The sequence below is a fragment of the Muscardinus avellanarius genome, assembly GCF_963383645.1.
Source record: "Muscardinus avellanarius genome assembly, chromosome: 7".
NCBI classification, from domain to species: domain Eukaryota; kingdom Metazoa; phylum Chordata; class Mammalia; order Rodentia; family Gliridae; genus Muscardinus; species Muscardinus avellanarius.
Genome location: NC_137793.1, coordinates 79,222,645 through 79,689,076, shown reverse-complemented (window position 1 = coordinate 79,689,076; position 466,432 = coordinate 79,222,645). Strand labels below are relative to the sequence as shown.

Below are 466,432 nucleotides of genomic sequence, written 5' to 3'. Positions count from 1 at the left end.
GGTCTCACTAAGTTGCTGAGAGCCTCACTAAGTAGCTGAGGCTGGTTTCACACCTGTGCGATCCTCCTGTCTCAGCCTCCCAAGTGCTGGGATTACCAGCGTGCGCCACCACGCCCGGCTTCAGTGGTGCTTGAGTGACCTGTCTCCCATGTCCTGCAGTATGGGCTCTAGAACCAGCAAGTAGGGTTTGACCTTCACACTTCAGGTCCTCACAAGGGAGGCAACAAGGACTATGTTTGAAGACCTAGCCCAAGAAGATGGAAGCAGTCCTGCGAAATCCCACAAAGTCTGTGCCCAAGGAGACCTGTGATTTGAGCTTCATCGGTGTAATCTTCATTTGGCTGTTTGTTCCTCTGACAGTTGTCTCCCAATAAAGAAGCAGAATTTAAAAGCCTGAGAGTATTCACAGATAGGAGCTATCAGACAAGTCACAGAAGGTAAGGATGGCTTCCTGTGATCTCATCGGCTCTGTCCACCCAAGTCTCAGGGTCATCATCCTACTAGGTAGTTTACACTTAACAGTTTACATTGCCTCATTTTAATTCAAATAAAATGAAACTTTTTTTGGCCAGATATAGTGGCATATTCCTGTAACCCCAGTACTTGAGAGGCTGAGACAGAAATATTGCATGTTCTAGACCAGCCTCACAACTTTGAGAAACTCTCAGCAACCTAGCAAAACTAGTTTCAAAAATAAAAATAAAAAGGAATGGGAGGGTAGCTTAGTGATAGACCCCCTCTGGCTTCAATCCCTATTACCACAAAAATTTGTTTTCTATAATTAGTTTGAATATATTTGAGGAAAAAATTTTAAAATCTAAGTATATTTATAATTTTATGATTCATTTCTCCAGAAAGATGCCAAACAGGCCACCAGTGGTCCATGTAGTAAGTAACTTAGAGTTTTTCTGTTTGCACGAGGTGTGGTGGCACATGGTTGTAATCTCAGTACCTGGGAGGCTGAGACAGGAGGATCACATATTTAAAGCCAGCATCAGTAATTTAGTGAGAGTCTGTTTTAAACTAAAAGATAAAGTAGCTCTGAGTTAGAGTGGCCTTGAATTCAGTACCCAGTACTACAAAAAAACAAATATTTATTTGGCATTGAGTTTTTGTTCTTCTTGTTGTTTTGGTGGGGGCTGGATGGAGAAGCTTTAATATTAAAACTATTGTGTGTGCTGGGCATAGTGGCGCACGCTTGTAATCCCCGTGCATGGGAGGCGGAGACAGGAGGATCATGCAGGTTCAAAGCCAGCTGCGCTGGCTTAAGAGACCCTGTTTCCAAATAAAAAGTATAAAATAGGTCTGGGAGTGTAGCCCGGAGGTAGAAGGGCTTCCAGGAACCCCAGTACCACCACCAAACCAAACCAAACAAAACAAAAACAATAAACAAAAACTATTGTGTATCTATCTAATTTTTGGAAAATTTATAACATCCAAGGTGTATGAATTGTCATTGAGCAAATAATTAAATGAAAGATTCATTTGGACCTAGTCTTGTCTTGTCTTTGTTACATGGTGTTGTCCATGGGTTTTGGCGGTGGTTACCAATTCTGTAAGACTTATACTCCTAGGATGCAGGACCAATAATCTTGTTAACTCTCTTTTTTCCTAGCTGTTCTGCTTGGAAAAGAGATAGGAGGAAGTAAGATGTTGATGACCTGGTGTGGGCACAGTGTGTTGGCTGAAACAAAGAACAACCCAGTGAGAGGAAGTCAGACCTGGCAGCAGTATCCTCAGCAGCTGGTTTGGTAAAGGAGGAGGCCTAGGGCAGGAGATTCCAGGGTGCTGAGAAGTTTCTTAAGGAGAGAATGAGCCTGGGAGTTGTGTAGGGTAGAAGTGAGCACTCAGATGCCTGCAGTAGAGTTTCATGGACTAATAACCAATCAGGATTTGTGGTTGATCAGAGGGAGTTTGGCTGAAGTTTACTTGGAAAAAAAGGGCTTGCTAAGAAAGAGAATATAAAGATGATTATAGGGAAGTGTCTAATGTGTATGCATATTTAAGTAACACAAGAGATTTTGCAATATAATGCACCAATAAAAAATTTAAAGAAACAAATTTTAAAAAATAAAATAAAATAAAAATAAAAAGATTTTGAGTTCTTTTTTCAAAAGAGACCATTTATATAAAAACAGGTCTACTCCTTTACCAAACTATACTGGAAGAGGGAGTAGAGTTTGAAAGCAATAATTCTGAATTTCTTTTAAACCATATGATTCAGAATGGTTCTCAGGAATTAGTCAATTGTTTACCTCTCTGTTTGAAGGCTGATTACCCAACCTGTGGGTTATCCAAGACCATTGTTTTCTTTAAGCTCTTACTGCTCCACAGTTGTGATGTGAAAAAGAAAGCATTTCTCTCTACATGCATATGAACCAAAATCCTAGAATTGCTTTAAACGAAAGACTTTTGTGATCCTGGGCCTGCAGAACAGTTCCATCTGATGAAATGTCATCAGCCCTGGGCAATTTCAGGCAAGGGTCTGGAGAAAGACTAGACAAGGTCCCAAGGCCACTTCCAGGTTCAGGCTCCTCTAACCCCAAACTCACTCTGTGGACAAGCCTAGGGGCTGCACGCACAAGAGCCAAGATGATACCAAGGAGCAAAGACATCTGAAGGTCAGTGAAACCTAGGTTATTGCTGATTAATTCTTGGGACCATGAAAGAAAACTTAAGTGTACAATGCTTATATATTAATTTATTTGAGGTAATGGAAGAAATCCTTTTGTTTGGTCAAAGACTACAGGCCTAGAGGGAAAATATATCAAATATGTCTATAATGATCTATGTATTAGAATAGCAATTCAGTATGTGGAACAAGAATGGCTTTCCCTTTAACACATTGAGATTGCTTGCTTTGTTTATCTAAAATAGTAATATAACCTTTGACTAAATATCAGAAATTGACCATAATATAATGGTTTTACTTTTAGCAGACACGCTGGGATATAGCCAGATAAATAAGTTTCATTTCGGTGTGGCCAAAATGAGAGACCAAATCATCTTGAGAGCAGTAGGCTTCTCAATATAGTACTTGTCAGTACAGGTTTCTCTCAAGCCTTTCTTTAGGCAAATTATTTTATTTCATTATTTATTTATTTATTTTTAATTTTTATTGGTGCATTATATTTATACATCATATTGGGGTAAAAAACTTGTGTGTACAGACATGTACACATCACTGATTTAACCTCTACCCAATTCCCACTCCATTCCCTCCCCATCCGTCCCTCCCTTTGCTCGGCTTAGTGGTTGACTTCGATATGTTTAAGTACATTGTGTGTTTTAGAGATTTTCCTCTTCCCTCCTCCTTTCTCCTCCTTTAGGTTGCCTTGTTTGCTCCTCTATAGGATTTCTTTTTTCATTTAGAGTTCCTCCTATGACCCATTTCTCCCTAACTCTCATATATTAGGGAAAGCATCTGATTTCTTATTTTTTGTGACTGACTAATCCCACTTAAAATAATGTCCTCCAGTTCCATCCATTTCCCTGAAAAGGATGTAATTGAGTTTTTTTTGATGGCTGAGTAAAATTCCATTGTGTACATATCCCACAGTTTTGTAATCCATTCATCTGTTGATGGATATCTTGGCTGGTTCCATAGTTTGGCTATGGTGAATTGGGCAGCTATGAACCTAGATACACATGCATTAGTTTGGTAGTTTGGTTTCTTTTCTTTTGGGTAGATACCCAGAGGATCAAAGACTTGGAAATCAAACCAGAGACCTTGAAGCTCCTTGAAGAGGGCATAGGTCCAACACTGCAACACATAGGCACAGATAAACACTTTCTCAACAAGACCCAAAGGCACAACAAATTAAAAGGCAAATGAATACATGGGATTGCATGAAACAGAAGAGCTTCTGTTCAGCAAAGGAAACTGTCAAGAACCTCAATCGAAAGCCAACAGAATGGAAGAAGATTTTTGCCACCTACCCCTCCAATAGAGGACTAATATCTAGAATATACAGAGAACTCAAGAAACTCAACACTAAGAAAACAAAGCATCCAATAACAATATGGGCAAGTGAACTAAATAGACACTTCTCCAAAGAAGAAATTCAAATGGCCAATAAATGCATGAAAAAATGCTCAACATCACTGGCAATCAGAGAGATGCAAATCAAAACTACCCTGAGATTTCACCTAACTCCAACTAGAATGGCAATCATTCAAAACACAAACAACAACAGATGCTGGTGAGGATGTGGAGAAGTGGAAACTCTAAGACATTGTTGGTGGGATTGCAAATTAGTGCAACCACTTTGGAAAACGGTATGGAGAATCCTCAGAAGAATGGGAACAAATTGTTTTATTTTAAAACAAACCTTTAAACTCTTTTTTCAAAAATAGTTGAACTCTATTAGGCACCCAAAGTATAATATCTCTGTGTTAGCTAAGATTACCAGTATTTTTGACTAATTAAAAAAAACTATATTCACAAGAACAGATTCTTGTCACTACTGAGAATAACTAAAATGTTCAGTGCTTTTGAAATGTCAGTCATTTAGAATTTTAAACATGGTCACCCTCAAATTATTTGTATTATGCTTCCTGCAATGTAATTAAATAACTGGGGGTAGAGGAACATCATTAAAAATATTGTATCCATACTGTGGCCTTAGGAGATAAAGCAGAAGATGGAATTGGCTTTTATACCACATATTCCTCATTCCAGAATTAAGTTACATTTGTCTGTAAAAGGAGAAATGACATTTTTGAAATGTGGTCCATTGAGTATTAAATAAGAACCCATGTTGGCAGTCTTGTGAAGTCCTGCCATGAGCAAGAAGCAATATCTATTAAACTAATAGCAGAACTGAAATCATACTGCTATGTAGGACTATTTAGTTTAGGGCAAAGAGTCTTCTACCTTAATCATTCCTGAGACCATCAATAAAGTATAAATCAACCATCAGAATTCAGATTATTGACACTGAGTCATTCAGAAAAGATTCAGTGATGCTCCTCATAGTATGTTTGTAAAGGCTGTGGGGAAGGACTAAATGAATGATGGTGCATGTATGCCTCTATCACCTTGAATCCCATTAAGATGTAATTACTACAATGAACCAATAAAAAAAAACTTTTTATAAAAAATGAAAAAACAATAAAAGTCAGCAAAGCATTAAAACAATTTGATCCAAATTGTTCAAAAGAAAAACGTTCGCTTCTAAGTGGGAGGCCAAATGTTGACATGTGTTAACATGTCATACAATTTTCAATGATGCCAGATTGTTGTGGTTTGGGTATGAATGTTCCTCTCTGAAATTCGTGTTTAAAATTTGATTGCTCTTATGGTGGTGGTGGGATGTAGGGCTTTCCAAAGTGATTAGATTGTTAAGAGGGATTGATAACTCTCTTGTGGAGCTGGGTTAATTTTTGTCATAAGCAGCCTCTCTTGTCTCATCTCTCTCTCTGTCACACACCCACTTGCCTTGCTACCCTGTTATGAAGCAGCATAAAGCCTTCCCCAGATGTGGCTACTTCCCAGCCTTCAGAACTATAGGCCTAAATCATTTTTTTCCTTTACAAATTACCTAGTCTCGGGTGTTTTATGTAATAACAAGCTAAACTAATAACCAGACTTTAAAGACAGTCTTTGCACACTTACATCTACCTCAAGAGCATGCTGCTGAGCATATGCATATATATTCTCTCACCAAGCAGTACTTGGACACATAATCTTGATGTCTCTAGAATTTTAAGTTTTCCAAAAACCACACTCATAGGAGCCACTAAGTTAGAGCGTCACAAATCTTGAAAAGGAATAGAAAAATACCATCTTAGGTCAAACTCCCAATAACTTACAATTAAGTGAGGAAAGGCAAAGGCAAGTATCATGTATAAAATAGTTTATTACTGTAATAAATAAAATTAAACATTTTTTTTTACAAATATCATTTGTGCTTGTTTAAAAATGTCGAGAAGGGAATATCATTAATGGAGGAGCCCGCATGTTCCTCTTAACATTCTCAAGCCGCAGACGTGGAGTGGAGTTCCTGGCAGCATCCTCAGCTGACCACAAAAATAGTATCAGCTCATTTGCACTTCTGTTTATTCATGCTCATTTGGACAAAGTGACAGATGCAATGGAAAAAAGAAAAACCCAATAAGGGATTTGGCAGGACTCAATGGAAAGATTGTTAATATAAGGAGAAGCCCCGGAATGATGAACTGCTTATGAGTAGAAGTGTCCTTGTAATGCAATATTGGGTGTGGACCGCCTCCAACTGATGCACAAATACAGTGTCTGAATATTAAGAGAATACATTCATTGGGGGAAGTTGCATCCTTAACATAAAAGCAGCTCATCTCCTGATACGAGATCTGTGACCTTCTCATTGAACAGCTAATGGATCCATTGGATGACTCAGAAGTCACAGATAAAGAGACAGTGGCTCTAAGGAAAGCTGAATGGCAGGCTGAGAAGACACCCACCAGGTCTGGAACCTCCAGGGTATTCAAGTCCAGTTTTAGAGGTTCCAGAATAAGTCTGATATGCTTGCATGAGAAGGAAGTTTCATTGGAAACTAACTTAGGCTTCAGGTAAATTCACATTGATTCTTTTGCATTTATGGGAGGGGTAGAATCGTTTCAACACCATCATCTTTGGTGAGGAAATGGTGCTTTCTGTTGGTTGCAGTCAGTACTGAAAGGACAGTGGAGTCACCTCCTGGTGGAGGGCACAGGAGCTGGTGAAGGAAATTCTTACTGAAGCGAGAGAGAAGGCAGTATATGGAACTGTAAGGAACGACTTAGTGACAGAGGAGGGGCTGGAGTGTACCCCCAATGGACCTCCTTTTTAAGCAAAGGTAGGTGAGGAGGGAGGACAAGGAAGGGGTGTTGGCAGCTCTGACACTGGAGTTCCATTCAAGGGTCTTAAGGCTAAACATCTTTATTGCAAAACATAGTACAATCTGTCAATCAAATGCAATGTGTACCTCCATCAGGGCTCTTACAATATCCCAGTATGCATGTGAGATATGTGGTCTGTTCAACAAGGGGAATACTTCCTGCTTGGTATGCCTAAAACATTCTCGTAGTTGCCACACCAAATTGCATTAATACTTTCACTTTCCATCTAAGGATTTGGAAGGTGAAGCTTGCTGGGTGGTGAAGTGTGTAGAGTGCCCAGTTATCCTCAGTTTTGGAGGAGGAATGGGTAAGGGGCTAATGTATGGCCAGAAGAAACTCAGAGGATCCAAGAGGTTGAGAGCAAAACAGGCCCCAAGGAATCAGAGATAGCAAGAAATGTATTTCCAATAGTTTGCTGGAAGGCTGTTTAAATGGGCATGCCTTTTAAACATTTGAGCCAGGTTGCAGCCTTATTAGCATATGTAGCATTACATTAATGCAGTTAAGTGGTTGCATTAATTATGCACTGGACTGGAGCTTCTCAACCAAATGGCTACCTCACCTTCCTTCCTTTGACTGTGACTTCATGCCCATCGGAGGAGCCCTTTGTGGGCATGTAAGATGACAGCGTGCATTGCTGGAGTCAGCGCCCTCCACTGAGAATATACACACTGTCTTGCTAAACATCTTGTTTCTTACATTCAGTTCACATTTTCATTGGCAGGGAAGAGCATGTTCAACAGTCAGCCAAGTGACAAGCTCACTTCAAAGTGGCCTGTCAAGATACTTACTGGGAAATGGAGCTTCCCTATGAATGACATTCAAAACAAGCAGTTCAGTAGAGATCAAGTGGCCAGTACTTACTGGACAATAGAGTGACATATGTGTATGTTCCCCTACAAAAGGAAAAATAATCTTATAAAAAAATCTTTCAGCATAACTTTTCTGGAGTCTGCATATTTCGTTTAATCCCTAGCAACCTTTGGCTTCCCTAATCTCTTCGCAGCCACCAGAAAATGGTTTACACTGGAAGGTGGAGGTCAGTGACATCTGAAGCTGTGGTCTTCACTGGGGAACCCAGTCATGTCCTGGCAAGGGTGGGCAGGTGGCATAAAGAAAACTGTGGCTGACGTCATACAAAGGAGAGAGAGATTGGCTCATTTAAAAATATTTTTTCACAGAAAACAATTATAGTAAAACTCTCCAAAATCCTTAAATGAAAAAGAATGAAAGCAGATACAGCCACACTCCCAATGTTCTGTCACCTACAAGAACATAGATTGCGTGCCCTGCATCCCCAAGATGAACTTCCAGTCATTAGCCCAATTTGCTTTGATCTGAGAGCATTCCTGAAGGGTTCTCTCTCCCCAGAACCATTCTGGACTTCAGCACCTCACCGGCCTCTCTGCTCTTCAGATCCAGAGGGGGTGTTATTTTTAATAGATGCTCACCTCCCACAAGCAGAGCTGGAAGGAAACAGCAGAGCCTGTCATCAGGAGAGGCAAAGAAAAAGTCTTTAGGTCCCCCCTTCCTCGACTTAATGTATCAGGTTAGAAGCAGGCTACCAAGCATGTTTGAGGAATGGCAAACTGGAGTGTTTCAGGGGCAGCTGGAAGATTGGATTCCAGATATTTTAGAGCCTTGGCTGCTCCAATTAGAGTGGCTGAGGGCTCCCAGCTTTATCCAAAGTCACAAACAGGCATGACTCCGCCTTCAGAAATCATACCTTCCTTTCTTTGCTTTCTGCCACCAGAGGCTAAAAACTATGTATGTGCATGCCTTGACTTCCCAGGGCCATCTTATGAACCCCGGGATCCAAAAGAGGTCAGCCCTACACAGACAAACAAGGTCAAAGTCCTGGGAGATTTTGTGGCCATTGGCCAGGTCTAAGGGGAATGGGAAAGTTTTCAGAAACACTGAATATCTTTGGTGGGGCAGTTCTCCACCTGTCCAGTTTCCTGTGCACTCTGGGATTTAGAATCTCAACAGCAAGGCCAAGGAGAGGTGCTAAGCAAAGGTCAAGAGCCTGTATGAGTCCCTCTTGTCACCTAAATTCCTAATTCTACTTTCTAAAGGCTATGTGGAGATGAATTTCCAAATTTGTGTGGCAAGATTAGAATCCTGACACATCTTCAGGGTATGCATCTGGAGTCGCTCGGCTTTGCCTAGAAGAGACTGCTCCTGAATCTTTTCTCTGATGCCATTGAGAGAAGCCCTCAAGTCACCAGACCCCAGGTGATAGAGGCAGTGAGCGGCCCTGTGCATCATGGCACAGGGACTCAGATCTTCCCCAGGGACCATAGTTCCATGGCCACCTTTCTCCATCTCCTTCCAGAGGCAACTTGAAAAGCTGTCACTCTGTTCTCATTTTCCATCTCCTCAAGACAGAACAATCATAGTACCGCTGTGTTTTTGTTTTTGTTTTTAAGTAGGAAATAGAGAGGTTAGCTTTCAAATAAGGCTGAACATGGCTCCCAAGTATCCTCTAATGACCCCGTGCAGTGGACAAAATACAAACTTCTGAAGGGCAATTCCCATAAGAATCAAAATATAAACATAGCACTTGCTACAATCATTTTTCTGAGGTCACGTGTGTGTGTGTCTGCTCTGTTAGTAAAGCAACTCTGGGCTCATGCCCCTTCCTGCCAATGTGCCATACCCTGAGGAATGCCACGGGAACGCTTGGGAAGAGGTGAAGAAGGGAAAGAAGCAGAGCAGCCTTGCGGTGGGGCCTCTGCAGTCTCCCGATCGACGGTCCTACAGGAGCACGCTGCAGACCACGCAACAGAGAGTCCCTGGAGCTCGAGGGCCCTTCTCCAGCCCTTACTCTTGCCTCACCACTGGGCAAGGAGGCCTGAGGATCCTGGCTCTCCCTGTCCCATAGGTGCTCCTCATCCCGAGCTTATTACAAATGACGGCTGTAGGAAAATAGATGGTATATAAGACACGGGCTGTACAAGGACGGGAAATGCTGGGAAGTCCCTGTGCCCACCTTGGTCTTTGGGAGTCTTGGGGAAAGGAGCCCAGCATGATATATACACGAGGGGATTCAGCACTCTCCCACCAAGCCCTAAATAGCTGTACTCTTTTCTGGTAGTTTCAATCCTTTATAAATATGGTAGAAAAAATGTAAAATGAAGGAAAAATACCCTTTAGACACCCCCTCTTCCAGAATTGTGCAAAGACATTGAGATGTAGCTGCCATCTTGCAGGATGAGGCATACGATGATGCCTCCCCTCTCTTTTTCCAGAGAGCGTACACACACCAATGCCACTGGTCCCACTTGGATTTTCTGTCAGGAAAAGCCTACTTTGAACACTGTCGGCCACGTGGGCATGTGTGGTGGGGTGGCGTTGAGAGCAAGGGTGCAGGGTTGTGTCTTTGACCTTTCTGTCTCTTTTTAAACCTCTCAGCTGGCTCCGAAAACGTCTCTCTCCGATTCTGGGGATTGGGGCCTTGATATTTCAAATAGCTCCTGAGGAGACTGAGAGGATCTTCTGGAAGTTAATATCCTGAGTATCTCGGAGAGCTGTTTCTCAATATTGGTCATTTTGGCATTCAAGGCCTTGATGTCCTCCTTCAGCTCATGTTTCACCTCCAGGACGGTGGCCTGCAGCGTCTGCTCCGGGATGGGGTAGAAAGAATGCTTGACCTCCGCCAAGATGGGGCTCCGGTCCTGGGGACTCCTGGCCTCGCCCACGTTGTCCAGACGCAAGTCGCTCTTGGTGATGCCGCTGTCGCAGGAGTCCGTCTTCTTCAGCGTGGCCTCACCCGCTGCCTTCGTCCTCTCGGGGAGGGTCTCCATCGACTCAGCCTTGGACACCTTGTTCCAGTCCTCGCCCTTCCCACAGGCATCTTTGAAGCGGGCCCAGCCTTTGCGTTTGGCACAGTCACCGCCTCCCTTGGGGCCCAGGCACTCGGACCCAGGCGCGTGCAGCTTGGCGTGGTCAGACACCCCGGAGGTGGAGGCGGCCTGGAGGGACACGGGCGTGGCAGGGCTCTCGCGGACCGTGACCACGCTAGCCTTCACCAGGCTGTGGTTGGCCGCGGCGTGCTCCGTGAGGGCGTTGCCCTTCTCCACATCCAGGTCGTCCAAGTCCCGGCCGCCTCTCTCTGCAGCCAGCCTGGCCTCTTTCTGCTGGCGGAACCTCTGAAAGAGTCGCCGGACAGGGTGGTCTGGTGGCAGGATGAGGGGGGCCTCGTTCTTGCGTTTCATGCGCTCTTCCTCTTCCCGTTTCACGTCACTAATCTTCCGGAACACGATCTGGGGTGAGACAGAATGACATGCCTGTTAACTGGGCAATGGCTCAAGTGCAGCCCATCCCGGGCCACCAAGGGCAGAAGCCCACAGCGTGTTCACAGCCCCGCCAGCCCTTGGGGGCCTTTCCTCCTGGCTGACATCCCTTCCCCCTCCTCCACGCTGCTTCCTAGCTTTCCCAAGCAGGTAACTGGCTGGCTCACTGTCATCGTCTTCAGAACAAACCCCATCATTCTATCCCCTGGAGACTCCAAAGAGCATCCTCCCAGCACAGGCTCCTGACCTCTGAGCCAAGGCCCCATTTATTCTTTCCTCACCTGCAATTTAGGATCACCTGGTGAGCTTTTAAAAAAAGCACCTTCCTGGTCCTATCTCAGACCTACTCCATTAGAATCCCCAGGGGGGACGCCCTGGAATTTGTAAAATAAAAAGCTCCCTAGGGATGCTGATGTACAAAAGTTTGAGCCTCACTGCTCTAAACCACACTGTACAGTGAGAAGCTCAACTGAGTCTCCAGGTTTGGCTCTAAGCGAGGGCTGCTACTGACATCCATGGATCTGGACCCTACGCGAACATAGTTGTCTGGGACAAGTAAAAGCTTGTCTCAGGGAAGCCCTCATTTCCTTGGAGAGCTGACAGTAAAATAAAGACCCGTGAATTTGAACATAAGCTTGTCCTAATGGTAGTACTCAACACTTGGACAATGTTTGCAGTTTATAAGTTCATAACTTTAATGTTCTTCCATAGATTCCTTATTAAAAGGTCATTGGGATTATGTAATTACCACCCTTATAGAGATAAGGCAACCAGGCTCTTAATGGCTCAATATTACATAGCAGGTAAATTGCCCCTAAAGGATTATTAGATCTATACTTCATGAAGAGAAATGACATTCATACTCAAGCTACAAATTATAGGGCTTTCTCTGGGGCCAGGATCTGATTTGGGGGAAGGCCTATAATTTTTAGCTCATATTACGTGTGGCATTTAGATTCCAGGATGTATTTTGACCCATGCCATATCTGGCTTCAAGGGCAGCAACTCACTGTAGGTTGTCTTTTGTATGTCAATTGCCAGTTTAGAGGGAGGTAGTACAGATCAAGAAGTAGAGACAGTTTAGGTAAAGAGAGCAGCAGTGTTCTCATCATCCCCCCAATCTAAAATAGCTTGTTCCAGCAGCCCCCAGACCAACCCAGTCTTCCTTGAGGACCTGCCCCCTGACCCAGCTGAAGGCATCGCAAGAACTGAAGGATGATGGTAAGTCCAGCCACAGTGCTCTTTCTCCCTTCTCCCAGAGCTCTGGGTTGGATGACTGCAGTCTTCCACCTCCATGTCCTGCACATATGGTTCCTGCTCTCCATCAGGCATCAAATCCTGCTTACACCAAGGCGCAGCTCGGTCAGCACCTCCTCCTTCCAGAAAGTCCTCCTCCCTGGTTCCACTGCTCTAAATTATCCTCCCACCTCCCAAATTTAATGACCTTTCAGTGTACCTGCTTCTGCTCAACGTTTAACTCTTTCTTATATCCATTTGTGGTAGAGATGCCAGTTATTTCCTTCTCACTCATACCACCTCCTAGGGCAGGAAAATGGATTTGAACATGAATATACCCAACAGGAAAGGTGACAGCTTTTGGGGGTAATTGCTTTTGGTTCCTGCTTTTTATTTCTGTCATATATTTGACACCTAAAGGTACCTCCCTGCTTTTCACTCAATGTAGCTTAAATAGATTTCTATTCCTAAGAAGCAACAATTCCTGGATAAGATGCCAATTTTTTACATCTGTATCTCATTCCCTCCGAAAACTCCCCAAGGGTTCAGAATAGTACTTTTTCACACTGCACCTTTTGTAAAATTTACTTATTGTCTGCTTTAAGACAGCAGGGAAGCCAGTTATGGCAGAACATGACTATAATCCCAATACATGAGAAACTCAGACACCAGGATTGCATATCATGTGCACACATGCGTATGTGTGTTACTGGGGATAAAATCCAAGGGTATTCTATCTCTGGGCTATACTTCCAGCCCTTTTTATATATTTTATTTATTTTTTGGTGGTACTAGGGTTCCTGGAAACCCTTCTACCTCTGGGCTTCACTCCCAGATCTATTTTTATACTTTTTTTTTTAAACCAGCCAGTGCGGCTGGCTTCGAACCTGCGCCATCCTCCTGTCTACCTCCCTAGTGTAGGGATTACAAGTGTGTGCCACCATGCCCGGCAGCCCTTTTTATTTTAAAAGTGTCTCACTAGGTTGCTGAGAGTCTTGTTAAGTCATTAAGTCTGGTCTTGAATGTGCAATCCTCTTGTCTCAGTCTCCCAAGTACTGAGATTATAGACATGTGCCACTAGTCCTCGCTATTAGGATTACAGGTTTCAGGTCAGCTTGTGGTAATTTGGAAAGACACTGTTTAAAAAAAAAAAAGCTGGGGTATAGCTCACTAGTAGAATGCCCCTAGATTCAATCCCCACTACCAAAAAAAAAAAAAAAAAGAAAAAAAAAGGATTATCTCTTGTTCTTTATTCCTAGTTTTTAGGTGTGCCTTGGACCCAAGCCACCCTCTATAATTACTTGTAAAATCAATAAATTAATAAGGGTAGATATCATTTGAGTCAGTGAGAGAATTCCTGAACCTGAAACAATGAAATCACAGAGATCATAGTCGGTAGTTTTAAAGGAAAGGTTTTTCTCAGAACATACATGATCCTTTTACTAACTCTCAATAACCAACATCAGCAGCAGCCCTTGAGACGAGTTGTCCTAAGTCAGAGGCAACATGGGTTCAGGTAGGTTTACCAAAAGTTACTATGCATTCATGGTAGATGTTTTTGAGAGGAATGTGGCTCACTGCATGCTTCCGCCACACAGACCACTGGTCATCCCATAATCCTAGACAACATGGTCAGATGTCAGTGCTATATCATCAATGGAGGCGGCCCAGGCACTCACAGCCTGGGCTTCTCCTTGGGAGGGGTGCAGGTCTCCGCTGGTGCTTTTGAAGCCTCTTGGTTTCCAGGATGTTATAGAGGCAGCCCACTTAAATGTCAACCACTCAAGCAATGGCCAGTGAGCCAAGGCTTTCTGTCCTCAGCAATGTCTACACTCTCCCTAGAGAACCAGAGAGTAAAATCAGCAGCCCCGGGGGACAGTACAAATTAAGTCCTGATTTGGCCTCATAGATCTGCAGTGAAGGGCTCTGCTTGCTAACTTCAGATTTTATTTATTTTATTTTTTTGGAATAGTTAGTCACTGAGTCTGTCTCAGAGCCAGCCATGACCATACATTTTGACAAGTGTTTTAGAACTGAGGGGAAGGGTGGCTGCATGACTCACGATAGTGAGGTCTGTGCCACCAGCCACGCCAGCCCTCTGCTCAGGGATGCTCACAATTTCCCAAGACAGTAGTGTGCCTTAGGAATGGTGGGGGCAAGATCCCAAACCCAGAAAGCTCCCTGTGCTAATCAGGCTGTGGTTGGAGGCCTGGCTGTCCAAAGTGTTCCATGAAGCTTTAATGGGTATTACTTGGGGGGAAAAAAACCATTCTGGGTAAGATAAGTTTGTCATAGTATACTGTTAAATTGGTTGCCTTACTGTAGGACTTCGCAGAGCTTTAACATGCTAATGTGCAGTATGAATGTCTAAGAAGACATTGCATGTAGCATTTCTTAATCCACTCCCCTCAGATGTGTGTGTGTGTGTGTGTGTGTGTGTGTGTGTGTGTGTGTTATTAGGGATGGAACCCAGGAGCATTGTACCTCCAAGCTACACCCCCAGCCCTATTTTTAATGTCTAAGAAGACATTGCATGTAGCATTTCTTAATCCACTCCCCTCAGATATTGTGTGTGTGTGTGTGTGTGTGTGTGTGTGTGTGTGTGTGGTATTAGGGATGGAACTCAGGAGCATTGTACCTCCAAGCTACACCCCCAGCCCTATTTTTTAGTGGGTTTTTTTTGGTGGTACTGGGATTCCTGGAAGCCTTTCTACCTCTGGGCTACACTCCCAGATCTATTTTTATATTTTTTATTTGGAAACAGGGTCTCTTAAGCCAGCGAGGCTGGCTCCAAAACAGTGCGATCTTCTTGTCTCCGCCTCCCAAGAGCAGGGATTACAAGCGTGTGCCACCACGCCCGACTAGTGTTTTTATTTTTGAAACAGGGTCTCACTGAGTCGCACTAAGTAACTGAGGCTCTTCCCCTAACAGCGATCTTCCAGTCTCTGCCTCCCTAATGCTGGGGTTACAAGTGTGTGCCACCATGCCCGGCCCTCAGATAATTTTTTAAGATGAGCAGTGCTCTCCAGCACGCCCCTGAACAAACACTAAAACTGTATCGCTATGTAACTTGGCTGTTCTCCACATTGGAGCATAGCTTCCAGTTCCAGGCTACATAGTGCTTCCTAACTCTGAGATCCTGGAGGTTAGGATCTGTATTGTCTCCTGGTGAATGGCTCTACCTGATCTCCTCCCTGCTCAACTCTCCTGACTCCCACACTATATTTTCCAGCCATGCTGAGCAATTTCAGGTCCTGGAAAAAAAAAAAAAAAAAAAAAAAAAAAAAAAAAAAACCAAAACAACAAAAAAAAACCACCTCACTTTGGCTCAAGTTCCTAGGTGACCTTTGGGATTCAGGTTGGAGTCATCTACTCCAACAAGTTTCCCTGACTCTTCCCACCCCAGAACGCCCTTCCCAATGGTGCCAAGTATGCCACAGCCATACACAATTCCACAGATCACTGTGACCTATTGGGAGAGGAAGCCTTTGGCTCATCTTTTCCTCTAGATAAAAGCTCCCTGGAGGCAGGCTCGAATTTTATGCTTATCAACATCATACCTGGTATATAAGGTGCTTAACAAGCTGCCATTCTCCCATGTATGAGACCCATGGTTGGACAGAAAAAAGTGAGGTTACACTGCCCTCCCAATCTGTTTCTGATGTTTGTGGTCTAAAGAGGAGAGAGATTACAGGTGGATGTATTCCATGCACAACACATGGGGTCCTGGAGGTAAAGGTAGATAAAATCATGAAGGATTTTCACTTTTAGGCATCTGGTTTCAGACTGATCTCATACTGATATCATCTCTATTTGATTTTATTTTTCAAACTCTTACATAAGCTCATATAGCTGATACTTAGAAGTAGTCCTGAGATAAATGTTTTGCAAAGAGGATAAGAGGGGTGTGTGTGTGTGTGTGTGTGTGTGTGTGTGTGTGTGTGTGTTACTGAATTTGAACCCAGAGCATTCTACTTCCGAGCTACACTCACAGCCCTATTTTATTTTTTATTTGGAAACAGGATCTCACTAAATTGTGAGAGCCTTATGAGGTTTCCTGAGGCTGGCCATGAATCTGTGATCCTCCTGCCTTAGCTGCCCAAGTACTGGGATTCTAGGCATGTGCCACCGTGCCTGGCTAGTATAACTGTTCTTGACTGTCTTTTGTACAAACTGGGATCTTCCTAGGGAAGGCAATCCAGTGTCATGAGAAGAACCTAGATGAGAATCTAAACACTGGAGGACCTGGTTTTCTTCATTTTAACTATTAGGCTTTGTGGTACTCATTTGAAAACCATTAGATAATCTCAAAGATACTTTCCAGAATGAACAGTTAGTGATTTTAATATTATAAGGCACTATAAAAATACAAAACTGACTTATTCCACATACTCAAGTGTATTGTCTCATTGAACCCATATTTCCTGCGAGGTATACTGGGGTCTCCATCACAGTTTGATGTGTGAGGATGTCAAAGCTCAGCAGGTAAGTACTCAAGGGCACATGGTTAGTTAGAAGCAGGGTATGGGCCAGTTCTCTCTCCTTCCCATCAGGGATCCTAAACCAGGGACCACACAAATAGGGAGGTTCTAGGGTCTTTCTATAGATATTGTTCCAACAACATTCTAATCACCCACTGGAAAGGCCAGCCCTAGAGATATAGAGCACCCTTTTGTTCTTATTATAAAAACAGGTACCATAATGGGATAAGTCTTGATTCTTTCCAGATCTACCTCCAGGGGCCTGAATTGCCTCTTGCTTGATGTACTGCTCAGGCAGAATACTAAGTAGCTGATGACCTCAGAGGGCTGAGATGTGGCAAAGATGGCACTATACCTTGCTTTTCCGGGTCAGCATCCCTCTGAAGCTGCATCCAAGCAATGGTCCTGAGTCTGGCAGGGGCCACAATAAAAGGTTGTTGAGCTGAACTGAATTCACACTCAGATCCTTGAGCTACAGAGCTTTCTGAGGAACTATTGTTAACTTTGAAAAGCCAATATCTCTGGTATCTGAGGTGAGTCAAAACAGTTGACCACTTCTTCTGGGTTGCATTGAAAGAGGACCTAACGTCTTGAGCCTAGATCCTTCTTAGGCACCAGCCAAGGGGAGCAGGAGTCCCCTTGGAGTCACTGAGCGAGAAAGTTCCAGCAGTACACGAATAAAGGCAAGCCTGGGAGGGCATGAAGTCCTGACAGCATGTGGGGAGGGCACCCAGGCAGGAGCAGTTACCTAAAAGAGCTCAGACTGAGGAATAAAAATATAGACCTAATGTCATTTCTTAGTGGTTTGCATAAATGAGTGTGGACTGAGTATGAGTCATAAGAAAACCATGCTAAATCCAAAGGACATTATTTTGTTCTCAATTGAATTCGGACACATGTCCCCAAACCAAAACACTCAGAGAGCAATAGAAAGAGCACAGAGTTGGATGGTCCCAGCTCTGCCACTGTTTGACCTTGGGTAAGTCACGTCCTTCCGTGGTTGGACCAGATCGATGGTTTGCAGGTCTGGCTGTGTTTCAGAGCCACCTGGAAAGGGCATTCTCTACAGAGTGGGAGTTTCTTATGGCAGGATTAGAAACTGGCATTGTGACAGACCATCAGGTGACTCTGATGTGAGCAGTCTGACCAGCATCCGAGGAGCCTGGGATTGATCATGGTGACATCACTGCTACTCTGCTGTCCTGCACACCTGTGCTTATGCATAAGTATGACCACACACCTCACCAGCCTCCTGCACACCTCTCCTGCATCCACACTTCCTGCCTGGGACTCAGACTCAGGTGGGGATGGGATCACTGAGGGAGCTGTCTGGCTTTGCACTCATTTATGGATCCTTCTTCCTTAGACTTTACAAAACAAACAAACAAACAAACAAAAAACTGGCTCACTACCTGGAGTGGGGGCTACAAAGCCAAGCAAATATGTGCCGAACACTTAGTGCACTCAGAGCGTCCCCATGACAGCAGGGGGCTCCGTGCCGGCCCTGACTGAGGCCACTTTGAGCCATAGGCTGTGACAAGTACTCCTCCCCCTCCCCCCAATATCCCTCCAGGCTCTGATGACGTAGCTTTCCTCATCGCTTCCTCACCCTCCAGTAACCCTGACTAGTTTTATGGCAGAATATAAAACATTCAGATTAACAAACTGGGCCACTTAAACTCAAAACATGGAACAACAAACTGCAGATGAGCTGATAGAATAAAGCAGTTGGTGAGTTCTGCTTTTGGAAAAGGCTACATCTTACCCCCACCCCGTGACCACTTCTGTTGTAATGGAATCTAATGGTGGGTTTTTCCTTCATCAGCATCATGAATAGTGAATAGTGACTGCCAAGAACACAGGAGCCTCAGGAGGACGTGGGGTCCCAAGAGGGACTGAGGCAGGTCAGACGCCATCACTGAGCTAAGAATATGTGCTCCCAGGGATGGGCGGGAATAAAGCACTGTCTTGCAGGGAGTGCTAGGCTGGCAAACTCACAGCTTACACACAGAGCACTACATGGGCCCAGCGTGGAAGGGGGAGCTCATGGCATCACCATGTGGTGATAGCTCTGCTGCTAATCAGAATTGTGCCTCGGTTTCCTCACCTGTCAAAGTAAATAACATAACCCCTTAGGAAGAGTGTTTGATATTTAATAGTTAACTAGTAAATATGTTATCCTTTGTGTATATGAGGAGACCAAGAGGTGATTCTAAACGGATGAACTGGAATTAGGTATAAAAGGTAAAAGATTTGGGCGTTCAAAATGGAAATATAGCACCTGTCAAGATGCAAAATGCCATTCCACACAGAACATTGTTTCATGATAGTGGGAGTGGCTGGCACTGGCTGAGAGCTTCAGTGACCTGTGTTCAAAGTTGGACAGGTGCAATCTCATGATATCCTTACAGCAACCCCAGCAGGTGGATGGATACCTTTATTTTCCTCATTTTTCAGATGATGAAACTGAGTTTAGAAAGAAAGAGTAAGTACTTCTCCGGGGAATGAAGCCATGGTCCAAATCCAGACATCCTGGGCCTTACCAGACCCTTATTCAGGGCCATTCTGCTAGGAAGAATGCTTTCAGTATTAAAGGAAAAGAATAATTCTTCTTAGCATATCCCAATGACACCTCTCCACTCGTGTCTCTAAATCCCTATCCATCAGTAACTTCTCTAAAGAATTCAGGGACAGCACTGGAAAGTAGAGAGAAGACCTGGCCAAGGAGAGAGGCCAAAGAGCCTAGGTTCCCTAGGTTTCTTCTGAAGGTTCCGTGGGAGTGATCCATCCCATGCTTTGCTTTTAATTTCTGATTGCTTTTGTCAGTCTTTGGCTTATAGCTACTTACATCTCCCGTGGCTATTCCCTTTCAGTCTCTTATAAGGATATCCCATCATTGTAGTTAGAACCGAGCCTAATGTAGGGTAATATCCTATCCATGTAGCTGCTGAGCTTGCTTCTAGCATTAGTCAAGAATGACTTGTCTGACTCATAAGTGGTATCCTTTGAAGACTAACACCTCAATCACTGTTGTAAACCCCCCATGGACCAGTGAGTACTGAGAACAGGTATACTAGCAAGGTCTTCTTTTGACAGACTATATGGAACTTGGAAGACTTCCATAAATGCACCAGTTTCTCTGTTTGTAGAAGCCTCAGATGATTAAGGTTTCAAAATATCCCCAAACCCTGTCCTTTGTTTTCTGTGCTCTTCCAGCTGTTCTTGCTTGGTTCTTTAGGAAAATGCCCAGATATACAAGGATGCTTTATCAGTACCAACCAGCACATGGGATGTGCCCCTGGGCTGCTGCTCAGGGAAGAGATAGCACTGCTGGGAAGGAGCCTCTGACATTTTGCCAGGGGCCAAATGTGTCACCTCCTCCTTGCTTTGTGATCTCTCAGTATGACAGTTATGCTCCCCAAAAGACATGTTCAAGAACCTCAGAATGTGATGTGATTTGAAATCAGGTTCTTTGCAGTTATAAGTAAGGTAAGGATCTTGAAATGATGGATATCCTTTAAAGAAACGAAGAAAAGAAGACACAGAGGGAAGGGCCATAGGCAATAATAAAGTCACATAGCTGTCGCTATGCTCCAGGGATTTCTGACAAAAAGTAGCCAGAAGCAAGGGAGGTGTGGAATGGATCCTCCCACAGAGCCTTCAGAACTGTGAGAGAGACTATGATGTTTTGGGCCACCAAGTTTGCAAAATTTGTAATGGCAGCCACAAAAACTAGAAAACGAGGTTCCTTTCTAGCCTCCTCTTCTCATCTCGTGTATGGCCCTGTCCAGAGCCAGGCCACTCACTCTGCTGGCTGTTGTCATGGGACAGAATCTGCTTCAGTATTCACAGAAGTGACTAAGAGCCAGAAGAGGTCCTGGCAAGACCCAGGTGCCCACCCTGCTGTGTGTTTATTGCAGACTCTAAGGAAATGACCTTTCTAAGCCATAGTGTTCTATGTACAGAATGCCTACTTAAATCCTTGCTGTGGGAGGGGATCCAAGATGGCTGAAAAGTGTCACCCAGCCTTCTCCTGCTAATCCAAAAGGGAGAGCCAAAATGACAAGTGTTTAGCTCCCTTTTGAGAGGAGTGACCATGGGAAAACAGAGAGGGAGGAGAGGGAGAGGATGGCTTGTAAAATGCAGAGGCCTGGGATAACAGCATAAGAAAAAACAAAATGCCCCAGCATCTGTCTCAGATCCATGGTGGGGGAAAGGGACGCTCCCCTTTGCAGGGGTGAAGGCGAAAGAGAGTCCCAACAAACTCGCTCAGTGTGGATGCTGGCAACCCCAGCAGTCCACTTAAATAAGTAACCTGAACTCGGCACAGGAGCCTTGCTTTGGAAAAGGATCTTCCATCATTTCCCAGTGAACCCCCAGTGTACTGAAGCTAGGACCCATGTTGAACAGGGAGCTACTGTCTGCCTTTGGAATGTACTAGGAGTTAGGGGTCCTTGCAAATGCCAGAGGCATTTGACTACACTGGCTTGGGAGATCGTTGCCTCAAGAGCCCAGTGTGGCCCTGCAGTGATTATGACCCAAGCTTCCAAGTGCCCTGCACTATAGGAGATGGATGATGCAGCATGGAAGGGGATGAAGGGTGCTGCCCTCTGAGACCAAGGACAGAGCAGGTGTCCATGCGGCTCCTGCACCCCTCCCCTGAAAGGAAGACCTGAAACTATTAGAAGAAAACAGTAAATTCTTCAAGACATTGGTACAGACAGTGGTTTTTTGGATAGGACACCCAAAAGCACAGGAAACAAAAGCAAAAATTGACAAATAGTATTCATCAAACTATTTTCTGCATGGCAAGAAAAACAATTGGATAAAGAGACAACATATGGAATGGGAGAAAATATTTGCCAGATATTCATCTGAAAGAGGGCGAATGTCCAGAAAATATAAGGAATTAAGAAACTCAACAAAACAAGGAATCTAATTTAAAAATGGTAAAATGATCTGTAAAGATACTTCTCAAAAGAGCTGTATATGTGAAAAATGCTGAATATCATTGGCTAGAAAATTGAAATCAAAACTAAAATGTGGTACCATCTCACCCCAGTTAGGCCATTATTTTAAAAAATAAAAAATGCTGGAAGGATATAGAAAAAAAGTAACTCTTACACACTATTGGTAGGAATGTAAACTAGTGCAGCCATTATGAAGAACAGTATAGAGACTTACAAAAAAACTAAGAATATATTTACCATATGATCCAGATAGCCCACTTCTGGGTATGTATCCAAAGGAATTGAAATAATCATACCAAAGAAATATCTGCATGCTATGTTTATTGTGGCACTATTTATAATAGCTAAGATATGGAATCAGCCTAGGTGCCCATCAATAAATTACTAGATAAGGAAAATATGGTGTATATGTACCCAAGGGAGTACCATTCAGCCATAAGGAAGAATGAAATCCTGTCATTTGCAGCAGAATAAATGGAACTGGAAGACTTTGTGTTAAGTAAAATAAACCAGACACAGAAAGACAAGTGCTCATGTTTTCTTTCATATTGTGAAAGCTTAAAAAAAATTGAGCTGAAAATATAATAGTGATTGTTAGAGACTGGGAAAAGAGGTTGGATTTGATCAGTGCACATTAGTTATCCATTTATGGAAAAATCACACTGACCTCTATTAATGTGTATAATTAATACATGATACATATGTTAAATGCCTTGCTATGGAGTTTTCATGAAATAACTTTCATGAGAAGACTCTCTTTGCTTTCACATTTACAAATCAATATTGCTTTTCTCTCTAGCCCCAGCTCTATGCCTGAGTATTTTAACACTGACCATGAGACCTCACTGTCTCACAGACCCACCTCTAACTCCATTCTCTTAGCCAGAGAAATCTCTTTACCCACCCTGCCCTTCTCCAATGTGAGTGAAGTCACCATTGGCCACCGCAAGGAGCCCTAACTTGGGAGTAAGTGGGAGAAAGGCAGGTAGAAGGCTGTGATAGACATGGAGGGTGTGGCCCAGGAAAGCGCCAAAAGGGACAGATGAAATGTACCGTGGCCCCACACTGCCGTGTGTGTGGTACAAGGAGACACCACCATCAAACTCTGACCCTCAACCCTCAGCCTTACCTGTGCTGGGTTCCCAAGGACCATTTGCAATGCCGTGGGCCTCCCCAGGAAACTCGGCTAATCCTCCAGGGCCTTGGCCCCTAACTTGTCTCCTACCCCAGGAACGGGATGGAACTGTGTATAAACTACACGGCCTCCCTTAACCCTTCCAGGGGCAGTTTTCATAGCCTGTCCACATTTCTACTCTCAGGACCCCACTCTGGTCCCTTCCAGAAGATAAAATCATTAAAGAAGACAAAAGTTGGGGAATAAGTAATAAATGGTACCTCTTACAAACTGAAATGCTTTTAACTTCTTCCTACTCTCATAAAAAAAAAAAAACTTAAAAAACATATTGCCCAAACTGCCAATGCTTAGGCCTCTATCTTTACTTCACTTTAGCAGTGGAAAGAAGCCTCGAGTTCCCACTTTTCTCTCCCCCAGCAGTAGTTGTAAACTGGGAAGGGGTAGAATCACACTCAGGGAACTCTTTCAAAGTCACCTCTGTACGCCACTCCCCTTGCATCCCAATCCCCAATCTCTCCTTCTACTAGCCTAGAATGAAAGGTTGAGCCTGTAAAGACTAACACTGGAAAAAAGCGCCAGGTTGTTTCACCAGCCATATTTTGTGCTCATACTCAGGGGCTACACATGGGCACAAACACTCGGAAGACAAGTTGTTCTTTCTCAAGGCCAGTGTGCCAGCAGCAGCACACGCGTAGCCCCCTTGCTAACTACCCTCAGTCCTCTTTTTCTCTGGGTTTCCCTCTTGGGCATCCTGTCTTGCCTTCACATCCCTATACTGTGCAAAGGCCTGAGGCTCCAAAGACAAAAACAGCTCTGGCTAAGTCTCAGTATATCTGCAGGGCCTGAGCCTTCTACCTATGGAGCATGTTAGCAGTGGGGAAGGGAGCTACCTCCTGTCCCGCTGGTGGGGAAGAACGCGGCCCAGGGTCTGCGGTGGTAGCCACCCTGTGATCTTAGGAAACATGTATCTTGTCCCTGTGATGGCAGAGACGCTAATAAACCATCCCTGGAGCTGGGTGGTCCCCTGGTCCTAGCCCTTTCAGGAGACCTTGATGCTGTGATAGACTTTATGGTGCTGTGCTTGCTCCTTAGACCTAAGCTGAATTTCTAGCTGGTTTTAAGCCTCAGGTTCTTTTTTCTTTTTTTGAGGGGGGAGTTACTGGGGATTGAACTCAGGGACTATGCCCCCAGCCAAATTTTATTTTTATTTTGAAACAGGGTTTCACTAGGTTGATTAGTCGCACTACTTGCTGAGGCTGTCCTCCAACCTGCAATCCTTCTGTCTCAGCCTCCCAAGTACTGGAATTATAGGCATGTACCACGCCCAGCTCAAGCCTCTGGTTCGTTCTTGTGGAGAAATGACACTCTGGGAAACCTTATTCCACACAGGAACAGCTCTGACCAACCATTTAAAGATTCTTCATGGAGTGCTTACTGAATGCAGAGGGGGATGTATGAGATGGTTGGTCCACATTTGAAGCAAAAGGGTCCTTCCCTTCAGAAGTGTGTCTGCCATTTACACACTGCTAATCAGCACCAAGTCCACCCTCCATACTCTGCTTGGAGACAGTGGTGCTGGGAGCCAGCCAACCAGAAGCCAACCAAGTTTACCAATGGCGGCCCTGGCAGGAGACTGATCAGCAGCAGGAGGAGAGAAGCTTCCTCCTGCTTTCAGCTCCTACAGTCATGGCTGCAGCACTAGTGGTCAGCTCCAGGGCTTTGGATGCTCAGACTTTGCCAGCTCCAGGCATCCACCTTGGCAATCAAAGCACAGCTCCATGGCCCCTCTTATTCCTTAAGCCAAGCCAAGCTCCCTTCCCAGAGGTCTGGAGACTGGCTGCAGGGGTCCTGCTCCTTGGAGGTCCTAGCACCAGACACGCAGCAGCCCTTCCAAGCAGCTATGGACTCAGTAATACTGCCCCGGTGTGCTCCAGCCCGGAGACATGGAGCGGCTGCTTTCAATTATTAACCTCTTGTCATCCTCAGCATCTCCTTTTCACTTTTTCAGTCTTCCAGCAGCAACTCCCTGATTTTAATCCTCTCTCTTAAAAAGTCTAATTTCAGTTTGTTTTTCCGACTGGCTCCTGCCTGCTTGTGTGGAAGAGAAGGTTCAGGTTCAAGCACAGTGGGCGGAGGGAAATGCTCCCAGTAAAATATGGCACAAGCAGGAATCTTCCTCCCAGAGGAACCAGTAGCCCAGGCAAGAAAGGAACATGCACCCCGACCTGGTGACCATGGTCTTGTTTTACTGGGGGCACTGGCTTAGGTCATCCCTATTGCTGCCACTACTCAAGGCCTTGGATGTCTCTTGGCTAAAAGGACTGGTGGGTTCCCTTCCTTCTGCAACTTTGCTCATTCTGTTCTCATTCAGAGGCCTCTGCAGGGCAAAAGGAGGCAGGTTTTCACCCAAGTCTGTCTGAGATACACTGTCTCTTGATGACTCATGTGCTACTCATTTGTGGCTTGGGTGAAATCACGTAATATGTAGCTGCCTATAGACCAGGCTTCTTCTAAACATTTTATATGTCTTATCTTCTAACTTTCAACTAAAATATTTATGAAATAGGAAGTATTATTACTCTTCTTTCAAAGGTAAAAATCTCAGGTTCAGAGGTTGGTCTGTTACTCAGTTGATGAATGGACAGAGCTTAACCAGAGACCCAGCTGGCTGATATACAAGCTCAGCCACCAGGGGTGAGATCCTCTAGATTTTACAGTAAAGGGGACCCAGGAAGAGAAAAGGTTCATGTTTCTAAACTCAAGAGCTCTGGAGAGGAAACAACAATCAAGGGCTAAGAAGACTTTCCTTGTGGACTGAACACAAGATGGGCAGGACACCTATTTATCCAGTCTTCCAACTTATGCTGGGGTTCATACTGGACTCCCTTGATGATGGGTGAGTTGGTGATCAAGTGTGACCAGTGTTGATGTTGATGACCAAGACTCCATGCTGCTTCTCACATGGGGGGGGGTCTGAGAATTCAACCCTGCCCTCAAAGGTCTTCATCTGCCTCAAGGCCAAATACAGATGTGGGACGTGCTGATTTCACCCAAGGACTCATTCATACACAATCCCCAGGCTGACTGAGGAGCTCTGCATGCCTCTTCTGCCTCTCCCTGCAGCACAGGGAGTATGTGCCCTTCTTCTACTCCACGACCAGGGTGTGGGCCCAACTCCTCCCTAATGGTGCCTGGCCACTCAGCTTGCCAAGGGCAATCTTCCCAAGGACTCTCTTCTGTCCCTATCAGCTGTACACCATGCAAACCTATTCCCAGTAAAGTAGTCCATGTCATTGCATCTGGGGAAATGACACTAGAATTCTCATAAAGCTTCTGATGCACGCTTGGGAGTCTTATTATGCACATCAAGGCTTGCACCACTTCCGTCCTCTTCACCTGTATGTTTTTCACATGACACCACTGTAGGCGCATGGTACATGCATACAGCTGATGGACTGTATTTCTTTCCCCTCAACATACACAAATAGCAGGACTCCATTGGGACTATGCTGTATCAGGACTAACTCCTATTCTGTATCAGGAGTTAGTCCTGATACAGCATAGTTCCAATACAGAATAGGAAGGCTGGTCTATTAATTCTAAGAGTAACCTTTGGCCATCTGAGTTAACAGAAGTAGAGATCAGTTAAGGAGCTGGGCAATTTGGTTTTTCTGTCCCGCTCCTATAGAATTCCCAGCCCACAAATTTGAAGCAGGCGAGCCTGCCATGTTCTTGGCTTTTTTGAGGAAGAGAAGGCAGAGGAATAATCCCTGCAAGCCAGCCCAACCAAAGCGCATTGTGCCCCCAGAGAACTGGGGTCTCCACAGTGTAGCCCATGTGAAATCCCGGTGTCTTAGCATCCCCAGTGCTGTGTCTGAGTAAACCTGACCATACACCTTAGAGAAAGGAAGATTTATTTGCTCACAGTTTTCTTGGAAATTCCAGGTTCGGTTCATGTGAGGCCAGGGTCTATGGATGTCAAGGCAGGGTGTCGGGAAGAAGGGAGAGAAAATACATAGGCTGCCCCTCACATCAGAAAACCTGAAGCAAGAGAGCAGCAAGGGGAGGAGGAAGGATATATAACCCCCAAGGCCACACACCCCCAGGGACCCCTCTTTAGAAAGTGAGCCCTACTTCTTACATTGTTATCTTGTTTCCATGAGAGCTGGGGGGACACTATAAGTCCAAACCATTACACCCAGTGAGCTGCGATCTGCAGGAAGAAAGTAAGTTATGGCTCCAGGGAAACTGGGTATCTGAGAGGGACAACAGTCCCGAGAGGAAGACAGAATACGATAAAAGAAGATGGAAAGATGGTAGAAGAAAAAGAATTCCTTGCCTCACTAGGAAGGCAAAATGAAGTAAGAACTAACAAGAGAAAGGGCAGGGAAGAGTGCACAGAGACATCACACTGGCAGAGAAATGAGCCCTTGCATCCCCTGATCACAGAGAACTCAGAATCATAATGACGTTGACTTCAGGTGCTATTCTAAATACTCTGCACACATTATTCCAGTTAAATTGTATACTACTACCATGGGGTAGTCACTGAGGAAGATGCCTGGTCCAAGGGAGTGCAGAGTGAGTGAGAGGCTGAGCCCCACTTATCTGACACCTTCTCTGTGGGCTGCAGCACCTGCCTGCCACCAGCCTGCATCCTCCTGTGGGGGCCATGGCAGCTACTTCTGCCTCCTCGATTCTCAGTGGGAGTAGAAAACAAGCACTCCCTGTCTTTATTTGAAAATGGACTCATTCTGCCTCCTCACCTTTCAACCTTCTATGCAACAGACGCAGGTAAGGTAAGCTTAGTTCTTTAGTTAGTCTCTGTATTTTGGACAGTTCATTCCAAAGTGTGTCTTTGTGTCATTCTTACACCTATGGTAAAAATAACAATGTGCTCCAAGGAGTGGGCGTGTGGATTAAGTGAGATAAAAGTATATACAGCACATGGCATTCCCCGATCCTCAGCAAATGTAGATTCTGTTGTATCTCACCTGGATTTAAGGTCTTGCCTTTCTCATACTGAGAATATGACCCTCATGTACCACTAAGCCGTAGAGATGGTCTTGCTACTGGTCAAGGGAGCCATGTCTGGACAGATTTGTGCCTAGTGTGGACACAGATTTGTTCAGTTGCGACTGGCAGAGGGATGCTTTCATAATGCGAATATAAAAACAGCCAAAGTAGATCCCTGGGCTGTGGAGGAGGAGCTTCAAATGGCCATCTTTGGAGCAGGAGAAGAATCTTGGGCCTGAATGACCACACCCAAGGCAGTAGGCAAAGCCCTCAATCAAAAGAAAATGGGTGGTATCAGAGAGGATAGATGGAGAAGAACTTCACTGCCCAGCCCTGGCAAGATCCACAAGTTTCTGAGTGCCTCCCCTGTTCCATTCTTCCCACCCCATTCCCGATTTTTCAGTGCTATTTGAAAAACATTTTGCCAGTGGACCATATTTTACATAGAACTTTTTCTTATATTTTAAAAAAGGCAACCTAATCATGTGAGCTTGTCTCTAAATCATTTGTTATGAACTTGTATAGCTTTGATATAATCCAGTTTTTCTATCTTTTCATCTATGGTTTGTGTTTTCTATATAGTCCACTTACTCCATAGATGAGGATACAGAGGCCAAGAGGAAGAGAGATAAGGCCCAGCTGTGGGATCCAATAGCCTTGACTCTGAATTTGGACTGCCGCTTACTAGATAAAGTATTTAGCTATCACTTAAACCTTGGACAGTCTCTTTATCTATTTTTAAAAATACCATTCCTTTCTTTTTTGCTGAAGTTAAGCTTGCTTGCTATTCTTACCTCGTCTGCTTGTCCTTCTTTCTTATGCATGAATGTCTATTAACCCATCTCTAATTTATTTTGTATGCCCTAATATCCATTATATGCCACTGATAATATTTTCTATGTATCTAAATACATTAGTTTCCTTTTTTTTTTTGCCCCAGGAACACCATTTATTTCTTGGGCCCTCTGCCCCTTGCACTAAACTGGTCTGGCTGTTTTCTAGGCCTTGGGTCCCCTTCCACACATACACTGCTATCCTATGCATATCTTCTTTTTCTTAGCCTTTTTTCTCATTTTGCTGGGACACAAGACTTTCCTAAGAAAGTCTTGAGAATCATTTGAGTCCCTACTTTCTTACAAATGTTTTAACCTTCACCCTTGACTAACACTTTGGCTATAGAACTCTTGGCTGAAATTTATTTTTTCCATCAGAATTAGAAAAGTACCGGCCCATTACATATGTGAGTGTTATGATTGAGATATCCACTTTGATTCCCGATCCCTTGAGTGTAACTTATTGTGTCTCTTTGAAAGCCTTTAGAATCTTATTTTTACACCCTATAGCTGTAGAATCTCACGATGAGGTACTTTGATGTGGGTCTTTTCTACTCAGCTGAATAAGAATCTGAGGATGCTTTTTCTTCAATTCTGAAAAGGTTCTTAATATTATTTTCTTTGATTTCTCCATTGCATTTTCTTTTTTCCCCCTCTTTGAACTTCTAGGAGTTGAAATGTGATATTGGTATCTTATTACCTCTCCACTCTCCTCTTTTCCTTATTTTTCATGTTTTTATTACCTTACAAAATATTTCTCTAACTTTATCTTCAAGATTTGTATTATGTTTTAAATTTTCTGCTACCCTATTTTTACAAAGTTGACACTCTTGATTTTTGATGATAGATTTTTTATGGCCACCTGTTTCATTTCATGAATACACATGTTTTATGTTCCCATTATAAGCATTTTTTTTTTATCCTTGCATTCTCTCTACAGGCACTAGAGTGTATGAGGTAGAGATGTGGGGGTATACATCTTACTATACTAGACCCTCACTTTAGTACTGTAGTTTACCTCTCCTGCATCTTCTGGTGATTTGTGCTAAGCCCAGAGCTTTTATTGGATATTTCAGGAGAATAAAAAAAGACTCCCTTTTCATCTTTAGCCCCCTCTACCTCTGGCTACAGCTTCCTCCGCTGTACTAAATCAGTTGCCATTCTACTTCTCATCTCCCAAAAATAACTCATCTGCTTTATTACATTTTTTTGTCCTTGTTGGTTTCTATCTTTAAAAACATCCACTTAGTATTATTTCATTGGGTTTTCAAGAAGATGAAGAAATATCTAATCCCCCAGGCTTAGCGCAATACTACTAGAAGCTGTTTCTGACTAACTTGGAATCCAAAAGCCACAAAATATAAATTTTATGTCACGCTTAAAGAAAAATGACAAAATGAAAAATATCTATAATTTATATAATGGCAAAAATAATTTACAGAAATTGAATAGGAAAAATCCCCAATAATTACAATTTTTGAAATGGACTGAGAGAAGAGAGATCACAGAAAAGAAAGTCTAAGTAACTGCTAAGCATATGAGAAAAATACCAAATCTCACTCATAATAAGATAAATACAAGTTAAAACTACTGTGAAGTCTAGCCAAGTGATGGGACTAAGATAAGTGTCCATCAGCAGATGAATGAAAATATGGTATATACAAACAATGGATTCTTACTCAGCATAAAGAGGAACAAAATTATATAATTTGCAGGAAAGTGGATGGAAATGGAGAACATCATCCTAAGTGATATCAGCCAGAGTCAGAAAATCAATGTCCACACGTTTTCTTTCATATATGGAAGCTAGAAAGGAAGGGGGAAAGAAAAGATACCATGAAAATGAGAAAGATCAGTAGAGTAGTGGAAGGGGATGGGGTTTATGGGGAAGAAAACATCATATAATGTTATGTACATATATGAATTATCACTATGAATCTCACTCTCACATACAGTTAAAATGCACCAATAATAGTAAAAAGAAAGAACTACCATGGGGTACCATTATCTTTCAGTGATCAGATTGCTAAATACCCAGATAAATGACAACCTACTTTGTTGAAAAGGCTGTAGGGGAAGCCAGTGTTCTCACACATCACTGGAAATTTTTCAAAACCTCTTTAAATATGTTTCTTTATCTATAAAACAGTGCTAAAAATAGTGTCTGCTTACTTTTTAGGATAATTGCAAGAATGAAAAGAAAGAAGGCATGTAAAGTACATAACATACACACACACATATATATCACACTTACTAAATGTTACCTATTCATATTAACATATAGGCAATTACATCATAGTTTCTTCACTCACGTTGCCATAAAAGACAAGATTAAAGGCTGCCTTCCTAGCTCTCCAGTGAGATCTCTGAGAATAGAGTCCATGTATTAAATTTCTGTGTCTCTCCCAGAGCCCAGCATAGTGTAGGGCACCTAGCATGTGACCATGAAAGACCTAATTTTGAAGTACAATAGTCCATTCTTAGGCTAGACCTGTAAGACTTGTGCTCTTGATTTTTCATTATTCTGTGAATTGGCCAGAAAAGCAGAGGGGCATAGACCAGCAGCTACAATAAGCAACTGAAATCCAGGTGTCAGGAAGAGGGCGGTCAATATTCAAAGATAGTCCTCTAAGTTAAAGTGAAGGGTGTATCCCCATGAGCCAACAGCCCCATGAGAGATAAAGCTCATTTGTCTGGGATCATCGCTGACACCCAGATGTTGGTTTAAGGAAGCAACCAACGCCCAGGGAGAGAGGTGCCCTGGACCATGATGCAATCTCCCTGGGTCAAGGGTGAGGAAACTTCTGGTGCCACCTGCAAACATGTCTCAATGGCAGGGACCCTTCCTGTCCCCTGCTGGGAAGTATAAAGGAAGGGAGGGAGCCCAGGAGCAGCACAATGCCCCAGTGTCCCTAGGGGAGGAGGGTCCTTGACTTCCTGGCCATTTCAATGTTTAGGTTATCGTATTCATTTCTAAGAACAATCTCTATGCCTGGAAGATTAGAGACCCGAGGCCTGACACTGCTTTTCTGCTAACTCACTCCTACTTCTTCCCTTTGTTTCCTCTGATAACAAAGGCAGAGGGGCCTGAGGATGATGTTGGGATCAGAAGGCCCTTGCAAGGCCCGCTGTTCCGGTCCTCTGTCTTCAGGCCAGCTGACTTTCTAAATCATTCTGTGCTGATGGTCATTATTCCTGCCATTATTAACAGTATGGCAACTGGTGTTTGTTGCTGCTTTATGGTGGACAATTACCAACACATTGTCTCATTTGTGATCATACACATGGGGAAACTATTATTTTGTGTAAGTGAGGAGACATAGGTGGAATGAGGCAAGACCCCTTGGCTCTTCCAACCGTAAATGCTATTCTCTTTCATGAACACCTATAGAGTCAAAAGTCCACATATTCCTCTGGAAGCCTGTCTTATATCTAATCATTTAATGGCCAGCTTCACATGCATAATTTTGTCTGCTTTTGTGTAAATCAAATTCCACTTGCTGGCTCCTTCACAGATAGGGAGGGAGCTGGTCAGCCTTCTTCCTATACACACTTTGCATAGTAAGGACAGCAGAGGATTCATCCAGTAGCCTTTTTTTTTTTTTTTTTTTTGGACAGGCTACAAGCCCACTCCTCTTTCCCTCCTTGAGCAGAGGTCCGGAGGTTGTAGGAAGAGAAGGAGATCGGTTAGTTTTCCAAGGCAGGATCTCAGAGAGGAGGCAGCTGAGAGCTGCTGAGCACCTGATCTGGAGCTGGGAGTTGATCTCATGGGCACTGAGAGCTTTGAAGTCAATCTGACTTTATCTCCCTCCCTCCACCACTCCCTGCCAGGCTGAGGCTGGAGAGGGAAGAGGAGGGTGCCTGCTGAGAAGTACCTGAATTAAGATCAGCCAGCCCCTGGGGAAAGGAACTGTTGTCCCAGCAGTGGTGAGAAACCTGTTTTGCTAAATCTTCCGGCCTGAACTGCCCTCCAGCCTGGAGACTCTGTTGCTCTGTCTGTCCACAAAACACCCGAGGAGCTGATAAATGGCAGGAAAGAGGTAGAGTCCTCAACTCTATCTTCCGGGGGGCTTCACCTTTACCTACAGTAACACATGGATGTCCAATCAGACAGAAAACCAGCTACACAGGGTGTGTGAGATTCTTGGATAATCAAGCAGCCTCCATCAGAGCGACAGTGATAGTTTTGGGGGTGGCTATTGGGAGCCAGGGATCTGAGCTGCAATTCAGCGAAGCCAGAGCCTAAATTTTGGCCCCACAGATAGAACCTACCTGGCTGGATCTTTCATAGATGAAAAGAGGGTCTAAAATCACCCTCTATGCCTGACAACATCACTCAGGATTAATAGAAGAAAAATATTCAGTGGACGCTTCCTGCTCCTGAGGCCCCATGATCTCTCCTCACCTTGGTCTTCCCTCCCTCTGTGGGACCAGCATTTCCCCCTCCCTCTGTAGTTGCTTTTTTTAGGGTGCTAGAGATTGAACCCAGGCTCTCATACATGCTGAGCAAGCACTCTACCACTGAGCTATATCCCCAGCTCTGTAGTTCTAGGTCAAGGTCTTCCTCTTGTGATCAGTCATCTCTTCCCTTCCAGATTATACTGTATCTCCCCAGTATCTGGGCATCCTGATCCCAAATCCCGTCTCCTCCTACAGCAGGCCACTCCCCAACAAACCATAATCCTAATCAGCTGCAGCAGCACTGAATGCCAAGAGGCTGATGATAAGCCACACTCTGCATATTGTATTTCATTTAACCCTCTCAATAGCCCTTAGGCAGGTACCCTCACCGGCCCCATGAAATTGAGATGGATGGGGTAAGTGGAAGTACTGAAATCCAAACCCGGAGAGTCAGGCTCCAGCTCCTGGCCTCTTGCCAATCAACTCTCCTCACTGCACTAGCTTCATTCAGCCTGAAACCTCTCCTCTTCTTCAGAACCTTCTGTAACAAACAAGAGTAGAGGAAGTGCCTCTTCCAGATTGCTCCACCTGCAGTCTGTGCCTACAGGGCCTGCTCTGCCCCTTCCTTGAGCCCAGCCATCAATGTGCTCGGGGCTGACAACAAAACTTTAATATTTGCAGAAGCAAATTCAGCTGGGAGGGTAAAATCTCACACACAATAAGCAAAAGCATCCGAAAGTTAAATACAGCTGACCTTTGCTTTAGCCACTATTTGGGATTATTTGAACCATGCCAAATGATTTAATTAGAAACACAAACTCCTAGGGCTAGAAGAGAGTGCATATCACTTTAGCTTCTCTGAATTACAGATGAGGAAACTGAGGCCCAGGGAAGGGCAATGACATCCTTCAGGCCTCCAGCTGCTGCTACTGTTTTCATCTCAGATGAGAAAACAGAGGCTCAAGGACACACCAGGAAGGAAGTGGAAGAGCCACAGTACTGGGGAGGGTCCCCGACAGGCTCCTCTTGCTTTCTACATCTCTTACTTCATAGCATGCACTGAACCCAAGACAGGCACATACAGGAGGCTGGAGTGAGGTCGGTTTTCCATCACCGCTTGACCAGTGTTTGAGAGGTGTCTGGGAGGTACGGGCAGGTGCACCCATGCCCAGGATGGGTGGGAAGGAAAGCCAGGTAGTTATCCTGGAACACCCCCCAGTTCTGCAGTGAGTTCTCTGTCCCATCCCCCAGCACTGAGAAGCACCAAGCCTTTGGCGCTGCCAGGCACACAGAGAATGCCTGTAATGAGGCAGGCGGGCATTTACCCTGGCTTGACCCAGAGTCTCCTCCCAGAGAGAGCTATTTACATCAAGAACTCTTCAAGGACAGGGACAGCACAAGCAATTACTGGCAGTAAAAACCCAAGTCAGGCTTTGCTCACTCCCCGCATGCTGTTCTTTATATGGTCAATAAAGTGGCTGCAGGAATCATGCTCTTGGCAGGCAGGGCTTAGGTGTGAGTGCTCAGCTGAGAAGCCACTGGCCACACAGAGAGAAAACAGAACATCTGCACCACGTGGCTGCTCCCCTGCCCCAGCCCCAGAGCAGGCGGAGGACTCCAGATGTGGCCTCTCTGCAGGGACATTTTCTAAAAAGCCCCTCAGCGCCAACAAAGATGGAACTTCTACAGCCAGGCTGTTCCTTTGCCTTATGAGCCTATAAAAAGACCATCAATGTATTTTGTCTTGGGGACAGAACAAATAAAAAGAACCTTCTCTGCCCATCCTCAAAATGTCAGATCAATCATTTCAGGCAGACATGATGTTCGCAGATCTGCACACAAGACTTTCTCCCTTAAGAGGCCTTTCTGAAGCTGGCTCTGCGTGGACAGGGTAGAGAAAGTGTTTGGCCTTCTCTGTGCTCCCAAGAGTCTGACACTAAGCCTGCACTCATCTGAGAGCAGACAGCCTGCCTGCCTGCAAGGTCTCTGAGGCTTCTCCCCACTCTGGAGTGCCTGGAGCCTGGAGCCAGGTGGTGTTGTGCCTTGAGGACCCCAGGGGCTGTCCAGGGGAAACATGGCTGCCCAGCAATCCTGAGCCTCTAAAAGAGAACATTTCCTTTCTGTGTCTAGATGTTTAATGAAATGGTAAACACCATTAGGTCTTATATTTACATAGTTTCAGTCATAAATAGCTTTCCTATACACAGTTCCCATAAACCGACCCTGTAAACTTGCCAGTTGCTCTTTGGTTGCATTCACTTCCTTTCCTGTCATGGGTCTACTGGGCAGAGCCTCCAGGGTGAGGATCCCCTTACTCATTCTCCCACCCACTTGCCCAAGCAGGTGCAGGCACCAGGCTGTGGGCTGAAATAGGGAATCATATAAACTGCATCGGGCTCCTTTCTGGAAAACTTTCCTATGAGGATGGTAGGTGCTTAATTAGTCTTGTTGTAACACTCAGATTCCCAACTGCAAAATGAAAAGTCTCTGTTGGGTTACTTTAACAGCTCTTGACGGTTTAGCATCCTCCCACCAGTGCAATTATCATTCCTCTGGAAGAAGACTGGGACAGGGAAGACATGGATTAGGAGGTATTTGTATCTTGGCATAAGACCACGGGCTGGGGTGATTGTTGGGAGGTATGCATGGGCTAGGGTAGCCTGTCACCTCACTTTCTCTTATACATGAAGAAAGGGAGGCATCAGCAATCGAAAAGGATAAGTTCTCTAGATTATATTAACCATCGACTTTTTAAGTCCTAGAAAGTCAAGGTGGTGGATTCAAGTTCTAGATGCACATTTGACTTAAGTCCCCCTAATCTATGTTACTCTGTGGCCAGGACCCTATACAGCCACCTCATAAGTGCAACTAGCAGAAAGATAGGAGCTTGATAGACTGTCATGTGCTGAATTCTATCCCTCAGAAATGTATACGATGTCCTAACCCACATTAGCTTAGAATGAGGCCTTTTCTGGAAATAGGGTAGCGAAGATGAGGTCATACTGGAATTGGGTGGAAAAATATGACAGGCATCCCTATTAGAAGGGTAAATCTGGATACAGAGATGGATTTGTACAGAGAGAACACCATGTGATGATGAAGTCAGAGAGCAGGGTGCTGCAGCCGAAGCCATTCCTTGGCTTGCTAAAGATGGCCCTGCAAACCACCAGATGCTAGAAGAGAGCCATGAACAGATCCTCCCTCACAGCCCTCAGGGAGCCCGCCACAGAGACACCGTGGTCTTGGACTTCAAGCCAGCAGAACTGTATGACAATGCATTTGTTTTTTAAGGCATTCTATTTGTTATACCAACCCTGGCAAACTAATACAGCCTAAAGCAGACCACTTGTCCTGATGGTGACATAATGAAGCTAAATTAAGTAGGTCAGATCCATACTCCTGTTAGCTTAACCATGCCTGGTTACAGGCATGTGCCACCATGACTGGTGAGGGTGGAACTTTTGATACTAGACTTTGTGTCTAATTTTTCTTTAGCCAACATGGCTGTCCATTCCTCCAAAAACAATGCTGTGGGAAGCAGGCAGCCGTTGCAGAATGGGCTAGTGCTGTCATCAAGAGCCGGCTCCAATCCATTCAGAAGACTTGTCTCTGCCCATCTAAAATGTACAACCCTAACTGCCTGTGGCCCTTGCGTTCCTAGTTCAAGTTCATTAAAAGATCTGTGCCCACTGGCAGCTGTGCTAATTCCAGTCTGTGAACCAAGTCCCAGTGCCAAAGCCTTGGAGAGGCTGAATGCTGCCTCCTCCCTCCCTGCCCTCAGCCACCCACTGGCCTGACTTCCGGACACTCAACACAGGTGACTGGGGCACATCCTTCTCTCCCCTCCATCTCTGTCAGAGAGATGTTATCATGCAGGCACCCTGATTTTTAAAATTTATTTTTATTGGTGCTTTGTAATTATACATCACACTGGAATACAAGACTTGAGAGGATATCACAGAAAATTAAAACCAGATGCTTCCCCTAATCAGCGATAACTAGGAGGAAAGGGGCAACAGGAAGTGGTCGAGCTATAGAAAGGGCCCTATAGTGAAGCAATTAAGGTGACCAATCAGAGGGTATGGAATAGGGGAGGATGGAGCCTCTTTAAAAAGCAGGAGATACATAAACAAAGGCACCCTGATTTTACCTGGAGCTTGCCAATTTATTTTATTCAAATTTAAAACATTTTCTTCCTACCTTTGTTCTAAAATACCACAGATTCAAAGGTTCTGGCTTAGATACATAAAATGTAATAAGATATGATAAGCAAGAAAATAAAGATAGATAAAAAAATAAAGGCTGAATGAGATATAGCCAAATGCCAGTCATAAAATTCTGACAGATGCTGCTAATCTGGCTCTGGGTCTCCTAGAGGCTACAGCAAAGATGGTAGTATGAGCAGACACAAAACTGGGAGTAGGCAGCCTTTAATTCACAAGTAGATTATCTAGTGCCCAAATTAGTCTTTACCACCAAAAAGGCAACTTTTGGTGAGCAAAAAGTATAGCATAGGAAATGTAGTATATAGAAACATCTAATTGGCAGGGCTTTGGTGGGCTCTAGGGGTAAAACATGTATCAAGATGCAATCCCTTTCCCTGCTCTCCATAGGAAATAGGCTTGCCTTCCTAATTGTTGGCTTTGAGTGGCAAGTTTTTGTTTACAGTGGAGGTTATGGAAGGGGTTGCAGTGGAAAGTTAGCCCATCTGCCTTTTATTTCTTTTTTTTAATCCTGAGACACCCAATACTTCATTCTCTTCCCAGAGAGGTAGTTACCCTTCATAGCCGATTTCCAGGAAGGCTCCTGGATGCAAGAGGATGCTTCCTCTTCCAGGAAGGCTCCTCATGCATTTCCCACAGCACACAAGTGTCTCTACTTAGCACATTTTTCTTCTTGCACTGACTTCTATATTTTATTCTAGCCTATTTTATTCATCCCTGTGTTTTTAGGACAGAGACCTGGCCTAGACACATAAACAGTAATTAATATATGTCTACCTATGTTGTATTAAGGATAGCCTATCTGCATGAAGTGGGAAATTCAGAGGTCAAACACACAAAAATTCATGGATTCAGGATGCAGGCATCTCTGAGTGGATCTGGCAGAATTCAGCACCATCAAATCAGAACCATGTCCAGAGAGCCTAGGAGTGCTCACACATTACCCTGCTATTCAGGCACCAAGTGAGCCCCTGGCACTCTCTGTAGGAGGATGAGGAAGGACAAGGAGTCCATTCTCTTTCAGACTTCAGGCATCCTACTCTCAAATCCTCCTCTGAGGCCAGAAAGCTGCCATGGAATTGGCTTGGTTCAATTCTGATTTACAAATCTCACTTGTAAAAACAACCCCATAATCTTACATCGCCATCACAAATGTTTACTTCTCCTTTAAGAGCTAATTAATACCCATAGTCATGAGCTGCTCAGATTTTTCAGGGCTGAGAAAATGAGGCTAGAGGTTTGAGCCCAAGGTTACCAACAATATTCATAAATGCAAACCATTTGACCCTCTGTGAGGCCTGGAAAAGAAAGGCTTCCCCAGCTAGGGGCTGAACAGTAACAGCCTCTCTGGGTGCCCTGGATGGTAGGAGACCTCCATGGCAGCTTTCTGGCCTCAGAGTAGGATTTGAGAATAGGATGGCAGGGGAGGTCTCAGGTAGATATTACAGAGATGATAGAGATTTAGGAGAAGCTCCAGCATGCTGGCACCCTGGCCTCAAGGCTCCCAAAGGAAGCATATCCTAGGACAATGGGAGCAGTTCTTCAGAGAGTAACCAGCAAGTTTATGGGCCACATTCCCTGTCATCCCACTTTCTAGCACCTCCTATCCATGCTCAGATATTTTCTATTTGCAAGCCTCAGGTGTGTCTTGCTTTAAGAAAGCACTTTACAGAACAATCCAGACTTTTCAGAAACACCCCGAATGACTTCACGCTACTATGAAAGGGTATACTTAACAAAATGATTTACTTCAGAGTTCTCCAAATAGTGGTGCCTCCTTATGGGCATTTAAAATGGAAGGTGAGCTATGACCTTTAACTTGCATGGCACTCCGTCTCCCCCAAAATTGTCTACCGTGTTTAAGGAGGCCTCCATGCTAACCTTCATCAGCTGGCATGCTCCGCTGAGCACGCTGCCATGTTGTCTCTGGTTATATGTCCTGTCTTCCAACCAGCTCCCTGAGGAGTCTCACTCTCTCTTCTCCAGCTATAGTAGCTACTGGGGGCCTGCAAAGAGTAAGTGCTGGCCACACAGTTGATTAGCCACTTTAAGGTAACAAAAGGGACCAGCTTATATCTTCTGTTTGAATTGTGTCCTCTAATGACTACATACTGACTACATCACTTTGCTTGTTTTCCCCAAAAGCTCCCAGGGAGCCTCTGGAATTGAGTGAAACATTATGGGAAGAAAAGGCTGCCCTCCTTTTGAAGAATGAGGGTCTGGGGCAACAAACCAAAGATCCAATTTCTGGCGTGGGGACTGAATTCATAGGCTGCTAATTGCACCCCATGCTATAACACGTAGGAGCCATGGTGGGAACCATCAGCCAGACCCTGATGTATCAGGAAACAAATATATAATAGTCCTGAGATTGTACCTAAGCATGGCCTCTGCTGACCTCTAACTCTCAGGGACTCAGCTTTTAACCAATGGGATGGGTATTGCTCTAAGACAGAAGCTGATGTATATTTTCCCTTCCTTCGTCCATGGACTTCACCTTACTCTCTGGCACACGTTCAGTCGATAAGGAGCCCAGGCCCTGGCTCATGAATCTGGGAACCCTCTTCTTCGACAATTCATCAAAGAACCCAGTTGCTGGGGTTGTGAAGTAACATTTTAAAATGCCCTCTCTGGCATTTCCTGTTATCCATGACAACTGCTCCATCCTCAGGCCACACTCTCAGGCAGTGGATTTTTATCTTCCTAAGAGGACTCAGGGTCACCAAAATGACTCCACGATGGAGTGTTGTTGGTTAGAAATATAATACAATCACAGATGTGAGCCATATACATGGATTTCCTAGTACCAACATTAAAAAATTTAAAAGCTAAGCATGGTGATGCAGGCCTGTAATCCCAGTACTTGGGATCACACATTCAAGGCCAGCCTCAGCAACTTAGTGAGAACCTCACAACTTAGTGAGACTGACATAAATAAATAAATAAATAAATAAATAAATAAATGGGTGGTCCAGAGGTAGAATGCCTCTGGGTTGAGCTTCCAATACCCTTACACACAAAAGTAGGTGAAACTAATGCTAACATTTTGTTTCACGCAGACCCAGTATGCTCAAAATAAATTTATATGTAATCAATATAAACAGCTTAGGATATATGTGATCTTTTTGATACGAACTCTTGAAAACCCGTCTTATATTTCACCCAGCATATCTAAGTTATGACTAGCTATATTTTAAATGTTCAATAGGCACGTGGGTCTAGTGGCAATCATGTTAGCATATATAGCTCCCGAGCCACGAAAGTAAGAAGAGATAGTTAAAAGAATGCCCCCAACAGTTATGGGGTCAGAAATCAGGGGTGACTCAAGATACATCAATGGTAAGAAAATCATTTTTAGAATTACCAATGTAGTCAATGATAACTCCCAGGATAAACCCCAATCAAGACTCAACAAATGCTTTTCTACCATGTAAAATTGCCCACACTGAACTGTCCACTTATGGTAACCATTTATCCACATGTGGTACTTCAAAGAAGATTAAATCAAAGAGCCTTAACTTATCAGGCACGGTGGCACATGCCTATAATGCCAGTACTTGGGAGGCTGAGACAGGAGGATGGCAGGTTAGAAAGTAGCCTCATCAACTTATATTCTTAGCATCTTAGTGAGACCCTGTTCCAAAATAAAAATAATAAAATTGGGCTAGGGGTGTATTTCAGATATAGAATGCCCTTTGGTTCTAAGTACAGAAAAGAAAATGTTATTATCTCAGTTTCTCTTGCCTCATCTCAAGTGCTCACTGGTCACACTTTATAAAGCCATGCAAGCATATGTCCACCATCACAGAAGTTCTCTTGGACAGTACTAACTAGAATTTGGATGAAACCCTGAGAAATGTGGGGAATAGTCCCAAATTTCCTCAGATGAAAGTTCTGCTAGGCATAGGACCACATAATGAAACCCAAGTTGAATTATAGAAAAATAATGTCATTTTTCTTATATAATTGAATAAGTGAAATGAGATGCATAATTTCTTTTAATTTTAAGTAGACATTCTTTTTAACTCAGTCATATTGCTTCATTTGCAAAGTTGGAAAAAACCTGTAAACAGAGGGACTCAAGAGACTTTGTCAATGAAATAAAGAGGTCAAGCACCCAACCCATAGCCCGGACCATGAGACCAGCTCCCCTCCCTCCTCTCTGGGTGTGTTCAGGTGTCTGCAGGCACCTCCTTTCTTTCCTCCATTCTTCCTAAGTGGGGAAGCAGGTAGAGTTTCACCTCCTTGACACCAAAGGCCCCACACCTGTACTGAACTAGGAACACCTCTGTAGGTGGGACATACCCTGGCCAGATGGGACTGGAGAGAAGGCAGATTGCCAGCTGCTGAATGGACAGGAGAGAACAGCTTTATAGAAGGTAGCCAGAATACCAAGATTCTTAGGAAAGAAAATTAGTTTGGTCATCCAAAACTTACAAAGAGACAAAAATAAAAGGTGTGTGGGAAGTGAAGGACTATGGAATCAAGGAATTCTTCACATTCTTTTAAAGGGCATGGGGAGGAAGGAGAATATAACCAGATAGAATTTCAGTGAAGGCTGACATTGCACTGGCTCGTCAACAAAATCCTCATCTTCTCTCTCTCTTTTTTTTTAACCTGGTGCTAAGGATGGATGGAGTCCAGGGGCTCACACATGCTATCAAGCCCTCTATCCCTGAGCTACAGCCCCACCCCAGACTCTCATATTATGGCAATGGTATCAAAGTGAGAATAATCACATGCAACTAAAGAAAACAGCAAATAAGATGAAGTCACTCCAGATCAAGTTCATTTAGGTACAGTCTCAGGGAGAAGGTAGGAGAACATGTGCTAAAGATAGAAGGTAAAGTCATGAGGGATAGAATTTTAGTTATATCTAAATGGGTGAACCTGAACTTGTGTTTTTTTTAAAGAGTAAGATGGAGGACCTAGTTTTTTCCTATAAATTCTGGTCAAAAAATTATGTAGTGGCATCTCTGTACTGTCTCACCTGCTCTCATTGGTGAAATCCCTGTCTGGGAGGCTCTGGGCTGGGCAGAAGTGGTAGGGTAGGAACAATCAGAGCAGCTTCTGTCGTCCTCCCTGCTCCTTGATGTTGGGCCTCCTCACAGGTAGTGGAAATAGAACAGCCAACAAAATCTCACATCAAATGTCATGATGTGAGAGATCATCTGACACTGACGTCTCCTCTGCATCTACCTCCTCTAGTTTTAGCAATCCATACCACTTCCCCTGGAGACTTGGAGCTAGGAGGACCCTAAGACACCCAGTCCCCATTTTACAATGAGGTCCCAATGACTCAGAGAGTAGAGAGTAGGACTGTGCACAGGAGCCCCTAGCACATGCAAATCGGGGCTTGGAGCCAGGCCAAGCCTTCTGCTTCAGTTCAGCACTCTCCCCGCTGTATCTCAGGGTTCAGGCCTCCTCCACCTGGCATTGGGTTAACAGGCACAATAGCTGCTCTATGTCCCTGGGACAAAAAAACTCCCAAATTTAACCTGCATGACCCTAGCCCTACTGCCCTGGCTCCCAGTCACTGGCCACCAACTAGTCTGATAAGTAGAGTGTTTTTTAATTATAATGAAAACTCTTGAATGCAACAGCTCTGACTCACAAAGGCTGCTGCTACCAGCTGTCGAAACACTTTGTGGTTTGGGTTAATACAATTTTTAGATTTTATAAGATACATTTTCTCTTGAGGTATTTTTGCATTGTTTTTAGAATAATGAGATCCCAGATATGACTCAAGAGACTTAACAGGAGACTGTATAGAAGTGGATGGCTGGAAGGAAATTTAGATTCTCACTCAATGGACAAAATAATTGCTCCCAGGCACAGAGTAAACTGTCTCTTTGTTTATTTATTTATTTATTTATTTATTTATTTATTTATCTTCCTCCCCCCCCCCCTCTCTCTCTCTCTTTTTCTGTACTGGGGATTGAACTCAAGGGCATTCTACCTTCAAGCTACATCCCCAGACCCAGACAAAACATAAAAGGGTCTGGGGATGTTGCTAAGAGTCTCACTACATTGCTGAGGCTGTTCTCCAACCTGTGATCCTCCTACTTCAGCCTCCCAAGCAATGGGATTACGGACATGCACCATCATGCCTGGATCCCTTATGCCTTCTTGAGAGATACTAGAAGCTCAAAAAGAAGCCGTCAAACACTGTGGCAGGTTCTGAGCTACCCTCTTCCCTGGCTCCAGGAAGGGGCCACAGATGGGCCCAGCTTTTTGTCCTTCTATTTCTAAACCACTGAGAGGTTGGTGAAGATGACTTCTCCCCACATATCAAGCCATTTTATCCATACTGAGCACCGAGCAAGCTCCCCCGTGGGTGGGTGGGTTTCAGACCCAGACTCTAAGAAGGCCAGGGTGCCGAGCTAGATCCTTCTGAGAGAGCACAGCTTCAGAGACTTCATAAAAAAGAAAATCAAGAAAACTAAGGAGAAATGGGTAACAGGAGGAACTCTAGATGAAGAAGGAGATACTATTGAGGAGCAAATAAGGCAACCTAACTGAGGGGATGGGAGAGGGGAAGAAGGAAATTCTAAAGCACATTTGTACTTAAATATATCAAAGTCAATCGCTAAGCCAAGCATGGGAAGGGGGGATGGGGAAGGAATGGGGTGGAGATTGAGTAAGGGCTAATTGGATGATGTGTGCATGTATGTCAACACAAGTCTTTTATCCCATTAAGATGTATGACCACAATGCACCAATAAAAAAAAAAGAAATAAAAAAGCAAATCTTCCCAGGTATCACGAGCTTTACAGAGATGTAAAAAAAAAAAATCTGCCCTAGGGCCAAAAATTTTGACTTCAAACCCAAGCATCCCCCTCTGCCTTCTGTGAAACAGGGATAGGAATCAGTGCTGTGTGACTTCACCAGGCTGCAGTGGAGCTCTGAGTTGAGGAGGGGAAGGTACTTCATAAAAGATGAAGCTCTGCAGAGAGAAGGGACTATTTATTCTTCCCCCAAAGGAGTTCTGGGGCTCCAAGGGCTGCTTTAGATTTAGTCTTTGTTATTATATGTGCCTATTATATACAATCATACATACTCATATATTATTGTCCAAATTTGCAGACAGAGTTCCACTCCCCTTCCTTGATTATTTTGGCCATTACAGAAACTGTGGCTGGCCCATTGACTACATAGGCACACAGCAGGGCCCACTGAACAGCTGCTGCGTGATGCAGGCCAGCCAGAGCTCCCTGAGAATGACCAGAAGTTAAGGTATGCCTGGTGCTACCAAGGAGCCCCTGTGCATGCCTCCCTGCCTCTGTTGCCCTTATCCCTGGAAACTATGAGATAGTTTATATGCCTGTTTCTCTCAGCTACCTGGGCTTCTCAGGGTCTGGTTCTTCTTCTGTTCCTGCTCGGTACAGTGTGCAGGTTCAATAAAAGGGACGGAATACATAATTGTCCTTCTCTATGAGTTTTTAAAATATCTTAGAATCAGTTTAAAATATCTTATAATCGGTAAAACACAGCCATCTAAAATCAAAGGGATGAAAGAAGAGAGATTCATCTACCTAATGGTAGAGGACTGCCTTCCAAAAAGTTCACTGTTTGTTTTAACCTCATGTAGGCATTTGGGGGACAGTCCCTTCTTTGTCTTGCTGGGGTTAATATGCTTCCTTTTCCTGGTAGTGCTATGTGACTTCACATTAAGAAGATGATTTAACCCGATAAAGTCAACACCAGTGTGTGGAAATGTAAAGAGACTTTGGAAGAGCACACACTGTTAGGGAAAAATTAATCACTAAAGATGCTTTATCAAAGCATTTAAATAAGTAGGGAAGATCAAACAGGAAACCTGCCTGGCCTTACTCATAGCCCATGCCACTCAAAATCCCTCAGAGGCTTTTTTTTTTTTTTTTTTTTTTTGCCAGAGTGGAGGGGGGAGGGATATTTTATATTTTTTTAATTTAAAATTTAAAAACATGTTCTGTGAAGTACAATCAGGCCTCTCTCATCTTCTAGACACCAGAAAAAAATGTTTCTGAGTTAAAGGGCAATGGTGTTCATGATGGTATGATGGTGTCACTGTGAACAACCTCTGCCCTATGAATGACTGTAGCCCCTCCAAGGAGAGAAGCCCTACCTCATGGATCCAGCCGCTCCTCGGAGTTGGAGAAGGGGAAGAAGAGGGAGAAGTCCATCCTGGCCCTTAGGGAGACCTCTCCAGGGAGGAACAGAAAAAAACTTTCTCAATGTTCCTTCCTTTTAAAGCAAAGATAATTGGAACCCTTGATGACCTCATCAAAACAAAGAAAGGCCTTCTGATGACAGTGACAGTGTCTGGGGACTATCAGCTAGTGTGCTGAAAAAAAAAATAGCTAAAATCAAGGCTTTTTCATTCCCTTGGTTCCTCTGACTTCAGAGTCCTGGTTTCTTTAGGCTTACAGGACACACACACACACACACACACACACACACACACACCAATAAATTCTCAACAAAGAAGACATACATGTGAACCAAGGGCATAAAAAGTCCAGCATTTAAAACGTTAACAAAGAGACAGATGTGCGCTGCAGCACAGGTGGGCAGCACTGGTGCTTTGATGCCAGTATGTCAGTCTGTGGACAGATACCTGTGGTCTGTCCTTGGAGGGACATGAGTACCCCTCCCCATGGATCAGACACAGGCCTCAATGGGCCATCTATAGACTTTCACATTCTCTGCTATGGCTGGGAAAAGAGTGTGGCCTGTGCCATTCACATATGGTCTCAAGGTGACTGGCTTACACAGGTCACCTGTGACCCCATCTTTAGAAATGTGATAACAGTAGTCATCACTTACTGAACAGACCTTATCTGATTTCATCCTCACAAGCCCGTGAGGCTCATGCAATAATTCCAAACTCACAAACAAGACAAAACAAGACTCAGAGAGGCTGGGTTACTCGTCCAAGGCAATTGTTTTTGTACAGTACTTCTCAGCCTAAAAAGTACTTTAGAAACTCAAATCACTGCCAAGATTACACCATCATCTCTGGGGTGAAGTATTTTTTAAAGCTTCCAGATAATTGTAATGTATATCAGGCTAAAGAACACTGATCCAAAAAGGAGTGAAGTTAGGATCGGAGTCTGATTCCAGGTCCCTACTCATTTGTCTCTGTGAAATTGTCTATTATGAAGGACCAGTGCAGAGACTTAAGGAAGTACTAATATGTAGTTTTTCTACTGGAGATGAAAGACTTGAGTTTCAGAAAAGGAAAATCCACTTGGCATAATGTTTGATTCCCTTATAAACAGCAGAGAACATGGGCTTTGTGAACAGAATTCTCAGCTACTTAAAATCTTTTTGCTTTAAGATTACATTCCAGCTGTGTGCTGGAGTTCAGCTGGAGTTTGACTTCAGGGTCTCATTTTATCTGCTGTGGCCCTCAGCGAGAGCATGGGCTCCCAAAGGGCATCCATGGCCAATAATACCCTCGTACCTTATCTGTTCAAACAGAAGCTCCTGCTGCCAATTCCAATGAATGCTTCAGTTAATAGTTCTCATTTTCTAGGGCAAGATCATCAGAATTGAAACCTCTTCCTCTAGTGGAACATTGAACAGAACATCCCATCTCCTTGACTTTTCCTGTCATGAGGAAATGATGGAAAACGATTTCCCCTATTAAAATGCCTGCTTTCCTGAGGACAGGAGCCACGTGGCCACTTTATCTGAGACATCTTGATTGAGACATAAAAGCTTGGCTATTCAGGGTCATCAGCTATCATGGTCATCCAATTAACTCTTTCCTCCAGGTTAGATAACTTGTAGCTGCAGTAAGACCCCTCCAGCCAACAGTTCTCTTACGACACTTCTGTTCCCAATGGCTTCCGATAACTACCCATAGCCCATTGCTATGGGACACAGACATGTTTTAGTCTGAATAACTTAAGAAAGTCTCTTTTAAGAAAGTCTCTCTGAACTCCTGCATGTGACATCTGGACGTTCATCTAGTTTTTGTCTAGTTTATTTTATACATCCATCCAAGATCCATTACTGAGCATTCTCTCTATGCTATACTAGACACTGCACACACACACACACACACACACACACACACACACACACACACACACACAAAATACCATATAGAGTCCTAAGCAAGTTTCCAGTCTGACATAGAAGCTGGACACATGGGAAGTAAGGAGGTAATAACAACCCAAGGTGATGGCTAAATGATGGGCCTTTTGATAGGTCACTTAACTCAGCCCAGGAGGAGAGGAAAGGGTGAGGGTGGTCAAAGGAAGCCTCCTGGACATCAGGAAGACTGAATGAAGGAACTTTGCACAGAGGCGTCAGGATGAACAGGAGCTTTGCCATCAGCTGCAGAAGCTCACTTCTCCAAGGCAGCCAGGACCACACTGCCTCATTCCAGAGTTTCAAATAACTCTCAAAGTGCTTTGTCGATGGCTTTCTGGCCCTTCTCCTCTCCAATCCTCTGTTCCAAGTCCCACATCACTGCTCATAGCTCCCCAATGAAGCCTTGCACATCTATATGCTTTTATTTTTGCTAGGGCTGTGTTCTTTGTTAAGAATGCTGATCTGGGCCTTTGATTCTTCCATATAAAGTTTAGGACTGCTTTTTTAAAAAGTTTTATGAAGAATTTCATGACATTTTGATGGAGATTGCATTGAATCTATGGGTCACTTTTGTAATATGGCCATTTTAACAAGATTAACACATGAGGTCTTTCTATCTTCTAGTGTCTTTCAATTTTCCATCATCCCTGTTATACTTTGGATATAGAATATTCCCCTGGAAGAGCTCCATTATTAGAATTCAAAAATATCCAGAGGTGAAATAGTTGAATCATGAGAGTTCTAATCTCATCAGTGGATTAACCCATTGATCTTTTAATAATTGGATTTGCTGAGTGGTAACATGGGCAAGTAGGATGTGGCTGGAGGAGGTCGATACTTGGGGTATGGTCTTGGGGAAAATATATTTTCCCCTTCTGCTGGTCTCTTGCCCTCTATCTCTCTTTGCTTCCCACTGCCAGACCCTGAGCTCTACATGTGTGACCCAGCCTAACACGAACTGAAACCTCCAGAACTGTGAGCAAATAAATCTTCCTTTCTCTAAGTTGTGGTCATCAGGTATTTTGAGTCACAGCAGTGAGAATGCTGACTGAAATGATCTCCTCTGCCTGTTGAGCTCCTCCTTCTCATCCTACAAAATCTAGTACAAGAGTCATTCTGTAAAGACTTACCTACCTGGGTCAATCAGAGCACTTGTGACATCATATAACAGTTATCTGTTTGCCTGTGTGACCTATAAGCTTCTGGGGGACAGTGCTATCTCTTAATTATTCTCACTTTCCCAAGTTTGGAGATGCATTTATTATATGCCTTCTTTTAACAAAGAGATAAGAGCAAAAAGCAACACATAAAAAATTCAGTGTTTTCTTCCGTTACTGCACAGAAAACAGAGTCTCTTCAGCATGGGCTACAAAAAGGGTAGATGAAAAGGTTCTTGGTACCAGCTCCTGACAAGCCCGACTATACTTGCCTGACTTCTGAAAAGGAAGGCTTATTTGGTGACTTGCCCATGCACAACTGCAGCATAAGCAAGTCAAAACAAATGGGGAGACTTGGGAGCAAACCAATTATTCATGAATACAATTACAACTACCAGCTCAAGAAAGGCCCCTGTCAGATGCCTGTAATAATTAATGCAGAGGACAGAGAGAACCCTACCAGGTTTGCATCTGGACATTGATGTGTGAGGAAGTTCAGGCAGGAGTGTGGTGAATTGCCTCTAGCAGTGAATAACCTGTTCAACTCTTTAGACCTGATGCTGGTAGGATCAAGGTCAGGCTCAAGTCCTCCTAGGTCAGTTTGAACACAATCAGGTATTTTTCTGTGGCCAGAGCCTGAAACCTTGTAGGATCAAGGTCAGGCTCAAGTCCTCCTAGGTCAGTTTGAACACAATCAGGTATTTTTCTGTGGCCAGAGCCTGAAACCTCTTCCCCAAGCAACACAACCCCCAAACGTACCTTATTCCAATGACAGCACCTTCAAGTACAGGGTGAGGTGGTGAATCAAAGTAAAAACTACACTAACATTTCAGGACTGCAGACAGTGGTCAGGGGATATAGGAAAGACTATTTTCTCTGTTGGTTCAAAAGTGCAGCCCTCCTCCACCTTCAGCAGAGGGGGCTGGTATGAAAAGTCTTTAATGTCTTTAACCAGCATTCCTGAGAAACCAGAGTGAGCTCAGGGAGGCTGAGGTCACACCTCTGTCACCACCTTCAGTCTGGCCCAGCCACTACTTGTGAGTGTTTAAAGGTCAAACATTGTTAATGATGATTAATTAATTATTATTTATGTATTGATGCTTGTAGGATTAGGAAGAGCACCAATATCTTTTCTTACTATATCATAAATTTCTTGTACTGTATATACTGTTTGGTCACTAGAGCAGAGAGAGATGTGTATTTCAAAGTGTGTGTGGGGAGAACTGTACTGCAATGCTACTTTTGATAAGCAAAGGCAAAGGCATATTCCCATGGAGTCTCTTTCATATAAGTTTGACAGCTCCACTATGTGTGTGCAGAGGCTCACCTTACCCCAGGGGCACAGAGGAGAGAGCTCCTGGGTAACCTTTCACTGTGAAGGCTGGGATGGTGGAAAAGCCATGTACCACCAGGCACAAGAACACAATAAGAGAGTGACAATCTCGAAGAATGCATCTAGAGGTTCTGCCATCAGATACACAGCAAATTAACCTAATTTCACACCAAAACAAGATCCTTTCAATCAGGTCTAAGGAAGTCTGATCTTTTGGAAATAATTTAGCCACTTTCTTTGGAGTCCAGTATTAGCGAATGTGCAAGTGCTAGGTGTATTTCATACTCCCTCCCCTTGCTGATATTTAAAGCAAGACTCATAGGAAATGGGAAAGAACAAAACCTTCTGAAGTTCATCTCCTGTCTTGAGAAGGTTTGTGCCACTAATACCATGGGGATTTCAATGATCCTCCAAACAAAAGAGATTAATCTGGATTTGAAAGCAAAGTGAAGCAAATGTGGAGGAACTACTGAGGGAGGACAAGTGGGGCCTGGGGTTCTAACTCCTTGTTCTCTGTGGTCAGCACATGATCTAATCTGTGTCAGAATCAGCTGGTACTTGTTAAAATGCAGGCTCCTGGGGATGCCAAATAGCTACTAAATCTTAATCCCTAGGGGTTGGCACCAGAGCCTACATTTTAAAATAAGCTCTTCAGGAAGGAAAGTTGGCAGATAGCTGGTCTAAGCCACTGTGAGCCAGGGCCTAGGAGTCTGAAGACTCTGGGTCCCTTTGTCTGAATTCTGGGAAGCTCTGTGTCTCCAGGCTGTCTTGGTGCCCTCTTTCTGATAACCTCAGAACCTGGGACTGTGTGGAAAAGACTCATTTCCATTGTCTGTCATATAAGGGATTCTTTATGAATGATGGACAGTAGAATGAGTGAATAAATAATAATAAAAAAGGTCATGAAGGAGGACAGGTGATTGAAGAGATAAAACAATGAACATATAGAGGCTAATGAAGAAATAAGAGATTTCAAAGCAGCAGTTACCAAACTTGGACTGGACATGGATTTTTCTGCCTTCATGAGATGAAAATCATAAATTTCTCTCTGGTCATTCTATGCCATATACTGGGAAAAGGGGAAAATATAGTGGAGACCACTGGTTTGAGGTATGTGTGCAGACATGTCCCATGTGCATACACACACACACACACACACACACACACACACACACACACACACACACAGAGCCAGGGATTCAGCTGCTAGACTCAGTATTGAGCAGTTCAGCAGGAAGAGTCAGTTACAAACGTGTTTGCAAAGGAAAAGCAATCTCGGACAGCCAGGCCCTTAAGTAGAAAGTGGAGCTTTTACATTGTGATGGTATTGGTACTTCATTCACCTGGGGTGCTCAGAGAGAGCCTGCAAGTGTCTTGCTGGAGACCAGCTGAGCTGGGCATGCTGTTCTTCTCTGATCCTTCATCTGCACCCCAACTTGCCACAGGGCCTTCACCAGGTGCTTTCTTGTTAAAGGCACTGCAGCTCACATGTGGTCCTGCCACTCTGAAGACTATTCACAAGCCAAAGCAAATACTGCCAGGTACAAACCCAAGGCTACCAATGGAAAAAGAAAGTTCAGAGCACATTATAACATGGATGGCTCAAGTTGGATTAAGATGAGACCACAGAGCTAGGCTTTCATGCTGGCAGAGGAGTTAGGTAACTAATGATGTCTCTCAAGCCATTCTGCATTTTTAAATCCCCCAGCATGCAGGTACAGAAGGCAAGGGAATTTAGAATACAGAATTTGTTGACAAATCAAGAGATCCAATCAGTCCTAAAAAGTGATTCCATCTAGGTTTCATTTTAGTTCCTTATTCTTCCTGTTGCTGGCCTGAACTTCTGTTGTCAAGAAAAAAAAAAAATCAGCTGTAATTTCCCCAAGCTTCAAGGTCAAAGGGAGACTTCTGGTAGAAACACTCCCAGTCTATCAGTGAATACTTAGGGCAATAATGTCCATCCCAACCTGTGGCAGAGACTGTTCAAACGCATTACGCATTGCCATGGGAACCTTTCAGCTTATGAGTTGCAATCCAACATTTCTCTCCACTCGAGAAAGTATACTGAAATATAAGTGAGTGTGGATGGCATTCTTAAAGGCATAACCTTCAATGCAGTAAAATTTTTCCAGAGTAAATCACATGAAAGCATTTGTAGTTCACTGCCGTTAATAACAAAATGCCTCACAACTTATTGTGAAAAAAAGAAATCTATCTTACTCAGTATTAATAGGTTACTTGTTCTTTGGGATATCACGGGAAAAATCATAGGAAACTAACAAGAGTTTTCATTTTCCATGAAGATGGCAACCCTTCTCAAAAACATATTATTAATATTTATAATTACCTTTCAAAATTTGGAAGAGCAGGGTTAATACCAGGGCTGTGTGATGCCGTAGCTTTACCATAGCAGCTTGCTTTCAGACTTACTGTATCTCAAGAATATCTGTTGTCTTTTTTGCCGAACCCACCCTCTTTCAGGGATATAAATCACTCAAGCCTGGGAAGGTTAAGCCAAGGATTGGACCTCCCCGCCCCATTCCTGCAGGCAACTCTATCTAAAGCCAGAGATGTTGCTCTAAAAGAATACACGGTGAGTGGTCTTGTTTTCTGAAGCAACTGTGGCACCTGGGTGAGACTAAAATAGTTACATCTGCAAAGTGTAAGGGCAGTGCCTGACCCATAATAAATGCTATTTAAGTGTCTGCCATTATGATGATGATGCATTTTAAAGCTGCAGAGGAGAGCTATCGTTGCCTCGGGCTAGGCAGGGAAATTAGACTCAGTGTTCAAATGCCTTTCTTTCTAAAATGAAGGTGCTACCAGTTTCTGAAGGGACACATTCAGGGTTAAGCCTCTGGATGTGAAGACATGGCTTGTCTATATCAGAAAGAGCTCTTGGCAGGGAGATTTATGGGTAGGGTAGTGAAATGGCTCAAGCCATCTGCCAGGAGACCTCAGAGTACCACAGGGGCTTCAAAGGTAAGGGGAGCAAGTTGGTTTCAAGCTGAGAAGCAGTCAGATGTCAACCCAGTTTCACTCCCTACCTGACCCTCTACAATTTTGAGTGGACTTAGTCATCAAAAATGAAACTTGCTATTTCTTCTTTTGTGTGTGTGTGTGTGTGTGGTACTGGGGGTGGAACCCAGGGGCTTTTCTACCTCTGGGCTATACTCCCAGACCTATTTTATACTTTACTTGGAAACAGGGTCTCATTAAGTTGCTGAGAGCCTCACTAAGTAGCTGAGGCTGGCTTTGAACCTGTGTGATCCTCCTGTCTCAGCCTCCCAAGCGCTGGGATTACAAGCGTGCATCACCACACACAGCTTTGAAACTTGCTATTTCTCCATGCTTTTCTAACTTTTCCCAGAGCCATTCTTTTGGTGTCTTATTATTCTGAGGGAAAGTCAGGGGTAAGTGGGGCAGGAAGACTCTCTGAGGTGGTAGGAAGTCAGATGTAGCAGCAAGCAAAAGCCACTGGAATGACTTGGGTTGTTTAGATTCCCAACCTGCCCTCAAAGGCTGTGGGGCCAGGCAGAACGGCTCTCCCTGAGCTGGAGCCCAGCAACACCCCATGTTTTAGCTTTGACCTTTTCAAATAACACTTAAGAGAATTTGGAATATCCATGTTGCCTACTCGTGGCCAACTGTAATCAAAGCAAGTGGCTCTTCTCCTTTCAACAGCAATCTGAAATAGACTTGATGGCCATTATAACCCTCTCCTCCAATCACCATCTAGGCCCGGTCCTGGCCATATTCCTTACCTGTTCTGTCTGATAAAATCTCCTCTTCCTTATTCAAGGTGAATATTCTGTTAGTTGCAAGACAGCTGAATCTAAGACATGGGAGGATGTACCTGATCAGAGAACCCAGAGTGAAAGGTTGAGAGGTATCTCCAACCTGTTATTTTTTGAAGTCTTACCTCTCCAGTTAAGTACAATCTTTGTAAAAGCAGAAATGGTGCTGAAGTATTTCTGGCTCTCCCGTCCCCTTCTCTAATTTCCAGTGAAATATTATTGGTAGTTATAGTAATAATGTGAACATTATCTTCTTAGATTTTATTAAATTCCATTACACTTGGAATAAAAAAAATCCTGGGTCCGCCATTTACCACAGAGAAGTTAAGGAAGCTGCCCCACGAGGCCAGATAAGACATGGCAGAGCCGAGAGCTGTTCCCAGGCCATGAGGTTTCTGAGGCTGCACCTTCAGTCGCCACCATGCAGCCCCTCACCGTGGCTGGCCCGCCACTGCTCTTTTTCCTCTTTCTCCATAGCAGAATTTTCAAAGGCTTACATGCATTTACGAACATTAAGAGGTGTGTTACAGAAGCCAGGAAGGAGAGGAACTCAAGGCTTTATTTCTAGTTACTGGGAGAAATTTCATAAAAGAGGTAGCCTTCCAGAAATACTACAATCCCTTTGAAAAACAACGAAAAGTATATGTCTAAACTAAATGCCCTCTTTAAAAACATGCATGTAGCTGTTCAAATACACCACTGTCTTAAGAGGCTCTGACAGAGTTCTCAGGTAAATCCAGGGAGCTCTTGGTCCATTTATTAAGCCCACTAACCATTACCTGAGCAAACAATGAACAAGGGAGGGAATCAATATGTGAGAAGTCGGCCCTGCTGGATTCCTCCTCCTGGCCCAGCAGGATGCTCCACCACCTGTGCTGGGAAGGAGAGTGCCCGCCTTTCACCTCGTGTCCAGGGTGGGGGAGGGGGAATGAAGCAAATACATGCTCTCTGGTGGCCCCAGGCTGGCATGCCTTGATGGCACGCATGTCCCCGAGTATCTCAGAAACTCACCTAGAAGCTCACCACTGGATCAGAGGGACCCTAAAAGATATCGAAAATAGAGACAGCTGCAGCCCCCAGCATCAAGCCATAGCTATGAAAGGGGTGAGAGGGCTGAGGGTGAATTCCCCTTGCAGAAGCTGCCCCCCTCCCTGCTGTGGCTCCACCAGCAGAATCAAGTAGCTCTGTGTCCGCATTGCTCCACCAGCCCAGGTACCAATGCAGCAGCCTCCTGCTCCGGATCCAAGTGGTGAGACCATGAGCAACAGGTTGAGAAAAGTGCCTGGGACACAGTGGCTCAGACCAGAAAGAGGCACAATTTATGGGGTCTTCTCAACTACCAGCATGTACACTGACCTCTGCCCTTACAGTGCTCCTATAGCAGACGTCCTGACTTCACACTGTGGCACAAGAAATCCAGCTCATCAACTGTCCTTGCGGCTCAAGGGCAGAGGCTCTGCCTTCAAGTGTAGAACCTTGTCCAGTTTTCAGCACAGAGGAGGCCTGTCTTATTCTGTTAGAGCTGCTATAAGAAAATACCTTAGCTTGGGATAATTTTATAAACAACAGAGATTTATACATCTGAAGATTGAGAAGTGTCAGATCAAGGTGCCAGGAGATTCAGGTCTGGTGAAGGCTTTGCATCTCCATGAACAGCAACTGCTTGCAGAGACCTCGCATGCTGGGAGAGGAAGGCAGCTCTCTGAGGCTTCTTTTTACAAGGGGACAGTCATTCAGAGCTCGGGACCAGTGGCTTTCTGCCCAAGGCTCCTTGGGTGCCCAGGACCCCTCACGTTCCAGGGTTGAGAGGCAGGCTTCTTTCCCCTGCCTTTGGTGACAGAAGAATCAGCTGACCAAATTATCAATTGTCAGTATAGTTATTGATTAAACAAAACAAGCTAAATTGAACAGGCCCCTTTTCTACTTCCTCACCTCAAGTTCTTAGAAAGAATGCATTTCTCAGAATGCTGTACAAACTGGAGAGAGATTTCCTGAGTGGAACCCCAGTCGATGAGCTTACAGTTGGAAAATGCTCTGATTTGAGAAAGGAGAAGCAAAGCTTAGGAGAATTCGGCCACAAGCTGGATCATGTGCAGGTTATGCAGACTGTGGTAGGTAGCTACAAAGCAGGGGATGATTGTAGGTTCAGATGAAGTAGGACACCTAGGAGTCCTTAGGAAGCCCTTTCATCTTCACCTTCATTACCAACCTGTCATGGTGCCTAAGACCATACCACTTAGTGACTAAGTGATCTGGATTAATGTTCTTAATTAGCAAATATGGTTTGCCTGAGCAAGATCTAGATATCACTATAGTTATTATAATGGAAATGCCCTCTTAGAAGCATAAGCCACACTGGCTGTGGGCACTCACCAGGGCATGTCAGAGATCCTACCGTTGGCCCTCAGGTGACTGACAGGGAGGCTGACTTTGCAGGGAGGGGAGAACAGGTGCTTCCAGGAGAGCTGGCCTGGGCTGGGCTGGGAAGAAAGGTCAGAGTGGGGATACATCTAGGGTGCATGACAAAAAAAGAGGAAGAACATGGAAGGACAGGGTAGGAAGACAAGTCTTAGCTACGTTACTGCTCTTCCCCATGCAGGGTCTGGTCAGGTTCTCTTTCACCTTTAGTCTCCAACAAGTTAGTACTGAAGCAGCTTTAGCAAATCTCTTATTCTCAGAATTCAAGTCTTACTCAGCTTCCCTTGAGTTTCTAGAGGCTCTGTCCATGGTTCTAGCAGGCAAGGTTATGAAATCTTGCAATTGGGAATTAAAGACATCAAAGCCTAAATTTACATGTCTATCATTATTTACACTGCATATGATTCAAAAGGATTAAAGCTGATTAACTCATAAAGCAGATGAATTAGGGGAGTGGTGGGAATTGATTACATGAAAGGATTTCCTGCTGAGCCCCTTTAAATAGGATTGGAGCCCCCCCACTCCCTGAACCAGTCCCAACTGTTCCCAAACAGCAGCTACCTGCTGGAGCCTCACCAGCAGCTGTCTCTTCTTTGGGGGCCACAACACCCCCAAAGAAGAGACAGCTTCACTCTTTAAACCTTTTCCCTAAAATGTCCCTGAAGGGGGCAGCGAACAAGAGGGAAAAGAGGCCCATCTCAGGCCCCATTGAAAACACATTTCTTTCTTCAAGTCCTGCAGTTGATCTTATAATTAGGTAAAATTCACACTCTATCTCATAAATCATCTTTTTTAATTCTACTATAATTTCCCCCAAATCTTAGGAGAACACAGGTTTTCCCCAAATAATGATTTTGATAGCAGAGATCAGACCCTCCTACAATGGCTCAGCATTCTCTTTTATCCTTCTGAGCCACCTGAAGGCAGATGTACCACGGCAGGCTCCTATCTCTGTGATGGCATCCTTCTGAGCATGGGTCTTCCTGGGGCCTGGAGAGGGGCCTGCTTGAACAAAAGAGCTTAGTAGCATCCACCCACAATATTGTTTGAAGTACTAAAGAAAATCATCAATATGAAATGCTCAATGCCAGGCCATAAAAAATGGTGGCTGTTATGGTTAAATGTAAAATGTCCCCTGGAAAGCTCATGTATTAATGTCCAGGGTTGATAAAATTAAGTCATGAGGTTGTAATCTCATCAGTGTGTAAATCCACTGTAATGGAGTTACTGGGCAACAAACTAGGCAGGTAGGCTGTGGCTGGAGAAGGTGGGTCCCTGGGGGTGTGGCTTTTGTCTTTGAATCATTTTGCTTGCTTGCACACTCTCTGCTTCTGGCCTCCATGATGTGAGAACAGAGCCCTTGCTCTCTCCCTTTCTCTGCTTCCTGCTGCCCTGCCCTGAACCTGGCCTCATATGAGCTGAACTCCAAATCTCCAAAAACTGAGCAAATAAATCTTCCTTCCTCTAAGTTGTATGGTCAGTTGTTCTGGATTATATCAGTGACAATGCTGATCAAAGCAGTGGCTATTTATATATTTTTTGTCTTCTATCTAGTTAAAAAAAAACTGGTATCTTTTGCCAGGCCCATCGGCACACTCTATAGTCTCAGCTACTTGGGAGGCTGAAGCAGGAAGATAGCTTGAGCCCAGGAGTTCAAAGCCAGCTTGGGTGATGATGCAGTAATAAGTACTTATTTTCAAGATGCCAGTGGGAAGTGATCTCAGGGCTAAGTGTTTTTGTGACAGAGAGCAAAGAGCAACTATGGTGGGAGATATCCAAATGTAAGAGATTGAGGCAGAGACAAAGAAAAAGTCATCTGATACATAATGAAAAAGCCAGGTTAGTAGGCTGGGCATATTTTTAGCCTGTTTTTTTCTAGAACAAAGACTATGTTGCATATTTACAACTATGGACATTTTTCCTTCATTCAAATGGTATTACTGAGTCAGTGAATATATTCTGCATGTGGGATTCAGACTCCGACCTCTTCCCTTCTTTATTTGCATTTACTCCTCAGAACATCTCAGCCCATCTCATGGCTTTGCATACCAGTAATATGCCGGTGGCTCCTGGGCAGACATGGCCACCGCAGAACTCCCCTTTGGTCTCTCAATTTGAACTCCCTATTCTGACCTCTTCTCCCCATCAGGACCCCCTCTAACTTGATCCTCTAAAAGTCTCTGTTAACTCAGTAGTAACTCTAGCATTCCAATGAATCAGGCAAAGACACTGCATTTATCCATTCTCAGATGCCCAGAGAAAATCCTGTTGCAGCATCTGGCTCTTTATCCTCACACCTCCTCTGATACTGTCCTGGACTGTCATCTACCTTCCTTTCTTTCTTTCTTTCCTTCTTTCTTTCTTTCTTTCTTTCTTTCTTTCTTTCTTTCTTTCTTTTGCATTGTAATCATACATCATGTTGAAGTTCAGAGCAATAGAGTACACATGCACGCCGTGCTTGGTGAGCTCACCACCTTAAGCTCCTATCTTGTTCCCTTCCCTTCCCTTGGATAATATTAAGAATGACACTGATGATTTTTCATGTATGCATTGTGTCTTTTGAAGTGTCTTCTTCATTAAACCTCCCTCTTCCCATCAGCCTCCCTCTCGTAGGCCCCCTCCACTGCTCTATTAGGGATTTCTCCCTCTTTGTCTGGAGTCCTTTTTATATTCCAATTTATCTATAGCTTTCACATATGAGACATAACATCTGACCTTTCATTTCTTTGTGACTGACTATAATCTCACTGAGCATATATTCTTAGTTTCATCCATTTTTCTGCAAATGACAAGACTGTTCTTCCTTATGGCTGAATAGTATTTCACTGTATGTATATCTTATCATTTTGTAATTCATTCATTTGTTAATGGACACTGAGGCTGATTCCGTAATTTTGATATTGTGAGTTGTGATGCTTTAAACATTGATATTCATGAACTATTTTTAGCTTGATGATTATGCTATTCTCTTAACTCATTACCTGTTTCCATCTTTGCCCTACTCTGTTCTCAGCACAATGGCTAGACGGATGTTTTCAAAATTCAAGATAGAGCACACCAATCTCTCATTAAAAACCCTCCAAAGGTGTTTCATATCTCTTAGAGTAGGAACCAAAGCCTACACATTGTCCTACCATGTGTACCAGTTCTAGGAACATTGTTTACTGTAATTAGTCAGTTCCTCAAGCAGCAATTAGAGGCCCTCAGTAGATTGAATGCTTTGCTTTCTTGCCTTTAAGAGACCATGAAAAGTCCTCAGAGAATATGCCAACCTGGCAGGATCCAAACTCACCATGAGTTGGGCTGGTCTTGTACTATTTCAGTGACATTGCCGGGTTTGTTATCACTGAGTGGGGATAAGCAGGGTTCAGGGAAAAAGAAGAGCTGCTAACTTGCATTATTAGTCTGGCATGATTTCCACTGATAACCCCTCTCAACTCTAACTAAATGTGCTTGTGGTTTTATTTAGAAATTGGCCATATGGCTTTAGCTAAGATGAGTATTCAGGCTAAGGTAACTGCCGGTTTAAAAGTCACCTCAGCTGCATGACTAACAGCAGATCAGCACCCTGGACAGAGCCCTCTGTGAAAGGGAAGAGGATGGACCTCCCTGACTAAGATGAGTCCAGCTCCAAAAGGCCAGGACCTACACTGTCCAGGTAGAGAAGCTCAACTGTCCTAATGGTCCATTCCAGATACTGAGGGGAAAAATGAACACACACAGCTGACGAAAGCTTAATCTCCAGGAACTCCATAGAATAAAATATGGGCTGTGGAGGAACAAGAGCTATGTAAGGAGAGATTCTTGGAAAAAGTGAAACTTGCCCTAAGCTCTAAAGGAAGGAAGGAACTGGATATTCTAAACTGAAGCATACACAGGCAGTAGGGCACAGACAGATAAAGAGGCACAAGACAATGCAGACCTACACACTTATTTCCGTCAATACAGTCAAAGTGTTTCCCGTCATCTCAGGAAATACTGTCTCTGAAAAGAATGCCCCACCCCATTCACATAGAGTCACAAAATGAATTCTCTGATAAAGCTCTTTTCTTTGCTCCTATCTTTTTTCTTTCTTTCTTTTTTTTTTTTAACAGATGGACTTTTACCTTCTAACAATTGTGACTATATTTAGATCCAAAGAAATGCTGGCACTGATATGATACTTCTATATTCAGTTCTGTTTCTGTCTCCCTGATTACTTAATTTTATTGTTTCTAGGTTTACTTTTCCTTCCTTTATTCCTAGATCCACAGTCCTACATTCCGCCACAACTGGTCTCTTCTGGAAGGCTTTTAGAATTTAACTTCGAGACTGCCCCTGTCCTCTTTCCCTTGATCTTTATTATTTACCTGTAGGGATTTAATTCATTGAATTGGAAATAGTCATCTCCTTAAGTTAGTTGCCTTCTCTTCCCTTTTCTCTCTGCTTTGAGAAAAATCCTTTGATTAAAGAAAAATATTTTTAATCATAAAACTTATTAAAGAGTCTTGGAAGAGCTGAAAGGCACTCACCATATCTCTTTTACATGATAATGACAGGAAGTGAAGAGGCTGGGAGAGAGGGACAGAGAGCACTTCTGTAGCAATCACCACAAAGGAGGAGTCTCAGATCATCAGGCAAACACAGATCCAGAGGTTAAAATATGGGAAAAGTAAGCTGCCTGGAAACCAAAATGGAAACGAATCCCTTCCATCATTTCTTTTTCTCTCTCTCTCTTTTTTTTTGTGCAGTGTATTTATACATCTTGATGAAGTTCAGGATGGTAAAGATATATATATATATATATATATATATATATATATATATATATGCACAGCACCTGTTGACTGATAAGTTTGCATATGTGCATCGTGTCCACTGCAGTGTTTCCCTCTTTGGGTCCCCATCATTTCTAATCAGAGCTAAATGTGCCCGTTTCCTCCTCATATAAAACCAAATCTCTAGCCGGGCGTAGTGGCGCATGCTTGTAATCCCCGCACTTGGGAGGCTGAGACAGGAGGATTGTGCAGGTTCAAAGCCAGCCTCAACTGGCTTAAGAGACCCTGTTTCCAAATAAAATATAAAATAGGTCTGGGAGTGTACCCTGAGGTAGAAGGCCCCTGGTTTCCATCCCCAGTACCACCAAAAAATAAAAATAAAAATAATAAAAATAAAACCAAATCTCTACCTACAGAGACCCATGCCCGTTTAAAAATTTCGCATGATGAAATGAAGACTGAGATTTTTTTAAGTGGCTATGGTGTGCATTGTTGACTATCAGCAGAAGGTCTTTCTGAATCACTTTACCATGGGATCCATGATAATATCGACATAAATTAAATGACTGCAACTTTCTTTTCATTTTGGCTTGTGCAAGCAAGTTTACCAGCAACACAATAGGTAAATGCATTTTACTAAACTTAAAACAAGCTGGTAAATATACTCAACGTAAATGGTTGAGTATATTTACTAAAAAAATCCCCAAAGGTACTGGGCATAGTGGCACATGCTTGTCATCCCAATACTTGGGAGACTGAGACAGGAGGATCACGGGTTTGAAACCAGGCTTAGCAACTTATTGAGGTCCTCAGCAACTTAGTGATACCCTGTTTCAAAAATAAAAAATAAAATAGGGCTGGGGGTGTAGCTTGGAAGTAGAATTCCCCTTTGTTCAACCCCCAGTAACACACACACACACACACACACACACACACACACACACTCCAAAGGCAAGAATAGCCAGAGGAGCCAGGCCAAACCAGCTCTTCTGCAGTCTTATTCCTCAATCCTTCTACTTGTTCAGGTGGGAGGATTGTGCTCAGGGCCTCTTCCTTCATTGGGGGGTGGGGAGGTTATTTATTTATTTATTTATTTATTTATTTATTATTTTTGAGATGTGGTCTCATTATGTTCCCCAGGATGGCCTTGAACTCTTGGGTACAAGCCATCCTCCTGCCTCCATCTCCTGAATTGCTGGGACTACATGTATGTGCCACGACACCTGGCCTTTCTGGGAATCTTGACACCAAGCTGCCTGTGAGCAATTAATTGTTCTACCCAAGCACCTCCACAGGGAAGCACAAATGAGGAGGGTGGGGTACAGGTGGTGAATGGCAGGTCTCAGCAAATAGCCCTGCTCCATGGGTTGTGCACCTCAACCTGCAAGGACATTGTGCTGTGTGCTGGGGACTGGCCCTGTCTTCACTACCAAATGGTAACCATAGTTCGCCAGCCTACAGGAGTCCAGGGCATGCAATGGTCCCTGCAGTGCGATCTGCGATTGCACTGTTTAGCTTGATACCACTGTGTATGTGTGTGTTTGTGGTGAGGGGGGAGGCAGATGCTAAAGGACCACATAAAGAAACTGTGTTGGGGGATGGGCGTAAAGCAACAGCTAGAACAAAGAAAGTAAACAGGATTCCTGACAGGCAAAATCTTACTTATTTTTTCCTGAAGTAAGTTGATTAGATATCGTGGTCTGAACTCCTGGAAAAAAGACAGCTGTGTGAGCTCCAGGGCTGTAAGGGAGGCACTTGATGCAGGACAAGAGGGGACGGCACTGCACAAACAAAGGGCTTCTCAGAAGCATCAAGTTGGGTCATGAAAAGCCAAGAAAACAAAAAAAAAAAAAAAAAGAAGAAGAAGAAAGCAAAGGACAAAGGATCAAATCTAGTTGCCATGAATTCTGAAGGAATTATATTATTTCTGGGAAGCTGGCTAGAACAAATTTTATGCTATTTCTGGGATTCTGGCTGGAATAAATCTCAGCAGAAGGGAAACATTCATTCAAGGTGACTTTTAGCCAAAGAGAGTGATTTGCCCTCAAATGGAGTTCCTTTATTCATTCTGAACCCCTGATGCACTGGTCCCCATGGCTTTTATCTTTTGGCTCCCATGACAGCTATAGAGGGGGGCACATGATGGGAAATGAGATTCCCAGTTTAATAGTTCAGAGCCCACAGTTGCCCTCCAGCTCCCAGAGGCAGCACACAGGCCACCACATCTCTGGTATCTCTCCTGACACAGGGCTGGGGTCCTGTGGTGTGGGTGGGAAGGGGCTGCATTGAGTAAGAGCATGTGGGTTGGGCCTGAGCCTACTCTCTTGGGCACTTTCCCAGTAAAACACAATAAATTAAAATGTCCTGATTGAATCCCCTGTGCTCTACCTTCCCAACTCTCATCTCTGGACACAAGCTCAAGGAGAAGCCTCCTAGAAGGTAATCATACCATGAAGCTGGTTTAATGAGCTTCTAGGAGCTCAACACAGAGCAAGAGAAAGAATAATGAACCCAAGGGATGCAAGTTATAAAGACAGATGGGCAAAACTCCATTCATGGTGTGTGTGTGTGTGTGTGTGTGTGTGTGTGTGTGTGTGTGTTAGGAGATGCTACAAAAAGGCTTCAAAGCATTCAGTCACATTACTTATAGGTCTAGAAAACGTATCCCAGCAGGAAGGGAAAAAAGGAAGAAGATAAAGATTAAAGCACTGAGAAGAAATTAAGAGCCAAGGAAGGGAGCTGCTTGTAAATGTTTCATTTGATCAATTAAATAGAGACAACTTCACAAAAAGATGGGAGAGAAAAGCGAGCTCCTGGCCAAAGCAAGGGACTTGGAGAGTGGAAGAGGAGGGCAGAGGAAGTGGGATCCTGGAGACAGCGGGGAGGCTTGTGTACTTGGTTTCTCTGTAGTTGTTCAGTCTGCTAAGGCAAATAGTGCACGTCAGAGTGCCCTGGGAGAGGCTGTAGGGTAGATGGAGGATTAAGGCCAGAGCACCTTTCCCAGAGGCAGGCAGCTTCTTGTAAAGCCTTTGGGATTAGGTAGGTCTTACAAAAGCTCTAACATTCAGGTAAAAAAAAATACTGCCAGCACCTCCTTTGACCTGATTGGCCAATCTGGGACTCTCCGCTGGCCTGAGTAGGCAGGCCTGGCACCCTGGGGGGAGCTGGTTATGCCAGAGCAGTGGGGCTGAGGAACCTCTAGACCGCCTAGGAAGCCCCTACTTAGCTGATGATAGTGGATGGAGGAATCTGGAAGATCAGCAGAGAGCACCTGTAAGGACTGGGGCTAATGCAGCCTTTGGTCTGTCAGTCAAAGGAGTTCTTTACTGTCATGGTTTGGATCTGGAAGTCCCCCAAAAGCCTATGTGTTGAAGGCTTGACCATCCTCAGCTGATGGTGCTGTGGAAAGGTGGTAGAACCTTTGGGAGGAGGAACTTACGTCATTGGGGTGTGGTGGTCTTGAAGGGGGTATTGGGACCCCAGCCCCATTTCCTCTATTTCTCTTTGCTTTCTAGCCACTGGTGAGCTGCTTTTCTCTGCCACATGCTCCCCACAAGCCCAAAGCAACAGGGACAAACAACTATGGACAAAGGCCTCTGATACCCCAAGCCAAAAGTACTCTTTCCTCCTCATGAGGGAGTCATTTCAGGAATGTTGTCACAGCAGCAGAAAGCGGACTAACTTATTTTCCATTTAAATATCAAAGCAGCTATGATTCTAATAGCCATGCAAACTATAAAGCAGAACCAGCCTGAGAATTGGAAGTAACCTTACTCATTCCCTCCTCAACTATCAAATGCTTTCTCTGTGCTAGAATTGTCAGTAAAGTCATCCCAGCATAATCCCAGGAGGTCACTCTGTGTTGTCCAGGCACTGAGCTAACTAGGACTGGAAACTTCCCTTTCTCCCTATGGAAGGGACTGTTTCTAACTCTACTTCCCAGAGCCTGGAGACTTCCATTCTCCAATGGGATGTGTAGTCTACAGCTTCTCGTGGGTCCCAGAGCTCCTTGGGTGCCAGGAAGCTAGCTTTCCTGATCCTCCCGTCCCCAGTCCCTTCATTCCAGCTCCCTATCTCACTTGTCCTGTAAGGAGAGAACAGGCAAGGGAGAGGAATCCTGCTACTAGAACACAGACCCAGAATGTGCCTGGATCCCAGCACCTATGTGAGGATGAGAGGGTCAGAGGTACCCATGTCTCTCTTATTGACTTTCAGCTCAAGTAAGGCTATTCTGCAACCTATGTGGCACTGTGAAAATTTTCCTAAACCCCAAGGCAGTAGTTCTTAAGCTAGACCTCACCCCCAAGAATTCTAATTCATTAGGCCTAGGGGTAGACAATGTTTGCCTTTGTAACCAAAGGTCGCACATTGAGAACCGTTCCTAGTATCTAAGAGGCAAAATCAGACATACCCAGCAAGACACAAGTGCCATTAATTAATTAATGGGGATATAGCAAAGGACAAAAGTGCCTTGAGGAGCAAATATTAAACAAATATTGCATGTGCAGTCAGTCACCCAGCTCCAGGAGCTTCCTTCTGAATCCCCATAACCCTCTATGTGAATGGCGCTGCTGGGCTTGTGCATATAACCTGCTCTGCCAAGACAGGACCCAGGATGTACTTTATACTCAGGCAGAGTTTTACAGAGTGCAAACCACTGTTCATGCTCTTATGTGACCCTCACAACAACTAGTAAGGCAGAGATACAGCTCCTTTTAGCTCAGATAAAAAAAATCACAGGCTCTGGAAGTAATGAAATTTGCTCCGGATCATACAAATGCTAGGTACTACCATGCTAACATGAACCCTGGCTTCAAGTTCAGCCCTCTTTCGAACCTCACCCTGCACCTCTTGAAGTACCTATGCTCCTGTCCTTCACTAGAGCCCTAGGATGGCACAGGACTGCAATATACAGGTAAGGATGTCCTGCAGTGTTCTCAGACTCTAAGTATAAGGCATGCCAGGGTTTCCTGCAGAGGAAGGGGGAAAGTTGCTCCAAGCATGGCCCTCCCTGGCTTAGGGAGTCTCCTGGTCCAGTAATGTAGACAAACTACATTAGAGAGACTCAAGACATACAGAAGACTTCACTGTGCTGTGCAGGAGAGAGTGCTGGAGAGACAATCACCTTGAGGGTCTGGGGGAGAGTCTCAGATTTAAGTAGAAAATAATGGATTTATTAAGTCAAGAGAAATTGCCAAATTGATTTTTAATTAATTAATTAATTAATTAATTTGCGATACTGGGGATGGAACCCAGGGACATTCTACTTCCGAGTTATACCACCAGCCCTATCTTTTATTCTTTATTTTGAAACAGGGTCTCACTAAGCTGTGGAGGGCCTCATTAAGTAGCTGAGGCTGGCCATGAACCCACAATTTTCCTGTCTCAGCCTCCCAAATACTGAGATTATAAGCTTGCGCCACCACACCTGGATCCAAATTAGTCCTTTAAAAACGGGTCTCCACTCTACCATTATCTGAATTGTATGTGCCTGCCTCTTTGACGTTACTGAACTCAGAGCATCTTGGAGAACCACAGTATGACCACGGTACCGGCCTGGTCCTTTCTGCCTGTTCTGCACAGCTGCTCTGCAGCTGGTTAGGATCCTAGGCCAGAGGAGTCAGGGATTCAATGAGGGCAAAACATTTTAAACTAGGGTCCCGTGAACTAATATTTAAGTTGGAAAGGCGGAGTCTGACCTGTAACCACTATCTTCACTGGGGGATTTAACGAGAAAATTAACAAATAACAAAGACAGTGGAAGGAGATAAAGTCATAAAGGATTGTGGTTTGTTTCTATCATTCACATGGAAACACTTGCTCTACTAAATAGCAATCTTTTTCACCTTTCTGTTAAACGAGGCCCCATAAAAGAGAACATTTGTTGTCCTTACTTGATTATTAAGCATGCTTTAATGTAAAAGAATTCTATCTAGTTCTTTAATACTATTTTTTTGTGTGTTTGTGTGGTACTGAGGATGGAACCCAGGGGCATTCTAACCGCTGCCTGAGCCCTATTTTTTTTATTATTTATTTTGAAACAGGGTCTCCCTGAGTTGCAAAGGATCTCACTAAGTAGCTGAGGCCAACCATGAGCCCAGATCCTCTTGTCTCAGCCTCCCAAATGCTGGGATTACAAGCATGATCCACCAGGCTTTAATGCTATTTTATAGCTTAGGATTTCACTGGTTCTGACTTGACTTTTCCACCAACTGGTTCATATTTGTGAAATCAGGCATATTCATCATCATAAAAAATAATGTATAGTCACCCAACTGTTCCATGACTGATTATCCAATGTCAATGGCCTAATATAATAATATAATTTATCCTGAGAGCAGATCCTTTGAAAGAGGACAAGAGAGTCAAGCAGCTTTACAAGAATTCCACCAGCTCCACCCAGCTCCTCAAGAAGAACACAAATGGGACAAGTCTTCAGTTCCTCTGGCTGAACGGGAAAATTATCTCCCAACCAGTCACCTCAGAGCCGAGGCCGACATGTGGCCTGCTCACAGAGAGGCAGATGGGAGGGAGTTCCAGGAGAGTTTTCAACTGGGCTGTTAAATAAGAGGGGATAATGATGAATGGCCACACTCTCACTAGAGTGAGAGAGAATTTCACCTTGGGTGGAGGAACAGAACAGCAAACACAAGACAGAATTGGAAACACCCAAATATCCCCCACAGGTAGAAGCGGCTCTACATTATGCCTAGGAAGGACCTCAAGTGGCAGGGGGAGAAAGGGCCTTCCAAGTCGCTGCCCCTGTGGACCTTGTCTTCCACTCCATATATTGCCTGGCTGACCATGGTCCTGAGACACCCCCACCCCATGACCCCTGGGTGGTGATGGTATGAGCGTGTTTCCACATGAGGAAGCTTCCTCTGTACTCCAGGTATTGGCAGCCCTGGGCCCCTCTGCGCCCTCTGCCATGAAATGGGTGGACTCCTGGATCCACGAACAGAGTCCCTGTCCTTTCCTCTCCTTGTATCATCTAGAGCTGTGTGCAGCCCTGCCATTCAAACTGCTCCTCAAGGTGTTCCAACCAGCCACACACCATCCCCTGGGTGCTTGTTAGAAGTGCAAAAAATTTGACCCCTCCTCTGACCTACTACATTGGAATTTGCATTGTAACAAGGTCCCAGATGATCTGTGTGCACGTTAAAAGACTGACAGAACAAATTTACAGAACTAAAGGGGAATGCATGCACCTTGATGGTGTCTGTGGGGAAGTTCCAAGGGCCACGGTGTGAGGAGATCTAAGGTTCCTTACTATCGTACTGCAGGTATACAGGTGGCAGGCAGAATTCTAGTGGAAAGAATGTGTGAATTCAAACTGGGGGACTCTCAGTTCAAGCTCTGGTTTGCCACATACCACATTTCACTTCTCTAAGCCTCACGTCCCCATCTGCAAAAATGGGGTGCTAATAATAGTAGCAACCTCACAAAGTTGTTGCAAGGATTAGTTGAGATAAAACACATCAAAGTGCCTTGTCCAAAGAGGAGTACAGATATTACATTCTAGGGTGTACATACACTCAAAAAAACATGCACACATTTCAGAGTAAGCCAGAAAGGTCACCCAGTCCAGTCCATAGATTCAACAGACTCAGCTACATTTGAAACATCCAAGGGCAGCAATGAATAAGTCCTGACAAGTTTACTGGGGGCACAGAGGGAAAATAAGACATAGTTTTGAGTCTGGTAGAAACTAAGCCCAGGACAAGTCTTAGGAATTTAACCTCTCCTCCTAAATCTTCAGTTTTGTAAGCCAAGTCACAGGAAAGGAATCATGGTCTAATTGTACTTTAAAATCTCTTAAGCTGTAGGTGGTGGCTTATTTAGGCTGGGCCAGGATGGGATTACAGAGACTCGAAGGATAAAGATAGGAATTACAAGTCAAGTAGGGACAGGTGGTGGGAATGAGTCAATGCAAGATGAGGTTTCAGAGACCTTGTACCAAGGAGGCCTCTTAGGACACTTGGGTTTTCTGCCTTCCAGGGCAGACAGGATGAATGAGAGTTTGACAAGGTTAGCAAAACATGAACTCTCATTCATTTAATTTTCTTTTTATAAAGTGAAAAAAAAAATCCGGGTTGAGAACTTGCCCTGGTGGCCAACTTGAGGTTGAATCAGGTCCTGCTACCCTGTCTGGGGCAACAAGTCCTTTCCCTCAAGAGTTCTTGCACAATTCAATCATGTAAGAGCAACCAGAGGAAGACTGATGGGGTGGTGATGATTTGAAAGCATTTCCTGGGGAGAGATTCCTGGAAGAGGTATCTGTGGGTTGCAGCTCCACAGAGTGGAGGTTATATCTGTGATCCAATACTCCAAGACCCTCTTTGACTGATGCAGGAAACTAGAAGAATCGGGTATATGGAGCAGGTTAGAGTGAAGCTGAGAAGAGAGAACAGGTCAAAGGGTGATGAGCTAGAAGAAAGTTCAGTTATGAGATTGCATTTGGGGGAATAAGAAAGCAGTTTTAGTGGTTGTGTGTCAAAAGACTAGGGAGAAATGGTGCCTAGACATACAATCAAATTCATAGGAATTTTTCTTAGAGTCAGGAAATGTTCAGTGTGGAACAGGGTACCCAGTGGTCCCGGTATGCCTGGGACTGAGGGTTCTCCCAGGTTACAGGGCTTTTTGTTCTAAAAATCACACAGTTCTAGATAGATGGTCACCTTGGAGTAAAGGGTGTGGGCCACTGGGGCAAAGGGTTCTCCCAGGTTACAGGGCTTTTCAGTCTAAAAATCACACGGTTCCAGATAGATGGTCACCCTGGAGTGAAGGGCCTGAGTAGTTCTGCTGGAAAGAGGTAAAAAAAAAAAGGCAGGTTGAAGACTTGGGGCTGGAATCCCTACCTGGTGGGACTAGGGTGTCAGGCAAGAACATGAAGATAGAATCTGAACTGGAACTGGAAATGTATGTTTGCATGAGATCCCTGGGCCTGGAACTTACTCTGGGCCTATCAGGAATCATCAGAAGATCACCAGGAAACACCAGAAGCTGGAAAAGGTAAGAAGCATCCCTGTAGAGGCTTCAGAGGAGGTGAGGCCCTATTGACAACCATTTCTGACCTTTGGCCTCCAGAGCATGAGAGATAAACTCTTGTGTTGTAGTAAGCCATCAAGTTTGTGGCAACTTATTATAGAAGCCATAGGAAACTAACACATTGGGGATGTCTGCCTCAGTGCATGTGGATGTATGGGGTGGATGTATGGGGCAGCATATGGGTCACAGTGCAACTCTCAGGAAGCTTCCAGTAGGATGGTTTTCTTTTCCTTAGGAAGCTTGAGACTGATCAGGAAAATGTGAGACTACTAGAATGTGCAGGGCACACAAACATTAGAAAGAACATGCAGATAAAATGGAAACTAAGAGAACAATGATTGAACTATAGAGTCCAGATGCCACTGACATCTGGAAAAAGCCCAGAGGCCAGGCTTCCTCCTGGGGCTGCCCTTGGCTTTGGTGAAGGGAAGAAACAGGTCTGTCCTGAACACTTGTTCTGAGCTCAGAATCCATGTGTGTTGGATGCATGGCTTCCTGATGTTCTGATGGAGGGTAAACTATGTCTCTGCAACTCAAACCTCAGGATCATAATAAATACCCCATAGTAAACTCACTGGGGTGGGTGTAATAGACATAGGCTCTTTGTTAATGCCATGCAAGGCGCCTGGTTTAAGATGACCAAGTGAGATCAGCCAGTCTCAGAAAGTCAAGGGTCATATGTTTTCTCTCATATGTGGAAGCTAGATCAAAATAGGAAGCAAAAGAGTCTTTAGTCAAATAAGGAGAGAAAACCATAAGATAGTGGAAGGGGGTTAACAGAGGAGGTGGGAAGGGGAAAATGAGGACTGAGGAAGAGGACAGTTCAGATAAGCTCCATACAAGAGGGTTTCACGGGACTTCCGGGAAGATGGCGACCGAGAAAAGCGGGGCTTAAGAACCCCGCTAACAACAAACCTCCATTACCACAAAATCAGCGCCTTTCATAGCCAGAAAACACCATCACCAGTGAAACAAAAAATCACCAGGCTCCAGAGAGAAAGCGGACTGAGAACAGAGCCACAGAGGAGATAACCGGCCTATCGCCCGAGGACGCGGCAGACGCGGCGGCAGCAGCGCCATACTGCCGGCGAATTCACGGGACGGCTACAGCAAGCCGAGGTGAGCCACTGCAGAACAGCCAGGCGGGATTTCTCCGCGCAGAGAGCATCTAAAGTTCCCAGTGGCCGAGCTCAGCACACGCTGCAGGGATTCAGAGTGGAAATCAAAACCAAGAAGAAAAACACCAGCCCCACAGCCGAGGGCGTAGCAGTGGCGCCATATTGCCACTGGCGGCAGCAGCACCGAATCCAGCGAGGCCAGTACAGCTACATCTGCGTACTCAAGAACAGTGAGTCAAATTGCGGGCCACAGAGGAGAAATCCCAGTACTGTACTCCCTGGGACTTGACCCAGTGGGGGAGGGGCGGTGGCAGAGATATCACACCATAGGAGAACGTGCAACATGGCACCCCCCACAGTCTAAAGCAGCCTCTATCGACTCTCTGGGTCGGAGACTCTGTGATACAACCCAGTAAAGGAGTAGTGGGGTCTGAGATACTACTGACTCGAGATCCAGAGCACCTTAAGTGAAGTCATAGTGACCCAAGGGAAGAACCCAGAGAAGGCACAAACATCCGAAATCATGGGAAAGAGGAATAATACTGGAGCAATAAATGCCCACAACCCCACAACATCAGAACCCAATAAAACAGAAAATCAGAGATTTCTAGAAGATCAAATCAGGAAAATAACTGTAGAAATAATAGAGGTGCTTCGAAAAGAACTCAGAGAGAGCCAAAAAGAGATAAAGGATGCAATTAATGAAGTAAAGGCCTCAATTCAAAGCACAAACAACCGATTAGAACACATGGAGAACAGAATCTCGCTCTTAGAAGATGAGCAATCCAAAAATGAACGCATAGTTTCTAATCTAGAAAAAATATCCGACAGCAGGAATCTGATATTGAAGAAATATGGGCCCATTTTAAGAGAGCTAACCTAAGAATAATTGGAATAGAGGAGGGAAAAGAAAGTGAAACCAAAGGGATCAACAATCTCTTCAAGGAAGTAATAGCAGAAAATTTTCCAGACATAGAGCAAGAGGTCGATACACAGGTCCAGGAAACTTATAGAACTCCCTTTAGACAGGATTGGAGAAGAGGATTCCCACGCCACATAATTGTCAAAATGACCAATGTGGAAGCCAAGCAGAGAATCTTAAAGGCAACAAAAACAAAGGGCCAACTGACATTCAGAGGCAAACCAGTTAGAATCACTCCAGACTTCCCAAACCAAGTCATGAGAGCCAGAAGGGCTTGGAGTAACATATTCCAAACTCTGAAAGAAAACAACTTCCAGCCAAAAATTTCCTACCTAGCAAAACTTTCTATCAAATTAGAAGGAGAAATAAGAAGCTTCCATGACAAACAGAAACTGAAGGAATTTATGTATTCAAAACCAGCACTAGAGAAAATACTCAAAGAGATTAACTACAAAGAAGAAATAGGTAACACACTCCAGAACTAGAGAAACAAGATTTTCCATCCAACAAACAACTAAGATTGGTTATCTGTGGAGATTCATTATTTATGTTAGTCTTTTACATATCTGTAAAGGGTATTGTTTGCCTTTATTGTTGTTAATTTCTAGGATTCCTAGTTGGAATATTAATACACCTTCAGATATAGCATTTGGAAATATTTTATCCCATTCTATTAGTAACTGTTAACTCTGTTTACATTGTCTTTGGATATACAATTTTTTTTTAGGGAGTTTGTATACTCCTCTGTTGCCTGTGCCTTTGAAATCATAACCAAGAAATCACTGCCAATTTCAATGTTGTGAGGTTTAATGACCCAGATTTTCTCCTAAAAGTTTATAGTCTTAAGATTTATATTTAGGTCTATTATCTATTTTGAGTTAATATTTGTATATGGGATTAGGTAAGGGTCCAATTTTATTCTTTTCCATGTAATTATTATTTTTTAACAATATTTAGTTAAAAGATTAATATTTCCACCACCAAATGTTCGTGGAAACCTTGTCAAAAATAACTTGACAATATAGGGAAGAATTTAGCTCTAGGCTTTTATTTAACTCCAGTGGTTTATATATCTGCCTTTAGAATAGTACTACACTGTTTCAATTATTGTAGCTTTATATGGTTTGAAATCAGAAAATATATATCTTCTAGCTTTGTTCTTTTTCAAGATCGTTTTGGGTACCTAGAGTCCATATTCCATATTAGGATAGATTTTTTTCTGAAAAATAAATATATAAATATATGATAGTTTCACCTAAAAATAGAAAAAAAATATTCTCTGGTAAGAAAGAAAGCAAAAAGAAATATTGAAATGTTATCTTTAAGTCATCAAAAGCTTGGTATCAGACAAATGAAACTGTTATGTGAGATTATCATTTTTAATTTTAGATAAATTGCCATAATACTAGATGTCAACTACTAAGCCAAGCATGGGAGGGAGGGATAGGGAGAGAATGGGGTGGGGATTGGGTGGGGGCTGACTGGGAAAAGTGTGCATGTATGTCTACAAAAGTATGTATCCTACTATGATGTATGAATACAGTGCACCAATAAAAATAAATAAATTTAAAAAAATAAAAAATAAAAAAATAAAAGCAAAAAAAAAAAAAAAAAGAGGGTTTCACTACCAATCTCTCTACCATGTATGGGGAAGGAGGAGGGTGTGTATAGAGAAAAATACAGGAGGTGACATGTACATGTAAGTGTGTATCGCACTGAATCTCACTATGGTGTATTTACCATATGGTGTATTCATCAGTATGTTGCGCCAACTGAAGTATATATGTAAAAGTTAGCGGCCTAGTATGGTACTGAGGGCTCTTATTGCACAGTTTCTATTCTTCTCAGGCCCTTTCTCAGCACACCCCTATGCCCAAGCCATTTTAGTCACTGAGGATTTTGTGCTAATGACCCTGGATGCTAGTGGCCCTGGATGGAAGCACTTGCCTTCCATAAAATGCTCTGCATGGTACTTTGCAGAGTTTTCAAGCTTACAAATAGCAGGCCAATCTTTATCTCTGAACTAAAAGGAGAAGGAGGAAGAGGAGGAGGAGGAGGAGGTAGAAGAAAAGAAGGAACTTGCCCAGCCAAGCAGAGCTGACCCCACAATACCACCACCTGGCAAAGGAACAAGATACTTGGGGTGACAGGATCTAAGGAATGGAATAGCCCTGTGGATAAGCCTAAAAGAAGGAGAAGAGGACTGTATTTTCTCCTCCTTTTCCTCCTCGTCCTCTCTGTGACCCTTATGCACCCACAGTGGCCCCCAGCAGTGTCAGAGAGGGTAGGAGGAGAAGCAGAGAGTACAGGTCAGGAAAGCAGCCCTGCTAACAGGTTAGATGGGGCTGATGAAAATGGAAAAACTGCTTGAAATGATTGCTCAAGGATTCCAAGGAGTTCTGTTGCTCATGACCACAGATAATTAGCAGCTGCCTCCAGCACCAGCCAACAAGCTTAGAGCTGAAAGCATTTAGTCAGGTTCCAACCTGAGAGAATGTCAGAGTGGAATTAGGAAGCGCTCAAACACAAAGCCCAGGATGAAAATCCTGGCAGCTCCCCAGCTGTCTCCACAGGCAGTGTAACAGCTAAACAAAGCCACTCTGCGGCTGGATTCATCTGGCCCTGAGGTGGAAGGGTTGGGGAAACTGGACTTGGCATGCACACCGTTCTCTGGGTTTTATTTCTAGCACAGCTCACAGTCAGGGGTTTGAAAAGATTTCTGTCTCCCCAGGCAAGAAATGTGACTTTGCAGAGCAGGTACCAGGTTCCCCTTTTGGAATAAATAGTTGCAAAACTCACTCATTCTCTTGGAACTTGCCAAGTTTGGGTATAGTTTAACTTGATTTCTCAGAACCCTTTTCTTTCCCTTAGCCCAGTCCTTTCCTCAGATTTTCACCTTCCCAGGGCTAAAGAAAATGGCTTCCATTCACAGGAACTTTTCTAAGTCCTCCCCACAGCCAAGCGGAAGCCAAATGGAGACGATAAGAGAGAAGAGACGTACTATTTACACTTCCTGGGCTTTACAGAATAACTTCATAATCTCTTTTATGAAATAAAATGCAATCAAGTTCCTACAGCAAAATTCCTCCAACTGCTTCAGTTAGGGACTTGCGGGCAGGACAGCTGTCAGTTGTGTACTGTGTGGTTGCTGCTAGCTACAGAGCTAGTGCGCTTTTCTTTGTAAGGATTTTCAATATTCTTATTTCATCTCCTAACTCTGCAGGTGTTCTCTTCTTTTGACACATTATCCTTCCACCCTTGGCCATCTGCCATACGATTTATCCTATGCCTGGAGAGGCCTTCTCCCTGCTCAGAGTAGTGGGAACCCAGCTTCCTATCTTGATTCATCCAGATGGTTACAGAAGTCTAATGGAGTTAGGATGCAGTATCACAACTCACCAATAGGAGGCGCCAAATGTACCACATGCTCCAGCCTGAGGACACAGGGTTTTGGATGCTGCAACACCATCCGAGTCTCCTCTTTTAAAAATTCAGATTCTGTGAACCAGAGGTTATTTGTATGTCTGGTTTAAGCACTTGTGAGAAATGTGTTGGGAAATACAGCAGAACACAGAAGCTGCCTGAAAATAGACCTCTAAGAGATAAGGCATGGTTCCTGCAGCAAGGGACTTTTTAAAAATTAAGTCTGTCATAGAAAATATGCTGGCTCTTGCTAGTATGCACAGCTCATAGGAAGTTAGGTGGATTTAAAAGCCTAGGAGGTGAAAGTTTTGGGGGAAGTGCTGGGTTCTTATATGGGAATTAGGGTAGAAGTTCACTTTGACCCTCTGGGAACATCAATTCCCAGTCCATGCTGGCGCACTTGTCTTTGGGGCTCCAGGCACCTCCACAAAAGGCTAATCCTGAAGGCTGCCCTGCCCTGAAAGTCTGAGCCAATTCCCTGTGGAATCTCTGTGCACCCTCCTCTTGGGGGTAGAAAAGCAGCTAGAAACACATTCAGAGATGGGGAAGCTGGCCAGAGCTTCCCCTCAGCAGGTTCTCTTCTTAGGTGCTTATTGGTTAATAATTCAAATTCACTCTTCTCAGATTGGCCTATCCAGGAAAAGATTCCTTCCCAAGGAATTATTAGCCATTTAATCAACCATCTCTGTGGCTATCCACCTGGAGGTGCCCCTCGTGAGACATAGGGTATCCAGAGGGTCTGAGTTTCTTTCCCAGGATGGTAAATTCCTACCTCTCCATCAAGACTCAGTTCAACAGATACTTCCTCAAAGCTCTTCCTATCTACTCCAGGAGCTTTGACTCATAAATTGTCATATGTAGGCTTCTTCCCTGCCTGGCGGAGCTCTGGGCCTCTGCCTGAGTCTTTGCGGACCTGCCCAGCTACAAATCTCCAGTTAAGCTGGCCACCAGCTGTGAGCTGAAAGTCATTCCTCTGGCCTCTCATGATGGACAGAAGCAAATTGCAGCCCTGAATATTCCTGCCAAAGACCATCACACCAGAGCTGAACCACAGGCAAAGAGACACTTGTCAGGAGGATCACTTGGCCTCATTATGCCCCATTGTTGGAGTTTGTGAACTCATTCTTATCCCTTCCTCCCTCCTCTGAACAAACAGCAAACATTCAAATGCTGCCAGCCATCAAGCCTGGAGGTGCCTGCAGGAGGCTGAGATATGTTTAGGCCAGGGTGAGGATCTGCTTTTGTCATGGAATTACATAGGAGACAGGTTTGCTGCAACTTCCAGGCATCCTTGGGTTAGCAGCCTCCTCCAGAGGTACCTAGGGCCCACCAGTCAGGGCTGCTTTCCTAGGATGAGAGACACGGGCTCACCACTTCAAAGGGGTACAACACAAAAGCAGGAGTATGGTTTTGCCATACTTGGGCTCTTTGCCAGACTTGGGCTCAAATTCTAACTTCTGACTTATTGGATCGGGGCAAATTACTTAAACTCTCTGGGCCTCAGTGACCTTAGTAAATAAATGAGATAAGAGTACATAGAAATGGTTTTATCATGTACCTGGGAGAAAAGACACTCAATAAATAAAGATAATTATTATTTGTTGTTGGCATCAAAGACGCCTACAGAGACTGAGAGACCTCTATACACAGGGCCTGGGGGGTGAATAAAGGGGAAAGCCATACTATAGCATATACAGGTAATGTTTGAGGTAGGAAAGAAGAAAAGACTTATCTATAGATACCATCTTGTAGTTAAAACTTTAAAGACTTATAATAATATCAAAAGAAAGGCACATGGCCAAAATTGGTTGCTGTATTTGTATATTTCTTTCTTGAGTGGTGGTTGGTTTATTCATTCATTTATTCATTCCATTATGGGATGCCTACTTTGTGCCATGCTATGAGAGAGCTGATCAAGGCAGAGAAATGAACAGATGGAGATAGCCGACCCCTACGGAACGTTCAGATAACAAGAAAGATGCAGAGTAAACAGTTAATCTAAAGTATAACACTGAAAGCTACAAAGGGGGGACTGGTGCTTATTGGATTAAAAGATAAAAGGCTTCTAGACTAGAGAGATTGCAGAGAAGATATATGGAGTGAAGATCCCATTATAAATTCAAACTTTTACTCTAGAAGTCTAAGTTAAGCAGAGGCGATGTAAGACCACTAAATGACATCAGTAAGAAAAACAAACTGATGCCAACAAAGTTCGCAAGGAAAAGCCACCAAATGGGTGGGCCTATGACACACATTATACCAGATGTGGTTTGCATGATGTCTGGTCTGAATAGATTCTGAATGTAAACTTCTGATGCAGGTACTCAAAGTCGCCTTGGAAGCCAGGCATGGTAGTGCATGCTTGTAATCCCAGTACTTGGGAGACTGACACAGGAAGATGGCAGGTTTGAGGATAACCTCAGCAATGTAGGGAGACTCTCAGCAACCTAGTGAGTCCAATGGAAAAAAGGGCTGGCCGTGGAGCTTGGAAGTAGAATGCTCCCCTACCCCAGTTCAATCTCCAGGACCACATACACATACACAATGTATCTCTCCACTTTCTAAAAGCAGTGGCTAGAATAGCAACTTCTATGACTAACTGGAAAAAAATGTGTATGGGTATGCTCAATATCTTAGAGAAAATATTTAAGAGTGGAAGGGGCACTTAAATAGGGGTAAGAAAATATGAAAATATGGCACATGAATTACAAATAAAAAAATTAAGCCAATAGGAGAGTGAGAAAATAACTTGCAAGGAAAAACTCTGAAGCCAGTTAGAAAATACCAGCCCTCTAATGCTAGTGCATGTACTGCCCAATTGAGGACAACATGTTCTTTGAAAACATAAGGCTGGATGCTCTCTGGGAAATGAATTGGCTATGGTTTACTTGTAGAAAGAAGGGTTGCTGAGTTCAGCAGGAAGTTCAGAAAGCAGGAAGACTTTGCCCATCCTCTCTGTTTGGGACTTTACTGAGGACCAAGTTATAGAGGCTCCCATCCCTGGAGCATCTTCTGTCTTCTTGATGATTCACAGGCATGGCTTATCCAGTCTACGGGACAGTTATCATGTGAGCTGAGAGAGTCATTAAAGAGCATCTGTTTCCTAAAAGTGTTCTGTAAAACACTATCTCTGTCATGGGCTGGTATTTTATAGTAAATAATAGATACAGGTGTGCAGCAATTTTAAAAAGGGCCAAGTAAGAAATGTGGGGCTGAACTTAAGACATCAAGAAGTCAACTTGTTTACTCAGGTATAAAACTCATGATCTGGGATTCATTAGCAAATCTTTATTTATTATAATTCAACCATATATACCTCTAAGAAAATGTTAATAAGATATGCTCCACCTCAAAGGTCTTCAGTGGCTTCATGCTCCTCTAAATTAGGCCAGATCTTTTCTAAAATGCGACAAACACAATATGTAGCCATACCTCAGGTGACCTGATACCAGCTACAATAAATTACAACTGCCCTCCCGCTGCCCCTCTGCCATCTATTCATTCCAGGGAAGAATTGGGGTCCGTGATGAGTTTGACAATGCCATGCTTCTCCAAACCTCACTGGAGAATTACCCGATTCTCTGGTGCTACTAGAGATTTTGGAATTACCTGTCCAGGAGATTTCTAGGTATTACATTCAGTCACTTACTCCTCTCTTAAAAATTTTAGTCTCTCCCATAGGATCTCTGAGTGACTCTTCCAAAGCTAAGTAACTCATTGATATGATCATCTTCTCTATCACCACCAGCAGCGGCATCTTGCTCACCAACAACAACAATAATGAGAGCAACACACACGTTGAGAACTTGCTGTGGCGAAGCACCCTTCTAAGGCACTATCATCGCCTGTATTTTGTAAATGAGTAAATTAGGGACCACAGAATTTAGTTAACTGGCCAGGGTTACTAAGTAAAGTCAGGACCTGAACCCAAGTATTCTGTAGGGTTCATATTTTTTATTTATTTTTTAACACAAATTTTTTTATTGAAAATAAATGGTATACATATAAACTGTACTTGGTGCCCTCTCCACCCTGCCCCTGTTTTCCCTTCCCCCCTCCCACCAATGATTGTCCAGGGTAACCATGCCATATTCATACTTTTATACATATTCGGATGTAGACCCTCATTAATCAAGTTCAGCCTTCCTCCTCTCCTATCTTTCCATTCAAACTTTGCTGAGATTTCCCCTCCGTTATCTGGAGTCCCTCTGGTATCCCCTACGTTCCCTAGTTTGGACATTTTTAACCATTAATTTCTATTGCTTTCATTTTATTATTTTATGACCAAACTACTATGGCTATTATCCTTCTTTGCTCTGCTGCCCCCATTCCTATAGGTAATGGAAGGGAAATGACAAGGGCATGTACCCACTACATGTAAGGCAACAAGTTTATTATCCTTTCCTATAGGCAACCTTTAGAGTAGGCAGTATGAATCTATAGAAAAGGAATAGTTATACTTACTTGTCCAGGGCTCACTCCCTGCCCCAGCTAGCAAGTGGCAGAGCCTAGATGTGAAGTTCTGGCTGTAAAGCCCATGTTCATCTGGAACTTATTGCTTCCTGGGAAATGGCCAGATATCGCCTGGCCAGCTGCAGTTTAAGCCAATTTAGACTAAGTGAAGGACGGGGTACTTTCATCGTCTCCCTCCCCAGGATCCTGTGGGGCTCTGCTCTGTGTTTGCTGGGGTACTGGGGAAAACACCTGGGAATCCAGGGAAAACCGAATAGGTCCCTAACATCACTCCCTGATCCTCTTGTAAAAAGGGGAGCTTGATTTTTATTTATATTTTGTTGTTCTGAAAAAAATTATGGTCATGTCACTCATATCATTGTCCCTTCCTACCACCCCTAATTTCAACACCATGATTTCATTATCTCTTTGGCTTGACAGACTAATAGATAATTTTATTTCGCAGAAGCCTTCAGATGGAGGGATGACAAGGAAAATATGGGCTATGTAGAGATCATTTTTTAAAAACTCAGGCTGTGATGTTTCAATGGGAAAGTGGGTAACATTTCTAAATACCTGGCTTTATGTTCTTTTTTTTATCATCTTACCAACCTTCCCTAAGCATTTGTTCAGGAAAACAAAATGAAAGCCTTCCCAATGCCACTGAGCTCTCTGCAATCCTTTGGTCATCTCTTATCCAGAATAAAATACCCTTTGGTTAAAGTGATCTAGAAATGTACTTACGATATTCAGTTTAGAAAATTGGCATTAGGAAGACTCTGCTTTGACAGCACTAATAACTATTATTCCTGCTCTCCCCCAAACTCACTAGGTTGGAACCTTAATCATAATTTAAAATGCCCATCCTGGAGCAAATTGATATAAGCAAACACTGCAAAACATTTGCAAATAGACAACAACACTGGATTTAAAAATAAAACCCCGCAGAAAGAGAATGAGAACCACCCCACCAATTACCTACATGTCAATTATCCCATGCAGTAGCTGCTGTTAATTACCTAATTGCTTGTCTGTAGTACATCATTTAATTGTGGTACATTCCTCTACTGTCCTAATCATCAGGAGGATCCAATTCCCTAGCACCTGGGGAGTGAAACCTCATTCCGAGTTGAAAGGAAAGTAGAGTCCAAATGATGGAAGAAATGGGTCTGCTTATAAACCAAGGGGAACAGAGCATGAACTCAGAACCTTCAAGTTTGGAGACAGAGGTAGGTGATGAGCAGCAGGTAAGAGGCAGGGACAAATATATATTGAGTGGTTCCCACAGGTACCAGGTCACTTTTATTTTTGTTTTAATGTACATGAAATTCTCAACAATCCAAATAAGGAAAGGACTTAAATTAGCCTCTTTTTACATATAAGGGAACCAAGGCTTAGAATAGTTCAGTAACTTGTCCTTGGTTACCCAGCTAGACAATAGTCTAATCAATATTCAAGTAGGTCCTTAGAACAAAGTGATGTTCTTTATAGTAGGTTGCCCCTGTGGCCAGGTTAGCTTGGGGCTAACCAAAATGCCTTGCCTCTCCAGCATACCCAGCAACATACTGTGTGCCTGTCATTAAAGGGGACCACTTTACACGCACTGCAGAGACTCAGGAGATGACCATGACATCCCTGAAAAGTTGGCAGGACAGAAGAAAGCCAAAGAATACCGACATGGGAAAAGCAGAGAGTCACGCTTCCCAGGGGCCAAGTATAGGATGTGATGCTGCCTGGACAGAGGAGCACATTTGCGTTTGGAATCTGCTACTCAGTAGCTGGGTGACCTTGGAAAATGGATTCTCTTCTCCACAGGGCTCTATTTTATTTCTGTGAGAAATGGGAATGACATGAAGCTGCTCTGAAGGTTTAGTAAGCTCACATAAACCACATATTGACACTGCATGGCACCTTGCATGGTACCTGGAGTTGTTAGCACTCTTACTATTAACAGTGTGCAGCAGCCGGGCGTGGTGATACACACCTGTAATTCCAGTGCTTGGGAACTGAGACAGGAGGATCACAGGTTTGAAGCCAGCCTCAGCAACTTAGAAAGTTCCTGTTTACAATTTTTTTTAAAAAATAATAAAATAAAAGCAGTCTGGGGTTGTAGCTTGAAGGTAGAATGTCCCTAGGTTCCATCCCCAGCACCAAAAAAAAGTATGCAAAGTTCTGATTATAGCGAAAGACTTGAGGATAGAGGAAAATGCTTTTAGAGCTGAGTGCCCTAGGTGGACAAGGGTTTGGGACCTGGAAGGTTCCACTTCCCTTTCTTTTTACAAATAGCCATAAGCCACCTCTCTCAAAAGAAATAAGGATGTTGTGTTTTCCTCTTCACTCCCTGGGGACTGACCCAAGGTCTCAAGATAGCTCTATTTTTTTTCCCCTCCAAGAATGGAACTAACCAAAACAATAGGAAATGCCGGCCTCTCCACTGGCAGGAGCTAGAGGCCAGGAGGCCAGCCCTGGGTTTCACTTTCTAGAATGGCTGACTGCTCCTCTGCTATACGTAATGCCAAGAACCCTGGGATGACCCCACTCCACAGAGATCTCTACCAAGCAGGATCTCTGTAAGAGAAAGAGACAGGGATCTGCCTTCCTTTTACTTTTTAGAAGATACAAGATGATGAATAGGGTATCACCCAAGTGGACAAAATGAAATTACAATCTCAACTTAATTGAACACCCACTATACTATAGACTGTGTGCAAGAGCTTTGTAAGTATTACCTTACTTTATTTTCACCCCCAAGGTAGACATTTTCATCATTCTATTTTAAGGATGGCACAGTTTTCATGAACTTCTACAGAATTACAGAAGCACCAAGAGGCAGTGTCAGGAACCAGATCAAAGTCTCATGTGGCTCAGAATTCAGAGACAAGGACCACCAAGGGTTGGGGGCTGAACTGGCCTCTGGCTCTGGCTCTTCCTCCTTGCCCATGACTTCAAGGGGTTCTGTAGGAAACAACAGGTCCCTTTCTGAGTTGGATCCCAAGAGCAGTACTGAGAGCAAGGTTGTGCTCATATGCCTGGGTTCAGAGATAAAGGGCTGAGCCTGGAATACAGAGGCCACAGGAGGCCAGGAGGTGGTGAGAAGCAGGAAGCTTCCTGGCTGAGGAGTCAGTTCTGGCTCCAATTCTTTCCTTACCAGCCCAGCTCTATGACCTTTCTATAAAAGGTCAAACTTATGACACGAGGGTAGTAGGGACAGGGGAAGAAACCGATGACCACTGAGGCCCCCTTGGAGCTCAAAGTGTTTGCTGTGCACTGGAGGAGATCTGTGAGATCAAGCAAGTCCCCAGACACAAGTCAAAGTCACTCTGTTCACAGAAATCTTAGCAAATAACTCACTCGATTTTGCCAAGATAGAAATGGCCACAAGAATACACTTCACTTTGCCTGAAAGAAAATAGCTACAAGAATAATTCATGCATGGAATGTTCTCATCCTCTATGCCCCATGTAACTATGAATTACTTCTTAGAAGGACACAATGGGAGACTACAATGGCAACACCAAAATGACAAGTCTCTTTTCTCCAAGAAAAGAATGGCTATCTCTTTACATAAAGGGTCTCACTAAAATTCCTTTGGATCCGTACCAGATTCACAGACACTTGGGATGGGAAGGAAATTTGAAAGGCAATTACTTTGACTCTCCATTGGATACTTAAGTTCCTTCCTCAGTGTTCTGGAGCATGCGTGCTGAGGGATGCTTAAACACCCTCAAATCAATGAACCTGAGACCACTCAAAGCAGCCTCTTCCATTCTTTGAGAAGCTCCAACCTTTCAAATTACTTTTTGACATGCTGCCAAAATCTGTCTACAGCTTTGCTTCTGCAGTGGGGGCTGTACAGACTGTCTCACATAGTCCTTCAAAAATGTGGCCTCCAGTCTTCTCTTCTCAGAATTGTCAACCACTGTATACTTATAAAAAATAAGCTGCCTGGTATGGGAGTACACATCTCTAATCTCAGTACTTGGGAGGCTGCGACAGGAGGATCTGGATCCCAGGTTTGAGGCCATTCTCAGCAACTGAACGAGACTCTGTTTCAAAATAAAAAATAAAATAGGGCTGGGTGTGTAGCTCAAAGGTAGAATGTCCCTGAGTTTAACCTCTAGTACCAAAAAACCAAAACAAAACAACAAAAACAAAAACTCACTGGCCACTGAAGTGTCATTGTTTTTGTTGCCATTCATTTTTTAAGATAGTTTTACTTGATCCACAATCATTCCATGATGAATTCCAAATAACTTAAATTGCACATTTTGTAACTTATCAGCAACATAGAAATCTGATTATAATCAACTTGCTTTCATAGAAAAAAGGAATACATCAAAAAATAGACTACCAGAGGATCACTTGACTCAAAGCATCACCAGTAGCATTGCATGTTCCCAGACAACAGACTAACCAGGAAGAACTATAAATGTACCTTTCTCCATCACTGCCCACCCCCCACTGAAATTCAAATGGCCAGATTTCAAGTCACAGAACCATAAAAACCATTCAACCACAGCCTTGCTTTTTTTTTTTTTTCCTTGTTGGTACTGGGAATTGAACCTAGAGGCATTCTACCTCTGAGCTACACCCCCAGTTCTTTTTTATGTTTTATTTTGAAACAAGGTCTCACCAATTTGCTGAGACTGGCTTAGAACCTGTGATCCTCCGGTCTCAGCCTCCTAAGTGCTAGGATTATACCATGCCCAACTTCACAACCTTGCATTTTATGACCAGGAAACTGAGGTCTAGAGGTCTCATCTCTTTCTCCTTGTCAACTTCAAATTTGTATTAATTCTGGGTGCTCTGCTCTCGGTTATTTACTCAGAACTCCAAGGTCTTCATGCACTCTCTTCACGTAGGTTGAAGCATATTGTTTGAGCAACCCTGTGATAGGTAGTTCAAACCCTGTACAAAGAACTTCAAAGGCCAAAAATTGGTTTCCATTCTATAGACTTTGCTCACACTGCTGTTCCAGGTGGAGCACTTACCCCTTCTGTTTGGCAAACACATTCTTTAGACTCAACTCATCTCCTTGACCCTTTCTCCCTGACTCCCCCGTTATCCTTTAGCTCCCCCTTTGTTCTCCCACAATTCATTGGGAGAATCACAGTCACTGCATAACACTGTGAACTGCAAGTAACATTCTGTGTTGATCTTCTCTACTGGGCTTTAGGTCCTTGGATAGAGAGAACTGAGTCCTGTGAGGTTTTAATTATCTGGTATAGTTCATCTGGCACAGAACTAGGTCTGACCACTGAATAGGAACACATTTCAACAGTCTAAAGGGTCAACAGGGAAGTGTGATGCATAGAAAAGCAGGAGATCCAGGCAGAGGACGCAGCATGGAGGCACACACAAACCTCTGAGTGGGTATGCTGTGTTTGCAGAACCAAGAGGAAGTAACTGTCAGGGCAGGAGTTGAGGCTGTGAGGGGCAGGAATGGAGAGGAGTGTCTGAGAGCTAGGCTCGGGGGTTAGGTTTAGGTCACACTGGACAACCACATTAGCCACGCAGAAGCGTACACCCAAGATCCTGTACAAGATCAAATTAATTTTCAGGAGGTTAGTGGAGTGGCCACAAGAGAGAAGCACTGAGCTCGGGTAGACACAAGATAGGAAGGTGAATTTGGAGAGCACCTGCCAGGGCATGGGGACAGTCTCTGATGAGGGGCTGTGTGCCCTGAGAAGTCTGTGAGGGCTTGGAGAAAGGAAGCAAAGTATGGATTTATTTGAGAGCTTAGCTGGAACCAACAGGATCTAATGAGAACTGGAGGAGTGGAAGCAGGAGGAGCAAAATCAACATTGCTGCCTGGAATTCTAAACGAGAACCCCAGGAAAAATCAGACAATGAAAATGAGCGCAGAGGCCATGAAATGAGGAAAAGTGCAGGGGAAAGTCTATAAGGTCATTTTGAGGAAGGTTCTTATGACAATCCTTCCAGATGATTCCTTTAGGTCCAGAGCTACCATGTTATTGTTTTAACTGAAAGAGACAGATGAAGTACAAGAAAGTCAATCACAAAGAGCTAAAGAGAACAAAACAAACCTTTTAATCCTCACAGAAATTGATGGAGGAATTCTTAATTCTTATACTTTGAGGGTAAAAGAAATAACTATGGCTGAGACCTTTTCTGGTTCTTAAACTACTGACCAGTTCTCAACAAGTTGGCGGTGGCACACAAAATGGCCTCTAGACAACCAAATTCCATGTCTTTTTTTATTTCCTCAATGCAATTAAAGTGTTTTCATAGCTTTTAAAAAGTTATCGTTACCAGTTCGCTGGCTAATGACATCACACCACTCAATGGGTTCTAGCCACTGGGAAGAAGAATTCAGTTTACATAAATTAAGTGACTCTACTCAACCACTGTACTGACTAGCCACTTCATATTTTACTAATCTTTTTAAAATGCTAGAAGGTCTAGATACTGGTGGGGGAAAAGCTCCCTCCCCTCTATGATCAAATCCCTTCTGCACCAAAATTGATCCACCTTCTAATCTAGCAACATTCTCTTCTATTTAATAAAAGCTCTACAGAGCAAACAACACACAGAACCTCCTTAGAACCAACTACTCCACTTAAATAAACAGTGATAGGACTTTCCTGACATCCAGAGTGCATGGGGGGAAAAAAAAGTGTAGAAAAGAGCTGAAATTGTCGACTCACCCTCTTCCTCAGATTGTAGGTGAGGATCAGGTTGCGAGAGAAGGAGTGGGAGAAGGCCGTGTAGAATTCCAGCACTTTCTGCAGGGCATCTCGTTTGATTACATGCAGATCACAGTAGGTCAAGGCCCTAACGTTGGCGCAGGACTGGGCAAGGGTGGCTTCCTTCCAGAACACATCTCCAAACACGTCCCCTTTCCCTAAGGAGAGAAAGTTGTCATGAGGAGAATGTCAGCCCACTCAGCCAGTTGCCCTCCGTTCCCCAGAAATGACATCTCTGTACCCATCCACAGCCTGGGCTCAGAAAGGGCAAAAAGGATTTTAATTTAAACCTTAACAACATGCTATTCAAGAAACTTTAAAATATCACAAGCATGTCAAAGTTTAACCAATGAATTTGGAATCAGTAATGTCACCTCCTCAAAAAGTTTTTCTATCACCCTATCGAAAAAGATCTCTCCCATTATTCTTTATTATATCCCCTTTAGCCCTATAACACAAATCATAATATATAGTTATATTACTTTTTTATGGCTTATTGCATGTCTCCCAACTTGAGAGCTCATATGACTTATTTCTGCCTATAACACAGCGCCTACCACACAGAAGGTGTTCAGTCAATATGCTCAGACAGAAGGAGAGTGAAGAGAGAATGTGGACTGTGGGTCTACATCAGTGTGACTGAGAGGTGAAGGCTGAGGCTGCTGGTGGGGAGGGTGAGGACTCTTCAGCAGGGAGCCCAAGAGCAGGAGAGGTCTCCCCTATCAGGAATGATCTACGTGGAAGAAGTAAGGCCAGTGTGGGCTCAGCCCCTCCCATTCGTTCCCATTGCCCTCAGGTTTCTATCTGTGTGGTGCTCCCTTCCTCTCTCCCACACTTTCTTCCAAAGCATGTTCCTTGCCTTGACAAATGCTTTCCTAGTATCATTAAAACAGAATCCCTATATGATGGCATCTCCAGGATCTTCTGTCTCTAGCCATCCACAAGTGCATTTAATAAATCAATAAAGCAATGCTACAGACTAAATGATTATGTCCCTCCAAAATTCATAGGCTGTCATCCCAACCCTCAATGTACTGTGTCAGCAGGTGGAGACTTTTGGAGGTAAGTAAGTCAGAAGAGTGGAAAGTTTCTGAACTGGATTATTGCTTTTATAAAGGGGACTCCAAAGGGCTATCTTGTGATCTTTCTGCCATGTGAAGACACAATGAGGAACAGAAGTCTACAGCCTAGAATACAGCTTTCATCAGTACCTGACCTTGATGGTTGTTTGTGTGGTGCTGAGGATTGGATCCAGGGGTCCTTTACCACTGAGCTACATCTCCAGATGGCTTTTTTTTTTTTTTTTTGGTGGTACTGGGGTTCCTGAAAACCCTTCTACCTCCAGGCTACACTCCCAGACCTATTTTTATACTTTTATTTGGAAACAGGGTCTCTTCAGCCAGCAAGGCTGGCTTTGAACCTGTGCGATCCTCCTGTCTCTGCCTCCCAAGCGCAGGGATTACAAACGTGTGCCACCACTCCCAGCTTTCCAGACTTTTAAAATTATTTTTTATTTTACTTTGAGACAGTCTTGCTAATTTTTCCAGGCTAGCCTTGAACTTGCAATCCTCCTGCCTCAGCCTCCCAAGGAGCTGGAATTACAGTATCCATCACCATACCCAGCTGGCACCCTGCTCTTGATCTTCTAGCCCCAGAACTGTGAATGACATCTATATAGTTTATATGCTAACCTAGTCCATAGTATTTTGTTACAGCAGCCTAAATTAAGACAAGTATTAATCCCGCATGGTCATCACTTCTATCAGTCTCCCCTAAACATCTGCTTTTCACATCTAGCTATTCTTCCCACCTTTCCCAGAGGCCAGCATTTTAAGATATGTCTAATACAAAGCCCAATTTATTCCTGGCACGGTTACTGGTTATAAATAGCTTTAAATGCTTTTCTTGTGTGTAAATTTCCAGCACAGATAAAACACCAATTTGAATCTTCAGGAAGCCATTGAAAAATATACAAGAGGAAGGGGGAAAATGCTACAAAGGGTGAAAAGTAATAAATTTAAGAGAGTCGTCAGCTTTCCATACTTCGTAGCTGGAATCCAGGTACCTCTGGTTCATTTTACTCACAGGACAGCTGTTTTCTTGATTAAGGCTAAGGAAGCAATAATACTTTCAATCACATGGACAGACTTGACTTTTTCCCAAACACCAAAAAATAGCCACTCTAAGTATATGATACTCTGTGGACACATCTTCCTCGAAGTGCCTCAAAAACAGGAGCAAAATATGAATAGACTAAGCACATCACTTCTTTTCTCTACATGTTTGTGGTTCAGATATGAGGATGAATTTAGTGACTCCATGTGAGAGGATAGATGCTTAGGGTAGCTTCTAGGCAAACATGTCTTTGGAACCATGCCATTTGTTCTCCCTTATAAGTTCCTTTCTTAAACATCTGTAACATGAGTGGGCTTTGGGGCTGGGATGGGTGGGTGGGAGCATTTTTCTCTGTGGGATGCTACTGGCTGCATGGGAATCCTCTCATTAAGTGGGCGCTCTCTAACATGGAGTTCTAACCTGCAATGCTGACCAACTCCTTTGTACATATTACACATTCCTTGATCTTTCTGTTCTGCTCACGTGACTTATGTGCCCTTCATAGCTGTACATGTATCTTCTTCTAGAGAATTTTCTTCCTTTGAAGGAGGATGGTAGGTTGTTTAAAAATGGACACCATTCATTCTTCTCTTCCACTGTAGTCACACAGGCAGCTCACATCAGGAGGTGAAGCTTAATTCCCTTCCCCTTGAATCAGGGATGGCCCTGGTCATTTGATCAATAGAACCTGGCAGAAATGATGTTCTGGGATTTTGAGACAAGGTCATAAGACACTTTGCAGCTTCTGCCTCTTGGAACATGTTTTCTTGGGACACATCCCTCTTGGAATCCAATGAATGTGTGAGAAATACAAGCCAAACAAGGGGTCGCATGTAAGTCATCTGGCCCGGAGCCCAGCTGAACAGTCAGCTGCCAGTCAGCTCTGCCAGTGACATCAATCGTCTATCTTGCCTTCAGATGACTGCCCCAGCCACCACCTGATTGCTTGCTTCCACATGGGAGAAGCCCAAGTGAGAACCAATGTAGCTGAGCTATATAACCCACGGGATGGCAAGAAACAATAATAAATTTCCTAAGCCACTATATTTAAGGATTTGTTACACAGCAACAGGGAACCAGAATATAATACACAGAATCATAAGGCTCCAGACTGAGAGGCTCATGAGTAATTACTTTTAATAGATTACCTAATATTCCAGCAAGACATCATAAGTTATCCCAGCTCTGAGCTGCCCCTCTCCCTGCATCCTTCATTGAAAGAATGAGACAAGAGGAAACAAGGGGTATCTAACTGAAACGGATTTTCCTTGGCATACCTCTTGGGTATCAGTGAGAAGTGTAGAATTTACAAAGCCTGCACTTCCCTTTTGGAATGATTGTGGTATGATTAAGCCAGATAGAATAGAGTAGAAGCCTACTGGTAATTTTGTCTGATTCCCATTAAGATTACTTCATTTAGATGTGACCCAATATATAAGCATCATACTTCTTAAATGAGTTTGGGAGTAGTTTTTAATTTTTTTCTAATTATAGAAGAACCCATAAGGTAAATTAATAGCTACTTGTATGCATTTAATGTATGAGTTTAGCTCTAAAAATTCAATGTCTTAACTCTTCAGAGATATACAGACCACATAAAACACAAGACAACCACACTGTAGTTGGCCACTCCGTGAAATAAGTAAGTGCTTTAGAAATGACAGCATTCTTACTTCTTTTAAAGAGTTTTCTGGACATATTTTTGACAGAAACAATAAATTAAGGGCAATTTCTACTACAAAAAAATTATTTTACGGTAAGATAATCACAATTAATATGTAGGGTCTAGGAGTCTCAGTGTTGTCATAATTGGGATTTGATTTTCTGCCCAAGTTGAAAATCATACAATCTCCATTCCTGTCAAGGCAACATTTTCGGTATCAATTATCTGTTAGTGAGACTTAAGAATGTGGTGTTGGAGGACCTGTCAGATTCCGAACAACAAACCCTAGACTATTCTGGCAATGAGAAATGTTTTTGTGACACATATAACTTAGGAAACCTGTCAGAAGGTTTCCTGCACATTTGGCAAGCTGCTCGCAAGTTACATGCGTCGCTGGAAATGATGACCACCCCGGGTCAGAATCTCCAACCTCGGAAGCCAGAACAAGCCCCGTGTCCACCTCCCTCTCTTGTGTGCTAGTGTGAAATGATCACCCACTCCAGAACAAAAGGTGCCTGCTGCACTCAGCAATCAAACTACTCAGCACAATCAGCTTATTGATTTATTTATTATGCTGAGGCACTGGGTGCAGAATGTTAAAACCTAATGTTCCAAGTCTCCTAAATACTAACATTACAAGTGGATGTTCTGAGCCAGGGGAAAATGGGAGGGGGTGGGTGGGGAATAAGGAAAAGGGCTCTAATTAAAACTCCAGACAAACATTCCCTGTAATAATTAATCATCCTTCCCCTCCCACCCCCAATTATACACAGCTGTCTTTACTAAACCTTTGCTCTGCCGTGGACACACACAACCCTATGGGGCCTCAACAGGGGAGCAAAGAACCTTCACAAATCCTCGGTGGGAGGCGGGGCCCAGAGCTGAGGGGCACAGGGACAGGCAGGGGAGACCCCTGCAAAGGGCACAGCCCTGCAGCAAAGCAAGCCCTGCAGGGTGTGGGTGAGGGAAGGGCAGATGCTGGAGGGGCAGGTGGGAGTGGGATTGGAGGGGGCAAACTTAAGAGGTGCTGGAATGAAAGCAACAAACAGCCTTCCCAAATGCTAATGGGTTGCAGGGAAGTGATTCTGATCTGAACCCTGCAACTGAGTTTGGAACTCCCCCAAGAAGGCCCTGTTGATTCAGAGGCAGGCTCTTAGTGAGGTGGGCAGGCCAGGGGGATCAAAGCAAAAGTGAGATTTCTGGCTTTTCCCTTTGCTACTCCCGGTTACATGCTCCTTGAAAGACTGCTCACGGTGGTATCTTGTACTAAGCAAAAAGTAATACCAAAGTAAAAATCACTATCTGCTACTAAAACCGCTATGCATTTCTAGGCTCAAACTAATTAGAAAGAACTTAGCCATCCATGCAACATCTGCCGGGCACCTTTCTAGGGTCGAGGTCTCACAGAGGAATAACAGCTACAGGGAGGGATGGGGACACAGGGACACAACACCGCAGGATCTCTAAAAGGGGAAAGCACACAACTCAGGCTCAAGGGGTAAGGAAAGTCTTCAAAGATGTGATGTCTGAGCAGAGAACTGAAGGCTCAATTCAGTTAATGGGCAGAACATTTCAGCATGGAGATGTTTCCAGGCAGAAGGAACAGCATATGCAAAGGCCTGGGGACACGCGAATCTGCCTCTTAGCAGATCTGGGCAGAGCCAAGAGCCCTTCAAAGCCCCTGGATTACCATAGGTGGAGTGATCTGTTCCCTTCCTCACCTGTAGAGCTGGGTGCTCCTCGCATGCTGTTTTGTAATCCTTTGAGGAAAGAGCCTGGTTTCCTCATTTAGCTGCCAGCTCTCCTAAGTACCTCCCACACTCCATACACTTCTTTTGGGCCACACTGAATTATGTGTAGCCGTGTAACGCTCTGGATCCACAACTCTTTTGGGGAGGTCTCCTAAGGAGATGCTGAGAGAGTTGCAAGAAACAGTGTACACTGATGGCTGCTATTCTCCGCCCTCCCCATCCCTTCCATTCCCCATCACTAGGGCACTGGAAAGTTCTTTGCCCTCAAATCATTTCAAGACAAGAGAAGCCTTTCCATTTCCCTCCTCAGGACAGTGAAATGCACCCACAAAGACCCTGGCACATTGAGGGGGTCTCTGAGGAGGGGGTGTTCTATTTCCTGGCCCTGGGGAGAACCTTGCTGATGACACAGAAAGGCGGCTGGATTAGTCTTTGGGGGCCAGAGGCAAGCTGTGAGCAGGACGTGTGTGTGTGCACTCACTGGCTGAGCAGGACGTGTGTGCGTGCACTCACTGGCTGAACTGGACAGTTCAGGAGGCCAATGCGGAGTGTGTGGACAGTTCTTGGGCCGGCTGGATTCAGCCTATAAGCCACACATGTTACATCCAGGTCCTCTCTTCAGTGCTTGGAGACATGCAGAGACACAAAGAGAATGCACCCAAATCTCCTCCTCCCCCGTACTGCCCCAAGCAGGGTTTTTCAAGAACTTGATTATGCATTCTCTCAATATGGTATTTAAGGGCTAGGCAGCTGGCTGCAGACCCGGGTCCACCTTGTTGGGGAGGGGGGTGCTGGCCCCTCCCTCTCCCACCACACTGACGTACTTAGAGTCCTCTCAGTCTGGCTCCACTGTTTCCCCGGGACCTTCCCAGCAAAACCTGCTCAGATACACATAGCCTCCCTCCCTGATCCCTCAGCCAGAGAGGCTCCCATATGTGTGCCCTCTTCGGTCTTATCCAAGCTTCTGTTATGGGTGGGTTTTGTAGTTGGAGATGAATCCATGCCTGACCAATTCAGGAGCCCACGGTCCAGAGGTAGTGTACAGCCTGTTGTATTCTGTAGGGAGATGAATACACAGGTGTCTTCTTCGTCTGCTCCAGGACAAAGCATGGGCTTCCACACTTCTGAAGGGCTGAGCGGCACTATGATCATGGGGACTTTGGCAGCGTGTTCAGATGGGAAACTTCAGTGACTGGAGCCAAACACCTTTGCAAGATCTACCTACTTCCTCACTTAGCCCCGAATGTGACAAGAATTGCGGAGGACCCACTATGCACCAGGCTCCAAGCACTCACCCAAAGACTCTGAAGTCCAGCCTTTTGAGTTTACTTTGAAATACTTAGCAACTCTTGTTCATGTGCTTTACATGAACAAATGTAAACAAAGCACTTAACTGCTGTGCTTGGACTCTAGTAGGTGCCCCCACATGTAATATTTGGGGCCATTTCCCTTGGATTGCCAGAGACCCTGGGGATGGGTAGGCAAGCAAAGTTTTTGATAGCTACTAAATGTTGTTTTTCTTTTCTGTAGTAAACCTACAAAGCCTTTCTTCTTATCCTTACTCCAAACACATATGCTGTGGGCAGTCCATGACCTCTGTTTCATGTGCTATAGTTTATAAATGTGAGAACATACATCAAAGACAGACAGATAGCATGGAAGACTCACCAGCCTGCCTTCCTGAGATGTGAAAATACACTAATAGGAATAAAGCCTCAGCTCTAAGTGCCAGGGCTTATCTGCTTGTGTTGGGGTGTTGAGTACTTAACCAACATGTTTATTGGATTTCTTGTGCCAATTAAGAAAACAGATTCTTTTTCGAGATTGTTTTGGGTATTTAGAGTTCATATTTCATGTTAGGATAGATTTTTTTCTGAAAAATAAATAAATAAATGTATGATGGTTTCACCTTAAAAAAAAGAAAGAAATATCCTCTGGTAAGAGAGAAAGCAAAAAGAAATATTGAAATGTTATCTCTAAGTCATCAAAAGCTTGGTATCAGACAAAATGAATCTGTTATGTGAAATTATAATTGTTAATTTTGGATAAATTGCTATAATACTAGATGTCAACCACTAAGCCAAGCATGGGAAGGAGGAATGGGGAGGGGATTGGGTGGGGATTGGGTAGGGGCTAACTGGCGATGTGCGCATGTATGTCTCCAAAAGTTTTTTTTTATCCCATTATGATTTATGAATACAGTGCACCAATTAAAAAAAATTTTAAAAAGAAAACAGAGACTGGAATTGTTGAGGAGCCCTGGGCTCTAGGGGCAGGTCTGAGTTTCTTCCCACTTCCCAGAGGGGCATCTGCTTCTAAAAAAGGTTAGTCTCACTTTAGGTTCATGTAAGAGAGTACAGAGATGTTCAAAAAACATGTGCTCTCTTTTGAAGTTGGTACAAAGGACAGCAATCACTATGCTCATCTACAAACCATCTCTATATTAGAGTTGGGACACTGGCGTGTGTCATCATGAGTCTGGCCAGTGACCTCCATACGAGAACCTGTAATGTCACAGGCCAGGACTCAAGTGAACTGCACCGACTCTGTCTCTCCCTGGCTGCTATCATATTGAAGTTCTCAAGGTGTGGTTAGGTCTCATCATCTCTCTGCACACAGTTCAGTCCAGTTTAATAACTTGACCTTGCCAACTCTGGGTCAGGCAGCACCCTAGCAGTTCCAGGAGCTAACACATATGAGGTTCCCTCCATGTTCAAGACACTTAACAATATAGGAAACAAAACTTTCATATATATGTCACAATAAAGTATAAAACAACAACAAAATGTGCTGATGAGATATGGAGCAGTTTGGGCTAAGCAGTAGAGAGATTTCATGGAGATGAGAATGGAGCTGGCCTCCTGTCCTGAGCCAAGAGAATACAGATATATATGAAAGACACAGATGGTTTTTCCAAACACTGGGGACAAAAGCTGGACAGTTGGGAATGAGCACATGTGGTCTGTGTCACATGCATTTTCCTTTATTAGCTAAACTTCTTTGTAGTTTTATTTATACTCTTACTGTGCTCTTACTATTAAGAATAACAATTTGAATAACTGTCCCTACTACTGCTATTTTCTTCCATGGAAAGGCAACCCTACTTGCATCCTGTGTCTAACCTCTCTTTTCTCTTGATCTGACTGATGAGTTGTGTGTGTGTGCAAGCCCCTATCTCTCTCCTCAGGAACACACTGCCTGCGGGAAGCATGTTCTCTCTCTCTCCCTCCATGTCCTAAGATTTATGGGGCAGACCTACACAGGGGTGGACTTATGCTGGTCAGCACAATGAAGTAGGACCAATTCTAGCTTTCAACTACTGGGAATCCTTCTTGGATGCAAACTGAAAGTATATTCTTCAATATTAGGTCTATCTGTAGGAGAGGGCATTTTGACCTATACCTGTCTTATTTATCATGTCTCTCAGTTCTGAACTCTGGGGAGATTTATGTAGCTTATTAAGCATGCCTGAAACACTCGGCCCTCTGCATTTCTCAATCTTTCTAATCTTTCTCCTGACCCTCATACTCTACTAACACTGTTATGGTTTGGACTGGGATGGTCCCCCAAACCTCATGTCATAAAAAAGGCAACCATCTTGGATGTTGGACTTAGTTGCTAAAGAGAAGTCTCTTCAGGTGTGGCCCTGGGGAATATATCTCCATATACATACATATATGCATGTATTATATATATAATTTCTTCCTCTAAGTTGTGTTCATCAAGTATTTCAGGTCACAGCAATAAGAATGCTGACTGAAACAGTCCCTCACCACAGCCAACACAACTCCTTTACTGCTCAATCTGAAAGGTACTTTTTGATCCTCTTCAATGCATTATAGCTCTGTAGTTCTGGTATATACTTACAGGGTTTAGCACTTTTAATTTTTGAATCAGAACATGTCCTATTACCCCATAAAATATTTGTGTGTCTTACAATCCAAGCCATCTTCTGTCTATGAGAATATGGTTCTATAACATTTGCAAATGCCCATGACACACATGGCTTCTGTGATATTCTGCTTTCCTGGTCTCTCCCTTTCTTTGAGAAGAACCTCTCAGGCTCCTGTACTCATCCCATGTAGACCAGTATTCCTCAGACTTTCTTGCTAATTCTTACCCTATCATTTTGGGTGTTCGCAGCCTCTCCTCTGACTTCAATTCATCTCTCTTATGAGTCCACTGGACACTCTCAGCTCACGACCACAGAGCTGATGGTGGGATGGTTCCTCCCAGGCAAACCTGCCCATCCAACAGTGCTGCCCATCCCACCTTAGTCTCCAAGTCATTCTAGACTCCTCCCTCTTCCTCTTGCCACAGACAAAAAAATGGCTAAGTTCTGGGTATTATACCTATCAAAAATCTCTTGGCTGTCAATTTTTCCCATGTCCACAGCTGATACGTCAGGCAGGGCTACCCTCATTCTCTCAGTATTTTCCTTGCTGGTCCTCCTGCCTCTAGTCTTGACTCTCTCGAATCCATTATCCAAATAACTGCCAGGATGATTTTTCTAAACACAAATGCTTATCTGTCACTCTTTTATTTTAAAATCTCTGCTAGCTCTCCACTGCCAGTCTAAATTCCTTATCAAGGCTCAAGGTCACCTTACTCTTCTGCCCCCTTGAGAATGCCTCATCCTTAGGTATATACAACTACTTGTCATTTCAAATGTGTCTCTAAATCTATATAGATGCTGTCCCCTCTTCCTGGAACAGCCACTCTCTGATGTCCCTTCCCAAACCCCTACAGGCACTCCTGTATCTGGTGAAACTCAGCTCCTATGTCACCAGTCAGGAAGTATCCCATGACTTCTTATGGCTGTCCTGGATTAGACGCCCACCATAAAAATCACAATGGCATCCTGCTCTTACTTCTATCACAACTCGTGGCACCATATTACAAAATGCACACTCACTTGTCTTACTCCTTAATAAGAAAGTCAACTCCATGAGAGATGGGTCTGTTTGGTTTGCTGTTGTATCACTAAACCCTAACACGATACCTGGCATGTTTATGGGATGAACACATCAACACATCAATGAAAAGATGCATCTAAGGGGCACATTATTTGGTGGGCCAGAATATGAAAGACTTGGAATGTCTTAGGTTGAAGGACTCTGAGAAGCAGAGTGATCCCTAGGCGTTTCCAGGTAGCTACATTGTCAGCCTAACCCCAGAAGAAGGGATTTTGCTGACATGCTCAGAAATACTCCCAGAATTCACTGTCAGTCATGTTAATGCTAAGCTGAAGTTTATAAGTAAAATTTAAGAGAAGAAGTAAAGATAATGCCTGTTAGAAATTATCCTAGGATACAAATGCTTTTCTTAAACTTCACCCAAATATGAGTCCCCAGCCTTCCTTGCAAGAACCAGGTGAGCATGAGCAGAAGGCTGGCATCCTCTCTGAATGGGGGCTCCCACATAAATAGCTGTTAAAGCAGGGGTTTGGAAACATTGGGACAATTCTTTCATTCTTCACAACTGCAATTAGAGAAAATTAAATTAGCCCAATGTCTCTCAACAAAGCAAACATTATACATGTTCCACTTAAAGCCGGTGAAATTTTTCTAAGATCTCTACAGATGAGAGCTGAAAATTGCCTTTATTCCCCCTTCTGGCTATTCATAGAAGAATACAAATGCATTGTAGAAAATAATTTAAACATAGTGAAAATAAAAAATAAAAATTATTCTTAAGTCTACCACACAGGAAATTTTAGTTAAATGCTGATATATTTTTTTCTTTCTTCTAAATAGAGTTATATATTTCCCCGTTAAAATTATATTTAAAATATTTTCTGAAGAATTACATTGAAATATTTTCCATGCTGATAAAACTTCATATCAACATCATAATAACTGCCATGACTCATCATAATTTATGATCCCATCAACCCCTCTATCTGGATACTCCAGTGATATAAGAATTTCCTTTAGAAAGACCCATTATAACAGATATATCCCCCCAGCATCTTTAGGGACCACATACCAGTTCTTTAATTTCTTAAACAAAAATAGAATTAAGAAAGAGAACCTGGTCTCTCTTAATCAGATAATGTGTACATTACTTGACAGAAGAATTTTTATGTTTTTGAAGTTATAGATTATTCATATTATAGCTCCTCACTAGGAGTGTAGATTTAATGTAATTGCTTTGGTTGATAGAACAGCTATATGAATATTAACGCTTTGTTGGAGTATGTAGAGAGACACTTAAGAAAGCCTCCTCCCCCATGCTAAGTGCAAGCAAACAATATCATTATATGGTGAGTGGTAGTACTATTCATTCACCTGACAATGTCCCCAGGTCCCACAGACACCGTGGAGCAGCATACCACAGTAAGGACCAGCACAGGAGACCCCACTTCTTCCCTACCTTGGCTCACAAGCATCTTGAAAGCATCTCTAAGAAGGACTTGACATCTCCATCTCTGGAGTTGTGAGGGTTAACACAAAACTGTTGTGCTTGTTTTAAGCCTCTGTTAGATAAGCCATCCTGGCCTCCTCCTTTCCAAGAACAGTTGGAGGGAGGAGTTGGATGCTACATGCAAAAATGAATGCCATGTATTTTCTGTTTGGATCAGTAAATAACAAAAGACATCTATTTTAAAAATTAAAAAAACATTCTTTTGTTTTGTTTTGTTTTCAGAGCTAGGGATTGAATCCAGGGGCTCACACAATGTAGGCAAGTGCTCTACACTAAATTGTACCCCAACCCTAAAATATCATTCTTTTAGGTTATAACTTAATAGCCAAAGGCATCTATGAAACTTGAAATAATGCTATCTCAAAATATACTTGAAAATATAAAAAATTTTCTCATTTTAAAACTAGTATGCGCTCTTTTAAAGAGACTTGAAAGACAAATATAAAAAAGAAATTAAAAACTTCCTACAGCCTCATAAATAAGACATCCAGTAGAATATGATGGTAACAATGCTTATTGGGCTTTCTTCTTTTAATGTTTTTCATAACTGAGCCCATATTACCTCTAAAAATTGAATTTTACTTACTTTGCTTATCATAAGTGGGAAAATGGATGAAACTAGAGAATATTATGTGAAGTGAGATTAGCCAGTCACAGAAAGTGAAGGGTCGTATGTGGAAGCTAGGGAGACATTGGGATACAAGAGGGACTCCACAAAGAGGAGGAGAAACCTCAGCGGAGCAATGGAGAGTGTAGGGGAAGGAGGTGGGGAGGGGCAAGAGACTCGATGGATACACATCTAGTGATGCTGTGTCCATGTACGCACTTACAGGTGTCAACCTTAATGTCATGTATGAGGAAGGGGAGGACGTGAGCAGGGATTGAGGGAAAGCTCACTGAGGGCTGTGTGCATGCAGGTCCCTACCATGCTGACCTTCATTATGTTGTATAATCACAATGCACCAATGAAAGTATATTCAAAAATAAATACAGCCAAGCATGATGGTGCTCACTTATAATCCCAGTACTTTTAGATTATCTGTTAGATAATCTAAAAGGCTGAGACAGGAGCATCTCAGGTTCCCAGCCAGCCTCAGCTATTTGTGAGGCCCTCCGCAACTTAGTGAGACACTGTCAAAATAAAGAACAAAGCTGGGCATGGGATGCTTGTAATCCCAGTACTTGGGAGGCAGAGACCGGAGGATCGCACAGGTTCAAAGCCAGCCTCAGATACTTAGTGAGGCTCTCAGCAACTTAGTGAGACCCTGTTTCCAAATATAATATAAAATAGGTCTGGGAGTATAACTCAGAGGTAGGCTGGATTTCATCCCCAGCATAAGAAAGAAAGGAAAAAAGGAAGAAAGAAAGAAAGAAAGAAAGAAAGAAAGAAAGAAAGAAAGGAAGGAAGGAAGGAAGAAGGAAAGAAAGGAAGAAAGAAAGATTAGGGCTGGGGGTGTAGCACACTGGGTTTCATCCCTAGTAACACACACAATAAAAAAGAAAGAAAAATAAGGGGAATATCTTAAAGTGATAGAGCCTCAACTTTATATTGTTTGTTTGTTTGTTTATATTTATTTATTTATTTGCAGTACTAGGGATGGAACTCAAGGGCACTGTACCTCTGAGCTACACCCCTAGCCCTATTTTTTAGTATTTTAATTTTTGAAACAGAGTCTCACTGAGTTGCAAAGGGGCCTCACTAAGTAGCTGAGGCTGTCCACGAACTGTGATCCTCTGGTCTCAGCCTCCCGAATGCCACCATGCCCAGCCTTCACTTTATATTGTGATAAAGAAAATATTTTAGGGAGAAGAGAAAATATGAAAAAAAATGTTAGTAAAGTTAAAGAATAAATTGTATCCCTTCTTGGGAGCAAATTTGAATGAAGAAGAAAAAGGGGAAAAATAATTTCTGGTATTATTTAGATTCCTGTGAGAATTCTTTTTTTTAAGTACTGGTCATTGAACCTAGGGCTTCTCTACCTCTGAGATATACCCCCAGCCCTATTTTATTTATTTTGAAACAGGGTCTTGCTAGGTTGCTAAGGTCCTCACTAAGTTGCTGAAGCTGGCCTCAAACTTGAAATCCTCCTGTCTCTGCCTCCCAAACACTAGGATTACAGGGGTGAGCCACCAAGTCTGGCTCCTTGTGGTCATTTTAATTGCTACATATTTGTTTCTTTAAAAATTTTCTAAAAAGCCGGGCGTGGTGGCACACGCTTGTAATCCCCGCGCTTGGGAGGCAGAGACAGGAGGATCACGCAGGTTCAAAGCCAGCTGCGTGCGCTGGCTTAGGAGACCCTGTTCTAAATAAAAATGTAAAAATAGGTCTGGGAGAGTAGCCCGGAGGTAGAAGGGCTTCCAGGAACCCCATTACCACCAAAAAAAAAAAAAAAAAAGAAAAAATATTTTCTGAAATAATTGATCATTTAGAATAAAAGTCATCTGTCCTGTTTTTTGTTTTTCTACTTCATATTCCTTCCACTAACTCCTAAATTTCTGTTGTAAGCCCTGGCTTATTTTCCTGCTTCTAGACCTAGCTTTCTGAATAATGCTAGAGCCTCTGCTTGGAAACAATATTGGTCTTTAGATGCAATAAATTCAGCATAAGCTCATCACAGCTGCACAGGAACTCCTTCTGACTTCACCTTCTATCTCCCATCCCCCCATGTCCCTCTCATCCAGACGCCAGCCTCACATCTCTTCTCTCCCTCTGTGGACTCTCCACATCCTATTAACCTTAGAGATGCTCCTTTGTGATGCTTTGTCTACCTGTCCCTCCCAACTAAGATTGGCAGATTTAGCAAATAAAAATACAGAATGTGTGGTTAAAATTGAATTTCAACAAATGAACAATTACCCTCAAAAGCATGTCTCCTATGATCTGTGGGAAACACTTTTGCTAGTAACTACTTGCTGTTTATATGAAATTCAAGTTTAACTGGTATCTGGTGTTTGAATTGGGACCCTCTCCCATCCCTGTTTTTACTGTCTGCGCCTTAGCATGCCTCATGCTAATCAAAAGCCACAGTTGTCAATGGCCTCCCATCTCCCTGCCCAATTCATTAACTGTGTGTGTGCACACATGCATGCGCACAAGCACATATACACATGTACACGTGTTATTGGGGATTGAACCCAAGGGCATTCTACCTCCAAGCTATACCTCCAGCCATCTTTTTTGTATTGAAACCAAGGTCTCACTAGGTTGCTGAAAGTCTAACTACATTGCTGAATCAAACCTTTGATCCTTTTGTGTCAGCCTACCAAGTACTGGAATTATAGGCATGTGTCACCATACCTGGCTCTCCAATTCATTAATCCTTACAAATAATAGCTTTAACATACCTTACTGAGCAGCTTAGGTTGTTTCTTCTCCTTACTTTCCTGCTGATATAGAGAGCCATCCACAGACCAGCCTTGACACGTCCTGCTGGGCCCGTGTCTTCCTGCTTCCCTACAGGGCTCTTGGCTTTAGCATGGTGCTAAAAGCTAATGGTTGTGCAACTCTCCCCACACTTTCCTAGCCCGGGTCTGGCCCAAACCGCTCTTGGCCACTAGAGTGCCCTATACCTCATCTGTCTACATCTTTATTCCATCTTCACCACACTTCATCACCTTGGATATAGTTCACTGAGAAGTGTATCCTACCATTTAGTAGGTAAAAAAAAGAAAAGTTGAAAATTGGCAACTTCATTGGGTTTAAGTGAATGTAATAGAAGGTCCCCATGCTCACCATCTCCCCCTGTGCCCCAACAAACATCAAGCCATGGTGCCTACAGCAATAGTCCTCAAGGTGTTGTTCCCCAGCCATGTGTGTGGAATCATGGTCAGGGTTTGTTAGCACCTCCACTCCAAGGCTCCGTCCTGCTCATTCAGGAAATAGTCCCTGGCACCTTCCATGTCATGGGCCATGTGCTCAAAGGCAGAGATATAAAATCAAAGGGACCTGGGCTCATGGAGGAGAGAAGTGAATAACACAATGGAGGTGGTGTGGTGAGTTTGACAGATGCATAGGGGTCTTTGGAGACTCTTAACCAGTTACTGTAACCGCTGCAAGGATACAGTTAAATCTCCAGCTCCAGGCCTCCTTCCACTGTTTGATGCAGCCAGAAAGGCTTCTGTTTTGCTCAACAGAGTGAAAAAAAAAGACACAGGATGATCCATGATTAATATACAAATTAGGTGTTAAAATGCAAAACCCATAAGTTACTACAGCAACACTAAATCACAGTGAAATGAGATTATATAAATACTGCACTTACAAGATAGAAACACAAGGAAAGATTTAATGTGCTTAAGCACAGCCCTGATGCTAAGTCTGTGATTCATCTAGGTTGGTCAAGTAACAGAATACCAAGATAACAGTTTCACATGTAGATGCTAAGAGAACATTTGGGCAGGAACAAAGTGGTACCTATGCCTTCTTATTTTAACATCTATGAAAAAATTTTCAATCTAATGAATAAAAAAACTAATACATGAAATGTACATGCTAATAGCTTAAATTTATTTTATAGAGCTAAGAAACTAAGTCAGAGAAGCCATTGTGTGATTCCTACAAGAATTCCAAAAGGAGATTGGAAGGATGCCATGTCAAAATTAATGGCCGGGCGTGGTAGCGCAAGCTTGTAATCCCTGCACTTGGGAGGTGGAGAGAGGGGGATCACTCAGGTTCGAAGCCAGCCTCGCTGGCTTAAGAGAACTTATTTCCAAATTAAATATATATATATATGTGTATATATATATATATATATATATATATATATATATATCTGGGAGTGTAGCCCGGAGGTAGAAGGGTTCCATTCCCAATACCACCAAAAAAAAAAAAAAAAAAAATTAAGGCAGAAGCTGGGTATGGTGGCATACACCTGTAATCCCACTACTGAGTGGCTGAGACTGGAGGATCACAATTTGAGGACAGCCTCAGTAACATAGTGAGACTCTCAGCAACCTAGAAAGACCCTGTTTCAAAATAAAACAAAATAATAAAAAAAACAGGTGTGGTGGCACATGCTTATAATCCTAGTACTTGGGAGGCTGAGCCAGGAGGAGGATCAAAGGTTTGCAGCCAGCCTCAGTTACTTAGTGAGGCCCTCCACAATTTAGTGAGACTCTGTTTCCAAATAAAGAATTGAAAATAGGGCTGGGGATGTATCTCAGAGGTAGAATGACCCTGGGTTCAATCCCCAGTACAGCAAAAAAAAAAAAAAAAAAAAAAAGAACAAAACAAAAAACATAAAAAGGAAAAAGGGCTATGAATTATGGATGTAGTATGGAAGTAAAATGTCCCCTGAGTTCAAGTTCCAGTACCACACACACACAAAGGAATAATAATTAAGGCATAGAAAATGTCATGTAAGAGATTATAAGAGATTTCTAGTATGCTTTCAATACAAGATAGGAATTGCCTAGGTTTGTGGGACAATATTTTTAAATTGCAGGCTTTGATCATGTCAAGAGAGCAATCATGTAGGTTATGATGCTCATTTTTTTCTTAAAAATAAAGCAAAATAGAATCTAATGGGAAACACCAGGTCGCATTTCATATAGCAAGAGAAATACTGAGTTTTATGTATCACTGTGTATACATGTGCATTCGTTTTTCTATGCCATATATATTTCATATAGTGGACTACTGTTATGAAAAGTAAAAGACTTTCATTAGAAAAGGTTCTATTTTTAACACATACTAAGCACACCCAGTTATGGGTACTGACCCTTTTCCTCATTCTTGGAGTCTGTGCTAAAATTAAACGGAGAATGGGAGTGGGATATTAGAGCTCAAAGAGGAAGCAAATTAGCAGAACGTAAATGAGTGAACTGATAACAAGAGACCACAGAGAGAAAGAATGAGATAGATGAGCTCTGGCCATTTTCCTGAAGCTTCCTGTTTACGATATGTAAGGATTCCCTGGATATTCCCCTTCCTCACTGGAGCACTAGATACACCGTAGCTGTTCAATAATTGCTCATCATGAGCCCCTAGAAGCACCTGCATGCCTGCCATCCAGAATGGTGGCTGTTTTTTAAAATGGCAGTCCTCTCCACTTGTGGCAGCTCTTAGAAGGCTAGAGAAATGTTTATACTGCTGCTGTCTCCCATCCCGACAACAGTGCTGACATATAGTAGGTGTTCAGTAAAGTTTTGTTAGATTGAACTGAAGGGCCTCAAAGGACAATAAAGATCCAGTTCTAGTATCTATTGGATGCTTAAACCCCTTTGAAAGAACAAACTGATTTTAGTTCATTGAGCAAAAGTTACTGTAATGAGAGAGAAAAAACAACAATAATAACAAAACTCTAAGTTTTCATGGACCAAATGGCTTGGTATTTCTCATGCCTTTTGGACCAGAGGACAGGTTTAATTCAAAGGACATGTCACATTCTTTTACAGAATAAGGACCTCTTGGCAGATTATTTAGGATACCAAGCTTGGACCTGCATTTTAGACCCATCCTGGCTGCTGGGGAACATAGGAGGTGCTTTTTCTAGTCTGGACAGCTTGAGGGCAGCAAATACTTTGAGTACAAAGCTACTGAGTGGTTGAGAGGGCCCACCCACATTGCTAACTGGAACAGGAAGGAAGACCAGGAGGGCCTGACATAGAGGGCTGAATTTGGGGAATTGCTCAGTTGACCAAATGGACCAACAGTGAACCCAGCTCTGGTTGCTTCCCCCACAAAATCTCCAGACTGGGGGGAAATGAAGAGGGGAGCAGTTGTTTACTTTCTCTCTTCTCTTCAGCTCCATCATACGTACAAGCATGAGGCTAGGTGTCCAAACCAATTCCCAAGAGTGCAGGTGTTTGGAATGGGTGGTGAAGGATGCCCAGGAAGGGAGAGGATGGTGCTGATCATAGGCTAGGCTCCTTGGAAAGACATAGGATGAGTTACCAGTGGGGGAATGAAAGATGCCTTACTCCAAAGGGTTAACTAAGATTCACACTCAAAGGATTGCTCATTTGTGGCTACTCTTCTCAGCCATACACTCTGATAGCTATTCACCAATAAAAACTCTCTATATCAAGGACACAGATTTGATGGGTATTAAGATAGGGATAAAAGACCTCTCCCTGTTTTATATCCTAACATAATGTCTTTAACTTTCCTGTATCCTGTTCCTTATACACAAATCTTATTTCTCTGATGAGGAGGCAAAAAGCAAGGTAACCCGTCTGCAAAGTTCAGAGGATACCACTGAACCTGGAACATTTATATTTGCAAGCAGGTTCAGCTTCAATGCCCAACCAGTCTCCTGTATTCCAGTCTCCCTCTGTCCATTGGCCAGCATATAATGAAGGAATATAAATCATCCTGGGGTTAACCTGAGCAAAATGTAAGCAAGACAGCAAGTTGGCCTGGGGCCCAGGGAGCAAGAAAGAAGCTGTATATCATATACTCCAAAGACAAACAGGAATGAAGTTTGGGCTTTTTGCACAAATAATACTATCTATGTCTCTAGGTCCTTTGCATCTCAATTCTAGCTTCAGTGCAATTTAATCTCTCCCTGCCTCAGTTTCCTGAGAGACCATATGTCAGAGATAAAGCACATGCCTACAATAGCCAACAGTGCCTGGCAACTTCAATGGCCAGAATGTTACATTAATTATCATTAGGACTGCAGGATCGCAAAACAGATCAGAAGAGAGGTTTTGGAGTCAGAGAGACTTCAGAAAGCTGGCTCCATTGATCTCATTGACCCTGAGGACATTTCCTTAACCTTTCTGAATTTTTAACCATCTCATTTACAAAATGGAGTAAAAAAGCAGTTCTATAGGGTTGCTGTAAGGATGGCATGAAAATCTGTATGTAAAATGCTTAGCACAGAGAAGATGCCTGTAAATGTTTGCTGTTGTGATGGTGATGGCTTGACCCCTCAGAGAGACATGCCCTCAATAAAAAGCTGCGTGGTAACTCCCTTAGGGAGTCAAGTGAGTTCCTCAAAAGTCAGTGATATTCAATGTTCCTAATAGTAACATACCCCCTCTCCAGTATTCCTGTTCTTTATCCCATATTTCTTATTACTCTGCATGGTGTTCTAGCTTCCCTGTTATTTAAATGGAAAAAAAAATCCTACTATCCCTGTTGACTCCCCAGGAGCACCCCCACAGCAAGACCATCACTGGGCTCTGTTGATTCTATTTTATAAACATATCAATTCCCTCTGCTTCTCTCTATCTGCTGTCACAGTCCTAGCGCAGGCTGCCATCAACGCATACCAGGATAATTCATCTCCAAAGGGGTCGCTTTGCCCCAGCCTTCCTCCATGAATCCAGTCTCCTAGCTGCAATTCCCATCACCTTTCTAAAGTGCAAATCTCACCGTGCGTTAGATAAGACTCAAGTCCCTTAGAACAGCTTCCAGGCCGGGATCTGCCTAGTGCTCAGCACTCTTCAGCTTCTTTCCTTCCCTCTTATCCTTTGTGCTCCAGCTATACCACAGAACCAGAATTTTTCTTAATGTTAATGTGTCTTAGTGTCTGTCTGTCTGTCTCTCTCTCTCTCTCTCTCTCTCTCTCTCTCTCTCTCTCTCTCTGCAAGGGTTTCATACATGCTATCATACCTTCTAGTCTCTGTGCTAACTAGTTCTCAATTTTTATGATTCAGCACAGGGTCCTTACTCCCCACTTGACTCCTGGATTGATACCCCTCCTGCTGTTTGCAGATGTCTGCCTGCTTGTTCATCTCTCCCTTAGACTGGCATCCCCTTGAAGACAAACGCCACACTTGCCATTGGGACACCCCCTATGCCTTAAGCAGCAGGCAGTACAAAACAGACACTCAAGTATTTGTTTGTAGATGAGTGGATGCTAGCAAGCAGTTGGATCTGTCCTGTGGAGCAGCCTCTGATTGAAAGTACTAGTGGCATTGAGCTGCCCAGCAGCTAAATCAACTCTGGGTCCCAAAAGGTGTCCACTGGGCAAGGGTAACACCTACCTAGGATGGCCACCACCTCATCATCCTGGATCACCTCCAGGGAGCCAGAGACCACAAAGCAGAGGCTGTCGACGCTCTCTCCGGCATGATAGATGAGGTCCCCCGGGGCGCAGTGCACCGTCTGGAACTCCATGGCCAGTGCCCGCAGGCAGCCATCACTGGCCAGCCGGAAGGCTGGGTGCTCCTTGAACACCTTGCGGTTCAGGTGCACACAGATGTCAGCTCTCATGTCCTTGGGGCAGATCTGCAGAACCTGGCCAGAACAGGAAGAAACAGTGTGAGGGTCCTCACCATGACCTATAGCCCACCTCCCTCAGCCCCCCTGAGGCAGCAGCTGCACCCATGAAGCCAGACCTCACTCTTCTAGCCTCGGCGCCTGTGAGAGAAAGGCAGTGCCCCAAGACAACCTGTGCTGAATGCTCTGGACGTGGGTCTGAGAGTGGAGCTGCAAGGATGTGATAGAGAATCAGGGAAGGTCTCTCTGAGGAGGTGACATTTAAAGCTGATATTTGCCTAGTATGTCAGAGTCAGCCTTGTGAAAGAAGAACATCGCAGCAGGATACAGTGACTCAAAGATTCTATCTGAAAGGACTAAAGCAACAGCCAGTGTGAATGCAGAGGAAGAGCAAGGAGACGGGGTCCAGGGAGAACAGCAAGCTCAAGGGGCCTTTATTTTACAGTATGCCCAGCCTTTGATTGTATTCTGGTCATAAGGGGGTGACACTGGAGAATTTTAAGCAAGGAAATGATGGGCTGGCTTTTATTTTAAGAGGAATATCACAGCTACAAAGTGGGGTTAGAGACCCTGACTGCAGGGGGCCAGCGTGGGGCTGGGGAATTCACCGAGGTCTCTTCTCACACCCTTAGGAGGCTGGCACTGGACCCCAGCAGGTGGTGGCCAGGCTCACACTACACCCGTAAATAAAAAGTACACATTTTAAACCACCATATAATAAGCATACATATTTAGGGGATTATCCAATAATATTTTGATACAGTATACAACGTGTGATAATCAAGTCAGGGCAATCAACATATCCAGCACCTTGAATATCTACCATTTCTTTGTGTTGGTGTACTGGTATTGGGAAGGGAGTTTAAAAAGTATTAATGTATCAATCCTGGGAAAGATGTCCAACCTTGAAACATATCTTCTTTACTAAGAAAGCCAGGGTTAGCCAACATGTCCTTGCATTCCTAAGAACAATTTAACACAGTTTGGGGGCCTGTGTCTGGAGACAGAGATGCCTCCCTCTCAGGCCATAAATCTGGGCCTGTGTTTGGAGACAGAGATGTCTCCCCCTTTAGGCCATAAATTCGGCTGGAGAGATAACAGAAGCAGAGCCGGGGCTGGAGATAAGGTGTAACATGATCTCCAAAAATCAAAGGGACCTGCTGGACTTAGACAGGATAAAAATTCAGTAAACTGGAGTTCGTTGACATTTTCGTTCGAATTGCCCCCCTGTGCCTTGCTCCGGCACAGGGCTGTAACTATCTCTATATTTCTATCTTTTTAATAAACTTCTTTAAATCTGCAGCAGCTGTCCAAGCGATAAATACTTATTCTTAGCTTAGGACAAGAATCCACAGTTTTTCTGTTTGTCTCTGTGTGTCTGGTGGTGGTGGGGATTATTTCACACCACACACCTCCCCCCCCCAACCTATCCCCTGCAACATTGGGAACATCCAAAATGCTCGTTTGAGTTACTTTGAAATAGACAGTGAATTGGTTGTTAACAGGTACAAGATTATACTTCGATATGAGGATGAGTTCTCATGTCTATGGCCTAATGGGGTGACGACTAAAGACTGTATTTTGAATGAAGAACTGACGTGGTCTGCTGAGGGACTAAATGTGGGGTGTTATTTAAAGCGATGCATAAGGTAATATTTACTGAGCACTTAACTCGGTGCCAAGCACCGCTAAGCACTTTAGAATCATTGGTTTATTATACTGATTCACTGAGCACATTATGGTATGGCAGGTATCACTGTAGGCTCTGAGTGAAAAAAAGGGCAAAATTCCCTGCTTCATATAATTTATCATCTAGTAGGAGGAGATAAACAATAGGCAAAATAAAATTTAGTGGTTAGTGCTAAGGAGAATACTTAAGAAGAAAAGAAAAAACTGAGGAAGTTTAGCATCTTATATTTTAAAAAACCTATGTGGCCGGGCGTGGTGGTGCACGCTTGTAATCCCCGCACTTGGGAGGCAGAGACAGGAGGATCGCGCAGGTTCGAAGCCAGCCGCGCGCGCTGGCTTAGAAGACTCTGTTTCCAAATAAAAATATAAAATAGGTCTGGGAGTGTAGCCCGGTGGTAGAAGGGCTTCCAGGAACCCCAGTACCACCAAAAACAAAACAAAACAAAACAAAACACCTATGTGCATTAGCTAATGTAGCCCCCACATAAACCCTATAATGCAAATTATATTATTGTCATTTTACAGACGAGGAAGCCGAGGCACAGGAAAGCTATATAATTTGCCTCAAGTTGCACAGCCAGGAAATGACACCGCTGGGATATCAAACTAGGTAGTCTGCCATCAGACTTGGTTAGGTCACAGCCTAACCAAGTTCTAGTCTAGGTAGCTGCACAAAACAAATGGGTCTGTAATTCAACTGGCAGCATTTTAAGAGAAAGATGGGAATTCTAAGAGGTCACGTGGGTCTCCTCTTCTGTAAAATTGAAAATTTCTTCAGCTTTTCTGGAAAGAAAAAAAAAATGGTTTCTTTTGCAAGAAACCATTGCATACGGAAAATATTAAGTAATGCAACAGGACACCTTCAAGTGGACTTTCCCAGTGAAATCCGGAGTGCTTCTAAAATAATGAATCTCATCCTAGCCTGTGAACACAAGAGGCACAAAGTCAAATGTGTTCAGTGAAGACTTTTCCTTGCAGAGCTGGAGACTTTACCACCTCTGCCTCTCTAGCCTTAGCACAAGCTATTTGCCATTGCATCTGGAGCTTACCTTGGACTTCAAAAGTCCACCAGCCTCTCCTAATTCAAGCCTCACTCCTATGCACCCACCACCAGGTGCCCTGTGCTCTGCATAAGGGTGTAGCAGTGCCAAGAGGTCTAACAGCTAGAATGCAAGCTCCTTCCTCTCCAGGTGACTTAACTAGAGTTCAGTTTCTCCTATAAAATGCAGATCACTAATATTGACTTGTGAAGACTGAATGAAATTGCATCTAACAGAACACTGCCAGCACAGTCCTAGTTCAGTATAGAGGACCCTCCTTGTGCACACCTCTGCTTTCTTACTCTGGGGTTACAGGATACCCAGGAAGTGCCCATGCTCTCTGAGAGCAGGGATGGAGGGCTGATGGGGCACAATGAACTCAGATTGCTAAAGTGTGGACAGAGGGTTCCATAAGGCTCATGACAAACAAGTCTCCTGCAGAAGTGTGGATTTAATCCAGGTTTCTTCTCTGCAAGTAGATCACATGGGAGTGGGGAGGCACATCCATGTCATGCCAAAACTGTATTCTGGAGTTCAGAACCAAGATTTATTCTCTAGGTGAGAATAAATAAATAAATATCCTTTAAATTATTGGTTTCCCCAGCCTTGGGCTTTGTTGGCAGAGCTGGTGGTGAGGCATGGCATGGAAGCAATGTTTTATTCATGGGCGCTGAGCCCAGCACCCTCAGATTGCTCAGTGCAAGGAGGTGAGGGTACCTGGCATAGAGGATCCTGTAGACAGCTGCAGCCATCAGGCATTTCCACCTTTCTGGCTACTGGCTCTAAGCTGGGGTGGGAGGAATACCTTGACTTCTCCTCTGAGGAGGGCTCTCAGTTCTGATACCCCACAGTCTTCCAGGGATGCCTTTTCTACTATTGTAGAAGGGGAGCTCCTCCTTCTAGTCCTAGAGAACCTTAGAAGCCACCGGAAGACATCACTATGGAGGCTCAGAGCTCCCCCAGGCTGGGCAAGATGGGTCACGGTTAAGAGAGGGGCTTAGTTATCAGGCAGACCTGGATTCAGTCCTGGCCTTGGTCTTCACTGTGTGAACTGCATTGCAATGACCTGCTGCTGCTGCTGCTGTGGTAACAACATCAAAATGAGAACTGAAGGCTTGGGTGTAGCTCAGTGGTAGAGCACATGCCTAGCACGAGCAAAGCCTTAGCTCCTCTTGCCCAGTCCTTATTTTTGAACTTGTGTATGGAATTCTAGCAAAGATTCTGTGAGCTATATTGTGTAGAAAGCCCTGTTACAATACCTGGGACAAAAGACTGCTCAAAGCCTGTGAGATCTCTCCCCCACCCCTCCTTTCTGTGGTGCTAGAGATGGAATCCAGGGCCTTGCACAAAGCTCAGCAAGTGCTCGGCCACTGAGCCATACGCCAGCCCTGAGTTTTCACTTTTGATGTTACTATAGCAGCAGACCATCTGAGGGAGACTTTGTAGCCCAGAAGGTCATAGCCAAAGGAGCCTTAGAGGTCATCTAGACTTAAATGGCATCTAGTTCTCATGTGTTAAAGACATGGACACTGAGGCTCAACAACACAACTGATATGCTCCAAGTCACCAGTTACTTATTCCTAAAAACAGAGGGCCCCAGCATGGTTACCCCACCCTCTGGCCTCCCCGGTTATCTCTGACTCTCTGACCTAGCATGGAGGGAGGGAAAGCCAGGGAGAGGCAGGGGGCCATAGGAGACTGGGTCTCTCTCCCCAGCACTTCCCTACCAGGAGAAGAAGCATCCTGGTCATGCTGAGGTTTTAGTGAGTAACCGTGGTTGAAGCCCTGGCTATTCCCTCTTCCATCCGGAACAGGGACTAGGGAAAATCCCAAAGCCTCCTGGAAAGTGAGAAGGCAGAGAGGGGAGGAAGGCAAATGCTGACTGTGCTGTCTCCCATGGGCATGGGGCCCAGCCTGCAGGGAGGGCTGGAAGGGCTTCTTTCCAGACAACCAGATTTACAAAGGCATCCTGGTGCCTGGGAAAAGGAGCTCCAGGGCAAAGAGATCAAAGTTCCTTTCTGCTCCATCAGCTGCCAGGAACCCACAGAACCTACAGCCTTTGTGGGGAGAGCAGGGCAAAAACAATGGGTGCAGCTGAGGCAGGTGGCTGGCAAGGCCAGGGACTAAATGCAGCTCCAACCCAGGCCCGGCCCAGCCAGGAAAGCAGGACAACTTCACGTGGACTCAGACCTCTTCCTTCCTGTACATGCTTTACACTTATAAAGAGGATGGAGGAGAGTTGGAAAGGCAGAAACTTTGAAGTCAGGCAGGCACTAGGTTCAAATCCTGGCATTGCCATTCTTTACTCTAGGACCAGGAGCAACTAGTAATATGAATTGAGCCTCTTGTCCTCCTGCCTTCAGCAGAGATGGCAGGGCAGTGCCTCCTTTCCAAGGCCCTGGTGAAGTTCAAACAAAGCACTGGTGGGGGGATGGGACAGGTGCAGAGAGGAAGTACCACACACTGCTCAAGGCAGGGCCCATGGTCCTTTTGTCATGGTTTTCATGGTGCAGTGAGAAAAACAAAAGTAATGGTCCTTTGAAGTTGAGGATCAATCAAATTTAGTTTATTTTTTTTTTTCTTTTAAACTGCCAACTCTCACTGACTATTCTAATGCGAGAAGACAGGAACATGGATAGCTGATCCCAAAGCTGGTTGACTTGGGATGTGAATATGTCAGCAGGTATTTTTGTATTAGTGTTATCCGTCTGTTTTCCAAATCCTAACAGCGAAAGGAATTAGTATCCCTCAAGTACAGATGGACTGGTGATAAAGAAAGGAAGTGGGGTTACAAAGACTCAGAAGTAGAGAAAAAAAAGAGCTCGGATAAAATTCTTGATATAGAAAATATGCAAAGAAGTTAATGCATACATGAATAATAGTCTGCTGCTTTTTTTTTTCACTCTGGTCTGCATGGTATTGAAATAATAAAACTGTTAGAGAACAATAGAAACAGCACAATCTCCATTTTACAGGTGAGAAAATGGATACCTAGAAGGGTACCAACCGATGCTCCTGTCAGTCCAGTTGATGACTCAGGCACAAGCCTTCGGCCAGTGCTTCCTGGGCTTGTCTAATTTCTTAAATGATGGCTCTTCATTGCTAGATTGATACAGACACAACAAAAGCTCTGGAGGCAGGACCTAGGAATCCAAAACTACCCAGATGAAGCCAGGCGTGGAGGCACATGATTGTAATCCTAGTACTTGGGAGGCTGAGGCAGGAGGATTGATCGCAGGTTCAAAGCCAGCCTGGACAACTTATCAAGGCCCCCTGCAACTTAGTGAGACTCTTGTTTCCAAATAAGAAATAAAATCGGGCTGGGGACTTAACTCAGAGGTAAAATGCCTTGGGGTTCAATCCCATGCCACACACACAAAAAAAAAACACAAAAACAAACAAACAAAAAACACCACTGCCGCCAGGTTTGAGAGCCTGAGGTCTCCATAGGAAGACTACAGACTGGTGTTTCGCCTCACCCCCAGCTCCTTACCTTCTCTGTGTCGATGCCTCTGGACATGGACCAGGTGGACACGATATAGTCCATGACTCGCTCACTCAGTCCTTTGGGCACCTGGTAAAGCTTCAGGAAGTCCCGAACGCTGTTGAGCATCTCATGGTACCTGTTGGTGTTGGCGTACATCTGTTGGAAAATCGTCGTCACGTTCCCGAAGATGGTGGCATAGAGAAGAGCTGGAGGAGGAGGAGGGGAAGGAGAAGAAGGGACAGTGAGCTGTCTCCGAGCCAGGGTCCCAGCATGGCCATGTGCTCAGACAGGCCAGTGGCCAGACTGCCCTGAGCCTTCTCAGAAGAATCCCACGCTTACAGCCTTTGGAGAATGGACCCAAAGGAAGACTCCTGACATCAGGCCACTCAGACAAACGTGTGGGAGGCAGGGCCAGAGCTCAGACACAGGTGGCAGTGAGCGGGTGGGGGTGGGGTTGCTATACTGCCTCCCGTGAGACTTCACCAATCTCTGGCCCATGCCTGAGGCCACCAGTTGAATGCATGCCCACAGGCTCTATATCCAAACCTATGAGCTAATGATGCTTACCAAACCATGTGGCAATGTGCTATCTGTGGGGAGGAAGGATAGCAAATGAGACACTCATAGGCTTGTCTTCCCAGATCAAACAATGTGTCACGAAGGACAAACTCTGGCTACACAATCGCAGCTCATTAAATAATACCAAGTCTGCAGAAAGCAATGAAGGTTGTTATAATCGTGTTTTGCACTTTGTAGGGTGTGTGTGTGTGTGTGTGTGTGTGTGTGTGTGTGTGTGTGACACGGAAATTCTACCTCCAAGATACACCCCAACTCTTTTTATTTTGAAATAGGGTCTTGCTAGGTTGCTGAAAGTCTCTCTAAATTGCTGGGGCTGGCTCGAACGTGTGATCCTCCTGTCTCAGTCTCCCTAGTCCTGGACTTACTGGTGTGCATCATGATACCTGGGTGAACTTTTTTGTTAGATCCTTGTTTTGTATCTATTTTTAATACAACCCTCTGTGTCACTGTGCCACGGCTTTTGAGGAGAAAAACACGGCTTTGATATGGTGAGAATAATAATAGGTCCCCTTTGAAATGTAACAACCGTGAACTACAGCTATGTCACTACAGCTCCCCCTACGTTGATATCACAGGGGACTGTTAAATCATTGCAAGACACCGAGTCTACCTCTAACTTCCGTTCACCCTTGAATGTCGAGCTCAAAATCCACCACTTCCAGGAAGCCTTCCAAAATGCCTTCTCCCCCTATCTGTCACCAAGGTGACCAGGACCTCCTAGGTATATTTCTTCAGAGCTCTTGTAACACTGAGCAATCACATGTATGATTCTTTCTGGCTTGTTGCCTGACAGAGGATCAGTCAGTTGCTGCTTGAAGCCACAATACATCTGTTCTTGTCCGTTGTATCTCCATGGCTCTAATACTATTCCACTGCTTAATACATGTTTGTTAAGTTAGTGAATTTTGCTCTTGTTTTCAAATGAGTAGTTACTGGTGAACACAAAACTACACATTTGCAGCATATAATGTGGTCAACTTTGACAAATGTATAAACCCATAAAACCACCATCAGAGTGAAGGTAGTGAATATATCCATCACCCCCAGAGTTCTGCCATGTCCCTCAGTAATCCTGCCTCCAACTGCTCTTCCATCCCAAGCAACCACTGCTCTCTTTTCTAACACTATAAATGAGGCTGTGTTTTCTAGTTTTATGTACATGTAGTATCTACTCCTTTTTAAACAACTTTATTAAGCTATAATTCAGCTGCACGTGGTGGTGCACACTTGTAATCCCAGTATTTGGGAGTCTGAGACAGGAGAATCACAGTTCGCAGCCAGCCTTGGCTACTTAGGCCCTTTGCAACTTAGTGAGACCCTGTTTCAAAATAAAGACTAAAAAATAGGGCTGGGGGTGTAGCTTGGAGATAGAATGCTTCTGGGTTCCATCCCCACAACAACAACAACAACAACAACAAGAACAACAACAAAAAGAATAAAAAATAGGGCTGGGGGTATAGCTCAAAGGTAGAATGCTCCTGGGTTCCATCTCCAGTACCACAAAATAAAGAAAAAAAAAGATATAATATACTATATAAAGTTGTGCTTTAAAGTGCAAGACCCAATGGTTTTTAGTGTATTTACAGAATTGTAAAATCATCGTCACAATCTAAAATACTTTCTTTCTTCCCTCAAAGAAGTGTCATGTCCATTATCAGCCATTCTTCATCTCCTCCAAATCCCCTGGCCCTAGGTAAGTGTAATCTCCTTTCTGTCTCTAAAGATTTACATATTCTGAACATCTTACATGAATTAAAATCATGCAATACGTAGCTTCTGTGACTAGCTTTTTTCACACTGTAGCAGTACTTCATACATGTTTGTTGTTGAATAATACTCCACTGTATGGGTAACTCATGTTTCATTTGTTGATGGGCATTTGTTTTTTCTCCCTTTTGCTTATTATAGATAATGCTACTATAAACATTCATGCACAAGTTATTGTATGAACATACTTTTATTATTTTGTATATATACCTAGGAATGAATTAGTTGTAACGTACGGTAACCATGTTGAACATGTTTGGAAACTACTAGGCTGGTTTCCAAAGTAGTTGCACCCTATGAGGACAGGGTAAGTGTTCCCATGTCTCCGCATCCTTATCAACACTTGTTGCCTGTCTTCATAGTGGCTAGTGAGTGTGAACTGCCAGCTCATTGCGGTTTGGCTTGGCATTGACTCAACAGCTAAAATAATGTTGGTCATCTTTTCATGTGCTTAGTGGACATCTGTTCACCTTCTTTGAAGAAATGGCCATTCAAGTGTTTGCCCATTTCTCAGGTGAGCTGTTTGTCTTTCCAGTGTTGAGTTGTAATGTCCTATATACATTCTGGATTGGGCTGTCTTTTTAGTACTGAGTTTAATGTCCTTCATTTATCCTGGATACGAATTGCTTATCAGATATATGATTGGCAAATACTTTCTCTCATGTGAGTTGTCTTCACATTTTTTCCTCCTTTGGTACTGGGGACTGAATCCAGGGGCATTCTACTTCTGAGCTCTACCCCCAGCCCTATTTTTATTTGAATTTATTTTATTTTATTTATTTTTGTGATACTGGTGATTGAACTCAGGGGCATTCTACCTCTGAGGTACATCTCTAGCCTTATGTTATTATTATTATTATTTTTTGAAACAGGGTCTCACTAAGTTTCTGAGGCTGGCTACAAACCTGTGATCCTCCTGTCTCAGCCTCCCAAGCACTGGGATTATAGGTGTACACCATGCTCAGTTCTACTTTATTTTTTTAAATCTTGAAACAGGGAGGGTCTCACCAAGTTGCTGAGGACTGTGCTAAGTTGCTGAGGTTGTCCTCAAACCAGCGATCCTCCTGTATCAGCCTCCCAAGTACTGGGATTACAGGTGTGCACCACTATGCCTAGCTAGCTTCACTTTCTTTATAGTATCATTTGCAGCACAAAAGATTTTTAGTTTATTTATTTATTTATTTTTTATGTTACTGGGATTCCTGGAAGCCCTTTTGCCTCGGGCTACACTCCCAGACCTATTTTATACTTTTTTTATTTTTGGAAACAGGGTCTCTTAAACTAGCGCGGCTGGCTTCGAACCCGCGCGATCCTCCTGTCTCTGCCTCCCAAGCGCGGGGATTACAAGCGTGCGCCACCACGCCCGGCCAAGATTTTTAGTTTTTATATAGTTCAATTTATTTATTATTCTTTTTTGACTAGCTTTTCTCAGTAAGCATAATTATTTTGCTTATGTGCTATTATGTGTATCAATAATTTCTTTTTTTTAATAGAGGGTAAATATATTATTTAGAAATAAATAGAAATTCATAGGAATTTGCAAAAGATAGTATATAGAAACCCTTCACCTAAGGCCGGGTGTGGTGGCGCGCGCTTGTAATCCCCGCGCTTGGGAGGCGGAGACAGGAGGATCACGCAGGTTCGAAGCCAGCCTCGCTGGCATAAGAGACCCTGTTTCAAAAATATAAAATAGGTCTGGGAGTGTAGCCCGGAGGTAGAAGGACTTCCAGGAACCCCAGTACCACCAAAAAAAAAAAAAAAAAAGAAACCCTTCACCTAGTTTACCCATTGGCTACAGCTTATATGCCTAAGAACAATGTCAGTACTAAAAGGCTGACATGGCTGTAGAATATACGTATAGTGCTGTAAAGTATATGTATAATTCTTTGTCATTTTGTCACATGTGTAGATTTATATAACCAGCACTACATTCAAAATACAGAGCTATTCTGCCACCAAAGAGCTCCCTTCTGACACCCACAAGTCTTTTTCTTTTATAATTATGTCACTTTAAGAATTCTATGTAAATTAATCATATAACACAAGACCTTCTTTTTTTTTTTTCCTTTTATTTATTTATTTATTTTTATAACACTTTTTTTATTGAACATAAATAGTATACATTTACACTATATTTGGTGCCCTCCCCCCCGCCCACATTTCCCCCCCCCACACACACCAATGGTTGTCCAGGTTAACCATGTCTTATTCATAATTTTACACATGTTCAAGTGTAGACCCTTATTAATCGAGACCGGCCTTCCTCCTCTCCTATCTTACCATCCAAACTTAGCTAGTATTTCCCCTTCAATATCTGGAGTCCCTCTGGTATTCTTTGTGTTTCCTAGTTTGGGCATATTAGAGGAAACATATGTATCTTCTTCTTCTGTGCTTGGCTGATCTCACTTAACATAATGTTCTCCAGGGCTTTCCATCTTCTTTCAAATGATATAATTTTGTTCTTCTTTATGGCTGAATAGAATTCCATTGTGTGTATTTCCCATAGTTTTGCTATCCATTCATCTGTTGATGGTGATCTGGGTTGGTTCCATATTTTGGCTATTACAAATTGTGCTGCTACGAACATAGGTATGCATATGTTGCTGTAGTTCTCTGAATTCAACCCCTTTGGAAAGATACCCAGGAGTGGTATAGCTGGATCATATGGTGGATCTATTCCCACCTTTCTTAGGAATCTCCACACAGATCTCCATAGTGGTTGAACTAGTTTGCATTCCCACCAACAGTGTAAAAGAGTTCCTCTTTCCCCACATCCTCGCCAGCATTTGTTGTTATTTGATTTCTTTATGCTTGCTACTCTGACTGGGGTTAGATGGAATCTCAGTGTAGTTTTGATTTGCATCTCCCTGATGGCCAGTGATGAAGAACATCTTTTCATGTATCTATTAGCCCTTTGTATCTCTTCTTTTGTGAAGTGTCTATTTAGTTCATTTGCCCATTTCTTGATTGGGTTGTTTGTTTTGCTAGTGTAGAGTCTTTTGAGCTCTTTGTATACTCTGGATATTAGCCCCCTATCAGAATGGTGGCTGGTAAAGATCCTTTCCCATTCTGTAGGCTTCCTCTTTAGGTTATTGATAGTTTCCTTTGATGAGAAGAAACTTTTTAGTTTGATGTTATCCCACTTGTTTATTCTTGCTTTAATTTCCTGAGCTTTGGAGGTTTTGTTGAGAAAGTTACTGCCTGTGCCAATATGTTGTAGTGTTGAACCTATGCTTTCCTCTACTAGCTTCACAGTCTCAGGTCTAATTTCTAAGTCTTTGATCCATCTTGAGTTGATTCCTGTGTTTGGTGAGATATAGGGGTTTAGATTCATCTTTTTACAAATGGTTAGCCAGTTCTCCCAGCACCACTTGTTGAAAAGGCTGTCTTTTCTCCAGCGTATGTGTTTGGCCCCTTTGTCAAAGATTAATTGACTAAAGATGTAACACAAGACCTTCTAAGATTGAGTTACTTCGTAAAATCCATCCACATTGCTGCATATATCAATAATTCCTTTGTTTTACTTGATAGATATTATCCTCACCGTATGGATGCACCATAATCATCCCCACAATCATCTCTTTCAAATAACCTCATTTAGCTGAAAAACGATGGAAGGAATAAAAACAGGAGAGACCCGTGTGGATCAAGAAGAGAAGGATCAAAGATACAAATCCACCTGAAGACAATTGTAAGCGAGCGGGGGAAGAGCACTACCACTGCCTTCCCAGGGAGTGGTGTGGACCGGAACAGAAGGAGCCGCACAAGAGGCAGAAGTCATCCAAAGCCTGCATAAGGCAAACACTGGCTCTTGTAAGCTCACAAATACCTTTGTAAGTAGGGAGAGGCCAAAGCCCCTGCCTCTCGCGTGTCAGCACTGACACGGAGCATGCTCAGCACCATCTTCCCAGGTTGCTCCTGGTTGCCTTGTTCCTGGGGAGTCTGACCCTGGCTCAACAAGCCTGTAAGGCAGTCCTCCTTTGGCTGTTTTCTGATCTACGAGGAACCGGGTGTTATGGGCAGAGTATAGGTGTGCCTTTTAGGATGGCTGCCAGATAACTATTTTAATCCTGAGCTTTAAAAAGTAGTTACACCAAATCAATAATAAAGCAAAAATAGCTCTATTCCCATGATCTGAGTACCAGGCCACAAGTCCAAGAAACTGATGTGCTGGTCAGATAGTCGTGCCTTGATGCTACAGCATCATTTATGCCTGCTCCTGAGGCATTCTGGGAGGTAAGGGTCCTCAGGAGGGCCACATTCAATTCCTATTATGATGATGAAATATTATAATAAAAGCAGATAATTCTGCTCTCATTCCACTTCCCTAATTTTGTATGAAGTTGAATTAAAAAGTTTTGATGTACATAATATTTATTGATATCTTCATATCTATATCAAGCAGTATGCCTAAAATTCTCAAACTCTAATGAGGAGAAAAGACATGTAAGTTCAGGAATCATCCAAGTGGATATAACGGTGTGGGTAGAAAGAGAGGGAGATTGTATTTTCATTGTCATGAGTATGGAAAAAGAAAATCCAGACTGACCTCATATTGCAGAGGGGCCTTGGGTGGCTCAAAATGTGGATTTGTTCAGTCCTTCTATTTGGGGAAAGAAAGGAGGCTCTTCCCAATCCCCAGGCAAAATTCTGATTTGGAGAAAAAAGGTTTCTTTCTTAATTTGAGTGGTTTATCTTTTAAATTATATCACAGTAAGAGTGCTGGAAGCCGGGCATGGCGGTGTAAACCTGTAATCCCAGTACTTAGGAGGCTGACATGGGAACATTGCAAGTTCACAGCCAGCTTCAACTGTTTAGTGAAGCCCTCTGAAATTTAGTGAGACCCTGTTTCAAAATAAAAAATAAAATAGGGTAGGAGTGTAGCTCAGAGATAGAATGCCCCTGGGTTCGATCCCCAGTTTACACACACACACACACACACACACACACACACACACACACAAACAGTGCTGGACCCCACTCATAGGAAAATGAGATAATATTCTCTGGCCCCTAACTAGAAATAACTAGAATGGAATTTGAAGGGGAGGGCAGCAAAAGTTTTTGTTTCCTTTTTTAAATTAATGTTTATTTTGTCTAAATTGCATATACACATAATTTAAAGAGTTAAGTAGCCAAGACATTTTTTTAAAATCTATAGTCCTTTGGCTTTATTCTCTTTTCACTCAATTTCCCTTCGCAGAAACACCAACTGCCAATTTATTAGCTGATTACTTTGATATTTATCTCCTTATTTGAATATCACGTTCGAATTTCTGTGTCCTGATAAATCTGATTGAGGCATTATCTCTTGGCCTCTGAGGACCAGCTCTTTCCCCTCTCCGCTCAGCCCGCCACTCATTTCACACACCTTCTCGCATCATCCACCCTCCCAGTATCCTTATGTCATCACTGGGGTTAGCGCCACATCTGAGGTTACAGTATGTTGACTAGGGGAACGCCTCTCACAGCTGAACCATGTGGTCTCCCGTGATAGCTTCTGCTTTTCTGCAATGCTTTCTTTTTCCTGTGATTAATAATGCTCTTTGTCTTTTTATTTGCTTAATTTCCTTATCATTTGACTCCAAACTCTCCCACAGGTAAATAAGTCTCTTCTTAATATACTGAAATGCATTAGCCCCCAATTTCATGTTCTTAAAGCAATCCTTCCTGAAACCTTCTGAGCTGCCCCATGGCCAGGCCAGCTGTGTGGATCTCTCTTTGCTAGTAGCCTGTGAAGTTCCTTCGCTTAATCAGATGAGAGCTCCTTATTTTTATATCATGTGTCTTCATTTTCCCCCTTCTTTCCTTTTCCCCTCCATCTCATTCCTCCCCCTCTGTAGAACATATCCTCCAGTAGCTTTCTGAGAAAGGGCATAGAGGGGCGAAATCCTCGAGACCTAATATTATACTACTATACTTGATTAGTAGCTTTGATAGGTGTAGAAAATTCTAGATTGAAAATCATTTCTCTCAAAAATTTGAAAGCATTTTTCTAGTATTTTCTTGTTGAGAAGTCAAAACATTCAAATATGTATGCTCTTCATATCAAGAAATTTTCTTGGATTATTTCTTTTGTGATTCTTCCCTTCCATTTCTCTCTTTTCCCAGTCTTCCTACTACTCAGGTGTTAGATATCTGTATTAATCTAGGTTTCTTATTTTTCTCTATTTTCTATCACTTTGTAAGGGATTTCTTCAACTTCTAATCTTAATTTTCATTTTCTATTATATTTTAATTACATTGATTGTTTTAGTTTCCCGAGCTTTTCCTCTCAATAGCATTCTATTCTGTTTCATAGTTGTAATAATTTCTTAGACGATACCAACATCGGATTCATTTTTAAGTTTCCTTCTCACTCCTTGGCTTTGTTTCCTCATTTGTTTGACATGCGTGTTTGACTTTCATATTAGAATTATAGGGAAATACTTAGGTGTCCATTCATATTTAAGAACAGGGTCTTAGAAAACTGATTAAAAGTTTTGAGTGCCCAGGTGTGGTGGTGCACGCTTGTAATCCCAGTACTTGGGAGGCTGAGACAGAAGGATCACATATTCGTGGCCAGCCTTAGCTACTTAGTGAGGACCTCTACAACTTAGTGAGACCCTGTCTCAAAATAAAGAATAAAAAATAGGGCTGGAGGTATAGTTTGGAGGCAGAATGTCCCTGGGTTCCATCCCTAGTACCATAAAAGACATAAAGAGTTTTATGTGGTTGAATGGGGCTGTCCACTGTGAGAATCCACTGTAGAGTAACCTGGCTGGAGTTAGTGTGGAAGAACCAACAGTGCCATCAGATATACGGGTGTCCTTTGTGACTGCTCTGAGTCCCCAGAGAAGACTGGATCTCCTGTCGGAAAATACTGGAAGCATTCAGCTGGCTGGAAGAATCCACAAGCAATGTATAAACGTTCCATTAATCTACACCATCATAGAGTATTTCTACCTGTTGTCCTCAATATATAGACAAACTCTCAAGAACAAATCAGCTTTGTGAGTGGAATAGTAGCCCAGATGCATAGACCAAGAAAGAGATCTGAGGGTCTAAGTGCTTCTTAAAAAATTTTTCAACCAGGCCTCCTTTTCTTGCCCTATCTTTACCCTTACTTCTTAAGGTACCTAGTGCCACTAATGTTTGAGTCTTCTAGAAAGTTCTAGCACAAGTCAAATTATTTCAAATATTCCCTGTGTCACCTCATAGTAACAACTTTGTTTTAGCCAGTCTATCATTGCTTACCAGCTTTCAGATTATTTATTATTATTATTTATTTATTTTTAGTTGTCTCACTTCTCATTCTCTTTAGGAATTTATGAACTCTTTATGGCACAGGAAGATTTTTTTGTGTCTCTATGGAATGTGCCCTTTGAAAACCTTCTCCTGCTGTTGCTTGGTAGAGTTCCTGGGGTGGCGGGATGTAAAGGTGTGTGTGCAGCCAGCCGTATTTAGCAACAACCTCAGTAATGGCTTGCAAAAGCTTTAGAAATTGCTGCTCTCGCCCAAGGTGGCCCATGTAAAAGTGAGACAGAGCTTTCAAATTTTCAAAGTTAAGAGCTCAAAGCAAAATAGTAAGAATAAACAGCAATACTACTTCAAGGTAGGTATTATCACTGTCTAGCTAATAAGAAAACGGAAGACCAAGATCAGAGAAACAATAGGCAGCAGAGAGGGCTCGGGATCTGCCAAGCGCCATGCCGTATCCACAGACTAATCCATTCCCAACGTCAGCGTCCAGCGGGACCAGGAGGGGGGGCCTTCAAAGAGCTTGGGCCTTACCTCCAAAGTATCTGGTTCCATGGTGTTGGGAGGACCCCAGACAATTTATATTTCTAAAAATGTCCCAGGTGATACTGTTACTATTGGGAACTTTGGGAAGAATGGTAAAGACTGAGTGCCCTTATATAAAATGCTTAGGACCAGAAGTATTTCAGATTTTGAATTTTTTTGTGGGGGGGGTTCAATATTTGCATATACAGAGATGTCTGGGAATGAAACCCAAGTCAAAATACTAAATTCATTTCTGTTTCATATACACTTCATACACACAGCTGAAGGTAGTGTTATATAATATTTCTAATAAATCTCCACCCCAGCCAGATGTGGTGGTGCACGCTTGTAATTCCAGTACTTGGGAGACTGAGACAGGAGGATGACAAAAGTTTTGTGACTTGGAAGTTCTCACATGTGGCATCACGGGCACGCGAAAGACTTCAGATTTTCGAGTTGGGATTAGTGATGTTCAACCTGTACTATGACTTCCTATCTTCTGTTGCAATTCCTTGTTTGAGTCCAAAATATGTCATCAAGCTCTATGGACATACATGTTACATACTTATTCTTCATAGTCAGGACCATTTGTATTATTCATAGATTGCTTCTTCAGGAGTAAAATATACAGTTCAAAATGAAAGAGCTAATATCTATTAAAAACCCATTTTCTCTTTTCTTTTTTTTTTTTTTTCTGGCAGTACTGGGGATTGAACCCAGAAGCATTCTACCTCCAAGCTACAACCCCTGCCCTATTTTTTATTCTTTATTTTGAAAGAGGCTCTCACTAAGTTGCTGAGGCTGGCAGAGAACCTATGATCCTCCTATATCAGTCTCTCAAGTACTGGGCTACACTCCCAAGCGTGACCTACCACGCCCAGCTAAAAGCCTATTTTCTAAAAACAGACAGCAACATTCCTTCTCTCCTGCTCTCTTTCAACTCTACTTCTGCCATGCCTACCCTGCCACCCTGAGGTCTTGTAGGTACCAGCGGAAAAAATCAAGGAAGCAGAAGTCCTTTCAAATCCTGCTTTTAACTCAGCTAGTGCCTGGAGTTCAATATCCATTAAGATTAGGCCTTATTGCTGATTATTTTTAAGGAGACTTAACTTGGCCTTTTATGTACAAAAAAAGAAAAAGATTCTTGTTGAATGAATTCCCTTTAAAATAACATTTTCAGTCTTATGGCTCTTAATTCCTCATTAGCCAGCCATCTGATCAGGATGAGCTGCTCATTAAGCTGAGTAGTGGTGTTGGGCAGGGTGGTCATTAACACACAGCATTGGCACCGAGAGCTTGAAGCGGTGCGGAGACACTCTCACTTCCAAGTCATTAATGAAGTACAGAAAAGAGGGTATAAAAAGGCAAACAGGAGCTCAGAAGTTGAATGTTCTGCTATGTTACCAGAAGCCATAGCTTCCTATTGGTGAGCCCAGTGACAACTGTACCCACAGTATTATCTCTTGGTTAGAACAGTTTTGGGGGTTGAACCCCTCTGGGGTTCAAATTCCAGCTCATCTACCCAGAACTATGTGTCCAGAGGCAAATTAATTCTTTTTGCCCTCTAATTCTTTCAGTCTGCCAAAAAGAGAAAAATACCTGCTCACTTTGTTGAATCAGTGGCAAAATTAAATGAGATACTGCGTGCTATAGTTTGGATGTCCTCCCAGGGCCCATGTGATAAAAGCGTACTCAGCTATACAGTTTGGGGCATGGTGGAACCTTTGAGGGGTGGGGCCTAGTGGGAAATATTTAGGTCACTAGGAACCTGCTATCAAAAGAGATGAAAATATTTTTTTTTCATGGGATCTTTGGACAGTTCTTAAGAAATGCTCATTATAAGAAGAGCAAGCCTGCCCCTCCCCCTTACTTCTTGGTTCAAGATGTGACTGCTCCATGGGCAAGGTGTTACACGCCTGTAATCCCAATACGTGGGAGGCTGACACAAGAGGATCACAGGTTTGAGACCAGCCTCAGCAACTTACTGAAACCCTAAGCAGTTTAGCAAGACTATGTCTCAAAATTAAAAAATGACATAGAGACAGAGGTATAGTACAGAGGTAGAATACTCCAAGTTCAATCTCTGGTTCAAAAAAAGAAAAAGAAAAAAAGAAGATGTGACTGCTTATTCAGGTACATGTTCTCATCACTGCCATCTGCCATGGGGCCCTCTCGGGAACTGAGCCAATGAAGTCACTGTGCCCTGAGCCTCTAAAACTGAGCTAAATAAGCCTTTATTCTAGACTGGCATGACTGACACACATGTGTAATCCTAGTACCTGGAAGGCTGAGACAGGGGGATCACAGTTTCAAGGCCAGCCTCAGCAACTTTATGACTCCCTATTTAAAAGTACAAAATTAAAAAGGGCTGGTAGAGCTTTTAAAGAAAATAAATTCTTATTTTCTATGGCTTGAAATCCATCACTCTGAAGCTCATTGTCTGGGCAGAAATGGGTAGTAACAGGGGAAGAGAATGAAGGACACACACACTGCCATCCATGCGAGCAGGTCAGTCCAGCACAAAAGGAGGATGCTCAGAAGTAGAATGCCTCTAAGTTCAAACCCAGTACCCAAACATAAAAAATAAAAATGAATCATTTTCTTTATAAGTAGCTTGTGTCAGATATTTCGGTTTAGTGATAAGAAGCTAAGGGTTTTTATGTCCCAGCTTGGTATTCTAGGTACTTTCACACAGACCCTTAACACCATTTTAGTTTTTGGCTAATGGGCCTGGAGTCAACTTTCAAGACACACATTGGACAGCATTTCATTAAGACAATAATCTGCAACAGTAGTCTATCTGGACACTGTTGTTTTTTAATTGCATATATAGATCCCAAATTTATCTATCCAGGACACTACTGGAGTCCAGAAGAAAGGCATTTTAAACCAAGCTTATCGTGCACAGAGGCCTTTAAAGGAGTCTCTAAAATCCATAAATGCTAAGATCTTTCACACATTAACTCAATTATTGACTAGTGATTTTGCTTGAAGCTCTTCATGGAAGAGGAAGGGCTTACGCGTAAACATAAACATGGGGGAGTTGGAGAGAGGGGGTGAGGCCCAGGGCCCTGATGTAGTCCTTCTTCCACTTCATTCGGTCCACATGCTAGTGACACATCTAATTTTGTTAATGTAGGAGTTTGGGTCTTGCTGTTGTTGTTGCTTTTACTTGCTCTAATGTGATAATGATACAGTGGGTGTGAGACTAATGTTTATATTGGCATGGTAACAGGCAACTAACTTGGAAATTCTGATTTTCTATGACTTGAAATCCATCGCTCTGAATCTCATTGTCTGGGCAGAAATGGGTAGTAACAGGGGGAAGAAAATGAAGGACACACACTGCCACCACGCGAGCAGGTCAGTCCAGCACAGAAGGAGGATGCGCAGGAGAATGTGGAGTCGGCTCTGGAGATTACAGAAAAAAAGGAAACTGCCATTTGGAATCTTGGCTCCGCTACACCTTCAGGATAATCACTCACCCTCTCTGAATTTCTTCATATATAGTGAAATTCATATTTATCATAATTATAAGCTGGGTGTGGTGGCACACGCTTGTAATCCCAGCATTTGGGAGGCTGAGACAGGAGGATCGTGGTTCGCAGACAGCCTCAGCTACTACTTAGTGAGGTCCTTTGCAACTCAGTGAGACCCTGTTTCAAAATAAAGACTAAAAAATAGGGCTGGGGGTGTAGCACAGAGGTAGAATACTTCTGGGTTCCATCCCCAGTACCGCGAGAAAGAAAGAAAAAAAGAAAGAAAGGAAGGAAGGAAGGACGGACGGACTAAAAACTAGGGCTGGGGGTGTAGCTTGGAAGTTAGAATGCCTCTGAGTTGTATCCCCGGTACCACAAAATAAATTAAAAAATAATTATCATAATTATGAATCCGGAATCACACTACTACATATACACAGTACTGGGGATTGAACCTAGGAGTATTCTACCACTGAGCTATACCCAGAGCTCTATTTTTAAATTTTATTTTAAATAGGGGGGGGTCTCATTAAGTTTCTGAGATGGTCTTGAACCTGTGATCCTCCTATTTTAGCTTCCCAGGTACTGGGATTACAGGTGTGTGAGAAACTGTTCTAAGTCTAAAGAATATTGGCCTAAGGATTTATAGCTTTTTGCTTGATTTGGCAGAAGACTGTCTCACTTGAGGGAATGAAGATAGTGACCTTGATGCCCCTTCATTATCTAAGCTATTTATTCATGTTTTAATACACCTTTTGCTTGCTTTACTTAAAGGTAGAGGACCGCCTGAAGGAGGTTGTTGGAGACAGCAACCTCGGCCACTTTGCAAAAAACTGCCAGATAACAACTTATCTTCTGAAGCATTCTTAACACCATGCTCCACTGCTTAGCCAGAGATAACTCATGCTTTAATATTCCCGCTATAATTCCACAAACCTGTATGAAAAGAATAACTGAGCTTTTATTTTTTTTTTCAAGGAGTTTGGCTCTCTTGCCTTCTCCCCTCTCACCTCCTCGAGACCAGAAATAACATCTCAAGACATTTATTCACCGTGGTGTCCCATGTCCTGCGGGTACAAAGCCTGGTGTATGCCACCATGCCTAGATTTAGTTTTTTTTTTTTTTGTGGTACTGGGGTTCCTAGAAGCCCTTCTACCTCCGGGCTACACTCCCAGACCTATTTTTACATTTTTATTTGGAAACAGGGTCTCCTAAGCCCGCGTGCGCGGCTGGCTTCGAACCTGCGTGATCCTCCTGTCTCTGCCTCCCAAGCGTGGGGATTACAAGCATGCGCCACCACACCTGCCCTTAGTTTTATATTTTAATAAGCAGAATAATCTGTATCTAAAGTTCTTGTCACATTCCCTGGGAAGTAATAAATGCTTAACAAATATCAGTAGTTAATATCAGGATAGTTATTGTCTAGAGATAAACAAATTTCTCTGGTTATTTCATGAAAATGTTACCTTGTTAATTTAATCACCAGATGTCTTAATTCAACAAACATTAACTGAATATCCAGGTGTGTCATGTGCTATTCTAGGAAAGAGCACACACTAAATGTCTTGGGGTCATAAATGAAAGGAGCTCTTGTAAGAGCTTCAATATCCTCATTTTTTTAAAAGAAAGGATGAGCTGGACCTGTGGTGCATGCTTGTAATCCCAGCATTTGGGAGGCTAAGACAGGAGGATCACAGGTTCTCTGCCAACCTCAGCTACTTAGTGAGGCCCTTTACAGCTCGGTGAGGCCCTGTTTCAAAATAAAGAATAAAATATAAGCCTGGGGATGTAGCTCGGAGGTAGAATGCCTCTGGGTTCAATCCTCAGCACCGCAAAAAATAAAATAAAATAAAATAAAATAAATAAAATAAAATAAAATGGAAAAGAATAATCCTCACCTCTCAAGATTACTGGGAAATTTCAATGAATTCTCATGAAAAATGCCAAAAAGTGTTGGCATGGAATAGGTCCACATTAGTTTTCATTTCTGGACCACCCAGTATTCATATCATCAACCACTCCCAGCCTCTGGTTCCCTCAGCTCTTGGCTGTGAATAATGGATTTTCCTTGCTGAGATATGTTGGTCTGTGATTTGCCTTAAATAGAAAACTTTTTGGTGTACAGAAATCATGATGAAATCGTTTCAGAGGCCTCTCTCCACATTTACTAGATGATTAATAAATGCTGTTGATAAACTATTGAAGGAACTGATTCAGAGAGGTGCAAAGTTTTGCTCATGTTCAATGATCCAAGGCTTCTTAAAGTGTGCAACAGCAGCATTACATCATCCAGGCATTTGGTAGACATGCAAATGTCCATGTTCATTCATACCAACTGGATCAGAATCTCTGGGGGTAGGTTCGGGTCTTTAGCATTTTTTTGTTTATTGTCTGAGTTCTCCAAGTGACTTCAAGGCTCATTGGAAGTTTACGAAGCATTGCTCTATGCCATACTAATCCTCAGTGTTACCATGAGTTTTAAGTATCCCATACTAGGAGAGTGGTCAGAGGGAAAAATACATACTGGATCATATTGAGGATGCAGAAAGAGGCTCTGCAGATGGCTAGCCTTACTCCACTGGACAGAACAATGGAAATGAAGCCAAAAAAGGAGGAGAATGTGATCGTGCAGTTTACTGAAACCTACACACATGGGACACTTGGATGGAAATGACTAGGCTCAGCTCTGAATTTCCTGCCAGCACTGCCCCCTCATTTCTCCTTAACCTGATCAGCCTCTGCCTTGGGCACAAAAAGTAGCCCCCAAATGAAAAACATAAAACACATCTACATTCCCCTACTTTGTAACAAGAAAAGCCCGAAAACCCTCACTTAATATCCTGCTAAGAAGAGCACAAATTCCTATACCACATTCAAACCTGGCCATGTTGGTGAATGTTACTTAACAAGCACAATTCTTACAGGGGAGACAGAAGGTTATTTTCAGCTACTTCTCATCTGTCGAATAAAACAACAGCTCCCACTCCATCGTGGTAACCCATTAACAATGCAGTCTGCACCACCTCATTCCAACCAGAGTTTTAATAGCACCACAGATAAAAGCATAGCAATTTCCACAGCCAATTACTTCTGCAAATGAATCAAGAAGGTCAGGTACAGGTTGAAAAGGTCTTCAAGTAATTTGCTACCTTTGCTTATTTTGTTCTTGATTGTAAAAAGGTGACACTTAGTAACACTGCACATGGCAAAAGGCAAACTAGAGCTTGCAGGTGTGCCAACGCAGGTCCTGCTTTACTCTGTGATGGGAGCCCTAAGTTTATTATTCCTCCAATATGAGTCATCAAAGAGAATCCAATTAACGAAGCCATTCAAAATAACACATAAATTCTAAAGTCATTTAAATAAGCAGGGTAACCTTAACTAGGCTCATTTTCCAGCAGTAGTTATGTCTACCCTTTAAGTTATAAGCTCTCACAAAACTCAAACTTTATTTTTCTTCTATATCCCCAAATGGAAATAAAAGTGGAAAACTTTTTAGAAGGAAGTATTATCGCCATGACCAACTAAATTAAAATATCCCAATGATCAGACAGACAGTAGCTTTTAATGTATGGGGAAGGGGCAGTGGGGAGGGAGCATGGGGAAAGCTCACCAAGTGCTGTGTGCATATATGGCACCATCCATCACCAGGAACTTGTAAGACTCGAATGCACCAATAAAAGTATTTTAAAAATGCCTCTCTCAGTGATAGTCATAGAAATAAATTAAAATCACTTTGCCGGCCTGGCGTGGTGGTGCACACTTGTAATCCCCGCGCTTGGGAGGCAGAGACAGGAGGATCACGCAGGTTCAAAGCCAGCCATGCGCGCTGGCTTAGGAGACCCTGTTTCCAAATAAAAATGTAAAAATAGGTCTGGCGGTGTAGCCCGGAGGTAGAAGGGCTTCCAGGAACCCCAGTACCACCAATAAAATAAAATAAAATAAAATATAAAATCACTTTGCCAATTGAAAATCCTGATCTTGGAACCGCTAGCATTTCATGATTTTCCTAACTGAACAACCATCAGTCTCTTAGATTTTCACAGGCAGAATTTAGGTCATTTAGTTGCCAAGTGACACTGTAGGTCACAGTGTTTCTCTCTATGTCACCTCCAAAATAATTATTACTCCGAATGATAGATCCCTTAAGCCTTCTACCACACAGAGGGCCAAGTGGTAGAGATCTGCAAATCTATCATGGCCAATAAAGCTATTGCTCTCACACGCGTCAGTGGTCTTAATGATGACTCTGACGTTGAATAGCTATAAGGGCCAAGTGATTTCACCCTCTGTGTACAGGAAAGCCAAGCATTTGTTCAGTGAATGAAGGAAAAGTCACAGTAACATTAATAACAATGAACGATGTTCATATAATACTCATTAGAGGCATGTCATTGTTCCAACTACTTGCATCTGTAATGAATCAATGATAAATACGGTTATCTTAATTTTACTGATAAAGAATATGAGTCAAGAATGCTTAAAAAACTTCTTCTAAATCACACAGTCAATAAGAAAAAGATGGAGGATTCACACCCAGGCAAGCTGCTTGGAAACGATTCAACCAAACACCTCTCTAAACACACATGCCGACTTTGTTCTAATGCTTTATAAAGATCGACTTCTGTAAAGCTCTTAGTCACCTATGAAGTAGGGACTGTCATTAATCTCATCTGCAGGTGGGCCACAGAGGGGTTAAGAAACTTGGCCAAGGTGCTAGAAAGAATCGAATGGATTCAAACTCAAGAAGCCCGGATACAGAACCCATTCCTTGAATGCTTATATTAGGGGTTTTCAGCCTCAGCACCATAGACATTTGGGGTCAGATAAGTCTAACCCCATCGTAGGGTGCTGTGCTGTAGCATGTAGAATCTTTAACAGCATCCCTGGCTTCCAACCTGCTATGTGCCAGTAGCATGTCTTCGCTGTGAGATGAAAAATGTCTCCAGACATTACCACTTGTCCCTTGAAGGGCAAATTTGCTCCCAGCTTTGAAGCATGGCTCTATACTCTTCTGATTTCCCTTGAATAAATAAACCTGTCAAATATGGGAGTTGGATAAGAAGAACTCCTTGGGATCTAAAGTTCTTTTGAGCTCTAATATATGACTGTAATTATGAATTATGCTCACAGAATCAGAAAGAGAATTTGAAGTGGGTGATTTTATACTAGGTCTATTCGTGATGCTAAAACTTGGCCTTGTCCATCTTCTTGGAGACTGAGAGACAATTTCCAGCCTGAGAGTGATACCCATAACTGACTCTGAGGACTTCTTATAAGCACGGTATCTATCTCCCACAAAGACTTGATCAGGTAGGAAATAATTCTCTTGCCATTATCAACACCATAGGTCTCTGACCCTTCCCTGCCACCAAATATGGCACACCTCAGTAGTCAGAGCTAGGATAGTTACACTGACTATCCCAGCTCTGCCACCTACCTGCTGTGTGATTTGGGGCAGAACACTTGGCCTCTATCAACTCCATTTTTTCACCTGTAGACCCTAGGTAATACCATGTGCCTGAGAGTAGGATTTTAGTGAAGATTAAATGTGGTGAATATATTGAGTGTCCCAGGTAGTATGTCCTCAGCACATGTCAGTTTCTTGCTGTTATTTCAGATCCAGCTCAAAACATAACTCTTCCTGAGGCCTCTTAGCAGGCCCCATCACACATTTAGTTTCCTGCTGTGGCTTCATGTAGCTCCAGGCTACCTACCTAGAGCCACCAGGGCCAGGATTCTCAAGTAGAGGAATACAGAATCACTCACACAGAGTCGCACAGAACCACTTGGATGTTGTATGATTTTTTAAAATTACATTTTCAAAAGCTTTTTGCTGGTTAAGGTGGTGCATGCCTGTAATCTCAGGACTAGGGAGGCTGAGACAGGAGGTTCACAGATTTAAGGAGAGCCTTAGCAACTAGAGATTCTCATTTACCTAGTGAGACTCTGTTTCAAAATAAAATTAAAATAGGCTGGGGATATAGCTCAGAGGTAGAATGCTCCTAAGATCAATCCCTCGTACCAAAAAAAAAATAATAATAATTTTAAAAAGCTCCTTTTTTAAAATTACTTTTTCCTACATTTACCTGCATGAAAGTAGGTTTTTCCAGTCTCCTCATGATTCTTTCAGGCACCATTACCTCATCCCCATCTGTCAGCCTCACATTTAGTACGCAAATAACCACTGGCTGCTTTATTTTTAAAAGCCTGGCTATGTTCAATTGTTTTTAAAATATGTAAGGTAAAGCATGTGATAGCCTTTGGAAACATATCATAAAACAATAGATGTAGTCACAAAATTGTTCAATGTCAATTGGGCCCTAATGATTATAAAAGAAAATTATGAAAAAGAGAGAATAGTTAATTAAAGAAATTAGAAACTAATTTGACAAAATTTGTTTTTTTCTAGTTGAGAGGAAGTAATCATAGACTAGATTTAGGTCTTTAGAGTCTAGGAAAATATTTTCAGTTCTTCTCCTCTTACTTAAAAGATGAAAGATCAGGAATACTGTGTAAAGAAAAAACCCAATTTCAGGCCTTCAAGTTAGGTCATTACTTCTCAGGAAGAGAGAGGGCTAGGGAGGGCTGAGCAATGTCAGGAAGGAGAAAGTGAATCTTCACAGGGGCTTCAAATAGCCAGGCATCTGTGTCTGCCCTGACACCCCGGACAGGTTTCCTGCCCTGAATCACTGGGGCGGCAAAGAAATCGAGGTTATCTTGGGAGTAGAGAGAAAAATAGATATTAAACTAAGCAGTGACTGGGTATGTTAGTTTTTAGTTTTTTCTCCCTAAACTCAATATTCAACTTGTATTTAGCTGTTTGATAAGGTATTCATATACAACTTGATAAATTGGTGAAAAAATAGCCATCAGAAATCACTGAATTCTACTCCTCTCTTGATAGTGCTAATAGTGGGCTTTTTTTTCCCCCCTTGTGACACTAGAGATTGAACTGAGAGGGCAACCTCTTAGGTACACTTATTTTATTACAGCCCATTCTTATTTTTTTGTTTTGTCTTTTTTGGAACCGGGGATTGAACCCAGAACGCCACACCTGCAAAGCAGGTGCTTTGCCGCTGAGCTACATCCCGGCCCCTATTTTTTTGTTTGTTTGTTTGTTTTGTTTTGAAACAAGGTCTTGCTAAGCTGCTGTGGATCTTACTAAGTTCCTGAGGCTGGCCTCCAACCTGCAATCCTCCTATCTCAGCTTCCCAAGTACTGGGATTACAGGCATGTGCCACCATATCTGGCTTATTAGTGTTGTTAATAGAAAAGAAACAGGAGGTGAATTTCTCCAGGTTTCCCATGCAGCTTCTCCACAGCATCACCACAGAGCCAATGGCTCGGTGGTAGCCACCAAGGACGGTAGAAAGAGTGCTTAGGAGAAAATAGCTTGAGGTCAGTCTTTGAAAGGCATTTTGCTTCTGTAACGTTCTTCTAGGTTGCCTGTCCTGGGTGAAGTCAGCGACCACATCACGAAGACACTTGAGCAACCCCAAGGAGATGCCCACCAGGTGAGGAGCTACCTAGGAGGTGGGTTCTTTAGCTCCAGTTGTGTCTCCTGGAACCTGTCACCCTGAGGAGTCTTGACACAGGGAAAACAGGAAAAAACAGAGGCTGACATAGGAGATAAGATGACTGAACCGAGACCTTAGAGCGACATGAGGAAGGTGCCGTGAGCCAAGGAGCGCAAGGCAGATGCTGAGAAAGGCCAGGACACAGTCTTCCCCTGAAGTCTCTGGTAGGAACACAGAGAGAGCTGCTCACTCCTCAGTTTGACTCTCTGGACTTCCATAAAGAAGGACTGTAAGTTTGTGTTGTGTTTTAACACTAAGTTCATGTTAATTAGTGTATAGCAGCAGTAGGAAATTAATACAGAAAGTATATATGTAAAAGATATAAGAAATATATAGGAAATAGTATTATCTATTTATTTCCTATATTGATTTTTTAAGCATCATGTATATCTATTTTTGGAAATGAATATAGAACATATATATATATGTAAGAAATATATAGAAAGGCACTATAAGCACTCCTCTGAGTATGTGTATGTGTGTGTATACATTCATTTCATATACCTATGTGTGCATATATACACTAATTTAATATATATGAAATTAATATAGAGCACACATATACATGTGTGTATATATTCTATATATCTTTCCTATGTACTCCTCTGTATATATTTTTGAAATTAATATAGAATACATATATATATACATATATGTATGCACACACATCATCCTAAATTTTTCAAAAAATGTGAATGCTTACATATTCATAGGAAACAACTAATAACTGGGAATGGTGATATTTTACTCAGTAAGCACTGAAGTTGGGCCATAGTTGTTCTTGTGGTCCACACAGCAAGGCTTGTAGTGTGTGAGTCCTAACACCACACAGCAGAGCCCAGAGGAATGAAATTTAAGGAGCCAGCTGGCAGGGGTCGGGGGAGAGGGCTGAACCCCCTGATGCACACTCAGAAAGAGACCAACAACCTGAGACCAACTTCCAATGGCATCAGAAACCAAAAGAAGAGGAGTGACGTTTTAGACTAGACGGCTGGAGAATCTAATTTCAAACCAGCTCAATCAAAAAATTTCATCTGAGCAAGGCAGGAATAAAGCTAGACAGCTGAGAAGAATACAGCAGAGGCCAGATCCAGTCATGCAACTGGAACTGGGGATCCTTCCTGCAGAAAGAGCCCAGAGGAACCTCCTGTTCTTCAGAGGGCCAAGCAGGGTGGCTACCTATGAAAGTATCCTGGGGGGCTTCTGCCTGAAATATACTTAATTTATATTTCTTAGACATTTTTCCATGTCAGCAGACTGCTAAGCATGAGAGATAGACAAAAATGAACATGATATGGTTCCTGTTCTCAAGAAACTTATGGTCTGGTGGCAGAAAAAAAAAGAGGAGGAGGAAACAGATGAATTCTAATAAATGCTAAAATAGTTACAGAGGGAAGGAAGTGGGTAATAAGGAAGAAGTATCTAACTGGCCCTATGTTTTGGTCAGCATTCTCATTGCTATAATCCAAAGACCTGACCACCTAACCTAGAGGAAGGAGGATTTATTTGCTCATAGGTTTCCCTGGATATTGGGGTGTGAGGCTACGGACCATGGATCTAGGGGCATGGTGGTGGAAAGAGGAGAGAAGCTTCACTCTCACATGATGGAGGCTGGAAACAAGACAGCGAGCGAGGGGAACAGGAACCATATATAATTCTCAAGGAGGCCCCAGCCACACCCTACCAGCCCAGGTCACCTCCCAGATAAATCCATTACAATTGATTTATCCACTGTTTCTAACATTGCCACCTTGTTTCCATGAGGGATGGGGAGCATTCTATTTCTAAACCATTGCGTTCCATTTAAGGAACTGAGCAAAGAATCTCCCACACCCCTAGCTCAGGAGAAATAGCTGCAACTCCAGCAATTACCAGTAATGTGCTGGTAATTGAGGATGCTCAGAGAAAATGGAAGATTCCAGGTAAAGGGAGCATTGAGACAACAAACCTTATCTGAAGAACTCTAAGCATGGCTAGTGCCTAAAACTCAAGGGTGTTGGTGGTGATGTGGTCGTAAGAATAGTGGTGTGTGACAACACCACATGATGGATGGTGTAAATTTGGGTTTTATCCTAAAGGCCCCGGGGCTCCCTATCTGCTTCTGGTACCACTACCCTGGGTTCTATGCAGATATGATGACCACTGACCCAGCATCTCCGATGCAGATGCTGCTCTGCTCATAGATTCTAGGAGAGTCTATGAGCAGACTCTCCTAGAATGGTCATCTGTGTCAAAGAGTGATCCTCACCACCTATGCATGGGTGACCCACTAGTGTCACTATACCTTTTAAACGGCTGACTTGGTTTGCCAAGGTGGAGTGCCAATGTACATTATAGAATTAATTTGTGGATTGTTAATTCTGATACAAAATGTGGGCTCACAAGAGTTTTCAAATTGGCAGAGTTTCTGTAGCTTTTGAAATAATTTCCAACTTAATTCAACACATGGAGAGAAGTTTCAAGATGTTTTCACAGAGTGAGGTCTACAAATAATTCAAGTACTTAAAAATGGTAGACCAAAAGTACAGCCTCATTTCCCACCTATAAATTGCTCCCTGTGGCCATATACAGAGGAACAGAGAATGATGATCATTTCATGTCTTTTCTAAAACCTGGATTTCAGCCAGGTATGGTGGTGCACGCTTGTAATCCCAGCATTTGGGAGGCTGAGACAGGGTTATCGTGGTTCGCAGATAGCCTCAGCTACTTAGTGAGGTTCTTTTCAACTCAGTGAGACCCTGTTTCAAAATAAAGAACTAAAAAAATAGGACTGGGGGTGTAGCTTAGCAGTAGAATGCCCCTGAGTTCCATCCTCAGTATCAAAACAAAACAAAACAAAACAAAAAACCTGGATTTCAAAAACACTCAGAGGATCTTTCAAGCCACTAGGCCCTCTGGGCACCTCCCTGAATCCAAAGGGAATGATGCAAAGAATCCTAAAGGGGCCAGGTTTGCCCTAGGAAGGTCACTATGACAGTCACATCTGTGTCCAACCCTGATTCTTGAGGTAGGAGGTAGAAAACTTAAGCTTATAAAGCCCTGATGGGATGGTCCAAACCCTGTGCTGTTCCTCAGTGGAACATTTTGCTATTTTTTCTATATATCTTTTTCTTCAGCCTTCTTAATTCAGTTAACTGAAAACTCTGCTTCTCCTATGCTGCTGAACTCCATCCTCTCTGGTCCATTCCTGCTGCTTCCTCTAGACTTCAGAACCACTCCTCTCAAAGGTTCACCTTTCCATCGCTTCCCAAGCTCTTGCCCTCTTCAGTTTCTCTCCAAGGTCTTCCAACCCCCTCTCTACACTGTGGTGCCCTTCTTCCCAAAACATTTTGGTCAAATCACTGCCAGCCCAAACTTCAGAGGTCCCCCATGAACTCAGCCTCAAGCCCATCCTCCTGAGCACAGCCCACACACATGACCCCACTTGCCTCTGCACACGGGGCTCCAACTTCCCATTCTCCCCCACACGCTTGTTCCTACAAATCACATGGTTGATTCTGCCTGATTTATACACTCTGTCTTACTCACATTCCCACTATATAAAACTCTTATCTGCCCATTCCTACCTGCTGGAACTGTATCCTCCCCTCAAGACCCATTGAGTCTCCACCAGTCTCTCCATGCTCTATGCAAACTCTCCTTTAGGACCCCAAAGCACTTTGCTTTATTTTTATTTATTTTATTTTATTTTTTTGCAGTACTGGGGATAGAACCCTGGGACATTCTATCTCTGAGCTACATCCCAAGCCCTATTTTTTTATTCTTTATTTTGAAACAGGGTCTCACTGGGTTGCAAAGGGCCTTGCTAAGTAGTAGCTGAGGCTGTCCGTGAACTGTGATCTTCCTGACTCAGCCTCCCACATGCTGGGATTACAAGCATGCGTACCAGGCTGCTTTAGTTTCTGTTTTTGTTTGTTTGTTTATTGTATTGTATTGGAGGTTAACCCCAGGGGCTTTCTACCTCTAAGCTACATCTTTGACCATATATATATTTAAATTTTGAAACAAGGTCTCACTATGTTGCTGAGTCTGGTCTTGAACCTGAAATCCTCCTGTCTCAGCCCCCAAGTAATACTGGAATTTCAGGCATGCACCATCATGCCCAGCCTCAACTTCTGTTTTAACACTTGCACATAATACTTGAAATGTTGTTACTTGCAAATACCCTTGGCCCCTCCCCTGGAAGGAAAAGCAAGTTTCTCAAGGATGCAGACACGTAGTAGGTGGTGCTCTACTGCTCCTCTGTGCCTGGCTTGCAGTAAACTCAATTCATCACTGATGACCTGAACGTCACCCCCTGTAAGGGCTCAGTGATCCTTTGGCCTCCTTTCTACATGAGCTGTTCCTGTCACAGTTCCAGGGCCGCTAACTGTGCCCGTGGCGATTTCTGGTCACCTCGGCAACCATGGGAAAGTAACAGTGGGTACCAGAGGAGACTGAAATGGTTTTGTGAGTGGTGACGGGCATGCAGAGCTCTCTGACAAGGGAAAAATCACCCCAAATGTGAAAGTCAGTAGTAAGCGAAGTCTTCCACAAAAGAGAGCCGATTCCCAGTGATGTGTAAAATTGCTCCTTGATGGAGTAAGTGGTTCACGGAGATGCCCGAGGGCCTTCCTGAGGTTGAAGGCTTACAAAAGAAGCCAGCAGAACTCACTTGCTACCATGTCCCTCAGAGCCTGTGTGGCTAAAAGTCCTAACTTCACTGCATACTCTCCTGGCATTTTTCTTACAGTCCATCTTTATCCATTTGGACCCCTTTCTTGCTTAAGACCCTCTAATTCCTCCTTACAGGGTCCAAATGACTTAATAAAAAAATAAAAAAGCCAGGCGTGGTGGCGCACATCTGTAATCCCAGTACTTGGGAAGCTGAGCCAAGAGGATCAGAGGTTCAAAACCAGCCTCAGCAAGTAGTGAGACTCTCATCAACCTAGTGAGACCTTGTTTTAAAATAAAAATAAAACAGGGCTGGGGGTATATCTTGGAGGTAGAATGGCTCTGGGTTCAATCCCCAGGACCACGGAAGAAAGAGAGAATGAGAGAAAGATAGAAAAAAAAGGCAAGAAGACATTTTATTGAGTGCTTTTTATGGTGCCAAGTACTATGCTAAATATTTTACAGAGATTATTCAAACAACCCTTTCCAGTAGGTATTATTATCATCCCCATTTTAAATATTCAGAAACAAAGATACAAAGAGGTTAAGTAACTTACCCCAAATCACACTGCAACCAAGTGATAGAGCCAAGATTTGAACTCTGGCAGTCTGAAGGCTGAATGTGTTACCTTGGCGCTGGTCCTCCCTCCCCCAGGCTCACCTTTCCTGCCCTTCACAGCAGCCCAAAATGAACTGTGTGCAGGGCTGCAGATGCTCCTGCTCTGACTCAGGCTTCTGAGCCCTTGTTTTCAACATAGCCATTGTCCAAGTAAATGTGACCCCTTGAATCTGTGTCTCAAACTGATCCCAGGACTTGCTCCCACCTTTAGAAGACTGAGAACCATCCGGGCGTGATGGCACACACTTGTAATCCCAGCATCTGGGAGGCTGAGACAGGAGGATCGTGGTTCGTGGACAGTCTCAGCTACTTAGTGAGGCCCTCTGCAACTCAGTGAGACCCTGTTTCAAAATAAAGAATAAAAAATAGGTCTGGGGGTGGAGCTTGGAGGTAGAATGCCGCTGGGTTTCATCCTCAGTACCGTAAAAAAAAATAAATAAAAAAAAGACCGAGAACCACAAAGAGCTGTCATTTCTGTGGGTTGTAGCGATTAATATTTATAATACTACAAATTAAGCCTAAGAAGATTTTAAGATATTTATTCACTTCAAAATAATGCACTCATTGCACATGAATGCAAATAAGATATTTTATGAAAATAATGATATTATTAAAACAAAAATATTAGTTAAAAAAGTGTTATTTCTTTACATTTGGTCACATCTTTCAAATGTCTAGCTTAATGAATGACAAACTAGATGTTTTTAATATAAACTGGAGATTTAAGTCAAGGGCATTCTACCTCTGAGCTAGAGGCCTAGCTCTGTTTTGGTTTTCACTTTGAAACAGGGTCTCACTAAGTTGCTGAGAGTCTTGATAAACAGCTGAGGCTGGCCTCAAACCTGCAATTCTCACCTGCCTCACCTCTCAAGTACTAGAATTATAGGCATGCACCACCATGCCTGCTTTGACAATAGATTCTTACACCTGCTTCTTCACAGAATCTGATGTGATAGGTTCATTTGGGTGAAACACATGAAGAAAATTCTGCCTTACAAAGTAGTTGGATAAAAGGGAAGGATTTTAATAGCTTTCATTCTTCTTTGATATCATTCTGAAATTTAACAAGTGATAGTCTCTTAATAGCTTAGGTGCAATGTAGAATCTGAAACTATATCAATGTACTTTTCTTTTTTTGTTAAATTAATACACATTTATAAATCACCAATTTCATCAAAACAATCATTAGTATTGGGATTTAATTTTTTTTGTGGCACTGGAGATGGAACCCAGGGGCATTCTACCTCTGAGCTACACCCCTAGCACTACATTTTATTCTTTTAATTTTGAAACAGGGTCTCACTGAGTTGCAAAGGGCCTCACTAAGTAGCTGAGCCTATCCGTGAACCGCGATCCTCCTATCTCAACTTTCCAAATGCTGGGATTACAAGCATGTGCCACCATGCCCGGCTAATAATTTATTTTTGAGGGTCTTTTTTTTTTTTGTCTTTTTGGAACTGGAGATCAAACTCAGAGCACTGCATCTGCAAAGCAGGCATTTTGCCATTAACCTACATCCCAGTCCCAGGATTTTATAATTCAAGTGAACTTGACCTTAGGGAAAAAAAAAAAAAGAGTGAATGGCAGTAAGGAATACAGCAATACCAATACAGTTTGGAACTAACTGGATTCATGCTAAGACATCAGCTGTTTTATTACACATTACTTTTGTGTAAACATCAACACAATAAAATAGGTAAATACTGCCTTCAATTTACATTAAAAACACTTGAATTCATGAACTCTCTCTAAATATCCCAGAGACCCTCATACACCTAATGATCTTTGAGACTTCCCTTGCACCCCTACTCCCTCATACTTCTTACAGCCAATGTACTTTATTCTTTTGTAAAGTTTTCTGATTTTAATTTATTATATATATGTATGTATATATATATATATATATATATATATATATATATATATATATATATTTTTTTTTTTTTTTTTTTTGGTGGTACTGGGGTTCCTGGAAGCCCTTCTACCTCCGGGCTACACTCCCAGACCTATTTTTGCATTTTTATTTGGAAACAGGGTCTCCTAAGCCAGCGCGCAGGGCTAGCTTCGAACCTGCGCGATCCTCCTGTCTCTGCCTCCCAAGCGCGGGGATTACAAGTGTGCGCCACCACGCCCGGCTAATTTATTATATTTTGACAGAAGTATTAGTCTGAGATAGACTGCCTATTTTCAGAAGATAAAAACTAGTTCTTCACCACAGCTCACTTAAGAAACACTGAACTAAAGGTCTGAAAAGGTAACAGATGCTATGGACCTCATTTTTTATTTGTGTACGACACTCCAGACCCATCAGCAGCAGGTGAGGTCTGAGCTGCTTTCTACTAGCAATAATAGGTTTAGGGAGCTATCGATACCCATCCTCCTGGTTTTCTCCTGTCCCCACACCCATGACTTTATAAGGTGGCTTCCTGTGCAGTTGGTGAAACTACCCATTAAGAATAAGGTGCAAAGAGTAAAGATGAAACCTCACACAAGCCCAATGCCAACTAGAGAATAAAACCAACTACAAAAGAGTTTATGAGAAAGGTCAAACGATGTAGAGGGTACGGCATCTTACCCCTCCTGTGAAAGAGAATTTCCAGGGCACTGTTCCTTTTCCTTTGCAGTAAACAGAGCACGGCCACAGGGAAGAAGAAAGCTGACAAGCTCCAGTTCAGCTTTCAGGGTTTCAGCTGAGAACATCTAAGAAGTATTTTTTTTTCTTCTCACCATGAAATTATCTGCTAAATTCTTCAATCACTTTGAATACACAGAAAATAAAATGACTTATACTCTGAAAGTTACCTTTCCCACTGACAACATGAGAAAAAACAGCTTTGGAAAATGTGCCTTTGTGTGCAGAGTCCAGTGGGCAATTACCTCTCAGTTCTGACCAGGCTGTGCATCAAAGCCTGGGCAGCACTGCATTGAAGGCCGCTGGGCAAATGCAGAGTTGGCACATGGGCACTTGAAGGTTGTTGGGAGATATGTTCACCCTCCAAGGACTGCTTTCTTAAGCCTAGACCAAATATAAATTTATCTTTTATAATTTTATAGCTACAATTAAAAAATATTGCCCTGAAGCTGGGTGTGGTTGCACATGTTTGCAATTCCAGTACTTGGGAGGCTGAGATAGGAGGATTGCAGGTTCACAGCCAGCCTCAGCTACTTAGTGAAGCCCTTTGCAACTTAGTGAGACCCCATTTCAAAATAAAGAATGAAAACTAGGGCTGGGGTTTAGCTCAGAGGTAGAATGCCCCTGAGTTCAGTCCCCAGTACTGTAAAAAAAAATATGACTGTTTATTCTCTCCGTAACCTTTTTAAAACTATGCATTTATTGGTGCATTGTAATTATGGATCATAATGAGGTTCCAAGTGATAGGAACATACATGCACATAGCACTCTGTTGCTTCCCTCCGGATCTCACTCCACATCCTCCTGTTCCCTGTATGTTACTTGTGTCAGTATTGGGAAGAGGCATCAAAATGTATTAATGTGCTGGTATTGGAAAATTGCTTTGATAATTTCCAAAGTGTAAAATATAGTCCGAGCCTAGGTCCTGTGCAGGCACTCAGGCAGGGAGGGGGCTGCAGCGATTACAATGCAGAGTTCCTCTCTGTCTTTGCCCTTCATTCTAATCATCAACCTATAGTAAAAGCCTTAGAGTCAACTGAAGCCATCAGCCCTAAAATTACAATAGAGGTAACCGGTGCCTCTGTTTACCTCCTCACCTCTGTGATATGGCCTGGGCAGAGGAAAGGTAAACTTTGTGTGCGGCTTCAAAGCACCCTAGTTGATGAGCAACCAATACTGCCCAATACAATAGAGCCGAGGGCCAGGTAGATTCTTGACCTTGCACTTAGTAAGTGCACTGTCCGCAGACAGAGAGGCACCACCTGGCTAAGGAATAAGTATCTAGCCTATTGCCTTGGTAACACTGATGAGAAAGATACCAATACAAAAACTACTTAAAGGTTGGGGTCCCCAAAAGGGGCCAGAGTTCCACTGTCGGGCTCCCCAGCATGCAGGTCAGCACGCTACTTTTTCTTTCTCTTCTCTATTTCTTACTGTTTTATTTCCTAATTTTGTAATAAAGATTTGTTAAAGCTGCACTGAGCTGCCTGTTAGTTTCAATTTTTCTATTCAACCAACCTTAGTTGAATAAGAAAAAGAACCCCCACCATTTCAAACCGCAACATTACTGACACTGGCATTAATAATTTTGTATATGTACATAGCATTCTTTGAACCATTTCTTTCATCAAGCCTCTTCTCCCCTCACCCTCTCCAAAACTCCTTTCTATAATAAATTACTACTACTTTTCAAGCATCTAGGCTGAGCATTCGTGATATTAAAGATAAATAAGGTAGTGCCTATCCTAAAAGAATCTTACCACATGGCAAAGTAATTATTTTAATATCTTATATTATACATTATGGTGTACATTTGAAAGTGAAAGGATCATTCCCACTTTCTCAAAGAGGAACTGGAATCTAGGATGAATTAAATTACCACTTATATTCATACTGTATAAAGGCAGCTCCAAAACAGAATACTGGTTAAGAACCTGGCGTTAAGGTCAGATGGATCTGGGTTCATGAACCAGCCCCAACTGTCATCACGTTCACTTGTTATTTTGGGCAAGATAGCTCTTTTGTGCCTGTTTTCTTGTCCATAAAATGGAGATGCATAATACCCATCTCACTGGGTTATGGGAAGATTAATCATGAAGATAGAAGAAACTCAACAAATGTTGATAGCTATCATTACTTCAAGAGTCCTTGATTAAGCCCTTATTTACATATACTGCAGTATATAGGACATGACATAGGTACAGGAATTTACAATGCAATACAGGATAAATAGGCAAAGAATGTAGTACAACAAAGCAACAAACTGGGCTCCGACCAGGACTGCCTCCTCCCTGTTCCCATGGTAACATCTGGATCTCAGAGCACTTATGTAAATTCTTTCAGGGTCACGGGCTTGAGGACTCTCCCTCCCACAAGTAGATTATCAGCTCCAGGTAAGTTTATTCTTTTGTTAAATCCGTATTTACTGTATAGATACTGACAGATTACGCAACCAGGGAAGGAGTGAGCCAAGCACCCAAAGCCATGGTTCTCTCCCTGGGAACCTGCTGTGTAGTTGCCATTCAAAAAAAGTGTGCTCACTCTGCAAGGTTTGAATGTTTGTGTCCCTCTGAAATTCATGTTGAAATACAACCTCCAGTGCAACAGTACTAAAAGATGGGGCCTTCAGGAGGTGATTGAGTCATGGAGGTTCTGTCTTCATTGAGAGGGTATTATCTTTCATAGGAGAGAGGGTGTCTGTCCCTTTTACCTTATTTCATGTAAAAAACACAGCAAAAAGGGACCATCTACAGAGCAGAGAGCAACAAACACTAAATCTGCTGTACCATAATTTGGGACCTTTCCTAGCCTTCAGCATCGTAAGAAACAAAATTCTATCATTTATAAATTACCCAGTCTAAGGTATGCAGCTATAGTAGCCTCAGTTGAACGAGACAGTGTTTTATTGAAGTAAATTCCCGATGGCCATATTGTTCTTCCTTAAGCATGGGTTTGGGGGCTGCTCCTCCATGTCAAAGATCCCGAGGGCTCCACTCTCAGGTAGTGTCCCAATCTGTTGGACAGCAGTAGCTAATCTTATGAGCCATCGTCAGCTAAACTTCACTGTCCAACAATAGGCTTTCAGAAATAACTTTCGGAATAACAATAAACAGGAATCATTATTAGCCAGGAGTGAAATTAAGCTAGTTTCCTGATAAGGATTAGAACGTTCCATGTGTTCTGGGAGTGGTAAAGGAAGACCATCATGGAAAAGAGCATGGCTGAGGATGCTGAGTAGGCTGCTAAGGATGCTCAGGGTCATCCAGGATCTGGCCCCTGCTTGTCTCCGTAGGGCTAGGAGACTGACACAGGGCAATCTGAATGGTCAGATGCAGTAAGAATCCTAGTTTAAGGAGGGAACTACAGTCCCCACTCAGCAAAACAAAAGTCTGCAGTTAACCAGTCCCTCCCCATCAGGAGACAGAACAGATTTTTTTTTTTTTAACCCAAGGAAACATGTCACTGAGTTGTATCCTTCCCTATGTGCAGTGCTTTCTCTAAGGTGAGCTCAGATAGGATCAATTTCTTTCATTTCCCAGTGCTATTTCAGCACCCTTTACACACTGGTACCCTGTAGAGCTGCCAGGCTGAGTGCTTCTTCATGTGGTCATTGATGTTACTCTCAAAAGGTCTGTTCTCAACAGAGGAGTCAGAGTGACCCCTTTAATCCCATCACCAAAACCACTTGGTTCACTCAGAATGAAAGCTGAGGTCTCCTTTACCATGACCTGGAAGTCCTCTTTGTTATGGTTTAAGATGTTACGTTTTAGGGTGAGGGTTACCGTTTAGGGGAACTGTCCCTGGGGACCTTTGTTAGGTTCCCAGAAACTATTTTCTTAAAACCGCAGGTTCTTGTCTTGAGCTAAGGATAAATATGCAATAGCCTGGACTTGCTGAGGATTACTTTATTAAAAAGATAGAAATTGCCGGGCGTGGTGGCGTACACTTGTAATCCCTGCACTTGGGAGGCTGAGACAGGAGGATCGCACAGATTCAAAGCCAGCCTCAGCTACTTAGTGAGACTCTCAGCAACTTAGTGAGACCCTGTTTCCAAATAAAGTATAAAATAGGTCTGGAAGTATAGCCCGGAGGTAGAAAGCCTCTGGGTTCCACTCCCAGTACCACACACACACACACACACACACACACACACACACACACACACACAATATATATATATATATATATATATATATATATATATATATATATATATATATATAAACACAGAAGACAGTTACAGCCCCATGCCATTCAGAAGTGGCATGAGGGGGTGGTTCGAATGAATTCACCGAAGATTCCCAGATGCAGAGTATTCTTATAGCCAGCCCAACCAGATCTGCAGCAGGTCGCCCAGTAAATATATCACTAGATGCTTTCCTTCCAAGTTGTGGCTCAATTGTGCCTTTATAAAAAGGCTTTTCAGGAAAAGCAGTCAAATGATGGATCAGAGGAACCCACAATATTATAGCAGTCCCCAAAAGAGTGAATTGAAACATCAGCTCTACAGTGATAACAAGGTAGGATGACTGGGAAAATGCTAGTAGGTATCTCAGAGGTAGGAACCAGGAGAAAACAAAAAATATTGGTTTCTAGACTATGAAGAGAATAAATAAATATTTGGTGGCAGCATTGGAGGTGCTGTGGCTCAGTGGGGGAGGAGCAGTCCCCCTCCAGTGAGCAGGAAGTCATTCTCCCACCAAGCTAAAGAAAAAGAAGAAAAAGCCACCACGGCCCAATGAATCCATAATCTAAACAGAAAGTCTTGGCACTCTACGAGAGAAAAAGGCCCTGTAATCCCTAGGAGAAATAGTTAAAGTGAAAAGTCAGCGATAGCTTCAAAAGACTGTAGGATTTCACAAGTGGTAGACTAGGAATAACTGTGGCTTGCCTTTGCTTTGCATATTTTGCTAGTTTTTTTTTTTTCTTTTTTGCCTTGTTCTTGGAACACTAGCTTTTTGAATACCCAGGAACAAATACCCATTTAGACTCTGTATGACAGTTATTGCATTAATTGCTTGAAATGAACCGATTCCCGGTGTCTCTCCATATTTTGTGTTTTTTCAGAGTTCTAACTTTATATATTTTGTCAATCAATTGGATCCTATATTGATACCTCTTTTTTCTTTTCTATCCCCATTTCCTTCCTTTCTCCTTCATCTTTTTTACCCTTACTTTTTTAACTTGTCTTTCTTACCTCCCCTACTCTTTTTCATTTCTTTTATTTTTAATTCTTCTTTCAATTCAATTTAATATACTATCACTAATATTTAATCTTTCATCCTATTACGTATTATTTATCATCCATATTTCTGTTTAATAAAGTTGCAGAGATCATTAGCAATAATTTACATACTATGTCTTGAAATATGGTTTGCTCTTAAATTACCTCTGCTACTAGCAGTTACTCTCTTATTTTATTTTATTTTATTTTATTTTACTTTTTGCGAGCCTAAGCAAATTTTATTATTACAAAGGCAGAAAGGGACAGAACTATAAAGCACTGCATAAGAGAGAAGAGTGATACAGTGGAGAGCCTTGAAAGTAAGACACTGGGGTTTTGAACATAGAACAGTTTTTTATAAAGATTCATTATCTCCCATCCTGCTTAACCAATAGTCTTTCTATCTGCCTCTCACCTGATTTATGTGTGAGCCCACCCATTATCTCTGGTGCAAGCCTTTGATATGATTATAAGGATTCACTTTCTCTCATTCAGCTTGACCAATAGATAGTCTTTTTATCTACTCCTGACTTGATGTAGATGTGTGCCTGCCCATTATATTCTCTCCTTTTAAAGAGGAAGTGTAGTTGAAATAACACTTTGATTATGCTGATCAGATGTATCAAAAATTAGATATAATCCTAGCCAAGTGCTTACTTTAAAGAAATATTATTCTCTCAAAAACTCACACACAAAAGAGAAAGAATGATCCATCGCAACATATGTGCAAATATAGGATCTCAGAAATCACAAGGAAGCCGGGCGTGGTGGTGCACGCTTGTAATCCCCGCGCTTGGGAGGCAGAGACAGGTTCGAAGCCAGCCGCGCGCGCTGGCTTAGGAGACCCTGTTTCCAAATAAAAAAAATGTAAAAATAGGTCTGGGAGTGTAGCCCGGAGGTAGAAGGGCTTCCAGGAACCCCAGTACCACCAAAAAAAAAAAAAAAAAAAAAAAGAAATCACAAGGAAACAAGCCCAAAAAATGGCCTTAAAATTATAATCCCCAATACCTAAATCTACAGATACTGATGTAAATAAAATCTCAAAGACTTAAAAAACACAATAAATCAGATTAAAAATCATATTGAAAGTCTCACTAATAGGTTAGACCATGTAAAATATAAAATTTAGGGCCTAGGTCAGGCGTGGTGGCACAAGCTTGTAATCTCCGCACTTGGGAGGCAGAGACAGGAGGATCACACAGGTTCGAAGCCAGCTGCGCTGTCTTAAGAGACCCTGTTTCCAAAAATTTTTTTTTAAATATAAACTAGGCCGGGCGTGGCGGCGCACGCTTGTAATCCCAGCACTTGGGAGGCGGAGACAGGAGATTCGCTCAGGTTCGAAGCCAGCCATGCTGGCTTAAGAGACCCTGTTTCCAAAAATAAAAAAGTATAAAATAGGTCTGAAAGTGTAGCCCGGAGGTAGAAGGGCTTCCAGGAACCCCAGTACCACCACTAAAAAAAATTGAAATAATGGAAAATAATAATCCATGAAAATGGAACCTGAAAGCAGGCAACTCCCCAGTATCAAAAATAATGTGTTAAAAATAACCATCATCATAAACAGCAAGGCAAAAAGAGGAGTTGGGGGTGGGTAAGACAATAGCTTCCCATGGAGAGCCTGGAAAATGACAATGTCCAAGATGACTGATATGTTCAGACCACAATGCTTCCCCAGTGGTTTTATAGAACTATGATTCTTTTTCCTTCTTTGCTTCCTGGAAAGGCAATCCTAACATACCTCATTCATGTCACTTCCCTCCTCTTGTACTCTCAGGTGGTTTGAAGATGTCATTTCAGAACTCTGAAAGACCAATAAAGTTGCCCAAACTTGTATAAGGCCATGCCACCAAACTTCAATTAAGGAGTGTGCTTAGGTAACCCATCCAGGTCTTAGATTTCCAGAGATAATTCTTTGAGATCATAGATACTATATCTTTAAAAGCTGCCAATTACTTTATAAATACCTAACAACTATGGTCCCCCAATTCTCTATAAATCTGGCCAATATTTTGAGAAAACGCTGTCTTGGCCCTAAAGAGATACTTTGCGAATACACAATCTGACCACTTCCTTTGTGACTTAAGAAAAATTCTGGTGCTAATGTACAACTGATGTTGTATTCTACTTAAATCCCAGTGTTTGAACTTGCAGGATCTCAGAAAACTCCTTATCAATCATCCACCCAAATTTATATTCAGAAAATATATCCCCAGTTTTGGATTTCCAGAAATAAAGTATTTCTAGGCATAACTTCATTGAAAGCTTTTAATGAGCTTTGTAAATCACCATCTTTCCCAGGGAGAGTTTGAATTAGATTAAGACAGCTAGAGAAGGAGGTTACTTTAGCCTGGGCCAGGCCACGAGGGACAGTACAACAGAGGAATTTGCAAAGAGCTATGAAGAGATGCCTGTGTGGGCTAGCTGGGCTGCGGTACAGCCTTTGACATGAAGCAGGCACATGGAGCCTGGCAGTTCCAGAAGCCCTCTCCTCACACTTCCTCTTACAACATCCCTGACAGGGGCCACCAAGATTTCTCCATTAAACACCTTCTTACTGCTTCTTCTGCTACCGACCAGCTTTAGTGGTAGAAAAATCCTCCCTACGCCCATTCATTCTCCATTTGCATACTGTACCTTTTGGACGAGTCTTTCTTAAGTGAAATTCTTCAAGTATTTAGAGCAGTACTGTCTAACAGAACATCCTTTGTGATGGAAATGTTCTATACCTGTGCATTGTTCAGTATGATAATTACTAACTGCATGTGGCGATGGAACCCTGGAGACATGTTTGTGCAACCAAGAAACTATCTTTTAAGTATTACTTAGTTATATTTAATTTCAATTAAAATAGCCACAAACAGTTGGTAGCTTACTGAATGGTTCAGATTCATAGACATTTCTCATGACCTCTGACAAAAAACTTTTACTTTTCCAGCTAAACAGCCCTTGTTTCTTAAAACAAACAAACAAAAAGAAATGGCTTCCAGAACCCCTTTTTCATTCTTCAAGACTTCTATCAATGTGTTCCAATTTGCCAAATTCCTACCACGTACTAAAACAGAGAACTACTGGGTCTGGGAGTAAGTTCAGTCGTAGGACACATGTTTATCATAAATGAAGCCCTGTGTTCATTCTCAGCATCAAAAACAAGCAGTTCTATCCTGAAGTTTTGGTAAAGTCTAAATGACTGTGACCTCAGACCTGAGCCTACTCACATGCTTGATAATCCTCTCTTTACACCTAGCCAGGAGTGTTTGGTGTATACTAAACTCAAGAAATAGGTGGCACTTAAACAAATACTTCATGTATCTTGGTGTAATATGATAAACCCATTTTCCCACTTCTTCAGAGTCTTCTCAGAACTTTTTTCTTCTTTTGTTCTGATTTCTTTTGTTAGTTTTGAGGATTTGTGGCTCTGTAGAACATCAGATACTCTTACATTAAAATTGTAGAATGCCGGGCGTGGTGGCGCACGCTTGTAATCCCTGCACTTGGGAGGCGGAGACAGGAGGATCGCACAGGTTCAAAGCCAGCCTCTCTGGCTTAAGAGACCCTGTTTCCAAATTAAAAAAATATAAAAATAGGTCTGGGAGTGTAACCCGGAGGTATAAGGGTTTACAGGAACCCCAGTACCACCAAAATATATATGTACATAGAAAAACACAATAAAATACATAAATAGGTTTAAGGATAACCAGGATTATTTGGTCTCCACTAGAAGCAGATAACAGAAAGTAACATTAAAAAAATCAATATTCTCTGTAGAATAATAAAACTTCTAGGTAAATATTTCCTTTAAAAGATCGCAAGTGACATTAATCAAAGTAAGAAAAGTTAAATTTTCTATGGTTTGAGAGGGTAGAAACTGTTTTTGCACTCAAACCTAGAGCCACTTTAGAGGAGGATTCAAATATTCTATGCACTAAAATGTCCTACAATACAGTAAATCAAATCTCAGCAAATTACGATGACTTTACTCTTATAGAAAAACTATTATATGGATATTGCATTTCTCAAAAAAATGTAATGCTGAATTTGAAGATAAATCATGTGAGAGATAAGACTTGACCACCATTCATTGCCTACGAAATCTGCACTCAGGAAGCCAGATTCCTAAACCTCTTAGCTTTAGGTTTCTTTTTTTATTTTAAATAATTAATGATCTATAAACAAACCCTGGGAAATACTAAAATAGGGCTATTTTAGAGAATTTTTAAATACACTTCTTTGCAAAGTGAATAATCACACTAATAAATCTGAACATTATTGAATGTGTTATAGTTATAAATCAGGTATCTTTAAGTAGGCCACAACCTGATAATTATTCTACTGGACAAAAAGAGTTCAGTACAAAGCTACTGCTATATGTATGTATCCCTCCAGAATTTACATAGTAATGACATCATCAGGAGATGGAGCTTGGTGGGTGATTAGACCACAGGCCAAGGCCCTTGTGAATGGGATTAATGCCCTTATAAGAGACCTGAGAGCTTGTTTGCCCTTTGGCCATAAAGGGTATAGAGGAAAGATGGCTGTCTTTAAACCAAGAAATATACCCTCACCTGGTCGTGAATTTTCCAAAACTGGGAGCAATAAATTTCAATTGTTTTAAAGTTATTCACTTTACGGTATTTTGTTATAATATCCCAAACTGTCTAAGACAACCATCTTATATGGCCAGGGAGAATACTTTCTCCTTCAGCCTCACCTTGGGAAGCCTGTATACTTATAAAGCTTCCTGAAGATAGAAGGGGAGAATTGGGCTAAGGCTCTTCAACAGAGAGCCTAAGAGCTCATTTCCACAGAATATCTTTCATTTCCTCTAATGAGTCATCTTTTACCAAATTTTATTATGTAAATCTTTTTGGTATGTGTTTAGTAAAAATAAATAACTACCTATTCACATGTAGGCACAGACAAGCTGTGCTCTCTTTGATGTCTCAAAGCCTCTCAGTTATCTTGAAAAATCTTTAGGTGCAAGCATTCAGCCTCTTATTCTATAAGACTTTGTATTAATTTTAACACATTCAATAGACGCACAAAGGCCATTAAATACATTCACACGTGCCAGAACTCCCTGAGGTATAATTAAAATTTTAACCAGAACACTAAACTACATGAATTCAAGGGAAACATTACCTTTTTAAAGCTTATTCTTTTAAGGAAATCTTTCATCTAAGGGATGATTACCTCCGACTTAGGGTCTTTGCAGGAAATTGCTGGGAGGTGCACAAATCTCTTCCAATCAATCCTGGAGGGTGGGGAGCAGGCAGAAAAGGAATGAGATCTCCTCGTTTTGGAAGACATAAGGGCCTGAAGATGCTAAAGCAATTTAGACCGTAGAAACAAAAATCACCGAGTGCCTGTGAGAATTTACATGTAGTAACAGTCAAACACTTAAGAGAAATTGGATCAAAGTGAATAGCTAGCCAGAAAATACTGGTGTCCTAATTAGTGGTTTGTTCAGTCCCTTCTCTGGAGGTGGGGCTAAGACAAAGAATACAATTAGACATGGCTTCAGGCCCCCAACTGGATCCCGGCTTCAAGGAGAGTAACTTCTTATGAAAATCTGATTTCTATATTGTGCCTTCATACAAGCTTTTGTTCATTAAGATAAAGAAATTTTGAAAGCCCCTGAGCTAAATGACCATCTCCCACACAATTTCTAGGGATGAGAGCATATTTCATTATAGTGAAGAGGATAGACTTGTACTTGGAGATATGAGTAATAGAACTGGCAAGTGCCTTTTTCTACCTCTAATTATTTGCACTGAAACCTAATTTATTTTTAAGAGATACTACAGACAGTGTACAACATTACTAAAAGCAGACAATAAGCCTGCCAGGAAGTTACCCTAAGTCTCAGAAATAAGCTGATAGGCTTTAGTAGAGTCCAAGTAGTGTCAAGTGAAAATTCTCATCTATTGACATCTTTCAACTTACTGTAGATCAAAATAATTATCCTTCCTTATTCTTACTTTCCAAACAACTCTTATTTCTAGCACTGACAAAACAAAAGCTTTAGTCTATAACCATGCTAACTAACCCCAACATGAACTGGAAACAGGAGTACCGGGCACAGTACTTCTGCAGCAAGTCGCTGGAGGCATATGATGAGGTAGCTGTCCTAAAAGAGCTGGGGCCTCATTGTGCAGCAGAGAATTAGAAGCTGCTTTAGCTAAAAGTATTAACTCTTAATTTAAACCTGAAGATGCCCAATGGATAAATAAAAGCAGGATAAGGCTTGATATCTCTGTCTTCATTTTCTATCTGTCTTCAGATTCCTGTTTGCCTCTGCATGTAGGCAGGTTAATCATTTTAGGAGTGTTCATCTAAAAAGTGGTAACACAAGGTTTGATGGACCTATATCTAACCTATCTCATTCCCCTTCAAGACTGAGGGCAACCAAGAAAAGAATAAGCTATTTTCAAGATTTGGAAACACATTCTACTCCCAGCTTTACAACATCTTGTTGTAGATGCCTGGGATGTCACCTGCAAGTCTCTAATCATTACTCTACACCTGCCAGAAAAGCCAGGTGGAGCTTTACAGGTAGATCACCCCATGATAAAGCTGCCACCAAGCAGGAGCTATCATCTCATGGGAACCAAACTGCCCCCTTCCAGGATTCCAGGTTTGATAAGCATCCTATGCAGATGGAGACTGCCCCCTCAAATGATAAGGAGTTCTCCAGAGCCACCTCACACAATCAGACTGATAGAATGATCAACCAGACCACAGTCGGGCCAAGGCTGCTTAACATATCTCTCACCTGCTACCCAAGTTCTTCCTCCTCCATTTAAATTTAGAGCTCATAGTAGCACCTCAAAGATAGGGCTGAAATGCTGGGTCCCACTTTGCCTTCCCAATAATTTAGCCATCTGGATTACATACAGTTCCTTTTCTGCCTTTTACCAGCATTTTTTCCATTTGATTTTTGGAGCAAGTGGCCACATCTGATTTGTTGGGACCCCCAGATTTAGTCTGGGACTCCAGTAACAACTGCAGAGACAGAAACATGAATTATGCAGAAAAAACAAAAGCAAATACTATAAAGGCAAGGGAGTGAATGGTCAGGGTAGCAGGAATGGTGAGGCAGAGATGCTGGCTGACAAATACAACAAATAAATTGTCTCCTGCAGAAACAATGCTTAACTCATGCCTTCATCATCTCTCATCTAGACAATTCTAATTACTTGTAAATGGTCCCCCCCCCATCTCCATGCACACCTCATCTAGTCTCCATTCCCTACAGCACCTACTCAAAATCCTTCAACAGCTTCCAGCCAATTGCAGAAGCTCACAATATTCCTTACGGTCTTAGTCATACCCATCTCTCTGACTTCATTCCTTCTAATATTGCATCGATGTTCTTAGAGACCTACAAATAGTTCATGATGTCAACTATATCTGGGCCTTTACACACGATGGTTCTCAAAGTATCCTCCTAATCTCCATCTGGCTGTCCTATTCATTCTTGGAGATTGAGCTCCCCTACAAAGCTTGGCTGAGCAGTCTCTTGTGAAAGAGCTACTTTTGTTTCCAAAGCTTTCCATGCATAGCTCTATTAAAATAGTTACCATTCTGCTTGCAATGTGTCATGACATTTTAAAAAAATCTGTATAACACCCCAAAATCATACTGAGACTTGCTTAAGAGCAGGAAGTTAGTGAACTTTCGTGTCACCACAGTTTAGTGCAGCACCTTGCACATAATAGAGACTCAATGAGTGCCTTGAGTTCAGTAAAATATTGGCCTAGTGGTCCATAAATAGGGAGAAAAAAATTCCACAAAAAGTAAAAATTTAAAAATTGTACATCCTACTTACAGAAATAAACCATAAAGAAGAAAAAAGAAGCAGACTCCAGAATCAGAGAAGAGATAAAGTTGATCAGCAGGGCATCTAAGTAAGAAGAAATAATACTATATCCAACAGAAGATAGAACACAAAAGGACAGGAAACAAGCACCATATTTCAATAAAAACACTAAACATCAAAGGTCTTAACTCTCCAATCAAAAGACACAGACTGGCAATGTGGATTAAAAAAATATAATCCAAATATATGCTGTTTTCAAGAAACTCACCTTACAGCAAAAGACATCCACAGACTGAAAGTGAAAGGATGGAAAAAGATATATCATGCCAATGGGGACCAAAATAGGGCAGGAGTAGCAACAATGATATCCAACAAAACAGACTTTAAGCCAAAACACATCAGAAGAGACAAAGAAGGGCACTTCCTTTTATTAAAAGGAACAATCCACCAACAAGATATAATTATAGTAAATGTTTATGCCCCAAATGTGGGTGTAGCCACATTTGTAAAACAAAACCTCTTAGACATCAGATCTCAAATAGACTCAAATAGAATAATAGTGAGAGGCTTCAATACAGCTCTCACACCACTGGATAGACCTTCAAGGCAAAAGATGAGTAAAGACTCTTCAGAACTAATGAAAAATATAAACCAAATGGACTTAATAGATATATACAGAATATTTCAGCCAGGAACAACAGAATACACATTCTTCTCAGCAGCCCATGGCACCTTCTCTAAAATAGATCACATTCTGGGACACAAAGCAAGCACCAGCAAAGTCAAAAGATGTAATATAATTACCTGCATCTTTTCAGAACATAATGGAATGAATGTAGAAATCAACAACAGGAAACCCAAAATAAACTATTTAAATACATGGAGATTGAATGATGCACTATTGAATGACAAGTGGGTAAGATCGGAAATTAGGGGAGAAATAAAGAAATTTCTGGAATTAAGTGAAAATAGAGAAACAAGTTACCAAAATCTATGGGACACTTTGAAGGCAGTGCTGAGAGGAAAGTTCATAGCATTGAGTGTCCACATAAAAAGAACACAAAATTACCAAGCAAACAACCTAATGACACAGTGTACTCAAGGACCTAGAAAGACTGCAACAGTCTAACCCCAAAGCGAGCAGAAGGCAGGAAATTATTAAAATCAGAGCAGAAATAAATGAAATAGAGAACAAAAAAAAAACAATTCAAAGAATCAACAAAACAAAAAGCTGGTTCTTTGAGAAGATTAATAGGATTGACAAACCCCTGGCCAACCTAATCAAAAGAAGGAGAGAATCAATTCAAATTATTAAAATCAGAAATGAAAAAGGAGACATCACCAGAGATGGAGGGGCAATTCAAAGGATTATCAGAAACTATTTTGAGAATTTATACTTCAACAGACTGGAATACATGAAAGAAATCGATAGATTTCTAAGCACATATAACCTACCAAAACTGAACCAAGAGGCCATAGCAAGCCTTAACCAACAAACAGCAAACAAAGAAACAGAAACAGCAATCAAAATTCTGCCATCAAAGAAAAGCCCGGGTCCTGATGGGTTTACAGCTGAATTCTACAAAACTTTCAGTGAAGAACTAATACCAATACTTCATAACTTGTTCTGGGAAATTGAAAGAGATGGAATTCTCCCGAGGCCAGTATCACATTAATCCCCAAACCAAATAAAGATACTTCAAGAAAGGAACATTACAAACCAATATCCTTAATGAACATAGATGCAAAAATTCTAAACAAAATACTAGCTTTATGCATTCAAAACCATATCAAGAGAATTGTACACCATGACCAGGTTGGTTTCATCCCAGAAAAGCAAGGCTGGCTCAACATATGCAAATCAATACATGTTATTCACCACATAAATAGAACTAAGAACAAAAAATACATGATTATATCAATAGATGCTGAAAAAGCATTTGACAAAATCCAATACCCATTTATGTTAAAAACACTGCAGAAAATTGGAATAGAAGGAACATATTTCAACATCATTAAGGATATATATATATACAATAAACCCAAAGCCAACATCATATTGAATGGAGAAAAACTGCAAGAATTCCCTTTAAAATCAGGCACAAGACAAGGATGCCCATTATCACCTCTCCTTTTCAATATAGTCCCTGAGACTCTTGCCACAGCAATAAGACAAGAGAAGGAAATAAAAGGGATTCAAATAGGAAGAGAGGAGCTAAAACTATCCTTATTTGCAGATGATATGATTCTTTATCTAGAAGATCCAATGAACTCAACCAAAAGACTTCTGGAGCTGATTAACCAATTCAGCAAAGTTTCAGGATACAAACTCAACCTAAAGAAATCAGTTGCTTTTCTTTATGCCAACAATGAATCCAAAATGAAAGAAATTTTTAAAAATTCCATTTACTATAACCTCTAAACCAATAAAATACCTAGGAATAAACCTAACCAAAGATGTAAAAGACCTCTACAGAGAAAACTACAAAACATTAAAGAAAGAAATTGAAGAAGACCTTGGAAGATGGAAATATCTCCTTTGCTCATGGATAGGCAGAATTAATATAATCAAAATGGCCATTCTGCCAAAAGTGATCTATAGATTCAATGCAATCCCCATTAAAATACCAACAACATTTCTCACAGACCTGGAAAAATCAGTTATGAATTATGTATGGAGAAAGAAAAGACCCAGATTAGCCAAAGCAATTCTCAGCAACAAGAACCAGGCAGGAGGCATCACAATCCCGGACTTCAAATTATACTATAGAGCAATAGTAGTAAAAACAGCATGGTATTGGCACAACAATAGGAAGACTGACCAGTGGAACAGAATAGAAGATACAGAAACAAACCCACACATCTATAGTCAATAGATCTTTGACAAAGGGGCCAAACTCATACGCTGGAGAAAAGACAGCCTTTTCAACAAATGTTGCTGGGAGAACTGGCTATCCATTTGTAGAAAGTTGGATCTGAATCCTTACTTCTCACCATGCACAGGAATCAACTCAAGATGGATCAAAGACTTAGAAATTAGACCAGAGACTTTGAAGTTATTAGAGAAAGGCATAGGATCAACACTCCAACATATAGGCACAGGCAGTAACTTTCTCAATAAGACTTCCAAAGCGCAGGAAATTAAAGCAAGAATTAATAAGTAGGATCTCATCAAACTAAAAACTTTCTTCTCATCAAAGGAAACCATCAAGAACCTAAAGAGGAAGCCTCCAGAACTGAAGAAGATCTTTATCAGCCACCATTCTGGTACGGGGCTAATATCCAGAATATACAAAGAGCTCAAAAGACTTTACACTAGAAAAACAAACAACCCAATCAAGAAATGGGCAACTGAACTGAATAGAGACTTCACAAAAGAAGAGATACAAATGGCAATAGATACATGAAAAGATGTTCAACATCCCTAGCCACCAGGGAGATGCAAATCAAAACTACACTGAGATTCCACCTAACCCCAATCAGAGTGGCAAGCATAAAGAAATCAAACAACAACAAATGCTGGCGAGGATGTGGGAAAAGAGGAACTCTTTTACACTGTTGGTGGGAATGCAAAGTAGTTCAGCCACTATGGAGATTAGTATGGAGATTCCTTAGAAAACTGAGAATAGATCCACCATTTGATCCAGCTATACCACTCCTGGGTATCTTTCCAAAGGGGTTGAAATCAGAGAACTACGTTAACATATGCATACCCATGTTCATAGCAGCACAGTTTGTAAGAGCCAAAATATGGAACCAACCTAGATCTCCATCAACAGATGAATTGATTGCAAAATTATGGGAAATACACACAATGGAATTCTATTCAGCTATAAAGAAGAATAAAATAATAGCATGTGCAAGAAGATGGAAGGAACTGGAGAACATTATGTTAAGTGAGATTAGCCAAGCACAGAAAGAGAAGGGACATATGTTTTCTCTAATATGCCCAAGCTAGGGAGTAGTGGTAATACCAGAGGGACTCCAGATGATGGAGGGAAATCTCAGCAAAGCTAGGATGGAAGAATAGGAGAGGAAGAAAGCTGAGGTTTTTCAATGGAAGAGCTACATACGAATATGTGTAATGGTATAAATATGACATGGTTAACCTGGACACTCTTTATTGGTAGTGGGGAAGGGTAATGGGGGGGAGGAGAGGGCACAAAGTACAATCTAAATGTACACCATTTTCAATATATTCAACTTATAACTAAAATAAAATATGGAAGAAAAAATTGTACATCCTATTCTATCACTTTTGCCTGAAGAACCAAAATTGAGTCACCTAATTGCTCTGCAAATCAGCATCTCATTTAACAGTGAGGATTAAAAAGTCATATGGGCTAAGCCAGGCATCGTGGTGCATGCTTGTAATCCCAACATTTGGGAGGAGGCTGAGACAGGAGGATCCAGTTTGCAACCAGTCTCAGGAACTTAGTGAGGCCCTTTGCAACTCAGTGAGACCTATTTCAAAATAAAGAATAAAAATAGGGCTGAGGGTGTTGCTCGGAGGTAGAATGCCCCTGGGTTCAATCCCAAGTACCAAAAAAAAAAAAAAAAAAAGTCACATAGGCTAGCAGGAAGCACAGGAACCTTGGAGTCAGCCATACTTCCAGTTTAATTTTTTACCTAAGTACTCACTGGCATTGTGATTTGGGGAAAGTCACTTAGAGCTTGAAACCAGGATGCCTCAGTTTCCACAGGTGAAATAGGGATAACAGTGCTTATCTGATGAAATGATTGAGTGGATTAAGTGAGTTAGTGCCTGGAAAGCATTTAAAAGTGTCTGCCACTTGCAGCAGTCAATAAAAGCCAGATTACAAGAAATGGTTATTGCTGTTGTCATTACTTTGTGCAAATGCTTTGCAAGTTGCCATACAAATGTCTATTTTCTTAAAAACAAAATAGCCTTTTCAAGACTATTGTAAGCAAAGTCCCCTGAGGGCCATAGGACAGAATAATTTTACAATCAAATTTGACTTCAGTTTTAATGTGATATTCTACTCAGTTTTATTTAGAAATATTCTGTGTTTTCTAAACTCAGAAGATAGACTTCTAAAAACAAAATGTGTGTTCACCATAGAAGGAATGGCTTTTACACTATGAGGGTAGCTTCTACCTTCCCAGGTACGAATTCAGAATTTCAGGCTACCTGTCTATGGGATGATCTATCTGGAATACCAGAATGGCCCCAGGGCCCAGGAGGAAGCTAACCAAGAATGGGGGAGAGAGGGCTGTGGGGATTTGTGTGTCCTGATATTTTCTGAAATAACTGGTCATGTTTTTGTTTTCCTATGATAATGTGGATCAAAGAATAGATATCTCTCAACCATAGAATTAGGTGCAACAGGGTATTTTTCTGTCTGTAAATGCAGCATACACCCTCAGATAATGACTCTGGAGCTTTTTGTTATTGTTTTAAAATGCTAAATCTGGGGAGGAACTCCCCCAAAACTCCCAGCAGCCATTCTCCTGCATGTTCCCATCTTCTGAGGGGATATATGTCTGTGTGTGTGTTTGTGTGTGTGTGTGTGTGTGTGTGTGTGTGTGTGTGTGTGTGTGTGTATATATATATATATATATATATATATATATATATATATATAGAGAGAGAGAGAGAGAGAGAGAGAGAAGAAAGAAGAAAGGCATGGGGGAAATATATATTTCATGAAAGCATACAGTTATTTGCATTCATGCCTAAGGCAAGGCAGGAGGGGAACTTGGGTGTGAAGGGACCCTCTGTGAACTGTGAGACTCTGCTCTATGTCCAGGAGAAAACAACATGGAAATGGTCACACCACACCAGGTGAGCCTAGAAAGAGATGTTTGGAAGAGTGGTTTCTAGCATCTTTCAAAACAGGGCTACAAAAGGAAGTTTAGAGCCCTTTATAATGAAGGAAATGCTACATCTGCTTCCAAAGCATGATGGGAAGGCAAGAGGATGGCCTGCACCACTGGCTTTCTGGTTCCTGTGAAGGTGTCACTCTAGACTTAAAAGGCCCGTCAGCTCTCCTAAGTTGCCATTGCCTCTCCACTACTATAAAAATAACACCACTCAATGTGCAAGCTCCCCAACGTCATCAGGAAGCATTACACCACTGGTGTAAGTGCAAATCTAATGGCTCCATCCTGGTACCTGTACCAGTACTGGAAAAGGGCTTAAAAATGTATTTAAAAATAGCCTGGGTATTAATGTGCTGATATTGGGAAATGGTTTCAAAATGTATTTGAAAATAACTTTGGTATTAGAAAGCCAAAAGCTTCAGGAAAAGGGCTGCAGAATTCCAGGCACCAAGGGTGATTAGCAAGACAAGAGAGATAGTCCCAGGGCCCTTTTTCATTGCAAAGATAAAATTTCCCAAGGATGTGGGAAGATGCCATAAACCTTCAAGAAATCCCAGACTCCAATACTCATGGGAGGATGCCATAAGCCTTCAAGAGATCACAGACTCCGGTGATCAGTTAACACATTTTGGGGTTAAAGGACTTGGGGTCTACACTGGAGACAGGACAGACCTACAGGAAGGAATCCCCAATCACATTAAAAGACTTGCCCCAGAGGTGGCAGATCTAGTCTGGTGAGAAGACTGGGTATAAAATGTTCTTGGTCCAGAAAAACCTCAGTGACTTCTTTTTAAGTCACCCCACTATGTTGCCCTTTATGGCATAGTGCTTTACTCTGAACTCTGTCCTATCTTTCCGTAACTCATTTACAGGAAGAGTTCTGGCTAGTGTTTTCCATACCTAGCTCAAAACAAGAACCAGCAGCTACATCTTACCTTAACAGTTTCAGGAGCCCAACATGGCCCCCGGAACCATTTCCCCACCATTACACTACCTTTCTCTTCATGCACCAACACCAGGTCAGCTGTCCCACAAATGTGGACCAGTAGATAGAAAGATGATCAGGCAAAATGGAGCGTTCGCATCTGCAAAAACCTGTTCTTGCTACTTAAACAACAACCCAAACCTGGTTTTGGGAAATTGTCATGCAGTAAGGGATAACACACAGGGCTGTTTCCTGTTAAATACCAATTAAGGATTTAAAAAAAACATTGGCTTATGCCTCATCCTTTTCCAAAAGAGATACTCTCATTTCAATGACATGCTTTGTCATTTATACCTCTCCTCTTCTAAAAGAGTCATGGTGACTCAATATCATATTAATACTATAACAGACCAACCTTCAAGGGCTTGTAAGACTATTAAGCTCTAAAGTAGGTATCCTCTTCACTGCAAAGAGAACTATCAAAAAATGGAAAATTCATTCTATTCTCTTCACAGTAAAGGCTGAATTTTATAATGTGGGTCAGGCTGGGAGAAAATAAGAATTTTACGATGGTTACTTTTACTCCTACCTTGCTAGATTAAATGTAGATGTTAAATGTAAATGTAGACCATTAAGACCAAAACATTACATGTTTCTCTCACTGTGACAACTTTACAGGAGTTGGGACATGAGAAAAGCTAGTAGGGCTATGAGGATCCAATCTTGAATCTATGTTGGAATAATACCTGCTAACATTGCATACTCCAAGGCTTGTAAAATCTTATTTACACATGGGGAAATTTTTTCACTAATATATTTTTCCATATATTACTACTTATATATGCATATATATATATATATATATATATATATATAATATCAAGGATCTGTGTATCTGTCTTTTTTACCTAAGGATCAATGAACCTTCATGTTCAGGTACCTTTAGTAGACTATAAATATTACTGGAATGTACACATTTTGGAGAAGTGGTATGGTCTGGGAACAGGGGCTTGGTGTTGCCTTCAAATCCCCCCTTACACACTCTGGATGGGATTGAGAAATAATATATATTAGAGATAAGGTATGGGAGAATCCTGAAAACTTCTCATAGGCAAGACTTATGAAGTTCTTCTTTAATCCACTTTTCCCCCAGAGTAATACCCATCATGTGCTGAAAACCATTCTATGTACCGCAAGCTCTGGCTATGGGCAGTATCCAACATGCACCTACCCAGTATATCTACTAAACTTGCAAATCTGGCTTTAGCTCCACCTGCTGCAGAGATCCCATTTACTCTGTTAGCCAAAGATAAGACTAGGACACAGAGCATGTTGCTTTCTTCCCCTACTGTGACTGACTGTGGAAGCTCACTTACAATCATGCTAGGTCTTAATAATTTGGGTTAGAGACTAAATTATTTCTTGGAAAAATAATAGTCTTCAACACTCCACCTTAATAATCCCCTAAATATAAAAAGTTTTCTACTAAAAAGAATCAAATTCTTCATTTAGAGACACGAGGAGGGTTGGTTTTTTTTTTTTTTTTTTTTAGGTTGGCAGATAGGGAACACAGATGGCAAGGAATTGAGCTAACAAATGGACGTGACAAAAAATAGCCATTACATGTTAGCCAAAGGTACAATGATTTAATGAGGTGATCATCTAGGGATGCAGGGGGCAATTCAAATTCATCTCGCATTTATAGAGTGGCTCCTAGGCACCAGGCACTAGGATTTAATCATGGCATGGGATGGCATTTATCATACAACCCCTATCTTGTTTTTCAACTCTCAGATTTCAGGTGATAAAAAAGCTGAAGTTTAAGAAAAATAAGCTGAAATCCCCACAACGACGAGGAGACTGACAAATCTGGTAGACTGCAAGAATCTTAAGGAGCTATCATTTCCTAGATGTAGATGAGTGCCCCACCACCCAAATTCAACTATTTATTACATTTATTAACAACAAAGAAAGTGGGTTTTCCTCTAAAATGTCATGTGTGAAACCAATAAGGAAGCAAAACATTTAAAGTCATCCAAGGCAGACCCCATCACCAAGCCCACAGCAAGTAGGGACTGTTCCCTTAGAAGCAGTAAGAAAGGGGGATGATATTTCAGTGGACCAACTGCCTGTATACAGCTCTTTGTCTTCTAAAGAAGAGTTAAGATGCTTCCAGGAAATATGGGAATGGCATTTCTAGACCACTGGACCACTCTGAGAGACCATTAGTGGTACTAACAGTGCTTGGCACTCCCTATGCTGAGCAATCACCTTCAGAAAATAGACCCCTGGAGTGTTCCTTTGTATAATTTATTAATAAGCCAACCATCAATATGCTTATCTCATTAGAAGGTGGAAGGACCCAAACCATCTGACAAAGGTTTATGTGCCTCCTATTACTGCTCAGTGTTCTTCTGTCATGTCTCTGCTCTAGTATCTGTTATCAGTAAGATTTTGAGCTGTAATTCTTTCTGTTTGGAATCAAATCTTCCAATACCTGACTTTGGGTACACACTGCCCTGAAGTGGATGTTGAAGGAAGCCTGGGGAGGCCAAGGCTGATTAAACATAGCTAAACCACAGATAGTGCTAATTTCTTTAGCATTTGCTTGGTAGCACCTTTAAACATGCTCCTTTTTTGGCCAAATTATAAATTTAAAAAAAATTTCTTGTTCTGCTTTTTGTTAGCAATAACAAAAACAATTTAAAAAAAACTGTAAACAATTTAAAAATAATTTTAACAATAGTGTTTTTCAGAGACTCACGGGGTCATGTTAATTTAATGTATGCCTGTTGTATAAAAGAGCACAGCATTAACATTCACATTCTCTGTCAGAGACCGAAGGCAAGTACTTACTATCTATAATCGTATTTTGTTTTTGGAGCACATATACCACAGTGTTACCTAGTTCATCAGGTTTTTTTTTAAGTGTACACTTTAAAGAGGCAACTTTTCTCCCTTCTCTGCTTTACATACAGCTTCAGAAACAGCTGCTGCCTTGGCTAGATGAAGAGCAACTGACCCTTGAAAGAAATAATAAACATTTGGTAGTTCAGCATGACTTACTGTCAGTATACCAATTACAGCTTTTTTTCTCCTCAACAGATGCTGATTTAGTGATGAGTCCACAAAGAAGGACTTTTGCTGTGACCTATGTTTATTAATCCCCTTCATCAACATCTGGTACCCTTAGGGATTTCCAGAAAACCAAGTTACAACTCCCTTTTGCCATAGCTGGCTTTTTATTAGAAACAACTGGAAGGGTCAAGAGATAAAGTCACTTTGGTGACCATATAATATGTAAAAATACTTAGCACTGTGCCCGACATTCAAATAGGCTTCCTCGCTGCTCTTGTCTCTCACTTTCCATGCAGATTGCCAATCTAGCTATTTATTTTATTAATGCAGTTAAATGCATGGGAACTGGAAGACTTATAAAGCATTTGTGTGGGCCAGCTAGTGTAAACATTTGTTCTACTTGGAAAACAAGTGTAGACGCCCCTGGATTTTCTCTGATGAATTTTTCAATCTATGTCCCTACCTGTTTGATTCAACTCAACAAATGTATTAAGTGCTTATTATATACCATAAGTCTACTGACAATATAAAGATAAAAAAACCATGGACCCTACCCCATGTGTGCAAAAAACCACAGGGAGCAGCTTCCAGATGCACATTTGGAAGGATGCAGAGAAGAAAAATGAGTGAATGCCTACTCTCCAGGACAAGAGTTTAATTAATATAATCAAAGCATAATGAGACTAATTGCAGCATGCAAATATTGACAATTAACCAACAAATGTCCAATTTCCCCCACAAATTTAAAGATCACAGCCTTTTCAATGACTGAAGGAGGGGAAGGGTGGTGTGCAAAAGGCAAGTTCTTTCTATAGTGTTTATGTTGGAAAGTCAGACGGTATCGCTGACCCTCCACATCATCACATTAGATAAGTATTAGATCTAAAGACAAAGTGGCAAAGATTTCATTCATGTGCAGAGGAACAGCCAATTCAAAAGCTAGAAGGACCTGTTGTGCATCTCATGGCTAAAGAGCAAATGTGGGTGGCAGCAAAGAAGCACAAAGGATGCCTCTGTTAATTGGGGTCATGTTGCTCCCACTGGAAATCGTGATGACTGGATAGAAGGGAAGTTTCATGATGGTCATTAGTGCCTATTAGTAAGTTATAATAGCCTTCCACTTAAATTTCATCTCCCAACACTTCTCACAGGTATAATAGGGACTAAGAGGCTGCATTTGCTAAAAGCACTGACTCTTCCTTATCTCATCAGGGAAACTAGAAGCAGGATGAAAGCTTGGCATTCCTGCCTTTATTTTATATCTGTTCCCTTTGCCTCAAACTCTGGGTCAAAGTCCTGCTGGACTCTGCAAATAATATGGTAATTCATTTAAAGAGTGTTCATACAAAGCTGATAATTCATCCACCTTATGAGTGAACACACAAAGATAAGAGTAAATATGGTGTTTTCAAATTTGTAGGGACATTCAACTGCCAGCTTTTATACCCTCTTGTTCCAGAAATCTCCAGATATTGCGCTAAACCTGCAGTCACCTTGGATTCCAGGAACACCAGAGCCTCAGGGATAGATCACCCCATGACAAGGTAACCCCTTAAGTGGGAGCAACTATCCCATGGCAGAAGCTGAGGTCCCCTCCCCAAGAAGAAGCAATCATCTCATGGGAACCAGCTTACCCCTTCATGTGATAAGGACTTCTACAGAGCCATCTCACAGAACCAGACCACAGTGTGACCAAGACTGTAATTACACATACACTGCTTATCCCCTGCCCAGTTCTTTCTCTATTTAAATCTAAAGCTCATGTTAGTATCCCTAAAGACAGGGCTGAGACATTTGATCTCACTTGCCTTCCCAACATGGCCGTTTTTTTCCTGATTCTCATCATTACTTTTTCCATTTGGTTTTTGGGGCAAGTGGCCAGACCCGATTTGTTGAGATCCCCAGCATTAGCCTCTAGCCAGGAACTCCAGTGACAGAAGGACATAAATTAAGTTTCCCAAAGTCATCAGAAAGCATAATGCCTTGGTTCACCCTCCTGATAAGCACGCATTTAACAAGGTCAAACTTGGACATTCATACCTTGTGCAGGCCTGCCACCTCTTCTCCATGCACTGACACCAGACTAGTTGTCCCACAAATGGGGACCAGTAGGTAGAAAGATGATTTGGCAAAACAGAGCATTAGCATCCGCAACGTGTCATTTCTTTTTCTATATTTTTTTAGCATCTCCCTGGTGACCAAATTACCATGAGCAAAACTAGCTAAAATGTAAACAGGCTGCACATGGACAGTCCAGGGATGAAAAGTAGAAGATGGAAAGACAAGGTGGTCCAGATCCTGAAAGACAACTGCCCTTTAAGATGAACAACACTAATAATTGCTGGATAATCTCAACCTCAAGTGTGTGTGTGTGTGTGTGTGTGTGTGTGTGTGTGTGTGTGTGTGTATTTTTATGATGGTTAGATGCTATGAAGTAGGTGGCAATGCCTTAACCATATGCGTGTTGTCAGGCCTGAGGGCCTCTTCCATCCTTGTCAAGGGGAGTGCTAACCTTCTCTCCTTTCATACAACACTCAACCTCAAGTATATTAAAAGTTGATAATATCTATCTCTGTGGTGCAAAATGTGTGAAGCAGGACTGTGACAAAGGGTTAAAGGTTTTTGGTAAAAATCTGTCACACCTTCTATCCTACACATTTGTTAGACTGCATTACACACCTTTGCCTATCATGTTACAACTTAGAGGATGGCTTAATGTACAGAAGCTGACGTGAACCATACAAATCTGCCAATGCTCATATTTCTCTAATTGGCCGGTCAGTCACTTCAGTGTTTTCCCTGACCTTTGCCTTAGTCAGTTCAATTCAATTGAATATGCATTTGAGTTGAGTTCTGTCAAGACTGAACAGCTCATGTTAACCACCCACATCCTATATCATTAGTGCAAAAGTGGTCTCCGAGCATTCCACCCACATGAAGTCCCTTCTAACGTTGACTTCCCTGCCCTCTATAATAATCACTACAGCTAAACTTATTTCTCCAGGGATCAAAATTAAACTGCGCTGAGCCATCAGTACCATCGTCTTTGCTCCACCTTTTGAATAACAGCATCTGTATGCTCTCCAGTCTTTGGTCACATGGAATTTTTCTGTATGAAAAGCTAACTATGTCCTTCTAAGGCCTGAACATAAAATTTTGCCTTATAAAAACAAACTATATTCTTACCAACTGGACTCTCTATCAATTTTTCTACTTTATAGTTCTCGGATAAAACATTGATTCCCTAATTGTGTGTGCATAACACATTGCTAAATGTTATCGATGACAAAGATAAAGGCTTAGATGTGTTGAACCTTAAAAAAACTTAAAAGTATAGCAAGGGAGAGAAATGTATACAACTGATTATAATGCAAGGCAGTGAAATTACCCTAAGAGAAAAAACAAATTTAAACAGAATGCTAGAAGGCAATGTAAAATTACTTCCACATGGAAGGATATGTGTGCTGCTTCTTCACAGTCGTGGGCATAGAATCCTGGCCTTATACATGTACATTGTGTGTGTGTGTTGCGTGTCATATATGTTCATACGAAAATATACATATACTTGTCCAGATTTCTGTAAACATTTTACTTTATAAAATTCAGATAGAATTAAAGCAATAAGCCGGGCCCATGTGGTGGTGCACGCTTGTAATCCCAGTACTTGGGAGCCTGAGATAAGAGGATCTGGGTTTGCAGCCAGCCTCAGCTACTTAGTGAGTCCCTCCACAACTTAGTGAGACCCTGTTTCAAAATAAAGAATAAAAAATCAGGCTGAGGTAGAATGCCCCTGTGTTCAGTCTCCAGCACCACAAAAAATAAAATAAAATACTCACCAAAAGCTCACCATCTTATTGACTGATTGGTTATATGGTACTGGGGATTGAACCTAAGGACATTCTACCTCCAAGCTACATTTCCCAACCCCTTTAACTTTTTGTTTTTTGAAACAAGTTCTCACTATGTTGCTTAGAGTCTCGCTACATGGCTGATGTTGTACTCGAACTTGCTGCCATCTTCCATCTCGGCTTTCCAAGGGCTGGGATTACACATGTGCACCATCATGCTTGGCTTCAACATCTTCATTTAGATGGAAAGTTTCCATGCAGATTCTCTTCAGATTTACCACTTTTCTTCTGAAGAATGTGAATTAGTGTTTGTCAAACTGTGGTTCTAAGCCATGAGACCTCTGATCAAGCAGTATCTTAGATAGAAGTCCAAAACTTAAAACAAAGAATAACTGCATAGGTAGCCAGGAAGGAAGATCCATCTTTCTTTATCCTTCCCATAACTTGCCCAGAGCCGAGTCAAAACCCATGACAAGATGGTCAGCAGTCCCTTCCTGCTGCCACTGTCTAAGACTCAAAACTACATTTCTATGGGGCATCTACAGACCAGTATTGAGTGGTTTAGAAGGAACAGAATTTTGTAGGAGACTGAGAGTCTTCCCTGGACAGCATTCCCTGCTACTGAAGAAGAAACTGAACCTTTGTGAGAAGGAAATCTAAGCACTTAAGTCCCTTTCCCAAGAAAAAAGGCTCTCAGCAAACAAAGACAAGTCAGGAAGAAGAAAAGAGAACACAGAGAGGAAATATGCCAGTCAGGAGAAAGGGGTAGAGCATATTCATTTCTCTCTTTCTAAAACCATTTGGATCCATATTAAATGCTGAATGCAGGGATTAACTTCTGGATCCAAAGTGGGTTCTGTGCTGGCAGGCAGAGCACGCCTTCCACCTCAAGGCCCTGTGGGGCTCTGCTCTGCTCCCTTGGCCTTGACAAAGCAGGGGAGCCTGAGGGACTTCAGGTACCAGATCAGGCCTGCTGCAGCAGCAGCCCCAAGGCAAGCCAAGACCAATGCCACTTGCCTCATGAATTACAATGAGGGAAAACCACAATGTCAGTTCATCAGAAGAAAGGGAGGATAGGCTTTACTTGTCAGCATCCTGGGGGAGATTAAAGCCCATTTTCCAGAGGCTGTTCCCAATGTCCATGCCATCTCTTTAGAGCCTCTTGGCCTCCAGCAGCAATACTCAGTCACCCTCCTTTCATACACAAAGAGGCCATTTCAGATCTAGCCAGAGAGTGGGCCACCCTCTGCCTTCTATTGCCTGCTAGATCCACCTAACTCACCTAAGAGACTGTTCAATCAGCCTCACTAACCCAGGTGTGCCCAGAAGACAAAACCATCTGCTGTCTGCTCTGGGGCACATAGAGAGGAGTTAACACAGCCCTTTCTCTGGTCATAGCACTGCCAGCTTTTGGGCAGTTGTGACTCCCAAGTCCAAAATCCCCCATTTAATATGGACAGGCTGTCTGCTACCTCAGGGTGGTGTACACCTGATGCCTTCAAGTACCTCGTTCTTTAACTTTCTCTAGTCATGAGCTAAGATATAACCATAACAGCCAAAAGGATTTGTCCCTATTAACTCAAAAGTACTACAGGAAAACTGAGTTCTCAAAATAAAAGTAACTCAGAACTGCAAAGCAAAGTGAGCAGTGGATTTGAGAGCCAGGGACCCGAGTCTGAGCCCTGCCATTCACCAGGCAGGGACTTTGAGAAGTCACAGGATCTCTATGGCCTTAAGTTCATCCACTGGGGAAAAGAGCACCCATCTAAAAACCAATACATATTTATTGAGTGCCTACCTACTCTGCATAAGGAATGATGCTACAGGCTAAAGATATTTTAGTGAATATACTAGACTTGGCTTTTGCCATCACACAGCTTAAATACTAGCAGGATAGTCAATACTATTCCTCCAATAAAGGACTAATATCTAGAATATACAGAGAACTCAAGAAACTCAGCACTAAGAAAACAAATAACCCAATCAAAAAAATGGGTATGTGAACTAAATAGACACCTCACAAAAGCAGACAAACGTATAATTACACATTAGAAGTGTTCTGAGGGATCACAAAGTAATGTACTTAGAAAGGAAGCCTGATTTTGAGGGGGAGGTCTTCTTGCAGCTGGGGGTAAAGAAACCATCTCAGAAAGTGCTATGCATGTGCTATGCAGGGGAAGAGGGAAAGCTGGCCGAGGAAACTGCGGGAAAGGGAGGTTTCCACCCGTAAGAACATCACTGGCAAAGACCCAGATGGAAGGAAAGGTTTGGCCTGTTCAAGAACTGAAAGAAGGTCTGGCGTTTTGAGTGGGAAGTGTGGAAAAAAGGAAAGATGGTGAGCGTGAAGGCTGGACAGGTGGCTTCACAAGAGAGGTAACTCCTGCAAAGCTCTCACTCTTTGTACTTAGCATATAGTAGGCCCTCAATACAGGCTCCACAGGAAACATTTGTTTGGTCGGTATAGTAAATTTTAATTTGTAATCTAAGTGATTTTGGTGAGTTTTGTTTTAATGGCTCAAATCCACAAATTACAGAAGAAAAATCTTCAAGAGCCTCTTGCCATCTGTTAATTTCATCCTTTCCCACCCAAAGATAATAGTGCACCAGTTTAGGTAAATATGCATAGCTCAAAGGAAGCAGTAAGTACATTTATAGTTATGAACATTTCATGATTCCCTTTCTTTTATGAACAAACTCTAGCTGACTCATCAAGAAAAGATGTTAGAATTTTTAGGTGTCCCATAGAAAGATCCATACATATAGCTGGGCATGATGGCACATGCCTCTAATAATCCTAGCTGCTTGGGAGGCAGAGGCAGGGGAATCTCCAGTTTGGGTAACTTTGTGAGATTCTGTCTCTAAATAAAGAAGGGCTAGAGATGTAGCTCAGTGGTAGTATTTGCCTAACATGTATGAGGTCTGGGTTCAATTCCCAGTACCAAAAAAAAAAAAAAAATCCATACACTTAAAGGCAATTTAGAAATTCTAGGCATAACTATTCCATGTTTATGTTTAAAAGAAATAGGATTCACAACCACATTATTGATGTGTCCTTTTTTAGGATCTTTGTCTTGTTTCCCTAGTTCAACCATTTTCATTATAGGGTGGATTTTCTGGTGGAAGTCAAGCATGAACGTAGGACCACTGAAAAAGCCAGATTGAAAGCTACTGAAATGTTCATTTTTCAAGGTGACATTTGGTAGCTGTGATAGAAAGAGCAAGGGATTTGGAATGAGGTGCGGGTAGAATGAAAGCCCAGCTCTGCAACTTCCTGGCCATGTCAACTTTTATTCCTTTCCAAGTCTCCATTTCCTTTTCTGCCAAACAGAGATACCTACCTGTCAGGGCTTTTTTATGGCTTAAAAAAGATCACATCTAAAACCCTAGACTAGTGTATGGAGCCTAATGGGCATGAAGTAGCAAAGAGATGGGCTTGGAAGGTGGCCCAAGTTTGGAATGTAGCAAAGTCTATGATTCCAAGATGCTCCTCAGAAACTGTCCGCTGAGCCAAATGATCTGGAGCTGGCCAAGTTTACGAGTGTCAGAAACCTTCATGGGACTCCCACTCCCTCAGGGGACTCTGTCTATAAGAGGACCAAAAGACCTGTCACTCCTTCACAGGGACCAAGGCATTCCACAGTGCCCAAACCCATCCTGAATAGGTAGAACTAACTAGGGAAGCATTTATATTTAAGGCCATAAAAGCTGTCCCTAGTCCTATCTTAGAGAAACACAACCTTTGGCAGAGTTCTCAGAGTTGGCCATGACCCTGGCTGTTTCAGTTAGCATCCTCACTGCTGCAATCCAAAATATCTGAGCATATGCCTTAGAGGAAGGAAGATTTATTTGCTCAGAGTTCTGAAGATTTCAGAGGTTCTGTCCACATTAGAGTTGTTATATTTACAGAGATCAGGGCAGAGAAGTGGGAGACAGTAGGAGAAATAGCAAGACAAGAGCAAGTGCTCTTTCACACCATGAAGGCCAAGGGGGAGAAGAGACCATATGTATTCCCCACAACCACACCCCCAAGGATCCTTGTTCAGCAACCAAGTCCCACCTCCAATATGGCTGCCTTGTTTCCATGAGGATTAAGGAGACACCCTTAAGTCCAAACCATTATATTGGCTCACATCTTTCTTGCCAGAGAGATCCATGGTTAGTTCTGTTTTTCTGAGTAATAGCTCTGTATAAGTGCTGCCTACAGACCCAAATCACTCTGGTTAAATCAGTCCAATTCTCTTCCACCTCTTGCAAATTCTTTGCTGAGCATTTCAGGTCTTTTTCTAGGATTCTGATGAGTCTGAATTAAAAGACATTTTAATGTTCCTAGAAGTGAAAGGATTTACCTAGGGAAAAGAAATGAGACCAAAGTCTTATCTCTTAGTATAATCTGTCTGATCATCTTGAGAAGTTTTTATCACATAGATGAAATAACTTAAGGGTCAAAATCCTGTTATATCAGAAACATACCACCCCTCACACATATAATTCTAGGTTAAGTAGGAAAAATTCACCAAGTGATCAATTAATTATCAGAGAAAAAGAGGCTTTCTTTTTGGAATTCACACATTAACTTAACCACAAACCATATTTTATACAATAATTGGTTTCTCCCCCAATATGAATTTATTATCAAGTCATAATGAGAAAGCTTACATTTCATTCCACAGAATAACAAAAACAGAAGAGATCTCTTTCTCTTTACAAATGAGAAAATGGAGACTCAGAGAATGATGATCAGATAACTCAGCTAATCCAAGAAGAAGGATGAAACATGAGTACCTGATTTCAGCATGATCAAAAACAAGAAAGGAGACAGAAAGGAGTCTAGATACTCCACAGAGCCACAGCCTCTCAACATCTGTATTTGTAGAGCCAACCTTCAACCATGAGTTTACAAACATCTCCTAAAGCAGAATTTAAGGGACTATGGCAGAGATTATGCCTGGGAAGACTGGAGACCAAGCTGGCAAGTGATATCTTTCAACCAGAGACAACCAAGTACATCATTCAATTGGGGATGGACGATCACAGAAGAACTTTCACCTGGAATCCAGCCAGTACACATATGTCTACAGGGAATTGGGCAATTGTCCTTAACCCTGGCATTAGCATCAAGACATTGCCAAGAAAGGTAATTCCAACAATGAATTTTTAGCACTAACTCAGCTGAGTTCAGCACTGGCCTCATCTGGTCACTGTGGCTCATGCCTATAATTCCAGAAACTTGAAAGACTAAGGTAGAGAACTGCCAAGTTCAAGGCTAGCCCCAGTAATTTATCAAGACCCTATCTCAAAATAAAAAATGAAGGCTGAGGGTGCACGTCAGAGATAAAGCACCCTTGGGTTCAACCCTAGTACCATGGAAAAATAAATAAATTAAGCCTGGGATTACCCTCAGCCCATCCTTTTTTATTTCTTTCTCTCCTTACTAGGATTTGAAGCTATAATGCCCCCCAGAAAAACACTTATGTATTGAAAGCAGCAAGACGCAGAGCTGGAGCTTTAGGGCAATGATTAGATTCTGAGGGTGCTGACCTCAGCAATGAATTAACCCACAAAATAGCTGAATAAACTAACGGAGAGTAGAGTATTTTGAGGAAGTAGATAACTGGGGGAAGCATGCCCTCAAGGAATTTATTTTCTCCCCAGCCCTTCTTCTCTCTGCTTCCTGGCTGCCAGGAGTTGAGCATATTTCCTCCACCATACCCCACAGCCATGATGTTTTTCTTTAAAGCAAGCCTAGCATGGACTGAACTCTGAAACCATAAGCCAAATATCTTATTCTTAAGATATTTTATTCTTAAGATATTTTGGTCACATAAAAGGAAAGCTAACTAGCATACTTCTTTATATACCTGTATATAAATGTTAAGTGATATCTGTAGAATTCTTTCATAGTTTTTTTTTTTGGGGGGTCAGGTCTTCAAAAACTAAAGACTAAAAAATAAGGCTGGAGGTGTAGCTCGGAGGCACAATGCCCATGGGTTCCAACCCTAGTACCGCAAAAAAACAAACAACAACAACAACAAAAACAAATAGAAATACCACAAAATCTATCAATTCTATTACTGGGTATGCACCCGAAATAAAATCAGTGTGTTGGAGAGACATCTGTACTCTGGTGTTCACTGCAGCACTATTCACCAGAGCTTAAACTTAGAATAAACCTAAATGTCCATCAACAGAAAATGTGGTATATGAATACAATGAAATACTATACAGCCTTAAAATGAATAAAATCCTGTCATCTGTGACAACATGAATGGAACTGGAAAACTTTGTTCTAAGTGAAAAAAGCCAGACACAGAAAGACAAACACCAAATGATATCACTCATATGTCAAGTCTAAAAAAGTTTATCTCATAGAAGTAGGGAATAAAATAGTGGCTACCAGAGTCTGGAGTGGGTAGGGTAGAAAGAGGCATAGATTGAAGAGCTCTGTTGTATAGCAGGGTAACTACAGTTCATGACAGTATACTGTATCCTCGAAAAATGCCAAAAAAGTAGAAGACATTACTATGAAGAAATCCATTTGTTAGAATTGCATTTCACAATATTTATGTACCTTGAAACATTACACATGATTAATACACACATTATCTGTCAAATAAAAACTAAAAGAAAATTTTAAAAATTTCAGCTGACAAAAATATGCACAACATTTATGGATAAAATTAAACTTTCATCATAGGAATTTTTTAAAATTCCTGAGTAAATGGAAAATAAATAATATATTACTAATCAATATTATTAAAAGTTAACTTGTCCTAAATTCCTATATATATTAAAACTGATTCCAAGAAAACTCCCATGAGTTTCTAGGTCTCTTAAACTAATTTTAAAATTCAATATATGGATAATAGTATATGAATAATTAAGACAATTTTCAAAAGAAGAGTAAAAAAGATAAATGACCTACTGTTTAAAATATATTAAACATCTGTTATTAATTAGAACAGTATATGTGGATGTAGTGACACAAACACAGATCGGCATATCAGACTCAAGAACAGTGGAAATGATTCTTTCGGGCATCTCAAACTTAACACATCCCAAAACTGAACCACTCATCTATCTCCTACACCCATTCTAAAGCTACTTTTCCTTCTGTATCACATTAGACAGCCACTATTTGACTTTAGCTGTTTAAAATGGGAAAAATTCATTCCCATTGCTTCCCAAGGACTCAGTCCCTCAGTCTGTCATAATGGAAACTAGTTATGGCATGTCCCTTGAAATTTTACTAGAATAACCAGGGGTAACAGGGTCTATGGGGATAACTGAAATATTTTCAATGCTCTTCTCTCCAAAACTACAGAGATTCCCAGCCATTCTCCCAACCCTTTGGTGCTTCTGGTTTCATAGGCTTCTCTTGTTAGACACGTAAAGAGGGAGTGTCAGTATTTAATGTCAAAAAACTAAAGGAAGAAATCAATGCAGTGCTATTCTTTGAATTCACAGTAAAGCAATGGGGAGCACAGAGTACCCAGCTCTGCACACAACAATGAAGAACATCCAGTTTCTTCATGTGAAGTCCCTCAGTACCCTTAGGATAACATAGTGCCATAACACTCTTCTAAGTGCATGGCCAAATACAGGCATACATTCTGCCTCCAGTGGGTCACCGTAAAAATCAACCCAAAATGGATTAAGTGAATCAGCTTGCTGCTATCTCTACCTCAACTTCTCGGGCATTTAACCCTACCTCTCAGCCTCACCGATAATGAGTTCACAGGTAATTTCCTTTCTTGAGAGAGATCTAAGTCAATTTAGGGTGCAATTTCTTTCCTGAATTAAGAAAAAAGGACACCACCATAAAGCCCTGTTTGCTTCAGAGGCAGAGAACTGCTTTCTAGACGTTTAGCTACATTGTCTATAACTAGAGATATAATTATATGGTCATTTGTATGGGAAGCAAGGGCAAGGAGATGGGGAAACAGTGAAAGATCTGGTGGCAAGAGTTTGAAGCAGGACACTGGTGCAATCTTATAGGAATGCCACAGGTAGATAAATGAGCAAGGAAAGATGCTCCAGGACCCAGCTTTCTTGGGGAAAGGTGCATGAAGCTGTAATCGCAGGAACTGAGCAGGGCTACAGACTCATTTCCTTCAACCTGAAGTCACAGGATGAACCATTTCCCACACCTGCACGGGGGCCCTGCACTTCAGCAGCAGCAGTACTGACAATGGTGGGACCCATCACTCCCCAAAAGTTGCTCTCCATATCTGATTGCATTCATATCACTGAGCTATTCCATACAATTTATTCAATTCGCTTTTTCTATAAACAATGAAAAAATGTTTAGGTGTATATCACTATTGCCTTCTGAAGAAAATAATATCTGTCAGCCTAAGTTCTCAAAGCCCCCCCCCACCACTAGGCATAATTACTTATTTAATTTTGTTTTCTCCACCAGACCATTAGCTCTAGATGGCAGTAACCTTGCCTCTTTTGCTTATCATTGTATTTCCAGTATAAGAACGTCTGCCACACAGGTGATAATGGATGAATAAATTATCTCTTTCTTCCTGTCATTATCAAAGTAAGCCAAACACACAAATGCAAGAAATTAATTAAGTGCATAAATAAGGAAGTCACTTAGTTCTCTTCCTGAATCATAAATGTGTATGAGTTCAATAGTTTGCTGACTTATTTCTATCTGCTGGTCATCTTTGGACTTTATTAAGTTTATGGTTAAAAGAAGTCTTTTAGATACTGTGTTAAAAAGAGATGCCGAGTTACATAAGTATAAATGGTTAAATTCTCCAAAATATATCAAAAAACTTAATGTGTGCACCTAACAAGAGAATTTCAAAGTACACAAGGAAAAATACTGCAAGAAGATATGAATCCACTATTAGAAATAGAAAGATCCAGGAGGCAGAAAATCAGAGGACACAGTTGAACTCAATAACACCATTAATCATCTATATATAAAGGACATATATAGACTACTTCACTCTATAACAGCAGAATACAAATTCTTCCCAAACTGAAAGGGAACATTCACCCAAAAAAGATCCCATTCAGGACTACAATGACACCTTAAAGAACTTAAAAGAATAGAAATCACAATGTCTGCTCTGAAACAACGATGGAATTAAAATAGACACCAGTCACAGAATGATAACTGGAAAATCCCAAAATACGTGGAGATAAATAACACAGGGGTCAAGGAAGAAATTTCCAGGTAAATTTAAAAATATTTTAACTAAGTAAAAATGAAACAAACCTTATCAGTATTGGTAGGATCCAGCAAAAATAATGCTAAGAGGGACATTTAAAGCATACATCCATGCTGAGAGTGGTAGAACTGGCCTGTAATCCCAGCTGCCAGGGAAGAGGAGATAAGAGAATGGCAAGTTTGAAGCCAAATGTGGTAACTTAGAAGACTCTTTTTTTTTTTGGCCGGTCTGGGGATGGAACCCAGGGGCATTTGACCTCCAAGCTACATCCCCTGCCCTATTTTTTATTTTGAAACCGGGTCTCACTGAGTTGCAGAGGGCCTCACTAAGTAGCTGAGGCTGTCTGTGAACCGCGATTCTCCCGGTCTCAGCTTCCTGAATGCTGGGATTACAAGCGTGTGCCACCACGCCCGGCTTATAAGACTTTTTCTCTAAATAAAAAATAGAAAGGACTGGGGTGTGGCTCAATGGTAGAGTGTTTGCCTAGCATGTGAGAGGCCCTGAGTTCAATACCCAGCGCTACAAAAAGAAGAAAGAAGGAAGAAAAACTCATATCCATATACACAAACATAAAGGAATATTATTTTTAAAAAAAAGTATGAACCAGGCCTGGCGACACAAACCTGTAATCCCAGTGCTTTGAAGTCTGAGATAGGAGGATCACAAGTTTGAGGACAGTCTCAGAAATGTAGTAAAACTCATCAATCTAGCAAGACCTTGTTTCAAAACAAAAACATAAAATGGGCTGGGAGTAGAATGTCCCTGGGCTCAATCCCCAGTACAAAAAAATGAGCATGAAATGTTATAATTTATAACAACATGGGTGAAACTGACCATGAAACAGATCATGCACAGAAAATACTGCATATTCTCACTCATGTGTGCATATGTGGAGGCTAAAGAAGTTGATTTCATAGAAAAGAGTATAATAGTGGTCACCATGGTCTGGGGCAGGTTGGGAGGAGAAGGAATAGAGGGAAACTGAAAAAGAGGTGCCAAAATACAGTTAGACAGGAGAAATAAGTTCTACTGCACAGTATGGTGACTATAGTTTGCAACAATTAACTATATATATATATATATATATATATATATATATATATATATATATATATATATATGGTACTGGGGTTCCTGGAAGCCCTTCTACCTCCGGGCTACACTCCCAGACCTATTTTTACATTTTTATTTGGAAACAGGGTCTCCTAAGCCAGCACGCACGGCTGGCTTCGAACCTGCGCGATCCTCCTGTCTCTGCCTCCCAAGCGCGGGGATTACAAGCGGGCGCCACTAGAAGAGATGAGTTCAGAGCTTTCCAAATCACACACACACATATACATTAAAATGTTAAAAAAAGATGGAAATATTAATTTCCCTGATTTGATCATTTCATATTTTATGCATTTATCAAATTACCATACTATACATCATGAATGTGCATAATTTGCCGGGCGTGGTGGCGCACGCTTGTAATCCCTGCGCTTGGGAGGTGGAGACAGGAGGATAGTGCAGGTTCAAAGCCAGCCTCGCTGGCTTAAGAGACCCTGTTTCCAAATAAAAATATTAAATGGGTCTGGGAGTGTAGCGGGTAGAAGGTAGAAGGGTTTCTAGGAACCCCAGAACCACCAAAGAATAAATAAATAAATATATAAATAAATAAATATGCATGCTTTTAATTTATATATAGAATTAAAGGAGAAATTAAAATAGAGAAATTCAACAAGCCTAAAAGCTGGTTCTTTGAAAATATCAGTAAAAATGATGAACTTTGGCCAGGTATGGTGGCGCATGCTTGTAATCCCTGCACTTGGAAGGCAGAGACAGGAGGATCAGGATCACGCAGGTTGAAAGCCAGCCTCGCTGGCTTAAGAGCCCCTGTTTCCAAATAAAGTATAAAATAGGTCTGGGAGAGTAGCCCAGAGGTAGAAGGGTTCCATTACTAGTACCACTAATAAATAAATAAATAAATAAAGAAAGAACTTCTAGCAGGGCTAACTAAAAAAAGGACCAAGGACATAAATTACTAATATCAGCAATGAAAGAGAATATATCATTACAGATCTCATTAAAATTAGGATAATAAAAGAATATTTTAAATAATTCTGTGCCCACAATTATGACCACCTAGATGAAATGGCCCGATTCCTTGAAAGACAATATGTTAAGAAATCTACCCAACAACTACTTAGGAAGCTGAAACAGGAAAATCACAAGTTCAAGGCCATCCTTGTCAACTTAGACCCTGTCTCAAAAAATAAAAACAGAAAGGTCTGGAGCAAAGTCCCTCCTGGGTTCAATCCCCAATACAACAAAACAAAACAAAACCTTACCCAAGAACAAATAGACAATCAGAATTGGCTTAGAAAATCTGGATAAATAATTAATAACCTGCTGAAATAGAAAGCCCCAGGTCTAGGTGGGGTCACTGATGAATTCCACCAAACATTTAAGGAACAAATTATATAAATTCTCTACAACTTCTTTCAAAAGAAAGAAACAGAAACAGGATTTTCTAACATGTTTTTACAAAGCCAGTATCAAGTTAATAAAAAATCAGGCAAAACATAGAAAACTACACATTGATATCTCTCATGAATACAAATGCAAAAATCCCCCAAAGATAACAAATTTAACAATTTACAAAAATATATATAAACCACAACCAAGTTTAATATTAAAAAATCAACTAATCATAATCCATTGCATCAATAGACTAAAAAAAAATCACGATTATTTCAATATTTAGGAAAAGTACGTGACAAAGCTAACACTAATTCTTGATTTAAAAATAAACTCTCAAAGCCGGGTGTGGTGGTGCACGCTTGTAATCCCAGCATTCAGGAGGCTGAGGCTGGAGGATCGTGGTTCGTGGACAGCCTCAGCTACTTAGGCCCTCTGCAACTCAGCGAGACCCGGTTTCAAAATAAAGAATAAAAAATAGGGCAGGGGGTGTAGCTTGGAGGTCAAATGCCCCTGGGTTCCATCCCCAGACTCACAAAAGAAAAAAAAAAAAACGCTCAGAAAACTAGGAATAGAGGGGAAATTTTTGAACTCAATAAAGAATATCTACACAAAACCTAAGCTACATACTTAATGGTGAGAAAGCTTTGACTTTCTCAAGAATAAAGCCAAGATGTCCCTTCTTGCCATTACTTCTTAACATCATACCAAATGTCCTAGATAATTCAATAAGGAAACATGGTTATAAAGATTGGAAAGGAAGAAACAAAATGGTCTTTATTGCAGAGAACATAATCATCTTTGTAGAAAATCTGAAAGAATACTCATGAACAATGACAAGTTTTCTGTAATTAATAAGTGATTACAGTAGAGTAGCAGAATACAAGACCAGTTCATCAGGATGGGTTTATCAGGATGTAACTCCACTGTAATAAAAAGAGCATCTCTATTGGCAAGATATAAATCTAGAGAGTCAATGCAATTCCAGTCAAAATCCCAGCATTTTTTCCAGGTTTTTTTTTTTTTTGTATATTGATGAACTGATTTTAAGGCAAGGATACAGAATAGCAAACATGATATCAAAGGGAGAAGAGCAATTTGAGGGTTGATATTACCAAACTTCAAAACTCAGCATGAAGGACTCAAGACAGTGTCATACTGGTAGTAAAAGAAGATACAAAGAGGCCACTGCAATAGAGAACCCAGAAATAAACCCATGCAAAATATCATCAACTGGTCTTTGACAAATTAGCAAAGACAATGGCGACAAAAGGTAGTTTTCTTCAACAAATGGTACTGGAACAACTAGATGTCCATATGCAAGAAAGGAAAGAAAGAAGGAAAGAAAAAAGAAAAAGACAGACCCAGACTTTGCACTGTTAAAAAAAATTAACTCACAATGGAGTCCAGATCTAAATGCAAAACAAAACTATATAGCTCCTAGATGGTAACAGAGGAGAACAATCTAGATAATTGTGGGATTTGGCAATGACTTTTTAGTTGCAACACTGCAGGCACATCCGTGAAAGAAAGACTTGATAAGCTGGATTTCATTAAAATTAAAGTTTTGCTCTTCAAAAGATACTGTGAAGAAAAGAAGAACACAAGCAACAGCTTGGGAGAAAAGATTTTTGAAAAACACTGCAGATAGAAATGGTTATCCAAAATATTTGAAGAACCTGTAACACTCAATAATAACACAAGTAACCCAGTTAATAAATGGGCCAAAACCTACAATGGACACCTTAAAAAAAGAATGTAAGCAGATAAAAACTAAACATATAAAAAGATGCTCCACAGCATATACATTAGGGAAATGCCCATCGAAACAATAATAAGGTACCACTACACACCTATGGGAATGGTCAAAATCTAAAACTGACAAGGCCGAAGGTAGATAAGGGTGTGGAACAATAGGAACTCTCTCGTTCACTATTGGTGGAAATTCAAAATGGCATCGCCATGTTGCAAAACAACTGGTGGTTTTTTACAAAACTGGACATACTCTTACCATACAAGCCAGCAGCTGGGTTCCTTCCTATTTATCCAAAAGAACTGGAAACGTATGCTTACACAAAAACTTGTACATACATGTTTACATAATTGTGAAAACTTGGAAGAGCAACAAAAATGTCCTTAGAGAGGTGAATGGACAAACTGTGATATACCCAGGTAAAAAAATATTGTATAACACTAAAAATAAGAGAGCTATCAAGCCATGAAAATACATGGAGGAAATTAAATGTACATTATTAAGTGAAAGAAGCCAAAATGAAAAGGCTGCTTACTGTAGGATTCCACTTCTGGAAAAGGCAAAACTATGAAAACAATATTTTTATTTTGGGGGGTTAGAGGGAGAGATGAGTAAGTGGGGCACAGAGGTTTGAGCAGTGAAAATACTCTTTATGATAATCTATTGTTGGGTTCAACTCATTGCACATTTGCCCAAACCTATAGAATGTACAACACTGAGAGTAAACCCTAGCATACACTTTGGATGTAGGTGATAGAGATGTGTCGATGTAGATCCATCCACTGTATCAAATGTACCACTCTAGAGGGATGTTGGTAATGGAGGAGGCTATGTATGTACAAGCATGGGAGACACACGGAAAATCTCTGTACTTTCCACTTGCTATGTTGTTAACCTAAAGTCACTATTAAAATAAGAGATAATAATTTTTTAATTTTTTATTGGTGCATTGTAGTCATAGATCCTAATGGAGTCCAAGATGGTGGAAGCTTACATGCACATATTATCCAATTAGCCCTTACACTCTTAAAAAGTTAATAAGAGGTGCCCCAAAGATGTGGTTGTCATCAACTTGTGTAGTCAGTCACGGGTACACATACCAAGCAGGTAACCAATATTCTTGCAAATGGTGATTGGGCAAAGCGCATTCTAAACTGGGCATGGGAAAAAGAAGTGAAATTTTTGTTGAGGGAGGACAGAAATACAGGATAGCTTTAGACAAAGTTAAATCTGGAAGAAGTCATCTTTACAGGCCACCCATGGACAACATCTAACCTCATTCCCCAGATTTCAGGATAGAAAGTAACTCTCGGGAGACTGGAGTGCTCAGACAGGCGTGCAGATGTCAGCGCGGCTCAGATGACATGCTGCCCCCGCTCTGTTACTTCCAAGTATGGAACTTTCAGGATTAGAAGAAGAACTTTCTGGCTGCTTTGCTATGAGTCAGAGAAGCTTTTGGTGTACTTGTGAGCCGCCAAAGGCGGGGAGGGGGGACACACAAACAGAAGGAGAACGGGGAGTAGGAGGGAAAATCAGTCCCTTTTCAGGCCGAGTGTTGCTTGCTAGAGGACTGCCGAGGTGTTTCTCTTTGTTTGGAAAGAAGAAATTGAGACTTGCATCTAAACTACATCCTAATTAGAAGCCACATCAGGCAAAATCTCTAAACCTTTTCAGCCCCGAAAAGAAAAAGCATCACCACATTATCACTCTGCAAAATGGAGTCATTAATACCCAGGAAAACACAGAAACTGTGAAAAAGACTGTGAAGCAGGCAGCCACCAGCATTTAGCAGAAACGCATTACGGAAGGATGAGTAATAAGCTCCAGGAGCAGCAGTGGGGGTTATAATGAATAAATCTTGCCCCAAACACGAAGTCATCTCCTTCTCTTCCTAAATTACAAATTCAATGGACCAGAAACAAGCACCAGATATGATGTTGCGGGTGGGGAGCATTCAGCAAGACTCTCAATCAGGTGGTCTAGGCATTTTCCAGGAACGAATGTAAATGAATTCAGTCATAGGTGCTAAGCTCAGTGCCTCAGAATAACAAACGCATGGAGTCAAAGGATGCTGGCAAAGATTGGCTTGAGAAGAGCTGTTCTTTCCTGGACAACCTGTGCAAGGCTAACCTAGTCATCTGCCTCGAGCGTGGTGGCCCTAGAGCACCAGAGCAGTTAGACCAGATCTGGGGGTGAACTATGAACATACTCTTGGCACTGGATCAACAACACAAGTCACATACCCTAACTGTTGGCCCTCTCAGTGCACAAGACACAATGTTAATGGCCATCTTAGAACCACACTCAGATCATCATCTCGGACCAGCCCAGTTTGAATACATGGCATTTTGCTGGGTGAGATTTGTCTACAAGCAGACATTCCAAGGGACCTGGTGTAATCTTTATGATGTGGCTTTTGATGTCATTCCTACCCAGTAATGTCTAATCTCTCCTTCCTCCAAGCTTGTCACGTGCCTGCCTCACTGACCTCCTTTATTGTAACTGGTGAGAATTGTTAGCTTCTGTGTTTGATTAACTTTTTTGATATCTTGTCTAATGTTTCTATAAAAATAAGGACCTGGCTATAGAAGTTGGGGAGAATAACCATCTATCTCCTCCCTGACCCCAAATTATTAAATGTTATTTTCTTCAAGTTATTATATCAGACTTCATGTTGTTGTTGTTGTTGTGTGAGAAAGACTACTGTCTGGGAGCTGCTCTGGAGCAGTGATCTTCTGTGGTAGCAACCACGGAACAATTACTAGGGAACTCCACGAAGTAGCAACCCTCTGTGGCGGGACTACAGAACAATCAGCATCCATTAAACCCTGAGATAGCACGATGTGCTTTATATCCTGTTGTAGGCTGGCCCTGATATTCTAGATTCAGCAACTACGTTTGAATCCAGAGTCCAAGGTTGCTAATTCTCTGTGCAACCTTGAGCAAGTTGCTATCCCAGCCGGCCTGGTTTAAAGTACACATAAATTATATTATATACTTCACATTGTAGTTGAGAGAATTAAAGAGGGCCATGTGAAAGGCTTTCAAATGTGTGAATTCACAATATTATGATGTTCTGTCTTGGAAAGCAGGCTTCCCCAATGCTAAGCAACCCTGGTGGTCAGACCATCCAAAAGAAAGGAAAGATACACTAGTGCAGAATTTGAAATGCAAGATGTTCAATAGAACTGCATTGCACTGATGAATGACTGAACATATGTCAACAGGTTAAACTTAGATCTTAGATGGTTAAACCAAGGCCTACCTTAACCTCCCAAGCCAGGCTCTGGGCACTGATTCATTATCCTCTTCAGTTCTACACCACTAAGCTTGAAGCCATGCTACTGGGTGCCCATGCCAGATCTAGGGAGAGACTCACTTCAATAGCAAGCAAGGACCAGCCCCACCCCCTCTCCAGCAGTCTTCGCCTCCAACAGCATCAAGTCCAACAATGTGGTATCAATACCAAAGGCAACCTCCTTTTCAAAAGAACTTTGCTCCTTGAGAAGCCCCCTCTTCTCCATAAGAACAGCTTGCACCTGTGGCATACCTGAGAACTTGCAAAGCACTCCTACGTCTGTTACCTCACGGAGCCTGCAAGAATGCCTTGAAGAAGGCAGACATGTTCTTTCTAGCTCAATGTTACAGATGAAGAACCCAAAGTTCGGAGAGATTGTGCCTATCCAAGGACGCACAACTTCTGAGTCCTGGAGCTAGGGCCTCAAACCCAGACCTAACCTGTGATGCTGGAGTGACCTTTCCTCAGCCTCAGGAGTGACCTTTCCTCCCTGTGTGCTTTGTTGGAGATGGGCAATAGTGACCGGGAACTCTGCCTGCCACCCTCCGTTGGCCTTGTCTCCCTGACCAGCCTGGCCCCACACTTGCCTCAGGGTGGCTTCCACTCCCCCAAGCTGTGCTGGGAGGCTCTGATGGACATCTGCTCTCACACCGCCCTGCTCTCTGCCAGGTGTCCTTGCAGTTGGCACCACAGCTCCTGAGCTGAGGCTTCGCGGCACATTCAGACAAGTATCTTCAACTCCTTCTGGAGATGACGCCAGACAGAGGGACCAAGGTCAGTCACTAGCCTACCCTGAATGAAATTTAATCTTCCAGGACTAGCTCAGGGCTAGAGGTCACTTACTTGGCCTGGGGCAGTTACTCTGTTTCCTAAGGGCAATTTCTCAGTTGAAGTAGTTGAAGCTACCTTTTCCTATTGTGCTTTCAGGATGTACCCAGCATGGATAGGTCAGGACTGAGGCCAAGAGTACATTCTGACTGTAAACTCCTTACATCCTGCCCCACAGTCCTACTTACTCGCCTCTCAAGGCCTGTAACCCATCTGCATGCCAGCTTCATTGCATCTGCATATACAATAAAGTGCCTTCTGCCAGGTACAGCCCTCCTCATTTTTCTGCCTAAGGAAATGCCTCAGAGCTCTGTGGATAACACCCAATTCCTTCTTCCAATCACTTGCTCAGGGGAACAGCAGCAGCAGCAGAGCTTTCCTGCCCCCAAGAGGCAGAGAGTCACCATCCCCCACAGCTGCACATTGAGGCCTCCATCACAGCACTCGGTTGTGTTTTTTAAAATCTATTTATGTAAAATATATGCATCAGCTGGGGATGGTGGCGCATGCTTGTAATCCCAGCATTTGGGAGGCTGAGACAGGAAGACCGCGGTTCGTGGACAGCCTCAGGTACTTAGTAAGGCCCTTCGCAACTCAGTGAGACCCTGTTTCAAAATAAAGAATAAAAATAGGGCTGGGGGTCTAGCTCAGAGGTAGAATGCCCCTGGGGTCCATCCCCAGTACTGCAGAAAAGAAAATAATTTATGCATCAATTTAAGCAATAGTATAAAGTCAATCATAATACAGCTGAAGTTGGATATAGCAAAAAGGGACAAATGGTTAAAGTCTAGACAAGAGTGGAATGGATTCTGCTACCCACTCATCACCCAGGCCCAGTCCTAATTGGATTGGCCTCAGAAGGATCTCCAGACAGGGCCCTTCCTGCTGTATCACCACCGTCATGCGGATTCAGAACACTGACCCACTCAGTAAGTATTTGTGAATCACTGATAATGTGCCAGTCGGGCTTTCTGCTCATAAATTCCTAGAGGAGTCAGGTAAGTAGGCAGTAACTATCCCAGTGTGATGGGTGTGCTGTCATAGGGAATGAGAGTGCTTGGGCAGGTACAAGATGCCAGTCCAGAGATTGGAGGAAAAGCAGTGGTCCTCTGAGTCGGGAAGGAGTTGGTAAGCAAATGAAGAAAACTCAGGCAGAAAAGCAACCATTTCTGGTGCTCTCTGTTCCTCTACATAGATTCATATATTCACCTACTGCCATTTTCCATGAAGGACTTCTGCTTACATTTGTTTTTCTTTTTTCTTTTTTTTTTTTTTCTGGTACCAGGGATTGAACTCAGGGGCATTCTACCGAGCTACACCTCAGCCCTTTTTACTTTGAAACAAGGTCTTGCTAAGTTGCCGAGGGCTAAGTTACTAAGGCTGTCCTCAAACCTATGGTCTTCCTGTCTCTATCTCCTAAGTGCTGGGATTACAGGTGTGTGCCATCATGCCTGGCTTGTTTATATTTTTTATAATGCTGGTTGGTGGTGCTTTTTTTCAGTTTTTGTATGTTTGAAATATCTTCATTTTGCCTTTGCTTTAAAAATATGTTTGAAAATATGTGTGGAAAATGTTCTATACTGAAGTGTAGTATTCTTTAATGTAATGTTTACTATTTTTTTCTTTTGCTACTTAAAAAAAATGATACTCTATTGTCTTCTACTTGCATTGTTTCCAATGAGATATCGGGTATTTTCATTTCTTGTCTTCATTTCTTTCCTATATCTGCTTTTAAGATTACCCCCTCAACATACTCATTAAACTACAGCTTGACATGCCAGAAACAGATAACTACCATGGCCAGGAGAAACCTCTGAAAACTGGAAGCAAGTGTAGAGGAATTTTTGGAAAAAAAAAACAAAATAAACAAAACAAAACAAAAAAACCCTATTTTCCAGAAAACTGAAGAAGGTCTGGAGCTCCTGGTGCTGTGGGAATGGAGAAGGCCACCACTCCATCTTGGAGAAGGCAGCCCCCAGCTTCCCGGTGGTGACCACAGGGAGGTGGCAGAGCCTCATCTCAGAGCGGGTGGGACAGGGTGACCTGAACTGATGTGTCCATAGATATTTTCATTTTATCACTGGTTTGGGGAAATTTTATTTTCTTTTTTATGTTTGTACTTGGATTTTGTTGTGCTCTTGCATAAATTTCTAATTTTCATAAAATTTGAAAAATTTTTGGCCAGTATTTCTTCAAGCATTGCATTTGCCTTCCACTCCTTTCCTGTTCTTCAAGAACTCTAGTTACATGTATAACAGACCCTTGAGGTTGTGTTCCAGCTTACTGATGCTCCGTTCATTCTTTAAAGTTCTCTTTGCTCTGTTTCATTTTGTTTAATTTCTATTGCTATGTCTTTAAGTTCATTAATCTTAGCTCTTATAAGGTCTAGCTGTTAACTGTACCTGTTGCCTTTTTTAAAATCCTGGACATTGCTCTTTTTATCTCTAGAAGCTTGATTTGGATTTAAACAAAAACACTCTCCATATCTCTACTTAGCTATTGGAACATATAGAATATAGTTATAATAACAGTGTCTTTGCTAATTCTATCATCTGTGTCAGTTCTGAGTCTATTTTGATTTTTTTCCCCTCATCATCATGCTTGGTATTTTCCTCCTTTGCATGACTGAGAACTTTTTTAAATTGGATGTCAGACACTGTAAATTTATTTTTCTTTTTGAATGTTGGATATTTTTATATTCCTATAAATACACTTTTGCCTTGTTTTTGAGTATTCAAAAAGACCAAAGCAGCATTTGGCCTAGAGTTAATTCCCCACTGCCGACCAAAGACTCATTTGAGAAACTCATTGCAGAGCCCAAGAATCCAGTCCACCTGGTGGACTGTTTCTATAATCCTCTTGAGTGTTCTCCCCAACCCCATCCTTCGGTATTTTTTCCTTCACATGTGCTGATTAGTCATCTATTAAAGCCTTTAGGGAGATCTTCTGCATATCTGCAAAGTTCTCCCTCTGTGTAGCCCTCTCCTGTTTGACATTCTGTTCTGTGAAATCCAGCTGGTTTGCCCACTCCAAACCCTCTGCTCCATCTCCTCAGGCTCTGCCTGGGTTACCTCTCCCCATAATCCCAGCCCAGAAATTATAATAAGGCAGTAAGCTGGGGCAATCACAAGCTTACCCTCACTTATTTTCTGTGCTTCAGATATCATTGCCCTTCAGTGTCTTGAAAGCATTGTTTCAAATATCTTGTCTGGTTTTTTTTGTTGTTGTTGTTAAAGGCAAGAGGATAAATCCAGTCTCCATTGCTCCATTTTGATGGGATCGATCACACTGCACTTTACCACTGGGATTATGTGTCTATCTTCCCACTGACTTCTGAGCTCTTTAAGAGTAAGGTCTGTGTTTTCTTCATCCTTATACCTTCACACAGCGCAGTCACAACAATAACTGACAAACACTAATTCAATATCATAGACTGATGCTGCAGTTCTCCATTAACTAGGCCATAATAAGAGTGGTAAAAGAGACCCACTGGGTAATTACAAGCTTCTCAGGACTGAGAGAGACTACACAGGCCTTCTGGTTTATCTCCTTATGAAATATGAAGTCCCTATCAAGGCAGAAGCAGCTACAGTGGTATCTAGGTGGAGAAGGAAGGTGATTGATAGGGTACCATGTCTCATCTGCATGCAGTACTCTTTGCAATATAAAGCCCCTCTAGACAATAATTATTGCTCCATATACACATCAATTACCAAAAGGAGCCTAGACACAAAGACTAGGGCTGCCACACATAGACAAGGGACAAAAGTTGAGAGCAGAAGACAGGGTAGAGAGGAGACGTGCCTTAAACCAAAGATGACAGCTCCTGGGAGGTGGCCACTATAAAAGGAGATGGGCAGAGGTTCTTCATTTCCCCAGCTTTACATTTCTCCTTGATTCTTATACATTTCTCTCTGCCTTCACTTTTCTAACAGAGTCCTATGCACGTATCTGTATCATACTATGTGGCTGATATTAACATCACCAGATAAGCAACCCTGCAGTGATGCTTAAGAAAATCACCAGATATTCTGGGTAATTTAGGATATCATCAACTGCTACAGTTAGTGTTTATTACAAATAGGGTATGTAAGTCTGCCAGGTACAGTGGTACATGCTTGTAATCCCAATATTTGGGAGGCTAAGACAGGAAGATTACAGGTTTGAGGACAGCCTCAGTAAGAAGTAAGACTCTCATCAACCTAGTGAGACTCTGTTTCAAAATAAAAATAAAATAGGGCTTGGAGTGTAGCTTGGAGGTAGAATGCCCTTGAGTTCAATCTCCAGTGCTCCCCCTAAATAATAGTGTTTGTGTTAAGTTATAAGATGAAGGGACTTTTTTTATCAATAGTCTCAGTGAATCCTCCCTGTTCCCAGACCTATTAGTCAAGACAGGACCTTGCTCTCCCATTTCACACAAGGAAACTAAAATCTAGGACAATTAAACAAATCTAAGAGCTGAGCACGCTGGTACATGCCTGTAATCCCAGTACTTGGGAGGCTGAGACAAGAGGTAGAATACCCCTGGGTTAATTTCCAGTATTATAAGAAAGGACAAATCTAAAACTTGTTTTTCTAGTCCTTAATTCTAATGCCCTGATCTAAACTATATATAGATAAAGGATACCAAACCATAGGTAAAGGAAAAAGTTGGTGTTTTCAAGCTATAAGATCTTTTGGAACTGTTACTGACAACTCCCTTCCACCAAAAACACAGAAAAGGAAGACTAGAGGTTGTTCCTATTTTGTTTTTCTTGTTTCTAAAATAGACTGACTGAGGAGCAGAATCTTCCAGAGAGAGAGAGAGAGAGAGAAAGATTAAGAAAAGAACAGAGTTCTAGACCCTAGAATCTCAGATAAATTTCTGAATAATTGATTTTTTTAGATATGAGCCAAGGACATCAGGATAAAAGTAGAAGCCTTTTCCAGAAGTTTAGAAGGAACTCCTGCCTACCAACCTGATATGGGGACATTCTGGATTCCTGGTGTCCAGCATCCCAGGGCAAAGCTTAGCAGAATTCATACTAACTAGAGAAAGAAGTTAAAGAATGAAGGGGAAGAGGAAAGGAAGGAGGCAGAGAAGAATAAAAGAGAGAAAGGAAATAATTAAGAAGAAAGGCTGGCCTCTCCTAGTACTCCATGGAGGGGTTTTTGGGTGGCTGTAAAATTACAAAATGCCATCCTTTTCTGGCTTCTTCTAGCAAAAAAGCAGAATAAGATCTCCATCATTACATATCCCAGCAGCACTTCTAAACAAGTTTATTTGCTCTTAGTAAACAAATCTTTCTCTGTGCCTGGCTCCATATCTTTAAACAGCTTCCTTTTTTTCAATAGAATCAGAAACCGCTCTTTCCAAGTGAACTGACACTTTGGCAACTGGAAGGACGACATGATCACAGAGATCAGAACTGAGGGATGGTTTCTCTTTCTCCATCTAGAGTTCCTTCTATGACGCTTCTTCCCCTAGCTTCCTAGTTAAAGGGGATGGAAGGGGGGAAGAGGGAAATTCCATAATGCACATGATGTACATTCACAAACATATCAATGTCAATCAGTAAGTCAAACATGAGAAGGAGGGAGGGGGAGGAGAGGGGGTGGGAAGTGGAGAAGGGCTAAATGAGTGATGTGTGCATGTACGCCTCTACTGTCTTGTACCCCATTAAGATGTATAACTACGATGCACCAAGGGGGGGAAAAAAAGAATTGAGGGATGGTGTGGGTTAGTCTTCAGGTCAGTGAAGGACCATAATGTAAAAGGGTCTGCCGGTTGTGCTTTCTTCAGCTGAAAGGAGAAGTAAAGAAATACCCTTTCTTGGAGGAGATAGAGCTGAATGGACTGAAGATAAAACTAGGAAGGTGAAGGAAATTATGTTGTGTCCAGCTTAAAACCCTTCAAAATCAAGACAAGTCATTACCCATTCTGACTGGGTTGGTTATAAACTCATTGGAAGGCAGGAGATTACATGGTGCTCTGGGGTTTGGATATGGATTGAGCGTGCCCCCCAAAGATTCACATGAGGGAAGTGTGGTCCACTGAGGGGTGGTATTGAGGTAGTGAGATCTTTAAGAAATGAAGCCTAATGGGAAAATACTGGGTCATGAGTGCCCTCAGAAGGGATTAATGCTAAAACTTGTGGAGTGGGTCAGGCCTGATAGGAGATTAGTTCCCCAGAGCATTATTTGTCATGAAAACAACAAGCCTGTTCCCTCCCAAATTGTTTGTCTTGCCATGTGATCTTTTCTGTACTCCCCCCATTGTGATGCCAACCATCCCTCAGAATCTATCAGCTGCTGACAATAAGCTTTTCAACCTCAAGAACTCTGAGCTAAATAAACTTCTTTCCTTTATAAAGTATCCACCTTCAGGGATTTACTTACAGCAATAGAAAATACACTAAAAAATTGAGATCCACTTTAGAGACTACCTTTATTAAAAAAAATTCTGCAGTGTCCCTCACAGGTGGGTTAGAAAATCAACTGTATGTCTTGAACGTGTGATGATATGCCAGTCCTCCTTCCCAATCGTTCCCACAGGTTTCTATGGAGTTTGAAATCAGATAAGAGCCCTACCCTGGTTTTCACATCATACAAAATAACTTACTAAGATCCTGATTTAGATCTATACTGCACTTCCTCTGGATTTTTCTTCCCTGCTCCATCTTGGTATTAGGATGGTCCAACATGCTCACGTGCCCTTGGGAGTATGTGGGGGAGGGAGAGTGGAACTTTGAACAGCAAAAGGCAAAATCTACCTTCAGACAGCTTCTTTCCCTGGACCTTTGTTTCCTGCAGTTTAAAACTTTCCTGAGACAGGAAAATATACAGGCTCTAAGAAGATGAGCTTCCTCAAAGGGCCTACTGAGATGTTAGACCCCTGGAGGGTGGGTGAGAGTGCTGGTGTAGTGGCCGGCCAGGAACCCCCCGCAGCTGCCTTTTCCAGAAACAGCTGCTTCAGTCTAATGCCTTTCCAAACAAGTCTAACGCACTGCATTCCTTTTTTCTCCCTCTGAATTGCATTATATTAAAAAATACTCAAAATATGCCTACGGTTGGCAAAGACTTGGAGATCTCCTTTGTTAAACAGATTTGTTTGTGGCAGGTATCTCTGTTGTCTGTGGAGCTGATCTGCCTGATGATTGCTACTTGTATATAATATCACTTTATAAGAACAACTATATTTCCTTGTATAAATAGAACATCATCCCACTAATCTGTTCATCTGGCAAAGGCAGAATGTGCGTCCTGTAATTCTTTTATATAAAACAAATATTTATAAAATCTCAGGCCCATGGAAGGTACAGAAGCATTAAGAGGGTGTGTGTGTGTGTGTGTGTGTGTGTGTGTGTGTGTTGCTGTGGATTGACCCCAGGGGCATTCTATTTCTGAGCTAAATCCCTCAACACTCCCATCTCTATTTTATTTTTTATTTTGAAACAGGGTCTCACTAAGTTGTAGAGGGCCTCACTAAGTTGCTGAGAGTGGCCACAAACCTGTGATCATCCTGTCTCAGCCTTCCAAGTACTGGGATTACAAGTGTGTGCCTGCCACTTCATGGTTTATAATCTTGAAAATCAAATTCAGAAGATAAGAAATAACAACATGTGAGTGGTGGATGCATATTGTATTGGATTTAGGGTTCAAAGGAAGGGGCTCAGGACTGACCAAAGACGCTGAGACGGCACAGGAAAGACCTCACTATTGATAATCCATTGTGAGTCAGGGCACAGCATCATTATCTCATTTAGAACTACAAACCCCCCATGAAGGGGTCCTGTCAACCACCTTTCCAGGTGCACCTCACAGTAAAGGAATCACTCTAGATGACTCCAGAATGACCCTTCTACTCTATCACACGTCATATCCAAGCAACGACAATCCTGGGCTTGACGTGCAGGTGTAAATCTTTGAGGCTGGACTCAAGTGGAGATGGAGATAATGAAGATGAAGGCAAAAGAAGGCATCTCAGAGAGCTCAGAGAGCTCTCTGACTGGAGGTTAAAGAAGAAGAAAAAACAAATTGAGGAGCCTCACTCTGCATTTCTAACGGTGTCTTCTGGGGCTCAGCTTGCAAAGGTCTTCAGTCTTATGAATTGCTTTGCTTAGATTAACCCCAAATATCTGACTATGACCCCAAACTATAGAACCCAGTGCTATAGTAGAAACTATCAGATGGTTGCTAGGGACTCTAGAAAGTCCCTGAGACCCCGTATGCATGGGGGTCCTTAAGTTCAAAATTATGTTCATAACTATACTAAGACAGAATCATCTTTTCACCCTCATTCTCTCACAAGTGCACAGTGAACAGAGCTTCCAGAGACCACAGGGTGTATGAGATTGCAATGAACAGAAGAGAGATATAAATTCTGGCTATCATGTCATGTGAGATTTGCAAAGTATAAAACAATGCAACTTTTGACGCTAATTTTTTAAAAATATGGTTATAGTCATATGCAATGAGTTTATTATTCTTATTTTAAATGAATTAGGAAAATATAAATAGATCTGTTTCTTAATTTTAGTGTCTAAAACAGTAAGTATTGATATATATACATATATATATATACATTTCTGATAATTTTTAAATATTATAAAAGAGTCATGAGACTAAAAAATTTGAGAACCACTAATCTAAAAGAACAATGGTAAAGACAAGCTCTCAAAGCATATTTGTGAGTCAGGTGTGGTCCCGCATACCCGTAGTTCCAGTACTATGGGAGGCTAAAACAGAAAGGTCTCAGGTTCGAGGCCAGCCTCAGCAACTTAGCAAGACCCTATTTCAAAATAAAATAGGGATGGAGGTATAGTTTGGAGGTAGAATAACCCTAGGTTGTTCAATCCCTGGTGTATCTCTTTCTCCCTCTCTCTCTCTCTCTCTCTCTCTCTCTCTCTCGCTCACACACACACACACACACACACACACACACACACACACATATAATATTTGTGTTTGCCACTAACTGGTTAGTCCCAGTATTGTACTAGGCAGATTATATGTGTGACTTTTATTTGGTCCTCCTAACACTTTATCGCTTCCTCATCCCCAATTGGCAGATGAGGAAAATGAGGCTCAGAGGTTAAGCAGCTTGGCCAAGGTCACAAAGCTATTACATGAGCAGAACAGAATCCAAGTTTGATACAAAGACACAAGCTATTTACCCCAAAGCTTGTCCTCACAAAGCCAACACCACAAAGCTATATGTTAAAGTCAGATTTTAAAAAGCCAAACCCATGTTATCAGAAGTAGAGAAGACCCGCTATGAAGAAAAAAAAAATGGGATAAAGAGGTAATAAATGAGTATAATTATTTAACCCTAAATGCCTGTTGCTTGCCAGGCACTACGCCAAGCCTTAAGAATGCAATCAAGTAATCAAGGAAGACCCAGTTCCTTCCCTTGAAAGGACTTACAGGAGGGAGAGTGGAAGAACAAGACACACTAATTGCACAACGTGAAGCAGCTTAAAAAGGCAGAGGTGTCTAGGTGGAATCGGGCTTGCTCAGAGCAGACCCCGTGCACGTCCCGAGAACCTTTACAGAGTGACAAAACCATCTGGCACCCATTGTCCCTGGTGCTCCTGTCCAGCTCAAGTGCAGGAGCTGTGCATGAAATCAGTCTGAGAAGAAGGGCATTTAGAAGTTCTTTCAGTTCTTTATTTTTCAGCTCTAGACATCGTTGGACTATTGAGTCTGGATAAGCCAAGATTACAGTTTCACTTGAAAGGACAAATATGTTTTGTGAGGCCTGGTGGGCTCCGGAAGGCTGTGGGAGGTGTGAAGAGCTTGGGTATGTTTAGTCTGTTTACAGACTTTCTGGAACAGGACTCTGGGCAGAGGCAGCAATAATAACTAGGGCAGTGGGTAGTGCTGAGGGATGTTCAGCACAATTAGCCACACTACTAATTCTGGTGCACAAACATTGGGCCAAGGTCACAATGGAACTGAGAGAGCGTGCGACTGGCTCACACAGCTGTCTCTCTACTGGACTAATAGAGGACTGTGGTCACTGCAATGGTTTGGATTCAAAGTGTGTCCCTTTGGAAACAAGATACAATGTTGGAAGTGGGGCTTGGCTGCTAAGGAGGGGTGTCTGGGGGTGTGGCCTTGAGGATTATATATCCTTCCTCCTTCCTGTACTTGCTCTCTGCTTCTGGCCTCCATGATGTGAGAGCAGAGCTTTGTGTTCTCTCTCTCTCTCTCTCTCTCTCTCTCTCTCTCTCTCTCTCTCTCTCTCTCTTTCTCTCTCTCTCTCCTGCCATCAGCCTCATGTGTATTGAACCTCAAAATACCCCAAAACTGTGAGCAAATTAGTCTTCCTCTATGGTCTGTGGTCAGTCTTTTTGGATTATACCAGTGAGAATGTTGGCTGAGACACTTGTCTCTGTAGATGACGGTAAAGGAACAAGTCCCTCTACTGAAAAGGCTTTTTAACCCATATGGTGCCTTGTTATCCACTATTCCCATCCTCCTCCTTCTCATCCTAGCCAGACAAAAAGAAGCCCAACTCTATTACCCAATGTGGAGTCCATACTACCTTGTAGCACCACACCACACACACACACACACACACACACACACACACACACACACACCTCCAAAACCTCTGGAAGGGAAGCTGAATACAGTAGTACATACTCTCTTAGACCCACTCATCCTACATACTACCATTCCTTGGCTGTGAATTAGCCACATTTGCTAGTTGTTTCATTTAAACATTCATCATAATCCAACTAAATTATTAGCAAATTCCAAGGTAGAACCTCTAACCCCTCTTCTGTCTGCTTAAGGTCCATGGTACATCTCCATTTTTCAGACAGACAGATAAATGCCCATCCTCTATAACCAAATTACAGAGCCTTCTTTAAGATGCACTTCAAATCAAATAATACATGGTGCATTAATTAATCCCTCCCTTACCAATAATGATATTGCTGCCATTAAGGTATTTTCAGAGGCTTGCTCATAAAATAAGAGAGAATATTTCTTCCTGAAAGTCACTTCTAATTCTCTAAACCCCCGGAGTTCTTAATCCAGAGGCTTTTTTGCAGCATTTATCATGCCTACTTTGCTTTAGAGTTATTGGATAGACCCTAGATTATAAACTCTTTAAGGGTAGGCTCTCAGAATGATTCATCTCTGGGTCTCCCACAACTTGGCTCAGATCTGGGAAGAAAGGACTCTATACATATGCAATCAATGAATAAATAAAGAAATCACAAACCACATAGACAGCTTTGTGAATTTTTACAACTGAGTGATGCTTAAATAATACCATAAGACAAATCAGTGAAGAGGAGCACAACACAGATGGGCCATTCCATGAATTCCCGTGTCCCCCACTGCAGAGGACACTGGGTCCGGGTGGTTCCACAGACGATGCTGGCAGAGCCCACCAAGGTTCAGGGTCCTCCCCCTCTACTCCTAATCCATGGAAAGAAAGACCTCTAATTTGATTTACTCTAAGACAAGCACACAAGAACCTGGAAAAAAGGAAATAAAAAGTAAGGAAGCAAGCAGAATGCTGGGGTTAGAGGGACCAGAGATACAAAATAGGCCTTCAGGAGAAGTTGCATGTGCCATCTGTTTGGTTCTCAGGCCAGATGCTCCAGCTCCTCGCTGGCTCGTTGCAGCGGGGTCTCAGAAGCCCACGGGATGGGGCTGACGCCAGAATGAAGCAATCTGACCTTCCTTCTGTGGGAATCTCAGTCTGATGAAATGCCCAAGGCTTTTTAACAGGGACAAGCAAATACACAACCCCCTCCATCACAACCCATCAGCCCTTCTCCCCAAGCTCCAAAAGGCAGTTCTAAAGTATACATAACCATTTCTATTTCTAATGACTTCAAGGAAGCTCCAAGTTTAGGCTATTGGGGTTGTGGGTAGAAGGGAGTGAGTATGAGTCAGGTAAAGAATTTTCAAAGAATTGCATCTGCTGTGTACTTTGATTCACAACAGAACCTTAGTCACACACAGAAGATATAGGAGAAAGAAACTCCTGAAGCAGTTTTGAGACTTTTCAAGGGTCGCAAAGCTCACAGCCCACCACTCTGAGCAAAGCAACAGGGCCCCAAACCTGGCTAAGGAATAGGGACTCCTTCAAAACCTTGTGAAGCTGCTGGGAAGTGATTCTGTAGTTCAGAAGGGAAGCCCTGGACCACTAAAGAAAGAAGGAGGAGGAGGAGGAGGAGGAGGAGGAGGAGGAGGAGGAGGAGGAGGAGGTGCTCGGGCTCACCTAGAGAAAGTTGGGGGAAAAGTTTATATTGACTCACAGTCTCAGAGGCTTCAGTCCATGGTTGCTTTGGGCCTGTGGTGGCACAGCACATATATATTATATAGTATATGTGTATGCATATATCATATATATAGTATATGGATATGGATATGGATATGGATATATCATGGCAGAAGAGGGCTATTTACCTCACAGCAGCTAAAAAAAAAAATACAGAAAGGGATAGGACCCCCAATATCCCCTCAAAGGCATACCCCCAATAACCTAACTTCTTTTCACTAGGACCCCCTCCTAAAGGTCTCCCAATAGTGCCACAGGCTAGAAACCAACCTTCAACATATGGTCTTTGAGAGACATTTAAGATCCAAACCATAACAGGCAGGTTTAGTATGGTCACTCTGACAGGTAGGAAGAGAGGAGACTCTGATGTGGAAAAGACAAGATGGGTCTATCCTGCAGCAAAGTCCTTATGCCCCCAAGCAAAAACAAGCAGAGATTTCAGAAGAATACCTACCTAAGCACACAGGCCTCTAAACCTCAGGGATTTGGGGGCTAGAGAGGAGACTTCCTTATCCAAACACCACACCTCACACCACTAAGGGCTGTTTTCCATGGATGAGGACTCAGGGAGCTTTCTATCTCTATCTCTGGATCAGGCCCTGAGCTGAACACTTTCCAAGGTACACACACATGTGTGGCCGAGAGAGATGGGGGATCCCAGAGGAGACCACAATGGCAGACCCTGAGGACAGCAAGGAGAAGAAAAGGGGGAGTGCACCCCACATGCAACCCCCTCCCCAGGAGCAGGTGCTCCTGGGCTCTGTGGAGCAGACAAATGTAGAAGTGGTAATGGAGCCGGGCTTAGTGGTGCACGCTTGTAATCCCAGCACTCAGGAGGCTGAGACCTGGAGGATTGTGATTCGCAGACAGCCTCAGCTACTTAGTGAGGCCCTCTGCAACTCAGTGAGACCCAGTTTCAAAATAAAAAATAAAATAGGGCAGGGGGTGTAGCTTAGAGATCAAATGCCCCTGGGTTCTATCCCCAGACCCGCAAAAAAAAAAAAAAAAAAAAAAAAAAAAAAAAAGTGGTAATGGCTGGGGATCAACTGTCATTGAGATCTAATCAATTGTTCCTCTAATAAAGCAACTCCATTGGGAAAGAGTATTTCTTCAGTTTGTCCCAGAAGACCCTGAGCAAAGGACACTACCAAAAAAAAAAAAAAGAACAAATAAAGAAACACTGTCGTTAAACATGATATTTCTCTGCATGAGTAACTGTGGCCCAAAATACCACCAGGTGCCCCCTGGCCCTCGAGCCTCCATCCTCACAGTGGAGGTGGGAGTGAAGCGGCTCTGTTTTGAAGCTGAGAGGGAAGTCTTGGCTTCAGGAGAAGACTCATCCGTCATCGCTGCTGGCCAGCCCGTCTGTTCCCTAGTGCTGCTGCCCAACCGCCCACAGACCCGCCATATGGCTGAAAGTGGCGCCTTTGGGCATTGTTAAAACGCCGCATCTACCTGCCCAGCTGGGAAGGAAGCCCGTGGTGAAGTGGGCCCTCCACAATGCGGTGGCACATTATGTCCCCAACCCCAGGCAGGGACGCTGCCAAAAGCTGCCCATCTACTGTTTAAAATGTTTCTGGAATGCCTCCAGTTCGTTCCGTCTTCACTGCCACTGCCTTGGCTCACCCATCACACTCTCTCCACTAAAATAGACCCCTGCTCCCCGCTGTTTCTGCCTCCCATCTCACTCTCCTCCAAGCCAACCTCCAGTGTTAGCATGCCCTGCTTAAAATCCTTGGATCTGCTCCTCTCGCCTGCAGGAGAAAAGGCGAACTCTTTAGCACACATACGCCTTCCAAATCAGCCACTGCTTTCTGCTTGAGCCTTGAGTCTACTAGGGGCTCTCCTCCCCTACATTTCAGCTACGAGATCTCATCTCATTGTCTTCAAATGTTCCGGATCCTTTCTTCTCCCCTCCTCCCCTCCCACCTCTCTCCTCAGTTTCCCTTCTTTCCTCTCTCTCTCTCCTTCCATTGGGTTCCTTCTATCTTGCCTCAGGTCACAGTAAGCATCCATTGCTCCTGATCTTCTAAGATTGTTTTAGGGAACTTCTACCCATGTCTTCCCTTAGAAGTCCATCCTTAACTGTAGCCATAGGACTCCTCACGCTTTATCAGAATCATCTGTGTACTTCACTGTCACTTCCTAGACTTCTTTCTCTCCACAAAGTTTATTGTTTTCTTTATTCTCGGCATCTAGGAGCTCAATCTTTGGCTAAATGAATGAATAAAGTAGATTCAGCAGCCACAGACAGTAAATTGATAACCTCTCTGGGAGGATTCAGGATGGGTTGATGGCACCTTGGAACAATTTCTACATCTGGTGACAGCAGATTTCGCTTCCCTGCACAAGCACAATTAGGCAAGAGGATTGTCTCAGATAACTCACCAATATTCCTATCTACTCTAAGCATGAACAATGGGTATAGTATTTCATGACATCAGCAAATAGCAAAAACTTTTCACACAGATGTGCAGGCTTGGAGTAAAGAAAAAAGGATCAATTTGCTAATCAAAAATACTAACAATGTATCTTTCACACAGGAAGCACTCAATAAACATTTAGAAAGAACAGAATACCATACCCAAGAAATTAACACCCTGTCACCTTCCCGTTGAAACAACATACCTCTTGTTAACTCTCCTGGCTTTCCCCACTGAAGTCTTCTCAAAAAGCCCTGGCCGGAAGTTACAACGCAGATCTTACATCTACCCCCATTTGTCTGTCTCTCAGGAGGAGAGAGGTGAGCACTACTTTTCTCATTTCCCAACAGTGAAACACCAAGAGACAGAAAATTGAAACTGTTCCTTGGGGGCAGACACAGAACTGGTCCCTCTAAATCTGGATGCTTGTGTCCCCTTCCTGTCCCCACTCCTAGAACAGAACATGGCTAACCTGAGCACACTCTCCCTCTCACCCCTTAGGACAGTGGCCTGCAGCAGTGTAAGAAAGGCTGTTGGGCCCGAGTCCTTCTCTCGTTCTGTGATTTCTTTACATACCCGGCTAGAAAACCCGTACTTAGTAGCCCAACTTGTGGCCTTGTGAGGAACCGTGGGATGTCAGCAGAGGATGCAATGCAATGCCAAATACTTTTCTCACTAATATGCATAATTAAGGTCATTAAGTTATGAATGTGAGAACATTCAGCTGGAGGATATTTAGATGAGGTAACTGCTCCGCCAGCAGCCTGATTAAAGGGAGGAAGCAGCAGCTGAGTGAGCCCTGCAACAAGGCCACCTCCTCAGCATCCTCCCCCAGCACAGAAGGAGATCAGAGCCTCCTTCCTGGGCTTCTGTCTCTGCTCACCCTGGGAGCTGCCCATCTCTAGAGGTGAATTGCAGGGCCTCCATCTCTAGAGGACTAGAGGTACAGAGGAGAGCTGGTACGCTCAGTGGAAGATGCAGAGAAATCCTCTTTGAGGCAGTATTATTTCAAAAGCTGATGGCATGAATAAGTCAATAATGCCTGCAATTTGTGGCAGAAAGAGAAGATTCTGGAGCCCAGGCTGCCTGAGTGCTGGCTATTTTCTTATACTTCATGGGCCTCTGTACCAATGTTGAAAGAGGGGCTAGGGGCAGACAATTTCTAGATAGTACTGGCCAGGCAACACCCACATCTCCATCTGGGGTAGAGAAATAAAGAGAATAGGAAGGAAGAAGAGAAAGGAAAAGAAAAGAAAGAAGAGGGGGAAGAGGAGAAAGAAAAAAGAAGAAAATTATGAAGAATAAAAAAAAGGAGAAAACCATGTGTGGTGGCGTATGCCTGTAATCCCCGCGCTTGGGAGGCGGAGACAGGAGGATCGCAGGTTCAAAGCCAGCCACGCTGGCTTGAGACCCTGTTTCCAAATAAAATGTACAAAATAGGTCTGGGAGTGTTGCCTGGAGGTAGAAAAGTTTCCAAGAACCCCAGTACCACCAAAAGATAAAAAAGGAGGAGGAGGAGGAGGAGGAGGAGGAGGAGGAGGAGGAGGAGAGGCGGAGGAGGAGGAGGAAGAGGAGGAGTCATTCATAACTCTATCAGTTACTTATTAAGCACTTAAAACCATTCATAACTCTATTGGTTACTTATTCGGCTCCTGGCAGGGATTTCATAGACATTGTGCTAACCCTTACAACCACCTTCCCAGGCATCATTATCTCCATCATACAGGTGAGGAAGCTGGAGTTCAGAAGGCAGTGCCTGGCTGTGGGAACTCTTCCTAAAGCCGCACAGAGAATGAGCAGCTAAGTGAACACAAGGAGAACAGGAGTCAGTCTCTGCTGTCTGTTTCCATCAGAGGGTTGCCTTTGCCCCTTACAACTCCTGACACCGTCAACCCCTTAGAAGCAGGAGCAGAGCGGCAGAGAGGCAAAGAAGTTGCACGAAGGGGAGAAAGCAGCAGCCCTGGGAGCTGGCTTCAGGGAGCTGGGCACAAGGCTGACCTTTAGCACATGTTGGGGCAGTGCAACTGGGATCTAGGAATCCCAGGTCCTCCCCTTTTTATCTGATTTGAAGCAAGTGTTTATCACCATCCTATGACTTGGTTTTTGTTTTATAAAATGAGAAAAATGAAAATAACCTCACCTCATAGGGTTGTGAAGATTAAATGAGCCAATTATTTGAGTCAATTAAGAGTTTATTAAGTGTCCAATAAAGCTTAGCTCTTAATATTATCATAAACACTATCATTACCCTAATTTAAATATAAAATATAAAAACCAGGAATAGTGGTGCATGCCTGTAATCCCTACTTGGAAGGCTGAGACAGGGGGATTGCAGGTTTGGCCAGCCCCTGCAACTTAGTGAGGTCCTCAGCAACTTATTGAGACCCTGTTTCAAATATATATATATTTGAAATATATATATTTGAAATATATATATATTTGAAATATATATATTTGAAATATATATATATTTGAAATATATATATTTGAAACAGGGTCTCACAGCTCTATTTTTATTATATATATGTATATTTATTATATATGTATATGTATATTTATTATATTATATTATATATATTATATGTGTATATTATATATGTATATGTATATTTATTATATTATATATTATATTATATATGTATATTTTATATGTATATGTATATTTATTATATATGTATATTTATTATATATGTATATATTATATATGTATATATATTATATATGTATATATATGTGTGTGTGTGTGTATATATATATATATATATATTAAAAATAGAGCTGTGAATGTAGCTCAGAGCTAGAACACCCCCTGGGTTCAAATCCAGTGCAAAAAAATAAAATTAAAACATCTAGGCACTGCTAAGCTTCTATGCACAGACTATCTAGGAGTTAATTCTCCTCCCTTAGTCTGACTGTGACCCACGTGGCTAGAGTAGACACCTCCGGCATTTGGTTCTATACAGTAAGTTGTTTGACCTTCAGTTACAGACATGCAGCCTGGACTCCAGTGAGCTGAGAATACGGCAGCATGGTACCGTTCACCTTGCCTGCAGAGCGGGGGAGCTTTGTGACAGCATGTGCCTTTCATCTCCAGAAGCAAAGAACAAGGTGGAACTGGCCTGCCCTGCCCTCATTCCCAGTGGGGTTCACTGGGAAGAAATACTTTGAAGGTTCAGCCACCACAAGTCTGAGTCTCTGGTTCTTCCTCTCAGTAGCCACGCCATGTCAGGAAAAGCAGCCAGCCACTCTCAGCTGCACACTATCATTTCACTACCTCATCTCCCCAACTTTCCTACCACGAAAATGAAGGAGGACAATGTGTACGAAATTCTCTGCTTGCTCAAAGCGGTGTATCCAAGCAGAGAACCAGAATTTGTGCTTCCGTTCATTCTCTCTGTATCAGAGAGTGAAGTATAAGCCCCTACGTGTCTTCCATCAGACCTCACCTGCACACTCCTGCTATCTCCCTCTAGCTGGTCCCAGGGTTTGGAGAGCAGCTGGCAGAAAAAGCAAGCAGTCCACTAGTAAAGTCAGGTCTGAGCTCCCCGAGGTAGATGTCATGGTTCTATTTTCAGCCAGCGGGTTGTGGTAACGTCAGCATGTGACCTCATGTGAGTCCTCTCCCTGCCTTAAGTCTTACGCTCAGCTTCTAAGCCTGGAGATAAGAAACATCTGGGTCTCTGAGGCCCAGCCGACTGTGAGAGGCAGGTCGGTGATTTCGTGTAGGGTGAGCAGCAGCCATACCTGGCTGCCAGGGTATTGCAGCAAACACAGTGTCAGGGCAGGGGATGGCAGGATGCTGGCATCAGATATCCCTGTTCAGCACAGCATGATTTTCCCAGACATGACCACCATCTCAGGAGCACCCAGGAGAGAGCAGTGGGTATTGTCATTCTACACAATGTACACAATTACGGTCTCAGTACCAGCTTTCAGAGTATTGCAGAAAAAAAAATAAAAGATGTTCACATCTATTTTTTTTTCAGTACTAGGGATGGAACCCAGGGGCATTCTACCTCCAAGCGACACCCCAGCCCTATTTTTTATTCTTTATTTTGAAACAGGGTCTCACTGAGTTGCAAAGGGCCTAAGTAGTGAGGCTCCACATCTATTTTTTATACCTTCTTTGCTACATGGAAAGGAGATACCCAACAGGTAAAATTTAATTTAAAAAAAAAGTATGTAGCAGTAGGCATTTGATCCATTATAAAGTTGGGGGGTTTACAAGCTACCTGTCTCACTGATAATTCAGTGCATTCTTTTACATTCCTTCTGATTCTTTCCCTGAGCGATTTAGGAAGCTCCAACCCCCAACCCCCCACACACATTTCAGAAGTAGGTGGGAGAGGAAGGTTGGCTCTATAGTGTGCACTATTTTTCATAATACGACGGGAAGCACTAGAATGCCCTCAAAGGGATGCCATGTCTGAAGTCATGAATGACTTGAGGCTAGGGAGGTAATAGCCAAGAAAGACCCAACCTTTAAATAAATCCTCAAATCCTTGTTCTTTTTGTATGAAAACACAAGCTACAAAAGGAAAATAAATCAGACTTCTTCAAAAATTTGAAATTCTGTGCATCAGTGGACACATCAAGAAAGTGAAAATGCAACTCATCCACAGAATGGAAGGAAATGCTTGCAAATCATATACCTGACAATCAATCATAAATAAATTTAAAGCTGTAACTTGGTTGAAGCAACCTAGAAGTGCACGAAGGCACAAAGGCTGAAATCCATTTAGCAAGAGGCCCCAGGAACCACTCAGAAGACAGTGGTGTATGGGGACTAATGGCCACTTCCCAGGGTTGTGACTTCATGTAGTTAGAGGACGAAAGCCATCCTTAAGTGCCAAGAAGTGGTACCCAGCGGGGAGGAGCTAGGTTCCCTGGGAATCATGGAGTTGGGTCCAAAGAGCTAAGTGCCAAAGCAAAGGGTAGTAGAAATGTACTATAGAAGTTTTCCCAAATCAAGTTTTGTCTAAGAACACTGTTATAGGCTGACATTCTGTTTGAGGATCAGGAAAACGAGAATATAGCACTAACAGTATCTTTAGGTTCAAACTCAAGTCAGGGTCTATGAAAAGAGATTGAAACAAAAAAAAAAAATCAAGTCCGATGTAAAAACACATGCCTGTAATCCTAGTTACTTGGGAGGCTGAGACAGGAGGATTGCAGGCTCAAGGTCAGCCCCAGCAACTTAGCAAGACCTTGTTTCAAATGGAAGGATAAAAATGTGCTAGTGGTGTAGCTCAGAGGTAGAATGCCCCTGGGTTCTATCCACAGTATAAAAAATTTTTTAAAAGTCGAAGCAAAGGCCGGACGTGGTGGCGCACGCTTGTAATCCCCGCGCTTGGGAGGCAGAGACAGGAGGATCGCGCAGGTTCGAAGCCAGCCGTGCATGCTGGCTTAGGAGACCCTGTTTCCAAATTAAAATGTAAAAATAGGTCTGGGAGTGTAGCCCGGAGGTAGAAGGGCTTCCAGGAACCCCAGTACAACCAAAAAAAAAAAAAAAAAAAGTCGAAGCAAATTAAAGACATATTCTATTACTGACAGAATGACAGGATCCTATCTGCCCAGTGCCAGAGTTTAGCACTGGGAAGGAGACCATTTCCCTTACCTGAGGCAGAGTGCGGATCTTCAGCACGTCACTGTGCACCCATGGGAGGAGTACCACCGGCATTTTGAAGGACAAAAAGATACATCCCAACAGATTAGTGTCACATTGCAACTGAGAAAAAACTTGGCTTTGTGTCAGGAGTGGCCAAGAATGGAGAACAGATGCTCTCAGGTGATAGAATAGGCAGCCTTGACCACCCCTAGTCAGCAAAAGACCATGAATACTCTTTAAACAATGAGTTGGGTGGTGGCAGTCTTGCTAGTGACAGAAAAAAATAAACCTTTGTTTTGTCCCTGCTGTGACTTTGTTTCACATCTATGTTCTCTGACCTAGCCAGGGAAAATAAGGAGACACATGAGGTAAATATCCAGTCATGGAGTTGAGTCCCAAAAACAACTGCAAAAGCAGAGAATGGTAGAAACATGGTTCACAGGACAATCCACAAAACGAAACTGAAATTCTCAATCCCAAAGCTCTGCGAATGCCCAAGAGACCACTGGGAATTCTATATCATTATCACAGAAAAAAAATATCTGGTCGTCCATTTGTCTGCACCCCACTTCTAGCGAGGGATGGCACATCTAGCCCCGGTTTGATTAGCATTTGTGGAAAGAAACTTACTTAACCCAGGCTTTCTGTGATCAGAAAGGCCTTTGCTCTGAGACCCAGCCTCCCTTCCACTTGTTAAACTGCTGGATTCCAGCCAAGGCCTCCTGCTCCTGCTGGTGATCACAGCTCAGTGTAATTAAACACCTGAGCTTCCCAGGAGGGATACAATCAGAAAGGCAGCCAGAGGAGACCTGTGGCTTCTGCCTGTTCCCTGCTTGCAAGGCTGCTCCTGATGGGCAGTCCCTAAAGCCCTGGTCACGTTGTGTTTTCTCTGCAGGGCTGCAGTCGGGCTGTCTGTCATCCTCTGCTAATTTGACCACTTGGGCCTGGCTTTGTAGGGGTTCCTTAGCATGTACTGTAGTTTCTCCAATGGGAATGTTCTGCTTCTTGATATAAAAACTGGGGACCTCTAAGCACACGATCTGGCCTTCAGTTACACAGTTATGATCAAGAAGAAGGAACCCCTTTCTGGCTCTGCCACCTCCCCTTCCACTCCAGCCCCTCTTCACCTCCCCTTCCTATAAGGAGGAACCAAGGGTGGTCCTTCCGACCAAGGATAGTCCTGTGAGCAGGGCACCTGCAGTGTGCAGAGCTCACTGGTGATTTTTCACAGATTTGATTTTCTTTCAAAGCCTCCTGCTCTTTCATTTTGCTCTTCCTACCAGGACCCCTCTCCTTGCCAAGCTTTCTTGAGGCAACGGCGGTGGGGTTTTTTATCACCACGTAGCTATGATTCAGAGCCAGACCTCTAGCTGATGAGAGCTAAAATTATTCTCTCTCACGCACGCACAGAGAACCACAATGGGGAAAAGTGAAAATGGAAACATTTTGTGAGTCTGCACAGGCGCTGTCAGGCGGGGGTTTATGGAGCTGGCCTTAACAGCACTGCGTTTTGCAGCATCCTTGCCAGAAGATTCTCTTGATATTTAGTTTCACACACAAAACCCCTATCAGGTTCATCTTATACAAAGCATTGTGCTGTCCTTATACCTGGTTACTATCTTTGCACATGACACCTCCTCCTACCTTTAAACCTTCATTCAATACCTCCCAAAATCCCCAGCAGAACTATTAGCTGATTAAATCATATTAATGAGCAAGCAACACAGACAAAAAAAATAATTAAAAAATGGCATCAGCATCAAGGACCAGGCCCTCTGTGGCTTAGGCCTAGACATCTGGAAGAAGAAAAGGTTCTGAAAAGGCAGAAACTTTGCTCTCCAGTGGTGCCATTTCCTTTGCATCTTCCCATTTTCAGATCAAGAAGCAGGCTCAGGAGTTGAGCAGTTTGTTCACTGATGATTAAGTCGTAGAGTCACGATTCACAGCTATGCTTAACTGTTTTGATCCCATGGATTTCCTATGTTCTATGATTTCAGAAATGGAGATTCCACTCCTGACCTAAACTCAGCTCTCCATGAAGCTGGACTAGTTTCAGCGGCAGTGGAGATGGCTCCCATAAACAATTCTCATTGTCTCATTAGTCTCCTCCTGAATGGCATCCATCAAATGGGGGCTAACCAGGAGATGGGGTCAATCTTTGATGAAAACAAGCTGACTGACATCATGGACTGTGGCATCCTCAGTCTAACAAACTGAGTGATGTGATCCAAAAATCACTGGTGGAATCCTCCGAGTAAAAAAAATAGAATCAGCATCCCTATGACTCTTCTAAATGGAAGACTACAAAATTGAGTTCTGGGCTTTCCAAAACAAGTTAAAACTCAGCAAAGTGGTCTTACTGCAATGTGTTACAATCCCTGTCTCTCAGTACATGATAGACTGTCAGAGTTGGTCTCTGAGCACCGACCTATGCAGAAAGGAGCCCGAGGAGCCAGGAGGCAGGGAGGAGGCACTCAGCTGTCTCTCTCAGCACATCTTTCTTTCTGCTTAGTACTTGGTACAAAGGGTTATGGGGTGCTTCCTCTGTAGCCTTTGCTCCAGGACCACCCTCACTCCAATTGGTAACTGGCAACACAGACTGGTGGAAAGAGATGAGCTAGAGGTTCACAAATCTGGGTTTGCATTCTGTTTCCATTATTCACAAGAGTGTTGACCCAGGGAAAGGGAATTGACCTCTGTGAGCTTTAGTTTCCTCACCTGTAAAACTGGGATAAAAACACCTAAGCCATAGGAGTGTTAGGAGAGTTGAACGAGGAATATGGCCTGCACGTAGTATGTTTTCAAGCACTGGTCATCATTAAAGCTATTCTTACCTACTCCTCATAAGTGATGCAAATCCTACCTGTTATTCACTGTGGTCCAAATAAAGATGTTTCCTCTTTCATGACATCCTAGCCTCCCGTTTACAGAAACGATCACTGTATTCCCAGAAGTCTGAAAGCTTATTCCATGAATATTTAGTGCTTATTGGTTTCATGTGAATTTTCCTGTTCATTTTTATTTTCCAAACTAGATTGTAAGCAAAGAGAGGAAGGGGAGGAAAGGGTTATATCTTATTTTTCCTCCTTTTCACCATGACTTCACTACTGACTGATCTCGCTGTGGACCATGTACAGCACTGGCTCACACAGCCCCTGACAAAAAGTAATTCGAAGTCCAATTGGGAAGACATCTCAGGAAGACCCTCAGTGCCAGGCCCAGGGCTCTCCCCAGCTGCCAGCATGTGATCTGCAAGAGCAAGAACAACACTGGGCTGGGAGAGATGAGCCAGCGCCATTCTCATAAGCTATGTGATCTTTGCCAAGCGACACTACAGTCTCCTTACCCCAAAATTGGGGGCTACTACCTGCTACATGGAATATTGTGTTTCAAAGGAGATAATAGATAGAGAAGCAAAGTAGAAACAAAAGACCGGATTATAACAACATCTCTATTTCTATTTTCACTTAAATGGCAATTATATTTTTAAAATAAAAGGAATTTTGTAAATAATGTGGGTACCTCTGAGGTCAGAAGCAATACCCCTCATCAGTTGCTTCCCACTGTCAGAGCTTCCTAGCACCTAAAGCTTCCTGTAGGAAGCAAGATGTGGTGACACACACCTGTAATCCCAGTACTTGGGAGGCTGAAACAGGATAATGGTAGGCTCAAAGACAGCTTCAGCAATGTATTGAAACTCTCAGAAACCTATTGAGACCCTGTTTCAAAACAAGGAATAAAAGAAAAAGATCTGTGATGTAGGTCAGAAGTCGAGTGCCCCAGGGTTCAATCCCCAGTACCACAAAATAAATAAATAAAGCTTGCTGTAAATTCATCTTCCCAGTGCAGAAATCCAACTACACATAAGAATCCTACAGCACATGCAACTAGATATTTTTTCATAATAATTATCATTCAAAATAATAGAACCATCTTCCAGGAAAAAAGCCCTCTCTCTCTGAACTCTCTCCACCGCCCTCCCTCTTCATCCGCAGATGCTTTATTCTCCACCCCCAACATGCACATCACAAAAAACATCCCCCTGCCACATCACAAAAGAGTCAGCCAGGGAAGCAACATCACAGAGAGAAAGCTTTATTTGTCAGATGAAACAAGGGTCAAAACCCAGTTTACCAACTTCTTAAACTGTTACCTGGGATAAGTTAATTTGTGTGTTTTCTTATCTGTAAGACAAGGAGAAGAAAGCTTATTTTCAGGCTGTTGGGTAGTGAAGTGTGACACCTGGCTGTCTTGGGTGCTAGTGTGTGACTGTTTCCAGTCCCTTTTCCTCTCCAGAGGGAGCTCTCCTGCTGCTCTGGGTACCAAGCCCTACCCAGTGGAGATCCTGCCAGTCAGGCCTGGACAGCAAACCCTGGGAGGCCTTACCAAGGACTTCTCATTGAAAAGCTTCCCCTAACTTGCTCTGCAGTTATGCCAATTTTCTTTTCTTTAAAAAAAAAAAGTTCATGTCTAGGGAAACTCATATCCCAATATATTTAATGCTCTGCATATTAAATACTGCAAAGCACCTGATATCTCATTCAAGTCCAAATTCTTTTAAACTAGATCACACCCAAAGGACTAGCAAATGGTTGAGAAATATCACTGTTTATTGAGTCTTATCAAAGCGCTGTAAGAGAAGCAACACAAAAGCAGAAGCACACTCCTAAGGCTTAAAATATCCTGCTTGGAAGCACTGGACTACATGTTTTACATCATTTTGCTTTTCTGTCCCTAAGTGGTACCTCCATTTTCCATTAAGGAAACTGTCAAAGGTCAAAGTATTAAGCAAGCATACGGATGGACCTGGCAGCAAGAACTGACTGCTAACACCAGCCATGTTCTAGCACAATGTGCCCAGGGACAAAGGACAAAAGGCAAGAACAGAGACCCATAGGCCCTACCCTCAGGAATCCAGAGTCTCACTGGAGTTGGACAAAACATACATCAAGTGAGAAAGGTAACTATGAGGTCAGAAGAATGTTCATGAGTTGAAAGTCAGGGCAAGTAAATAAACCCCAAACAGGGCCCACCAACACAATAAGGGCACAATAAAAAAAAAAAAAAAAAAAAAACTATGGGGTAAGAGTAGGGTGGGAGTATCCAGGATTCATTTTATGGAAGAAAGGAGAAAGGGATGTGGAAAGCAGAGGGTGGTTGTTACTGTTTGAGTTTGGAGTGTCCCCAAAAGGCTCATGTGTTGAAAACAGGTCCCCAGTGCAGGAAGGTTCAGAGAGGAACCTGGCTGGAGGAGGTGGCCATTGGGGTGTTGCCTTGAGGATTATATATGTTCTCAGCCCTTCTCTTCTTGTTCTCTCTGTTTGGCCATCGGGTATGAAAGTATATCCCTTTGCCACAAGCCCTACTGCCTCAATGATAGTCAACTATGGACTGAACCTCAGGAACCTTTGAAACCATGAGTTCCAATAAGCCTTCCTTTCTCTAAGTTGTTTATAACAGATATTTTGGCACAGTGGTAAAAATGCTAACTAAAACAGTGATTCAAAGTTGTATCAAAGATGAGGATATGGGGATACCCAAAGGAAATGCATACTTGTAGGCTGAACTTTAAGGGAAAAAAAATCAAGCCCTAGAGAAAAACAAGCTAATTTGCTGGCCAGAAAAGAACTCTAAGAATAAATGAGAAATGAGTGGTTATTTCTCTCAGAGAATTCTAAATGCTGCCCCACTTCCCAAAATAAACATAAACCAAAAATGAAATTAAATAGCATTCCCATACTCCCAAAAAGGGAGCTGCGATTATTATTTTCCTTTTTCTACAAACAGGAAAGAAAAAGATTAACTTAGAAGAGTAAGAAACAATCATAGTTATTAATGACATTAAAAATCATGACCTGTAATGTAAAACTTTCTACTTTTTCAAAGAACTGTCATTTATCATTATCTCATTTCATTTCCTACCAAGTGAGAGTGTCAGAATAGCCTCTTAACTCTAACCACAGACACTAAAGTACAGAGCATCCTAGAACTTGAGTCAAAGTCTCTCTTGGCTAGCAATTCAGTAATGAACTTCCACTAGGATTTGCCTGCCCTGGGTTGGAAGGGTAGGGAGGACACTAATGTTTGCTGGTATCAGTTGAGGGAAAATGAGGAAAAGGAGGAAAGCTAAAACATATTCTACTATAATCCCCCCCATTCTCCTTTCTAAATTACTGTACTTATACCTGTACATTACCACCCAGACCAAAGATTATATTTCCCAGCTTGTCTTGCAGCTAGGTGTGGCCAGGTTACCAAGTTTCAACCAATAGAATATGAACAAAAGAAACATAGCCAGCCTTACAGCCTGGTTCCCAAAGAGAAAGCGTGTGGCCAGGCTTCCCCTTTCCCTTCTTTCTGCTTTTCTGGAAAAAAGAACATACGGCCAAAGCTGGAACAGCCATATGGGATCCCAATATGGGAGTCATGTGTAAATATAGCTGAGAAGCCTGGGTCTCTGATAATTGCAAAGTAGCCAGATGAAGTCTAAACTTTCAGGAAATATATTTTGGGTCTCTGTCTAGCAGCAGAACCCATATCCTATAATAAAGCTTTCTCAATAGCACTGAAGACCCCTTCCAAAAGTCCAGGCCCTCCTCAATCATTAAGAATCAATAAAAACAGTAAATATTTAATATTTGTCAAGAATCTATTATGAAGCCAAGCATGATGATACACCCTTGTAATCTAGCAACTTAGGAGGCTGAGGCAGGAGGGTTGCAAATTCGAGGTAACTTAGCCTGTGCAACTTAGAGAGACCTATCTCAAAATTTAAAAAATAAAAAAATTAAATAAGCTGGGCATGGTGGCACATGCTTGTAATCCCAGCATTTGGAAGGCTAGACAGGAGGATCACAGTTCGCAGACAGCCTCAGCTACTTAGTGAGGCCCCTTGCAACTCAGTAAAACCCTGTTTCAAAAGAAAAACATTAAAAAAAAATAGGGCTAGGGGTATTGCTTAGAGGTAGAATGCTCCTAGGTTCCATCCCTAGTATTGCAAAAATATTAAACAGAATTTAAAAATTTTTTAAAAGTGTCTCCTATATGTTTGAAGTCTTCTTTACCCTCCCTCCTTCCTAGGAGTTGTGACCCACATCATTTTAGAAAAACCAGTATGCTTTTTGCAAAGGCAAAAAGGAAAGAAATAAGAAATGTTTAAACAAAGTCATGAGGAGACAGGAGAACACCCATATTTGAATCCAAGTTGAAAGGAATTCATGAAGTAGTGCTGGGCTTCAAGTGGGTAGAGTAGTGGGTTGAGTGTTAAAGGATGCTGATTACTAGTGCCTCTTCCTGCAGAAGAGAAGGTAACACAGAACTGCTGGGGTGGGCTCACTTGCTCTCTGGGAACTCTCAGACTTTCAGGGAAGGCCTCTGAGGCATTCATGAGGATGGGATTCAGCCTCACTGCAGGAAGAGAAGGGGGGCTCTATACGGCTGAACAGATGCTCACGAGTCCCTTAGCACTGGTTTCCAGCAGGGTTTTAAGGAGCTGAGGTGGAGGTGGACCAGGAAGGAAGAAGGGGATTCCAAGAGACAGGTGTTATGTGGTGCTGAGGCAAGAGACCGCACGTGAGGCCCGGGGGTGGAGAGTGTCTGGGGTGTGAGTACAGTGTCTAGACCCTTTGCCATTATCAGACAGCGAGGAATGAATGTGACTTTCTTAACATGACAGGATGACAGCAATGGCATTATGAGGAAAAAGCAGAAAAGTGCAAGCCCGTATTTAGCAAATGGCAACTGCCTCTTCACCATCAAATTCTCCTGGAGAGCTGCCCAAGATAGGGCACGTCACTACCTGAGACTAGTCTCTCAGCTAGAGGGACTTTTCCCCTGACAATTCTTCCTCCTTCAAGAGATCCTTCAGAGGCTGGGGCAGGACTCGGCCACACCAGATAAAGACTAATTTCTGACTTACCACCGGCTTGTGGACAACAGCGCCTGTCTTTGCTCTGCCCACCCATCCCTAGCACCAGGCTGCTGATTGGTCCAGAGCACCAACCAAGAAGCGCTCATCATGTTGAATGGGGGGCACCCTCTGGCAGATGTCACAGAGGATGCCACACACATGGTGAGAAAAGCAGAAGGCTTTTCCCACATGCAGGAGAGACGTGGATGTAAAAACACAAGTCTATGAACCATATGAGTCATACAAGACCACCCGTACCCACACGGAGAGGCCAGGGCAAGGGCTGGCTTGTCCTTAGTCCAAGCTGAGCCCCAAGATTGGAACTTAGAAATAACACCAGACAGAAGGGCGTGGTGGTGTAGGCCTGTAATCCCAGTACTTGGAAGGCTGACACAGGAGGATCGCAGGTTCAAGGCCAGCCTCAGCAACTTAGTGAGGCCCTCCACAATTTAATGAGATCCTGTTTCTAAATAAAAAATAAAAAATGGTTGGAGGTATAGCTCAGAGGCAGAATTCCCTTGGGTTTCCCAGTACCACAAAAAAAAAACCAAAAAACAAACAAACAAAAAACAGGCAGTTAGAAATACCATAGAGTACCTAACCTACAGCCAATCACAAAAAACGAATTTCAGTAATAAAAAAAATTTTTTAAAACCTAATTTTAGCCAACAGTCTTCACCTCTCCCTAATATAATTCTTTATTAGAACTGAGAAAGGTGATCTATATTATGAATATTTAGTAATAATTCTTGTATCCTTTGGGGAATAAGCCAACTTGTAATAAGATAACCAGAACAGAGAGGTGGCGGAGGTGGTGCCATTCCTGCTGTATGACAGGGTCGCAACTGGGAAGAGAATTCCACGGAGCTGGAAGACTCTGGCAAAACTGAAGCCATTATCCCTTTTGATTTTAATTATAATAATGATAATATAAATGAAATTTGAATATTACTTTGATTGAGGATTGATGTTTTATAATAATCTGAACATTGATGTGAATATGATTGGAAAATGCCCTAAGATTTGTGCTGGGAATAGCACTAAAGATGTATACATATGTGTGTATATAAAGGCTCCTTTCTCCTCTGCTTACAACACCTCACTTAAGGTTTTAGTCATGAAAGGAAAAAGTTAACTTTAGGCAAATTATACCTACTGTGCAAGGCCCTCCATATGTTGCTTATAAGTTAGGGGGTCAACTGTGGTATCCCCCTCAGGGGGCTAGTGCTAATCAGAATACTTTTCCACTTTCAACCATCCTCCACTTTCCTGTACAGGAGTGTATGATCATTGGAAAACACAGAGTTAATATTGCTGGAAACGGCTTGATGTCAGGACTCTGCCATTCCTACAGAGGGTTGGGCAGGCAGGGACCCCCTTGGTGCCTGCTTACTAAAGCACAAAAGAGTTCTCTTGATAAATAACTTAATAGGTATTATAGGAAATTAGATGTTGGCATTGTATGTTAAAAAAAATAGAATAAGTTTAGTATAAATTTGATGGTTGGGTCAAAATAAGTTAATAGAATACCTGGTAGACAAAAATAAGAGATAAAATTAGCAGCTAATTTTAGAAGTATAAATAGTAAGTTTAGCATTTAGTAGTTAAGGATAAGTTTAGTTTATTATGTGTGATGGAGAAATTGGCTAGGCAGAGCCTCCCCTTTCTGGTGTTTTTGATTAAAGATCATAAGAATTTAAGAAAATAAATTGTACATTTAGTATTTTAAAATATAAAAGTAAAATGTTTTGTGCCCCTTAAAGATCTCTTAAAATCTTTGTGTTCCTTCTAAGGGAAAAGCCCCTTGTTTTCTGTACTTTTGTTTAGCTTTAGGTTTGAATGCGCTTTGCAGAGCTCCATTGTTAGTTAGGTTAATAATTAGAATAAAATTGATCTTTATGGCTAGGTAACCAGAATGATTTGTATGACGTTAATTTAGATAATTTCAGGCGCTTTTTTTTTTTCAATCACAGTATTGGGATATGAGCTCACTGAGGCAAGTTGAATTGTTTCAAATAAAGTACAAAATGTACCTAGATATATTGAAAACATGTATTGCTAAAAGTTGTTTGTATCCAGGTGTATTAAGGATAGGTTTTGCCAAAATTTGTTAATACCAAATATTTCCGTATAAAAGCATATAAAAAACAAAAAACAGGAAAAACAGGTGGCTTCGAGGTGTGCCTGCTACGTGGAATTCAGGTTAATGAAAAACAATGCATGTATAATGTGGTTTTAAAAAGCTAAATGAAAAGCAAAATACGTATGATGTGGCTTGCTGTAATTTGTCAGATTCATGTATAAATAAAGTATATTCTAGGGCACAGGCGGAGATGCCTTGCCCCTGCTACTAAGCACAGCATCTCTCATTCTTCAATTTCACCGACCCTACGCCTCCTTCAAGACCCCTGGATTGGCCGAGGCTGGACCCTGGCAAAGAGGAGACACAGAGAACGACTGAATGATGTATAGTGTGGCTGACACAATGCAACAAAACAGCCAAAAAAATACTATTACAGTGGCATATAAAATTCCATGCAAAGAGGAAAATTATAATGTAACCAGTACATCAGAAGCCTACAGGCTCTGGGTCTCTTTTCCCCTGTAAGGATGGCCAAGGTGACCTTGGAGGGAGGCAGTCAGATATTGGCATAAATGCAGGCTGTGGCCACTGTGGCCCATCTCTGGAGAGCCCGATTCTGATGTCAGTCCAGTGCTGTGAACCACACAGGAAGGAGTGAGTGTGCACATGTGTGCAGAGGCAAACACAATAAGAGAGCCCCATAAATCTAATAAGACATCAGCAGTTGTCCCTAACAAAGGTTGTCGAGAATGTGAGTTTACAAGGATAATTACCGCTCGTTACACAGAGCGCAATAACTTTCTTGTTAGCACAAGAATTTGTCAGACGTGTGTCACACGGGAAGTGGAACAGCTGTAACTCTAAGTGACAGGTTGCTGAAAAATGGCTGGTTTCCTAAGCACCTGGTCCCCTGAGTCTTAACATAATCTTGTTCTTAAATTAAAATGACAACAACAACACACCAGCATAGCAAAAGTTTCCACTGCAGAAACCGCCCGCTTGCTGAAGTTTACAGGGAGAATTTTCAGTGTGTCAGGGACCAAGCGTGGAGAGACTGTTGTTAGAGCACACCATCACATCACACATCTGAGCTGTCACCCCATCCCCATCAAAGGACAGGAACCCGGATCTGAGCCCTCTCTCTCCTGTCCACCAGCCCCACATTCGTGGGAAAGTGAGTTGACTTCTCTGAGTCTGTTTCTCTAATGTATACAATTGTCACAAGCAGTAGAAATCAAGTGCAGTGAATTAACACAGTGCCTGGGAAATAAAAAATGTTTAAGAAGCAGCGTTAAATAGACTTGCTTAATTAAACATCACCCTAGGCTGCATAACACAGAGATGACTACACTTTTTTATATAAAAATGTAAGCATCACCTGACTCTGACAAGGTAGAAAAAGAAGTGGCTATAATTGAGGTTTTCCCTAGATAGCCAGGAAATTATGCTCTCCATTGAGGAATGGTTTGGGAAGGAATCGGGGAAAATACAGTTGTTTTGTTTATCCTTATTATAAGCCACTGGAAATGATTTCTTATCTTATAGGTAAGAAGTTTCAGGGAAACCTAGTATTTAAAAGCCTTTGGGGAGCACATGAAATGAGGCCCATTTTCTAACTGGCCACTCTAAGCAAATTCTCTCATGGATAAAAGGAGGTATTCCAACTGACAATGTGTTTCATCTCAACAAGAGAAGGAAATCTTCTTTTGAGCACTGTGCATCTTGCTGACTCTAGATACCCCAAGGCTCATAAAAATACTGCAAGTCAGTTGGGGGTGTGGCTCATTGGTAGAGCACGTGTTGGGTGTGCAATGGGCTCTGGTTTTGATGCCCAGCACTGTAGAAAAAAATAAAATAAAATCTTACAACTGTTTCCTAATCTGGGCTTGCAGCTTTTAAGGCTGAAACCTTTCCAGAAGAGTGAAGGTCTTAAATCCTTTCCTGCAACATGAGAAAGCATCTCAAGTTCTAATTAAACTGAAGCAATTAGCCCCCCACGAGTCCCTAACGCCGCTTCCCATGGCCAAGCAATCATCTCTATTAAAACCCATTTTAAAGTAAGGAGCAAACCCAAAAGCTCCACTGGCACACACTTCCTGCTTCCCACAAATCAATTACCCCTTCAGACGCATTCCGTAAATGCCCTTCGGCACACTCTGCCTGCAGAGAGGACTTTGGTGAGGGGACTGCTTAGGACGGGATGAGGCAGTTGCAATGACAAAGGTGGCAAGCAGCACAGGTCTGGGTAACAGAATCCATCCTCAGAGTGGGATGCCGGATCTCCAGATAGCTGGATGAGTTGGAGCCTCGGGTCTGCCTAACAATTAATTCATTCACTCCTACCATGAAAGAGCACACAAGCAAAATGGTTTCTGCCTGCTGGATGAAGTCTAAGAGTTGAACTATGCAACCAGACCACTGTCCAAACGGATGCTTCACCAGGACCGCCTGCTCCCTTGTCCCAATCTGCCACTGAAGCCTCCATGGGGTGCACCTTGCAGGTTCACAGGGAGTGCAATCTGCTCAAGTTCACTTGCTGTGTTTAGACCAGTTAGGTCCCCTCATACTTAAGGTTCTCCTGGAGAAAGGGAGCTCATTGTTTGCAGTCCAAGGTAGTTTCCAGACTCCACACCAGCAGTAACTACACAAAGATCAGTAGGTAACTAATTCAGATCTAAATAACTGTCTCAGGCAGGGTGTGGTGGCGCACGCTTGTAATCCCCATGCTTGGGAGGCTGAGACGGGAGGCTTGCACAGGTTCAAAGCCAGCCTCAGCTACTTAGTAATGCTCTCAGTAGCTTAGTGAGACCCTGTTTCCAAATAAAATATAAAATAGGTCTAGGAGTATAGCCCGGAGGTAGAAAAAGTCCCTGAGTTGCACCCCCAGTACCACCAATAAATAAATACATAAATAAATGCCTCAAGAACTAGAGTTATTTTTAATTTGGGCGAGTTGCCCCCTTAGTCTATTTCTTCTCAATTAAACAAGAGCTACCCCCGAATACTTTTATGTGAGGTACTTTTGTTGTTGTTTTGAGTTGAAAAAATATTTCAACTATTAGCAGATACCAAAAATGTTATTTTGACTAGTGTGACCAATAAAAGTAATTTTTGAGAGAGTTACTGGAAATTAAAGGTAGGAGCATTCTCCTCCAAACCTACACCCTCAGCCCTATTTTTTTTTTTAACTTTGAAACATAGTCTAAGTTACAGAAAGCTCACTAAGTTGCTGAGGCTGGCCACAAACCTCTGATTCTCCTGTCTCAGCTTCCCAAGTATTAGGATTTCAAGTGTGCCACCATGCCCAGCAGGAATAAGTTTTACAATTTTCCTATGAGCTACATTTAAAAGGACAAAGAAAGATTAATTTAACGGGCTATTTCACTTAACCTAATATTTTAAAATATTATTTTGCCATATAATCAACATAAAAGATACTTAATGAGAAGGTTTGCATTCCTTTCTCAGGTATGCTTTTTCTCAGACTGTATTAGACTGTGCAGATCTAGAACTATATTTGAATTGACTTGAAGCATAAGTGTAGTTAATACTGCAATGAATACTAGAAATTTACTGAGAATAAAAAAGGGAAGGTGGCTAAATGAGAAGATGGATATGTTAATATGATTCACTATAGTAACAATTTCACTGGGCATATCAAAATAGCACACATATTTTTATGAAAAAGAAATCAACTAACATGGGAAGATGTCCACAATTCATTGTTCCAGATAACTTTACCAAATGTTAACATGTAACATGACCTCATTTTAACTTTATAAAAATCAATCTCTATGTGTTCAGATATACACAGAAAATTGTCTGTAATGTAAGACAACAAAAAGTAATCCCAGTTATCTCTGAAAGGTAGAATTATGGATACTCTGTATGTTCTACTTTGTACTCTTTTCTATTTTGTAAGTTTGTTTTTCAGTGAGCAGGTAAACCTTTAGTTATCAGAAAAACTATAAAGCTAGTCTTTAAAAAACTTGTTTTGCTTCTTTTTAAAGTTATTTCACCCCAATCCTACTGGCACAGTAGCCATTGCCCTATTTTCAACTAACAGAAAAGATGACCAAAAGGTATATCTACCAGTCCTCACCCAGGCAGCATGGTACTTACAGCCAATCATCATGATGGCCACGGCAAAGATCTTCTCAATGTCTGTGGAGGGAGCAATGTTCCCAAAGCCCACGCTGGTGAGGCTGGTCATGGTGAAATACAACGAGGAGATGTAGACAGAATTCTTGCTGGGACCACCTTCCCACTTCCCTGAACCAGACCCATTAAACTGGTAAGGAGTGCCAATGTCCATGGCCAGTTGGTAGAGCCAGCTGTTGTTGCGGATGGTCTTGGTATCCTCGTCAAAGATCTCATAGTCCCCAATGCTGTACCAGATGCAGGCCATCCAGTGTGCTGCCAGCCCAAACACACACACCAGCAGAACCAGCACGGCAGCTCCGTATTCAATGTAGTGGTCCAGCTTACGGGCCACTCGCCCAAGACGGAGCAGCCGGACAACTTTCAGAGAGCTGAACAAGCTGCTGATGCCCTGGGAGAAGAGAATAAAGAGTCAAGGCCAAAAGGTTCAAAGATGCTACTCCTTCCCTCCTCCCCACCTGGGCTATTTTAAGAATACTGCATTCCCATAAAATGCAATATTATGCAACCCTTCAAAATTATAATTATAATTTTATTCCAAAGTATATAGAATGAAGAATTCTATTAGTTTTTCCCTACTAAACCAAGTTTAGTAGTTGTTTAATTGGTTTGTTGTTTAGTTTGTTGGTTCACTGTTTGTTTAGTTGTTTCCAAGCAAATGAAGAGATAATTATATCGTACAAAAGTCTACAAATATATGTGAGAATCTTTCCATATCAGAATAACTTTTAAGAGTTGCATATTTCATATTGCATAGTTGCATAATCTCATTCCATTCCACATAAGCACATATACATTTTAGAAAATGGTCAAGGTATGCACAAAAACATTCAGTTATTGCTACATTGTCAAACAGAATGACAGGCCGTTTTGTATTTGTCTATATTTTTGTTAGACTTATATATGCTTAATTTCTATAATACTACTTTTATAATTAGAAAAAAAAGAATTTTAGAAGCAAAACACAGTCAAAAAATGCAATGAATTAAAGAAAAGGCTCAGAAGACTAAAGATCTGAGACTCTGTTTTCTCAGGAAAGTTAGAAATTCTTGGAAGGCAGCATCACTTCTCTCAGGCCAGTGATTGTACAACCAGAAACCATCTATTTCAACATATTCAACTGAGGAATCTGACTGGAACCTTCTAGATGCATTGGTCAAGCCTCTTCCCTTTCTGGCTGGCATTCACTAGTCTTACCACTAGGCCAGGTCTACTCTCCACATACTCTCTGTGAAACAGCAAAATCAACATCAGAATAGAAATCTGGAAAATGGAAGGTGAGACCCACAAATGCCACTAACACGCTGTGAATTCAGGCAATTCCATTTCCTCTTGGTTTCCTGGTCCTGACAATGAAGGAGGTGGACTAGAGGATCCTCGTTCCTCTCCAAACATTAGCACACTCTCATCTCCAAAGGCTATGGAAACATACCACAAAAATCATACCATTTATAACCCAAAAGCTCCTCTTCTAAGATGATTCCAAGTGTTTACAGTGGAAATTTCCACTAACTTTTTCCTACTCCCACTAAAAAGCAAATAAGCAAGAAAACAACAAAAAAAAAGTCTTTTTTTTTTAATTGAAACTGTGTCCTCCCTTATGAGGTAAAAATCCAAAGGCCCATGTTCTTTGCCAAATAGACTAAATTTTCACCATTTTAAACACTGGATCCTTTCCAGGTCATGGCTATCTCCTCTTGTCCTCAGTCTTCTTAATGACAAACCTGCAAGGGCCGAGTACATCACAGACAGAAGGAAAAACGTATAAATGCTTTCTGATGCACTGGTAGGAGACTCACCCAGGTGGTTTCCTCTTTCTGGGCATAGCTAAACTATACTTCCTTGTCTCCTTCTATCTGTGTGGGTTCCTTGGACTACTTTCTACCAGTGGAATATGAGATAAATAAGATGACATTCCCAAGTCAGGGCATATTTTTCTTCCCTCTGGCATGCCTTCCAGATAAGGCCCATGTGACCATGATGCTACATATTGAAGATAGTAGACCAACAGCCTGGATCCTGGGCTATCTGGAACATTTCTCCCTCACTACAATCAACTCCAATTGTGATGGGATGGAAATGAGGAAGAACCTCAAAAATGAGCCACTGATTTTAGTATTAACCTTCTTGACAAATACACAGCCCTTCTGTCATGAGAACACATAAATAAACCATGTACAGCATGATCTTGCCCCCAAAAGACCACAAATCAGGTTGCCAACAAATTATTTTGTGGGAGAGGTGAGGTTTATTGCCCTTTTATAAAAAAAATCAAACAGACAACAGTTTTGTAGCTACAAAACTTACAGCAGAACCAATTATTTCTTGTCTAACATATACCAGCAAAGGACTGAATGAAAGAATCATAATGAATTTTTCTTTACCAAGGGGCTCTCTCTTTAGGGCCAGTGAATTTGACAAAGCTGACCATCGGTATGTCCACTCTCCTTCCCTCCCTTGAGTTTCCTTCTCCCTTCCTGTGCTTTTCTCAAAAGCCTGCCATAAGGAAAGAATGGGCAAATTTCTCATATTAAGGTGCCACAGACTGATGAGGATAAATCTAAGTCCTCTCTCCACAAGGCATCACATTCTAACCGAGGGGGAAACCTTGGAAAACCAACTTCCAGTAGTAGAATTAAAAGTCTCCACAGCCTAGATGAAGGAGATATTTTGGGATGCAAAGGAGCCTTTTTGATGACTCAGAAATCAAACACCATGTAAGCAGCCACCTACTCTCCACCTCCTCCTAAGGAGGTCCCTGAAATCATCTCTCAAAGCAGTTCTCCTCGGGAGCACCAGGGCAAAAACTGCCTTGTCATTTTTCTCAGTCATATTCCACTCAAAGCAACAGTTCTGTCTATGCAAGCCCCAAGGAATGGTCCTCCTGCCTCTCCTTGACCTTTCCCCTCCATGGTTCCCACTGCCTCAAGAGATTCCATTCTGTGATGGTCATTCTTAGAGATAAGAATGACTCTTATCACCCATCACCCCTCTTATCTCATGTTATTCCTCCTCTCCTCTCCATCTCTTCCCACCTGCCTGGGTAACTACAACCACTACCCAGAATCCATATTATCCTCTTGCCACACACCCTGGACCAATGGAGCTCCCCACATGTGGATGCTTGAGTGTCCCACTGCTTCTGCTCAGACTGGCCCCTCGCCCAGAATGCCCAGCTGTCCTGATACTGCCAGCTTATATGCTAGTCATTTTTCAGGTTATTTCCAACTCCTCTATGGCCACTCTGTAGTCACAACCAATAATTGGCTCCCCATGTCCACAGTATTCTGCATACATGGCACTTGAACACACCTTCTGTGTGATGACTTCCTGTACCCATTTCTTCAACTACATCATGAACCACACCTTCCTAAAGGCAGATATCACCTGTTATTGATTTTAGAAGCCCTCTTCACTGAATAGGACCCCCCTCCACAAACTATGCCTTTCAAGAAGCTCAGAGTGTAATTTTGTTTACAAATAGAGGTCTATTGTGAATATCTTAGTAGAGGTCATACTGGAATCAAGTGGACCTTTGATCCAGTGTGACTGGTGTCCTAATAAGAGAAGAGATGGACAGACAAGAGAAAATAGTATGCCAGATGCAGGTACACAGTTGGAGTGATGCCATCTTCAAGCCAAAGAATTCCAAGGATTGCTTGCAACCCAGTTTAAGAAAAAGGCATTAGCCAGATGTGGTGGTACACGCCTATAACCCCAGTACTTGGGAGACTGAGACAGGAGGATCATAAGTTTAAGGCCAACCTCAGCAGTTTAGCCAAGCTCTTACCAACTTAATGAGACCCTGTTTCCAAACAAAAAAATAAAATAGATGTGGGGGTGTAGCTTAGAGACAGAATGCCACTGGCTTCAATTCCTAGCACCACAAAAAAGGGAAGAGAAGGAAGGAGGGAGGGAAGGAGGGGGGGAAGAAAAGAGGGAGGGAGGGAGGGAGGATTCACTTGATGATCCTGACACCCTACTGATGCCTTGATTTCGGACTTCTACCCTCCCAAACTGTGAGAGAGAACATTTCTGTTGTCTGAAGCTCTGGTTTGTGATGGTCATTTGTTTTTGGCAGACCCAGGAAAGCCAAGATACCCACATAAGGTCTAGAACACAGAGCCTTTCCAGAAGGGTCTCAAATGTTTTCTAAACTGAAGTTTTAATTATTTGAGAATTCTTTCTAATTTTAAGGAGGCTCTGGAACAACATAAAACAAGAACTTTTTCACTATGTTATTTATCTCTTCCCTGATACTCTATTTCACAGTGGTTGCATAAGTTCTCTTTTATTACATTAACAGCTGGAATTCTAGCTTTTAAAAGCGTTTAAAGCTATTAAGTTGGTTTTTTTCTCCTTACTTTCCTGAAGTTCAGTGGACGAGATAAATAAAACAGAATGCTACAACCATTTTTTTTAAATGTAGTACACTAAAATATGACAGCACCATATGGTAGACCGTATCATTTCCCCCAGAGACTTCTTGCATCAGAAAACCCATCTCTTATTTCAAGTAGTTCCAGATATCACAACCTTGAAGTTAGAAAGAACCAAGAATTTCAAGTTGGGTCAACATGAATAAAGTAGCAGCAAGAAGCTGAGCATAGTGGCACATGTCTATAACTCCAGTACTTAGAAGACTGAGACAAGAGGATTGCGGTGTAGTGAGAACCTTGGTAACATAGTGAGACCTGAATCAAAATAAAAAATAAAATAGGGCTGGAGGATGCGGCTCACAGATAGAATGGTCTGGGTTCAGTCCCCAGTACCAAGGATAAAGGGACAGTAAGACTCTGTGCTGCCAGTCTTCATCCTTGATGGCCAATAATAAGACTAGAGGAAAGGCTTTGGAAGTCTTAGTAACCTCAGCTATAGCAATACTGCTACAATTCAAGTTAAAATGGATATTTAGCGGTTATCAGAATTATTTGTGTTTGAGATAACAAAGTTTTATCTAATCATCCAGCCTAAATAAATTCTTCACTTAAATTTGGCTTTGTCATAGCCGAATATGGTGGTACATATCTGTAATCCTAGTACTGGGGAGTCTGAGACAGGAGGATCCCAGGTTCAAGACCAGCCTCAGGAACTTAGCAAGACTCTCAACAATCTAGCAAGACCCTGTTTCAAACAAATTAAAAAAAAAAAAGGCTGGGAGTGTAGCTTGGACATAGAGCATCTCTGGGTCAAACCAGCCGTACCCAGTTTTAAACAAATGACTTTGTCATCTAACCAGATTCACCAGTTCTCTGTTTAATTATTTTATTTTTCTGACATAGACACGGACATAAAAGTTGCAAAGTGGTGACAAGATGTTATTGAAAAGAACTACTCTGTCCTTAAAATTCTTAGGTAGTTCTATCAGGCTTCTAGGTCCATATCAGGATACACTATCATTTATGATCAATTCTGCAGGTAGCCTTTAAATTTTTGTTTTAAAACCCTAAATTACTTATGACTTCTTTTGTATCCTTCATCAAAGAGCCTTTCTCGTGTTTCCCCCGAGTCCTCTGGAATCCACCTTCTCCTGGAAAGTAATCCCAACCCTCAGCATCTCCACGGATGATTCCCACTACCTTGCAGCTTTAGTTGAAATCGGGCTCTCCCCTGCCACCCTGCTTCTCCCCAGCTTTCTGCCATCTGCCCTAGACTTAAGAGTTAGGAGTTTTCAAGCTTCACGCTCTAATCTTCCAAACATATGCTCTTTGGCACCCACAAAAAGCCTCCCCTCCTTTGAGATATATGCTAGCAATACCACCTCATTATAGTGATTGATTATTTATACGTAACACTTATTAAATGCTTACAAATATGCCAGAACTCAGCCTTATAGTTTCACTAATTATCTTGTCTAGCAATTTCTCCTCCCTTGCCTTTCTTGGATCTTTACACCTGGTTCTCTAGCAGTTATCAGCTTGGGCAACCGTAAGGTTCAGGGCAGGGGATGGGAAACCATTCAATTATCTACTCTTGACCAGCAGCCTTTATCCACCACTCCACATCACCACTAAGTTCTTACACCCCAGCATTCTATGCGACGATTACAAGCTTCTGTACTCCCACTTGCTCCCACGGCCCCCATCCTATCTCTCCTTTGGCTTTTCTCTGAGATCCATTTTCCTCATCTCTTTTTCCCCACCTATCAGCACTCTCCAAATTGCACTTCACTTCCCATCCAGCCAACCCTGTGCAATTCCATTGCTTTGGGTACTCCCTTCCAGTAATAGCAGCTACATATTTAAAGTATCTTATGTATGATTCTAGAGATATCATGCGCATAGACAAAAACATGTTTATTGTCTATATGTATCCAAACAGGCAAAATTACCTAGAATACTAACAAGCCTTAACATCATCATTCTTAAAAGAAGATCCAGTTGAAAAACTAATGCACATGCTGTACTTTAACAAACATATCAATATCAATCACTAAGCTAAACATAAGAAGGAGGGAGGGAGTAGGAATGGGGTGGGAACTTGGTAAGGACTAATTGGGTGACGTGTGCATGTATGTCTCCATCATCTCATATCCCATTAAGTTGTATGACTATAATGCAACAATAAAAAATGTAAAAAAGAAAAACATTCATCTTATTACATTCCTATTCATGTCATTGGCTCTGTGGTATAATTTTGGCAATAAGTATGGGCATATAAGTTTGGCAATAAGTATGGGCATTGTTGCTAGCAACAGACATAGCCTCCAAAAGTTTTCCTGGTCTTTCCACAAATTCTATGAGTACTTACTAATATCATTTTTTTTCAGTACTGGGGATTAAACCCAGGGGTGTTCTACCTCCAAACTACACCCCTTTTATATTTTAGTTTGAATTGAGGTCTCATCAAGTTACTACACACTGACCTTAAACCTTTGAGTATTCTGTCTCAGCCTTCCAAGTACTGAGATTACAAGTATGTGCCACCACGGTGACTTCTAATGTGTGGTGCTGCACAACTATAATCCCAGTTGTTGGGAGGCAGAGACAGGATAATCACAGGTTCAAGCCCAGCCTCAGCAATTTAGTGAAGACCCTTTTTAAAATAAAAATTAAAAAGGGTCAAGGTTGTAGCTCAGAGGTAGAATGTCCCTGGGTTCAATCCCCAGCACCAAAACAAAAACAGAAAAGAAAAAACTTTCACAGTATTAGCTAGATTTGAGCCCTATTACAACAATGTGGAATTGACTCTCCTCTCTTGACTCCCACAATACATCTCTGCATTTTTAATTGTTCCCTAGAACATGTTCTTGGCATTTTCTTCTCAATATGCCGCACTTCTCTGGGCATCTGCATTCGTGAATGTGGCTTTAACCTCCATTTGTTCCCTAATAACTTGTAAACGCATCTTCAAAACCAAACTCTCCTCCTGACCTTAAGATCCCTACAAGCAGGCCATTGGACTGCCCATGACCTTGTCATTTCTAAGCCTCAGCCTAACTCTTATTCCCTAACTTGGAGGATGTGCTGAGGGTCTATGGTTTCTCAAGTGAAACACTAGATGTCATCGTTTTAGTTGGCTACGCAAGCATTTCTCAACTGAATGTTTTTTAAGAAGGCTGCTGTTAAGGGATATTAGAATTCTAATGGGTACTTTTGCTGCCATTTGGATAAAAATAGACAATAAATATATGTCTTGCTTATGCATATAACATCTCTAGAAATATGCAAAATACTAGAAATATTAATTGTGCCAGAAGGGGAGATCTTTAAAGAACTCTTTTGAACATTATAACACGTAAATTTATTGCTTAAATAAATTCTTAAATTTATTCTTTTTTAAACAAATAAGCTATAAAATAATGAAAGTTTAAAAATTATATGCAACCTCACTAGGCAACATCTCCCATTGCCTTCTAAATTAAAATCCCATTAGTTTGGCAAACAAGGTCCTTTGTCATTTGGTCCCTGTCAGCCCTACACCTCACTGCTCCCCTCCTAGGCATCCTCTGCTTTAGTCAGACCAAATTATTTTGGGTCCCATGGTCGCACTGTGGCCTCATGCCCTTCATTCACACAGTTTCTTCTACCTTGAACACAGTCCTTCTGGTTGGATGCCTGGAAAACTCCTTGGATCTTCAAACACATTTCCCAGTGCCTCGGTTTTAGGATGAGTCACAACATACTTATTGCTAAAAACTATCACTGTAGAAAGTATGCAAGTAGCCGGGCATGGTGGCGCACGCTTGTAATCCCCGCGCTTGGGAGGCAGAGACAGGAGGATCGCACAGGTTCGAAGCCAGCCACGCATGCTGGCTTAGGAGACCCTGTTTCCAAATAAAAATGTAAAAATAGGTCTGGGAGTGTAGCCCGGAGGTAGAAGGGCTTCCAGGAACCCCAGTACCACCAAAAAAAAAAAAAAAAAAAAGAAAGAAAGAAAGTATGCAAGTAGTGCAGCTTTTAAAATAAATATTAGAGTGGATTCAACCTTATACCCAATAAGAGTGTCACTCTTTCACATGAATTCTAATTTCTTTTTCAGACCTGAAAAAGAAAGGAACATGGAAATGGTAGCGTCTCAAGAAACGGTAACCAGACATCCCACATAGGACTCTAACCCTCCATTAAAAGAAGAAAGGTTGAAAACTGCTGGTCTAAGACTCAATACAAATAGTTGCCTCCCCATGAAGCCTCCCCTGGTATCTGTAGGCAGGGCTTGGCACACTCTTCTCTAGCTCCCCATGACTGGTCCTTCTTTCATTCTTTCAAAAAATAATGTGAGGCAGAGTTTCAAGCACTGATGATGACAAGACCAAAATTCTCACTGTTCTGGAATTTTCAGTGAGGGAAGATGAACAGAAAATATAATAAATACATAAAATAAATGCTCTATTATGATGACAAGATGAAAATTAGGCAGGAAATAAAAAGAGAGTGACGGGGGAAGAGAGGAGATGGTTAGTGTTAAATGGGGTATTCACTGAGATGTTCCCATTTAAGCGAAAGCCAAGTGAAGACGAGAGAGAGAGCATGAGGATATTTAAGGGAACTGCGCTTCAGACAAAGAAACTGCATTACAAAACGTCCTGCATTAGGAACAGCGTTGGTCACACACACTGTGTTTGTTTTTGTTTTTTGTTTTTTTTTTTTTTTGGTGGTACTAGGGTTCCTGGAAGCCCTTCTACCTTCTACCGGGCTACACTCCCAGACCTATTTTTTACATTTTCATTTTGGAAACAGGGTCTCCTAAACCAGCGCGCGCGGCTGGCTTCGAACCTGCGCGATCCTCCTGTCTCTGCCTCCCAAGCGCGGGGATTACAAGCGTGCGCCACCACGCCCGGCTAAGTCACACTGTGTTTATATCAGGCTGACAGGCCCGTGGTCAAGAAACCCACCTTCAGTAAGAATAAGAACTCACACTTATCAAGTGCTTCTTAAGTACTAAGCACAATAAGGACTTTATTTGCAGTATTTCACTTAATCCTTACAACATTTTAAGCTAAATGTATCATATGCCTAGTTTGAAAATGGAAAAAAAATAGATTCCTGGGATCATTTGTCCAGAACTGCAAAGTTAGAGAGTGGCACAGCTGCAACTTGAGCCCAGATCCATTGACTTCCAACATGTATTCTTGACCCTTCACCCTGCAGACTCCAACTTTAATTTCCTACCTTTGGAGTTCTAGCTCATTAAGAATGTTCAATAAAGGTTTGTTGAATGGAAACCTCAACTGGAACTTCCTAGTAGAAGTTGGGATGGTAGTACATCTAGGATTGTTATGATTAATTTGGGGCATCAACCTGAGTGGATTGAGGGATGCTTTGAGGACTAGTACAGCATAACTCTGAGTGTAGGTATGCAGGTATTTCCAGGGAAAACTGGCATTTCCAGAAAACTGAGTGGGATGACTCACCCTGAATCTGAGCAGCATTATCCAATAGGCTGGGGACCCAAATGAAAAAATAGTGCAGAAGAAAGAGGAAATTAACTTCTTTCTCTTTTGCTCTTCCTTACTAAGCAGGTGCATTTGAGGCTGCTGCCTTTGAACATCAGACCCCAAGGACTTTGGCCTTTGGACTTGTACTAGAGGACTTAGGTGGGGGGCTCTCAGCCTTCAGCCTCCCACTGGGAGCTACATCATCAGTCTCTCTCATCCTGAGGCTCCCAGCCTCTTCCATCAAACCACACTGCCAGCTTTCCTGGCTCTCTAGCTTTCACTCAGCAATCATGGAATTTTTCAGCCTCTGTGACCATGTGAGCCAACCTAATAGATTCCTTCTTATATAAATATAAATTCCACTGTCTCTACGTATCTGGAGAACCCTGACTAATACAAGGATTTACTACTTTGTTAACAGGAATTGCCTTGTTGTCTTTAAAATAGTGATGACTTCAAGAGTAAATGTTCCATGAAGATCCCACCACTCAGAACTGCAGAGTCATTTCAAATGCATAATGGAATAAATTGGCTAACCAGATTTTATTGGAAGTTACTCACTGAAGCCTAAATATAATTTGCTTCCCTTTCGTTGTTTCAACATTTTACTTTAGGCTTGTTTAATTCAATTCAGCAATCACTTCCTGAAAACCTAGGACAAGAAGGCAGAGACAAGAGCTACCAGGGACACAGAGACAAGGAAGATGCAATTCCCTGCCCTCAAATTGCCTACAATCATGCCACAGAGGAAACACAGCCTGTAAACTACAGCACAGCAACCAGTACAGGTTAGCTGCAACCACAGAGCTTCATTAGTACAAGCCCTGTTGGCTATGCATAAAGGGAGTTTTTCCTCTCCTTCATTTAAAAGATCTGTTGACCATATTCAGGGAAAAGATGTGTCTGCTGCATGCAAGTGGAGCTTTTAAACAAAAATGGGTTCACTTGCAAGCATCTATTTGTTTAATCTAATCATGCTATCCAAAAGGCACATCTGCAATCTACATAGAAAAGAGTCATAGAAAGGAGGTTAGAAACAGTTGCTTAAAACCATCCACTTCCTTTTCTGTTTACAATTCAAACCATGAAGTAAACTGTGTATTCAGTGGAGATATCACACTATCAGGCTTTTCTAAAAATTGAAATCTTTATCATGGGCCAAATAAAATCCAAAGGATAAGAAATAGAAGCAGATCTGATTTTATCAGGCTATGTCTCTGTCTTCTCAGAATACTAATCTCAGGTTTTCTTCTTGCAGCAAAGTAAAATGAGTCCAAGTAAGAATGTATGTTCTCTCATACTGAAGGAAGCAATCAAATCACGTTGTGTTCTGAGGCTCTGGCACTGACATAGGGTTAGCTGTGCCTTTAATTTGCTTTGATTTGAGTTCTCAGAGAAGACAGCAGGTTAAGGTCTGGCGTAGGTGAAAATCCCAGTAACTTCCATGAGGGTCGGGTCTATAGGTAGTTTTGGCACTGGAACCAGAAGAGAGTATTGGTCCACTTATCACCCTCCTGGCCTGAATTCTTGCTACAAAATCACACTGACATTAGGAAAGCATCACTTTGAATAGTAAGATTAGAAGAAGCAAGGAGGGCTAGGGCCTCCTGGCCACATGCGGTAACATTATTTATGGCAGAAGAGAGGCACAATTTCCTATGCAGTCTAATTTGGATTTCACACACACACACACACACACACACACACACACACACACACACACACTTCTCAAACATAATTCACTTCAACATCATCCTTAACCAAGACTAGGCTTCAGGTAAGAAGTTAGAAGCCCTTACATTTGTACCTTCCTGAGGAGGTCCAGTAATTTGTAGCATAGGCCTCCACATTGTAAGTGGAAGATGAGGAGGGAAGGCTCAAGCAGCCAATTTAAATGTGCAAAAGGTCCCTTACAGTTTGAGAAGCCAGCATGCAGAAGTTCAGATCTCACTGGACAGGATGCTATGTATCCCCAATGCCCGGGAACTGGGTCGCCCGCATGGGGCAAACCAAAGGCTGAGAGGGGAGAGCACTCTGAAAAAGAGCTTGTCAAGCCACTGGACACACTTCTTGGGGACTCCAGGGTAGCTAAAGCAGGTTCCTACTGAGGATGCCAAGGTACAGGCTGGCCCTGGGACATTTCATAGACTGACTGAGAAAGAGACAGAGGGAAAAAGAAGACTCAGCATGGTCCTAACACAGATCTTCCCATGTTTTAGGTAATGAGGATCCTCTTCCAGCTAGGATGAAGAGCAGTGCTCTTCACAAGTTTAAAGCAGTGAATGGTGATGAGAATATCATTCACTCTAGAATTTTCCACTCCCTGAAGCACCTGACATGCACAGAACTCGACTCTACTGCCATCTGGCCCTCTGAAAATAAGTCTCTATGAGAATGTTCTGAAGAAAAATAATGGCTCCTTTAAGAGGCATTTTGGTAAACATATGTTTCCAAACATTCTGAAAATAGAAGATAGTCACCATTCGATATGGATTAAAATAACCAATAGCAGGCTAGGGGTGTATTTCGGGGTAGAGTACTTGCCTTAGCATGCATAATACCCAATTCCCAATACAGGGGGGGGAAAAAACCCTACAAGTTGAGGGAATAAGAAAAGCTAAAAGAAAGTATTATATCTTCCAGCATGACGAATCACATAGGATTTAATCTAAATTCAGGGCACAGGTATGAGATCACACCCTGTTTCTGACATGCTTTTGTTAGCTTTGTGATCCCGTAGGTCACTCCAACGTCACTGAGCTTCATTTTCTCACGTGTAAAGTGGGTGAAATTCCTGTATCCAAGGTTAACACTCACTAATGTACTAGGTACACAAGTGGTGGCCATTTTGTTCTCTTTCCACTATAAAATGAAGACGAGAGAGGGAGAAGGAAAGGGGAGAGAGAGAGAGAGAGAGAGAGAGAGAGAGAGAGAGAGAGAGAGAGAGAGAGAGAAGAAGAAGAAGAAGAAGAAGAAGAAGAAGAAGGAGGAGGAGGAGGAGGAGGAGGAGGAGGAGGAGGAGGAGGAGGAGGAGGAGGAGGAGGAGGGAGGAGGAGGAGGAGGAGGGGGAAAAAACTACTTTCCCCTAAGAAAAGGTCAGAATTATCAGAAGTAAATTTTCTCTAGATGAGGATTCATAAAGAAGAAAGCCTCTTTTCTGAAAAGTTGCAACTAAGCAGTCTGATCCAGAACACTCAACCAAAGCATCTGCTGCATAAGCTGAAGGAAAGTGGAGGGGATGCTGGACTTGGGCTTCTGCACACACAGAACCCCAGGCATAAGTAAAATCAGCTTCATCAGATTTGGAGAGGATATCAAAAAAACAAGGATAGTTGAAATAAGGAAAACCAATGATTCAATACTTAGGTATTTGCATTTCTAATTTTGCTTTAAAAGATCTTTGACAATAATTATTAGAAATTATTAAAATAACAAGCAGGCCAGTTGGAAGTTTATTGTAATAAAAAAGCTGTACATAAACCTTGATCTATCATCCCAATCCTGTTCTGTAATAGCAAATAACACCAATAATTTATGAAGCATTCACAATATGCCAAGCAGTCATATTAACCTTATATGCATTAAATCACTGAATTCTCACAACTATCTATAGGAGAAATACTATAGTTCTCTCTACAGTATATGAATATAGGGCTTTTTCTGAATTAACTATTAGAGCAGCAGCCATGAGGGATGAGTTTTGTGCCCATTACACTCGGGCTTTTAAAAATGACAACAAAATCAAATTCTCCATGGCTATTCCCAAGACATAAGCCAAAGTAGCCTACTGCTCTCCCATTCATTCAGAAAATCCTCTCCCCCAAAGTCAACTGGTGGTAGTTGGAGACAAATGATGAGCCTCACAGTCTTTTTACACAGCAGGTAGCAGAACAAAAATAAAAATAAAAAACAAAAGCAGTTTTAGGATAAAAAGATACTCCTGCCATCCCCCAAAGAGGAATGCCAGGGGAAAGCTTAGATTTAAACCCTCTTGGCTTTGGTGCAGATTGAAGACTCTAAAAAGGAGTTGGAGAAAGACATGGTAGCATCATAGAACTAACCAGCCCAGAACCTAAGTGCCTTTTGAGGGAGCATGCCAGGCCCAGAGAGTTGGCTTTAATTTTAAGTCGGCTTTAATTTTAATCTACCAAATCATTTCACCTTTTTTTTTCTTTTTTTGGTGGTACTGGGATTCCTGGAAATCCTTCTACCTCCGGGCTACACTCCCAGACCTATTTATTATACTTTTTAAATTTGGAAACAGGGTTTCTTAAGCTAGCACAGCTGGCTTTGAACCTGTGCCATCCTCCTGTCTCCGCCTCCCAAGCGCGGGAATTACAAGCGCAGGCCACCACACCCGGCGTATCATTTCACCTTTAAGTAAAACAAAGTAGGCACTAGAAGACTCCCAAGATTCTCAGCTTAACCTCACACAAGGCCACTGATGACCAGAGAGGGGAAGCCTTTAACCCAAAAGTCAGTGACCTAGCTGGGGCCATGCCACAGGTCCTCCCACCTGCCACCTGCTCCCAGAACTGTGATGAAGGTTCTACCAAAATCCTAAACACCGGGCATGATGGCAGATGCCTACAATTCCATGGGAGGCTGAGACAGGAGGATTGCAGGTTCAAGTCCAGCCTCAGCAGCTTAGTGAGACCCTATTTCAAAATAAAGAGGATGGAGCTCAAAGGTAGAATACCCAGAATCCCCCTCCCACACACACACACATACACACATCATTTATGTTTTCTTTTTTTAAGTTAAAACTAAAAGTTATACAAAAGGGTGCTGGTTGCAATGACAGTATTGTTTAGAAATTTTTCTTTTTTTAAGTCTTTGGTGCATTTATGGACAGTAATTTAAATCCCTTCTTGGTGACCCAAGGGTATGATCCCATATTTGGACAGAACAGACTTCTCAGGGGCAAAGTTCCTCCAGGCAAGCAAACTGGGCCACAGCTCCCCAGGCCAGAAAGCAGATGGCCAATGGACACTGCCCAGGGTGGGACTTCTGGACAGGCCAGGGTCTGAAGGAAGGGCTGGGGATCTAAGCCTCAGCTCTGGAGGCCTGGAACCACACAGCTCCAGATCGGGAGGGGACTCAGAGACCCATAAATTTCACTCAACAGATAAGGAAAGAAATCGAGAGAGGGTGATTCATTCCAGACACAGAGCAGCAGGTGACAAAGCCAATGGCAAATCTAGAAAAAAAAAAAAAAAAAAACAAGCTGTTCATTTTTTTCTCCCTGGTACTGGGGATTGAACCCACGGTATTTCTACCTCTGAACTATACCCCCAGCCCTGTTTTTTATTCTTTATTTGGGAACAGGGTCTCATTAGATTGCTGAGGACCTCGCTAAGTTACTGAGGCTGGCGGTGAACCTGTGATCCTCCTGTCTCAGCCTCCCAAGTGCTGGGATTACAGGTGTGCGCCACCACGCCCAGCCTCACGCCCAGCCTCACAATTCCTTTAGAGCATGACGTGCTACCATCTCAAATAGAGAAGAAAAGTGGCACGGCAAGTTCACTAACATGTCCAAGATGACAAAGGGAGAAGTGACAAAGGGAGCTTCAAACCCGAGTCACCTCCTGGCCCAGTGGCTAACAGGGCCACAAGGGAAGAGGAGGCAGGGCTACAACCAACAGGCCTCTCGGGCTTCCGGTCACGATGAACTGCCCAAGGCCTGCGCGTGCTGCTCCTGGTTCAGGGCATCTCCAACCTCCCTCACTTTGGTTGCTCCCTTATCGGTGCCTTTGCACTTATTTTTCCTCTCCTTGGAACACTTGTACCCCAATATCCTCCTCCCCTTGGAGTCATTTCTCAAATGTCAACTTCTCCAAAGAAGACTTCCCTGACAAAATTGAACCACCCAGTCCAACAGTCTCCCCTTTCTCCATTTTATCCTTCTCCAAGTATCTATCACATCCAGCACTCTAGAGGCTTGGTGTTTGTTTGCTGGCTGCGTCTTGCACGAGGATGGACACGCTGCACACACGGGCGCTGCTGGATCCTCGGCACCCAGAATTTTGCAAGCGAATGGATATACAGCATCTACTGCCACTTAACAGTTTGCAAAGTCCTTCCATGAATATTACCCCCATTTGGTTTTCATGAAATAACTCTGCAAACATCTTAAAAGAAATCCCACTGTGAAGGTCAGACTTTATGTCTTCTGCTGGTCTGCGCCTGTTCCTGTGGCCTGAGACATGGCTTCTACTTCCCAGGACACTCAGGGAATGAACACAGCTGGTGTTCTGGAAGGCTGGCTGAGGGAGGTAAGGTACCCTGCCCCTCCCCAGTGAAATCCCAGAGGCAGAAGCCATGTTTCAAAATCTAAAATCTTTTTCCATTTGCTTCACTGTGACAGAAACTAGGGCACTTGTTTGTGAGGCAGACAGTCACTGCGACCACGACTGTGACTGTGACGTGCCTGGTTTTGGAAACTCCTGTATTACTCACCCAACGTTAGCTGCAGAGGTGTCTTGTACTGCATTGTCTGTGGCTTCATCAACAGCCAAAGAGAAAGAACACTCAATAAACAAGGAAGCAAATGTGTGCTTTCTTTTCTATCTGACCTGTCCTCGCCCACCTACTCAACTTCCACCCTGTGATTTGGCCCTTACCTGTCTCTCCCAACTCCTCACATACCCACACTCCAGCCCCACAGAACAACTTGAATTCTGAGACGTGGCCTGTCCTTCTAATGTGTTGGTCCCTACACTGCACTGATACCTGTTCTCAGTCTCCAGCCTTCTGTCCACTCTTTCACCTAACCAGCTCCCTACTTAGCCATCACTTTAAAACTCTTCCTTGACCTCCTGGCCAGAGGAGTCTACTCCCAGCACACATTCCTGCTGGGAACTCACCTCGGTGCCTACCCCAGCAAACTTCCCTGTCCCCTCACCGTCCCTTCCATTACTATGTGAACTGGAGTTCTCTGAAGCAGCAGCATCTATACTAAAGATCCTGTAGACTGCCCAGCCTTGGCTGATGGAACATTATCAGCCCAGGTGAACAGATAGAAGGTCACAGGTCCTGAGCCAATGGGACTATCTTTGGCCCTTTGATAGTCATTTGCCTTGATTTTTGCACCTGACCTAATATTCTCATAACTAATAGATAAGCTGCTCAGAATGCATGAACTCAGTGACCTCTAGTCTCCACCAACCCTGAAGCTAAGAATGCTCTAACAACTGAAAGCTATAAAAAGAGATTTCCCTGCCTTACTACAGCCTACCTATCTGATGCTCCTACCTATGTGACTGGTAAATGTATTGATTTATGACTTTCTTTTGTTCTTTCATTATAAAAGTTTATACAACCTCTTCCATGATGGAACAGGTCATCCAGGGTAACTTGAATCTATGTCTGGGGCCATAGTCACTCATGTTTGCCTCAGAATGAACTATTTTCTTTAAAGTAGAGTCTTTTTTTTAATAGATAACTACTGGTTTCTTCAAGCCATGCATGGTGGCATATGCCTATAATCCTAGTACTTGGGAAGTTGAGACAGAAGGATTGTAGATTTGAAGATAATTTCAGCAATGTAGCAAGACTGAGTAACCTAATGAGAGCCTGTTTCAAACAAAAAATAAGAGATGGAGATATAGCTCAGAGGCAGAATGTCCCTAGGTTCAATCTCCAGTAAGACACACACACATACAAAAAAATTGGGTTTTTCAGGATAGACACTCTTAGTTTCAATACCAAGCCCCCAAAACCCACCTGTTCCCAGGCCTAGAAGGAAGAGCTATCCCATAAATAATTGCTAAATGACTATGGAAATTAGATTGGCCTCTGAATAGGCAGCTTTTAAACAAGAGTGAGACTGCTTGCCCTAGAGTTACCCCTACTTACAGATCAAGCCCCACATATTCATCCCAGTGGGTCTCTGTTCAAAAGCAAAGGATAAATCTAAACTCTTCTCTTTAAAATAAAGTGGAGTGCAATCAGCCACATATGTTTAATGTTCATTGAGACACCAGTAGTAAAGGGAAAAACAGGGAACAGCCCATGTAACTAACAGTAGAGGAATTGTTAATTAAAATAACTTAATTATATTCCGTCCTCAAGTTAATTAATCAATTAATCAGTAAGGCAAAATGAATAAGGGTCTCGGAGTTAGAAATCTGGACTTACTTGCTTGCTATTTGTGTGATCTAAGCATATGACTTAATCACTGTGACAGCCGACATAAAATGGGGCTTATCTCTTGGGTCATTGTGATAATAAACCAAGATAATGGATATAAAGCATTTTTACAACTCAAAGCACTATATAAATACAAGCCCATTAAAATTATAATTATGATTACTATTACACAAAAAAGGGTTTTGACTCGGTGAGAAAATCTGTATACAAAAAATGTGCTTGGCCACATAAATTATGTGTACATTTTAGATAAAGACTGGAAGGAAATAAGCAGAAATGAAAAATTATTGGGTCAGGGGAGGAGTCAGGAAATATTTGTTGTAGAAGGCTAGGTATTAAATATTTTAGGCTTTGGCACGCACACAGTCTCTTTCACAACTATTCAGCTCTGCGGTTTTGGCCTGAAGTAATATATTACAATATGTAAATGAGGGGACATGGTTGTGTTCTGTTAAATTCTTACTTGTGAACACTCAAATTTGAATTTCATATCACTTTTATATGTCCCCAAAATAGTATTATTTTCTTGTAAATAGTATTCTTCTCTTCTTCAACTACTTAAGAATGTAAAAACTATTCTTAGCTCATGGGCTAAACAAGTGGTAGACCAGATTTCACCTACGAGCCATAATTGGATGACCTCTAGCTTAGGATGGTGTGTAAAGAACGATTTTCTCTTATTATAATTTTATAATAGTATATGGCTTTTATCTTTAAAGGGGAAAGTAAAATACCATGTATCCCCTGGGGTCTGCCAGAGCCATTAAAAACCAATCAAACTCAGATTCAAACATGAGTCATCTGGAACTCATAACTTCTGCAAACTCATGTGGTGTAACAGCCATAACAACTGCTGAATTCTAGGCTCATACATCTCCGTGGAGACTAGCAATATGGCTTTCTTATTTCTCAGCACTGTGTTTCTAATGTCATTGCTCTCTCAGCCCACATCTTTCCACTTTCCTCAGGACCAAACCCTAACCAACCTCTTTCAAGGAGTGTTTCCCAAACAGCCTCATCCCAAACAGGGCGTCCCTTTGCTTGGTTAAACAATTTGAATATGTTTTTCTCTCCCACATCGCAGTATATCTTCTCTCTCCCCCAAAGACAGCAAGATCAAGGTCAGGGCCTTGCCTTCTGCTACTTTTCTGCCTCCCACCATACTTCCTGGAGGCCTACATGAGACACAGCATCTTGGGAGTGCTAGTTGAGTAACCGGTGGGAAGTCAACCCAGCCCATGCAGGGGCATGCTAGCAGATGGTCCAGGCGTCCGTTGTTCATTTTAGCGATGCCACGATAGTGCTCTCTGCAGAGCTGCCACAATTAGCTATATCGCCCATTATAATGGTTCATGTGGTCATTATTTTGGCACATTCCAAGCTGCTGCAGAAGTAATTATATTCTGTGCACAGAGCCACTCACCCCAATTATAGGCCTCAGCAACATTATGAGATAACATTATACAGAGATTCTGTGAATCAATGGGCTGGGTGTAAGTAGAGTTTTTAAAAGGAAGAATGGTGAACTAGCCATGTGAAACCCACTTTAATCAAACACAGCATTCTTCTGAAACCAGAAACCAATGAGGAAAAGACTGCCAAACCACACGGACACAAGAACAAGAATAAAAACAGATGCATGAGTAAGAGGTCAGTTTCTTCCCCTAGTGCCTGTTCCCCTAGCGCCAGCTAGCAAAACCCTGGTTGGCCTCCCCCAAGAGCGCCACCTACTGCTCAGGCAAGGGGAGGACAAGCGGAAGCTGGCGGCTCACTTCTCAGGAGTTTAGAATCTCAAGGACAGCCCTGAATGAGCCCCCCCCCCCGCCCCCGAAAGCGTCCAGTTACCGCCTGCCACGCACTGAGACCGCTAATTCCTGTGGCCCACACTGCACTCGGTGCTCTGCATTCATCACAAGAGAACGTCCCTGATGCTTTAAGGGCATCTGAACCTACAGTCCATGGGATTTATGGGAAGGGACAGAGCTGGAAGCCATCGTTTGCTAATAGATGGTTGGATTGAGATTACTAAACTGCCACGCAGAAGCGCCTCCTTCTAGATATCCTTCAACTCAAGGTTCTCAGGAGTTAACAGGATAAGCTTTACTCGGGCATGGAGAAAGGTATTATAACAGGATAAAATCCGGTAGGTTATGCTTTGCCTATAATGGTGCAAGTTTATTAAAATGCGGTCTTATTGTAACTGTTGACTATGAATTATATATATAATACATCATTATATATAATAACATATTATGTATATATTATACATATATAGAGAGATATGCAGAAAAAGAAAGACATAGAAAGAGAGACAGAGAGAGACAGAGAAAGACAAAGAGAGACCATTAAGGACAGAACTAGAGAAAAACAACTACCTTGTCCCAAAAAAGAACAGCCCCGACTGGACTCAGCGGCCTCCCCTGCACCGTCTTAAATGCAAACAGCATCACACCACACACTGCTGCCTTTCTAGACCATGGCCTTCCCCCATTCTTGCAAAAGTTCTTTCTGCTTTGAGGCTTATGCACTGTGTCAGCCCCTACTCATCCTTTTAGACGCTCCTTGGTCTGTCACCCCAAGGAGGCTTGCTTGGGGTTGGCAGCCCCAGGCATTAGTTTCTTCCATCATGCAAATAAGCCTCTCAACCTCTGTGCACTTGCCCTTTCTGCCTCCTCTCGGCCTCAGCACCCACAGCCCAGAACACATCCTGGAAGTTTTCACTTCATAGGTTTGTACTAATCCTATTATCTCTAGCAATGGTGCTCTCATCTCCCAGTTCCATCACAACTTTGTTCCAACTTCACCAGTCCTTAAAGCTCCAAGGACTTCTTCCTTTTTCCCCCTGGTTTATAATTATTGATAGTGTAACTTCCTTCCCCATGAAGCCTCATCTTTTCATCAGTCCATCTAACAGATGCGGATGGAGCCCTTACTGTGCGCGAGTCCTGACCTAAGCATGGAAATGTAGTGGACATTAATACTCTGGCCACTTTGTTATAGAGCTTGCAGCTTTGTCAAACCAAACTAATGATAGTCAGAGGCTAGGAAGAGGACCAGAATGTACAGAGATCTGAGCGGCTGCAATAATAAAAGGTCGTCATTCCTTCTATTCATCATCATCAACACCCAGCATTATCTCTCTAGATAATGCTCCCAGAGTTCACTAGCCTTGGATATTTAAGATAAATCCAAAAATTCACTCAGAAAAAAAAATCACATGAACTGCCAATTGCTCTTATTATGAAGTTATGATTTCTAATCTCAGCCTAACCTGTAGCTAAGGCTTACACATATGATTGTTTAGGTTACACACTTCACAACCTCCTTAGTACAATTCACCTAGACTTTTATGAGAGAATTTGTCTTTTCATGCATTAGAATATTTGTCTATTCTTGTCTATTATGGGCATCCATAGGCAGCGGCTCTAACCACATCAATGTTGTTCAGAGGGCTTGTTGGTCGTCTGCTTGGTTATTAGTTAACACCCCCCGCCCAATATGTTCAATCTAGTAATATTCAAATTTAGTAATATTAAAATTACCATTCCCAATTTCAGAAGTCTTCATAACTTATTTCACCCAAATAATCAAAACTCTCTAATATTCACAAATTTGCTTCCCACACTTATCATTCTATCTATACTGCATGTACCTCGCCTCTTTTCTAGGGGCTCAGAGGAAGAGGTGAGCCATCTTCAAGGCTCTTCTCTGCATCCCCAACTGAGGGGACTGCATCACCTCCCCTCTATGTAGGGCATCTTCAACTTCTTCCCTCTACGTAGGAGCATCTCTCGCTCCCTCCAGGCACAGTCTAGCTTCTGGAAATGGAAATTCTCACCGGAGTCTCTACTTCTTCGTCACTTAGGTTGAAACCAGGGCAAGCAGGCACCCGCCTTCAGTACTCCACTAGGACTGCTCTCACCATAACCTCTATCAGATCTTCTAAGAGAAGCTTTCTAGTCCACATGCATTTGCTTTCTCTGCAAAAGTGGACTATTGTTGCCAAATCCCCCTCCCCTGGCTTTTATGGCAACCCTCTCTTGATTTTTCTTGACTCCATCCTTTCCCCTCCGTTTCCACAGCCCTTGCCTCCTCTTGCATGCACCACTCCAACAGCATTTTAGCTGGTCTCCTGGCTCAGGTGTCATTCCCTCCAATCTTGGTCTCTGTAGAGAGAAATTTAGAATTCTTTCTAAAGTTCTAACCCAATCCTGCCCCTCTATGCATGAAATCCTCCAGCATTTTCCCAGTGTCCATAAGTAAAGATCAAGCTGTTTCGTAAAACATTCAAAGGCCTCTCTTCCCTAGCACCTGTCAAACGCTGACATCTCTCTTCCTGTGGCCCCCTTCCACTACCAGCTCTGCAGGCACTGAACTCCTGGCAGTGTTCCTCACAGGCCACGCTTCCTCTTGTGTTTATAACTCAGCATAAGAGACTCTTCTGCCAGGAAGGTTCTTTACTGCCAGCAGCATCTTGTCAAATTTACTAGATGTTTACATACATAAAAGAAATTTTTATACAGATGCATTACATAAAACTGATGAACCTACTACCCAGTCTAGAAAGTTGAACATTGCGAATCCTAGCTGTGCCCATCTCTAGGTTCCCCCAGAGGTACCTGCTATCATGAATTTTGGATTACTCTCTTCCTTTATATAAAAATCCACTGAGATATAATAAATTTTGCATATCCATCAAACTGTCCCCACATTCAATATGGTAACAGTTTATTCATTTTTTGCAGTACTGGGGATTGAACCCAGAGGTGCTCTACCAATGAGCTACATCCCCAAAACATTTTTATTTTATTTTGAGACAAGAGCTTGCTAAGTTCCCCAGGCTGTACTTGAACTTGTGATCTTTCTGCTTAACCCTGTGGGAAGCTGGGATCACAGGCATGTCTCCCTGCATCCAGCTAAGGTAGTGGCATTTTCATCTCCCAAAAAGTTTCCTTTCACCCTTTATAATCTGCGTTACACACAACTCTTTCTACTTTTTCCCCCAAGCTACCAGTATCTGATTTCTGCCACTGTAAATCATAGTAGTTCACATTTTCTAGAATTGTATATAAACAAATTATATAGTATGTGCACTCATTGCTTTTACTCAGCAAAAGAATTTCAAAATTCATCTAAATCTTTAAGTGTACCAACAGTCGATTTTTCTTTATTGCTGAGTAAGTATTCTCTTGCATGAATGCACCACAATTTGCTTACGAAGCTATGAACTTACTAGTTATGGACTTTTGGATTATTCAGTTCAATGAAATACATATAAAATTGTGTGAAGATTTATTTACAAGTCTTTAGTAATTTTTTGTCTTTTTGCTTTGGTAAATTAAAGTTGAATGACAGGGTCATGTCATAGGTCTATATTTAACTTTTTTATTTCTTTAATGAGTTTTGTTATATCACTAAGTTATTTTGATATACTTTTAATCCCTTCTAATCTGGTTTTTAAGACTTGTCAGGCAGAATCAGAGCAGTTTTCATCTAGGGCTACTTTGCACCAAATACTAAGACAGAATCCTTTGAGTACTTTACCAAATTATGGTGTTTTTCCACCCTAGCTGGTGGAAGCATAACCCTCTGTGTAAGCTCCAGCGAGTGTTCCCTCAGCTCCTTTCAGGTCGATTTCCCCCTGACCTCACCACATTCGGCCAGTCATAAGAGGTGAAAGGAGGACCGTGAGCGCTCGTCTCTCTATGCCCCACGCTGTCCTAACTAGACTCCTAGCTTCATCTTCTCACTCAGAGACGCTGACCCTTCTGCTTGTCTCTCCTGCCCACAGCACAGTCTGCAGACTCTCCCCAGGCAGCCAGCCACGCAATTAGAAAGCCGGCATCCTCTTCCATCCTTCGGAGACCATTCTCCTTTGTGGTCTGATATCCAGTGGTTTGAAAACTTCAATTTCATATATCTCTTGCAGTCTTTTTAAAATATGTTTTAGGAGGTGAGTAAATCTTGCCCTTGTTACTTGGTCTTGGGAAGAATCCCTGTCCACTTTTAATAACTATATAGATCTCTAAATATGTAGTTTTGCTTTTCTTGAGTTTTATGAACATAAGAATTATACCTTATTAACTAACACTCTTGGGTTTTGATTTTACTCAGCACTGTGTGGTTAACATTTAGCCATGTTGCTGTGGGTAACTGTAGTTTATTCACCACTAAATAATATTCCATTGCATGAATTTACCACAATATCTTTATCTACTTTCCCACTAATGGAGATTTAGCATGATGCCTATTTATGATTTTTTTTTGTTTTTGTTTTTTTGTTTTTGCAATACTGGGGATAAAACCCAGGGGCATTCTACCTCCAAGCTATACCCCCAGCCCTATTTTTTATTCTTTATTTTGAAACAGGGTCTCACTGATTTGCAAAGGGCCTCACTAAGTAGCTGAGGCTGCCTGTGAATCTGAGATCCTCCTGTCTCAGCCTCCTAAATGCTGGGATTACAAGTATGTGCCACCATGTCCGGCACTATTTATGTATTTTGCCTATTTTTTTTCTTTTTGCAGAACTGGGTATTGAACACAAGGGCATTCTATCTTTGAGCTACACCCCACCCCTATTTTTTTTATTCTTTATTTTGAAACAGTCTCACTATTTTTCAGAGGGCCTCACTAAGTAGCTGAGACTGGCCGTGAACCCGAGATCCTCCTGTCTCAGCCTCTGAAGTACTGGGATTACAAGTGTGCACCACCAAGCCCAGCCTGTTTTGCCTATTCATTTACTGAGTTGTTTGCATTTTTCCTATTGCTTTGCAGAACTTTTGTTTTTAATGTACTCTGGCCAGGTACAGTGGCTCATGCCTGTAATCCTAGCAGTATACTCAGGAGGCTAAGGAAGAAGGATGAAAAGTTTGAGGACAGTCTGAGCAACTTAGGGAGAACCTGTCTCAAAATTAAAATACACACACACACAGACACCACACACACACACACACACACACACACACACACACACACACACACACACCCCACACCACACAGAGCTGGAGATGTAGCTCAGCAGTAGAGCACCTCTGGGTTCAATGCCCAGGATCACCAAAAAATAAGTATTCTAAGTACTTTAACATTCAGAAATGTCTTTCATTTTCTTTATGCTGTCTTAGTTGAATAGTAATTCTTATTTTAATCTTAATTTTAATATAGTCAAATACATCAAACTCTTTTGTTGTTGTTGTTGTTATTGTTGTTCTATTTGGTAACTGCTTTAGGAAACACTTTGCTATCCAAAGGACATACGAGGTTTTGTTCGACATTTTCTTATAAAAATTCTAAAATGTTGCCTCTCGTACTTCAGTCATTATCTGGAGTTTTTATTTTTCTATATGGTATGTGAGAAAGAATGAACATCATTTTATCCATACACATTATCAGTATCCCAGAAACACTGGCCAAGCGGTCCTCCGTGCCCCGCTGTCCTGCCTTCATTCTTCACCAGATCTGTGTGTAACGTGGCCTGTGTCTGTTCCATTCCATCCATCAGTCAGTCCATTCTGCACCAACACTACATCGTCCCAATAATAATGTGACTATGAGAAGACTCCTTCAGAGAATATCCTCCCACTTGTTTTTTCTTATTTCATTCCATCCTTCCCAACTGGTATGCTGTTTTATTTCTTCTTTTTCTGTTACTGTAGTGGCTAGGATTTCCAGTAAGATGTTAAACTGAAGTTGTGCCCATAAGCACCATTATCTTCTTCCTGGTTTAGAAAAAAAAAGTTCTCCCATTAGCCGGGCGTGGTGCAGCACGCTTGTAATCCCTGCGCTTGGGAGGCGGAGACAGGAGGATCTCGCAGGTTTGAAGCCAGTCGTGCTGGCTAAAGAGACCCTGTTTCCAAAAATAAAAAAGTATAAAATAGGTCTGGGATTGTAGCCCGGAGGTAGAAAGGCTTCCAGGAACCCCAGTACCACCAAAAAAAAAAAAAAAAGAAAGAAACACAAAACAAAACAAAACAAAAAAACAACCAAACATCTCCTATTATAATAATGTTTTCAGAGGTTTTTTAATAGATATCCCTTATCATATTAAGGGCATCTATTTCTATTCCTAATTTGCTGGGAGTGTTTTTTTAATTAGGAAAAAGTGTCGGCTTTTAATAAAATGCCAAAAATGCCATTTCTGCATTTTAAAGATAATCATGTGAACTGTTTTTATCTGTTAGTATAATAAATTAGATTTATAAATTTAATATTGAGCCACCTGTATATTCTTTGAATAAACCAACGTCCAAATGACATATCGCCTTTTCTGCCCACTGTGCCATCTCATTTGATCATGATTTTTTAATTCATTTTTCCCACACCATTCTCATGTGTTTTGGTATTGTGATTTAACTGGTCTTGCAGAATAAATTGGGAGTATTTCTTTCTTTTCTGAAAAAAATGTATAAGGCTACAATGATAAGTATTTTGAAATCTTGGTAACAATCTACAAAATCACCCCGTGCTCATGTTTACTTTATTAGAAGCTCATTATCTATTTCTGCAATTATTTTTCTTTTTTGAGTCAATTTAAGCTTTTCCCTCCTAGGAATTTTATTATTTCATCTCAGTTTTCAAACATATTGATGTAAATCTTTAACTTTCTCCTATTACCTTCTAAATCTGTACTGTTATCTATAGCGATGCCTTGGTTTTTTGCCCAAATGTTTTGTTTGTGACTTCTCTTTTTTCTGGATTAATCTCACCAAAATTCTGCCCATACTGGGAATCAATTTTCAACATGGGTATTCTTGCCTTTGTATTTTTTTGTATTTAATTTCTGCCTTCATCTTTATTTTCCTCTACTTATTAAAGATTTACTCAGTTTTAATTATCTGAAGTTCAATGCCTATTTCATTATTCTTAAACCTTTATTTTCTAATAGAAGCATTTGATATTTTGAATTGCTAGCTAATATTTTAGCTTTATCCCACAAGTTTTTACATGTAGTACTTTCAATGTCTGATAAGTCTAAATATTTTCTGACCTCTATTATTAGTTCTATGAGCCATACATTTTTAGAGCATTTGTTTAGAGCTCAAGGGGGCAACTGTTATTTTCAAAACATTTGAGAACTAGCTGTTGAACATAATATTTAAAATAAAAGTGTTTTTTGGTTGGTTCGTTTGTTTGCTTGTTTGGTGGTACTGGGAAACCCAGGAGCATTCTACCTCCGAGCTATAACCCAGGACTATTTTATTCTTTTTTTTATTATTTGGAAACATGGTCCCACTAAGTTGCAGAGGGCCTCATTAAGTTGCTGAGGCTGGCTTCAAATCTTTGCTCCTCCTGACTCAGCCCACCAAGTACTGGGATTACAAGCACGCGCCACCACACTCAGCTAAAAATAAAGTTGTAACATGAACTTTAAACTAATTCTATCAAATTTGAAGGTAACCAATATTCAAAATCCATTACTTTCTATTTTTTCCATTTCATGATTATCTCTGCTCTCCAGGTTATCTCCATCTAGCTGGATGATGATAATCTTATGTAATACTATACTCCTCTGCAGCATGTTGATAGTCTGAAATCAGCGAGCGTTTACATATGGAAATTTGCAAATCGGAACATTTTCTTTCTTCTGGAGAGCTACTTAAATATTTATACATTTTATAGTATCTGAATATATTTTCTAATATATATTACCTTATAATTTCAAGCTTTAGAAATGGCAGATTTAGTATCCATGCAATCCATTACTGTGTCCTTAACAAAGAGGTGAGATGAAGACCATGTGGTGGTTTGCCTTCAGGGGTCAGGAGAAGGTACAGAAACGACACAACAGTCCTTGAAACTCTGCTCTGGTGCAACTACCTGTGAGTTTCTAAGTTCTATTTATGCTTTCTACCCAACTATAAAGCAGGGTTTTTTTTTTTTTTTTTTGCTTGTCCTATTACTTTTCCATAAAACACCACCCACCCAGTTCTAATAATATTATTTGAACAGTGATTTTTGGATTACAAAGCATTTTTATATATACAGTATCTCTGAATCCTTACAAAGACCCCATGGGGCAAGTAGCATCCTCCAAAAAGCTGCCTCTCGTCCCGGGATCTAAGACTTGGGAATCGGATCACATTTCCTCTTTGCTTCTGTCCCCCTCCCCATCCATTCTGTCCTGCTCTGCCTCTGTCAATCCAGACTGAGGAGTTTTAATCTTTTGGCCTGTCCTCATCTGGAAACCTCACCACCTCTTTAATGATTTCAGCTGCCCTAACGTTACCTTTTAAACGGCTTATTTGTACACCCAGAGAAAAGAAAAGATAAAACCCTGCTTTTAACAAAGAAGCCGTCAAAATTGGCAAGCCAGTTTGTTTTCTGGTGAAGACAATCATTGTAAGAAGCAGAAAAATGAGAGATTGATTTTTAAAATTCATTTCTCGTCGCAGTAGAAAATTAACATTAGGGCGACAATCATTTCGGTTACAGAACACAACGGAATAGTGTTTGCTTCATCGGGAGAGGGCTGTGCCTGCCCTGCAAGGGCACATTCAAAGCCAGAGGGGGCTGGAGTGCATTCATGGTGGTAGTGAATCTAGGTGGTTCTAAGTCCTAAGAAAAATCTAACAAATCCTTTCCCGTTTTGCTTGAGTAAATACTGAGTTGAGTGTTGTCTCATCTCTCGCCTTCTATTTCCTGCCAAATGTCTCCAAAGAACTGTAAAACTGTCTGTCTGCCTCTCATCTATTTAACACTCCAACACTTGACATCAGATACCCATCCTCTCCTTCGTCTGCTCTCTCTAAATGCACAGTGACTTCTAATCAACTTTCCTTGTTCTCTTTTACCCGCATCTATACAATTCCCTTGTCCACCCTTTTAGCCCAGCTTCTCTTTAAACCTCTCTATATAACTTTCATTCTAACCTTTGAACATTTCCATCTGGAAGCCACATTGGCCCTTTGAACTTATACCCAAAACATAAATTAACGTTACCTGAACGCCGGCGGCTGATGTTCAATGATGTACCAAGAATTACATGACCTCCTAAGCCTCTCTAGGCGGTCCCTAGACCTCTTCGCATCTCTATTCTTTTTGTCATTTTCTAAGACAGATGGAAATGCATCGCCCATAGTCAATCCCATACCTGATCCATAGGAATCATGTCGACTGAATCTATCAAACAAAATTTCTATCCATCCAACCTTCTTATTCCTTCCTTTCTATTCAAACTTAAATAAATTCAATTCTGCCGGGCATGGTGGCGCACGCTTGTAATCCCCGCGCTTGGGAGACTAAGACAGGAGTATCGCGCAGGTTCAAAGCCAGCCTCGCTGGCTTAAGAGACCCTGTTTCCAAATAAAAATATAAAATAGGTCTGGGAGTGTAGCCTGGAGGTAGAAGGGTTTCCAGGAACCCCAGTACCACAAATAAATAAATAAATAAATAAATAAATAAATAAATAAATAAATAAATAAACAAACTCAATCCTTTTTGTCATCATTTTCAGCTGAGGCTGTCTGCGAACCGCAATCCTCCAGACTCAGCCTCCCAAATGCTGGGATTACAAGTGTGCGCCACCACACCCGGCTTGACATTTTTTAAATAGAGGGAAAAACTATTACCTTACAGATACCATTCCCTTCCAGTAGAGATACAATGTCCATAATTTTAAATTTAATTATAGCAAACATAACTTTAAAGCCTGTTCCCTTTCAATATAAGAACACTACAAGAATTTACCCATGTCATTAGTCTTTGTAGGTATTTTTAACAAATATTTTATCTGAATGATAGGTTGATCATTTCACCATTATTAGATTATTAAGTTGTTTATTATTCTACCTGTCACAAGGAATATGTGGATTAAGTATAAAGTGCCTGTGTATGTATCATGTCATCTATCATTATGCTCCCTAAAGTTTGTGACATTTTTAAAATAAAGTTTGCCCATTTCACCATTACCTCCCCAGAAATGAGTGCCATTTCGGGATAATTGTGCAGCTCAAAGGTTTCTCCCCCTCTGCAATTTTGGGGCTGGAACATGCCATTCCATCTTCTATCATCATGAGGTTTTGTGATATTCCCTGGATGCCCTTTCTAGGTTTAGAAAGTTCCTTCCTATTCCTGGGGTATTGAGAGTTTTATCAAGAATGGCTATTGGATTTTTTTAATGCTTTTTCTTCACCAATTAAAATGATTGTGTAGCCACGCGTGGTGGCACACGCTTATAACCCCCGTGCTTGGGAGGCGAAGACAGGAGGATTGCGCAGGTTCGAAGTCAGCTTCGCTGGCTTAAGAGACCCTGTTTCCACACAAAAAGTATAATAATAGGTCTGGGAGTGTAGCCCGTGGGAGTGTAGCTGGAGGTAGAAGGGCTTCCAGGAACCCCAGTACCACCAAAATAATAATAATAATAATAATAATAATAATAATAATAATAAATAAAATGATAGTGTAGACTTTGTTTTTTATCTCCTATTAATGTTAACATATTGTTCTATCCTCCTGTTAATGTTGACTGCGGCAGCCTTGCCTAGGTTCTCTTTTCTACATTTGCTTATTTTATTGTAGGCAAGCAGCCAAATCCGGCCAGCTGGGATCCAGGCGGAGTCCCTAGGTGAGGCTGTTGGTACCTGAACCTAACTAACCAGAAGGAACTCTTTGGTGTGGACCTGACAGGACCACATTATACAGACTAGTTGGTTTTCTTTGATTGAATAAAGTTGATATAACTAAAAAGACGGTGCATTGGTTTGAGTTTGTTATACAAGATGGACTGCTTTACTTTTATTAATGTTTTGTATTTTTTCTGGAAAGAGCTAATCTTTCCAAAAAGCCTCCTATTGGGCCAGATGTGGTGGCACATGCCTGTCATCCTAGCACTTGAGTGGCTGAGACAGAAGGATCACAGGCTCAAGACCAGCCTCAGAAATTTGGCCAGACTCTCAGCAACCTAGCAAGACCTTGTTTCAAAACAAAAATAGAGGGCTGGGGCTATAGCTCGAAGGTAGAATGGCTCTGGTTTTAATACCCAGTACCAAAATAAATAAGTAGGCTTTCTATTGCTTAAATTTTACTAAAAAGATTCTTCTGACACTGACTCAAACTGCCCTTTCCCCCTCTGACATGGAACCACTCCAATCAAAGAACAGGACAAAGCTCCTGTAGCACGGGACAAAGATGCTAGACAAACGATCAGCAACATCTTCAACGCAAATCGTTCAGAGACCAGGGTCAGTCACATGGAGTCACTTGTCAAACTCCACTAAAATACACAGCTGGAAAGTTATGGAAGAGAGTCTTTACCCAAGCTAACACTAAGACCCTTTCCCTGCTCGGAGTCATTAAACATTTCAGATTCTGCCTCCTTCCAGAAGAAGCATCTGACCCCTCAGCTTCAGTTCCTGTGTGCGTACAGATCCAATAATGGAAACATAGCTTCTGAACCTCCTCATGCTGAGAATAAAACCTACCCCTTCCCCAGCACCACTAGCTGTTCCCTGTCCAGCACAGTCTAGCTCAATTTACCTGTGAATATTTCCTACCTGTTGCCCCAGTCTTTTTTTATTTTTTTCCAGTACTTGGAACGGAGCCCAGGGGCATTTTACCTCCAAGTGACACCCCCAGCCCTATTGCTTTTTATTCTTTGTTTTGAAACAGGGTCTCACTGAGTTGCACAGGGCTTCAGTAAGTAACTGAGGCTGGCCGCGAACCACAATCTTCCTGTCTCAGACTCCCAAATGCTGAGATTATAAGCATGTGCCACCATGCCTGGCTGCCCCACTCTTCTAAAAGCTATCTGTGCCCCTGGGTCCCTTGAAGATGGAGATTTGAGACAGGAAAGTTCTCCTCTACCTTCCTCAAAGCTGGCTTTGAATAAGCCTATTTTCCTGCCAACTTGCCCCACTCCAATATTTGTGAACTGGGGGAATGGTAAAGCCCAGGCTCTGCCCCTATGCAATAACAACATGGCATAATGTATTAATTTTTGGATATTAAGTCAGCTGTGAATTTCTTGGTTAGGTGCCTTTTGGTCATGGTGAATAATTCCCTTTATATATTATTGGGCTGGGTTTGCTAATATTTTGTTAAGGGGTTTTGTATGTTTGTTCATAAGAGATATTGTTTGTTGTTTTCTTATGATACCAAAGACAGAATATTCTAGTTTGATAGTTTTGATGTGTTCCTTCCTCCTTTCTTTTTGAGAGTTTGAGCTACTATATTTCATTCATATTTGTTATACAATCAATGATTCATTATAATTATTGATTTAAAAATCAACCTTAAATTTTTCTCATTTCTTTTCGTTTCTTTAAAAGACATATTTAAGATTAGTCCTTAGGCTATCAACATACAAATATGTAAAAAAAAAAAAAGGTACAAAACATGTAAAAAAAACCCAAACAAACAAACAAAAAACAGATGCAGGTCAACATATATTGAGGCAGCCATAACGGAAAGGACCAGGTGAGGCCCCTAGTTAAAAAAGATCACATTCTGTAATGGGTTTTTCACAAGAATAGACATGCTGCCTCAAGTCCTCTTCCTAGATCTAACTCACCCTCACATGAGAGCGACAGGCAGCATGTTCTTGAAAGCCTGCTACCCTTGCCCTCCAATACACTACCAGCAAGAAATCAACCCAGGAGATCATTGTGGTAAAAGTCCTGCAAACCAAGAAACTGCAACACTGACAAAAGCATACTAATGGAAGCTGTAAAACAATCCCCACTGCTCAACACTAGAAAGCTATAAACAGTAACTGCAAGTCTTTCCAGTTCTGATCCCAAAGCCTCCAGGGAGAAAGGATGTCTGATACGAATTGAGAAGCCACAGAATAAAAAGCTGTCATCCCAGCACTTTGGAGGCTGAGACAGGAGGAGCATAGGCTCAAGATCAGCCCCTGCAACTTAGCAACACTCTCGCCAATCTAGCAAAACCTTTTTATAAAACAAAAAAATTTTAAAAGGGCTGGGAATATAGTTAAGAGGGAAAACTCCTGCCAGGTGTGGTGGCGCACGCTCGTAATCCCCGCGCTTGGGAGGCGGAGACAGGAGGATCGCGCTGGCTTAAGACACCCTGTTTCCACATTAAAAGTATAAAATAGGTCTGGGAGTGTAGCCCAGAGTTAGAAGGGCTTCCAGGAAGCCCAGTACCACCAAAAATAAATAAATAAATAAAAAAGGGGAAATTCCTGAGTTCAGTCCCCAGAACCATAAAAAAATGTGAGAAGGGGCATCACAATGTGTGCGTGTGTGTGTGTGTGTGTGTGTGTGTGTGTGTGTGTGAAGTTAAAGATACTGAATTTTAGTTACAGATGGACCCTCAGTCCTCAGTTCTCTAGCTCCAGAGCCTATGAATTTTCCACAATGATGACTTTTAAGAAAAATCTTCATCAGATATCTTAAAAGCTTGGAGAAGGTTTTATGAGTATCCTACAAGGGGAATTCTCATATCTATCTCTAAGCCATCCTTTGGCTTTCTGAAACAAATTGATTTCATGAATGGGTGTAACATATTAAAGTTAACAAGATTAGGGCACTTAGGATCTTCCTGATACTCAGAGACAGTGCTTACAGCATATTTAGGACACATGAAACAGACAGGGAGTCCAACCTCTGTCTTATCTGGATATCCACAATACTGAATTGAACAGCCAGGGAACTGCTTGTCAAAAAGAAAGCACAAACTAGGTGTAGTGGCGTCACCTGTCATCTCAGGACTTGGGAGGTTGAGAATGAAGGACTGCAGGTTCGAGGCCAGCCTCAGCAACTCAGCAAGAACTTGTTTCAAAATAAAAAGGGCTGGGGGTGTAGCTCAGAGTTAGCATGCTTCCATAAGGATGGAGAGGAGGAAGAAGAGGAAGAGGAGAAGGAGGAGGAAGAGGAGAATGAAGAGAAAGAAGGAAGAGGAGGAGAAAGAGAAAAAAGAAGAGGAGGAGGAAGACACAGCCCAACAGCATTGGAGATAAAATTGCTTTGGAACTACATTTATTCCAAGGGGCTCCTCAGTCCATGAATGAGTCATAGAAGAAACAAAAAGTGAATCATTCCTTATCACACTATGGCTATATGAGGAAAATCACCAGCTTGGAAGTGTCAGTGTTTGGCTTTCTTCATGACTGAGTAGGAGTGACTGTGTGGCCGTCCCAAGAGAATCAGGTCATTAATAGAGGGGAAACTTTTGCAATATGAGAATCTCCTGGTTGGCTAGCTATAAATACTATCTCAATTAGGAATGACATAATCTAGACCAGGCTCTCCTTGTCTATAATTATGCTCCAATTGCCCAGAGTCCATCTGTGCTGCTGAAGTGAAGCAGGAGCAAGGCCAGCCTTCCAGAGACTCGGGTAGAGCTCCCTGGGAACACCCCAGATTGTTCTCTTCGCCCTCCCAGCATGCACTTCCCACTCGGTTTCAGAAGTGGAGACTGTTCCAAGACAGAGTAAAGAGTTAAATTTGTCACAGTTTATGGAGGGGGTGAGAGAGTCAAAGAATTGTGCATGTGTAGACATGTGTGTGTGTGGGTGCATGCAAGTATGGTAAGTCTGGTGTATAGGTTGTAAGGGTGGGGTGAGGTTTACTCAACTGGACCCCAAAGAAAGGGTTCAGGAATCAATCAGGCAAGAATTTAAAATTGTATCTAGGAGTCAGGAAATCCGATCTTTAATCCTACCAGCAATAAGACTTTGAACAAGTTGATGGCTCCTGATTCCTGTCTTCCTTTTTCACAAAATTTTCAATATCCACACAGGGATGTTGGGAACGAAATTAAATAACAGATAATAAAAGGATATGGAAAGTAAATGTTTTATTATTGAAAGATATGCCGAGAACTATTTAAAAATTCAGATTAATCTAAAAATAAGCTCAGCACAATAACATAAGACAGAACCACTATAACAAGTCATCACCTAGGAAATCCATCTTCTAATAATGGGATAAATATTTAGAAGAAACACATCCTAAAAAGTGTTGCCCCGAGACATACTAAGTAATAATGAAGATGAATTTTTGGGAACCAGAAGTGGTTACTGTGAGAACGGAACATCAGTCAGCACCCGGCCAGCAGGAAAGCAGTGCCCACGTTCTAGTACAATAAAGATGAAGAAAATCAGATGCTTAGTCTAGAAGACAGATTGCAATGGACGTGGTGTTTCCTGTCGTACTGTCTGCTTGAGATTAGAACTGACAACACCCAATAAAGCAAATACATTCCATTCCCAGCAGTGGTGGTGCCAGAAAACGGGCCTTATCTGTCTGTATTTGGGTTAGAAACTGACTTGCTTACAGCTTGATGAAAACGAGAAACAGTCTGTGTATCTCCTTTCAGCTACAGCCAGGTGAGATGCAGAATAAAGTCAAGGTGGTGTGAATCCAACCGGAAATGGAAAGTAGGCTGCTTCAATGCCTTGACTGGTTGTTGGTTGGTTTTTTTTTCTTTCTCTTTTTGGTGTTGTTCTCCTAAAATTTAGAGCTTTTTCAGGAATGAGTTTCTGTGAAACAGTGGTATTTTTATATTCTTTACAAGTACCTCTGTGGTCATGGGCTGGCCCATCCAGTAGAAGAGACTAGGCAAGACTTTGGGCTTTTTCAGTGAATCTACCTCCCCAAAGGACCACGCCGTCCTACGCCAGGACTCTTAGAGACATTAAATTGTGATGTGGATAAAACTGCTTACACAAACTTCCAATGTGTTAATGAAAAAAATAAAAGACGCCTAACACTAATTTTGGGGAAAGAAGCAGATTCAACAGGAGTCTATAAATTTTCTTGTGATAGCTGAGACTTGCTTCTTAGCTAGGACATATACAAGGAATTACTTGTGTATTTAAATAGTGAATTGATTCTCATGCCTGTAGAGCCAACCACAATAGTGCTGTCTTCAAGAATATAATGGATTTTTTTTTCTTTTTTTGCAGTACTGGGGATGGAACCCAAGGGCATTCTACCTCTGAGTGATGCCCCCTGCCCTACTTTTTATTCTTTATTTTTAACAGGGTCTCCCTAAGTTATGGGCCTTAGTGAGGGCCTCACTAAGTAGCTGAGGCTGGCCAGGAACCTGCGACCCTTCTGTCTCAGCCTCCCCAGTACTGGAATTACAAGCGTGTAGCACCATGCCCAACATAATAACTTCTAAAATATTAAGTTAAAAGAGCCATCATGCCCCACACACCTTAGCGCCTCTTAAAATCAGGTTCTTAAAAAAATGTTCGTTTTTATATTGGGGAATAAAATACCATGCAGTTGTGATCTCCAGTATCTCATGCATGGAACCCCTGGAGTTTAAACAGTCAAAATTCCTAAATGCAGTGACAGCCACGGGGGTCTCAGGATTAGACTACAGGTGCCAAGGTGCCTGTGCCTGGAGGAAGCTCCATCCTACCTGAAAAATCTTAAATAATTACGCTCATGAATCACTTATTCTTTTTTTTTTCACTCTCATGTTTTGCTGTTTGGTTTTAGAAGGAACACTGTAACTAGCTTAATTTTGTTTTCAGTACTGGAGATTGAACCCTGGGGCTACCTTCTAGCTACACCCCCAGTGCTATATTTTATTCTTATTTTGAAACAGGGTCGCACTGAGTTGCAAAGGGCCTCATTAAGTAGCTGAGGCTGTCTGAGAACCACAATCCTCCTGTTTCAGCCTCCCAAATGCTGGGATTACAAGCGTGCACCACCACGCCTGGCAGCTCATCTATATTTAATGTGGCTTTCCTGCTGATCCTTGAGGGTGCGTATCTTCCCACCGCATCCAATAAGCATGATAGATCATATTCAATTTAGCTAATGCCAGTGCTGACCTATAATTAATTACTGCAGCATCTCAAATCAGGCTGGAGTTACAGCCTTATCAAAGCACCCTTTATGAACAGGCTGTTTCTAGAGATTTACACAGCAAAGATGAGGGAATTTAATTGTAAATATGAAAAGAAGGTTTAGTGACTAATCTGCCAATACTACAGGCTGTAAGTCCTTCCTATTGAGGGACGGAGGGCCAGGGATCTTTGGAGCAAATAAAGAATGATTATTGTAACATTTCAGATGGCCTTACTTATGTTAGACCAAGTGTTATGCTAGGGAGACTTCAGGAGGGTGCCCAGAGATAGAGAAGTTTCAGAATCATCTGGACAAGCTACTGCTTCACCATTACAATGCGACCCTGGGCTAGATACCCATTCCCAACCTCAGGTCCCATTAGTAAGATGGGAAGGTGGCAGAATCCATTTCTAAGCTCAGCTCCATCTCTGAAGAGCTCTGGAAGTTGAGAGGTTACTTAACCTTTCTAAGCCTCTGTTTTCTCATCGGCAAAACAGAAATAATGACAACTACTTTGCACAGTTGTGAGATTTGTGGTGATAGTGTTCAAAAGCATTGGCAGCCGGGCTGGTGGTGCATGCTTGTAGCCCCAGCATTTGGGAGGCCGAGACCAGAGAATAGCTGGTCGCAGACAGCCTGAGCTACTTAGCCAGGCTCTTCACAACTCAGTGAGACTCTGTTTCAAAAATAAAAAAACTAAAACCTAAGCGTGGTGGCACACGCTTGTAATCCCAGTATTTGGGAGGGTGAGACAGGAGGATCGCAGTTTGCGGACAACCTCAGCTATTTAGTGAGGTCCTTTGTAACTCAGACCCTGTTTCAAAATAAAGAATAAGAAATAGGGTTGGTGGGGTAGCTCAGAGGTAGAATGCCCCTGGGTTCCATCCCCGGTACAAAAAATAAAAATAAAAAGACTAAAAATAAAGGGCTGGGAGGACTTCCGGGAAGATGGCGACCGAGAAAAGCGGGGCTTAAGAGCCCCGCTAACAAGCAATCTCCACTACCACAAAATCAGCGCCTTTCATAGCCAGAAAACACCATCACCAGAGAAACAAAAAAATCACCAGGCTCCAGAGAGAAAGCAGACTGAGAACAGAGCTGAGAGCCACAGAGGAGATACACCGGCCTCACGCCCGAGGACGAGGCAGCAGCGCCATACTGCCTGCGGCAGCGGCGAATTCACTGGACGGCTACAGCAAGCCGAGGTGAGCCGCTGCGGAACAGCCAGGCGGGATTTTTTTAGCGCAGGGAACATCTAAAGCTCCCAGTTGCTGAGCTCAGCACACGCTGCGAGGACTCAGAGTGGAATTCAAAACCAAGAAGAAAAAAGCCAGCCTCACGGCCGAGGGCGTAGCAGCGGCGCCATATTGCCACCAGCGGCAGCAGCAGCAAATTCAACGAGTCCAGTACAGCTACATCTGCGAACTCAAGAACAGTGAGTCAAATTGCAGGCCACAGAGGAGAAATCCCAGTACTGTACTTCCTGGGACTTGACCCAGTGGGGGAGTGGCGGTGGCAGAGATATCACACCATAGGAGAACGTGCAAACTGGCACCCCCCATAGTTTAAAGCAGCCTCTATCAACTCCCTGGGTTGGAGACTCTGTGATACAACCCAGTAAAGGAGTAGTGGGGTCTGAGATACTACAGACTCGAGATCCAGAGCACCTTAAGCGAAGTCATAGTGACCCAAGGGAAGAACCCAGAGAAGGCACAAACTTCCGAAATCATGGGAAAGAGGAATAACACTGGAGCAATGAATGCCCACAACCCCACAACATCAGAACCCGATAAAACAGAAAATCAGAGATTTCTAGAAGATCAAATCAGGAAAATAACTGTAGAAATAATAGAGGTGCTTCGAAAAGAACTCAGAGAGAGCCAAAAAGAGATAAAGGATGCAATTAATGAAGTAAAGGCCTCAATTCAAAGCACAAACAACCGATTAGAACACATGGAGAACAGAATCTCTCTCTTAGAAGATGATCATTCCAAAAATGAACGCATACTTTCTAATCTAGGAAAAAATATCCAACAGCAGGAATCTGACATTGAAAAAATATGGGCCCATTTTAAGAGAGTTAACCTAAGAATAATTGGAATAGAGGAGGGAAAAGAAAGTGATACCAAAGGGATCAACAATCTCTTCAAGGAAGTAATAGCAGAAAATTTTCCAGACATAGAGCAAGAGGTCGATACGCAGGTCTAGGAAACTTATAGAACTCCCTGTAGACAGGATCGGAGAAGAGGATCCCCACGCCACATAATTGTCAAAATGACCAATGTGGAAGCCAAGCAGAGAATCTTAAAGGCAACAAAAGCAAAGGGCCAAGTGACATTCAGAGGCAAACCAATTAGAATCACTCCAGACTTCCCAAACCAAGTCATGAGAGCCAGGAGGGCTTGGAGTAACATATTCCAAACTCTGAAGGAAAACAACTTCCAGCCAAAAATTTCCTACCCAGCAAAACTTTCTATCAAATTAGATGGAGAAATAAGAAGCTTCCATGACAAACAGAAACTGAAGGAATTTATGTCTTCAAAACCAGCGCTAGAGAAAATACTCAAAGAGATTAACTACAAAGAAGAAATAGGTAACACACACCAGAACCAGAGAAACAAGACTTTCCATCCAACAGACAACTAAGATTGGTTATCTGTGGAGATTCATTATTTATGTTAGTCTTTTACCTATCTCTAAATGGTATTGTTTGCCTTTATTGTTGTTAATTTTTAGGATTTCTAGTTGGAATATTAATATACCTTCAGATATAGCATTTGGAAATATTTTATCCCATTCTATTAGTAACTTTTAACTCTGTTTACATTGTCTTTGGATATACAACATTTTTTTTATTTTTTAGGGAGTTTGTATACTCTTCTGTTGCCTGTGCCATTGAAATCATATCCAAGAAATCACTGCCAATTTCAATGTTGTGAGGTTTTATGACCCAGATTTCCTCCTAAAAGTTTATAGTCTTAAGATTTATATTTAGGTCTTTTATCTATTTTGAGTTAATACTTGTATATGGGATTAGGTAAGGGTCCAATTTTATTCTTTTCCATGTAATTATTATGTTTCAACAATATTTAGTTAAAAGATTATTATTTCCACCACCAAATGTTCATGGAAACCTTGTCAAAAATAACTTGACAATATAGGGAATAATTTAGGTCTAGGCTTGTATTTAACTCCAATGGTTTATATATCTGCCTTTAGAACAGTACTACACTGTTTCAATTATTATAGCTCTATATGGTTGAAATCAGAAAATATATATCTTCTAGCTTTGTTCTTTTTCAAGATCGTTTTGGCTATCTAGAATCCATATTCCATATTAGGATAGATTTTTTTCTGAAAAATAAATATATAAATACATGATAATTTCACCTAAAAAAATAGAAAAAAAAATATTCTCTGGTAAGAAAGAAAGCAAAAAGAAATATTGAAATGTTATCTTTAAGTCATCAAAATCTTGGTATCAGACAAATGAAACTGTTATGTGAGATTATTTTTAATTTTGGATAAATTGCTATAATACTAGATGTCAACCACTAAGCCAAGCATGGGAAGGAGGGATGGGGAGGGAATGGGGTGGGGATCGGGTAGGGGCTGACTGGGCGATGTGTGCATGTATGTCTACAAAAGTTTGTATCCCACTATGATGTATGAATACAGTGCACCAATAAAAAAAAGGAAAAAAACAATAAATAAATAAATAAATAAATAAATAAATAAAGGGCTGGGATTGTAGCTAAGAGGTATAGTGCCCCTGAATCCCATCCCCAGTACTGTAAAAATAAATAAATAAATAAGTAAATAAATAAATAAATGGCATTGGGAATGTGCCTGATACATATTAGGAAATCAGTAAAATTCCAAGATTGGTATTATAATTCATTTTGATTATGAGAATACAAAAATGAAACTTCAAATGGAAAAGTACTACAAAAAAATACTAAGTTCTAAATAAAGCATTATAAATACAAAGTTTACTTCGACTCCACGATAGCCTGGGCAATCTGTTTTGCTATGCCAACATGTGGGAGAAATGGCCAAGAGAGCAATTTCTTACTCTGGCCTCTCCTGGGTAAGATATAAAATCAGTCCTTATTCTGGAATCTGTGTGTAGGATGAAAACTGTAAGTACCGTCATCAAAAAGGTACCCTGAATCCAGAGGCCTCTGTGGTGCAGGCCACCCCTCCCTCCAGCCAGGCCTCACACCCTGCTCCAGCCGCCTTCACAGTACCACGTCCTGGACACATGCTCAGACCTCCAGAGCTCAGCTATACTATTTACTCGCCCTAGAAGGTCACTCTTCATGATTTTTATTATGATTTTTCCCTGGTTGAAACTTCCTAGTGTTTTTTTTTTAATTCCTGCCCCTTTTTGACAAAAATCAGTCCCAAGATATAAGACTTCAACCGATTCTCAACAAACATGAGCAGTTTTTTATGGTAGGCATCTTTTACACCAGACACCTGCTTCTACCGAAAATTTTTAAATCTAAACATCTCACCTGGGTGCGGTGGCACATGCCTCACAGCACTGAGGCTGAGGAAGGAGGGTCACAGGTTCAAGGTTAGCCTCAACAACTTAACAAGGCTCTATTTTTTTTGGTGGTACTGGGGTTCCTGGAAACCCTTCTACCTCCAGGATACACTCCCAGACCTATTTTATATTTTTATTTGGAAACAGGGTCTCTTAAGCCAGCGAGGCTGGCTTTGAGTCTGTGCGATCCTCCTGTCTCCGCCTCCCAAGCACGGGGATTACATGCATGCACCACCATGCCCAGCTGCAAGGCCCTATTTTAAAATTAAAAATAAAAAGGACTGGGTGTTTAATCTGGAGGTACAAAGCCCCTGGATTCAATCCCAGTACCAAAAAAAAAAAAAAAATTCTAAACATCTTTACATGTTTTCCACAATTTAAACTCCACTTCATAAATTAGGGCTCAAGGAAGTCTCACATTCATTAGCTAAATCCAGTTAACAGATGTCAGAAGCAGGATAAGGAAGCCACCCAGAAATGCTATGACTATCAAAGTCCTCAATGGACTATCGTAATTCCAATTCAGAATCATCCTCCACACACACAGCAGTGGAGAAGATCTGCCTGACCACCGTGTCACCTGGAGAGGCACATCTCTCTCAGGGCCCAGCCCATCTGCCCCTCCACATGGTGCCCCACAGTGCCCCAGGGTTCAGCCCTCCCAGGCTCTCAGAGCACTGCAGGCACCTCCCATCCATTCACTCTCTTAGCCCACTGCTCAGGGCCCATGGGGCATATGCACGGTTTTGGGGGAGACAGGCATGGTGGCACATGCCTGTAATCACAGTACTTGGGAGGCTGAGAGAGTAGGATCACAGATTTGAGGCCAGCCTCAGTGACTTAGCGAGACCCTGTTTCAAACTAAAAAACAAAATAAGCCTGGGGTCTAGCTCAGAGATAGCTCCCTCTGGGTTCAATCCCCAGTACCCAAAAAAAAAAAAAAAAAAAAAAAAAGCAGGGTAGAGGTTCTGGAGAGATCTATCAGCAGAGAAAAATAATATTCACTGCATATACAAAGCAGCAAGGAGCAGGGTGTGTGTGCACACATGCACGCCCCTGAGGATGGAACCTAGGGCCTTGCGTGCACTAAACAAGTATTCTAACACTGAGCTACATCCCCAGCCCTAAGAGCAAGGCTTTGAAGTCCAACACAAGAAAGTCAGCTCTACTCCCTAGAAGACAATCACCTCCTCCATAAGATGGGGGTGAGTTTTCAATGAGTGGTGAGGAAAATATAAGGTAAGCATAAAGCACTGAGCCCAGTTCCTGCCTGGCCATGGGGAGGATGCCCAATAAATGTTCAGTGTGTGTGTGTGTGTGTGTGTGTGTGTGTGTGTGTGTGTGTGTGTGTGTGTGTGTGTGTGTGTGTGTGTGTGTGTGTGTGTTAGTAGGGTTTGGATCCAGGAGCCTTCCACCACTGAGCTACACCAAGAGCCCTTTTTGTTTTATTATTTTGAAACAAGGTCTTGCTAAGTTGCTGAGGCTGTCCTCAAACCCGCAATCTCCCGTCTCAACCTCTCAAATACCGAGGTTACAGGCAGGTGCCACCACGCACAGCTAAATGGCAGCTATTTTTAATGACAAAAAAATTATCCCCACCATAGTATAAAGAGAGGCGACAGGATGGGCACGAAGAGCGAGCAACGCGAGTTTCTCCTATCTGATCTGCAAGCTTCGCCTCTCGGGGGCTCAGCCAATGCTTGTTAAGAACTAGCTTGGAGAAGGCATGGTTGGGAGAGGAGAGGAGCCGAGGCACCGGGAGGTCAGGGTCTAAAGGCATCCTGAGATACAGAAGAGCAAAGAGAAGGGGCCTGGGTGTCAGGGAGGCCACTGCCCAGCCCAGCACAGGTGTCCAAACGCTGGTCTGCCATCTGGTGCCAGGATGGCGACAGAGCCACTTGAAGACAATGTTAAAGATGCCAGGTGCAGGATTCAGGTTCGGAAGAGCGCGGTGCAGCCCGAGACTGGACAGTATCGACAGGCAACTGAGGCCTTTTTAATGACAGCCAGGTTGTACCCATAATCAGAAAAAGATCCTCCAAAAACTATAAATAGAATTACTATATGAGTAGGTAATTCTACTTTTGAATATATTATATGCAAAATAATTTATTCATTTGTTCATTCGTTTATTTATTTTGGTACTGGGGATTGAATTTAGAGGCAGTACCCCTCCAAGTTAGACTCCCAGCCTGATTTCATTTCATATTTGGAAACAGGGTCTCACTCAGTTGTGGAAGGCCTTGCTAAGTTGCCAAGGCTGGCTTAAAACCTGCGATCCTCCTGTCTCAACCTCTCAAGTACTGGGATTACAAGGGTGTGCCGCCACACCCTGCTAATATTCAAAAGAGTTTAAATCAGTATATTGAAGAGATACCTGAACACCCATGCCACTGCAGCATTATTCACAACAGCCAAGTTATTTGGTTAGTTTAGGCATCCATGGATGGATGAATAGATAAGGAAAATGCATAATAGAATATCATACAGCCTTTAAAAATAAGAAAATCCTGTCATTTGCAACAACATAGATGAACCAAAAACTATAAATAGAATTACTATATGAGTAGGTAATTCTACTTTTGAATATATTATATGCAAAATAATTTATTCATTTGTTCATTCGTTTATTTATTTTGGTACTGGGGATTGAATTTAGAGGCAGTACCCCTCCAAGTTAGACTCCCAGCCTGATTTCATTTCATATTTGGAAACAGGGTCTCACTCAGTTGTGGAAGGCCTTGCTAAGTTGCCAAGGCTGGCTTAAAACCTGCGATCCTCCTCTCTCAACCTCTCAAGTACTGGGATTACAAGGGTGTGCCGCCACACCCTGCTAATATTCAAAAGAGTTTAAATCAGTATATTGAAGAGATACCTGAACACCCATGCCACTGCAGCATTATTCACAACAGCCAAGTTATTTGGTTAGTTTAGGCATCCATAGATGGATGAATAGATAAGGAAAATGCATAATAGAATATCATACAGCCTTTAAAAATAAGAAAATCCTGTCATTTGCAACAACATAGATGAACTTACAAGACATCATGCCAAGTGAAATAAGCCATAAACAGAAGAATAAATACTGTATGATTTTACTTCATGTGCAATCTGTAAAAGTCAAAGTCATAAAAGTAGAGAATAGAGTACCTACCAGGGGCTGAGGGTGGGAGGTTATTAGAGAGATATTGGTCAAAGGTTTAGTTAGATAGGAGGAGTAAATTCCAATGGCCTCCTATGTAACAGAGTTAACATAATAATAAAGTATCCTATACCTAAAAATTGTTAAAATGTAAATTGTATGTTCTTACCACAGAGATAAATAGGTACCCTGATGGATATATTAATTGGCTTGATTGAACCATTCTGCAATGTATCAAAACATCACACTGTACCTAATATATGCAATTATTTGTCAGTTAAAAATAACATAACATTTTTAAATAACCAGAAAGCAGAATAAACAAGCCCTCAGCACCGCCATTCTGGTCTGGCCTTCAGAGTTGGCGCGCATATAAACTCTCTCCCAAGACTGAAGCCTCCCGCATTTAGCCAAGGATCCAGCGAGTGTGGGGCTTGAGTGGCCATCAAGAGGCTCAAGCCCAGATCCCCACAACAAAGAGGAGTTTCCCACAGTAATACTCCCAGGACCAGGTACCTTTGTGACGTTAGTCACTGCGCTTGGGGTCATTTCCTGGATGAGCACCAGCCATTCTGGTTACGCAGCAAAGGCTGTGCCCCAGGTGCGGCACTGCCAACATGGCGTCTACTTTAGTCTTCATAACACCTGGCAAGTAGGCACTGCCCTCACTGAAGATGAGGGAGCTGAGGCTCAGAGTAGACCTGACGTGCTCAACGCCACACCTCTACTAAGACACAAACAGGGAGCTGCTGCTCCATCATATCTCTTCAACAGTGAAAGGCATTGTTTTGTTGTTGTTGTTTTTGCAGTTATTGGTGCATTCTAGTCTCACATCATAATGTAAACCGTAGTGACGGCGACACACAGCACGTGGTCCCCTGGCTCCCTCACAACTCCCCCTTCTCCATACCTGATATTGAGATAGGCATTGGGGTTCTCACATACGTGCATAATGTCAGTGTTTCCTTCATCAATTCTCCTTCACCGCCCTCCCCAACCTCCACGAGAACACCTCCCTGGCTCTACTGGAGTTTCTCCTCCATTATCTGAAGCCCCTCTGGTATCCCAATGACTCCCTAGCTTCCAAATACGGAGAAAACATGTGACCCTTCACTTTCTGTGACTGGCCAATCTCACTTAATATAATGTTCTCCAGGGCCATCCATTTTCCTACAAATGACATCATCTTGTTCTTGATTGCCATTGTTCAGAATTCCATTTTCTGTATATCCCATAACTTTGTAATTCATTAATCTATTAATGGACACTTAGTTTGGTTCCATAATTTGGCTTCTATGAATTGTGCTACTATAAACATGGATATGCATATATTACCATAATATTATGCTTTCAGTCCCTTTGGAAAGATACCCAGGAGTGGTATGGCTGGATCATATGGTGGATCTATTCTCAGTTATCTGAGGACTCTCCACACTGATCTCCACAGTGGCTTCACTAACTTGCAATTCCATAAACAGGGTAGAAGAATTCCCATTCCCCACATCCTCTCCAGTATTTATTGTTTGATTTCTCAGTGACTATCACCCTGAGTGAGGTTCAGCTGGGATCCATGTAGTTGACTTGCGTCTCCCTGGTTGCTGTTTGGCAGCCTGAAGATTCTACTTGTCCTGATCCCATCTGCTGATCTCTGGCTACACCGTTCTCCTGAACCTGGTTCAAGACCCTTACCCTGAAAAAACTGTTTTCCTCCCAAATGTTCAAACCACTGAACTCGGAGCTCTATTTCTGGTTCTGTTCAATCAATAGCCACTGAAAAATACAGGGGTGAGGTAGGACTTTTTCTACCATAGCTTTTCCCAAAGACACAAAACACACCCATATTTTACTATCTCATCTCCTCTAGTTGTTGGTTTTCTTTTTAAAATCTTTTACTGGATTGCGATATTACTAAGGGTTCTGTAAAATGCTTAAACTGAAATTATTTATAAGGTGCCATTCTTTCCCCTAGGCGTTAGCCAAGCTGTTTATTGCTTTTTCTATTCAAATACAATCTTTTCATTTTTATACATCCAATCCAAAAGCATCTGGTTATATATGAATGTAACTTACAGAAGTCTCCTTTGTCGGTTAGCACTGTTTAGTTTCTATTTTTTCTTTATGCTTCCTCTGATTAAGGATGCTCCTATCTTTTCTAACCACAGACGGATATGTCAATTTGCTTTACAACACACCTAAATTTACATTCGCTATTTGCGCTACTCTCACGGGTCCGTCTTTGGGTCACTGGGAAGAGGACAGCTCATCTCCAGCCCCTCACCCACACCTGGGGAGCTGGCCATGCCTACAGAAGGTCTCCTTGGACTCCCACCCCATGAGCCATGGTCACCAGGAGGGCACACATGCCTCTCCTGCCTGCTGAAGCTTGCCCAACCCTCCCTGTTTGCTACAACCCCCTGTACTCTCACCACTACAGCGATCAGAAATATATTTACTATTTTAAGGGCTGGGGAAGTGGCTGAGTGGTAGAGAGCTTGCCTAGTGCCCGGCCCTGGGTCCAATCTCCAGCACTGCAAAAATAAAAAGTATATATTCTTAATTTATTATGTTTAATATGTTAAAAAAACAAGAAAAAGGAGCCATGACGTTTTAAGCAGTTCAGTGGGAGAAGTAATTCTAAAGAAACTTTTTATACTTTTATTGGTGCAGTATAGTCTCACATCATAATATAGTTCATTGTGATGATGAAATGTGTGCACACAGAACTTTAAAGAATGCTTCTTGACTGCCCCGTCACTCTACGGAGTTTTTCATCCATCCTGAAAGTGAAGCATCCCTACATTCTACTTTCTAACATGTAAAGAGTGAAGCTCGTGTAGTCAGTTAACAAAACCTACAGGACCATCCTGGTCTTCAGAAATTGTCCAACATAGTAAGGTAACAGCACACCCAGGAAAACTACTTCTTAAAGTGAGATTTAAAGTCTTTAGTTCTTACATAAGCTTCTAACATCAACAGTTGGTGCCCTCTTCTCTCCTAGCCAATATCTTAAAATACATTTGACCTAATCCACTAACTTTATTTTAGCATACCTTTCTTGTGCATGGAAGAATACAGTTGATGCCAATTTCCCAGAGAAGTTTTAATATTCAAAACCCTTTAGTATATTTTCCACACTGTTGTACTCCTTCCCCCCGCCCCCTCTTTTTGGTATTGGAGATTGAACCCAGGTGTGTTCTACCTCTGAGCTACACCTCCAGCCTTTTGCTTGTTGTTTTGAAACAGGATCTCACTAGGTTGCTGAAAGTCTCACTAAATGGTGGGGCTGGACTCAAACTTGTGATCTTCCTATCTCAGCCTCTCAAATACTGGGATTACAAGTGTGCACCACCACATCCATACTCCCTTTTCCCTAGATTGTATCCCAGGGCATGCAATTATTGGTAAGGGTTAGATAATTCCAAAGAAACCAGAATTATCTAAGCTAAATCAGTAGTCTGTTGAGCTGAACCCTAGTCTGTAGACAACTGAAGGCTAAGCAAATCATCATCCAAAAATTAAGTAATTCTGGAACCTCAAAGGATACCTGATTTGTTCTCTCCCTCATTACCCGTGTGCTTTCTGAATCTCCTGTATAAAAAAAAAAAAGCAGCACAGAGCAATATGCAAATATTAACTATCTTAATAGCTAAGTCCCTCTTTTTTATTCTTTTTCTTTTTGCAGGTCTGGGGATGAAACCCAGGGGCATTCGACCTCCGAGATACACCCCTGCCCTATTTTTTATTCTTTATTTTTGAAACAGGGTCTCACTGAGTTGCAGAGGGCCTCACTAAGTAGCTGAGGCTGTCTGCGAACCGTGATCTTCCAGTCTCAGCCTCCCGAATGCTGGATTACAAGCATGCGCCTCCACGTCCGGCTAAGTCTCTTATTTTTATATACCTTGAGTCTCTTCTTTTATTTTATATACCTTTATTGGTACAGTATAGTCTCACATCATAATATAGTTCAGAGTGTTAGTGATAGATATGCACTTAGCACTTGGTGAGCTTTCCCCTTGCTCCCTCCCCAATTCCCCTTACCAAAACATGACACTGAGGTTGGCACTGTATTCTCACCTAGGTACATAACATCAATACAAGTGATTCCTTCATTAATTACACCTCCCCTCTCCACCACCCTCCCCTAGACCAGCTCTCTGGCCCCACTGGGGTTTCTCCTCCATTACCTATGGTCCCTCTTGTATCTTGATTGCTTCCTTAGCTAAGTCTTTTCTAAACTTTAAAAGGAAAAGTAACTAATAGCATAGTATTAACTCAAAACACAGAATTGCTGATATTCTCTGGAAACATACCAGGCCTCCATTCATGAAGAGCTGCTATCAATCACAGCCAAATGATAATGCTGCCAGTTGTTCGGCATTTTAAAATAAAAACATGCTTTTTCCTTGCTCCTCTGAATTGTGGGATCCGTATTCATCCAGTCTTTGTTTTCTTCATTCTGTCAATATTTGAGATCCTGCCAGTTACCAGAAACCATGCTAAGTATCACAAGTTGCAAAACAACAAGATACAATGCCTTTACTCCAAATTTGGTTTGGGCATAATTAGTCATTTAAGAAGACTATATGACAGTAACACAAAGAAACATAAAATAAAATAAAAAATAGGGCTGGGGATATAGCCCCAGTATCACACACACACACACACACACACACACACACACACACACACACACCATATATATATTTAATGACATGGGCCAGGGGCTAGTTTGATCTCATTTCTCATAACTAAAGCCCGTCACAGTTGGACTCCTACCTAATTGTGCAGTGTTTCACTCAATCCTATGAGCAGCACATATGTGAAAGTGTATTCTAGAATTACACATGACTATGCTGAGATCCCACTCCAAAATATGACTATGCAACCTTGGGCAAATGATCAGCCTTGCTGAGCCGCATCTTCCTCAAATATAAAATGGGATGATGACATGCCATATCCTGAAGATCCATGTGAGTCCAAGAGATAAGGTATTTAGAATACTGATCACTAGCCAGGCATGGTGGCACACTCCTATAATACCTGTGCTTGGGAGGCTGAGACAGGAGGATCACGGGTTTGAGAAGAGCCTCAGCAAGGAGTGAGACCATCAGCAACTAGCAAGACACTGTTTCAAAATGGAAAGTGAAAAAATAAAAAGGGCTGGGGGAAGAGCTCAGAAGGAGAATACTCCCGTGTTCGATCCCCAGTACCACAAAAAGTAAATAAAAGATCTAGCACTATTAAATAAATACTTAAGTTTTCAAAAAGTATCAGCCAAGAGTGCTAACTGATCCTCATTTCCCTTTATTTCTTCCTAGAGACTCTCTATTTTGTTACGGCACAATGTACCAACCTAACAGTTGTGACAACTGAGAGTTGTGACAACATGACATGGTTCTGACCAATGATATAAGCAGAAGCCACGGCATCCATTTCCAAGGGGCCGGGGGAGATCCTTTAAAAGATAATGAATCCAGGAAGCACAGGTTCTTTTGCCTCTTGCCACTTTTTATTTTTTATATTTCAAACATGGACTTGATGACTAGAAATAGAGCAGCCGTCCTGTGACCACTTGGAAAAAGCAAGACAGTCACAGAAATCTCAGTTCAGACAAACTTACGCCGAATCAGTATTAGCAAGTACCTACCAGTAGATTTCTGAGAGTGTGCAAAAATCAACCCCTATTTCCAGGCCACAGTTTGGGTTTTGTTACTATTCATCAAATTAAGTCCATGATGAATAAATATTATTATTCCTCCTTCTCTTCCTCTTCCTCTCCTAAATTTATTCCATTAAAACACACACCCCTTCCAAGAATAAGAAATTGGACTGAGTTCTATGAGGATTAAGACATATTTCCTGAATTCACAGTGTCTGCATCTACCTACCCTGGTTCGCAACACCTTTCTCAAAGTCCTTTGGCCCAGTTTTACAGTTCAGACAGGTAATCAGGCTCATACCATATGTGACCAAACACCCCTAAGCACAGTTGGGCAGCACCTCACCCTCAAGAGCATTGATATTCTCGACAGATAAGTGGAGGAATGTTCAGGCTGCATGATATACAGGACTATGTCAGTTCAGATCAGGCTTCTCCGAGGACATTCAGGTCAGAGGAGATTCTGCTATGAAATGGGTTACCAAAACATATTGCTCAGCGTTTTGATTTGGGAATTGTAGGTGATGAACTCTGTATCTGCAGCCTAAGGCAATGTATGTATCAACCAGAGGTGAATAATATTCTATGGGGGTTGAATAGAAAAAATAAATCTGGCTTAGAGGAATCAGAGAAGGTGTCACATGGGAAGGTACAATCTGAGCTAAGCCATACTGATTATTACGATTCTGAGATACAGATAGGTTAATTAAGAACGGCACGAGCAAAGATCTCAATAATATTGACCGCCAGTCAAGAACAGATAGACATTAATGAAAATAACAAAGCTGACATTTACCAAGAGGTTTTGATGTAGCGGCCACTGCTCTAGTCACTTCACCTGAATTTATGTTATCCATTTCATTTTCACCCCAGTCCCATGAGAAGGTATGATCAAATGCTAATATTTCAGAAGAGCATCAGAGCAGAGAAGTTAAATATAATTGCTTAAGGTCATACAGTCACAGAGGTCCCAAGTGCAGACAGACTATATGGTAGCCCCAATAAAACCCCACTGATCCTGATTATGACCTATTTAATTGGCAATTTAAAAAATGAATATCTAGAGCCAGACAAGGTGGCAGACACCTATAATCCTAGGATTTGGGAGGCTGATATGGGAGTATCGTGGGTTCCCAGTCAGCCTTAGCAATTTAGCAAGGCCCTCCGCAACTTAGTGAGATGCTGTTCCAATGTAAAAAATAAATAGGTACACGTACATTAGTTTGGTAGTTTGGTTTCCATTCTTTTGGGTAGATACCCAGAAGTGGTATTGCTGGATCATATGGTAGGTTAGTTCCCATTCTTCTGAGGATCCTCCATACTCTTTTCCAACGTGGTCGCGCAAATTTGCAATCCCACCAACAACGTATTAGAGTTCCCACTCTCAAGACCCTCGCCAGCATTTGTTGTTTTCTGTGTTTTCTTTTTTCTTTTTTTTCTTGCGGTATTGGGGATGGAACCAACCTAGGGGCATGCTACCTCCAAGTTACACACTCAGTCCTATTTTTGAATTATTTATTTTGAAACAGGGTCTCACTGAGTTGCAAAGGGCCTCACTAAGTAGCTATGGCTGTCCTAGAACCTTGATCCCCCTGTTTGAGTCTCCCAAATGCTGGGATTACAAGCATACACCACCATGCCGGGCTTGCTTGTTTGTGTTTTTAATGATTGTCATTCTAATTGGAGTTAGGAGAAATCTCAGGGTAGTTTTGATTTGCATTTCTCTGATTGCTGTGATGTTGAATATTTCTTCATATACGTATTGGCCATTTGAATTTCTTTTGTGAAGTGTCTATTTAGTTCACTTGTCCATTTCTTTTACTGGGTTATTTGTTTTCTTAGCAGTGAGTTTCTTGAAACTCTAAGACCAGCCAAGATGTTCATCAACAGATGAATGGGTTACAAAACTGTGATATATGTACACAATAGAATTTTACTCAGCCATAAAGAAGAACAAAATTACATCATTGTCAGGGAAATGGATAGAACTGGAGAATATTATGATAAGTGAGATTAGTCAGTAACAGAAAGTAAAAAAATCAGATGCTCTCCCTAATATATGGAAGCTAGGGAGAAAAAGCGTCATAAGAGGAACTCTAGACAAAGAAAGAGAAACCATAGATGAACAAATAAGGTGACCTGAGTGGGATCAGAGGGGGCAAAAGGGAAATTCTCTAATGTGCAAGAAGTACTTTAAGAAACATATCAAAGTCAATCACTGAGCCAAACATGAGAAGGAGGGAGGGAAGAGGGAGGGAGGAGGGAATGGGTGGGGATTGGGGAAGGGCTAAATGAGTGATTTGTGCATCACTACACTACCTTCTTGTACCCCATTAAGATGAATGACAATAATGCACCAAAATAAATAAATTAATGAATAAATAAATAAATAGGGATGGGGGTATAGCTCAGAGGTAGACAGCCTCTGGGTTCAATTGCTAATACCAAAAAAATTAATATCTAATATTTAGTATTGGTGAGGTATTAAGAAACTTACCATGAACCGTTGAAAACTTAGTTTTATTGTAAGTAAGCAGAGGGTATGTATCAAATCCTTTACAATATGTGTTCTCACTGTCCTATCAATTCTACTTCTGATTTTCCAAAGAAATAATTAGTCCACCATGACCAGAAAAGTCTAATAAATTCAAACAAACTTTTCCATAGAGAAAAACTACAAAGCCTGGGAAGGTTTTTCTTTTTTCTTTTTTTTTTTCTTTCTTTTTTTTTTAAATCATTTTGAATGTATCAGAGCAGTGGAGAATTATGGGGCCAAAATCCAAGAGAATATGGGAAGCCCCAGTGAGTCCAGCATTCAGAGCAGCTTTTCCCTGGGTGAGTTTGATAGTTCCACAGAGGCAGCTAAGAAGAACCTGAGCATTGCTTTTGACCGACTCTTGGATTTAGGGGGACATAGGCAGAGTCCACAGACGGTCAGAGAAAGGGGCTTTAGTACTTCTTTTATTTGGAACCACAATGCCATTTTCTGGGGCAAAGAGAGCCAATAAAACTATCTTGAAATACAGCTTCAAATCATCTCAAGCTTGAGACTGTTTTCAGGTAAGTCTGATTGCTAATGTTCTCAGCTACCTATAAAAAGCAAATTTAGATATTATCTGAGGAAAAATAATGCCTATGCCCCAAAATTATTTCTATAATTTTATATAGATTGCCTAGGACACAATAAAAAATAAGCAGTACATGAAGAGATAAAGCAATCTAAGAGAAAACTAGAGAAACAAAAGAATACAATAAGATGAGACCCACAGAGACTCCGAATTATGAGGTTATTTAAAAATAGACAGTAAAATAATTATCCTCAATGTATTTGACAAGATAAAAGGCAAAGTCGAGAATTTCAGCAGAAAATTTAAAAATATAAAATAAGCCAGATGACAATTCTAGCTCTAAAAAATGTCCAAGAACTGCTTAGGTTGGGTGTTGACTATCCCAAAGCCCTTGTGTTAAAGGCCTGGTGTCCAGGGTAGTGCTACAGGGCACTGGGGGCAGCTTTGGGGTGGGGCACAGGGAGAGGGCTTGAGTCCTGGGGTGTGCCTTGAAGGGCACTGTGGGGTCTCTCTCCTCCTCTGTCCCTCCTCCCCTCTTCTCCCTCCCAGCTTCCTACCCTGAGCTGCAACACTTCCCCTAGGTACAGGCTCCCTCCAGTGCCCTCACCAGAGGCCTGAGCCAGTGGGGCCCCATCATCTTCAACTTGAACCTCTAGAATTGCAAGCAAAAACACCAAAAATCCAGAAAACAAAACAAAGCAAAACAAAAAATCTCTTTACTTCACTAGTAGCCTGTTTGGGTATTTCATTACAGTGACAAATAACGCACTGATACAATAACCAAAATTAAAAGAATATAATGGAAGGATTTTAAAGTAATTAAGCAAAGTTTAAACATGAATCAGGAAGCAGATGAGTCAGAAATAATATCCATAATGAATCATGGAAATGCAGATGGTTGGAAAATAGAAAACAGCATAAGGGAGACAGAAGACACGAGAACAGGTTAGCCTGCCTGTCCTTGGGATTCTGAGGCAGGGGAAAGAGAGCCCAGAGGTGGAGTATAAGGAATAGCTGGCAATCCTCCAAAACTGACCAAGAAAAAAGAAAACTAGAAAAGGACAAAAGAAGAAAATAAAAAAGAAAGAAAAAAAAAGAGGAGGGAACAGAAAAGGAAAGAACACCTTAAGCTGCAGTTGGGTTAGGCACAGTTGGCCAGTGGCCTATGAGCTGAGTGCTTTTACACTTTTAAGGGCCTCAAAAGAAGAGGAAACATAGAGACAGCTGTGGCCCATACAACCTCGATTATTCACTGTCTGCCCCTTTGCATAAGAGGCTTGCCGACACTGAGCCACATATTTAAAAGCCCTAGGAGCCCCAAAGGCTCCTCTAAGTCCACTCTCCTGCTCAGCACCTGGGCTGCCACCAAGAGACCTAAGATTAGAGGAGAAAAAAAGAAAAGCGAGACCAAGGTATTTATCTACCCATCTGTGTCCTAAAGATCACTGTAGACTGCCTGCAACCTCCACCAATGGTGACCGCTCCCATCAGGTGGCTTTCCTCACTCTTGTCTCTCTGCTTCTACCTCTAAACTCCCTTTCCTTCATCTTACAGGCAGTAAAGAAAGCTCCTAACACTAAGTCTGCCCCAGACTCCCGCTATTACCAGCCCCCGGGCCTATACAGCCCCTTACAATTTCATTATGTTTTCCCCAATGCCTTTGCAAACCATTCCTCTATTAGATGGCTCTTATCCTCAAGGTCCCTGGCAGATGGTGGACATACCTTAAGTACATTATAAAGCTTGAGAGAAGAAGCCTGAGGAGGACGAGGAGAAAGAGAATTGAACCCAAAGAGAATTCCTATAACACAACAACAATTGGAGCAAAAGCTTAATTCTCAAAAGAAATAATAGAAGCCAGATGATTTGGGGGAAAAAAAACATATCCAAATAACCAAAAGAAAATAATTGCCAATCGAGACCTCAATAACCAGTGCAAACATCTTTCAGGAATTAAAGTGAAATGAAGATATTCTGAGACAAACAAAACATAAGAGAATTCATCAGGAGCAGACTAAATAAATACTGAAGGGTGTTCTCCTGGCAGAAAGAAAAGTTTACCAGATGGAAGCTAGAAGATAGGAAAAGGGAAGAACAAGGCAAGGGTAAGACTAAATAAATGAGTGTTTGCTGCATAAAACAATGATCTCTCTCTCTCTCTCTCTCTCTCTCTCTCTCTCTCTCTCTCTCTCCCTCTCTCTCTCTCTCTCCTCCCTCTCTCTATCGATACATGTAAGTTTTAAAAACTAAAAATTTAAATATTCTTAAATCCTTACAACTTCTGGGAAGTACTAATTCACAACATAAGTTGAAAAGTACATGTTCAGAGTGCCCACAAAAAAAATAAAAATAAGTGGTTAATGAGAGCTAGAATACAAAATAATCCCAAAAGAAGATAAAATAAAGCAGGGCCCCCGAACAAGCAGAACAAATAAAAGGCAGAAGATATAATAAGGTAATAGATATAAACAAAACAATCACATTCAAATTACTAAAGGTAATTAACTAAATCCTGAAAATTAAAGGCAAATGTGTCAGATTGAATTAAAAACAGGCTGTTTGGCTGGGCATGGTGGCACACGCTTGTAATCCCTGCATTTGGGAAGCTGACACAGGAGGATCGTAGTTCGAGGACAGCCTCAGCTACTACTTAGTGAGGCTCTTTGCAACTCAGTGAGACACTGTTTCAAAATAAAGACTAAAAAATAGGGCTTGGGGTGTATCTTGGAGGTAGACTGTCCCTGGGTTCCATCCCCAATACTGCAGAGAGAGAGAGAGAGAGAGAGAGAGAGAGAGAGAGAGAGAGAGAGAGAAAGGATGCTTAGAAATGTCTAAAATAGGCCTGAGTGTGGTGGCACACGCTTGCAATCCCCGTGCTTGGGAGGCGGAGACAGGAGGATCAAGGTGGGTCAAAGCCAGCCTTGCTGGTTTAAGAGACCCTGTTTCCAAATAAAAATATAGAATAGGTCTGGGAGTGTAGCCCAAAGGTAGAAGGGCTTCGAGGAACTCCAGTACCACAAGAAAGAAAGAAAGAAAGAAAGAAAGAAAGAAAGAAAGAAAGAAAGAAAGAAAGAAAGAAAGAAAAGGAGGGAGGGAGGGAGGAAGAGATAGAAGGAAGAAAAGAAATAAAGGAAGGAAGGAAGGGAGAGAAAGAAGGAAGAAAGGAAGGAAAGAAAGGAAGGAAGGAAGGAAGGAAGGAAGGAAGAGAGAGAGAAAAAAGGAAGGAAAGAAAAAGGAAGGAAGGAAGGAAGAGAGAAAGAAGGAAGGAAAGAAAAGAAAGAAAGAAAGAAAGAAAGAAAGAAAGAAAGAAAGAAAGAAAGAGAGAAAGAGAAATGTCTAAAATATTTGGGTTGTGGTGACGCACACCTACAGTCCCAGTACTTGGGAGGCTCAGACAGAAGGACAGCAAGTAGAGAACAACATCAGCAATCTAGATCCTCACAATTTGGCGAGACCAACCTGTTTCAAAATAAAAAATAAAAGGGCTGGGGGTATAGCTCAAAGGTAGAGCACCTCTGGGTTCGATCCTAAGCTCATGGGGAAGGAAGAAAGAGCAAGGTTTATTTTAAAGGAAAAAATATGTCATTTACATTTTTACACACTAAAAATGTTGATGCAACTTTAAAATTACTAGACAGAGACAAATTTGTAATATTAAAAGATTCAAGTCACCAGAAAGATAAAAATTCCCAAATTCTAAAACAATTTGTCTCTTTGGAAGCATTTAATGATAAAATTAGTAAATCCTTGGCAATACTAATTAGAAACAGAGGAAAGGAGGAAAAGAAAATAAGAATAGAAGCCAGGCGTGGTGGCACATGCTTGTAATCCCAGCATTTGGGAGGCTGAGACCGGAGGATCGTGGTTCACAGACAGCCTCAGCTATATAGAGAGGCCTTCTGTAACTTAGTGAGAAACCCTGTTTCAAAATAAAGAATAAAAAAACAGGGCAGGGGGTGTAGCTCGGAGGTTGAATGCCCCTGGGTTCCATCCCCAGACCCACAAAAAAAGAAAAAGAAAAGAAGAATGGAAGAAAGAATATAAGAATATAATCAATATCAGGAGTGAAAATTTGACATTTAAAAAGGATATTATTAGCTGGGCATGGTGGTGCACGCTTGTAATCCCCGCGCTTGGGAGGCTGAGACAGGAGGATTGCGCAGGTTCGAAGCCAGCTTCCGCTGGCTTAAGAGACCCTGTTTCCAAATAAAAAAATATAAAATAGGTCTGGGAGTATAGCCCGGAGGTAAAAGGCCCCTGGGTTCCATCCCCAGTACCACCAAAAATAAAAAAGGATATTATTTATAAACAACCATACACCAATAACTCCAAAACCCTTAAATGCAGTAGAAAATTCCTATCCAAAAAATGCAACTTACAAAAAACTCCAGAAATGACAAAATGTGTTAATGAGTCTGATTATTAAATGCATTAAATCCTCAAAATGTAAAAATTCTAGGCCCAAATTGCCTTACTGGTAAATTCTACCAAATACTTAAGAAATAAAGCCAATGTTAAAACTTATGACAAAGCTACATTAATTAGCATAGTGCAATATTGGTGCAGACTCATACAATGATGGGAAACCAACTGGATCCAGAAAAAGACCCACACCTACACAGACATTCAGTGTGTCAAAGGCTGAACTACAGACTAGTGAAGAAGGATGGGATTTTCAAGTACATGGTTCTAGGCCAACTGGATATCCATATCCACAGAAGCAAAAATGAAACTTGATCTCTGCCACACACAATCATCATTTCAGATCTGTGAGTGGAAAACAATAAAACTTGTTCAAGAAGCTGGAAAAATAGCTTCTTGAAATTTGGAGTATAAAATTTAAATAAGACCCACACACATATAAATGGAAAGGCTGATAAGTCACTCTAATAAAATCAAAAGGGTACTCATCAAAATGCATCCTTAAGAAAGGAAATGAGAAAGACGCAGAGCAGGCCAAAATATCGACAGACCATATAACCCATAAAGGGCTCATATCCAAACAATAGAGTTAGCTTCTACAAATCAAAGACTGCTTTTAAAGGAAAGCTATTGTATACGGAAAAGGGTCATTAATAAAGATAGCCAAAAATAAGCACTCCCAGCAAAAATGTATGGTGTTCAACCTCTTTATTCATTAGGAAAACACAAATCAAAACTACAATGAGAAACCTCTACTAACATGTTGCAATAAGTTAGAATAAAACAAACTAAAAAAACCAATATTGGTGAGGAACCAAAACAGTGAGAAATCTCAAGTACTGCAACCCCTCTGACACCCCTTGCTACACCATTCTGGATAACTGTTGGCCAGTGTTGGCTTAGTAATACATGTCACACCTTTGGCCCAACAATCCCACCTTTTCCAGTAAAATGGGAGCACTAGGAGAAATAAGAACATTTGCCTAAGAAGTAACCTAAATGACCTAGGCGTGATGGCCTAGTCATTGAAAAAACCCAAATTGCTCTTCTGAGACACAGGAATTGCCTATATTGCTGGAACTCTAAGAATAAAAAGTGCTGGAGAGGGACATAGTGGCACACGCCTATAATCCCAGTACTTGAGAAGCTGAGACAGGAGGATCACATGTTTGAAGCCAGTCTTAGCCACTTAGTGAAGCCCTCAGCAACTTAATGAGATCCTATTTCAAAATAAAATAAGGCTGGGGTGTAGCTCAGAGATAGAACACCCCTGGATTCAATCCCCTGTTCCACAAAAAATAAAATTGATCCAATCCCTAGTTACACAGAAAAAAAAAATTTAAGGGTAACCTAAATGAATACCAAAGTGGATCAGATTAATAAATATATTCATACAATAGAGATGATGAAACAATATTGAAGCTCTTGTTATACTCAAAAGTATGCCTCTCTTTCAAAGCAATACTCTCTAAAACACGAGATAATACATTATTACCTCACTGCACGTCTATACCGTTCAGAAGGTAAAAGTAAACTAGGGTTAGAAATCAAAGTAGTATTGCTTTGGGACAGAGGAAAGAAGAATGATTAAAAATGTTTTGGGAGTTGGTTATATTCTATTTCTTGATCTGGAATATGGCATAGTTGCTTGTTTTTTAAAGAATTCACTGAGCAGCATGTTTCTGTTTTGATATATGTTAAACTGCATCATAAAAGTGAAAAGACTATCTGGAATGTGACACAAATTTACTAAAACTTTCTGTTATCATTTACTGTGATAAAATATTTAAAGAAATAACCTAAATGCCAAACAGTAAATGAATTAAGATACATCCATAAAATGGATTACTATGTAATCATTTAAATTCGTGTCATAAAAGAACTTTATTGTCAAAGAGAAAAACCCTACTGTATAAATAATAAAATGGGCCACAACGCACTAGTATAATTCCATTTTAATAAAACTTAGTTAAACATAAATATGCACCTATTCCAAAAACCAGACTGGAATGATATATGTCAAAAATGCCAACAATAAGATAAAAACATAGGCAATCTTTCTTATTTCTGCATCTATATTTTCTAAAATTTTTTACAGGTAATATGAACAAGAAATGGAAAAAATATTCTAGAAGCTGTCCAAAAGTTCTCCAATTTACCAATTCTGTCTGTACTTAGGAGGATGTCCTTGAGGCGAATATTTCTCCCACAGTCCAAAGCATTTCTTAAAATATGATACTGAGGATTTAATCCAGGAGCATTCTACCTCTGAGCTATACCCTCTGCCTTACTTTGTTTTTTATTTGGAAATAGCCTCACTAAGTGCTGAGCCTGGTCGAGAACCTGTGCTCCTCCTGTCTCCGCCTCCCAGGTACTGGGATTACAAGTGTACACCACCATGCCTGCTGTGAAACATTCTTTTTTATAAGTTAGCACATATGGACCTTAGAGTTAAACATCATAGAACAGCACGGGAAGAAATCATAAGACCTGCCCCAGCCCCAATAAGTGGGCTCATCGGGTAGAGCCAGTTAGTGATGTTCCCATCAGCATCTCACCTGAGTTTCACTTGGGTTAAGAGATTCACTGAGAAGCAAGAGACCTAGACAGTTTTCGCTAACATTTATCTCCTTCACAAATAAAGAACAAAGCAAAGAAAAAGCCCTCCTTGCACAGCCCCGGGAGCAATGCCTTGCCCCTCGCCTTTCCTGCTCTTCTGCGATCTTCTCCTTTGCCCACTAGGCAGAGTTCCAGCCCTCTTTCTACACCTTTTTAAGCTTTTGCTTTGGGGAAGCCTCCTACAATTCACCTAACCCAGATGTGTGCAGAAGTGTTTCCAGCATGTGTTCATTTCTGTGAGGCCCCTGAGCAGGTCATTCCTTTGTTTCAACTTTCTCTTCCAGTGGCTTCTGTAAGTTTCTCATTTCTCTTCCTGAGTATGCAGCTCTATTTGGATGAATGAGGAAGAACTTAAGCTCTCAGGATCTTTTTTTAAGGAGTCAAGTACCATATTACATCCACTAGGTTGGACGTTCATATCTGTTAGAATGGCTGCAGACAGAAAATAACAAGTGCTGGAAGGATGTGGAAAGTTGGGGCTCTTGTATACTGTTGGTAAGAATCTAAAATGAGAAAATAAAAGTATGGCAGGTCTTCAAAAAATAAGAAGAGCCGGGCATGGTGGCGCACGCTTGTATTCCCCGTGCTTGGGAGACAGAGACAGGAGGATTCGTGCAGGTTCAAATCCAGCCGCGCTGGCTTAAGAGACCTTGTTTCCAAATAAAAATATAAAATAGGTCTGGGAGTGTAGCCTGGAGGTAGAAGGGTTTCCAGGAACCCTAGTACCACCAAAAAATAAATTAAAATAAGAATACAATTGCCATATGATCCAGAAATTCCACTTCTAGGCATATACCATGAAGAACTGAAAACAGGTACTTGGATAGATATCTGTATACCAATGTCCATGGCAAAGTTATTACAACACCCAAGAGAAAGAAGTAACCCAAGTGTCCATCAGTAGGTAAAGGGATAAACAAAGTGGGTGTGTGTGTGTGTGTGTGTGTGTGTGTGTGTGTGTGTGTGCGCACGTGCATAATAGATACTCATTTTTAAAAATGAAGAAAATTCTGGCACATTTTACATTATGAATAAGTCTTGAAGACATTATGTTAAGTCAAATAAACTAGTCACAAAAGGACAAACACTATGTGATTCCAATTAGGAGGGACATTGAATGGTCAACGGAAAAGCTTCCCAGCTAAACCACACCCAAATTTCAACAGAAGAGAGAGCAACAAAATGTTTACTTTATTAAATCACTAAGTTTTGAAGGTGGTTTGTATAATCTACCTAATGATAGGTAATAATTAATTTGAACCTTTAGTTCTTCATCAACATCAAAAATAATAGAGAGCTAGCCAAGAGGTTATTCTTCTTCTTCCAGGATAGACTTTGACAGAGAAAAATACACACACACACACACACACACACACACACACACACACACTCTTAAGTAAGCTTTTGCTTTGGAGAAGACTCCTCCAATTCACCTAACCCAAATGTATTCTGAAATTTCTAATATTGAAGGGAGATTAACAAAGCACATTTTGAAGAAACAAGTACCTATAAATATGTTTTTAAATGTTTCCAATAAGTTTGTCAACTAATTAAGATAAGAAAACTTAAGTAGGATTCTAAGATTCAAAGAGAGGTAAAAGAAAGTTAACTGTATCAGAAATCATTAGAACAACAGGCAAACAATTTCATTCACTGGAAAGGAAAGATGATCTACCACTTAGGTAGATGGAAAGTCAAATTATGAACATTATTCACTACAGAAGACAGGTACACTAAACATTTAACTGATGTGATGCAGAGATGTAGGATAGATAGTAATTTCAGAACACTTAAGTGTTAGTTCTTCCTCGATGTCCCTAGTATTTAGCACAACTGGATATATTTTTGTAATTATTATGAATAGTATACTAATGTCGAGCTGGAATGTAAAGTAACCATTTGGTTTTCTTTTTTTTAAGTAATAAGGGTTTGAATCCAAGGCCTCTCATATGCTTAGACAAGCATTCTAACCCTGAGTTACAACCCAAGCCCTCCATCTGGATGTCTTATTGATAGGATTGGCTTAACAAAATTATAAGTCATAAATATATAACTCAATTTATCAAGTATTACTCAAACATTCTACATTGACTTAGCAGTGGAAGACAGGAACTGTAAAGATAAGGAGAAAATTGAATGTTCTAAGTATTTAATTTGAAGGTGACCTTTATGATATTGTAGGTTGAATAGTAAAATAACCAGTGTAACATCGGAGGAAATTCAAAATTATAAAAGAATATGACCTTTTCCCCAAAATTAAACTTCCTTTTCATTGCTTAAAAAATAAGTAAGCTATGTACCTAAGATTAATGTATTTGATCATACTTAAGCGTATGTATTCAATACTTTAATTCTTAAAGCTTAAAAATATGAAATGAAGGGAGATTAACAAAACAAAAACTGAATCAGATAGAAGGAAAGCTATAAAAGAAAGATTAAAGATATTTTGAGTAGGGTGGTCAGGGAAAGCCCTCTAATCTGGTACCAATGAGCAGGCAACTCAGTGAAAAATGAGAAGAAATTCTCATTTTTTTCTATTTTTTTTTCTCCATGTAGGTAGACCGTTAGGGTAGTAATATTCCAGGCAGAAGGAAGAACAAATGTCCTGAAGCCGGATTGCCTGAGAGGGTCAGACTTTGACAAAGATGAAACTCTGATTGGAACAAGCACAAGAAAGAAGAAAAGAAGAGGTAAGGACAATGGGTGTGGGGAAACTTCCTCGGAGTCTCAGCAAAGAGAAGCAGGAAAACTGAATGATCCAAGAGGGCTTTACAAAGATGGGAACTAGTCCTTGATGCGGAAAGGAAAGGAAACAAGAAGCGCAGTCCTCGAGTGGGTAGGAGGAAAGGAACTCGCCCTAACGGGAGGTGGCAGAGTATGCGGGGTCCACACAGGTCAGAGAGCGGGTTTGGTGGTGGGAGTGTGGGCAAGACCTTTCTCTCTCCTCCTCACTGATGAAGGAGATGCAAGGGGGAGATGCAAGGGATGGGAGAGGCAGGTGTGAGTCTGAAGAGTGAGAAGTGGGTTCCAAGGCATGCTCTTCCCACCAGCACTGCCTGGGAAGCGCAGCTGGGAACCCAGAGTCACTCAGTGGGTCTGGGTGGTAACGGAGCCCTCTAGGCAGAGACGCAGGCACTCCGGAGGAGACAGAGACTTGGGCCCAGCTGGGATGAAGGTTTGGCCAGGCATTAAGGGTAAGGGGTTGTGGATTAGGAGCTAGGATGAGGAGTTCCATGAGCTGGTGGAGGTGTCAGACTGACCACAGTGGGCTGCAGGAACAGGAGGAATGACTGTGGGGACACATGTCATTTCCTGAACTCATTCTCAACACTGCTGCCTGGGCACACTTAGAAACAAAAGTGAGATCCTGTCGCAGCCCAAATGAAGACCTTTGATGGTTTCTTTTTGTCCACATGATAAAATGTAAACTCCTTGGTAAGATGCTGGGATTATCGCTGGACCCTCCCTCCCCTAACTTTAACTCTGCTTAGGGCATAATGAATCCCTCACAGTCCCTAAGAGAGCAGCCCTGCACACACTCTTTTTCCTCTCCCAGGAATGTCCTTCTCTTCACCGTCTGCTCCAGGCAGCTCTGGGGATGCTCACACTCAGCTTGGTTCTCCCTGTTGTATGTCGAAACACCCTAGCCGCCCCTGGAAACCACCCCTCAGATTCTCTGCTGGAGCCTCTGATGGGGGCCCCAATGGACTGGAGCTACTATGTTGTATCCCCTCCTCTTTCATCTAAGTCAATGACATTTTATTAAAGACCCAGAAGCGGTACCAAGGAATGCTGGAGATTTAAAAGAGAAGGAGAACTTGGGTTTTCAAGAAGGCGCTTGGGGAAGAGGAGAGGTGGGGCGGAGGGGGGGAAAGCACACCCAGCGGCTGAGCCTGCATTGCTCTGCAGGGCCTCCAACAATTTCACGGCAAACCACTGCTTCCTGATGCCTCTCAGAATCAACTCTGTTAAAAATGCTCCCCCTGCCACTTCCCTGCTCCTGTATGCACAGCACCCCAAAATATGAGACCCCCAACAACAGGTGTTATGGTGAGGTCTGAAAGGGGGGAATGAGGCCAGAGCCTAAAATGATGCTGAAACTTTCTCCATCTAGAACTCATTTCCTTTAACCAGGCTGCCACCAACTGCATGTTTCACATGGGAGCAGTTAGAGGAAATCAGGCTCAAGAAAAAAACAAAAAACGGAAACCTAACCCAAGCTTCCACACCTGTAGAGCCAATCAAGACCTGCCCCGTCACCCTACGGCTATATAATCTGTATGTTGATGCCATCAGGGCTCAGACTTAGGACTTCAGTCATCTGGGCCATGCCGGCAAAAATAAAGAAATTATCCCTTCCAACCTGATAACCTGGTCTCCAGATCATCATCTCTCTGTGCCTGGCTTTCAACAACAAGATGACCAAAGCTTTTCTCTTTTCTTTATTGTGGTACTGGGATTGAACCCAGGGGCATTCTACCTCCAAACTATACTCTAGCCCTACTTTATTTCTTTATTTTATTTTTTGTGGTACTGGGGGTTAAACAGAGTCTTATTAAGTTGTGGAGGGCCTCACTAAGTTGCTGAGGCTGGTCAGGAACCTGAATCTTCCTGTCTCAGCCTCCCAAGTACTTGGATTACAGGCATCTGACACCATGTCCCACTCTGCGGCTTTTCATTCTCAAAGTCCCAGCAACATAGGCAATTCCTGTGTCTCATAATAAGATAATTTGGGTTTCTTAAACGAATAGGCTATTTTTAGGGCAGTTTTTTCACATAAAAATGAAATAGGAAGGCAAGAGACACTCCCCAAACACACACGCAAACGCATACTTTACTCTGTTACTAATATCTTACATTAGTGTGGTATATTTGTTATACTGATGAGTCAATTTGGATACATTATTTTTTAGGTAAAGCCCATAGTTTGTGCCTTAGGATCCACATTCTGATTTAAACTCTATAAGCTTGGACAAATGTTTAACGACATGTATTTATCATTGCAGTATCATATAGAGTAGTTTCACTGGCCTACACATCCTTAATACACACCTATTCATTCTCCCTCCATTCCAAGTTCCTGGAACCTCTGATCTCTTTACTGTCTCCACTGCTTTGCCTCTCCTAGAACATCATAAAATGGACCATACAATATACAGCCTTTTCAGGTTGACTTCTTTCATATATCTCTATGCGGCTCAGTTCCCTCCATGTCTTTTTCTGGCATAACAGCTCTTTTTTTTTTTTTTTGCTGAATACTATTCTATTATATGGAGGCACCACAATTTATTCACTAGTAACAATTTTTAACAGTCATTAGTAAAAGCCAGGTATATGGTGGTACACACCTGAAATCCCCGTACTTGGGAGGCCCAGACAGGAGGATCTTAGGTCTGAAGCCAGCCTCAGTAACTTAGCAAGACTCTTAGCAACTTAGTGAAACCCTGTTTTAACCTAAAAATAGGGCTGGGGGTGTAGCTCAGAGGTAGATCGCCCCTGGGTTCAATCCCCAGTAACACACACACACACACACACACACACACACACACACACACACATAGCAAATAGCACTGGTTGCTTCAGCCTAATTAGTGCAGGCTGTGTCCTAGGATTTCCTTCTGCTGTGAGTCCCGCAGATGTGGATGGTGGAGAGGAGGGGAGACCCTGAATAAAGGCCTGCGCGTGGCAGCTCCTGGGTAAAATCTGTCAGCATTTCACAGAAGTTGCTGCGTCTGATGGTACAACAGAGAGAAAACCTTAATTGCACTGTAGTAGCCTCACATATCATTCTTTTTTCCTTGGCTTTTCTTTTATGTCTGTGCTGAATATTTCTGCCATCTAATTACTTTGGCAAAAAGAAGACAAAACCAGACACACTGTAGTCTTCACCCTTATGCCTCCCTGCGGTGGGCACACTCCTCTCTAGCCGGTTGAGACTCACTGGCAAGGGCCAGCCACTGCACTCCGGCTCTGAGGATGCCAGGAGCGCCACCCTGGCCACCGTGGCTGCCCTGGCTGGAACTTCTCCTTTGGTTACCTATTGGTCTTCTTCCTGACTTGTGCTCATGCTGTGAAGCATTGTGGAGCTAACATGTCTCCTGTTCAAGCAGAGACTCAGTTGTGAAACAGGAGGGGCTGCACCTGGCCCATTCACCTGAGTCCTGACAGAGCTGGGAGGTGTGTGCATGGGGGCAGGAGACTGGCCTGGGGGAACATTTCTGTATGTATGGGGACTGTAGCTCTACCTATGAGCTCCACCCAAGCCTTTTTTATTATTTTGAAACAAGGTCTCACTAATTGCTAAGGGTATTGCTAAGTTGTTGAAGCTGGCCTCAAACCTGTGATCCTCCTGGCTCTGCCTCCCAAGTACTGTGATTACAGGTATACATCATCACCCCCTCTGAGGAACACCCCAACCCTATCTTGTTTCTTGTTTTAAAACATAGAGTCTCAGCTGGGCGTGGTGGCACATGCTTGTAATCCCAGCATTCAGGAGTCTGAGACCAGAGGATTGCGGTTCGCGGACAGCCTCAGCTACTTAGGCCCTCCACAACTTAGTGAGACCCTGTTTCACAATAAAGAATAAAAAATAGGGCAGGGGGTGTAGCTCAGAGGTCAAATGCCTCTGGGTTCCATCCCCAGACCCGCAGCAAAACAAAACAAACAAAATAAAAAACATAGAGTCTCACTGCTTGCTAAGGCTCTCCTCAAACCATCGATCCTCCCAAGTACAGGGATTGCAGACATGCGCCCCCCCCATTCCTTGGGACAGAACAACATTTTTAACAGCAGGACATTGATCCTGTGTGGCTTCCAGGAAGCAAATTCACTATGAGAGGAAGCAACAAGGGGACCGGGGCTGACACACAGTTTGGTTCCGTGGCCTTCAGATTCTCTGGTAAGGTAGCAAAACCTGCAGAAATAAGCTCAGGCCAGTTTCACCACCTCAAAACAGCTGCCCCTGGGCACAAGAACAGCCTGCCCCTTTCCTCTCACCATCAAAACAGAGCTCAGGAGGTTTGAGCAGGGATGGACTTGTCGCGCGGGATGGGCACACCGATTCCAGGGAGATGGAGTGACTTGCGTAAGGTGGCAGGACTGGGTGGCAGAGTCACACCTGCGTGACAAGCCACCTTGCTCCCAGGCCCATGCAGTTTCTTCACTGCCACACAGAGTGAAAGTGGCAAAGTTGAAGCAGAGGTGGAGGCAGCAGCTGTCAGAGCTCTTCCCATCCCCAGGTACACCTCACCTCGTCCCTGACGGGCTGTAAGGCAAGCATCTCTGGTGACAGCGGGATCTTGCTAAATGTCAGCTCATCACCAGCACTGGCTGCTTGTGCTGCTCACTGAAGCTACAGAGTCAGGGACAGAAGAAACCGGTGGCCACCCCCAGGCTTCCAGGAGCCAGAATCGTGACCCAAGACATGCCACGGTTATCCCATCCTGTTTCGCACTACCCCACTCCAGCAGCCATAAGCAATATAGTTTCCTTAGGAGAATGAATCTACCTTGTCAATAATAACCCCAGCTTCAATGCATAAAGCATATTTGGCCATTAACCCACTAAGTGCTGGAAAGAGACTCATTTGGCTTTGGCGTCAACGTGCCCACTCCAAGCTATAGTTCAGTCTGTTTCCAGACCTTCTGTCCTCATACCAGTTTAACTAATGTGCAAACATATTCCCAAGCAGCCTCCAAAACATTATTACCAACAGGCTGGAGAATGACGCAAATGAAGACCATCTACATAAGTGAAACAAGTTGTGCCCAAGGAATCATTTGGGTGGCTCAGTGGTGGCAGCAGGCAGTATCCACAGGGCTGAGTTCATGATTGCAGGCATTAGCAATTTAACATAGTTCTTCTTGACCCTGGCCAGGGGTAGATCTCTTCTTTTTACTTCAAGAGGTTCCACCCCCTCCACAGAGGCAAATGGCAAAGCCCACAATCTTGCCCCTGTCTTCTTGGGTGGTCTCCACGAGCAAATAGTCCATTGGTATAATTAGGACATCAGAGACCATTAAACTCTGTGGTTTATTCTGAGAAACAAGTTAATAATTTCTTGTTTCTCTCTACACTCTCCCAGAGAAAGAATCTGGAGCTGAGGGAGCTACAATCTTAGATTAGGCACTCTATAACCTTGACCTTGGGTAGGAAGAGCACAGTGGTGATGATGAACCCGCTAAGGGCACTGTTCCAGGCTTTACCCAAGCCTGATTCAGAGCTTCAACAGTCGAGGTGCTCGTCATTAGCCTCCTCTAACCACCACCAGCCCTTATTGCCCACTAATGTAATGGTGTTTTTATTTTCCAGAAAAGGATTACCCCCGCCAATAGGCCAGTCAAACCCTCAGCAAGCATCTGAGACTGCCCGTCTCATCTCCAGCTCAGCTGTCCTGGGGATAGCACAGCTGCTGGCTCCCCAGCACCATCTCCAGTGCCCAGCCTTCTACCACATTCAGCCTAGACAGAGGATGAGCCACGTCAGAAGCCTCCTGGTCACTTTTGACTCATTTCAAGTGGGTGTTTTGCTTCTATTTTATCAAATCTGCCATGATTAAGAAGTGTCAGAAGGGAGCTCATTATTACTGAGCTCCTATGACTGGTTATGAGATCTTGAGTGAGTCAGGTCCCCTCTGATCTGTTTTCTTACTTGTGAGATGAGAAGGTTGAACTAGAAGACCTCTGTGGCTCTGTCAGGCTCTGACCTCCAATGGGTCTACTTGTCACTTACTAAGTGCCCCACCTACCTCTTCTTTCTCCCACCCCACTACAGGTAGGAGGTCAGGGAATGTGGCCTCTTATTTTTACAGTCAGCTTCTGGAGGTGAGAACTAATGCAAGTGAGATTTAGAACTCAACCGACTCGAGCCCTTGGAGCTGGGAGGAAATTCAACCAACCCATCAACCAAACACTCCAGCTTCCAGGCTGCTTAGGAAATAACATCCACAGGATCCAAATAGGAAAACTGGGATCCAGAAAAGCTTAATAACATGTTCCAGGGTCCTGGATACTCTAAATAGGTGGTACCAAGAGGAACTGGTGCAAATTTTCGGTTTTCTCACGTTGATCTCCCTCCACATCACAATTGTTAGGAAAGGGCATTATTTCAGGTATTAGCTAAAGCTACCAGTGAGACCACCAAATATGAAATCAAGTCTTTACAGAAGAAAATTGTAGCTATAACTCCTTAAAGTTTATACTATTATTTATGATCAAGAAGTGATAATAAAAGCTTTGATACTAAACTGTTTATCATTAACAAAGCTACGGATGATGGACATTTTCTTTATAACTAATTTATTTCATGAATCTCTGAATCAGAAACTACCATCATTGGTACTCATAATTAAAGGAGTTCCAACCTATCATACACAGTCCCTGGGGACCAGCTGTCTTCTTCTTTAACCTACAAAGTTATCTAGACACATTCGATGTTTATACCTCTGCCAATTTTTAATTAGAACCCATGGAAGCTGAAGAATTGCTCTATTTACCTGCAAATTTTAGTGCCATTTCTATAAATAGCATATTATTTCATAAACTCAATTGGCTTTTTAAGTTAAATTTTACTTCTCATATGTGTATAAGAAACTCTTTTAAATTGATATAATTCATTTGAATTACCTAAGCCAAAATGATCATATTTTTCTCGCTAACTAACAAAGTTTCCTAGAAATGTCTCATGGAGAAAAATATCATTCCAAGCATGTACTAAAATGCACATTTAAGAATCCCAACATTCACTTTAGAGATGATTCTGCTCTTGTAAATGATCAGTCTTAACTCATTTAATTCCCCTACAAAATCCACACACGCCACCCAGAGAATTTGTCTTTGGGGTTTTAAAGTATATCAAAACACAGCACACAGATAGATTCAGGGGTTGTTCTGATTTGAGAGCATCTGAGCATCCAAGTTCTCTCCTCCCATCTCTACACTTGGCAGCATTTCATAGGAAGAGCTACTCTTCACTGGAGAGAGAATACGTCCCCCAGTGGAGGAGCAGGTGTCCTCGGCAACTGTTGGTGCTTATCTGAAGACCAAGAGGCACAGTTATGCCACCAGTGAGACCCTATGAGCCCTGGGTGTGCCTTGCCTCAGTCAGCCTCCAGATACAGGCTGCCTGTAGTACTCATTCAGGTAATCCTCAGGCCCTTTTGTAATCTGAGGCAATGAACGTATATTTGCTAGCCAGATATGGTGGTGCAGGCTTGTAATCCCAGGATTTGGGAGACCAAGACAGGAGGATTATGGTTCGCAGACAGCCTCAGCAACTTAGTGCGAGGCCCTCCTCAACTTGGTGATACCCTGTTTCAAAATAAAGAATAAAAAATAGGGCTGGGGGCGTAGCTCTGAGGTAAGACTGCACCTGGGTTCCATCCCCCAGTACTGCAAAAATAAATAAATAAATAAATAAATAAATAAATAAATAAATAAATGAAGGAAAGAAAGTCTATTTGCTGAAGAAGGCTAAAGAATTATCAAATAAACTGCCTTATCTTAATCCATCTGGAGTGTCTATGAGGAGGAAGAACAAGCTTGATTCCCACAGAACACAAACTAGATAAGAATCTAACATTTTTTTCTTTGCAATAACTTGCCATCCTTTGCCTTTGCAAAGGAGACGTTCATTCCTAACAAGCCCAAGGTCCTTTTCTTGCTGCAACTGCCCCTGGCACCCACTCAGCAATGACTGTTAGAGCACATCCTGATTCCAACACATTTACTGGGTATTCATCTTTTTTTAATCCCTTCTATTGTCTCCAAGACTCATAGTCCAAAGTAGTATAACCCAACAACACTATTCCTCTCAACCACAATCAGATACCTGACTACCCCAGCAAAGGTCACCTCCCAAACTCATTTTAGCAAAGAAATAACTCTGTACAACATTTACCAAAAAAAGGGGGGGGGTAAGAACCTAAGGTAAAATGGTATCTGTTAGCCAGAAATTAATTGCCTATGAAATAGCTGAAGGTCAGATAAATGAAAACCCCATAATTAGAATAAATGATAGGTAGGTAAACATTCAGCAAATGAATACCCAAAACAAGATTCACCAGTGCAATGGCCATGCATGGCTGCTTCTTCAGCCTCACCTCCTTGAGACAGTGGCTTACACCCCAGAGCAGGAACTGTAAGTAAGCCTTTGGTCTCTCCACACCCATCCATTGACATGCAGTGCATCCAAACCTCCAAAGGACAGGAACAGCAGGCAAGGATATCTGTAAGCATGCTCCCTCTGTTGTGGACATCAATCATGCTAGTTCCCACCCATTTCATGACCCTCTGTTGACCGCCCACATTTCATTCAGCTTTAAAGACATGACAACAAGGTCTGAGATTTGAGGCATGTACCTGACTCTCTCTCCCCTCCAGTGGTGGTGGAATCTGATCAGCAAAACCAATCTTCCCTGGATCACCCATAAAGGCACTAACCTCATCCACGTTCTCAAAAGCGTTGATGACGTCATATGGCAAACAGGACAGAAGGTCAATCACAAACCACGTCTTCAGGTAGTTCATGCGGATAAGTTTGGGGTCAGAAATCACCTCCCCCGCTGGTCCAACAAAAGTGGTATGAAAATTCAGTACAATGTCCACCAAAAAGATGACATCCACGATGCTGTCCACAACCAGCCAGGCCACATTGTTCTGCCTGGTTTTAAAGGAGACATTGTAAGGGACCAAGATGGCTGTGTAGAAGGTCAAGATCAAGATGATCCAATCCCACGTGGTCTTGAAAACACAGTAATGTAAGATGATGTGAGGGGGAGTCTTTGGTGCCTCTTGCTTGTACTGGGGAAGGATGTCTGAGCCCAGCTGCAGGACCTGTACAAAAAAACATGGCCAAGAGAGCACGAAGTTAGAATTTAATTGCAAGCATCTAACCAGTCAGCATCTGTCACTGACAAATGCTCACTATACTCTGTATGGATCATTAGTTCCAACAAAGGTGAAAATGAGTGAAATGTAAGTGAACAGGATAACAGAAATAACCATACTGAAACAATGACAAGCTATTATTTGACATATTATGTTGAGCCAACCAGTGTACTAAATACTTACCATGCATTTATTATCTCATATAATTCTAAATACAACCTTTTTAAAAAAAATAAGTTATCATATGTGACAGGTGAAAAACTGAGGCTTGGGAATTAGGCAACTTTATTCATCAGACATTTATTATTACTCTGTTGGAAACTGAATTAGGCCCTGGACATGCAGCCGTAGTAAACAGCACGATGCCTGCTCTCATGGAGCTCAATCTAGTGGGCAAATTGAAGGTCATTTTAAATTATGCTAAGAGCTAAAGAAAAGATTGAGGAGGGGAGACACAGAGAATCGATCAAGTGTTATTTTTAAATAATCATCATGGCCGGGCGGGGTGGCGCACGCGTGTAATCCCAGCATTCGGGAGGCTGAGACCTGGAGGATCGCGGTTCATGGACAGCCTCAGCTACTTAGTGAGGCCCTCTGCAACTCAGTGAGACCCAGTTTCAAAATAAAGAATAAAAAAAATAGGGCAGTGGGTGTAGCTCGGAGGTCGAATGCCCCTGGGTTCCAGCCCTAGACCCGCAAAAAATAAATAAATAAATAAATAAATAAATAAATAAATAAATATCATGAAAATGTTTTAACAAGCAATTATCAACAGGCTTAGAGAAAATAAAAAATAGTCTAAGCAAAGAAATAGAAGATAAAAAGAACCAAATGAAAATTTTAGAACCAAAAATATATAAGGATCAGTGTAGAAAAAAAAATCTAAGGGGTAAGCTCAACAGCAGAATGGATGTGGATGAAGGAACTAATCCGTGATGATGAAGATAAAGCACAATTGAAATTGTCTTATGATTGCTTTATAATAGAAATTGCCTGCAACAAAGATAGAAAGGCATATTACATAATGATAAAAGGGCCAATGCACAAGGAGGACAGAACAATCCTAATCCTAATGCGAATGTATCAAACAAAAGATCTACAAAATATATAAAGAAAAAACTGATAGAACTGGAAGGAGAAACATGTCCACAACACATAGTTCTCAACAACTGACAAGACAACTAGATAGAAAACTAAGAAAGATATATACAACTCAACCATACCATAGATCAGCAGGATTTAATTATATAGAATTCTTTCCCCAATAGGAGCAGAATACATATTTTTTGCAAGGGCATATAGAACATTATTCAGGACAGATCATATTCTAATCCATAAATCAAACCTCAAGAAATTTAACAGAACTAAAATCATACAAGAGTGTTTTCCAACTACAATGGGATCAGACCAGAAATCAGTCGCAGAAAGATAACTGGAAAATATCTAAACAAAAAAATTAAGTGTACTTCTTAATAATCCATGGGCCAAAGAAATGGCAAATGAAATTTAAAATTCAATGAAAATGAGCAATTTATCAAAATCTGTAGGATACTTTAAAAGCAGTACTGAAAGGAAATATACAGGAATAGAGGGGAATTTCCTAAACTTAACCAAGAACAAAGACCAACTGCAAAAACCTTACAGCTGGTCTTATATTTAATGGTATAAGACTGAATGTTTTCTTCTTAAGATAAGGAATAGGGCAAGGTATCAACTCTCACCACTTGTATTCAACATTATTCTGCCACACAATAAAGCAAAAAAGAAAGTAAAAGGCATCCAGATCAGAAAGAAAGAAAGAAAACTAGCCCTATTTTCAGATAACATAATGGTCTTCATAGAAGGTCTTGAAGAATCAACATAAAAACTTCTAGAACTAATAGGTGACTTCAGAAAAGGCTGACAATACAAAACGAACATACAAAAATTATTCTGTGTCTATATAATAAAAATAAACACCAAAATGTTACATTATTATTTACAATTACTCTAAAAATACTGAAGTATAAAATATAACAAAACATGTACAGGACTTGGATGCTAAAAGCAAAATATTAATGAGAGAGATAAAAGAAATAAAGAGATATATTGTGTTTATTACTTGGAAGACTCAACATACTAAAGATAACAATTTTCTCCAAACTTATACACAAATTTGGCACAATTCCTATTAAAATTCTCACAAGAGTTTTTGTAATATACATAAGAATATTATGAAATCTATTCAGAAAATCAAAGGAACTAGAATGGCTAAAATATTTTTTTCTTTTTTATTGGTGCATTATTATCTTACATGTTAATGGGGTACAAGATGGTAGAGGCATACATGCACACATCACTCATTTAGGCCTTCCCCAATTCCCAACCCATTTCTTCCCCCTCCCTCCTTCTCATGTTTGTCTTAGTGATTAAATTTGATATGTTTACGCTAAAATAACTTTGAATAAGAATTAAATAATTCAAACTTGGTGAGTCTGAATTATACATATTAAACATTTGCAGACTTTTTGTTGTTTTTGGTTTCTTTGTTGGGGTTTTCTCTTTTTGTATATCAATTAGCTTCAATAAAACTACTTAATAATAAAGAAGGAAGAGAGAGAAATCAATATAGCTGATTTTGAGACAACATATACCTATAGTAATTAAGATTGCATGGAATTGGCAGAAAAATAGATGAAAAGAACAGAATAGAGAGTCCAGAAATAGACATACACAAATATGCTCAAATGATTTTTTTTGCAGTTCTAGAAATTGAACCCAGGAGCATTCTACCTCTGAGCTATACCCTCAGCCCAATTTTGTATTCTTGATTTTGAAACAGGTTCCCACTAAGTTTTGGGGGCCTCACTAAGTAGCTGAGGCTGTCCACGAACCTGTGACTCTCCTGTCTCAGCCTCCCAAGTAATGGAAGTAAGATCATGTGCTACCATGCTTGGCCCAAATGATTTTTGACAGTGGTACACAAGGAATTTGTGAAGAAAAGATAGCCTTTTTAACCAATTGTGCTACAGGACATGCAAATCTATAGACCAAAAGCAAACCTTGATCTAAGTCTCACACCTTATATAAAAATTACCTTAAAATGGGATGTAGATTTAACTGTAAAACTATAAAACTTTTAGAAAAACATGTAGCAGAAAAATCTTCAGGATCTAGAGCTGGGCAAAGTATTCTTCAACATGATGCCAAACACACAATCCATGAAAGGAAAAATCGACAAATTTGATTCCATCAAAAAACTAACCTCTCTGCAAAAGACTTTAAGAGCATGAAAAGACAAATTATGAGTGGTGGGAGGAAATATTTGCAAACCACATATTATTATTTATTGTAATAATAAGTAATCTATAATATATAATCTCAATACTCAACAGTAAAAAGTTCAATTAAAAATGAGTAAAAGGCATGAACAAACGTTTCACCGGAAAAAGATACAGATGATGAAGAAGTACGTGGAAAAAGGGGTTAGCCATTAAGAAGACACAAAATAAAACTACAGTGAGATGTTACTGAACACCAATCAAAAGAGCTAAAATTAAAAATAGAGTAGTGGCAAAACTAAATGCTGGGGACACAGGGGTTGAACTAAATCACTCATGTATCGCTAGTAGGAATGTAAAATGGCACAGCCATTCCAGAAGGTTATGCAGTTTATTACACTGAATATGCATTACCGTATGACCCAAAATTATACTCCTACGCACTTATTCCAGGAAACAATAAAAACTTACGATCACATAAAAACCTGTGCACGAATGTGGATGGCAGCCTAATTCATGATAGCTGAAAAACTGGAAACAACTCAAACAAACTGCCGTACACTTACACCTGAGAATATTATCCAGCAATAAAAGGATATAAACCACTAAAACCTGAAATCATCTGGAAAAAATCTTCAGAGATTGAAAGAAAACAACCAGCAAAACTACGATTCTACTTACATAACATTCCTAAGGTGACAAAATGATGGGAAGAAAGCAAATAAGTAGTTGTCAGGACTTAAGTAGGGGTGAGGGCAGGAAGAAAGCAGGTACACGGGATCACTTTCTATTGTTTCCCCCAACTCTATGAGAATGTTTCGTTATCTCAAAATAAGAAGTTTAATTTTATTTGTATTTATTCTTGTGGTGCTGAGGATTGAACCCAGGCATGCCCTACCACTGAACAACATTCCCAGCCCTTTCAAAATTGTTATCATTAATTTAAGACAGGTCTTGCTATATTGCCCAGACTGACCTTGACTAGTGATTTTCCTTCCTCAGTCTCCTGAGGTATATGCCACCATGCCTGGCTAAAGTTAAATTTTTTTAATTGAGACCATGTCTTTAAAAATAATAATAATAAGCCAAGCGTGGTGGCACATGCTTGTATTCCCAGTACTTGGGAGGCTGAGACAGGAGGATCACACAGGTTCAAATCTAGCCTCAGCAGCTTAGTGAGACCCTGTTTCCAAACCAATTATAAAATAGGTGTGGAGGTGTAGCCTGGAGATAGAAGGCCCCTGGGTTCCAGCCTCAGTACAATAATAATAATAATAATAATAACAATAATAATTATTAATAATAATAATAATAGGCTGGGAATTGTAGTTCAGTGGTAGAATGTCCCTGGATTTAATTTGCGCGCACACACACACACACACACACACACACACACACACACACAATATGAATACAGATGAGTTATTAATATTATGAAGAAGGGCTTCTGTGCATACAGCAAAAGGAAAGGCAGAGGAAAAAGAGATAATATAGTTTTAGGGATTTACTGTATATTTGTAAGATCTAGCCAGGATAATAAGACTATCCAGCAAGCACTCCCAAGTATCTACCAGGAAGCAACCACCTGCTAATTGCAAGCCAAAGCCACCTAGGGCTCCATAGTTTTTGGTAACAAACCCTCAGGAGGAAATGCCCTTTCAGAGAAAATTGGCTGTATCTGTGACAGTTTGATATAATCCATAACTACTTCTAAATGGATTTCCCATTCGAATTCTTTCCAGGACACTATTAGGCCCTGTTTGAGTGAGGTCTGAATTGATAGAGTCTTTCTACCATTCAAAAAATGGCAGGTTGAAGCCAGGCAAGGTGGCACACACCTGTAGTCCTAGGACTTGGGAAGGTGAGACAGGAAGATCACAGGTTCAAGGACAGCCTTAGTAAGTAGTGAGACTGTCATCAACCTGGTAAGATCTGGTTTCAAAATAAAAATAAAATAGGGTTTTGGCTTAGCTCAGAAATAGAATGCCACTGGGTTTAATCTGCAATACCAAAAAAAAAAAAAAAAGACAGATTGACCCCTCTCTCCCTGCACTGCCAGTCCTAAAGGATGTTCTCAAAGACAAATTGAAAAAATTATTAAGCTAAAAGAAAGGGAGATCTTATGGGCATTCATATTCAGTTTCTCTTTTTCTATCTCTGAGATATAGCTTCTTATGTTTAAACCAGAAGTATCAACACTCCAGAGTACAAATGCTAGGACATTTGATCGGTAAAGATGACACATTATTTTTCCAAAGTCTTTATGTAACAGACTATGAATGATTCTCATAAGATTTTGGAGTCTGATTAAAATCCTGTATATTTCACTCTGATATGAACCCTTAGCAGTTATCACAACACTACAGAAAACAGAAACAAGATGGAAATTCTGCAGAGTGAGAGATTTTTTTTACAGAAAATCAATATCCTTAAAAAAAATTCCCTGGCCATAGAACATTTTGCATCCAGTTAACTATCTGTCTCCAACAGTCTTTTTTGTAGTACAGTGTTAAATGATATATTATTCATACTAATCAGAAAGAGTCCCAGGAGGCTGATCACCTTCCTTCTCAGACCAAGAAGTCAAGTACCAGCATCTCTTTGATAAACTTAATGATGGAACTTTAGGAGCAAAAGCATTCTCAGAGTCCTCAAGTATATCATTATCTAGAAAGGGATCCATGTTCGCCAAAGGGAGGGAATCTCTGGGTACAGAGTCAAAACAGATAAGAGACAGGCCTCGTCCAGCCATAGAGGTATGCCCTGTGTTAGATATTCAGTAGTGCCTCAAGAACTCTGCAGAAATATTGGGCTGCACCCAAGTGAAGGACAGGGTACTCATGGAGAAGGACCTGGCCTAGTGATCCTGGTAACCACAGCACCGCGCTTTCCCCTGCCTCTATTCTGCCCTTATCGGTGTGATCATGTACTTCTAGTTTCTCTCTATGGTCAGTCCTGTGCCAAGGAAGCTTTCAGAGGCAGAGATCTGTTAGCCCTTCATGATGCACTTCCTGTGGCTGGGCTTATGTCTGCCTACCCCCAACCAAAGGCAGATGCTACTGCTCTGCCCACAGGAAGCACTCATTACAGGCCTTTATTGAATGCTCATCTGGAACACTGATTCTGGAAAGAAAATAGGGTTTTTCCCCTCAGTGGAGAATAGGAAAATCAGACTGACTAATCTATCATATTTCTCTGCCACTTTTACTTCCAAAGTCTTCCACTGCATTTTTTAATCCTTATAATCACCCTGTGAGGGAGTTCTACAGATGGGAAGATAGAGGCTCAGTATAATGGAGGTGAAGTGACTCACCCTGAGTCATGCAAGGGGTGAGTAAGCAGAGAAGCTGAGAGTGGAAACCAGGCTGCCAGCCCCAAGACGCCAAGTCTTACCGGGAATCCATCGTACAGGCAGCCTTTCATAGCACACTGACATACATTGTCACATCGCTCACACTCTTGTGAGGCAGAAAGACTGATGTTTTGCTCACTTTGCAAACTGGGGAAATGATTTACCAGAAGGTAAATGATTTGTTCAGAGCCATATTGCAGATTACAAACAGGACTTTAAGCCTAAAACCACTTTCCTAATTCAGTGCTTTTATTCCATTGTCTACCAATCCTTGATAAACTACTGCTCATCTCTAAAATCCCTGAATGGTGGCAACATGCCATCCTGTCACATTATGAAACCAGCTCCATCTCATATTGTAGAACTTCTCCAGGACTTCCCCACCAAAGTCCTGAGCCAGCCACATTGGCCAGAGCCTGTCTCCTTTAAGAGTACCTATCCCAGTCCCCAATCCAAACCTAGCTAGGTTAAGAAAGAAGCAAGACCAAACCGCGCTTACCCTGTAACTCTTCTGAGTCGAATGAATCTCACCATGCAAAGTGATTTTTGCTGAGGTGAATGAGAGATCGTAACACCGTACTCTAAGCTCTTAAGTCCTGTTTTCTGCTATACCTCACGTTAAGTTCATATTTTTGCTTGTGAATCTCTGGGGTGGGGGGAAAGGACAGAACCACAGCAAGACTCCTGCATCTCCCAATGGTCATATATCTACATCTTCTATCCTCAACCACCTAAATGACCAGCTTCAACAGAGGAAGTGTTCTCTTCTGCAAGGACCAATTCCTCCCATTTGTTCTGAGTCTCGATGTTTTCCTACTCCACAAGTGCTTTACACCCAACCCCTACCTATGATTCCCTCTTTTTCTTCCCTACCTATAATTCCCTCTCTTTGAACACAAGCTCATTCCACCAACATCTTTAGATGTATCAATTTCCATTTCTTGCTACCGCTTCTTCTGTGACTTCTCTGTACAGCCAAACTTTTTTGTTGTTGATGTACTAGGGATGAAACCCAGGGACATTATACCTCTCAGCTACATCCCCAGTCCTATTCTTTTTTATTATTGCTTTTGAAACAAGGCCTCACTAAGCTGTAGAAAGCCTCACTAAGTAGCTGAGCTTCTCCACGAACCTGCAATCCTCCTGTCTCAGCCTCCCAAGTACTGGGATTACAAGCACGCACCACCACCCGGCTTAGCCAAACTCTTTGAAAAAGAAGTCTAAACACAATGTCTCCATGCTCTACCCTCAAATTACCTTCGTCTTAATTTATCTACTGCCTCGACTCAGCATTCTTAAATCCACTGGACTCTCCCATCCTAATCTAATTCTCCCTCTCCACAAGAGTTTATAGATTTTTGCACTTCTTTCTTCTTAAAACTCTCCCCTTGCTTGGCTTTCTGGATGCCACTCTCTCCAGCTCTGGTACAACAAAGATGTGCAGTTCCTATTTTCCTTCAAGAAGACCTCCAGAAAGAATCCATCAGGGAATTCTGTTGCTTCTATCACCAAATCAACATAACCTGGGATCCACTCATGGTTCTCCAGCTCATTCTACAACTCTATCCTACACATCATCCTCTCTTAAATTTTTAGGTATAAGATATAGGACTGCTAACTATAGACACTATGGTATACAGTAGACCTCTGGGACTTGTTTTTGTTAGAACTGAAGCATTGTTCCTTTTGACCAAAACCTCCCACTTCTCTCTCCCTGTGTCCCTGGAAAATACCTTTTTCTATATTCTCCGTCTCTATGAGGTTGACTGGTTTGGGTCCCTCATATAAATGGAATCATGCTGTAATTTTCCTCCCCATCTGGCTTCTCTCACTTAATATAATGATCTTTCAAGTTCATCTGTGTTATTGCAGATGGCAGAATTTGGCTCTATTATAATAATGTTCTACTGTATGTATGAGTATACAAAAGGTGTTTTCTTTAGCCATTCACCCTCAGTGGGCATTTAGGTTGCTTTCGTGTTTGGGCTATTGTTCATACACTGCAATGATCATGGGGATACAGATATCTCTTCAAAATCCTGATTTCAATTCCATTGTTTAATTTATGACAGAAATGCACCAATAATTTTTTAGAACACTATAACAAGCATGATGTGGAAAATAGAGGATATATTACTAAGACCATACAAATTGTATGTACTTCCGTGAAGAAATAAAAAGCACAGAGCATTTAACGTCAGGAAGGTTTCCTTTTTTTTTTTTTAATTGGTGCACTGTATTCATACATCATAGTGGGATACAAACTTTTGTAGACATACATGCACACATCGCCCAGTCAGCCCCCACCCGATCCCCACCCCATTCTCTCCCTATCCCTCCTTCCCATGCTTGGCTTAGTGGTTGACATCTAGTATTATAGCAATTTATCCAAATTTAAAAATGATAATTTCACATAACACTTTCATTTGTCTGATACCAAGCTTTTGATGACTTAAAGATAACATTTCAATATTTCTTTTTGCTTTCTTTCTTACCAGAGAATATTTTTTTCTATTTTTTTAGGTGAAACTGTCATATATTTATATATTTATTCTTCAGAAAAAAAATCTATCCTAATATGGAATATGGACTCTAGATACCCAAAATGATCTTGAAAATGAACAAAGCTAGAAGATATATATTTTCTGATTTCAAACCATATAAAGCTACAATAATTGAAACAGTGTAGTACTGTTCTAAAGGCAGATATATAAACCATTGGAGTTAAATAAAAGCCTAGAGCTAAATTCTTCCCTATATTGTCAAATTATTTTTTACAAGGTTTCCACGAACATTTGGTGGTGGAAATATAATCTTTTAACTAAATATTGTTGAAAAATAATACTTACATGGAAAAGAATAAAATTGGACCCTTACCTAATTCCATATACAAATATTAACTCAAAATAGATAAAAGACCTAAATATAAATCTTTTTTTTTTTTTGCAGGTCTGGGGATGGAACCCAGAGGCATTCAACCTCTGAGCTACAACTCCTGCCCAATTTTTTATTCTTTATTCTTGAAACAGGGTCTCACTGAGTTTCGAAAGGCCTCACTAAGTAGCTGAGGCTGACCGCGAACCGCGATCCTCTAGTCTCAGCCTCCCAAATGCTGGGATTACAAGCGTGTGCCACCACGCCCGGCTCTAAATATAAATCTTAAGACTATAAACTTTTAGGAGAAAATCTGGGTCATAAAACCTCACAACATTGAAATTGGCAGTGATTTCTTGGATATGATTTCAATGGCACAGACAACAGAAGAGTATACAAACTCCCTAAAAAATAAAAAATATTGTATATCCAAAGACAATGTAAACAGAGTTAAAAGTTACTAATAGAATTGGATAAAATATTTCCAAATGCTATATCTGAAGGTATATTAATATTCCAACTAGAAATCCTAAAAATTAACAACAATAAAGGCAAACAATACAATTTAGAGATAGGTAAAAGACTAACATAAATAATGAATCTCCACAGATAACCAATCTTAGTTGTCTGTTGGATGGAAAATCTTGTTTCTCTGGTTCTGGTGTGTGTTACCTATTTCTTCTTTGTAGTTAATCTCTTTGAGTATTTTCTCTAGTGCTGGTTTTGAAGACATAAATTCCTTCAGTTTCTGTTTGTCATGGAAGCTTCTTATTTCCCCATCTAATTTGATAGAAAGTTTTACTGGGTAGGAAATTTTTGGCTGGAAGTTGTTTTCTTTCAGAGTTTGGAATATGTTACTCCAAGCCCTTCTGGCTCTCATGACTTGGTTTGGGAAGTCTGGAGTGATTCTAATTGGTTTGCCTCTGAATGTCACTTGGCCCTTTGTTTTTGTTGCCTTTAAGATTCTCTGCTTGGCTTCCACATTGGTCATTTTGACAATTATGTGGCATGGGGATCCTCTTCTCCGATTCTGTCTAAAGGGAGTTCTATAAGTTTCCTGGACCTGTGTATCAACCTCTTGCTCTATGTTTGGAAAATTTTCTATTACTTCCTTGAAGAGATTATTGATCCCTTTGGTTTCACTTTCTTTTCCCTCCTTTATTCCAATTATTCTTAGGTTAGCTCTCTTAAAATGGGCCCATATTTCTTCAATGTCAGATTCCTGCTGTTGGATATTTTTTTCTAGATTAGAAACTATGCGTTCATTTTTAGAATGATCATCTTCTAAGAGCGAGATTCTGTTATCCATGTGGTCTAATCGGTTGTTCATGCTTTGAATTGAGGCCTTTACTTCATTAATTGCATCCTTTATCTCTTTTTGGCTCTCTCTGAGTTCTTTTCGAAGCACCTCTATTATTTCTACAGTTATTTTCCTGATTTGGTCTTCTAGAAATCTCTGATTTTCTGTTTTATCGGGTTCTGATGTTGTGGGCTTGTGGGCATTCATTGCTCCAGTGTTATTCCTCTTTCCCATGATTTCGGAAGTTTGTGCCTTCTCTGGGTTCTTCCCTTGGGTCACTATGACTTCGCTTAAGGTGCTCTGGGTCTCGAGTCTGTAGTATCTCTGACCCCACTACTCCTTTACTGGGTTGTATCACAGAGTCTCCAACCCAGGGAGTCGATAGAGGCTGCTTTAGACTATGGGGTGGTGCCAGGTTGCACGTTCTCCTATGGTGTGATATCTCTGCCACCGCCACTCCCCCACTGGGTCAAGTCCCAGGGAGTACAGTACTGGGATTTCTCCTCTGGGCCCCGCAATTTGACTCACTGTTCTTGAGTACGCAGATGTAGCTTTACTGGACTCGGTGAAGTCACTGCTGCTGCCGCTGGTGGCAATATGGTGCCGCTTCCACGCCCTTGGCCGTGAGGCTGGCGTATTTTTTCTTCTCTGGTTTTGAGTTCCACTCTGCATCCCTACAGCGTGTGCTGAGCTCAGCCACTGGGAGCTTTAGATGATCCCTGCGCCGAAAGATCCCGCCTGGCTGTTCCGCAGCGGCTCACCTCGGCTTGCTGTAGCCGTCTGGTGAATTCGCTGCTGCCGCCAGCAGTATGACACTGCTGCCACGTCCTAGGGCGTGAGGCTGGTGTATCTCCTCTGTGGCTCTGAGCTCTGTTCTCAGTCCGCTTTCTCTCTGGAGCCTGGTGATTTTTTTGTTTCTCTGGTGATGGTGTTTTCTGGCTATGAAAGGCGCTGATTTTGTGGTAATGGAGATTGGTTGTTAGCGGGGCTCTTAAGCCCCGCTTTTCTCGGTCGCCATCTTCCTCAGGAAGGTTTCTAACAGATGCCCTTCCTTAGGAGCTGGATATTATGTTATTGGCTGTCATTTATTGAGCGCTCACCGTATGCCCCACTCTGAAATAATAAAAGGTGGCAATACTAGGTACCTCAGGGAGTCATGAGAATTACATGGCCAGGCTAAGATTCAAATCCAACTCTAATTTGAAAGCCCATAGTAGTCTAAGCCAGCACAAACAATGGATATATTACACAAGTTATAAATATGAATAGTATGTAATTTTAATTTTTTTCTAGTAGCCACATAAAAAAGAATGGAGAAAATGGATAAAGTTAATTATAATACTTTTTTTGGCAGTACTAGGGATGGAACCCAGGGGCATTCTACCTCTGAGCTAACCCCCCCCCCATTTTTTATTCTTTATTTTGAAACAGGGTCTCACTGAGTGGCAAAGGGCCTCACTAAGTAGTAGTTGAAGCTGTCTGCGAACTGCGATCCTCCTGTCTCAGCCTTCCAAATGCTGGGATTACAAGTGTGCACCACTACATCTGGCTATACTATTTTAACCCAAAATTTAATTCGGTATATCCAAAATATTATTTCAACACATTGTTACATTCTTTTTTCATATTAAATTTGAACTTTGATGTGTGTTCATACCTACTATACCTCTCAGTTCAGAGAAGCCTCATCTCACTTGTTCCATAGCCACCGGAGACCAGGGGTTATTGTACTGCAAAGCACAGGTCTAAATCAGGTATTTAGCTAGGTGTGGCAGTGCACTTCTGTAATCCCAGTAGTTGGGAGGCTGAGATAGGAGTATCACAGGTTCCAGGCCAGCCTCGACAACTTTTCAAGGCCCTCAGCAATTTAACAAGACCCTGCATTTAAAATAAGGGTGGTGCATGCTTGTAATCCCAATACTTGGGAGGCTGATACAGGAGTATCACAGTTTTGCAGCCAGCCTCAGCTACTTAGTAAGGCCCTCAACAACTTAGTGACACCCTGCTTCAAAATAAAGAATAAAAATCAGGCTGGGGGTGTAACTCGGAGGTAGAATGCCCCTGGGTTTAATCCCCAGTAACACACACACACACACACACACACACACACACACACACAATATCTTGAACTAAATAAGGCATGGTAGGGCACATGCCTGTAATTCCAATTATTTGAGAGGCTGAGATAGGAAGAAAGCAGGTTCAAGACTAGCCTCAGCAACTCAGCAAAGCATTCTGACAACTTAGTGTGACCCTGTTTCAAAATAAAAATTAAAATAGAGCTAGGGACATAGGGCCCTGGGTTCAATCCCCAGTACCCCCCCAAAAAAAATCTTGAACATCATGTAAATATAAAATATGTCAGAGACAGGCAGTGGGAGGTTGGCAGGTCAGAATATGGCAAGATGGCTGGGGAAACCTGTGTGAGGAGCAAGCTGATTAGGACACAGCCGTTTCGGTCTCCACATGGCAAGGCCTCAGCCCAGGTACCCTGACCTTGATTTCATTGCTGACTGACCTTGGGCAAGGCAAGGTCTCCATGCCTTCATCTCAGTACCTGAAAAATCAAGCTAATACCGCGTCAGCCAGAGAGATACTCTGAAGATCAGAATACAAGTACGGATGCATACACATATTCATATATAATATTATATTATATATTACATATGTTCTTGTGAATGCCAGATAGTATTCAAAACTTAGCATATTATGCATATAAGAAAAATATTAGTTTGGGAGATTCTGGATGAGAATCAAGAAGATTCTGGCAAGCAGTTCATAGAGCCTGGGATCTTCCAGAATGTACATTTTTACCTAAAGCAGGGTGGTCCAGAAAGTCTTTGGCTTTCTCAAGGATCAGGGGCCAAAACTAGCAGAACTGAAGTGAACTAAAAAGAAATAGGAATGGATACAAAAGTTCATTTGAAAAAAATGAAGGGAGCCTCATAGAGTTTATGGGTCTTTATATTCTATTTCTAATAAAATCAGTTTTTAATTAAATGCCTGATGGACACTCGGATGCTGCAAACTTCCCACAAGGAATCCGTGGTGGCGCACGCTTGTAATCCCCACGCTTGGGAGGCTGAGACAGGAGGATCGCATGGGTTCGAAGCCAGCCTCAGCTACTTAGTGAGGCTCTCAGCAACTTAGCGAGACCCTGTTTCCAAATAAAATATTTAAAAAGGTCTGGGAGTATAGCCTGGAGGTAGAAAGCCTCTGGGTTCTACCCCCAGTACCACAAAAAAAAAAAAAAGAATAGAAGAGAGACACAGAAAGAAATTACTAAAATATAATACAAAAAGCAGGAAGAAATGCATTTATAAAAGTACTTTAATCATAGAGAAAAAAAAAAGAAATTACACAGGTGGTCAGAAAAGACTTAGGCATGAGGAGACTGGCAAGCTCTCTCTTGAAGGATGAACTATAAGACAGACAAAACTCACAGAGCAATTTTTGGCAGACAGAGCATGTGCAAAGGCCCGGGTATTAACAGAAGGCAGCGCAGGAGCTCCCTGTAGGAGGAAACTGGTGCGAAAGCAGGGGGTGAGGGGCTCGGTTGCTATGTTTTATGGAGACGAAAGGAGTCAATTTGGGGAAATAAAGCTGAATTAAGGGAGGGTAGGACTGAATGTGCCCTTGGAGCATAGGTAAGAATTTTCAGTAGAGGAGACTCCTAACTAAAGATCTCTTTGTGAAGCCAGCCAGGGAGGGCTGGACGGGTTTGCTCTGAAGTCAGGAGTTGGGGAGGCTCCCTATGAGCACACCGCAGGATTCCAGGAGACAATGCAGGCTTGAACTGGGCAGTAGCACGGGACAAAGTTGTGGGCGACTCAGAAACCTTCCTGGAGGTTTGAAGACCCGGCCAGCCCACTACTAATGAGGGAGGGAGGACTCAGCAATCTCATGATCACTGTCTTTTGTAAGTGTCACCTGTCCTCTCCCAAGGTGATAACAGAAGAAGACAAAGGAGTCAAACACAGGTAAACTTCTTGAGAGTGGCCGTATTTAAAGACACAGATGAACCACCCTACATCAACACCCCATCGTCATCACCCACAGCTGCCTCAGGCCCCTCCCTGCGGGCGAACAGAAGCCTTGCCGCACAGAACCCTTTACTCTAGACACACCCATCCAGCACCTGTATGGTCGTTTCCTTCATTCACGCGGTATAACATTCAAAAACTCCCTGGGTTTTGTTTTGTTTTCTTTTTCTTCTTTTGTTGTTGTTACTGAAGAGTGAACATAGGGGCAATCTACCTCTGAACTACACCCCCAGCCTTTTCTTTTCTTTTTTTTTTTTTTCTATTTGAAACACGGTCTCATCAAGTTGCTGAAGCTGTCTTAACCCTACATCATCCTCTTTCAGCCTCCTGAGTACCAGGATCACAGGCACGTGCCATTGTCCCTGGCTCTCCTTGGTTTCAAAATGACTTGGGTTTTTTATGACTACAAAAGGAGGACATACTATACTCAATCTGCATACCGGAAGGAAAGGGGAGAGCTGGATGTTAAGAGGCTACGGGCATACCTCTAGTCACAAAACAAGGCTTGATTTGGGGCTTCAGACCTCCTGAGCTAAACAACTGCTTAACTCCTTTCCTAAACACCCTTCTCCATAAACTGGGCAGGTGCTATTTTTAGGATTTTTTCCATGATGCACTTGTTCTTTAATGGAAGAAATAAAAGCAGTAGGAAGCAATTAAAAATATTAGCCCATATACTTTGCTACGGTTGAGCATCAACCATGTGACACCTTTGCAAATAAAATCCCATATTGAAATACGATTGGGCCACAATCTTTATTGCTTTCTATTTTGTTAACAAGTACTTCAGCCAGATTCTTTTAAGTTTATGTTTTTAAATCTCCTACTTCATTGTGTGTGGTGTGTATGTGTACATGTGTGTGGTATGCATGCATGTGTGTGGACGTGTGTGTGTAGTACTGGGGTTTGTCTTTCTTTTGGGGGGGGTGGTACTGGGGGTTCCTGGAAGCCCTTCTACCTCCGGGCTACACTCCCAGACCTATTTTATATTTTTATTTGGAAACAGGGTCTCCTAAACCAGCACTGCGTGATCCTCCTGTCTCCTGCGCGATCCTCCTGTCTCCGCCTCCCAAGCGCGGGGATCACAAGCATGCGCCACCACGCCCGGCTAGTACTGGGGTTTGAACCCGGGGTGTTCTGCCTCTGAGCTACATCCCCATCCCCATTTTATTTTTTATTTTAAAACAGTGTCTCACTAAGTTCTGGAGGCCCTCCTGAAGTTGCTGCAGCTGGCTGCTATCATCCTATCTCAGCCTCCTATGATCCTCCTGTCTCAGCCTTGCATTTTTTTTTGGGGGGGGGGTGGTACTGGAGTTCCTGGAAGCCCTTCCACCTCCGGGCTATGCTCCCAGACCTATTTTATATTTTTATTTGGAAACAGGGTCTCTTAAGTCAGTAGAGCTGGCTTTGAACCTGCGCGATCCTCCTGTCTCCGCCTCCCAAGCGCGGGGATTACAAGTGTGCGCCACCACGCCCGGCTCGGCCTTTTATTTTGTTAAGTTTATGATTATTAAAAGCAAGAGGCACAATTGAGTCACAGAAACACTGTCATCAGTATCAAGACAGTCGCAAATTGTTTTCCACTCTTCATGGTCAGGACGCGAGAGGAGAAAAAGGTTCACATGAAAGGAAACCTTGAAAGGAAACCGGTATTCACTGAGGACCTACTAAGTCTCAGGCTACAAACTAGATGCTTACTTCCTATTCTCTTTTGTGGGGGGGGGTACTGGGAATTGAATCCAGGGGTATTCTTCCTCCAAGTTGCACCCCAGCCCTATTTTCAATTTTTTATTTGAAAACAAAATCCCACTAAGCTGCTGAGAGCCTCACTAGGTTGTCCAGGCTGTCTGCAAACCTGCGATTCTCCTGTCTCAGGCTCCCAAGGAATGGTATTACAGGCATGTGCCACCACGCCTTCTCACTCATTTACCAAGCATTTGTCACAGGCCAGCATTGAGTTCAGTATAAGGATAAGAATAATAAAGAGAGAGACGCCATCCCTGCGCGCATGGATCTTTTTCGTTTGCTAGAGAAGGCAAAGCGCTCCTGGTGTCATAAACACTCCAAGAGGACACTTCACTAAGGAAGAAGAGCTTCTGAGAGGGACACCTCAAGAGCCCGGGGTGGGCAGGGGCAATCGCACAGGCCTAGCAGAGGAAGTGAGCGACCCACCTGGAGGCTTGAAGAATGAATACCAGGTAGCACAGCCAAGAGATTACACAGCAGCCTCCTGGCTGAGCAAGAGCATGTCCCAAGGCCCAGGGGCAAGAGAGAGTTTGACAAGTGTGATTGCTGCCTGCCTGACCCGGGGCAGAGAATTGGCTGCCAGATGCGCTGGGATGATCTGGAGAGGTGAGTTCAGTCTTGTAGTCACCAAGGGAGATTTAAATTTATCCAAAGGTACAACCAGAAGACATTAAGGGATTTTTAAGCAGGTAGTAATTAGCTCAGACTTGTCTTTTAAAGCACCACATGTCTTCACAACAAGTCTTTAGGATAGATAATATCCTTATTTTCATGGTGATGAGGAAAGACTAGTGAAGCTAAATAACTTCTACAAAGTCACACAGCTGGAATGTTATGGAGTTTGCAAAGAGGCTTTAGGTCAATCTGACTCCAAGTCTCTTTCCACTACATCATCTTACGGGAAAAAAGAAAGGAGGGAGAGAAGAGAGAGAGAGAGAGAGAGAGAGAGAGAGAGAGAGAGAGAGAGAGAGAGAGAGAGAGAAGAGGGGAGAGGGGAGAGGGGAGAGGGGAGAGAGGGGAGAGGGGAGAGAGGGGAGAGGGGAGAGGGGAGAGAGAAGAGAGGAGAGAGGAGAGAGGAGAGAGGAGAGAGGAGAGAGAAGAGAGGAGAAGAGAGAAGAGAGAAGAGGGAGAGAGATGAAGGGCGAAGGGCAGGGGGAGAGAGGCTGGCTGAAGAAAATCCCTAAACTAATTTTCTAGGGAAAAAGGCAATATTGTGGCTCATATAAATCCAGGCAGCCTCTACTGATGATACTGGCTGGGACAAGAAAAATAAAAACCCTGATATGGGCTCAGCCTGAACGTACCACCTCAGTGGCAAACAGGACACCGGCTCCTCACCGGCAACTGTGGATAGTCGCAAGGCTGACTACATGTGTGTTCAATCAGGAAACTTCATTGCAGCCCAGCTCTCTGTGTGTCTGCTCAGCTGCCTGCAAAGGCGACTGGCCCAGGCCATCCCATGCTCTCCTGCATGTCCTACAGATGAGTAGCCCATAAGAAAGCATCCTTTATGTTCTTCAGACCAAATCCTGTGCAGTCACACAAAAAAATAGGTTCTCTCCCTTCAGAAGTATGTTAAAATGTTAAAACCCATGATTGAGTGAAACAATTGACAGCACTGATGACGGGTAATAATGAGAGAAGAAAGAAGCTGGCACTGGTCATGAGATGGGCAGTATAAACTGGTCTCACCTTGGTTTCTGAACTTCAGCAATATCTGCCCAATTTTAAATGTTTACGCCATCTGGTCTCCTAATTCCATTTCTACTCATCTATCATGGTCCTACTAGCATGTGTTTAGAAAGATAACAGTCCATAGAATAGACTGAATGAGCATGAGTAAAGTGCCCATTCATACAAACACATTAAAATGCTGCCTAAAAATTAAAACACTTAAGATTACAAATTAATGTTCAAAATATAACAGAAACACAAACCTTTGCAGATAGTAGGAGCTGAAAACAAATAGCTCAGCTTTCAGAAACGGGGTCCCCAGAACCAGAAGAGAACACTGTATAAAACAGAAAAGGTATTCCTGGGCTGACAAAGGGCAGCCTTGGCCAGGCCAAGGAGCACACAGCAGAAAACCTCTACCCCAGCCCAGTGCAGTGGCACACATCTGCAATCCCAATACTTGGGAGGCTAAGATAGAAAGAGCACGGGTTCAAGGCTAGCCTCAGCAACTTAGTGAGACCCTCGGTAACTTAGGGAGACCCTGTTTCAAAATAAAAAATAAAATGGGCTAGGAGTGTAGCTTGGAGGTAGAATATCCTGGGTTCAACCCCAGCATGGAAGGAAGGAAGGAAGGAGGGAAGGAAGGAAGGAAGGAAGGAAAAAAAAAGAAGGAAAAAAGGAGGCTGGCTCTACCCATATCATAAGAGCATGAACAGAAAATACCATCTGTCTGTATCTTTAGGTGGAAAAAGAGTTATCTGTGAGAAATTGACACCCCAAATCTGTGCTGTATATGAGTAGAGAACTATAATTCATAATGCTCACATGGTTCAGAAGCCCCAGAGCTGAAACTTTTTCAGAAAGTGAAAATTCATGGTATATGGCATTGTTAAACTCTGTCATCACCTTCAGATGCTTTAGCAACTGGAGACTAAATAGACTCCCACCAAAAAGCCACGACTGTAGATAAGGTCAACTATGAGGAAATTAAGCACCAAGAAAGAGGATTTAAGATATGACTAAACGTCTAAGGCAATGAAAAAGGATAAGATGGTAACAGACATAAACAAAGCATTAGTTTTGAAAAATAGGAAAATGTAAAAAAGAACTAAATAGAATTTCTAGAAATGAAAAATGTGGAAATTTGAGACAAAAAACAAAAATAATTCAATAAACATATTAAACAAGAGAAACTTAATCTAAAATTAAATACTCAGGCTATAATTTAAGAGAAAAGGGAGAATAAAGATATAGTTAGACATGTAAAGTCTAAAGGAATTAAGTATTATCAGACTCTTAAGAAACTACTCAGGGATATAGATCTACAAGAAGGAAACAACCCAAAGTAAGGTTTGGTCTACAAAAATCTATGAGAAAAGAAATTGACAGAACATGTATTGAAAACTCAAATTAGATGGTAAATATAGAAAATAAAATAATAGTGGCCAGTAAGAAAGTTAAAAATAAAGAAAAACTATGGCTGGGCATGGTGGTGCACACATGTAACCCCAGTATTTAGGAGGCTGAGACAGAAGGATCTTGGTTTGCGGACAGCCTCACCTACTTAGTGAGGCCCTTCACAACTTTGTGAGGCCCTGTTTCAAAATACAGAGTAAAAAATTAGGATAGGGGGTATAGCTCAGAGGTCAAATGCCCCTGGGTCCCATCCCCAGACCCACAAAAAATTAAAAATAAAAATAAAGAAAAACTAAAATGCTAAATGAGAGTATGAATAGGAGTACTTCAGAAGTAAAATATTCTAAGGTCCTTATTTTGTTCTGGACGTAGTTAAAATGATTAAGACAATAGGCTTATTTAAAAAACATATAAATGGGCGGGCATGGTGGTGTATGCTTGTAATTCCGGCACTTGGGAAGCGAAGACAGGAGGGTTGCGCAGGTTTGAAGCCAGACTTGTTGGCTTAAGAGACCCTGTTTCCAAATAAAAATATAAAATAGGTCTGGGAGTGTTGCCCTGAGGTAGAAGGGTTCCATCTCCAGTACCACCAAAAAAAAAAAAAAAAAAAATATATATATATATATATATATATATATATGTAAATCAATAGAATAAAAGTAGAATGTATACCTTCCCAACCCATAGAGAGAAATGGAATTGAGTAGAAATCAAGGAAGAAAAAAGGGGAGGTAAGAGAAAAAATGAAACAGATGGTAAGTGGGAAACATAAAATTAGATAATAGAAAAAATTTCAAACACGTCAGTAATAGCAGCAAACATGGGCAGATTAAACTCTTTTACTAAAAGGTCGGTACTCTCACATTGTAGTTGGGAACAAGGTATCAGAAGCCAGATTGAGGCTGAAAACTGATTCTTCCATTGAGTAAATGCAAGTTACCCAATCTCCCCGAGCCTCCATTCCAAAATCTACAAGTTACATATGCTTAATATTATACTTGCATGGTTTCAGTGATAAACAGTCTGCATGTTTTATAGAAGTGAATGTTGCTATTGATATTGCTGTTGTTCTTAACTAAAAGCAAGTGTTAGATGTATTGTTCTTAACTAAAAGCAAAAGTCAGATATATTAGATATATTAAGCACAAAAATTATACAGAAAAAGAATACTACTAAACTATAAGCACAATTCACCAGGAAAAAACAAATCATCCAACAAAAAATGGCAAAGAATATGAACAAGAAATACACAGAGAGCCGGGCATGGTGGCGCATGCTTGCAATCCCAGCACTTGGGAGGCTGAGATAGGAGGATTGCACAGGTTCGAAGCCAGCCTCAGCTACTGTGAGGCTCTCAGAAACTTAGTGAGACCCTGTTTCCAAATAAAATATAAAATAGGTATGGGAGTGTAGTCCAGAGTTAGAAAGCCCTTGGGTTCTATCTCCAGTACCAAAATAAAAATAAAAAGAAATAAAAAGAAATACACAGAGGAGAGAATCTGAAAGGCTAATTAACATGTTAGTTAAATCTCATCAGAAATTAGACTAATGTAAACCAGTGAAATATTATCATCCACCAGATTGGGAAAACTTTAGAATTCTAAAACTCAAGTGATAAGAGGCATATGGAAAAAGGATGGTTACTCATACATTGTTGGTAAGAATATAAACAATATGCTTTTTACAACAGTTACAAAGAACCCAATTGGAAAATGGGCAGAAAACATGTACAGGGATACATTATTGGAAAATAAGCTCATGGAAAGATGTTCAACACTTTTAACCATTACTAAAATAAAAATTAAAGCTACAGTGAGATATCACTACATACTTATTAGAATAACAATGAAAACTGTTTTCAAGGATATGGAGAAACTAGATTCACATACATTACTGATGGGAATGTAAAATGATATGGCCAACTACAATTGAAAAAAGGTTGATGGTTTCCTTACAAAACTAAACGTGCATGTTTGTATACACATACAAAGCTCAGCAGTCACATTCATGGCATTTATCCCAGAAAAATGAAAACATATGTTCACACATGGACCTATATGTACATAGCAGCTTTATTTGTTTAGCCAAATGGAAACAACCCATATTTTATCCTTTCATGAGTGTATAGCTAAGCAAACTAGACTATCTATACAATGGAAAAAGAAACATACCATTGTTACATACAGTAACTTGGACCAATTGTATGCACACTCTATTACTGAAAAGCCAATTTTGAAAGATGTATTCTGTATCATTCCATTTATATAACATTGTCAAAATGACAGAATTACAGAGAACAAATTAAGTTTCCAAGAATTATAGACAAAGATGAGGTTGTTACTACAAAAGGGTTGTATAAGGGAGTTCCATGGTGGTGATGGAACAAATCTGTAATATTATTATGATTATCTTTCTTATGTTTTTCTTGTGGTACTAAGGATCAAACCCAGGGCTTTACCTGTGCTAAGCAAGAACTCTACCACTGAGCTATATCCCCAGCCCTTTTTTATTTTATTTTGAGATAGGACATCACTACATTGCCCAGGCTGATAACAAACTTTCTGCCTCAGCCTCACAAGTAGCTGGGATTACAGGCTGGCTTCACCAAGCCCAGCTCAGATCTATATCTTGGCTGTGGTGGTGATTACACAGATTTATACATGAACTAGAATTGTAGGACTGGGAATGTAGCTCAGTGGTATGTGTGAGACTCCAGGTTCAATCCTGAGCAAGCAAAAAAAAAAAAAAAAAGGTACATAGAACTACACCCACATACACAAATGATGCATGTAAAAAAATGATAAAATCTGAGTATGGTTTTTGGTTTAAATAACAATATTTCTACACATGTCAATAGCTTAGTTGTGAGATCTAGTTATATAAGATATAACCATTATCCAGGCATGGTGCCACATACTTGTAATCCCAGTACTTGGGAGGCCAAGAAAGGAGGATTGCAGGTTCCTGGCTAGCCACATCAACTTAACAAAGCCCTACACAACTTAGTGAGGCACTGTTTCCAAGTAAAAAATAAAATAGGAATGGGATGTTACTCCGAGGAAGAATATCCCTGGGTTCAATTCCCAGTACTATAAGTAAATATAGATGGTAGATGATAGACAGGGCTGGTGGTGTAGGTCAGAGGCAGAATGCACCCTGGGTTCAGTCTTCAGTGCTCTACCTCACACACAAAGATATTCTCATTGAGACAAGCTAGGTGGAAGGTACAGGACTACTAATTTTGCAATTTCCTGTGGGTATATAATTTAAAATGTTAAAAGTTTTTTTAATCAATATTGGATGAAAATTTGTAAAATATTATGACATAACTTGTTCAATATACAAGAATATCACACATTAGCCATATTAATATAGTTTGTAAATACACATATAATGTAAGTTTAAAGTAGCATTAGAAAGGAGACATACAGTTTAGGGTAATGATTGCTTCTGGGATCAAGTTCTAAATTAATGATAATTTAATATTTTAAAAGGAATTTGAGTTTCTCCTATCTCTAGATGAGGAAAGAGAAACCATAGATGAGCAAATAAGGCAATCTAACCAAGGGGAATGGGAAAGGGAAGAGGGAAATTCCCTAATGTACATGATGTATATTCACAAAAATACCAAAGTCAATCACTAAGCCAAACATGAGAAGGGAGGAGAGAGGAAATGGGGTGGGACTTGGGAAAGGACTAAATGAATGATGTATTCCTGCATGTATGCCTCTACCATCTTGTACACCATTAAGATGTATAGCTACAATAGACCAATTTAAAATTTAAAAAATAAAAAGAATTCGAAGTGAGAAATTGCCAACATTTACAATATCTAGATAATAATTTTAAATGGGTATTTGTTCAATTGTTCTCCGCTACTCTAAATACTTGAAGGGTTTCTAAATTGAAACCAAAATATACATACATGCAAGGAAGTTTACTAAAGCATTATTCATAATAACCAAAGATGGGTAACAATTTAGACCCCCATCAATGGGGGATAGCAAAATAGGTTTATATATAGTCATGCCATAAAAGACCATGCAATCATTAAAAAGAATAAGTAAAAGACCATGTAATCATTAAAAAGAATAGAGAGAGAAGAGAGAGAGAGAGAGAGAGAGAGAGAGAGAGAGAGAGAGAGAGAGAGAGAGAGAGAGAGTGTGTCTTAGGAAAATATATGTGATATACTGATAAGTGGAGAAAAAAAAGCAGATTAGAAAATAATATAGTAGGACACCTTTTTAGTTAGAAACATATTAACATGAACATATACAATTACATCAAACTAGAATATTCTGAATAGTCAATAAAACATTCAGCAACATGAAGAGACAACCTATGGTATGGGAGAACATATCTGCAAGCTATACATCTCATGAAGAGTGTATCCAGAATATCTAAGTAACTCAAACAATTCAAGAGTAAGTTCGCAGACAGCTTCAGCTACTTACTGAGGCCCTCTGCAACTCAGTGAGATCCTGTTTCAAAATAAAGAATAAAAAATAGGGCTGGGGGGTGTCACTCAGAGGTAGAATGCCTCTGGGTTCCATCCCCAGTGCCACCACCACAACAACAACAAAAATTGGCGAGGTCTGACCGCACACACTTGCAATCCCCGTATTTAGGAGGCTGAGACAGGAGGATCGTAGGTTCCTGGCCAGCCTCAGGTACTTAGTGAGGTCCTCATTTCAAAATAGGGAATAAAAATAGGCCTGGGGATATATCTCAGAGGTTGAATGCCCCTGGGTTCAATCCCTTTCCACCACACACACAAAAAAAAAGGCAAAAGATCTGAATTCTCAAAAGAAAACATACAAATTTCTCAAAGAAGACATACAAATAACCAGAAGTGTATGAAAAAGAATGGCCCAAATCACTAATCATTAGAGAAATGTAAACTAAAACCACAATGAGATAGTACCTCACACCTATTAGAATAATTATTATCAAAAAGATAAAAAATAACAAGTGTTGGAGAACATGTAGAGAGAGCCCTGCACACCAGGGTGTGTGGGGAATGTGGATTAGTATACCCATTATGGAAAACAGTATGGAGATGCCTCAAAAAATTAAAAATAGAATCACCATATGATTCAGAAATCCCTCTCCTAGGTATATAAGCAAAGGAACTGAAATCAGTTTATCACAGAGGCATGTGCTTTCCTGGGTTTATCTCAGTGTTATTCATAATAAGCCAAGGTATGAAGTCAACCTAAGTGTCCAACATTGGATGTATGAGTAAAGAAAATGCATGTGTGTGTGTGTGTGTGTGTGTGTGTGTGTGTGTGTGTGTATACAAAAAGAGATTATATTAAACCTTAAAAAGAAGGGAATTCTGTCATTTACAACACAGATGAACCTAAAGAACATTATGTTAAGTGAAATAAGCCAGGCAAAGGAAGATAGATACTGCATGATCATACTTATATAGAGAATTGAAAAAATAATTTTGAACTCAGAGAAATAGAGAGTAGAATGGTATCAGGGGCTGGTTATGGGGATGGGTAAGTTGGGAAGTTGTTGATCAAAAGACACAAAATTTCAGTTAGATAGAAAGAATAAGTTAGAAAGACCTATAGTACAATATGGTAACTATAAGTATAATGTACTGTATTGCTGAAAAATGCTAGAAGAGTGGTTTTTTTTTTTTTCTGCAGTACTGGAGATTGAACCCAGGGGCATTCTACCTCCAAGCCATACCCCTACCTCTATTTTTAATTCTTTATTTGCTTTTTTTTTTGTGAGTCTGGGGATGGAACCCAGGGACATTCGACCTCTGGGCTACACCCCCTGTCCTATTTTTTATTCTTTATTTTGAATCAGGCTCTCACTAAGTTGCGGAGGGCCTCACTAAGAATCTGAGGCTGTCCGTGAACCGCGATCCTCTGGTCTCAACCTCCCAAATGCTGGGATTACAAGTGTGTACCACCATGCCCGGTTTTATTCTTTATTTTGAAACAGGGTCTCACTAAGTAGCTGAGGCTGGCCACGAACCAATGATCCTCCTGTCTCAGCCTCCCAAGTACTGGGATTACAAGCATATGCCACCAAGCCCAGCTAGGAGAGTAGATTTTAAGTATTCTCACCACACACAAAAAACAAAATGATAAGTGCCAGGTGTGGTGGCTTATGCTTGTAATCCCAATACTTGGGAAGCTAAGACAGGAGGATCACAGATTTGCAGCCAACCTCAGCAACTTATACGGCTCTCAGAAACTTAGTGAAACCCTGTTTCAAAATATGGAATAAAAAATAGGACTGAGAGTATAGCTCGGAGGTAGAATGCCCCTGAGTTCAATCCCTAGTACTGCAAAAAAAAAGATAAGTATATGAGGTAATACATATGTTAATTTGCTTAATTTAGCCAATATGTATACATATCTTAAGACATGCTATAATCAATAAACATAATTTTATTCATCAATTAAAAATAAAAATGTGAAAAATACAAATTCTTGTAATAAAATTTTTATAATAAAATTTTTGTAATACAAATACCTGGGGGTTTTTTGGTTTTTTATTTTTTTTGTCTGTCTGTTTGTTTGTTTGGTGGTACTGGGGTTCCTGGAAGCCCATCTACCTCCGGGATACCCAGACCTATTTTATAGGTTTTTTTTTTAATTTTTGGAAACAGGGTCTCTTAAGCCAGCCTGGCTGGCTTCGAACCTGCTCAATCCTCCTGTCTCCACCTCCCAAGCACAGGGATTACAAGCGTGCGCCACCACGCCCGGCCCAAATACCTGTTTTAAAAATAGTTACTTCTGAGAAGCAAAGGGCATTTCACCTCTTACTTTATATACCTCTTAAGTTTTAAAAATCTGACAGTGTGTTTTATTTCTGAAAATTGAGTAAATTTCCAAAATAGGCTATAAAGCCAATATTAAATGTTAAGGTAATATTTGTTGAGTATTTACTATAAGCCACAATGTGCATATTCAGAATCTCCTTCACTCTTCATAAACCTATGAGTACATATTTTCATTCAAACTTTCTGCATTTGAAGAGAAGCAAGAGGAAAAACTGGAAGCTCTTAGGAGTGAAAATGACTTGCCTGAAATCACACAGCTAAGTTGCCAAATAGGTTGTAACCTTTAATGCTCTTTCAGCCCACTACTTCTTTTTTTATTTATTTATTTTTCTTTCAACAATTTTTATTGAACATAAATAGTATACATTTAAACTATATTTGGTGCCCTCTCCCCCCTCCCCCCATTTTCCCTTCCCCCCTCCCACCAATGGTTGTCCAGGTTAACCATGTCTTATTCATAATTTTATACATGTTCAGATGTAGCCCCTCATTAATCAAGATCAGCCTTCCTCCTCTCCTATCTTTCCATTCAAACTTTGCTGGTATTTCCCCTCCATTATCTGGAGTCACACTGGTATCCTTTGTGTTTCCTAGTTTGGGCATATTAGAGGAAACATATGTACCTTCTCCTTCTGTGCTTGTCAGCCCTCTACTTTTGTCACCTACGTGAAAAACAGCAGCATGCGTGGATGGCATCTACCAGATGTGCCCATTCTACTGACAGCGGAATGCTGTGCATCATCAGTGTCCACTGGGGACCATCTCCCCCAAGACACACACCCTGACATGGATGTGCCTATGCCCCAGCCTTCAAAAATTGTTTATCTCAGATTACATCTTGACCTGGCTTCCTCATAGGGAAGATGTGAGAAGAGACGTGATGGGGAAAGATGGTTTCCCTTCCACATCTTCCCCACGGAGGTTCCATGGAGAGAGAGAGGCCAACATCAGAGTGGTCTCAGGCAGGCCAAACCCTAGAAGATTAGTCCTACAGAGAGGCTGCACAGGGAACCCTGCTGAGCAATTGTGACCCACTATAGACTGCAGCATTCCTCCTTAAAAAGGCAGAACAAGTTACAGCAGCAAGCCATGGACTTAGAGACTACCGCTCAGATCGCCTTTCAAAAAGGATTCTCTGCCTAGCTTCAGAAGGGAGCCTGGTTAGCTGGCAGACTCCAACTGTTAGCACCTGAGGGACAGAGGGCTGAGCTGCCAGCGAGGGCCTGCCAGTGACTGAGCAGGAGGGTGGCTAAGGGCCATCTCTATCCTCAGTGGGCCCCCTCCAGCTGCGGCCTTTGCTCCAGAGCTCCGAGTCCTGTCTACCAGCAGAGCCTCCCTGGCATCCACACTGTGCTCTGAGCTCCTCTCAATGCTGCTTCCTCCCTGGTGTTACTCAGTGTTTGTCCCCCAGGGAACCCAACCTGTGACAAAGGTTCTGTAGCCTAATTTGTGTGCTAACATGTGATTTGGGGCTTTTTTTGTTTTGTTTTATTTTGTTTTGTTTGTTTTGTGTTTGTCCTGTAATACTGGGGATTGAACCCAGGGACATTCTAACACTGGGCTATATGCCCAGCCCTATTTTTTATTTTTGTTTTGAAACTGGATTTTGCAAAGTTGCTGAGGGCCTTGGTAAGCCAGAGGCTGGTCTGGAAACTGTGGTCCTCTTGGTTCAGCCTCCAAGTACTGGGATTACACATGAGCACCACCGTGCCCCAGTTTAACGTGATATATATATATATATATATATATATATATATATATATATATATATATATTGGTGGTACTGAGGTTCCTGGAAACCCTTCTACCTCCGGGCTACACTCCCAGACCTATTTTTTAATATTTTTTATTTGGAAACAGGGTCTCCTAAGCCAGTGTGGCTGGCTTCGAACCTGCGCGATCCTCCTGACTCCGCCTCCCAAGCACGGGGATTACAAGCGTGCACCACCACACCAGGCCAAAATGCAATATATTTTAGATGAGAAAATAATCTTGGTTTCCTCCTCCAATATGAGGGAGATGATAAGCCCCTGTAGGTCTAAGGCCAGACAGCCTGGTCATACTGGTGTAAGCAGCAGCAGGGGCCTGGGAAGAAGAGACAACGTCCAGAAGGGATCACCCCAACTGGGAAACAGGTTGGGTTTAGAGTCAGATAAACCTGGTTCTTCATCTAGATTCACCATGTACACCAAGTGACCTCAATCAAGTCAGTGGGTTTCCTTGTGCCCCAGGTTCCTCCTCTGTAAAACCACCCCACATTGTTTAGAGGGTCAAAGGGGGTGAGAAGCATAAAACCTGGCATACAACCCGTGCTTCCTTTTTTCTACAAGGAAGGAGATATGAGTGGCTCTCCTGAGGACTACAGCCAGGCTGCCTGAGCCTGGGACAGAGTAACAGCTTATTGGAGATAAACTGGCCTTCAAAATAACTGATGTGACCCTTTAAATACAAAATTGCTATTCCCGCCCACTTGTACTTTGTGTCAACTTTCTCCTAGAGATGAAAGAGGCTTCTCTGAAGTTTCCATACTCTTACCCAGGCTCCATATGACCAATGGCACTTGGCAATGAGAAAGCAAAGCAGAATGCCAGCTTTATGAGATTATGAGTGAGCCGAGCAAGGTGGCAGAATGCCCCTGGGTTCAATCCCCAGTACCAAAAAGATAATAAAATAATAATATAATAAAAAATAAGATTATGAGTAAAACAATTTTTTTTATAATTTCCTAGCCCACTTCTAATTTCCAGCTCTGCATGTGAGGAACTTGGAAGTCACCACTCTGACCTAACAATACAGAAAATGAATAATGTGAAAAATGAACAGAGAAACGTGGCTCTGGAGCAAACTGATGCCTTCTAAGTGGAGAGGCAGAGAGGTGGCCGGGCGTGGTGGCGCACGCTTGTAATCCCCGCGCTTGGGAGGCAGAGACAGCAGAATCGCGCAGGTTCAAAGCCAGTCACGCGCGCTGGCTTAGGAGACCCTGTTTCCAAATAAAAATGTAAAAAATAGGTCTGGGAGTGTAGCCCGGAGGTAGAAGGGCTTCCAGGAACCCCAGTACCACCAAAAAAAAAAAGAGAGAGAGAGGCAGAGAGGCACATATGAAGTCATAATTTTCCAGAGCAGAAACTTCCACAGGATTGAGCACTGAGTCCAAAAACCCAAATGGTAACTAAAAAATTGGGTAGGCTTCATAGACAAGTATGAGGGTTAAAAACTCCAGGGGAAGCAGTCACTGGGGAAGGAACTCATACTTTTGTGTGTTTTACCTCTGAGGTTAAGCTTTCACAGCAGAGATCTGAAGAAGAGCCCCTATCCTCCTAGCAGTGAGGGGGATAAGGAGCAATTCTGAAATATTCCAGAGCAATCTAGTTTGTTGCTATTGTTATTGTTGTTTAGGGTTTATTTTTCTGGTTTTTTTTTTTTTTGGTTGGATGGTTTGTTGGTTGGGTTTTTTTTTTGGGGGGGGGTGTTGGGGTTACTAGGGATTGAACCCAGGGATATTCTACCTCCAAGTTACATTCCCAGCCCTTTTAGTTTTTACTTTTTTTTTTTTTTTTGTAGTACTGGGGATGGAACCCAGAATCATTCTACCTCCGAGCTACACCCCCAGCCTTATTTTCTTCTATTCTTTATTTTAAAAAACGGTCTCACTGAGTTGCAAAGGGCCTCACTAAGTAGTTGAGGCTGTCTGCAAACCACGATCCTCCTATCTCAGCCTCCCAAATGCTGGGATGGCAAGCGTACCTCACCACATCCAGCTTTCAGTTTTTTCTTTTGAAATAGGGTCTCACTAAGTTGCCGAAGGACTCGCTGCTGAGGCTAGCCTTGAACCTGTGATTGTCATGGCTTAGTCTCCCAAGGATTACAAGTGTATGCCAGCCGCACCAGACTAGCATTCATTAAAAAGGACTGCACTCAGGAGAATCTGTTTCCCACAGTCTAACGTGTTGGTGCTTTATTAGCTGACTTTAGCAAAGGAGAATACCCAACTCTAGCACCCTCTTGTCATCCTGTCCTTCCTAAGGCATTCCTGGGAGACTGAGAAACACTTGTGAAGGTCTCAGACCAGGGACACAGGCCTACGTATCCTTCCAAAGGAACCAATCCAAATATTATAGGGGTACATGCATACCCATGTTTATAGCAACACAGTTCACAATAGCCAAGCTACAGAACCAGCCTAGATGTCTATCGCCATATGAATGGGTTATGAAACTGTGGTGTATATAAACACAAAAGAACTTTACTCTGCCATAAAGAACAAATGCGTGTCATATGCAGAAATATGGATGTTAACTGGAGAACATTATGCTAAGTGAGACTAGCCAGCCCCAGGAAGTGAAGGGCCATATGTTCCCTCTCGTGATGTGGAAGCTAGAGAGAAATTGGGAAGCAAATGGGACTTCAGATAAATGAGATTACTATAGGATAGTGGGAGGGAGTTTGAGGAGTGAGGTGGGCAGGGAAATGGGAGATCTGATGACGGAAACAGTTCCAACAATCCATGCACATATGTGAAGTTACCTATCTCAACTTCACTGTTACCAGTGGGGAGGAGGAAGGACTGGGTGGGATCCAGAGGAAAACATACCAGGTACTGAGTGCATTTATTTTTCTGTCACATTGAACCTCAATATGATGTATAATTACAATAAACCAATAAAGGCATATTTTTAAACTGCCCCTCCCCCATGCCTTTGGCCATATTTCTAAGAGCCTATTTACCTTAAATTCCATTTCCTAGTACATTACGCCTTGTTTTCAACCAAAATCCACAATACATATTAAAAGGGGGAAAAAAATAACAGTTTGAAAAGGCAGAACAAACATCAGAATCAAACTCAGGGATGGGAAGGATATGGGAATTACCAGACTGGTCATTTAAAACAGCTATGATTGATATGCAAAGGGCTCTAATGGATAAAGTAGACAGCACACAAGGACAGATGAACAATGCAAACCAAGAGATGGAGATTCTAAGAAAGAATCAACGAAAATGCTAAACATCACAAACACTTAAGAGAAATGAAGGATGTCTTTGATGGGCTCATTAGTAGACAGGATTTGGCAGAGAAAAGAATCTCTGAGCTTCAGGATATGTCAATAGAAATGTCCAAAGAGTAAACAAGATTGAAAAAAGAACCAGAATGCAATATCCAGAAACTGTGGGATAAATACACAAGGTAGAAACACACATAATGGGAATGTCAGAAGAATAAAGAAACAGAAGAAACAGTCAAAGCAATAATCACTGAGAATTAATGTTGGCCATCAAACCCCAGGTCTCAAAAACAGAAAGAAGGCAAACTAGGATAAATTCCATAAACACAAAGGAAAACAAACTTGGATATATCATACTAAAATGCAGAAAACGACAAGCATGGTGGTGCATGTCTGTAATCCCAGAACTTGGGAGGTTTAGACAGGAGGATCACAGGTTCAAGGACAGCCTCAGCAATGTAGGGAGACTCTGGGCAACCTAGTGAGACCCTATTTCAAAAACAAAAATTAAAAAATAAACAAAAGGCTGGGACTGTAACCCAGAGGTAGAATGCCCTTGGGTTCAATATTCCCAGTACCAAAAATAAAATAAGCAAAATGCAGAAAAATAAAACTAAAACATTATGAAAGAAACCAGAGGAAAAATATCATGAAATCTACATAGAAGCAACTGTAAGAATTACATTCAGCACCTTCTCAGAAATCATGCAAGCAAAACAAAGATGAATAAAAATATTCAAAGTATTGAAACAACAAAAAAATCTCATCAACCTAGAATTCTGTAACCTACCAAATCATCCTCCCAAAGTGAAAGAGAAATACTCAAGCAAACAAAAATTAAGTGAATTTCTGGCCAATAGACTTGCATTGCAAGCAATATCAAAAGTTCTACAGAAAGAATGAAAATGATACAGGCCAGACACTGAGATGTACATCATGAATGGAGAAGGAATAAGTAAAGTTAAAATAATTTTTTTAATCGAACTGATAACAGTTTGATCAAAATAATAATAGTAACAATGTATTTTATTATGTATGCATATACATATATGCTTCTGTGTAAATGAAATCAATGAAGGCAATGATACAAAGAATAGGATGGAAGCCAGACATGGTGGCGCACGCTTGTAATCCCCGCACTTGGGAGGCGGAGACTGGAGGATAGCGCAGATTCGAAGCCAGCCACACTGGCTTAAGAGACCCTGTTTCCAAATTAAAAAAAAAGAATAGGATGGAAGACTATTTTGTTTTTATAAGGTCCTAGTACCACCCATGAAGCAGTACAAGGTTATTTGAATGCAATGTGGATTGGTATAACTTACATGCTATGGAAAAAAAATCATAAAAATATGCAATTAAGACCAAAAAGGGAAGGAAAACAATGGACAACAAAAAGAAATAAAGACCAAGAACAATGAATAGAAAACAGTAACAAATATTACAGCTATTCCTCCAAATATAAAAATCATCACTTTAAACATTAGTGATCTAAATATATCAACTAAAAGACAGAAATGGTCAGAGTAGATAAAAAAAAACCAACTATATGTTACCTACAAAAACCCATTTTAAATATGAACATATATAAATTAAAAGTAAAGAGATAAAGATATAACATGCTAACACTAATCAAAATAAAGCAAGAGTAGCCGGGCATGGTGGTTCAAAGCCAGCCTCACTGGCTTAAGGGACCCTGTTTCCAAATAAAATATAAAATAGGTCTGGGAGTGTATCCCAGAGATAGAAGGGTTCCATCCACAGTACCACCAAAATAAATAAATAAATAAATAGTAAAAAAAAAAAAATAATAAAGCAAGAGTAGATACATTAATTTCCAACACCCCAGACTCAGAGCAAGCACACTTATCAAAGATGGAAAGAAGCATTGTAGTAATAATAGAGCTAATTCTCTAAGATGGCATGACAATACTTAATGTTTATGCACCTAACCACAGAATACGTAAGGCCAAAGCTGCAAAGAGAAATAGATAACTTTGCTATTATAGTTGAAGACTTCAGCATCCCTCTATCAAAAATGGACAGATCCAGCAGGCAAAAAGCAAGGGCATTGTTGAACTCAATTACACCATCAATCAATTTGATATAGGAATATATACAGGTTATTTCACCCAACAACAGCTACTAGTATAGAATGGTTTGGATTTATAATGTCCCCCTAACCCTCACAGAAACAAGGTAGTAATGTTGAAAGCAGGGCTTGGTTACTAAGGAGGGGTCCCTGAGAGTGTGGCCTTGGAGATTATATACAGTCCCTTCTCTCCCTGCAAATTCTCTTGCTTCTGGCCTCTATGATGTGAGAGTGAAGCATAACTTGTGCGTTCCCTCTCTCTGCTTCTTGCCGCCATGCCCTGAGCTCCCCAGACTTGGCCTGAAATGAACTAAAACTGAAATCTCCACAAACTGTGAGCAAATAAATCTCCCTTCTTCTAAGGTATGTGGTTATGTGGTCAGGCTTTTGGGGTCATAGCAATGAGAATATTTCCCAGGACAGAAACTGGTACCAGAGAAATGGAGTCACTGCTGTGAGTGGGGCTGCCAAGGCCCCTTGGAGATCACATCTCACCATCATATCCTCTGATGCCAGAAGTAGAGGGGCAGGATCGAAACTTTCCTTGCAAGATTTTGAAACTGTTTGGGTCCTATTCCTTCTTTCTACAGCCCTATTCCTCCATTTTTGAATGCAAATGTTTAGTGTGTGCCATTGTACACAAGATGTAAATAACTTGCTTTTTTTTTTTAAACAGGGTCTCACAGCCAAGAGTTTACCTTGAGCCTCAGAGGAGAGTTTGGAATTTGGGTTTTTGATCAATGTTGAAACTGTTCAAGATTATGGAACTCTTGGAGATAGACTAACTGCAGTTTGCCTTGTGAGATGACCATGAGGTCTAGAGGACCAGAGGCAGAGTATAATGGTTTGGATTTAGACAATCCTCTTAGTCCTCATGGAAACAAGGTAGTAATGTTAGAAGTGGTACTTGGTTGCTAAGAAGAGGTCCCTGCAGCTGTGGCCTTGGGGATTCATAAGGTCTCTCCCGCCTTGCTCATTCTTTGTTTCCAGCCTCCATGATGTGAGAGCAGAGACTTGTGCTCTCCTCTCTGCTTCCAGCCACCTCTCTCTGAGCTCCAAACCTGCCCTGACATGAAATAAAACTCCCAAATCTCCAAATATGTGAGCAAATAAATCTTCCTTCTTAAGCTGTGTGGCCAGGCTTATCAGGCCACTGTAGTGAGACTGCTGATCGAGGCATTCAGTTTGGATCTTGAATGCCCTTGTATGTTACAGGCTTGGTCCCCAGACTTGTACTATTGAGAGCTGGTAGAATCTTATGGAGGTGATGCTTAGAGGAAGGTCTTCCAGTCATTGGAGATGTGACCTTCAAAGGGATAGTAGGACCCTACCCCTCCCTCATTCACTTCTACTTGTGGCCATGAGATCAATAGTTTGCTCAGCCTCATCCTCCCACCATCACCATCAAGCACAGGCTTAAAAGCACTGGATTTGCCCCATCATAAATTGAAATCTCTAAAATCATCAGCCAAAAAGAAACTTTTTCTCTTTAGAAGTCAATTATCTCAAGTATTTTGTTATTGTGACACAAGACACACAGCCTCTCAAGCCCACATGGACTATTTACCAAGATAGAGCACATTCTAGGCCATAAAACACACCTTAACAAGCAAATAAAAATCATACATGGTTTGCCCTCGGTCCTCAAAGGGAGTAAGCTAGAAATCAATTAAAGAAAAATAGCTAGAAAATAAAAAAATAATTAAGAGATTAAAATTTTAACTGGTGCATTATTATCATACATCTTATGGGGTTTAAGATGGTAGAGACATACATACCCATATCACTCATTTAGCCCTTCCCCAATTTCCACCCCATTCATTCCCCTCTCCTTCTTTCTCATGTGTGGCTTAGTGATTGACTTTGATATTTTTGTGAATATACATCATTTACATTAGGGAACTTCCATCTTTCCCCCTCCCATCACACTCCCATCACACTCAAGTCACCTGATTAGCTCATCTATGGTTTCTCCTTATCTGGAGTTCCTCCTGTGACCCATTTTCTCTCTAGCTTCTGCATATTAGGGATTACTTTTTGTGACTGACTAATCTCACTAAGCATAATATTCTCTAGTTCCATTCATTTCCCTGAAAATGATACAATTATAAACAATATATTTCTTTTTTTATTTGTGGTACTAGGGGTGGAAACCAGAGGCTTTCTACCTCCGGGCTATACTCCCAGACCATTTTTTATATTTATTTGGAAACAGGGTCTCACTAAGTTGCTGAAAGCCTCACTAAGTAGCTGAGGCTGGCTTCAAACCTGTGCGATCCTCCTGTCTCAGCCTCCCAAGGGTGGGGATTACAAGCGTGCGCCACCATGCCTGGCTAAACAATATATTTCTAAATAATATGTGGGCCAAAGAAGAAATCTGAAATCTCAAAAGAAATTTTAAAATATTTTAGATTAAATGAAAAGCAAAATGTAATTATCAAACTTTGTGGCATGCTTTAAAAGTAGTGTTTAGCCGGGGCGTGGTGGTGCACGCTTGTAATCCCCGTGCTTGGGAGGCTGAGACAGGAGGATGACACAGGTTCGAAGCCAGCCTCAGCTACTTAGTGAGGCTCTCAGCAACTTACTGAGACCCTGTTTCCAAATAAAATATAAAATAGGTCTGGGAGTATAACCCGGAGGTAGAAAGCCTCCATGCTCCAACCCCAGTACTACAAAAAAAAATAATAATAATAAAATAAAATAAAATAAAAGTAGTATTTAGAGAGAAATTTCTAGCACTAAATGTACCTATAAAAAAGAAGAAAAATAAAAAATTCATAATCTAAGATTCTATTTTAAGAAACTAGAAAAAGGCAAATAAATCAAATCCAAAGCAAACAGACTAAGATAATAACAAGAATCAGAGCAGAAAGCAAAGAAATTGAAAACAGAAAATCAATAGTGAAAATCAACAAAAGCAAATGCTAATTCTCTGGGAATCTCAATGAAATCAATTCAGTTTAGCCAGGCTAACTAAAGCTTACCCCTGGAATGATACCAAGATTTTTTTCCTCATCTTGGAATCAATGAACAATTACTTATACCAAACAGGTGGACAAAAACATTGACATCATTTCCTTTCTTTCATGCATTCAATCAATTAAAAAATAAATTGACCATCTGCTATTGACCAGATATGGTTCTAAGTTCTTGGGATTTATTAGTCAATGGTAAACATAGTAATAAAATAACTCATATAGTATATTAAGACATTAAATAGGAAAAAAACAGAGAGCAGGTTAAGCAGAGGATTAGGAGTTACATTTCTTCCTTATCTGACTACATTATTACCTTCTTTCCTTTCTTATTCCCTTGTCATATGACATAAGATGTACTAATAATAGTTAACTTTACATCACAGTATTAACCTTATGGGATATGAAGGAAAAAGAGTGATCACCAATCATTCTTTTCTGGGAAAGGGTTGGCACGTTTTCCATTGTACATAGGATAACTAACATGTGAGGCAGAAATATGACTTTGTTACTGTCTTATTTAAAAATTAAGTATTATTTAAGAAAATGGGTGCCCAGGGTGAACTGTAACAGTCTTAAAATGTAAACTTGTCTAGGCTATAGCACCCAGTTATCAAGAAAACACTAATTTAAGTGTACCTGTGAAGGTACTTTATAGATGTGATTCAAATCTATAATCAGTTGACTTTCAAGGAAAAAATATCCTCTATAATCTGAATGGGTCTCATCCAATCAGTTGGAAATCCATAAAAGCAGGACTCATTTTTCCTACAGAAGAAGAAATTCATTTATGGACTTCAGCATCAGTTCCTCCCAATAGCTGTATGAATTCTGGACTTGTGTAGCCAACCCCCACTATCACACAAGCCAATTCCTTAAAATAAATCCCTCACAATACTAAAAATATCCTACTGGCTCTGTTTCTCTGGAACAACCCTGAATGCTACAGGTAGCTACATAGAGAAAATGCCATTTAGGTAAAGTTTGGGAATAAAGGAGTTTTTACACAGATATCTGTGGGAAGAACATACCTAATGTATAAAGATAAAGGAACAGCATAAAGGCCAGCATAGCCCAATGAGAGTGAGCAAGGGGAGATAAGCAGGGGAGAAGGTTACTTTATTTACCACCAGAAGAAGCAGTGAAAGGACAGGCTATCAGTTGAAAGGCCTCTTTTAGCATTCTTTCTATCATAAGCTGAGCCCATATCATGACCAAAATATGATATTGCCATTATTCAATTGCTGTAACATGATATAAATAAATATTCCCCCTCTCCACTATGGGCAAAAGCTCCTTGGTGCGGCAAGAAAGATCTAGTGTGGTTAACTCATGGACAGTCACTGCATATATGCAGGGCACCAATTATATAGGAGCCAGAGGTCAGCTCAGAGAGCCGTCCATCAACCACGGACAAGGGCTGACTGGCTATCTCCAGACAGAGGAATAGTTTATGTTGTCATATTCATGTAAGATTCAAGTTTTCTAAGTGGATGGTTTAAAGCCTCTAAATGGTCTTACCCAGGTCTTGAAAAAAATAAAGACCAAGCACCACCAATGGCAGCTCAGAATGATTGGGTGCATTGAGCCCAATAAAACACCTTCTTGAGGCTTGCCAGCTTCTCGGTGATCCCAGCAAAGAGAAAATACCACCACCACGAAGTCTCCTTACCATGACGGTTATCAAAACAAAAATAATCTTAAGTACACACTAATCTGGAAAGCGGTTCCTGATTATATAAAAAAAACACACACACGACCTCATTCAACATGCACATTGATTCTTAGAAGAATCACAATGTCATAAACACTAACACATAAGAAAATGAAATTATTAATCTGTAGGCAATAGAATATTCAAGGAAAAAAGTTAAATGCATGCACAAAAATATAACAATACTATGTTGTCAACAGGACTACAAGCGGTTTTTATTTTCTTCTTTTTGATTCATGTTTCTTCTTTTTCTATAAAAGTACATATTGCTCCTATAACAAGATTGTTTGTGGTTTATAAGCTAAAAATCTCTCAAGTGCCGGGCATGGTAGGGTGGCACATGCCTGAATCCTAGTAGTACTTGAAAGGGTAAGACAAGTTCAAAACCAGCCTCAGCAAATAAGTGAGACTTAATAAGCTCCTGTCTCAAAATGAAAAATATTTCTGAAGGTGTAGCTCAGAGCTACACTGTCCCTGGATTCAGACTCAAGTATCAATCAATCAATAAGTAAACAAACATTCATGTATATGAAGCACTTCAAGCTCCTTTCCTATGCCTTTAAAAAAATTTAATGCCTATAATCACCACACAAGTTGGAATAGAGCATTTTCCAACCTGCTTTAACAAAGCACAAAACTCAAAAAAAAAGTTAGGTCCTTACCCAAGGTAACAAATCGTATAGCCCAGACAAGACAAGAGACAGAAGCCCCCTCCCAAAGGTCCCCTCCAAGCCAGCATGCGAGCTCAGCTTATGTCGTTTTCTCAGCTCAGGCACTCCTAAGAGCGTGGCTCGATGAGCTAGCCCCTGCTCTTACCTCTGCCAGGCGGGAGTGCTTGTGGACATTCTCGCCCTTTTGTACGCTGGGAGCCAGCTGCTGCAGGACACCCCTGCTGCTCGTCAGCGCTCTGGTCAGCCGAGCAAACTTCCCCCAGCCTACAACATGTGGAAGAGCAAAAAGAGAGGGTCAGCCAAGTCCCAAAGGAGCATAGACATTCACAGCAACAGTCAGGTTGTCAGACACAGACACCCACAGTGTCCTCCTAAATTCCCATGAGTCACTCCCCATCCCACGAGCAAAACTCACTGCTCAGAAAAACACCGTCACATGCGGACATTTGTGTACCGATTTGCTTTTACCATGCACTTTCACTTCATCCTAATCATAGCTTTGAGAAGTATGCAGGGCAGCTTTTAGTACCTTTTAACCAATAGAGAAACTGAGGAACAGGGCACCTAGATGATAAGGGTCTAGAATCCAGATCTCTCTGCTCTAACTCAAGGCTTTTCCATCAGCTCACCCAGGGCAATCAAGATGTTCCTTGATTTGATGAGTTGGCTCAGGCTGTCTTCAACCCCTGTTCCATCTTCTGATATTGCAGAAACTGAGCTATTTCTGGGTTTTATATGGACAAACTAGTCATGTGGCCATTCCATGCATCATCAGGAGAATAAGATATGAATTCAAATCCTGGGCAGTGCAGGGGAGAGGTGGAATCACTGGCCAATTTTACTGTGCATGGTGAAAGTAGGAGGATGGTTGGTGACAGGTATTTTCTGAGAATCTTAAACATCAGTGATCTTCACTGCTCTTAAAGAACCCCAAAGATAATCATCCATTCTACCATCCTACAACCTATCTATATCAGGATGCTGACCATGACAGTTGCCACAGAAGACTATGAAAGCCTGTCAGAGTTCTCAAGACCAGGGTTTCAGGAGCTCCAAAAAGCTGAGTAGGGATGTAGAGCAATGAAACAGAACATACTACTATTTTTACATGAATATCTAAAAGTAGGATTATGCAATTTTATTCTATTTATTTATTTGCTTATTTATTTATTTGGTGCTGGGGATTGATCCCAAGGGTGTTCTACCTCTGAGCTGCATTCCAGCTCTTTTTATTTTAAAGTAGAGTTTTGCAAAAATAATATATATGGATATATGGTTTTGCTAAGTTTCTGAGGCTGGCCTCAACATGTGATCTTCCTGACTCACCTTCCAAGTACTAGGATTGCAGGTGTATGCCACTGCACCTGGCTTGTAATTTTACTTTTTATCCTTTAGTGTTTAGAAGTATTCAGTGCCGTCCCAAAGAAATCTCATTTTCCAAATTTTACCCTGGAGTGCCTTTCTAAGATAGACTTAGGATCTAGAGGACAATGAAATTAAGAAGAATGGCCTGGGTTTGTTTTTGGGGTTTTTTTGTTTGTTTCTTTGTTTTGTTTTGGTTTTGGTTTCGGTGATTTGTTTTTTTTGTTTGTTTGTTTGTTTGTTTTATTTTTGCACACACTTTAATGTTTAGAAGTATTGAGTGCCTTCCCAAAGAAATCTCCCTGGTGGTGGCAGGGAGAAATGCCAGACCCCACCTGGTGGGGGCTCAGGGGTCTGGTCTACCAGCTGGTCTAGCACAAAAATATGAAAAAAAGACTCCTAGAGCATTATGCATTTCCTTGGGCTCAGCTTAGCTCTTCTCTCTCTGGCCCAGCTCCAGTTCTCTTCCCAAGAACATGGTTCTTAAAGGAGCTGGCTCTGAGCTGGCTAAGTGCAGAGCATGGGAAGGTGGCTGCACTTGCTGGATGGAAAGAGACAAGCAGGGTGAATTCCCATAATGCTTCTACCCAGGACATGCAGGCTCTACCTGTTTGGAAGGAAGAAAGGAATAGAAACAGGAAGGAGGGTCTCTTTATCACCAGATTCTACCTCTGAGCTATACCTTCTGCCCTTTTTATTTTTTTATTTTTTATTTTTTTGTTTTGGTGGTACTGGGGATGGAACCCTTCTCCGGGCTACTTTCCCAGACCTATTTTATATTTTTATTTGGAAACAGGATCTCTCAAGCCAGCGAGGCTGGCTTCGAACCTGTGCGATCCTCCTGTCTCCACCTCCCTAGCGCAGGAATTACAAGCGTGCACTAACTACCACGCCCGGGTATTTTTTTTAATTTTTAAACAGGGTCTTGCTAAGTTGATGAGGGGCTCTCTAAGTTGATGAGGCTGGCCTTGGACCTGCGATTCTTGTGCCTCCACCTCCCAAATGCTGATTTTTGCTGGGGTTACAGGCATGAACCACCACACCCGGCTACTGTGGTCACTCTACAATGGAAACCACGCTTAGCCGGGTAAAAGAATAGGTTCATCCATCCACTTATTTAATCTATAAACGTAACTACTACACTGTACAGAGCACAGTGCTAGATAACTGGAGATACAAGATGAATAAAATACAGACTCTGGCCTCTCACACCAGTCACTGCCATAAGAAAGACTGACAAATAAGTAAAGTTCAATGACAGAGACAATAACAAGATGCTATAGCCAAGACTCTCCGGGAAAAGCATATGTAATCCAGGCTGGGAGTCTAGGAAGACTGGGTGGGGGGACCACTAGAGGAATTGAATTGTCCAGTCCCTCCACTGTCCCCCACTTGCCTTACACAGACTTCTATTAGATCACTGATTATGCCTTATTTGCTTACCTGGTTTCCTACATGGTTTTCACTGAATAGAGAATCTATCTCAGACATTTCCAGCACCCAGCACAAGGCCAGATGCCCAAACGGAAATCAGAAATCTGTGTATTGAATAAAGATAGATGAAGAATAATTTTTCCCTCTCATTGCCCTATTTCTGACTAGAATTCCAACAGATATTAATTCCAAAGGGTAAACATCCATTTCACAAGCTCTATTAGGTTTTAGGAGGTGATTCTGTGCCTCCCTCTTTGGCAGGCATTTATGCACCCACTCCTCCAACTGTTCCCATTTGGAAATAGGACACTGAACTGAGCTCAAATGAAGAAACTCTAAGGCCAGGTTCTTCCATCCCTGTCAAATGTCCTAGATGAGGCTGCGGGTGCCATGGAAAGAGTGACCACACCACATAGTCAGGAAAAATGAGAGGGGTACGAAAGGAGGAAGAGTGACAGAAAGGGAAAGAAGAAGGGGACAGAGTGTGCAATCTAGCAGGCAGCTAAAGGTGCTGCCTAGGTCCTGTCTCCCACCCTTAGGACACACAACTACTTCCCTTTACCTTGACCCCACAGTAGCTGCTGGGTTTCTCCTTGGGCGAGCCAGCCAGTAGGCTGCTTTAGCTCACAAGCCCTATATCCTTCCTACACACAGAAGAGATGTCTTTGTAAGTCCTAGTTCCCAGTTCTCTGAGTGTAAGTCCAGGGATAGCAGACTTTTCCTGAAATGCCTAATTGCAGATTATCTTGGGGAAGCTGATGGTATTACCCAATATTCAGCAGAGAACAGTGGACACACTAAACTGGGTAGATGGCCAGTGTGGACCACTGCCCAAGGACTTGAGACCCACTGTCTTCAAGCCCACTGTCTTCAAGTCTCTCCCACAGTCTTTTAGGCCCCGTCAATGCAGTCAAAGTGGAAATATACAAAAACCCAGAATGACTTTCTTTTTCTTGGTACTAGGAGTTAAAACTAGGAGCATTCTACCTCTGAGCTACATACACCACCCTTTTTAATTTTTATTTTGAAACAGGGTTTCACTAAGTTGTTGAGGGTCTGGTTAAGTTCTGAGGCTGCCCTCAAACCTGCAGTCCTCCTGTCTCAGCATCCCAAGTTTTGGGATTACAAGTATGCACCATCACACCAGACTCCAGGATGGCTTCTTTAAGTAGCAGTCACTAACTCATCACCTTCCAGTTACACTGAGGGCTTAGAGATAAAATGTTAGTATTAAAGGAGGAGAGATTGTAACTTCTATCCTACTCTGTGTGTTTGCCAAGATTGTCTCATAAATATCCCACATGAAGACACACGGAGGGGGACTGTCAGTCATGACAGCTTACCAGAGCCCTCCTTCTTAAGTAGTCTAAATCTTTTGTCCTTAAAAATCTCCCCTGGGGATTTACATTTCTTTTTATTATCTGCATTTGGGTCACATTTAACTCTGAATCTAGAAGTAACACGTGGAGCTTTGAAAATGAATTTGCTGCTTTAATATGCGATTATTTGGTGGGATAAGAGAGAAACCAAGAGGGGTGGCTCCCACTTCTGTGGGCAGCACAGGGGGAAAGCTCCGTGCTCCATACCCTACTTCTTCACTCCCCACCTGCCTAAGCCTCTCGGCTGAGAAGAGAAAATGGGAAGAGAGAACTACCCTGCAGTCTACTCCACTCCCAATTATCCACCATAAAAAGCAGGAGATACGGAACAGTGAACTCCCTAACACGGCACAGCTGCTCATGTTAGCCAAGGATTCTCACTGGCTACCAGACAGCAAGCCTTGCATCCCCTGCTCCGTGCCGTCTGTGGGTAGTCCTAGGGCATTAGTCAAAAGATGGGCAATGAGGTCCAAAGTGGGGAAGTCAGGGGCTTGGCTAACTCAAACCAAAAAGATCCTGAGAATTGACAGGACCGTACATGAAGAGGCAGCTCAGGTAGCATTTCCAAGACCCATTACTATCATCTGAGGCTCGAGATAAAAGGGAATGACATTGTGTTAAAATACTCTACTCTTTTTAGTGTGTGTGTGTGTGTGTGTGTGTGTGTGTGTGTGTGTGTGTGTGTGTGGTACTGGGGAGGAAACCCAGGGGCCTTCTACCTCCAAGCTATACCCCCAGGCCTATTTTTTATTCTTTATTTTGAAACAGGGTCTCACTGAGTTGCAAAGGGCCACTCAGTAGTACCTGAGGCTGTCCTCCGATGGTGATCCTCCTGTCTCAGCTTCCTAAATGCTGGGATTACAAGGGTGCGCCACCATGCCGGGCTTAAAATACTCCACTCTTGATTACTACATTTTTTAATCCTTCAGTGGATTGTTTATGGGAAAATACTAAGCACAGACTGGCTTCTTACATTATTATCAGGATGCATTCACCCCACCCCCAAGTCCCAAAGTTAAGGAGTACATGATCGAAAAGAACCAAAAAATTTAAAAGACAATTTGAACAAGACTGCTTCCGAAGAGCAATCTGATGGTGGGAAACATCCCTTTCGGCTCTGACAAATTTCCTAGGGTTTTAGATTATCCAGCCTTCCATGCGATCTCAAAAGTGAATTTAAGGATGCCGGGGTCAGCGAGACTCTTAAGATTAATGCTGACTGAGGTGCTGTGCTGAAACCCCAGCTGGGTCAGCTGGAAATGAACCACTTAGCACATCCAAGAAGAAATCTCAAGCCAGAACAATCCAGCCACATGGCAGGGTATTTTCCATCTAGATTTGATCCTTGCAGCCAGAACTGAAGTTTATAGATTTACAACTAACACGGCCTAGCAAATTACACTCTTCCACTATAAACAGACCAACATAAAATTTGACTTTGCCCTAAGCAGACCACCAAATCTCAGCTGGCCAGGGACACGGTGACATGACAAATAAGAGGGTCTGAACATATCTGCTATGGCCTTTGACATGGACAGGCTTATAAAGTCATGCCTTTGAGGGGACTGTAAGTGTGAGCCACTAGCAGGATTCTTAAATTGAGGGCTAACGTGTGTGTGTGTGTGTGTGTGTGTGTGTGTGTTCTACAATTTTTACAAATAAAGCCACATGTTATTCATGTTATTTTATTGCAAAAAGAATTAATACCTGACCAAAAAAAAATACCTTGACTAGTAGGGAACAGGGAAGGAGGATGGATATTGGCATGTGTGTGTGTGGTGTGTGTGTATTTATGTGTGTGTGCGTATCAGAATTCTTATAAACAACTAAATGCATCATTGAGGCAGGTTAAATAAAGTACAGCATATTATCTCTGGAAAATAAATGCAGTCATGTAGTCTTACTTGATGTATTGTCTCACTACATTAATCTTCTTTATCTCTTTCTTTTTCAGGTTTCATGAGAATCACTCATATGGTAGGTAAGGAGCATTCTCTGTAAGATTATGCCTTTTCCACTAAATAATATCCACACATCACTTTAAAATTTTTCAGCAGTGATGTAAAAAAAAAAAAAAAAATTTCTGGGGCCAGGCATGGTGGTGCACACTTGTAATCCTAGTACTTGGGAGGCTGAGACAGGAAGACCACAGGTTCGCAGTCAGCCTCAGCTACTTAGTGAGGCCCTCTGCAACTTAGTGAGAACTTGTTTCAAAATAAAGAATAAAACTTAGGACTTCCGGGAAGATGGCGACCGAGAAAAGTGGGGCTTAAGAGCCCCGCTAACAACAAATATCCATTACCACAAAATCAGCGCCTTTCAAAGCCAGAAAACAACATCACCAGAGAAACAAAAAAAAAATCACCAGGCTCCAGAGAGAAAGCGGACTGAGAACAGAGCCACAGAGGAGATCCTCAAGCCCGAGGACGCGGCAGACGTGGCAGCAGCGCCATACTGCCAGCGAATTCACGGGACGGCCACAGCAAGCCGAGGGGAGCCGCTGCGGAACAGCCAGGCGGGATTTCTCGGCGCAGAGGACATCTAAAGCTCCCAGTGTCTGAGCTCAACACACGCTGCAGGGATTCAGAGTGGAAATCAAAACCAAGAAAAAAAAAAAAACGCCAGCCCAACAGCCGAGGGCGTAGCAGCGGCGCCATATTGCCACCGGCGGCAGCAGCACCGAATTCACTACAGCTACATCTGCGTACTCAAGAACAGTGAGTCAAATTGCGGGCCACAGAGGAGAAATCCCAGTACTGTACTCACTGGGACTTGACCCAGTGGGAGAGGGGCGGTGGCAGTGATATCACACCATAGGAGAACGTGCAAACTGGCACCCCCCATAGTTTAAAGCAGCCTCTATCAACTCTCTGGGTCGGAGACTCTGTGATACAACCCAGTAAAGGAGCAGTGGGGTCTGAGATACTACTGACTCGAGATCCAGAGCACCTTAAGTGAAGTCATAGTGACCCAAGGGAAGAACCCAGAGAAGGCACAAACTTCCAAAATCATGGGAAAGAGGAATAATACTGGAGCAATTAATGCCCACAACCCCACAACATCAGAACCCGATAAAACAGAAAATCAGAGATTTCTAGAAGATCAAATCAGGAAAATAACTGTAGAAATAATAGAGGTGCTTCGAAAAGAACTCAGAGAGAGCCAAAAAGAGATAAAGGATGCAATTAATGAAGTAAAGGCCTCAATTCAAAGCACAAACAACCGATTAGACCACATGGAGAACAGAATCTCGCTCTTAGAAGATGATCATTCCGAAAATGAATGCATAGTTTCTAATCTAAGAAAAAATATCCGACAGCAGGAATCTGATATTGAAGAAATATGGGCCCATTTTAAGAGAGCTAACCTAAGAATAATTGGAATAGAGGAGGGAAAAGAAAGTGAAACTAAAGGGATCAACAATCTTTTCAAGGAAGTAATAGCAGAAAATTTTCCAGACATAGAGCAAGAGGTCGATACGCAGGTCCAGGAAACTTATAGAACTCCCTTTAGACAGGATCGGAGAAGAGGATCCCCACGCCACATAATTGTCAAAATGACCAATGTGGAAGCCAAGCAGAGAATCTTAAAGGCAACAAAAGTAAAGGGCCAAGTGACATTCAGAGGCAAACCAATTAGAATCACTCCAGACTTCCCAAACCAAGTTATGAGAGCCAGAAGGGCTTGGAGTAACATATTCCCAATTTTGAAAGAAAACAACTTCCAGCCAAAAATTTCCTACCCAGCAAAACTTTCTATCAAATTAGATGGAGAAATAAGAAGCTTCCATGACAAACAGAAACTGAAGGAATTTATGTCTTCAAAACCAGCACTAGAGAAAATACTCAAAGAGATTAAATACAAAGAAGAAATAGGTAACACACATCAGAACTAGAGAAACAAGATTTTCCATCCAACAGACAACTAAGATTGGTTATCTGTGGAGATTCATTATTTATGTTAGTCTGTTACCTATCTCTAAAGGGTATTGTTTGCCTTTATTGTTGTTAATTTTTAGGATTTCTAGTTGGAATATTAATATGCCTTCAGATATAGCATTTGGAAATATTTTATCCCATTCTATTAGTAACTGTTAACTCTGTTTACATTGTCTTTGGATATACAATATGTTTTTTATTTTTTAGGGAGTTTGTATACTCTTCTGTTGCCTGTGCCATTGAAATCATAACCAAGAAATCACTGCCAAGTTCAATGTTGTGAGGTTTTATGACCCAGATTTTCTCCTAAAAGTTTATAGTCTTAAGATTTATATTTAGGTCTTTTATCTATTTTGAGTTAATATTTGTATATGGGATTAGGTAAGGGTCCAATTTTATTCTTTTCCATGTAATTATTATGTTTCAACAATATTTAGTTAAAAGATTATTATTTCTACCACCAAATGTTCGTGGAAACCTTGTCAAAAATAACGACAATATAGGGAAGAATTTAGGTCTAGGCTTTTATTTTACTCCAATGGTTTATATATCTGCCTTTAGAATAGTACTACACTGTTTCAATTATTGTAGCTTTATATGGTTTGAAATCAGAAAATATATATCTTCTAGCTTTGTTCTTTTTCAAGATCGATGTGGGTACCTAGAGTCCATATTCCATATTAGGATAGATTTTTTTTCTGAAAAATAAATATATAAATATATGATAGTTTCACCTAAAAAATAGAAAAAAATAGATTCTCTGGTAAGAAAGAAAGCAAAAAGAAATATTGAAATGTTATCTTTAAGTCATCAAAAGCTTGGTATCAGACAAATGAAACTGTTATGTGAGATTATCATTTTTAATTTTGGATAAATTGTTATAATACTAGATGTCAACTACTAAGCCAGGCATGGGAGGGAGGGATGGGAAAAGAATGGGGTGGGGGCTGACTGGGCGATGTGTGCATGTATGTCTACAAAAGTTTGTATCCCACTATGATGTATGAATACAGTGCACCAATTAAAAATAAATATGAAAAAAAAAGATAAAAAATAGGGCAGGGGGTATAGCTCGGAGGTTGAATGCCCCTGGGTTCCATCCTCAGACCCATAAATAAATAAATAAATAAATAAATAAATAAATAAATAAATAAATAAATAAAAACTTAGGGCGAGGGGTTTAGTTTCGAGGTAGAATGCTCCTGAGTTCAATCCCCAGTATTAGGGGGGGGGGGGAAACATTTTTGCCTTGGCCAAATTATATATTTTAAATTTTGATGAGAAAACTTTGCAAAAATAAGATTCAACATATTAGATTGCCTTTAAATATACTTATGAGCTTATGGAGTTAAGAAAAAAATAAACAGCCTTTATATATGGTGGCATGATAGCAATTTGTGAGTCTATCACCACGTACTACCTCTTGCACTAGGGAGTCTTCACATCAGAAACTAGAAATGAGGCAATCACAAAAATCTACAGGAAAAGGGAACCTGGGATCCTTACTGAAAGACTGCTATCGCCTTCAAGCCAAAGGCAGGCTGAAAGTGATGCACTGAGCTACCCAACAGTTCAAAAATATAGGACGCACCAGCATCCACAGCACTGTGCTCTGACCTCCATAACTGTGTGTGTCTAAATGTGCCAGGATTTAAAACACCCTCAGGGGACACAGGCCCTGAGAGAGCACCTACAAAGTGATTTCTTTTTCCTCCTGTAATCCCACTTAACAAGCAAAGCCCCGTGGCATCCAGAACAATATGCCCCAGGTAGACTCCCTGGACTGCACTCTCATCTCTCTGCTGCATCTCAGAAAACCACAAGCACAGAGTTCTGGGGTGGAGCTAGAAAAATCAGTCACAGAGCCAGGTGGCCCTGTTACATGAAAAAGTTCTCCATCTCTTGGTCAAGTGGGAGAAGGACATGAGGGAGGAGCTAAGATGCTACCTGATCCCAAACCTTTGGGGATGGCCATCTTTTGCATCCCCTAATGAGCTCCACCTCTTCAGGGTACAACTGTTCCAAAAATCCCAACGTCTCCTTTTCTAGGTCTCTGATGTTATTCAAACAATTATACTTATGATGTGACTAAAATCTGTGGTCACAAACTTAATTAAATGACCCTTATAGAAATGTCACTTAAGACCCTGGCTTCACTAGTGACATATTCCCAAATGAATTACCTGCCCATAGACTTATTTCTATCAACCACAGAGGTAGAAATGCACTTAACATCAGCCGTAACTATATTACTTTTTTGTATACATTTATTGGTGCAATGTAATTACACATCATAGTGAGATTAAAAGTAATACACACATATGTGCACATGTCACTTGGTGCATTTTGTAACAATCCTGAAGTGCTAGAATCAGTGGACTCTAAGGAATTTTGCATATAAATTAGAAGAACATGGGACTGCCTGGGACTGCCCCATTTAGGTGACTGACATTTATTTGTTCTGTGAACCTGAAAAAAAATATTCTGATGACAGCAGATTTGCCTAACTGCTTTCTTCTGTCTAACTGTAATTGGAAATGTTTAGTTCTAAAAGATATGAAATCAATTAAATGCTTTACATAGTGATTTCTTTCTCTCCCCTGCCCCCAGTATGCTACAGAATGACAGTGTTTTACCCAGCACAAAGTTTAAATCTTGATCCTTGTGCAGAGATTGCCTTGGCAACCTCAAATTCTTTGTGGCAAAAGCTGCACTCAAGGCAAAAAGAAAGGTATAAAAATATTTGTACAAATCAGAATTACAAACCTTTACATGAATCATCCTCGATTGGCTGTTTGAAAGCGGTAATGTCACTGAACGTGCAAAGAAATAAAACCACCTTATCCTGTTCGTTTCGAATTGGAGCGATTTTCACAAAGAACCACACAGGTGTCCCTGAAAGGAATATTGAAAGGTTGGTCAGTAATTGCATTCTCATTTGAGGGGCATTGGAAGCAAAGACTTGGAATGAATAGGTACAAACATTAATTCATTTTTTAAATGGTCTCATTCCTTCAGGTGCTGGTGTGTTACACCATTAATTTCTTTTCTTGTTGGAATAAAAACTTTCACAGTGACTACTCAGTGGGGATTTTCTTTTATTCAAATAATTGTGCAGTACAGATCTCTTAACCCTTGTAAAAACAGAAAACAGATTGAAAACTGCACCTGATTATATGGAAGAAACTTAGCTATGGAAACCTGAAGACTTATATTTGATCACAGAGTGGACAATAAAGATGCAGGCCGAGATGTGTGCTGCCGGCGATGGCCAGCAGGCCATGCAAACTCAGGTTTTAAACTTTGTTCATGCCAAAGGGTCCCAGTGTCAAAGTTCAGTTTGCAAATCCATCAGCTTTGCTCATGTGCTCAATCAAACATGGGTCAGAAACTATATTTCTAAGTCCTTCTTCCTGAAATAAAAACCCAAAAGTTCCACTACCGTTACAGATAGGAAGACATCGAAGGAGGAAAGGAAGGCCACAATGATTCCTCGGGCAAAATCTCCCAGAAAAAAGAAGAGTCCAAGTTGGAGTGTGATCACCCTACAGCCTTAGGAAGCTCAATGTATGTTTCAACTTTGGTCCTTGCTCCTGAGCTAAAGTGGGATAAACAAGCTCGTCATCACTGCCCTTAGCTTCAGGAGGAGGTGGGCAGGACTCAGCTCACTGACTTCTTAGAGAAGGCACCCACTCACGTAGCTAAGGCCAAATATATGCACACTGTTGTTCTGGATTCCATAAAAGATACCTAGGGAAAACAAGTAAACATCTTTTTTTTAGGGGAGAGTGGTACTGGGGTTCCTGGAAGCCCTTCTACTTCCGGGCTACACTCCCAGACCTATTTTTTTTTTTTTTTTATTTAGAAACCGGGTCTCTTAAGCCAGCGCGGCTGGCTTCGAACCAGCGCGATCCTCCTGTCTCTGCCTCCCAAGCACGGGGATTACAAGCGTGCGCCACCACGCCCGGCTAACATCTTCTTTTTCTCTACTTTTATTGGTGCATTGCAATTATGCAACATGACAGAGGAAGTGATGGGCATACATATACACACAGTACTTGGGGTGTTTCCCTCCAGGTCTCACTCCATCCCCCCCATACATGTTGAGATTGATATTGCTAATATTACATATATATGTATACACAGAATTATTTAAACCACTATCTAACATTTTCTGTCCATAGAAGACATCCCAACAAGGAGCACCAATCTATTCTGTGAAGCAAAATTAAATGAGACGCCAAGCTCTGTTATGTTCTTCCCTACTTAGCTCCTGCATCCCAGTTCCTAAACTAGCCTCTGGCATATACGATGAACTTAATAACTACTTGTTGAATTTTGCACATTAGGGATAATACCTTACATACTCTTTTATAACCATCTTCAAACTATAAGACAGTCACTATTTCCCCGGGTTGTTAATTATTACAGAGTTTTCTATGTTCCAGGCACTGTGTTCATCATTTCACAGAGGTTTTTTTTTTTTTATGTTTTGAGATAGAGAGCAGACAACTCACTGAATCTTAGAGATGAAAATAGAGTCCCCAAAGATCCCCTGGATCTTTCTCCGCCAGTAATCACATCAAACTCTGCTCCACAACTTGGAATGAAAGGCTCACTGAATAAACATTAAAATTAGCCAATTTATCTTGGCCGTAACTAGCTTACACATTTATATGTACCTCTTATCCATAGGTAAGTATGAATAACCCTAAAATGTGCAAACCAGCAGCAAATACATCAAATGGAAATATATCCTCCTTAAATCTTAATTGTCTACATATTTACCCACAGCTCATTTTAATCTTCCTTCCATTCCCCTTTGAGTAATATTTAGCTGCCAATTTCTAGGTGCCCTGAGAAAACAATGTCACCCTAAGAAAAAAATTGTTTTGAAAGAAAAAAAAATCTACCATACAAAAAAATCACACAAATCAAGAAAATTATGACCTTTGAATTATCCGCTGTTTTTGCAAGGTCCTTTTTATTATTCCTCCTAGTCCTCTCCTCAGAATATGTGGGATTTTAAACCATTTTCAATTAAGCAACAAGAAAACTCAAAAGAAAGCATCAGGGTAATTAAGCCCACTCCCTCCCAGCTTCTAGTTGTACCCTAGCTGGGAAGATAAAAAGGAAACAAGTCATAAAAAAATCTTTAAGCATTCTTTTTCAGATAGATAGAAATCAGAAAACAGTCCAAATGTATTAAACCAGTAATAAATAAGAGCCTTATTTTTTTTTTTTTTACTAAGGATTGAACCCAGGGGCATTCTACCTCTGAGCTATACCCCTAGCCCTATCGTGTGCGTGTTTGGGGGGGGGGGGGCAACTGGGGATTGAGCCCAGAGGTGTTTAATCCTGAGCTACAATGCCAGCCCTATTTTAAAAAGGGGGGTTCTTATGAAGTTGCCAAGTCTGTCCTATAACCTATGATCCTCCTGTCTCAGCCTCCCAAATACTGAGAATACAGGCATGCACCACGACACCTGACTCTCCAGCCTTATCTTAATTTTTTTTTTAAATTTTGAAACAGGATCTTGCCAAGATGCTGAGACTGGCCTCCAGCCCATGACCCTCCATCTCAGTCTCCCAATTAATGCGATCACAAGACACGAGCCACTGCACCCAGCTGAGGAGCCCTACTCCTGATGTCTGATACCAGGAGCCTCATCTTGCTAGAGTCCTCAGTTCCACCCTTCACAGCTACAGTCAGACAGGCCCTCCTCTGCACTGCACTGCACTGCACTGCACTGCACTGCACCACCTAGGCCTGATGCCTGGGAACTTGTTCAGTTGGGACTGCGCCATCTAATCTTTATATTCCAGCTACTGGAGATGATGATGCTAACTCATGACTCTGAGATCTTGAAAGCCACCATATTGCCATTTTGGAAGGCCTTTCTCATTTTTCTTCAGTTCAAGCTCATCACAAACTCTCCCCATTTCAACAGGTCAAACTGTTTAAACTGTGCACTTCTCCCCTTCAAGGTGTGCCCGTTGCCCTTTCCAGAAATGTTCCCTGATTGAACACATACCACTCTGACTATTCTCTTTTTATATCTAAACATATACCTGGTCCCAAAAATTCACATAGATGGTATGTACTGCTTTAGGGTTCATCTTGAACACGGGCTGGTTGAGGGCGTGAACCTCCTTTTCTCTGATCTGGTGTTCCCCTCTAGAGGGACAACGTTTACAATGTAACACTCAAGAATTTCTCCTTAGACTGAGAAAAACTAGATAGCTCAGGATGGTCTCTGTTCTTGCCTGCTCCTCAACTCGAGAAATGTTAGGAAGAAAACCAAATGGTAGGAGTGATGGCCAGTGGGAAGGGAAGCCTGCGGTTCTGTGCTACTTGTAACGAGTGGGCAGGTCTGATGGCCTGATTCTTATTTTATTTCTAATCATTAGTTCTGAGAGAGAGAGAGAGAGAGAGAGAGAGAGAGAGAGAGAGAGAGAGAGAGAGAGAGAGAGAGAGAATGTATTAGTCCCTCAAACTTTAACAACTGAGAATTATTCCTTTAAATAGAAGGTAATTGTGGGGCATGATGGTGCACACCTGCCATCCCAGTACTTGGGAGGCTGAAATAGAATCACAGCCTCTGCAACTTAGCAAGACCCTCAGCAACTTAAGGAGACCTCATTCAAGAATAAAACAGAAGTAGGGGCATAGCTCAGAGGTAGAATGCCTTGGGCTCAATCCCCAGTACCATAAATAAACATGCATAAATGATAACAATCCAGTCCCAGAGCTGGAGTCCTGATGTAGTCTAGGTGTTAGCACCTTACACCCCATCCCAGTGGCCTCCCAGGTCGTGTCACAGGGTCAATGAGCTCATTGCATTGCTGAGCTCCAGGAAGTGCCATGACGGAGCTATGCAAAAACCTTGGCAGGAAGCTCTAGGATGCTCTTGCTGTGTTTCAAAGACATAATCCCATGTCCATTGTCTTCACAGTAACTCAGTTTTGCCTCCAACACAAATTACAACATTGAAACAATCTAGGAAAGCAAACAGAATGGCTTAAATTTTCATTTCTGGAATTCTTCCAGAAGAGAACACAAGTCCCTCCTAGGTGGCATAGACTAATGATTTCAACCCTTTCCTCTTAAAAGCAAAGTCTTTTACCTAATGAAATATTACTCAAAATCTCAATAGATCAAACAGTTGCTTCAAGTGAACACCAGCCAGCGAGCAGAGGCTGGAGCAGGTGGCCTCCAGGCATCCCACTCAGAGCCCAGATTCTGCAGCAGAATCCATTCCATTAAAATACTAGAAAGGGAAGAAATGCTCATACACACACAGGAAAAAAATCAGGAAGAGGAGATTCAAATTCTACCTCTTCACCAAGTATCTGCTGTGGAAAAACTGAGAAAAGTAAGCATTTTATGTCCTGTTCCTGCAAAAAAGACAAAGGGTCAATGACAAATTCTGTCTTAAAAATCAATGCACACAACCCAGGAATAACACTGCATCTAACAACCCTGCTGATGGTCCAAGCTGCTGGTCCTGGGAGAAACGCTCTTTCCTGGCTGAGGATGCTCAGTGGAAGGGAAGTTCCAGGACAAACACTTATTCCTGGTCACTCTGATTCTCTTCCCCTGCAATTTACTCCCTTAGGACACATATTGGTGAACCTGACAACCTGACCTGGCTTTGGGTTCCTCAACCCTGGCAGACAGATTTAAAAAAAAAAAAAAAAAAAAAAAACAGCAAGGCACAGGTGTATGGGAGAATTTGGGGTTTCTACCCATCCCCTTACCCTGGGCTTCCTCCTGAGTACTCTCCATAACCGGTCTTCTGGGAATCCAGACCATACTTGACTGCAACAAACTTGACCAAACCACCTTGACTGACTTTTGAGAAGTACGGCATGGTGCTGGGCCATTCTGAAAGATCCAGAAACTAGACGTAGAAATGGCAGCCTGCCGCAGGAACCAGACCAACTGGCCTGGCATCGACTTTAATAAGATAAATAACAAATGCAGAGTGGATGAGACAGCACCAGGGAGGAGTAGTGGCCACTGGCAAACAGAACTTCTGATTTGGAGCCCTAAACCTTGGGCCTGAGCCCTGTCCCTTAAGCTACTGTATGGCTTCCCACCTCAATTTAACTTCTCTCAACAGCAGTTTCCTCGTTTGTAAAATAGAAATGGACCTAAGACTGAGTAAAAATGTACATACTTGACAAGAGATGTTTTAAAATAGTACTTTTCTATGTTCTTTCCTTTTTAAATTCCTCATCTATAAGATCAAAAAGCCCAATATCACCTCACAGGGCTGTCTGGAGGACTTAGAGAACATAGATCAGAGGATACATGTCAATGAAACTCTGAAGCCGCCTCTAGTTATTCTGAGAGACAAGGCCCAGTCTCAATCATAACAAAGGCAAAGCTAGAAAAATCAATTCTTGGACCTCAATGTAATTAAAGTGCATAAAACAAAGCCTAACTAAATGGGAAGAGTTACATCGTTCCTTTGTAGATGAAAAGATTCAATTTTCTAAGACGTTGAATCTCCCCATTTAATACACAAATATATTGAAATTTCAATCAGAATCCCTTTTGAGCTTTGGTGTATTTTTCTCAGAGACTGATTACTCGAAATTAAACTCAAATAGAATTAAAGGTATATACACAGCCAAGAAATTTGGGAGTAAATAATGACAGGGACCACCTATTACTGTAGTTAATAATCACTGGTATCCGGACCTGGTGGCACATGCTGGTAATCCCAGTACTTGGAAGGCTGAGATAGGAAGATCACAGGTTCAAAGACAGCCTCGGAAACCTAGAGAGACCATGTTTCAAAACAAAAAAACAGAAAGGACTGGAGGTTTAGCTCAGAGGTTCAATCCCCAGTACAATGCACCAAATTAAGAAAAAGGTATAACAGTTTTTGTTAATGTAGATACAGTTATTAAAGAAAAATCATGCCGGGCGTGGTGGCGCACGCTTGTAATCCCCGCGCCTGGGAGGCGAAGACAGGAGGACCGCGCAGGTTCGAAGCCAGCCGCGCGCGCTGGCTTAAGAGACCCTGTTTCCAAATAAAAAAAGTATAAAAAATAGGTCTGGGAGTGTAGCCCGGAGGTAGAAGGGCTTCCAGGAACCCCAATACCACCAAAAAAAAAAGAAGAAAAAAAAAAGAAAAATCATTCTTTTGGTAAATAGGGCTAGGGATTTAGTTCAGAGGTAGAACACCCCTGGGTTCAATGCACAGAAAAAAAAATCACTGTCACTGTTCCCCAAACAAACAATGAAGACAATGTTTATTAAGGACTTAAATATTGTGGTTTACTTCTCATAATTCTGTAAGTTGAAAGAGACACTACAATGTTATACTCATTGTAAATAGAAGGAACTCAAGTGGGAAGGACTGCTAAGATTCAAATAGTAACAAGCTACATAAGGATTCCTGGACAATGGGAGTACAGAAACAAACCCATGGATGTATTAGAATTTAGCATATAAATGAAAAAGGCACTGGACACGGTAGCACACACTGATAATTCTAGTACTTAGGAGGCTGAGACAAGAGGATGACAGGCTCAAGACCAGCCTCAGCAGCTTAGCCAGACTATCAAAAACCTAGCATGACCCTGTTTCAAAAGCAAAACAAAAAGGAGCCAGGCGTGGTGGCGCACGCTTATAATCCCCGTGCTTGGGAGGCTGAGACAGGAGGATCGCACGGGTTCAAAGCTAGCCTCAGCTACTTAGTGAGGCTCTCAGCAACTTAGTGAGACCCTGTTGCCAAATAAAATATAAAATAGGTCTGGGAGTATAGCCCAGAGGTAGAAAGCTTCTGGGTTCCACCCCCAGTACCACCAAAAAACTAAAAATAAAATAAAAAGGGCTGGGGGTATACCTTAGAGGTAAAATGCCTCTGGGTCCAATCCCCAGAACTAAATAAAAAGGTAGTGTTTTAAATCAGAAAGAAAGGACTGAATAATTAAACTATCAGGACAATAATTAAGCAGTATCAGAAAAATTGAAGTAGCAACATGGAAAATAAGTTAGAATGCGAACTTCACATAATATATAAAAATAAATTCCAAATGGCTTAATGTTCTAATTTTTTTTTTTTTTTTTTGCAGTACTAGGGATGGAGCCCAGGGGCATTCTACCTCCAAGCTACACCTCTGTTCTATTTTCCATTCTTTATGAGATAGGGTGTCAGTGAGTTGCAAAGGGCCTCACTAAGTAGTAACTGAGGCTATCTTTGAACCAATATCCTCCTATCTCAGCCTCCCAAATGCTGGGATTTTAAATATCTTAACATAACTATTAAGATACTAGAAGGAAAAATGGAAGAGTATTTTTTATTATTTAAGTAAAAGAAGAGCTTCCTAAGTATTATATAAAATTCACAACCATAAAGGAAAATGCTGACAAAAAGAAATTTGAATTCTATGTGATTTTAAAAAGGTCCCTAATTTTTAAAGTTAAAATAAAAAAATTAAATAGGGAAATATTTTTCAATATGTGTGTGTAAAATCAATATCCACTATACATAATCAGCTCCTACCAAAGAATAAATAAAGGACAAGCCATTAGGAATAAGCAAATATGATTGCTACACCTATGATATTTGTCTCCATAACTAGACTGTAATCTCAAAGGCAGAGGCAGTCTCTTATGTCTGGATCTCTGAGGACCCTCTGCTGAGCCTACAGTACAGGGTTAATAAGTATAAGCCCAGCAGCTTCTCCACTAAGTACTGGCTCAGCAAAACTGCCATTAGCTGCTTTCCCTGGGCTTCTCTGACTGAAAAGCTGATCCAGGGCTCCCAAAAGCTGGGTACCAGCTACGCTCACAAATCCTGGAGTCACACACTAGGGGATATTGTCCAGAGCCTGTACTGTTTTTACTAGGGGCTGGTACTTCCTGACTTTCTTGCTTGCAAAATGGAAAAACAAATTGATTAGCATAAGAGTGATCACATAAATATTTATTGATTTATGATAACTTATCATCAGTGTAAGCAAATCATAGAGCCTACTAAATTTGAGGTAACATTGCAAAACATATAACACTACAGAAATTCTAGGTTTACAAACTGACTAATAGAATCCTTTCAAATAATCCATCCTTCTTCATTATATAGGATCATATTCCACACACTCCTTCCAAACCATATCCTGAAGCCTTTGGCAAATCTCTCCCAGCTCTCCATGAGGCTGGAAGAACATGGATGCTTATCAATAGAAGATCTTTGCAAATACTAAAGGATGTCCTTGCAAATACTAAGGTTGTCCTTGCAAAGACTAACAAATGAGAACAGGAGGAAAAAAGAGTCTGTTAAGAGTGAAGAAAAACTCACAAGGAAATCACTTGAACTAAATAGAATATACGAACAAAGAATCTTCTGAACAATTAGCATTAAAAAGAGTAATTTTAAATGGGTAGGAAAGAAGAAAAATACTTCAATTTCATTAGCATTTAAAACCTTATTAAACAAAAAATTAATTGTGGAAATTTTATTTTTAAAAATATACTATTCAATGCTGCTGAGGTACAGTGAGTCAGATACATTCTGAATATGAACTTGAAAATGGAAGGTTATTTGGCAAAATATCTCAGGAACCTGTATCTTTGATGCAGCAGTTCTCAGCTTCTCGGAATGATTTCATAATGTCAACAAAACACCTTTGACATTCACTTCAGCTCTGTTTTCAATAAAGAAAACTTAGAACTTCATGACGGTCCAATAATAGAGGAAACATTAGAAAATTTCTTTCTAAATTATATTCATGAAGAATTTAATGATGAGGATATCGTGTAAGAAAACAACAAAAAATGTATGATTTTAAACTGTGTATACATGTCAAAATCTCAGACAAAAACTAACAGGAAGCACAACAAAAAGTTAATAGTATTTCTCTGAGTCTTCTGGGCAATTGTTTTTTTTTCGTATATTTTTGTTTGGGTGTTATCAATGACAAAAATCCATTAATTTAAAGATTAGAGAATAAAAATAAGCATTCTCTTAGAAAATAATATTATACTCTCGAAAATCTCAATAGAGTAGACTTTTCCCTCCTGGGACTAAAGAGCTTTGAAGTGCTAAACGTTTCACTCTGTTGACACTGGAAGTTTCACTACAGAAGCGACTCCTCTCCACCTAGGTGGAGAGACACACAAGGCCCTCCTTCCCCTCCTCTGATCCGTTTCTGTCCACATTCTCGCTGCGGCCTCCTCACACACACCTGCACTCAATGCCTTCACTTTCAATCACGTAGGGTTTTTTGTTGTTTGTTTTTTGTTTTTTGTTTTTTTCCGCTCATCTGTTTTTGGCTATCTCTCGAGTTTCTTTCAAAATCATTCAACAGGAATTCACACATCTACTGTATGTCAGGCTCCAAGCTAGAAATTGTCCTATCTTACCTCAGGCCAGAACATGATTTCCTGACAGGAAGTGCTGGGATCCTACTTCCTGGGCTTTGTCTGGGACTCAGGTAAGTGAGGGGAGGAGCTGGCCACTGGGCACCACCAACAAAGTCCCTACTCCCTACCTCCTCCTATTGTCCTCTTGGACACCTGTCCATTTCAAATGCCCTCCCACTGATCAGGGCCACAGTCAGCTTGTCACCAGAGTGACTCTATCTCCATTCTGGCTAAGCTCCATTCCATGCCCACCCTTTAACTGGATTCATTTTTCTAAAATGAAATCTGATGATATGCTTATACCACTTAAAACCTCTCACTCTTATCCTCTTGCCCACCATGGCTGCTTTTAAGACATATTCTAGATTTATTAACTTGGTCCTTCCTAGCTTCTCCAATCTCAACAGTTACCCCTTAATGTGTGTGTGTGTGTGTGTGTGTGTGTGTGTGTGTGTGTGTGTGTGTGTGTGTTTATACCATGAGTTTTGATGGAGCACTTTCCATGTGTCAGACACTGTTCTGGGTGCAAGAGATACTTTCATGAAAGACACACACACGCTGTAATCATGGAAGTTGGTCTTTGCTAGAGCTGCTTTCTGTCCTGGCTATGTGTGAACTAGCAGCATCAATGTCACCTAAGAACAGAGCCACAGACCCTTCCCCAGACTCACTGCATAGACACGTGTGTTTCTATTCACAAGTGAGTTCCTTTGCACATCCAAGTCTGAGAAGCATTGTTGTGTGTGTCTTCATCCCTGCTGCCCTCTCCACGGGCATGGATTAGCCATGGATGCTCATGTGGGCTCTGTTCTTTGCCTAGCTCTCACCTGTCCTTCAGTTTCTGCATGGATTTCATCTTTAAGGAAGACTTCCCTCCCTGACCTCCTAAGTTATGGTTAAGTGACCCACTTATGTGATGTTACCATCAAAACATTTATGGCTCTGTACCACGCTGTCCCTGCCTCTGCAAATACTGTAAGAACAGATTCTGCATCTATCTGTCTTCTCATACCTGTGTCCCTAGTAGCAATCCCAATGTCTGATGTATCTGGTCAATAAAAAGTTATGGAAAGAATCATAAACTCTAATGCAACTGTATAATTCTCATGCTTAACAAATAACGCAAGGACTCAGCAAGCAAAACACAAGCTGGTTTCCACCTGGCCTCCAAAGGGTTGTAGTCTACACAAGTCTATGTAGTATACACAACTCTCAGCCTTGTACCCACAATTAGTCTGAGAAGAATAGCCAGAAAGTCAATACTGAACACCAGGTCCTGGAGCTACAGGACCTTGAATGAGGAATTTACTTTCAGCCATGCCTACTTCATGGATTAGGAAAATCAACAATTTTAAATTAGAGTCCTTTTTCACATAAAGTTTATTTTTTAAGTTAAAAGATAAAGTAAAAACTAGGTATGACCCCACAATCAGTTTTGAAAAGCCTTAATCTCACCCATAAAGTAGAGCGATGTGTTTCCAGGGCAACAATCCACCTTGGAAACTGTCATTTGTCCCTCAATAACCCACCACAACCTCCAGGGACGAGGGAGATATTGATTTCTTGGTAATCTATCAGTTGAACTCATTGGCTTATATGAAGAGTTCATGTCTCTCCAAGGTACAAAGCTTCCAATAGCAGAATCATTTCAGTGAAGTAAGACACCACACAGGGCCTTCAGCCCCAGGGACAGCTGGGGAATGGCAGATTCCCCTTTCCCTTCTCCTAATCACTCTAGAGAACACACTGAATGGAAAGGCAAATGAAATCACTAACACAATCTAAACTGTGTTTCTCTCTTATGAGCCAAATATGTGTAGTTGAATTTGGACAAGTTAAATATATAGTCTAGTGAACACCGAAAGCTCTGAAGCTAACTATAACTGCTAGATATTCTTTACATGATACACCTACCCAATTAGTGACCTGTACCTTGGGTAAAGCCACACTATTCAGTACATAAAGCTGGGAAACCATTACTTACATCCCATGAGCAGACCACGTCTTCCTCATGAGATGGCCTCTGCTGGTGTGCTCCTGGTAAAAGCTGTTGCTTGGAGTTTTGTTCACCACAGGGGAAGGGCTGAGTGGTGAAGCCCCTTATGGTCTTTCCCCTTACTCCTCTTATAGCTAAGAGTGGGATATGAACAAGACCTATGGGCTGACACTGGAGGAAGGCAGCAACTCTAGCATGGAAGCTAAGAGAACAGCACTCCTGGGCTTGTTAATGGCCCGAGCTCATTTCTCACATTAACGTCTGTGCAGGCGACCAGCAAACAGTCCTTTCACCTTCTCTAACACTCCAGACAGAACAAAAGAGTCCTGGCTACTTCCAAACAAAAGCAACATGTGCTCCTTGTTTTCCACAGCAAAACAGGTCACCCAAACCTGAATGCCACCAAAAAAAACCCTCGTGTACCAGCTGGGCCACTCTGGAAATCTTCTATTGATCAGTAACCTACCAGTCAACTCAGCGTACAAAGAGCAGGGTTCTTTCCAAACAAAATAGTGTTTTTAAAACAAACACAAGCCCTCTTTCACACCTCTGCAGCCTTGCTAGGGCTATGTGCTCCCTCTTCACACATTAATATAGCTAATCTCCATCTGACACAAGAAACCTCCTAAGAGAATAAGGAAGGTTTATAGTTGTGTATGGCTATTGACCTGATATCCTCATTTAACATACTTTGTGGAAGTAATTTTATTTTATTTTTATTTTATTTTTGCAGGTCTGGGGGTGGAACCCAGGGGCATTCTGCCTTCGAGCTACACCCCCCTGCCCTATTTTTTTTTTTTATTCTTTATTTTGAAGCTGGGTCTCACTGAGTTGCAGAGGGCCTAAGTAGCTGAGGCTGTCCGCGAACCGTAATCCTCCAGTCTCAGCCTCCCGAATGCTGGGATTACAAGTGTGCGCCACCACGCCCGGCTTGGAAGTAATTTTAACTAAAACAAAATTAACAATGCATTGTTATTAATACCATCTTCCAGGGTCATTGGAAGAAAAACATTTATTCAAAATCTAATAATTTGGCTGGGCGTGGTGGCGCACGCTTGTAATCCCCGCACTTGGGAGGCAGAGACAGGAGGATTGCGCAGGTTTTGTTTCCAAATAAAAATATAAAATAGGTCTGGGCTAGAGATAGAAGGGTTCCATCCCCAGTACCACCAAAAAAAAATCTCTTAATTTGTGCACCTGCTGGAGTTACTCACGTGGTAGGTGCCGTGGAAGATAGTTACAAAGATAAAATGAAAAGTTTCTGTACTTTCCCTCACACACTTTTAAGAAGCTTAAAGTCTACAAATGCCTTAAGCCAGCATCTCACCGGATGTGAATACTAACTCTTGGCAGCAAAATAAATAAAGAAGTTTTAATTGGTTAATGACAAGAACCTCATCAAATGTTCCTGTGAGGAACAGTGTAATTGATCAATCATATGTTTATCCCAATAGATACCCAATGGTTTTAAGTAACTACAGTTACTTGATGGGAGAAAAACCAGACAGTAACGAAGGTAGGAGATATTTTGCTATTCCAAACACATAAAGGTATGGGTCAGAATGGTCTGAATACTCACTGTTCTTCTTGTACATCAGAATTTCAAAGGAATTCATCTCATAATTCTCAAAGGTTTGTCGTACTTTTTCAATTGTGTCCTTATCAGTTAGCTCCCCATACATAAAACTGCAAAGCAATCAAAGAACTCAAGTCAGCATAGCAACAAGTATTCATTATTCTACAGCACATGTTAAATAGTTAAATAGCTGTTCTCTGCTCAGCACTGCGGAACACATACACACACACACACACACACACACACACACACACACACACACACACACATTTATTGAATCAAAGACTTATTTAACTGTAAAAAAGACTTCCATCATTAACCCCCTCCAACCCAAACTAAGTCTAATGAGAATGTTATGGTCAGATATACACTGTCCCCTGAAGAGCTCAAGGTCGATATAGTTAAGTTGTGAGAGTTATAATCTCATCAGTAGATGAATCCGTTTTAATGGATTTATCTGGGTGGAAACCTCAGCCAGCAGGGTGTGGCTGGAGAAGGTGGGTCCCTGGGGGTGTGGCCTCAGTGATTGTGCTTTTGTGATCCATAGACCCCAGCCTCACATGGACTGAACTGGAGTCTCTAAGAACCTGTGATCAAATAAGTCTTCCTTTAAGGTGTGTGGTATGGTCTTTGGGGTTATAGCAGTGAAAATTGACTGAGACAGAGAGAGATATACTAGAAAACAATAGACAAGAAAACAGTATGATCAGTGCTAGAGTGGACTGTACACAGAGAAGGCATAGACCCCTCTCTGGTTAGTCAGAGAAGGAATCCCATAAGTAAGGATAAATGAAGCCTAGTGGTAGTCAAAAATTAGCTGAGAAAAGAGAATATTTTAAGCAAAAGCTGGCCATGTGCCAAGGCACAGAGGTAAGACTCAGGTTAACTCTAAAACCTGACTGTGACTCAGTTCAAGATGACTTGAATACAGACAAGGAAGGGAAATGTTGCTATAGGTAAAATAGAGAAGTCAGCAGAGACCAGATGATGGTGAGGGCTAAAGCAATGTAAGCCATGTGAGGTAACTTAAACCTTCTTCTAAAAGCGACTGGAAGACATGGGAAGGGTTTAAGCAAAGGAGAAACATAATCAGATTTCATTTCAGAAATACAACTCTGGGAAACTTCCAGTGAAGATGGCTGAGTAAATTTGGAGCATGGATTTTTCCCCCTCCTCTAATTCCTAACAAAATCAACAAAAGAGAGAGACCACAAAAACCCACCAAGCAAACAAGAAAATGGGCACAACATTAAGACATAACAGCTTTGCCCACTGTCTGTATAGCTCTTTTTTCTGTCCTACTTTCCCCAAAAAAGAAAAGAAAAAAAGAGCATTGGGTTAAACAAAATTTGAGAGAGTAAAATTCCACATCTTCTTAAATAATACATCTCCCTGTGATTCAAGTTTAGAGAAAAGTCACCCAAGGAAACAAATAAGCAGCCTGTAAAAGAACTAAAGAAAACCTTCAGGATAGGTAGAGATCTACCTACTAACTCTGCATCATGGCAGAGGCTGGAAAACTGCCAGAACTGCCCAATATCCTGGGCCCCACACCGAATATGGCCTGAGGACCAAGGCTTGTCCCTCTAAGAACAGAACACACCTTTATGTAAGTAGAATGAACCAGGGCACAGGACACTAACAAGATGCAAACAGAGAAAATCCATCTTTCAATGGGGCTGGCAAGTTCCAGTTCTCTGATGAAGGCTGCCCATGCGCCCAGCGAGCATCCCCCTCACCTCCTTCAGCTTTCAGGCAACCAGCAAGGACTTGCTCCTCAAGTCTTAGGTAATACAGAAATGGGGATGAGGTTCCTAAATAGTACACTTCCCAGCTTTTAAAATCGTGCAGACTGAATATAATCTAACTCTTTCTTGATGACTTGAAGCATAGAACCATAGAATTTCAGAGATACAGAAAAGCTGCAGTATCTAGTGCAATTCCTGATCTAAAACTGAGCCACCAAGTTAATCACTATGCTTATCTTGATACTGGAATAATCCTGGGCTTACTACAGGCTTTCAAATTCTGGTGCCCTATAAGAAAAGGACTTAGCTGTTGGTTTTATAAATTCGTTGTCACTTTTGTTGTTTTATCTCCCTCTCGAGCCCACTGAGAGATGTGATGATCTCTGGGTGTCCTTGTATGAACTCATGTATCAGTGGTTTGGGCTTAAACTTATTACCTAGATACCAGGAAAATGGAAAACCGAACTTGTTGAAGTATCTTTAAAAATAATAGATCAAGACTAAATTAGCCCTCCCTGAGAACAAGAGGATTGTGCCTCTTCTTTCTGAGTTAATTTTCTAGATAGTTGACCTCCATTTAAGTGAAGTTGTGGTAGATAGGCTAGCAATTTCCTTCACAAGGAATCCCTGCCAAGCTGTCTCCAAGAAAATGGAGTGCCATAATTTTATCCAATTTTCATTGGTCTTATGCACTTATTCAAGCAGTAGTTTACTAGCAGGTGTAACTGTCCTTTACACCGACATTAAATTGCAAATGTCTACTGTGCCAGAAACAAGAAAAAGAGCCTCCTGAGCTATCAGGAATATAGTTAGCACAAAGGTTTATTTGTTCTTAGAGAAGGGTCACGTTGAAATAATTTATTAGAATTGTGTGTAAAAGAAAAGTTGGCTAAAGTAGCTAGATATTTTATCTGATTTTACAAAAGTATTTATAGCCAATAAGAAGAAAGGTGGGTAAAGAAAAGCTGGTCAAGTCACACTAAAAAGTAAGCTAAGCTTTGTAATTTTTTTTATTCTACATGTGAAATACAAATACAGATGAAGATGCATATCTACAGATACACAGAGGGGAAAGCACACAAATAATCTAAGAGAATTCTACTGCATTGAATCATAGTTTCTAAAGCTTTGATCGGTAGAAGAGAAAATCATAAATTGTTCATTTTTCAGTCTTAACAATATAAACTTTTTAAAAATTACAATATTTTCCAAATATTGAACACTCTTCATCAAACTAGCTATAAGGCTGATTTGTTTTTCCTCTTTTTCTTTATTTAAATATACTTTAATTGGGCCTTGTAATCTCACATCATAATGGAGTTCCTAGTGATATGATCTGATATGTGAAAATGTTACTTCTGAAGACAGAAGAGTAGGCCTGACCCTACACGCTTCTCCAGCCTTCATGAATGAGTCTATTTCTTGATTTGGCAAGTTTACAAAAATGGTTCCACTTTATGCAAATACCACTGATGATAAAAGGAAGAAGTAGAAGGGTAAGAGGAGCCAAAGGCTTTGCTGTGCCAACACCTTGCCGGGACACCACAGAGGAATGTCTGGCAGGATCCAGGTGACATATTTAGCTCAACACCTTAAAGATGCTTTGAGAGAGCTTTCCTAACACCCAGGCCCAAGGGTACTATTTGTTTGGTAACCCTGTCAAATATACACACTGTGCTGTCAGCACAATTTGCTAAGAGATCAGGGAGAGATATATCAGTACAAATTACAAGGCCGGAAAATATTAGTTCTCTTTTTTGGAAATAAAGAATTTTATTTGAGGCAAACTCTATGAAGAAGGTCCTTTCTCCATCAATGTAAATTACTTTTCTCTGAAGTGTTCATCAATTCTCAAAAATTAATCATCTAAAGTTTCATTTTCACTCTATTTTATTTTTAAATTTTTGCAATGAATTCAATCTAAAACTTCATAAGCTTTTTTGAGTTCACACATTAGAGATAATATTGTTTTTCCTGAGCTTTTCTAAGTTTCTCCCATCTTACTGATTGCAAATCTGTCAGTTGCAGGGACGATGTTTTACAGCTTCTTTGATTTTCCCAGAACATGTATGAACTAGAGAATTTGTTGCAGTAACAATTCCCAACAAAAAGTAAAGGTAATTCCCAAAGTGAGTAAGCCATTTTCTTTTTCCAAAAGATATCAGGACAGATTGTTCCCCAAAGCAACCCAAACATAAATACCTGCAGGTACTGCTTTTTTGCATGACTTCTGCCCTGTGATAGCCAGACAGCTTGCAAAATCCGTCATTGCTGTAAACGATAGGCCAGTCCACTATCTGGGCATTCCCCAACACAAAATTAGTATCTGTTAAAAAAGAAAGAAAGAAAGAAAGAAAAGAAAAGGGCACATGAGTTAAGGCATTAGTTGAGATTCAATAAGGACATAACTAATGTTAACCAACCCAGGTTCTGCTTCCCTACATGGTCTCCTGAACAGAAGCGTGGCCGTGTGAGAGAGGCAATAGAGCAGTGCTTTGGAACTGAACGTTTTGAATGTAAATGCTAAGTCAGTGCCAACCAAGAACAAGTTAGTAAAGGCGGCAGGCTTACCCAACCAGCCAACAGCCCCTGCAGAAATCCAGCAGACTCCTAAAATACATATTCAAGTCCTAATTCCTCATCTTAGTGAAGGAGAATAGGAGAAAACCCCAAATCCAGCATGTTAGCCGTGTCAGTGTTTTGAGAAGATACTAATTGGCTTTATGGACTTTCTTAGGGAGGCAGAGGAAGGGCACTGCCCCATGTAACACAGGCAGCCGCCCTCTGTGAGCAAAAGCCACTAGACCCTCCTCGTGCCGCTGCTTTGGGGAGAGCAACCAAGAGGTTCACGCCACAGAACCCTCTCGCTGATTTTGGAATTTTGCAGCCATAGAGCTGTACATGGTGTTCTCTCACAGAGTGTCAGCCTATCGCTCACTTAGGATGCAGGTTTAACCCACTGATCAAGTTTTCAATTCTGTGAACACAATTATTTCAAAGTTGCCATAAGTGGCATATAGGTTGCTCAATTTCCATTTTTAAAGGTGTTCCACATCTGGAACACTGGGATGGTAACGTGGGCTACATACGGTTGAGATAAAAAGTCATCGATACCTTTGGTACTCAGGAAGTCAATTGACTGTCTTTTCAAGGATTTAAATTAAGCAAATAACATCTGAAACCTAATAATGACCATTATTTTAGTTTGGTTTCCTCTTCTCCACAGAGTACCCACTCACTTCTGCCTCTCTCTCTCTCTCTCTCTCTCTCTCTCTATATATATATATATATATATATATATATATATCCTTCTTTGTTATAAATTGATGACTATACTGTGTGTGTGTGTGTGTGTGTGTGTGTGTGTACACTCTCTAGAGTGAATTAATGACCCTTATCTAATGGAAAGGCTAATTTCTTTCTAGGATATTTACCGTTTATTCTCAGTGGGTAACCATCCCCTCCTGTCCCTGTAGGGAGGTGACTCCATATGGGTCAGACAGGTTTCCCCGCCCTTCATAGATGAGTTTATTTTTTATTTGACAGGTATAGAGAAATGATTACCCTTCACACAAATACCACAGAATACGTTTTCACCACTTGCAAAAAAAAGAAAAAAAAAGGCAGGCATAGAAATAGCCAAAGCCTATAGTGAGCCCAAACCTCGAAGAGGAGGAAGAGAAACTAAATACCGGAAGCCTAGTCTTGAATGTTATGATCTATTTAAAAGGAACATAAAATACAACTCAAGAAGTGAATCTGTACACCTATTTTTATTAATATGCTTTAATAAAAACCTACAGCCAGTCCCTCCCTCCATCTGACCATATATAAACAAATATTTCTTTGCTCTTGTGTGTTGTTGTTCTGTTTCGGTGTGTGTGTGTGGTACTGGGGATTGAACCAACAGTCATTTTACTACCGAGCGACACCCCCCCAGACCTATTTCATTTCTTATTCTGAAACAGGCTCTCACCAAGTTGCTGAGAGCCTCACAAGGTTGCTGAGATTGGCCTTGAACCCACGATCCTCTGTCTCAGCCTCTCAAGATTACAGGCATGTGCCACCAGGTTCCGTATTATTTCCTGAGTGCCCACCAGGTACAAAGTACAGTGCAAGACCCAAGGAATATCCAGATTGATAAGGCATGATCCCTACACTTAAAGAATTTATCAGAACAAATAAACGTGTGCACAGTTAACCGAAAAAACAGGTAAGAAAATGATTCACTGAGGGAGGCAAAGGATTGTGTGCAGAGTAACATCTGAAGACTACGAGGATGAAGATTCACTTAACCATCCTGAATGGCACAGATAATACGAAAGCAATAGATGGAGAAATGAAAATATGATCCCTGCCTTTGGTGCACTCGAGACCATACGGGAGGAAGGGCACATTCCAGGAAGGGCACAATCCAGTATGAATGAAGACGGAGCAGCAAGAACATTAGCAGACCGTGTAGACAGCCACAAACGTGGCTGGAGAGAGCCAGAGACCAGGATGGGAAGAGTCTGAAATGTCAGAGAGATTACTCCATCTTAAATGTCAAGGGTTATTCTGGAGGCAAAATAACTAACCCTTCGTGTTGATCTTCTCTCCCTGGTTGACTCACATTTCCTGAAATTAACAACTAAAGTCTTAAAAGAAGTAAGAAGCTCACCAAATTATCCCTGAGTGCAAGTAAAGTCTAGTTAGTTTAGCCATCTCTTTAACTGACTCCTGAAATCATCAGTAAGTTCCCTCAAAACCCTACAATAGGAAGGGGAAACTGAATCAGCTTTTTCATGGCTAATGCAGTATAAGAGGGGGGGGGGCGCGGAGCTAGTTATAGATAACAGTTTGATCACATGTGGGGTTTTTTTCTTTCATACCCTAGATCCTAGTATAATAAAAGTAAATGAACTTAAAAGGTAAAACAAAAAAGAACATAAAATAAGAGTGTGGTAAAATATGAGCCCAAAAAATCAGAAATAACAGAGGGAACAAATGAAGAACATTTTTAAAATTCTTAATTAACATACTAAGAGTTATTCAAGTGGTTTTACATTCGCAAAACAAAAAGGTAATATTTTAAGGGGAAAATAACCATGAAGAACATATGAGCCCTTGTAAATTAAAATACATAGCAATGAAAATTCAACATAAATGTTAAAAGATAGTCTGATAGAAAGTCAAAAAGATAAAGAGATAAGAAATAGAAGAAAAATAAGACAGAGAATCCATTCGAGAAGAGCAACATGTGCTCTAACATGAACAGAAGAAAGAAAAAACATGAAAAAGTTCAGGAGTTATAAATAATAAATTATAAAGCCAAAAATAAATTTAAAGTGTAAACCAAATATAAAAGTAAACATATTTTCAGATATACAAATACTTGGGAAATTAATTTTCCTTGTATTCTTTCTTAGAAAGTTACTTGAAGCTATGTACCAACAAAATGAGAGAGTAAAGCAAGAAAGCAGAAAACATGGGAACTAAGAGGAAAAAAGTGATTCCAAAGGTTGAAAGTCAATAGAAAGTATTCAATGCATATTAGTTCAGAGAACAGATGTTCCAAAAGAGAGATATTAGAGGAAAAGGAGGTCAGTATCTGATGATGTTCTTTATAATTTGAAACAACATAAAAAGTCAATAAAAGGATACATTTGGTTGTACCCAGTACTTGGGAGGCTGAGACAGGAGGAGCACAGGTTCTCCACCAGGCTCAGCTACTTAGTGAGGCCCTCCACAACTCAGTGAGACCCTGTTTCAAAATAAAGAATACAAAATAGGGCTGGGGCTGTACCTCGGAGGTAGAATGCCCCTGTGTTTAGTCCTAAGTAACACACCAAAAAAAAAAAGTATACATTTGGGGGAGGGGAAGAAAAAGAAAGAGAAACATCAAAGAAATCAAAGACCATAAAAGAAAGTAAATCACAGTCACATCATGGTTGAAATAATGTAAATAACTTATTAATTCCCAATGTTTAAAGTCAACACTTAATCAATGCACAGAATATTAAATTATCCCACGTTTATGAATGTAACCCCCTCAACTCTAATACTGTAAAAATACAGAGAGTAAAAGATCAGAAAGAGAAAAGAGAACAATCATGAGATGGTCTCTAAAGCTGACATTACTTTAAAAAGATAAATATTTTACTTTAAGTTGCAAAGAAAAACAATATGTTAACAGGAGTGAGTGGGGAGCAAGATTAAGTGAGCTAAAACCTCAACAAACTAACACAAGGCAACAGATAAGATCCCAAACCGACAAATCTAGAAACACCAGCAATGCACGTTATTTGGAGACATGAAGAAATTACAAGAAGAGCTAACAGTAAAAGACATGGCCTCTGGTCCATAGGATGAGAGAATGGACAAGGACCAGGATAGTTGTTTTTCAATATTAGCTCCTCAGTTTGATTATTTGAGCCATGAACATGTATTATTTCGGTAAAAATAAGCATATACTTAATATTAATTAATTTAATCATAAATTATTTATTTATTAATTAACATTTTAATTTACCAGAAAAATGACAGCAGGATATTTCTTGATATCACTGCAACTTTCCATAAAATATTCTGATCATCTTTTAAAGGTATTTACCATTCCTCAAGCAGTCCTACTGTTCTGAGAGTGCATATTACAGCCCCATCTGGGAAAAATAAAGCCCTCTGGCATCCTCTTTGACTTTAGTAAAGAAGCAGAAAAAGAGAAAGTGAAGTAGGAAAAGAATCACCAGTCTTCTGATCATCCATTCAGAGAATTCCATCATAGATATTAAAATTGCCAGATTCTTCTTACTGCTAACCCAAGCAAGAGAGTAAAGCTCCTAGAAAGCAAGATTTCCTTCCCACTATGTAATAGAAGTTCTATGAATTCCTTCTTTATCCAAGGGCTTAAAAAACCTGGAGGAAAAAATTCTAACTGAGCCACAAAGCTTCCAGCAGTTAAAAAAAAAAAAATCCCTGTTCTCTTCTACTTCTAAGCTATAAATAATTGGCCTACAATTACTTCCTGAACAAAGTCTGTTTGCTACCCATACGAATACCATGGATTCTATATAGGTGATATTTCAGGTATTCATGAGAATGAATATCATGTATTGATATTTCCTCTGTCATAAGTACTGTACTAAGTACCACATAAAATGAGGTAGTTTTCTTTAAACTTTACAACAATCTGTATGAGTTCTAGTACTTTAGTAAACAAAGTGTCAGTAATCTTATCATTTTATCCATGGAGAAACTGAGTCTCTGAGGATGCACAATTATCAGTTATATTGGAATAGAACTGGGATTCGAAGCTGGGTCTACTTAACTCTAAGCTCCATCATTTTAATTATTATATCACATAGTCTCACTCTTATTCTCTTAAGTACTATTTCTGTGACTTATCTGCCTTCTTATGAAAATAATAATATAATGAAACCTTTAATTAATGAGTCAACACTCTCATTATTGTTATCATATATTCTCATTCTACCCTGTGACACACAACGATGCCCTCAAAAAACATTGATGTGGGCAGAAGCACAACATTTTGTGCTTTTCAATCTTTTGCCTTTTTCCTCACTTGAAAATTATCACCACTAACCTCCCAAGCTAATCTATTTCTATATCGTTCCTGTGTCCACCCAAGTAGAAGAGACAGGAGGCAGGATTGATGAGAGAGATGGAGAAGAGGGGAGAGCTTTGCCTGGCCTCATCTTTGACACTCATCGGGGAGACAACATCACACACACTGGGTGACTCAGAGCTGCTGCACAGCAAACCAAGCCATGTGAGCACTCCTGAGCTCCCTTCCATTCCCATGGGATCTTGACAGGACACAGAAGTTCCCATCTTTCCTGTAGTCACTGGTTATTATCATGGAATAAGCTGAACCTATTGTCAAGGGATGCATGTCAAATTGCCCAAGCCTAGATCAAGTGGGACAAGCAGAAAGGCAAGTATTGGAGGAGATGAGTTATAAGACCATTGAAAACGCACATGCACGAGAGAGAGAGAGAGAGAGAGAGAGAGAGAGAGAGAGAGAGAGAGAGAGAGAGAGAGAATGAGAATAAATGAATGTGTGTTGGGTTGGGGCACAGGTACTGTTCAAGCCAAGAAAACAACCTAAGTTTACCAGCTACAAACTTGGGCACCAAAGATCAGCTGGATACCCAGTGACTAGCAGGCTAGGGATAATTTCCAGACACTCAGGGAAGTAAAGGGATAAAATAAGGACCTTCATTTGGAGATGAGAGGCTGCAAAAGCTATTAAAGTGTCACTTACTTCTACCTTATACATTATTCTGAAGAGAAGCAATACAATGAGTAGAAATAGAATCTAAACCCATAACAGACTGAGTTACCCAAAAGACTGTTTAAACCAGAAGAGCTTGAGATACCACCAAATGGGAAGTTGAGAGCACCTCTCTATTCACAGTCTCTCCTTGCAGTTCAGTAGAGTAGGAGCTTGTAAGGAAGATTAGATGTGTCAAATAAGACGAAGAAGTAAACCTAGATGAGTCCAAAAGTATTCCTGCCATAAGAATAGGCAGACTCCGAGTGGAGTCTCCTGAAACACGAGTTCTGTACAAGGAAGCAACTTTGCTTAGTCGTGGCTTCTCAGTTCCTCCAGGTGGTTGGCCACATTCCCAACAGTTGAGAATGCCAAATTAGAGAGCTCTGGTAAAGTGACAGCGTTTCTAGCCAAACGCACAGACATGTGCTCCACATCCAAACATAAATGACTCTGGGATTATTCGCTATTTCCCAACCTCAGTAAATGAAAACTTAATTGGAAGCCAAGAAAAACTTAAGAAAGTAACCCGCTTCTGGAACAAAACATCAAAAAAAAACACAATCTCCCACACAAATAAATAGAAAGTCAACCTGTGCCCATGAGCCAGAAGAATTAATATTGTTAAAATGTCCATACAATCCTAAGTGATCTAAAGATTGAATGCAACCCCTATCAAAATTCCCATAATATTTATACAGAAATTTTTAAAAGAATCTTAAAAATCATATGGAATGAAAAACCCATCTAAAAACACCCTCAGAGAAACACCAGTATCTGGGCAACCTATAGCCCAGTTAAATTGACACATAAAATTAACCATCACAAACACCAAGCTGAACAAGGGGTGTAGTGCAGTGATGGAGCCCTTGCCTACCCTGCACACGGACTGAGTTCAATCCCTAGCACTGCAAAACACAAAAATTACCAATACTCTTACTCTTTTTTAATATACTTTTATTGATGCTCTGTAATTGTACATCATGAGGTTCAGAGTGATAGAAACATGGATGCACACAGTACTTGTACTTCCTATCGACCTTACCAAGCTCCCTCCCCCTCCTCATACATGCTATTAAGATTAGACTTGATAAGTATAACTTAAGTATAATTTCTGCGATACCCTTGAGCGAATTAAAAGAGCCACAGCTTATAAATTCTGCGACTCCCCAGTAGTACTCTAAGTTTGGCAAAATACTCTATAAAGCTGTTTTGAACCTTATGTGAACAACATTCAGCCTTCTGCACCTGGGGTTTCCACTGAGCAGGAGTGTCCACCCACTTCTGGAAAGAGGAAGTGTCCAAGTGGATGCTTTTGATTTTGACCCCTCTCCTTATTCCCCTCATATCGATCAAGCTGTCGGTAGGCGCTCAAGAAACCCCTTCTATGTGTTTTGCCCTCACAGACTTGCCTGAGCCCAAGTGTAAAGGGGAACAGAAAGCTACCTGTCTCCTTGTGGTACTCAGAACCTACTTGTGACAGGCCCTGTGACATCTACGCCCTGTCAGTTCCAGCCTCTTGGTCTAGAATTAAGTCAGTAACTCTTGGGATCTAAACGACAAGGTCTAGGCTCTAAGAAGGAGACCCCTGGCACTGCCATGTTCTCAGATCCAGTGTATCAGTAATAGAGTTGACAGGGCATTTTGACCCTCATTTTGATCCTTCAGAGTCTTCAGTTGAGTAAAAACCTGGAAGATGGCAAGATGGGCACCCACATTTTAGCAAGGCTCAAAGCTCCACAATCCTGAAGGTACTAGGAGGTCGTCCTGACTCCTGGCACTCTTGGCACTGCCAAATCACACTGATAAAATGCTTCATGAACACCTCCAGAGGAAAAACCAATAAAATTCCCTCCAGACTTTACTGGTGCTATGCAAATATTTTTTTAATTGCTTGCTTCTTTAAAAAACAAAAACATTTTTTAGACAAGAGCAGCCCCTTTCCGTATCTCAGGTCCCCTGCCTAGTCCTTGATAACTGGCATAGTCCAAGCATCACTGCAAACAGCTGAGATGACACTGGTAGTCCCCAGTAAGCCCTCCTCCTCACAGTCATGGCCTTGGGCAGTCCTGTCCTCCACTTGACTCTGGGTAAGTGCGTGGCTTGCCTCAACTGTAGTAGAAGTGATGCTGTGCAGTCCTCGGCCTAAGCGTTAATGTCCAGTGGCTTCTGCTTTTGCATTCTTGGAAGCTCTAAGCGAGCTGTCATGTGAGAAGTCCAGCTGTGCTGCTGGAGATGCCACGCAGAGGCTCTTTGATCAGAGACCACCTAGTGAAAATGAGGACCGGAGATGACATGTAGAACCTAGGGAACTAGCCAATAATGAAAATCAGTAGAAGAATGATGGACAGAATACACCTCATTAATTTACCCTTCTTTCCCCAGCAATCCGTAGGTTCCCAGAACACCACTTGAAAGAAGAAGGAAGATGACAGGTTGGGCTCTAATCGCTGTGTTGTCCCTGTGTGGATAAGTCACTTCAGCTCTATGGGTCTAGGACTGGGGGGAGGGATGCTGAGCTAGATCTCCCTGCTTCTGGAAGCAAGAAATCTGACTCTCTAACTAACTGAGTTAGTGACCAAAAAAAAAACAAAAAAAACAAATAGAAGATGCCTCGGCGACCTGCAAGCCACCCATCCATGTGGAATAATCAACAAGCCATTGGCCTGAAATGCCATTTCTATAAATGTTTGAGTCTATATAGCCAGATTCACTTCAATAAAACAGCAGAACTAGCTTTTAAGCATGATACTCATATTTCAAGTAAGCTATACTGCAACTGGCCTCTGCTCAGTGGAATCATTTGAATTTGAGGCATGACGTGATGTGCAATATTAATGTAAAAATTTACAATACTGTCAAAGGATTCTGGAACAGAAATCAATCGTGTATTGGTTCATTCATATGTACTGAAAATGACTAAATGTGTCTTTGAAATCAATAAAGTCCAGTCAAAAAAATCTACTCTTAATTATACAGTCTTGCTCCCACATCCATGAAGGGTGGCTCCACAACTCCCTCCCCTAGGATGCTAAAATCCACAGATATTCAAGTCCCTTAAAATAGAATGGTATTTACATATAACTTTCATGCATACTCCTATATTCGTAAATTTATCTCTAGATTACTTATAATGCCCAATACAATGTAAATTCTAGGAATATGGTTGTTGTACCAAATGCAGAACCCACGGACAGGGGGAGCACAACTGTGTGTTTTGCTTTTGCAAACAGAAGTGTAATTTCCAGTCTTTTAACAATCCGTGCTGAAGCACAGTCTGCCTCCACATTGGTGATTTCTGCACTGATCAAGTCACTCACACATTGTAAAAGGTGCTGGCTCAACCTGGCCGACCTTGCCATGATTTATGCACTGGCTCTTCTATGAAAATTCCCCAGGTCTCCAGGTCTTTGATGCAAATCAGCCAGGTTCTCCTGCCTCCTTCTGCTGCCTTTACTCCCCAAGGGTCTGCTGTTGCAGAAATATGTGCAATTAAATGTAAGGTTTCCTAAATTTGACCTTCCTCAGCCCATACGATTTTCCTCCAGTTCACACAATTAAAAAAATTATTTTTAAAAAAGATTCCCCTCCCCCTATCATGAAAAGTTTCTTCAGCTGATGGGGCATGAGCCAAACTACATGGCAGTCATCAAGATGTGTCAAAATGATCCCAAACCTACCATTTGCCCATAAGGCGTAACACAGAGCTATTCTACAAAGAAATTATTAGAAAATTGCTTTTCATCATAATTACCGTAAATAACAAAGGAGAAACTAACTAGAGCAATGACTTAGGGAAGTGACTCATTTGGGCAATTACACAGATAAAAGCTACATGCAGCAAGCGGTTTGTACAAATTTACTGTTCCCTGCCAACACTGGTTATTTAGAGGGCTACAATAAATATTTCACGATATACTTCTAATAACAGGAGATATTTTACTTAGAAGAGCACATGTCTTCCTCATGATGCTTCCTAATGTCATAAAATTCAAAGGATGTCAGTGCTCTTACAAAAAGCAAATTTGAGTAACAGCTTTACATTTTCTTTCTCTTGGAAAAATGAAACAAGAAGATAATGGTTGGGATAAATGATGAGAGTAAGGATTATGTATATATGCACTAGAGAGACCAAGAAATAATATTTTGATTTATTTATACCTATGTAAAATGCATACTGGAAATTACTTTTTTATTTATTTATTTATTTTGGTGGTACTAGGGTTCCTGGAAACCCTTCTACCACTGGGCCACACTCACAGACCTATTTTTATACTTTTTTTTTATTTGGAAACAGGCTCTCTTAAGCCAGTGCAGCTGGCTTTGAACCTGCGCGATCCTCCTGTCTCCTCCTCCCAAATGCGGGGATTGCAAGTGCACGCCACCACGCCCGGTGCTGAAATTACTTTTTTTAAAGGAGAGAGAGAAAGAGCTCAGATTTAGGAGAATGGAGAAGACCGAAGGAGAAACAAAGACGCTAAATCAGTATGATACACCTAAATAAAATATCTAAAATCTTAATATCAGTAAAAGTCACTTTGTGGTGCTCTCGTGTTTTTCGGCAATAATATTTCATGAAAATGACTCTTCTAAATTGTCAAGAGCTCAATCTTTACACAAAACAAACTGAACTCCCAAGAGATTCAATAGTTATTTGCTTTGTCTGTGATTTTAATATCCTACAGAAATACATTTTTATTAAGTCAGTAAATTACAATGGGGAGAGAGATTTTAATTTCAAAAGCAAACTCAAACACTTCATTTACCAGGTAGTTACCCCTAAATACATGGTTTCAAAAGCAGGACCTTCATCTTCATTCAGCATCAAATTAAGAATTTCAAAACAGTAAAAACAGATGACTCTGTTTCCAAAAAAATATGGAAAAGAATGAAAATATACATGAAACATATTAGAAATGCATGGATGCATTTCTGGATGGTTTTTATTATTTCATCCAGTAATAAAAGCAATTTTATTCAATAAATAAGATGTCAGTGATATGTTTAATTATTGTAAAGAAGTTTTGCTTACGTGATCTATTGTTAAAAAGTGGTTCAAAAAAGCCGGGCATGGTGGCAAATGCTTGTAATCCCAGCATTTGGGAGGCTGAGACAGGATTGTGGTTTGTGGACCACCTCCACTATTTAGTGAGGCCATCTGCAACTCAGTGAGACCCTGTTTCAAAACAAAGAATAAAAACTAGGACTGGGTGCACTGTTGACCAAACAATCCATCACGCAGGATGAAGCATTCTTAATACACATCTTTATAGCTCAGAGGTAGAAAGCCCCTCAGTTCCATACCCAGTACTGAAAACAAAAAGAAAGAAAGAAAGAAAGAAAGAAAGAAAGAAAGAAAGAAAGAAAGAAAGAGAGAGAGAGAGAGAGAGAGAGAGAGAAAGGAAGGAAGGAAGGAAGGAAGGAAGGAAGGAAGGAAGAAAGAAAGAAAGAAAGAAAGAAAGAAAGAAAGAAAGAAAGAAAGAAAGAAAAAGGTTTCAAAAGCCGGGCGTGGTGGCGCACACTTGTAATCCAGCATTCAGGAGGCTGAGACTGGAGGATCATGGTTCATAGACAATCTCAACTACTTAGTGAGGCCCTCCATAACTTAGTGAGACCCTGTTTTAAAAAAATAAAAATAGGGCAGGGAGTGTAGTTCAGAGGTTGAATATCCCTGGGTTCCATACCCAGACCCACCAAAGGGAAAAAAAAAAAGTGGTTCAATAATTTCATCAGTCAGGTGTATTTTTCTCATTTTATAGTCATAATAAATTCTTAATACACATCTGTATATATAAAAAAGAGATTATTCGAAGTAGGCATTATAAAAATATTGAAAAAATATTTCGTACACTTGATTTTAGTTTGCTTCCTGTCCATCTGAAAGCAATGTCTAACTTCTTGTCTGGGCTTCTCTGCCGCACTCTCCATGTCATATAACTCTATAACCTACTGCTCCACCTAGGCCCCGGTCACAGATGACTAAATCAGGGATGCACTGTTGGCCAAACAATCCATCACCTAGAATGAAGCAATTAGAGTCTCCCTCCAGAAGAAAAACTAAGGCATTAAGGCTGAGAGGTCTGTTGGGCTGCACAGACATCTTTGACCATGTGCACACTGGTGAGCAGAGAAAGGAGGTCTCTTGAGAGGGCAATGCGGAGCTCAGAGGAGCAGCTATTGCGGCCATGCCAAGGGAGAACTGCGCACAACTCAAGAGGCAGAGATGGCTATGCATGGCAGAGACTACAGAAACAGACAACAAACGGGCAGAAGGACAACAGACAGAGAGAATGGTGGTGATCGATGGCAGACAGTGGCAGAAAGTGACACAGAAAGACAAAAGACAGACGCACACAGTGGGTGATGAGCAGGAAGGCAGACCCATGGGTAAAGGAAAAGACAGAGTGAGGGGATGAAGGGGCCAGGGCGGGGTGGGGGGACAGTCCGACAGAGTGCAAGGGTGTGAGCCAGAGCTAACGGACAAGCTCCCAAGAGCAATGGACCAAGAGCAAGCCTTGGTGATGAGCAAGAGGCCAAGAGTGTGACCACCGAGCAGGTCCAAGAGAGGCTGAGAGGGACATCAGAAGCCAGAGGAATGTTGGGGCTCAGAAAATGAACCCCCAGAGCAGGATCCTTTGACATCCTGAGCTAGATGCCAAAACAGTTCAGAACCGAGGTCTCTCTGACCTTCCCCCAACCACCACCTCCACACCCACATCCCCACCTCCCATCTCTTAATCCTATTTATTTATCCTGGTACTAGGGATTAAACCCACAGGTGTTCTACCTCCGAGTTGTGCCCCCAGCCCTTTAAAAAAAATTTTTTTGCTATGAAATGAGTCTAGCTAGGTTACTGAGTGTCTCTAAGTTACTGAGGATGGTTCTGACCTGTGATCCTCCTGCTTCAGCCTCCCGAGTACTCAGATCACAGGGGTGCACCACCACGCCTTGCTTTCTCAATCCTTTTTGATCCTCTTTCTCTTCCAAAAAGCAAAAAGAGACTTTCTCTGAATTTCCCTTATTTACCTGAAGATAAGCTCTGCCAAAGAGGAACATAAGTACCTTAAAATCTTCTTAATGAAATTTCATTAACCAGGGAAGGTTAAACGCTTATCACAGAAAAAAAGGTTGAAAAATCAAACAGCATATCTACAGTCCAAAGGAACTTTGTCTCAGGATACTGTGTGTTCTCTGGGCTCATTTGCTTTTTATAAAAAAAAAAATCAGTGTAGAGAAATGATCCCTCTAAAGTGCCCATAGCCCTCACCCCAACTTCTCTCTCCTTTATGAAGACCCGGGTATTTAAGCTTCACCCATCAGGCCTTTCCTTCAGCTTCATACTTAGTATGGCTTCTATGTCATGTGACCATTAACAAATTCATTATAAATTTATCTTATTAACGTTTTCTCTTTAAGATGGACAGAAGAGTGATCACCCTCTTTCTGCTACCACAAGGAAACACAGAGTGAGAAGAAGACAAGAAGAAAATCCAGGGAGCTGGCATCCCTAGAGACACGTGGGAGAGAGGGGCTGGTACGCTGAAGAGAAGAGGCTTTTTTTTAAAATCAAGCATGGGATCGAGGGAGGGGGAAGGAATGGAATGGGGATTTGATAAAGGCTAAATGGATGATGTGTGCTTGTATATCCTTATGAAAATAGTGGGCCATTCAGAGAAATCAGGCTGGATGGAGCATAACCCTTGGTCATTCTAGTTAGGTAGGAAAATTTAGATTGTCATCTGGCAGAAGAATGACTGGAGTTTAGAACCTCCTCTTTCTTTAAAAGTATCAGTTACCAGCCTAGCATGGTGGCGCATGCCTATAATCCCAGGACTTGGGAGGCTGAGATGGGAGGATTGCAGATTCAAGGATAGCCTTAGCAACATGAAACTCAGAAACCTAGCAAGACCCTGTTTTAAAACAAAAAAAAAATTTTTTTTAAAGCCTGGGGGTGTATCTCAGAGGTAAAATGCCCCTGGATTCAGTCCCTAGAAACACACACACACACACACACACACACACACACACACACACACAGAAAATCCACAGGGATGGGGCCAATGCAGAAGTCAATGGACCACCAGGTCCCAGGAGAGACTTGGGACATAGCAATGCTGGGTGCTATATGAGGTAGGAATGAGATGCTGGCCCAAACTGGAAGACTAATGAAACCCCTTAGAGAAACAGTCCATCCACATGCACACCTATACACACACTCCTCCATACACACACACACCAGGCAGCCCAGCACATATTTCACAAATTAAAAAAAAAAAAAGTGGATGGAGTTGTCCCTAAAGCCATGACTGTCCAACTGTAATGTCCATCAGGACTGCCTGGAGGATTTAGTAAAACATAGATAAAGTGGTGGACATCTGTAATCCCAGTACTTGGGGAGCTGAGACAGGAGGATCACAGGTTCAAGCCAGTGTAGGATAACATAGCAAGACCCTGTTTCAAAATATATAGGGCAGCCAGGCATGGTGGCACACGCTTGTAATCTCAGCATTTGGGAGACTGGACAGGAGGATCGTGGCTCATGGACAGCCTCAGCTACTTGGTGAGGCCCTCTGCAACTCAGTGAGACCCTGTTTCAAAATAAAAAATTAAAAAAAGGGCTGGGGGTGTAGCTCAGAGGTAGAATGCCCCTGAGTTCCTTCCCCAGTACTCAAAAATAAAAATAAAAATAAAATAAATAGTGCTGGGTTGTAGCTCAAAAAGCAGAGTGTCTGGGGCTCAATCCTTAATACCCCCCCACCCACACAGATAATTTTCCCCCATCCCCAGAACTTCTGATTCACTGGGTATGAGGTGGGACCCTAGAATTTGTATTTCTAACAAGTTTCTAAAGATTCTACTGCAAGAAATTAACCTAAGAGGATCTATTTAATCTCTTTAAGCCTCAGTTTCTACACTTTTAAGAGTATCCACAGAACAGTTTTAGCAAAATATTAGAGAAGATACATATAAAACCTTTGTTTTGTTTTGGTGGTACTGGGGTATCCTGGAAGCCCTTCTACCTCCAGGCTACACTCCCAGACCTACTATATATATATATATATATTTTTTTTTTTTGAAACAGTGTCTCTTAAGCCAGTGTGGCTGGCTTCGAACCTGAGCGATCCTCCTGTCTACGCCTCCCAAGCGCGGGGATTACAAGCATGTGCCACCACGCCTGGCTCATATAAAACCTTTGGCACACTGGTTTTTCTCACTTAGTATGCAGGTGAGAGAGTCTATTTAATTTGTCCAAGGTCCTGATTCTAACTAAAATTATAATTAGTCATTATAACTGGTATTCGCTGGTTTCTAATGTCATTGATAAACTCCCAATTTTTTTTTTTTTTTGGTGGTACTGGGGTTCCTGGAAGCCCTTCTACCTCCGGGCTACACTCCCAGACCTATTTTTAACATTTTCATTTTGGAAACAGGGTCTCCTAAACCAGCGCGCGCGGCTGGCTTCGAACCTGCGCGATCCTCCTGTCTCTGCCTCCCAAGCGCGGGGATTACAAGCGTGCGCCACCATGCCCGGCTCATAAACTCCCAATTTAATTGTGTTCTTTCTTGACTTCTGATATTATAAAGCTGCAAAAAAGGAACATGACAATCCTTCATCATACCTGTAGGTGACGCAAGAGTAGCATGTGCTGCCTTCACCGGGCGGAACACAAGTGTTCTTGTACGTTGAGAGGACCGCCTGAAGCCAGGTGTGGTAGCGCATCCCGCTACTTGGGAGGCTGAGACCAGAGGACCACAGGTTGGAGGTCAGTCTCAGCAACATAGTGAGGTCCTCTGCAAAACTTAGTGTGATCTTGTGTCAAAATAAAAACTAAAATAGAACTGGGGATTGTAGCTCAGAGATAGAATGCCTGTTTTAATCCAAGGGAGGGAGGGAAGGAAGGAGGGAGGGAAGGAAGAAAGATGTGGCTGAAAGAAAATAAAAGGGAAGGAGTGCCTGAAGCACACCCCTCACCAAGTCCACCCCCGCGACAGATGCTGCTATGGACAAACGGCTGAGAAGCGACAGTCCAGGGAAGAATAACTGTATGTGTCAGTCTAGGCAGGAAAATATGGCACATTCACCGGAGTGAACTGAGGAGTATTTCATAAGGGAACTATTTATAAAGGCAGGGATGAGATGTAAGTGGGAGTGTGCTGGAAAACTGGCTTTTTTTAGGGTGGTAAACTGACCTGGTATAGAATTTGCCGATTTCTTTTTTTTTTTTTTCTGGTAGTACTAGGGGTGGAACCCAGTGGCTTTTCTACCTCCGGGTTATCCTCCCAGGCCTAGTCATATGTATATATGCATGTATGTATGTACATACACACACACACACACACACACACACACACACACACACACACACACTTTTTTTGGAAACAGAGTCTCACTAAGTTGCTGGGAGCCTCACTAAGTAGCCAAGGCTGGCTTCAAACCTGTGCGATCCTCCTGTCTTAGCCTCGCAAGCGCTGGGATTACAAGCATAAGCCACCACGCCTGGCTGAATTTGCCAATTTCTAAGATGTAAATACTCCCACCATGGCAGAGTTCAAGCTACCAAGGTGAATCCCTGAAACAAGTACCAAAAGGCACAGGCCACTCCTGTGCCCCACTGAGAAGTCTCAAGGCATAGTGCAGGAGCCCAGGACTTGTAACAGCTGGACACTTGGAGCCTCCCAACCCTATCAAACCCAAAGAGAGCAAGCTGAAGGTGTAACTGCGCCTCTTAAATGCACTTTTATGGACACATTATAGTCGCACATCATAATGAAGTTCAGAGTAATAGGGACGTACACGCACACAGCCCTCGATGAGCTTCCTCCCTCGAAGCCACTCTACTCCCTCCCCTTCCCTGTACACGATATCGAGATTGGCACTGATGACTTCATATGCATGCATAGTGTCAACTGGAATGTTTACTCCACCTAATTTTCCTTCCTGCTTAGCACCTCGCTCGCCTAGACTCCCTCCATCGGTTTACAGGAGTTTCTCCTCCTTTATCTGGAGTCTCCCTCTTGTATCCCAATTGCTACCTAGCTTCCACAGATGAGAGAAAACATATGAGCCTTCTCTTTTTGCAAGTGGCCTACCTCATTAGGTATAAGCTTTCATAAAGGGAAACAGGTCGGTGGCAATGGCCTGGCAGGAAGGGCTCTCCCCTCCCATCTCCATAAAATGAAGCCAGACAGGAGCCAGAAAGCAACAGAGCCTGTAGAAGTTGAGAGATCAACCTCCCAGGACACAGAACAGACGGGAAGAGAAAAGAGACTGGCCCTAGCAATTCAAACAGAAGATGGAGAGCACTGGCCCCCAGAGAGCCCCCAAACACAGCATCAGTGATATTATCGATAGCAGCACAAGGCTCTAATCAATTCAGTCCCAGTAATGTCATGAGAAGACAGAAGCAAAATAAAAACTTAAAACTTTTTAGCTAGAATAAACAGTCTTATCACTTAGATTAACTCCATTCTCCTTGCCACAGTTATGAAGTCCTAATGTAAAGTACATTTCCAAGCCCCCTCATGATACAAGACAAAGTAAGCATCAGTGAAGTCGGCCAATATGGTATCATCTTCCCAGTGCTGACTCCGGCATTCTGAGAATACCAGCAGGGGCACACATCCCTGCTTTAAGGGGAGAAGGAGGAAATGAAAGGCCTTTTCTCTTTTTTACAGAAACACCTGATGTCACTGCAGAACTTTTAAAGAGCCATGAGAAATGATGGTTTTGAGGCCTTCTCACTTAATAATTACATTAATAATGATGGGATGGGCTCAGTTAATTTAAGAACATCGGTTTTAAGCAACATAGGACTGATCAAAAGAGTTGTTGTTTTAATTAACATAATGAATAATCTTAGTATGAGTAAGCAAACTGACTATTGGCATAACTCTCTAATAGCTAATCAGAAGAATTTTAAGTAGTTTTGTCATTAATAGAAGTGCTTGGTTGTTCAAGCGGAAACCAAGAGAACCAAGGGAGAGGCTGAGGCCGGCCATGCTGAGGTCTGTTCTGCAGGACTGCACTTGCATAGGGAATTATCTGAGCACACATGCCAGCCTCTGGGACACATTGAAAACCCAGAGCCACGGGAGAGCGACCCGAGACAGCAGGCCAAGGAAGACAGACTGACGGATATCTCGGAGGAGTGCAGTTTTTAAAGGAAACTTCAGCCAAGCGCACCGATGCACACCTATAGTCGCAGTACTTGAGGCTGAGGCAGGAGGATTACAGGTTTGAATACAGCCTCAGCAACTTAGCAAGACCCTATTTCAAAATTAAAAATAAATAAATAAAAAGGGCTAGGCATGTAGCTCATGTAGTTCGGAGGTAAAATGTCCCTGGGTTCAAACCCCAGGATCTCAAATAAAAAAATTCCAAAGGAAACTCCCACCACATCAAAACAAAGGGTCAATCTTCCATTAAGTAAATTATGGGATCCCACAATCTTACATCCAACCACACACACACACACACACACACACAAAAAGACATAGCTATAAAGTCTAAGAATAATTTGGATGAGATATTTATAAAAATATGCAGCAAGTGTTGAGTCAATATGACACCTCTCATATCTTTGGAGAGATCTACAGAGTATGTTAGTCTTGATCATGGAATCTTCAGTGAGACCCAACATCACAAAAACCTCACTTGGTTTGATATTCCTGGCACAGTGTCAGGCTCATAAGAGATCTGCCATGTTTATAAAACTGACCCATAAGCTAGCCTTTGCTTCTTCTTGTTTTAATTTTCCTTTAATTTGTGATACTTTAACTAAAATGTAGGCTTCCTTCAGTCATTTTGTTTTATTTATTTCACTGAAACCAAGACAAATCATGCACTTCCTAGTTCCTTTGCCCTTCCAGCTCTAATTCTTACATAATCTGTGTCCCTAGAGCTTACTACTACTCAGTTTAAGAAAATGAATCTCCTAAACACGCACATATCAAGAAAGAAAAGAAGGGAGCCTTCCCCCCACCCTCGCATGTACCCTCTGCACATAGTTCTAAGGGCACAAGGCTTTCACGTCATTCATGATCATGTGTGAGCGAGTTCACACAGCGAGAATGTCTAAACATCAGGAGATGCTACTGCATCCCAAAGGACAAGAGCAAGTTTTGTTTTCATTTCATTTTGGTCATGTGCTCCCCAGTAATGCAACCCTACATGACCCTGCTTCATTCGTTACTAGATCATTTGGGTAGCCTCATTATTAAAGAAAAAAAAGGAGGGAATACTAAATGTTGACGAGGACGTGGAGTGATGGGAACTCTCGTAGGCTGCTAGGGAACTCTGAATTGATCCAAATCCTTTGGAAAGCTGTTTGATAGATCAGATAGAGATAAACAGACATATCCTAGATGTATCCCCAAGAGAAACGTGTGCCGGCGTACCAAAACGGCATGAGCAAGAATACTGGTAACAGCATGCGTCACACAAAAGTAGAAAATAACCACGTGTCCATCCACATCAGAATGGGTAAATAAAATGTGCGCTATGGCCATACCATGAAGTGTTTTCCAGCATGTAAGTGAATCCACAGGACAGGCGACCTCATAGAGCATCATCAACAACAAAAGAATGCATGCCAAGTGGTCCCATGTCCGTAACACTCCAAAACAGGAGGAGGGGGATCAAGCCATCACATCCAGGAATGCAAAGCAAAGTGGTAACATATGATGAAAAGCAAGACAGTGGTCACCATAAGGGAAGGGAGCAGGGGAACGGAAAAGGTCCCAGGGTTCCTGGAGGGTTGGCAAGTCTGTTTCTTGACACAGGTGGTGGTGATATGGCAATCACTTTACTGAAACAGAGTGGGGGCAGGTGTACAAAATTGTTTTACATGATTTTTCTATTTGTGGCATTAAGTAACTTTAAAATAAAGATAAGAATCAAGACGACTTATCAAGTTATCCCCTCCCAAATGGTTTAAAGCTGGAAAAAGAAGTAGGCTAGCTCAGCTTTGTTCCACAGGACAAACCTTGATTTAGAGTGATCTTGGTGAAACAAGCAGCAAAAAAGAAAAAAAAAAAAAGGAGGAAGTGTGCCAGGCACAGTGGTGCACACCTGTAATCGCAGCAGCACTTGGGAGGCTGAGACAGGAGGATCACAGGTTCAAGAGCAGCTCCAGCAATGCAGTGAGATTTTTAGCAACCTATTAAGACCCTGTTTCAAGACAAAAGATAAAAATGGCTGGGAGTGTAGCTCAGAGATAGAATGCTCCTGGGATCAATCCCCAGTACCACACACACAAGAAAAAGAAAATTGAGGAGGAGGAGAAGGAAGAGATGGGAGGAAGGAAATACTATTCCATATTTAAGGAAAAAAAGTGAGTGTCCCATCCCCGAAGCTAGTCAAGAGTGGGCTGGGTCATTATGGGGAGAGATATTCCAGAGCGGATTCAAACAGGAAATATATGGAATGTCTCTTCAGACCTAAGAGTCTGTAATTCTCTTTCTCACTAATATGGCCACTTACAAAGAAACAAAAACAAAATAAATAATGATCCCAATGTTCTGAGTGTGTAAAACAAACACTCACCTTATAAACAGGGTTTCTTAGTATAAATAACTAAAGTAGATTTCAAGTATTTATTTTAAATCATTAACAAAAAAATAAAGGAGAAGGAAAGAATGGAGAAGCAACAAAGTCATGCGCAAGGAATTGCTGCCAAGTATGAAGTCTACCATCAGTGAGGATCTGGAGTTAGAAGGAATGAGGCCAGGTATGCACTTTCTGCACAATGTTTCTTGAACGTGTGACTCTTTGGGGATAGATTATTAAAATAGGTGGATCTTTTCTGGGCGTGGTGGCACACACTTGTAATCCCAGCACTTGGGAGGCTAAGACAGGAGGATCCTGTAGGTTCAAAGCCAGCCTCAGCTACTTAGTAAGGCTCTCAGCAATAGTAAGAGCCTGTTTCCAAATAAAGTATAAAATAGGTCTGGGAGTATAGCCTGGATGTAGAAAAACCCCTGGGTTCCACCCTCAATACTACAAAAAAAAAAAAACATAGGTGGATCTCATAAAAAAAACCATGAAGTTCATAACAAGAAATAGATAAGATATACATTTTTGTTTCTATAAATAAATAAAACTTTTAAAAAGTTTTTTCTAGAAGGCATGCACTTCAAAAGCTTTGTTGCCCTACATTAAATCACAAGGCTTCACCCTCTCAATCCCCAGCTAACATCAGTCTCTGGATTCAACTCTGACACGTTCAGAGGAAGACAATTGAAGGTTAGCTTAGGACCTACTGCAAGAAAAAGCAAGCACTGTTGAGCTGGTAATAACCCAGATTATCATCCATTCCCCTTTCAAAGCCTATGTATTTTAACCAGTTTTCTGTTTTATAAATATTACCATGGCTCAACACATCTATGAGGAGACACAACAGTACCCACAGCTCTCATCCTGTTTGCTAACTAATTATATCAACAACCTGAACCAACTTAACACTATACAAAAACACAGCTGACTTAGCAATCTGTAAATTATACATGTACATAAATCTGTACCAAAATGTGCTGCATTTCACTCCTGTTAATGTGCATGGATTCTTACTGGCACCTACAATTGTTTGATATACGTTTCTGAACACTAAAGCATATGTTCTGCCTAGAATGGGACCATTTAGAGTAATATTTTTGTAGTTTCCTGGCACCAAGGTCTGCCAGCCTTCCTAAGACAGATCTCATATTTCCTTCAACAAGCATTGTGATGAGTGCCTGAAGATTTAAGCAACCATCAAAAAAATATTCTGGAACCACACTTTCCAGTCATGAATACAAAGAGCAACAGGCTAGCTTTTCCTATGTGGCCAGAGCTAACAGGATTTTAAATGATCACTGATGTGATTATAAGCAAAACCAAATTGAATATGGGGTGTTAATTATTTCTACCAACTACCTACAACAATCCAAAAAACAAATAACTATCAAATCCTTCCTTCCAATCATATCCAAAATGTATCAAAGTTAAACTAGATTTTAGTACCATCAGGACCAGTAAACATCTTTAAAATGTTTTTTAAGTACAATGACAAGACCCAGGCATGGTGGCATATATCTGTATTCCTAGTACTTGAGAGGATGAGATGAGAAAATCACGGGTTCTAGGACAACCTCAGCAAGTAGTGAGACTCTCAACAACCTTAAAGGAATTCCTGTTTCAAAACAAAATAAAAAAGGACTGGAGGTGAGCTGGACGTGGTGGTGCAAGCTTGTAATCCCAGTACTTGGGAGGCTGAGATAGGAGGATAGTGGTTCCTGGCCAGCCTCGGCTACTTAGTTAGGCCTTCCACAACTTAGTTAGACTTTGTTTAAAAAAAAAAAAAGCAGGGCTGGGGGTGTAGCTCAGAGGTAGAATGTCCTTGGGTTCCACCCTCAGTACCACAGGAAAAAAAATAGGACTGGAGGTGTACCTTGGGTTCAATCCCCAGTACCAAACACATACACACACACAAACACACAAAATAAATGATAGGTCTAAATAACAGTTGCAACAAACCAACACTGAGAAATAGGAGCAAGAATTTTGGACCAAGATTCACTAGAGTATAACTTATTAAGAGTAAGGTGAGTTTCTTGTTTTCCATTACATTTCTACTGTTCAGTAAACATGCTCAGTAAATCTTTGTTGAATGGCAAACCAATAACTGCTGACCAGTGCCTGATCTGCCTCTAAATATTTTTTTCTATCTCTACCTCTTATTAGCTGTAGGTTAATCACTTAACCTTAAGATTCCAGCTCCTAAGCCCTAGAGACGCTGTACCCCCTCTGCTGGCTCATGAGGATTAGAGGTGATGGTCTATGAGAAGTGGCTTGGGGCTCCTCCATAAGGGGCACACAGGTGTGGAGTGCTCCTTGCCCCCCCCATGCTTTCTGCTAATCTACTGATGAAGGTGAAAAGCCAACACTTCCTTGAAATATAATTGGCCCCTCCTCTGCCCTGTTACTCATCACAATGCTTGTTTAGATGTGGCGGTGTGGCTGTTAGCCAAAATGAATGTTGTACTTGTTGTTATAACATTTTATTTAATCTCCACTGGGAAATTATGCTTCTTGAGAAAAAAAATAACGGTGATACAAGGAAAGCCGTTGCATGGAATACTATAAAGACCATGACACTGGAGTTAAGGAGCTTGGGGCTTTACCAGTTCTGCCCTTAAATATTTAAGACACGTGGCCTGCATCAATTTCTTTATCTATACAATGATGGAGAGGAGGGATGGAATATAGTATCTAAGATCCATCTCATCCTACAATTCTAGGATATTTCAGATACCAGGTAGTCAAATCACCCAAAACAAGGCCAGTTCTATTATCCATTAGCATATAATATGAGTAGTAATTTTTAAAATGATGAAAATGGTTCCATGGACCAAATCCTGAGGACTGGAGAAATAATACTACAAGAAGGATGCATGGTGTTTCCGGAAGAACACTAGCCTCAAGCACCGTCTGCCCTGCTACTTTTAATAAGTCACTGAATAATCCTAGGACTTGGTTTTCTGATCTGTAGAAGAAGAGCAGTAATACCATGCAGGGAAAAAATACCTACTAAAACAAAGTATGAAGCATTGTTATTTAAAGGTAAAGTACTATTTAAATGCTGCAATGTCCAAAAATAGGCTGGTGGATTTTAGCAGGAGGCAATCAATATTTTTAAATAGATGTTTGCCATCACAATAAAATACAATGCATGCAGATACTGTGATATTTCTAAGGGTCTGTATTTTTGTCCATTTATGTCCAGTGAATATTATGAAAGAGATCACTAAAAATATAAACTCCGCTTTTTCTTCTGAAATCATGGGGGATTTTTATGGTTCATCCAACTCATTCAAGATGTTTTGTGTTTATTGTTGATGTTGTTGGTCTGGTTGTTCATTGAAATCAAGCTGTTCGAACTGATGCTGAGTTGAAAATGTCAGTGCTAAAAATATCCCCTGCCACTTATTCTATTGGCATTCTATGTCTGCTCACCCAGGGGAAGGGGCTCGAAGAACAACCAAACTGGAAGGTACTCTGCCTTCCTCGCTCAGGGCACTCAGGGGCCTCCTACAAATCAAGGGGCCCTAGGACTATGGCATATAGGACTTTCCTCCTGCTCCTTCTGCTCATAAACCAATATAGGGATACACATCTTTCCCTCTAACCTAAGATACTACATCTGCAACAAAAGGTGGAATTGTCATTGACATTTAAGTGAAAATTGATATCCGCCCCCCCCAATCTGCAACACTGTCCCCATACATCCCTAACAGGCCAGTAACACTAGCAATAACAGCACAGTAACTCTTAAATGATGATTTTTATTTAAACACCCATGAACACCTTCATTATTTTTCATGGCCTAGAGTTCACTGTGGCAGTTCATTTAGTAATTCCAATCTCCTTGCACCCCCACGTAATGACTGTGACCTTGCTCAAAGGCCCCTTAGTTTGTTTGAATAAAGAAGACCCTGAAGGGAAAGGTGACTGACCAGAGACATTCTTTAATACTCTTAATCTTGAGGAGCACACAATAAAGAAATGATTATTTCAACGAAAGCACTTAAGTAACCCCATGATGATGTGCTAGACTATTGCACATTTCATAAGATAAACTCAGATGGTTTTTTAGTTGAAGAGTATTTATTAGCAGAAGTCACTTTTCATGTTCTTCTCCTGAATCCCTAAGTCCAAATGGAAGCCCATAGTTTTAGACACAAGCTCCTAAGGTTCTGTGAATGTGGAACATTATTAAAAGCCCATTCCCTGAGTCAGCTCCTGACGTCCTCGGGGTAGCCGATTATCGTCTGCCTCTGGCAGGAGAGAAGTCCCTGAGCCTGCAGAGCATCTTAGGCTTGGCTCCATCTCTCTGTAGCTGTTTGATGAACAGGTGTAAGTTGCCCCTTCCAAAAACCTGGACTCTGCTAGTGCTTTAGCCTGGACCACACCACTGTGGGTGCAGCCGGCCTTTGAATTCGTTCCCTTTCTATCCCTGCAGCTAGGACTCTCTCCTCACACAGCTTCGTGCTGCTGTACATCTTAACCACAGGGTAACAGACGAGTGCTGAGTACAGGCGTATTGGATCAGGGATCGATGGATAGGCTTGGTGAGTTTGGGAATTTATAGATGAGCAAGACCTAGAGTGGCATAAAACACTGCTGTGGGTTTAGAAGAAAAGAAATATGTCAGATTTGTACCTGTAACTACTTAACCCACTCTATACCGGTGCCCTCCACGTCCCACCCGAGTCCAGGAAAACCATCTGCCCCTCGGGAACATTAGTTAACCTCGAGAGGGGTGGGTGGGCGAAAGGGGTAGAATCAGGCTGCCCAGGCGGTATGGCTCTAAGTCTGTCCCCACGTCTGTACAACCTGACTTTTGGGCTGCAAGGATGGGAGGGGGAGGGGATCGGGACCCAGAGTTGCCGGTCATTACTGCGGACTCTCCAGGAGAGAGGAGCAGCTCCAAAGCCCTGGCGGAGTGGTGGGCAGTCCTGATGCAAGGGCGCGCTGCCCCTCCTGCTGCGGCCAGCTGCCAGTCACTTCCCAGGACTTTGCTCATCAGCTGCCCCGGAGGTGAGACCCGAAAAGGTGCGAGAAAGGCCCTAGAGGCGTCCCCTAGACTCTGCCCTTGAGATGGGGGCGCACCGGACCCCGCCGCCCTGCCCACCTCCCCCTGCCTCGGGGAGGCAGCCCCGCGCCCTCGCTCGGAGCAGAGCCAGGGCTTTTGCTGCGTCTGCTGGCACGGAGCGACGGGAGGCGTCGGTGATAAAGGCACGGATTAAAATAAATAAATAAATTTTTAAAACCTGGGTAACCGAAATTCGAAGGCACCTCTTACCATTGGACCGCCGGACGATATTCTCTAGAAACGTGTTTTGCGGGGCCACCAGTCCCCTCCTGCCCCCGGCCATGGTCATCCTCCCGGCAGCTCGGGGTCTGGGGGCGCCCGGCGCGACTTCTCACCGCAGGAGGCTGCTGCGCGCAGCGCCCGCGCGCGATCGCGGCTCCGCGCGCCCCATGCGCCCCTGGGGCCCCGGGCGGCGGCGGCGGCTCGGTCCGCGGCCACCCTCGCGCCCTGGCCGCGCCTGCTCCCGGTGCCCGCCTCGCAGTGCACTCGCGCCCGCCGGGCTCCGCGCTGCAGCCGCCTCCGGGTGGGCGGAGGGAGCCGAAGCGCCCGCGCCCGCGGCGCCCCCTGCCGGGCGTGCGCCCCCCGCAGCCCGCGGGAGGGACGCGGAGCCAGGGCTCCTGCCGCGGCCGGCCCAGGCTGGGGATGCAGCGGCACCCTCTGGGCACAACCTGGAACTGCGGGGAGAGCAGGGCACCGTGAGCTGCTTGCTGGGGGGATTCAGCCCTAACCCGGGACCTCCGTGGCTCTTGGAACACCTTCCTGTCCTCCGGCGGGTGTGCTGACGTGACCAGAGTCGCCCCAGCTTGATTTCCAAGCCAGTGTCTCATCAATGACCGATGAAGTTGTATTGTAAGTGGGCCGACTTGCAGAGATTGACAGGTTCAGCACCAGAGGTGTCTTAGGCTGTCTTTACCATAGGCAGGCATTCAGAATCCTGACTTTGGATAAATTTCCTGACTGACCTGGTGTCCCGGAGGTAGGCAGAGGGGGTAGATTGAATCCAGGGGCCTTCTACCTCTCTGAGTCACCGTCTCAGCTCTTATTTATTTATTTATTTTTATTTTGAAACAGGGTCTTGCTAAGGCTGAGGCTGTCCTGGCACCTGCTATCCTCCTGTCTCAGCCTCAAGTACTCGGATTACAGGCATGCACCACTCTGCCAAGCTGGAAAGATTTTACCAAAAGACCAAGAAAATACACGTGTAAATATGTAACATTTTTTAACTTAAGCACAACTTCTGGTGATCAGTATGTAGTTAGAAACAGGATCTAACTGCCTGATCGACATCAAATTAATGAACTTGTCTTTGAAGGCAGATGCTTGGGGAGGGGCAGCATCCCAAACTGCATATTTGGAATTAACGGGCCACAGCCTTGACATGGAGGACAATCCACAGAGCACAGGATGAGGTAGGTACTCTGCCCCTGGCAGAAATCCCATATGCCAAGATTTCTGGACAGGAGACCGCCTTCCTTTGTTCACTTATTTTGGGGGATTTCTATCTGCACATGTTCTGTACCTGCCTGTTTACTATATAAGGGCACGTGGCAGGAGACTAAGCCTATGCCCCACAGGAGGGATGAGTTGATGGTTCAGCAGTCCACACACAAATGTAAGAAGAACACAACTGGCCCTGGAACCTCAGGGTCTGGATTTACCCTGCTGATATAGCCTAACATGTTGCAAATACACCTGTCATTTTGCCATTCTCAAAAATAGAAGAACAAATTCCTTCCCAGCAGTCTCTCAGAGTTGCTGTGGGGAGCAAAGGATATTGTATAAGTTATAGCATTCTAAATTTTAAAGTACTATACCAAGCTCAGATGTAGTCTATAAAGTGGGGATAACTGGGGTTATTTATTTATTTATTTATTTTGTGGTACTGGGGATGGAACCCAGGGGCATTCTACCTCAGAGCAACACCTCCAGCCCTATTTTGTATTCTTTATTTTTGAAACAGGGTCTCACTAGGTTGCAAAGGGCCTCACTAAGTAGCTGAGGCTGTCTGCAAACCACCATCCTCTTGTCTCAGCCTCCCGAATGCTGGAATTGCAAGCGTGCGCCACCACACCTGGCTAACTGGGATCACTTATAACTGGAAGTTATTCCACTGGACAGCTTCCTATCCAGTCCACGAGGCACCCAGCTGAGCACCGTGAATTCTTAAGCCCTAGCTCCGTCTAGTGGTCCTTTGTACAATTACAAATCAGATAACAGAAGAGAATTCAACTGAGATGTACTTGGTACTAAGTTAAGCTGGTCTGGTGCCTGGCCACTTCATTTGATTAAGTTCTTTTGAATAAGGTTCTTAAGGCGGGGCTGCCTATAGCAGGAACATGCCCGGGAGATATTTTCCAGGACAATATTAAAAACCCATCAGGAAACCTCATAACCCTGCTTGTGAATGGAAGATAAAGACAGGGGAGTCGTCATAAAGAATTAATAATCTCTCGGACTTTAGTTAGCTCCCATGTTCTGTGGATAAGATTTAAAAAAGAAATAAATGATATTCATTTGGGGTGCAAGATGTGAAGCCTTTGTAGGTTACCTAATAAGTGAAAGGAATAAGAAGATGCCTTCTACTACTCACTACTACTGTTCTCAACATGTACTCTTAATGTGAGTATGTGAGTGCACTTTTTAATAGTATAATTTTTAGTAGCATACTTGAAGAAATAAAAAGACCTAAAACTACTCTAAAATGTCAACCTTTTTTTCTTTTCTTTTCTTTTGTGATGTTCGGGATTGAATTCAGAGGCATTCTACCTCTGAGCCACACCCTCAGCCATATTTTATTTTATTTTCTTAATTTGGAAACAGGATCTCGATAAGCTGCTGAGAACTTTGCTACTTTGCTGAGGTTGTCTTCGAACCTGTGATCCTCCTGCCTCAGCCTCCCAAGAACTGCGATTACAGGCATGTATCGCCACACCTGATGCTTCTCATCTCTCACTTGACACCTCTTCCCTCCTCTGCCTTCAGTTTCAGCACCTGCTGAATTTGAAGTTCTGTCTGAGCTCTATCACGGTCACAGAGGACTCTCAGGGCAAACTTTCATCTTATCAATTTGTTAAAATTTGCAAAAAATTCACAATTCTCTAGCATGCCTTGTAAGCCAGCTGAGAGTTCCTGTACTTTTATGTAACAGACAAAACTGCTTTTCATTTAGAGGTATGACTGTACATAACTCACCAGTGTGCCAGTTAAACTGCTTCTGTCCTTCCCTGTAGAAAATGGGCTACCACTGGCTAGAACTTCTACAGTGAAAGATGTAGCCTGGAAGAAAAGCTCTGGAATTTTACTGTAATATTTTTGGGCTTCCCTTCCTCCGAATGGTCCTCGTCGCATCCTCCCTCAGCATTTTGTTCAGCCGCACACACTTACATCTGTATCACACAATAGATGTGAGCCCCTCGAAACACAGACAAACTTTAACAATCTTTGTTTTCATAAATATAATAAAGCTGGGCATGGTGTGGCACGCTTGTAATCCCTGCGCTTGGGAGGCTGAGACAGGAGGATCACACAGGTTTGAAGCCAGCCTCAGCTACTTAGTGAGGCTCTCAGCAACTTAGTGAGACCCTGTTTCCAAATAAAATATAAAATGGGTCTGGGAGTGTAGCCTGGAGGTAGAAGGCCCCTGGGTTGCATCCCCAGTACCACCCAAAAAAAAAAAAAACCATAAATGTAATAAAGCTGTGCTGCAGAGAGGGAGAGTTCACAAAAGGAACAGTGAGGAATATAGAACTCTGCAGAAAGAAGACAGAGAGAGACAGATGCCTGCAGATTGGCTGGGGAAAGAGTCCAAGAGATGGCAGGAAAATCTCTCTGCCCAGCAACAGATCAATCTATCACAAGAAGCAGAAGACAACATCACACACCAAATACCAGATGAGGCCAGCAGTATCAGGCAAACACAGGAACTGCATTTGTGCCTTCAGGAAGACTCTGAGGCCTGGGTGACAGATTTCAAAACGCCAAGAACCCCTCAGACTTAGGGTGCCCTGTGAGTCCTGGGAGCCGAGGGGCCAGGCCAGGGCTTCATCCTCATTAGCAACATAAGCAGAAGAGAAACTGAATATAGCAGTGATTTGGTGATTTTACCACTCATCCACCCGCTGTGAAATATCTAAAAGTGGAGAAATTCACAACATAGGAAATTTCAGCTTCTATAACCCAAAGACTGACCTATTATATATGTAATTTTTATTAATGAAACTTCTATTGGGCTTAGCCTGGCTCAGTGTTGCACACCTATTATCCCAGTACTTGGGAGGCTGAGAAAGGAGGATTGCAGGTTCTAGTCCAGCCTCAGAAACTTAGCAAGACCCTCAGCAACTTAGCCAGACCCTGTTTCAAAATTGAAAACAAAAATTAAAAGGACCATGAGTTTATCTTAGAAGTAAAATGTCCCAGGCTCAAAAAATCCAGTACCCCCAAAAAAGTTTAATAGACTTATAGGAAGAGTATCAGGCAGATGCTATCCCTTGAAAAATACTGTTTGCACTATAGATCTAGATATCTACCCAAGATGCTGAGAAAGGGGAAAGAATCTACCTCGGTGGGAATTTTACCCCATGAACTTGATAATAGAGGGAAGGCTATACTGCTGTGGGTATCACAGCCAGTTGTGGCTAATCCAATAGACATTTTTAAGTGTGGTAGAATTGGGTTATATCTTCCCTAAGTGCCCAAAGCAATTATCCTTCTTTCTCACATTCTCTTATCAAAAGAGAAGAGGATCCTTCACCACATTCTTTTCCCCAGGGGAAATAATTAAAAGTCATTTATAAAAGTCGCATTTTATTATAAAAAAATCATTTTGACATGCACCAGATGCTGGGATGGTTTCCAATGAAGCAAAGATGGTTATGATTGGTACCTGCTCAAGAAACTGAACAAACATTTCATGATTGCTTATGGGCTTCATGATTTTTCTCCATTTGCCGATTCTCCTCTCTCCGTTGTGTGCTCTACATCCTGCTTTATTTGTAAATAAAACACAGTTCTACTTGATCTCTTCACTAAAGACTTTTTTGCCTCCTCTTACCTGAGACTTGGTTCTTCTCCAAGGTCTTGGAGTCCTGTAGATTCCATTTGTTTTGAAAATATTTATGTCATGGCCCATGTACCTAGAAGACAGAAGTTGAGGTGAGAATTCATCTGGTTCCTCAGTGCCATATCCAAACTGCTGTTCTTTTCCAGTCATGTCAAAATAGTCCTCCTTTGAAGTTCATGGTAAAAAATGATATCACTCTACTTCTTTTCATTTCTTAAGAAAGATTTGGGGGAAAAAAAATTTTTTTTTTCGTGGTACTGGGAATGGATCCCAGGGGCATTCTACTTCCAAGCTACACCTCCAGCCCTATTTTCTTTTTATTCTTTATTTTGAAACAAGGTCTCACTGAGTTGCAAAGGGCCTCACTAAGTAGTAGCTGAAGCTATCTCCAAACGGATCCTCCTGTCTCAGCCTCCCAAATGTGGGATTACAAGTGTGAGCCACCACGCCCAGCCTGCATTCAATTTTGAAAGGTTAAGATGCCTGAGAGATGTTGTAAAGAGATATCCAGTAGGCAGTTGGATAGACAGGCCTAGAGCTCAAGAGAAACTTCCATGTGGAGTCAAAGGCTGAAAAACCACCAGCTTATAGCTTTCAAAGGAAACTGAAATAGAGCAGTTCAGAAGCGGGGGAAAACTGGGAGACATTTTGTAGAAGCTCAGAGGGAGAAGGGTGAAGATAAGCATTGTATGTTGTACACTATAAAGGTCAACACTGGAAGAACACTGATCTAAGCACTACTTGGCCAGTTGAGAGCATATAGTAGAAGCATTTTCAGTGGAGTAGGGAGATGAGGGACAAACTACAAGGGATTTTAGAGATTAAGTAGAAACATACAAATAAAATGGTAGACTGAACTAAGACGCAGTTGAGTATGCCTTTCTACCAGACATCTAAAAATATCATGTAAATTATTTTTAAATGTGTTTTAATATATTTCCAAGCTCAAACGCAGAAAGGGAAATTTTACATGTCAAATATAAGCAGTTAGCTGGGTGTGATGGTGCATGCTTGTAATCTCAGTACTTGGGAGGCTGAGACAAGAAGATCTCAAAGGTTCGAAGCCAGCCTCAGCTACTTAGTGAGAGTCTCAGCAACTTAGTGAGACCCTGTTTCCAAATAAAGTATAAAATAGGTCTGGGAGTGTAGCCCAGAGGTAGAAGGCCGCTGGGTCCCATCCCCAGTACCACAAAAATTAAAAAGCAGTTAGTAGGAGTCAGTAGTGGTGGTGTTTGGGGGCAGAGAGAACCCCAAAAAATGCATGTGAGGGGCTATAGTTTTAGAATTGTGTGATGATATGGGCTGAGGTTATAGGCCTCAGACTTGAAAGAAAAAACTAGGACTGGACCCCTGATGGAACCAGGAGGTTGGAAAAACAATACCTACCAGTTGAGCTCTCAACTTATCCAGACTATGAGGAGAAACAGTTAACCTTCAAAAATCATAGCCTCTAAACTAAGCATTCCACATGTATGGAACAGAACTTTCCCAACTACCTTCATATTCTATGCCAAGAAATTATATACTGAAGCTCACATAGCCCTGTCAGAAACCAGTAAGAAAGTGCACCATGCAAAAAATTCATACCAACCAGTACACCTTAAGGTCCTGGCTGACAAAAATTTCTCCCAATACTGAGTATACAGACATAATTACAAATTATGCAAAAAATATAATAAATTAAACCATATAAGAAATGAGAAAAAAGGACAACTGAGGAATAATATATGCCACAGCAATATAAAAGAGGCTTTAAACTTTATTTTTAAGCATTCAGTGAAGGCAGAGAAGGAGAACAAAATAAAAATCCTTAAGGAGAGAACTTTATGACAAATAAAAAGTTGTCTTTGCATGTTAAAATAACAATCCAGATCTAATTAGCTGGAAAATTAAATTATATAGAACATACCCCAGAGAAATAAATAGAATGTGGAAATGTAAATTATAAGCACCACAATGAAGGGAGAGACTCCATGTATGTCTACAAAGAATTCCCTAAAGAGAAAAGCCAAGCCGGGCGTGGTGGCGCACGCTTGTAATCCCAGCATTCGGGAGGCTGAGACCGGAGGGATCGCAGTTGGCAGACAGCCTCAGCTACTTAGTGAGGTCCTCCACAACTTAGTGAGACCCTGTTTCAAAATAAAGATTATAAAATAGGGCAGGGGGTGTAGCTCGGAGGTAGGATGCCCCTGGATTCAATCCCCAGACCCACAAAAAGAGAGAGAGAGAGAGAGAGAGAGAGAGAGAGAGAGAGAGAGAGAGAGAGAGAGAAAAGCCATAGAAGGCCAGGCATAGTAGTACACTCTTGTAATCCCTGCACTTGGGAGGCAAAGACAGGAGGATCGCGCAGGTTCGAAGCCAGCCTCGCTGGTTTAAGAAACCCAGTTTCCAAATAAAAAAATATATAAAATGGGTCTGGGAGTGTAGCCCAGAGGTAGAAGGGTTCCATCTCCAGCACCACCAAAAGAAAAAAGAAAAAAAAAAGCCATAGAAATGGGGAGAAGCAATATGCAGAGATATGATGAGACAAAACTTTCAGAAATTAGAAATTAAAAATCAGGATAAACAAAACTAACAAATCCAGACCTACCTAGATTTATTGTAGTGAAATTTCTCAGCATATAAGGAAAAGAGAAAATCTTTAAAGCTACCATGGGAAAAAAATTAGCTACAAATAAATGAATGTATTACTGACACGTTAAGATTGTGACATGAACAAGAGAATCATAAAATGGTGAAATACACAATGAGCTGCCATATATACCTAACAGGATGACTAAAATTAAAAAGACTAACAACATGAAATACTGACATGGATATGAAGGCATTAGAACTATCAAACATTGTTATGGGAATATGAAATTATAAACCATTTCAGAAAATAGTGTGGCTGCTTCATATAAAGCTCAAATTCACCTCTACTACAACCCATAAGTTCCACATATTCACAAAAAAGATTTGTTCAAAAAATGTTCATTTCAGCATTTAGGAGGCTGAGACAAGAGGATCGCAGTTCGCGGACAGCCTCAGCTACTTAGTGAGGACCTTTGCAACTCAGTGAGAACCTGTTTCAGAATAAAGAATAAGCCGGGCGTGGTGGCACACATTTGTAATCCCAGCATTTGGGAGGCTAAGACAAGGAGGATCATGGTTCACAGACAGACTCAGCTACTACTTAGGCCCTTTGCAACTCAGTGAGACCTGGTTTCAAAATAAAGAATAAAAAATAGGGCTGAAGATGTAGCTTGGAGGTAGAATGCCCCTAGGTTCCATCCCCAGTACTGCAAAAATAGAAAAAAAAAAAGAAGAAGAAGAAGAAAAAAAGTTCACATAACTTTTATTCAAAATAGCCAAAAAGAAAAGTAAAAACAGCATGTGTCTATTACTATAGAATAAACAAACTGTGTGTTACTCATTCAGTAGAATAGTCTTCAATAATGAAACAAGCTACAGATAAATGCAGGATCATGCAGATATCATGGATAAATTTAAAGACATTGTGCTGAATGAAAAATCTTTAAACAAAAGAAAATATGGTACATAATTCTGTTCATGCAAAATTCTAGAGCTATCAGATGAGGTTATAATGAAAAATAAATTTCAACAGTGTTAGTCTCTCAAAGAGGATACTGGGGATTACCTCTGAAGGAGCATGATGGAATTTCCTGGAGTGATAATAACATTCTATAGCTTTGTGAGAGCATGCATTATGCAGTTATATGTGCTTACTAAAACTCATAAAATGATGCCTTTAAGTTTTGTGCATAATATAAATTTATTTCGAAAAAGTCTCCAAACATATATTGAATCCTGGTTAATGGATATGCAGGCTAAATGTTTACCGATGAAGTATACAGATGTTTACAACTTATTTTGAAATGCTTTTAAAAAGAAAATAAGATGGACCAGGTGTACTGGTACACATCTGTAATCCAGTACTTCGGAGGCATAGATAGGAGAATCACAGGTTCAAAGCCAGCCTCAGCAACTTGTAAAAACTCTCAGCAACTTAGAAAGACCCCATTTTAATTTTTTTTTTAAAAAAAAGGGCTGACGGTGTAGCTTAAAGGTGACTCCTCCCATATGAAAGAGAGGAAGGAAGGAAGGAAGGAAGGAAGGAAGGAAGGAAGGAAGAAGAGAGAGAGACACAAAAGCTGAGCAATGTTAACAATTGTTGAATCTAGATGGTTGGTATATGTGTTCACGGCACGATTCTTTCAAATTTTTTTGTGTTTGATTTTTTTTTTCCCTACCCACCAGAACTACCATTCAAGAAAAAGATGAGAGCCTGGCATGATGGTGCACACTTGTAATCCCAGTACTTGGGAGGCGAGACAGGAGGATCACAGGTTCGAAACCAGCCTCAGCTACTTAAGTGAGGTCCTCCGTAACTTAGTGAGACCCTGTTTCAAAATAAAGAATTAGACTTCCGGGAAGATGGCGACAGAGAAAAGTGGGGCTTACAAGCCCCGCTAACAACCAATCTCTATTACCACAAAATCAGTGCCTTTCATACCCAGAAAATACCATCAGCAGAGAAACAAAAAAATGTAATTACAAGGGACAGAGAAAAAAGAGGGCTGGAAAAACGAGACACCAAAAAGAAACCAGACCGCAGTGCTGCAGCTGGAGCCATGGCACGAAGCGGCGGGCGCCATTATCCCTTGCAGCACCAGGCTCCAGAGAGGAGGGGAACTCATAACGGAGCTCAGAGCCAGAGAGGAGATAAGCCAGCCTCAAGCCCGAGGATGCGGCAGCAGTGCCTTACTGCCCGCGGCAGCGGCGAACTCACCGGATGGCTCCAGCCGAACGCACTCAACAGCCCACCAGGCTCCAGAGAGTAGCGGCGGACAGCAAGCCGAGGTGAGCCACTGCGGAACAGCCGGGCAGGATTCGACAGATTTCTCAGAGCAGGGAGCATCTAAAGCTCCCAGGGGCTGGGCTCAGCACACCCTGCAGGGACTCAGAGCAAAGCTCAAAACCAGAGAAGAAATACACCAGCCTCAAGGCTGAGAGCGTGACAGCGGCGCCATATTACCACCAGCGGCAGCAGCAGCAAATTCACTGAGTCCACTACAGCTCCATCTGCGCACTCAACAGTGAGTCAAATTGGGGCCCCTAGAGGAGAAATCCCAGTACTGTACTCCCTGGGACTTCACCCAGTGGGGGAGTGGCGGTGGCAGAGATATCACACCATAGGAGAACGTGCAACCTAGCACCCCCCATAGTCTAAAGCAGCCTCAATTGACTCCCAGGGTCTGAGACTCTGCGATACAACCCAGTAAAGAAGTAGTGGGGACCGAGATACTACAGACTCGAGATCCAGAGCACCTTAAGTAAAGTCGTAGTGACCCAAGGGAAGAACCCAGAGAAGGCACAAACTTCCGAAATCATGGGAAAGAGGAATAATACTGGAGCAATGAATGGCCACAACCCCACAACATCAGAACCTGATAAAACAGAAATTCAGAGATTTTTAGAAGATCAAATGAGGAAAATAACTGTAGAAATAATAGAGGTGTTTCGAAAAGAACTCAGAGAGAGCCAAAAAGAGATAAAGGAGGCAATTAATGAAATAAAGGCCTCAATTCAAAGTACAAACAACCCATTAGACCACATGGAGAGTAGAATCTCGCTCTTAGAAGATGAGCAATCCAAAAATGAACGCATAGTTTCTAATTTAGAAAAAAAAATCCGACAGCAGGAATCTGACATTGAAGAAATATGGGCCCATTTTAAAAGAGCTAACCTAAGAATAATTGGAATAGAGGAGGGAAAAGAAAGTGAAACCAAAGGGATCAACAACCTCTTCAAGGAAGTAATAGAAAATTTTCCAAACATAGAGCAAGAGGTTGATACACAGGTCCAGGAAACTTTAGAACTCCCTTTAGACAGAATCGGAGAAGAGGATCCCCATGCCACATAATTGTCAAAATGACCAATGTGGAAGCCAAGCAGAGAATCTTAAAGGCAACAAAAACAAAGGGCCAAGTGACATTCAGAGGCAAACCAATTAGAATCACTCCAGACTTCCCAAACCAAGTCATGAGAGCCAGAAGGGCTTGGAGTAACATATTCCAAACTCTGAAAGAAAACAACTTCCAGCCAAAAATTTCCTACCCAGCAAAACTTTCTATCAAATTAGATGGGGAAATAAGAAGCTTCCATGACAAACAGAAACTGAAGGAATTTATGTCTTCAAAACCAGCGCTAGAGAAAATACTCAAAGAGATTAACTACAAAGAAGAAATAGGTAACACACACCAGAACCAGAGAAACAAGATTTTCCATCCAACAGACAACTAAGATTGGTTATCTGTGGAGATTCATTATTTATGTTAGTCTTTTACCTATCTCTAAATTGTATTGTTTGCTTTTATTGTTGCTAATTTTTAGGATGTCTAGTTGGAATATTAATATACCTTCAGATATAGCATTTGGAAATATTTTATCCCATTCTATCAGTAACTTTTAACTCTGTTTACATTGTCTTTGGATATACAATATTTTTTTTTAATTTGGGGGGAGTTTATTTACCCTTCTGTTGCCTGTGCCATTGAAATCATATCCAAGAAATCACTGCCAATTTCAATGTTGTGAGGTTTTATGACCCAGATTTTCTTCTAAAAGTGTATAGTATTAAGATTTATATTTAGGTTTTTTATCTATTTTGATTTAATATTTGTATATGTTTTAGGTAAGGGTCCGATTTTATTCTTTTCCATGTAATTATTATTTTTCAACAATATTTAGTTAAAAGATAATTATTTCCTCCACCAAATGTTCATGGAAACCTTGTCAAAAATAACTTGACAATATATGGAAGAATTTATCTCTAGGCTTTTATTTAACTCCAATGGTTTATGTATCTGCCTTTAGAACAGTACTACACTGTTACAATTATTGTAGCTTTACATGGTTTGAAATCAGAAAATATACATCTTCTAGCTTTGTTCTTCTTGAGATTGTTTTGGGTATCTAGAGTCCATATTCCATATCAGGATAGATTTTTTCTGAAAAATAAATAAATAAATGTATGATAGTTTCACCTAAAAAGAAAAAAGAAAAAAATATTCTCTGGTAAGAAAGAAAGCAAAAAAAAATGGAAATGTTATCTTTAAATCATCAAAAGCTTGGTATCAGACAAATGAAACTGTTATGTGAGATTATCATCATTAATATTGGATAAATTGCTATAAAACTAGATGTCAACCACTAAGCCAAGCATGAAAAGGAGGGATGGGGAGGGAATGGGGTGGGGATTGGGTAGGCGCTAACTGGGCGATGTGTGCATGTATGTCTACAAAAGTATTTTCTTTATACCATTATGATGTATGAATACAGTACACCAATTAAAAATTAAAAATAAATACATAAATAATTAAAAAATAGGGCTGGGAGTATAGCTCAGGGGTAGAATGCCCCTGAGTTCAATCCTCAGTACTACAAAGAAGGAGGAAGAGGAAGAGGAGAAGTAGGAGAAGGAGGTGGAAGAAGAGAAGGAGGAGGAGGAGGAGGAAGTAAATGCATTTTCAGACATAGAAAGAGTAAAGCCTACAGGTATTTGTTGAAGAACTACTTAAGATATAACTCAACAGAAAAGCAAATGAACTTAAAAGAGAGAAATTGAGTATATGATATAATAGAGAACAAAATAACTGTTAAAACATGTTAAGGAATTTTAATAACTGTCTCAAAAAATAATGAGTATAATAACAGATAAATCAGAGAAGTGTTAAAAATACAACAACACTAAAATACTTAACAATAGTAAGATTAATTATAGTAATAGAATAATTCTACAGCCCTTCCTTGTCTCAAAATTGCACTGCTAAATTTTAGCCCTTGTTAGAAAAATTTATAACTTCTAAACATGTAGGGGAAAATAAGAATCAGGAATAAAGAAAATACAATCCAACCAAACTATGTCATGAAAAGAGAAAACATATAAAAACATATATATTAAATAGAAAATATATGAAGAGTATCAGAAATACAACCAAATATTATCAGAAATATATTAGTAACAATAAATGTAAATGGATTAAATTTGAAAGAAATTTTAGATCAAATAAGATTTTTAAAAATTCACCTTTGGGGGTTTAAAATAATCTCACTAGGAGCACAGTGACATCGAGTGTTTGAAATAAAAAGAAGTGGAAAGGATATATTAGGACTTCAGACTTAAGAACTATTTTAAATTATAAAACTTAGCTTAGAAAACAAAAGTGGTTCACTCTTGTAATTCCAGTACTTGGGAGGCTGAGACAGGAAGATTAGAAATTATAGGGCAGCCTCAGCAAGTAGTGAGACTTTCAACAACCTAGTGAGACTGTTTCAAAGCAAAAATAAAATAGGAACAGGGGTATAGCTTGGAGGTAGAATGCCCCTAGGTTCAATCCTCCGTATTATTAATTAATTAATTAATTAATTAATAAAAAAAAACTTTAAATACCAAAAAATTCTATGCAAAAACCAGACCTGGTGGCACATGTTTGCAATCCAAGAAAGGGAGGCTGTGACAAGAAGATTGCAGATTCAAAGCCAGCCACAGCAACTTAGTGAGGCTCTCATCAATTTAGTGAGACTCTGTCTCAAAATATACAAATAAAATAGGGCTGGAGGTGTTAGCTCAGAGGTATATTGTCTTTAGATTCAATCCACAGTGCCACTAAAAAAAAAAACTGCTATTCAAAATATAGATATATAAATAAGCAACTCTCTCTCTCTCTCTCTCTCTCTCTCTCTCTATCTCTATCTCTATCTCTATCTCTATCTATCGCTATCTCTCTCTTACTGTGAGGATGACAAGAAATGAGCCCTATGCTTGACATGGAAGATAAATGGGCCAGGAGGCCATAGAGCTTCTGGAAGAAGTCAGACTATTTCCTGAAGAGAGCTCATGATAGGCTGACAAACCAAGGCCCCGGAAGCTGTGGTCAAGGCTCTCTCCTCCCTGAACAGGCCCAGGGGTCTCCCCCTCACTCAACATTCTCCCCAAGGGGAGGGAGGAATAAGAAAAACAAATGGGCTGAGAGTACCAGAAAGGCCTGACTCCGAGACTAACAGTCACAGATTGTGCTTATGAATCAAGATAAAAAGTCCACTCAAAGCCAAGAGACTGATAGTAAATAGACCCAGACAGATGCAGATAGACACAGTCATAAGCAACCTAAACCCCATACCTTCCCAGGAGGTAGCATTATACTTCTCTAGCATATATCTTTAACATCTCTCTGCTGAATCCATCATAGTAGTGTTAAATTTTTTTAAAAAAATCCCTGATCCCACTTGCCCCTTAACTAGCAACCACTGTCCTATATTTCTCCTCTTCTTCACTGATAAACTTTAAAGCATAGCCTGAACTCACTACTTTAATTTCTTCATATACTCTTCTTCCTTCAATCCAATTCATCTGTTTCTCCTCCCATTGCTCTACAGAAACAGCTCTCACCAAAGTTCTCTGTATCACTAGAGTCAACGAACATTTTTGAGCTCTCATAATACTGAACCTCTTGGCAACATTCGAAACGAACTTTTCTCTTCGATTGCACATCCCACCTTCTTATCCTGCTATGTCTCTGTAGTGGCATTATTCATATTTATGAGCTCTCAGAATCTTTTGTGTACATTTCTCTGTCATGTTCACTTTCTTCATTAGGAGTTCCATGCCTAAACCCAGGCCTGCATTGCCAGACTATTTGCACCACGTGTTAGCACTTGGGTCCCACTACTCAGCAATATACACACGGGATTTGTACTTCAAAGAAAATTACCAAAAAAAAGAAAATGAACCAAATGTATTTTTCTTGCATAGGTTATTGTGAGAGTTCAGTTTGGTTTTATACATAGAATAATTAGAACTTTGCCTAGCTCCACTCAACCACTGTATAAGTGTTAGCTCTTATTACTCTTAAAGAAGCAATGATAGTTTTGAAATCTTTGGGAGGATAACAAAAAATATCTTTAGTAATCACAAAAATCAAGACTGGGTCTCACTGACTTATTGTAAACAGTTTCAAACAACTCTCCAAAAATATTTTAGAGTCCTATTGCCACCGTATGTTATAGTTTGAACCTTGAACATCCCCCAAAGGTACATGTGTTAAAGGCTTGTTCCCCAGGGTGGCACTACTCGGAGGTGATCAAACCATTAGGCGTAGACAAGAGGGAAGTCTTTAGGTTATTGAAGACATACTCATGAAAGAGACTGTGGTACTCTGCCTCCCCCCTTTCTCTTTTGCTTCCTGAACATAAAGTGAGCAGCTCGTTCCATCAGATGCTCCCCACCACTGCCATCTAGTGCACCAACCAGAGACCCAAAACAATGGATTCACCAGTCTCAAGATGGAATCCAGCACACAGCAAATGGCTCCGAGTGGGGCCTGGTCTGGGAGCCGAGGGGCGCTCTAGGCTGCCAGGCATGGGTGGTAAGAACCACAGCTGGGCTAAGGCACCACAGTACCATGAGGTGCCAGTATTTAAGAGATTATGCCACCTTAAACTCACAGTGTTAAAAAGTGGAACTTTTGTAATAATATCGAGGATTGTTCCATTGATCTTCCTAGAAAAAGGATCTTTAATTTCACTAATAAGAGCATGAAGAAGGTTAAGGGATTTCCAAAACAATTGGCTTCTTACATATAGAGAACAGTTGGACAAGCTGTGAAAAGCCCAGATAAACTATGTAATCTGACATCTATCACAGAAAGAAAGTTCATCTACCTTTTCTAAGTCTTTGTCACACACACAAAAAAAAACAGTCCCCTGGAAGTGAGGGCTATGATATGGCAAATAAAGAAAATAAACTGGCTTGTACAGGCCACCTGCCTGAAAAATCACGCCCTGATAGTTGAATATATTTGGTTAACTCCAGTGATCCTGGTTCTTCACAGACAGAAAGCCCATCATCAAAATATAGTGGGTTGTTTCCTGAGGTTTCTCAGGACCATGAAACAATGGCCCAAGTGTTTTTTCAGCAGGATCCGAGATTGATTGTTGTCATGGATGGTGTCAGTGTTGATTGATTGGTTTGGCAAAAGGTCTCTCTCATGACAATGGAGTCATAATGACTTTCAGAAAAAGAAGGCAGCTGAGCGGGCTGGGGATGAGAGAGATATCTCTCCTCCTTGTCCTTCTACCGGGGTCTTGCTGGTACTGAGAGTTTAAACCAAAGCATTGTACTCACAGAAGACAGCAAAGCAGTCATGGGATAGTCTGGGAAAAGTATCAAGGTAGTAATGGATGAATCAGGGAATGAAAGGGTAAAATCCTGGAAAATAAGGAAGCTGTCGGTCTTGGCTGACCAGTCTCAGTTGGTCCTTGGCAATTTTTCTACAAGCAGACACCTCCACTTGGGTGACTGGGCAGTTTGTGCCCCTCCCCAGCAGGACTGAGGTGACTTCAAAGCTGATGACTAACCAGGCTTCCAACATTTTCTCCTTTTTGGTATTTTGAGACAAGGCCGGTAGTTATTTGTCAGACTGGGAGAACTGTCACTGGTTTTCCAGGCTGCCACAAGATAGCAACTGACATGCATCAAATCTGACAACAGATTTGTCGGTTTTGGATATATTAATGGTGAATGCCAATAGTTTTTTCATATTAACAACGCAAAGTCAAATTTGCATTGGATAGACAGCTATGTGTTAAAATTAAGACCATCGTAAATTCCACTAAGAAAGCCAATCTTAAAGTACGTATGACATAAACTTTAAGGAGCAATTTTGTGGCCTGAAATCCGTCATGCCGTCTTGTCAGCGTCTGAGTGTGACTCAAGCAGAGTGAGTCCTCCTCCTCGAGAAGAGCTGTCTTGACTTTTCAGATTTGTCATGAGCAGTCTAGTGTGTTCTCTCTAGGGCTGCTGGCTGTGATGGACTGGGATAGCTAAACTGACTGATGTTTTGTCTAATACCCATCTATATATTTTTAACATTTGGGAAGCACAAATGTAGCATTATAGTTACATAAGAGTTAACTTTAGCTGGGCGTGGTGGCACATGCTTGTAATCCCAGCATTCGGGTGGCTGAGACCTGGAGGATTGCACTTTGCAGACAGCCTCAGCTACTTAGTGAGGCCCTGTGGAACTCAGTGAGACCCAGTTTCAAAATAAAGAATAAAAAATAGGACAGGGGGTGTAGCTCAGAGGTCAAATGCCCCTAGATTTCATCTCCAGACCTGCAAAAATAAAGTTAAATTTAACCTTTTCAGTGAAACTTAGATAACCATAGACAGATACTTAGATAAACAGAGACAGTAGAATGTTAACAAAAGAAATTATCTTAATAGAACACCACTATAGGCCTTTTGAATAATTTGTAAATATGACCATCTTTATCACACATCCAGTATTCTTTTATCCTCCACAGTCTATGATATACTCAACCCTACTACTTACTTTTTGTCTTCTGATAGTATCCTATTCTTTCCTTTCCCATTTGAGGGAATATTATGATAAACTTTACCATACACGATACTTTCTTATTTCTAAAATATTCTTTTTTTTTTTTTTTTTTTTTTTTTTTTTGCGGGTCTGGGGCTGGAACCCAGGGGCATTTGACCTCCAAACTACAGCCCCTGCCTTATTTTTATTCTTTCTTTTTGAAACAGGGTCTCACTAAGTTATGGAGGGCCTTACTAAGTAGCTGAGGCTGTCCACAAACCGCAATCCTCAAGTCTCAGCCTCCCAAATGCTGGGATTACACGCATGCGCCACCACACCTGGCTATTCTTCCTATTTTTAATTCTTCCTTACTAAAATTTCTCATCCTCATGTACCTTCTTTATCTCTCTCTCTCTCTCTCTCTCTCTCTCTCTCTCTCTCTCTCTCTCTCTCTTTCTCTCTCTCTCTCTCTCTCATCCCTACATATTGGTTCTTTTCTGCCATAATTCCCTTCTTTGGCTTCATTTTGAAATAATTTTGTACATTTCGCACGCTTGTAATCCACGCACTTGGGAGACAGACAGGAGGATCGCGCAGGTTCGAAGCCAGCCTCTCTGGCTTAAGAGACCCTGTTTCCAAATAAAAATATAAAAATGAGTCTGGGAGTGTAGCCCGGAGGTAGAAGGGTTTTTAGGAACCCCAGTACCACCAAAAAGAAGAAGAAGAAGAAGAAGAAGAAGAAGAAGAAGAAGAAGAAGAAGAAGAAGAAGAAGAAGAAGAAGTAGAAGAAAGGAAAAAAGAAAAAGAAAAGAAACAAATTAAAATCATTTGTCCAAGTTTTACAATGGCCTGAACTATTTTTTAATTTTTTTATTTTATTTTATTTTTTTGGTGGTACTGGGGATGGAACCCTTCTACCTCCAGACTACACTCCCAGACCGTGTGTGTGTGTGTGTGTGTGTGTGTGTGTGTGTGTGTGTGTATATTTTTTTATAACAATTTTTTTATTGAACATAAATAGTATACATTTACACTATATTTGGTGTAAATATAGTATATTTTTATATACTATATTAAATATATTTACTATATATATACTATATTTACTAAATATATATACTATATATAAATATATTATATAGTATATTAAATATATTTGGTGTAAATATAATTCGCCCACATTTCCCCTCCCCCCACCAATGGTTGTCCAGGTTAACCATGTCTTATTCATAATTTTACACATGTTCAAGTGTAGACCCTTATTAATCGAGACCGGCCTTCCTCCTCTCCTATCTTACCATCCAAACTTAGCTAGTATTTCCCCTTCAATATCTGGAGTCCCTCTGGTATTCTTTGTGTTTCCTAGTTTGGGCACATTAGAGGAAACATATGTATCTTCTTCTGTGCTTGGCTGATCTCACTTAACATAATGTTCTCCAGGGCTTTCCATCTTCTTTCAAATGATATAATTTTGTTCTTCTTTATGGCTGAATAGAATTCCATTGTGTGTATTTCCCATAGTTTTGCTATCCATTCATCTGTTGATGGTGATCTGGGTTGGTTCCATATTTTGGCTATTACAAATTGTGCTGCTATGAACATAGGTATGCATATGTTGCTGTTAAAGAAAGAAATTGAAGAAGAACTTGGAAGATGGAAAGATCTCCCGTGCTCATGGATAGGCAGAATAAATATCATCAAAATGGCCATTCTGCCAAAACTGATCTATAGGTTCAATGCAATTCCCATTAAAATACCAGTGACATTCTTTAGAGACCTAGAAAAATCAATCATGAATTTTATATATATATTTTTTTTTAATGGTCTCTGCGCTATCCTCCTGTCTCTGCCTCCCATGGCCTGAACTTTAAAGAGTTAAGTTTTTCTTTTCGGATGTTTACATTGTAAGCAACCTAGAACAGTATAGTTATCTTAGTAAACAAAGAAGAGAAATGAGAAAGCCAACTCAGGAATTAGAATGTAGCAATTTTAGGGTTTTTTCTCCATATTTTTTTAAACCCAGTTTTGTTAGCCCTAATTATTTTTGGTTTTGTTTTTGGTTTTTGTGGTACTGGGGGTGGAACTCAGGGGTTTTCTACCTCCAGGCCCAGACCTTATTTTATATCTTTATTTGGAAACAGGGTCTCACTAAGTTGCTGAGGCTGGTTTCGAACCTGTGCAAGCCTCCTGTCTTAGCCTCCAAAATGTGGGGATTACAAGCATGTGCCACCATGCCCGGCTAACCCTAATTATTTTTGCCTAAACTTTGTGGTCTATATGTGGAGTATAACTCCTGGGTTATGCCAAGTGCCATGTCCTGAGTGACTTTTGCCACAAAAGTCGGTCCATTGTTTGCTTTAAGTCAGCCCTCTCTGAGTGGATTTGCATCCACAGTTTTTCATAGTCCTGGATCGATGGCTCATTGCTGTCTGGCAGCAAGGTGACTGGATTCAAGGTATGTACCACCTTCAGCTGTATACGAGAGTTCTCATACAGTGAGCCTGGCGTTGGTTGCTGGATCAGAATCTGGAATGCTGTCTTTCTTCTTTTTTGAGACAATCAAGGTGAAAGGCCTTTTGGCAGTTGCCTTTTAAGTTGTTGAAAGGCCTGTTGTATTTTTTTATACACAAAGGGGTTTTACTATGACAGCAAAGTTTGGAATCCAAATGTGACAGACCCCTATCACTTTAAAAAATGCCTGGAGGGCTTTCAGTTTGGTGAATAGCTTAGACTGTCTCCTTTTTTCTTTTTTCTATTTTTATTTTTGCCTGAAACAGTTTTTTTCCTTTCTGGTTGGTGAATCTCAGATACTTAGACCTGGGCCCCCAAGTGTACTGGTTTTAGTTTTAACTTCTGGGTCTTTTCACTCAAAGGAAACGGGTTCTTGGTTTACAGGAGTCAGACTGATACTGAAGAAAGCACTCCCCACGCATGTGAGCCAGGCTGTAATGACTGGGAGCAAACTTAGAAGATGTAGGATAACTGTGGCCTCGTGGATGACCCACAAGTCCTTCCCTGGTTGGTAATCCTGGGTTTCTGGCTTTTTGACTGGCAAAAGAGAGTTTCACTGGGACTGGCACAACATGATAATGCCATGTTATTTAAAGTCTCTTTAAATGGAGCTGTATTTCTTCCAGTGCCAAACAGGGGATGGGGCCTTTTGTTGGGGTGTTTTTCTTAGCCCAACAGACTTGTGCCTGTAAAACATAGCATCTTCCTTTGGTGTTGACAAGAGCAGGAAAAGTTGGCTTAATCAGGCCAAGTAGGATTCTGTCTTTGGAAGATAGACTAGAGAAGGTCACCCAGGGCCTGTGGCTTTTCAGTTCTTTCTTTTTTTTTTTTTAAACAGGGCTTTTCTGTAGCTCTATCAGATGTTGCTGGTGGGGTTGGCACAGAAGGTGGCAGTCAGAGTCCCATTTGCCAGACTGGATTGCTAGTTGGTTGGGCTAGGATGTGGTGATGGGTGCTGGCAGCTGCTGTCATGTACATAGTTGGGCTTCAGTTGGTTGCTGCCTCTGATTTTCTGACTGACCACTAGAGTAGATAAGACTTCACAGCAATGCGAGGTCTGAACCAGTTACACCCAATTGTCAGTGGAAATGATCCAAACATTTTGAGCTATCTGTGACTTGGTCCCAAGTATGTTGGGTGATGCCTAGATCTAATGAGACATTTTGACAACCAATTCTTTCTAAAAGTTGACCATTTTATCTTGCACAGAGCATGTAATATTTTGGGGGTTAGTTTGGGTCTGTAATCATCTGTATAAGCTCTTTTTTTAAAGTTTTTGGTCATGAAATCTAAGGGAGTAGGCTTACTCTGTTTTTCTCTCATTTTGACCTAAAGAGCCCAGACTAGTGTCAAGACTCTAAAACAGATAACAGACAGATCGCAGATAACACCAGCCATCCTCCCCGTGCAGGTTTTTAAGCTGTCTGTTGGCATAGGCAGAGTGATATACAACCTCACTTCAGTCAGACCAAGGACATTTTAGGGTCCTTGCTGAGCTGCCACTTAGCTGTTACAGGATGGCCCTGAGTTTATATCTATAAGCATCTCTTTGTATCTATTGGGCTTTCTTATATTTAAAACAATCCTTATAAAAATCATTTTATTTATTCAAATTTTTTTATGTAAGGTAAAAAGACTTTGTTTCTAACAGTTTTTAACAAAACACAGCTTAAAAAATTTTTAGCCTTTGATATATAGAATCATGTATTAATTAAAATTCAACTCTTGCCGGGCGTGGTGGCACACACTTGTAATCCCCGTGCTTGGGAAGCGGAGACAGGAGGATCACGCAGATTTGAAGCTAGCCACGCTGGATTGGGAGACCCTGTTTCCAAATAAAAAGTATAAAATATGCCTGGGAGTGTAGCCTGGAGGTAGAAGGGCTTCCAGGAACCCCAGTACCACCAAAAAAAAAGAAAAAAAATATTAACTCTTGCCAGGCGTGGTGGCGCACACCTGTAATCCCAGTACTTGGGAACCTGAGACAGGGGGATCAAAGGTTTGTGGCCAGCCTCAGCTACTTAGTGAGGCCCTCCACAACTTAGTGAGACCCTGTTTCAAAATAAAGAATAAAAAATTGGGCTGGGGGTATAGCTCAGAGGTAGACTACCCCTGGGAGGGTCAATCCCCAGCATTGAAAAAGAATTAACTCTTAACAATTTTTTAAGGAATTTATGTTAACATTTAGAAAAATGTAATCTTAAATACATTTGATAGGCTTAGATATATTGCTTTTTGCTCATGTTAAAAAAAAAGCCAAGAATATTTTGTATTTAGGACTTTTAGTATTTTAACTTACTTATGTACAATTAAAAATATAATAGACAACCTTTATAAAAGCTTATACCATTTATATTTACTTAATTTACCCACTTAATAGTTGTTTTAGATTATCTGTGAAAAACAAGCACAGTTAGTATTTTAAGCTTTTTTTCCTACAAAAGAAAAAAACAAACAAAAATGATTATTATACTTTAAACATCTAACAAAAATATATAGATACAACCCTGATTGGCAAGCATCATGGAAAGGAATCACATTAATTTTTTTTTTTTTTTTTTTTTTTTTTTTTTTTGCGGTACTGCGGATGGAACCCAGAGGCATTCTACCTCTGGGCTACATGATTCTAGATACCAAAGGCTAAAAAAATTTAAGCTGTGTTTTATTAGAAACAAAGTATTTTTACCTTACTTAAAATAAGTAAGCCTTGTTTTATAATTTATTTGGAAACAGGGTCTCACTAAGTTGCTGAGCCTCACTAAGTAGCTGAGGCTGGCTTTGAACCTGTTTGATCCTCCTGTCTCAGCCTCCCACGCGCTGGGATTACAAGCGTGCGCCACCACGCCGGCTTCTCATATTAATAATTTTCAATGACATCTTTTACTATTATTTTTATCAACAACTAAAAGATATTTGGATTCATTTGTTGCTATTGTTATTATTATTATCTTTATGAGAACTGATTTATTTGAAAGTCAATTTTGGTACTACGTATATAACACACAGACAATACACTTATACAGACATACAACATGGGCAGAAAACAAGTGTCTTGCAACTTGAAAATGTCAGGCATTTCATTTTTATAGATAGATTACTAAATGTAGTGCCAAATTTAAAGTTTTGAATGTTAAAACACAGCCTATTACAAACACTTGTTTTTGCCAGTGAGCAGTAGACCATATAACAGACATACACAAGGATAGAAGCCTATGCAGCAGAGGATGCCTGGGATAGGGTCCAACCAGTCAAGGCTGACATGAAATCAAATGACTTAGGTGGCCATTTGTCAATCCTTGAGGAAGACTCCATGCCAGACACCACTACTGCATACCCTACTTCTCAAGGTATTAAACATAGTACTAACCCTTGAATACCTGTTAAGTAGGAGGAGTAAAAAAACAATAGAGATCATTAGTTAGACAAAACAAAAATAAATCAGAACAAAAAAATACATGCACATAATCTCAACATGAACTTCTAAAAATCTATGAGCTCAAAAATGAAACACAATAGTGTTTGTAATAAAAAAAAAGTTATGTCTAGTGGTAAATTTGCCTTTTTCTTTCTTCTTGTTTGCCAGAGAGGGAGGGTTAAGATATAGAGCTTTAGAATCCTGGAATTTACTTTGAGAGTGTAAGAGAACAAACATTAGAAAATGGAATTATAAATTTTTAAGCCTGATGTATATAGTCCTCACTATATTTTAAGCAAGGGTCAATAAAAGGTGAGTGGAGCCTTTTTAATAATTTAAAATCAAAAGAGATATGTTCTCTTAAAATTTGCTGTGGATTATTTGGATTAGGACCTTGAATAATAATAAGGTATGATTGCACTATCTGTTGAAAGATAGGCTCTCTGTAACTTTAACCCTTATCCAGGCCCATCTTAAGAGACACATATAATGGAGTACAAGGAATTAAATCAGTTGTTAGAGTTGTTGGGTGGCAATTTAGCAGGTGGAGGAGGAAAGGCATCATTATTTTTACTTTCAGTTTTCCCCACAGCCAATTAAGTGGGAGTCAAAAGCTGCACAGCAGCATAGGGCAGCTCAGGCTGAGAAGCTGCCCCAGAAACCACAGGAAAGGCCTGTGCTTCTCAAAAAGGTTTCAAGCAAGCCCCAGTGAGAGCCCAAGGAGAGAAAACAGCATCCTCCATCCCCTGTCTAAGCAAACAATGCATATGAGATGAAAAATTCCCCAGATTGTTATCCAATCCTACGGATTTCCCTGCTAAGCTGGTTACATACAACCTTGACAGCTTAGGAACCTAGGAAGCACAAAGAAAAAGAAGAGATAGACAGACTCACTGAAACACTTCAGCTTTCCTGACCCACGCTGGACATCATTTGTAGCAGATGGTGTTGATATTGATTGCTTGTTTAATTGGTTAAAAGTCTCTTGCATGAACAACAATGGAGTCATAATGGCTTTTAGAGAAAGAGGAGAGCTGATATCTCTCCTCCCTGTCTTGCCACTAACATCTTGTTTTTATTGAGAGTTTTAACCAAAACATTGTAATCACAAAAGACAGCAAAGCTGTCATGGGGTGAGTATGAGTATCATGGAAAAGCATCAAGGTAGTCATGGATGAATCAGAGAATGAAAGAGTAAAATACTAGGAAATAAGGAAGTTGTCAGGGTCTTTGCTTATCAGTCTCACCTGGTCCTTGGAGATCTGTCTGCATGCAGAAGTCTTCTTGGGTAGGCAGTTTGTGCCCCTCCCAAGTCGGACTGAGGGGACCTCAAATCTGATGACTAACAAGGGTCCTAACAGAATATAGCTTTAACTTGGAGGGGAAAAAAAGTATAAGTGAAATTGTAGCTTATTTGGTGATGATGGAAGATCTTGGTGTTGTGGTAGATTGCCTTCCTGTGCTCACCAACAGTTTACAGGAAGAAAAGCAATATATCTCACTTGGCTGCTACGTAGACTTGTTGCCTCTAGTAAAGTCATTACTTAAAAGCAAAGTTGAAGAATATGTCATAGTTGGTTTAAGGTGGCTTCAAGCAGTAATTAAAAGGTGGTGGTCAGAACTATTGTCCAAAACAGAAATTATAAATGATGGAAATAATAAGACTTTAAAACAACAGTTAAGTGGATTATGGGAACAGGAACCCCATCTTACCTTGGTTCCAGGATATACTGGATGTAGATGCTTATTTATTACAGTTGCATTGAGAGATTATATCTATTAAAGAGCATTTGGTTATTCAGAACATCCTTGTACTATACAATTTCTCTTCTAAGAACTGTAAAAGAAATCAAAACTATTTTTCTTTTAAAAAGCCACAAAATGAAACTACTAATAAAAATCTAACAGTCTACTTCATATTGAAGTGAAAAAATACCCAGAATGAGCATCTTAAACTTGAGGTGAAAGTGCACTGTGAAGGTTGTTCACCCAAATTTGCTGCATCCTGAATTTATATGGTTACCTGGTCACAACTACTGGAGCCGGGCGTGGTGGCGCACGCTTGTAATTCCAGCATTTGGGAGGCTGAGACCAGAGGATCGTGGTTCATGGACAGCCTCAGCTACTTAGTAAGGCCCTCCGCAACTAAGTGAGATCCTGTTTCAAGATAAAGAATAAAAAATAGGGCAGGGGCTGTATCTCGGAGGTCGAATGGCCCCGGGTTCCATCCCCAGACCCGCAAAAAAAAAAAAAAAAAAAAAAAATACTGAGTCTTAATGCAATCTTGCCTAAGAATATAATTTATACTATATGAAAAAATACAAGACTTATTACTAGGAAGCACAAAGACCATGCATCATTAATTTTTTATGTTTTATAGAAAAACACTCAAATGGGTACAGCTATTTTCTTATGTTGAAGGACTTTGAAAGTTTAAAACATCATAGTAAATAATCAGTATTAAAATTTTCTGTTCACACTAAGATACTTTGTATGAAAAAATGCCTTAATTATTAATAAGCCAATATGTTATGATATCAATTATCTATTTTAAAAAACTAAAGCCAACCATGGTTCTGGCACCATAAAATCATGGCATTAAATCAGGGGTTTACATTTATGTAGAATGCTGTTTAAATGTGTCCCATACTATTTTTAAAACTTGAGAATGTTTTTAGTAGCTCTGATTTTTTTTTTTTTTTGCCAGCAGAAGGTTCATGTCAGGTATGTATGTGTTATCTCTATATAAAGAAAAAGGTTAATATTTATTTGTATGAATGTTTAACTGGAAACATCCATGGACATGACTAATTTTTTTTTTTTTTTTTTTGGTGGTACTGGGGTTCCTAGAAACCCTTCTACCTCAAGGCTACACTCCCAGCCCTATTTTATATTTTTATTTGAAAACAGGGTCTCCTAAGCCAGCGAGACTGGCTTCGAACCTGCGCCATCCTCCTGTCCCCACCTCCTAAGCGCAGGGATTACAAGTGTGCACCACCACGCCTGGCCCATGGACATAGCTAATTTTTATTCACTTTTTATTGTATATATTTTCTAATATTTTTCATTTTTGTATCATTTAAACTTCACTCATTTGACTAAATTGACAATTTTTTAAAAAATGAAATCTCTAGGACTGTGAGCCAAAACAAATCTTTTTCTTTAAAAGTTAATTATCTTAGGTATTTTGTTACGGTGACAAAAAGCTGAGTGTCACATCCTATGTTAATAAGCCAAAGATCTTCATCAAATGTGAAGCACACAAAGGCATTTTAGAACCTGATACTGAGGCTCTATGCCAGAGAATATCATGTATGGAACGTTTAAAATAGAGTTAGGGAGTTTAGGAGGGAGGTAGAAACACCAAACAAGTTATCAGAGACTGCTGCTTTATTCGGACCCGGCCCCTCCGGAGAGTCAGCCGGCCGTGGGGGAAGGGACCGATGGGCCACGCACCTGGAGAGTTGCGCATAGTCCTGATCGGCTGGCTGAGTCATGTGGAGGATCGGAGGCACCGATGTTTTATAGGCATGCAAATTCTCTTGCGACATCTATAGTCTCACAACCTCTGGAGTCTGCCTCGCGATGTTTGGAGTCTCGAGGCACCTGGATTCTCACGATATCTCCACTTTTGGCTTCCAAGGTTCCACCTTCTGTTCCTGCTGCTAAGATCACATGGGGGAGGGACCCGACTTATCAATGTATTGATCAATAAATAAAGAACCAGATTAAGGTGTTTACCAGGAGCTCTAGAAGTTATGCAATTCAGTGTGATTTCAAGAGTGATGTCAAATGATAATCCACATATCTACATGTGACCAACTGTGAGAAGACATGATCAACCTTCACACATGGAATTTATTCCATCAGGAATTGAAAGAGGATTGGGGGCAAGGGGCTGCTTTGCACCTGAGGGGAGGAGTTGACTCACCCCAAAACAGGAACTCCCCTCCCATAGCTTCCACCCAGGTTTAGAATTAACTAGCACCATAACTTGTACAAAGCAAGAATAAAATAAAATAATACATTAAATTAAAAAGTCAGCATATCTTTATAATTAAGAGTGATTAAATACATTAATAATCCAGGTGTGGTGGCACACACTTTTAACCTCAGTACTTGGAAGGCTAGACAGGATTGCAGGTTTTCTGCTAGCCTCAACAAATTAGTGAGGCCCTCCCCAACTTAGTGAGACCCTGTCTCAAAATAAAAGAATAAAATAGGGCTGGAGGCATGGCTCAGAGGTAGAATGCCCCTGGGTTCCATCCTCAATATCATTAAGTGCATACATACATACACATAAAGCAATAGAATGTTTACCACAACATTATTGCTTATTTGTTTTCATCTTACACTTTATATCATGTCATTCTCCCTTTTTTCTGTTCTAAAAACAGTACATGCAGCCAGGTATGGTAGCATACACTTGTAATCCCAGTACTTGGGAGGCTGAGACTGAAGGATCACAGATTCACAGTCAGCCTCAGTCGGCTACTTAGTAAGGCCTTGGCAATTTAGTGAGACTCTGTTTCAAAATAAAGAAGAAAGCCAGGCATGGTGTAATCCCAGCATTTGGGAAGCTGAGACGGGAGAATCACAGTTCGCCAACTTAGTCAGCCTCAGTCAGCCTCAAATTATTTCAAAATAAAGAAGAAAGCCGGGCATGGTGTAATCCCAGTACTTGGGAGGCTGAGATTGAAGAATCAGAGATTCACAGTCAGCCTCAGTCAGCTACTTAGCGAGGCCCTTTGCAACTCAGTGAGACTCTGTTTCTCAAATAAAAAGACGGGCTGGGCATGGTGGCGTATGCTTGTAATCACCGCACTTGGGAGGCAGAGACAGGAGGATCGCGCAGGTTTGAAGCCAGTCTCTCTAGCTCAGGAGACCCCGTTTCCAAATTAAAATATAAAACAAATAGGTGTCTGGGAGTGTAGCCCAGAGGTAGAAGGGTTTCCAGGAACCCCAGTACCACCAAAAAATAAGTAAATAAATAAATAAAATAAAAAGGACTAAAAAATAGGGCTGAGGGTGTAGCTTGGAGGTACAATGGCCCTGGGTTCCATCCCTGTTACCGTAAAAATAGTAGGGGGACGATGGGGGTAGTAAAAAGGTAGTCAGTTTTCCATTGCAGTGAAAAAATAAATAAGATAAAAAGCTACTATAGAAGAAAGGTTTTTTTGGCATCCCAGTTTTAGAGGTTGAATCCATGGTGAGCTGGTCCCATTGTTTTGGGGCCTATGGAGAGGCAGAATATCATCACGGGGCCATGGGGCCAGGGAAACTGCTTACTTTGTGGCAGCTGGGGGACCAAGAAGATGAGAGGGGCAGGGCTCCCCATGTCCACTTCAGTGGCCTGACTTTCTTCCACAAGGTCCTACTTCTTGAAGGTTCTACCACTTCCTGGTAGTGCCACCGACTGGGGACCAAACCTTCAACATAGGGACCTTTGGAGGACAGTTAAGATTCAAACTTTATTAGGTGGAAAGGCTAGAAGGGTAAGCAAATGTTAGGTCAAAATGGCACTGTGATGTAACAGAAGTAAAAAATGTGCTATCCTAACGGCTGGTACCAGAATCCTCTTAAGGAATCCTCTTAAAGAAGATTATTACAGTTTTTAAGTCAATACTTGAAACGCTTCTTGCTGATGATGACTCAGGTATGAAGGTCAGCAGGAACCAAAGTGAACATTTTAGGAGGTGCCCAAAACCATCCTCCTGAAACAAAGAACAAAGTTCATTCTAACTCCTGAAAAGGGAAGGAAGAGGAAAATCAGGAATATAACATGCAGTTGGAGACCATGTAAGGTGAAGAGCAGTAAGAAATTTCAGAGTTGGAGTAGCTGAAAAGCATTTCAAAAAAGGGCTGCCTTAACACTCAAATTGAAGTCATTTGCATGGGTGCAATGTAAACCCTTCCAAAATTAGCTTCGTGTCAGCTAATTTTATGGGCAAATTCTAGGGGATTTCATTAGTATTCATGGATCTTAAAAAGGAACTGAATTTCATATCTGAGTGGCTGCAGACACACTACCCACTAAACCCTGAGCCCCAGAGTAGGGACGCTAATGTAAAAGATGCTCCCCACAGGGACAGAAATCTTAGAGAGAACTCAGGTTTCCTAGGGTTTAAGATGACCTTCTTTAGCTCTCAGTGGGTACATCTACAGCTCACATGTGGGTTACATAAACCAAGCATGAAGAATTTCAATTTGGTCTTGGAAAGGATAGAGAACCACTGAGGTGAACAGCATGCCAAGATAGCCAAGCTCAGAGGTTATGAACTGACATGAGAAGGGCAATCAGGGGGTTGGCTGAGCAACCAAAAAAGAGTTGCAAATTATAAATGGGAAAATATTATACATGGGGACTGTAAAAATAAACTTATAAAACCCAAGACAGAAAGCAATTCTGTGACTGACAGAGTAATGAGGAGAAGACCAGACCGTAGATTGGATCACCAATTTATTGTTTTATACTTCAAATTCCTAGCAGAGGGGAAGTCTAAAATTAGCTCTCTAATATTGTTGGCATTTAAAAAGTCATATTAGCACTGGTGCAGGAGAAAATGAGAAATGATGTGTGAACACCTTCCTAAGGAGCCTTAACATTTTCTTAGAAATGGTTCGTGGAAGGGCGATTTTCTAAACTACAGACACTTTTTGAGGACATTGGGACAGTCTGCCAAATGAAAATGATTTAGAGCTTACTCTATTCGAAGCACAAAGGAGAGAAAAAACAACCTTCATTTGGAGTCAGGACAGCACTTTAGTCGAGAATATGAGTTTGGGGGTCAAACAATACAATTCCAGACTCCGCTCTATAGCTTACTAGTTGTGTAAGTACTAAATACCTGGAAAAGTTATTTTCCCTCTCATGGCTCTCTTTTTATCTATAAGTGATTGTTAAATATTGTTAATAACTTTCTAATAAGGGTAATAAGGATAAACAACAGCAACAATAATGTCTAAACACTTAATAAGCAATGATATCATATTAGAATAATACTTGCCATGCTGCTTAAAGCATTAAAGCAGTGTGTGTTTGTGTGTGTGTGTGTGTGTGTGTGTGTGTGTGTGTGTGTGTCTGTGTGTGTGTGTGTTTTCATGTGGGGATGGGGAGAAGCCCAAGTGCATTCTGCTTTTAAGCTACACCCCCCAGCCTTTTTTCTTTTTCTTTTTCCTTTTTTTTTTTCTTTTTGGTGGTACTAGGGGTAGAACCCAGAGGCTTTCTACCTCTGGGTTATACTCCCAGACCTATTTTATACTTTATTTGGAAACAGCTATCACTGAGTTGCTGAGAGCCTCACTAAGTAGCTGAGGCTGGCTTCGAACCTGTGTGATCCTCCTGTCTCAGCCTCCCAAGTGCAGGGATTACAAAGGTGTGCTACCATGCCTGGCTCATTTTTTAATTTATTATTTATTTATTTAATTATTTATTTAATTATTTATTTTTGGTGGTACTGGAGTTCCTGGAAACTCTTCGACCTCTAGGCTACACTCCCAGAAACCTATTTTTTACATTTTATTTGGAAACAGGGCCTCTTAAGCCAGTGAGGCTGGCTTCGAACCTGCGCAATCCTCCTGTCTCCACCTCCCAAGCACAGGGGTTAGAAGTGTGCGCCACCACGCCCGGCTCATTTTTTTAAGTTTGAAACTGGGTCTCGCTAGGTTGCTGAGGCTGACCTGGAATCTTTGATTTTCCTGTCTCAGCCTCCCAAGTACTGGAATTACAGACGTGCAGCACCACGCCCAGTTCATATATACTTTTAAATCCCCTTTGGACACTCTTTGAGGCAGATATTATTATAATTCCCATTTTACAGATAAGCCCATGTATGCAGTGCACTTACATGGTGACTGCACACAGTACATGATCACTAAATGTTAACTATTATTATAACTGTGTTATTACGATGACACAGTTTTGTTGTCAAAGAGATGGGAAGGCCAGAGGTCTCCTCCTGACCACTCTGTCAGAGAAGTGCATAGTAATCATCTAGAAACCTTGGACACCACCTAGTGGCCTGGAAGTGGGAAGATTTTTCTCAGCTGATTCTGTAATAACCACCATTTTTCATCTATTTAGTAAGCCATAAGGAGCCATTGGAAATTTTTCTATAGTGCATTGGCATGATCAAAGCATGTTTAAGAAACATTGACTTGGCAAGGGTGTGTAGAACGAAAAGGAATGAGGAAAAGAAAGGCGGAGAAGTGATATATAGGGACTGATATAACTGGCAGAGATAGGATAATAGCACAGAACTAAGAACCCTATGAGAGACTTGAAAGTTTTGCTTCTCTCTACACAGGTGTAATGGCCTGTCAGCTTCTTTACTGTAATGCTTCTGTCCGGTCTTTGTATTAGAGTAACGCCATCCTCATAAGATGAGTTGGGGAATATTCTCTCCTCTCCAGTTTTCTGGAAGATTTTCTGTAGAAGTGGTATGCTTTCCCTCTGTTGTAATATACAATCAGTCCTCCACATCTGTGGGCTTTGCGTTCATAGATTCAACCAACTTCAAATCTAAGACATTTTTTTCAATTGCATCTGTACTAAATAAGAGCAGGCTTTTTATTGCTATTATTTCCCCAAAACAAGAGTATGACAATTATTTATATAGCATTTACATTGAATTAGGTAGTATAAATAATCCAGACATGATTGAAAATGTACAGGAGGATGTGTATAAGTTATATGCAAATTCTGTGCTGCTTTATATAAGATACTTCAGTATACACAGATTTTGGCATCCATGCTTGAACCAATCGATATGGATACTAAGGGATGACTCTCATGTGTGTGCATGTGTGTGTGCATGTGTGTGTGCATGTGTGTGTGTGCACATACATGTGCGTGTGTATGTGTGTGTGATAAACTCCATAGTACATTGATATCATTTTGTTTAAAGAGTAAACTACATTTTAAGGAGATTTAAATAATAATTAAGACTCTGATGTATTTGCCATGAGATCACCATTAATGGTGCTCTTCATTTCTCTGTGTAAATTTGCATTTATACCCGGGTAGAAATACATTCTGTAAGAAAGATGTTGTTTAACAAGATGTTGTTTAACATTTAACATGTTTATTTTTTGGTGGTACTGGGGTTCCTGGAAACCCTACTACTTCCGGGCTACACTCCCAGACCTATTTTTTTATATTTTTATTTGGAAGCAGGGTCTCTAAAGCCAGCGCGGCTGGCTTCGAACCTGTGCGATCCTCCTGTCTCCGCCTCCCAAGTGCGGGGATTACAAGCATGCGCCATCACGCCCGGTGTTAACATTTGACATTTTTAACAGCAAATATCTGCTGGCAGTGAATGCTTAAGGTTTTTGTTTTGTTTATTTTGTTGTAAGTATTAAATGAAGAATTTATATACAGTCCTTAGAACATTGCCTGACATATAGAAAATACTTATGTGCTAATTAATATTTTAATAAGGTAAGCTGTCAATAAGCTGGCTGTTTCACTGGGGACTCAATCAAAAATAAGACTGAGGTATCAGAACTTGCACTGTTGCCTCAGAATTCTCCATTTTTTCTCTTTTTTTCTTTCTTCCTCTTCTCTTCTTTCTTTCTTTCTTTCTTTCTTTCTTTCTTTCTTTCTTTCTTTCTTTCTTTTGTGGTACTGGGGATGGAACCCAGGGGTATTCTACCTCCTAGCTACACCCCAGCCTATTTTTTATTCTTTATTTTTAAACAAGGTCTCACTGAGTTGCAACGGGCTTTACTAAGTAGCTGAGGCTGTCCACAAACTGCTATCCTTCTGTTTCAGCCTCACAAATGCTTGGATTACAAGCGTGTGCCACCCTGCCTGGCTCTCTCTTTTAATTTTAGAAAAATGCTTTTCTCGACGGGCATGGTGACGCACGCTTGTAATCCCCACACTTGGGAGGCTGAGACAGGAGGACCATGCAGGTTTGAAGCCAGCCTCGCTGGCTTAAGAGACCCTGTTTCCAAATAAAATATAAAATGGGTCTGGGAGTGTAACCCGGAGGTAGAAGGGTTCCAAACCCAGTACCACCAAAAAAAAAAAAAAAAAAAAAAGCTTTTCTCTTTGTTTTAATAATTTCCTTGTTTATTTTAGACACGGGGTCTCATTATATTGCCCAAGCTGGCCTCAAACTTCTGGGTTCAAGAGCTCCTTCTGCTTCAGCCTTTCAAATACCTGGAACTACAGGCGCTATTTTGAATACTTTCCATTGGTACGTCATCAAGTTTGCTAATCATTTTCCACATGATTATAATCTACTGTTAATCTTATTCAAGGTACTTTTTGTTTCAGACATTGCGGTTTTCATCTCTAGAAGTTTGGTTTGGGTCTTTTTTTATAATTTCACATCTCTATTAAACTTTCTAAATGTATAGAAAATATTTATAATGACTTTTAATATCCTTGTCTACTAATTCTAAAATCTGTGTCATTTTGTGTCTAATATCTGATATGATTGACTGATTCTTTTTTTCCTATATCATGGGTGGCACTTTCCTCCTCCTTTGCAAAAACTCTTTGACTGAGTAGCAGACATAGTGGGTGTTGTGTATTTTTACATTCCTATAAGTACTCTTAAACTTTTTTCTAGGTTGTAGACATCTTACTTGGAAATGACTTAATCCTTTTGAGTCTTTTGAGATTTTTTTGGATGAAAGGAGAGCAGTATTTAATCTAAGTTAATTATTTTTCACTATTGAGGGAAGACTTGTGTGAGTACTTTGTCAAATGACCCATGAGTTATGAGATTTTCCCAGTCTAAGTTATAGGGATGGACTATCCTGGGCTGTGCTGGTGTTGGGCCCTATTCTTGTTCATTTTCTTGGATGGTTCTTTCTCTCCAGTCTGAATAATATTTTTACATGCACATGCTAATCAGTACTCTGCTTAATACTTTCCTTGGGCACTAGACACATGTCATGTACTTCATGACCATCAGTGATCAATGGCCAATGTCTGGGGCAGCATAGATATTGAATTGGGGCACCATAGATATTGAAACATTTCTAACATTGCAAAAAGTACTATGGTAAAGTGTTCTAGAGTCAGACTTGTCTCACATCAAACTTTCACTCAGTCTGTCAATGAGTCTCAAAATTGACTGCATATTCAGATCAGCTGAGGATCTTGTTAAAATGTAGATTCTGACTCAGGACTCTGCATAGTGCTTGAGATTCTGTATCTCCGGCAACCTCCCAGGTGCAGGTCAGCAAACTGTATTTTAATAACACTGTAACTAATAGATACATCACACATATTAGATATATTATATAGGTTGTTAAGTTGATGTGTGTTCCTTTTATGTGGAAAAAGTATACTGAAACAAACAAAAAAACTAGCCCGACAATGAGTAAAGATAAATGTGACATCCCTTAACCTTTTTCTCTTGTATGCTGATGTACACACAAGAAAGTAGCTTTCTACAGATAAAACTAACTTGCCCCAGTTCCCAGTGTATAGGAGAGAAAACCACTTGTCCTTCAAGACCATATGTGTCTGGACTTTCTGGCCAGGCATGTAATTCCCTGAACCTGACTAGGTTTTTGGAAACAGAAAGGGGATATTGAGAGATGTGGTATTTTACTAACCCCCTTTCCTTTAAGGATGAAACAAAGCTATACAAGTTCTTGAGAAATTCAGCAAATGGCTTTGTTTTTAACGAGCAGAGATCCCAGTCATTTGTGTTCTGGTGACAAAACTTATTAATGTGGGACTGTCCGCTTTCCAGAACACTCAGTAAGAGTGCCTGGGCTCTGCCGTCACAGTTTCTAGACCTTTTATGATAAAGAATTAGGAAAATGGGTAAGAGCAAGAACTGAAATGTAAGGAAATGACAATAAAAACGGGATATCGATTTTGAGACCTGAAGGAATTGCCCTTTCTAAGGGTTAGTTGGGTCAGAGACATAACAAGCTGAGGAAATAGAAGGTCAAGAGATGATATATTGGGCTGGGGATATAGCTCAGTGGAAGACCACCGAAGAGAGGGGGGGGGAGAGAGAGAGGGGATGTAGCTCAATCTAACAGTATGAGAGGGTCATGGGAAGAGATACACTTTAAGATGTTAATGGAATGATCATGTTAAACCCTGTTAATACTATTAAAGGTTTATTCTATCCAAGAGCAACAGGACCTACTAAAGAATTTTAAAGAGAAAAGTCATAGAATTAAATTTCCATCTTAGAAAGATTATTTCAGTTGCAAAGGAAAGAATATACCAGAATAGTCTAAAGCCTGGAGACAGTGAGACCAGTTGGCAGTAACCTGATGGTAAAGAAAAATTAGGGAAGTTAAGGGATATTTCTACCTTTTCAGGAGGTAGAGTGGGAGTAGGTGAATCAGGCAGGAAGACAAGTTCCAAACAGGCTATTAAAAAGTTACTTGAGCCAGGCGTGGTGGGGCACGCTTGTAATCCCCGCGCTTGGGAGGCAGAGACAGGAGGATCGCGCAGGTTCGAAGCCAGCCTCGCTGGCTTAAGAGACCCTGTTTCCAAATTTAAAAAATATAAAAAATAGGTGTCTGGGAGTGTAGCCCAGAGGTAAAAGGGTTTCCAGAAACTCCAGTACCACCAAAAAAAAAAAAAAAAAAAAGTTATTTAAGCTGTGAAACCCTGTTTCAAAATAAATAATAAAAAATAGGGCTGGGGGTGTTGCTTGGGGTAGAATGCCCCTGGGTTCCAACCCCAGTGCCACACACACAAAAAAAGAGAATAGCAATGAGAATAGCAGTGCCAATGTCAATGACCTGTATGGGGGAGGAGAGGGGGGGAGCTGGGGACGCCCAGCAAGTGCTGTGCGCATACCTGTCACCAACACTGCGAACTACATAATGGTGTGGGACTATAGTGAGCCAACACAAGTATGAAAATGAAATTATTTAAATAACTAATCTTAAGAGCAATTGAACTATAAAGGTAAAAAGTTATCAAATAAGTGCTTAATATTGTAGTACATATATATCAAATTTTAGTAATGAACGTTTTATAAAAAGTAAAAAATAAAGACCTGGGGTCTTATGGGGTCTTAATCTTTTCACCTTGGATACTCTTAGATTAAGCTACAATGTCTCTCTCTCTCCTTCTCTCTCTCTCTCTCTCTCTCTCTCTCTCTCTCTCTCTCTCTCGCTCTCTCTTCCTCCCTCCCTCTCTCTCTCTTTTCTCTCCCTTCCCCTTTCTTCTCTCCCTCTCTCTCTCTCTTCAGTGGTCTCCAAGTATCAATCCTGGCCCTGCAGAGTCCTCCCTCTGTTATCATAAGTATACAAAACCAGGTATGTACAAGTTACTATGGAAAGAGTAAACTTCTGGTGTTTTAAAAGGATTTAAACTACTAAACATATACCTGTTTCATTTTTGAGAAGTGCCTCTCTTTGCTGGGCATGAAGTTCAGTGGTGGAGGCTTGCCTAGCATGCACAGGACCCTGGGTTCAATCCTCAGTACTTCAAAAAAAAAAAAAAGGAGGAAGAAGAGGAGGAAGAGAGAAGGAAGGAAGGGAGGGAGGGAGGGAGGAAGGGAGGGGAAAGCACCTCTCTTCTAAAGAACAAATATCACCTTATAATATTGTTTTATAAGCCTACTGGTTCCCTGGGAAGTTGGGATGATTAAATGGCTGATATTCACTGCTGTACCAGCCCAGGTAAGCAAACCCAGGGAGAAATGGGAAGTGAATATTTTAGGAAAAGGGCCCAAATGTTGGAATAACAAAAACCAAAAAGGCCCTTGGCGTAGTTGATAGTAAAGGAGGAAGACCCTCAGGAAAGCAAGTCTAGTACTTACCATCTGTACTGCATGTAAGACCTATAACTGAAATGTTCTCACCACATTGGGTGCTCAACATTGGCTTGTAGGTGATGTGTTCTGTCCGGGTTTTGAATCTGTAGCTGTCTATTCATTTGTTCAGCAGATATTGAGTTTCTTCAAGTGTTATAGATATATTAAGGCCAGAGACACAGAGTTAAAAGAAATTCAAGGGCTGTGGGGCTAACATGTAACAAAGGAAGAAAAAAAAAACAATTAGGTGATGCATTTAAGCAGGGTTCCATGAGTGCAAAGGTCTGAGAAACAGTAAAGAAACCTCAGCCTCCCAAGTACTAGGATTACAGGCATGTGCCACCACGCCTAGCTCAATTTAGAATTATTATTTTTTGTGGGGGTCTGGGAATGGAACCCAGGGACATTTGACCGACGAGCTACACCCCCTGCCCTGTTTTTTATTCTTTATTCTAAAACATCACTAAGTTGCGGAGGGCCTCACTAAGTAGCTGAGGCTGTCCAGGAACCACAATTCTCTGGTCTCAGCCTCCCGAATGCTGGGATTACAGGCGTGTGCCACCACGCCTCGCTGAAACCTCTTTTTATAAGTAGCTTTTACTGTGCACTTACATGCCAGGCACTGTCCCAAGGCCTTTACTCATTAGCTCATTAAATCTTCACAACAATCTAAGAATTTGTTACAATTATTGACCTGGCTTAAAGAGGAAGAAATGAAGGTAAGAGAGTTTATGTTGGATGTCCAAGATTGCACTATGCTTCCTACCAAAAGTTCAGGCTACCCCTTGCAAGATAAGGCAACTTTATTCATCACCACCAATGAAGCATTATAGATAATAATAACGATAATAGTTTATTAATAATAATAGTTTATCCAGAATTTAGAATGTATCAAGTATTGTCTAAGTATTTTATTATATTTACCCATCAAATTCACATAACAATTCTGTGTGTATGAAAAGTAGACATTTCTTTTTTAATTAATAGGCCTTGTTTTCTAGAGACATTTTATATTTACAGAAAAACTGTGCAGAAAGTACAGACAGTTCCCATATACTTTCCTTTTCTAGCCCAGCCTTACTACACACTTAGTTTCTCCAAGTATTAACATCTTTTGTTATAATTGATGAACCAATAAATACATTATTATTAGCTAATTGTCTAGAGTTGACCTTAGGGTTGACTTCTCTGGGTCTTGACAACTATGTATTGCCTACCTGTGATGTGTGCCTGCCTTTATACAGTATCATACAAAATAGTTTCACTGTCCCCCAAGTCCCCCATGCCCCACGTACTCAGCCCTTCCTCCCACCTCTACCTCCTTGGCAACCATTGATCTTTTTACTTTCTTTATAGTTTGCCTTTTCTAGCATGCCATATGGTTGAAATCATTTAATATGGCCTTTACATAATAGCCCCTTTCACTTTGAAATCTGAATTTAAGTTTCCTTAATTAAGCATTTTCATGAAGAATATTCCTTTATAGGGATGAGTAAGCTCTTACCCATTCACCTATTGAAGGGCATACTAGCTGCTTCCAAGTTTGGGCAACTATGAAAACAACTGTTATAAAAATCTGCATGCAGTTTTTTGGGTGGACAAAAGTTTTTAACTCATTTTGGTACATACCAAGGAATCATGACCGCAAGATCATATGGTAAGAGTATGTTTAGTTCTACAAGAAACTGACAAATCATCTTCCAAAGTAGTTATACCACTTTGCATTCCCCCAGCAATGGATGAAATCCCGTTGTCCACATCCTCATCAGTATTTGGTGTTGTCAATGTTTTGAATTTTCACTGTTCTATTATATGTGCAGAGGTGTCTACTTGTTTTATTGGGAACACCCTAGTGACATATGATATTGAGCATCTTTTTATACACTTATATGCCATCTGTCCAGATCTTTTGCCCATTTAATTGGGATAGAAATCTCGCCTTTTGGATGATAACCAAGACAAAAAGTGTTCAACAACTCACCCAAAATGACATAGTGAGCCCAGGCAGGAGGGCTCAGAGTCCACACTCTAAATCCATTCTGAATTTTCTTCAGGATACATATTTTTGAGGTAATGAGCCTGAGTCACAGTGCTGCCTCAGCAATTGACTTGATATCTAACCTTCCGTGAGTTACTTAACCTCTCCAAGCCTTAGTGGCTTTTTCTGTAATATGAATATAACAGGTCTCAATGTTGTCATGAGGAGACAAAATACAGAAAGCACTGGATTTCTTCTCAGCACCTAGGAGCCACCAAGAACTGGTAGCTATTATTAGTGCAATGCCAAACAAAAGAGTAAGGAAGGCCTATAGTAGCCATAAGAACTACCGCCTGCCTAGAAACTAAAATAGATCAGTTTAGGCCTTTAAATTCTATAGAAACTCAGACATTTTTTGACAAGGTTTTCATAATCAATTGTTAGCTAAGACCACAACTTCTTACACCTGGTGCATATGAATGAGTTAAAGAGGTTCTCATTTTTAAAATGAAAAGAAATTTTGATTGTATTCAGTTTCCTTTTTCTGTTCATCTTATCCTCCTGCTATTCCTGCAAAAAAAAAAAAAAATTTTTAAGTTACAATTCTATTAACCTTGCCTCTAACGAAGCATGCCTGCAACCAGATGTGCCCTGCTTGTGTTCACTGAAACTAGAATGGTAGCAGAAAGGAAAAATATCTGAGCCATTGCACCTGACACGTACAAATGGTTCCCAGAGAACCATGACTCTGAAAACACGGGATTCTGGGATGAGAATATTCTTAAGAACGTGTGTGTGTGTGTGTGTGTGTGTGTGTGTGTGTGTGTGTGTGTATGAGAGAGAGAGAGAGAGAGAGAGAGAGAGAGAGAGAATAAGAAGAAGGAGGAGGAGGAGGAAACTAGAGTATTATGGATGTAAGAACATTTATCAGCAAAAGTATAAAATTGGCTATTTATAATGAGCTACTTTCAGAGGCAAACAATAAGCAGTTTTAAATTTTTTTCTCTTATGAACATGACCAAAAGCAAGGACGACAAATTCAAGGAGCAAAAAAAATCCCTAAACAAACCCTGTCTTCAGATATTCTACTGTTATTCAGATTTTGATTCCGCATCTTCCCTAAAATACCTTACCTTCATTAAATAATGAGCCTTAATTAATTTATGTAACTTTTCCCCATAAGAGTTGACGAAGCTGAATATTTTAACTAAATATTTGGCATGAAAATCTAAGTTGTTTCCTTTAGTTATTTAAGTTCCCAGAATTTGCATGTCTGTCTTCTAGCAGTAGTAATGAAAAAGTTACATTTAGTAAGACAATATTTTATTAATTATACTTAGAGGAAACAACTTTTATGGGCAGAAACTGGTATTAAAAACACCCCAAGAGCTATGTAATTACATGCCATGTAATTAATTACATGCTTGTCATCCCAGTACTTGGAAGGCTGAGACAGAAAGATCATAGGTTCAAGGCCAGCTTCAGCAACCTAGTGATACCTTGTTTTCTTAAAAACAAATAAATAAACAAAAAACAACAACAACACTGCAAGAGCCAGGCCTGGTGCTGCATGCCTGTAATCCCAGCAACTTCAGAGGCTGAGGCAGGAGAATAGCAAGTTTGAGATCAATCTGGGCAATTTATCAAGCCCCTGTCTCAAAAGAGAAAGAAAAGGGGGGGCTGGGCATGGTGGCACACCTGTAATCATAGCACTGGAGGGGCTGAGACAGGAAGGTCATGGGTTCACAACCAGCCTCAGCAATTTGGTGAGATGCTCAGTGAACTAGCAAGATTCTACTAAAAAGAAAAAAAAGTATTAAGGGCTGGAGTAGAGCTCGGAGGTAGAATGCCTCTGGCTTCAATCTCCAGTTCCACAAAAAGGGAAAGGGAGCCTGGGGGTGTATCTCAGTGGAAGAGTGCCCTTGGGTTTAATCCCAGTACTGCACAGAAAGGGGGACAAGGGAAAAACACTGCAAAATACTTTGGTCCTGATTTTCTTAATTTTACCTTTTGGGGGTTTTGTTATTTGTTTGTTCATTTTGCGGTACTAAGGATTGAAATCGGGGCATTCTACCTCCGAGCTATACCCCTCCTGCCCTATTTTATTCTTTACTTTGAAATAAGGTCTCACTAAGTTGCAGAGGGCCTCATTAAGGATCTGGGGCTGTGCAAACCTGTGATCCTCCTGTCTCAGCCTCCCAAGTACTGGGATTACAAGCTTGTGCCTTGATGACCGGCTTACCTTTTGGTTTTCATTAACTCATTTAACATTTTATTAAGTAGTATTACTGTGACATAACACCAGTTTAGATGCTATTAAAATGAAAATTAGATCCAAATATTTAAAAAGACAGCTAGAGCCGGGTGTGGTGGCGCACGCTTGTAACCCCCACACTTGGGAGGCAGAGACAGGAGGATTGCGCAGGTTCAAAGCCAGCTGCCCGCGCTGGCTTAGGAGACCCTGTTTCCAAATAAAAATGTAAAAATAGGTCTGGGAGTGTAGCCCGGAGGTAGAAGGGCTTCCAGGAACCCCAGTACCACCAAAAAAAAAAAAAAAAAAAAAGACAGCTAGAAGGGTTGAGAAAGAGCTGTGGTTAAGATAGAAAGAGAGACTAACATTTTAATAAGCACTCACTGCCAGTCTCACTTTTACATAGTATTCTTTTGTGTGTGTGTGGTACTGGGGGTGGAACCCAGGGGCTTTTCTACCTCCAGGCTACACTCCCAGACCTATTTTATACTTTATTTGGAAACAGGGTCTCACTAAGTTGCCGAGAGCCTCACTAGTAGCTGAGGCTGGCTTTGAATCTGTGCGATCCTCCTGTCTCAGCCTCCCAAGCGCTGGGATTACAAGTATGCACCACCATGCCCGGCCCTTTATATAGTATTCTATTTCATACCCACAATAATTCCACAACATAATATGGTTACTGAGAACTAAAACTAATAAAATTTTCCATCCTTATGTTAAACAATCTTCAGACTGAACATACCTGTGTTAACCAATAGTGAGAACAAGCAAAAATAACCTAGCTATCTGGTCCTGGAATAAAAGACCATGAGCCAACTAAAGTAGCTTAACTCCAAGTGAACTACATTCCACCCTCACTTGGGACCACTGACAGGAGCGAGTTATGCCATTAACACAGACTGGACACACCTGGGTCTTTCCACAGTGTCAGAAATTATTGAATAACAATAAACCCACAAAGGACATCAATTTCACTGGCTTTATTTCACCGAGTACTCTAGGTTCACTTGGTACTATGACCTTGGCAATCACAAGTTCGTGTATTCCATTCCAATTTTAATTACGAAAATCTTTAACGCTCGAGTTATACATCACACTTCACACAATGGTATCTAGGTTGCAGAATGGCTAAGAAAGGGGGAGGAGTGGCCACAGGGCCTGGAGACACAGAACTGAAAGCAAAGCTAATACCTACTAATGCAAGAGTCGCTGCAGGTGCTCAGATAAGGTAGAAGCAGCCAAAGGCTCATTGGAGGACTGGAACTTGTTCAAGGGACAGAGCTGTTCAGGATGTGGACTGTTTCGAGGCGCATGTCCAGGTATCAGGCAGTGCCAATGTATGCGGTGTCAAGAAAGAGATGGAGCTGAGCAGAAGCCCTGGGAGAGAATTGTGAGTGTGCTGCCTGCTGACCTCATGATGTGTCAGCCAAGTGGATGACCGGTCAGTGTGTGCTGCCACACCACCACTCGGATGGCCTTACTGCTTCACATCAGGGAACTGCATCATTTGGTGGTGGTTCAGGTTAACTGGCCTGGTTTTTCTGATACGGGTTTCATAGACCCATGCATTCCAGTGCCTCTGATTTCATTCGATAAGTTCACAGGTGGTAATCTTTTTTAGCACAATTAATTTGTGCTTATCAGTTTGTGCCTTATGATTGTGCTGTGCATCCGGCGGTTATTTTTCCTGATGACTTCTGTATGTCTGACATCTGCCAGCTATCTATTTCCTCAGAAACATTACCAAGTCATTCCACCTTGGCACTTTTACTCAAAATGAGTAGCTTGTGGCAAACTGCTGCTTTATAAAATGGAGAAACTTAGGTCTAGGCTGGAAGCTACTGCTCCATACAGCCTGTTGTAATGAGAGACAGGCACAACCCGCTGCCTGTACTTATGGATACAAAGCTATTGTGTCATAATGTCTGCCCAGTCTCCGTGTGTGTGTGTGTGTGTGTGTGTGTGTGTGTGTGTGTGTGTGTGTGTTAGTATTTATGGTACTGGGGATTGATCTCACGGGCATTCTACCTCTTAGCTACACCCCCAGCCCTATTTTATTTTTTATTTTGAAACAGAGTCTCACTAAGTTGCTGAGGGTCTTGCTAAATGGCTGAGGCTGGCTGTGAATCTGTAGCCCTCCTGTCTCAGCCTCCAGTTCTCCAGCTCAAATTTACCCATCCCTACATTCTGTCCATATCGCCTGCCTGTTTCCCATTTCTCTCTTCTCTGCTCTTTCTAAATTTCTGCCAATGCTGTGTTTTCCTGTAGTACAGTAACTCTGATATACTTAGATTTGTTGGATCAACTGTTTTGATTTCTTTTTTTGGTGGTTTTGGAGGAGACAACAGTCATCATTTTACAGATGAAGAAAATTTCCCACACTTAGCTATTATGAACTACTTGCCTATTAAACCCAGCTTTAACTAACTCTGAAATTTACATCCTATCTACTGGTATATACATTTAGGCATGAGTGCTACATTAGATAAAGGAAACAGACTTCTATGGTTTATTCTCAGAAGTTCACAAGCAGACAGCATTAAAAGCAGCATTAAAAATGAGAATCTATAAACACAAGAGAAATTCAAGTCTTTAAGTCAAAACTTATTTACTGCCATCTGTTCTTCATGGTGATGCAGCAAGATGCATAAATAAATGAGTCACAGATCATAAAAGATCTTCCCAAATGAGTCCTATAAACAGATGAAAACAAACAAGAACTGAAGTCTAAGTATTGATTGATGACACTAGGGAAAGTTTAGAATTTTCCACATGATCCTCGGAAAATCACATAAGCCCTCCTGGGTCAGTGTGCAAGGGGCCCTGTAATCAGAGGCTTTTAAGACCTGAGGACTGAATGGCTATTGAAAACAAGACATCAAATGAAACTGCAAAAATATTTCTGTTTCAAATGCTTTGAAGATACTTTGTTGACTTTAAAATTAAACAAGGTGAATTAGACTCTGTTGGATGCAGGAGGTAAAGTTCAGTCAGTAGTTCCTCAACCATTTGATTAGTTTAAAAGGAAACAGATTAGAAGTAAATATCCTAAAGCCAGAGTCCAAAGAGGAAAAACAACCAACCATTTTCCAGAATGTAGCAGACACAATCGAGGTATCCTGGCCAAGGGCTCTCTCTGCTCAGCAAGTAGCATTCTGGGCTCAGGATGAAAGCTGGGGTCGGGCCACGGTGACTCCATGTCATTGCAGCCAGAAGGAACCCTCACAGGAAGGTAATTCAGCAGTTTCCACATCAAGGAAAGTTACTTCTGGTTCTAGGTCCAGGGACCCACCACTGAGTTACTATTGATATTTGAGAACATAAATCGTGACGTTGATGAGTGAGCTAAAAACCATAATAACAGCAATGAAAGCCCACACTTGCATGTAGCACTGGCAGTGTTCTAAATGCTTTTCTTGAATTAACTCATTCAGGTCCACCCTACAAATACCTGTGCGATAGGCACTGCTACCCTTACTTCAAAATGAGCTAATGGAGCTACAGAAGAGATAAGTGATTTAGCCAGGTCTCAGAAATGGCAGAGCCAGGTGTTAGGCTGAAAATAGAGTTAGGGGGTTGAGGGGGGAGGTAAAAACACCAACCGGGTTATCAGAGACCACTGCTTTTTATGGACCCGGCCCCTCTGCAGAGTCAGCCGGCCGTGGGGGAAGGGACCAATGGGCCACGCGTCTGGAGAATTGTGCATAGGCCTGATCGCAGGCTGAGTCGGAGGCACCGATATTTTATAGGCATGCCGATTCTCTCGCGACATCTGCAGTCTCGCGATGTTTGGAGTCTCGAGGCACCTGGATTCTCACAATATCTCCATTTCTGGCTTCCGGGGTTCTGCCTCCTGTTCTGCTGCGAGAGCACGTGGGGGATGGACCCAACTTATTATCATCAGGGAGAAATCAATCAGCAAGTAACTAGCAATGTATCACTTGCTATTTTGTGCTCTGTGTAGAAATATATTGCATCCTCAGCAGTCTACTTCAAACCTTTGCACAGAGGATTCACAAGTATTCACATAAAATTCCGGCTTCTTGTCCTTACTTTGGCATTTTATGTTTTATATCACTTACAAGGCACAGAATTTTTTGCATTTTTCTCTGCTGTTTCTTTTTTTATATGTACTTATGGGGTACATCATGATTTTTGAGATAGAGATATAAGATATAGATAGTAGGCAATTAGCATATCCATTATGCTGGACATGGTGGCACACACTTGTAATCCCAGTACTTAAGAGGCTGAATCAGGAGGATCACAGGCTCAAGGCCAGCCTAAGCAACTTAGTAAGGCCCTCAGCAACTTAGAGACTCTGTGTGTGTGTGTATGTGTGTGTGTGTGTTACTAAGGAGGGAACCCAGGGGGCCTTCTACCTCCAGGCTACACTCTCAGACTTATTTTATTTTTTATTTGGAAATAGAGTCTCACTAAGTTGCTGAGAGCCTCAGTTGCTGAGGCTGGCTTTGAATCTGTGATCCAGGAGCCTGTCTCAGCCTCCCATGTACTGGTATTACAAACATGCACTACCATGCCCAGCTAGAAACTCTGTTTCAAAATAAAAAATAAAATAAAATAGGGCTGGGTGAGACAGGTGTGGTGGCCCCATGCCTTTAATCCTAGTACTTGGGAAGCTGAGACAGGAGGATTATAGGTTTGAGGACAGCCTCAGCAAGTACAACCTAGTGAGACCTTATTTCAAAATAAAAATAAAAAATTGGGCTGAGGGTACAGCTCAGAGGTAGAATGTCTCTGGGCTTAATCCCCAGTACCACTATAAATATACATATGTGTAATTATACATATACATATGTGTGTGTGTGTGTATATATATATATATACACATATGTGTGTATATATATATACACATATGTGTATGTATGTGTGTGTGTATTTGTGTGTGTATGTCTGCGCGCGAGTGTATGCACGCATGCATGCGCAATATGTATATATATATTCATTACATCACATACTTATTTGGGAGGTTAGATCATTTTAAATCTACACTCAGCACTTTTTAAATATACAGTACAGTATTACTAACTATAGTGTGCATGCCATAAAATATATCTCCAGAATTTATTCCTCCCGCCCAACTGAAACTTTGTGCCATTTTATTCAAACAACTAGGTTGTCTTCTACAGTGTGCTTGGAAGCATGTTTAGATTAGTTAGCCAAACTGATTTTTATTTTCTGTTCATTTTCAGAAATATAACTAGACATTTTAAAAGGTTATTTTAATTTCTATATTTAATACTTTTTTTTTTTGTTTTGGAACTATCTCAAACTTACAGAAAAGTTGCAAATACAAGTCGAAGAACTTCTCCAAGTGGTTCTTCCTGAACCATTGAGAACAGTTTGTCAACTCAGTATCCCATCAACTCTCCCAAATGTTGTGTGTTTCCTACAAAGGAGAACATCCCCCTACAGATTCAAGACACAGTCATCAAATCCAGAAAGTTAGCACTGATGCTCTGCTACAACTTAAGCCCCAGACCCCATTGTTCCTTTAAGTCCTTTACGGATCCAGTTCCAATCATGTATTGCATTCAGGTGCTCTGTCTCTAGTCTCCTTTAGCCTGGAACACGTCTTCATTGTTTTCTTGATTTTCAGGGCCTTAGCACTATTGGAAATTACAGGCCAGATATTTTATAAAATATCCCTCAATGTGGAGTTGCTTGATATTTTCTCACAAATGAATTCAGGTTATGCATCCATAATAGGACTGTCGTTGAAATAATGCTGTGTTCTTACTGCATCCTATCAGATGGTACATTTCGACTTGTTCCTTTACTAATAAAATCAGCTCTAAAAACCTGCTGAAAGTTGTACCTGCCAGACCTCCCCACTAGAAACTTATCTTCTCTTCATTTTTATTGCTATTGTCGTGGTTTTTTGGTTCTTGTGGTACTAGGGATTGAACCCACAGGCACTCTACCTCTGAGTTACACCCCCAGCTCTTTATTATTTTATTTTATTTTTTATTCTGAAAAAAGGACTCACTAAGTTGAAGAGGGTCTTTCTAATTTGCTTGAGATTGGCCGTGAACCTGTAATCTTCCTTCTCAAACTCCCAAGTACCAGGATTACATGCCCAGCTAAACTTACTCTTCTCTTTGTAATTAACAACTATTTTATGGAGAGGAAGTTATGAAACAATGGAAATAACCCATTCTTCATCAGACATTCCATTTATTAATTTATAGTATCAAGGACTAATGACTTCCTATTATATGTGGTGGGTTGTAATCCCTTAGATGATAAATACCATTTTATCTATTTGATGCTCAAATATACCAGTGGGAACTCTTTTAGGTTGGCTCTGTGTCTTAGTGACATGGTCCCATCATTCCTAAATCACTCTCTTGCTTTCTGGTTCAACAAGATATTCCAAATATTGTAGCCTAGTCAATGAAACAGTCATATCTTCAGAAATCCCTGATTCATTTTAAAACCTGAGTGAAACGTGTGCTCATTACTATTGGAGGGGGGTACTACAAGGTCATCAAATATACACGTCTATATTTAGTTCTATATTCATTTATCTTATTGATTTATTATATTTACTTGTTGATTTATTATATTTATTTATTTATTATATTTATTATATTTATCTATTATATGTATTTTATATATTTATTTTATTTATTATTTATTACATTATATTATTTATTATAATATTTGTTTGTTATATATTTATTTATATTTATTTATTATATTTATTTATTATATTTACTTATTGATTTATTATATTTATTATATTGGCTATAGATACAACTAATTCCAGTCTGAGACCACACTGTGTTCTCCCTTTAGACAATGAGAATCTTAACTCCCCCTTTCCTTGATATCTTTACCTTTTTTTATCAATCCCTGTGTTTGTAATCAGTCTCCCATTATCACTGCTCTGTCTACACTGCCTACAGTGGTATAATATGTATACGACTAGTTTTTATATAATCACAAGCCAGCTAAATACCAAAGATAATTGAATTTAATTATAATTGTTCATGTCTCCATGTTCTGCTGATGAGCCAGTGTTAACTGGATGAGTCACAAGACAAAGAGATAATTCATTAATTACATTTATTCCATAAAATTTCCTTCTCTTACTTTCATTTTAGCAAAATCACTAATTACATGGTTATAATCAAAATTTTCGCATAATTTACTCCTATTAGAAGTGATTCCAAATTTAATAACCTTCCTTGAGCCTCAAAAGTCTCTATGAAAGTGGGATTTTTTTGTTTGTTTGTTTGTGGGGTTTTTGTTGCTGTTGTTGTGGTTGTTGTTTTACTAGTTTCAATTTATTTTTTATATGAAAGGAAATTCTTTATTGTAAACAAGATATAAAGTACAAGAAAAGAAATCTTGTGCAAATTGTCACAGGATTTAATTAAGAGAAATGTGTTTCCTAAGGATGCAGGTTTTGATGTCAGAAATCTATATCCAATATACAGAGACATTCTGGGAAGATATAGTGACATTTTCACTACATTATTTTAAACAATTTACTTTTGTTTTAACCACTATGTATATCATACACTATACAACAAAATATAACAGAAATGCTGTTAACAAAAGTGAATGTTCTAATAATTTTTCTACCTATCAACCTCCACATCCCCCCCAAAACTTAAAATAACAGGACATTTGTCCATCTGTGAATAATGGTCACTAACTTTCTAATTCAATAAAGCATACATTATATCCTCAGAACATAAGGGTCTTTTTCAAGGAGTTATCTAAAATTCTTGGTATCCCTTCTTTACAATATATATTTTCATCTTCAGGTTTTTCCTAAACAAAGTGCAAAGTATCTTAGAGTCTACAAAAAACACGTTGGAATAAATTTTCAAATCTACACAAGAAACTGCAGGCAAACTAGGAACCAAAGCATAACAAAATACCTAAATATAGTAATTCTTAAACTTTCAAACCAAAAAAATATTTTAAAAATTGTAGTTACACTTCAAAGAAATTAAGTTAATGAGGATTCCAATTCTTTGCGCCCTCTTTAGCAATGTACAGCTGTTCAATTCCAAGTATCAACAATAGTGTAAAAATGATATTTCTAGATATATTTAATAACTACATCCACAAAAGTTGACTGGCAAGACTAGGAATAGCAAACAAGATAACTCTAGAAAAAGATGACAGTATTTACGTAATAATACAAGCTGATTTCCTATCTCCATGTCTATACCGTAATGTTTATTTCCAGTCTCCATACTCTTGAAATCAGTGCTTTAGAAGAATCACATTGAAAAGTTGGTCTCAAGTATAAACAGCAAAAATAAAGTAACAGATATGAACACAAATTTAAAATTTGTGTTAACCTGTTCTGACCTCACCTGAAACCTTCAAAAAATATTCAAAGGAATAAAAGCTTTCTCATCTCTCTTGTAAGAAATGAAACCTGCTGTTCTGTGACCTGCTCCTGGCTGAAAGCACTTTTTTTTTTTTTTTTTTTTTTGCGGGTCTGCGGATGGAAGCCAGGGGCCTCCGAGCTACTCCCACTGCCCTATTTTTTATTCTTTATTTTGAAACCGGGTCTCACTAAGTTGCAGAGGGCCTCACTTAAGTAGCTGAGGCTGCCCGCGAACCGCGATCCTCCAGTCTCAGCCTCCCGAATGCTGGGATTACAAGCCTGCGCCACCACGCCTAACCCAGGCGGGCCTTCCCCTCCCGCTTTGGGGCTTCTGCTCTCAGCCCCTGCGGGAGGGCCACAGACTTGCAGTGGGAGGATTCTGCCACCACCACTGGCTCCTGGCTGTGACCAAAGTTAGTTCAGATTCTTCACCTCCTGATCTGTCACTGTGTGGGTGCGGGGTGCGGGGTGCAGGGGTGCGGGGGGGTGGGGTGCAGAGGAATGTCATTAAACTTGCTCACTTCCATTTGCCAGTTTGGGAGCTGCTTGTCTGACAGATGGCGCCGGGCGTGCTTGGTCAAATGGTCGCTCCTCATGAACCGCCGGTCCCGCATGGGACAGGCAAATTTCTTCTCTCCTGTGAGGGTTCGCCGGTGTCGGGACAGTTCATCAGAACGGGCAAACCTCCTTTTACAACCTTTCCAGCTACAGCTAAAAGGCTTTCCTCCTGTGTGTGTTCTCATGTGGGCCTTTAGGTAAGAACTTTTGAAGTAGGTCTTACAACATCCTGGGTGACTTCTTATTCTGGAGGAATCGGATCTGAGGAGTGACTTTAGGTGCTGAAGGGGAAAACCCAGGAGCAGGGGCAATGGGAGAGAGTCTGGTGCCATTGGGGCTCACCACTGGTGGCTTTGGGTTCTGCACAACAGGCTGGGGTACCACGAACATGATGGCACCTTTAGGTACCTGAGTGCCCATGAACACCACAGTTGGGCAGACAGCTGGTGACTGGCTGTGTGGAGTGCTGGGAATGACTCTTGTTACAACAGGGTTGTTAGAAGGAAGGGGAACCATCTGGCAGATGACCGGCATAGGCGGTACTGCCCCTGGGGATATGGCAGGTGGAGAAACCAGCACTGACTTTTGCTGTGGGGACCCAGGGGCTGGCTGAGACCTACAGATGACTGTCTCTGAAGGCACAGAAAAGTCATAAAGTGCACTGCCTGCTTTCTCATTCACATCCGCCACTGCGTTCTGCTCACATTTGGCTCTGGTGACACGGCTGCACAGGGTATGTTCTTCCTTGCAGGTGGGTTCTTCAGAAAGAATTGTCCTGATAGTTGAGGATGCTAGCGACTTTCACAGGGCAGCATTGGTGGTTACAGAGCTGGGCATCAGCTGTATGTCGGATCACGCTTGTTGCCTGAGCCTTGGGGAGTTTGGGAGCAGAAACTGGGCTCTTCCTCTTTGAAAGGAGCAGCAATGTGAGGGTTGGCAGTATCTGAGAATGACTTGAAGTCCCCAGTAGATGGCGCTGGTGCCACCAGAGCTGACATTTGAGAAGTTTCAAAGTCAGAGGGGCTGTAAAGTGGAGTCAAACAAAAGGCTGGGATTGTATGAAAATCAGGTGTCCCTGGAAGCAGATTCTCTTCCTCTGACATATCAGAAACTGGTGTCACGGGTCTGTTTTCAAGTTATTTCTTAAAATCAGACTTCCAACTGCAGCTCATTGACATTAGTGCTTCTACAGCTTCAAAATCACTTTTCTCTGCAATTTTGTTCCAGGAATACACACTCTCCTTTGACCTTTCAAAAATCATTTCCATTCTTTCCTCCCCAGCCTGCTGGAGAGAAGCGCCAAAACTGAGCATAGTTGGCTGCCTGGCCTCAGGCAGCGAGCTGACTGGCTGCTGGGCTGCTGGCTGCCTGGCCCCAGACGGACCCACTAGTTTCAGTTTAAAGAAAATTTTATTGAAAACAAGAGAAATGTAAGTAAAACCCCTAAAGCAATAAACTATTCATAGAAACAAATTTTGAGTTGTATGTATCACATTTTAGCAATTATAATCATATTAAAATATTGAGAATGTTTTAATTTTATTGTATGAATCTCATCATATAATAATTTTTACCATCCTTCAAATCATACCTGTATCCAAGCTTTTTTGTAAAAAAAAAATCAGTTATCACATTTTATACGTTATATATAGATAAAATTAAAAATAATATGAGCCAGGTGTGGTGACTCACACTTGTCATCTCAGCATTTGGGAGGCTGAGACAGGAGGATCCAAGTTTGCGGCCAGCCTCAGCTATTTAGTGAGGCCCTCTGCAACTCAGTGAGACCCGGTTTCAAAATAAAGAATAAAAATAGGGCTGGGGGTGTAAGTTCAGAGGTAGAATGCCCCTAAATTTAATTCCCAGTACCTAAAAAAAATGATATGAAATATTTACTATTACAAATGTTTCCCAGATGACACATTTAATTGTTAAGAGCAAGCAAGATGTTTAATTGTAAAGAGCTGAGCAATTCACAATGAATGGGCGTCCAACCTAGGTGTCTGTCAACAGATGCATGAGTAAAGAAATGTGGTATGGCATGAGCAAAAGAAAAGTCTACTGCATGCATACAGGGAAATCCTACTCAGCCATAAAGAAGAACAGAATTGTGTCATTTGCAGGAAAAGAGATGGAACTGGAGAATACCATGCTAAGTGAGATTGGCCAGTCTCAGAAAATCAAGGATCATATGTTTTCTCTCATATGTGGAAGCTTGAAAGAAAATGGGAAAGTAAAGAGATCTCAGGTAAATTAGGTAAGAGATCAGTAGAATAGAAGAAGGGGCATGGGGGCAGAAAGAGGAGACAGAAAGAGGTGGTACCGGGGGAAAGAAGCATACCAAAAAATATTAACACATGAACCTATTACTGTCAATCTCTCTACCATCCACAAGGAAGGGGGGGTGGATATGGAGAAAGAAACAGACCAAATTGTCAGAAAATATGGGAATAAAGAGAACACAGCTCCGCAGACCAGAGCAGGCTCTTTAACTGGAGTGAAACCTGGAAGGGGGAACTGACTGGGAAAGAGTCCATGAGAGTCAGGAGCCCCCTTCCTTACATATTAGGGCTTTTTATCTGGTGTTAGAGGGAAGGAGAACAAAACAGTCATGTATTTCTCCAACTGGTATGCTTGACATGGCCAGGACAGGTAAATTTTTTTGTATATTTTTTACTGAAAATAAATGGTATACATGCAAACTGTGTGGCACCAAGTATGGTGCCCCCCAAATCCCCCCCCAACAATGAATGCCCAGGGTAACCATGCTATATTCATACTTTTACACATATTTGGATGTAGCCCCTCATGAATCAAGTTCAGCCTTCTTCCTCTTCTATCATTCCATACAAACTTTGCTGAGATTTCCCTTCCATTATCTGGAGTCCCTCTGGTATCCCCAGTGCTCCCTAGTTTGGGCATATTAGAGGAAAGGTATGTCCCTTCTCTTTCTGTGCTTGGCTGATCGCACTTAACATAATGCCTTCCAGGACTTTCCATGTTCTTGCGAATGACATGATTTTGTTCTTCTTTATAGCTGAATAGAATTCCATTGTATGTATTTCCCATAATTTTGCAGTCCATTCATTTGTTGATGGGGACCTGGGTTGGTTCCATATTTTGGCTATTACAAATTGTGCTGCTATGAACATAGGTATGCATACGTTGCTGTAGTTCTCTAGTTTCAACCCCTTTGGAAAAATACCCAAGAGTGGTAGTTTTTGTTGCAGAGGTCTTTTACATCTTTGGTTAGGTTTATTTCTAGGTATTTTATTGGTTTTGAGGATATAGTGAATGGAATTGTTTTCTTTATTTCTTTAATTGAGGATTCATTGTTGGCGTAAAGAAAAGCCACTGATTTCTTTAGGTTGATTTTGTATCCTGCGACTTTGCTGAATTTGTCAATCAGCTCCAGAAGTCTTTTGATTGAGTTCTTTGGATCTTCTAGATAAAGGATCATGTCATCTGCAAATACGGATAATTTTAATTTCTCTCTTCCTATTTGAATTCCTTTGATTTCCTTCTCTTGTCTTATTGCTGCGGCAAGAGTCTCAAGGACTATACTGAAAAGGTGTGGGCATCCTTGTCTTTTCCCTGATTTTAGAGGAAATTCTTTTATTTGTTTGTTTATTTATTGGGGTTTTTTGTGGTTTTTTTGGGGGGCGGGGGTTGCGGGTCTGGGATGGAACACAGGGGCATTCAACCTCTGAGCTACATCCCCTGCTCTATTTTTTATTCTTTATTTTGAAACCGGGTCTCACTGAGTTGCAGAGGGCCTCACTAAGTAGCTGAGGCTGTCCGCGAACCGTAATCCTCTGGTCTCAGCCTCCTGAATGCTGGGATTACAAGCGTGTACCGCCACACCAGGCTTAGAGGAAATTCTTGCAGTTTTTCTTCATTCAATATAATGTTGGCTTTGGGTTTGTTGCATATTGCCGAAATGATGTTGAAATGTGTTCCTTCTATTCCAATTTTTCTGCAGTGTTTTTAACATAAATAGGTGTTGGATTTTGTAAAATGCATTTTCAGCATCTATTGCTATGATGATGTGGTTTTTGTTCCTGGTTCTATTTATGTGGTGAATAACATGTATTAATTTGCGTATGTTGAATCAGCCTTGTTTTTCTGAGATGAAACCAACTTGGTCATAGCATATTATTCTCTTGATATGGTTTTGAATGCATATAGCTAGTATCTTGTTTAGAATTTTTACATCTATGTTCATTAAGGATATTGGTCTGTAGTTTTCCTTTCTTGGTATCTCTATTTGGTTTGGGAATTAATGTGATAACTGGCCTCGTAGAAGGAATTTGGGAGAGTTCCATCTCTTTCAATTTCCCGGAACAAGTTATGAAGCACTGGTATTAGTTCTTCACTGAAGGTTTTGTAGAATTCAGCTGGAAACCCACCTGGGCCTGGGCTTCTCTTTGATGGAAGAATTTTTAATCAACATTTCTCTTTCTTTGTTTGCTATTGGCTTCTTATTTCCCCATCTAATTTGATAGAAAGTTTTGCTGGATAGGAAATTTTTGGCTGGAAGTTGTTTTCTTCCAGAGTTTGGAATATGTTACTCCAAGCCCTTCTGGCTCTCATGACTTGGTTTGGGAAGGCTGGAGTGATTCTAATTGGTTTGCCTCTGAATGTCACTTGGCCCTTTGTTTTTGTTACCTTTAAGATTCTCTGCTTGGCTTCCACATTGGTCATTTTGACAATTATGTGGCGTGGGGATCCTGTTCTCTGATCCTCTCTAAAGGGAGTTCTATAAATTTCCTGGACCTGTGTATCGACCTCTTGCTCTATGTTTGGAAAATTTTCTGCTATTACTTCCTTGAAGAGATTATTGATCCCTTTGGTTTCACCTTCTTTTCTCTCCTCTATTCCAATTATTCTTAGGTTAGCTCTTTTAAAATGGGCCCATATTTCTTCAATGTCAGATTCCTGCTGTTGGATTTTTTTTTCCTAAATTAGAAACTATGTGTTCATTTTTGGATTGATCATCTTCTAAGAGCAAGATTCTATTCTCCATGTGGTCTAATTGGTTGTTTGTACTTTGAATTGAGGCCTTTACTTCATTAATTGCATCCTTTATCTCTCTTTGGCTCTCTCTGAATTCTTTTTGAAACACCTCTATTATTTCTACAGTTATTTTCCTGATTTGATCTTCTAGAAATCTCTGAATTTCTGTGTTATCAGGTTCTGATATTGTGGGGTTGTGGGCATTCATTGCTCCATTGTTATTCCTCTTTCCCATTATTTAGGAAGTTTGTGCCTTCTCTGGGTTCTTCCCTTGGGTCACCATGACTTCACTTAAGGTGCTCTGGATCTCGAGTCTGTGGTATCTCAGACCCCACTACTCCTTTACTGGGTTGTGTCACAGAGTCTCGGACCCTGGGAGTTAATCGAGGCTGCTTTAGACCATAGAGGGTGCCAGGTTCGGCGTTCTCCTATGCTGTGATATCTCTGCCACCGCCACTCCCCCACTGGGTCAAGTCCCTGGGAGTGCAGTACTGGGATTTCTCCTCTAGGGGCCACAATTGACTCACTGTTGTTGAGTGCACTGATGGAGCTGTAGTGGACTTGGTGAATTCGCTGCTGCTGCCACCAGTGGCGATATGGTGCTGCTGCCACGCCCTCGGCTATGAGGCTGGTGTATTTCTTCTCTGGTTTTGAGCTCCGCTCTGAGTCCCTGCAGGGTGTGCTGAGCCCAGTCCCTGGGAGCTTTAGATGCTCCCTGAGCCGAAAAATCTGCCAAATTCCGCTCGGCTGATCCTCAGCGGCTCACCTCAACTCGCTGTCCACCACTCCTCTCTGGAGCCTGGTGGGCTGTTGAGTGCGTTGGTCTGGTGCTGTATGGTGAGCTCGCTGCTGCCGCTGGCAGTAAGGTGCTGCTGCCATGTCCTCGGGTGTAAGGCCGGCATATCTCCTCTGTGGCTCTGAGCTCCGTTCTGAGTCCCCCTCCGCTCTGGGGCCTGGTGCTCCAAGGGAAGGTGGTGCCCACGCCGCTCTGCGCCAGTGGCTCCGGCCACAGCACTGCGGTCTGGTTTCTGTCTGGTGTCTTGTTTTTCCAGCCCTCTTTTTTTCTGTCCCTTGTATTTACATTTTTTGTTTCTCTGCTCATAGTGTTTTCTGGCTATGAAAGGCGCAGATTTTGTGGTAATATAGATTGGTTGTTAGCGGGGCTCGCAAGCCCCACTTTTCTCCGTTGCCATCTTCCCAGAAGTCTCCTTTTTCATTTCTGATTTTAAAATTTTGAGTTATCTCTTTCTTCTGTTTTTTTAAATTTATTTTTTATTTTTTATTGGTGCACTGTATTCATACATCATAATGGGATTAAAAAAATTGTGTAGACATACATGCACACATTGCCCAGTTAGCCCCTACCCAATCCCCACCCCATTCCGTCCCCATCCCTCCTTCCCATGCTTGACTTAGTGGTTGACATCTAATATTATAGCACTTTATCCAAAATTAACAATGATAATCTCACATAACAGATTCATTCGTCTGATATCAAACTTTTGATCACTTAGAGATAACATTTCAATATTTCTTTTTGCTTTCTTTCTTACCAGAGAATATTTTTTTCTTTTTTTTAAAGGTGAAACTATCATACTTTTTTTTTCAGAAAAAAATCTATCCTAACATGAAATATGAACTCTAAATACACAAAGCAATCTCAAAAAATAACAAAGCTAGAAGATATACATATTCTGATTTCAAACCTTAAAAAGCTACAATAATTGAAACAGTGTAGTACTGCTATAAAGGCAGATATATAAACCAGTGGAGTAAAATAAAAAGCCTAGAAATAAATTCTTCCATATATGGTCAAGTTATTTTTGACAAGGTTTCCTTGAACATTTGGTGAAGGAAATAATAATCTTTTCACTAAATATTGTTGAAAATAATAATTACATGACAAAGAATAAAATTGGACCCTTACCTAACACTATATATACATATATATATATATATATATATATATATATATATATATATATATTCTCAAAATAGATAAAATCTAATGACTATAAACTTTTAGAAAAAAACCTTGGTCATAAAACTTCACAACACTGAAATTGGCAGTGATTTCTTGGATATGATTTCAAAGGCACAGAGAACAAAAGAATAAACAAACAAACTTCCTAAAAAATAAAAAAAATTGTACATCCAAAGACAATGTAAAGAGTTAAAAATTACTGATAGAATGGGATAAAATATTTTCAAATGCTATATCTGAAGGTATATTAATATTCCAAATAGAAATCCTAAAAATTAGCAACAATAAAAGCAAACAATACAATTTATTTGTTTTGGTTTTTTTTGGGGGGTGGTACTGGGGTTCCTGGAAGCCCTTCTACCTCCGGGCTACACTCCCAGACCTATTTTTACATTTTCATTTTTGGAAACAGGGTCTCCTAAGCCAGCGCGCACGGCTGGCTTTGAACCTGCGCGATCCTCCTGCCTCCGCCTCCCAAGCGCGGGGATTACAAGCGTGCGCCACCACGCCTGGCCAAACAATACAATTTAGAAATAGATAAAAGACTAAAATAATGAATCTCCAAAGATTTTTATATAACCAATAAACACATGAATATCACTCATCATTATAATATAACTAATCATTAAGGAAATACAAATAAAAACTATAGTGAAATACTACTTCACATTTGTTAGGATGGCCAGGGGTTTATTAATTCTATTAATCTTTTCAAAGAACCAGCTTTTTGTTTTGTTGATTTCTTGAATTATTTTTTGTTCTCTATCCCATTTATTTCTGCTCTGATTTTAATAATTTCCTGCCTTCTGCTGGCTTTGGGATTACACTGTTGTAGTCTGTCTAGGTCCTTAAGTTGTGTCATTAGGTTTTTTACTTGGTGATTCTCTGTCCTTCTTATATGTGTACTCAATGCTATAAACTTTCCTCTTAATACTGCCTTCATAGTGTCCCATATATTTTGGTAAGTTGTGTCCCTGTTTTCATTTATTTCCATAAATTTCTTTATTTCTCTCCTAATTCCCGCTCTTACCCGTTCATCATTCAATAGTGTATCATTCAATCTCCACGTATTTGAATAGTTTCTTTTGAGTTTCCTGTTGTTGATTTCTACTTTCATTTCATTATGGTCTGAAAAGATGAAAGGAATTATATTACATCTTTTGAATTTGCTGGTGCTTTCTTTGTGTCCCAGGATGTGATCTATTTTGGAGAAGGTTCCATCAGCTGCTGAGAAGAATGTGTATTCTGTAGTTCCTGGTTGAAATATTCTGTATATGTCTAATAGGTCCATTTGATTTATAGTTTTCTTTAGTTCTAAAGAGTCTTTACTCATTTTTGCCTTGAAAATCAATCCAGTGGTGTGAGAGGTGTGTTAAAGTTTCCCAGAATTATTGTATTTGGGTCTGTTTGAGATCTGATATCCAGAAAAGTTTGTTTTACAAGTGCGGTTGCACCCACATTTGGGGCATAAACATTTACTATCATATCTTCTTGGTGTATTGTTCCTTTTAATAAAAGGAATTGCCTTGTTTTGTCTCTTCTGATGTGTTTTAGTTTAAAGTCTGTTTTGTTGGATATCAGGGTTAGTTTTTGGTCTCCAATAGCATGGTATATCTTTTTCCATCCTTTCACTTTCAGTCTGTGAATGTCTTTGGCTGTAAGGTGAGTTTCTTGCAAACAGCATGTATTTGGATTATGTTTTTTAATCCAAATTGCCAGTCTATGTCTTTTGATTGGTGAGTTAAGTCCTTTGACGTTAAGAATTATTATTGGAATATGATTTTTGTTTTCTGTCATTTTGTGTTCTGTCTTCTGTTTGGTAGCTTGTTCTTTCTTCTTTACTTAGATGCCCTACTGATCAACTTCCTCTTTCCTCTGGTTCTGAAGTCTGATTCTTTTTTCTTCTTTATGGTTTATTTCTTTAAGTATTTTCTCTAGTGTTGGCTTTGAATTCATGAATTTTTTGAGATTCTTTTTATCTTGAAACACTTTTCTTTCTCCATCAATTTTGAATAGTGGTTTTGATGGATATAGTAGTTTTGGTTAGAAGTTGTTTTCTTCCAGGGTCTGAATCATGTCGTACCAGTCTCTCTTAGCATTCATGGCCTGGGTTGTATAGTCTGTGGTGATTCTTATTGTATTGCCTCTATATATCACCCATCCTTTTGTTCTCACTGCTTTTAAGATTTTTTCCTTGGCCTCTATGTTGGTCATTTTGACTATTATGTGGCGTGGGGAGGTCCTTCTTTGATCTTGTCTTAATGGTGTTCTGTATGTCTCCTGAACATGAAGATCCAAGTCTCTTTCCATGTTTGGAAAGTTCTCTGAAATTATTTCTCTGAAGAGATTATGGATGCCCTTGGTTTGTACCTCTATTCCTTCTTCAGTTCCTTTTATCCATAAGTTAGGACACTTCATATTGTCCCATAGTTGTTGGATGTTTAGGTTTTGTTGCTGTAATGACTTCTGTATACTATTGACTGTGTTTTTGGTTTTGGATGAGCTGTCTTCTAACAGTGATATTCTACTTTCCATTTGATCTAATCTTCCCGAATTTTTTTCTATTGCTGTCTTCATTTCATTTATTTACTCTTTCATTTCATTCGAGACCTCTTTCTGATTCTTTCTTAGTATTTCTAATTCATCTTTCATTTCCTCTAGACTTGTTTTAAATCATTTCATCATATTGTAAATAAAGATTCAGAACTCCTCTTCTTACATTTCTTGTAGATCATTATTAGTGACTTCTGCTATTTCTCCACTATTCCTGGTTCTCATATTTTCAAAATTCTCAGGCCTGTTTTTCTGATGTCTTTCCATCATTTATGGGTATTATGTTTAGTCCAGTCTTAGTAGTAGGAATTTAGAAGAGTCAACAGGTAAGCAGTACTCTTTCAAATGGTGAAGGTTGGGTGATTGTGGAGTAGCTAGGGTGATGGGTGCAGGAGTCAGGTAAGGTAGAGGATATCATTAGGTTGTGGAAGAATTTAAGTATAATAAGGTTGTATCAGGTTGAGAATGGGAGAAGGATAGATAGTAGGACACTTGTATTTATTAGAATATTTAAGTATGGAGATGTGAGAATCATTGTGTATTAAACAAAGAGATACAGTTAGGGGACAAAGAGAAAGTTTTGAGGAAAGATAGTAGATAGTCTAAATTGCAGAGTTTTGTAAAAGGAGTTGTGGGGTAGAACAAACACAAAGGAATAAAGCAAGAAAATAAGGTACAAAGGCTATTATACATCAAATATAAATAATAACATCAACAAAAACAAAAATAGACCACCAAGAGAAAACAAAAAGGGTTAAGAGAGTAAACAGAATAAAAATAAGATGAAATAAATTGAAGTAGCAACCATATGAGATGAAGTGGAAAAAAAACAAACAAACAAGAAACCCAAATAAAAGTTAAAAAAAGAAAATATGAACCCCCAAAAAAACAAAAAACAAAGAAACCCAAAAACAAAACAAAAAAAAACAAACAAAACAAAACAGAAAAAAAAAAAAAAACAGTCCTACTACTTTACAAATATCGGGAGGGCCAGTATAATTTCTGAATGTCAGATCTCTGTGATAGCTTCTGGAGTATATGCCAATGTCTCGTATTTGCTTGGATCAACCCCTTGTGGTCCTGTTCAGGTATCGTGCCTTAAGCACCCTTCCTGTGTCACTGGAGTTGAGCTTGCCCCCCTCAGTGAACACTGGCGCCCACAGTTATCACTGTGTCTGATGGCACTCACTATGTGCCCACTGGGTCCCGTGGCTCATCTGAGCTTGTGCTGTTACCTAGCAGCCCAGTCCAGGGCTCTGAAGGGCTGGCTGCTCTTCCATATCCCACTGATTCTCCGGGCACATGGTTAGCAGGTCCAGTTCCGGGTCCCTAAAGATCTCCCTACACCTCTGCGGGTGCCACCTCTGGTGAGCAATCGATGCCGCTCAGGTGCTCCAGTGAGCTCACAGCTTAAGATGTTGGAACTCTATGGCCACTTTCAGACTCTTGGTTTTTTTGTTTTTTTTTTTTCATGCAATTATCAGACTGCTGTGCCCAAAGACCCTGTTTGGGTCAGCGGCCCGTTATGGTACAGGTGGCCACCTGTGTCTGCAGCTCGCTTGTGCTTTTTTTGTGTGTGTTGGGGTGAATCTCACAGGTCAGATTTACTGGATTTCTCCTGCCATAGTCCCCGAGTCTGTTTTGGGTCATAAGCTGAATTTAATTTTGTTTATTAAGATGCTGCCTTCTCAGTAGTTGAACTTAATTTGCTTCAGCTAGTGAGATACGCTGCATTTTTCTGTCGCCATTTTCTCGTCCTTTGGACAGGTAAATTTATGGGTCTGCAGACAGGGGATGGTCAGAGGCATTTCCCTGCCATTCATGGAATCCTTTGTTCTTGGCCTCCTCTGGACAGATCTCACAGCCATACCTCACAGTGCCCACACAAATAATGGTATGTGTATATATAAGTATATCACTATGAATCTCACTGTCATGTACAATTACAATACACCAACATATCGTTTTTTAGTTCATCTTTTTTTTTTTTTTTTTTGGTGGTACTGGGGTTCCTAGAAACCCTTCTACCTCCGGGTTACACTCCCAGACACCTATTTTTTATATTTTTATTTGGAAACAGGGTCTCTTAAGCCAGCAAGGCTGGCTTCGAACCTGCATGATCCTCTTGTCTCCACCTCCCAAGCACGGGGATTAGAAGCGTGCGCCACCGCACCCGGCTAGTTCTTCATTTTTAATAAATAAAATGCAACAGGTTTCACATGAAAAAGAAAAAAAGAAAAAGGATTACTGGGCATTTTCAGGATAGGCTCATTCATTATGCAAGCACATATATATAATATCTGAGAGGAAATAATACCTAATTAGTTTTTCTCTTACCAAAACACTTCTACTGCTCAACTCCTTCCCTCAGAAATCATGTTTGATTTTGGTGGTGGCAGTGGCTCAGCCCACAGCCTTCACAAAAACCATTCATAATCACTTTTGATTATGGGAACACAGGGAAAAAAATGGGGGACTGAATGCTGTCTGTCTTAAAAGGGACAGATTAGAATCACAGGTCATGCTGGGTACAGTGGAGGCCACCTCATGAGTGACACCTGCCATAGGCTCCTCCATAAATGTATATGTCAGTATTTGTGATAAATGTAGCCCTCTGAGGCAGAGGACCCTGCGCTGGAGTTTAAGGATGGTGTAATGCTAAGCTGCTTACACTGTGTTGAGTGCTATGGAAAATAAAAGACCGAGTCTTCTTTCTTTCTCTTTTTTTGATACAGGGTCTTGCTAAGTTGCCCAGGCTGGCCTTAAACTTGCAATTCTCTTGTCTCAGCCTCCCAAGTATTGTGACTACAAGCACATGGCACCAGGCTTGACAAAGAGGAATTTTTCTTTATTTCCTCTTGGGAGCTTAAATTGCAAGTAAGTATAGATGTGTGGGGTTGGGGGAAGTACTTAGAGCCAAATGGGAAGAAACACAATGAGACAGAAAGTTGCCCAAATATCCAGAGATATGAGACACTTTCTACATGCTCACAATACCCCACAAGTACCAGCCAAGACCAAAGAGCAATCTCAATAAATCTGGAGCCTTGCAAGGTACCTAATTTATTTATTTATTTTTTATTTTTTTGGTGGTACTGGGCTTCCTGGAAACCCTTCTAGCTCCGGGCTACACTCCCAGACCTAAGATAGATAGATAGATAGATAGATAGATAGATAGATAGATAGATAGATAGATAGATAGATAGGAAGATACAGAGATATTTTTTTAAATTTGGTAACAGGGTCTCTTAAGTCAGCGTGGTTGGCTTCGAACCTGCGGGATCCTCCTGTCTCCGCCTCCCAAGCGTGGAGATTACAAGCCTGCACCACCACGCCCGGCTAAGGCACCTAATTTAAAATCAATTCACAATAAATTTCGAGGGTGAAAGAAAGAAGCACGTTGCTCCCGGATTGGTGAAATCAAACTTTGGACGCCTGAAAACAAGTCCTTGCCCTCTTTGTCCTCCACTTCTTTCTTTCTCCTTTGTCATCCCATTTTAATACCTTCTTGTCTCTCACAGGCACATCCTTAAAAGCTAACTTAATCCACTGTCTTAGATGCAAGAAACCAAAAGCATATTTGATATTTCCCCTCATTTGAATTTATTTAAAAAAGTGTTTCCCATGGAAGTGTTGTACATACTCATATACACATTTAACTGACATTAAGGATTTTTCCCTATGTATCTTATATGATATCATTTCCAGTAATGAAATATCTGAAAAGGATGTGGGTCCCAGTACTTTTTAACTCCATTAAAGATGCCTTTACATTTTGAGGTGACTTTCTGGGCCCCTTAAAGACAGAAAATCTTAATCATGCCCACTAAAGACAAGACAATAAAGAGCTAATGTGAAATGAACGCAGTGTTCTGCATCTGATTTGGAAGAGAGAACTATATATTTATGAGCACTCCTAAAATGCACTAATCCACTCTTTTAAATGACTGATATCTTATCCCAGCTTGCTTTAAACCTGCCAGCTCTAATGATGATGGAATGCTGAGAGTTGAGAAATAATCTAGATAACTGTCAAGCACCCACAAAGTTCACTGCTATCATAGAGATCCTCGGAACACCGTGTATAGAAGAACTAGTCCTCTTTTTCAGGAGCTTAAAATCTAAGAAAGAAAATAGGAACATGCAGTTACAGTAACTACAAAATGAATGGGTCAAACACTGTCTTTACAAGTTAGAGAATGGGTTGAATAAGTTTAAGTCCCACCTAATGACTAGTTTAGACAAAAGCGTACACAACTGGCAGCATGATATAGTCAACTGGTTTTAAGTAAAATTTACTCACAGTGAAATTCATAGCTCTTCAGTGTACAAGTCAATGAATCAACAAACTATATACATGTAAGAAGATATAGTCAAGGTGGAGAATATGTCCATTGCCCCCAAAAGTTAATTAACATCAATGGAATCTATATGGTGCTTAAACAATTTGTGCTTATTCTGCCTTTTTTTTTTTTTTTTTTTTTTTTGGTGGTGGTACTGGGGATGGAACCCTTCTACTTCTGGGCTACACTCTCCCAGACCTAATATATATATATATATATATATATATATATATATATATATATATATATATATATATATTTTTTTTTTTTTGAAACAGGGTCTCTTAAGCCAGCGAGGCTGGCTTTGAACCTGCACGATCCTCCTGTCTCTGCCTCCCAAGCATAAGAATTACAAGCGTGCACACCACGCCCGGCTATTCTGCCCTTTTCTTGATCAATTTTATTACCTCTCTCAAAAAAAAACTTATAACTGTTAGTTACTCTCCATTGTTTATACATTTTCTATTTTATTGATTTCTGTTATTATTTTATTGAATGTTGGTTTGCTTGTTTGTTTGTTTTTGCAGTACTGGGGATGGAACCCAGGAGCACTCTACCTTAGAGATACACCCCCTGCCCTATTTTTTATTCTTTATTTTGAAACAGGGTCTCACTGAGTTGCAAAGGACCTCATTAAGTAGCTGAGGCTGTCCGCAAACCGCAATCCTCCTGTTTCATCCTCCCAAATGCTGGGATTACGAGAGTGTGCCACCACACCTGGCAAACATTAATATTTTTTAAATAAAATTTTTAAGAAATTAAGGACTAATGTGTATAATTAGAGTTCCAGAATGAGAGAAGAAGGCAAATGGAGCAGAAAGAAATTACAAGTCCTTCTAAATTTTGTGAAAAACTTAGATATATTTTTATCTAAAAATACTGAACCGAAGCTGGGGCTCATTAAAAACACATACTCAATTACATTAGAGTTAAACTGCTAATAAGTAAACAAACAATTCTTAAAGCAGCCCGAGGAAAAAAAAGTGCATTGCACATAGAGAGAAAGAGTAAGAATTGCAGCTAAACTCTGACCACAAACAACAGAGGTGAAGAGAGTGAACACCTCTTTAAATGCTGAAAAGAAACAGGAAAGAGCTCTCTGCAAAGAATTCTGAATGCAGCAAAAATGCTTTTCAAAATTATGAGTGAAAGTTTGGTTTTCCATATTTATAGGGTAAAGTGTTGGAGCAAATCTTTCTACAGAGAACAAGTGTAGAATCTGGGTGAATTTTTTTTCTTTTTTGGTGGTGGTACTGGAAGTGGAACCCAGGGGCTTTTTTTTTTTTTAACCTCCGGGCTATACTCCCAAACCTATTTTATATTTTATTTGGAAAAAGAGTCTCACTAAATTGCTGAGAGCCTCACTAAGTAGCCAAGGCTGGCTTCGAACCTGTGCAATCCTCCTGTCTCATCCTCCCAAGCGCGGGGATTACAAGCATGCACCACCACGCCTGGCCTGGAAGAAATGTTTAACACACACACACACACACACACACACACACACACACACACACACACACACACAATTTACAGGCCTCCAAATATGACTAGAAAGAGGTAGAAATCCGAGGCAAGTTTGTACTTGAAGACCTAGCAATGAAATGAGTAAGAATTGTGAATTTGTCATGATTTTACCTTAGGGTATACCCCTCAACTCCACATATCCAGGACCAGAATCTTGAGACCTTGTCCACTCAGTGTGAAAGAGGACAGTTTCGTGAAAAGGAGCTGAGAGTTTGGAAACACAACCCTAGAAGTGCACATGTCAAAATCTGTGCACAAATCTTCCCATATTCCTGGAAAAATGCCAAATTATGAGTGTGTGGGAGGTATTGATGGGAAAATTTCAGTTTTATTCCAAGCAAGTTAACTATTAAAAATTAAAACACAACAACATTAGAAAAACATGAGTATGCAGTGTAGCTATAATGTATTACCTACAAGACTCAGTTTTCAACCAAAAATTGAGAGCTAAGCAAAGAAATAGGAAAACATACTCAGTCTTAGACATAAAACAAAGTCAGTAGGCATTGACTCCAAATGGGCCTAGACATTGTATAGAGAAGTCAGAGATTTTAAGGTAAGCTGGACATGATGGCACATGCCTATACTTCCAGTCCTTGGGAGGCTGGGACAGGAGTAATCCCAGGTTTTCAGCCAGCCTTAGTGAGTTAGTGAGGCCCTCTGGAACTTAGTGAGATTCTGTTTCAGAACAAAAAAATAATGCCAGGCATAGTGGCACAAGCCTGTAATCCCAGGACTTTGGAGCAGAAGAGAGGAGGATCACAGGTTCAAGACCAACCTCAGCATCTTATTGGGACTTTCAGCAATCTAGTCAAACAAACAAACAAAAATAAATAAAAAGGCCTGGGGGTATAGCTTGGATATAGAATTTCTCAGGGTTCAATCTCCAGTACCACTAAATAAATAAATAATAGGACTTGGAGGTTTAGCTCAGAGGGAGAATGCCCTTGGGTTCAATACCCAGTATCAAAACAAAAAAATATGTATTTAAGGTATTTATTATAAAGAATTAAGATAAAATATGTAAAGAATTAAAGGAAAATATGAACAGATAATCTCATTAAATAAATGGAAACTATTTGGGGGGTGGGTCTAGGGATAGAACCCAGGGACATTTGACCTCTGAGCTACAACCCCTGCCCTAGGTTTTATTCTTTATTTTGAAACAGGTTCTCACTAAGTTGAGGAGGGCCTCACTAAGTAGCTGAGGCTGTCCGTGAACTGCGATCCTACAGTCTCAGCCTCCCGAATGCTGGGATTACAAGCGTGTGCCACCACGCCCGACTGGAAACTCTTTTTTAAAAAGAAAAAATATAGCCAGGTGTGGTGGCACACACTTGTAATCCCAGTATTTGGGAGGCTGAGACAGGAGGATTGCAGGTTTATGGCCAGTCTCAGCAACTTACTGAGGCCCTCTGCAACTTAATGAGGCCCTATTTCAAAACAAAAGAATAAAATTGTGCTGAGGGTGTAGCTCAGAGTAGAATGCCCCTGGATTCCACCCCTAGTGTACACACACACACACACACACACACACACACACACACACACAATCTAGAATGAAAAATAGAATGATAGTTCACTATATGGACTCACTAGTACGATGTGATGGAAGAAGAAAGAATCAGTAAATTCAAAAGAAATTATCCACCATTAAGAACACGGAGAAAATAGATCGAACCATTCAGAAACCTATTTATTTATTTATTTATTTATTTATTTATTTATTTATTTATTTATTTTGGTGGTACTAGGGTTCCTGGAAATCCTTCTACCTCCGGGCTATACTCCCAGACCCATTTTATACTTTTTTATTTGGAAACAGGGTATCTTAAGCCAGTGAGGCTGGCTTCAAACCTGCACAATCCTCCTGTCTCTGCCTCCCAAGCCGGGGGGAGGCGGGGATTACAAGCGTGCGCCACCTCGCCCGGCCAGAAATCTTTGAAACAAGGTATCTGAAGTTCCAGAATAAAGGAAGAAAAAATGGAGGGGGGGGGGGATTGATGAATAAAGACTGAAAATTTGGTGGAAAATATTTATCTCCAGATCCAATTAGCTATACAAACCCCCAGCAGGATAAATAAAAAGCAAATCATGGGTAGACAGCATATCAAACTGTTGAAAATTATAAAGAAAAACTCCTAAAATCCTGTATTTTGTCTCATTTTCTTACTGTATGTGGCAGGAGGATAAATCCAAGAAAATTACTCCAGGAATGATTAGAAATAAAAGTCCCAAATATTCCTTTTAAATCTGGTTCTCAGAGGGCCAGCTAATTAACTGGTAACAATCTATTTCTGTTACTCTCAGTATATACCTTATCTGCTTACTTTCAGGGTTGCTCTGTACCTCCCATGACTTCTAGTCCTTTGAAACTGTTTGTATTAGTCAGCTTCAGCTACCATAGCAAAAGAGACAGGGTGGCTTAAACAACAGATATTTGTTCCTTACAGTTCTGTAGGGTGGGAATTCACCAAATACTGGAAGATTCACTTTCTGTTGAGGGTCTTCTTTCCGTCTTGCAGATGCCTGTCCTCTCATGGTAGAGAAAGAAAGCTCTCTGCTCTCTATCCCATCTGAGGGCACCACCCTCATGACTAGACTGAGCCTAACTACTTCCTAAAGACCTCACCTCCAAATACCATCATATCTAGGGCGAGGGCTGCAATATATGAATTGAGGGAAGGGGGGAACATACAAACATTCAATCCATTATACAATCACAGGTCCTCTTAATGAGACTAAAACAATCTACATTGTTCAGTAATTTATAAGAGAGTTTTAGTTATGACCTTAGCATTAAAAATAGTCCCTAGACTTTTCTTAAGGTAAAGCAAACATTGTCTTTTATTTGTTTTTATTTATTTGTTTGTTTTACGGTAATGAGGATGGAACCCAGAGGGCATTCTACCTCCAAGCTACACCCTAGCCCTATTTTTTAGTTTTTGGTTTGAAACAGGGTCTCACTAAGTTGCAAAGGGCCTCACTAAGTCGCTGAGGCTGTCCGCGAACCGCAATCCTCCTGTCTCAGCCTCCCAAATGCTGGGATTACAAGTGTGTGCCACCACGCCTGGTTTTGTTATGATTTTGAGGAACAAGATGTATTCAGGAACTTGAACTTAAGAAGAGTGATGGAGTATTAATGAGCCTAGCCCAGTACTTTTAAAATTTGTCAAACATTCCAGAAGGGTTCTTTGATGTGCCTTTCTTGCCTTTTTTTTTTTTTATATCTCTTTCTCTGTCACCATCTTGGAGGTGTGAATACAAATTCAGTTTAAAATATTGTTAATGCCGGGCGTGGTGGCGCACGCTTGTAATCCCCGCGCTTGGGAGGCAGAGACAGGAGGATCGCGCAGGTTCGAAGCCAGCCGCGCGCGCTGGCTTAGGAGACCCTGTTTCCAAATATAAAATGTAAAAAGAGGTCTGGGAGTGTACCCCGGAGGTAGAAGGGCTTCCAGGAACCCCAGTACCACCAAAAAAAAAATAAAAATAAAAATAAATAAAATATTGTTAAAATTGCCTGAAACCAGATGTGGTGACATACACCTGAAATCCCAATACTTGGGAGGCTGAGAAAAGAGGATTATAGGTTTGAGGGTAGCCTTGCCAATTTAGTGAAGTCCCTCAGAGGCTTAGTGGCAGAGTGCCGCTGAGTTCAATGTCCATTACCAAAAAGAAAAAAAAAAATGCTGGGCCTGGTGGTGGTACATGACTGTTAATCTCAGTACTTGGGAGGCTAAAACAGGAGAATAACAAGTTTGAGGCTAATCTCAGTAATTTAGCAAGATTTTCAGCAACCTAGTGAGACCTTGTTTTAAAATTCAAAAAGGTGGGTGCTAGAGTATAGCTCAGAGGTAGAATGCCCAGTACCAAAATAAATAAATGAAAATTAAAAAGGGCTGGGGGTGTGACTCAGAGATAGAATACTCTGGATTCAATACCTACAATAGATGATAGATAGATAGATAGATAGATAGATAGATAGATAGATAGATAATAAAGTTGCATTTTAACAATAAAAGCAGAGGAAAAGTTCTCTTACAATATTCTATTTCCTTTCTCCCTTCAATAACCTATGTATTAGTATCCTTTTAACCCACAAGTACCATTGAAACAGGTCCCTCCAGTCTTTGTCCTTTCCTTAGAAGAAAAGATTCTTCTCTCAACAACAGCCAAATACTAATACATTAAAAAATGGTTTTAACTGGACTCATCCTTTTATTTCCAGGACTGATTTAATGGTAGTAGCCTAGGCTGACAGTAAAAGAAAACTGCAACTATACAGATCTGAACACAAATTTGTACCCACTTACTGAACTTGGATACTACATTTTAGCTGCACTTCAAACAAATTTAAAGCATTTTAAAGGCACTTTATCATTTTGAAACTCAACTAAATGTGTAGCTGTTTTTACAGAACTACTGAGTAAATTTGGACATAAAAATATTCTCTAAAACAACCTAAAATGAAATAATATTCATGTGGTTGAGCTTCTGTATAGGGGGAAATTAAGTATTATTGTAACCTTGGGTTTTCTGTAGCATTTCTCTAGGAAGACTGGAAGTTCTGTTGTTGTTTAAGAAATCACCGCCTTAGCTGGGGGTGGTGGCGCATGCCTGTAATCCCAGTACTTGGGAGGCTGAGACAAGAAAGAGGTAGGTAGATTTGAAGCCAGGCTCAGCAACTCAGACTCTCAGCAACTTAGTGAGACCCTGTTTCAAAATAAATAAATAAATAAAAGGGGCTGAGGATGTAGCTCAGAGATAAGGAAGGAAGGAAGGAAGGAAGGAAGGAAGGAAGGAAGGAAGGAAGGAAGGAAGAGAAATTTTTAAAAACACCATCTCTAACATAGTAATGAACAGTGCGCTATGAGGAAAGCATAACAGATGGAGACACTAAAGGGAGAGAGAGGGCCGCGTGGAACTCCCCAGGCTCGCCCAGTGCAATGCCATCCCTCAGACCAGAGCTGGCACATTCAATGAGACCAGCCTCTGGCCCCAGTTTGGTGGCTTTTGCTTTCATTTGCAATTCTAAACACTTTTTCATTTGTTCTCCACTTACTTCCTGGCACTCTTCATTATTGACACAAGGGACAGATAGGTCTAATTTGGGCCTAAAATTGGGATTCCTTGTACCTGACAGGACTGTTTTTCTTTTATAACCTAGAGTTTGAAAATCCATCCAAAATGGGGCAAGAGGCATGTTTAACATGGAATTCTCCAGCCCTAGAAAATGGGCAAGAAGACAAGATCCATCTCTTCTTATGCTTTAGTTTAAGTTGATTAACTTTTCTCAGCACATTTTACCCAAGTGAAATAAGAGGGAAAATTACTCTACCTTGGTTTTCTGTGAATTTCAAACTTCTCTGTCTGTAGGGCAAAGAAATTTTTAAAACGGATCCAGATTATTAAATGCTAATTTCATTTTGTTCTCCACACTGAAACAAAACTGACAAGCTTGTCAGGGGGCTATAGCCTCCTGGGCTTGCGTCTACTTTGCTCTGCAGTGTCCTTATCAATATATTCTACATATCCAAACAATGGAAGTCTTTCCCATCCCTTCAGAGCCCCCAAATTCTGGACATGTTTTTCCCCCCTTTTTCTTAGTCAGAAGTGGAGAATCATCTTATCTTCTCCTTTTGTTCCAAAGAGCCTGCTCTCATCTGGAAGACAATAAAAGCTCAAGTCTGGCTATATTGTACTTGTAAAAAAAAAAACAAAAAAATTGGGGTGTGGTGTTACTTACCCATAATCTCAATACCTGGGAGGCTGAGACAGGAGGACCACCGGTTCAAGGCAATCTCTCAGCAACTTAGCGAGGTATCCTCTACAACTTAGTGAGAACTTGTTTCAAAATTTTTAAAAACTAATAATATAGGGTTGGGGTGTAGTTCAGAGATAGAATGTCCCTGCATTCAACACACACACACACAGAGAGAGAGAGAGAGAGAGAGAGGGAGGGAGGGAGAGAGAGAGAGAGAGAGAGAGAGAGAGAGAGAGAGAGAGAGAGAGAGAGAATATCAAATCATTTTTAGAACTTAAGCCCAGAAAATTATTCTTTATATATGTACCTAGGGCATGCACTTCCAAGTTCACTGAGCCAATACCCAGGTATCCGAGGTAAAACTTGCATTTTTAGGCTGGGGAAGATTGTCTTATGTTCTATGAAAGTTTTCAACAATATTTGAAAGCTGTGTGGAGGTGAGCCTGCTTAAGGATTTCTGTGAACTCTGAGATTTCATTTGTGAAGTAAATCGGTCTCCTTAACAAGTATACAGACAGTTACCCCTAGGTCCAAGTCCGCATAGTTCACAGCTGTTTATTAAGATCTAAGTCTACACAATCAAACATTCTGGAGATCCTGGCTATTGTTTTGTTTGTTGTATGCAGTAGTGATTTGGAGCATGCAGTTTGGAGCAACAACTAGTCTGAATAATTCAGAACAATCAAAAGGCCCATAGACAATCACATAACTTAATTTTTTTTAATTTTGTGAGAAACTGTCTGTTTATCCCTCTGGGAGAGGGGAGGCTGGGAAAAGTCTACAAAACTTGTTTTATCCAGTGGTTTCCAATTCTGAGAAATCAAAGAATTATCTAGGAGCTTTGAGAAAATGTTAATTTGTAAGCCCTGCCTCATCTACTTGAGTCCCCAGAAGGGTATATTATTTCAAAAGCTCTCTGGGTGATCATAGACCAGTTATTATTTGAGAATGCATTGTTTTCATTTTTTTGTTTGCAATAGAAATTATTAAATTAAATTAGAATAACATTCAAAGTCATAGCTGAGCATCTGCATAATTTGATGATTTTTCCTACTGACCAAAATAATGTTGACAAAAATCAGAAAATTTTTACTTATTTATGGTTTATGTCTGTGTACAAAGCTAGCCTGACTCTCAAGGCTTTCTCTGCTCAGAATGCCCTTCCTTCTCACTATCCCCTTCATCTGAAAAATTAATTCCACAATACTCCACAATACAAATGTCTTTATTATCATGTTAGATTTTACAAATAGTGTATATGTGGCAAAAAATTAAATAATGAGTAAAGTAAAAGGAACAATAAGAATAAATGATTTCAACCAGGTGTGGTGCCACATGCCTGTATCCCAGTACTTGAGAGACCGAAACAGGAAGATCACATGTTCGAGGACAGCCTCCACAAGTAGTGAGACTGTCATCAACCTAGCAAGACCCTGTTTCAAAATAAACATAAAAATAGGGCTGGGGGTGTAGCTTGGAGGTAAAATGCCTTTCGGCTCAATCCTCAGTATCATTCACACACACAAAATAAATTATTTCAAACTCTACTGCATTCAGATAACTCCAATTCCTTTTGGGCTCGTCGTTTCATAAAGCCTTTTATGCATAAGTAGAAATTAATAACTCTAAATTGAGCCGGGCATAGTTGCACACACTTGTAATCCTAGCATTCGGGAGGCTGAGACTGAAGGATCACAGTTCACGGACAGCCTCAGCTACTTAGTGAGGCCCTCCGCAACTTAGTGAGACCCTGTTTCAAAATAACAAATAAAAAACAGAGCAGGGGGTATATCTCAGAGGTCGGATGCCCCTGGGTTCCATCCCCAGACCCACACAAAAAATAATAATTCTACATTGATCTAGGTGTGGTGGCACATGCCTGTAATCCTAGTACTTGGGAGGTTGAGACAGTAGTATCACAGGTTCAAAACCAGCCTTGGCAACTTAGCAAGGCTCCTAGCAAGACAGAAAGACTCTGTTTCCAAATAAAAATTAACATAGGGCTGGGGGTATATCTCAGAGGTACAATGCCCCTGGGTTCAACCAGTACCACACACCCTCAAAATTGTTATAGATTATCAATCCAAAACAACCCCACATCTCTGAGTAGAGTATACTTCCCCATCCCTTGACTTAGTCACTTGCTTTGGTCAATAAGAGAAAGAAAAGTGACAATGTGTAAGCTTTAAGCCTAGGTCTTGAGATATCTCTCATTTTCACTTGACCTCTCAGGCTTCTGCCAGTCTGTGGAATAGGCTGTGAGACACCTGTTGATTCCAGAATGGGACCAACATGAAGCAAAGCCTTCCATGCCAAATAAGCCAATTTACAGATGTGGAAGTCAAATAAATGCTTATTGTTCTGTGGCACCGAGAGTTTGCAAGTCTTTGTTACATAAAAGCTAGGCATTGAAAGAGAGTTTAAAAATAATAAATTGCATTATATTACCCATATATAAATTTATGTTGCATGAACACTATATTTTTGCAAGTTTTTGTTGCCATAGGTTAGTGTATATAGAATTAATTATGTCCCCCCCAAAATTCTGTAACTCTGCTGATGGTGTTAGTTTTCTATTGCTACATTAATTATTTTTAAACAGCACACAGATATCATTTCACAGTTTCTATGGATTAGAAGTTTAGGAATGGTCTAGGAAGTCCTCTGAAAAGCTGCAATCAGGCTGGGCTGTGTTCTCATTCAGAAGCTTCACAGGGAAAAATCTACACATTCAGATGGTTAGCAGAATTCATTTCCTTTTGGTTGTGTTGGTTTAAAGCTGAAAAGTTACCTGTATTTCTATTCCATGCAGGTCTCCCTAACATCACCATTTATTTCATCAAGCCAGCAAGAAGAGCTTGAAGTGAGTCTGTTTTCAAGAGAGTCTTATATAACATAATATGATGATACCAGGGGAAATATTAATCAATGACATTGGTCTTTCAATCAGAAGCTATGAGATCTAGGAAAAAGTGAACAATATTTTTCACGTACTTAAAGAATAAAACTGTCAATTCCAAATTCTATATCCAGCTAAAATATACTATGAGAATGAATAAAAACTATGTTTTCAAATAAAGGAAAACAAAGAGAATGCTTTACCACTTTATATGCACTACAAGAACTGCTAAAAGGAGTTCATCATATTGAACAGAAATGACACCAAAGAAAAACTCAAGTCTTCAGGAATGAATTGAGCGCATCAGGAATGGTTGACATCTGAAAGAGACACGACTATTTTTCTGTAACTATCTGATAACTATATAACAAATGTTAAGTATAAGTTACTGTGAAAGCCAAGCTTCAGATGATCTAAGCTGTGTCAAGTTTTTGGTTATTGTTTTGTTTTGTTAGGCAGTACTGGGGATTGAACCCAGGGGCATTCTACCTCCAAGTTACACCTCCAGCCCTGTTTTTTATCCTTAATTTTGAAACAGGGTCTCACTAAGTTGCAGAGCGCCTAAGTAGCTGAGACTGGCCACAAACCTGTGATCCTCCTGTCTCAGCCTCACAAGTACTGGGATTACACGCGTGCACCACCACACCCGGCTCTACAAGTTTCATCCATTGAGTCCACTCAGTTATCTTGAAAAAGCAAACAGAAAGCTCAGTGAGTGGCCACCATCTCCATTCCCCATGCTATCATCATAACTTTCACACTAGGCTGAATTTACCCATAAAAACTTCTGTGTGCTAGAAATCAGACTATACACCTGCTCCTACTGAAGCTGGAGATCCTTATGCTACACAGATTCTCCTTACCTGGAATACAGGAACTCTGAGTCCACTAATTTGAATGTTGGCCATTCTGTATGTACTTTTAGTGTTCCAATAAACCCATGGTACATCTTACAAAGCAATGATGTGCACATGTGCTTCAGTCAGGATCCAGTTCAAAAGAAATTCAAAGAGTGAACTTAACATAAAGGATCATTAAAACATTGAAAAGGCAAACATGGATGCTAACGTATCACAAAGATTGTCATTGCAGGAAGCAATTATTAATCTTAGGGCTCGGGGGAACAAAAGGGAGACGTTGGCATTATAAAACGTAGAGGTGTGGAATAGGACCGTTATGAAATAGAAAAGTCCTCTGAGGAAGGGCACTGGTCTGCTGGTGTTAGTATCTCTCTGTTGGCCCAGAAAGGTAATATGGAAAAACTGCAAACAGAAACCAAATGGTGTTATAGCAACCAATTGTCACCGTCAAGATCAAGAACCACAGCTGTGAGGACAATGAGAGAAAGAGGAAGAAGCCAGTCCCTGTTCCTCCAGCCTTCTAAGAGCTCTCAGCGTTTTCTATCATCAAAGCCTAACTGGGAGCAGCTAGCAAAGCAAGAAATGTGGTTTGAGGAGTCCAGCACCACAGAGCAGGGAATAGAATGATGGGGATGGAGCATAAGTTAGTTTAGCAACTGTCACAATATGGAAAAAGCAAATAAAAATCACAGAACTATAGACAGTGAGAATTTGAGAAGCTGAGAATAGACTGACAAGCTCGTTGAAGGGGAAGCATGGGCAACATGAAGTTATGGGACTTCATCCTTCATCCAGTGAGTGGCCTTTCATTCCCACTAGGTCTTTGCCACTTGGAAATTGGTAGCAAAAGCTGCTGAGAATGGGTGAAAAGTACCTTTAGGTCTGTCCTTAGTCTTACTAGTCTTCTTTAAAAAAAATATTAGGACCATCTTGCCGGGCGTGGTGGCGCACACTTGCAATCCCCGCGCTTGGGAGATGGAAACAGGAGGATCACACAGGTTCAAACCCAGCCTCCCTGGCTTAAGAGACCCTGTTTCCAAATTAAAAAGTATAAAATAGATCTGGGAGTGTAGCCCGGAGGTAGAAGGGTTTCCAGGAACCCAAGTACCACCAAAAAAAAAAAAAAAAAATTAGGACCATCTTAAATATGCAGTAATGCTTTGTTTTTCCCCCAGTTTCCCTACCCTGCCTGGACACTCTCCTCCAATGTTTAACACTCCAGGAACCTCAACCCTGAAACATCTGTAAGCCTGATAAAAAGCCTTCAGCAAATGCAAGAAGAGCCTGAAGCTAGTTCAAAAAGATGTCATAAAAGTCATGCCCTTTATCTCTACCTAGACACCGAATATTTAAATTAAATTTAATACTTACTTATCTGGTTTCCCTTGGCAACCCATGCAGGAGTGGCTAAACAGAGAGGAAAAGAAAAAAGGTTACATCATTCTGGCAGCCTCAAGGAGTTACCATGGAGAAGAGAGGTGCCAATAAGAAAGAAGATATTATCACCATCAAAAACAGAATAACAGCATGCAATGTGGAAGTGCCTGTCCCTCTCAACCACACAATTTCAGAGGCATCGGTGAGGAGAACACAGCAAAACTATGAATCGAGATAGCACAGCAGCCTGGCAGTGTTCAGGAGAAAGTGGAGTTAAGTTCTACCTGCCTCGTCTTTCTGAGACATGTTGTTTTTATCACACACTAGAACCACCATGTGTCTGTTGTTTACCACCACATGTTCAGTGCCTGGGACAAGACAGACACTCAGTGAATCATGGATAACCATGTCGATGCCAAATCACAAAAAGTATTTAAAAATATGGCCAATAATTCTGGTGAAAAAAAATGTAGTGATATACCAATCACATTTTGAAAAGTCCTTGTTATAATAAGCACTATCTGAGGGTTAAGTAATAGAAGGTAGAGACTTCTTTACTTTGAATAAAAGTGAGCCAGATGCATTCCACTGCCCTGATTTCCATTGGTCAAAGGCAAGGATTTGGCTCAACATTCTTTGTTTAAAGAGGAGCTATATTTCTTCCTATCTTCTTACCTCTTTGGCTGTTTTTGTTTTATGACTAGCCAGAGACTCTACTGATGAAACTGAGGTAGTGAAAGAGAAAGGTATATAATGAAGCCTCCTATGATTAGCCCACAAGCAAAGAGGGTAGAAAAGATACTTTAAGAACAACTGTGAGGGGACTTCTGGGAAGATGGCGACCGAGAAAAGCGGGGCTTAAGAGCCCCGCTAACAACCAATCTCCATTACCACAAAATCAGCGCCTTTCATAGCCAGAAAACACCATCACCAGAGAAACAAAAAAATCACCAGGCTCCAGAGAGAAAGCGGACTGAGAACAGAGCTCAGAGCCACAGAGGAGATACACCGGCCTCACGCCCGAGGATGCGGCAGCAGCGCCATACTGCCGGCGGCAGCGGCGAATTCACCAGACGGCTACAGCAAGCCGAAGTAGAAGGGCTTCCAGGAACCCCAGTACCACACACACACACACACACATACACACACACACACACACACACACACACACACACAGGGCTGGGGCTATAGCTCAGAGGTTGAATGCCCCTCGGTCCAATCCCTGGTACCCCCACACACAAATAAATAATTAATTTCAGAAATAAAATACTAAATACAAGTTTAAAGACAAATTAGAAACAGCAGAAGAGATAATCCAGAAGACTAAGATGCAACAATAAAATGGATAGAAAAAAAGAAAATTATAAAATGTTTATAAATCTAACATATTTATGAATGAAAAATGAAGTCCTAAAGGGTGAGGGGAAGAAAATGGGCAACATAATATTTAAAGAGATAGTGTCTGAGAATTTTCCCAAATTGATGAAAGACATTAAGCCCTTGATTCAAGAAGCCCTGAAAACTCCAAGCAAAATAAACACAAATAAAATAATATTTAAACATATCATAGTACAAATGTTAAAAAATTAAAGAGAATAGCCAGGCATGGTGGCACACACTTGTAATCCCAGCACTTGGGAGGGTGAGACAGGAGGATCGGACAGGTTCGAAGCCAGCCTCAGCTACTTAGTGAGGCTCTCGGCAACTTAGTGAGACCCTGTTTCCAAAAACAATATAAAGCCGGGCGTGGTGGCGCACGCTTGTAATCCCTGCGCTTGGGAGGCTGAGACAGGAGGATCACACAGGTTTGAAGCCAGCCTCAGCTACTTAGTGAGGCTTTCAGCAACTTAGTGAGACCCTGTTTCCAAATAAAATATGAAAAAGGTCTGGGTGTATAGCCCAGAGGTAGAAAGCCTCTGGGTTCCACCCCCAGTACCACCAAAAAAAAAAAAAAAAACAAATACAATATAAAAAAATAGGTCTGGAAGTATAGCCCGGGGATAGAAAGCCCCTGGGTTCCATCTCCAGTACCACAATAAATAAATAAATAAATAAATAAATAAATAAATAAATAAATAAAGTAACTGAGAAAGAGGGAGAGATGCATAATTTTTAAAGCAACAATGAAACTGATAGATAACCATTCAGCAGAAAATATGGAAACCAGAAACAATGAAATGAAATCTTCAAAGTGCTGAAAGAGAAGAGGAGCCAACCTAGAAATCTCTATCCAGTTAAAATACACTTCAAAAACAAAGATGAAGTAAAGGCATTTGTATATACCTAAAAACCTGGAGGAGGTTAATACCAGCACATCTACACAAAAGAGTTTACTACATTATTTTTCAAGAGTAAGTGTAAAATCAAGATACTTTCAGTCATAAAAATAAATCTATGAAAGTTTAGTGCTAGCAAGCTTTTTGTGAAAATGCAACTAAAGGCTATTCTTTGTTAAAGTGAAAATGAGCCCTGAAAGTGGTGGGAATAAATAATATTGACAAATGTTTTTATAAATCTAAAGACGAATAGACTAAAAGAAAGGAAAGAAGGGAGGGAGAGAGTTCTGGAAAGAAAAGGAAAACAAAGAAAGGAAAAAAGGAGAGAGAAAGGAAGGAAGGGAGAGAATAATAATAATAAATCCCTACTGTCGTTGGAATCTTAAATTTCTCCCAAAAGTTTAGGTCTTAAAAGGCTTGTTCCTGCTGGGCGTGGTGGTGCATGCTTGTAATCCCCGCGCTTGGGAGGCAGAGACAGGAGGATCGCTCAGGTTCGAAGCCAGCCTCTCTGGCTTAAGAGACCCTGTTTCCAAATTTAAAAAATATATAAAATAGGTCTGGGAGTGTAACCCGGAGGTAGAAGGGTTTCCAGGAACCTCAGCACCACCATAAAAAAAAAGGCTTGTTCCCCAGAGTGGGCTCAATGGGAAGCAAAGAGACCTTCAAGAAGCAGGACCTAGCAGAGCGTGGTGGTGCAGGTTTGTAATCCCAGCTTTCGGGAGGCTGAGACAGGGGGGTCGCTCAGGTTCAAAGCCAGCGCTCTGGTTTAAGAGACCCTGAGACAACCTTGGCTACTTAGGCTCTTTGCAACTCAGTGAGACCCTGTTCCAAAACAAAGAATAAATAATAGGGCTGGGGGTGTAGCTTGGAGTTAGAATGCCCCTGGGTTCCATCCCCAACAACACACACACACACACACACACACACACACACACACACACACACACATA

At 41.4% G+C, this 466,432-nt stretch overlaps 1 protein-coding gene and 2 pseudogenes across 4 annotated transcripts; 1 reads left to right on the top strand and 2 right to left on the bottom strand.

The window, feature by feature from the left end:
* Window positions 1–10,271: 10,271 nt before the first annotated feature.
* KCNH1 (potassium voltage-gated channel subfamily H member 1) lies at window positions 10,272–386,889 on the bottom strand (the record flags this gene model as incomplete). 2 transcript variants are annotated; one of them, XM_080698436.1, is made up of 11 exons in its annotated part: window positions 10,272–11,126; window positions 86,631–86,827; window positions 107,562–107,814; window positions 114,019–114,218; window positions 221,782–222,211; window positions 293,429–293,902; window positions 333,028–333,146; window positions 343,762–343,890; window positions 356,953–357,059; window positions 360,900–361,023; window positions 386,811–386,889. In XM_080698436.1, the coding sequence occupies 11 exons, from the start codon at window positions 386,887–386,889 to the stop codon at window positions 10,272–10,274; spliced, it is 2,967 nt and encodes a 988-aa protein (XP_080554562.1). The 2 variants fall into 2 exon arrangements, with proteins under 2 accessions (XP_080554562.1, XP_080554563.1); XM_080698437.1 differs by having other exon boundaries at window positions 293,510–293,902.
* A 100-nt stretch (window positions 386,890–386,989) lies between these two features.
* On the top strand, window positions 386,990–411,734 carry LOC308265116 (KATNB1-like protein 1; annotated as a pseudogene). The gene is made up of 4 exons: window positions 386,990–387,295; window positions 389,831–389,862; window positions 402,171–402,669; window positions 411,330–411,734. The product of its transcript is annotated as a KATNB1-like protein 1 (transcript).
* A 25,037-nt stretch (window positions 411,735–436,771) lies between these two features.
* Window positions 436,772–438,199, bottom strand: LOC308265115 (Krueppel-like factor 10; annotated as a pseudogene). The gene has a single exon. The product of its transcript is annotated as a Krueppel-like factor 10 (transcript).
* Between the last annotated feature and the right edge of the window lie 28,233 nt (window positions 438,200–466,432).